A 576716-nucleotide genomic window follows, 5' to 3' on the forward strand; every position below is an offset into this window, starting at 1 on the left:
GGAGGCCAGGCACCGGAACACGAGCTCGCGCGAACTTGGGAGGCCTCCCTGCCCGCAGCTAGGGCCGCGAGCGCGCCCCCGACCGCCCCGCCGCGCGCACCGGCCCAGAGCACGCGCCAACCCCGGGAGCGCGCGCGCCGGCGCACCAACACCGGCAGCTCCAGCAGCTCCGCCACCGGTCTCCCGGGAAACACCAATCAGAGGCCCGCTTTCTGGAAAGGGCCGCGAGCAGGCGCAGCTGCAGGAGGACTCGGGCTATTGGCAGTCAGCGGGAGGTGTCGTGCTGCCTGGCGGCTGACGGGGCGCCTTCGCCAATGCCACTGCCCAGCCCAGCCGCTTCTGCAGCCAGTCACAGACTCGGCTGTCTCTGTGCACCGCCCACGTCAAGCACCTTGCACTGCGTCTGCTAAGCCTGGCTATTTTTAGATCTCAGGAATATGTTGTACCAGAGCTCAGCTAAAACCACCACAGTAATGTGTTTCTGTTTGAACAAATATGGCTCAGAACTCTATATATTCCCGAATAAAGTCGATTACCTTCACTTTTTGAAGTCCTACCCCCTGTGGTCTGACAGTTGGCTGCAAAGCGGAAAGCCACCAGCTCTCACCTCAAAAAGGTCATCACTTTTCTAAGAATTGCACTAACTCTGGAGGCCCTGATTAAAGGGCAGGAAAATATTCCTTAGCAGCAGTCATAACTATATACTTCTCATTTCCATTCACCATCTTTAGAATTAATTCCGCAATTAAGTCAAACAATTCCCAAAAAGGAATTAATATTTCTGCTGATTTCTGTGCTGAGTTAACTTGTGTTAAGCTACTAATGAACACAAAAACAGGATAACAAAGCCATCCATTAAAATTGGGAGACACTGTAGAAAACTACCTTACATACCCTATCTCTGTAGGACGTGTTTAACTGTTCGAAGTACTAGTATTAAAACAATTGGTCAGTATTATAGCTGTCTTTTTACCCAGTTACTTTTAAAAGACATCTTGTCTCATGTGGCACATCTCACCACCTCCCCCCAGCAGCCATCCAAATGCAACATATTATGGTGTGTTTTACTCATTCTGATTACCGCAAAGCTAAGTCATAGAAATACAGAATGGGAAAAGGGTATCAATACTCTTAAGCCACAATGGCATTTCTAGAGATTATAGACCCATAGAAAAAGAGTAGATAGATAGTTATTCTACCTATAACTCTTCCATATATTTTCTAGCCACATTGGAAAATAAAACTTTTGGCTTTACATCTCTATTTTTAAAAAGTCAAAATCTTAAAATGCTAAACTGGCTTGAACTGTTTATATGTGGTCAATGAATAGGAAGACCATCTGTGAACTTGAAACATACTCATCCTTATCTATTATTTATTATTTAAGTAGTTTCTTGATTTTTATTTTAAAAACTAACAATATCAAAATAGAATTTATTTTTCAGTGTAAAAAAAATTATTTTAATTTTAAAAATAAACAGAACACTCGTGGCAGAACTTCAGTGTTTAAGAAGACTTAAAGAAAAGTCACTTTGGAGGAAATAAGTCATTTTGAATGTAAATAGTTATCTCATTACTATGCACATTAATAGTAACTTCGCTAAAGGGGCTGATAGTGGTGAATATATCCACTTATATCATGCAAGGATATTGTAGTTTTCCTCTACATTTTTTTTACCTCTATTCAATTTTCATTTTTGTTGTTTTGGATTTTTTTTGTATGACTGTTTTGTTGTTGTTAGATCCTTTATAATTCTATTACTAAGTGACTTTTCATTGTTAATTTTCTGGTGTAAAGTAGGACAAGGAAAATAAGTTGGTTATATCTTTATATTTATTTTTACAGGTGTCATTTTATTGGTCTATTTCTAAGTATTTCATGAAAAGATTCTAGATGTCAAAACCTGCAGTTAACGTTCCTGTTTAGAAATACACAAAATAATACCTTTGACGTTGGCAACTCAGATGTATTATTCAGCAAAACAGCAATTACTCATTGTTTTGCATTTACATGTTAAGAACTATGCGACACTTGGTGACACAATAACAAAATTGCAAAGTCAATTATATTTAAAATAGACATCCTAATAAAACATACACAACCAACTCCTTTTCCTCTTTTTGAACTGTTTTGTTTTCTTTTCCTGACTGCTCAGAGTCAAACAGATTATGTGAATGTTAAACCAAAGCATAATAACTGATTCACACATATCATGAGAAAAGTTAGAAATTGAGAAGAGTGTGTAATACAAAAGAAAGTATAATCTTGAGGGCAGCAGAATCTACCTATCGAGGTGCCAGAACATTGTATATCTTTGGAAAAGTATATGTACAATGTTCTTTTGCAATGTCAATCATACTGGCAAACTTTGAAAGAGCAGTGTCTGCCAAAACATAAAACAAAATTTAAGCTAGATTTACATTAAACGTTCAACGCAGCACTAAAGCAATACAACCCAAGTAGAGCCTCTTTATATTTAAGAAAGGAGGATTTAAGGTGGGTCTACTTGTTTATTTTACTCTATTTAAATCACACAAGAAGCATTTTTGTAACTTGAACTTCCAAGTAATGAATTCCACTTCTCAAACCAGCCTGCAGCCTGAAATGAAGTTCCCATCAGAAAATTAAAATGTTTATCTGAATAAAATAACTTCTAAATGAATTCTCTATTTCTTTTTCCTTCTTTTCGTATTTTCTGAAATGTAGACCCTCGCAATGATATTAGTTCTAGTGTGGGAAAATATTATAATTGAGATCTGGTAAGTTATTTGCAGACTTCAAGTTTTTCTTTACACTGTGCTGACATTTAGTACAGCCCTGGTGAGGAAAACAATACTACCATTCATAGCTCTAGACGTAGATTTCAATCGACTTAAGCGGGCACAATGAAACTTGGTCATTCACTGGTTACCCATATTGTGTTCTCAAATTTTCTCTCAGCAAAAGTATAATGACTCAGTATTGTATGGTTGCATAGACAAGGGCTCTGAACAAGAGACACTAGTTTTGTCTGACGGTGTGAGAAAGTCGTGAAGGGATCTTTTCTTCCAGATGGTGTTAAATTCAGCTGCCTTTTTAACATTGGCCTTGCACAAGCAATCTGCTGCTCCCCTCTCACAAAGACTGCGCTTGGTTCCCACTAGTTAACATGCATACTCACGCAACCTGCAACTTCACTCCAACTGTTTTACAATGCAGTGGTATGCTAAAAAAACTTGATCCAGTTTCTGCCAATGTTAAAAACTAGCTTTCAAAGAACTACTTAACTGATATTTACACTTCTTTTAACTTAAATGTACATGCCTTTGGAATATTTCAGATTTAAAAGAAATATCACCTTATTATAAGGTCATTGTAGAGATTACTTCAGACACCCTTCAGACCCATGCTCAGGTATAGTAGTACCTCTCTTAAACACACACAAATAAAACAAAATGTCAAAAGTTTGATGTGTAATAGAAAAAAGAAAAATTGGGACATGTTGCAGCAAGAGCAGTGAAATAGCAAAAAAAAAATATGAAAATAATAACATTGAAATGCATTTTTATTGATTGATAAGTCATGTAACATTAGTATGATACAAAGCAAGTTTGATATGACAATGGCAAACACATAATTATAATATTGTTTATTTTACTTAGATGTTATATTTAAATATATTTACATAAAAGACCAAGATGTAAGCAAAAGCTTCAGTAATTTGACTCCATTGAATGCTTTCAGTAAACAATAGGTTTCCCCAGCAAACATCTTATTGCCTTAATTGAACCTCCTTGAGAAAGAAAGCCACACACTTTGTAATGTAAATGTTAATTGTAGTAGACAATGGGTCTAGGTAAATAGCACCCCTGGACATGAAGAAAATGAAAGGAATACAGGCACTTAACAATGAAAGGTTGTTTGCACAAACAGTGCTTCAAATGTAAATAAACAAGGGTCTTCTCAACAGTCACTACAATAGAAAAACTTTGGTATTTTGGCACGTGTTCAGCAGCCAAATTGAGAATTTACGTTAGTAAAGTCCCTCAGAGATTCTAACTGAAACTATCAGTAGTTTTATACAGGCTTTTCCAGTCTTAAATCTTAGAAGGAGTTGAAGCTACCAAGGAAAGTGAAATGCTTTTGAAGAAAAATTGCATAGTTGGAATTGTCAGTAATCTAGACCATGTAGAAGATAACAGGCCATGTTGAGCATTTTTTTTTATTGCAATGTTTATATATAATGTTTAAATGTCTATGCAAACGTTTGCTTGGTGACGTGGGGAAATGTGAGGACATTTAGGAAAAGATTACTATAGGGAGACCTTCAAAGAACCAAAGTTTCGGCTAAACATAGTCACTTTTAGATTAAATAAAAATGTTCAGAATGCATCAGGCTGAGATTACACCAAAACAACCTTTTATCATGTTGTCACTGTAATCAACTGTCTACAGGTTGATGGTTGTACAGTTTTACTTCCAATGTGTCTCCTAGCATACTTAAGTCAAGATTCTAGATATTTATGCAAGGGGTAAACAATCTGATAATGTCTTTTATAGAGAGATATGTATTTTTAAGCATAACTCACCCAAAACAAAAGCCAAAAGGTGGTCACAAGGCCAAAAGTATGGACTGAGAATTTGACATGGGGGGCAGGCAGCCATCAAGTTTTCTTGAAACTGCTTTCTACAAGCTTTATTTAAATACTGAAAATCTCAACCAAAGACAGGAGCCAAACTTAGTTATGGCCAGATTAAACAGCGGTTATAAAATTAACAGGCACAGAGAGTGTGCAGCAGCAACAGACCGGTGGATGCAGCCATTTGGGAGGCTGCAGATGGCTGTGGGTGGGAAATGCCTCTACTTTCTTAAACGATGGAGATGAGTATGGTGTGCACTTGATGTTTTTTTCATACCCCCACTTCCCCCCCAAACAGGGCTGTCTGTCATAGGCTGCCGGCCGGCCGCTGTACCACTTGCCCCCGAGCGTGGGAATTGGAGCGTCCCGCCGTTCACATCTCCTGCATTCCATTTAGCAGAATCAATTAGGCAAGACAGACCCTCAGATTCCCCACCCCCTTTCCATTTTTGTCAGGTCTATATACGTCCTAATTATTTCAGTTTGGGATGCCAGAGCTGTTTCCTGGATAGACCTGATCATCCTTAAACAAAAAGAGAGGAGGCGCACACGTGGGTTGTGGCGTAAATGTCACTTTCATTTCCAATGCTAGGCGCAGAGTAAGACAGAACATTTTTTTAACACTTTGACAAGAGGGGAGGCGATCTCGTCTCCATCATGTCTTTCTGCTTCAGTAGCTTCCTCAAGGAAACCCTCTTGGAACAGAGAAGCATCTGTCCTTGTATTTTGAATAGAAGAATAAAAATCAGCCTCTGCTTTTTTTTCTTTTTTGCATTTCCCCTACTAGCTCTATGTCTTCCATAGAAAAAATTATTAACCTTCCAGTATAAACTTTTCTGTAAGGCCAATTTCACATACTATGACATACACTCCCAAATACATGTAGTTTCCAAATGTAATCTTAATATTGTTTTCAAAGAAGGGGCCTCAGAAGAGAGCAGCCTGAGTGTGCATAATTTAAAATCATGTTTAAGCTAGGTACCAGTCGTCTGCCTCCACTGCAGCTTTCTAAGAAAGGGGGGACTCTCATATTTAATCTTTTGCCTTTAAGTAGGACAAACTTCACATGCCGCTTAACTCATTAGCACTATACAATTATCTCTTGTAGCAACCCCTCTCAAAGTACCTGGCATCTTTATATTTTGACATATGTATGTCACTTAGTTTCCTCTAATCCCACCTTTAATCATAAGGAAAACAAAAACGAAAATAAAGTTAGATTCAATAAGTATTCCTGACCTTTCTGGTTTTTACTGTCTCTTGGTTGTAGTCTTTCATTTTCAGACTGCTCCCGGCGATCTTGAAGGAGTTTTTACTTTCGGTTATCTAGCTTTATGAAGACCAATACACTCATACAGCTAGATAACCAAAGATAACAACTCGCTTCCCTCACGCGTCTGTCTTCCTCCGGCCGAATCCAGAGCCCGGTCTTCCGGCAGCACGAAGAGCAGTCCTCCGGCACACTGGCCGCGCTCACGGTTCCTCCTGGGGTGTAAACACCACCTGGTTTCTGTTTGTGTGTGCGGCTAAAACATCCAAACGAGATCTGTTGCTTTGAAAGTTTATTCCGAACTTTTTTCCCTTTCAGCAAGTAATCTCCGGCAGCGTTAGCCAATAATTGATCTAATAATATCAGAAAATAAAAGCAGCTATTAAGGTGCAGCAAGCGGTTACAAGTGAGCAGCAGCTTCCGTCCCTTCAGAGGCCTCTATTTGCATTGTAAATCGCTTCATTCTCACGCGCGACTCCTTAGCCTCCCTTGACTGAGACGTGTGAAGCCAACGGCAATTTCCAGTGCAGGTTAAGGAGGAAGGGGGTGGTGGGGCCATCCCATTCCATGAAGTGACAGCTGATTCAAGGATCTGCTCCTGATCCTTTTGGGTTAGGCACCGTGAGCTTTTACCAAGAGGTGGCAGCTTGATTGCAATATCTTGTATGTGTGTGTTTTAGGGGGAAGATCCTCGATTTCACAGAGCTTCTAGGCTGGGAAAGAGAAGATGCCGTCTTGCTGGCGTGCTGATACCCCCGGTCTGAAAGAAGGAGAAAAGGGCCATCATTGGAAGGGCTTTCACTGCCAAAATGTGGACCAGCCCGTCAAGGTCAAAGGTTCGAGACCGCGGGAGACCAAGGTAATGATGATGTCATGAGAAATCTCAAGTACATGGTTATTGATATGCATCAGTGATCAGCCAACTGCCCCAGGCCTGCTGCCCGAGCAGCGGCAGAGGCGGCGGCAGCGGCGGCAGCATTGCAGCAGACCTATTTTCTCAATCAACATCTCTTCCGCTATCACTACCGACTGCTCCTGGAAAAGCAACCCACGGCCTTTTACCTCCTCCGTGCTAGTGTAGATCGCTCTAATATCCAAAGACGGGACGAAATCTCTCTCTAAGGACAGATAAAAGCATTTCAGATCTGGGGAACGTCTTTGCCTGAATTTCTCTTCTGGTAGATTGCATGGGCAGACAGATGAAAGGCACTTTGCTATTGCTCAAAGCAGGGCCTTGCTTTCTGGGACTTGGAATCAGCTCTGTATTACGCAGTGAGTCGATGTGTGATTACATTGACAATTTGCTCTGGTGGTGTGTTTTTAATGGCTTCACAGCTCAGGCATATTTTATATCTATGTACCATGGCGATAGGATAGTGTATTTTGTTCTGTAAGTTCAAAATGAATGTTCTAAGCAAGCCGACTTCATCCCAGTTTTTTAAAAAATAACTCTCTCTATAAGGTGTGTGCCTTAGAATGAAGCACAAGTAAGCACTGTAGCAATAGTTTCTAATGTTGTACACAACTCTACTTTAATAAATGTAGAACCTTTGTCTACAGCTTCAAGCATCAGTTTCCATACAGAAGGTTAAAATGTACAAGGCTTCCTTATAAAACTATAAAACAAGTATTGTTACTTCATGAAAAAGACGTACAACACCTGGATGTTAAGAGCAGAACTCTGCTCCCACCTTCCCCTTCCCCACCCACACTCTTTTTCCATCTAGAGGAAAATGTTGTTTTATTAATTAGCCTCATTGCTTAGGACTTTTCAAAGTGTAACTATTGAGAGCTCTTCTCTCCATAATGAGTATCTATGTTTAATGCATCTATAATATATACATTTCTAATAGATGCCCTTCAATAGAACATCTAAGGTGCAACCCAAAGAAGGTGTATATTCAACATGGAAACTTTATGGACTGATTTCCAAAATTATGAGTTATGTTTGGTGGTATTGCTATTCTTAAAAATATATGCTATAAGCAAATATCATAAATCTTCATATTCATTTTACACATCACTAGTTTATCACAATACTCTCATTTTTATAGGTTAACTATTTTCCCCAATGACTCAAACACTTTCAGAATTAAATACACTCATTTATTGAATCAGTAATTTATTCACTTAAGACATCAATGAGAGCATGCTTACCAATTACATATAGAACACATACATGTAAATCCTATGGAGAAGACTGACAAGTAAAGAAAATTGAATTGCTAAGGAAAGCTCCCAATCAGGACTACAAACAATATTACACCCATTAAATATATGGTTTAGTAACACAGATGCCAACTTTTACCTAAATTTTGTATTAATTTACTTTTTGTTGAGCATTCTTGCCCCAATTATTGAAAAAAGACTACACTATGGAAATCACTCATCTATTTTTCTTATCAAATTTGGTCCCGGAAGTACAATCAGAAATATGATGTACATACAAACTACAAACTAATTCAGAAAAACACATTTCCGTAGTGTTACTGTTCCTTCTTGAACTAAGAGGTCACAACATGAACTCCTGGATAAGAATTGAACACATCACTGAGGCACATGCCACTTGGGACATTACATAAAGCCTTAATGAGCTTTGCTGCCTTGGAAGATTGAGATTATTTTGGCCTTGCTTTCCAAGACCTAGAAGCAGAATTATTAGTGAATTGGCATATACTACATAGAGCAGGCATATGATCAGATGAATGCAATTCCTTAAGTCAAAACCCCAGGGAATGCCAGATATTTTTAAAATATCTTTTTGCTCTAATATCTGTGGGTAGGGGTAGTGAAAATAAAAGAAATGTAATGGATGAATGCAAGTATGTCTGTGTGCATATCACCCTCATATTTGTGTAAATTTGTGAAATAACATTGCTATATTTCCAATTTAACAAATAAATGTATTTTTAGAACACAAGAAACTATCATGAAAGCCAAAACACTGAACATTTGAGATGTTTCTACAATTAGAAGCTACATAAGATACTGTCTTAAAATAGCATCTTCCAAGGGAATACCACATAGTCATATCAACTGACTCCAAGACAAGTCTCCATGCCTTTACAGGTACCATAGATTTATTATGAGAGCCCCCAAAAGTGAAAATAGCCAAAATAATGATTATGGGCAGTCTATTCATTAACCATACAGCCAATTAAATATACTGCTCACAAAAATTAGGGGATATTTCAAAATGAATATGAAGCAATAAAATATCCCCTAATTTTTGTGAGCAGTATATTTTACCTCTCCATTATCTTCCAAAGTATGGAGAAATAAAAGATACATAGCAAGATTTAACACTGAGCACCTTATTATTTTGAATATTGCTGTAGTTTATCATAGTTTATCATACATATTTCAAGGACAAGTTGAAACATATATGTGAGACAAGTTGAAACAATTGTGCTCTAAATATTCCTAGCAATGTCTGCCATACATTGTTAGGAGCAACTATTAACACCTGTATGTTCTTATTCCAGATACTTTTTTGCTTTTCAAAAAGCTATTTAGCTAAGCTACAAAATAATACCCTTTTTGAAATCTGCATATTGAAGAATATACTGAATTCAAATGGCTTGCCTGCTCATTCTCTAAATAAAGTCCCTTTAATGGCCAGTAGATCAGGACGTGATTGTCATGCCTGTTTTCTAATCTTTTTACAGGTCTCCAGATGGCTGAAACATGAATTGAAACATCTTGGTTTTCTTGGGATTAAACAATCTCAGCTTAAGTTAAAAGTGAAAAGTTATGATTTTCCACATATATGGATCAGAATTATGCTATCCCATAAATGCAAACACATCAGGTTTGCCACTAGTATTTAGAACACTTTCGTGAATCCTATTCAGACTACTGCAGAGTATATAAAGAACTGGCCTGTCACCAAAACCCTTATTAATATTGAGTTTTTATTATTCTCAAGCTTGTAAACCACAGTCCACTAATATAGTCAAGATTACCATTTTCTACATAAAAAACCATTTAATTTATAGTGGTTTGTATAGTTTAAGCAAGGTACTTGACTGGCTTGCTTTCTAATAAATGTGTCCTATTATTCCTTCTGTGTCCCAAATTTCTTTCTTTAAAGGCAGTTAAAGGTTATGTTTACATTATCTTTGATAAATAACATACAAAGGCTACCTATAAGAAAAGACTGCACATGTAGAAACTTAGATTTTTCTGGAATTGTATCTTTTGAATGAACTGGGAGATTTGCAATACACTGCAGGCCTGCCACTCAGTAAATAATATTCTATATCGATTTTGTACATCACTTTAATTTTGTCAAATGTAAATTTTTAAATTACCTTTGGGTGGTGGGATTGTCTATTCATTTTATGCTTCTTTGTAGAGTCATCTGAAAAACAGTCAAGAAAACAAATTATCATAGTTTTAATATGTATATAAGCATGTCTAAATTTGGCTTCATTTAAAGAATTGCAATTACAGTGATTCCTTAAATTGCCAAGAGATTCCAGAAAACCCCATTACAATACATCCTGGGCTTCAGTGCCTACAGAGTTAAATATGCTAATTTGCATTTAAATGGAGAAACACCCGATAATGGGAATGCAAAATATGCAGAATCTGGAGAGGTTTAGAAATTAATTTTTACTTTCTTTTATTTTTAGCTTGGAAGGTAAAGGGACTCTAAAACAATATTAGGGACTGAAACATTGTAACGTGCCTACAAAAGAGGAGGGAGAGTTCTTCCATGCAAGAATTTTAAGACTGGAACAAAGTCGTATTTTCTAAATGTTTAAGGGAGTGAATTTCCAGGCTTTTCAAACAATGGAAATCCCTGGATAAATATCTACTCCATTAGAAAGATGAAAATAGTTTACTGTAAGACCACAGCACGGTGAGATGTGCATTCATATCTATGGCTCCTGATTGGCTATTTCCTCCAGTAAATCAATGAATAATGTAAAACCTGATTGCTGTAAAGTGGTGGGTTTTTTGTATTACCTTCGCCCATCCCCCATGACTCAATATATTCAAGAAGTCTTACACTCCTGAAAATAGATTGTTTTTATTATATGATTTTAAAAAATGTTTATTGTTATTTTGGAGTGGCGGGGTGGGGCTATTGATTGGTTTTGCAAAATGAAAGTACTGCACTGGTTCAACTATCCTGCCTATGGGAGCTTCCTGAGACCGCGCCCTCGTTCCTGGTGCCAAGGTGAAGAGGGAGGCAGCAGAGGTACGTATCAGGAATGGGAGGAAACTAGCTGACCTACCGTTCTGGGCCCACCGCAGTCACTGCTCCAAAGAGCCCCCGGCCGTGGCCGTGACTTGACAGGGCCTCCGGTCTAACTTCTGATCAATTCCACCGCTGCCCTGACCCCTTAGACAGTCCTCCATTCAAGCACCGCAGAGACCTTTGCAAGAGAAAACGCGGCACACTGATGCAAATACAGTGCCTGGGATCCCACTGCCCTGGGTTCCCTGAGGCAATTCCAGGCCACAGAAGAAAAGTCTCGCCTCCCATTGCAGAGCAAACCTCAAAGACGGGGCTCTGCTCGGAAATCAGAAGCTCCAAGTCCCATTAACTAAACGCAGGGGTTGCATCTTGATGAATCTGAACTTGGGAACACCCTGTAAAGCGGCCTCTCGCCTCCCAGAATCCAAAAAGCAAAGAGAAAAAGGAAATGGAAACCCACCAGGTCTAGCTTGCTACTGTACATAACTTTCCTCAAAAATCCAATCAGACCATCTATTCATTGCCAGGTAATTGCAACTTGGGGGGGGGGGGAGGTTAAAAAGAATTATTCAAAATGTGAATTCTGAATCCAGTAATGCAAAATAGAATTATATTTGGCTCTAGGATTAAGAGGGAGAAGTCCCACCACCACCTACACAAAACTACATACAAAATTCCCTTTTCCAGCATGAAATTTTCCTGGTTTCTCTCTCTAGTCGGAGGTCAGGCCGCTGGATAATTAACAGCTTAGACAACTCATGAGATCAACAGGTTTAGTATTCAAGACACACCATCATCAGCTGAAGCAAGCCCGGGGCTGGCCCTCGGAGCGAACCGCAGCGGGGCTCGGCGGGCAGCGGCTCTCGGCGCGGTGAGAGCGCGGCTGCGGGGCTGCGGCCGGCAGTGCTGGCCCCGCGCCGCCCGCCCGCAGAGTTGCAGCCTGCGGGCCGCCACTTATACTCACTTGCTCTGCTCTCTGCGCTCGGCGGTGTTGCCCCAAAATCCATCTGGGCAGGAATCGAGAAGACAAGATCCAGTCACAGGGCGATCGCAGTACACAAACAGGCTCCTTTCGGCGTCTCAAAAAAAAAAGAAGAAGAAAAAAAATTTTTTTCAGATCATTCCTCGCCTTAGCACATTTAAAACTGCCGCCCAATTCCACACGGTGATTCTTGCTTGATTAGGTCTAAAATAGTTTAAACGGACCTTTCCTTCTGGGGAGAGAGAGAAGGGTGCAAAAGACGAAGGAAGAAAAAAAGCCAACTTTTCCCCCCATGCCAGGCACTTGCTCCCTGAGCCTCGGAGTGGAGAGTGAAGTGGTGTGTGCGAGGCTCGGCAAGTTTTTGGGGGGGCTGTCCAAGGTCTAGTCCAGCCCCCTCTGCCGAGGAGGACGTGCTCTGAAACTCAACCAATTTCCCCACTGCTTTTGTTACTGATGAACTGAAGCCCTATTGTTCATCCATTGCCACGGTCTTTTTCAGTCCCCACACTACGTTCTGCGTTGCCAGAGATAATGAATTTGCACCCAAACCTCTCATAGTTCCCTCCTGACAGACGGAACAAATTAGAAATGTCTCGTCTGAAGGAGGGCAATGGCTACATTTTCCTATTGTAGGATGCAAAGCACCCATTTCTTTGGAAACTTCTCTTGCCTTTCTACCTTTTCTTTTCTTCTCTGTTATTCTTTTTTTCTTCCAGTTTTTTCCTCTTGATTTCTTTAGACATACTCTCACTCTTATTTAAAGAATAGCCCTGTTTTGTTTCTCCAATGCACCATTTTATGTAACTTGTGGATCTTTTCTATTTTTCTTCCTTCTTTCCTCTTTCTTTCTTTTTAAAGGACTTCTTTTGCTATTTTATTTACAAACTTGGCGAATGACCTATTGACTTGCAGACTTTTTTTTTAAAAAAAAGAAAGGTCTTTTGGTTCAAGTCCTCCTTCCTCACTCCTCCCCTTCTTTTTGTTGTGGTTATTAAATGTGTTTGGCTAATGACAAGCAATACATCATAAGGATTTTTACTCTTTAAACTCCAGAGCTATTCAAAAGGTACTAGGGACGCACCATAGGGATTATCTATTTGAGGGGTAAGAAAAATCATGTGTGTGTGTGTGTGTGTGTGTGTGTGTGTGTGTGTGCGTGCGCGCGCGCGCGCGTTCCAGGGAAAGAAGCAGAGAAATGTGGGAGGGTGCGAGTGGGAGTGCGCAGTGAGAGAAGGGTAGGGGACTTGCGGGGAAGGTGGGCTTCCTGAAACACGATATGGAAGGCTGTCAGGGGTGTAGGCCCAAGAGGGAAGGTGAAAGAATCTGTCTCTCCGAGTGCGGCTTGCACCCCTAGGCCTGTTTGCGCGCCCCAGCCGGCTGCAGCCTGGGCACGGAGGTCTGCGCGCGCGGGTCCTCCTTCCGAGCCTGCGCGTGTGCTACCGGAGGAGGGGGGTGGCTGTAAAAATTCAGATGAGTAGCCCTTATGTAAATGATGCCGGGGGGCGGGGGGAGTAGGGAGGCAGTAATAAGAGCCTTGAGCTCATAGCCCCGCTGGCGGCCCCCAGCTTTCCCGCCAAGTGCAGCGGGAGGACAGACTGCCAGGCGTGTCCTTGGCAGGAGGGCCCCCGCCCGCCGCGCGCCCCCGCCCCCGGCGCACACGCACATACTCTCCTCCCAGGCGTGGGGCCTGGTGGCCACGAGCATGTCACGAAAACAAAGCTAGGGCTGAGTGGAACGAAGAAACGGCAGCCTTGGCGGGCAAGGGCAGGACTGAGAAGACAAGACCGCGACCTCCGGCGCCCCTTCCTTGCCAGCCCGTGGCTCTGCTCTCTACCCCCGGCTCCTCACCGCCACGGCTCAGAAGAAGCCGAGAACCATTTCTTAGCAGCCTAGGAGAGGGTGGTGAGCAGAGACGGAAGCAGATGTGCACAGGGAGTTGCCAGCAGCCCCCTGTCCAATGCGTGGACACACATACGCTGGAGCACGGGGTGGAAGGGGTGCAGGAGTCTGAAGGCCTCCCTGCTGTGTAACCGAGAGCTGCTACCTCCTCACCAAAGCTGCGGAGCTCCAAGTGAAAAGCACGCCAGGCTGAATACCGGCCGGCAGCGCCCCAGGCTGCAGCCACTGAATGGTTCGCGCCTCAAGACCCCTGCCCAGACAATGTAATCGGAATGGCCTGACTGTTCAGAGAGAGCCTCCTCTGACCACCACCCCTACCACCAGCAGAACCACCACCACCACCACTTTCAAATGGGTGAAACTCGAACTCCAGCCCAGGAGCTCGATCTGGCCTACACGTCCCCGCAATAAGTCCCAGAGGTAACCGTGGAGAGCCACAGATCTCTCTCTCCTGGCTCACAGCCCAAGCACCTTTCCCAGCACATACACACGCGCGCTCGCGCGCGCGCACGCGCACACGACACTCCCATCACAAAAAAAATAAAAAGTAAAAAAGCAAAACCAAAACAACGCACGCTAATGGCATGGTTGTTAATAAAGCCAGCACACATAGTGATTTGTACAGGTAAAAAGGTACCAAAACGAGAAGCCCTCCTCCCCCATTTGGCTAGGCGATTTACCTCTCCCTACTGGAAACATGTAGCTTATCATGTTTTAGGAGTGATTTGCTGTTGTCTGAGGCCTCCCCTCCTCTTCTTGTAGAGAGAAGAAAAAAAAAATCATGTTCCATTATCAGTCTTCTTTCTGATAAGCTACCCAAGCATTGGTCTAAACATTTGGGGATTTGATTTTGTATATCTGTTGTCTTTGGTTTGTTGTTTTGGGGTGTGTTGTTGTTCTGAGGGAAGGAAAAGAACGTGTATTTTGGTGGGGCTGGAAGTACAGGACAAGAGGCTGCCGTGAGGCCGGAAGGTTGGTGAGGCTGGAAGCCAGCAGTGGAGGAAGAAGGCAGCGGCTTGTCCTTCCCAAGGTTGGCACGGACCCTCTTGGCCCCCTCGGGCCTGGGCTGGGCGACCGCCGCTAACGCCGCCAGCACTAGCGGACTCCATCGGCCGCCGCTCCGTGTTTTCCCCCATCCCGGCTTCACGTTCAAGGTTTAGCGGCGAGGTCACGTCCATTGACGTCAGCTCCCCGTCTCCCTCTACGTCCGGCTACATTTACATACATCAAGGAAATTAGGGCATTAAAAAAATATGCAAATCCTGAGCGAAGAGGAGCCGGTGCATTCCTGGCGCGATCTCCTTTTATTGAAGCTTTTAATTAAAGGGGCCAGTTGGCGAGCCCATGAAACAACCTCCAAAACCCCCAAAAAGAAAAATAAACGCTGTAGCCTTCGGGAACGGTTGTTTCGGTTCCTGTTCTGTGGGCGGCTGAGGACCGCCGGCTGCCCGGCTCGGAGAAGAACAGGTTAGAGGAGGCAGCTCTAGCCCATGCATAATCAGGGCTCCGCGGCGCCTCCATTCTTTCCTCCTCCTCCTCCTCCTCCTCCTCCTCCTCCTCCTCCTCCTCCTCCTCCTCCTCCTCCTCCTCCTCCTCCTCCTCCTCCTCTCCTCCTCCACCTCTTCTCCTCCACCTCCTCCTCCTGCTCCCGCTCCTGTTGGTTCCAGCGTGTATTATTTTTAATACTGATGCATATGTAAAGTATATTTGCATTTTTTTTTTAATTCGCAAAAAGTTCAGATGGTATCGTTTTATTGATCCTACCCCCTCCGTTTTTGGTTTTGTTGTTGTTGTTGTTGTTGCTATTTTATTATGTCTGTTTCTCTTGTTCCTTTCTGTCTTTATTTTTTGGCGAGTGTCTGCTTCTGTTTCTTGCTAGATAAATGCACAGTTGTCTCCCTGCTTCTGTTTATTTAAGGCTCCAAATATACACATCTGTCATGTATGTAATGCCAGCTGTGTAACCTCCTGGTTTGGTCATAAAAGACATTTTTTTTTTCTTTCCTGACATATCCCCTTGATGGGCTGTAATGCCCATTGCTCAGTGCTCAAATTTTGTCTAATTAACTTCATATTAACAAAAACAGTTTAGGTCAGTGTATTTGAAATAATGTATGTATAAAAGGAAGTGGCTCCAAAGATTTTTGAGTAATTTTTGTGCTGATTAACTGGAAGGTGCAATATTCACTCCCCTATTGTTTTCTAGCATTTCTTATTGCAAAATAATAATAATAAATCTATTTTAAAATATGTAGACAGCAACTACAGCCTTCTGCAAGGAAGACATTTTCAACCATGTTGTATGTTGTACCTTATCTGCTGCATTCAAAATTTACTTTTTATTTTAGTATGGCTGGAAACAAAGCACATTACTTTGATTGAAAAGTGTCCTTAATTCCTGACTTTGAACTGAAAACTGGTAAAACATTGGCTATATTAAGCCAATTAATTGCCCTAAAAGATACAGGCCTTGAGTTAGAATTCAAGTAATGGTAATCTTGCTTATAGAGTAGGATTTTCTTCCTGGAAATATATCTATTCAGCACAATGGCTTTTGAAAAAAGATGTATAGGTATAAAGTTCACTTTAAAAATTTCCCCCAAGCCATTATTTTAAAAAGACAGACTCCATAATTGCATAGCCACAAAGAACAGCTAGTGTGCACACATGCAGCTTATTCAATTAATTAAGTCCAAGTACATGCACAAGTAATTAGTTTTCTTATGAATGACTTACCTGCATGGATACCCAGGACAAGACTCAGCCTCCCCAATGGCTTTCACGTATAAATATTTACATGTATTTCTCCCCATTTTAAATCTACAGCTGTATACCATCTTTTATGCTGGACTATCCAGCATCCATTTTTAGCACCCCTAATTCTTATGGTATTTGCAGCCTTACCTCTGGCTGTAGTTTTTCCAAGCCTATACACCAAAGTGCTTATATGATATGTTACCCAATAAAAAGTGGTCAGATGGCTGCACGTAAAACATTAAAAAACGGAAACACTCTCATGTTAGGTTTGCCCTTACCTTGCCATATATAGCAAGATGACCTGTTCTAGAGTACATTTTCAGCACATTTGATGAATAGTTTCAGGATTCCACAACTAGCTGCAGCATTGCCAGTTTTTGGGTGGCACCTGCCTGAGTGAAACAATTCGGCAGGTTAAATGTCTCTGAGTTTGGCTGCAATGCAACCGTGCGTGTCGGTTCGTTCCTGCCTGGATTCTGGCACATACCTGCCTGTCTTTATTCAGGCGTCAGGACAAACACAAGGGACACGTTGCAGGGCAAAAGTGGCGGTGCATCTATTTAGGTGGTAGTATTAAGGAAAGCGTGCATATGTCTGTGTATGCATGCGTATGCAGACGCGTGTGTGCATGTGTGTGTGCACGCTCACTGTGTGACAAGGGACACAGAGAGGTACACCTCATATCTGATCTTTCGGTAATCTCTTTTTCTGTTCCTAATCTCCCTGATTGGCGCATGGTAGTAACCTGAAGCGTCTGAACCATCGCCGTCGCTGCCGTGTGCGCGCGTGGCTTACCCCGGGGCCGCTGGGTCTGTGGCTCGCTGTTTCAGTGAGTGTGGTGCTGGAGGTGGGCGGGCGCCGCTACCGCCGCCGCCGCGGGTCCGGGTGCTCTGTCCCAGCCCGGCAGCCTCGCTCGCGGTGCCGGAGCCCCCTCCCACCCCGCCCTCACCCCCACAGCCTCTCCTCCCCGCCCCTCAGCACCTCCCCTCCCCCCTCCGCCCCGCATTACCACAGGGAGGCCGAGTCCTGCGAATCACAGCAGCAGCGGGCGGCATTTGAATAAGCCCCGCAAACCCTGTGCAGACCCCAACTGCTCCGCAGCGATGCGCTCCGCACCAAGGGCCATCACTTGGGCGGGTAACCTGGCAGGGCAGACGCCTCACCAAAGTGCCCCAGGCGCTCGGGAGAGAGGGTGCTGAGCCTTCCACTCGCCACTTTTATATTAACTTGACTGATAGGGTCAGACAATAAATGGGGGGGGGGGGCAGAGAGAGATACATACACGCATAGAGAGAGAGAGGGAAAGGAGAAGAAAGAGAGAAAGGGAGAGAAGAGGGGAAGAGGAGACGCGAGAGGAAATGGGAGAGGCCCTGGGGAGGAAGGGGAGGAAGACAGAGACTGAGGAAACAGAAGAAGAAAGTGGGAGAGAGGAGCCCAAAGGGTTGAGTAAAAGAGTAAAATGGGGAGAAAGTGGAAAAATGATGGGAGGGGGAAAAGATACCCAAATATATGAATTTGGACTTTCCAATCTAAAAATACTACCTCACTGAACTCCACAACCTCCAATTAGACACGTTTCTCCCCCCACCCACGTCACCAAATGATTAATTTGCCATCTCAATCAGAAATAATTACTTAGAATTGCATAGCAGATATGGGATTTAACGGAAAGGAGCCAAATTCATGAAACCTAGCAAAAGGCATGACATTTAGAGATGATGTCAGCCACCTCACGTTAGAAATCTGAGACTCGCCTTGAAGACCCTGTACTTCTCCAGCGAGATAGTGAAGGCCCACAGTCAGGAAGAAGTGTTCCCAAGTATTTTGGACTTTATGTAGGAATTTTTCTTTCTTTCTCTTTGATAATTGTTACATTTTTACATTTTTCTTTACAAATTGATTATGTTTATCAAAATACAGATAAAGTGTGGGTCTTTATATTTTACAGCAAAGTGCCCCCACATTTTAACTGCAGATAAGATTTTATACATTAGTTTAAATACATAGCAGTTGCATTTTGCATACCGCTTTTAATAACTCAAAGTTCTGAATTTAACGGTTTTAGTGAGGTCTCTTCTTCTTGTCTTCAAATTCCAGCAGCGAGTTCTTTATACAAAACAATCAAAATCATAATAAAATCTCCAGTCACTTATGGGATGTACCCATTGTAAATGTCCTTCTCGGTATTCATAAGCCAAACACCCTCCTTTGAGATACACACAAAAAGAACGCTTCTGATTAATAATCTCTTACGCGGCACCCTGAGGCCAAGGCAAGGGGCCCAGGACGCCAGAGCAGGGCGGAGAACTCTCAGTACCTAGACTTTCAATACAGAGTCCAAAGACGTGCTAACTGCTAGGTTTCAGAGGGGAGTAATACTCGGCAAGCAATGCTTTTGGGGAAGACAACCACATCCAAATACTGCCGCCTTCCTGGCTGGGGAAAGGGGGAGGGCGCTGTACTGGGCTTCTCTGCCTGTAGACGAGGGTACAAGATGGTAGGTAGCTCACGCTTGTGGCCAGGCCCAGATCTTTCTTTCTTTCTTTCTTTCTTTCTTTCTTTCTTTCTTTCTTTCTTTCTTTCTTTCTTTCTTTCTCTCTCTCTCTCTCTCTCTCTCTCTCTCTCTCTCTCTCTCTCTTTCTGTCGGCAAGAAATTGAAACCAATTCCCTTTTTCTCTTGCTAGCTCCCACGAAGCTGGGATTCAATCTCATATTTAAAGAGTGTGGAGTGCGGGTGAAGCCCAGGCTCCGGATTTTACTAGGATGTCCGGGTGCCGGATCGCTGACCACAGCACAGGAAGAGAAGAGAAGGCAGAGTCGCTGGCTTCGAGCTGCTTTCGTCCGGGCCCCATGTTTCTCCCCAACAGATTCCTCTCTTATTTCCCTCCCTGTGGGCGCTTCCCTGGTCCGGCCAGAGCTTCTGCAGTCCTGGCCAGGTAAGCAAGGGGACCGTCCTGGGAGGAGGACTGCGGCCCTCTCTCGGGAGCTCCGCTGGGTTTGGGAACCCACTGAGTGAGGAAGGCCGAGCGGCGCGGGGGGCCAGAGCGGGGCTTCTGCCTCCGGCCAGCAGGGGAACAGCGACACCTACTGGCCGTGCGGGCGCGTCGTCGGGGCCGTCGGGGCGGCCCTGGGCTGGGTGTGCCCGCTGCGTGCATTTGGAAGGCTGCAGGAATTCGCGTCCAAGGCTCGGCCCACCCCTCTAGATATCCCCTGCCCGGGGAAAAGGCAGAGCCTTTGCTTCTAGAGACCCCTAGGGGGGCTGCAGGATGGGACTGAACACTCCGTGCGCACACACCCTCCAGCTAAGGTTCTTTCTTCTGGGAAACCAGAGGGACCGGCAGGCGCAGTTGGCCGCCACTTCCTGGTTCAATAAGAAACCCAGGAGGAGGTTGGAGCTCTGACCTCTTCGGGTTCATGACCCAGGCCTCTTTTCCACTACCCCCATTTCAGTGCTGACTAAAGATGATATCTTTACAAATTAGGAACCGACAAGGGTTTATTATCCTCCCTTAAGTGGGGAAATGTGCGAGCCAAAGACGCAGACTCGCAGGCAGTGGCTGGCGCCAGGCACGCAGACCGGCGGAGCTCCCCGGCTCTTCACAGTCCTACACCTGGAGCGCCTTCGCCGAGGCGGGGAACTGAGATTTGGAGGCTTTTCTTTAAGAATTATGATCTTAATTACACCGGAAGCAGAAGCAAATTGGGGGGGAGGGGTGATATTTATGAGACCTAAGGGCGTGTGTGTGTATATATAGATAGATGGATAGATAGATAGATTATAGATATAGGTAATAGATATAGATATAGATATACATAATGTATCCCGCTAAATGTAATTGTAAATGCTTTGGTTGGGAAAGGTTGCAGAAGGTGCCAAGGGATGGCGAGGCCCAAGAGAAACCTAGCAAGGATGAGGATGGACAGAAACCAATTCGTGTATTGCAGATTTACTTTCTCTATCAATCTTTTCAGTTCAAGCAAACAACCATTTCATATGAAAAGGAGACGTAGGTGATCACAGCAGCGGGTAGAGGAAGGAGGGTCTCAGCTTCCCCTAGTCTCCCGATCTCTCCGTCTCCCGCGTTCGGTTCTGTGGCTCACCTGGGCCTAAGAAACCTGATTGTTATTCGGGTGTTAACTAGCTTGAATACCAAACTATATTTCTTTCCTAGAAATATCAGAATATTTGAACTAATTTAAATATTTGAGATCTTACCATTTGCATATTTAACACTGATTTTAGAATGAGTGGAAGGGAGAGAGGGATCTGGTTGTTGTTTCCGCTGTTCCTGCGTACGTACATTGGTTGATTCTTCTATGTGACCTGACAGGAGACTGAACCTGCAACTTGAGCATACAGGACAATGACGCTCTAACCAACTGAGCTAACCGGCCAGGGCCGGAGATTTTTTTCCATTTAAATTATTACTCATTAAAAATCCCAGAATTAAATACACACACACACACACACACACACACACACACACTTTTCATTGAAATCTCCAATTCATCTTGGAAATTATTATCCTTAGCTTTAGATACTGGTTGGAAAAGGGTCTAAAGTGTATTTAGGAAAAGAAGGGGGATCTGGTAAGGGCTAAATTTTTTCTGCATTCTCTACAATGGCTAATTTTGTTTTATTTAAATAAAATGGGAATCTCTTAGTGTTCCTAACGTCAAGAATCTTAGATCAACTTTCTCTCTCTTTTTAAAAATTAAACAAATCTCTAAAATACTCAATAAGCCTGTTTCTTGTCTCAGTTTTGCGAGTATTTTTTTCTGCTTGTGTATACAAACGTGCTCTGTTTGTATACATAAAGTATTCACATCCCAGAGCAAGCCCTTAGCAGTCTGTGTGATGTACAAGTAAACTTGTATTCCAAATAATGAATAAAATAGAACTATATCCTAATGGCATATTTCTCAAGGTATCCTACTGCATATCAAAGTCAACTTTCTCTTTGTAAAATGGAAATTTCACAGTGAAATAATTACAGAAAAAGTAAATTATACTGGGCACACAGCAAGCACCCATCAACCAAATCCAGTTCAGAGGTATTTTTGGGTATTGAAAACACCTTGAAAAATGCAGGGGTTGACAGTTTTTCCTTTCTTGGAAGTGTTGGGTTTCTAAAATGTAACTTTATTTTTAGACTGAAAACCTTATCTAGAATGGTTTCTCATTGTTCCTTGATACTCTGATTTTTATGGACTCTAAACTTATTGTTTTAACATGAAAGAAAATAGAAAAATAAAATGTAAGTGGCAAAATGATGAGATTTCTCTGTACTCCTAATCAAGCTCAAAGTGTAAGCATATTAAACTCTAGTTACAGAAATGTTTCCTGATTTAGAATAGAAAATTAGGCCAGTGAAATTGATTCTTACTCTACAATAAATATTCACGGTTGTTGTGATGAAGTGTTTGTGAAGTAAAGGTGGAGAAAAGCCTCTCATTCTATTCAGGCTTTCCTTAATATATTTCTTTCTTAATTCCTCCTGTTTAGCAAGAAAATTAAGGAATAAAGACAGGCTAAACTGTCATTAGAATGTCTGTGTTCCTTTGTCACACCTGCTTCCCTGTCGGCATGCCTCAGTGTGTGTGTGTGTGTGTGTGTGTGTGTGCGCGCGCGCGCGCACGCTTCCTTTCCTCTTGGATGAGGAGCTTGAAGGAAGGAAGGGTTGCAAGGATGGGATTATTGATCAGAAAGGCACATCATTGCATGTGAAAATGAGGGATACATTTGAAACCCCTCTAAATCTTACCCAGATGCTTATCTGGGCAGAGTGTACTTGTGTGTGATAGCAGGCAGGCTAATTGCACACCTCGCTTAGGAAGAGGGGAAGGCTCCTGCGTCTGTTGTGGCCTTCCTTTCAGCCGGAGTTGAGTCCGCAGGGGCTCAATGAGATTTGGCTCCAGGGAGTAGAACTCCAAGGACACCTGTGTGCATCTGGTTGGAGACAGGTGTGCGTGCACGCGCGCGCGCGTGTGTAAGTGCTTTATCAAAAATTTCTTTGAAAAAACAGTAGTCCTAAAATTCTGCTATGTCATCAATTTGGATCAGGCACCAAGGTCACTAACATGTTCCAGTTCACTCGGGGATCGCGGCAACGTTATTGTTTTTGATGGGAGGAATATGGCTTCTTTCGTGTCTGGCTCTTTATGGTACTTCGTAATAGTTGGGCGAGGCTCTAGCTTACCCCTCCTCCCTTCTAAATCCCCGCAAACAAAACCATTCTACCACTTGAGCCATCTGCCGCAGGTGTACTGGATGGCAGGGGGCCGACCTAACCACACTACAGTCTCTTCTAGGTCGTCACCGCTCTGCATCAAACAAATGAGTCCTGTTTCGCCACTAGGGTGCCGAGGTGGATGGTGGGTGCCGGCCCCCGCTTCTGGCAGCGTTCAGCGCTTAGAAACGTGAGCCAGCTGACAACACACGAAACACAAGCACAGAGAAAACGCGGAGCCCACTGCGCGCTCCCTCCGCTCCCTCCCTCTACTCTCTGTACACATGGACGACACATACAAAGCCTTTACACATTTCAAAGCCCTCGCGACTCTCTGAATCCTTAGTTACTTCTGACGGCCTTCCCCACTGCACATAGCCCCTGGTGTGTGTGTGTCCGCACGCGCGCGCGCGCCGAATGTGCGTGTGTGTTTAAAACGCTTATTGGTAGGCCATCAGCAGCTGATCAGATACAGTAATCCAATAATCTTTTTGAATACACACATTTTCGTTAAAGGTAAAATTTTAAAAACAGAAAAACTGTTAATTTCCAGCGCAAGTCTCACAGCCCCAGTTTCGGTTCCAGGGAACTACAGAGCTGCGCGGCCCGCCCCTTGCCAAACTTTTCCTTTCCAAGGACTGAGCGGGGCGCAAATTGTCACTTCACGATAGAGCAGGGGTTCTTTTGCACGCGTGTGTATGATAGATGGGAGCTATGGGAACGCACAGCAGAAGGAGAAGAGTCGGGGAGCCGGAAGCCCCCCGCAGTCGCTTGGAACCCTTGCAGGACGCGCATGGTGCCCCAAGGCAAGAGCACGGGGTCCAGCCTCCTAGTCGCAAGGCATCCTCTTGGTCCGGCTTTCTGTCTGGAGCCAGCCCGTCGCCCTCACCCCCATTTTCATCATCTTAATAGCTCCAGGTAACGGTGCTCATCTTTCAGGCCTGGGGTCTGGGCGGAGGCTGGATCCTGCCAGGAATCGAACTCCATTGTCCCCAGATTACTTACCTCGAGTGAGGCCCTGACAAACGGTGGCCCAGAAGCGTCAAGTTTTCTCCCCCAGCCGTTGTGTCAGATTTCCCTTCTGTCTGCCGCTCCTCTGGGTAGGCTTGCGCCTCTCTCTCTCTCTCTCTCTCTCTCTCTCTCTCTCTCTCTCTTTCTGTATGTGTGTGTCACACACGAGGATTACTTGTGACTTTTAGAGGCAAAAGCTTGCTTATTCAGAAGAGAGGGAGGGGAGAGGAAGGGGGAGAGGAGGCGGGAGGGAGGAGGGGAAGAAGTAGAGGGATGGAAGATGAGGAGGTGGAGAATCTGAGGTACAGAAGGCATAGGTAAAGGAGGAGGAAGAGGAGGAGAGTTTGGAGGGGTAGGGTGGAGTAATAGAAAATGGGCTGGGATGGGTTGACGAGGAATAAATTGCTCGCCACCCAGCTGCAGTGCGACGCCCCCTGCGTCCCGGGGGAGCCTGTGCGTCAGATCGCAGCGGGCCGAGGCGGGGCAGTACAAAAGCGCCACGGGACCCCTCTTCAGAGCTTCTACCCCAGCTCACCCAGAGCTCAAGGCCGCCCTACGCCGCGAACGCCTGGCCATCCTCGCCTGCGTCTCAGACACGAGCTGGAAGCCCGCACAGTCCCCGCGCGTCCTCACCCTGGCCTCTGGCATCCACCTTAGCCATAGCTCTTGTGCGGGTGCCGCTCATCCGGGCGCCTTCGCACTGCCAGCCTCAGCTTGCATCGTGCATCTCTGTTCACATTTGGGGCACCCCCTCAGCTTTTTGTTTGTTTGGGTCTTAATACAGAGGGGTGTGTGTGTGTGTGTGTGTGTGTGTGTGTGTGTGTGTGTACGGGTGTGCGCGCGCGCGCACGCGCGTTTGTAGCGCGCACGCTCTAGGCTAGAAAAGGGGTGAAATCCCAAAAAAGTAGCTTTTCCTGTAGCTCGGAGCCCACGACCAAGTCCGAACATATTCAATACTTGAGATACTGTTCCGTATCAGGGAGCAAGGTGGGAGCTCACCGGATCATTTCAACTGGGTTTCTATTAATATACAGCAAGAATTGTTCATTACTATTAAATATGAAAATAGGCTTTAAAAAAAGGAAGAGGGAAAAAAAAGAGTAGTTGCAGAGAAAGAAGGGGGTCATTGTAGCAATGGTCAGAAATCAAAAGTGGGTGAAATGGTTTTCTTGGACAAGAGCATCCACGATAGACTAAGGTGGAAGTCAGATTGGTGCAAAACCGATTCATTGCTGTGACGGGATATAAAAAATAGGAGTATGCTCTTCGACATAGAGGATCTGTTAGCTCTCTGTTAAATGTGTTAAACCAGCCCTGTAGAATGATTACGTGGCAGCTTTTAATGTACAAACATGGGAATACTGCTGAGGGTGCGCACTCGCATTTATAAAATTCTCTGTGCGCGCGCGCGCGCACACACACACACACACACACACACACACACACATTTATAAAGAGAAAAAAATTGAACAGCAGCACCCTAAACTCATAAATACGTAAGTTGTCTCAAGCAACTATCCCTTAAATATGTTGATTTTCCTCTGCATTTCCTTGCAGACCTGTAGATGCGACACTCTAGTTATACCATAGGCTAAAAGGACCAACATAATTCTACTTACATTTAAGTTGATGGCACGACATAAAACGCCAGAGGGGAGGGGAAAGCTTCAGAGGCGGGGAGAAGAAGGCTTTTATTAACAACTATATCTCCAGTAGCAGTTTGATTTAAATAATAGCGATGATGTCATGAAAACCATCTTCCTTCTCCCAGGCCAGTGAAACTACTAGAATAACTAGATGGTTAGGTGAAGAATTCATTTGTATAATTAGTTAAGAGATTACTATTGCTATAGAGTGTTAGACCTATTCTGTGGCAAATAAAAAGTCTCTGAACATTAAATTAGAATATTTGGTATGTTTTAGAATCTGACTACCTGCCAAATCTTGTTCTAGAATGAGAATAATAAAATATTGCTAGTTTGTACCCGCCCTAGTTTTGAAGAAAAGTGGAACAAAGTTGTTCTTTAAAAATTATGTTAGCTGTAGACAAATAAAAATATTTCCCTTCAGTAAAATGAGCCAGTAGGCAATCTATTAAATGAGGATATATCTTACTAATTTTTAGAGAAGTTTTAAAAATTCTTTGACAAAACGGTGAGAGGGAGGAAGTAGAAAGCACGAGGAACCTGGCCCAGCCTGCACTTCGGCCGTTGCCCCAGGAGCGCGCGCTCTGAGCACACAGTACCTGCACTTCGGCCGTTGCCCCAGGAGCGCGCGCTCTGAGCACACAGTACCTGCACTTCGGTCATGGCTCCAGGAGCGCGCGCTCTGAGCACACAGTACCTGCACTTCGGTCATGGCTCCAGGAGCGCGCGCTCTGAGCACACAGTACCTGCACTTCGGTCATGGCTCCAGGAGCGCGCGCTCTGAGCACACAGTACCTGCACTTCGGTCATGGCTCCAGGAGCGCGCGCTCTGAGCACACAGTACCTGCACTTCGGCCGTTGCTCCAGGAGCGCGCGCTCTGAGCACACTGTACCCTGTGCTCCAGCATCCATGTGGTTCGGGGCTGATTTCCACCGATGGGAGGCTCACCCACACGTTCTCCCGTGAGTCAGCCACACGTTTCGCAGTCAGAATTTGTATAAGGGCAACATGCAGGCTCCACTACAATGGCATGACGGAGATGGAACTTAAAGTTGTATTATTTAACAACTGCTTCATAATTCATTTCTTTGCTTATGAGTATTATTTTAGAGAATTTGCCTTTTTTTTTTTTTTAATTATTAGCCAGTGTTTGCTTCTAATGAGGCTCAGAATTAGGTTCTCGGAGGAAGGGGAGGTAGCTCAAGGTACAGCTTCGAGGCACAGAATAACTCATGTTAAAGAAAGGCAGAGGAGGAGGAAAGAAACTGGGATATATTTAAATAGGGCCTGGCAGTTTGCAGAACTTTTCTTCTTTATAGTTTTGGCAGTGAACTTTATAAATTAAATTTCTTTTTTTTCTTTTAAATCATCTAAAATCTCAGAGATATTATCTTCCTTACTAGAAAAATTCCCCCAAAGGCTTTCATTATGCACAAGTAGCCACTGATGTCCCACTGATGCATGACCTGCCCCATTCCCAGGTTTGGGACACTTTATTGGGACTTAAGAAAACTCCCCAAACCTAAACTGGTTTAGTGGCAATCACACTGAGGAGCTTTCTTTTAAGTTTATTAGTCTTTTAATCATCACATGATTAGACAGAACTGGTAACTTGAAAGCACAACTTGATTCTGGGCAAGATCATTTTGTCCTTTTGGCATAACACTGTCGTTGTATCTCCCAGTTCCACCCAAGAGCAGATGGCGGCATGTCAGGACTGGTACCTCTCCAGACCACTACAGGGTCTTCATGGCAGATGAGATCCAGCAAATGGGATTCATGAAGAAACTCATGGGGTAGGGGTACAGGTACTGCGTCCTGACTCTTTTTGTTGAGAGCTCCAGTGATAACAATTAGTAGCTTCTGCAGCACCAAGGAAAGCAATGATTCATTACTGAACAGTTTTGACCATGACATATTTAATGGAACAAATTTTGTTTTAAAAATTCCCCTGCAGCTATTACTCTTTCCCTGTTTACCATTTATAAGATTTTAAAATCTCATTTATAGGTAGCCAATACAAAGGTGTTACAATTAACACAGAATTATAGGAGCAGTGTGGGGGGGCATGTAATGATCAGAGTAAAGGGTCTTCAGTTTTACCTGGCAGCCTTACCTCTGTAAATGAGAGCTACTCCAGAAAAAGGTTCATGTTTGAATAGTTGCAACTTAAGTCTTTGTAAGTGTGAGTTTTTAAAATTTATTTATTTATCTATCTAGTTATTTATTTATTTTAATGAGGAGGGAGAGAGAGAGAAGGGGGAGGAGGAGCAGGAAGCATCAACTCTCATACGTGCCTTGACCAGGCAAGCCCAGAATCGAACTGGAGACCTCAGCATTCCAGGGCGACGCTTTATCCACTGCGCCACCACAGGTCAGGCCAGTGTGAGTTTTTAGTTGAATTCAGCAGTGTAAAATGAGTTGGGATACATGCCCAAGTCTCCTATGAATGACCACTTGAACACCCTGCCCCGCCATTCTCCTCAGTTCCTGTCAGTACTCTTCAAGACTCTGCTCTTAACCGTCCTATCAGTCAGACCCCTTTAAGAGGATAGACTAGTTCTTTTGGGACTAAACACAGAGACTCAGATTTACCTGCGTGTTGCTAACTGAACAGTATTCCTATTTCATCACTTAAAATTAAGCCCACTCCCCAAATTAAGCATTTTGCTGCTGAAGGCTCAAACTCCTCCTCTGATCTCTAAGGGTTCAAACCAGCCCTGTCCTTGCAGGATGGCTCGATTGGATGGAGCGTCGTCCCAAAACACAAAGGTTGCGAGGTCCGTTCCCGGTCAGGGCACGTACAGGAACATCTCTCTCTCTCTCTCTCTCTCTCTCTTCCTTTCTCTCCAAAAATAGTAATTTTTTTTCCCCCCAAAGGAAGCTCTGAACCAGCCCTTAGCGACGAATTCCATAAAGGTGCCCACAAGTGAACTGAAAGTTTGGAGAGGGAAATGTCACCATTACTTTTTTTCTTTATTTTTTTTAGTTTCTCCCTAATAAAATGGAGGCTGGTGGTATTTGTAATTCCCTTCTACAGCTTACCAAAATTGGTAAAATGGTTTTAATTCTAAATGAACAGGAGTCCCGTGGTTTCGCATCTTAGAAAGGGCCCTGGGCTGGCTATCTTCGGCTGATTTTTAGAGACCTGCGCTGCGGACGCGGTTCTCAGGTGCAGCTACAGAGATGGAGGCGGGGCTCCCTGTTGCCTATGAAGTTCTTTTACCTAGAATATGCTGATTTTGCGTCCTCACACTCAGCCACACTCGCAGGGAATCGGTAGGCTAATAAAAGGCAAATAGTCTTGGAGTGGAACCCCACAGTTCCAGCCAGAGGAACTTGGGTCAGAAAATGGAGGTGGGGGCCAACCCCTTACTCCCCTTGCGCCTGGACTTCAGGCCGAGGGCACTGCTGTTGGCGACCTCAGCTGAACACTCAGGGAGGGGACGCTGGGGCTAAGCCCAGCGCCCAGGCCTGCCTGTGCCCCTCTCTGGGACACTCTGACCTGGGCTGCCATTCCGCCTGGTCTTTTCCAGAAAAGAACCCCCCCCCCCCCCCCCCCCCCCCACACACCTGCTTCTGCGGATCAAGTACACCTGACACCAGATGTAATCAACAACAACAACAAAAAAAAAAACAAAAAAAAAAAAAAAAAAAGGAAAAGGAAAGAGAAAACTCACCTTTCTTAATTCCGTTTGGTAAGAGCCCAAGAGCCCGGGCTGCCAAGTCTGTTACGTAAGGTCAGCCCAGGCTGGCACCTGTGCGGCGCTGGCGCTGAAGCGCGTCCTGGCGGCGCTCGGGCCTGGAACGTGGGCTCGGCAGCCAGGGCCGCAGGGAGAGGAGCGAGTTCCGGGGCTGGGGGGCAGCGCCTCGATTTAGAGAGGTGGGGGTGGGTGGGGACGGAATCTTGAACTGGATGCTTTAGGGTGGCTTCCCAGTACCTTGGGGATGCAAAAACTCAAAGCCGCGGTTTCGAGGATCCAGAGTCCTCTCAAGAAACATCCTGACCCCCCTCACTTCTCCGGGCGGGTGGGCTCCTTGGGGCACACCCTCAGCTTTACTGCGGGCCGCCCAGCCACCTGCAGCAGGGCCTCCGGGCCTCGCTCTCGGCCAGCGCCCGCCAACTGGCTGCTATTGATGGTAACTTTGGAGGCACCACGACGGGGCCTGATAGGGCGCCCCTTTCCTGCAGGCGGACAGTGGCTTCGTCAACCCGCCATCATCAACCCAACAAGAGGAGCGCTGTCCCACAGTGAGGGGGCGTCAGATGCCTTTTGCCTTAATTGAGCAGTTTGAGCAAACGGTGGGTAACGCGCAGAATCCCGCTCTCCCAAAGACCCGAACGTGCAGGTCTTAGGAAACCGGCATCAACGACTTTGTGGAAAAGGTCGGTATACAAATTGTTAGGATGTTCACCCCTCCCGCAAACTCCTGCTCTCAGGATGAACCGAAAGGCCTCGGACCCTTGTAAACTCCTCTGACAGAACCTGTATTAATGTTTCCAATATTTTTCTCCAAACCAATTACGAGCCCCTCAGGTGACTGGTCCACCTACCAGGACACCATGTCAAAGGAACTTGTCATGACTGTTTGCAAATACCATGAATCTGGACAGTGCTATTGGAGTAAAACTGACTTCGCTTCCTGCAGTTCTCAGGGGTTTATTTAAGGCCCTGAGACAGGACTCCGTCAGTTTATTGTGGAAAATGGTTTTGAGTTTTTTTAAAGCTACATTTTACGTTCTGTGTGGATCTTTTAAAAACAAAACAAAAAGAAAATCACGCGCACTCGGCGAGAGGTAAGGACCTTCCCTTGACATTTGCAGATACACCCTTACTCGCGGGTCAAAATGACCAGGGTAGATTTCATGGCGTCCTTCTCAACCACCCCTCCCTTTCCCAGACCGCCTCAACAGTCAAGAGAAACGTCGTCGTTTCTCTTTCCTCTACCAGTTTCAAAGACATCTGGCTCTTTTTATTTTCTTTTTTCGTACTCCGTAGCCTAAATAAATATTCTTTTACTTTCGTGTGATCCTAGGACGGTGTGGACCTGAGGCGGTCTCCCGGTGGCTACCAAGTTGGTTGGAGAAATCTGCCCCAGGACCGGTTTGCTGGAGAGGCCAGAACGCGCGCAGCCCAGCCTGCAAACGCTGGCGCGGAGCCGGGCCCGCCGACCTGCACTCGCAGAATGTTATCTGCACAGCAACGTAGCAAGCCCCACAAACAGAAATTAAAGCGTCAAGCCACTATACCTTGCCCCAGGTTACTCAGGCGTCTCCCATTTTGGATATGCTGGAAGTGTTGGGTTTGGGGAGGTTTGCTTTGGCTGGGTTCGGGTTGCCTATATAAGCCCTGCTGGAGTACTGTACTGAGCAACGGGCTTTGATGGACTCGGTGTTAATTAACGCGCGGCTAATTTGAGCTCAAGGAGCGGGAAGCGGAATGTCGCGCCGCGAGCCGCGAGGGGCCAGTGACCTCTAGTGGACGCGAGGGGATATGCAGCTCGGGCTAGTTTGCACGCAGAGCTTCAGAGCCGAGAAAACAGCCCGCGCGGATGCCTGACGACTTGGAAGGTGCGAGTGTCCAATTTAAGAGGAAAAAAGCCCTCAGCAAGTGATGCAGAGCAAGGGCCCTAGCTCTTCTGATCTATCTGAAATCTAAACCCAAGGCGCTTACAAACACAAACACAAATAATTATTTACCGTTCTTTTGGACGAGTGAGAGAGAGCCCATGGAAAAGGTTAGAGAAGTAAGCTTAAGAAGTTTGTTTCAGCCCTGGTCGGCTAGCTCGGTTGGTTAGAGCTTCGAGCCGAAGCACAGAGTTGCCGGTTCGATCCCCAGTCAGGGCACATGCACGAACAGGTCAGTGTTCCTTCTCTCTCTCTCCTCTCCCTCTCTCCTCTCTCTTCGCTAAAATCAATAATAATAATAAAACAAAAGAATCCAAAAAACTTTGGGTTCTGAACCCAAAAGAAAGCAGGGCTTTCAAAGCTCCAGGGTCTTCAGCTAGTCAGGGAAAGGAGTTGGAATGTGCTTTTGTAAACAAAATTCATCAGTCCTCCTAAGACCTATTTTTGCTTTAAAGAATAGAAATAAAGAAAGAAGATACTTGGTTGGCTCAACCAGAGGAAAGAGAAGAAGTGTGTGGAATAGCCCAGATAACTCCAAGTCTACACCCCTGAGGCAAATAAGCAGGCAACACTACACAAATAACAATAACACCAAAGAGCCATTTCACATAATAAACATAAAGAAAAAGACCAGGGGGGTATAAAATAACCTGGTTTCCTTCACCCCTTCCAGTCATTTCAACAGTTAGCTAAACTTGTGTAGAGGTTGTTTGGGAAAAAGACCTTCCCCGCACAGCGGAGGTCAGAGGCAAAAACAAAAAGCAAAGCAAGGGTGATTCAGGCCGAATGCCCCTTTGTTGAATAAAGAGAATTCTGCATTTTATCATTTCCCTTTCCGCTCACAGAGGCAGAACGCAAAAGCTGGCGAGGCCTCACTAAATCCCACGACCCGCCGCCTGTGAGCTCAGGCTTCCGTCGTCTGGCAGTGGCTGAGCTATCTTCGCCGACCACCGTGCCAGGCTGGACACCTTCTCCCGGGTCCTGTCCTCAGGGCACTGGAGGGTTTCTTAGTCTCCTTTCCTCACACACACTCTTACACTGAGGGCCGAGGCCGCATTATTTGCGGCTCCCAGCGGAATGTGGAAGAGACCCCGTCCCCGGGGGCGGGTACGCCCAATCTGGGAGGCGGATATGGGAACCCTGAGGCATTCTCTCTCCGCAGCAGCGAGCACCTCCCACCCCGGGGTGCTTCCACACTTCCTGGGGCCGAGGGTCCGCGCCTAGGGCGCAGTAGTCAGATTGCATTGCCCTGTACCTCGGGAAGCGCGTCTGGGGCTCGGGGTCTGGGGACAGCAGCGTCGGGGAGCGACAGTGGAGTTGGGGCAGCCACCCTTGGCGGACAGAATCAAGTCTGTGTAGCGAGGGAGTAGCAGGAGCAGAACCGGGAACTGGGACGGGAAGCAAGGCAGTGTTATTTCTCCGAAATTTCCTCTCTCCTCTTCCCGCCTTCGGTGACGCCCTGGAAATAAATCGCAAAGCTGGGAGGCTTGCGGAAGCAGCAAGGCCTCGCCTGGCAGGGCTGTGGCTGGGTTTCCGAGTAGAGTCTGGGAGTGGGAGACTCCGAGTAGAGTCTGTCGAGAGAGGAGCTGTGATCCCCTCCCTTCCCGGCCAGAGACATTGAGGGCCCCTCAGGAGTTGGTCCTTGTGAGTGGGAACGTCGAGAGTCGAGAGTCGGAAGTCAGCCGTAGGACACAGCCGTGGCTGCCCAGAGCAAAGCTGTCAGGTTGCAGTGCGGCGCTGGGGGTGGGTGACTGTGCCCCAGCAGGGCCAGGAATGCGCCATGAAAATCAACCCACGGGAACCGAATATTTTAAAGAGCTGTATTTCTTTGCAGTTCGAAAGGGAAGGATTGAGAGCTGCTTAAGAAAAAAAGAGTATTTTAAGTCCCAAATATAAAATAAATGTTACATCAAAAATACAATAATAAAATAAAAATTTTAATAGAAAAACACGAATTGTAATAGTTCAAGGAACGATCTCTTCAGTAAACTGGAAACAAAACGATTTTTAACGTAAAACTCCCAGAACTTGGCCCGCACAGCAGCGTGTCTCGGGTGGTGGGTTTGTTTCCCTACCTCGCTGCGCCGCTGGAGACTCCTATAACCCCGGGGTAGAAAACCCATAAACTTCGGAATCAAATAAGGAAAAAACAAAAATCAAACAAAAAAAAACCCCCAAAAACTTGTAGCGCCAGGATCAACTCATGTTCCTGCAACCTTGCTTAACCTCCTTGCCCCCAAGAGGGGGCGAGAATTAATCCTGGCACCGCTTGGGGCGCACGGAGCGTCAGTGCTGTGTGTTGGCCAGGAGACCGCGCACTGGGGTCAGAGGTGGGGAGGTGTGTGTGCCCAGGAGACTGCACGCTGGGGTCAGAAGTGGGGAGGTGTGTGTGCCCAGGAGACTGCACGCTGGGGTCAGAGGTGGGGAGGTGTGTGTGCCCAGGAGACTGCACGCTGGGGTCAGAGGTGGGAGGTGTGCCCAGGAGACTGCACGCTGGGGTCAGAGGTGGGGAGGTGTGTGTGCCCAGGAGACTGCACGCTAGGGTCAGAGGTGGGGAGGTGTGCCCAGGAGACTGCACGCTGGGGTCAGAGGTGGGGAGGTGTGTGTGCCCAGGAGACTGCACGCTAGGGTCAGAGGTGGGAGGTGTGCCCAGGAGACTGCACGCTGGGGTCAGAGGTGGGGAGGTGTGTGTGCCCAGGAGACTGCACGCTGGGGTCAGAGGTGGGGAGGTGTGCCCAGGAGACTGCACGCTGGGGTCAGAGGTGGGGAGGTGTGTGTGCCCAGGAGACTGCACGCTGGGGTCAGAGGTGGGGAGGTGTGTGTGCCCAGGAGACTGCACGCTGGGGTCAGAGGTGGGGAGGTGTGGCCAGGAGACTGCACGCTGGGGTCAGAGGTGGGGAGGTGTGCCCAGGAGACTGCACGCTGGGGTCAGAGGTGGGGAGGTGTGCCCAGGAGACTGCACGCTGGGGTCAGAGGTGGGGAGGTGTGCCCAGGAGACTGCACGCTGGGGTCAGAGGTGGGAGGTGTGGCCAGAAGACTGCACGCTGGGGTCAGAGGTGGGGAGGTGTGGCCAGGAGACTGCACGCTGGGGTCAGAGGTGGGAGTTGTACCTAGTTCCGAGCAGTCTCCAGATCGGAGTCCTGCCAGGCTTGGGCTCTTGTAAACTTGGGGACTTACCTTTGGCTGGGTAGCAGCCCTTTTCGCCCTGCATCAGAAGCAAAGTGAGCACTCTCCTTCTTGAAAACTGGAATTGACCAAGAGCATACCTGAGCCCAACAGGCCGTCAGAGACCCCGTCTCAGGACCGAGCCTACAGTTTCATCTTTGTCAGTGGCGCTCACAGCAGCCTTCCCCAGTCAACCTCTCCGTGGGCGCGGGTGAGGAACAGTCCCCAGGTTATTCTGGAGAGTCAAAACAGCGACTTTCGGGCCCTCACTGAGGTCTGGCACCCCAGGCTACTAATGCAGGCCCTGAATGTCTCCACCAGGGAAGAGAAACCAGGGCTTCTTTTACGGTTTACAATACCCAGCAGTCCGGCGTTGCTGTTCAAGGGGCCCTTTCTCAAATGGTTCAGATTCGACATCTTTGCACAATGATTTAAAAAGAAGGGACTTCAATAGTTTGGCCCCTAGACTTTCTGAGAACTTGGCCAGCGAGCGGTCACCATGTCCCCACTCACCCCGCCCACCCCACTCCTGGCGGGAGTGGGGAGAATCAAAGGCAGGGCCACCGCTTCCTCCGCACCTCCCGGAGGTTCTCCTGCTGCCGCTGGGAACCGAACCACAACCTCCTGTCACCAAGTTTATTTGGGAAATTGCAAAAAAAAAAAAAAAAAAAAAATCTGGTCTCCGGAATAAGTGACGTGTGGCCCTGGAGACACAGTCAGAGGCTCAGAGTGCCCACGGGCTGGCGAGACCTCGGGACGAGGAACCGGGTGTGCAGAGGGGGCGCCCCCGGACCCCAGCCCGCAGGATCGCGGACGCTGTGGGCAGAGTGGGGCTCGGATACTCCCCCGGGTCCAGGCTGTTACATCCTTCTCAGTCTTACTCAGCTTCAGTTAGAGATTGTATGTGTAGAGTGATTTAGAAAATTAATTTGGACAATTTAATATAATATATATTATATATATTATATACATTATATATATTATATATATGAAAACCCCGAAGAGCTTTTTTCTCATCTTTTCTTCAAATGGCAAAATGTTATTGCCTGGGCGGCCGGAGGGAGGGCTGGTGGAGAGACTGAGGCGTGGTACCCGAGGGGTGAAAGGGAAGTTTTCACTGCCTCTTGTTCCCTCTCACAACGTCTCACATGACGACCAAGATGATGACCTGAGCGGATGGAAGTCTGTGCGCAGACCCTCGGTGCCGTTTGGGAAAATCTTGCGAGTCGAGCCGAAGGAACTGAGATTCCCGTTCTGAAACTTGTGGATGACGGAAGGATAAGTGCCTCACGCACACTTCGGGAACGCGCCTTCGGAACGCCGGGACCCGCCTCTGAAACTCGTTAAGGGCGTTCCATCGCATTCTGGCGTTGCCGCCCTCGCGGACCCTCCAGCGCTGCCCTCTTCCATTTGCTCTTCCCGCTTTTCTCAGCCCATCCCCGGAGTTGCTCCCGCCGAACCCCCGCAGAGGAACTTCCCCGTGCGGTCCGAAGACACTTTCTAGGACGCCCGCGGGACTCTGCGCTTCGGGCTGAGGCTTTGCAACTTGGGAGGGGCGCTGAGAACTCAGCCTTCTCCGGGACCGGGTATCTGGGTCGGGGGAAGGTGGGGAGGATCCCCTGCAAAGAGGCCCGTAAGAGCTGCCGTCGCTGTGAGCTGGGCGGAGGAAAATCTCCTGAACTCAGCTTCCCATCTGCTTTAGATGAACTTTAAAGAGCCTTATTCTTTTAGTATTGATTATTGATTCCCCCATCCCATATATCTCTTGTCTTCTCCGCCACACCACAACCCCCCCCCCCCCCGCCCAGGTTAATTTAAAAGAACCCTAAAATGATGTCGGAGACAGAATTTACCTGCCCATACATTGCTGGTAATGGGAAAATTATTTTCACCTAATTTTTATTTCTATTGATTAAAAAAATACCTGGGAAGTACTTGGCTCTCAGTGGGGTCAGCAGGTTTTTGCGGTCGGGCCACATTCCAGCACTCTCGGTACTCTCCGACCTTGACGCCCAGCTGCCCCTTTGGGGAACGCTGGAGTAGAAGCTGTGGGTAGCGAAGGCGGAATTGACTTCCACTACGGAAACGGGGTACAAGGTTTGCTCGCGTTCTCACCCATTCAATGCTCTTCCCAGGGAAAGCGTCAACTCCTGTGTGATGTTAATTCTGCCACCCTCCAGCTCTCCCTGGTCATCCCCTCAGACCGCTGCAACACACTCAGGCATTTTGCAACTCTCCTTGGTAGTTTATTTTCGAATTTTGAGTTTACAATTGTGGAAGATAAAATGATCTAAAAGAGAAATAAAATACCAGGAATAAAGATTATAAAAAAATGAGTCCCTCACAGGTTGTTGTAATAATGCCAATGCACAGGAAAAATTAAGTAATAATAAAATTTTATGCTTTAGAAATTAGTTTTAATTTTATTACTTCTTATATAAAAAATCTTTCTATTCAATAATTTTTTGTATTTAATGTATTTCATTCAAGACAAATGAGATAAAATTATAAGATTATAGATTCATCCTCTACATTATGATATATGATAATAAAGTACACTTAAATTTTTAAAAATAAATGTGTCAAAATATGCATGCACAATATTCATGTGGGGAGAGCATGTACTTATTAAATAAAGTCACTTTCTTTTTGGATTCTTTTTATTCTCCTCTTCTTTTTTCCCCCATCTCTACTTTTTTCTCATTCTTTTCTCTCTTTCTGCTATTTCTCCTCTTCCACCTTCCATGTTTTCTTGTTCTTGGAAACTCTTCCTAAGACACACAAGAAAATAAGCCTTAATAGTTTTTTTTCTTCAAGTGGTATTTTGAAAAAAATAACAAAAGAAATATCTTCTGATATGCCAATTTGAATGTCATTTCAGATTGTTGCAGATATTCAGGACAGTATGTGCAATCCCAAAAAAGGTCTTTTCTGGTAGCTGTTTTTTAAAATGTTTTTTATTGATTTTAGAGAGAAAAAAGAAGGGAGAAAGAGAGTGAGAGACATCAATTTGCTGTTCCACTTATTTATGCATTCATTAGTTGAGTCCTATATGTGCCCTGACCAGAGGCGGATTTAATTGCGGGACTCATGCCCTGGGCCTCGACTTGGGAAGGGCCCTGCAAAACCTCAGCTTTACACTTGTTTCTAATGACAAGGGGCCCAATATTTTCTTCTGCACCCAGGGCCTCAGCTGACCTTAATCCCCCTCTGGCCCTGAGCCAGGCTTGAACCCACAACCTTGGAATATTGGGATAATGTTCATACCAACTGAGTGACCCAGCCAGGGCTATGGTAGCTATTTTTTAAGATGTTGACTTTCAGTTACAACAGATTTATCATTGGGTTAAGATTAAATTAAAATAGATACCATAATATTAATAAATAATATATTAAAGCTGCTATTGTGATAGCCACTGCAACCATTTCAATTAAGGAAAGCACAAAGTGTTGTGAGACACAATCAGCAGTGGATGCAATCACAGCACACATTCGCACATGAGGAAAATGTAATTTATTGTAGCCTTAAGAAAAAAAAGTTCATTTGCTTTGAAGTGTCATGCATTCTATTGCAGCAAGAAAACATTTATATTTTCATGTAAAACTACTGTAGAACCAATATTTGGAATGCTGTTATTTTTTGCATAAAATAATTTTGTCCTTATGACTTGTCATTTGATGCTCCATTCCCACTTGGCTCCCTCATCCACTAAACTTAGCTCTCCTTCTTTCTAGTTTTCTTGCTCTCTGTCTTCTAAGGCAGTGATTATATCATGAGATAAAATGAAATCATGATAATGTATTAATTATTATAAATGTGTTAATGTTCAAACCCAAAGCCACAGTCTCTTCAAGCTTTCCAGTTCAGATATAGATTCTGATGAATGTGTTTTTAGGGACCACTCTTGCTTTTGTTGTCTAACTTCAAGTGCTGGACACATAGTTATACCACATAGGCTCACTTTTTTAAGGCTGGCCTGTCTTCATGCTTCAACTCATCAGTGCAATTGTGAAGAAAGCCCATTAGGGAAAGAACTGAAACATATATCTCAAGAACATAAGATTGCTGAATAAAAAAATGACAAAGACAGAATTAGTATCTAGACAGTTTGGAAACCCAGTTTCTAGCTCTTAGACATTAATTTAAACTATTTGGCTTGTTGTTAGAAACACTATTCTTCTCCTATGTTAAGTCCACATTCACTTTTCTGTATTCAGAACTTTCCTCAGAACTTTTACCATTGTTGTTCCTTATGATGGGAACACATCCTCAGAAATTAACATGACTGCATTCTTCCCACTGCATTTTCAGGAAGCGTTCTCAGGACAAACCTACTACATCAATCTTTTTCTGCCACATTCATATTTTTAAAATAACATCTATAACATTGGAAAGCACTTTGTTTCTATATTTATTTATACTCTTTTTGGTTTACACTTTTCTTGGGGAGGGGCGTCTACTTTACTAGAATATAAACTCCAAGAGGTCAGAGACTTGCCACGTGACAGGTACTGAATACATATTGAATAAATGATTAAATATGTTTGTCTGTAATGTGGATTATCTTTTGGAGACCTATCATTGGTCATCCTTCACTATAATATCCACAAAAAAAGTACTTGTTCTGGCTTGCTTTTCAAATAACACAATACAGTTCCTTACTAGAAACTGCACTGTGTGGGAGAAGGCAGACCTGGTTTAAGAATTAATGCAGAGGAGTAGCGAGTTGGAAAGAATACTTGTTATATACACCATGTCTCTAGAAGTCATTTCTAAGAGGTGAGTAATCATGTTTTGTATAGATTATACAAAAATATTAAGAACATATTAACCATTGAGTATTTGTATTCATTAATTCAGCAAACATCCATAGAATGGTTACTCTATGGTTGGCGCAGCGCCTACAAAGACAGTTGAGATGGTTCCTCCCATCACAGATTAGAGCAGCACAGTGATAGTTACCATCCTTTTAGGCAAAACTATAAAGTCAGGAATAACTCACTGCTGTGCATCTAGCCATTTTCCCATGTGCTTCCTCCTCTCCTACCCTCCTTCCTTTAGAGCACGTAATTGGCTTTTCGTGTTCTCTCTTTGTAGGAAAGTACCTGATAATGTTTTATACTAAAGTGTAAAAGATTTACACTGGCTATCTCCTAGAGATAGTTATACTGTCTTGAATTAGGAAGTAAAGGAAAACCTCTCTAGTTATGAAATTTCCAAACCAAAAAGGAGACAGTAGTTAAATAAAGCCAGTGTCACATTACCTGGGATACTGTTTAATTCATAAAACTTGAGAACTTATCAGTGAACAATAAAAGGTTTTTTTGTAGAGCTAACATGTAAAAAATTTCTAAAACCAAGTAGAAGTTTCCTCAATGATTTTAACATTTGGAAAGAGGTACTCCCTTCTTTTTCTTCCTTTTACTCTGCTTTCTTCCTTTCTCCATTTTCTCTTCTCTCTTCCCTTTCTTCTAACTATCCTTTTCCTGATCTTCTAATTCTTCCTCCTTCTCATTTATTCTTTCTCTCCTTCTTTCCTGGAAATGCAGAAGATACAGGAAATGTTGCAAAAAAGTTTATTCTACTAAAACAAACAACTTCCACTACAAAGCAGACAAATAAACTAAGGAAAATACCATCTAAGTACTTATATAGCTTACCTGTAGTAAAGACATATTGTGGAGCGTTAACAGCTGGTTTTTAATAACCCAACTTTGGTTAAAAATATCATATAGAACCTTCATTAAAAATATTTAGTTATGGAAACTTACCACTCAAAAATATTTAAAATCATAATTTTGAGCCTTATCTTATTCCTTTTGAGTTACTATAACAAGAATACCATAAACTGAGTGGCTTATAAACATCAGAGATTTATTTATCACAGTTCTGAATGCTGGGAAGTCCAAGATTAAAGCAAATTTAGTGTCTGGTGAGGACCCATTTCCTAGTTTATAGGTTGTGGTCTTTTTGCTATATCATCATAAGACAGAAGGGGTAAGGAATTTCTCTGAGTCTCATTTATAAAGGCAGTAATATCATTCATGCAAGTTCAACTCTCATGACCTAATCACCTCCTGAGGGCCCACCTCCGAATTCCATCACATTCAGGATTAGGTTTCAACATGAACTGTGGTTGTACACAAATATTCCACAGTCCATAGCAGGCCTATTCTCCTTTTCTTTAGATAGTAACCTTTTGACTTTGAAGGTGATGTCATGACACCTCTCATTTGCGAAGACTGCTAGTAGTAACTTTTCTATTCCATTAATGTCTGTTTTGGCCTTAAACTAGTATCTATAACACAACTCCTGATGCATTTTATTTGTTGGAATATGAGTTTGCAGAGAAATAGAATAAAACATCTTTCTGAGAATTGTGGTCAAAATTCAGACAGTTTTTCCCTATAATTTGCCAAGCAGATTATTTTTGTAAATTCTCTTTCAAAGTCTTCTGCATTTTGCAGATTAAGCTTTTTAAGGTTTTTGAAACTTGTAGGTTGTAAGCTATTTATTTTATTCAGATTTTAAAGGCAAGAATGATAAATAAATTACAGTGAGGGGTGGTTAGAGAGAGAGAAGAATAGCTAGAGAAGTTTGGATCTCAGCCAGAGTGACCAGACAGTCAGTAGCAGTGAGGAATTGCTTGTGAGGGAGAGATCATTCTGGGGTTCATTCAGTTTCAGCCCTCTCTGCTTGGCCTGGCTAGGAAACTAGTTAGTAACAGCAGCAGGCTCTGTCCTAAGCTTAGAGACTGAATTATTCATTAGTCTAACATAAATTACCATTTAGAGGCAGGTGACACACATGTTTTCTTGAACAATTATTATCACTATTCAAAATTTTCCACAGCAATTTGTGTGCTTTCATTATTAGTCCTTGATTTCTATGAAAATCCTTTTTATAAAACTGCCAGAAAATAAGAGTTTCTTATTGGCTTTCTTTACCTCTTGCTATGTTTCTTGGCACTTTTGCACTCCTCATCTGGCACTTGATGATTAGATTTTCAGATTAGGCTGACTGTTGACATACCCAAATATAGCATTCTTTCATTGAGCATATTGTATTTGTAGGGAGGCCACCTTCTTCCACCTTCTGCCATATTGTACCCATATTTTTTAGATCGATTGTCCAAACATTGACTTTCACATTTTCCCCTTTTGATTTTTATTATGCACCACATTTGACACTTTAGCTACTTTTCCTATTTGTCCAAGCCTTGTCACAAAGACTGGAACTGACAGAGGCTTTGCCTAAACAGTTCCTTGAATAAGTACATTTGCCAAACGGATTTCCGTTTCACATCCTGTAGAACATCTTATGTCTTTTCCTGTTTCTCTTTTATTATAGTTCTGTGGGTTCTGAGACTTAACTACTTGAAAAGAACTAACCTTCTTTGTAACACTTATTTTGTATCTTCTAGATTCAATATTTAAATTAACTTCAGAAAGAGTTCTTAAAACCAGCCAGTTCTTGTCAGCTTGAGTCCCTGTCAAGCTCATGAAGGAATGTTGGAGATTTGATTATAATTCTACTAGCTTGTAAACTCCACCCTATCAAGTATAACCTAAAATTCTTACCTTTACCATAAACCTCATTATACTGGTGAAGGAAGGGACATGTATCCTAGAAATGGTTAGCACATTAACTCTCAGCATTTGTGGGTTAAGGGTTATGGATGCAGGCCATCTCAAGTACCAACTAGGTAACTTTGTGACAAGTTACTTAACCGCTCTGTGCATCAATTTTTCTCACCTGTAAAAAAGGTTTAATGATTGTGCCTACCTCATAAGGTTGTTGTGAGGATTCAGTGAGTTAATACATGTAAACTACTTGATGTCTGGCATAGAGTAAGTTTGTGGAATGTATCAGCTGTTATTATTATTATAGTAATTATTATTATTAATGTGGCATAAATTTGTTTCTTGGAACAATAGAGGGTAATGATTTGGTGAAATGGACTCATATGTATACGTTTTCATCCCACAAGTCAGGTAAGAATGTCCTGAAGCACAGGCATGGCTTGTAGACAGCAGGCTTAGCTGGGAATCTCTAAGAGAAAGATCTGGATGGCTCCATCATCATGACATCATGGCTACCAAATGCTTTTAGACTGGCCCTTCACCAGTATTTAGGACAAGTGTTCTGACCAAACTTTCAATGCCTTAATTAGAGACTTGAAAAAGAGGGAGGTTTAGTGAAAGATTTAATTATTTTTCACCTAAAGATATATGAAGGCCTTAACAGAACTATGCTTTCTATTATTCCTTTCTGGACCTAATGCTTTGATTACACATTATATATGGACATCAATCACTAATTGGTTTCCTACATTAAAAAAATAATACTGTCTCAGTTTTGAGTTGTAGCCCAAAGCTGGTTACATGAGGCTCTTGCCCTCCACCTTTTTAATGTGTTAAGCTTGTATTCCAGCTCACTGTTGAGTCCTGTCATTTGGTCAGAAAATGTAACTACAGTGTTACTACATGGTCCTGAAGGTGTCTTTACATAAAATACAGTTTTCATAAACAAGGAAGAATAGCAGCTGCAAGATTAGTGACACATGCTTGCACACACACAGAGACTTCTGAAATACTGGTGGAGAAAAACACAGGTTAACATTCCACATTGTTAAGGAGCTTCCACAAACACAAAGCCTAGGGGACTCAATATTAGATCAACATAGAATAGTGTCACAATATCCAACCTGCCCCTCCTCCTTTTGATATTTCTGAAGAAGAAAAGGAAGGAGCTCCTGCTGTTCACCTGGGATCTGAATGAGAGGAAAGTACAGTAAGTTTGCCCAAAGGGATTTGCATTGTACACTGGGTTAAATAACTGTTCTGTCTCTACCTAAAAAATTAGTTTTCTAAGGAAAATAAACACAATGGAATACATGTCATTCCAGATATGCAGTGTTTAACAGACCCCTAAGTCATCATCACAACTTAAAATTCAATTATAGAATGCTGAATTGAAAAAAAAACACCCTGGAAATAACCAGTTAAAAGAGGAATATAAATACAAAATCTAAACATAAGAAACAATATAATCATTAATATACAGCACGTAATTTTTTCTTAATTAAATGCCTCTGTTTTTGGAAAAATGTTACTCATTTAATTGATGTAAAAGAGAATAACTTGTAGTATTTTGCACACAAAAAAGCCTTGAATTTATTTTCTTGTTTATCATATTTCTTTTCTTGTTTAAATTTGTAATATATATTGTATCTTTACCTGGACATCTGCTTTGATGATACTGCTTATGAAATAACCCATGTGATCTACTACTGTCACCATACCAACCAGTTGGTTCCATTGGCAGAGGATGGAAGTAAACCAACCAGGATGTTTGGATATATTCCAGTCCAGGAGGGACTGGTTGGCTTGGACCTTTGCCACAGCAACAGATTATATTTCTAATTCTTTATGACATCTTAGTTTCAAAATGCCTTGACAACGATCTCTATACTTTAGAAAAATTATTTATTATTTTCAAAGTACCTGAAATAGTGGTGTTCTGCAATCAACATTTAGTAACTCTTTGTTAATGAGGGGGACACCACAGGCATCACTGTCAGGTACTCTGGTCACAAATGACTGAAAAGGCCATCCTTTCTTGTTCAGTCATAATCTTCCTCATTAAAGAAAAAAAAAAAAAAACATGGTCAAAATCTGAATGAAGTTTTATACTCAGTTATTTGAGAACTTTGTAGAAGTTATGTCAAACTTTCCATGATTTGGTGTTATTTCCTGAATGTATAATGAAAGAATAAGAAATTTATCTGCCCACTATTAAAAAATCCTTAAAGTTCATCATTAGAGAATACTAACCTATAGGAAAAAATGCAAATAAATACATGACAATATGTAATTGCTTCTTTTTTCTTTTCTTATTTAACCTTTACATTTATACATAGTAATAATGTACAAAATTCTGTTATCTAGATAGTACCTGATCTTTTAATGTAAGATTCTTGAAAATTCAGACTTGCTTTGAATAAACTTTTTAAAGCCAACTTAAAGAACTCTGACTTTTTCCTGCTTATAGACATGAGTTCTTGTTGTATAGAAGAGTTACATGATTAAATTAGCTAGAATTCTCTCAGACTAGTTCCCCCAAGGGCCTGGGTGAAATAAGATGCAACATACTGGAGATTAGATCTGTAAGTAGAATACAAGCCCTGATATCTAAATGAAGTTTTATGTGAAATGTCGGTAGGGAGGAGCACATTCCTATGGAATTATCCATTTAATGAGTGGAGGGACTATACTTCACAAAACTGTGTAAACCTTAAATATCTGTGTGGAATTCATTTTATTTAGAAACTCTGCAAAAAATTAACTAGAAATAAGACATTATTAGCCTCTCAAATGATGAGTGTGAGGAATGATACTAACATGATATCTGAAAAATGGCAGGACTATAGATGAAATGGAAAAACGTGACAGTATTTCTCCTTGAACATTCAAGATAACTTTATTTTTTCCTATGCATATAAAATACTACAGTATGGTATTAGAGATCATTTATTTTGAGCATAAATGACAGCCACAATTTGTTTCCAGTTTGTTGCCTCAAAGAGGACTGACTGCCTTTACTCTGTCAGTCTATAGTCTTCTGAGTGCCGGACCAGATGTCTAGGGCATTGACCGCAGACCAGGAGTCAGTAAAAATACAACATGCCTGATCTTGAGTACTGTCTCAGGCCAGGATAATGGCTTTCAGCTCAGCTCATTGTACTTTTCCATGTTAAATAGCGAAAAAACACTTCCATGGCCAAAAGTTTTTCTGTAATACAGGGTATATTGGGCCATGGCCAACAAGAAGAAAAAAAAAAAAACCTGTCTTGGGGCATTAAGTCTAAACTACCAGCAGAATGGCTAGGTGGAAAGGCAACCTGTTGCCTCTTGGAATTGTGGAGCGTTTTTATACATCAAGTATCGTGGAGGAGAATCTAACTGTTCGGTAATAATTTTCATTAACTGCAGACAAAAGAGGTGGGAGAAGCTGAGGTGGGGTAGGCTGGGATAGGTGCGGAGTCAGCACGGAAGACATGTCTGTGCCCATGGATTGGCTGTGGGAGCAGATTGGACCGTTCACGTGTTAACAAGATTCAGAGGCACTGGGGTTCAGTGGCTAGTGCCTGGTTATCCTCTCCTTTGGATAATCATGGAAATAGCTACCCAGAAGTTAAGCTGAAGTTCAAACAGACACACAGGAGTTTGAGTGTCTTTTATCAGTGGGGCCACAGCTATGAAAAGGCTGATTTTTCTGTCTCTTTCACTCTCTGACTTCTGTAATTTAATTTAGAACATCTCAGAATTTTCTCCTTGTCACCTGTATATTCTTTAGCATCTGGGAAAGTCCTGCATCCAAGGGCTTCTTTCTTTCTGTTGCTGCGTGTGCTGCTGTATTTTGTCCTGCGATCTTTTAGCCGTTTAGCATTCGGTGCTTCAATTGCTGGCCAATCTGGCTGTGGCCGAGGCCAGACTCATCATCACGCAGGCTCTGCACAATCTGGCAAAGCTTTGTCTGCATTCCTTTCGCTTTTGAGAGACTGTCTGCTCACGGGTCAAACAAACAAACTTTTAATGTTTTTAGTTCACCCAAAGTTTTATATCTATTAGCAAAGTCCCCATTTTTTGACATCTTTATGGACTTGAGTACTTTAGGGACTCCTTGACTCAGTACCCACAATTCCATTGTTTTTCATCCGGAGTCATGCACCTTGCTCGAGCCCCATTGTCATGATAATATCTGTCCCTCTACCCACTTGGAGGAGGACACCAAGCAGTTCGTTGCAATCCTGCCTCTCCTGCAGAGCTTTATGAGCCTCACTAACAGGTACTACCATGGGGAACTGTTACCTCTTCACCAGCTACCACTTGGGAAGAACATTACCCACTGGGTTCCAGGGAGACTTTTCATATTGTTGAGGGAAAAATATTAGGGCCTCTCTTCTTTCTCTTTTAAAAAGTCATGTTGCTTGTCAAAATTTACAGACTAATAAGTTAGCTTCTTGCTGTTTCATGCATGCTGGAAGAAGACTTGAGACTCCTGGGTGAGGGACAAAGGACTCCGTTACTCATGGCACAGCAAACTGCACAAGCATTGACATTATTGCATTGGTTCCCTTTGTGCGCAGTCCTGTGAGAGGGGTGTGTGGGCGTGCTGGACCTGCATCGATGTTGGTGGGTTTGTGTTGTAGCTGAGGAACACTGAGCTGGGAGAGCCCACCCCTTCTGCAGCTAAGTAGCAAAGCAGCCCACTTTTTTGTCTGAAAGGACAATATCACCTCATCCTTCAGAGTTGTCTGCTGCAAGTGCACCCATGAGAAATTACTGGATAAAGAGTGGTCTGGTCTTACATTCCTGGCAATCCCAACAATATGTATTACTGTGAGAGATTCGTGGAGAACTCTTTCCTAACAATAATTCTTTGTAATAGTTTTATTTTCCAATATTTCTAAAAACAATCTAATTTTTTTTAAAAAAATGCATCATTCATTTGCATTTAGGAATGCTTTAATATTTAATTATCACTCCTAGTGGTTGGTTCCAGGTAAGGAAAGCATTCATTTACTATACCAAGTTACTTCCTGGAAACTTTCAGCTTATTGTTGGAGGTATATTTATTTTTCATGAAGATGGTATGGATATGTATGTTATATAGTGCACTAAACTAGTCAAGTAAATACTGATTGCCTGTTTGATATACACATATAAGTACACATACACAATATGTATGCACATATAACTATCTATATATATATGTAACATATATATATGCACAAATTTCCAAATCTTTAAAACATCTTTAAGTGTAGATATTGTTATTATTTTCATTTCCAGGTGAGGAAACCAACCCAGAGAAGTTAAACAATTTTCTGCACAGTTATACTTGACTAATGGATCAAACATGGATTTGTTTGCTTTAAAGTTTGTAATCTTTTGACCATATCACGCTGTCTAAAGCATGGCATATAAGACTATAAAGATTTAACACATTTTTTAACCATGATAAATTATACAATATGTTATGGACTTAAGACAGCGATTCTCTTTTTAAAAAAATTTATTTATTAATTTGAGAGAGAGAGAAAACATTGATCTGTTGTTCCACCTATTATGCATTCATTTGTTGATTCTTGTATGTGCCCTGACTGGGGATCAAACCCACAACCTAACACATTGGGACAATACTCGAACCACCTGAGCTACCTGGCTAATGCAGAATTTAAGACAATGATTTTCAACCTTTTTTACCTTATGGCACACATGAACAAATAACTAAAATTCTACAGCACACCAAAAAAATATGTTATTTTGCAGATCTGACAAAAAAAAATATAGGTATAATTTTGATTAACTTACAAAAATTTTGCTCCAATGTCACTTAAAAAAAATCAGGTGCCTATGCTTATATAAGGATTTCTGGTACCAGAAATTAACCAACCAGATGCAACTTTATTATTGTGACCCATATATTTATGGTTCACGACAAGGTATTCATGCTGGACAGCTGTTGTGTTGGCTATTATCATCTTTTTATTTAACAATCTAAGGGAAAAGAGTTCAGTGCCCTGACTAAACAGTCAGGTATTGCATGTTTTAAAAATCCTTGTGGCACACTGGTTGAAAATAGCTAACTTAAGATATTACTTAAAAATATATATATATTACTTATTGCATAATAAGAAAATACAGGACCAAGACTGCAGACTATTTTACTCCAAGAGTTTATAATAAAATGAGTATTGGTGGTTTGCATTTCTGTGGACCCTTGCTTGCTCACCTTTTTTGCACATATACACTCCTGCATCTTCTTCAGTATGAAAATCAGTCTTTGAAGTTATCCAGGAAAAATAGAGCAGAAGCCATGATCTTATAATTAATGTGGAAATGTTTTGCTCTCATAGAGCTTATATTCTGAGGCAGATTTCCATTTGGACAAAATCCAGACTTCTTTGACTTCTTTTCTGCTTTATTGCATTAATTTGATTCATGCTCATCACTCACACTCACACACACACACACACACGCGCGTGTATGATTATATGTGTATGGGTAGCGTGTGTGTATATGTGTGTTGTTTAAATGCTGAATGTTAATCAAAGTTATATAACATATTTTATTAAATGCATAAAAACAAATAGTACCTAATACTTCATGCAAAATATTTTGTTTTAATTTTTTTCAATAATTAAGAGAGGAGTGCAATGTTTCTTCACAGGTAGCTTCAGAGTATTAAGCAGATAGGCCTGGCACTTAGTTAATTTTCCTAAGTGCACCTCAAAATGCACTTGGGTTTTTATTTTTATTTGTGCTGTCCTTTATTTAACCCTCAAGGGGTGGACAGGTGGATGATCACATTTATAGAAAAGTGGTATAATTTTACTGGTTGCATATTATTACCACTTTAGGTTCATACATACTGTAGCTTCAGATAGTTTCTCTGGAGGGAAACATATTAAGTCTTGTTTAGGACAGTGCAGAAACTGAAAATCAACATTCTAACTTTTGTATTTTCTTTGCTTTTCTGGGGTTTAAGATTGGTAAGAATATGGTATAGCATCTTTTTTTTTTTTTTTTTTATAATTTGACCTCTGAATGGTCAACCATTCTTTTTTAAAAAAATTTTTTAAATTTTTATTTATTTATTTTTTACAGAGACAGAGAGTGAGTCAGAGAGAGGGATAAATAGGGACAGACAGGAACAGAGAGATGAGAAGCATCAATCATCAGTTTCTTGTTGCGCACTGCAACACCTTAGATGTTCATTGATTGCTTTCTCATATGTGCCTTGACCACGGGCCTTCAGCAGACCGAGTAACCCCTTGCTGGAGCCAGCGACCTTGGGTTCAAGCTGGTGGGCTTTTTCCTCAAACCAGATGAGCCCGCACTCAAGCGCTGGCGACCTCAGGGTCTCGAACCCGGGTCTTCTGCATCCCAGTCAGACGCTCTATCCACTGCGCCACCGCCTGGTCAGGCTGGTATAGCATCTTTGACAGCAAAACAGTCAAGTCATTTAATATTCTGGAATACATAATGCCTTCATCCTTGAAGTAGTCAATTTATTTGATGCACATTATTATATTATATCATCAGTCTCTCAATGTAATCATGTTAATTTACCTCTACCACTTTAGCATTTGTGATTATTTGGTCAAGATTGAACTGATATTTACTTCCCTTTATCTATGAATATTGTGAATATTTGTCAGCGAATATTGTAGGGAAATGTGTTCCAAGAATTAAAAAGAATGAATCATTTTTAGCCATTTATCTTGATTTGAATTGAGGCTCAGTGGAAGTATGAATATTATCTGCATTGAAGCAGGTCCCAGGACACCTCAGCAGGAAGGACCATGAAGTGATAGCTCCTACTACTCTTTCTTATATACTATTATTACATGGTATCTATTTATATCACATGTAAAATACTTATTAAATATTATATAATTTCCTATATAATATTCTGAGTTTAAGATTCTGCTCTCTTTTTTTAAAGACTTTATTGATTTTTAGAGAGAGGAGAGAGGGAGAGAGAAACGAGGAGATGGAGCAGGAAGCATGCCTCTCCTATGTGCCTCTATGGGCAAGCCCAGGGTTTCTAATGGGCGACCTCAGCGTTCCAGGCTGAGGCTTTATCCACTGCGCCACCATGGGTCAGACAATATTTCTCTTCACATAAGCATTTTTTAATTTGAGGTACATATGGCCCTGGCCGGTTGGCTCAGCGGTGGAGCGTCGGCCTGGAGTGCGGGGGACCCGGGTTCGATTCCTGGCCAGGGCTCAGGAGAAGTGCCCATTTGCTCCCCCCCCCCTTCCTCTCTGTCTCTCTCTTCCCCTCCCGCAGCCAAGGCTCCATTGGAGCAAAGATGGCCCGGGCGCTGGGGATGGCTCCTTGGCCTCTGCCCCAGGCGCTAGAGTGGCTCTGGTCTCGGCAGAGCGACGCCCCGGAGGGGCAGAGCATCGCCCCCTGGTGGGCAGAGCGTCGCCCCTGGTGGGCGTGCCGGGTGGATCTCGGTCAGGCGCATGCGGGAGTCTGTCTGACTGTCTCTCCCCGTTTCCAGCTTCAGAAAAATACAAAAAAAAAAAATTAAAAATTGAGGTACATTTTACACAGAGTGAGGTGCACAGATCCTAAATGTACAATCAGATGGATTTTGACGAAGTATCCCAAGTATCCCATTGAAGATAAAGCACTTTTGTCACCCACAGGAAGTCCCTCTGTGCTGCCTCCAGTCAACCCCCACTCCCACAGTCAACCATTGTTTTGATTGCTATTACCAAAGATGAGTTCTGTTCATTCTTGAGCAGTAGGACCAGTATGGAATTGTACAGCATGGAATTCTGTACTGTATAAATGGAGTTACACAGTATACTTGCATTTGTGCCCAGCTTCTTTCATTCTATGTAGTCCTTACATACATTTTAATGAGTGATGCTTCAATAATGATAACAATTAACACCAGCATTGGTTACATTTGGTTTCTATAACTACTAGTCATATAAAATTTTCTAAATGCAGAAGTTCAATGCATCTTGTCTCACATTTTTATTTATTTATTTTTATTTTAGAAAGAGAGACAAAAACATTGATCTGTTCCTGTATCCAGGGATAGAGCTGGCAACCTTTGCATATCAGGACCATGCTCTAACCAGCTGAGCTATCTGGCCAGGGCTTGTCTCACATTTCTTAATTCTACATTTCACAGTACTCCCTTTTTTATTTTCAAATTTTACAAATGATTTAAAAATTAAAAAAAGAAACTTTTCCTTTAGGAGAGAGAGAAAGAGAAGCATCAACTCGTTTCACTGAGTTGTTTCTTTTAGTTGTGTACTCATTGATTGCTTCTCGTATGTACCCTAACTGGGGGTTGAAACTGCAATCTGTGGTGAGCCAGGTCTATGTTTTATCTACTAAGCCACACAGGGCACAAAATGCATTGTTTAGGACAGAAAAAATAAAACCAAACTGAACTTCTCAAGGTGAGCTCTCAAAGGCTGTTGTATATATTCTAACATTGTCAGTATCTTTAAAAAGGATTCTGGAGAGAATAACCTATTTAGAAGAAGTAAACCATTTTTCTGCATTGTTTCTTAATTAAACTCAAAAGAAAATAAATACTATCACTAACTGAGAATTTAGGGGAGAGGTGGTGAAAAGTACTATCCTTTATCTCCAGTAGAACACTGAGGTAGAGAATATGTTTTTTGATTTGGCCAATACTTTGACAGGTTGTAATGGTAGAAATTTGTGCGTGCAAAGAACATAAACTAACATAGTAAGTGTGGAGAATAGTAAGGTGGAAAATTATTAAAATATTGTAGCCTTGCACATTTTACTTAGAAATTTAACTAATGAATAGAAACTACCAAAACATGATATACTGTCCATGCTATTTCAGTTGACTATTAAGGACACAGAAGCTGATAAGGATGACATGTTTTAATATTATAGTTGGTTGACCTTGGGTGATGGGCATGCAACGCAATCAACATTTCAAATGGTATAGAGATCTTCACCTGAAACCTATGTACTCTTATTAATCAATGTCGCCCCGTTATATCTAATTTTAAAAATAAAAAAATTAAAATTATAAAAAGAAAAAATTATAGTTGGATTTGTCACATGTGGGAACAGTTTATAATGACTATGAGCAAGGTAGCTGTAAGTTTAACAGAAATTCACCCAAGACCCTAGATTTTACTGTCTTAAAATTAGATGGCTCAATAATAACAAATAAATTCTTGATTATATAAAGTAAATTAAATGTTAAAAAATAAATTATAAATTCAGGTGAAAAAGTCAGAGGTAGGTAAGTGGCTGGGAAAATGGCAAGGAAAACCCAAATATTTTAGTCAAGAACATTTGTGATTGAACTGTGGGAAATGCTTGCGTCAGTCAGGTGTTTATTTTTGGCCAGCTAGTGGAATCAAGAGAGAAGCAAACCCCTAAGCTTAAGGTTTCATTCCTGTCATTTAGCTGAAGAAGACGACTGAAGGTGCTGCACCTGGAGAACCCTAAACGCACACCTACTGTCTCGAGGTTTGCTCCACACACTGCCATTTGCCAAAGGCTTCATCATTCTGAAAAGAACTATTAATCCACTGTGTGGTACTTACATTTGTTTGGAAGCCTCTTTTTTCTAAACTAAAATCTTTCAATTTTTGAATAAGTAGCACACTCATATAGTTAAAAAAAATCAGAAACAATATCAACAAGTAAATGCTGTCAAGTCTTGTCTCCATTTAGATTACCTCTTACCTCAAACCCCTCATCACTTTAGTGACTTTGTTGGTTTCTTTGCATAACCTTTCAGTATTTCTTTGTGTAAATATAAGGACATTTATTGTTTTTGCAGTCTGCCCTTTTACCTGAAAGATAGTATATTGTATATATACACTGTTGCATTGTTGCTTTTTTCTTTATTTTTTAATTGTTGTTTTTTTTTAATCTAACAATATACCCAGAAAAATTCCCATATTATATTTACATAGAGGGATTTTTGTTTTTTGTTCCTTAGACTGTTGTGTAGTATTCCATTGTGAAAGTGTACGTATTTATTTAAACATTCCTTTAGCAATGAGCACCTTCCCCATATTTTAATCATAAACACTATACATATAAACTTGCATACAAACAAGTTTGCATTTTGCTACAGGGCCCTTATTTGTAAAGAGATACAAGCATATCACATGGAATATTCATCAAATAAATGCTTTAAGGAAGTAATCTTCCTACAACTTCTGCTTCTTGAAAAGTGTGTATTGATAATATTTTCAGCACTGGTGGGAAGCTGTGGGCTGGTATGCAAGGCACTGCTTTCTCCATTAGTAGAGCATGTATGTGCTTGGGCATCAGCAAAGCAGGAGTATACCAAATTGTTCTTTGAGAAAGAATGTGGTCTTGTTAAGAAATAAAAAAACAAAAACAAAATGAAGCAAAAAACATTCTAGTTCTCGAAGGGAAAATCAGTACTTTTCTGATTTCATTACCATTGTTTTACAGAGTGGAGTCATGTTTATTTTGAGTAACTTGCAGTAGAGTAGGATTCTGATCTTAGTGATTAGCAACTATGAAGGCCTTAACTGGGCCTCAGAGGAATCTTGTGAATTAGTGCTAAGTGAGAAAAATCCATGCTTGGAATAAATAACTTGATAAATGCTACTAGCTTGTGAGAAGCAAAGCTGGTCTGTTTATCAACCAAGAGACTAGATGACCTCTGGAAAAACTTCATCCAGTGTTACTGAGCATTTAGTAAGATAATGGAGGTCAAGGCCATTGCAAAGAAGGTATTCACTATGTTAGCGTCTTACTGTTCTTCACAGCCCAGCTTCAGCTCTGGCTTTCCCAGAGGGGCACTGAAACCTTCCAGCCATCTGTGCTCTTTCTGGTGGCTGTGAGGAGGCGAAGGGACTTGTGTTGCTGGCATTTTTGGCACTGGAGTGTTTGGGTGAAGCGTTTTCTTAACTACTTTCTATTCAGTGTGGAATTGCCCCACAGGCAGTTCCTATTTCCTTTCTTTCAGCCTGGCTCTTGTACCAGTTACCAGATTCAAAGGCAACTATCACCTCCGTTTTGTCTCGAGTGGATTTTGGCTGCTAAGAATGGATACTTTAAGGCTGGAGGTTCTTCCCCAAGCCAGAGATGATCAAGACTAAGGGTAAACTGAAGTTAATGATCTGTCTGCAATGCTGCTGCTAAAACCAGAATCCACTTTAAGGAAAGAAACTATGGACATTTCCTTCCATGTTTTCCTAACTTTAACTCTCAGGCAGAAGTCTCCAGGAAAGATGCCATGTCTGAGAAAGGAGAGGTTAAAGGAATAGCCTCATATTTTGGCGATGGAGACATCTGCTCTCAGGAAACAAGGATAGTAGGAATTCAAGAGAGACAACAATAAAGTGAATTTAGCTTTCCTCTTTCATCACTGGATCTCACTTGGAAGTCTGTCTGTAGGACTAAGGATTAGAAAAGTTGCCATAGTAATATGCAAACAAAATGGAAAAAGGGTTTTCTCAGTTTACAAAATGAAAACTCACGCGCTCTGTTCTGGATAGTTTTTCCTTATCAAATTCAATACCTCTTTTAAATCCAGACTCCCAAACATCATTGAAATAAAAGAAACATGTCTAAATTGGGCCTAGGGGCACAAAGTGTAATTCTTTAGCCTGTAGATAGAAGGGTTCACATCTGCCTTCTGTCCTTGTAGATCTCTGCCTGCCCATAAGTATGCTTAGGTAACATCTGGTCTTTTCACAACCTTTCCAATCACCCTTGACCATGCTAACCTCTCATACTAGGTATCTCCTTTTAATCACAAACATCATAAAAGATTAGTTCATACTAAATGCCTGACCTTTCACATCTGTTGAACAATCTCTTGTCCACACCATTTTATTGAAATAACTCTCAGCTACTACCCAAGGCCAAAAAGCATTTGACATTTTTGATGCTTTCTCCCTTTGAAACCTCTTTTTGCCCTGACAGCTCTCTTTGGCCCTCTGTTGCTCCTTGATTTCTTCACAGGTCCCTTTTCCGCTATGTCCTCAACATCCCCTTCTAGACCTGTTTCTCAGCTCTCCCATCACCCTCCCCCGACAAGCTCATTCCCAGGCAAGGCTTTCCTGATTACCTCCCTGTGAGTAACATCCCAAACTCCATCCCTATGAGTAACATCCCAAACTCCATCCCTGTGAGTAACATCCCAAACTCTATCCGTTAGTAACATCCCAAACTCTATCCTTGTGAGTAACATCCCAAACACTATCCCTGTGAGTAACATCCCAAACTCTATCCCTGTGAGTAACATCCCAAACTTCATCCCTGTTAGTAACATCCCGAACTCTATTCGTTAGTAACATCCCAAACTCCATCCCTGTTAGTAACATCCCAAACTCTATCCATTAGTAACATCCCAAACTCTATCCCTGTTAGTAACATCCCGAACTCTATCCCTGTGAGTAACATCCCGAACTCTATCCGTTAGTAACATCCCGAATTCCATCCCTGTGAGTAACATCCCAAACTCTATCCCTGTTAGTAACATACCAAACTCCATCCCTATGAGTAACATCCCAAACTCCATCCCTGTTAGTAACATCCCAAACTCCATCCCTGTGAGTAACATCCCAAACTCCATCCCTGTGAGTAACATCCCAAACTCCAGCCCTGTTAGTAACATCCCAAACTCCGTCCCTGTGAGTAACATCCCAAACTCCATCCCTGTGAGTAACATCCCAAACTCCATCCGTTAGTAACATCCCAAACTCCATCCCTGTTAGTAACATACCAAACTCCATCCCTATGAGTAACATCCCAAACTCCATCCCTGTGAGTAACATCCCAAACTCCATCCGTTAGTAACATCCCAAACTCCATCCCTGTTAGTAACATCCCAAACTCCATCCCTGTGAGTAACATCCCAAACTCCAGCCCTGTTAGTAACATCCCAAACTCCAACCCTATGAGTAACATCCCAAACTCCATCCCTGTGAGTAACATCCCAAACTCCATCCCTGTGAGTAACATCCCAAACTCCATCCATTAGTAACATCCCAAACTCCATCCCTGTTAGTAACATCCCAAACTCCATCCCTGTGAGTAACATCCCAAACTCCATCCCTGTGAGTAACATCCCAAACTCCATCCCTGTGAGTAACATCCCAAACTCTATACCTGTGAGTAACATCCCAAACTCCATCCCTGTGAGTAACATCCCAAACTCTATACCTGTGAGTAACATCCCAAACTCCAGCCCTGTTAGTAACATCCCAAACTCCATCCCTGTTAGTAACATCCCGAACTCCATCCCTGTGAGTAACATCCCAAACTCCATCCCTGTTAGTAATATCCCGAACTCCATCCCTGTGAGTAACATCCCAAACTCCATCCCTGTTAGTAACATCCCAAACTCCATCCCTGTGAGTAACATCCCGAACTCCATCCCTGTGAGTAACATCCCAAACTCCATCCCTGTTAGTAACATCCCAAACTCCAGCCCTGTGAGTAACATCCAGAACTTCTCTTCAACATTAGTATCCGGTACCCTAAATTCAAGCCTATATTTACACCTCATATTCTACTTGGTTATGTCAAACTGAGCATGCTGAGAACTGAATTCACCTTTTGCACATAGCAGTGATTTCTTCTTTTCCAATTTAGACATTATTACGATCCTAATCATTTAAACTTAAAACTATAAACTTTAACAATTTCTTATTTATCATCACTCCTACTGTTCATGTAATCATTTGCTGAATTTGACAATTCCATCTCTTCTAAATCTTTTCTTGAATTGCTTAAACTTCTTAACCTGCAATTATATAATCAGACCCCAAACAACTCTTCTAGTCTTACAACTTTGTGTCTTGCTTTCTCATCTCTTAATAGTGCCTTTGTGCCTATTATTTCCTCTTTGTAGAACACCCTCTGGACTGAGTCATAATCTGTGGGGCTCAGTGTTAAAGGAAACTGTTCTTTTTCAAAAAGCAAGAAAAAGTTTAGAGGTACTAAAATGAAAGCTTTCCACCTTTTTCTGTGCATCTCCTCTGTTCACACACATGCTTTATTGTTCTATCCGACTTCACTTACAATACACAAGATCAAAGATAAAATTAACACCACCAAGACACTGACAGCAGAGTGTAAAACTAAGAGCTGGGCCATGTGTGACTGCAGCGGTCACCTGCCCACAAGTGCACCCGTCCTCATCCATCTGGGATTTCCTCTGTCCTGGCCACCCTCCAAAGACAAGTCAGGGCTGCCTCTGCTGGGTAGATGATGAAGTGTCCATGCTGGAGTCTCTGCCCTGCTCAGTTCCAAAGATGACAAAAGTGGTTTCCTACTAGCACTGGGCAGAAGTCTCTGAGAACATTTTTTATTTGCTATTAGTTTTTTAACTTCCTGTTTATAAGTTTCTTGAAAGCAAGTGCTATCTCTTCATCCTAGAATCAACCACATGACTACACATAATAATTTCTTAATATATGTTTGCTGAAAATGAATAAAGAAGACAAAAAAGAGAAAAATACTGCAATTTCAAAGCCACAAGCACGCTCCCCCAGCTGTAGGCCTTTCCTCAGCGGAGCAGGAACCAGCTCATGCCTAGTTCCGGTTCTCCAGCCGGCTGGCAGGGCCCGCTCGTTTTCCTTTCATTTCCTCAATTAGTCTTTACATTGATCTTCCTAAGGACATTCCAATGATAACTCAATTTTGGTAATAGATATATCTTAGTTTCTAAAAAGGTATGCATTTACTAATTTTCTCTAGTATTTAGATATAAGCCTATGTTTTCAACCTTTTTGGGGGGGGGTTAAAGAAATTATTTTGATGAAGAAAACCGAAATAAGTCTGGCAATGTTTTCTACACATTTTGATTTAAAAATAATTAACTTATTGAACGGTAGTGACTTTTTCAATCACTTCTGGAAAATCTTGTGTATTTAAACAAGCTATTAAAGACTTTCATTGAAATACTCTGATAAAGAAGTTGAACTCAGTAAGAACCTTGAACTTCCCACACTGACTAAATATATGTATTACCCTGGGAACTACGATCCAACCCATACCCATTCCCCAACCCCAACCCCAAATATCCATCTTTTTGAGTATTTTGAGTTGAAAACTGAGCTCACTTGCACTTGTGGGAGAGGCTACTTAAAAAAAACAACAACATGATAAAGCGGAATAAATTTAAACAGCAAAATATTATTTAAAATAATGCACCACAGACACTGCATCACTAAGAAAGCCAGTAACTTTACTGAATTGTCTGCAAAATACAAATTATACCTTATTTCCAGCAGGAGAAACTTTGGAAAATTCCCCACTTTTATTCACTACAGACAGCTGAATTAAGTCCCTTGAGATACAGAGATGTGGTTTAACTTAATTATAACATCTTGTCATCTAATGGCGACAAAGTCCAGCTTATGCCGCTGTGAGCCTCTATTTGAATATTTGTTGCAAATGCTTGTATGCCCTCATTTACAAGCTATTTTAATTACTTGTCATTTAATGGAAACAAGTCCCCCCCAAAAAAGGAAAATGATACAGCAAACCATCTGAAGCAATCCAAGTCCTATGCCTAACAGTGACCCAGGTCTACTTTGCTCGCAGAGAACACTGGTACTGCATTCAAACCACAACAGAATCCATCACTTAGCTGACCTCTCTGAACTAAACTGAGGTAAGAATCAATTTGAGGTATGAATAGGGAAGGCAAATGCAATACTTGATTATGAAAATAACCAAAATGGACTAATTTAATGTAGAAGATATGTGGCTTGGATTGCTCCACATCTTTGGTTAAAACATATTTAAGAAAAGCCTTTAATTACATCTGTAGTCTGAAGCATTCTAACAGACACCAGTATTCCATCAATCTTCAAAAGATCTGCAGTGGCAAGAAATGCACACCATGTAAGTGATGACGTCACAGCAGCTGGCACAGAGGGGAGCGGATGACGTGTGCCAAGCTTAAGCAACAGCCTTTATTGAGGGTTCAGGTGGCCGCTTCTTCTTTGAAAATTTTTTTATAAAGAAACAAATACAAGCATTACTCTCTGGAAAAACAAGCAAAAGAATAAAAGGAGCAAAAAAAAAAAAAGCTATTTTTAAGTTAAAAGACGGGTGTAAGCAAAACAAATACATAAAATTGTGAGAGGGCAGATACTCTTAAAAAGTGTGTTTGATTTTTTAAAAATTCTCACTTTAGTTCATCTTAAAGTGATCTGAGGATGATAGGCATTTTCATATTCATCATTACAAAATGCTAAATTCCACCTTTGGGAAAAAATAAGCCATTTTACTAAAAAACCCAATTTTAAAAAAGGTTGAAATGAACAGCCTTCCGCGCACCAATGTCTACAATATACAGGTTGTGCTGCTTGCATATACTGCATTAGTGTGTCAGTATTTAAGCTTAATATTACCAAAACGTCTTTTAAGATAGATTTAGGTATAACACTACTCATAACTGTGTGAAATGCCATAACCGTTCTTTGACTGCAATGATGAATGTTGCCTACAATGTTACTCTAGGATAGGTTATGTAAAATACTACTCCCTCAGGGCTTTGCCCTAAACTCCTGAATACAAAGGATTTACTGTGATAAAAACCCAAACCATACTAGCTTGGCAAATACAATAAATGGTACATTACAGATAAGGTATAAGGGTAAAGATAGACAGTGATTGTTTACAGAAAGTGACTCATCACAATCAAAATTGTGCTTCTTCTCATTAAATCATCTTTAAAAAAATTCTCAGATTATCCCTTCGCTATCTTGTCACCACTTTATATGAATTTAATAGTGGGAACAAGAGATGACTGGCATCCATTTTCAAGTGATTCTGTTCTTTTCATGTTCTTATAAAACTATAGTCAGATTGCTATAAATAGCCAAGGCTTCTGCTGGTACTTTAGCTTACTTTATATTCAGCGTTAGAAATTCACTTTTTCTCTGTTGCTGAGGCAAATTGCAGGTAAAAAATTAATATGGCTATTTTTTCATATTTTCACATAATGACCCTTTCCCACCCACAGATAAGTTTCTACTGCTATTGATAAAGTGTTTTAAAATGACAAAGAACATTTGTGATATGTTTGCATATTTTATACACATCAAGTTATAAGGATGTGTTGCAAGGATGCAATCAAATTGATGATGAGAAAAGTGATTTTCTTAGTTTTCTCCCTCCATGTGTGAATGTGTGTGCATGTATGTGTGCATATTTTCAGGGATGATATTTTCTTCTTTTGCATAAATGTTTTTTATTTCATGTTTCATGGATACCTTGAGTAGTGGGATATATGAAATGATTAATAGGGTTTTTTGTTGTTTTTAGTATATAAAACGTTAGTACAAGGCAGGTAGCATCCTATATGGATACCACCAAAGGTGCATTGTGGTCTAATTGTAGATTTCAGATTAAGTTAAGAAAAATATAGCCTTAGGTAGTAAGGCCTCTTGGCTTTTGCCACCCAGCGGCAGCCTTTTTTCAATGAGAAACACATGGCAATTGTGCAAGTAAAGGAAAAAATGGGTAAGAAATATTCTTTCTACACATGAGTTAGCAATGCCAATCTTACTGTCTGCGTTTTCTTTGCTGTGTATGTCAATGCATGTGATTGGAGATTAATCGACAGATCTTCACATTCCAAGAGAAGAAAAAGCATTCTTAGACTGAAATCTCTTTCAAACAATAGATATTAACTTTTTTTTATGGCACTCATTTTTTAAAGGGTCTGAAAATTAATCCTTTATAGACAAATATAAGACAAGAGTCCATCATTATTTCTTGAAAAATTAAAAAAAAGGGGACATAGAGAGGTTCTTTCATGGGGTTTCTTGAAATGACTATTAAATCTCTTTATTGAAGAAAAAAATAGATGACATACATGCTTTATGCAGAAGTGGCGTTTGGGGGCCCTGACACACTGGGATTGTTCAACAGTCCTGTGTTGCTGACAAAACTGCGGAGGGTCAGTCAAAATAAGCAAAAGAGGACGATGAAGCAACTATCCCTTTACCTGCTTCCTTCTTGTCTAGCACCCAATCTTTCACATTTTTCTTCTGTGGGAATTTAACTTATACACTGAGTAAACGTCATATCACCTGTTTCTAGGGCCATATTTGCAGGACATGTGCCCCATCACAGCTTCCCTGTTGGGTGTCTTTTTAAAAAACACATCAAATTCTGGGCTGAAAACCAACCAGATAATTTAGGATATGGGTAAGTTAAGGTATGCACTTACTGAATTCCAAGACGCATGGTGAAATGGCGAGATCAGAAAGGGGCCCTGCATTTGATAAAAATTCAAAACTAAGAAGCATAAAGTAAACTAATTAGTATATACAATGGAAGTCAGTTGACCCACTAGATTGTTAATGTATTAAAAACAATTTAGGGTGTTGCAGTGTGATATGTTTTAATCCCACAGGTTATCCTTTTGACAGCTGACCTTGAACTTATAAAATGTATGCAGAGTAAAAGAAAACAGAAAGAAAATAGTTACTCAAATGTGCAACTGCACAAATATACCCCCCTCCCACTATTAAGATAACAAAACTTCTGCTATTACCATAATATTATATATATTAGAAAGCTATACACAAGCATGTTAATTTCACAGATTTTTTAAAAGATTCTTAATATTTTATATAATTAGAAATACACATTTCAAAAACAAAACTTCTACAAAGAGAAAACAGTTATCTTGGTTAGCAAAGCATGGAGTTCATCATGGCTTAGGGTAGTGCTCTCTATACAAAAAGTCCTTTTTGGTTTTTTACAGGACTGTTTAAAATATTAGCGAAGCTATCAAGAGGGGAAAACACATTTTGGCTTAAGTAAACTACAAAAAGCCACAAATGCTTTGCAAACTCTGTCTTACCTTTTATATGAAAATAAGCAAAATGTAATGTACATATTTTTATACTTTTATTTAATAAGAGATGCAGACCCGGATTTCTTTATTTATTTAATTAAATACGTTAGCCCTCAAACTCCACATTTTTTTTTAAATAGGTATGGTCCTCTTTTAATGGTCATTGATTCTTTTCATTGAGTGCCATACGCCAATGATACGCCTGCACGTTTGTGAGCGTTCTTAGGATGTCAGGTGACCTGGCGTGTTCCTAACGTTTACCAATGGCCACCCTTTGCTGGGTCTGTCCAAAACATCTATACATTTTTCTATATGTCGCATAACAGCTGCTCTCTTTCAGTAAAGATCTGCCGCTTTTGGCAAATGTTTCCTTTTGTCTATTTACATGTAAATAACGTTGAACCTGCAACATGACACTATCTATTGTAACATACATTTTGCAAAGGAGCACAACAGTGAAAAGAAGTTAGCCTTAAAATCTATTTTGTACAAGTGTTCTGTTGTACAACGCAAGTGCTAAGCTTATCTCAGCATTTGTTTATCTTTATACTGTATCACTGAGGCAATTTAAAAGTACTTTTACAAAACAGAGTACCTGACTTTTTTTTTTTTCCACACACAGCACATATAATGCATATCGACCCCCCTTCCCCATTAAGGTATAGCACACACACACACTGCAAGAAAAAAAAAAACTATTAAGTAATAATCTGATCATGTTGCCCATCCTTCAGAGAGTCGCATGCGCTTGACGGAGGGACTTTCCCTTTCGTCCGGCGAAGGTCTGGTGAGTCCAATGGGGGAGTGGAATTCGTTCCGGTGATCCTCTCGGTCGCTCCCGTCATACGAACTGCTGCAGCTGCTCAAGCTGTCAACAGGAGATCTCCCCGCCTCGTGGCGCGTGTGTTGTGGGTATCTCGAAGGGGTGGTGGTACGGTCTCTAGGAGGAGAAACAGGTTCTGACTTGATGTTGAGGCTTTGAGTAGAAGGCAGGGAGAGATTTGAACTCTGAGATAAATGAGTGCTAGTGCAAGCTCTGTAGGAGGAAAGGAAACCCAGTTACAGATGGAGGAGGCCTGGAGCCCCCAGGAACTCACAATTACATAAAACATCACCCTAAAGACTGCACAGACACCAGAGCATGCCCAGAGGGAGGAGAGAGTGCTTAGAAGCACGAAGGGGCTCGTGGGCGTGGCCTGCGGAGAGCCGTTTGGGGTGCCTTTGTTGATTTCCCCGCAGTAATGACAGTATTTAACTGGTCCAGGCTCTGAATCACACCTCTTTTCTGACAGGCTCCCTAAACATATCGGTACCGGTTTAAAAAGGTTTAACTAGACACGCTGGAAAAAGCATTTTGTGTCTGTGGGATTCTTCCCTAGACCAGTTTCAAAACTGAATCTAAGATTTAAGATACAGTGTTCAGTTTCTGAATTAACTTCCTTGATTTACTAATGTCAGTGTTTCGAAAATTATTGTAAAAAGCTTATCAAGGATATAAATGTTTCCTTCCATTTATTAAGCACTTACACATTAAGTTGCACAGTCTTCAGAGAAAGTGAAAAGAGTTCAAATTTCAAGTGATTAGAATCCATACTAGGCTGCCTGTAACCATGTCTAGTGAAAAGCTTGGAGAGGGGAAGTGGGGGAGGGAGGAAGGAGGTTGAATATCAGCTGCAGAAATTTTAAGTATTGGCTGAAAAACACTTAGACTTCCTACCTTACTAAAACTAATATAATTTTATTTTCTTCATCCTTTCTTAGTTACATAAGATAAAAATGCTGTTTATTTTCCATAATTACCTCAACTTTCCTAATGCTAGTCTCATCCTCCCAGGATACTTAGGGGACCACTCCTCTTATTTATAATTTCATTCATTGTTGAATCTGCTTTTGCCTAAGAAAAGGCTGAAAAAAAAAAGATCTAGTGTAATTTTTTTGTGTTTCTAGCCCTTAGTCCTTATTTGTTTTAGGAGAGCATAATTTGCCCTATTCCAAAATGTGGGAGAATTTAGATACTTGAAATTCTGGCAAGAGAAGCATTAAACCCTAAGTGTAGATTAGCAATCACAATGACTTTCATCAGATTAAACCACAGTAACACTGCCGACATCAATTTTAAGAGGCTTGTGCTGTTCTTACATTCCGATTGCGCTGACATCCACCATTGGAGTCAGCATTTATTGCCCATATTGTCAAGAGAATACAGAAATCTCTTTTACTGAGGAAGAGTCACAGCAAAGAATAATCCATAGACACACCCTTTTCAAACAAAGGAAAGCAAGCCTGCCTACCCACGTAGGGTGAGTATGTTACTTTCCAATGGAGAGAACTGGATGGCAGTAAACACGTCATTACGAGCTGTGAGAAAACGTGAATCTATTTTAGAGGAAAAAGTGGAGTAGCTTGGGCCTGGCTTTTTGAAAGTTGTAATTCAGGCTCAAGCTGTATAGAGATATAAAATTAGTGAGGAATATTTAACTTTGAGTGATGTTTTATACAAAAGCACCACCTACTGGCAAAGAATCACTTTCCTTCTCTTATTAATAGACGAGCCAATGTCAAAAGTAACAAAGGAAAATTATTTGTTTCCCTAATAAGCCTTTTTTTCTCGGGATATTATGATATTATAGAATCAAAGCAGTTTTAGCATTTATAACAAGCTACTACAATGAGAGTATATAATTTTCAATCACTCGTTTATTTTAGTTTATATACTATTTTTCTAAGAGTTTTAATTAAGTAACATTTCAGTCAACAAGATATTAAAACAGGGGGTGCTGAATTTCAAAAGGACCCATGATAGTGGGCTATTTTATCTTGGTTCAATATTACTTAATGATTCATTTTGATGTCAGAAGAAATCACTTTTTGATTTCTGAAAGAAAGAATTTTCCTGGCTTTGAATAAGAAAATCCATTTCACTAAAGTTTAATAAAATGCCCGTTTAATAATGAAGGTCAATTAGTAATCTGAAATAAAATGGCATATCAATAAATACTTTTGTCTGCCCTTTGACATTTAGATTGTGTTTTCACAGACAGGGAACATGAAAAATGAGGGAAAAAAATTGGTGATTTGGACCAGTAAAATCAGTTAATCTGGATAAATGAAGCAAAAAGTAACATGATAAAATGTTGTTCCCTTAAGACAGCTTTTGGAAACTGTGTTATCTCCCACGTCAACTGGCTTGTGCAGGCTTTGCTGTATTTCTTCCCCACAAAAGACAAAACACTTACTATTTATTCTTTCTATAAGCAAATAGGCCAGTCCTTTATCTTTTGGTGGTATTTCAGTTTACACTGAAAGCATGCATGAAGCATTCTGAGTAGTTCTGGGGACACCAAGTGCACACTAAGGAAAGATAAGTGCTAGCGAACCTTCAGCGTCACTACCTGTGGGAGAAGATTCAAAACAGGAGGAAACTCAACTGACTAGCCTCTGTCACCAAGGGTGTATTATAAAGAAAAAGGAACATTACAAAGCACTTCGCTGTACATAGGCTTGGTTCAGCAATGAGAGTGTTGGTTTACATGTTCCCGAGAACAAACTTTTTATAGACACAGGTAATAGTGAATGAATCCACACTGGGGAGGGGTGATAAAGAGTGGGCTGGCAAAGGCCAAGGCCAGACATGCCAGTCGCCCCTGTGAAGCTCTGCTGCAAGTCTTCAGCTACGACCAACGCCTTCCAACTGAGAAGACACCTACACTGCCCTGCAAGTATTCAGAAATGAAACATGAATGGAGAGTTTTACTCAAGTTTCTTCCTGTGTCTGCTGGACTTTAGGCTCTCAGACTGCATTTAACCTAACCTTTTAAAAGTTGCCTTTCCTCCAGGTCACCTTCTTTCAGTATGTTCTGAACACTCACATCAACAAAGATGATGTATAGAAATGCTTCCAGAGAGCAGGATGCTGTTGTTTTAGGTGGCAGGAGAAAAACAGCTAATAATTTGAGTGCTTTTTTTCTGCTCAAATCTGAGTATTCACATGACTTTCGCTAAGTTGTGATGGCAAGTTCCTTCTGCCATTCGTCTCTGCTCCCCACCTCAAATCAGTTTATGCCACCTAATCTAACTTGCTTAGGTAAAATCAGGGACTGGATAGTGTTAAAAGTATAGCTTTAAAGAGTTAAAGATATTTCCATGAACAAAATACAGAGCGCTCTTTTGTACTTTTTAATTTTGAGAGAAAATTGTGGTGACCATTTTGGGCTCCTGGGAATATCTGCTTTGGTGAGGCTGAAATATATTTTACTCCGCTGTGAAAACTGTATTTACCCAAAAGAATGTCACTTCACTCTCAAGTGTATGAGACTACTTTAGCCAGGAAAAGAAATCAATTTTTAAAATCAATTTATACTATTAAGAAATTAAGGCAGTTCATATAATTAATTTTACATAAATATTAGAACTTGGGGTTTTAAAAAGCAGTTTAACACTTAATTGTGTGATCATGGGCTAGTTCATTTGAGGAAATCTCTTTTTGAAAAGGTACTGTATGTATGTGTGTGTGTGAGAGAGAGAGAGAGACAGACAGAGACAGAGAGGGGAAGAGGGCGAGGCCCAAGGGGATGGGGGAAGGAAGGAAGAGAAGGAAGAGGAAAAAGGGAGGTGATCCAAAATGAGAAGGACTGGAAGTAAGTGTATCTTAGCTGAGGAATAAGGGAAATGATTAAGTTCAAGAAAAACTTATTGACTAAATTCAGACTCATATTATGCACCATGAGAATTGGTACTGAAAGAAATCAGAACTAAACAAAATGTTTCATGATTGACTGCTATAATTCAGTTTCTCTCTAGCCCAGTCCTCCCCTTTCTCATTTACTGAAACTCCTATTAAGAGCATCAGAGAATTAGATTCTTCCCATGAAATAAAAGAGAATTTTTAAATTGTAGTTAAAATACATAAATGTGTGTTTTAGATGTAAAAATGCAAATTATCAGATGTTATTGAAAACAAAAACAAGCTATGTACAGAGAAAATAATATAGGTTTTGACATTAATATTGTCTAAGGAAATCTAGTCCTCCAATAAGTGAATTTTTGAAAAATGAGAAGTAAACAGTGACCTTTATTTTTGCCAAGAAAAAGGATTCACTCACAGCTGGGTAGTATGATGTACTCAGTGATAATTACCTGAAAAAGTTACTGCAAAAAATGTCTACTTAGATAGGTCACATTTCTGAGAAAATGTAAATGTTCTTATAAAAAACTCTGTTGCTGATCATTATTTAATGTATCTTTAAAGTTAATAATTTTTCAATAAAGCAGAGCAACACTCCCATGTGCATTTATTTTATTATTTACATGAAAACTTAGCTTTTCGACAATAGTGATTAGTGAGTAGGATGCACATAAACAAATGGTGAATGGGTGAAGACCCCATTATGAAAGCACTAATCTATCTGACATCAATTTCACTGTAAGCTGGCCGGGCAGGGGAGGGGTAAGAGAGATGAAGTTATAACATCAATCAGTGATTTTTATTCTATTCAGTGTCTTATGCTCATTATTTCCTTAGAAATAGAAATACAGTACTAATTAACTACTCTAACTAAATGGCTAGGCAGCAAAGTAAAAGATATATAGAATGTTCCCCAAATAGAAAAACTTTATAAATATAGCTTCTTAATATTTTCTTTTCAAGATTAATTGAAGTTTTAGAGTTATTAATTAAACTTAAAATGTCTTTGATTCATGTTTTAAACTTTAAAATAAAAACTGTTTTACAAGTAGTGTGAATATTTCCATAGTTTAATGATAGGAGTTATTTTTATGATAAAGACATATCTCAAAACTACCACAAGGGGGCAGAAATACACATCTTCTGACCAGAAAACAACAAAAATTATTTTTATACCCAAATTTAGATAATTAGCATATGTATGCACATAGACATATATATTTATACTAATAAAATATCAATACATATGCACTATACTCTGAGTACCTTGTAAAAACATCAAATCTGTATATTAATGGGATAGCTGATACTTGGAGTATTCCTGTAACATTAGCATGAACTATGTGGTTTATGCTCAGTGAGGATTCTCAAGCATTTAAAAAATTTTCAAGAACTTATAACTATAAATGTTGTTTATGTTCCACATGAACTATGTGAAAACTTAACTAAATAAAAATGTTATTGATAGAAGTAGAAATAAATGTAGTCTAAAACAGTAGGGAAATAAGTTATGTTACTATCACAGAGTTCTCCCTTCCCTCAAAGAATAAAGAAAGTAATATTTAAGCTACTTGAAAGGTATTGATCTGATAATTACTTTCAGATTTTGATAAAGTAGAATTTTACATCCTCTAATGGGACATTAGAGCACGTTATTTAGAGATTGCTATTTGTCATTTAAAAATGCACCTGAAAATGTGTTGTAGAAGAGATAATACTGCTTACCCCAGCTGACTGAGTGCGGATGGCGGCATGTTATGTAGGTGCTGCTGCTGCCAGCCAGTGACCGAGCCCAGGTGGAGGGCGCTGGCAGTGTTAAACCCAGACAGAGTTGACAGGTCTGCGCTACTCAGAGAGTACTCTAGATCAAAAACAAAACAATAAGAAAAAGTATTAAATCTGGAAATTGTCAGATGATGACTAGAATAAACATTTTCAATTTAAAAAATATTCCATTAGTATTATTTAAATATTGTTTATAATTTATTTATTTAGTTTTTTTACTTTTTGGGTAAGGGGAAGAGAAAAACATCAGGGTTGATTTTAATTTAAAAGAAATATACTATATAACAAAAAATAAGCATTCAATGATAGCTTCAAAGTACACAACCTACAATTCTAGTTTGTTAGAACTACAATGTGGTATTATAGTATATACATATTGGATGACCTAGAAACGTTCTTTAAACAATCTCAAATAAGTGAGTTATTACATCAAAGAAGTAACTGCATTTTTTCTTGAAATTGTTCTTCTATATTGAGGTCAGGTTGGGTTAGTAAAACTTTCGGTCACTTAAAAAATGTGAATATTCACTTTGTCTTAGTAATGAATAGGTCATGGTACAGTGCTCTGAACACCACAGGTATTAAATAAAATCTCCTAACAGACTAAAAAGTAATATCTTTCATCTTGCTTTTTAACAAAAGAAGTATTTAATGTACTATTTGAACGTGGCAAAACTACTCACCAGTACCATATGTTGTTGAAATGGCTGATGGATATCCTCCCATCCCTTGTCCTGGTAAAGTAGGAGTTGCTACGGAAACCACTGGAGTAGCCAATGACTGAGCAGACTGGGAGTTATTTATCCTTTGATTCTTTTAAAGTAAATAAAAAGACATTACTGGTGGAATTTTTTAAAAAAATTAAAAATATTAGATTTCAGAATTAGTTTTCTCTATAAAGATAAAACTTGGTTCAAATCTCATGAAATTAATCATTTAACATGTGTCTCTATGAATTCTACCAACCCTATCATTTATAAAGCTTCAAGGGACCAGTTGTTGCCATAGTAACCCATTACATCAGTATCTCCTAGGCAACTGAACTAGTAACAAGTACCATAGCTTTATTATGGGTAAAAACAGACTGTATTGAAAACTGATGAAATATGTATACTGTACTTCCATTGTTTCAGTTTTTATTCAAATGCAAATTTTTAAAAAATTAAAATCAACCATAGTGGTTTTACCCTCAGTTCTATACACAGCAGAGTCTCATGCTATATTCTGACCAGAAGGTGGTGCTCTGACCACTTTTTTTGTATTCTTCCAAACTTCCCTCAAACTAGATGGCAAACATGTATAGTTAACTCCTTACAGCAGAGATTAAAAAGAGTCACAAAAATGTAAAGATCATAAGACTTAAATTCTTAGAAAAAGAAATATCTTTGTGGTTTAAAGTAACTAAGAATTTGTGTGAGTGTGTGTGTGTGTGTGTGTTAGAATTTTGCCATACATTAAGTCCTAAGATTAACTGAAAACATGGCCTTCACTCGCAGAGGGTGAGACAGAAAAATAACCCGACACCATTTTCATCCGGGAGTGATACTTGAAATGAATGGTATTTAAATGTGATCAGTGTTGACACACTATGATAACTTCCGAAATTTTCCCCTTTCTCTAGCGCTGCCATTCCACCTAAAAGCCGCTTTGGACTCCTTGCCCGTGCCATTTAGGGAAAGCACTCTCACCACTTACCAAAAGCAGGTCGACATCCTCAGACTGAGAGCATGGGGAAGGAGTTTTATAAATTAGTGTCTGTAAATATTTATAATTGGGCAAAATCTTTTCAACACAAGGAAAAGCATCTTCTGATAGACACAACAGTTTAAACAGTTTTAAAATGCAGACTCTAAAGATAACTCCTTACAGAGACATTCTTTGTTTCCCTTAACGAGCTGTTTGTCTCAAACGTGAAGACAATCTATCCAGTTTTCAGCATAGGTCAGTGTCTTAACATTCATTATTTCACTCCCATTTTGGAAAAAAAAGGCAACAGGATTGCTCTTTGGAACCCCACTTGCTAGAGGAGGGTGAACTGCACCTGGCTGCCAGTGAGAGTCCCGACGGACCCCCCGTTCCCTGGGCCAGCGTCAGTTGTATGGGACTGGAGTAAATCTGCTGATGGACCAGCCTGCCATGTGTGGCCCGCACTGCTTGGCTATGGCCCTGGGGGAGGTTTTATTTATTAGACTCAGTCTTTTCCTAAGGGAGTGTTGTATATTATGTGATTTTTGGGGGGGTGATATTCAAAATCAGTCTGCATGGTGCCCTAATAAGCTAATCAGCCTGCAGGACTGTTTCACCCTGAAGCCTGTTTGCCACAGAGCACAGAAAGAAAAAAAATGTGTCTACAGAATTATCTAAATCTGTCTACTGAATTTCAAAGCTAATTTGGAGGACACTGATGTAAGTCTCTTTGTTGTTGAATTTAGTTTCACAATATTATCTTCATCTTAGCTCTGAAGACCCAGGAAAAAGAAAAAAGAGTCTGTGGATATTATTTATATTTCTGTTTCTCATTTACTTATTTATTCTTAAAAGTGCCACACATTTTTAAAAAAATTTTGTCAAATATAACCTTTGTTCTCAAAATGCCCAGAATTTCAAAACAATTTGCTTTTGAGAGGTGAGTATTTGTATAAAGCACATACATAGAGAGAGGAATTGAGGCAGTGGGCAGGCATGTGATCTATTGAACATTTTCACTGCAATATAGCTAAGAAAATAATTGCCAATTAACAAAGTTCATTTAGAAATTATAGAAACATTTTCCATTGTCAGCACCTTGAGGACATAAATAGTTCAAGATTAAAAAATATGTTATGCAATACCTCATTCTGTGAGACTGATTCTATATTGGTCGAATCGTATGTCCCATAAGCAGAATAATAGGTAATTATTTTTTTCTAATTATAAACTGGAGGCCTTAAAAGGAAGTGTTATCTTTGCCCTAGAACACCAGTCTTAAAGTAGAGTGCACTGGGATGTTGAGATGTTGGTTCTTTTTTATGTGGAAAAGGGAATGAGAACCCCTTAGCAGAAATAATAGCTAAATACAAAGAGGACTCCAGCAGTAACATTGATATGTTAATTTTATAGAAGCACTTAAGTTCATGAAGTCAGACAAATACAAAAAAAATAGCAAAACTTATATAAAACATTATCATCATTTATTTAAGAGGTAGTTTTTCATTACCACTGATGGCATCGTATTCTTGCTGCCTGGTGGAATAAGAACTCGGAGATCTGGTTTACGGTTATTCATCCCTAAATTCATGGGGGGAGGAGATTTTGCTTGCATACTCTTGTTCAAGTTACCAGGTGAGACCAGCAGACCTGGAGAGTTTCGGGGGTTGCCATACCCGTTCCCTGTTAACACAGAACAGCGAGAGCACTCAGGAAGACGTCTAGATTCAAGCACGTTTCTAGAGAATATACTACATGAGATCAAGAATAAAAGCATAACAGTTTAGGACACACAATAACATCCATTGAAAATCTACAGGATGAATGACTTAACTTCCATATGGAGAGTAACCCCGGTCAGTTACTTAATATTTCTCTAAAAGAAGATTAAAAACTTTTAATGAGAAGAGAGCAAATATATATCAGCTTGCTCAGAAATTAACATATACCTTTTTTTTCCTATTAAAAAAAGTTCTGGAAGAAAGTTAGAGTCATTCAAGGTCTAAGAAAAGCCCAAGATTGGTCCTGGACTTGAATCGACTAGCTCAGCGGAGCCCTGGCTGGTGTGACTCACACTTTCAGTTCAGTGGTTTGGGTTTTATTTTGCGTTTCTGTGTGTCCTTAAATGAAGAAAGGGCACACCAGCATGACCGTAATTTCTGGGACAGGCAGGAGCAGTCTCTCACATAGCCTGCTGTTCAGTTCCCTTTTTCATGAGTGATTTCTCCCTACTCCCTCCTCGCTGAGTTCGCACGACCCTGAAGGCTGGCTGTCCTGCTCACAGAGAACTTCAAAAACCAGGACTGCTTCTTGGGCGTTAAGATGAAGGGATGGTGCCTCCACTGAAATGCCTGCCAATTCACCATGGCACAGGAGTAGCCACCTAACATGAACACCGACAGGGTTTTCTTAGGTCTCTGATGGTTAGCCCTGTCTGAACAGATAATGGATATCTGAAAAACTTCATTTTTCACAATTCAAAATACGCTGCCCCATGATAGGAAGAGCTGCGGAGGTAGTCCGGGCAACCTGAGCAGAGGCAGGAAGTCATGTGCTGGCCTCCTCCATCACCTCCGCTCGGAGAATAAGAGGCTGCAACTACCTGATTCAACAGTCCTTTATGGAAACAAGACTTGTTTTCTATTGCTCTTTAAAGGAGACAGTCAAAGTTCGATTGTTACTTTACAATCATTATTGTAAAGCAGAAATATCTATTACCCCAGGATGAACAATAGCATGTGCTTCCCAGAGGGGATGCAAAGACCAGGCCCCTGTCCTCCAAGGCCCGGTGATTTCCATGTTAATCCAGTTCATACCCTTGTAAAATGTACAAACCCAGAAAAGGCAACCTGGGGTGAGATGTCTCCACAGAGTAGTCCAGACTAAATGTTACGGAGTTCACAGGAGGGAACAGATTAACCAGTAACGGTTCCCATAGGAGGCAGGAGTTCATGTGGGTCTTGAAAAAGGGAAGAGAGAGTACAATACGCGGGGCTTGAGACTGGGTGCTGGGAAAGGGCCCAGGTAGGAATTTCCAGAGCAGTCAGGGATACACCTGGTTCAAAGGAAACCCACTAAAAGAAAGGAATGTTGGGGGCTCTGGAAGGACATGAGGTGGGGCTGTGGAGACCTTGGATTCCAAGCTAACAGATCTTAGATTTAAATGGTGAAAATGAGGGTTGGAAAGCAGAGGAACACAGTCCTCTTAAGTGGAGAGAAAGATGTCCTGGCATAGGGATAGCCTGTAATTAGGAAGGCCTGGTGGTGGGGCCCAGTCTGGCCAGCACTCTGATGGTTGGAGCTAAAGGGGATGAAGAACTGGGAAGGCAAAGCACAGGTATATTTCAGGGGATATTTATGGGAACACCTTTTGAATTAGAATATATTTGAAGCACACGGCATAGAGCACAATTGTTCTTCATATCCATTCATTTACCTGTTTCATTTCATGCATGAATAAACAGTCTGAATATATAACAAATAACTACAAGATTAAATCTGTCAATTGGAGTATGCATAAAATCCTCACATTATTTTGGGAAAAAAAGACCCAAAATAAAACAAATGAAATAACCCCTAGACATGCCTTGAGTACACAGTGGTCATTTAAAAAAATGTTGGTTGAATATGAAAATAAATTACTCTCCTATAATAAACTTCAAGAAAATTAACTAAATTTTTAAAACGAGCTAACTACGTTGAAAGCCAAAATTTTCTTTTATAGTTAATTGGACAGTTTTCTGTGGCAAAAGTTATTCTATAAAACAAATACATTAACCTTTCATTACTAGAAGAAATAAAAAAGTATGTTCATAGAGAAATGCTTAATAACATGGAAAGCTCAGAGATATTGTATATTTAATGCATCTTCCTGAATTATTATTGGGACTATGTGAGGACTTTAGTTTTAATTACCAGATTGTATGGATAAAAAGGGAAGGAGAAAACCAAGAGAAAATTTGCCTTGTATTTAACTGTCAGCTGAAGTCCACACTGACACACTGAATACAGATGTCACTTATCTATTAAGTCTGTGTGAAATCTGGTTTAAATAAACAATCAAATGGAAAATTAGCTGGGTAATTTCAAAAGAAAGGGGGGGAAAAGTCAGTTAAGCAGTGCAATGAAGCTTGAATAGATCAGAAGAAACTAACCCCGCTTGGTAGATGCCGATGCTGGTTTGCATGGAGGAGTTATTTTGCTAAAAGGAAGTAAAACCACTTGGTGAAATGTGTTGTCCTGTGATACGACAAGCACTGAGCCAGTGTGCAAAAATGGAAATGCTTCACGGAGGCTGAGAAAGGTTGCTTTTCTTTTTTATTAAAAAACATTTTCTACAGTAAACTCTGAGAAATTCCAACAAAGCCTACATCTTTTTGCCTGCATTTTAAACAACAATTTGGGCAGCAGTAGGGAAAAAAATCCCACCTAAACATACATTTCAGTCTTTAATTCAATAAATGCCTCATAACTAAAAAAAAAAAAAAAAATTGATTTAAAAAGCATTATTTTTTCCTCTTGGAATATTTCCTATTATTTGGAAATTAAACTATTTTAGAAGATTACTCTTATTTTAAGGTGTTTACATATTGAATGTAAAATCTTTTGAAGCACGATGACACTGCTTAAATTCATATTTTTAGATCATAAAGTTATTTTTAAGAACAAATAAATTCTGCCTTTTACTGGCGAATTTCTGCTCTTTTTAGCATATTGTGCCAGCTAGCATTTTGGAGCCGTATAATAACCATTTCTGTTTCCAGCCACCAAGTTGTTATTCTTCTGGCATAATATAGATTCAGGAATGCAAGACTGAGGATCCTAAACCAGTGATATAGAAACCTATCATTTCAAAATCAATGATGAATACATGCGTGTGGTTTGCTGCTAAGAAGAGCCTGCATTTAAACCAGCTCGGAAACCACGGCCTCCTCCTCACTCAGAACGCTGTGGCCCGACTTGAGGCTGTTGTCCTCCCAGAAGATAAATTCACCAAAGAGAACGGGCTATTTCAAAGCCAGGGGTCAGGGAGGTGGGAAACACCACCTCTCAATAACCTTCTGATACACAGACTCATCCTTCCTTCACGCTATGTTTTAAAATGACCCTCTGCTTGAACAATGATCAATTTCAACGTGACTGTATGCAGATGTCACATTCCCTGAACCACTTAAAAGCATAAAAATTATAAAGCATGATTGAATGGATTTCCTGATTACAGATCACAAGAAAATGAAGAACAGACCAACTTTAGACTAACTTTCTTTTATAGTTCATTTGATTATAAAAATATTGTTTCACATAACATAAAACAATTTAAGCATTCACTATATAATTTGTATGAAAAATAAGAGAATCTACCTCAATTGGTTACTAGTTTCTAAACACTCATGTTAAAAGTAGTGTAAATACACAGAACTTGAAATGTGGTGTTAGAAGAAAAAGATTTTTTTTTCTTTCCGGTTAACTTGGAACCCCTTGCTGCCCCCCTTTCTGTGACTCCTATTGTAAGAAGTTGTAAATTCAAAGACCATATTCCTGGCTTAAGTTGTAATGAGGAGGACATTTTGCCTTGTCTCACAGCTGAATTGAGCGTGCAGCTCTCTTTGAGCCCAAAGTTCTGAAATTTTCTCTTATTTGGATATTTAAACATTTTGAGTCTTTTTCACTGTGTTTTTTTTTTTCTTTCCTTTTCTGGGTCTTTCAGTAACAAATGAAAGCATATAAAACTAATAAGCACAAAACAAAAACTAGTTCTTAGGAATCAAGGCTAGTTTTTTCATCAGCACAACCTTTTTTTCAGTTTCCAATATTGTTGATTTGACTATTCCCTCTCTCCCTCTTCCAACTCCAATCAGATACCAAATCTTGTTAATTTTTCTTAAAAATGTCTCTCTCCATCACCAGTGCCACCATCTGAGTTTAGGCTTTCATCCCCATTTACTTGGTCTTTCAATAACCTATGTGGGGGTCCCCGGTCTGTGCTTGAAGAGTCTTCACTGGGCCTCACGGTGGGCTTCGGGAAGGTGGTAAGCTCCGGACGCAGTATGCAAGCTTATGTGCACTTGTGTGATAACATTAAATCTAATGCAGAGTGCCGACCCACCCAGGGAAGTCTTCTTGTTAAAGCGCTGCTTCCATCATGTTCCTTGCTCAGATCAAACTTAATACTGTTGGGTCAGTGCCCTGTGTGGCTGTCAGGACTGTGCAGAGTTTGACCCACTCTAGTCATCTAACCTAATTTCCAATGGCCACTGTCAAATATGCAGCCCTCTGTAAACCTCTCAGTCTTTGTTTCAGCAATTTCACAACTTGTGTGTGCCCTCCTGTTTGAGGCAAATTCTTGTTTTTTAAGAATCAGCTAATGTCCCAACTCTTTCATGATGTCTTTCAGAGAATTTCTGTCTACCTTGCAGCTCACTCTCCTCTACAATCCTGCTGCAGAGGCAGTGATGTATGTATCATATTCGTTCTTTTAAGTGTTTTAAGTGCTCACAAAACAAGATATCCAAAATATAAAAAATGAAGAATTATTCAGAAATGACTAAAAAAAGTTAAGTTACTGAAGGAATGTCAGATGACAACTTAAAATGGAAAGTGTACTTGCTAATTTCAAATATTGCAGGACTCTCCTCTTTATGTCACTTGAGAACATTTTCTTCTTTAGATGATTACATACTGATAACCAAGCACATCAGTAACACAAAGTGCTTATCTACCATAAAATATAAAAGTCAGGCAAGTGCCCACCTTCTAAATTTGTTATAGAGAGTTCATTAGAGCTTCTTATTCACCTGTTAATCATTTCACAGCACATTACCTTAGCTAACTGAAAGTATTAGAACCACGTAAGTAGAAATTTTCTCTAATAAAAAAGAAAACTCTGAGACACTGGATCTTTTCTTCTGCAAGGACAAGTGTTTATTGCCATAGGTCGTTTCTATATCGAGAAGAACTTCAACGATAATTTACTCATATGATATTTTCTCCCAAAAGATTAGCTACATGGTTTAGGGGAAAAATGGTGAAAAAGTGGCAATTAAGAATGAATAGGATTTATTAGATGGTTCAGGGAAAGTCTTTCCAGAGGGACTGAATGATGACAAAGACCTCAGAGTCATGACTAAAATTCTAGAAGAACTGCATTTTTAAGAAGATAAAATATCCAGTGTTTTAGAGTATGCAGTTTTCAGAAGTTGGAAAAGTAGGCTTGGCTAGGATCAGCCTCTCAGATCATATTAACTTGTACTGTAGACTTTCTACATTTTATACTGTAGAAAATGAGCCAAAGTTAGTTTGTGAGTGGTTAAGTGATATTGTTAACTCTGACTGCGAGGAAAATACCAATACCCACAGTGGAAAGAATAGATGAAAGAGGGTAAGGTGCTAACAGGGAAGCTGGTTAGGACGCACCTGCCACAGAGCACATGAGGAATGAGGTCTGATCGAGGCGATGGGGACAGGGAGATGTACAAGGCAGAGGAGAGTTAAGAACAACAAAAACTAAAGTAGATAAATCCAAGTTCTAGTCATGAGATGGAACTCCTTCAATCATACTGAGCCTTAGTTTTGTCAATACTAAATAGTATTTTCAGTAGCTAGAGAGAAGCATTAAAGTAATCTGAATAAAAGACTCACACACTTGCCTGAGACAGCCATTCCCACATGACCGCACAATATTAATATGAACAGACACTTTATATACCGTATTTCCCTGTGTATATGACGCTACTATGTATAAGACACATCTTAATTTTGGGTCCCGGATTTTGAAAAAAAATGTATTACATAAAGTTACTGAACTCGTTTTATTCATCCTAAAATTCATACACTTCCTCATCACTGTCAAAACTCCCATTAGCTTGTCCTCATCTGTGTCTGATGATGAATCACTGTCTTCATATATTGCCTCGTCCTTAGTTCCATCTATGAGAAACACAAGTAAAAAAGCCCTACAACCACTGTATAAGATGTACTCAGTTTTTAGACCCCAAATTTTTTTGGAAAAGAGTGCGTCTTATACATGGGGAAATATGGTAAAGTGTCTGTTATTGCGCATGGATATAAAACACCTTTAAATCCTCACAACAACTGGATTACATAGTGAGAAAAATGAACAGAGAGGTCCAGTAAGTTTCCCAATGCCAAACCATTACCAACTGGTAGAGCCATGATTTGAACCCAGCAGTGAGTCCAGAGTCCATGCTCTGAAGTATAACACTGCCTCTCTTCTTGAGAACCAGTCATTTTGACAACCTTTTGTGTCAAATCTCATTCTGAAATGACAAGAATACTAACAAACAGAGGAAACAGATGAAGTGTGAGATCAGAAACATGAGACTCAGAGGTCCTTCTGAGGCAGAGGTGATATGGAGACTTGAGGAACACCGTACATGCTCAACTTACCATTATAAATAGCTGTTCTGGTTCAGGAGATGCTGAACTTGTACAGTGGTGGGCAAAATTAGGTACACAGTTGTTCATATGCAAAAAGACGTGTGTTATGATTATTACAATAGCTTTATTAACTCAAAGGAATGTCACAGTGCAACTGTAAACCTATTTTGCTCACCCCTATATAAAAACAAACAGAATGGTGACATTCTAAGCCATATTTCTGGCCTCCGTCTGGATAAATAAATATTTACAATAGAAAATATTGGGTTTAACTACACTAAATGCCAGAGCAGTTGTTTAACTTTGATGTGTTGCTCAAGTGGACAAATATGCTTTTAAGAGCAAACTTTATAATATTTTAGTCCATAATCTCTCCTGCAACACAGGGCAAAGATGTTTACCTACCTATTGTCAATTTAAGAGACCAGCTTCCAGAAGCACTTAACAAGATACTGAAATACCCAGTATTTTATAGTATCTGTCTACGGCCATACCACCCTGAACGCACCCGATCTCGTCTATTTTATAGTATCTGCTATTAGTTATCTGAAAAACAATTTATAATTATAATTATATATAAGTATATAAAATTTAATTTGTTTAGTAATTTTGGGAATTTGAAGCAAAGTGTCACAGAAAAACTGAACATATTAAGCTGAATGTATATACTTCTGCTTTTACTTCAGCAAAATGTTTTACCAATATATGTTTTCCCTTCACTAAAGCAATTTTGAAAACATTTACACAGTAAACTGTCTTGTTAAACTAGAGAAGCCACATACATAATAATGTTCATCACCACCAATTAATTTTACATTTCATTTTTTTTTAAGTTTTAAGTAAGTTAGTTTCAGGACACTTTTTGTTTTTCAAACATACCTATTTTCACAAAAAATTATTTTAAATTGTATATAGTAGATTTGTTCATACAACCCACTATTCTACTGGAAGCGACACACTTACAATAGTTTTAGTGGAAAAATATGATAAACTTCTAGACTTTAGTCCTACATGTACTTTGCCCTCAATGCCTGAAACTGTTAAAAGTGCTAGGAACTGTAAGTTATTCAGCTGTTGTGAATCACAGTTTATTTTTTGTTTTTTGGGTTTTTTATTTTGTTTTCTAGAGAAAAGATCTTTTTCATGGGATAGCTCTAAGGGAAAATGCAACCACAAAACATTTGGAGGACAGAAATCTGGAAATGATGAACGTTTCAATATGTCTACTGTGGAACAGGGCAAATCAGATTTCTGATTCTTTCTTTGGTAAAGACTGCTGATTACAGATTTTTGAACATAAAATTGCTCCACTCTATCTGGGGGTTTCATAGGGAAATATATATTATAATAATGCATAATGTTAGACTAAAAAGAAACTCCTGTGAAATCTCAGTGCCTTTGTGGTATATTCTTAGAAAAATACCCCAAGAATACACCTAAGCCAAGATTATTTTTGGCTGTACCAGTTAGAGGGCATCAGATATTCTAAAAAGAAACTTGTTTCTTCTGCTTGACCATGTCACCTTGATGCAGACTCAAACTTTCATGAATATCTATCTATCCCACTTGTCCTTGATGTGTTTTGCTTACTATCTTTTGTGAAATTAAGTCTGTCTGCCAACTAGATATTGAACTTTAAACATTCAACACATACAATAGGCTCTACGTTGTAAGGCAAAAGTAAAGAATTTTTATTTTTACTAAGTTGTTTTTCCAAAGATCAAGAGCCCATGTCATAAAGTGGATTTGTGTTGGCAAGCCACTCACTCATTTGTCCTAAGAGTCATGTGGGTCAGGCATGATCATTCTAACTTTTGACAGATGAGGAAACTGAGGTTCAGGAGCTTCTGTGACTTGTCAGTAAGTGAAAGAGCTTTGATTTGAATCCAAAACACAAAATACTTCCACTATGTTATTACAAAAGCCAGATGTTTTAGATTTAGCCCGCACCCTATATTTCTCCCTCTTTCTCTGAATAAAGGCTCATTTGCTAATAAGGAAGAAATTGACAATCTGATGATTCCAGTGTAAAAAGACACTCAAAATATCATTCTGCTTTGTGTACTGATTTACTGCGGGGATAGTTTTTAATTGCAACATAAAAATTATATTGAACCTTGCTATCTTCAAAAAATTTCACTTAACGATGTATGATAGATTGATGACTCACTTAATTGTTCACTTCTTGTGATTTTGGGGCTGTCTCTTTGCTAAAAATGAGGGGGTGTCTTCATTATTGACATAATCACTCATTCTTTCAGTTATTTTTATAAACAAAAATATTGAGACAGTATAAATTAGAGAGAACGTGACAGAAGAGAATGAATAATAACTTGTGGTTTTAACATGTACACTGCAGCAAACTCAGCAGAAGATCATAATGTTCAAAGTGAAATGTGCTGCACTGCACTGTGCCTCGGATCTATTAATACACCCTCTTTACTCCCAACCTGGAGGGTAAGGGCCGTGCAGATGTCTCTGTGATGACTACTTGTGCCCTGTACACTGAATAAATATCACTGGAATTGCATTAAATTAAGCTTTTTTCTTTCTGCTTAGGAAATATAAGGACAAATAATTACAATACTAACAATAGCTAACACTTATTAACAAGCATTTACTCTGGCGCAGAAACTGCGAGGTGTCTTACATGGGTTATCTCATTTAATTTTCACAACAATCCTGCAAAATGGGAATTCACAAATATTCCGAGGGCAATAATGTCATCCCTAAAATAACTTGTATATCATATGTTTTCCTTGGTAATTTTATTAGTCTGAATATCTGCTTCTGGAATATTTTCCCAAATTACTGCTTGAGCAAAAGTTTTACTCCTTGATTTTATAGTTTTCTTTGAATTGCTTAATATTACACAAAAAGTTCATTTTTTCTGATTGTTATGTAAACTAATGTTATATTTGAATATGTAAGTTGGCCATAGATTTGGATTTGCTATTATTACTGTAATAACCTATTTCCATACAGCAAGGCTCTCCATCCCCACCGACTGTAAATACAAACATAATCAGTTCTTTACTGTAACTGCAGGCTGTAAGTGGAGTCCAAGGTAATTGTGAAAGCAGAGCGGAGTGTTTAGTAAAACAGTATGTTAGGATTAAGTTCAGTTAAAACAATTGAAATGGAGCAATACCATATAAACACAATGACACATCTGTGGTTTAAATATTGAAATTGTCAAAGGTTTTGGTACAATAATTTTCTTTAGTTTAAAGTAAACTAAAAGAATATATTTGATTTAATCTTTCAAATATGAGATTATATCATGACCATAATACTTTGAATTGAAATTCAAATGAAACATACTATGTAAATCTAACTGCAAAATTTAAGTGACTGGCAAAGTTTTATTTAAAAACAGCAAATTAGAGTTTTGGCAGATAGCCCTGAAATCTGGAAAAGTCCCTGGTAGGTAAAAAACCGATTTGCAAAAGAGGGTTTTTTTAACCACATCTCTCCTTCAGCATCTGCTGTCTGTTGCTGCACATTTTCATGTCACTGATGATTTTGAAAAGAGCTTTCCTTTCCATACTATGTCCCAATAAAATCTCATGGTGATGTCAGAAACAATGGAAGAGAGAAACCAATAGTGCACAAAAAATAAAACTGCTAAGAGAAAAAGAAAATTTGAGTAAAACGAATAATTTAATAAAAAATATTATGTGCCTGAATTAATATTAAAAATGAACAAAATTTTGTTATCAGCCACATTCCCAGGTGAAATCAATGAGATATGAATGAAGAGACCAATGTTCACAGTGCCTTACTGAATGTAACAGAAGGATAGGAAATAAAAAAAGACATGTGAGGTCAGCAATCCTGCTCTACAAAGGGCTCTAAAATCTGTTAAAACACTCTTTATGGTTATAATTTGAAGTTTTGTTTTTTCCTCCAGAAATCAAACTCCTTAAGAATTAAGTCAAACTAAAGGGGTTAAAGAAGATCTTGGGACATCCTAACTCGGACGGTAACGCTGTTCACTTGTCCTCTCTTTAAGCAGCCTCTCTCACTGCAACATCGGCCCCTAGAGAACAGTGTCCAGGTGCTGCTCTCGGTGGCTCTCTCTGGGATTCCTCCACTCTTGTGTATAGAAAGTGGACACTGATTTTGTGGCAGTAGCTCCATATCAGATCATGCAACCGAAGAACCTGGTGTAATAAATCTAGATACCTTGATTTGGGTTAAAAAGATTGTTGTTACTTAATTTCATAGATACTGATAAAGCAATATTGTTGGATCTTTATTTGTGTTTTGGGTGAACTCCCAAGGTAAAACTGCAAACAAACTCAGAATTTTTACTGAGAACAAAGCAAACTAATGGAATATTTTCGAAATAAGAATCCATCTATTAACTTGGAATTTTTCACATGCTGCTTAGTAATATTTGAAAAAGTGATATAAAATTATATTTCTATAGTATAAAAGTAGTTTTCTTATTTGAGAGTAACTAAATGGCATCCCTCTCCCCTTCTGGAGCATTGTGTTTTGTAGGCAACAAAAATGCAAACTTGTTAAAGGAAATCTTTAGACTAAAATTTTAACCTCTTCGCTGACATTTTAAATCACTGAGTAAGAATTTCAGAGAAGTCTCTTTGGTTGATAAGAAGGTCAGCTGAGAAACTTTTGATAAGTATGCTCAAAAACAAAAACTTGCAAAACAATGGCACTGGTAAAGAATAATAAGCATTGAATGACCTTTTCCTCTCCTCACTTGCTTCTATTTTATATATGAAAAACATTCCTTTTTCCATGCTAAATGAATTTCAAAAGAAGTCATGCAAGTGAAGTTTTATGATTACATGATCATAACACATTGTACATAAATGGACACTATCGACATTTGTGCCTTAGCCCCAATGTGAGTATAAGTTCAAGGTTCTAAGGATAAGATCTTGCTAGATGGAATTTTTTTCAGTGTCTGGAAGCCAGGTCTCCTTATGTACTGCTCAGTGATTTATCTACAGCAGTACACTGCCACAAATCTCCATGTATTTAGCTGATATAAATTAAGCATTCTAGCAGTGACAATGCTTGACAACCAAACTCATAAGATAATAAACAATTGACAATCAACATAAGGAAACAGCTGTTAGTGTCTTTTTATATAAAATTATATCTAATTTACTATAAATGCCAACTAATATATTAACCAATATACATAAATCTCCTTTGCCTTATTGTCAAATAACTATGTAGACTGTAAAATTTTCTTAAATTTCAAAATGATTCCTAACAGTTCTCTCTCTTTCTCTCTCTCTTCTTCCTCTCTTTCTCCTTCTTTGCTTTTGGTCTTAACCACGAATCAGTAAATCCTTGAGCATACTGATAACTTCCTACTTAATAATAAGTAGGATCTCTGCATCCAGATGTTATCCAAGAGAAAACAAAGCGTACTCATAGGACATTGAATAATCCCAGCACAGGGCATCGCTGTGCTCATTGTTTGTTTTATTAAATCTGATGATTATAAAAACTCAACTGAATTTGACCTTACAATCATCAATAACCACTAAGATTAGCATGTTAAAGCTTCAATATGCAGAGATATGACAAAATGTAACTTTAAAAGCAATGACTTAATTTTGGTTGTTGCGTGGAAAGGATTAAGCAGTGGATGAATAACTGTCAACTGAAACTTAGAAATATCACTATTACTAATGTACTATAATGACTTCCTGTATATTTCTCTTATACAAGAGTACAACCCCATCCTGTTACATCTTTATTACCACTTGCCTTCATCTTTGAAATTATTTAAAGAGATAAGAGGTTTGTTGTTTTAATAGGTGATTTGTGATGGTTTGAGATACCAACTCACATTTCATTTTCTGCTATATATCAGCTTTTTGGGTTTTCCATTAAATATGTTTAAAAAGTTAGTAAAACTTTATTGGCCAACCATGCTCAGTCATTTAATCAAGTAATCATTCATTATTTATTCATTGTATACAGTATCTAAAGAATATATTACATTTTGAATTATAGATAAAGAGCATACCTTTTTATTTTAAATTTCATAACTTCATGGATATATTCTTTCCATTTTTTTACATCAAACTATTAAAAATTTATTTCTATAAAATCAACTTCTCCTTCATTTTGTTAACAAACATTTACTGACTTAATGATGTTAACAAACATTTACTGATGTGCTATCTTTTACGTTTCAAGCTGGGACTACAAACTGAATAAAATACAATTTGCCTCCAGAGGGGTGAGTGTCCAGAAGAAAGACATGTGCTCAGTTATTGCACCTGCAATGCAATGAGATAAGTAATGTAGGTACAGATGCCACAGGAGAAGAGAGGACAGGTGCATAATTCTTTCTGGAAGAGACAGGAGGGTTTCCTAAAGGGCTGAACTGAACTCTGACAGATGACAAGGAGTACTCAGTAGCATGAAGCAGGAGCGCTAAGAATGCATCCAGAAGGCAAGCAGTCCTGACTCTGTTTGGAAAGTGGAAGCACAATGCAGCTGCTAAGAGTCGGTACCCTGAAGACAGACTGCCTGGGTTCTACCGTGGCCAAGTACTTAACCTCTTTGTGCCTCAGTCCCACTATCTATAGATGGGCATAATATGAATATCTATTTTAAAGTACTCTTATGATAATAAATGAGTTACTTTTCATAAAGAACAATTTAAATGTATGCTGTTATTAGAGTTGGAGTACGGGGTTCTTGGTGACAGTGACCAAAAGCAAGAAGGTTTAAGACTGGAAAACAGGTTGGGCCAGAAATAAGAGGCTCGTGGTTAATTGTGAAAGAGCTGGGAAGCCATTGCTAGATTTTAGGCCTGTGAATGATGACCTGTAATTAACGTAAGGCTTTGAGAAAGACTAATCAGTGATGGGGAGAATGGAGTGAGACGCACTGTGAAACAGGGAGATGAATTAGGGGTATAAGGTGTTGGTATTAGCCTGACCCAGGGGAGTAGGGTAAGAATGGAATGAAAGGGGTGGATCTAGGAAGCACCTTGGTGGCAGAATTGGTAAGATTTGGTGACTTGCCAGGTGATAGCAGGAGGGAGAGGGGGTGGTTCAGGGACTAGATGGGAAAGATGCTTTATGTTCTGATACAGCTGAGCAGACAATGTTGATCGCTTTGGTCGTCACAGGCACACCACAAATGTCAAATTCACTTCCCTCACAAGACTATCCTTTTTACAAGTTGAGATGATTTGATTTGAAAAAGAAATGACAAAGACTTAAAATTATTTAACTTAATTGCAGAGTCTTGCCCATTGGCCTCAGAGTTTCTCACTTTATTAGAGGCCTTGTATTCCAAAGACAATAGTCAAAATTTGGAAGGTATCTTTTTGGCTATTTTGCTTCAGTTTTCTGTTCTGAAAATGTAGACATTCTGGCTGGCCTTGTTTCCCCCCGGTGTTATGTGATTCTCTGACATCAGCACAGATATATTCAGCTTGGACATACGATACTGTCTGGCACGGAAAGAGGGGAAGACAGTGGAGCATGTGAGCAGGACATGACAGCTAACCTCAAGGCTAATTGGCATCTGCAACAGGTGTTCTGTGGAACCAGAGTTAGAAAGGGGTTTTTCTTCTTTTTTTAAAAAGTGGGGAAGTAATTCTTTCACAGCTACACAGAAATTATGAATATTATATACTCATGACTACAAGAACAATCATCAAAATATAGTATTTATTAGCATGAGGGTGTAACAATTGTTTTCCTTTCTGTTTTCTTTGAAGATTTTTGAAGTAGAAGGTTCTCATGCCTCCTGAAGTAGGAGGATGAATTTGCTAAGCTTGTAAGATTTTTTCTTAGTTCAATGATGCTATAACCTATACATGGCTAACTTTTATGCTTTCAATATTATTTACTCTGTCCCTGGAGGGCTATTAAACTTAGCGGACTGTCAGGGAATTGACAATGACAGTATAACTGAACAACCAAGCACTTCTCATTTTCAATGTGGGATTCTAAAGCAATCTAGCTGTTAAGCAGTAATAAGAGGCCACTTTCATCAAAGCTAAGTAACTCACTACCTCCACTCCACACGTTTTTTACTACTTCTAATAACTTTCATATCCACTGTTGGCTGTTCCCATTAGAGCAAGCAAATGGGTGCAGACAAGTGCTGGATAAAATATCATAACATATAAACCATTTTTCTTATATTATCTTTTTTGTTTGTTTGTTTTTGTGACAACTCAGTTCTTAGGTCTGCACAGTTCTTTCTAACCACAGTGTTTACCAGAGACTTGAATCCCAGAAACACTGGGTCTGGCTTGGATCTGGTTCTGTAATGTGGAGGCAATAAGCCACAACGTATTTTTGAGAGGAAAAATGAACATTTCATTTCAATATCTAGAAAAATAGTATATTGAGTTTACTCATTCATTTGACTCTATTTTTAAAAAGACAGATAAAATAGGAAGCAGTGCCATTGATTCTATTTATTAATTCACTGTATACTTCTAATATTTTTCCTTCATTACTCACTGAATTAGGGAAGAGCCAATAATAGAAGTGAGATTACCCCCAAATGGATATATTCGTAAAAATGTTTGTTATATCAATTTTCTTTATCTTCTTTCTTATAATTAGCATGCTGCTATATTTGACCCTAGCAAAATATTTTAATTAGGCTGTCCATGGATATTTCAATAAACTTGATTTTTTTTGACATTTCAAACATAACCTTGTGTCATTCATGCCTGCCTCCTACTATTTTAACTATATCACATGTACCAGCTTGCAGGAATTACCATGGTTACTTGTTATGCCAATAGTGAACAGCAGTTAGTATTCAAAAGTATTGCATGCTGTTTTATCTCTACATTGAAAATGGCATCATTCTCATCTTCTTTAGCTATTAGAGAAATGCAAATCAAAACTGCAATGAGATACCACCTCACACCTGTTAGATTAGCTATTATTAACAAGACAGGTAATAGCAAATGTTGGAGAGGCTGTGGAGAAAAAGGAACCCTCATACACTGTTGGTGGGAATGTAAAGTAGGAGAACCATTATGGAAGAAAGTATGGTGGTTCCTCAAAAAACTGAAAATAGAACTACCTTATGACCCAGCAATCCCTCTACTGGGTATATACCCCAAAAACTCAGAAACATTGATACGTAAAGACACATGCAGCCCCATGTTCATTGCAGCATTGTTCACAGTGGCCAGGACATGGAAACAACCAAAAAGCCCATCAATAGATGACTAGATAAAGAAGATGTGGCACATATACACTATGGAATACTACTCAGCCATAAGAAATGATGACATCGGATCATTTACAGCAAAATGGTGGGATCTTGACAACATTATACGAAGTGAAATAAGTAAATCAGAAAAAACCAGGAACTGCATTATTCCATACGTAGTTGGGACATAAAAGTGAAACTAAGAGACATTGATAAGAGTGTGGTGGTTACAGGGGGAGGGGGGAAAGGGAGAGGGAAAGGGGGAGGGGGAGGGGCACAAAGAAAACTAGATAGAAGGTGACAGAGGACAATCTGACTTTGGGTGATGGGTATGCAACATAATTGAACGACAAGATAACCTGGACTTGTTATCTTTGAATATATGTATCCTGATTTATTGATGTCGCCCCATTAAAAAAATAAAATTATTAAAAAAAAAAAAAAAGAAAATGGCATCATTATCTCAACAATCACAGCAATATGAATTAATATAGAATTCTGAAGAAATGTGACTATGAGGCAATTGGCCAGAGTGGAAGACGCTCTTAAGAGCTGTGATATATTGAAGAGGCTTTTTTGGGTCAACACTCTATTTATAATTGTTTCTATAAGAGTTTATTTTAATGTTAAATATGGTTTTAGTTTATTGAATTATTGTTGAATGATTATAATCCAACCCCTCCTTTTTTCTTTGTATATATAGAGTTATATAGATATATAGGAGTTTGGTACTTCTTTGGGTAGGAAGTGAGTCACATTTCATGTGAAATGATTAACAAATACCTCAAATGGCAAGGCTGGCTAAATGCACTCATGTGGTTAGGGATGGTATATAGGATTAAATTGATTTGATTAGAACCCTCAATTCTCTATGTTGACTAGTTGAAGTTCTAGTAAGACAAGTTCTAATCAATAAATATTCTTCTTTTAAGGCAGTATACATGCCATTCCTATTCAGAAAAGTGCTTTACAAATCCTTGGGACCATTTTTCCATGCTTCTCACAGATATCTCAACTTTACTTGGTTCAAAAGACTTATTTGCTGCAAATCTCCAGTAAAGGAACTGTGCACAATGATACACAGAGCAGTACAGAAGTCTCCACTCACCTGCACTGGTGCCTGCACCGGATGTGAGGTCTCCACCCATCAGACCACCTACAAATTAAAAAGGAAAATTAAAAGGAGAAAGGCTAAATAAAGGTCTACAGAACAACACCCTTTACCCTTAGCAACCTCAGTATTTTGTCCTCTTTCAGAAGTCCTAAATTTGTAAAATACTACCTAAGTCGGTTGACATTTGTTTTATTGTGACATGCTATGCTTAACCATTAAAAATACATTCAATCACTGACATTTTGCAGAATCTTTTTCTAAGAAAAGTTGCATTTTAAAAATCCAGTCTATAATTGGTCTCTGAATTTTTTTTTTATCATTTCCAAGTCTAGTTTTTCCTAAGAGGATGTTCTATAGAAAGTTAAAAAAAAAAAAAAAAAAAAAAAAAGGAAAAAGAGTAAGGTTTACAATATATTCAAATAACCATACATTTGATATTTAAATCTATATAAATATGTTTTATACAATTAATTTTGTGCAGTGCTAATTGTCCAAGATTTTGGTGATTTCATGAATCTACCTATAGGGAATGACCTCATTTACTACCTGAATTTTACTTATTGACACAATAGGTTTTACTAGCCACAAATTTCACAACTTAAGCTTATGCATTGCTAACTTAGGAAAGTAAGTAGAAATTTGTCAAAATTTATATATGAAAGTTGGAGTGTTTCATTAAGATATTGTGTATAATAATTCCTGTTAGTTTTTAAGAAATAAGATTTAGCCAAAAAAAAAAAAAAAGACCAGAGTAAGAGCCGATTATTTTCTAATTGTTTCTAAGTGACACTTCATAATTATTAGTTAGTTCTGGTTTTGGAATTAGAAGAAAATGTTCATTACATTTTAATAAAATGTTTATTATTCCTAATTGAATAATATTTTGGAAATAGAGTATGAAATTTAAAAGATAAGTTAATCAAATAGGGAATTCAATTGCATTTAAGTATGTTCTGAAAAAAATACATATGACTACTGCAAATTCTCATGAACAATTTCAATCACATTTCTAAGTAGAGAGAATTATATAATAAAGTCTTGGTCCACATCTTTCAGACTCAAGACATCAAAATTTTTTATCTGGTTTATTTTGATTGTATTTTCTATATAAAGTTTCTGTACTAAATAGGAATATATAGTATATTTAGTTTTAATCATGGGCAGATATTTAAGTATAGTATTCTAAAAAAGTTGATTTTGTGCATGAATTGCTTTTAATACAGTTATATGTGCCTAAGAAACTAACATTTTCCTATAGAGCATTTTTAAAACACAAAGCATAAATATATAATGGTTTGCTGCACAAAATTTATAAATACAATTATTTATGTGGTGCTTCTTTTGAGAATAGAAAGAAATAGTTTAGTTTTATTCAATACACATTTGCTTAGTTTCTCCTGTGAGCTTGGCAATCAAGAGACTCTTCCCTTCGGTCCCTTTAAATACAATAGGAAAACAGACCCGTACTCAGTTGAGCACATGTGTTGTGTGTAATCTGAGAACTATGAATGATGTGCTCCTGAACACCTTTCTCCTCTATGGGACAGTGTAAACTGGACAACTGTAAGGATCTCCTAGAAGTTAGGGCAGAGTCATTGCAGGTGTGTATGTCTCTGTGATGGCTCTTCATTTCTGACTCAGTTTAGTTTTTATTTCATACGTTTTATAAATTATGCTATCCTATCATATTTCCTTTTTGCCTTAAATCCTTTGTGGTATGTTACTGTAAAAATAAATAAAAATTGACCGTGGGAAATGCTGTAAGAGAACACAGCAAGCTTTCACAGAAGTGATATCTGATGAGGAGGAAAAATGACATTTTAGGCAGAAGAGCAGAAAAAAAACATGGAGACAGGCTATCTGACGTTCTGTTTGAGAAAATATGTAGTTAAAATAAAGTCACATGAGGAGACTGCAAATTATAAAAGATTTTGAAAGATATGCTAATGGAGTTAGGCTTTCACATGTTGAAGACCTAGCAGTGAAGAAATAGAACAAATGGAAAACTGGAGAACTCAACATCTTGTAGATAAAATAACCCTTCTTTTGCCAAGTGCGGCTCCTTCCAATGATTTGTTCACATTGTGTTCTTAGGAGGCCGTACCTGTGTTACCTGCACTTGGAGGCCGATGTGTTACACCTGGAGACATGCTGTTCCTCTGCAGAGAAGGGTGGGCCAGTGGCAAAAGGTTGGGGTTTCCCAGTGAGCTGACAGGGTTGCTGTATACCAAACTGTTATGGCTAGATACCGGGATGGAGACTGGCATCTCAAAGTTGGGAGGTGGAACAGCCTATATGAGCAGAAAAAAAAGGTTTAAATAGAAACAGAAACTCTGAAGTACAGACACCATTTACTTTCCAAGAAAAATTTCAAACTCCAAACGGCTTGGTTTCTAGAAAACCATTAAGAAGAGCTCTCAAGATGTTCCAGTCATAAATAGATTTCTTTAATGTGCTCGGAACTCTTTTTCTGCAACTATTAGGAAACGTTTCTTTTGTTTAAAACAAAACCCCATTTCATTAGACTCCATTGTCTTTCAATTCTATTCTATTAGGTAATAATTGCTCATTTGTGATATCTGAATCTGGTGCAAGAAATGACTACAAAATCAAAGGTACATGATTGTGATGACTTCGCAAGGAAAAAGGAGGATTAAAATGTAAACCAGTGCCTTTAGTTTAATTGCTTATTGAAGCATATTTATGCAAAGGTTTAATGATATAAAATCATCTCCAGGCTTGTGAATAGTACATATACTTAAATTATTATTTTTAAAAAGTCTGTCTTTTGAAAGTAATTCTGAAGATAATAGATATTTTAAGATATTAGATTCAATAGAGCATAAATCATTCAATAATTCATACTTTAAAATGATAGTTCATAATATACATTGCACTTCCTATTTTTGATATACTAACACTGAGAAACGGCAAGACCTGCATCACAAAGGAGAGAGTTGGCAAATATTTAGTGAACTGAAGCTGTGTGGCTATCTAATTAGAATAATCAGGTTCCAATTGATTTTTTATATTATTTTGTCAATTTAAGCAAAGTCATGTTTATTTTCTGCCTGCACTAACTAAACTAGATAAGCATAGTTGCAATTCTCTCTTTTTTTCCCATTTTTTAACATTAAAACTGAAAATACTGTTTAAATACATTGCCAGTGGGCTCATGGTGTCAGGGCACACAGTACTCTGTAAAATGGATGTGTGTACGAATCTATTTAATCCGTATATTGAAGGCATGGTTGAAATAGAATGTTCCCTCAAGTGTTCTCAAGTAAGTCATTGGGAAAGTTTAAATGCATGTATGCATGTGGTTCAAAGCTTCTTCCTCTTTTACTTTTTAACTATTTTTTGTCTGGAATCCTAACATGAGGTTTCCTTTGCTGGCTGACTGGCGGGCATGTGACACACGCCATGCTCTGCAGTAGTTCTGTTTGCCCTATCCTCCTTTATTTCTTATCCGTTATTAGTCCTGTTTTTCTTTCCTTTCATGATTTGGACATATTGACACTGACAAAGGTAAATGTTTCATCACTTTTTTCTTTCGTCTTTGATTCTCCATTGTTTTAGAGAAAACTAAAAGTGTTCAAGTGCTATATTAACACAGTCATTCTTTCCCAGGCTTTCTCTGTTCTAAATGGGGTACAAAAATAAATTTAGATAGACCATAATAAAATGGAATAAATGTTTGAGAAGATATAACAGAATGAATATATCCCCAATTTTCCAGAGATTTTTTAAACAAAATATATGAGTATATACTTTAAAATAAATGTAAGTAAAATATTGTATTCCCTTTTTATAAGCCCAAATAAGAATTACTCTAGTGTACCTTAAAAACACAGTCAAGTAACTGTGATACAGCTTCCCTGTTTGCCCCATCCAGATTCACTGTCCACCCTCTTCACTGTCCTGGGCCCAGAGCTCATTCTCCAGATGGTGTCCAGGGGCTCACCTGGCCCTCTGGCTTCTGCTTGGCTAGTGGCAGTATCAGCAGAAACACCGAGAGTAGGAGGAGAGACGTCAGGGTGTTTTCTAATAGCAGGATCCTATAATAGTTTTCTTAAAGTAGATCCCTTTGCTATGCCACAGGCTGGCAGAGGTTGCCATCACCTGATCACTTTTCTTTGCTCTTGTTTCCCTTCTATTATAAAATCAATTATGATGTTGGCTAAATACTGTTTTGTTTTTATCAAGGTGCTAAAGCTCTTCTGCTCTAAGTAATGCAGAGCCTAGTCTACTTTTTACTATGTGAACTGAATAGTTCTCTTCAAAGGAGAATTTTTAGGAAGACACTATACTGATACAGACATATAAGCTTAAAATTTACTGTATGTTATTTAATTACTGAGCAGGCACTGTACTGTATACTGTACATACATAATAGGGTATGACCCTTTCAAAATTCTTTCATTGTAGATACTGTATAATTCTTCCCTTTTAAAATCAGTGAGATTAAGTAAGTGGCCCAATGTCATCTAACTAGTAGGTGACTGAACCTGTTGCTTTTGCTACTAAATCACTGTGCAATACAGTATAAGGTCTGGATAGAAAGAGAATGTTGCAAACAGAAATCACCTTTTGAAGTGAGTGAGAGCTGGATGTTAGTAGTTTATTTGTGAACCATAGAAATAATGCAATAAATGGATTCAATGGGATATAGGTGAGTATCCACGTTGAAATGCAATCTGCTCACTAACTGCTAGTCTGTGATGAAAGTCTTGGGAAAAAATAAACCTTCAGGACTCCTCTCTTTTATGTTTACTCAGATTTGATATTTTAAAGCTATCATGGAGTTACAGATTTCTAAATTTGTATTCACTATCACTACTTATAAATGTTTGACTATTACAGAATACCTAAAGATCAACTATAAAACTACTTCTCCCCTGAATATTCTGAAGAATGTTGATTGTATCTCAGTAGAAGGCAAAACCTATTTTTCTCCCCTTCCCCTGAGTGATTACATGCACATCCAATATAAAGAGGATTATTAATAATTATTTAGTAAATTCTGAACGACCCTAATAACCAATTCATTGAATGTTTTTCTCTACTCTTCCCGTCCTCAACCACCATCTCCAAGAATTATTCCATTTTTAACATTCTGGACCATAAACATTTTGTTAATGATTTTTATAAAAACTCTTTTGTGACTGACTAAATAGCAGCTAGGTATAATTCTGATATCAGAGTCTACTTCAAAAATTAACAAACTACAAAATATGCGAAAAGCCTTTGTATTTTTCCTATATTTTATTTTGTTTCCTTATCTGTATCAGGAAATGGCTAAATGATGTTGAAATCAAATTATAAGCTTAAAAATGACCACATTGAGATGATACCTCAGAGAATCAGAAAGAACATCACCTCAATATCAGAAATCTCAGTTGCAGTCCAGCTTGCGTAGCAACTGCCATTAACAGGCAAATCGTTTGCCTTCCCCAGGCCTGACCTGGGACAGGAAGTGGCTGCATCAGTAAGAGACTGACTGACCAGATCTAAACATTTTAGGGAAAGCAAAGGCCAAAATATTGTATAAATGCTTATAAGATACTAGTGTTATTTTTTTCCTTCTTGACTTTTCAAAATTAGAGAACTGAAAAGGATTTAAATTAAAATATATATTTTTTGCTTTGAAAAGTGAAAGCCAAAAAGTAGTTAAAGACTCCAAACTTGCAAAGATCTCAGGGCCAGACTCCCAATTTTAGAATACTCAAGACAGGAAGAAAGAGGAAATTTGGGGTGATTAAATAAAAGGCTGTAAGCAGAACTGGCTATATTTTGATAGTTTGCAGGCCCCGGGGCACATGAAAATGTGAGGACCCTTATCACAAAATTATTAAGAATTTCAAGATGCTTATGACCCAGCATTTACCCAAGTATGGTCCTATAGTAGCAGAGCCCTGTGTAATTGCACCGGTTATATGCCAATGACACTGGCCTTGGCTATAAGAGATACAGGTGTAACAGCTAAAAGGCTTTTAGTTTCTATCCCTGAACAAACTGATCATGTTTACTGAAGTGAGTCATTGTGGTCAGAAAGGTATCTGAACTCTTATCCAAAAGCCACTATTTTCCCAATCTTACCACAAGAAGTCCAATGAAAAATCAAATAAAATATTTTTAATGAAATATTTTGTTAATAAGCCCTCTTTCATTCAATGTGAATGAGAAACTGAATCCCTTTTGGGGGGCCATTAATGACATCCTTAACTTTTGATCAACCAATACCAGTCTGCTGAAAACTAGCAGAGAAAAAAAAAATCACACAACTAATTAGTGACTACCAACTACTGGTATTCAAATTTCCTCAAGGCTGCCTAACAACTCTAGCACATAATTGCTCATTCCCTCCCTGTCCCCAATTCCTCACAGTGTCTACACCTTCATACTCAGTCCTTTCTCAAGCACCTGCTCCCCTCCTGCCTCAGTCTCTATAGAAGCTACATTCAATATAAAAATACAGGCCATCAGGCGGTCACCCACCCAAGCTCACTCTCCCACCCAGCACCTCAGCTCCAGCGGGGCTACCCACAGCACTGTCCTGTTCCAACCCCATGCTCCTTCCCTTCCCTGAGCTTTGCCACTTCATCCCCATTGCGGCCCCCGTGCGCACTTTCCCTTCCTTCAAGCATTCTTCCTCTGCATATAAATAATCTCAAGTGCTTTCCTTTTAACCCTTTCTTTGATCCTAGTTACAGTACCATTTCTCTCTCTTCACAGTCCCTTATTTGAAAAAAATAGAAACCATTTCCCCTTCCTTCCCCTTCACCCTCAGCCAATCTTGCATCCACCCCTCCTGTTTTCAGCCCATTTCCTAATTCCTGGTTCCTCAAATGAAGTTCATTTTTCTTTCTTTTTCTTGCTATGAAGCCCAGTGTGAACCGTAGCAAACCCTGCAGGAAGAAATGCTGGTCAACAAGATTCCAACTCATCCATGAATCACTTCATGTCGTTGAGGAATATGGGCATAAATTACATCGTAACCAACAGGTGATTGCAATATTAAAGTTTCTATTTTAAAAGAGAAACTCTTCCAACTGGGTCTTTGAAATAGAAAAACAGTCCTGTAATGTTTTTAAAGAGGCGGAGACACTCTCGACACACAAAGGGCAGAGTGTCCTTGCCCTGCTGTAAATGTTTTAGCAGCTGTGGAAACTTTCAACAAAATTTACTTCCAGCAACTGAAAGCAATGTGCGAAACTGGGCTTTTCATCCTGGAGGCTGAAGCACTTACTAAAGAAATGAAGACTTGGAGGCAGAGCTAGGAGCTGTGTGGCTCCTTCTCACAGCCCTGCCTATAAACTCTAATGTGGTTTTTCATCCCCCACCACACACCACTGCACCTCTTAAGAAATCATGTATCCTGATTTTGAACTCATTACATGACAGGATGAAATACTGTGAGGGAATCTAGGTGTGCGTGGCACCTCTTTCCCCCTAAGCATGGGGAAAATGATCCCATTTGCAAATATGGGCATTCTCCCAGAACTCTTGCGGTTAAGGCTACACACACGTTTAGGATCACTGCCCTGGAGAGTGATCAGCAGTATTATATATATTGTCCTTTCCCTAACTGTGCAGGGAATTCCTCTTATCTGAGACATCGAACGTGCTTCATCTTAAATATCTTACATTCACAAACCTTTGTGCTCAAAACTAGCATTGTATAGCAAGAGAAACTCAGGCCATTAGAAATAAAAAACTGGCCCAAGGGAGCCATTTTTTCTTTCCTTTTTCTGGGCAGGATAAAATCCCAGTGGATATTTTATCATTTAAGAATTCTGGGTATAACAAGTATGCACTGCAGCATCTGATAGGGAATGCTTCACTTGATAAAGTGCCTGCTGTGATGTTCTGTCTGTAGCCCTCAGTTTATGAAAACTAAGAATGTACAGCACTTAGCTTTCCTTCATGATGCAGTGTTAATAATTCTGATTCAACAAAAGCTCCACTGCTGATACTACGTTACTTAACAAAAGAAGCAGACATACATTCATGAAGAATGAAAGTTTAAGTGACATACCTTTTATAAATAAGTTTTAAAGTGTTTAATTTCATTCAACACAGAATCATTGTGCACCTACTACGTAAAACATTCATTTATCATGTGAGGACAGTTGTGGAATTGGCCCAGAACTTCTGTCCCCAAGTGTGTGCACTTGTAATCACTGCAGTATCTTTTTATTAGGGTCTCTCTCAATGTTCCAGTTGAGAATATTTGGTTAAGTTATAGGAAATATACTTCTTCTGAGAAAGGACTTAATTACCTACTGAGGAGCTTGTATACAAGGACGGTTCAGACACTAACACTGGGTATTCAGAAGGCATGTGAACCTTGAGTTGCATCACCTTATGTCACATAATTTACATCATTTGATTGATGACAGAATATAATATAAGGTAGTAATTTCCCCTTCTTTATATGGGCAAACAAAATAATACATGCAGAGTTATTTCTCTCAAATATCTGGCAAGGCATATGACTGACTGTTAGAAATTTTTTGACTTGGTTAAGACAAAATATAGCCAATTGTTAAAGCATGGAAAATGTTGGTGTCGGCAAAGCGAGTATTTTGATGAAGCTTCCAAGTCACCCCAGCACACAAACACGTTGAAATCTTACCATTAGGTTTCATGCAGTCTGTTTCCCTGCAGCGAGCATTAGCTTTAACCCTTCAGTGCTGTTGCTGAATTCATGTTTGGGGAGAGGGGCTGGAGATTTATTCAGAAATAAGCTTTTATTTGGGTGATGATTGTCAGTTTTCGAGAGGACTACGGTTCCACTCATGTATCTGGTCTCAGTAAAAAAAAAAATTATATATATATATATATATACACGTATGGATTTGATAGTAAGGCCTTGAACTTGGTGACAGGAGGTTCCAGTGTTTTCCTAGTGCACTGTGATTTGGGTACACCATGTTTAAGAGATTGTGTCAAGTCAGGGCGTGTCACATAAACCTTTCTCTTCCTCCTATGAATCTTCTACCTCTGAGTGAACTTGATGGCAACTTTTTTTTTAGATTACATAATTTAAGCACCCCTTAGAGTTTGCTTTCTAAATGGACTGCTGTGGGATGAGATGGCTATTTTATCAGTTTGACTTTCCAGTGCTTTTTAGGCGAAGCCATCACTGAAAGGGTTAAGGTATGTTACTGCAGCAGTTATCAGCAGACCAGCCATCTACCTTTGGTACTTACAGGAATTTTATGACTCTTGATCATATTATCAAATTCTTCATTAATTTTTTTGTATTTTTCCTCAGTGCGTGGGGTGAGTGCGTAAGAGGAGTCGGGGTCGGGGCTTTCGCAGCCTTTGTTTTCCTTCTTGTTCAAGGCCTGCCAGGTTCAGAGAGATATCAAGAGTAAAAAAAATGAAGGGTGTTCTGAGTACTTACACACAATCTTTGCCTGCTGATCATTAGATCAATATCTTCGTTAATTTTCCTGTACTTGTCCTCAGACTCAGGGCTGTGACCTACTGAGTCGTCTGCATCGGGGTCTGGGCTGTCACAGCCATTAAGGCCCTTCTTTCTCAACGTCTGAAATACATAATTTGGAAAGTTCAATCCTAGACAGAGGCTGTAAGAGACATTCAGGGCTGTTACAGAAGTTCAAGCCATCCAGCACTTCAGGTTGTTATTACATACACTTTATTACACGAGGGGAAAGAAACCATAGAAAGAAACTGAGTCATTTCAATAACACAATCATGACTAGTTAAAAAAAATAAATGGGTAATTAAATTAGTCAGTAGACAAAGATAGTATGTAGGCTGAAGTTTCATGATATGAAATTCATTCACGCTCTAAATATCTAGTGAGAGACGATTACGAAGACTACAAGGAAGGTGGAAAACTACAACTCTATTTTCCCAGAGAAGAATTAGAGGTCAGGACATTACACAACGATTTCAGAATCTGTGATCGTGACAAAATCAGAAATGTTGGAATCGGATCCTTAGTTCAGCGCAATGTTGGCACGCAGGCTGTCTTGCCCTCCTCTGGAGCTGCACTTGGCATCAAGAGGCAGTCAGAGAGCCAAACTGGTATTCTCATGAAGCACCCAGTAAGAATGTTCAGACACAGGGACCACAGGGGAATCACCTTTGCTTAGTCTGGTTAGCATTCTATATATGTGAAAATCTGTATTAAAATTGATAATGCTGACAAGTTTTTTGCCTTAACACAGGCTGAAAGAAAAGTCAAAACAGCTGAGTTTAGGGCCTCATTGTCATGAGCAGAGTGAGGAAGCCAGAGAGCACTGAAAATAAGTAACCAAGTCAATAATAACTCCCAAACTAGCAAAAGTTCCTCCAGGTTCCTGCTGAGTGGGATCACCCTGAGCCTCTCCTGACACATGAAAGTGGAAAGGCAGTGACTTATCTTGAATCTCCTGTCTCCTGAATGCAGGTCTGGTCTACTCGCAGCTGTCACAAAAGGATAAATACTAATGTAACACTGTAGCAAAAAATATGAGTCAAGAGTCCCGAGATTTCTTTTCTTTTTTAAACTGATGGTGTCAAGTTAATTGTACATGATCTGATATAATGTTGTTTTTAGAGACCATAAAACGTGATTAATCACACAGCTTTCCATGTTGATTATTAATGGACAAGCAACATTTCTGATTTTTCCTAGTACAACCAAAATTGTTACAGAAAGCTATATACCTAAGTGTCGCTTATTAATGGAAAGTTCAGCAGAGCTCATCTTTATTAAAGACAAAATTCACATACAAATGAAGCAAAAGCTGCAACATCAAGCTAAGGAATTCAAAACCGAGATGATACTCCATCTTTAATTCACGCAATTGAGGAAAATAAATAAAACAACATGAGTTTAAAAGGAGTGTCAGTCTTAAAAAATTAAACTCCCTGGCTCTTATCAATGTGTAACAAACGTAACATTATTAAAAATTAGTTTCTGAGGCACTGAAAATTTTGATTTAAAGTTGGACTAAGAGAGCTACTACCATTTCTAATCTATGTGATACACTGTAGCTCTGTAAATATTTATTAACGTTATAGTACTATAACATAATAAATAAACATATGGTTACAGTTTATTATGTGGTAAAATGTTTGAATATTAAATGAATATTTTGACACAAGATAATAAAATATACATTTACAATCTTGGGGAATTTATAATTAGTGCAACCACCTGTCCCCCTATCATGGGTATATAGCCATTATTTTCACCTAGAATAAGTACACCTAGAGCCGTGATGGCAAACCTTTTTATAAAAACCGCCTACTTTTGCAGTGCTGGTCAACCTGGTCCCTCCTGCCCACTAGTGGGCATTCCAGCTTTCATGATGGGCAGTAGTGGAGCAACCAAACGGACTTAGGGGGTTCCACAATACACTAGAATAACTTTCTTTGCTAACTTAATTCCTTTCTTTTTAAACTCCTTTGCTAGCATTATCTCAACCACAAGAGCATTTTTCTGGGTAATAACTATTTGTTGTATTATTGTGTGTTTCTGCTTTGATCTCCAGATAACTTTAGCTTTTAACAATATTTCCTGAGGGTCTTGCATCCACAGTTTTTCATAAAAATTCACTTATGTAAAGACAAATATGTAAGATTAAGAAAATATTGGCTATTTTTCAAACATTAGTTATATTATTATGAGCCATGTTAAGAGTATTCATATATAAACCTTTCATTTATAGTTTTATCCAGACAGTAGATTTTGCAATTTGCACCCGAATCTTTTATCCAACAAATCTGATCATAAAAATTATTGTTGTTTTGATGTACAGATTTTCGACAGCAGAACGCAAGGGTTAGGAGAGGCCAATCAACTGTCATCACAATCCATCTGGCACATACATGTGTGCTAAATGTTCTTACAAAGCTTTTGGGGGTAGACACTGTGTTTGGCTTATAAAAATTCAAGCATTAATTACATGTTAATGAAAGATCTCCACAAATATTAACTCATTATCTCTCACTAGCCTTCCACCAGGATTTGAGGGAAGCCTTGTGCCACGTCTCACCCCGGCATGGCCACGTGTGAGGCCTGGCCTCGGCCCCCCCCCCCTCCAGGCCTTCCCACATTGTGATGTCAGGGATGCAGAACAGAGCTCCCCGTTCATCCGCAGCTACAGCAGGACACTGAACACTGAAATAAACTAGGCATAAATTTTTAAAAATTAGGCTGTGGAAAAATTTTAACTATGAAAATAAGGCTAAAATACTGATACTTCTTAGATGTCAAAATTTAGACAGAGAAGGAATGGTTATGGCTCAATAAAACATATCACCCTACAGATTTAAAAAGTAGTTTGATCAACAGCTCACGTGGCACCTGAAGAATTACGTCAACTATTAAGTAAACAAAACAGGTGGTTCAAAGTCACAAAGAAAAAGGGAGTGATAGGACGAGTGAGAACAGTGGCTCATTCTCCCCCAGTGAATTCTTCTTGTATTGGACCACACATTATCTATAATGAGGATCGTTAGTACTTAAGTAATAAAATATCTCTCCCATTTAAATTACATCCTTATTTCAAGGTAAATTGTTATTTTAAAAAGGAGCATTGTGAGATATACAAATGCAAACTCCAAAAGCAAATTAATATTGAGTTCCAAATTCCCATAATCACATAACCAGAACATTGAAAACCATGTTCAAAAATATTAGTCACCACTGAGAGCTTGAAGAACACATTTCTGCCAAGAACAAATGATTGTGGTGGAATTATAAAGCTCTGAAAATGGAAGTGATGGCACAAACTTGAATAACATAGTGTGAATGTGGAACACAAGAGCCATCTTATCTTTATTATATTAAAAATCTACAACTGTTTAATAATGGCGACGGAATTAATGTCAGATTCAGCCAAGTCTGTCTTTATCACAGTAATAAATAGTCGGTATAAACTAAAGGATTACTAAATGAATAAATGAGCATTATTCCTTCAGGCCTTTTTCTAGTAAAATCAGAATCTCTTCCACTGGTCTTTGAAAGCTTTGATCTTTTCCAACTGTTATTGGTCAGGTAATGCAGGCACTTAAATCATTATTCTTTTACAGGAGCTAGAAGTCCTGGATTTATATAAGTGTCTCTCAGCTGCCTATGTTTTGAAAAGATTTATTCTGTATGTCAAGATAAGGCAAGAGTCTCCCGAAACCACCAGCTTCTCTTGCTATGTATCTAAAGAAACTCTTTTCTCAGAGAACTCTGTAAATCCTGAGTGAGCCTGTACTCCGACCGAAGTCAGCCTTCCGTGTGAGACTGACACTTTTGGGGTAGAACAATTGACTGCACAGGCTTCTGGGATGTTTCACAAAGCATCAATTGTCATGCAGTGAGTTGAGAACAGCCGTTTCTTAGAGAAGGAATTAGACTGACAGAAGGTGACATACTCCAAACAATAAAAGGGAAAAGGATTCCAGGCAGGTAATCCAAAAACCACGTGTATTCTCTCCCCCAGACATGTGGGCATATGGACCCTGCATTATTACATTTGTTCATCGGGAAAACTTGAAATCCATATGAACTTATGATGATAGGTGACAGGTGCTTCACAAATTCTAATGAAATAGATTAGGGAACAGATTCTGTTTCATTACTGAAAGGAATATAAATGAAAAAGAATGCCACGTGGAAGGCTCATTTCTTGTCTTAGGTATTATGTTATCAACTAGAAAATGTCTTCTGTATACAATGATTTAAACTGGTTTTCCTTGTTGTTTCTTGTTAGTAAAAAAGATATAACTAGATTATTGGCTTTTTTTCAATCAAATGAAGCTATATATTTTACACTATTGCCAAAATTCAGATTCTTTCAGAGAGCTACCATCGGAATAAAAGCTTCTAACTGTTCAATTTCTTTCCATGTCTGCCATCTTAGTCTTCAAGAATGTATATTTTTATCACCTTTTTTCTGTACCTATTCACTGTACAGCAGAAATTTTAAATTCTTTTGTGAAAATGTCCCAAAAGACTCATTCACTTTACTTCCAATCCCCCAAATCACCCTTCCTTGCACAGTGAGCATTATCCTTACTTCAGAGGGTTGATATGTTAAGAACACATGCAGGAATTATTTCTATTAGTTCCATGAATTTCATGTTCACAAAAAAGCCAAGAAAAAAAGACATCAACTTAGAAAAGGTAATTGCATTTTCTCTTTATTAAAAAGTAGTAAATCCGCACAAGACTAAAAGATGCTGGTGAGACGGATACTGCCTATATATGAAGTTTCTGCGAGCAGATCACTAACATTGTCCCCAGTGGAGTGCTGGCACTCATGCCGCTGCTGCTTTTCGTCCCGTCAGTATCTGGGACATGGCTGCCTCAAGCACTGTGCCCACGGACTTATTTCATTTAAAATGTATTCCGCAAACAAATATCTAAAACCCACTATAGTCTGGATGTTGTTTTGTGCACTTGTTCTTTTAAAGAAGCAGGCAATACAAATTCAAACTAAAAATCTCTGAACTGACCTAGAATATTGCACGAATTTTGTGATTTCTAGCAACAGGTTACTTAGGCTGAGGGAAAGTCAGGCACCAAGAAATTTTCCCATAGGATTTAATAACCCAAACTGTTAGCACTGTCTGCACTTTCTCTCCTGTTTCATAGTTCTTCTTGGTTCTTAACATAGAGATGAAAAGAAAACTGCTAACTTAGTACAATTAATAAATAGACTTTAATTAGACAATCGAATCATATCTAGTACAGAGCATAAAAATAAATTTTACAAAAAATTATCCATTTGTGGTGAAAATTTCATTAAAAAATTGAAAACATAAACTGTAACATTGTATTGATTATTAATGTTCATTTAAACTATACGTATTAATTTCCACCAGGGAAAGGCTGGGAAGAGTCAGAAATTTTCATTGTTTTTGTTTTTATTCCTTTCCTTAAAAGATAATCTTAATATTGGACTTAACATTTTTTTTCACTGAGCAATTTTTCACCTTTAAATACTGGAAATAAAAGACACCAATTAAAGATTTAAAAACTTTTAATGTGTAAACAGAGAAACACCCACCTACTGCCTCCTAATAGCCACAAATCATTTCATATAAACATCAGTAGTAGACAGGTCTGAAAGTTGTTGGTATTTTAATTCTGGACCAGACCACCAAGGATCGTCTGGCCTGCCCATCCTCATGCCTTCCAGAAGGGGAGGAATAACGGTGCAGAAGCAACTGCCTCTCACACCGCCCATCCTGCTCAAACTGGCTTCTGGACTGAGCCCGGGGTCTAATCCCTGAGGCAGGCAGTCCTCCTCCCAGTCAGGCACCCCTCTCTGTGGACTCTCTAATCATCAGCACCGAGTGAACTTCTCCCTCATGAAAGCACGCATTCACTGAATACATTTTTCTCTTAGAGCCTTAACACATTATTATTTGTCCCCTCGGCTAGCTTGTGAGGTCACTAACAAAGCACCTTCCTTTATTCACTTTTGGAGTTTCGATATAGAGTGGAGTCTGACATACTGCAGGTGCTCAGTAAATGTTTGCTGAGTGAACAGAACACACATTCCCACTGCAACATTAATGTAAGCACTGGACCAAGGCTGTCTGACTGAAGGTGTAGACCGTACTGGGATCCAGACCTCTTGAGACACATTTACTAAGTGCTACTATGTCAGATGTTATCTATGGTCCTCTGGATGCAAAGATGCTTTTTCTGAGTATGTGATTAAGATAATTTGCTTCCATGCCCCACCTCCCATCATGAGTGAGCTCCCAGAGGTGAGGAACTGTTTACTAGTTATCTTGTATCCACCACAAGTTAGCACAAGTCTGGCATGTGGTAGACAAAACACCTGCAGCATCAATGACAGACTGGACTGATGGATGAACAGAACAGGAAAGAACGTTCTGATGATGCTAGCAGAAGAAAGAGTAGCCTCATTGTAGTACTTTTGCAACTGTAATTCCCTTTTTCCCCTTTTTATGTTACTATTTCACATTATGTCAAAACTCAGTTATTTTACTCTTGATATGTAACTGTTATAAACTGACTATTTTTTAAATGTACAGTTTTTAAGTTGGAATACAATGCAGGATAGGCATAATTTATATAATGCATGAAACTGATTACAACTCAGGATATTTATATCATTGAATACTTAAAAATTGGGGTATCAGTCTAAATATGGAGGGTCAGAAAAACTAAGCATTAAATCTTCAAGGAACAAAAGCTATAAGCATATAATCTCAGTGATTAAATGGATAGCAGGAGAGAAGACACAGAATTCAGAATGGAAGAAGAAAAATGAGGAGTAAAATATATAAGGAAAAACAGAAACCTCATAGGTAAGAACATGGAAAACTTTTGCGAATGTGAGTCAGATACTATAAATTTAAAATAAGCGTGTTTTAAAATTCTTGGCCTAGTTCATCTTTTCCCCCCCATCCTTGGACACTGATCTCTTGCTCTACTATTCTCCTGGGGTTTGACATTGGTCTTATTCTGGGCTATCCTTAGCATGGAGAATTCACGGAAAATCAGGGTGAATCTAGGGCCAACCAGGTGATTCATGCTTCCTCAGGATGGGTCAGTGGTTTGGTGTTTTTACTACGGATTTTTCCACCACACCTCTCTTGGAACCTGGAGAAGCCATGCATCATGAGGCTGGCCAGGGACAGAACTGAGATGAAGAAGTTCTGCACACTTAGCCAGGAAATGCTCCCTGACATTCTGAATCCACGAGACAGCTGAGGTAAAACACTAAAAAAGGAACATTTTAATGTCTATTGGTTCAAATGCATGCTGACTTAATGCAGTTAATCCTAATAATCTCTGTAAAGCAAGTACAAAAAATAAAGGCTTGTATGTAAAATAAAAAGCTGGAATGCAAAGAATTAAATTATAGGTGGGTGTGAAGAATGGACAATGTTAGTAATTTCTTAAATAAAGAAGGAAAAGACAAGATCAAACCCAAAATTAAAAAAGGTTGGGAAAGAGAAGAAAGGAGTATATTAACAAATATAAAGGAAGCAGGGAAGTATAAAATGTGAATGTAACTTCACTTATTAAACTTTTCAGACTATGGCACTTTACTTGCAAATAGGTTACGGGACAAAAGCAGAATCTTAGGGCACAAATTCTTTTAAAGTAACACATCAAAGTATCTTTTACAAACCATTAATGACTTATTTTAACAAAGGAAAATGTATATGTTATTTTGAATAATCAGAGTAAGGGAAAATCATTATTTCTGTTTCCATGTGGGCTTTTATCTGGTTGTAAATGCCTTTTAATTCAAGCTGGGTCAATGCATGATTAATCATTTGAAATGGAACTACCGTTCTGTCACCATGCTTGCTCATTTCTATAGGATTTCCATGATCTCTTCTACTACGTCATTTATTTTCCCATTTCTTCTGTTGGTTACGACCCAGTCCTTCATCCATTCCTTTCCTAGCAAACATCACAATCTAGCTGCTCAAGCTGGAAACTCAGAAACCACGCTAGACTTTATTATCTCTTGATTCAACTACCATTATCTTTTCTGTTTTGTCTCTCATTCTTAACCTCTTTGCCCTCTGAGTCTACTTTTTAGTCGTCCTTCTTACTTTGGGCAGTGTCTCATTAAAATGCAAGTCTAATGGTGTCACTGTTGTTTTATGGACCCGGGCACTCGCAGCAGCCACACCCACTGGTTTTCACAGCCCTCCACCTGTCTCTCCAGCTTACTGTCTCTCTTCTCTCCCAGTGCTCTGGGTTTTTCCAAAGGGAACTTCTCACCATTTCCTAAGTCAGGCTGGTCCTTTCATAACACTGTTTTGATCTGTGACATTTATTCCTGTCTGAAATATTCTAGTTTACTCCTCCTCTCTGTTACACAAACCTTAGTTATCTGAAGACATCTACCACCTAATACCATCACTTGCTCCGTGAAGCTTTTCTTGAACTCTCCCCAACACTTAGGAACTCCTTTATTTGTATACTTACAATCCTTGATTTTTGGTGACTTAAAAAATAATGTGTAGCATCTTGTATTGTAATTTATCTTTTAACATGCTTGGCTTTATTACTAGATAGTGAGTTCTAGGAGAGGTGGGCATCTCTGCTTCCTAACAGAGGGTCCAGTTAATATATATGGACTCAATATAAGTTCTGAGTAATTGTTCATTGGATTAATGAAAAAGCGAAAAACTTGATAGTCAACTTTCTAACAGTGACAGACTGAAATGAGTGGGTGGTCTCTGAAGGTGACAGTATTATTTATTTGTTTTAATAAGATTATTAAGTCAAAATGCAAGGAGCACTAGTTTTTGTAGGTTAAAGCAATTTCTATAATCACTTCATGACTGTGGCACAGGACTCCCTAAGGAAGCAGGGGGAACAGGGGAAGTGACACATTTGTAAGTGAGGTGCAAATTGTTGCTTCCTCTGTGTTTAGAACTGGTCAGAGTCCTGGGCATGATGGGCTCTTCCTTTCCAGCTCCTATTTGCAGCTACTGGTGCTTCATGTTACCCCCAGGAGGACATAAACATATTAAAAACTGAGAGAATTGTTAAGAGATGCTTTTGTGCATTCTACTCTCTCTTTCTAGGTTTCCACTCCAAAACAAAAGCATTACCTTTAATATAATTTGAAGAACCTCTGTTAATTGGGATGTGTACTTTATTACTAGCTTATCTGAAAAGCAGAGTGTGCACAGAACATTCAGTAAGGCAAGAGAAAACAAAGACTTCAGGGTGGCAACTGATTGACTCACGTCATAACAGTGTTGATCATACCTGAGAATGGTACCCAAATCCTCACTTCTAATATAGCCCAGGACTCCCAGATGAAGGCTACACTGCTTCCTTTCCAAACATCTCTCTCCCACCTTGGGTCTGAACCAGGCTGCAGAGAGTAAAGAGGTCTGGTAGGCTTGGCCCCAGCCCACTCTCTCCTAGGCTGGCTCCCGCTTGATGGGAAAACCTCTCTCTTTGCCATTCATTCTTGATGTTGTAGTTTCCAAGTCTTACATCACAAGACCAGCACACACCAGTAACAGATTTCAGTCTGGGGTGCCACCAAAAATACTTCACCAACTTCCTTTATATTCCTTCATTTAGGAATTGGAAGGAGAGAGATTTTCAAGGACCAATTATGGATTGTGAGCACAGATTTTATTTATAGTACCCTGAACATTGCCCCCATAACATCTGACATTCAAACCATTTTTCTAATAGATTATCTCTCTTCCCAATAAACCAGTCTGCTCTCCAAAGAGTGTCTCTAAGCCATTCTCTACTAAAACTATTCAATAGAAAAGTTTTGGTTTTGGTTATTCCATAGTGATTTGACAGGAATGATGGAAAAGGGCCTCTTATACTGCTCCTCTCCGCTTAGTATACACAGTGAGTATGCCCCTGAGGACTAGCCTAGATGCTACTTCTGGGGGTTTTGCCTGAGCCTGTAACATGCCGTCTGAGACACTGATAGTGACAACTACGTTAGCACAATCTGCTCAATAGCCACATTGCTCTGACAGGTTAAAATGAGGTATCAGACTGCAGAGCATTGCTGAGATTGTGTGAAAACAATATGTAAGTTATAGCCATTGTGGCTGCCAGGGGAAGTGAGAGTCTCAGTGCAGAACAAACCTCCACCAGAGTAGAAACTTGGTCTCTTCACCTCCGTAGCCACAGCAACTTGAACGTGCCAGCACATGGGTGACACTCAGTAAATAGTGTTGTTGTTAATACAATGATAATGGAATCCGCGGCAGGGACAGAGGTTCTTATTTAACACGGAATCACACTGGGAGCTGAATACGCACAGGGAGCAGCTGCTTGATTTGCACTCAGAGTTTATGCTGCTATTACCCCTACCAACCACTATCCCGAACCCCAGCACCTCCCATCCTCACACATTAATTTAAATTAGAAAAGGAAAGATTCACTTGGACTAAAGAGTTAATGGGATTAATGTGAGAGACAAAACTTTGTAATTAACATTTATTAATAATGTTGCTTTCTATATTAGTTTTTTAATCTCATTTCTAGATTAGGAGACCCCTATAGACAATAAATGTCGCCTGAGAGCGTTCTATCCTTGGCAACTAGTGCAGTATCTGACAGTAGAATGTTGCAACAATTGGTTCAGTCTTCCAGACAGATGTTCTGCAGAAGAATACTGCTAAGGGGAGCTCAATCACATATAATAAGGATGCTCGGAAAGATCAAGCAGAAGTTAATGGAGACCCAAGCTTCCTCTTTCCTTTCACGCTCTCTCCTTGCAGCATTAGCAATGTTTGCTAGGTTGTCAAAGGCTAGCAGCCTGGTGTCTAGCCTGACTCTGATTACTTGCCTCTTTTGATGTAAAATCCTCCTGGGACTCTGGTGGGAGAACAAATCTCTACCACACTCACATCAGGCATTAGGAAAGTCCCTTAATCCAAGTCTCTGAAATACACAGCAGCACACTCACAGAGCCTCTTCGTTCTTTTCTGCTAGCGACTTAACTTTATATTGTTTTATATCTCTAACCAGACCCACCATATTAAAAGCTACTTGTGGGAAAGAACAGTCTAATCTGTTTATCCCTACAGCTGTTATGTCATTATCACAAACCTAACATGTGGACTGGTAATAAGTGGTGGATTTCTCATTCAATGGCTTTGGGCAGGTGTCCAATGCAAGGAAGTCTGTTAGAATTATACTTAAAAATGAAGGAGCTGCCGGGAAATAAAGGGGGCTTAAAAATAAAAGTGCTTCAAAACCCTCAGGCAAGTAGCCCGATCTGAGCCCTCCACTCACAGCTTCTGCCATATTTACAAGGCACACTGACATTCTTCACTGTCTTTACTTAAACGACCTGCCCTGCAGTCCTGTGCGAACGGTCCAGTCTCCACACAGGACTGCACTGCTCGAGCACAGGGCCACGCCTTTCCGCAGGTAGCCCTAGCATCAAGAAGACCACCTGGCCATTAGAATTTCATAAATTAATGTGAATTCTGAGTTCATTAATCAAAGGCCTCTATTTGATTTCCTAACAATATAATTATTTCCAGCTGGTATCAGAAAAAGACCCAAACAGAGCATCTATAGGACAAACATTAAAAGTGCCGGTAGCATTTCAGATTAGGACCCTGTGCTTGACTTTCCACAGGGACATGCCCTCTAGTTTCCTGGCTCATTTGTTATGGGGGTTGCTGTCTCCTGGACTCACACAGTAGTTCCTGCTATTTTATAGTATTGAAATGACAGGTCCTTCCTCATTAGTGTAGGCAATTATAAATTGTGTAATGATTAGAAATAAATAGACCACAAGCCATCCATAAAACAGATTCTAAAAATAACCCAATATACATTCTTTTATGGCAAACTGGGATCTTTCCTTCTGGATTAAATATTTATGAATAAAATATACTTCATAAATGTTTTGGAAAGTCTAGTATTATTACTTTACATTGCTGATCAAGGCCTACATGGGCTGTCACATTATTTTATGTGCAAGCTGAAGTTTTTATAAATTTATTTTTCCAAATGAAGAGAATTAATGATTAAAATAAAACTCATTTCAATTTATTTTCTTTGTGCTATGGATGTCACCCATGTATAAATTTGTGGTCCCAGAATCTTGGGCCAACTCGTAGTACTGAAAATCCTATTTCTCATGATTGCATATATTATACGAACAAGTAACAGTCTCACATTTTGCATTCAGTCACTCTGGATTTCATAGAATACTAACATTAAGAAATGAAAAATGGACAAGTATGGAGAGTAAATGTTTAAGAAAAGAAATGACAAGAACAAGCGAAATGAGAGAGAAGATAAACAGGTGGTAAGTAGATAGGTGGCGGATAGCTGGGTATTGGGAGGGAGGCCAGTGGAGGGAGGGAGCGACAATGAAAGAAGTTGACAGAGTTAGGAAAGACAGCGGGGAAAGTAATGTGAGTAATCATGTGATCCCGTGGTATGGAAGCGGTTTCTCATCGTCTGCATTCAGTACTTTATGATCTAACGGGAAGTTTTATCACAGGCCATCAGCAATTTTGCTCATCTTGATACCCACCCCAGTAAGTGGCTCAGCACCTGCTGACTGAGGGAGGCCAAGAGGTGACTTCCAGCTCTATAGACTGTCTGTCCTCCAGCCTCAGACGGCTCTCTCTGGGGAGTTTCTGTGGCCTTGGGCTCTCAGCTGCGGTGGCATTAGCTGCCTGATTTTGTGGTCATGATGACTTTAATAATTTCTGGCATTATCACTGGAAATGTACTGCAACCTGCTTTTTAAATTTGGTATTTCAGTTCCCATAATTTATGAATTCTCAGTGATTATGCTAGTGCAGTGGCAAACTTAGATTTTTTCATTTGCACAATAATTTCTTCCATGTTATTCATTAGGTAATTATAAAAAAATTTCCTCTTCTGTGGCATGAAGAGGAAATTAAAATAGTCTCCCTGCATTATCAAAATATTAATTTTCCCCTTAACTGAATCTGCGCCTCAGCTATAACATCTACCATTTATTGAGCATTTATTATGTGCCAGGGACTGAGCCTTAGCTTTGCATATATATATATATATATATATATATATATATATATATATATATATATATATATATTTTCTTTTTCTTCTTTTCTAAGTGAGAAAAGGGGAAACATACTCCTGCCTGCACCCTGACCAGGATACACCCAGCAACCCTGTCTGGGGCTGATGCTCTGCCCATCTGGGACCATGCTCACAACCAAGCTATTGTTAGCACCTGAGGTGGAGGCTCCTGGAGCCATCCTCAGCACCAGGGGCTGCTGCTCTTAAACCAATTGAGTCATAGCTGTGGGGGAGAGAGAGAGAGAGAGAAAGAGAGAGAGAAGGGGAGGTGGAAGGGTGGAAAAGCAGACAGTCATCTGTCCTGCATGCCCTGACTGGGAATTGAACTGAGGGCGTCTACATGCTGGACTGATGTTGTACCACTGAGCAAACTGGCCAGAGATGATATATATATACATATATACATATATATATATATATATTTTTTTTTTTTTGTATTTTTCTGAAGTTGGAAATGGGGAGGCAGTCAGACAGACTCCCGCATGCGCCTGACTGGGATCCACCCGGCATGCCCACCAGGGGGCGATGCTCTGCCCATCTTGGGGCATTGCTCTGCCGTAATCAGAACCATTCTAGCGCCTGAGGCAGAGGCCACAGAGCCATCCTCAGCGCCCGGGCAAACTTTGCTCCAGTGGAGCCTTGGCTGCAGGAGGGGAAGAGAGAGACAGAGAGGAAGGAGAGGGGGAGGGGTGGAGAAGCAGATGGGCGCCTCTCCTGTGTGCCCTGACTGGGAATCGAACCCGGGACTCCTGCACGCCAGGCCGACACGCTACCACTGAGACAACTGGCCAAGGCTGAGATGATATATTTTTTAAGTTCTCTCTTCCAGTATGTAGAAGTCTTCCTCTATGACTGCCATTCTACAGATGAAGGAGAAGAGGTGCAGTGTGGTGCAGGCACTTGCTGAAGTCCACGGAGTTAGCCAGGGGTAAAACTAAATTAATGAACTCACACGTGAGCTTAGATTCTCCTGAGCTACCTCCCTATTCCACCTCTGCAAGTCTGTCCAATTATACCAATTGCCTAAATTATGCCTATGCTTTTTTGAACACCTAATCGCAGCTAAAATTGGTGAAATGTTTGAAAATCTTATTTTTTTCCACAAGGGGTATATTTGTAATAGAATTCCTTTGCTGGTGAACAATATTAACTACATTTTCCCTCTATTGTTTAATTGTAATATCTACTATATAGAAGGAAAAGTGCCTTCAACAATATTTAGATTGTGGCAATAACCTAAAACAATATTTACCTAGTTCAAATGAAGCATAGCTTGTTGAAAACCTAAGGCAAAGGAAGGTTGCTTCATTTTTTTTGACTCCTACTTATGTAAGACTAGGAAAGACGTTCTATAGAATAGCATTTAGGCTTTATCTATCTGGGTAAAATGAAGAGCAGGTTTGTTGTAATTATTAAAATAATATTAGCAAGAATAAGTCTTTGTTACTAAGAAAAAAGTTGGCTTTATATATTTCAGTGCTTATATTTTTTTAGATTCAGAAGCTAACTGCTCAGCTCTTCACTTCAAATGTCTTGAGTAGATAAGGGATGCCAAAGCTGGTAACTATGAGATGGTGCTTTTATTGGGGATGAAGGAGTAGGTTGGGGAACAGAGAAGAAATGCATGCTTCTGTGGAGAAACTTCTGTTTCTGGACAAACCTATGGGATCATGGAGAAATCCTGTCCACTCTTTAAAAATTCTTCTTTAAAGCAGGGGTACACAAGTTCTTCCCTTTTTTTTTGTTTTTAGAATAATATCTATAAAACCTTGTTACTTTATAGCCCAGATGAGAGGAAAAGTTAAAAAAAAAGACTGTAAAAGTTCCCATAGTTTTCCAACAGTTGCAAGGAAGATATATCAAAATGTGATCTTCCTAAGTGAAAATTTCCCAAACTCCCAGGGAAAAGGGGAAAACTGCAGGAGAGCTTCCAGAACCGCAGCCCATGGGGTTTTGTCTCAAAATCCGCACTGTTAATAAAAGCTTGGGAAGGCCTGGCACAGGCCTGACTCAGCAGAGAAATGCCACCCACAGTCACCGACTCAGCTTCTGCAGGGCTGAGCTGCCCGCCTTCTCTGAGGGCTTCCCAGCCAGGCCAGTATACCAGTCTCTCGGATGGCAAATGGGATTATTTAAAAATTCAATTTAAACAAAGCTGTATAACATTTAAGAGAAGTTAACACGATGACACTTGGCTTTTTACACAGGTTGAAAGTCAATTTTCTGTTGAATAAATAATATTAACCACATATTAACCATCTCATAGTTTCAAATGCCTCAAACAGCCATCAGCATCATTCTGAATAGAATCCCACTCTTTTTAAAGACCACAGTTAAAAGATGAGGGGAAACTGTACTATTAAAAGAGGAAGCAAAACATGAGTCAGTCTGTTTCCATGAGATAATGCACACTATGGACTAAAGTTCAGAGGAATGCAGTCTACAGGGAGATGAGGATGAAGTTGAAGGAGGTGGGCCGGAGAAGTCAGAGAGCCCCCCGCCCCACTCCATTACGTCACTTCACTGCGGAAGCCAAAGGGGCAGATAGAAAGTTTTTTTTAGTCTGACACAGAAACTTGTGCACAATGAGATGGAAGTTATATATATGAGTTCATCTGCTGGAAACTGTTAATATCACATAATAATATACATGCATGTGATATGATGTGTGTGTGTGTGTGCAAATGCAGGTACACACATAGGCTCAGCATGAAGTTTAGACTTTTGAAAGGATCTTCGTAATTGTTTCTGGATAGATGTATTTCTGCATAGATATTTTATTATTATTTCCTCCAAAAGGAAATATTTCAATTTCATAATTTAACCCCCCCCCAAAAAATTAGGTTGTTTTATTGTTATAGATCTGCAAACTTAATGATGGTTTCTAATGGAAAATAGATTTCTTCCCCTAATCATAATATGATAAAAACATGCTATCATAGAATTTACTACCTCTTTTTCTAATAAATAAAATCTCTTATTTTTGTAGAAACTCAATTGTTAAAAGCACTAAAGTGTTTATTTATACTAATGTTGGTCAGCAAAATGCTTTGATCTCTGTACCTAGATATCAGGTGCAGACTTCATAACTATAAATTTGTTGCACCTCCTTTCAGTGAAAGTAGGGCTCTTTTCTCACATCACAGTTCATCTTTGCTAAATTTTTATAGTGCAAAAGAGGTGTGGTGCAGCAGAGTGTCAAACTAACATCAGTGGCTCAGAACTGATATCCTCTCCCCAGCAGCAATATACATTGTGGGTATGTGACTGGAATATTCAAAACACCTGTTCACTTGGAACTAAGCCAAATGTGTAATACATAGTTAGAGTGTGCTAGAGTGTTCTTGGCTCATTTCCAAGAGCATGTATTGTTACTGCCATCAAAGTACAGAGGAAGCCAGGGCAAAGATGCACACTGGAAGCAATGGGAGATAGGTGTATTTTATTGTTAACAATATCACACTAAAAACTGTTGGCTGGCTAGTATTTTCATGAAATCTATTAATTATTATTATTATTATTATTATTATTTATTATCTGCGTTAGAAAAGAAACCAGCAGTGTAGAGACACTTAGTCTTAGGTTTGCTAATTACTTTCATTGCCATAAAATCTCACTCAGCCTCTTCCTCCTCCCGGCCTCTGCTCACTAACTCCCCTTTCACAATGTGTCTAACTGTGCTCTTCTCTGGATACACAATACTGCAAAGGGAACACTGGGAACAAATTAAACCCTAACTCTATGGACCCACGTTCCCTGTCAGAGCGTGGGCAAACCTGCCGGGGCACCACCTTTTCTTTTTCCAACTATGTTTGACTTCGCTTTAATTGAGTTACTATGTGATTTATTTCTCTAACTTTTCCTTGGTTTTAATACATGGTCAGTGAAGATCATACCTCTAAAAAATTTCATAACTTTATTACATAAGAAACAGTTATACACGTATTATATATAACAATTTACAAAACGTGACATCTTGTTTGAATGTAATCACAAAATATACTGAAGACTTGAATGTCTAAGGTATGTGTACCTGTGTACACAAAAGAGTAAAAAGTTAAACCATTTTGCCTAAATTTCCACATGCAAATAAGAGTAGCAGGAAAGAAATAACATGTTTATGAGCATCTGTGCTATTGTGTGTCAATATGTGCTAATGGCTATATGCATACATTATATGTCAATTCTTACAGAAAGATCCAAAATGAGATTTATAATCCTTATTTTACTGCTGAGAAAGCCAAAATTTGGTGGTTTAGAAACTTGCCAAAGGGCACAGAATTTAGGAAAGTGGTAGACACCAGGTTTGTCTAAAACTTATGAAACTCCTACATCCAAACTCAAAAATTCTTTAAAAAAATTTTTTTTGTGTGTGACAGGGACAGAGAGAGACAGAGAGAAAAAACAGATAGGGACAGATAGGGGAGAGAGATGAGAAGCATCAATTCTTCGTTGCAGCACCTTATTTGTTCATTGATTGCTTTCTCATATGTGCCTTGACCTGGGGGGGGGCTGCAGCAGAGCGAGTGATCCCTTGTTCAAGCCAGTGACCTTGGGCTCAAGCTGGTGGCCTTGGAGTTTCAAATATGGGTCCTCCATGTCCCAGTCCGACGCTCAGTCCACTGTGCCACCGCCTGGTCAGGCCAAACTCTAAAATTCTTACACGTCACATTGTCTTACAAGGACAAGACCAGGCTTTTAGATTATGGACTTGAAAGTATACAGGTAGAGCTTTTACATCCAGAATCCTGCTTGTGTAAGTGCACAGGCTTCGTTAGAAACTTCTAGATGTACAGATTTTGATTTCTTCTTCAATTTAATCTATATAAGCATATACAGGTTAAATATGCCTCCTGAGGTCTCTGTAATTTACTCCTTTAACACATTGCATTGGACGGATATTCCTCAGTCAGAGAAATGCAAGTGTCTATTAGCAATGCAAACTGAAATTATATGCATATTTCAAAAACAACTTGTTTTATATTATAATTATAAATGTTTATAGGATGACATAAATGGTTTAAAATACATAAGTATAATGAAAGGTTTCAGACTTTTTAAACTTATGCTCATACATATAATTTATAAAGATTAGAATCTTTTGGCACTTCCCCTTTTTACAAATGAACTGCATGTCAAACTTGACATGTTTGAGCCTAAAAGTGACCATCTATCATGGTTATCTTTCCTGACTTTTCCATATTCTGGTTCCTAGTGCCTATTACTTGATTATGTGTTATCATCATTGTTGACATCTTCACCACCATAAGCTTTACTATGTAACAGACTGTTTCAAGCATTTTACAAATGTTTAGTCTTTTAATTCTCATAATAACTATGTACTAAGTATAATTGTTAACTGCCATTTACAAACAAGGAAGACTCAGAGAACCTAAGTAGCTTGCCTGGGGACATGCAATTTATAAAGTAGTGGAGATGGGATAAGAATGCAGGCAGCACTGATGCTCCCAAACACTATTCTATGCCGTGTCCCTCAAATATCTGAGTGCCTGTTACACTGTTTTATTCAATTGATTCACTTACATATTTTCCACCTTACCTAGACTGTAAGTTTTGTGAGGTCACAGACCATATCTTCCAAACTGATATCTATCCTACATCCTGATGAAGTTCTGTACATCCTAGGAGTCTTCTAATTATTGGTTGAATAACAATATCTACAGATGAAAGTGGAAGTACATTTCTAAAATGTACATAGTGGAAGGCCACTTTTAGATTTGAAAGTATAAATGACATGAAAATCTAGCACGCTTCAATTAATTCACAAAATAAGTCTAATGTCTTTGGTTATCTCTAATGAAATGGCCATATTAACTTCTTTGCTATCATACATGGTGGGGCAAAAGTAGGTTCACATTTATGAATATGTAAAACACAGAGTTTATTCCTGTATTTTTATTTATTAATTAATGTATTATTTCCATGTGAACAACTGTAAACCTAACTGTGCCCAACCCTGTATTTCATACTTCTAAAGCAACATAAGTTTTTGATGCATAAAATAAACATACCTTCACTGGTTTAAGCCAATCTGCTTGTGTTATTTTGGCTTCAATTATACATAAATAATACTGTAGACATTTAAAATCCCCAATGATTAGGAGGTAGTCAAATCAATATTGTCTACATAATACATAAAGGATGGATGTAAATTTTATAACAAAGAAATTATTAATTTATATCTGTTTACTGTAACAAAAATTTATTGTCAGCTTTTTCTGAAGTTTAACAATGCTTGAGCCAAGATCGATAATTTATATATGACAACATCACTGTTTAAGGTAAAAGTACTACTAAAACAATTCTATTACTTAATGTTTATGAATGTTATACATCTGTTTATGTAGTAATTTTTGTACTATTCTTTTCTATGATAGCCTACCAGTTATTAAAACTTTCATATCATTCTATATCTAGCAACATGAAAATACTTTTAGCAATCAAAAATAGCAAATATTTTCCATATTACAAAAGTTTTGCTGAAGAGTCAGAAATAAATATATCAAAGGTAATTATTTTCCAGATTGAATTTATCCTGCTTAGCACAAGTAACTCAACAATGAAAATTCTGTTCAAAAAGTGTGCACATAAAAGGCTTTGTCTCTGGAATATTGCTCTAAGTGGCTCACAATCTAGGTTGAAAATGGCCATGCAGGGTTGTATGTCCTATTTTTCCATGCCTGCAGTAAAGATACAATATGGGAATTCAGCTTGGTAATTACTAATACACCACACAGGCACAATTACACCCTGTATGCTGCATGAAGGAATCACTTGTGGTCTGCATCCATTACAAAGAGCAGTAGGGGGCCACCATGCAAGACAGCAAAATGCTTTACAAGACAGAAGGAGACCAGAAGAGTTGATGTACACAGATACAAGGACTTTGATTCTTCTAGCAATGATTTAAGTCTCTTTCCATCCATTATCGTCCTTTGTCTCAAGAGTCTTATCACCAGCAGCATTACAGGAACTGAACATAACAATGCTCAAACCCATATAACCCCATGAACTGTGCTGACATTTCCACACCCTGTTGCTATGTTTGACCTGGTTATTCAGATTAGTTAAGCAAAACAAAATGGAAAAAAAAGTGTTACCATTGCAAAACTGGCCTATGTATTTTTTTTTTATGGCTTACTCATAATTCAGTTTCTTTAAACCGAAAGCTATCATACTCTCAAAATGTTATTTTGCAAAGTAGTTTTGACTCCATTAAACAATTAAAAATGAAAATCTGGTTGTGTGAAAATTATAATGATAAGAAAGAGACTAAACATTGTTATATCAAGGGAATATATACTTAACTAGAAAATTGTATACCTAAGGGAGCTAAATAAACTAAAGTAAGCCAGTTGCTTTCTCTAGCTGCAATGAGTCACAGGAATAATTTTCTTTCTGTGAAACACTTCAAAGTTTTGAGTTTAATTGCAAGCAGTAAGTAATTTTTATTATAACAGTTTCCTCTTAATTATTACACAATGCACATTATTTTACAAAACGTGCATTTAAGATGCTCTTTAAATATATATATGTATATATATATTATAATTATGCATTTTTAAGACCTTAGGGAAGTTAGTTAGTTATGGCAGTTTGTCAGCTTCTATGAAACAAAGCCTTGTCTTTCAGAAAATGTTTACAACCTATGAGGAAAAAAATGTATCCTGAGGCAAAAAATGTTTATTGGCACCTCGAAGTCTGAAGACAGAGTCAAGCCTGTGGTTTTCTGAGGGCACTTGATCATTGCCTGCATTCTCAAAGGTTTCTCTGAATGAATAGAACTGGATTACTCAGCCTTCTATTCCACGCCTATTCCTCTCCATTTTCCTTGGCACGACTGAGAGCTAGGCTATTTTTAGTTAGGCAGTTTTCTATTTTTAGACAACTACCAGTTAGAAGACATTTGTTAGGAAAAAATTTAAACACACACACACACACACACATACACACACACACACACACACACACGAAGGGAGGGGAGAAAGAAGCTTCCCTTCACATATTGTAAAGCAGCCTTCAACCTGTAACTCCAGGCATTTCAGCTGCTTTCAATCTTGAAAAAATAAAGAAAAATTCAGAGTTCAGGGTTTTAAAAATAAACCTACCCTCTGGCAAACAGACCAAAATGCAACAAGCTGTTACTATGTGAAACAGTGACTACAAAAACAAAGAACATTCTCCGATGTTTAAATTGCAAGAAAAGTTGTAGAACCATTAGGTTATAAGAATGTTACACAGGCATGTAACAATTTTCCAGCCTCTCAGCCAGATGTATCATATTTGAGAATTTAGAGGAAGGAGGGGACCTGGCTGTAAAGTTAAACCAAGGATATGGGATATAACTTTAAGATTCCCATTCTAAGCAAAAGACAACCTTTTATCAAACTTAAAGGCAATTACATTCACTGCATTTTTCTAAGTCATCTTCTATAAGTTTCTCTAAAAATTATAATCACGTTTACAAAAAACCATATATTAAAATATTCAATGCCAATGGAAAATCTAAAAGGCTGCATAAATCATATATATATCATATTTACATTTATGTGTATATATATATCATCTTTATTAGTCTCACTTTTACTTTAAATGGAACAAATGACTTGCAGATTGGCTTAATGTATCAACTTATTCTACTTATCATTCAAAGTTGTGCTTTCACCTATAATCCACCATGAGCTGTTTTCATGTGCTCACAGCAGTACTTTTTTTCACTTTATTTTTCCCACCGTCCTCTATGTCTTATTGTGGTTCAGACTATTGGGTTGGATAGTCACAGATGTATCACCAGTAAGCAGCACAATGTTTGGCACATGGTCTTCGTGTTCATCCATTTCTACTGAATGAAAGAACAAATCTTGTGCATGTTTTGTCCACACTGGACCATCAGCCCTGGAGGGCAGTGGCTGTGTCACAATCACTGTGACGTTTCCCATACACTCAGTTCAACAATGCCTTGCACACAGAGAACATTTCCATAGTGCTTATGAAAAAGAAAATCAATCCATTGACCTTTAGAGGTTCTTACTTTATATAAAAAAGAAGTTAGATCTTCTTAATTTATATGAAATGCAATATTTATATAAGAAGGCTATACTTATTTATTCAATAATATACTTATTAATAAAGAATGGTATATAATTATTCCCAAATTAGGAAATTGCTGCTCCTCTCTTTTATAGTTAAACACAGCTTTTATTGCCTGAACTTTCCCCTTCATACTGAAAGTAAAAGGACCTTACACAACTTCACAGTTTACGATGGGTTCTGATCTCTTTTATTGCCTGTAATCCTCACAACAGCCTGTGAGGAAGACAGGGTCAGGAGAGACGATGCTAACTCAGAGGAGAAACCTGAGCCCAAGAAGGTTAAATAACTTGCCCCAGGTTAGAGAACTAGCGTGTGATGCTACTATAAGTAGAAGTTAATTTATTTCCAGTTGTGTGGGGCTTTTAAGGTACTATTTCCTCAACATAAGATTCAAAAGGTGAACTCTCTTTAAATTTTTTTTATTGAATTGATTGGGGTAATACTGGTTAATAAAATTATACAGGTGTCAGGTACACAGTTCTATAGCATATCATCTGTATACAAGGTGAACTCTCATGACAATGCTTCAAAAAACATTCTTTCGGAAAATCATTCTGTGGTTTTCCTTTTCTCCACATGACATTCATTCAGAATCCCACACTTCAGGAGAACCCAGTCCTAAAGCCTAGATGAAGATAAAATTCCTCACATGTCTAGTTAGGATAAGCCACCAAAAACTGAATGCATGCTCTACCTTCCAGTTAGAAGCATTCAGAACTGACCCTGTTGTTTCTGCTTCTCTATGACTCTTCTTTCCTGTCCCTGCCTCCGTTTTCTCTTCTTCCTCAGGGTAATTCCACCTTCAGAGTTCTCTCCATCCTCTCATCTTGTTCCATAAAAGCACATTTACTTTAACCAATATTCTGTCCTTGGGAGTAAACACTGACCAAGTGACTCAGCATTCCCGACAGTTTCTCTGGCCCGACACAGACACCAACACAGTGGGCGTGCAACCCATGGCTGCTATAGAAATGAAAGCTGGCCTGGCTGTGTGCATCTTCTCCAGTTTCCCTGCCCTTTTCGGTTGTGTCCATCACCCATCACGTGGTTACCTCAGTGAACTAGAGCACCAGATTCACCACTTTCACCCCGAGGCAAACGCTTCCCAGGGGAAGGTTTCTGTACTCACACTTCTAGACCTGTCCTGACCAATCCAGCACTGGAAAAGTGGCCACTGAGACTAAGGAGTTAAACTTTTATTTAATTTCAATTAACTTAAATTTAAATGGCTCGTGCTTACCTTATTGATTAGTACTGATCTGTATCATTTCACCCAAAATTTGGTTATATTATCCAAACAGAATGCACAGGACAGAAAAGACTGGGCTTGTAATTTTCAGGCTTGGGTATTATATATTGTCACTTACTTACAATGTGCACGTTAACCTGGAAAGGAGTTTGGTTTCTGGAACTGAAAAGGAACACAGGTTGGAGCTGGCTCTAGATTACGAGCTCATTCTCAAGGTAACTCTGACCTTAGCTTTTCTCCCTGAAATGGTTTTCTCAAGGTCATAGTGAGGGCATTTGTTTATGACTATTATCTTTATGACTAAGGAGTAATTTACATACTATTTTGAAAACTAAAGTGTTTAATTCAGAAATTCTGGAATAAGATTACTATTATTAATTCATGTATCAGTTTTTTTGGTAATAATGTTTTCTTAGATGTCAGGAAAAAGCCCAAATACCCACTGTACAGTTTACTGTATACAGTGATTCTTATCCTAACATAGTAGCTCTAAATAGTCACTGAGTTTATTTACTAAAACATAAAGATAAGAGAGTTAATTGATATGAAGAGGCTTTAAGATTCTAATTAACCTCCAGGCTAGTCATTAACTCTATGACCTTTAGAAATAATTGACAGGGATTTCCTTTTTTGCCTTATTCAGAACTTCTATCCAGTGGCTAAATTTCAGGGTAACAAAGAAGACACTAAACACCATTCAAACGTGACTGGATAATATACAAATAGCTATCAGTAAAATGAGATATATTTCCAATAATATAATCTATCCATCCAATCTGTTGTATACATATTGCAGCATTTGCCTAATTACTGTACTTTGAACAATGGAGTCTGAAGTCTTTTCCCAGAATGTCTGATGAAATACTTTGACCATGGGGATAATGAGGAAAGTATACGAAACTCGGCACACTTGGCATACCCTCCCCCCCACCAACTATGTAACACTTGCCCTCAGAGTCTGGTCTCAGAATCTTCCTCAACAGGCACGCCATCAGCCACTACCAACTGACGGGCCTTCACAAGGGCAGGGACCAGGACATGCAGTGCTCATGACAAAGTGACTCACCTGGGGGAGTAATGACAGACTTTTTCTAGTGTACTTCCAAAAAACCTAACACTCTTCCTTTCAAGAATTAGTTTCATCAAATACCAGTTGTTGTTGTTTTTTTCGTCTAATTTATGGTATGATTCTAACCTTCAGTAAAGCAACAAAAAATTGTTGAAAAATGTACTTTCAAACTTCATGCTGGAGAAAACATGTTTGGAAAGGGAAGCCTAGATCCTTGCTACTCAAGTTTGGTTCACAGACTAGCAGCTTCAGCAGCATCTGGGAGCTTGTTGGAAATGCAGACTCTTGGGCTTGGCTCCGATCCACTGAATCAGAATCAGCTTGTCAGCCAGAGCCTCTGGGGATTCAGACAAGGACAAGGACAGAGGCATTTCATTTGAGACCTACTCACCACTCTTGTCAGATCCTGGCCAAAGGACCAACAAGTTGCTTCTCTCTTTTGCAGGAATCAATCAGTGCATGTTCAAAAGTCTTTTACTTTCCACCATCACTAAACACAATACTTCCATGTAGTCTCCTGTACCTATTTGTTCTTTTTCTTATACAGCAACAACCTTTATTCATCTCTGGTTCACTTGAAATAGTCTCACTTTCATTAATATTAAAACACATCTGACTTCAACAAAGAAAATCTGGTAAATTTTAATCATGATCATTAGTGAGATAGTTGTTAGATTAGATATATGTATGTATAAATATATATGCATGTGTAAGTACACATATACACCCATGTATATATGTATATGTGTGTGTTATATAAAATATTTATTGAAGATCTATAATGTTCCATACATTGAGCTAGCAGTTGTAATTAAAGAGATAAGTAAAACATCATCATGTCTTTCAGGGAAGATTTATAATAATGTTTTAAAAATACAGTGAGGTCATTAAAATAATAAACATCCTTCAATTAAAAGACTCATCATTTTTCATTCTGAGTCTAGGCAGAACTTTGGAATATTCCTAAAACTTCACTTTGTAATATTTCACATAGATTTATTCAGTAATTTGAGGAAGTAAGGATGTTCTAATCTTTGTTATCTTATTTGATGCCTTTTAAAGCCAAACAATATTACTTTTACTTGGGGCTGTCGATGGCTAGAATGCAACCTTTGGCTCATTCATGAAATCTGGAAATATTATTAAAAATTGCTGATTATAATCCAGGGTAAATAGTTTTCCCCTTTCACTTTCAGATATTCGAGGTTGGTGGGGAGTGAAACATAAGGACTTTGGTTTGGTCCAGTTAAGAAAGTTGGTGTAAAATAATAATGATAATGAAGTGGTGATGATTAATTATTATAAGGAAGTTACATTACTGACAAAAGGCTGTATTTTATAGCCTATTGTCTTTTCTGCTTCTACTATTATTAAATAATTTTCTGATGACACTGTGTTGATACTAATGCCTATAAGCCATTAGAGCTGTGTAATAATAGAGAGAAGAAAAAATTCGTTTTATCGCCTTGTGCATACAACTTAAGTAATCTAACATGCACTTTATTTGTTTAACAATGATTTTTTAAAATAAATGAGAAGTGAAGCAGCTTTCCTTGTTTACAAAATGTGCAAATTAAGCAAGAGCATTATTTTAAAAAAAAGAAATGGATCTTCAAATTTGATATATAAAAAAACCATTGTGGTAGTTATGAGAAATATAAGTGCATTTTTAGAGCAATTTCTTCTTTTAGCCTTATGGAAACAAATATAAACATGATTTATAGTTATTAGAAAAAGCCTTTTAAAGATATGCAAACAAAAATGAACATTATAATTTAGAAAAATATGCAAAACCTTTTTTTTAATAAAATCATTTTCCCTTGTTTTACTAGGAAGCCTCAATATTGAGGCTTTAAATCTTTATGGAATATACTAATTCTTTTTCCATTTTTCAATATTAGTGATTAAAAACAATTATATACTTTCTTTAACAGAGGACTAGGCAGAGTTACTGAACTACTCACAATAAGAACAATTTTAATTATAGTAAAGTAAGAAGGACTTCAAATGTTCCTCAATAATATTATTTTTCTAAGTTCCTTTATAAAGAAAAAACTGCTTTTTTGAAAAAAAATTTACTTACTAATTATAAAGTTAAGTTCCCATCAATGTCACTTCAAGTGACTTTAAAATAGTAACAAGACCTACCCTCTTTCCATTCCCAGGCCTCCCATTTAAGAGAAACCCAGCACACATTACTTAGCTTATGTGTTTAGCGCTCCCTGCCCGCCTGGAGAACTTGTAAGGGTTTTCTGACCAGGTAGTAAGTTCACTGATTGACTCTCTGGTTACTGCTTTAGGGGTAAAATGTGCTTCTAGTTTTACTGTGACTGTTTAGTTCCAAATTGGTGTCTCTCAAAGTGAACATGTATGCTCTGAATTCTACGCAGTTCTTCACTTCTGAAATGTACTCTTCAAATTTTAAGTTGAAGTATGAATCTTGGTGTTATTCTGAGAACACAATTCCTTGAAGTGCCTCCCTTTTCACATTTTCAATCTAGACCAGTGCTGTCCCATCCAACTTTCTGCGATAAGCAATGCATTCTACATCTTCCCTGTCCCACTCGGTAGTCACCGACCACACATGATTATTAAGCACGTAAAATGTGGCTGGTGCAACTGGGAAACTGAATTAGATCTTTTATGTAATCTTAATTCATTTAAATGTGAAGAGTCACATGTGGTTAGTGGCTACTATATTTGCTAGCACAGATCTAGATTATTTTAGTTTCTTGATAGTGCTTTAAGAAAACATCAAATTTTAATGAACTATTTCATTGGAACTATAAAACATTTTTCATACTTTAAATGAGTAACATTATGCTAGATCCTGTTATCTGTCTCCCCATTTATTTAGTCTCCAAATATATTCTGAGGACTTAACACTTTCTTATTTCTCTTTCCCTCCCTTCCTCCCTCCCTCCCTTCTTGCCTCCCTCCCTTCTTTTCTTCTCTCTCTCTCTCTCTCTTTCTTTTGTTTTTGTTTTTGGGAGAGGGATAGAGGGGGAGAGCTAATGAGAGAGAAAAGCATCAACTTTCTGCTCGACATTAGTTGCACACACACTGATTGCTTCTCATATGTGCCTGGACAGAGACTGAAATGGCGACCTCGGTCTGAGCCTGAGACTTGATGGCCTCACACTTTCCAGACCTTACATTGAGCACTGGAGACGGGATGGTAAATACAATATACATAGTTCCTGTCTTCAAGCAGTTTAAAGTCTAATGTAAAGCAGGCAATTGGACTAACAGCTTCCAATTGTGCTCTAACAGGGAAAGTAGAATAGATTACGGCTGTAGTACAGGAAAAGGATCTAACACAGGTCAGAGGGCAGTTCTAGGATGGCTATCTGGAAGTATAGATTGGGGACCTGAATTGGACAGAAAAGAGAGAAAAACCAAGAAAGGCCTAGTGAGGAATGTTAAAGAAAAAATAAGTGGGGTTTAGAGAAGCAGAGGGATATAAACATGTTTAGGTGGCTTAAGTATATGATGGGAGTTGTGGGAGGAGCTGACTGGAGAGAAACAGCCAAAGGTGAGCCTGGAGAGGGAGAGGAACCCAGGGGCCAGATCCTGCATGGCCTGGTGAGCAATCAGGACAGGCGTCCTTGAGGGGCTGTGTTTAGGTTTCTATCTAAGGCATTGCACGGCACACAGTGCGTGGTAAGAACGCAATCTTACTTCAGTGAACGAAAGCAGGAAAGAATGAAAAGTCCACAAACGATCAAACACATAAACAAACGTGCTTTTTCTTTAAGAAAAGTATCTGTGTGTAATACCTATCCATAAAGCATGCAGAAAAATAATTTTATTTATCTGTATTTTTATAAGTATAAAATTGAAACCTATTTGGATATAAAGAAAGCTCAAATTAAAGAGGTAAACTTTCACATTTTACATCCTATTCCCCAATTTTATAATAGAGTTTGTAAAGAAGTCCTATGCCACTATTTGCTGCATTTGCTTCTCAACAAAAATTGCACTAATCAATTTTCATCAAACTAGTAGTAAGTTTACTGACAGCCTCCAGTAGCACTGTGAAACAATAAAGTTTATAAGCTCTTTTAAGGCCTTTCCAGTCTCAATTTAGGCTTTAATTATTACGGTGTAAAATAACATCTTTCTGGAACAGCTGTTCTTAGGAGTCTTTAAATTAAAATAAGATTCAGGTGACAGAAGATAAAATTCCATATAAATATCATCTTTTAATCTCTCCTCCTCAACCCACACTCTTCTGGACTATTCTTAAATTTAAAACAAAACCAAACAAAAAATGCCAGTAATCCTCTACTGAGGCAGTTGTGAATCAAAGGTTTCTCCTACAAGAGTTCCATCTACCTTTTCTATTTTGGGGGGAGCAGCAGAGAACCTGTGACTTACTCCCCTTCTACACTTAAGTCCCTGGACTACGAGCCCAGCCTGGATGAGCAGCTCAGGAGAATTACTGAGTCACAGAGGGCTGAGAGAGTGCAGCCGACACTCCCACATGGTTCGGTGGTTAGAAAATATGTGCTGGATATAGAGGTAACCTGTCTGGGACTTCCGGGACTCCAAGGATCACCTGGAATGATCTGGTGATCACTGGCTTGTTTGAATAAAAGTTTTGGTAAATTGTTTAGCTTATGTCTTCCTTTCAGTAGCTGGTACTACATTAATGAAGTTACAGCTCATTTGCCTTCTACTTGTTCCTCAAGCTGATTTTTTAAAAATTAATTTTAATGGGGTAACATTAATGTATCAGGGTACATACGTTCAAAGAAAAGATCTCCAGGTGATTTTTATATATCTTTTACATCCTTAACAAGAATGCCTGTCTCTTGCTGGTGCTTGCTAACTCGCTGTGAGGGAATGCCCTGGAAGCATGTCCTGTGGGACCTGCATTTTTCAGGTCATCCTGAAGTGCTCAACACCACAGTCTTCCAGGAACAGAGCCCAACACCAACGGTGAGGGTGGGAAGGCAGGTGAGGGAACCAGGAGTGGAGCTAGATAGTTAAAAGACATGAAGGCGGCAGTTCTTTCATACTATCAAAATCCCTGCTGAATTTTAACAGCCTCATAAACTAGCACTTGGGGTAAATATCCAGTTTACTTCTCACGAAGTTAAATAAAATGGACGTTCTTCAAAGGAAATGCTTTTAATACAATAACTGTTTTTTTAAACCAACGGATTTAAAATTTTACACATTTACTAAATATGGCATATTTATATATTGTATTTAAACAGATATTCAAGCTGCATTATAATACAATAATAAAAAATACCTTTCTAGTCTAAGTATTTATAAGCCTTTGTGCCATAGGAATAGCAGTGCTAATTATCAAGCAAAGACATGATAATTATGCAGAGCTTTTCTGCTATAAGAGGGAGTCTTTTTCAACACCCACACACTGTACAATTTCCTATGACCCTGTAACACTACTCCGGTATGGCCCAGAAATTTATATTTCAGACTAAATGTCTAGAATCATATTATTTCTCTCTCCCCGCCAATTCTATTTTTTTTTTTTTTTTTTTGTGAGTAAACTTTTTAGAGGGGTAAGGGAGAGGGGTAATGATCCAAATGGGAAATATAAAACTAATGACCCTTCATGAAACATATTATGCTCCTCATTAAACTCACTCAGTTAAATGTATTCCATTAAATTAAAATAAATAGGATTTACAATTTTACCCAGGAGTAGTAAACTACCTTAACTTTCAACTCCATGTTAGCTTCATTCTAAAAACAGATTCCTCAGGCCCCTGATGTATCACAGGTCCTTTAGCCTCCTACACAATGTATGTCTTAGTGCTTCGGAGGGTTACAAATTTAGTGTATATAAGAATTATTTAAAAACTTGTCACAAATGCAGGTTCCCACTCAGATCCCCTCTTCTTCACCAAGAATTTCAAGCATACTGGTTTCAATGAGCTGCCCTTTGAAAAAGACCCTGCATGAAAATGGTGTACATTTTATCAAGCTTGGGACATCCCACCATACTTCTTTCTCCATCACCTCTGTTACTGGTACAGTGTAGACAAGGCAAGTAGGTGAAGAACATGTGATTCATGTATTTGAGCATGACAGACTCACACGTGTTAGATTTACTTGTTATTTTCATCCAAAGAATCAAGCCATAGAATCTTTAGATTTAGCCTAGGAATCCCTCATGTCTTTTTTCTTTTTTCTTTTTTTTAGATTTTACTTATTCATTTTAGAGAAAGGTAGGGGAGAGGGGAGCAGGAAGCATCAACTCCCATATGTGCCTTGACCAGGCAAGCCCAGGGTTTTGAACCAGTGACCTCAGCATTTCCAGGTCGACGCTTGATCCACTGCGCCACCACAGGTCAGGCACTCCCCTCATGTCTTCTTAGAGATTCAGAGCTTTAATATATTAACTGCAAGATAATAGAGCTGTTTCATTACTCTCTTTTTAAAAGTGTCGCTTTTTATGTTGTGAAGGACTTTCAAATTCAATGCCTTCACTTTTTAGATATGAAAACTTCAGCCAGAGAAGTAGCTAACTTGTCCAGAGTAAGGCTGTTCAAGACAAAGGTTCAAATGCAAGCTCTCTAACTTTCAAACCAGTGCTCCTCTCATGGCCTGTAAAGAAGTCTGGTTCAGATAACCATCTGTCCAAGGATATGAAAGTCTTTCAAGTTTGTGAAGTTTTAAGTTGCTTTTAAGTCACATAGGATATTGTTGAGTAAGCCCCTCAGCAGATGAATTTTGTAGATTTTAAACACCTTTAAGAAAGTACATTTAAAAAATCAACAAGTTTTTGACTAGTTTAATACGGCTCTACTGCATTTCACATCATGTTAAGGACTGGAACAGTTCAAGTCTAATATCAAATTCCAAATCAAATTCTTTGGTTATCATGAAATGTTTGTTGTAATGATTTTGGTAATGAGATGAAATTTTGAATATAGAGTTTTTTTTTGGGGGGGGGGGGACTTATGTTAAATGTGTATGAGCATGCATAGACAGAAAGCCAGACAGGCGTGTGCATGCACGCGCACACTCGCACACATATACCCAGGCACCTAACAACTGACTAGTACTATTCATACCATGCTTTTTATTATTTTTTCATATTTATATGAACACAGGAATAAAATACTATCAGAAAAACACAGTAGGTAAGTTTTATAAATGATCTTAAATTTCAAGGTTGAGGCAAGCACACAATTAAAATAATGAGTCAATAAAAATAATGATAATGCAAATCTGAAAGTATTTTAAACACATACCACATTAGGTCTAGTTATCATTCACTTTTGTTTCTCTGAAATTATCTGCTTGGTTTTATTAGGTAAATATTTTTAAAAACTGATTAGCACAGTAATTTTACAAAACTTCCTAGTAAAAGCAAAGAAATAACTAGTTTTAGACAATTATAACAAATAAAATGAAGATGAGAAGGTAAATGTGAGAGGCAGATTAATTTGATCAGAATTAGTACTGGATATTTTTCATAACATAGAACCAGTTTAAACAATGGCAAGAATTAAACTTACACTGGCAAATTGACTCTGATTATATTTTTGAAATATTTATTAATTTCCTCTTAATTCTCAGAAAGCACTTGCAATCTAGGAAGCCATGAGTAGAGAGGTGAGAAAAATAGATGAGGACAGTCCTCAGTATACCTGTTCCTCTTTGGTTTATTGCTTATTTCTTATGAAAGGTACTGTAAGGCAGTGACATTAAAATAGGGTACATACAAAAGCACTTATAAATTGTGTGGCAATGTTTACTTATGTTAAATATAAAACATTTTTGAATTTAAAAATGTCTTTTATATTTAACACAATAAATGTTTAAATCTGACTTTGATAAAACACTGAGCTATCATTTGGAAACTCATTTTAATTAAATTTTGGATTACATGAATATTAACAGCTTTCCTCACTATATTAAATTATATAATTTCAAGGAAAAATATTTCTAGTAGAAAATGATCTTTACTCCTTCAGCAAGAATGCATTAGGAAGAAGATATAGAAGAAAAAACTGAAGTGTAAAGTTGAGTAAACTCATTTAAAAATATTTTTTCATTGGAAACTAGTCTATACTTTAAAAAAAAATGGTGAGAAGTCATCCAAAATATGGGTGAGCCATCCCTTGGCCACAGCTCCCAGTCTGGTGTCCTGACATAATAGTGGACAAGGATGACTCATGGAAGATGAGGTCAATAATTTGATACTGGTGCCTGTTATCTAGCAAGGACCAGATCTATGTTGCCTCTATCCCCCTGTTCTTCTAACTTGAATTCTGAGGGGGAAAGAAAGGGTGGAGTATTAGTGGGGGTGATAACCCTGAGTATACCTGTGGGAATGCGAACATCTTTAGAAGAGGAAGATTGTACTTAAGCGCCTGCGTGGGGAAAGGGGCGGTCCCCACAACTCGTGGCTCTGCCCAAGTTTAGGGCTCACCAACTACGCATGCGCTCTCACCTCTACGATGTCTGAGTTTGTCCGGCTCTCGTGTGGCTCGTTATACTCCGTGTACTTGAGCAACACCTTGTCCATGTCGGTGCTGGCGTACTGGAACAGCTTGTTGGTGCTGTTGAAGATAATCAGAGCGATCTCACAGTCACACAGCACGCTCAGCTCATATGCCTTCTTCATCAACCCAAATTTCCTCTTCGTAAATGTCACCTGGAAAAAAGAAAGCAGGCAGGTTTTTTAAAGAAAAAAAAAAATCATGTTTTTTTTTTTTTTTTTTAAAACAGTAGTTATTTTTCTTTGTAAAACAAAGTGTGCCATTGTCAGAGCCCTTGGGCACTAACACATTTGGGAAGGAAGCAAATAAATCTAAAATTAATTTCTGTTCAGAATTTGAAAATGTGTGATTTCTAGCTTGTTGCTGAATGTGAAACTGGAAATGGCAGATTTAATGTAGGAAATTTAATGAAGGTGACCAGAGTGCTGTTCATGTTTCTTTGAACAATGTAACATTAAAAAAATAATAATTTTAGCATGGTTAACATCTTTCCCTTATAATTAGGTTTGGGACTTATTTTTTAACCACTGGAAAACTGGACATGATATTATGAACATAGCAATTTATATCTGTTTTTGAAAATTCTTAAACTTGTTTAGTTTCATGCCATTTAATTGAAAACACTTGAAGGGATATGGCTATGCTTTCACACAGTGTTGTTCTGTTTTCTAGAAATCCTGCAGGGAATTGGGAAGTACTGTAGCCATAATACCGTTAGGTTTTTGGTTTCATTCCTCTGTGTATCTTTCTTCTTCTCCTAGGCCAGAAACTGTACTGTTATCTTTGCCTTTTCCTCCTTTTAATCTATTACCATGTCCCAGAATTCCTTCCCTCAAAATGTTTCTCAGGTTCACACTTACTTGTCTATTTCCCAGGCCACTCTATCATTCATGTCCTTATCAGCTTCCTGTCCTAGATGATCTCCCTGTCTGGAATCATTCCGTCCTCAATTCATCCCAATCTTCAAAACCTCTTCACACTGCCTTCCTCCTAATGGGTCCTCTACAACAGCTCCCTTTCTCTGGCTTTGAGTATCTCCTACCTGCCACTGTGTTTCATGATTCCCAATTTCAGTCCTCTGCTGACTAAACTCCAGTCTGCCTATCAAACACCATGAACATTCTTAATTATAAGCCCTTACATTACCCAGTGTTTCCCAGCAGGTCTTCTGCAGAATATCATTTCTATAAAATACTCCTTAACAGAAAAGGTTCACTGGCCCAGTACATTTGGGAAATGAGGCACATTGGTCTATGAAAGGCCAAGAAACCTTTTAAACTTTGTTCAACCTGTTTCTCGAGTCTACAGCTGACAGAGGTTTGTTTCTTTGCTTATTGATTTATTTGAAGGAGCACTTACTACCATTCTTCACAACTAAGTTTTTGAAGCATAGACTCTGGGAAATGCTGAGTAACTTGATTTAGATATTATTTTCGAAGGGAACTAGTATTTACATGTTTGTCCTCACATTCATATTCAACCCATCTGGCAGAGGCCAGCTCAGTTTTATCTACTACCTGTTTGTGTGTAATTCCTATATCTAGATTCCTACTCCTTCTCTGTCTCTTTGTCTCCAGACACCCAATGGATGCCCTGCAGTCCTAAGTGTATCAGAACATCCTAAGAATCTCAAACTCCACAAAGCTCAACCTCATTATCTTCACCCTCGAATTTGCTTTCCCTTCTGGGTTCCCATCTCAACATACACTCAATCACCCAAACTAGAGTCCTTAGTGTGAACTCTGAATCTCCGCACCCCTTTCCCACACACCTAAAAAATGTGTTGATAGGAACTGTGGACTACCAGACAGAAAGCCTGCCTACTGGCCTCCTCATTCCCCTAGAGTTTTATTCATACTTACTGGTTTACCCATCACCTTTTATTTTTCCTAAATAGTAATTGTATTTTATGATTTATATACTTTTATGGGATCACTTGTTAATGTCTGTCTCTTCCACTATAGGGCATGGTCCACAAAGGCATGTACTATATTTGTTTTGCTCATTGCTGTACCCCCAGAACAGCTGAAATGAATGGACACACAGTGAAGATTTCTAATACAAAAATTATATAAGAAACACTATTAAGTATATATTTAGAAATATCAAATTGAAGTATGCTACATAAAATCATGTAATAACATTTCCTATGAATTTTTAAGCAATTAATAAGTAGAACTTTAAAAGTATAAATCTATACTTAATAATGATTATATTGTTCTATCATATTTATATTGAAGGCAGCATCATCAAAAGGAAAGAACATGGGACCCTGGATTTGAAGGCTGAACCTGCTATTTAATAGTCATAAGAAATTCACTTAACTTCCTTGAATTTGATTTTTCATCTGTAGAATGAAAAGAACACCTACTCTTAATGTTGCTGTGAGGATTATATAAAACAATATATTATAGTATCAAGCATTGTCCTTAAAGTGGAGGCTCAATCAATTTCAGTTCCCATTTCTTTCTGAGATGATTTACAGGAAAAGGAAAACTTACAAAATATATTTCTCTTGGTGGCTTGACACATCTACTGATTACGGCTATTTGAAAATCTCACTGTTCCTGCTAGAAAGATAAAGCTGAATCATGGAATCCCTACTGATCATTCTTTAGGAAACAGCATTTAGGAATTTACCCCCCCAAATAGCTAGTCAATATCTACTTACATATGTTATTTAGATTTCAACTTGGATAATTTTTTTTGTGTAATTGTCTATGTCACATCTTCTATTTCATGGTTTTTGATTATCTTACTAAAATGCTTCTAAAAATATAGCTATTATTATGTTTTCATATTTAATTATATTAGTTTAAAAAATATTTTACTTTGGTTCATTCGGATGAGTCATAATCACTACTAAAGATAAGCTAAATAAAGACTATTTTTTTGGAATGAATAAAGAAGCGTAATCATTAATCATATAGTTATACAAAATGTCTTTTAATATTCCTTTTAGATGCAATTTAGTTATGCAAATATACCTGCACATTGGTATTTTGTTTAGTGAAATAGGCTACAGAGTAGTTTTAATATGGAAGGCACTGACCCAAAATACTTTCATATATAAAACCACTTTTAATCAGACTTTCATGACCACAAACTGTAGGTGGAATGTCTCAATACAGTATGGTTTCTGTTGTACTAAAACCTCAGAATTTAGCACGTTACAGCACTCACCATCAAAGTACATTTCAGCACAGAAATATCATTAAGGCCACCATTTGTGTTTACTTTTAGGTACTCAACTTCTGTGTAACAAAATAGGTTTCTAGATAATGCACACTTATTTAGTAATACCTGTCAAAAAAGTCAGGGCGTGCAGCTGTTCATTAAAACTGCGAACTGAAATGACAATACTAAAGCATTTAAGAAAATATCTTCAAAATCTACTCTCTAATTGTCCTAAATTTAATTCTGTACTATGTTCATATTCTTTATAGCATACTCAAAATGTATTTTATAATGCTTTTTCTCATTGTTCATAGTTAGATTAAATTGTTTTTTAAGCATTAAGCTTTCTAAAGAGACCTGGAATGTTACTCTTCATTTAAAACATGCCATTCAATGACAGATTGCAATTCAAAGCTTTTATACTTAAATATGATAATGTATTGTAATCATTACATTTTTCATAATGTGACAATAGTTTGTAATGGGGATCAGTCCATTTCTATTTCAGTAACGTTTTTGAACCTTGGGTGAAATGGAAAACTGGCTATACAGTAGTTAGGTAAAGAGATGCTCTTTTCCGGTGTTGACGTCAATCACGGTGTACTGAGAGGAGACTAAAGTCATTATTTACGTTAGCACTAGAACTTGAGATTCAGTTTTCCGAATTAAAGACTTCATATGTAATACACGCACGGAAAGCAAAATGATTCCGTACAAACGCTGACCATTCTGTTTCTTCTTTATCACTTGAAACAGCCCCCAATGTAATGATGATGTTGTAGTAAGGTATTTTAGTATGAAGTTTTACAGTAAAACCTGTTTAAAAGGAATGTTGACAATTACTCTAGAACTTACTAAGTATGAATCAGGAATTGAAATTTAAATTTGAAACTGAGAAAAGGCACATCAATTAAATAAAACTTTGTATAATTGTCATAAAGAAATTAGGAAAATCTATTTACATAAAGAGTAAACAATTTCAGCAATTCTTTTATTTTTAATTTTTTTATTTTAAGTGAGAGGAGGGGAGATAGTGAGACAACCGCATGTGCCCCAACAGGGATCTACCATCACCCCTATGTGGAGCCAATGTTCAAATTAACTGAATTATTTTTAGCACCTGAGGCCGACACTCAAACCAACTGAGCCACGGCTGTGAGAAGGGAAGAAAGAAGAGAGGGGGGAGGCAGAGCGCGAGAGAAGCAGATGGTCACTTGTCCTGTGTACCCTGACCAAGAATTGAACCCAGTGTGTCCATAGCTGGTCCAACGCTCTATCCACTGAGCACAATGGCCAGGGCCAATTCCAACAATTCTTACTGATCAGTTTCCACAGGCCAAACCTTATGCTAAGCAATATTTACTGAACCCTCTCTCTACATCAGACATTTGTGCTATGTGCTGTGGGGCTTCTACTTTATATGTATCTCCCTATTCATGTCCTTTGTCAGGGCTGGAGAAAGAAATCATTTAATCCTTTAATGTTTAAAAGGAATTTTCTTTTTTTAAAACAAATTGCATTATTTGGCTAATCGTGTTATATTTTCAGTCACATGTAAATGATCAGAAATTGTATTTCTATCTAGAGTTCGGTAATTTCAGTTTGATTTCTGACCAACTTTTTCTTTAGACTGAGCAAGAAAAAGAACAGTCGATGTTAACCCAATCAAGATGAACATGACACGAAACCTATCGTACTGGTTATTTCTTATCTCTTAGTGAACACTGTGCTATTATGTCCCTCTCTCTTCCCAACTGGCCACTGACAGGCTCCCATCATGCTGCAGGGCTTAGTTTAAATGCCAGCTTCTTTTATATACTTTCATTGTCACATTAAGATAAAACTCATCCCTCCTCATTGTTATCCTAGATCTTTTACAAACCTTTATTATGAGACTTACTCCAAATATTACAGACTTGGTTCTTTATGAGTCTGTTTTCCGGCAAATTTTTGAGTTTCCCGAAGACCTCACCTCCAGCCTCACACAGACTCTAACCAGTGGACAATCAATGAACATGTGCTGAAGGTATGGATTATAGGATGGAAATATATTCTATTTTATAGTCTGAATAGCTCAATATAATTTTCTGTAAAAGTAGATTTTTAAACAATCTCTAAAAAATTAAAAGAGTTTGGATTAAAAGTTTAACAGATTAGAGACAAGAATTTTGAGAGAAAGGAATTAAAACACCTTGGAATCCGTAATAGAGAAAGCAAAGAATGTGTATATGGGTGTTCTAGATTTCAAGAAAGAAAAAGTATTTCAAAAAAATCAGAGAAAAGCCCTCATTCCTTGCCCATGATTCATCACTAAGGATTCAAAAGTGTAAAGATGAAATTTTAACTATTGTCACAGTATACAGAAATAAAAGGGGGAGCATCTAAGAGTTCAATGTCTGCATTTGTCAAGCAAAAATTTACTGAACTTTCTCATGAGTTCAGATTTTCAAAGTACATGTATTTGGTAAAGTATTTGATTAAATCCTCATCACAAATATTATAGATTTGAGACTGGCTGGTACTAATTTAGAGAATTTAAATATAAATTAACTAGTCAGTGTTAAGTTTAAGGGATTGTCTCTAGAACGAGGCAACATTTTTATCACTGGTTAAGATGAAGATGTACATGGAATGCTATCAGATCTGCACAGCACATAAATCTGGCATCTAACATAAATCGGCGAGCTTCTATCCATAGCTCCCTCTACAGCCTAAAAAGCTGGGTCAGGAACAAGATGAAAACAGAGATAACTTTAGTCTCCATTAGCATTAGAAAAAATTACAAAGGTTTAGGTTGAAGGAAAATTAACATGATAACTGCTTTTGGGAAAAGGGTCTAAAGTTATAGTGTTCCAATGAGGGAATTAATTATCCTAATTATTTTTTTTTGTTAATCAGCACTAACTAATCTTCGGTACTCTACTCAGTTCTGAGACTTACACTTTAAGAAAACACAAAATTAGAGAGGCTTTATGATGGCAAACAGGTTGATGTAGGATCTGAAAACAATTTTGCATGGGAAATCATTAAGGTTATCTAGAATGTTTAACCCAGAATATAGAGTTAAAAGTGAAATGCTAAACAATTTCCAAATCTGAAGACCTGTGGCTATGTGAAGGGGCAGATGGATTATTCTGTTTTGTTTTATGGAGCAGAATTAGAAAATATTATTGAAAATCATAAAGGGGTTCAAATAGGAGAAAACCTAGTGAACAGAACTGTGTATGGGTTCTGTTTACCTCATGGGACCAAGTCTCATGAGGTAAGAAGTAGTTCATTCTTGAACATGTTAAGTAAAGCTGAATATCAAGGAAGGTGTTCCTGAACTAAGCAGGAAACTGGACTAGATATCTTGAAAATACTTATTCCAGATTTCATATATTCAGAGTCTGTGCCTAAGTAGAATAGACTTGGGTCAAGCAGAAGATAAAAGTGATGGTAATATGGTTCAAAACAAGAACTCATTTCTGCACATTCACTCCATAAAATGTCTTGTTTTGGTTACTCAGCTTCATCAAAATATTATCATAATCATCTCCAATTTCCACATTCCAAGAAATAAACAGGGTCACTTTCTTTTTGTACTTAGAAGAGTTACAAAACACTGTAAAAAATTTGAGTAGACAATGTTAAGTTATGCAAATGTGCTGAAAATGCACAGAAAAACTGTCCAAACTGATAAAATAGGAAACTTAAAGAAGCAGTATTTATGTCATTATGGAGACAGTTGGGTATAGAAGCAAAAACATGAGAATTGGAAATCAAATCTGTGCTCTTGGGTATTAACTGATCTGAATTCCTTTTCTTCACCAGTAAATAGGAGGTAATAATAGGCATCTTATAGAGTTGTTATGAGACTTAAACTAAGGGACATAATATAAGTTTAAGTGACCTGTTGATAGTGAAACACTGTACAAGGTAGGTAGTATTCTCCGATTCGTCAGACTCAATCGCTTCTTGTTACATACTGTTCTCCTAGGACAGGGGTCCCCAAACTACGTGTGTGGCCCCCTGAGGCCATTTATCCGGCCCCCGCCACACTTCCGGAAGGGGCACCTCTTTCATTGGTGGTCAGTGAGAGGAGTATAGTTCCCATTGAAATATTGGTCAGTTTGTTGATTGAAATTTACTTGTTCTTTTATTTTAAATATTGTATTTGTTCCCGTTTTTTTACTTTAAAATAAGATATGTGCAGTGTGCATAGGGATTTGTTCATAGTTTTTTTTTTTTATAGTCCGGCCCTCCAACAGTCTGAGGGACAGTGAACTGGCCCCCTGTGTAAAAAGTTTGGGGACCCCTGTCCTAGGACCTGCCAATTTGTGTTACATTATGTCTAGATCAGAGTTCTCTCAAGTAGGTCTTGAGCTTTCTTTGAAAGCTCAGAACATCTCCTGTCTGATCTTGTAACCCGAAGTCACAGAACAATACTTGGCTAAATATTAGTTGAATGAATGAAGGCATGGATTGATGGATAGAAAATTATGCATTTTTTGCAATCCAAAATGAATGGCTAAAAATTTCTTTGCATGCTCAAACTATGTTAATAGTAAATTTGCCCCTGAGAGAAGCAAATTTCACATAGTTATTTTTCTTTTTCTTCTCCTCCTCCTCCTCCTTCTTTTTTTTTTTTTGTCTTACTAACATATAGTAAAAACGTACATCTGGTAAAACAGTATAGAAAAAAAACTAGACTGGGTCAAATTTTGTGTGAGTTTGCTGGTGAAATTGGGGCATATCATATTTCTTATAATTGTTTTTAGATAACAGTGTTGACAGCATTTGGTGAGTTTTTTCTAAGAAGTTCAAAGACTTTGTAATAACTTATCTCACTACATTCGACAGTGTCTCTTTGAAGTTATTTGGCATTGCTTATCATCCCCATTTCTCAGATGGTGCTGTAAACAAACATATGAATTGCTTTATTCAAGGTCATAAAACTAGTCACTGGATAAACTAGCAATAGAACCTTCTTCACACACAAAAAAGTCATCATTCTTTCCTTCCTTTAGATAACTGCATTTCAGCATAGCATGGACCTGGTCAACTATTCACTGCTCAGTGGATAGGTCCATTAAGAATTGCCAGCATTCTGCCTGACCAGGCAGTGGCGCAGTGTATAGAGCGTCAGACTGAGACCCTGAGGTCATCAGCTTGAGTGCGGGCTCATCTGGTTTGAGCAAGGCTCACAAGCTTGAGCCCAAGGTTGCTGGCTTGAGCAAGAAGTCACTCAGTTTGCTGTAGCCCCCCAGTCAAGGCACATAGGAGAAATCAATCAATGAACAACTAAGGAACCGCAATGAAGAGTTGATGTTTCTCATCTCTCTCCCTTCCTGTCTGTCTGTCTGTCCCTATCTGTCCCTCTCTCTGCCACAATAAATAAATAAATAAATAAATAAATAAATAAATAAATAAATAAATTGCCAGCATTCTGATGAGTACAAGAGTGTAATACATAACTTATTAATTAACATAAGGGTAGTTTTCCAGGTTAAAGTTAAAAAAAAAATACCAGTAATACTAAAATTGAGAAGTTGGTTTCTAAGTTCTGACAATAAACCAAAGCTCCTTTTGTATGGACCCTGCAGCCAACTCTTCGCTCAGACCTCTAGCCATTCCCACTAATGCCTATGAGAACCACATGCATGCACTAGTGGGCACACACTAGTCCTATATTTATGGACGTTTATTTAAATTTCACAAAATAAGAAACATTTTGGTTGGTAGCAGATACAGTTCTGTTTACAGCCGGAATGGAAAAGGTGTGCCTCTGATTTACACACAGGCAATGTAAATAAGAAGTTCTAAAAACAGAGGACGACTCCTGGATCCTTTTCTACCAGGTAAGGAAAGCAGTCTGACTATTGTGTAATGAAAGGACATTTCATACTGAGTCTCCACACTGCGCATGCCTCCTCTGTTCACCCTCCTCATCTCGGCCCCATTCATAAAGTCACCTCCGGAGAACTTTACTGCCATGTTGACTGGATATTTCTGCACCGTACAGGAAAGATTTCTCAATAAATGAAAGCAAAAAAGGCTTTTGGAAACATCAGCTACCCACATCAATGAGAAAAACTGAGTTCTAACTCGAAACAACTTCAGGCGTACTAATTCCTAAGGGAAGCAACGATGATTTTATCTATGGATTCCCAATATATCTCTCCACCAATCAGAATACTTTCAGCCTATTTTTAATTCAATGGCTCAATGAGTCTGCTCAGTGAGTAGAGAGCATTTTACCCATTTCTTTAACTCATAAAGTAATAGCAGTTTATTTGTTTTTGAATCTGTTTGGGACGAAGGTGGCACGAAACTTGCCTTTGGATGGTAAAAGCACAAGGCAGCATGCCGGGTGATGTATTATAGAGTTGAAACCTGCACGTTTTATTAACCACTGTCAGCCCAATAAATTCAATTGAAAATATTTGATTACCAGTTAATCTGCTGGCACAGAAGGCGGCTCCCTGTGGACAAGCTCAGGCATTGGGGGCCCAGAACAGCTGGGTACAGGGCGAAGAAATTATAGGACTGTCTTCAAACAATTATGTACCTTCATTTTTCCTTTTTATGTAGGAGCATGTTATGATAAAAATCTAAGTGTGGATAAATCTAAAGGAGTTTTGTCAAGTAAAAAAAAAACAAATTCGAAAGGATAAGAAAAAAAATTCTGTTTGACTATTAATATATTCAGCTAATTAAAATTTCAAAGTTTTGAGGTTTTAACTTTTTTTGGCTTAAATAGTTATGATTAATATAACCCTCATCCTATGAAAATATTTTAGATCTACTCCTCCTCACCCCCGGTCCTGATAACCTATTTCCTCCAAGATAATGAAACAGAGTGACTAATGAGTGACAAGATGGACAGTTCGTAGACACAGTGCACTCCCTAATCCAGAGCCACTAGGTCTTCCTATGTATTTAAAGGGTTAGGGATGGAGTCAAGAGTCTGCAAGCACATCTCTAATTGAAAAAAAGGGAAATGCCCTTTTATATGCTCTTTTTCTTCCTCTGGCTTGTTCCTGACAGTAAGTAATGGTACAACTGTTTCAAAGTATTCCTCTTCAATTTTATTTTGTTTAATTCAGTCTGTCATTAGAAAGGCTTGTGAGCTCTAGGCTTGATGATCACTCTCGGTGGGAGGAAGTAGTGCCACTGCAGACCTGTGTTCTAGACAAGCGCTCCTTTATACAATGATGCGGCCTGCCTTCGTAAATGAAAGGCTCTTTAAAGAGCAGTGAGGGACTCTTTTAAGCAGACTGCTACCATGTGCTTGTAACCCTCCAGCATAACTTGCGAGGATGAGACAGCAGTGTATTCGGGCTGCAAAGAAGACTATTGTCCTTGTCAGCCTCAAGCAAATTGAGCAGGGTTTTGCTGCAATGAACGGATTTCCAAAGGGGTTTTGGGGCAGTAGTTCTTGAAATTCTGAACAAGATAAAAGGATTAAAATAAGGGGCTTAGAGTATGGAATTCAAAACTCTACCAACCCCTCATCCTAGCTCAATATCCCAAACACCAAAATAAAACTGTAAATCTTAAGCACTGCATACTATTAAAAAAAAATAGGTTAGAGTACAATTAAGTAATTGAATGCATATTAATAAACTTGCGTGTTTATTAACAAACGCATAGTCTGGATTAAAAAATTTGTGATAGCTGATTTCTGATATATTTGTCTAGATGAGGCAAAGGAAGGAGAATAATCTACAATTATTAAACTTACCAGGATTTAAAAGATTTTATTGTGGTCCATTTTTAAGCCTAAGAATGCTTTGGATTTTAAAATGAGAAGACTACAGAGCATAATATATTTTTAAAAATTTTTATGGGCTGTTCAGTTCTGCTTGGTTTGACAAAGGGCTGATTTATATTCTAAAGCCAATCTTTAAATACAGTCATAAAATAAATATCTGTATTTCTCTATACTTCATATACATAAAATATATAATGAGTCTGAGAAGAATCAAATAAACTATTTTCATATTTGGGGGGCAAAAACATGTTTACTAGTTTAACAAAGCCAAAATGTACCTAAGGTAAAGGTCAAAGACTACTTCATTCCCTGCTGAGCAAATGCTCAGGAAGCACATTTGTCTACATTTCCTGTCATAACAGGAAGAGTGTAACTTCTTCCTTTCCACAATGGCTTCAGGTTTACCTCCTAACTCCAATATTTTCTCCCTCAGGGCCTTCCAAATCAATCCTTGCAAGACAGAAGGCAGGAGGTTGTCTCGGTTTTAGTTTTCAAACAGTTACATTTGTTGAAATATTATTTAAATGTTAGTGATTTCTTAAATTGTTCCAACTTAAAATTAAAAGTCAAATTTCCAAACATTTAGAGTGGTTCTCTTATTCTTATAAGTGGTCCAACATATTTCAAAGAAATGCAAATATATATCCATAATATGGAATTTCGTTTAGTTCAATTTAATTATGTGGTTGTTTTTTTTTTAAACCAGTCATTAATCTGGGGTGGGGGGTGCTCCCAATTGTTTTCAATAAGGGTATGTTGGGATGTAAATTTTAAAAATACTTTCACCATAATAAATTTTGAAAGAGCTCATTTTAAATGAATAAATTACAATGTTAAAATAAGTCTAGACTGCAAAGGACATGGCTTTTGAAACAATCAGCAACATGTTCTTTAATCTACAGTTTGGAAGAAACCTTTTGGTTTATGTGGTCTATTTATAATGTTAATATTTTTAGTGTTGGTTTCTCGGTAATACAATGTCACACAGAGTTTGTGCATTTGCAAAGCAAAAGGTGAACTGTAGCAAACAAGGTGTGTGCATGCATTTGCAGAAGTGGAAGGTCCCATTCAATATCAACTTTGTACACAAAATGATTAAGATACAATAAACCCAAACATCAGGACTTTTAAAAATTACAGTTCTAAATGGAAATTTATGATATTCACAAATTAGACTGAAACAGCAAAAAGTCTTGAAGCCCTCAAGTTTAAAGGGAGCTTATTTCTTAAATCCAGTGATAGCATTCTAGATGAACAGCTTCTTTTTCCTTGCAAACATTCTGGCCTCTCTTGGATTTTCTACAAAGTAAAGCTGAGTGAATTTCACCACTGTTGAGATAATACCTTTTCTGCAGTAAAGGAGTAGATCTAGCTGCATAAATATAAAACGTCCCACACCTATGGGATGCAAAAGTGTGTGGTATACTTCATTACGGTTCAACTGTACAGGAGGGAGACAGACCATTTGTGAACGGTTTTCAAATTGCTAAAATTACAATATAAATGAATAGCCTGAAAACATGGCTGTTCAACAGACATCTGAACACTCTGGCTACTGCTTTCTTGTGTATGAAAATTCTTGAAAGTATAGTTTAGCTTTTTTTTTTTCAGTATTTTCAATCACCAGTAATTTCAACAAAAACTTTCTTCTTAGTGATTTTAAGATTAATGAAAGAATGGTTTCACTTATAATGAATGGAGAATTTTTAAGAAGGCATCCACATGATACATCAATATACCCTATAATTCAATTCTGAGATGTATAACTATGTCCTAATATATTACTGTGATACATGCTAATTTCATTCAAATAAAATAAGTTTAATAAAATTTCAATACTATTTATAAATGATGCTGAGGGGAAAAAGACAAAATCTTCATTATGAGGTATTTGCAGGTTTATTTTGGATTAAGAGGTAGAAAAATCAACACTTTGGCAGTGACTGAACTTTCTAGTCACTTGATCTGAAATGAGGTTCCAGATATTCATAACCTAATACGAATAGCTTTACTATAGTATTTAAAGCATAATTTTCTTTCAATATACACTTGCTTGATATGAATACAAGCAACTGACAAGTCTGGAAGTTTTATCTGGGGAGATGACAAAAGAACACTGTGACTAGATTATTCTATTCCTTCAACTCATGGTTCACGATTCATCAGTTATTTTCTTGAAGCAATTTATTTGTATTTCTAAAATGTCCAGTTCCTCACATTTAAAGAGTGAATCTATATTAATTTCAACAAATGTTCTATTAGGTTAGTAGGTTGTAATAGATCTGTAATTAGCCCTTTTATATACTGCTATTATGGATTAGCACCATGAAGGAATAGAATGGTACGGTTAAAATTCCATTGAAATTTTAGCTAATATTCTAAGAAAAACCTAAACTAGTAGCAAACAGGAGGAAGGAGAAAACTTGTTCTTTTTGAAAGAGAGTCATTTGATAAAATCTCAATAGAAAAAGTAAAAAATTTTAACAGCTATGAACTCTGGATTCTTTTAAGTGATAAGGGGATCTGCTGTTCTATCAACAGGAGAATGTTGCTAATTGTCTTTAATTTGTGCTCCAGTTATTGCACTGATAACTACAATATATAAAATTTTGTTAGCTGGCAAAAACTATTAGTGTGTCAGATATGATGGAAAAGAACTTAAGACATTGGATTTTTTCCCTTAAAATTACTACAGTAGAATTTAACTGTGTTATTTGTTAAATATTTTCCCCCTTTAGTTATTTAAATGTCTTTTTATAAGATGTCACACAAATAAATTTGGGTTTACCTCTCCTATGCTTTCAAAATAGGAAAACTAAAAAGTTTAAATACAAATGTATAAGTAAACAGGTTTAAGTTAAGTATGTCTGATTTTTATGTCTTTCTTCCTGGTACAACAGATATCACAGGTTTCTAGGTATATTTTTCAAAACTCATTTAAAAATCTGGTTGTTTCAGAGAACAGTAAAAAACTGATACTGTGTGAAGGAAGAAAAGATGACTGCCTAATTGGTGAAGGTGCCTAATGTACAAAAACAGAAAGTGCAGATGGAGAGACTGAAACGGTCGGGTTAGAATAAGCTGGAAGTTGGAAGTGATAAAAACAGTGATCAGTAGTTCGAAATAATTTGGTTAGTAACATGCATTTGAAAATAAGGCCCACAGTGTAGAACTTAGGACACTGCTTCTCCCCATCCTTGTCACAAGCCTGGCTCTGCAAATGCTCTGCGATTCTCTTTCCATCCACCAGCCTCATCTTCCATCAGCCAGTTCTCTGAAATGATTCTCTCACCCCTTTAGCTTTCAAAGACTCCTCTGCACTCCTGCTCTACTCTGTTCCACTTTCCTTCCAGCTCCCTGATACTTTTACAGGATAAAAACCCTGGTGCAACGAAGGTTCAGGCACCATATTTTAGTGTACTATACAGAGCAGGAGTTGTCTTAATGTAAATCATATTAATTATAACATGGTTCAAAGAGCATGAGCCTTTTTTTTTTTTTAATTATTATTCAGTGAGAGGAGAGGAGGCAGAGACAGACTTGCGCATGCCCTGGACTGGGATCAACCTGGCAAGCCCACTAGGGGGCGTTGCTTTGCCCATCTGTGGTGTTGCTCTATTGCTCAGTAACTGAGCTCTTCTTAGCGCCTGAGGCAGAGGCCATGGAGCCATCCTCAGTGCCCGGGCCAACTCGCTCCAATTGAGCCTTGGCTGCGAGGAGAAGAGAGAGGGGGGAGGGGGAGAGGGAGAAAAGCGAGAGGTGGAGGGGTGAAGAAACAGATGAGTGCTTCTTTTATGCGCCCTGACCAGGAATTGAACCTGGAACATCCACACACCAGGCCAACGCTCTACTGCTGAGCCAACCAGCCAGAGCCAAGAGCATGAGTCTTAGTAGAAATAGCTTAATATGGAAATTTATTAAGCATTTATTAAATGTTAGGTGCTTTACTTTTATTCCTTATTTTAATTATCTCAATGACCTAACGGGGTAGGTACTTTTTATTTTTTTTAGCTTTTTAAAAATTTGTTTTAGATTTTATTTATTGATTTTTAGAGAGAGGAGAGAGAGAAAGAGAGAGAGAGAGAGAGAGAGAGAGAGAGTAAAGAAAGAAGAGAAGCAGGAAGCATCAACTCAATAATGGTTTCCTTTATGTGCCTTGACCAGGCAAGGCCAGGGTTTTTTTGTTTGTTTGTTTGTTTTTTGGGTTTTTTTTTGTATTTTTCTGAAGCTGGAAACGGGGAGAGACAGTCAGACTCCCGCATGTGCCCGACCGGGATCCACCTGGCACGCCCACCAAGGGGCAACGCTCTGCCCACCAGGGGGCAATGCTCTGCCCCTCCGGGGCGTCGCTCTGTTGCGACCAGAGCCACTCTAGCGCCTGGGGCAGAGGCCAAGGAGCCATCCCCAGCACTCGGGCCATTTTTGCTCCAATGGGGCCTCGAAGGCCAGGGTTTTGAACTGAGACCTCAGCATTCCAGGTGGATGTTTTATCCACTGTGCCACCACAGGTCTGGTGGTGCTATTTTTTAAATTTTCACTCTATTACTGATGAGGGAACTGATGAGACTCAAAGATGTTAAGTTACTTGCTAGAGGGCCATACAGCTAGGTAGGTGGCACAACTGGTACCAGAACTAGGTGTGTGTGTGTCTCTACAACTGTGCTCATTACCATTATACTAGACTGGGTGCAGTATGATGTACTTGGGAAAAGCTATGACCTAATACTATGCTCTTAGCCATTATACTATATAGGAGGGAGTAAGATTTAGTTGAGAAAATTATGTATTTTGTGTTTTAATCTGAAAGATTTGGGCTCAAACCTTGGCCACCTCTTAGTATTAACTGACTTCAAAGCTTTGCATGATTTGGGCTCTGACTAGAATTCAATTTTTTCACTTATCTCTCTAAAGTTATACACACGAGGGTCAAGTTCCACGAGGGTTTCTGAGAAAACTCTTTCTTTTTTCAAGAAGCTTTGCAAATCCTGTTCCCTCTGGAACGCTGTCACCTGCTGGGCTCTGACAGTCTTAACGCCCCCATCTTCAGAGGCATGTCTCTGACCCCATCTAAATAAAGCATCTCCTGCTATTCCTTCATAGCACTTTGATCATTTCATTCATAGCACATATGAACAAAAATTTTGTTCTATATTAATGTATTTCCTGGCTGATTAATCCCACTAGGTCAGAGATCCATAAACTATGACTGCAAATTACAGGCCAAACCGAGCCTGTCTCCTGCCCCACCTTCCTTTCGTCTGTCGAGTTTTACTAAACACAGGCTCATTTAGTCACCTGCACCTGTCCATGGCTGCTTTAAGCGCTGGGGTAGGGCTGAGCATGGGTCACCAAAAACATCTGCTATCTGGCCCTTTACAGAGAAAGTTGGCTGACTTTTGCAATAGTTGATAAGTGGGATGTGATTCTTCTTGTTTATCATTGAATACGTAATGTTAGGCACACTGCAATTGAATATTTGTAGATTTAATAAATAAATAATTATTCAGCTGTAAATGGGACTATAGTTCTTGGAACTTGTAGCTTCTTTTATTAAGTTATCTGAAAATTTCTGTAAAACAAATTGAGAATTCAAGATTTTATTTTCACATATTAGCTTAAGAAATCCATCTAGTTTTCTTAGAAACTCTGTAAAATTTAAAACTATGTTAATATTTTCCCACCCTTAAACTATATTACAAGTGTACAATTGGAGTTTCTGAATTTTAGCTGTTCCCTACTCCATTAGAGAAGATAAAATAAGGGCAAAATTCAATTTAAACTGTGAGCTGCTCTGTCTTACAACAGTTTCACTTCTAAATGATATACAACTTATCACATCAGTTCTGCAATATTTCATTTCACACTTTACACCTGTATTTCTTATTCTGTAAAAACACACCCTGTTCTCTGTATTGCCAAATAAACCCCTGTAATGGCAGAGCAGGCTTTTACTACTTTTCAGAAAAGGTGCCTGTGAACTATCGTGTGAGGCTCCATTAAGGAGTCTACAGTGGAGGAATCTTCAACAAGGGCCACGCAGTGACCTTTCTCTTTTCAACATGTGAACACACAGTTTAAAGGAAGTCCAGTGTGGGGTACCTCCGTACTTTGTGTGACACACTATTGCAGATTTGTGGGTATTGACTGTTAGAAGTGACCTACCTCTTATAACCTTTCTCCCCAATGGTTCTTATGACCGCTCTTGGAGTATGTGAGACGCATGCATGACAAACATTTATAAGTAAGATGGCTGTTGAAAATTGTCAATGGCATCTAAAATAACCACTGAAATTCATGTTAAAACATAGCAGTTTACAATGTTACTAATTCTATTTAATAAGACTGTTGAATTACAGAGCCTACTCCCTGTAATTCAGCTACTAAGACTTAAAAACAAAAAGAACTAAATAGATCCTAAATTTTGTAGAGTAAAATGAAGAGATTTGTCTTCAGGGTTAAGAAAAATTAAATAATTTTTAAATTAAATAATTTTTCTTCTCCTAAAGTAATTATGATTTTTAAAACGGGTGAGAGTCATAGCAATTGTAGACACAACTATATTTAAGTTAAGAAAAGATGTTCAATTATTAGCTCAAAAGTATGGTGTTAAAATTCCTATATCCCTGTATGAGTTTTATGTTTCTTTATAAAGTATAAAGAAAGCTCATGAATTCCACCTGCAAACTTTTCTTCTTTCTTTGCAAGCAAAAGGAAGATACAATGAGTTTTATGAACCTAAAAATTATTTGGTATTATTCATAAAGTATAGGTGCTAATTCATATACTTTTTGACTATACCCAAAATGAATTCTAGTACAAATAACTGGGTCTAAACCAGGGGTTGGGAACCTATGGCTCGCGAGCCTGATGTGGCTCTTTTGATGGCTGCATCTGGCTCACAGACAAATCTTTAATAAAAATAATAATAATGTTAAAATATAAAACATTCTCATGTATTACAATCCATTCATTTCCTACCACTCATGTTCATGGTTGCGGGTGGCTGGAGCCAATCACAGCTGTCCTCTGGGACAACACCAAATTTTTATTGGATAATGCCTAACGTATACGGGTTGTATGGCTCTCACGGAATTACATTTTAATATATGTGGCGTTCATGGCTCTCTCAGCCAAAAAGGTTCCCGACCCCTGTTCTAAACAGTCAAGTTACATAATGTTCAATATTTCAGTTTTAATTTTAATTTCAATCTATAAACAAATTTAAAAATACTGTGGTTTTATATTGAAAAAATACTGCTTTTTTGGCTTGACCCATATACCAATAAACAATATGTAAAAAAATACTGTGTAAATACAGTATAAATCTTAGCATTAGTCATCCTTTAACTCAATTTTCAGTCAAAAATAGTTTAAGTAGCCCTGGCCGGTTGGCTCAGTGGTAGAGCGTTGGCCTAGCGTGCGGAGGACCCGGGTTCTTTTCCCGGCCAGGGCACACTGGAGAAGCGCCCATTTACTTCTCCACCCCTCCGACGCGCTTTCCTCTCTGTCTCTCTCTTCCCCTCCCGCAGCCAAGGCTCCATTGGAGCAAAGATGGCCCGGGCACTGGGGATGGCTCTTTGGCCTCTGCCTCAGGCGCTAGAGTGGCTCTGGTCGCAATATGGCGACGCCCAGGATGGGCAGAGCATCGCCCCCTGGTGGGCAGAGCGTAGCCCCTGGTGGGCGTGCGGGTGGATCCCGGTCGGGCGCATGCGGGAGTCTGTCTGACTGTCTCTCCCCGTTTCCAGCTTCAGAAAAATGAAAAAAAAAAAAAAATAGTTTAAGTATTTGTATCTTGAATTATAAACATAAAAATCTAAAAAGTTTCTTTACCTCTTAATAGCATACTGGATTTGACAGCATAAATAACAATGTCTATTTATTATAATTTACACTTGTAACAATATAATATACTGCTCACAAAACTTAAGGGACATTTCATAGCTTTATATTCATTTTGAAATATCCCCTAATTTTTGTGAGCAGTATATTTTAAACCATGAATCAGTTCTAGTGTCATAAGTTCAAGAAAATAGAAAAGGACAATACAGAAGACAGACTGTCTTTATGTAAGGGAAATTACAGTCTTGTAGGGCATCTTCAAAGCTGTCCTCTTAGCTCTCCCGAGTTTAAACAGGGAACAGGCAAGCTTCTCTCTTCCCTGGTCAAAGCATGCCTGTCTTACAGGTTGTCCCTCCATCTGCAATGGCTGGGATCTGGCAGTACTGTCATTTCTCTCCCAGGAACTCTTATTTGATATTTAACATCAAAATACTTACAATCCACCCACCTCTCCTTACACTGTCTACCACTCTCCCCAAGTGTGAAGAAAAAGTACAGTAGTCAGATCACAGGTATTTGTCATAACGTGTCTTTGTTGAATAGAACTTTTGGATGTATAATGCCTTTAGAAGAGATTAGTTATATCATGCAGATATTATCACTGGAGTTATAGAAAAAATTTTAATATCATCTTCCTCTAAGTTTATAAAAATCAGGGTTTAAAGAAAGTAGTATGAATTAACTAATACTTCTTGTTTATATATTTTAAGTTACTAATATTTTATGTGGGTGCTTATTGCTGTTATCAGGACATATTAAATATTTTGCATATATTTCAAAGTCTGTGAATAGAATGAAAGCCATTTTTATTCAGGATATTTAGTCTATAATAAACCTTTTAAATGGATCATCACAAAACGCTTTGTGTCCATGAATATAAGAATATCTTTGTTTGATGATGCATATAATGTAGCAACACTATGATTATTAATTCTTAGTTATTAAGTTACTTATATTGCACAAGTACAGCTCTTACTTAGAATCAGGTTGAAGTAAAAAGTGAATAATCATAAGTGTATAAACTAAATTACTAAAAGATAAGGTGGTCTCTCCCCCCTTTATATATGAGACTATTAGTACTTAAACTAGGAACGTTTCATTCACTAACACTTTTCTCAATGGATGTTTATAAGTTCAGGACCCTTACCATATCTAGGGAAAATGTAATAAATAGTCCATATAAATAATGATACAAAAAGGTAACCCCACTCACCTGTCTGTTACGTTCATCCATAATCCTTGTAATCTGAATCTTTTTTCTCCCCATAGTCCCCGTTTTTCTTCTCTCTCTCGTCCCTGAAATTATGTATTTTTTCTTTCCTTTTCTCTCTCTTTCCTGCTTCCTCCAAACAAATCTCCTTCTTCAGCACTTGCACTGCTCAGTTCCCAGATTCCTGCATTTGTTCCTGCAAACAAAAAAGAAAAACACCCCTGTAACAACAGCAAGTCAGTTTCACAGAACATACTCTAATTAAAAAAAACAACTACATGGCAGTAAGCCAATCAAATGAATGAAATAAAGTGCTTCTAAAAAGTATATGTTATATCACATGCAGGAGCACATCAAGTAGGATCGGTTTGTTTTTATAATTAAAATAATTTCATAAGTAATTTAACAGGTCATTTAAATGACGAGAACTATGATTTAAAGCCCGACAGTTGAAACATATCTTTTACAAAGAGATTCTTAATGTTTTTTAATAAAATTAAGTGACTATTTTCACCCTTCTGTTGTGAAAAATTACCTAAATCAGAGAGTTAATGAACCTTTATGTACCTGGCTATGCTAAGTAGGGCAGCCTATTCATTTCTGAAGGGAAAACAATCTCATGTTTTGACAGCAGAGGTGATAACGTCCCTCGTTATGCAAATAGGATGGACTATTATGAAAGTGGTATTTGATCGATGTAAATGTCAAATAATTTAAATCTAAATCCTTTTAATCTTATTTTTAAAAAGTCACTGCTACGAAAACATAAAAAGAATATAGGATATTTAATCTTATGTAGCAAGCACTATAAGGAGATCTTTTCCTTTTGAAAGCACTTAAGTTATATCTTCAATACAAAAATCCAAAAAGAGTATCATTCATAGAAAAGAAAAAAAAGGTGCAAAAATTAGAATATTACTCCATTTATAACTACATTTTTTATAATAAGACATCAGTGCTCTCAATTTAAATGTTTTAAAAAACACCTGTGTCTCTTTAGGGGGCAATACACAAAGTTATTGAAGCTTGCTATTATACACTGAATTAATATTAAAGAAATGTTTAATATTAATATTGGTCATGAATTAATATTAAAGAAATGATCATCAATAATATATGATAAACCCAGAGAATCTAGTATTATTTAATTTAATATTTTAAGCCCAGTATTAAAGTATATACTTTGCTTTGTTTTAAAGTACATCTGAAAATATTTGATTAAAAGTGAATTGCCGTGAAATGTGGAAGTTAACAGAAAAGCTTCTTCATTTGCAGCGACGGCTTCAATTATTCTATACCGTCTCATGTCAAAGGGCGCAATTTCTCTGCACACCGCCCAGAATTTCCCTGTGTATTTTAGCTGGTGTCTGCCAACCAACCTGATAAATTCCCAGGTGTATTATGTAACGCTAAGCCAATAACCTGGCTATTTAATAGATTAGTTGGCTCCAATTCAAGATTATTGGAATAGGAAAGTGTTACATACTTGGTCTGATCATCAGCACTCTTTTGATTTAATTTAATTTTTAAATTCTTCATCACCTTGAGTAATTTTTTAAAATTTTTAAGTTTTCTGTGATTATCTCTTTGCAGAAGTTATTATGATAGAATTAGTTCTGGTGGATTAAGCGCTGCTTAAATACTAAAACCATCAATTCTCTTTTGGCCAATGCCTTTCTATTAAACTGCAGCTCACTTCTGCTTCTGAGAGTACATGTATGTATTGAGTAACATCATGACCACACAGTGGTCATCAAAAACTATTACTCCAGCGGTAATTTTAAATGTTAGAAGTAGCTCAAAAGTTTTAGAGAGTTATATAAATAACATACATTTGACAAATACACATGAAAAAATTAGCTATATTAAGATATATTAAATCACATTAAAACACAAAAATCCACAAAGCACAATTGCATCATATATTCACTGTTGCCACTGTCCATTTACCTATTTTTAGAAATGGTCTTAAATATCACTCAAGTGGGCAACTTCCCTCTGTTTTGTATAGTCTTACCTTGGAAGCAAGCAGCAAGTTAGAATGGTATTTCCCATCCATGTGCAAGACCCTAAAGAGACGCATAGGCTTCCGTTATCACAGAAACGCCAACCCATGAATCCACAGCAAATGCAAATAGGATGATTTCCTTTCTTTCATTTAGCTGAGGCCGAGGCACTATCGGCTTACAGGACTATGCCTGCCTAAGCGCTTATTCACTTTAAGGTGGAAGGTCAGGGTGAGCAGATTAGAGTGTGGTGACAAGGCTGGCAAGACTTCTACAGATCCTGCTTTCAAAATACAAATACCCAGACAGACGAGTGGAGATACACCCCTGGAGAAAAGCCTGCTCTGAGGGACGGAGAGAGCTCCTGCCGCACCAGACTCAGGAGAGTTCCTCCGTCCAACAGCCACCCTGTACTCACAGCTTTGACAGAGAGACGCTTCTTCAAAAGGGCAGAGCAAGGATTTTTTTTAATTCTTAAAACATGACAAAAAAGTATATTGCTAGAAGAAATTGATATGTATATGTCAAATATAAATATTCAATAGTTGATAAAAATGCCACTGAATGTAGTTTCCTTTATGAAATATGCAAGATAATGTATAGAGAAGCAAGTGTAAATTTCAATAAAATTAAAATATTCCTTTTTCTGTAAAAATGAGTATTTCTTCAAGTGTTGCCTTTTGAAGATTTCTACAATGCAAAATTTTATACCAGTAAGTATATATGTGCAGTAATATGTGGTGATGATGGGACTTTTCCTTAAGTAAAATGTGCTATGAAACATATGGCTTAGAACATTTGATTATGAATCACCAATTTCAAGGCTCTCAGTAAAAATTCAAAGAGAGGAAGGTCAACAACAGCTCAGTATTTGTTTTGTTAGCATAATTACTTCTCTAACCTGATTTTTATGCAAAAATTATATTGTAAGGTTGGTTCCAAGTATTAATTTGTAGGAAGCCCCAAGAAGCTGAGGAAGAGATTATATAACTGTAGTGATCTGTAACATTGTCTGCTATGCACATGAAGAAAGGAATAGAACAGCTAAACTGCAAGTAGTAGAATTTCAAGTTATGTTGAAAACTTTCAATGCATACAATCAACCCTAAGCTTAAAATAATTCCAGCAGGCTTGCCGCTACTTCAGGAAAGAAGTATTCTTGGAAAATGACAGAGTTCCAGAGAAACAATCAGTAATTTAAAAAAAGAAAAGAAAAGGAAAGAAAAAAGAAAAGCTCTACCATATTTACATTCTACAGAGTCCTAGTTTTCTGCATTGTTTTTCTGTTTGCCTACCTAAATATAAGGAAAATAAAATCAGGCTGCTTACTAAAAAGGGGAACTTCATTATGGCAGGCTTCTCTGTTCTCTTTGAGTTCAGCATAAGCAGACAGATGAAGGCAAAGTGCTGTGAGACCCCAGTACAGAAAAATTTCCCATGGACAGATGCTAAAGATCCTTCTCCCACTGGCTCTCATTTATAAACAAATTCCCTTGAGTGATAACACACCTCCCCCTCCTTTCTCCCTCCCTCACTCCCTCCCTTCCTCCCTCTTTCTTGCTCCCTTCCTCCCTCCCTCCTTCCAGCCTTCCTACAAATCCCTCCCAGTAACACAGAGTAGTCTTGACAGAATGGCAGGAAACACGCACAGACTGGTCAGGGAAGGATATGATGTCAGCAACCACGAACAATAAAAGGTGTAAAGGTGCTTCCTTCCCTAAACTGTCCCAGAAGTGTAAAATGGGAACCAAAACTCTTCACTTCCTTCTCTGAGCAGAACTGGCTGAGTGTACTGTGTTGCACACCCCACACAGCGAGGCCTTTGAGAGGTTCAGATAAGGGACAATGAGCAAAATCCAGACATGGGGGCAAAAATTGTAATTTCTATTTTTAAAACACCTAAGAAAAATCCATTTCAGCTCTAGGATTTTTGCCTGATTGCTTTAACAAATAAAAATTAGAAAACCAACAAGTTCACTCTGGTAAAGACGATATACTGCAATTACCATTTATCATGCCTCAGAAAAACTGTCACAGTTGATGTGGTCACATAATCTTAATTTACCCTTCGAGGCAAATCAAGAATTTTATACAATCAAAGAGCCAAAAGGATATATTATATTTTTGGTAAAAAATAAAATTGTCCAAAAATCAATGTTGGTAAAATAAAGTGATTACTCTTTGGTACCCATCTTTCAAAAAAAAAAAAAAAAAAAGAAAAGGAAAAGACATATACTGACTGGGTAGAATAGGTTCCGATGGTATTAAAGCCCTCAAAGTTCTTTCAGAAAATGCAGACTAAGAACAAAGTAGGTAACAAAAACTTTCAGTATAAAGAGAAACTATTATAATCACATCAGTATTAGGTTCTTTCTAAAATGAAAATGGCAGTCTCCCATAAGGTTTCTGTAGGAACAAAACCACATATCAAGTGGATCTGAGTCATCTTCAAATTTCAATCATCTTCCCACAACACTTTGATTTAGAAATTAAACATAACCTTCAGTTATGTGTTTTGATCTTAGAAACTGCCATGCCACATTAAAAGATGTGGGAAGAAATTAATTCTCTTCTGCTAAACTTATCTTTTCAAAGCACGTATTTTGCTATAATAAGCGCAATATAGTCACTCAAATAAAAACAGCCAATGAATAATGATAAAACATTAAAATATGGGATGTCAATTTGCAAAGAAAGAATTCTGGCATTCTTTTACTCACACCGGCAAATATCTTTTTCTTTGACTCACATCTCCCCTAACACTCGCATCTTCATATTATGTTTTGTAAAAACTCAAGGATGAAAACCAAACACACTATATCACAAAAGAAATTATATTGATAAATAAACACACAAGCTGGATACTTAATAAGGAACAAAAATGATCATAAGTCCAGTTGCTGCAAGATTGGTATTACTGATTCAAACAATTAAATGATTCATTATTACTTTAAGTGGAAAATGTTGCTCATTATGGTACATCTAGATACATTTAACTTTCTACTTTATGATATGTTGGAAAGACATGTGAGACATCTAATTATATTTTAGTTAAAGCGAACAAGTAAACTTTTACTTTTTTTCCCATAAGAGGTATTCTGAACTTCAAAGATATAATTATTATTACTCTTACTGTTACTTGACTATGTGATATCTTATGTGTTCAAGAATATTTCCTTGGTCCTAAAAGTCACTCCATATCTCTAAGCTTACTATGTATTGTACAGAGTGTTATCTTATCCTAGCTAAAAATGAAAGCTGAGTTCATGTTAAAGACACACAGCCAATCCTCATTTTCTTATGTGTAAAACAAGAACAGCCAATTCTTTCCCACTGGATAAATGTGATCATGCCAACAAGTTATTTCCTCTATCTATTCCAGTTTAGAGCCAGGATGATGAATTTTGAGTCATCTTCAAGTTTCAGTAACGTAATATCACACATATAAATAATAAATAATGTTAATGGTCTTTTCTGCCAAACTCCTTACTACAGGGCCTTTGCATCTGCAATTCCCTCTGCCTAGGATGCTCTTACTTCCAGTCTCTGTGCCTCCATAACTTCTTCCCTTCCTTCCTGTTTCACCCCCTCAGGAAGCATTCTGTGCTCTCCTGAGCACATCACATTCCCGAAAGTGGACTCCCCACACCCTGTCTTCCTTCGTAGCACTGTCACAACGGAAACTGCATGTCTGCTCAAGACCTGTGGGCCACGTATGTTTTGTCTCACTTTGGGTCCCCAGTTATCTTCTCCAGTGCCAGATACACAGTAGGATTAGACTATTCGTAGCATACAATTGATTGATTAATGAATAAATTTAAGATTTGTGTCTCTCAGGTCAGTATTTTCTACAGTTCCTATTTTTAATGACTACTACTAAGATTGCTTTCATATTTTTGTCTATACAGTGATAACTGGTAACCTGATACTTAATCCTCTGTCATATTTATATAGCATCTCATTTATGGAATAAGAAGAATTTATACTGAGAAGTAGAAGCTGAATGGATTTTGAAGTCAGGAAGCTCAGGGTTTGAACTCTTGCTCAATACTTAGAAGCTGAGTGACTACAGAGTGATGAGTGAACCCCCTGGAGTCCCTGTGTACTTGCCCTATGAAAGGTAGGAATGTACTTCTTCATTTGCAGGATAATTACAATCATTAAACCCGGTACTACAGGTGAAGTGCTGGGTACACAGTAGTACTGGGAAGCTAGCCTACAACTTGTAAAACCACTCAGTTTTGAAATATAAACTCAGCCCTATCCTACAGTAAGTCTATCAAGTGAATCACAGTACTTACACTACGAAGACCTCACTTTGCAGAATTAATGATGAAAAGCTTTTAACAGGTATTGTTTCATTTATTCCTTAACAATAATCATTATATGAAGAAAAAAATTACAGGGTTACAAAAATTAAGAAGTTTCTCTTAAGTATCAGTCATGGAAGAGCTTCAGGCTGCAAAAGTAGAAATAACTAGGGAAATATGTCAATTTTCCCAATGACCACGGCTGCTGAAAACTCTATATTAATGCTTCTAGTCCTACTTTAGTATCTTTCCCCAAGGACAAAAAGAGATGAAATGTATGTCAGAAATATAATAAGGCTAAAAAGAAACTCGTTTTAAAAAGCCCTGCAATTAACTTAATAAGTGGGCCTAACCTGCCATTAACATTGACATAAATCATTTTATTTACACAGTTCTAGAATTTAGGACACACATACCTTTAAGCAACTGTATTGTATTGTCAACAATACCTAAGAGGGAGGCAGAGCCTCCCTGTCATGGTTAACTGTGGTATATTTTGTCTTGGATGTTTCCTTCACACCGCTGCTTAAACAGCATTCTAGTTCCCCATGCCAAAATAAACGCCAAATGGTCTAAATATGTCAGAGCCTCATGCTATTCGCCTACACCACCATTGTTAGTCTTTCCACATCATATTAAGTAATTAATTCAGTGTTTTATCATGTCTTTGATTTCCTAATTTTTCATAACAGTACAGCCACCATGTTTTCTTTCAAAGGCCATTCAGTGACGTGGCAGGGCTTGCCACAAAGGGAAAGTCTACACTGTCCTCCTCGCAAAGCAAGAGCTGCTGGTTTAGCATCCCACAGTGTGTTCTGTTTCCCAGCTGTAGGCTTTCTCTAAGCACATGCAGCTGGATTTTTTGTAGCTGTTATTGAACAAAGCAAGTTAAGCACTGTACAATACCAGTACCAGGGCAACGGAACCGTCAGCCGTCGAAGCAAGCTAGGCTTCCAGGGGGCGATGTTGCTATTCTACACTTTCATCGTATTATAGCAAAAATCGGAATTTCCAGGCATCTCTTGATCTTGTCAGAAAAAAATTGTTATGTTCATTATCTTTTTTTACTATATCATATTTCACTATAAAATGGAAATACTAAACAATATTTTTCTCTCAAAAGTCTGTATGTATTGGATACCACTTGCAGCCTTACTGACACATTTGTCTGTGTATGTGTGCAGAAAGAATATTTTCCTGCAAAACTGCAGCAAATGGAAAAAATAACAACATTTTACTTTTTTCATAATGTGTAGATAAAACAAAAACAGTATATTGTAAGGCTTCTGAGTAGTCCTGAGTATTATCACTAACTAGTAAATAATCACATTACGCAGTTTATATTATGGTTAAAAGGACATTCTAAGTAAAGGCATTATTTTATTTTATACTCAGACATGATTGAAAATTATGTACTTGGAAATAATTTGCTTGTTATTTACCTTCCCAATTTTTCTAACACTTAAAGATGACCTTGAACTAAGAAGAAACACAACTGCCCTGCCAATATTTCTGTTACTCATTATATAGAATGTGCTTGACAAGTCATCTGCTATTTACAGTGAATGTCAGGTATTTTTGTCTCTAGATTTCAGCTAACTTTAGTGATATCCGAGAAGAGAGCGAGAGAGAAACAGGAACATTGATCTGTTCCTATCTGTTCCCTGACCGGGGATCGAACCAGCAACCCCTGTGCTTCGGGATTGTGCTCTAATCAGCTGAGCTATCCAGCCAGGGCTCAATTTTAGAAATTTTAAAAGTTTGCATAAGGCCCTGGCCAGTTTGCTCAGTGGTAGAGCACTGGCCCAGAGTGTGGATGTCCCGAGTTCGATTCCGAGGTCAGGGCACACAGAAGAAGTACCAATTTGTTTCTCCACCCCTCCTCTCACTTCTCTTTCTCTCTCTCTCTTCCCCTCCCCTCCTACAGCCATGGCTAGATAGGAGTGAGTAGTCCCCAGTTGCTGAGGATGGCTCCATGGCCTCTGCCTCAGGCACTAAGAAGAGCTGGGTTGCTGAACAAGGAAGCAATGCCCCAGATGGGCTGAGCACCGCTCCTTAGTGGGCTTGCCGGGTGGGTCCTGGTCAGGGCGCATGAGGGAGTCTGTCTAACAAGGGGAATCTGCCTCCCTTTGTCTCACTAAATTAAAAAAAAAGTTTACATAAAACCTCCCAAGCTAATATATATAATATTCAAAATGCCATACTATCTCTCAAAATACAAATACTTGATATTGCTATTATATGTGGCTCAACATGAAACCTAGTGATTCATCAATTTTTTTATTTCTCTTCATCTCTTTCATAGCATCCTAATCAACCTAATTAAGGCTTTGTTCATCTGAAAGCTCTGATGACAATTTGTTTAACTCTGTCCCACTGTGGTCTTCTTATAAGGAGAATTAAATCTAATCTCTGACAGCAATCATTAAATGATCCCAACTGGCCCCAATTAAGCCACATGGCTCATGGGCTTCCATATAGTCAAGTGCCAAGTTCTCTGTTTCATTTACACATCATTCTTTACCTTGGTTTATTTTCTTAAAGCCAATTAAGTATGTGTCTTATCAAGTAGAACTACATTTCCTTGAGTACACTAACTCAAGACACAGTGCAAAAAGTGCTTTGCAGTTACACTGAAGTATTATGCAGGACTGCTGAAGCCATTCTCTCTAGCTGTGTGCTATTAATGAATAAAAAACTTTCTATTTCCTCATGCTGAAATTGACCCATATGTTATCTTCTCAAAATAATGTACACGCTTACACACTTCTGGCTAACAGAAATCAGTAACTTTCACTATTTACCATGATCTTGTATGTAGTATCAACACTGAGTGAACCTTAATACTCTTTTTTTTTTTTTTTAACATCTGAAACGATCTCTTTATGACCCTTCAAAAGAGTGGCACCAAAGTAAGACTTCTGAAGTTAACCTTCTTTACCCTTAATTTCTGCTCTAATTTTTTCACATACGCTCAATTGTAAGCTCTGTAATGATGTTCCCAGGCCTTTCTCTTGAGCACAGGTAGCCTGAGGATTGAGAGCTCATTGATTGTGCGCCACTCCAGGGAGATGGCTGATTAAAATCAGCCTCACGAGGAGGAGTGGCTCCTATTCACATCCGGCTCTTTTTATTTTAAACTCTAATACCTGTATGGAAATTTGACCCCCCAGTGTTAGCACTGGAGAACCATGGTTTATAGCAGGAGTCGGAAACCTATGGCTCGTGAGCCAGATGTGGCTCTTTTGATGGCTGCATCTGGCTCGCAGACTAATCTTTAATTAAAAAAATAATAACGTTAAAAATATAAAACATTCTCATGTATTACAATCCATTCATTTCCTACCGCTCATGTTCATGGTTGCGGGTGGCTGGAGCCAATCACAGCTGTCCTCCGGGACAACACCAAATTTTTATTGGATAATGTGTAATGTACACGGGTTGTTGTATGGCTCTCATGGAATTGCATTTTAATATATGTGGCATTCATGGCTCTCTCAGCCAAAAAGGTTCCCGACCCCTGCTTTACAGAGTCCTTCATCTTTGACAGTTTCTTAGTCCATTACCTCGACTACTTTCCTATGAATTGAAATACATGCACTGTATTTTTTTTTTTGTATTTTTCTGAAGCTGGAAACGGGGAGAGACAGTCAGACAGACTCCCGCATGCGCCCGACCGGGATCCACCCGGCACGCCCACCAGGGGGCGACGCTCTGCCCACCAGGGGGCGATGCTCTGCCCCTCCGGGGCGTTGCTCTGCCGCGACCAGAGCCACTCTCGCGCCTGGGGCAGAGGACAAGGAGCCATCCCCAGCGCCTGGGCCATCTTTGCTCCAATGGAGCCTTGGCTGCGGGAGGGGAAGAGAGAGACAGAGAGGAAGGAGGGGGGGGTGGAGAAGCAAATGGGCGCTTCTCCTATGTGCCCTGGCCGGGAATTGAACCCGGGTCCCCCACACGCCAGGCCGATGCTCTACCGCTGAGCCAACCGGCCAGGGCTGTATTTTTTATATTTTGTCCAACTACAGCTATCACTGATCATCTGTTAGTATCTGATGCTGTTTATCTGTCACAGTTCTCAGAGCCGATGGATTAGAACATATCTGTTCACCCTAATCATTAAACCTGGACATCAGGATAGAGAACTCAAATAGACGCTATGCATCTTATAGGACATTAATCTTGATGAAACATGTAATTCTTATTACTTGACCATTAGATGTAACTGCAAAGAAAAAAAACACAATGAAATCTTTAACATGCTGATGTTTGGCAACACCTATAAAAAACGGTACAGGCATTTTCTTTATGAGAGATAAATATATGCTTGATCATCTCAATAAGTAACTGTTCTCAAAAGAGAAATATTCAAAATATTTATTCCAAAAGGCTGATGATTTAGAAAATAGTTACCAACCTCACATCTGACTGGCTTTCAAACAATGTATGATAAAAGTACTAAAATGTTAGTAAAGCAAAGCAGATGCTGGGGTGTCGCATTATGAAATATTTCTCACTGTATTATAGTAATCTCCAATAAGATTTGATGTTAATTTTAGAGCATGCTTCTGCTAAAAAGGGCAAACCCTGCAACAGATTTAGTACAAAGAAGCTGAAAATATCCTGTGGAAAAAAAAAATCTGTAGTGAAATCAGCCAGCCCAAATCCTGCCATTACTCAGCACTGCAGTGACGTGCGGATGTTTGTAGTGGTTTGAGGAACCAGCAGGGGTGGAAACTCCACATACTCGACTCCAACATGATTGCAATTGAACCTCATCAAAGTAAGAGCTCATAATTTGTCACAGAAAACAGCCAATTAACATATGTTAGAAAAAGGCTTCATAAAGATAATATATGATTAAAGACCCAGTGCAGCTGTTGGAAATCAAAACTATGCATTTAAAAAAGAAATCTCAGTCTCAGCTTCCGTATGGTTAAACTGATAATGGCTACTATGATTTTTTTTTTAAGTAGAAAAATATAATTACAGAGCTTCTCATAAGTTTGGGGTTATGGCAAAGGAGAACTGGGTACTGTGGCACTATTTACTATGCCTTACTTAGTTCTATAAATAGTCAAAGCCCTTGCCAGAACTCTGTAGTTACTTTGTTATAGTGCTATTTTAAAACACAGGCCTTCATTGTGAGCTAAATGGCCTTCAGGATGCACTTTGTAGTTATAGCATTCCTCTCAAAACTATATCCTCCCTTTATCTGTGCATAACTCCAGGACAAGAGGACTCTCCAGGACTGCCCCGGTCACTGTAAAACACGCTTGGGCTGTGTCACACATGGTTTTAATACTTCAGAACTTTTGTCAGGGTCGGTGGTCAGAAGGGTGAGAGTTAAATGTCAGACATGAGATTAAGATACATGAACACAGTGCAGATCCTCTGTCAGGACGCAATGCAGGCTACCTGCCACCTTCGGTACCGATGAATTACGTGTAACTATATATGTATTTGGTATATTTGTATCATAGATTTTAAACTTAACTTCAGCTTGGAACATGTAAGCAATCAAATCCTGGCTAAGCTGACTTCACTGAAGACCATGAGCCAAAATCATGATGCTTAATATTACAGCTAACAATGAAAAAGTTTGATCATTACTCACAGAGACATAAAAATGTCAAACATGATAGTAGGTGCCAGGGACACCACTGTGAACAAAACAAAGGTCCTGCTCTTCACAAAACATGTTTTAAAGAGGCAATAAACAAGCACACCAATATGATGACTTTAGAGAAGTGCTATAAAGCAAATACCACAGTGGAATAGGCTAGGGGGTAACTGAACAGAGAAGGGCAGAGGTGAATAGTACTGTCAGGGAAAGGTTAAGAAGGTAACATGTGAGGTGTGAACTAAACTGCAGATAGAATTAGGCAGTATTAGAAAAATAAATACTCCAGCACTTGGTCACTGGTAGTACAAACAGGGCTAATTCATAATTTCCTAAACCTCAGTTCCCTTATCTGTAGAATGGGAATAATTACACATTTATACTGTGATGAGGTTGTGAAGCTCAAATAAATTCAGAGCCACGTTCATTTGTAAAAATTCAGTTGGACACAATTCAATTTCATATATTTACCATGTAAACCTAGTTCTTTAATTCAATATTATATGATTTTATAAAAGTTATAAATCACTTAAAGCACTGGGGATATATGAGAATAATGTAAAAAATTTATAAATTAATTTTAATTGAATCCAAAAGTATGTCTTCTCTGGAAATGTGAATTATTTCATTAAAAGCAATGCCTACTAGTTGAAATAAGTTCATTTTGCAATGCTAAATATAGACAGCACCATAAATAATCTGACAAATACAATACACATTTTCTGCAAATGTAAAATATAGAATAATCTTTTTTAAATTGTATTTTTTATATCTTAGAAATAAAAAAAATTTACATTATTACTAATATAACTGAGTCATTGTGTTAGGTTGATTTATTTCCTTTCTCATAGGGCCCAACTCCCAAGCAATCAGCAGTTTTGATTAAGATCTCAGCAATATTTGAAAATCCCAGTGTCTCATTCTATGGGAAATATTCACATATCTTTGGACATACCCATCTAATGAGTAAGCTATATAGCCTCAAGTCAAACAGATTAATTTCCAACTTAGAATGAATAGACAAATGGAATCATCTAGTATTTTTTTTAATTACAGCCTTTTTAAGGAAAAAATGCAAAATTTAAGAAACATGAATATTTATGTAGAACATGATCACAGGACAATAGGTACTTTAATTTTAAAAGTTGCAAAATAGAAATGTCCAATGAAAAAACTACAGAATTTTAAGTAAGGAGAGAGGGTCAAAATTTCCTATGTAACATCACATTATGTAATTAATGGGTATACATTTCCAATTCTTCCTCCCCTGACACTTTTATGGAGGAGTGTTATAGATGTGATCCTTTATTTCATCATTTCATTTTATTTCCTATTTGGTGAACATAATTTGTCAATTTTAAAATAGAGCAAGCTGTGTAATTTGTTAAACCAAAATTAACACTAATCTACTTTTATTTGCTATTGATCAAATGTTCTGAAAAAAATCATAAATTAAAAAAGTTCATAAAATCAAAACTATCTTCTCTCCTTTCTGAAATCAATCATGGTACAGATGTACAGTCTAATAAACACCAACATAGCGTTTGGTTTTATTCTCAATGCTAACCATTTTTTCACATTGCGTCCTCACCTCCCTCCCTGCCTGCCTATCTTGTGAAAGGACCTTTAGAGGACACCTCCTTTTCCCTTCAAAACCCGGTCATAACTGCATACAAAGCAGGCATGAAAATACAAGTTTCTTCTATTTGTAGCATTCCCCACTCCATTTTTTCATTTCATCACCTTTCTTTATCTCTTTCTCCACATGTTTAGAACTGAGGGGATATGGAAAGTGAAACTGTCAGAGAGCTAGTTATAGACGTGTTTTCAGATGAACAGAACGTTTTCTCCATTCGACCGGCAGCGCAGGGCAAGTGTGCTGTTAGCTGAGTCCGCTCCTAGATCCCAGGCCTGGACGAAGGCTCCTTATCTCGGCATGTCTACACATTCTATCCCAGGCTATTTTCAAGGATAGCCCAAGTCATCGTTGGCAGATAATACTACATGGGAAGTATTACAGTACTTCCCTTGTGAAAAAGACCATGCTACTGCGGATCAGAAGTTACTAAAATGGAGTTGTTGTTTTTTTTAAACTCTGGTTCTCTAAAACCTAGGATCCAAAAGAAAGCACTCATTGGTGGAAGAAACCTCATGACTCTCTTGAGAAATAGCAAAGTGGGTTCCAAAGATCACTGGTTCCTAAGGATGCTAACAAGCTCTTCCTCAAAAATAAATAAATAAATAAATAAATAAATAAATAAATAAATAAATAGGCTGAAAATCAAAATAAAAATTAAGAAAATGAATTTCTTTGCTGTAGGACTTTTCATAATCTTCAATTTACTAGATGCCAGAATCTGGAGTATTTTCAAATTTATCTGGACTATCCTTTGGGAAATCCTAGCTTTAAAGAAAGGGACAAGTTTCTTCCCTCTGATGACTGAATATACTAGACTGCTAAAATGCCCGAAACCAACACTTAAGCTTAGTGCCTGGCTCAAGCAAAACAATGGTATTGTTAAATAATTGATCAAACAATGAAAAATTATTCTTTTAGCTTTACAAAGAAACACAAACATAGTATCAGGTGCAGAAAATTGCTGCTCTTTTGAAGTAAAAATATTAATAAAATATTTAGCATTTAGTACAATTTGTTTCCAAAGCCCAAGGCACCAAGGAGTGGTGCAGTGCAGTGGAAAGAAAGCTCGGATTGGAGTCCGGCTCTGGGTGGGTTCTGCCACACACCAGCTGCATGTGTTTGTGCCAGTCAGCTCCTTTGAGTTTCATTTTCCAGAGACACATAAAGGGTACTGGGTTCAATTTCTATAGGGCCCTTTCAGTTCCTAAATGGTATGAATTCAATCAAGGTGTAAGAGAAAATGAGGTCAGAATGTATCTCCAAAGGATATAGTCCTAGAAAAACAATAAGCTGACAGAGATGTGTAACAGCCTGGACAGATATAATTGGTTTTCCTTTTGTATTTTTTTTTGTATTGAAGAGTAGCTTCATTTCAGCTTCCAGCAGTTAAGCAGTTATAAAGACCAAGGTCATATTATCAACTTTGAACCACTAATCATATTTAGAACTTTAATAAATAATAGCTACAAATTATAAAACACTGCACTAAAAGCTTTACATATATTAACTCTAATCCTCATAACAGCCTATGAGGTAGACACTATTATCATTTCCATTTTACAGAGAAGAGAAACAGAGGCGAAGTTACCTACTTTCCCAGGGTCACACAGCTCTTGTTAGAGCTCTAGTTTGAATCCCTGTAAGTCTCGTCCTGGACTCATACTTGAACCATATATTTTGTTATTTCTCCATGATGCAAAGTAACATTCAAAAGAGGACTTTAGAGGTAAAACTGTATGCAGAAAACATGATGTTCACAGAGATTTAGTGGAATCTAAAAAGTATTTTTGAAGTCAGTGTTCTTTAATTCATCTAACATACTCTTATTCTTGATGGCAACAGGAGTTCACCTCACTGTACTAGTAGAAGAATGCAATGGAACTGCAATTAGAGGTTAGCCATTAGACTACCAGAATTTGCTGGCCAGTCAGAACCAGCAGTCTGCCCTCCAGATTTCCCCAGATGAACGTTGTTACTCATAAAGAAAACCAGGTGAATGTATATGAATCAGCATATATTTGTTTAGACTCTTGGGAAGAAAATCCCCACCAAAACAGGTGTCTTTCTGAAAATGGGTCAGTAGAGTCAACCTAATTTCTGAAGAAGATGAGAATTACATGGATAATTACAGCTATTTGGCTCCAGGTTTGACTGGCTCGCCTTCAAAGTACCTTGGGTGGGTTTCTAACCCTGACCTCATCAGCCCTGGTATTACCCTGGGAACGATCTCCCCCACCCCCTTTCTGTTCCTCCTCTTGTTCCATCTTCTCTTTATGCTTTTTCTTCCTTCTCCTTCATCTCCTTAAATTATGCTCTACTACAATATTCTTCTATATGTAGTGAAGTTTCCACTTTAGAATTTTATACATTTATCTACTTCTTTAAAATTCTTTTTGCTTCAGACCTCTGGGGATAACTGTGCAATTCAAGCTCTTTAAAGATATTATTTTAGAATCAATATTATGGCTATCAGCTTTATAAGACACACACCTAATAAAATATAATTAATTAAATAAAAACAGTTGACATAATTGGCTATATATTTATAATAGTTGAAGAAAAATCATATACTTCGGTGTATTACAGACGTTCACACCAGTTTTGTCACAATGTATGGTGTAGCCTCACTCTAGCAGAACCTACAGAGTGTGAGAAAGTAATAGTGTATATTTTAAACATATGTCAGACTTTCTTCCTACAGTTATAGGCAGAACACTGTGATATAGATATAGGTATGTATATGTATATACTCATTTAGGTATTTATATATGTTATTTGTACCAGTGGATGAGTACACAGTGGGTCAGAATCATTTAAAAATTTCATAATCAACAATGACACATTATATCCAAGCATGAATTCAATCTGAGATGCTGACCAGTTCACTGTGCAAAGTGAAAGCTCAAAATGGCTGTTTATATAGCCCATGACTTTAAGAGGGCTTTTGCAAACAGGAAATCTCTAAATTTCTAATTTAATAAGAAAAGACCTATTGGCAAATACTATCTTTCACAATGAAAAAATCTCTGGAATCATTTTTATATCAGTCTTACTCATGCTCGTCAGTGCATCCAGTAATTAATGTGTTCTGAGAAGTGTAGAGGGTGACATTACTTTTAGATGCTAGAAAAATGGACATTACCATCAACTAATACCTAGTTAATACAATTAGTCATTATTTAGTCACATTCCTGAGATTCTAAAATGCAAAATTATGTTAAAATATTCAACCTTTATATTTATGAACTGGAAAACAATGACTGTAGCACAATGACTATTATGATCTTTTGAAAAAAAAATGGTTCAGATGAATATTTAATAAATGTCTTCCTAAAATTATTATGGAGAATTTGGGGATGAGCTTAGACATTACTCTGGCCTTAAACTGGATCTTTAAAAGAGTCATTACAAATTTAATCTAAATTTTTCCATGTTAGAAAAGAGTGAAAATTTTTTTTTGAAATACGCATCTCTATTTCCATTTCGTCAAGGTAAGAGTAGAAATACTTGATATTAATACTGGCAGGGGCCACGAAAGGTCATATCATTTTTCCTTCCTTTAGATAATACCATATCCAAATTATTTCACAAAGATTCCACCTCCCTATTTTTAAAGCCTTCCGGAAAGGGAGCAACACAACCTTCCTCAGCAACCTATTTTGATATTTCATAACTCTCACTCTCAGGAAATTCTTACTTATAGCTAATCCCTCACAATACTTTATGTCCAGTCCTCTTGTTCTACCCTTTGTACACAGAACAACATTTTGTGATCATGGCCTCATTTCATACACTTGAAGATTGTGTACTGAATTATACCTATTTTTGGTATCTTCTCCTGGATTTACTTTCTATTTTTTCCCTCTCCTTGTGGCTCTTCAAGTCATCTCTGCTATTAGCTCTAGAGTCCCAAGATACACATAATGCTCAAAAAGGCTCCTTTGTCTACTCCTATCAAATATATACATTTTAATTATCCATGCATTGCACAAATTAAAAAAAATGTTTACCTTCTCATTTAGTTCAATTTTGCATTTTCCTCCTTGTTAGATTTGTTACCAGTCAACTCTTCCATATTTTGTATTTAAAACATTTGTTTCTCCTTGGCTTTATAATTCTTGACCACTTCTCCAGTTTACCAAGGTCACACTGAGTTCTGGTCCTGTCTTTTAAGGGCCAGACTTTGTCCACTCTCTTAACATGAGACTCGTTATTTTGAAATTTAATGAATAAATTCAGCTACCATTCAAATCTGTGTGATTTAGAGGCTATTTTCCCAGTTTATAGATCTCACAGGACAAAATCTGACGGTGCACAATGCAGTGTGCAGATGATATTTTACTGAGTTGCACACCTGAACTTGAACCCCAATGAATTTAATTAAAAAATATTTTTTTAAAAGGAAAGTTGAGATTAATCTTTCACACTCTACAGTAAAAGTTTAAGTATTTTCATAAAGCTAGTTTTTTAAGATGCTGTTTTGGTTCACACTCACACCTAGGGTGTTATAGGGTGTGTAAAAATTGTATAATATGTAGCAATCATTGTGATTTTTCTTTGTGTATATTTAAGACTGTACAAAAGAGAGTTACTAATCGTGATTCCCAGGATCATCTTCATTTTCCTCTAAAAATGTTATCACTGATAATCACCTCCTACTCTTTATTCAAAAATTCTAGTGATAGTGGTAACTTTAAATGAACATGTCCACTATTTCTCTTATTTCAATTGGATCTTATACATGGATATTTCTGTGCTTTCATGACCATACTTCCTATTATATTTCTGTTCAGAAAAATATAAAGATAGCAAACTACAGAACTTGCCAAACTTTACACTGCAAATAAGTAGCAGAACTAGGCTTTGGGATTAAGGAACTTTACTCCATATTTCAAATTCTTTTTCTTCTGCTATACTGTCCCATGTGTTAGGAGGCCTTACAAAATTCAAGGAAATATTTTTATCATCTAGTTTTTAAATTTATGTTAAAACCATAAATCAACTGGCAGTGATTAAATATATCAAATTCAATACATCCACAATCTGAGCTTTTATGTAAAAATATTTATAAAACTATAAGTTCGATTCTCGCTAGAAAAAGGTGTTTCATGTTGTTTGGCTTTTTCTCTTCATCTTTGAAAACTGGCTTAAAATACATTGTTATTCATAGCTTAAATATAATACACCAAAAATACTAAGTAACTTCTCTAATTTAAATTTTACCTCTTAATGTACTTCTGTGGGGCAGCTGTGTTAGGCTTGCTCCCAGGTGTACCAGCTGCAAGCACTTGGCTTGATTAGTGCATGAGCACGTGGCAGAAGCACATGTGCATAGACTATATAAGGCTGCGGGCACTGTCCCCGGGTGACGATTCTCCCAGATCCCTCTCCCATCACCATGAGGTGCGGTTTCCCCTGCTCCCTTGCCCTTATTGAGAATAGCAGGTTTTCCTTTGTTTATTAGCTCTTTCCCCTTTTGTTGTTTATCCGCTCGCCTGTCTTTGTGAGCCTCCCATAAACAGGTATGGCCGCCACTTTCCAGCTCCGCAGTTTCTCTACTGTCTGCCGGAATCCAGTGTGAGCCTGCCTGGCCTCGGCTATTGGCATTACAACTTCTATTTACAGTTACTTCAAGGACAACTCTTTTCCCCATGGTTAAGATTTTACATAGTGTTATGGGCTATATTAACAATTTACCTATAATTTATTGCTAGGGATAAGATAGTTCTAATTTTCCATTTGGTGTATACCTAGATAATGTAAACATAATGAGAAATCTTATATAGATCAGTATGAATTTTAAAAATATATGTTGCTAAAGGTTAAATTTACAGGTAAATTGATGAGAAATGCAATATGCTCTTAATTTACTGAATTTGCCTTACCTAATAAATTTCTATGTCCTTCTTATGAAATGATTCTTAAGGGTTCTATGTATGAAAATAATTCACTTGAGGCACTTCTAATGACCCATTAATTGGAAGCAGCTTTCTAATATTCTATATATACACACACACACATGTGATTCACAAAAATGTTAATGACCAGTGAACAGTGAATTTGCTTTAATTCCAGAAATTAGCTAACTTGGACTGCTTGAAAACTTTAAACTAGAAAGTACATTCCAAATAATGAACACTGAACTGAAATTGTTATATCCTCCAGTGTCAAGGGCTCCTCTAAACGCTGTTGTTAAAAGCTAGTTTAAATTGCAAAAGACCCCAGAAACATTCAGGAAAGTTTTAAAAAATGGATCTATATATTATGGAAAAATTCTCTTCCTTTATACTCATTGTTCATTTCCTGTATTGAAACATGATCTAAAAGCAACTCTTAAGAACTTATGACCTGCTTAGAGGCTTTTTACTAAGCACAACCTCCGTTATGTGAAGCACTTTTATTCTAGCTGTTTCAGTCCACAGGATTATTAAACAATAGCAGTAGAATGTTTTACAAGATTATGACTTTACTGTGTCATGATTTTTCTATTCATTTACCTGACTTTTCTATGAACTTCAGTTCCCTTCTTGTGAGACTAACTCAGCTGAAGTAGAAAATAAGCAATGATGCCCTTGAATGATTTCCTGCAAAATCTAAGAAACTGTGAAAAAATTCCATGTTTTATCTTCTATAACTCAAATAGGTCCTTAATGATAATAATATTTATGGAATTGAGAGTTTACAAAACATAATAATAATTTTCCTTCAACACTGAGTTTTTAACCTACGTTGTCTCTCTATATGCTTTCTGCTTTGTAGAACTTCCATCATGAGTGGTATGAAATTTGATCACAGATTTATGCCTACAATAAAAATAAAATCGACTTCAACACTTCATGAAAATGCTACCAAATATACAGCAGCCTCCCATAATGACAGAAAAATGACAGCAATAATGCGTTGGCGTGAACTGTCATTTGAGGAAGCAAAGGGAAAAAAAAATCATTAATAGATTTTTGTTAGGATAAAAAAAAAAGTGGTAAAGTTCCAAAGCGAACTCTTTATGCTTAACATGGTAGAAATATCATTCAAATAGTTTAGACCTGCAAGGAGATTACCTGTAATGCTGCCAAGGTCACTGCCAAGTTGTATTAATGGCCACGTTCAGTATATGTCAGTCACAGGAGTTAGAGCTGCCTTCTTCTTCCTTTTCTACTGCATAATGACCTACCTCTTAATGCACTCTGACAAACTGAGGTGAGTGAATATGTTTTTCCAAAATACAGACGGAAGAGTTCCATTCCACCACTCTTCTATTTTAATTGTAAGAAACATGTGGAATGTAAAGTCTGGCAGGAAAGAGTTTTAAATATTCTACTCTGAAAATTGAACCATTTTTAAAAATGGCACTTTGATTCTTAAAGGGAATTATTAGTAGCTGCATTGTGAATTTCCTTTCAAGTGCACATTTGCTTATGTTGCTGCAAAAGCACACAATATTTTTTAAATGCAAAATAACATTTTTTTAAAATCTAGAAATGTCATTGGAACACAGAGTTAGTAACAGAATGATTTAGTATTCAATAGTTAAGCTTTATTGCAGATTTGTAATTTCCACTTATCAATATTATACATCATTTACAGAAGGAATGTGAGAGCCTAAGCATATTGGCTTCCGAATTTATATCTACTGACTAGAATGTAACAGACATATTTATGTACTTAGAGTAAAAATAGATGAACACATCTTCTTTACAGGGCTTATATTTAAATAGAATGAATCACACCCTCAGAGAATAAATGATATTCTAGTATGTTATAGTAAGACTTGCTCATAGACATTTCACTACTAAAAATTTACCACTTTAGTCCTAGAATACCAGTTTAGTCCTGGTGTTGAGATTAACAATATATTAAAAATATGGGGGGAGTTAGCTATTTCTATTCTCAATTTGAAATTATAACTTGGCGTGCTAATTTCTTTGTTTCCCTTACATACATTGATTCATCAAAACATTATTGAAATGGCTGGAAAAGAAATAAGATATGAAGAAATACTGCACTACTTACATATCAGCTAACCCAAACAGTATTTTAAAACTATGTATAGAAAAAGATAAAAAGAGCTGTGTGCAGTGACAATTCTCCATGCCAACTTCCTCTATTACCACTTTCTTTTTTTTCATTTAGTAACTCATCCACAGAACAATAACATCAAAAAAAAAAAAAAAAAAAAAGAAGAAAAGAAAGAATAATTCCAGGACCTCTAGGTAGAATTTTAACAGGATGATTAGATGCATAATTAGGAGACTAGATCAAGACACCAATCTACAGCTTTCACATAAAACCACTATTTTTATTTTGTCTCATTCATAGCTACACGAGTTTTGGTAATGACTTGGATCACAAATGCATTACAAATGAGTTTCTCAAATTGGAAGTTGAAACAAGCAACTATTCCTAAATTACAAAAATCAGATTCAAATATATGCACTTATAAAGTCCATGAGTATAAACAGGCAATGCACAGGGTACAAATAAATTCCATTCTGCGAACATATTAATTATAACTAGTAATTGGTGAGGTAACTAAAATCAATATATAATATATTAGCTGAGATTTATAATCTTATTTCTAAAACTTTTTCATAGATGACATAGAATAATTTGCTATTTAAAAACACTTCCCCAAACGCAAGTAACAGAAAGCGGTGGTAGAGCGACTCTCTGTGATTTAAAAACCTAGTACCAACCCATGTTTGAAAGTCCAAAGCTATAAGTGGCTGAAGACAGCTTAAGAAAAATATAACAAACTTCCTTCCAAAATTGATTGAATGGGTGCAATTTTCTAGTTATGTCCTCCCTCTTATTTGGTAGAATACTGGGAAACATTATGTGCATGAAAAAGACTTTCTTAAGATAAAAATTCACATTTTCACTCCTTTACATCTTTTTACATAACAATAATAGGCAATATGCTAAGTGCTTTATATATATTATTTAATTATTGTTGTAATTATTTTAGTTATAATAAGGCAGACAAACTGAGATATATATATTTTGAAAACTTAAGCAGTGTAACATCCTACTCCATGCTGTTAACACTAGTGATTTGCAATTTCGGTAAGCACATAATAAAAAATGTCATGAATTCATCTCCATCTTCACTAATGGAGTGCACTGATGTGAAAAACAAAGTTCAGATTTTCGTCAATAATTGACATACTCCAGGATAAAAGTTCTATTTCCCAACGTCACTGTTCTTTGTCAAAGAGCTGGTTAAAAGATTTCTTATTTCAATGTGTTCTAGGTAGGTCATGGGGGATATGTTGTTTTCTCAGAACGATATAAAAATTCCTCATTGTTGTTGTAAAATATTTCTTTAAAAAATGTGGTAGTGCCAAGCACTTTAAAATACAGTGTACCCTTGAACAACCACTGCCCTCTCTGCACAATGAAAATGCACACAAAACTTCTGACTCCTCAAAAACTTACCTTCTAAAAGCCTACTGCTGACCAGAATTTTTACCAATAACATAAACAGTTGATTAATACATATTTGATGTTACATATAATATATATTGTATTCTTTCAAAAAAATAAGCTAGAGAAAGGAAAATATTATTAAGAAAATCATAGGGAAGAGAAAAATCTATAGTTATTTACCGAATAAAGCCTGTGTAAAGTGGACTTGTGCAGTTCAAACATGTATTGTTCAAGGGACAGCTATATTTCTAATTTACTTGTTTCTAAATCAGTAAATTTAAAAGAAGGTATTCATAATTAGACATGCTCCAACTATCTAAATCTTATTCACATATTTAAGGCCAGCTACACATGATTTTAGCTATTCTATTGAATTCTATGAGAAATCGCTCTTGTTTATTGTACAAAGATTGTGAAACCTGTTTGTTAAAAAGAAAAAAGGTCCTATAAACATGATAAAATACAAGTAAAATGGATGTGACATTTGGTTAGTGCAAAATGTTGTCTAAGTCTAAACTTAATTTAAAAGCTTGCGATAAAAGTTTGAGCAAATCTATCCATTGACTCTAAATGTTTTAACTTTATATTAATGGGATTAATGATTCACTTTTATTAAGGTTCAGTTTTTTCTGATGTTTCTGGAAGATGAATCTACAACTTCCTTTAGGATATTATTTATTGTTAATCAACATTTCAAAACTCAGAAACTTCCAGAAATTGTTAAATCTGGTATTACCTAGTTCTATTTTATTTTTGAATTTTTATAAGAATTTATTTGAACCAAAGTGACACTATATGCCAGGGAACTAGATTTCAAAAACTTCCTCCCTAGTTCTATTTTTAATTTAACAACATGAATTAAAACTAGTAAAATTCCACAACAAAATTTTTTCTTGAAAACTTACAAATATAAATTCACATAGTACAGTTGTTTTAAGTGACTAGTTTGTAGGATAATGTAGGTAATTATAAAATCTATTTCTATCCCACCAAAAAGCTGAAACCAAAAATGTTTCAAATCAAAATTTCTTGGTTGTAAAAGTTAAAAAAAAAAGATTACTAAACTTTGGTTTGTGCCATGCACTGTTCTCTTTACATATATTAACTCATTTAATCTTCACAGCAACCTTATTGTTGCATTATTATGTCCATTTTACATAAGAGGAAAATGAGACAAAGAGGACTTCCTTTCCCCTTCCCTGAGGTAAGTGGTGGTGGTTCAGGAACTGGAACCTACCCAGTCTGACTCCAGCCTCTGCCCTTTACATCCTGCTTAGAAGAATCCATCATTTTAATGAAAAATGATGGTTACTTTGATGGCTTTAAGAACATAAAGTATGAATAGTAACTACCAAAGTAGATGCGAGAATGGAGAAATTTAGAATTTTAGTAGACCGTGTCTTCGAGGCCAACATATGCCTAGACTGCCCTTCAATTTACCACAGGACAGCAAATAGCGCCTCCAGGCCTCATCACTCGCTTGGACTCTGCCGTCTCTTTGACACACAGACGAACATCAGTGTGTGTGTCTGCAGTGGTCGGCAAACTCGTCAGTCAGCAGAGCCGAACATCAACAGGTGTGTCTGCAGTGGGCGGCAAACTCATCAACAGCACAACGATCGAAATTTCTTTTGAGAGCCAAATTTTTGAAACTTAAACTGTATTATAGGTAGGTATATTGTTATTAACTTAATTAGGGTACTCCTAACCTGGCCTTTGCACCCAAATGTGGTATTTTGTGGAAGAGCCACACTTAAGGGGCCAAAGAGCCGCATGTGGCTCGTGAGCCGCGGTTTACCAACCAGGGGATAGGTATGTACATATATAAATAACTTATATATCATTAAAAACTTATAGTATATAATGACTTTTCAAATGAAGAACATAGTTTTTAATGAACTTGGCTTTGCTTAAACTTGTAGTCTATAATGAATTTTTTAAACAGAATAAATACATTTTAAATAAACTTGGTTTTGTTTCATTATTAGAATTATACCAAGTCTTTTAACTTCTACATGCTAACATTCTATAAGCCACCAATGTTAATAATTTCACTTTCTGGTTGACCATAAGCTAGCTACCTTATGGTGTATAAATTCAATATTTACTAATGTTTACCTCTCTACCTTATGTTTTTAAAATAAAATAATTTATGCATTTATAATCATATAAATAGACTATAATTTTTATCCTAGGTATTTGAAATTATAAAACCTTTTCATCATTTCAGAAAAAACTAAAGCACTTTAATTGTACTAAAATGTATGGAATAATTATTGCTTGAAGCTTTATAATGTAACCAATACAATCAGACTCAATCCATAACTGCTTTAGATATCTATATTATAGATGCTCCTCAACTTACCATGGAGGGGGGTATACCATCCTGATAAATCCATCATAAGTTGAAAATATCTTAAGTTGAAAATGCATTTAATATGTACTCAGAACCTAACTTACTATAAACATCATAGCTTAGCCTACCCTGAACATGCTTAGAAAGTTTACATTAGTCTACCATTGGGTAAAATCATCTAACACAATGAATATACGGTCAAGTATCTGTTGTTTACCTTCATGATCTCATGGCTGACTGGGAGCTGCAGTTTGCTACCCCTGCCCAGCATAACAAGAGAGTATCATCATACTACTTGTCACTAGCCTACGAAAAGATCTAAATTCCAAATTCTAAGTATAGTTACTACTTAATGTGTATTGCTTTCACAACAATGTAAAGTCAAAAAATCAAGTCGAAACATTAGTCAGGGTTCATCTGTTAAATAAACTATAAAACTGTATTTGTATTTTATTTCGCAACATTTCCATAAGGACAAATGAAAATTTAAATAATAGTGATTATATATGGAAGTAATTTATGCTCCCTTAGTACTATATGGCAAGCAAAAAGTAATTAGTATCTTCTTATGACAAGATTAAAACAATTTTAGAACAGCATACTAAAGTGTGTGTTCAATATTTACTAGCAACAGTCAAATTTATATTTAAAAATCATACCCGTTTACTATGCATTTTAAATCTCTTCTACATACTTTAAAAAGTTAGTTTTAAAGCTATTTCTACTAATGTAAGGAAAAACATATATTAAACATACCAGTGGTAGAGATGAAAGTTGAGATGAAGAAAATACATGTAACATAATGAAAGAAGGTAGTCAGATCATATTCTAAAGTCAATTCCTGTAAAAGAACATTCAAGGCAATGTTCAATTTATTTAAACACTGGTTTCTAGTTTTATTAACCATCATTTAAAATGAGTGTACTATATAACAGGCAAAATTTGTGAACAAGAATTTTTATTGTAAGTAGTGTAGTTTCCAAATGATAACTAAAATGGTATATATGTTGCTTTTAAGAATGTAATGTTAAAATGCAGCTATATCTGAAGTAGCTACCTAATGGATAATGAGGTCTTCTAGGTTGAACTTGTATACCCTTGACCAAGAGTCAATTATCAAACAGCTGTGTATACTTGGTAGCCAAATATATTCCATTAAAATGACTGAGAAGAAATGTTCCATTAGCTACATAATGCCTAGACATTCAATAAGTTGAAAACCATAAGTTACTACACTTAAATTGATACAGGTAATAAAAAATGGCCTGAATAAATAAAATCTATAATATTTAAATAATAAGATTATTATAAGAGACATATGAAAATGGCTAGTGAAGAGTAAAACTTATGATTTGACTATCATTTTGTTTTTCTTATTCCCACCATACACTAATGATAATCAAAAGTGGAATAGATAAAAAGTTTGAGTTAGCTTTTGTAAGATTTCTACATAATAGTTTTTAAAAGATATAAACCCTTTCCAAGATACCTGGTTCCTCATATATTTACAGGAATAAGAGATTAATCTAGTCAGATGCTTATCACAAAACAAAACAAAAATCCAACTTACATGAATCAATTGGATAAAACTTAAACTCCAACCAGGGCCAATAAGATACATTGTCTTTTCATGACTCATAAATGTCTCTTTTAACAGGTTTTATTAATTACAACAGTAATTAGTTTTAAGACTAAGCCTTTTCCACCCTTTTAATACTAAGATCTTTTCAAAACTACAGTTCAAAACTAAGCTTTTCCCCACACCCTTGACTGTTCCTTGATGTGGGGTGGTGCACTCTCATGAGGAATCCCATTATGCCTCAGATAAATGGCTTTGTATCAGAGACTTCCTTGTTTGTATATTGGAATAAAGGTTTTGATTTCTATACTATGAAATGAGGCAGAGGAGCCCATGCTGGAGGAGAGCTGAGAAAGGCCACGCGGAGGAGAGGAGAAGCAGCCAAGATGGTGGAGTGAAGGAGAAGCCAGTTTGTGCAGAGAGAAGGAGATGGGGAACAGAGGTGAATAAGGCTGGTGAGGTAGAAACCTTTGATTCTAGGAAACTCGGATAAGTCAGTGGCTTTGGGAGCCCTGAATGGAAAGGGAAGCCTTTTCCCACTGTGTGTATTTCTTGCCCGCCGGGTGCAAGCTATGATGGTGGCTGCGGCTACTGGCCTTACAGGTACTATAGCAGATCTACTTCAAAAGTAATTTGTCAATTGCGGCATTATAAATCCATCAGAGAATATATTCTGAATGCAAAGATGAATAAAATCTAATCGCTGCCATCCAAAAAACTTAATTTTTACCAAACTGAGAAAGACACTTTAAATATTAACTTTAGTCCAATATTGAAATTAATAAATATAAACTAGGTACACATAAAGTCTTCTAAAAGTCAGACATGGGAAAAGACAACTCCAAGGGGAAAGGGCCCATGGTGGAAGTACTTAAGTGCTTTTCCTAAGTCTCTTTCATTTGAATTAGGCCCAATTATTACCCTTGACTCACTTGCTTAAATTTAATTTAACAAATCTATGGAACATCTATTATGTATGAAACATTCATTTAAATGAGAAAACAAAGATACTCAATGTGGTAGAGTTTCCAAGCTCTAGGAGTTTACAATTTAAAGTGAGTTAAGAATAACTTACATTTGTACAGTATTTCCATTTTATAATGCTATTTATTATACATGTATCATTTCATTAAATCCTTGAGAACCATGATTGCTGAAGACACAAAAGTTAACATTCTTTCTATTGGGATAAGAAAAAAGGACTGCAGTGACTCATGATTGTCTTAACTAGAGTCTGTAGGGTTTTACTTTTACGTTTCTGAGAACACATTCTAATTTTAGTATGTATATGAGTATACCGACCCATTCTCGAACAGTTTATGTGTGTTACTCTCTGCAGGGGCACCATGCGCAGGACAGGAAATGAGCAAGTAGGGTCGAAAGCACCCTGCAAGGGTGTCAGCTCCAGTGCTCTTCCTACTGAGAACAGACACGACTTTATAAAAGGGCTTTGGGATTCTCTCTTAGGCTTTTATTTTTAATTGCCAATACAGTATTAAATTTTGGAATTTGAAAGAGTCTTGATAAATGCTAGTAGAATCCTTTGAGAATCTTTTTAAAAATATTGCATATTCAACTTTATTTTCTTAAATAATCTGAAAATATTTTTATCCCCCAAACAAGTTACTTCACTTTTCAGAAAAGCATTATCTGAGTTTTAAGGACGACATATAATAATAAGACAGATTTCTTTTTAAATTTTTTGGCATTTTTCTAACCATTTTTAGGTTCTATTTCTGATACAGGAGAATAAAAGAATTAGTTGAGTTGATAAGTATTTTAAAGGCAGTAAGTAAAATAATGCACTTCATGTTGCATGAATTTTCATTCTTTTCCTTCACATTTCTTGTCAAGTAGCTGAACATGTGCACCAATTATGGTCCAAGTCTGGACGGTACACAAAATATCTCAGAGGGTTTTAAAAACAACAAAGGGAAAGAAGCACCACCACCAACTCTTTAAGTTAAATACACGAAGTATTGTTTTTAGACTCATAAAACCATTCAAGAAAGTATTTTCTTCCTATTAACTCAATCTCAATATATTTAGGCATTTCCTGATAATGAAATCCATCTTGTGAATGTCTACTTCAAATAAACGCAATGTATATAGTTCTATTTCTGTACTTATGCAAATAACCTCATGTCCAGAGTTTAGAAGAGGTTCTAATTCAAGCCCTACCAAATTTTTTTTTCCTCAATTCAAGTCAATTCATGTGTATTATCCGTCTACAATATGTTCCAGGAACTTTCCCAGTCATATCAGGGAACCCTGCAATGAACAAGACTCGGCAGAGGTTATAATGCAGAAGGAAGGGAGTGGCAGAATTCATCTTCTCATTTATTTAACATATATCTATTAACTATGTACATAGCAGATTCTAGCTTTTGAACACACGGGCAACAAAACTCAAAGCTGGCCTGGGGCATTCTGAATGAGGGTAGTCCAGTAAGAGTTTCTCAGAGGCCATGGAAAGCAGCTAGCCAATACGGGTAAGCAGTCCAGACCTCAAAGGCCTAGTTCAGTCAGACCCTTCTCAGGCATTCTCATCATGCACATATCCTTCTTAAGCCCTCCTGCTCTCTTTTTTAGTTCTTATTCAGTCATTCTTTGGGGAATACGTTTTCTCCTATATTCCACATATTAGCTAATGATAACTAATAAATATTTAGAGTAATATTTATTATATATCTGATTAAGAAACAGAAAAAGGCTATTTTGAAAAGAAATGATAAACTAGGAATACTTGCAATCTTTAAGCAATAACCCTCAAACTCCAATATACATCCAAATATTATGTTGAAAGTACTCCCAGGAAAGTGGGAACACTCATGATTCTGAGGTCTGTACCCTATGGACTACATTTCAACACCTAGAAATTGTTTTCATTATTTTCACAAAAATTCCACCTGCCACGTCAAAGAATGCTTTGACTAAGCATTACTGGTTAAGGAAAATTTGAACAATATAAATTCACTTACTTGTGTTACAACACCCTATGGCTTCCTACTATTTAAAAAATTTTTACTGTAACTGTGCAATGATGGGTTGTTGTGGACACAATGTGAGAAGCTAATCATTTAAAAAATTGTTTCCATGTAAAGTAAATCCTGGGTTTTCTAATTTTAAAACAGATTTTCAGGACACAAATTATTTGTGTTGGGGATGTGACTGTGTTATTGCGTACACAGAGGTATGCTAGGGTCCACTCAAAAAAGCAGGACATGTAGCAACAAGGCATGGCACATTTAAGCTCTTCATTTAAGCGCCAGCTCAAGTGTTTTCTCCTCTGTATTTCCAGAACCTTCATGCAGTACCAATTAAGTCTTTTATTTCCTGTGTAATCAAAGAATGTAGAATCAGCATGCAAGAAAGATAAAAAAGAATGTCATTTAGCACATGAATGTTCCTATATTAAGTAACTAAAGTATGAAGTAGTCTATAATAGGAAAAAAGTGTTTATTTTTTCAAACTCCTATAGAATATTTCAGTTCAGTTCATAGCAGAGAGAATACTAAATATCTACTGTTACGGCATCCTAAGAGATGCCAATAAATTGGAAACTAGACGGTACAATTAACTGTATACATTAGAAAGCTGCTCTGGAAAAGAAAAACTTCTTTTTGCAGATATGACATAGATGTAACATTAATGGCTACAAAAAAGCCATCAGCTACCAACACACACACACACACACACACACACACACACAATCAGCTGCAAATATATGTGTTAATTTAGGAGCAAGTACAAAAATTTGAGATTTTTTTTTGTGGGACTAAAATCCATAGTGTTCAACAAAAGGTACACTTCAGTTTTTTTTTCTTTTAAACAGAATAAACACATGGGGTGCTATAATAATAGACATTAATACTCCATACACAACTTGATCAAGTCCTCTAGTGCATTCCACAATATAGTGTTTAAAACCTTACAGGCCTTATCATTTCATTAAATACTTCCTGCAAGTAGGGAAGAGTATCAATTTCCTTTATGTAATGGAAATAAGTTACATTTTTATGTTCAGTTCAACGTTCAAATAATGAATAAAAATACCATTGAAATACTACGTTCTGTACGGAGGAAGTAAGCAGCAATTTCTTTTAATTTTTTTTATTTATTCATTTTAGAGAGGAGAGGGAGAGACAGAGAGAGAGAGAGAGAGAGAGAGAGAGAAGAGAGGAGAGACAAAGAGAGTGAAAGGGGGGAGGAGTTGGAAGCATCAACTCCCATATGTGCCTTGACCAGGCAAGCCCAGGGTTTCGAACCGGCGACCTCAGCATTTCCAGGTAGACGCTTTATCCACTGCGCCAGCACAGGTCAGCAGTTTCTTTTATATAATGGAAATACATTGCATTTTACAGTAGATTAAACTTTCTGATACTGAAAGTGCCAATGAAATAAATGAAGTACCTTCTGATATTCTTCTATATATCCCAAGGATGGAAAAAGAACAACGCTGCCACTTCTAATGTGAACAGAAGAATAAATGAATGCAATTCTTTGTAGGTTTCTTTTTTCTTTAATGGCAAGATTAGTTCCTTGGTAACGCCCTCCTAATCACTAGGGCGGCATGCCTGCTGGCCAATCTTCTGGATTTGTCTATTCCGTTTCCCTTAACATCTTTCCCTTCTAGAATCATAAAACAAAATGAACTGTTTTGTTGGTTTCCTTTTTTTTTTTTAAGAAATTGTAATTTTTTTCATCTTAAAAAATGCTATATTCCGAAGCATACCTTTCAGACATAAGCTTACGTCATGTCAGTGTGCCAACTGCTGCCTCACTGGGCGACAGGACTCAGCAGAGTTGGCCTGCTCGGTAGAGCCCCACAGCCACGATCTGGAAGCTCAGCCCCACCACGTGCGTGGCATTCAGATGATCCACAGCAATCCTGCAAGACTACATTTTAAGTAGAGCTTCCAATTTGCTGTGGTTGGCATGACCTAATTTTGGCTCGAAAGGTACATTTTTTTCCCCTCTGGGTTTTACCGATTACACATTGGAGAAAAAAAAAAATCTTCGTAAAGGAATTCTTACCTTCCCTTTCTTAAGGAAATTTAGGGAATTTAACAACTGTTAGCCTCTGGCTAATACACAAACTAGTCTTTTTCCAACTTCGCCTACATCTTGACCCCTCATGCCAAATATTTTCAGGCAGTCTATTTATAAAGCTCATCACTTCCCCTGTTACTTCATCTTTAGAAATGCCAATAATTTAAAACTGGAATGATACAGCTGGTCTCATAAACCGGGAAAGGAAAGGTTCTATGGAAGAGATAATTTACCTGTTATAACTTAAGAATTCAACTTATTTCTTCTCAATTTTATAGTTAAAAGGGAAGTTATGCTATGTTCCTTATTTATCACCTTAGTGTTCAAAGATGATTCAAAGTTCTCAAGATTTTGAATGCTAATGGAAGTTCTTAGCCCTGACTGCACATGTGTATTACCTGAAATACTTTTAAAAAATAATGATATGTAAATCCATCCCAGACCAATGGAATCAGTATCATTGGAGCTGGGACTTCAGCATTCAGCATTGTTATTGTTTAAAAGCTCTCCAAGAATTTGAATGTGAAGCCAGATCTTGAAATCCACTGTGTTAAACTCTCTTAAAAATATAAAGGTATGTACCCTAATACTGGTATGTTGTAGCATTATCTTATTTAAATGTAGTATGTTCTTGAAATTCACTGGCATATTCATCTGAGAATTGACTGCCATGAAAGAGCTTCTCAGCTATTGCATATGTGAGAAAAAAACTTATCTGGATAACCTTGCTGATTCTCAATACATTTATAAGTTGCAATCATAAAAGCTCTGTCTTTCAGAGAAAAAAACGGTCCTAATAAATATGCCCCTTTCTTGCAAAACCAGCACTGGAGATTTCCAAGGGTTTGAAAATCATTCGTTTACTATTGAATGTTTAGAGCAGGGGTAGTCAACCTTTCTATACCTACCGACCACTTTTGTATCTCTGTTAGTAGTAAAATTTTCTAACTGCCCATCGGTTCCACAGTAATGGTGATTTATAAAGTAGGGAAGTAACTTTACTTTATAAAATTTATAAAGCAGAGTTACAGCAAGTTAAAGCATATAATAATAATTACTTACCAAGTACTTTATGTTGGATTTTCGCTAAGTTTGGCAGAATAAATCTTTATAAAACAACTTACTATAGTTAAATCTATCTTTTTATTTATACTTTCGTTGCTCTGCAACAGCCCACCATGAAAGCTGGAACACCCACTAGTGGGCAGTAGGGACCAGGTTGACTACCACTGGTTTAGAGGGTTTCCAGTTGCATTAAAAAATAAATCTCACCTTATGATATTTACTGACTTATAAATCTATAATAATAAGCTAATTGAATTCAATGCTGTATACTTAATTTACTCAAGGTGATAATTTTCTAAATGCATGTGTAATGTTAATATATTATCTATTTGAGATCAAATTCAGTACATTTTATGACTTCCAAAAGAAGCAATCCATTAGATTAAAGTTCTCAGTCTTACGTCTCTACTCCAATCACTGGGAAATAATATAATCAAGCCATCTAGCCCAGTCCCCCTTCCTCCTTGCCAACATGAAACTGGGCTTATTAATGAAGACTCTCCTTTGTGGAGGTAATGTGGTCTAATAAATGTAATTAAAAGTTGCTTTACAGAGTTGGAATTTTATTCCATCATGTAACTAAGATGACCATTATTCTAACCCTTCCCTGACTCCCTACACACACACACACACACACACACACACACACACACACACACACACACCAATGGATTGGCTCATTCTACAGTAAGGCTTCCTCTGAAATAATGGAATATTTTTCTCTGTAACTTGTGGAACTAGTATATTTGTCTAGTCACACACTGCCTTTTCCGTCTTCTGATACACATACAGAAGCCTGCGTGTGTGTGTGTATTGCATGTATGTTTGCAAACACAAAGGAACAAGTTCAGTATCTTGGATTCCATGTGTCTTGAGGCCATAGTTTGTTATATGTCTTATAGATTTATTGCCTTCTCTTAGCGTACCTTATTTTCCAAGTACACAAGATTTTACCTCAGGGTACGAATTCTCTAAGGTACATGTATTTATTTACTTTTGCTCTTATAGAACAAAAAATGGAGAAATACCACTTGAAGTTGCTTTTTAGTTACTTTTTCTAAGAGATAGGAGTTGAGCCTCCACTGTATAAAATATTCTTGTAGTGCTATTTCCCTGTTGGTGCTCTTCTCCCTCATTCGTAACTTGTTCCACATCCTTGTCAAAACAGTGAACTGCATGGGAGGGCCTGGATCAGGCCCTGCTTCCTTTCAGCTGTGTTTCGGAAATGGGCTGTGAGTGGGAGTGGGGGAGGAGCAAGTCCTCTAGGTTACCTCGAGATCCAGGGTAGTTTTCTGTAATACCAGAGAATGCAAAGAGGATTAACTAGACTTTTATTACTTTTGGTACCATCTCATAGCTTCATTCACTGCCCCCAATTTCAACAGAACCTAAAGTCCTGAACAAGGCCTGGGAAGCTTCTCCAAATGAGGAGGCTAGGTTGAGAACATGCAAGTTCATATAAAAAACTCATATAAGTCTGTTATGCTTTCAGAGGGAAAATGAATTTAAAAAATCCCTTTTCCAGAATACTGCCAGGATTTCACTCATCATTTAAGGCTCACCTTAGATGTCCCTTCTTTTACTAAACACTGACCTGACTAGTCATCTCCTGAAAAAATTGAACATTCCCTCAGTTAAGTATCCACATGACCTCTGACATACCTGCAGTATAGCTTTTATAACATTACATTCATAATTGCATCTGGCATGTTCATCAGCCTCATCGGACTGAATCCCTCAGGTGCAGACACTCCATCTTTCACTCTTGTATCCTGAAATCTAGCAAGTCACCTCCTATTAAATATTCAGTGAATGAACTGACTAATAAAATTGTAGTGGATGAACAAACGGGAAGTTTTGGGAAACAGGAGTAGATATTTCATGGGCAGAGCTCAAAATAGTTATCAGCTTATTTTTTTCCTTAACTTTCAGAATGCACGAAGTTGTATGATCAAAGTTACAGATTTATTTTTATCTTCTAAATAGTGGTTGTCACCCAGGCTTCACATTAAAATCATCAGGCATCTCTGAGAAACAGCAATGCCTGGATGACAGTCCAATTTAATTCAAATCTAGAGGTGGGACCTGGACATCAATATTTTTAAAAAGCTCCCCATATAGACAGGACTGAGAACCACTGCTTTAAACTAACTACAAGAAGGACATGCAATGTTTTATACCTGTGACCCTGTCACTTAACATATACCCAAGATCAGTTCCGTTCACAGTTTATGAATGGATTCTGTTTGTGAAAACTGTTAGTTGATTTTAGTCCTTAGATAATTAAAAATTTTAAAAGGCTTTTGAAATGCAATAGCAGCTACATCACAATCTTTTTCTGGAAGTACTACTTTATGTAACTTTATGTAATTATCTTTTATAGAATTAGCCAACAGCTATAACTTCCTCCTCAGTCTTTGGCTAATCCAGGCCTTTATAGTAAATATTTGTTTCCTGTATATTTAGAACTCAAATGGATACTAAATATAAATCTGGTGCTTACTGAGTCTTAAGAGTGTGCTTTACAGTTGGAAGGTTCCAAAGAGGGAATTCAAATAACTATAGTCAAAATCACATTAGGAAGTAGACATAACTAGCTTGAGTGGTTTGGTTAGAAAAAATGAAATGAACACTGAGCATTAGCAGTGTGGCGCTTACTGTTTCATAAAGCAAACAAAACACCCTCGCCAGTGGGCACTACAGAGTGACGTGGAGGTCACTTGTCACTGTAACCAATTAATTCCAAATTATGCATCTAATTCCCAAATCTCCAAGTCACATTTCTAATAAAAATAATTTTTAAATACAGAGAACACAGGTTATTTTGGTGTTTGCATGGTAATCCAAATAATCATTTACTTCTTTTTAACAGTAAAGTAAAGCGGAACCAAATGTAGTTACTAAAATTCACTTTGGAAATTTGGCAAGGAATCCATGACTTTAAAGACATGGTAGCTATTAATTTTGAAGTCCAAAGCATATACATTTTGTAATTCATAAATATCTAAGTCTTGTTTGATCTCTGACCCACCTCTCTGTTCTTACTTCTAGGCAAAGGTGTAGTAATAATCTTATAAAAAAACAAGAAAACTGTAATATGGATAAGAAAGTTCATATTATTTCTCATAGTAAAAATCCTAAAGGTGATTCTTCTCTGTTTTTAAGAAGTCTTTTTAATGAATGCAGAAATACTCAGTTAAAAACTAAAAGCCATGTACTTGATGAATAAATTTGATATAACACTTCTTAGTATTCAAATATAATGCAAGTTATTCTAGCTTGTCAGTATTTACTTCACATCTATTTCTGGTTTTAAGGTTTTATTGTTTCCTTTTTTAACTACAAAGAGAAAGTTAAATGGCATGCTTTTAAATGGCATGCTTGAATTGAAATTCTCCAGAATATCTAACTGCACTAATTAAATTAACTGATGAACTCCTAAAATCCACTTAATATCCATGAATATATTCTGACACACAGATCACATTCTTACACTAAAACTACATAAATTATTATGATTCCTACAAATAAAGGTTAAAAAATTAAAACAGCTCAAAAAGGGAGTAGCAAGCTCAAGGTTACTATTAGAAAGATGACATAAAACTAGATATTCACATTTTGATTAAAACTAGCATTGTAACTGGACAAATATATTTCACAAATAGTCATAAGACATTATTGTTTGTGAAAAGATCTATCAAAAGTTGATAAAAAAAAAAAAGCCTGACTGTGGTGGCTTAGTGGATAAATCATTGACCTGGAATGCTGAGGTCGTCGGGGGGTTGCCCAGTCAAGGCACATATGGGAAGCAATGACTATGAGCTGATGCTTCCTGCTCCTCTCTCTCTCTCTCTCTCCCCCCCTCTCCCCGCCTACCTAAAAATCAATAAATAAAATTTTTTAAAAAGTTGATAAAAAAAATAGGTGTTTCTTTCCAGATTAACAATATGGAGCTGTTACCATAGAGCAAGAATTAGATCACTTCTTCTTAAAAACCATTCAAACATATCACACAAAGAATAGTTTTAAATATGTCTTTTTGGAGTTACTGAACACTTTTCCCCAAGATGCTATGTGAAATTAGGTTTCTATAGTCATTTTCTTTTTCTTGTCTAACGCTGAGATAATGTATGTGAGATTTTGGCTTAGTGGGTAGAAGAGTGGACTCCGGAGGCCGACTGCACTTGAGGCTCTAGCATTAGCACAGTGGGTGACTTTAGGCAAGACGCTTAACACGTTTTTGGCTTAGTTCTTAATCTGTAAAATGGGGATAGTAACAGTGATTATTTCATTTGGTTTTGAAGAAGAAATGAGTTAGTGCATCTAAAGCCTCAAGCCATTAGAAGAGTGCCCAAATATACAGTAAGCTTTCAAAAAGTGTTAGCTGTGATTGTTATTATGTGTAAAAATAGCTGTAACCAATACTTTCAATATAATAATACAAGTTTTTACACATATCATAAAAGTTATTAGAATTATTAGAGGTATTGTAAGTAGTGACAAAGGATAAAATTAAAAGTGAAATTTGTAAGTCATAGTTGAAAATATCAAATACATTTATAGAAAACCAGTCTTATTTCCAACCACCAAACCAGCAAGAATCGAAAACGAACTGGTCAACATATGTTTATGCAGATGGAAAGAGGATACAACTGTCTAAATTCCCTACAGACAGCTCTCTGGTCACTGCAGTCCAACCTATCATTATCTGTGCAGGAAGACTCTTTGATGGGCTTTGTAGTCTATGAATAATACATATTTTGGGGGACAGCTTCATAAAAATAGTCTGTCTTTGCTTCAAAAAAACCTATGACTAAGCAAATACAAAGAAAGAACTGCTTCCCAACCTCAAAGGAAGGTATCCATGTTGGAAATTGAAGCAACTGGCAAAAAAAAAAAAAGTATTTTTGAGATAATACTTTTATCTCAGATAACTGACTCCATTGTTCATATCCTAGAGAACCAGGAAAAATATGAGTTTCAAAACTATTCTTCCCTTAATTTTTAAAAAGAAAATTGGGGAAAAAGTCTGATTATTTTATTATAAAGCATTATAAATAAAAAAGCCTACTTTTTTTTAAAAAGAAGATCTAGTATTTAAAAGTATTTCACAAGGTAAACCATATTTGCAAATGTTCTAAGTTCTATGAATCTCACTAAAAGGATAAAGCTTTTTTTTTGTTTTTTCCTAATGAAATTCAGGACTGTATTAACACTTTGAGTGATAGGGGATTTTAAGGATTAGTTATTCAGGTTAAGTACAATTAAGTTTGTCTGTGGAGTTTTGTCTCAAAATAGTATTGTGTATATTTATATTGTAGCAAAAGAAAACATTCTGGTTGTCCTACCATACCTGTGACTGCTCTCCTAACATGGCAGTAGTAAGTTAGCAAGGTTCAGTTTACTGTCTTATAATGTACAAGAGCAAATTCCCCCGCTCCACTGTGGATGGCTTTGAGGGGAAGAGTAGTAGGAAATTCTCATATCCCATGGGATTTGACCAAATATTTTTTTCAGTTCACTGCCTGTACTTCTTGGTGTAGAGTAGGCCTTTTTTATCCCAAGAGCAAATATTCAGGATTACCAAAAACGAAATAATTTCAAGTTCCTACAGACTACTTAAAAAGTAAAGTTATATGACACATCAAGTCATGATAAATTAAAGTATTGCCAGGAAAAAGTGAACTTTAGATATGTCCTTTATAACTCATTTTAAACATACATGCCCTGTTCACATCATCAAAAACATTACACAATCAACCTAGGCTAGACATACATTTCTATATTTAAACTATAATTTTAAAAAATCTTCTTTAGGGCCCTGGCCGGTTGGCTCAGCGGTAGAGCGTCGGCCTGGTGTGCGGGGGGACCCGGGTTCGATTCCCGGTCAGGGCACATAGGAGAGGCGCCCATTTGCTTCTCTACCCCCCCCCCCCTCCTTTCTCTCTGTCTCTCTCTTCCCCTCCCTCAGCCAAGGCTCCACTGGAGCAAAGATGGCCTGGACACTGGGGATGGCTCCTTGTCCTCTGCCCCAGGCGTTAGAGTGGCTCTGGTCGCGGCAGAGCGACGCCCCGGAGGGGCAGAGCATCGCCCCCTGGTGGGCATGCCAATTGGATCCCGGTCGGGCGCATGCGGGAGTCTGTCTGACTGTCTTTCCCAGTTTCCAGCTTCAGAAAAATACCAAAAAAAAAAAAAAAATCTTCTTTAAGAATTAAGAAAACTTATAACAATCATTTGATATAACTCTAGACAAGCTAATTTAGCAGTTAATCCATATGATATGACAACAGATCCAATAAAGTCCAAGCAAATTATTTTCTTACTAAAATACACAAAGTTGTTTCAAAAAGGGCTCGTACTGTACATTGTTTGAGTTGTCTATGTGACAATGTGTTGACAGAAATTATGCATTAAATTGTATTTCATAAATTTTCTTTATGAAGAAATATAACTAGCTATCCTATATAAATAGATAATTAATGCTTAATTTGTATGTGATTAATCATTAATACAGTTTCTATATCTTCATTTTAGCTCATGTGAATTATAACTTTGATAAAAACACTTAATTTTCCTGCACTTTGAGTTGCTCTTCATGTCAAAAATTATTTTAAAAATCTCAAATTAGCACTTATGTACATTTTAAATCTTCAATTTTAGGACCTATTTAACTACCATGATCTGTATACAAAATGTGTGTCCACTACCAATCTGCATGTGCAAATATATGCAGCATGCACTTAGTGCACATATCAAAAACTTCCAACTCTGCTAATTTATTAAGCTCAATGTTTCAGAAATAAATGCAGGTTTCCATTCCTCATTTTTTAAAAAAATAAAACTAGAGAAATTGTTTTCTATGAAGACAACAAAAAATTGAGTTTTATTTAGAATACATGATAGAAATATAGACACCTTAATAAATAAAAATCAAGTTCAGAAATGTTTACCTATTATGCTTTTATAATGTGAACATCTACAAAAAAAATTTACATTGTTTTCAGAGAGTACAGTCTATCAAGTGTCTCCATAGGATAAAATAGTTTAACTGCCTTCGGTTTAATTTAATGATGTCAAAGACTTAAGAAAACCCATATGATCAACGAAGTAAAAATACTGATATTTATGATTTGATTTTAAATAGTATATCACAATCTTTTAAAAGAAAGCTTTGATTTGAGAAGGGAAGTAGGTTTGCTTTTAGAAGACATGAATCTAATGATTATGAAGTAAATTTTGCAATTAGGATTACAAATATGACAAATTAATATTTGGTGGATTTAAAATAGTATAAAAACCTACTCTAAGATTTAAATACAATACATATTGTTCATCAGTAAAGATGTTTGTGAACTTTTAAAATTTAATTTTTAATGGAAAGTAAATATTTGGTCAAAACATGTTTGCAAAAAAGCTTTTGGTCTACCACTGTTATAAAAGTTTCTTAGAAATCTCTGAAAGGCTGAGTACAATGAAACTAGGGCAATGCATATATTCTCAGTTACTCTTTAAAAAAACCTGTAAAAGTGACGACAGTGGCATGTTCTGACACATTCTTTTCATAAACCAAACCCTGTCAGTGACAGCAGAACAGACTGTGTGCATCTGCTGGGACCGAGCCAGATGACAGTGGGAAACGCACATGGACACCTTGGCACAGCAAATAAAAAAAACGGGAAAAAAGACCTGGAAGAGAATGTGCTCAACTTTAATTGAATCATTCTTTCCAACATGATGAACTTCATCCAACCACCTCTTGTAGCCTGTCAATTTTAAATAGAAGAATGTGTTTTAAAAAGGTCCTTTGTAAATTAGAGCTGTTTTGTCCTCTTTTAGCACTAAATAGCGACTCAGGGTTTGAATTATTTCTTTAAATTATGGCAAATGTAATAAGCATTAAGGTTACTTAAAAAATAAAAAATAAATAAAGAAGAGGCCAAACCACTCTACCACAGTCTGGTACAAGAATGCTATACTTCTAAAAACCCCTTTCAAGTTCAAGTCCAATGTCAAATATCTGGGTTGTTTCAAATTATGTGGGTATTATACTGCCACACACGAGAGAGATGCCAAAATTCAAATATTCTGCAAATGTGACTATTGTAAATGCTACTTGGACTCAATAGTGCAACAAAATTTTATTTTATGCTGATCAACCACGGTATTGTTTAAACAGTCGGCTCAATAGCAGTAGAAAGGTCCATACATAAAAACAAATGTGCTTCTATAAATCATATCAGGAAGTTCTCTTGGATGCTCTGATTACAATGAAAATTTATTCCATACAGTATACAATGCAAATTTTAAACTGGAGACCAAGTTGTTTAATAGATTACCAGTCTGATGGAAGCAGCTGCAGTAAAAAAAAAAAAAAAAAAAAAAATCTGGTGATTAACAGCCATTTTCCAGTAATCATAACCCTGGAAAGGGCTACTAAGCAGGGGGAGGGAGTTGCAGATGGAATAATTCTCTAAGCCCATGTGCCTTAGAGGGCTCCATCATCTTCATGCAGACATTATTATTATTATTATTATTTTAAAATTAAAGCTTTTAGAGGCATCCCTGATTGCAGTGTTGGGAGCTGTCCATGCTGTTTTACCATGGGGAAGTCCACTCTGCTAGCATTCCTTGCGCTGAGCACTCTTTAGCCAGGCATTAAAACAAGGCTAGAAAAGAAAGCTGAATGCAAGGTGCACACTAGAGGGCCATTATTCAAGAGCTTGAGAATCATTTCAAGAAGTTGCAACTCCACAGGCTGTCTAAACTGGGCCGGCCTCATCAACATCACCTGTCATCCAAAATATAAATTTCTTTGAGAAACTGAGTTATGATAAATGCTGAACAAAAAAGGTGGTCAACAGACTCTGAGACCAGAAATAGTACCATTTTCATCCACATCTTATCAAAATTTGTTTATCTATGTTATCAAAAGGTGTAACCCTCAGGTAAAATTCTGCATTTTTTGAACTACATTATATTTCTTCTTACACAAAGGAACATACCCAAATTAAAGTAAGTTCACTTGCTCATCATTTCAAAGTTGATAAACTATAATTAAAATGAACAATCTCTGAAATCTGAAAAATAAAAAAATAATGATGGGTGTGCCATTTACTTATTTCTTTAAAGTATTCAAATAAAAAATACATTTTATCTTTACTAGTAAATAAAACTTATTAATTTATTCAACAAATATCTATAGAAAATCTACCATTTGCAAGCGTGATTATGAATAGAAAGATGAGTAATATGACACTCAGTCTTCATAAATTAATTCTATCAATCTTATTACAATCAAAATTACATAGAAAAATAAGAATTATTAATGTATCCTTCAAAAGTAGATAATACTAAGGTGACCAACTTTTTTACAATTAAAAGGACAAAAATAAATTTAAGAAGACAATATCATAAATAAAATAAACATTTTATTCCTTGCAATAATACACTATAATATGATAAATGCATAATAAAAACATTTGTAATATTTTATATTATAATTATGCTTACATGCCTATAAATTTTTAATAATAATTGCAAGAAAAAAGTACTCATTTAGATACAAATATGTCACATCACACGCAATGGATCGACTCTGCATCAATTGAATATGGAAATTTACAGATTAGCCTTCCAATTTAAAAATGGAGGACATGTAGGAGGACACTTTTCAAGGAAGGATGGAACTTACAAAAGAAGGGCAATCCTCCCTAAAAGAGGACGACTGGTCACCTTAATAATACTAATGCTAAAGAAAAAAAAACCCTTTAGAATTCTTGGTAAGCTTTTTCAATATTAAAACCACTTATTAATTCTATGTACATCAAATGCTTCCTCCAAACTGAACTTTTATTAAAACTAAGCAATAATCTACCTAAAATTCAGAAGTTTCAATAAATGACTTTTAAAACTTATAAATGCAATAATTTTGTTACTTTGGTTCCATTAATGGTTGTAAAAATAATATTTCTTTAATAATATCTGATTCTATGAAAGGATTTGATTATTTAAAATATTTTATTTATTAACTTTAATGAAAGGAGAGAGAAAGAGAGAGAGAAAAGGGAGCGGGAAGAATCGACTCGCTGTTGTGTTTCACTTGTGCCTTGACCAGGCAAGCCCAGGGTTTTGAACCAGCGACCTCAGCATTCCAGGTTGATGATCTATCCACACTGCACCACGACAGGTCAGGGGATTTTGATGTTCTTGAAGAAATATATTGTATTTAACAGTCATTAACACTGGCCCAATATAGCATCAGAATTATAATTTTAATCCAATTTTAACAGAATGATAGTATTATTGAAAAAAGTTTAAAGTAATTATCCTACCAAGAATTTTTAAGTTATCATCATTGGCAGAAAGATAAAATAATTTAAAAATAATGTAGTGCTATGATAATTTATTAATTACTGACCACTTACATTGTGCTTTTATATGTATCATCCTGTTTAATCCTTAAAGCTCTGAAGAGGTGGGTGGCAATATTATCCCCATTATACAGATGTTGAAACTGAGGCTTTCTGGTGGTTAAATAACCTGCCTATAGCTACTAATCAGTAAATGGGAGGCAATATTTTGAACCCAGTTTGGTCTTTGTTCTTAACCATTACCCTCTATCTATATTGTTTATGGATCACTTCATCTAATAGGACATATATGTATTTATTATACATGTATTAAGGAAATGATATTAAGTATAGCAATGAGGTCTTCAAACTCTTTACGCTTGCAAATCAAAAGAACTGATTTTCTCTTGCACTCATCTTCATCCTCTCATGCTTTTTCTCTCTCATTCTCTCTGCTCTCTCCCTATTCCTCCCTGCCCATACACTCCCCACCACACACACACACATGCACGTTGAATGTTTTCACAGAACATCATGAAAGCCATAACTTGGTTCAATTAATTCAATAACTGTAGTCCCTCTTAAAACTTCAGAATGCTGTGCATTTTTGCCGTAAATGTACCATCCACTGACTCTAAAGTTGTCAGTGGTTCCTTACAAAGAAACCATCCTATAGTCTGCTATTTCAAGATAGCGTCTAGAGCTCTTTCATGACATGGCATTGGGCTGTGAAGAACCACATCAATCTCTCAAGTGTAAAAAAATATGTCAACACCTGAAACAATTCTATGATCTCAATGTGTAGTCAAAACAAGTTAAAAGTGCACTTGCTTTCTCACAATATCAACAGTTATGAAGCAAGGAGGGAACTCAGGAGAGAATCCAAAAACAATAAAAATTGAGAAAAAAAAGGTGAGGTCAAGAATTCTTTGATTTTTGAAGTTATAAAATGGGAGGATGGAAAAAAAATCACGCAGTGTTCCTTCTAACTCACATCAAGGAAGATCAAACAGTCTTGGAAGGGACATTGCCCATTTATTTCGACCAAAAGGACACAGGGAAAGAAGCAATGGGTCTGAGTATTTTATCCAGCCTTTTGCAAAACTGTTCATGTTATCGTGGGAATTTCTTTTTTGGTTTTATGTAAGGGGTGAAAACTCAACTGTGAAGAAAAGAAAGATGCAGTCAAAATTATTTCCTTAACCTATAACCTATACAGAGTCTAAGTGGTCTTTGGATAAATACCAGAAATGAACAAAAGAATACACTTTTTTTTTTTTTTTTTAACAGCCAGGCTTGTTAGTCTTATTTTAGTTAAGAAAAAATTCCTGATGGAATTAGGTCTGGATTTATACCTTTTTAACATATTAACTGTTATAGAAGAAGAGTGAAAAGATCTACTTTCTGGACCACAATACCTTTCCTTAAAGACCACCCAACAACTTAACGAGACTCCTCAAACGTGAATGGAAATCAGGCACCTTAAAAAAGTCCAGTACTTGGTCATTTACTATTTCACAGTTAAAAATGTTTAAAATTCTTGCCCAGAGAATTACCTACTATGAGAACCTTCATGTTTTAATCAAATACAGTTTTATAATATTTAAATAGCAAGAAAATCCATTTCCTATTTAAAAATTTTTATCCAGTATACACTAAACACTTGGAATTTTGAAATGTGTCTAACAATATTTATTAAGTGGTAATGATTCAAATTATCCTACAGTTCGGGAGAATTCCAAGAAGATAAAAAAGTCTCACACCATATCCTAAATATAAGCAGTTTTAAAGGTTGAATCTGAATTTTAAATAGAATGCCTAATTTTGTAAAAATAAATGTCAAAAATTACTGACTCCTATTTATATTAATATATGCAAAAAACGTTTAACAATTTCTCTCCCTTCCTAATGAGCCCTGAGACTGTGCCAGGTATAGGACGTTGCTCATAACACCTATGGCAAAAACAGGCCCACATGATCATACTCTGGCGTACATTTACATTTCAAGGTCTATGTTGTATTAATTTCTTGACACTATCAGGAAACATTTGCCTCCACAGAAAAATAGTGGCTTCTTATTTAAACATAATTAAAATTATCTCCCTTATCTATTTTAAAGATAAAGTAAATTACATTTAAGTGATGGTCTGACTTGGTATATTTTATATTGGCAACTGACAATTAGTTCAGTGGCTTAATGACTAAACTAACATTTTAACACTATTTGTACACTGCTAAATTTGCTATGAAAGTAAAGGTGCAAAATATTCATTATATATTTTTACTTAAGGCTCCCACATAATACATTTTTATCAGAGAAGGCAGTTTTAGAAAGTTATGCTGGCAGTAATCTCACTACCCTGCACACAAATGAGAATTCTACTGTTGATTGAAAGGCGCCATGGCAGCTAGAAATTATTTTTTAATAGGATTTTTAAAAATCACATTGGTAATGACTGAAAGTGTAACTGGCAATTAAAGACTGGTTTTAAACAATTTTTTACTTTATTTTACAAGGAGATGTATGAGTTTTCAGACTATAGTTTTAAATGTAAAGAATTTTAATACAGATATTTGAGAGTTGATTTATTTTGCAGGGTAATAAGCACAATACTTACACTGTACCTTTCAAATGAAGAGCATAAACCAAATCTGAAAACTAAAGCCCATATCTTTTCTTTGTACTCTTATTTTGACCTAGCAATCATTAAAATTGTGTTTATCAATAAAAATTACTATAGTGCCACGTATTGGGGTGGAACACTGCAATTTCCAGAGATAAGTACAAAAATTACTTGATGTCAATTTGCATCGCACAATGACCTAACATACCTGGAATATAATGCACAAGCTTCATTGAAAAGGAACCATTATATTTTTCTCTGCAAACAAAAAATAAATATAGGCATCTGATTGGGTCTCCTTGTGGTGGGAGGAGGAGGGTGAGGAAGAGGTCTTGTTTCTATCTTGCACCTATTGTTTTATGCATTCTAAACTGATTTAGGGGAAGAAAAAAGAAGCATAGTAAATCCACTTTGCAGTTTACATCCTAGTGATTTAAGACACTTGATTTTAAAGTTAAAGAAATAAAACATTATGTTTTTCCTTTACCAAAGTGACTGCCCAGGAAGAAGGCCCTCTCCTCAGCCTATGCAAGGGGAGACAAGGACATGACTTGGGGCTGAAATCCCGCAGACAGAAGAGGGGAAGTTTATGATGTGGCACTGTGCATGGAACTGGTCTGCAGCCAGCAATTTTCATTCTGTAGTTCTGCGCCAGTACCTGCCCTGAATTTTCAGAAATAAAACCGCACCAGAGTTCTACCTTAGAAACTGGAAGTTTCATGGAATTAAAAGAATTTATTTTACTTTTTTTATCCTGGGTGTAATTACTGTTCTTAAAAAGAACTGAAACTATAGTAACTGGAGGTTTTTTTGTTTTTTTTTTTCCTTTTTTAGCTCCTCAAACTACCTTCCCACAAAGCCATTTAAGTTAAATGAGACATTTATAGACTCACCTACATGAAGGAAATAACTTAAAACATCTGCTTAGACACATACGTTCTGTTCAGATATAAAGAACATGGCAAAAAAGAACTGAAAAATATAGGGGCATTATATTCTTAAAATGTGTGTTTTTCTGTATGTGTGTGTGTATGTTCATTCATTAAAGAGATTTTTGACTGCAATTAGGTAGTCGGTCCTATAACGGCTTCCTTGTGTGACCATGATTTCTAAAAATAAAATGCTCGAGTGCATATTTCTGCTAAATAATCACATCTTCAAAATTACTTTAAAGAAATCCCAATTCCCTCATGTTACATTAAGCAATAATACCAGCTTTTCATAATAAGCCTTGGTTGTACACCTCATGCATGGTCAACAATTAATTGGGAGGTTAAAAAAAGTCATGTTTATTCTATTAAGTTGTAGACTAATTTCCTTGTCTCTTCTTCCTTATTTACATTAGTGAATCTATCTTTTAATTTTGCAAATACATAAGCATATCAAAGCTGCCTATCTTTGGGGTTCAGGAAAGACACAGTCTCTTCCGTATCATTCTAACTTGCTGAAACAATCATAGACACGTGGAAAAAAAACCAGAGAGAGTGAGCGAGAGAGGTAGTTGTTAGCTGTTAAAAAAAAAAAAAGAACTTTAAATTCTATCACAGGACCATATTCACCACTTTTTAAAACCAATATGCTAGAGGTCCATAGCATCTGAGAAAACTCATATAAACTCTTCATGTGCATCTTATCTACGACAACAATATACAAAAAGAAAATCAGACCACGCTCAGGATGCGATGTGGAAAAAGCAGGTTCTCACCAGGGATTGCTTCAGAGCTCAGTCTCTAAAAACAAGCTTAAGGTACTTTATTTAAATAATTACTAGAAGATTTGCATTGTCATCCTACATGAATAGCAACCTCTTGCAGGATGAACAACATTGCTCCATTCATTTCAAATTTACAGCATTAAGAATTAATAAAGTCTCCATAACGTCTGCATTATTAAAGAGTAATGATTCCTGCAGAAATCTGCCCGTAATAGGTTTGCTGTTTTTATTGCTTATAATATCACCAATTTCCTTTATAATGTTCTCAAAGATTCTTTTTATGTGTATTTTGAACTTTGTTTGCACTAGCCACTATATTTAAAAAATAATTACAGAAATTTAACTTGGGCAATACAATGACAATGTACAACAAATGCATTATAGTGATGACAAATGAATGCTATTCATATTATCAGTGAAACCAAAACATGCTTTTATATAATAGGCATCACTTAATATCCATATTTGATAGGAATATAGCTTTTCTTTCTGCAATTAATGTTAAAATTTGAGATATTATTATTTTGGATAATTCTTTTTATAATCTTATTCTTTACACTGGTACTTTATTTTCATAGAATTTTCTTCATTTGTACATGTAAAAACAACTAACAAAACAAAACACTGATAATATTTACTCATTCTTAAAAGAGAGAGATAGGGAATGGGTACCTCTATTTCATTTATCTCTTCATGCCTCAATACGTCTGTAAAATAGTTACTATTGAACTCTTGTTTTGAGCAAAATTAATTCTGGTGCACTTTATAAAAGTTAAATAATATTAAAATTACAAAACTTTCATAGACTTTTTTTAGCATTCTGTGTGAGAAGGGTTATCAATAACTTCTTTTAGAAAAATATGTGACAGTGTCCTTTGCTCACTAACTACAGCAGACCATTAGAAATGATTTTTTCTCATGCTGTTATTCACTTACATACTGCATATTTGCTTCAATTCTCCAAGGGAAGAAATGTGGCTCTTGTGGGAAAGGTCCACCCCTTTCTACATGTTTGCTTCCTTGAACGAAAGGAATACACCCCCTTACATTCTTTGAAATGTGTCCAGCATGCACAGAATTGTAATAGCACTGTATTAGTGACCAAACTAGAAAATCTTACACGAGAGTTAAATACTGTTAAAATGTTAAAATGTGGTGTGTTTTGGACCCAGAGGATAAATTATGCATATGTATGTAGGTAATAACAATGAACTACATTCATTCAGTCTAGTGTCTGAGTCTGGGCTCTCAGAGCACTTGTCATAATGGAAGAACTCTGTGAATGTTTTTGTGCACATGTGTGTTGTATGACAACCAGAAGAGGCCCATAAATGTTACAGGTTTTTGAATGCCTCCTTTGAATTGAAGGCCTATTAGGGGAATGATCCTCTCTTTCATAAATATTTTAAAGAAAAACATTGAAAAGTAAAGTACCCATCTTCACAAGTAGAATCGGAAAGCTGTTTGAATTCGCAGAAGTGCAAGACTATTGAAAATCTTTGCTCATCATCCTAATGGCAGAAAACTCGCACCAAAGTTGGTATCCACTCATTTCAACCTCATCAAGACAATCTGCTGGTCAGGAGAACTTATGTTCTAACAAGTCTTCCTTCAGTTATGTTGAATAACATACTCTAAAGGCAAGTATTATTTGGTTGTTATTTTCTATTAAAGTGGAAATCTGTACATTTATTTTTTTCTAAACCCTATTTTTCTTTACTGCACCGTTACAAAGAAATCTGCAAGTATCAAGACACAGAGTAGGCAAAATTTTATATCTCCTTAAAGATATTTTAGTGTTTAAATGCAATTTGTTCAGTAAGCATTTCCAAATTAACACAACTATATAATTTTCAGGCCTACAAAATGGAAGCTATGCTATTCCGCTTTGTTTTTCTGTTGGAATAAGAGTGAGGAGAAACAGTGAATATATTAACTGGAACTGAAGGTAAAAAACTTATTAAAACTTAGTAAGATATTGTTATGGTCAAAGAAAACCTGCAAGTCTGTGCCATAAATCCAGTCAGATAAAACATCCCATTCACTAGAATTTCTTATATTATTATAATGCACAGAAAATTAAACACATAAATATTAATTTTATGTATCACAGAAGATGTAGGCAATGAAAATGCAATGTTTACATTTATGGATGACTCATTAGTGTTTTATTGTGTGAAACACTAGGAGGCATCAGTTGGGTAAAAAAGGACTTCAATTTTTAAAGAAGCAAGAAATTACTGTAGAGTTAGAAGTGTAAGAAGTTGAGGTTTTCAAAATGTTATGTAAACCAAATTTTACTCTCTGAAATAAACTCTAAAAACACCATATTTTGTTATACACAATGATTTTTATATAACATTCATTAAATATGTATAATTTGACCAATACACACCTAATATGACATTTTTCAAACGTATGGATTCATAACTATGTAATTACACATTTTTATGAATACTTGGTAACAGAATAACATAATGGCTATTGACTACCATGCATTTTCTGCTCACTCAGTACCATGAGTGCATGTTGTATTTCTGGCAAATTCTGTTTTGTGCTCTCTACAATGGCTCTGAAAATGTCTACTGCAATTAAACCTTATAATAACTGCTTCCCATAAGCCGCTAGAACTTGATGTCTGTTTATAAGGAAATGAAGGAACTTAAAATTTAAGCAATGAAGACATATATAAAAAGGACATTTTCTCTTATTGCACTATTGAATGCCTGTCATTTGAAAAGCTGAGTTTTCCACTGTTTGAATGGCTCTTCATAATGATGAAGCAACAGGGTCGTGGTATATGCTTAGCTGGCAATCATTTGAAACTGGAGTGTCTTGCTACTTTTCAACTATCAGCTTTTATGTTTGACCTATGAAAATAACACGTGAACTGGGTAATCCGCCTTTTGTAAGGTGCACAGACCCTGTTGTCGCTCCTGGTTTTGTGAATCGCTTTTGTAATCTGGTTTGATTTCCTAAAGATGACAGATCTCGGTGAACAGTCAGGCTTTACTGAGTGCAAGGTAGTCCATGCGCCCCTGAGATTCATGTACAGTGCTGAGGACAGGGATCTTAACCACCAGTCCTTCAATATGCAGCACACGGACTGAATATCAGTGATGAAATATTGTCATTGTGTACAATATATTCATAAAATTAATATATGCACTTTATAAGCTTTAGCTATTAATCTGTGTGGTGTTTTCTCAGAGGATGTGCTTTTGAAAAATAAGTAGAACTTTATTAATAATCTCTTTTAAAGTCTACTCTATGACCCTTCATTGCATATAAAATTCTTCCATGCTGTTTTGAATCATGTCCTTGAAGCCAGGATTCTTTAATAACTTTTTTTTGTAGTTATGTAGCACAAGTGTTGCTGCACAGATATTTCCCCATTTTTTGTCACTTTCTGAGATTTCATAGACTCAAAATATACCCTACATAATGTTGGGAAATAAAACCACAAATTATACTACAATAAACAGAAGAAAGTTTTGAAATCCAATTTAACATATGCCAAGAAGTTATTTAACTTTTTTTTAATAAAAGAAATTTAAATACAAATCACGCACAGAAAGATATGGTTTTAATGTTATGCAACTTATTGATTTGGTAAAATGAGGGCTAAGAAGGAATTCATAAAAATCTGAAAAATATAAAACATGATGCTTTTTCAGGATTCGATTTTGAATCATTAGATAGCCCTTTTCCCTAATGGAATGAACCAGTTCCCTCAAATTTGGAAAATCGAATAGTCTGACAGAAGAGGCAAGATTCATTAAAGTTCTTGTAATTTAAATTTCATGTATTTAATGTTAATGTGTTTCTATTTTGAAAAGTTAATATAAGTGACTACATACTTTTAAAGTATGAACAGCTCAGGAATGGTGGAAAATTGACTTTTTATTATAAATTACTCATTTTTTATTTAACTGAAGAAACAAATTAGTATTTAATAAAAGTTACATCTTTATTATGGTCTTTCACTATATTCCACATATATACACAGCAATCAGAATAAAAATAGCAGAATTAATGAAGTAAAATATTGTCGTTAGTAAGAAGTCTGGAAAACATGCCACAGATATTATACTCCAAACTTGTGTGAATTATATTAATTAAAAAACCCAGATTTTTATAAAGTTTAGCAAAATATGAAGTAAAGATAACTGCCAACTATTGTGTCCTTAACTTGACCGTGGGACCATATTTTAAACAAACATTGAGTTTAAACTTTGTTTTGACAAAAACTTTTAGAATTGAGCTGGTAGCAGTCAAACGTAATTTCCTACAAATAGAAATATTTTAGAGAATTTTTTCCTCTTAAGATAGGATATTAGATATGTTCACTTCATTTTACCTGTCATGTTCTGAACTACTTGCTTTAGAACTACTTCTTTTAACTTAAATAAAATTTCAAGCGCACACTGGAAGATAGTAATATGGCTTATTAATTGTATTATATTTAACCGAAACTGATGGAGAAACAAAAATATTGCTTGTACCATACTGAACATTTTCAAAGACTAGCCAAAACTGACATTACTTTAAAAATTAAATAAGATGTTTTAGTTTCAAGTTGGAGATTGTATCTATTGAAAGCTAAAATTAGAATTCAATTCAGAGGTTAAACAGGTGGTCCCATTTCCATGTCTCACCAAGTCTCTAGGGATTGAAGTTATTATACTCTACAGAAACATCTTTACTCTGCAACCACAATTCCATTGCAAGGTGCCAGTGAAAAAGAGGCTGGTCACTCTTTTTGACTGGTATAATGAGGTGGCTGGAGTTCCCTTTATAGCACTTAGAAAATATATGCAGTCACTAGCCATTTCACAAGACTATTACTATTAGAGTTAGTTTCAGATTCACAATAGTAAGACCCACTTTGTGTCAAAGCAGTTCTCCACTGAGGATTGGTTAAAAGGTCTGGTTAAAGAACTGGCAGAGAGCCCAATTCTACTTATTATTCTGTCAGTATTTACATATAAAGGTATTGTATACAAAAGACACATTCTTAAATTGTGAAGAAAAAGAGCTTTTCCAAAAAATAAGTACTGGACCTAGAATAGTCAGAAATGTTTGAGATATAAAATTTTCTTTAAGAATTAATATCCATACTTGGAAAGAGATAACATTACTATTAAATTAAATACTTGCATAATATTTAGCAATATCATAAACAATGTGCCCTGTCTATGTATACCTCCTTTGTGCTAAACTTTATCACTGAGTTTGGTAACTTTCATCCAAAGTCCAAACAGAAGGCAATTTAAGTGACTTAACCTTGTTTGTTTTAAAATAGCTATGTATTTGACTTGACCTAAGCAGCAATGCATATACTGAAATCCCAACATGAATTGTGAAATGTATAGACTATCATAGCCAGGGTGTTACGTTTCATCCACACCAATTAAAAAGCCCTCTATCAAGCCAGCACTTTGGTAAGGGAAAGAGATGCACAAAGGTATACTCTGACAGACAGCCATGCTTTAGCTCAAACTAATCCTAAGAATTAGCAGCTCAGAAGCATAACCCAAAGCAAATCAGTCTTGGGAAGAATCAAAGGAGCATCTTTCCATAGTAATCTAAAGGCTAAATCATAAGGCATGTACTTCAAGGTCACAGAACATTCCTCGAAATATTAAAACCTACCAGGCTCGACACGCTCCACTATATGAAACATGCTAATGACGTGAACTAACTTCATGAAACTTTAAACACATAGACGTGACAAGAACAAGTCAGGAGTGATTTCAATAACTGATGGCAAACGGATGAGACTATCTAAAAAGTTACTTTTAGCAACAGACAAGAAAATCATGGAATCTAGCGAACATAATGCACAACCCTCAAGTTCAGCTTCCAAAAAGACACAGGGATAGACCCAGTACTGTATAATACACTGATGCAGATTTCAGAGACAATACCCAGGCTATTTCTAATTTCCTCGAGAAATGTCAGAGGTACTTACACGAAGGAAGACCAGATCAGATTAGTCCTTGGAATATTTTCCTTTCTTAAAAGAGAGAGAAAATAATAACAACAATCTTTACTTCGTCCAGCCTTGAAGTGCTTCTCCACCTGATTCAAACATGCAGCCACGGCGACCCACACAGAATCTTCAAAGTCAATCCAATAGCAGCCCGAAGATGTCTGGGTGTACGCGTGTGCTCAAGAGTCTGTGACTGTGAGCAGAGCAGAGAGCTGGAGACGTTGTGTGTGCGCGCGCGCGCGAAGGGAGCGCGCCCCTGGCGCGCGCGCGGGGACGCGCATCCGCGCTGGCCGAGGCCGCTCGGAGGAGGAGGAGGAGGAGGAGGAGGAGGAAGGAGGAGGAGAAGGAGGAGGAAAAGAAGGAGGAAGAAGAGGAGGGGAAAGTGGCTCTCAGCGGCCGGCGGATTAAAAGTAACCAGACTCGTCCAGAAAACTGCGTCCAGGAAGGAAGTGACAGAAGACGAATGGGAAAAGGAGAGCCGCTCACAGCCTTTGAAACATCGCGTAAAAAAGGCAGGGGTGGGGGGAGTGGTGGAAGGATATTGGGAGGGGAGGCGGGTGGCAGGGAAAACCGAGCACACCGGTTTGGGGTTCTAAGCAGCACGAACCATGGAGTGCTTTTTGCCTTTTTTTTCCCCTTTATTTAATTTTGTCCTTGCCTTTGCCTTGCACTGCTGTTCCTCTCCGTCTCTCTCTCACTCCCGCACAGTCCCAAACCGTTGACTCTCCTCGCGAGCTGGAGAAATCATCAGTTTCACTCTTGCAAAAGGGGGGCGGGACTAGACCTCGGAGCATTTTAATAAAACAAACATACAGCAGTTCGCTCCTCACCCCTCCAGTCTCAACTAGATTGATAAATTGCTCCACTACACTACTTTAATTATGTATATGGTATGCAGAATAAATCACTGAACATCAGTACCTCAATCAAGCACTTTTAAATGATAATTGCATCTTAGTGAATCAATCTTTCCATTCCTGACATTTTGCTAATTTTAGTTTTACGGTAGGGTAACTGCACATGCCATACGCAAACCTAATGACAATTCTTTATTGCACGAAATGAAGACAACACCGCAAACGGCGGCTTCCTGCTCTCTGCCGGCGCCGCCGCGGTGGATGCTCGGAGAACCGAGTCTCCGGCTGCCGCGCGCTCTCTCCCTGGGGACGCTGCGAGCAGCTAGCAGGAAAGTCCTTCTAAAGTCGGGATCTTTCCTCTGACCAATAGGAGCGCGACCCTAATAGTTGCTCTTGTGACTTTCCCTCGGTTTGGAGACGCGTTAACCACTTCGTGCTTCCACCGTCGGAGCGCTCCGCCGTTACGCGTGGAAGCCACCGTCCAGGATGTCTGCTGCCCTCGATTCCAGCGCGCTTTTCCTGCACGCCCAGAATACGCGGGTTTCGGCCCTGAGAGGTTGGAGGGCTGGAAAGTTAGCCTAACTGCTTCTCAAGTGTTAGTAATGTACAAAATAATTTTAAAAACTACTAGTATTTGAAATCTCGACCTCATCGCGGAGGCTATGAACATTCTAATGAGTTTGGAAATATTTACCAAGGCGGCGGCTTGCTCGGAGATTTCCCCCCTCCCTCCTACCACTCTCATTTCTACACCTTAAAGGATTTTATCCAGGGCATTCACTTGTAAACCAAACTAGTTTCCCAAATGCATTAAGCTTCCCTATCCGATAACTGACGACTTCACTTATCCTGAAGAGTTTCAGCTGCACAGGAAGCAAAAATAGAAACTGATAAGGAAGATCTTACTTACGTTGAAGTTTAAAAAATGAGTTAATATTATAAGATTTAGGAAAGGTTATTAGGGATTGGGCACCTCCCTTCCCTAACCAAATTATACCACGCCCAATAAAGCCAAAGATAATATACAACAACTAGTACACAAACCATGAAAAGACAAGATTGCATGCCAATAGAACGATAGGTTATACAAAATGATTCGATCAAATTAAAACATTTTGAAAGGTAGAAGGGAAAATAACTCGGAATGTTGAGTAGACAATAAGAGTATACTGAAATATCTAGCTTATTAAAGATATTTCCTCACTTAAAAAAATTCCTCTGAGCACTATATGTGTTATTCAATGATTATTTGCATTTCCTGTTAAGGTCTGCATTATACCTAGACTATTAATGTGGGAGGACAGTGTGATTGAAAAAGCCTCCTGCTTCATTGTTGAAGCTATAGTTTTTGATGTGAGTAGCTTTCCTCAGAAGAGTAGGCTCAACATTTAGGCGACTGCTCCAAGGCTTCACTTGAAAGAGGAAGTTTGATTTTACAAGCAAGTACAACTAGATCTGAACGGTGTTTAGGCTCATCATCATTGTGACTATTTAGCACAGCTATGATGAAAAGTGCTTTTATTAGAGGAAAGCATGGCAAACTGTTACAAAGCAAGAACCAGCTGAGACAGTATTATTTCTTAAAGATTGGTATCTTACCTTATATTTGTTTGCCTGTTTGTTTTTCAGCTAGTGAGTTTGCTACTACCATAAATTCATCTTAATAATTTGGCAGAGTTCATCTGTATTAGGTTTTCATTCAAAGTACAACTTCTAAAAAATCCAAAAATGTAAAAGTGCAAAGATATTTTGAATAATAAGATATGTCTATGCATGGTGGTAAAAATAAAATTTCATTTTTTTTCAGATTCACAAATGTCCTGACAAAGCAAACCATTTGCAGGAACATCTACATTTATTGCCATAATGCCTGATATTAATGTAATGAATCCTTGAGGGTCTATTTTACATGAACCAATAGATGTAGGCAATTCATGACTTTCAACCATACTATATATATTATGGATCATACAGAGTATTTACCACAGTATACTTATTTATATTATTTTCCTTCAAAAAGAAACTGTCTTACCTTTTAACAAGTGTAAAATCATTTTGTAATAAACATTTTAAGAAACCCATAAATATCAATAATAGTATAAGCATTCAAAAGTATATATAACCCTACATCATGGATAATTGGAAAATAATTTAGATCTGGAATATATTACAATTAGCCTTTTAAGATATAAGCTATTCCTTTCAGCAGATTTAGCTTCTTAATTATGTGTGACCCTAACTTAATATTAGCATTAGTTACTTTCCCATGAACTTTAATAGTTGAAAAGGAACAAAAGAGGTTGTACAGAAATATACAATAGAGTTACCTGGGATTTAAAATTATTCATTGATAATCTACAAAGTGGTTATTTCAAAATATGCTTTGTATTCTTTAAATACCTTAGGACTTTTTTCTTTTCTTTCTTTCTTTTTTCTTTTTTTTTTTTTTTTTTTTTTTACCGAAATAGTCTTTATCCTTGCCACCTAATACCTAATGATACTCAGCTCAAATCAGGGTGTCTCTGCTGTACAGAGGAGCTGGTCCGAGGTATTAGGAGGCCTGGAGTCTGGTTCAGGATTGGTGCCTAACTAATGAGTGTTTCTTTTCTTGGCTTCAGTTTGCTTATGTGTTAAATGAATTTTCCAATCTATTCCAGTTCTATGATTGCAAAGTAGAATATTCTTATACCCTGTAAAGCCAATTGGAGGCTTGTAGCCTGTCATGTTAAGTAAAGGGTGACACTTCTTTAAGAGATTGGTCTGGGATTGATGTACTATTTAAACCAGCTTTCCTTTTCCAATCACCAAATAGTTCCTTCATTAAATAATTATGTACTTTATTATACATGTAAATATGTATTAACTTGTTTTTCCTACAAAAGAATTATTTAGCAATATATTAAAGTGTCACAGAAGTTACAGAGCCCATGATCTTGAGGAATTTAATTCTAGGGAAAGCTAATTTCTAATTTCTATTCAGGGTTGCATACTATTTTTCCCCACCCTCCTCTTTTCACTACTTCCCTACATTAAATCAGCAGTCTACTAAAACCTTATACATTGGGTCTGCCTGCTTTTAAGGTTAGCCCATGCTGGGTGTAGCTCTGGAAGTGAGCTTAAAAATTATTTTAAAGTAAGCTGGGGTGGTTGCCACAGCAACTCACTCTAAGATGAAGAAAGGCTATAGATTACCCCTCAAAATTATTCACCTATATAATATACTGTTCAGTATACAACTATACAGAATATTTTCAACACAAACATGATAATTCAACATAAAAGTATAGAAAAATGTAAAAAATAGATAAAATTCCAATATCATTAAAACATGTTACTTTTTTATAGTTAAAGATGACATAAGTTTCCCTGAAGTGGATTAATTGTAAAAGAGGCTTGCAAAGATAGGCCCTAAAAGGGGATGTGAGCTTTGAGCAAAATGGTACAGCATTGCTTATAATATAGAGCACATAATGATTATATAAATCTATTACTTTTATGCATCTCTATGTTATAAATACCTAATGACAAAAGTTTGGCAGTTTTACCTCTATGAATTAACTTTGTGGTAGATGGTATTACAAATGTTAAGCACTTACCACATACACATACAGTCATTTGCCTTCCATTCTTTACTTCATCTCTTCATAGAAGTTACTTCACAGTTTGCAACTCTTCTTTGGCACCTTAAAATGTGTAAGTACAACAAGGTATATAGTTTTTAAAAATGTTTAAAGAATGTTGATATTAAAGTACATTTGAATAAATTTATTTCTAAAACTTCTAATCAAGTATTAAACCAAATGAATGTGTACTGAACATAAAATAATTAAAATTATCATTAATTGTGGTAATCCTTATAACCTTTAACATAAAAAGTGCCAAATATCTGAATTTCAAAACTTCTTTAGGTACAGCTTTATCACATGCACAGTAAATACCATATGGACTGCTTGTGTTTGAGAATCTGCAACATACAAAGGATTTGTTTTCTCAAGCCAAGATTTAATCATATCCTTTTTCTCATATTGAAAGATTCCACAGTTTTTTTTGTACCTTTAGTTTTATATATCTGATGAATAATACAAGGAAGACAGTCAAAACCATGATATTCCAAACTAACAAAATGTGTCCCATTGGGATACTGCAGTTGCAACTGAAGTTGCTGAAAAGGCTTGGTCTATATGTTGCTTAAAGGCCAATTTTAAATACTTTGATATTAATGTTGTAGATTTAGCATCGTTTATTAATTCTATCACTCATAATACCTTATCCTTCCAAGCACTGTTTAACTGCATGAGTACAAATGCTCCGGTGTCCTAATCTGGAATTGCCTGTCAATGACTTTGAGAACACAAATGAACTTTTTCTTTGGCTTCAGAATGCATCTAGTCCTCCCAACCTCGAGATATATCAGACCATGATGGTCAATATCCACCCTCTCCTTGGTATTAGCAAGAAGACTTCTCATAGTGAGGTCATCATGACTTTTGAAGTCTCTATATTTGGTCTGACATCCTTAAGATTTATTTTTATTTTTAAGTTGCTTCAGAGCCAAGGAGAAATGAATTTTGGCTACTTTTATTTCACGGGTGTTGGCTGAGTTTATTCTTTTAGACTCAGGCCCACAATGAGTTAGTCTCAACTTGGTGACTGGTAGTCAGTACCAAGTGACCTGGTGATTTCCCTTTTTCCCAGCTCTGCTTGATTTTACAGTCTATTAAGTGGGGATCATTATACACATCTCCCAGGGCCTCTCTTCACCTTACGGAACTGCAGTCTTCATGAAACAATATCTGAAAGATATGTTAAGGTTTTTAAAAATGCCACCACAAATTATGATATACTTCTTCCTTTTCCTGGATCAGTATTCCCAAATAAGGCTTGATTAGTAATTTGCTTGCGAATGTGCAGCTGATTTAAAAGTATCCATATGCACGGCTAAATCTAATGAACTTTACCTTTCCTTACCAAATTGTTAAGTGTTCATTGGAACATTGATTCCCATTTTTTGAAATATCACAGAAACCTTCAATTCATACAATGGGTTTTCACACTTCTTCTTTTAATTATTTCCTCTAGATAGCTTTTTACGTGTGTGCCCTTTAATTTGTAAAGCTCTTTACTCTGAATTGGGGTGGGAGAGTGGGGGATAAAAAACTCCTCTTGGGTTTTGGTGACCACTTCTTTGTCTGGAAAGCAGAGGGCTGGGATTCAGCACCAGCGGCCCTTTAAACACCTAGACGGGGTGACGTCTCTGGTTTCAGTAGCTCACTCCGCTAAGTATTGATTGCAGGCAGCAACAATCCCTCTGGATGGTTTGTGTGCAGAGTGAATCCATGCTGACTGAGCCTTCAGCTGGGGCGCAACAGCCACACGCCATCCAATTATTACTGGTCCTCCCCTCAACATTGCTCTCACCACCTATATACGGTAGTCCTTTTTCCGCCCGGATCCATTTCTTCTCCCCACTGTCCCCCTACTTTTCTCCTGCCGGACGGAGTGGAGGGGCCGGGGCTTCCTCCAGGGAGTGTTTATAGAGCTCGGAAGAAGCTAGTGGGGGGGGGGGGGGGTGAGTGCGCCACGTGCGTGCGCTAATGGCGAGGAGCAGGCGGTTTGGGGACCTTCTGGGGCCTGCTGGGCCTGGCGCGCAGAATCGGGTTGCTATCTTGTCCGCGGGTGTGCCAGGTTGTGTCTAGAGCGGGGATTTCACAGCTTGGTGAAAAGCGGCCAATGGTTTGATGAAGAGGCCGCGTGGTGCGTTCTGGGGAATGGAGGAGGGCGCAACGGGAGTGTCTGGGCTTTGGAAGCGGGCGGTGTCGGTGTCAGGGGAGTTACCCTGCTGATCCGATTCGGGGATCTTGGGGGTGTTTACCCTAGGTTGTCTATAAACGATTTCAAAGAGCTGGGGATGAGCTCTGAGCGACTCATATAGTGCTATCACCCACGCGCCGTGCACAAAGCGCTGGCACGCGGTCCGGGAACGGGGCGCAAGCTTGCCGGAGTGACCCTAACATTTTGCAAGCCTGGGACAGGGAGAGTGGCCCTGCAGGTCCGACTGCTTCCCTGTCCAGGACCAGCTAGCCTGATTTTTCACCTGACAGACCCAACAGGAAAGGGCGGGGTCCCGAGCTGGATTTTATAGCCCAAGTTCTCGGTGTATTCAGGATTGTTAAAAAATAAAAACGAACAGCCAACTGCTGACTCCAGTAGTTAAGCTGCCTCGGTGGATTTGTGCGCACTTTGGCTACAAGGCCACAAACGCAGTGAGAAATGGGATGCTAGGGAGAACCGCCCCCCACTCCAAATTTCTTGACCCTTCCATCTTTCTTCATTTTTAAGCACGCGAGAACAGCGCCAGGATTTTTTTGCAAAAATGCTATCACAGCAAGTGCTGTTCTTTGATCGGTATGTGGTGCTGTATGTGGTGGAACGATCAGTGCTCCAAAGGCATTTTAGAGTAGTCTGCTGAATATACCAAAGGTGTGAAATGTTTATAATTGTCCTGTTCTTAAAGTTATGAGCTACTACCTATTGTAGTTGGTAGCCACATGTATCTTTTTAAGTTAAAATTAATAAAAATTAAATAAAATTTAAAATTCAGATTCTTAGTACACTAGACACATTTCAAGTGCAGTAGCCAGAGGCAGCTAGTAACTACCTTATTTGACTGCAGTATTGACCATTTCTATCTTGGCGTAAAGTTCTATGTGCTGCTATAGAGTTTTAAATGAATAACCTGCTTTCTGATATCAGCCACATTTTAGGATATTTTCAGTATTTGCATTTCTTGGCCCTAGTGTGAAAAGTTTTAAAGTCAGAATATTAATATTTTCCTGCTGAAAGAGATTCTAGGGAACACAATACCAGCACCTAATTTTTTTACAGGGAAGGAAAGTGAAGCCCACAGAAGTTAAGAGAAGTGTCCCCAAATTGTGCCATAAATTGGGATATATGATAAGGGCACCTGACAGGGTCTAGGATACTTTGTGTTAGACCAGGGCACCTTGTCTGGGGTTGGCTAAGTGAGAAATGGCCTGACAGGAGATTTTGGACCCAATACCCATTTACAAGAGAAAATACTTCTTAGCATTCCTCTAGGAAAAAATTCTATTTGAAATCTCACTCTCTCAAGTAAAAATGTATTTTGTATGGTGACATAGATTTGCATGCCTTTTTAAGAAGACCAGCTGGGATAACATTGTGCTTATAAAATTTCTTATAAAAAACACATAAAATTCTGATGAAATGGAACTTTTTTAAAGTAAGTGCTAGAAAGCATTATTAAGGTCAGGGAGGAAAGGTGTTAGAAGGGTGATAATTGTTAGCAAAGCATAATCTTCAAATTCTATGAAGATATTATCAGTTACATTAATTATATCTTAAGACTGATATCACTAGGGTGAAATTTGACCAGAAATGTTAATAACATGAACAAGCTTAATTATAAATTACACTATTTGAGACATATAAGGCAACAGAATACATCGTAAAGATTTAGAGACAAAGAATTAACTTTCTAACTTCAATGTTTTGCTTGTTTGAGTGGTTAGTTTTTGTCATATTTATCCCTTATACTTCTTAATTGTTATTTTGGGGTGAAATTTTGGTATGAATTCTAGCCATTTATAGCAATTAGCTTTTAAGTTAACCCTTAGTGAAGGTCTTAAATGTTTGGATAGGAGAACTCATGATAATAAATAATTTTAAAATAATAACAATAAAATATTTTATAAAGCTTGCGTTCTCCCTAAGCTGAAGCATATTTGAATTATTGTGTTTATTCCTCTTGTTAACTTACCATATGATTTGGTAGAAAGGGTTCTTCTTTCTCTTTTTCCTGAAAGCTAATAAACTAATAGAAAATCTTTTCCTTCTTCAGGTGCTTGCAGACGTGCTAGCAGACCATAGTCTCTCCCTGGCTAGTCTGTCTAGGAAGAGGCTATGTGGCCCAAAACCAGTTGGCTCTATGGTGTGTTAACTGTATGATTATGCACAACTTACTGACCCTTCCTTTATCTCAGTTTCCTTATCTGTATAATGTGGAACATAAAGTACTACCTTTAAATCTTCTTTATGAGAATTAAACCAGTTACTCAATATAGGCTCAGGCCTGGGACAATGGTAAACTGCAGTAAAAGCCATTCTTATTCTCCTATAGAAAAGTTATATTTCTATATCATTAAGTCCCATATTCAGTCATACTGGAGTTGTCACAAGAGGAAAAGTTGGACAAGTGATTGTCAAAGGGTTAGGAATTGGTTTAAGATGAGAACTGTTCATAAGTTTTACCTATAAGAGGCAGAGGTCTCTTCAGTCCTAAAATTCCCTGATTTAATGGGTAGACGTTGCCTCATTTCTCTTTCATAGTACCTTCAGCATAATTTCAGGCTGCCTTAGTTTTTGTTTGTTTGTTTATGTATTTATTCATTCACTTTTTTTTTTCAGAGACAGAGAGAGAGTGAGAGGGACAGATAGGGACAGACAGGAATGAAGAGAGATGAAAAGCATCAATTATTAGTTTTTCGTTGCAACACCTTAGTTGTTCATTGACTGCTTTCTCATATGTGCCTTGACCATGGGCCTTCAGCAGACTGAGTAATCCCTTGCTTGAGCCAGCGACCTGGGGTCCAAGCTGGTGAGCTTTGCTCAAACCAGATGAGCCCGTGCTCAAGCTGGCGACCTCGGGGTCTCGAACCTGGATCCTCCGCATCCCAGTCCGACGCTCTATCCACAGCACCACCGCCTGGTCAGGCTCATTTATTCGTTTTTAAGTGATGCTTCCTCACACTTGTTAGCTCTGCTTGATTGATGAAAGGCACTGGAAACTTCAAGTCCATCCTCTTTTCACCCTGGTTGACCTTTGGAATGTTGTCATCCAAGAAGACATTGATATCTTAAGTCTCCTGCTAGCTTGAATTCTTTAGGGCAGAGCCTGCTCAGATTATCTCCTGATGTCATTCCAAATGTCTGATGGCCATCTATGGCAGCAGCGCTGGGCAGTGGCCTGCTGGGAAGGGAGAGCCCGTGGAATACCTAACAGAGCATTTTGTGCAAGAGGGATCTAGAAGTAGTTGTCTGTTGGACATATGATCAACATTACAGCTACATCTAGGGACTGTTTGCCACTTTTTAAAAACAGAAGGCATCGACAGTTTGCATTTTTGGTTTTAATAAAGTCCCATTTGGGATGTGTATAATCATTATATCTGGTATTCATGCTACTTCTCCTCAATAGGAATACCAAGTTAAGACAAAGGAGTCTAGAAAGGAGATTATAAAACTAGCATGCTGCAAAATATACCTTGTTTCTTCTATATCTCTAGGTTATTTTCCAAATGATGATATTTAACTTAATTGAGAACGTACAAAATTATTTTAAAGCATTTTATTTACAATCTAAAATTTTAAGCCAAGCAAAAGCATTTATATTTTAATTTTTCAAGAAAGCATACATAGATTTGTATGCTTCCAATACATACTAGATTTAAAAATGAGATACATAACTTTATCCATAGTGTAATTTACTAGGAATAGAGAGAATTAATTTTTATTATTTGGAATGAAGTCTCTAAGTTATTTTGGAATATAATAAGTATTAAAAGTAACATGTAATAAGACTCTTAAATTTAAGTCGATGATTAAAACTTTTTTTAACCAATGTATGCACCTCACTGAATCAAAAACCCAAAAACAAAGGGCCAAAGAGGTCTGATACCTTATAGATGGTTTTTTAAACTAAATTTATAGTTAAATATTTCTATATCAATATTTATATTTGTACTGCAATGATACTTGTAATATATGTGCAGAAGCAATACTATCACATTAGAATGTGTGTTGAGAGAAGTAAGTTCAAAATACCTACCATTTAATGGTTACTCACTATTTGTCAGTGTTGTATTAACTGCTTTATTTAATTTGATTGTATTGTATTACTTGCTTTATAACATTATTTTTTTTAATGCTGCATGCTTTTTTTTTTTTTTTTTACAGAGACAGAGCAAGAGTCAGAGAAAGGGATAGAAAGGGACAGACAGACAGGAACGCAGAGAGATGAGAAGCATCAATCATCAGTTTTTCATTGTGGCACTTAAGTTGTTCATTGATTGCTTTCTCATATGTGCCTTGACCTTGGGGCTACAGCAGACTGAGTAACCCCTTGCTCACAAGCCAGTGACCTTGGGTTCAAGCTGTCGAGCTTTGCTCAAACCAGATGATCCTGTGCTCAAGCTGGCGACTTCGGGGTCTCAAACCTGGGTCTACCGCATCCCAGTCCTACTCTCTATCGGATAGAGTCTATCCACTGCGCCACCGCCAGGTCAGGCTAACCTTATTATTGAAACAACAACCTTTCATGCAGTACTGCTATTCCCCCCATTTAACAGATTTTTTTTAAAACTAAAGTTTAGAGAGGTGATATTACCTGCCCTGGATCACACAGCTTGTAAGTGTGAGACAAAGGACATGATACTACGTTTGTTTTCCAATAGATGCCCTTAGCGACAACGCTATAGTGCTTCCTTGTAATCATAACCTTCGATCATTTAGAGATGATGAGAGCAGAACATGATATAATTGATATCTTTTTTCCCCATCAGAAAATATTTCAGAAATACTTGTCCAAACATGTGTTATCTTCTTCAAGGTAGACACTTTAAGAAGTTACTTGGTTATTTTAATGTTGTCTTTGCACAATTCAAAGTTCCTTGGAATTTGCCATGCATTCTTAACACCAATCTTATTGTCGGCAGATGTTGGTCATTAAGGGTGAATTTGTTGCTGAAACTAAATCCAAGTCAAATGTAGTGAATAAGGTGCTTGATAGCAATTATGATGTCATTACAAATCAGCAGATTACTTGATATCTGCTTTATAAATGACATTAATTACAGATACAAAAAGGGAATTTCAAGAGTATCCCTGATATGAATGTATAGCATTTAAGGAGACATCTTGGTAAGTAACACTCATAAAAGGTCTGATAATTTTTTTTTAAGTGAGAGAAGGAGAGATAGTGAGACAGACTTCTGCATATGCCCCGACCAAGAGCCAACCAGCAACCCCCCATCCACAGCTGATGCTCATATCAATCAAGCTATTTTTGGTATCTAAGGCTGACAGGGCTCAGACAAACCGAGCTATCTTCAGTATTGGGGCCTATGCTCAAACCAATCGAACCAGTCGAGCCACAGGCTGCAGGAGGGGGAGAGGGTGGGATGAGAAGCAGATGTTCACCTCCCTGTGTGCCCTGACTGGGAATGAAACTTGGCGTGTCCATATGCCAGGCCAGGCCAATGCTCTATCCACTGAGCAAACTGGCCAGGGCAAGTCAGATAATTTTTAAGAATATCAGTTTCACTAATGAAAAGTTATGCATCATGTATGAATATCATGGGACATACCTTTTCAAAGAACGTTCAACAGGCAGGGAAGGGTTACAGAGATCCTGGTTTAGGACACTTAATAATAATTTGACATTAATCTTCTAATGTCCTTATTGTAAAATGGGTTAACTGGCAGTCCCTATCCAGGATGATAATTTTACTGAGATGAGGACATAAAATTATACTTCTCTAGGCACTTAGTGCCTGACATGTAAAAAACACTCAATAACTATTAGCTATTATTGTACTATTTCACTTTCAAGGACTATCCCATATTTATGAAAAACATCTCAATGTCTCAGTTATCTAACAATATTTTAGAAGATATTTTCTATCAGCTTACATGCTTCAAAGTAACTTTTATTTCATAAAAGAGCATTTTATACTTGGAATAAATATAACACACACAGTATTTATGATAATATGTTGATTAAATCAATATATGTTATACCAAAAAGTCTTAGATTTTCGGATTGCCGATTTATATTACCCTTGTCAGTGTAATATCCTTGTCCCTATAATATTCTTTTCAGAGAAACCTTTTTTTTTGCATTCATATTTGATTCTATCAGACTTACAAAAATAATTATAGATCCATTTGTCCAGATTAAAACTAAAATATATTATTTTTTAGTTACATCAGACATCTTCTAAATTGCTTATTGATTAACTTTGGCATTAAGACATCTAATTAGTGGCTTCGTATTAAACTTGAGTTTTTAATTCCTTATAAATCAATATTATCTGTGTCATATAGGCAAAATTAAAAGATTGCTGAAGCTTGTCTTTTTTGTCACCAACTTCCCCATACTCACCATCAGCTTGTCCTTCTTTTCTCTGGCATGCTCCATTCACCCAGCAGCAATTTTTAAAATCAATAACAGTTCTTTATTGAATGCCTCTACCTCCTCACAGCCTTTCACTGATGGGACCTACAAGGTCCCTTCGTTCCTCAGCAGCCTCTATGTGTCAGAATTCTCCTGGACTATGTTCTGTCAGAGGGGCTGGTCATTCCAACAGATTATTTCGTAGCATACAGCAACACACTACTACTTTAAATAAACTTCTCAAAAGTTTTCTGAAAAGAGTTCATAATCCAAAGGAGTATCCATGACTACACAAATTCTACAAATTTTCTGCTGTGTTGGTCAGGAGACGCTTTTGGCAGGAGACTTTCAGCATGTCTCAGGTACTCCTGGCCCTCTCTCCCTTCCCTAAAGTCACTGCATTGGCCAACATACAGGTTAGCCCTGGGTCCAAGTCAATGGGAATTCTTACTCTTAATTGAAGAAAAAAAATTTACTGTTTTACAAAAGGTTGGAATTGGAAGATGAGCTATCAACAGAATGTCATGATGCTGCTTGAAAATTTGTGTACTTATTATTTTTAAAAAGTATTGTACACTTTAGTACCTGTTGTTCTAGCCTTTATTTGCTCTTTGCATGGGAGGCACACAGTTGCCACATGTCCCTTGGGCTGTCACTTGGTCTTACCCTGTGCACACTTTCTTCTGCCCCTGCCCCCAAAGCCACCAGAAGTATAAGTAGTGATTATTTCTCCAGAAACATCTTGAAGGGGGTGTAAAAACCCTGTGAAGACAATATGTGTTGCTTCCTGGATGAAGGGTAGAATTTGGAAGATTTGGCTAGAGGTTCAAGGTTGGAGGGCAAAATGCATTCTTCCTTTCATCTCCTCAGTGAAATCACTGATAAAGCATCTTCCTATGTGCAGAAATGGGGCACATAAATTAGACATTACCCAAGTCTGTACAGCATTAAACCTGTAAATGCTGAGTATCCATATCAAATGGGATGTACTTTATATTAAAAATCATCACTCTGAAGAGATTTAGAAATGATGAAATATGGTTCTAAGTAAAAGTTTTTGAATACTATTTAAAGAGGAGTGAGAAACATTCTACATTTTCTGGTTCCTTTTGATTCCTGTTAGTAATAACTAAATAACTAATTAATAGAATTTCTCCCCATTTTTTTCCATTTCCTTCTTCTTTCCTTTCTTCCCTCATCTTTTCTGCTCCATCTCTTTATCATCAGTTGTAATTTGTTAAATTTTCAGTTGTAGACTCAGTAAAGTTACACAGACATGACTGGTTATTAGCAATCATATTTTTTCACTGCTTTGTAAGTTTTATTTTCTGTTTCAGGTCATAGGACGTTATTAACAATATTTTTCTATTTATCTGAATCACTTCAAAATAAAATACTGCTAACAAAGGAGCTTATCTCTAAATAAGTGATATATGATATAGATAATATAGAAGAGTTTCTGTGATATTTCTTCTTAATCATAATTATTCTGATAACAATGATGATGAAGTCACAATAAATAAGACAAGTTCTGTGTTATTTATGTAATGTTTTTTAAGGATTTATGTTTATTCATCCACATATCTCATCTCAACCTTATATAGCTATAAGATTCTAGTTTGTGCAGTGTGTGGCCACACACTGACTCGCACACAGGAAAATAAAGCCTTTGGTTTCCTTTACATTATTGCTAGTCCAGAAACTCAAACTCTCCAGGCCAGTGATGATTGAGTATTCTAAAACTTAATGTGTATGCATGCCGACTTCTCATAGTACTGTCTATGCTGTTTCTTTTTTATGGCATTCTTGAAGAGTCAGTTCAAACCACTTTTCATATTTCAAACTGTATTATTTAGTGCCTGAAATTCAAGGAGAATTTGAGAATGATCTTTGGCTTATAACTAGTATTGGGGGAACTTTATTATTCACCAATCCACATAAAAATAATTTAAATAAATGAACTATGTAAGTGCTAGTTTTCTTGCTACTGTATGGGAGAACCAACCCTCTTAAAGAAAAGGCTCTTGTTGCTGGACTTGTGGTGACGCAGTGGATAAAGTGTCAAACTGGAATGCTGAGGTTGTCGGTTTGAAACCCAGGTATTTCCTAGTCAAGGCACATAAGAGGAACAACTACTACAATTTGATGCTTCCTGCTCCTCATCCCCCTCTCCTGCCACTTTTCTCTCTCCCTCTCTCTAAAATCAATAAATAAAATCTTTAAAGAAAAAGAAAAAAAAAGCTCTTGGGAGGACAGAACAATCTAGTAGAGAAGAGTTTATCAGAGTGCCTGAAATTCATCCAGATCTTGGCCCCACCTCAGGCCCACTGACCCACAGTCTCAGGAGTCTGCATTTTATCTAGCTCCTCAGGTGTTTCTTTATATACATTTTGCTGGCAAGCCACCGCCTTAGGGTAAGAGTAGCATAGACCTGCAAAGGCCTTCTAATTTAACAACTTTGACTTTTTCCTATTATTTGTTTCTGTTCTCTCAACTAATCTTAACAAGTTTTATGGAACTTTAAATTAGTAAACACCTTTCAAAATAGTAAGAGTGAGAGTTCAAAATAATATTACTATTTCCATTGCCTAAATTGCTTCATATTGTTAAAGAGCAAGTAGACATGCCATATATATATTGTCCACTGTAATTAGAAAACTGATTAACCAATATGAGGACCTAATTCTCCCAAATTTCTGAACTATCTTCATCTTTACTCATCAGAAAGGTAGCCCTTTCTTTGGATGGAGTATGTTCCTGTCTGAGAAGCCTGCCCAGTGGCTTCAGGTCCAGGTTCCTCTGCCATTAGTGCCTGACAGACCGCTCAGGCTTCAGGAACCCCCAGCTATTCGTGAGCCTAGATTCTTTGCAACCAGGACTAGCACTGTTCATGATCACTTGAGAAATGTGGCTTTTCACTAATCAATGCAACTGTTACTATGACCTCGGTAGTCACCCCTGCCTGCCGAGCAGTTATAAAGGGACTTCACAACAGGGCCGTCCCTGGCAACGCGGCCTTTTAACCTCTCTCCAGACTCAGCTGTTGCCATTAACCCCTCCTGGATCCAGATATTTTTAACATTTCAGATTAGGGGTTCTCTGATGCTACTGTTTCTTATTACAATGTTTTCTTTTTCTTACACAAACACGTTCTCATACTAGTTTACTTACAGCAGTGAGTGTGGTAGATATTATTTTTCATTGAAAATTTTTCTTCCATTTTATAAAAATAAAAACATTAATTGACCATTAAGTCCTTTGTGTCAACTGAGCCTTACAGAGCTATGTGTGGTAATATAATTTTGAGGGTGAGAGCTTTCATGTTTTGTTACCAGGGTACCCAACTGGGAAAAATATGGCCAGCTGGTTGGTAGTGTATTACAGAGTGATTTTGTTTTGCCCACTGGTTTCACAGGCTAAATACTGTTGTTAGTTTTAATTATTTGGAATGCAGACATGGTGGGCTACTTATAGCAATAGGGACAGGGCAAGGAATGCCACTGCAGATTGAAGCCACCAATATGCTCTAGGATTCTTCTGGGATTCACATGAAGTAGAGGAAACATCCTTTACTGGATAACTAAAACTTCCTTTCCTATGATTTACACATAGCCCAAACAGCCCAGCAGACTCGCATCAGTTCAGTAGCCTCACAGAGGTTACACGACTTGTTTCCAATCACAAAATCACTAAGCAGTGAAACAGAGACTATGACTCAGAACTGCCTACTTCTGCTCTGGTACTCTTTGGATAGCACTATTCAATTCTAAAGAGAAAATGTTGATGATCTTTAAAAAGCCAGTGAGAGACATCTTACTTTCACTAACACCCCTTTGAGATACAGGGAGATAACTGAATTTTTTGAAAGTTTTGTGATTTTGCATATTTTGTTATGACACCCATTTCTTAACAACTGTTAGAAATGGATATAATTTACTCATTATTGTACTTAAAATTGATTTGCATACTGTTATTGCATATTGTTAAGTGGTTTGCTAATTAATAAGTAATGTTGATTTGTACTAAATATAGTAGGATAAGCAAATACATTTGTAAATTTTGATATATAATTTAGTTGCTAAATTGTATTAGAGAGCTATTGGTGATTATTTTAGACCTATCTTGAAGAGAACCCTGTACACAATTTTCTTCCATATCTTCTATCAGCTTTTTAAACTGCCCCCTCTTATTTATTATTCGCATGTCTGGGTTTTAAAGCAAATGCTTCTGCAAACCCAAGGCTAAGATAAATTCTTTTAAATTAACAACAAGGTTGATATCTCCTAAATGGTTTCTTTTCTGAAGGGTCAGAAAACAATTATTTAGTTTGAATATATTTTCATGACCTTGTCTGAGTCAGTATGTTGTATAGCATATCATTATATTCTAGTATAACAATAACTATTTATTGATAAAATTTATTGATGTAATTAATAATTATTTGAGTTAACATAAGACACCTATATTAATATGGCATTATTGAGTCATAGGTTTTCTGAGCTGTTAGGAAACACTTGCTGAGGAGGCTTTTGGAGTCCAGAGAGGTTTGGCAGTTACAGACACACACACACACACACACACACACACACACACACACACACTAGTTAGTGTTGAGTCAGTTATATGAACTGTTTAATATATTCTGCACATGAGTATTATTTGAGTATTATACATATGTTTATGCTTTGATATATTTTGTATTTTTAATTATTCCTTAAGATTTCAAAAAACTTTGCAACCTCAACTTTTGATTTCTGCATCCATCTAAACATAGATATTGCCACTGATTTTTTTTTCTATTTTACATACAGCATCAATATATTCAGTTTGGAAATCAATTTAAATGGTAAAGAGAATTAAAAAATGTACCATAATTATTTTAATGTGTTTCTGCTCTTTTTAAAACTATATTTTAATATGCTCTGATAAAATTGTGCATTTGTCCAAGAATGTACTAAATTTGGTGACTAACTGTTCTGCAGGGAAATGTAATTCACTTTAATTCCATGTTCTCTTTTTCACATGTAGTTTGATAGCTCATCTAAGAAAAAAATCACTAGCTATGAAGTTGGCAGACACACCTCAGTCTGCATCTACATCCTCACGTTGGTGACTTTGGGTAAGTTTCATTTTTTTAACTTTTTCTTTTAGATTTTATTTATTGATTTTAAATAGAAGAGACAGAGAGAAAGGCAAGGGAGAAGGAGGCACCAACTCGCAGGTGTTTCTCAGATGTGCCTTGACCTGGAAAACCTGGGGTCTCAGACTGGCATCCTCAGCAGTCCTGGTTGATACTTTATCCGCTGCGCCACCACAGGTCAGGTGGTAAATTTCACTTTTGTGCTTCTGTTTTATTTTCTTTAAAATGAGAAGTGGAAAGCTTCAAGGACATTTTCCTGTATCTCAAAGATTTCATGAGCCCAAATGATTTGGTTGAAAGTAATATGTGGGCATCATTACTTGGCTGCCCAGTATTTTCATGGACATACACTTGTTAAAACATCTGAATGGCATGTAAGGAAATTAAGTCTTTGTAAGTGTGAAATGTGGACATCAGGAGAAGTGGGATAAATAAGAACAGGAAGGGGAAGTGACAAAGGAGGAACGGGAGTTGGTTGTAATGATTCCTCTTTTACTTCTTTATATCTGCAGTCTAGTTATTCCTATTTGAATACCTACTGGCACCAGGTATTATCAACAGGGATGAGTAATATGTAATTTTTATCTTTACTGGGTTACGTAAAGTAACCAGACAGTTGACAGCTGTCAGTCAGGTGTCTGGTCAATGAGGAGATACATATAAAGCTACCAAAATATTTTTGTTTCTTAAAATACTTACAAGTAAATCATTCTAGCTGGAAACTTTATTGTCCTGAAATTAAATAGGTTGATACTTGGATTGTAATTTATTGAAGTTAGTTGTTAGAGAATCAAGATTATCTTTATGAATATATAAGATAAAATGTTTTTCAAAAATAGGGAATAATTACTTTTTTCTAATTTAAATAAGCTAGCCTTAAAATCTGAAGATATATTGCAAATAATGCTTAAAATGCTGTTTTCAAATTAACCTTTTAGGGCACATATGACTGACTTATAGTGACTTTAGACCACAATTTCTGACTAGTACTTATTAAAGAAACCATTTCTATATATTGAAGGAGTTGGCATAGGTATTTTCATGCCATGAAAGTGGAGGAGCTGTCAGAAAAAGACAAACATGTAGCTGTGTGTCAAACTAGGGATTAAAGCTTCTCATAATTAAAAGAAAAAAACGTGGAATTTTAGATTGCGCCTACATTTCAGGATATGGTTAAAACCATAAATTTTAGTTATTTAGAAAATTTTAGACTAAACTTAACGTTGTTACTAACAGGTTCAGTCACACTTTAATAATTCTGAAGGGTCATGAAACTAGTTTGGAAGAAGTTTTTTTGAAATTATTGCTTATATTTGGTGTGAATTACAAATAGTATAATAATTATAGCCAATAGTAATACACATAAAGATGTAACAAATATAATTCTGAAGTTGACTTAAGAGTGTACATACAATTGTGTTGTATTTTGTTATCTATAAAAGCATGTCTCTGATTCCTTAGTAATATAGTACTTAACTGACCAGATAAAAAAAAACAATTCATCAAGTGCATGGAGTACATACTCATTTTTTAAAGGACTAGTGAAGTTATCTAAAAAATTTAGCAACCATGGTTACTCAGATGACAGAATCAAAATGAAAAAGAATAGCATGAAAATAGCTCTTTAAAAGCACAAAATATTCTTTTTTAAAAATAAAATATGCTTTAATTTTCTGAATAATATTCTACATATAATCATTTATAATGAAATTCAGATTTGGGTCTTAATTTTTGAAATATTGGTTCATTAAATGTAGATAAGATTATGTATTAAAATATTATATTTTTGTTAGGTGGGTCATTTCTGGTAATTTTTTAAACTACAAATATTTTATAATTTTAAGCAGCAACATTATTCTAAAAGAATAAATTATATAAATTTATGACATATCTGTATAATCATTAATTGAAAAATTGTTTTAAATATAGTAGTCATTTTTAAAAAGTCATATTTTGTTATTTTTCCAGTATATAACTATGTGTTACACATGTAGATTGAAAATTATTTATGGGGTCCTCATAATAAAACAATTGTCTCATCTTGTTAGTAATTTATATTTGTGGGCTTTTCTCTTCTTAAGCACCAATTCTACCCCCCACAGCCCCAAAAATTGATTTTATGCATAATAATTTATAGCATTCCTGATCAATGTATGCTGTATGTTTTTTACATTCATTAGTCCAAGTTGCTTGTGAATATGGAATTTGGTTTATTAAAATGGTTTCATATGTTTACTATGTATAGTCTCTAGCTTTGAGCTCCTTACTGGCTTAAATAAATGTTTTCAATTTGGTATAATACAACAATTTGTAGAGAAAGGCTTGAAGCAAAGTTAAAAGAATGAGTTCTCGAAATAAAATCACTTTTTAAAAATATGTCTTAACATGTGGTTTTGTTTTTCCATGTTTTGCATTAATTAAAATCCTATTTCGAACATAAAAATATTTTTGCCTAAACTTTAGAATTCACAAAATAAAAATACCAAACATATAAATGTACTACTTTTAGAAATCAATGATGTAAAAACATGCTTTAGAACTGTTTTGGTTGTTTATTTCAAGGAATTTTTTCTAAAGAACCTCTTTGTAAATTAATGAGAAAATGTTGCCACTTTTAATTATTAAATATTCTGTGCAATACATGTTTTTAAACAGTGTATTTAAAATAAATTAACTTAGTATTCTCCCTAATCATATTCCTGACACATAAACACACAAAAAATAGTAGTATATGAAATGTTTAAAAAGAGCATGCACCACTTGATTTATTGAAAAATAGCATTTTATTCATAATACATGATGATAGAATTAGAAAAAAAGATGAAATGATATTTGTGTTTACTTAAATAGTCTAATATTATATATAATTAATTCTTTACCTTTCAGGTACTGAAGATAGTAATGAAAGAGACCACTATTAAAAATATAAAGTATTAAAAAAAAATTTTTAACTAAAAAAATTGTCAAATGGTAACCGCCACTTTCTACACCAGGCAAACCCACTGTTGAGTTAATTGGCTCTGATTCCATTGGTCTCATCAATTTTCTGAATGTAGGTACCTCAGTAATGCTTCTTCTAGGATAATAAAAATCAACTTTTAGAGATTAAAAAATATATATTTTGGCAATTAAAACTCACCAGTGCCTTTCTGCTTCTCCAGGAAGTTGTACCCGTCAGCACCTGCTGAGGGCTTTGTTGTCCAAACTCTGACAGGTAAAAAAATTCCTGTAGAATAAAGCCAGACCAGCTGGCTTTGAAGAGAAACCCCCCAGTTTGGGCTGCGTTTGCCTCCTCTCCTTTTCTATGAAGACCCAGGCTTTCCCCCCTTGATCGTCAAGCCGTAAGATGCGTGATCCCAGTGCACAAGTGTCTGGCAAGCTGAGGTGCACCTGTTCCTGTCACTCTGGAGTAAATTTAGCTGTAAAGGTATCACTGACAACCAGACCTTTGTCAGTGCTGGCAAAAGAACACAGAACTGCTTCTCTCCCCTCCCCCTTCCAAGCCCTTAGGCTTCTCAGTTCAAATAGAAAATATCAAATCGGAAGTCTATCCAAAAATCATTCCTAAAAAAATGAGATTGCTTTTATATGGTAAGAAAGCAAGTATCCTTATTTCATACAGACTCCAAAATTACATTTCCACGAATAATCTTGGAACAAGACAAGTTTTTATTCAATTATTTGTGGCTGGAAACTTTTTAATGGAAACATATACTACACACTTCCTTCATTTCAGGTTATTAAATTGTGTTGAGCATTAAAGTTAGTTGCCATTTGTTCTTTTTGATCCAAAGAAATATTAGAAGGTTAAAACTTATCACATAGGAGGATTAATCATGCTACCAAAATAGAAGGCATGTAGTTCTGAGAGACTGAATGTCAAAATTGTATGCTCATAGCGCTTAAATTAATGGCAATCTAGGATCCTACTACAACATTTAAAATTGCAGCCTATGCTTGTGGGTGTTCAGGAGCTGACTAAAACTAGCGTTCTCTTACTCTTTGATGAAGGTAAGGACATTTATCATGTATGTGAATTTTTTAAAGATTAATTTCTTTCCTGAAAGCTTGAGAACAATTCCTTTTGAAGGAAAGTAGAGAGGAAGGCAGCGTTCATTGATACATCTGACATAAATATAGTTACTCAGGATATTTAAGCAGACCAAGAAGTAATGTGCTTAGACAAAGCACTCTGAGTTTCTCTTTAATAATAACAATTTCTTAAGTGGTGTTAAAAAGAGTTGTGCAAAGTACCTATTCTACTGTATTATTGCTGTTTATAAGGGTTGGGTGTGATGAGTAAAGGAAATCTAGGTCAAAATACAAAAATGCTTTGTAAAATAAACAAAGTTTCTATTTACTTACTATGTATAAACAGCCACTCACCAAACCTCATTTCTCCACAGGGCACCACTTTCAGATGAAAAATAGACCTGAATGGCATCATCCAGTATCCAAGGAAACCATGTAAGTACCTCTCTCACTGTGTACTTCTCTTACTCAGAGTTTAAAAGCTAGCTGAGTACTGAATAAGTGAATGTTTTTATTTAATAATTATACAGGAGGTACTTTTTAGGAGCCAGTGAAAAAGAAACAGGTTCTTGATTGCTACATGCATCATAACAAAACCCTTATGTTTTCATCATATTTCATAAAATTATGCATTTGCTCCCAATGTCTCCATCAATACTCATTCTTTGGTACAAAACAGCTACTCTAAGTCCTAATGAATTGAAAGTTTCAAACTTTTCCAAGACCCATTAGTGTTTGAGAAACAACATTTCAGAGGTCTTGTGCCAGAATTAAGTAGTTACCTAATTGTAATAAAACTCTACATTTTAAAAATTAAGAGAAAATTGTTTGGAGAATATTTTATTGGTAAACTGTTATAGTAATTTACTGGGTTTTAGACTTGCTTGGGGAGTGAACAAGTGAACTAAATAAGAGACAAGGTTATGAATTTAAACAATGCCAAGAACCTTGAAAGCAAGTGTAATTTTCAAGATAAAAAATCTGTTTGCAGAAAAGGTTGGGAAATTGGATATTCTTTTCTTTTTTTTCTTTTTTTTTTGTCTGCCCCTAACTAAGGTACATTATTGCAGCTAATTTCAAGGTTCTAATTCATTGTCAGAACTATGAAATCTGATGTCGACATTTAGTTTCCAGATAACAGGCTGTTCTGGAAAATGATCCATTTCTAAAATATTTGTAATATTTTAAAAATATTTCTTTACCTAGACTTTATTATTTTTTTACAGTTGTATTACCCACTTTTAAAATAAAAATTTTCAATACTAAATGATTATTCATTATTGTTTACTTTTTCATAAAAATACTTAAAATTCTCTCTATACTAGTGTAATTATTGATCTATTTTGTTAGCATCTAGATCAGGGGTAGTCAACCTTTTTATATCTACCGCACACTTTTGTATCTCTGTTAGTAAAATTTTCTAACTGCCCACCGGTTCCACAGTAATGGTGATTTATAAAGTAGGGAAGTAACTTTACTTTATAAAATTTATAAAGCAGAGTTACAGCAAGTTAAAGCACATAATAATAATTACTTACCAAGTACTTTATGTCAGATTTTCGCTAAGTTTGGTAGAATAAGTCTTTATAAAACAACTTACTATAGTTAAATCTATCTTTTTATTTATACTTTGGTTGCTCCGCTACTGCTTAGCATGAAAGCTGGAAACGCCCACTAGTGGGCGGTAGGGACCAGGTTGACTACCACTGATCTAGATGAACTATATGGTTTATTAAATCTAAATACAGATATTTTACTTTTCATCAAGGTTTTCAGGCATTGAATTTAAATGCAACTGAGTTAGCCCTGTATTTTGAGAGTTTTTCATATCATTTTCATTTACTTTTGTTACTCTTGTATTTGTCTTTCCTTGGCAACAAGGTAACTTGCTAAGCATAAATGGTAGAGAGGATGTCACTCGTAGCTTTTCCTTTTCCGCTGAATCAGACAGACCCTCATGTTCAATTTCTAACTGCAGGAGCATTCCACTTTCTCATATGAAGATGTCAAATTGCATTATTTATGTATTTCTATTTTTCTTTCATTTTATATATCTTATAGAATGCATATTTTGTTTCTTTTTTTTTTTGAATAATTTTATTTTTTAATGGGGCGACATCAATAAATCAGGATACATATATTCAAAGATAACAAGTCCAGGTTATCTTGTCGTTCAATTATGTTGCATACCCATCACCCAAAGTCAGATTGTCCTCTGTAACCTTCTATCTAGTTTTCTTTGTGCCCCTCCCCCTCCCACTTTCCCTCTTCCTTTCCTCCCTCCCCCCATAACCACCACACTCTTATCAATGTCTCTTAGTTTCACTTTTATGTCCCACCTACATATGGAATAATGCAGTTCCTGGTTTTTTCTGATTTACTTATTCACTTCGTATAATGTTATCAAGATCCCACCATTTTGCTGTAAATGATCCGATGTCATCATTTCTTATGGCTGAGTAGTATTCCATAGTGTATATGTGCCACATCTTCTTTATCCAGTCATCTATTGACGGGCTTTTTGGTTGTTTCCATGTCCTGGCCACTGTGAACAATGCTGCAATAAACATGGGGCTGCATGTGTCTTTACATATCAATGTTTCTGAGTTTTTGGGGTATATACCCAGTAGAGGGATTGCTGGGTCATAAGGTAGTTCTATTTTCAGTTTTGTGAGGAACCACCATACTTTCTTCCATAATGGTTCTCCTACTTTACATTCCCACCAACAGTGTATGAGGGTTCCTTTTTCTCCACAGCCTCTTCAACATTTGCTATTACCTGTCTTGTTAATAATAGCTAATCTAACAGGTGTGAGGTGGTATCTCATTGCAGTTTTGATGTGCATTTCTCTAATAACTAAAGAAGATGAGCATCTTTTCATATATCTGTTGACCATTTGTATTTCTTCCTGGGAGAAGTGTCTGTTCATGTCCTCTTCTCATTTTTTTTATTGGATTGTTTGTTTGTTTGTTGTTGAGTTTTATGAGTTCTTGGTATATTTTGGATATTAGGCCCTTATCTGAGCTGTTGTTTGAAAATATCATTTCCCATTTAGTTGGCTGTCTGTTTATTTTGTTATCAGTTTCTCTTGCTGAGCAAAAACTTCTTAGTCTGATGTAGTCCCATTCATTAATTTTTGCCTTCACTTCTCTTGCCTTTGGAGTCAAATTCATAAACTGCTCTTTAAAACCCAGGTCCATGATTTTAGTACCTATGTCTTCTTCTATGTACTTAATTGTTTCAGGTCTTATGTTTAGATCTTTGATCCATTTTGAGTTAATTTTAGTACAGGGGGACAAACTGTAGTCCAGTTTCATTCTTTTGCATGTGGCTTTCCAGTTTTCCCAGCACCATTTATTGAAGAGGCTTTCTTTTCTCCATTGTGTGTTGTTGGCCCCTTTGTCAAAAATTATTTGACTATATATATGTGGTTTTATTTCTGGACTTTCTATTCTGTTCCATTGGTCTGAGTGTCTATTTTTCTGCCAATACCATGCTGTTTTGATTGCCGTGGCCCTATAATATAGTTTGAAGTCAGGTATTGTAATGCCCCCAGCTTCATTCTTTTTCTTTAGGATTGCTTTGGCTATTTGGGGTTTTTTATAGTTCCATATAAATCTGATGATTTTTTGCTCTATTTCTTTAAAAAATGTCATTGGAATTTTGATGGGAATTGAATTAAATTTGTATATTGCTTTGGGTAGTATGGCCATCTTGATTATATTTATTCTTCCTAACCAAGAACAAGGTATATTCTTCCATCTCATTATATCTTTTTCGATTTCCCTTAACAATGGTTTATAGTTTTCATTGTATAAGTCCTTTACATTCTTTGGTATGTTTATTCCTAAGTATTTTATTTTTTTTGTTGAAATCGTGAAGGGGATTATTCTTTTGAGTTCGTTCTCAATTGTTTCATTGTTGGCATATAGAAAGGCTATTAACTTCTGTATGTTAATTTTGTATCCTGCAACCTTACTGTATTGGCTTATTGTTTCTAGTAGTCTTTTTGTGGATTCTTTGGGGTTTTCGATGTATATGATCATATCATCTGCAAAAAGTGATACCTTTACTTCTTCTTTTCCGATATGGATGCCTTTTATTTCTTTGTCTTGTCTGATTGCTCTGGCTAGAACCTCTAGTACCACATTAAATAAGAGTGGAGAGAGTGGACAACCCTGTCTTGTTCATGATTTAAGGGCGAAAGCCTTCAGTTTAGTGCCATTTAATATGATGTTAGCTGATGGTTTATCATATATGGCCTTTATCATGTTGAGATATTTTCCTTCTATACCCATTTTGTTGAGAGTCTTAGACATAAAATTGTGTTGTATTTTATCAAAAGCCTTTTCTACATCTATTGATAAGATCATGTGGTTTTTGTTCTTTGTTTTGTTGATATGGTGTATTACGTTAACGGTTTTACGTATGTTGAACCATCCTTGAGATTCTGGGATGAATCCCACTTGATCATGATGTATTTTTTTTTAATATGTTGTTGTATTCGATTTGCTAGTATTTTGTTTAGTATTTTAGCATCTGTATTCATTAGAGATATTGGTCTGAGTTTTCTTTTTTTGTGCCATCCTTGCCTGGTTTTGGTATGAGGGTTATGTTGACCTCATAAGATGTGTTTGGTAGTATTGCTTCTTCTTCAATTTTTTGGAAGACTTTCAGTAGAATAGGAACCAAGTCTTCTTTGAATGTTTGATAAAATTCGCTAGTATAGCCGTCAGGGCCTGGACTTTCATTTTTGGGGAGGTTTTTAATGGTTGTTTCTATTTCTTCTCTACTAATATGTCTGTTTAGGCTTTCTTCTTCTTCTTGACTCAGTCTAGGAAGGTTGTATTGTTCTAGGAATTTATCCATTTCTTCTAGGTTGTTGAATTTAGTGGCATAAAGCTTTTCATAGTATTCTACAATAATTCTTTGTATAGCTACGATGTCTGTGGTGATTTCTCCTCTTTCATTTTGGATTTTGTTTATATGAGTTCTTTCTCTTTTTTCCTTGGTAAGTCTTGCCAAGGGTTTGTCAATTTTGTTGATCTTTTCAAAGAACCAGCTCTTTGTTCTATTAATTTTTTCTATAGTTTTCTGTTCTCTATTTCATTTATTTCTGCTCTGATTTTTATTATCTCCTTTCTTCGGCTGGTTTTGGGTTGTCTTTGTTCTTGTTTTTCTAGTTCCTTAAGGTGTGAAGTTAAGTGGTTCACTTGGGCTCTCTCGTTTGTTCATATATGCCTGAAGTGATATGAACTTCCCTCTTATCACTGCTTTTGCTGCATCAAATAGATTCTGATATGTCATATTGTCATTTTCATTTGTCTATATATATCTTTTGATCTCTGCACTTATTTCTTCTTTGTCCCATTCATTTTTTAAAAGTATGTTGTTTAGTTTCCACATTTTTGTGGGATTTTTTCCCTCTTTTTTGCAGTTGAATTCTAGTTTCAAGGCTTTATGATCAGAAAATATGCTTGGTACAACTTCGATTTTTCTGAATTTGCTGATGTTGTTTTTGTGGCCCAACATATGGTCAATTCTTGAGAATGATCCATGTACACTGGAGAAAAATGTATACTCACTCACTTTGGGATGAAATGTCCTGTGGATGTCTATCATATCCAGGTGCTCTAGTGTTTTGTTTAAGGCCACTATATCTTTGTTGATTCTCTGTTTGGATGACCGATCTAGAGTCGTCAGCGGTGTATTGAGGTCTCCAAGTATGATTGTATTTTTGTCAGTTTTTGTTTTAAGGTCAATAAGTAGCTGTCTTATATATTTTGGTGCTCCTTGGTTCGGTGCATATATATTAAGAATTGTTATGTCTTCTTGCTTCAGTGTCCCCTTAGCCATTATGAAATGGCCATTTTTGTCTCTGAGTACTTTTGCTGTCTTGTAGTCAGCATTATCAGATATGAATATTGCTATGCCTGCTTTTTTTTGGATGTTATTTTCTTGTAATATTGTTTTCCAGCCTTTCACTTTGAATTTGTTTTTATCCTTGTTACTTAGATGAGTTTCCTGTAGGCAGCATACAGTTGGATTTTCTTTTTTAATCAATTCTGCTACTCTGTGCCTTTTTATTGGTGAATTTAATCCATTTACATTTAGTGTAATTATTGACACTTGTGAGTTCCCTATTGCCATTTTATATATTGCTTTCTGTTAGTTTTGTGTCTTGTTTGATCCTCTCTTTCGTTTTTCTATCTTTTGTTTTTATTTGGTTGTATTCCATACATCTTTCCTCTGTTGCTATCTTTTTTATCTCATGTGCTTCTGTGGTGGTTTTTTCAATGGTGGTTACCTTTAAGTAATGAAAAGGGTTCCTACCCTGTTCATTGTAGTGCACTATTTTGTGAGTACTTTTGCACTTCATCGTCCTTTGCTACTGTTAATCTCCATCCTCTCCCCCCCCCCCCTTTTTTTTTTTTTGTTGTCACAGTTTAAATTTGGTTTTATTGTGTTCTTCTTGGAGCTTTTACTTGTGGCTTTGTTTTTTTTTTTGTTCTTTGTATCTGATTGGAGAACCCCCTTTGGTAATTCCTGGAGTGGGGGTTTTCTGATGATAAATTCCCTCACTTTTTCTGTATCTGTGAATGTTTTTATTTCTCCTCATATTTGAAGGATAGCTTTGATGGGTATAGTATATGTGGCTGAAAGTTCCTCTCTTTCAGGACTTTAAATATTGGGGTCCACTCTCTTCTAGCTTGTAGAGTTTCTGCTGAGAAATCTGATGATAATCTAATGGACCTTCCTTTATATGTTGTATTCTTCTTTTCCCTGGCTGCCTTGAGAATTTTTTCTTTGCCTTTTGTTTGTGCCAATTTCATTACGATGTGCCTTGGAGTAGGTTTGTTGGGGTTAAGAAAACTCAGAGTTCTGTTTGCTTCTTGAATTTGAGGCTTTAGTTCTTTCCACAGGCTTGGGAAGTTCTCATCTATTATTTGTTTGAGTATGTTCTCCATTCCATTTTCTCTCTCTTCTCCCTCTGATATACCTATTATTCTTATGTTATTGTTTTTGATGGAGTCAGATAATTCTTGTAGGGCTATCTCATTTTTTTTAAATTTTTGAGTCTCTTTCTTCTTCTCTCTGTTGTGCCTGAAGTTGCTTATCTTCTATTTCACTAATCTTCTCTTCTATCTGGCCTGTTCTATTAAGCTAAGCTTGTTACCTCGTTTTTCAGCTTGTGAATTGAGTTTTTCATCTCTGATTTGTTTTTATAGTTTCAATTTCCTTGGAAATATATTCTTTGTGTTCATTGAGTTGTTTTCTGAGCTCCCTAAATTGCCTTTCTTTGTTTTCTTGTATATCTCAGAGGATTTTTAGGATTTCTATCTTGAATTCTCTGTCATTTAGCTCCAAGGTTTCCAATATATTAGATTTTTTCTCTATAGATTTTTCCTCATCTAGCTGTGTTACCTCTCTTTCTTTTGTATCCATGATATTCGATTTTCTCTTCCTTAATGGCATCTGAGGGTGGTTTTGTTGATAGTATTAATGAGATTTAATAAAGAATAAAAAGTTAAAAAAATAAAAAATCAAAAAAAGTTTTTTTTAAAAAATTAATAATGAAATAAAGAAAAATAAAATAAAATTAAAATTAAAAAAAAATGGAAATTATTCCCCCCTCCTTTTTTCCTCTCCTCTCTTCTCCCCTCTTTCTTGAGAAAATCTTGTGGTGAACTGTGAATTATATTGTATTAAATAGAACAAACAATGCCCGTAATGGAGGGCCTGAATTGGGGAAAAGTAATAAAGGCGGAAAAAAAAAAAAAAAAAAGAAAAAGAAAAAAAAGGGGGCTATAGACCCACAAAAAGCAAATAAGGAAAAAATTTGGGCCAAGAATACAATGATTTGCTTTTGGGTGTTGGTTGACTAAGAGTTATGATGAGAGGAATAAGAGGGAAACAGGAAAATGGGGGGACAAATTAAAAAATTACTATTGTATTTAGTGGAACAAGAACTAGATAAAATGGAGAGCCAGGGATGGGAACACCGCTAGTGAGTTAACAAGGTGAAGTAAAAACCCCCCAAAATGCCACAAACATAAGTTTGAGTCCCAGATAAGATAATTTGTTCGTTATTGAGGTTTGAATGAGAGGAGACATAAAGGAGAAAGGAAGAAACTAATATAGAGGGAGAAAAGAAAGAGAAAGAGAGAGAGAAAAAAGAGGGAACCACTAAAAGAAGAAAAAAGAAAAAAGAGGAGAGAGAGAGAGAGAGAGAGTTAAGGGTTTTGGAGTGCAACCCTCATAGAAAGAAAGGAAGAGGAAAGAAAAGATAATGAGAGATGTAACAGTTATGGGTAGTGTAGTTCAAGGAGAGGAGAGAGTAAGACCGGCAGAGAGTTAAACGACCAAATTGGAGGAGGAAAAAAATATATCAAGAATGAAGATAAGAGAAACAAACGAACAAATATAATAAAATGGGATAGGTTATAAAGTCTGCATATTATTCTTGATTTTGAGAGGTTATCTTCTTGCTTTTTCTTTTCTCTCCCTTTTCCTAGTCAGTGACTCTGTACCCCGGGTTCTGCCCCTTTGGCACACTCAGGTAGAGGTTTGCAATTGATAAGTCTCTATGGCGATGTCCTGTATTATGCTTTAGTCTCGTTGGCAGTCGAGGCTCATTAGCATTTATAGGCTCCGCCAGTGAGAGAGTCCGTGTTCCTGGAGCCTTTCTCCGAGTTTTTCCTTCCTCAATTAGTAGCCTGATAATCCAGCTATGGGGTTGCTGCTGCCTCTGCCTGGATAGTAAGAGGCTCAAAGAGCTGGCAACTCTCCACTCTATTTCCACTCAGCACAGGGCTCTGGGTAAGGCTCAGTCAGTCAGAGCTGCTAGCATAATCAGGCGGGGCTTCCACCCACTCAAAGACCTCTGGCTCTGCCACTCTGTCCGGTAACACAGGCGGGTGCCCACTCCCAGGGCGCTTGGAGGAAACTCTCGCTCACTATCTGTGCATGCAGACCAGGATATCAGGCCGACAGTCTCACACTCTGAATGAAACCCCCAGCCGCACGGAAAAGTTCCAGCGTTGGAATTGGCTCTCGCTCTGTCCCTGTACGCGGCTTTTTCAAGGCGCTGGGGCTGCCCGAGATTCCACTTTTGGCCCACACAAAGGCCCCTGACTCTGCCCCTTCACAGGATAACACGGGTGCACACTGCCGAGGCACTCAGAGGAATCTCTCGCTCACTATCTGCGCGCAGACCAGGATATCAGGCCGGCCGCCTCACCCTCTGAGTGAAACCCCCGCCCGCACGGAAAAGTTCCGGCGTTGGAATTAGTTCTCGCTCCCTCCCGTGCGTGGCTTTCCAGGGTGCTCGGGTGGTCCGGAGATTCCGCTTTTGGCCCACACAAAGGCCTCTGACTCTGCCTCTCTGTGGGATAACACGGGCGCCCACTCCTGGGGCTTTGGAAGGAATCTCTCCCCCCTATCTGGGCGCGCTGACCAGGAGATCAGAGAAAATGGCTGCCCCACTTGTCTTTCTTTGTCTGGGTTTGGCGCGAGTGTTAGTTTGTATTGCCCAGGTTGCCACAGGATCAGTTTTTCCTCGACTTGGATCTCCGTGCCACAGCCTGGTTCGGCCGTTTGTGCTGCGGCCTGGATCTGTTCACCGCCTTTGCCCGCCTTAGTTTCTATATTCTCAGTTCCCAGTGAAAGCCGCCCTGTTTAGGTTAGTGAGGAAGGCGGAGCATTTCTTACTCCCTATTTCCTTCGGGGTTTGGTTATATATTTAGCGAATTTTTCGCTCGACCATTCCTTCGGGTGTATTGCGAAACATCTGGAGGCTCCAAGGATAGGTTTTTCTGTTTCTGGTTGAAGATCTTGTTGAGTTTTGCGGGAGATTTATCGGTATCGCTTCCTACCCCGCCATTACTCTGACGTCCACAATGCATATTTTGAATTGAGAGATGAGAGGTTGTGTTAGGCTAAGGAATTTTCTGGAGCTTGGAAGGGCATAAAAGCCTGATCATCTGATTGGAGGACTTGACCAAGAAGTGAGTTTCTTTATGCTAGTTACACATTTCTTAAGTGAGTAGTCTGAGGCCTAAAGTACTGTCCTCTAAAATAGGAATTCTTTGCCACAAAATAAAGGTTGGGCCGTTGCTGGGTAAACTTGGAATGAATGCAAGTTAGAATAGGTCTTTATAAAGAAAGAAAATGCAAATTGAAGGGGAGGACTGGTTAATGTTATAATTCCCTATCTTGAGGAAATGTAATCTTTTGAAATTTTATTCTCTGTAGAAAGAGAAAAAAGAAAATCTACTCTGCAATGACTGGCATGTTTTTAACTGCTGTAGAGTATAGATGTTTTAGAAAAGTTACTTAAACTTGATATTATTAATTCAACTGCCTATATCAAAGGAAAAATGACTTGATAAGTTAATAACTTAATTAATATAGGCACATCCATTCATTAGTAGTGTTCTTTCTAACTAATATCGTTGTTATTTAATAGAACTTTCTGTAATGATGGACATGTTCTATATCTGCAGTGTCCAATATTGTAACCAGTAGCACTTGAAATGTGGGTAATGCAACAGAAACTAAATTTAGAATTTCATTGAAATTTAATTACTGTATTTTTTGCTCCATAAAACACCCTTATTTTCCCCCAAAAGTGGAGGGGAAAATGCCTGTGCTTCTGATGGAGCAAAAAATATGGTATTTTATTAAATATTTTAACACACCATTTGGCTCAGAATATTCTTTTTCTTATTTTTCTCCTTAAAACCCTAGGTGTGTCTTATGGTCAGGTGGGTCTTATGGAGCAAAAAATATGGTAATTGAAATTTATATAGGCCACATGTGAATAGTGTCTATTGTATAGTATTATGGTTTCATCAGAATTCAAAATAGTCTCTTGGGAAAAAATTCTAATTCATTTGTATTCTGTCATACAATATCATTTTTGTATTTACTTTAATATTTGAGCTATCATTGTAAATTTCTTTATAAAATTTTTCCAGATGAATTGTTTTTGACAATGTTGATGGGAAGACATTATAACAGTGTTTTGCAAGCCTGGGGCAGCAACTTTTCAATGTTTATTATAAATAAAACTGTATATAAAAGAAAAACACTTATGAAAGTTCTAACTATGGTGATAAACATTTTGAAAAGTTCAGTTACAGCTTCTGCAACACATCCTTGCAAATAATTCCCAAAATGTAACCAGTCTGCAAAAATGCTCACTAGCTTTGATACCCAAAGTTAATTCTGCTCTCATAATACATCAGGTTTAAAATCTGCTCCTGTGACCTTTTCAGACATTTAGTGAAAACAAACATTAGGGTGCATGATGATTATTTTAATAACATTACTAGTACATTAATATTATAGACAGAATAATTACCTAAAAATATCCTGAGAATTTAAAATTTACTTTGTAGTTTATTGGTTATTTGTAGGGTGCTGAACTACAGACAATGAGGGATTTAAAAAAATAGAAGATATAACATTCATCTTCTTAGAGACTCTATTTACTGGATTTGGACATGTCCCTCTGGAGGGGTTGGATTTATATAAGTTAAGAAGAAAGATGAGAGTTCTTTTGACAGAACCTTGGACAAGGTATTCAGATTGTACATCTCATTGCAAAACAACCAGATCCTAGATAAAACATGCTTTCCATTGAATTTTTTGACTTGGAAAAAAATCGGACACCTTCAAAGAGTCCTCTCCCCCACCTCAAAACCAAAAGATGAGAAAGTGTGAGTGGTGAGCGGAGTTGATAGCAACAGCAAACAGGAAATGTGGGAATGGTAGAACTGATTTGGATGAGTTGTATTGTGAGGGTGCTGTGGGAGGGAGAGCAGCTGTAAACTTTATTAAACTTTTCATAAACCTAGACTTATTAAAAATAAAAGAATAAAGTAACAACCACATTTATAGACCCAGTTTTTTGGTATCCTTTGATATCTTTTGGCATCTTCAATTAAGTAGTCAACCACTTGCATACTGCCAGATCTATTTTCAGAAAAAAATGTCTATCCTGAAAAGCCAGTGACTGATGTGAGGAAAACATGTCTCTTTAAGGGAATCCTATAAAATACAGTCTTCAATGTTCTTGTAAAATATCATCTCTGATATCTCTATTCCTGAAAAATTGTTTTTATTCAAATGCATGTGCTGTGACCTCTGAGTCCTTAACCACTGCTTCAATGGGTATCATCTCTGATATCTCTATTCCTGAAAAATTGTTTTTATTCAAATGCATGTGCTGTGACCTCTGAGTCCTTAAACACTGCTTCAATGGGTATTCCTTAACCCTAAGAAAGAAGTGGATGTACCCATTCTTGGGTAGTTTTCTCACTCATTTGCCCAGATAAGTACTTGCTAAAATCTGGAATGGGACTCTGCAGATCTCAGATCTCTCTGTGGGCAGCACCTCTCTGCCAGGTTCTCTGTCCTTTTATTGAAGCCACCTAATTCTTCCATATTTTCAGTTCTGTTTCCTCAACTCGGGCAGTTCGTCATCTGCCTTGTGAGTTTCTCTTCCTGGTCCATTGCTGAAAATCCCTCAAAATAGCAAGCAAGGCAAAGAATCACCTCCTTGGCCTTTCATCTCTCAGGGATTACAGCTCTTTGTTGCCTGATGTCCCATGTCTTATAAACTATTGTTTCATGTATTTTGTCAGAGTTTTGTTGTTATTATTGTTGTTTTATCAGTGAGGGTATATCTAGCCTCTCTTAGTGCATCTTGACTAGAATAAGAAGACTCCTCAATTTTATCTAAAAAAATAGTTCAGCTATAGTTTATTAATCAAAACAACATCTTAATCTGAAGCTCAATATGTAAAGCAAACTGACAAATGTTCTAGTTGAAATGTGTGTGTGTGTCCCTTTTGAATACTGCTATAGTCTTAAAACTGCCAATGCAACTTTCAGGACCTCTTGCTTGACATTTTCAGTTCCAGTTAATTGTGTTTTTCCCACAAGATGTGTCCTAGTTTATTTTCTGCAATTTAGAGGTAATTTCATGGTTCATTCATTCTTTCCTTCAAGAAATATGTTTGGGTACTTACTATGATCTGTACAAAGTGTTGGAGGTAGAGAAATGAGTAAGACACTATTATCCTTTTAAAAATCTTACAATTTATTTTCTCACTGAAACTTGGAGATGAATGTTCATAACATCTTTGTTAGTTATAACCTCAAACCAGAAGTACCCAAATGGGTGTCAATGAGTGAATAGTTAGACTGTGAAATATCCATAGTGTAGTATACTATTCAGCCATAAAGAGTAATGAACTAATAGCGTCGGTGTGTGGATGTCCTGGGTTCAATTCCCTGTCAGGGCACACAGGAGAAGCACCCATCTGCTTCTCCACCCCTCCCATAATCTCTTCTCTCTTCTCTCTCTCTTCTCCTCCCCTCCTGCAGCCATAGCTCCATGGCCTCCACCTCAGGCACTAAAAAAAAAAAAAATTGTTTAGGGTCCCAGATGGGCAGAGCATCGTCCCCTACTAGGTTTCTGGGTGGATCCTGGTCAGGGGGCATGCAGGCATCTGTCTCTGCCTCCCTTCCTCTCACTAAAAAAAAGTAATGAACTATTGATATAGGAAACAGCTTGAATGAACCTCAAGGAAACTATGCTGAATGAAAAAGTTTATCTTAAGAGGATATCTTATTGCTTATATCCATTTATACAACACTCATAAGATAACATAATTACAGACATATGGGACAAGTTAGTGGCTGCTGGAGTAAGAGGGGAAGGGAGAGAGTAGGTGCGGACATAAAAAAAGCACTAGCGAGTCCTGTGGTGATAGTATAGTTAAGTATCTTGATTGTGGCAGTAGTTGCATACAGCTATTCACACACAAGCATAAATAAGTACAGGTATAGCTGATGAAGTACGAATAAGCTCTATGGATTGTACCAGTGTCAATTTCCTGGTTTTGATGTTGTAGTTATGCAAGATGTCAACACTGGGGAAAGGGTACATAGTACAGTGCATTTCTTTGTACCTTTTTGTGAACTTCTACTTATTTCCAAATAAAATTTATTTTTTCTTAAAAAACTTGCAATTTCATGGAGCATACAAAGAACTATATAGCCAGTCACAATACACTGTTCTAATTACTCAGTTAAGGAGTACTGTAGAGTATATGTATGGAGGAATGCCTCATTCCATTCCCAAGTCCCGACTACTCCCTCGTCTTCTAAAACTCCCCAATCTGGTGCTGCTTCTGCTTGAGGAGCATGAATTCACAGTGGTGGACTTGCAGAATGCTGTGGCTGCCCTTCCACCACATGTAAAGATGTGCCCTACCTAGTAAGTCCTCAGCAAAATACCTTAACCATGTAGGACAAACATTTTATAAGAACCGACACCTATAGAATAAGAAGAGTCTCGTGCACTCAAAACATGTTCAAATGTAAGTTCAAAGCTTCATTCTAAATTTAAACATCAGGGAGTTTCGGTTTACATCCAGCTTTGGCTCTTCTCAAACCCTCTTCTACCATGAGGACCATCAGCCAAAGCTTTACTCTGACCTGTGTAGGAATAGTCTTTGAATGTGAAGACGAACACAGCGGCACTGGGTTTTGTACATATATTGTCACTTGTTACTGTAACTTATTTTAATTCAGTGACAGATTGTCACAGATTTTGAGTTTTCATAAGTTATAGAGTTCCCTCCCCCCGGGAATAAGTAGAAAATATATTTCTGATATGTTGGGGGACATATTTTGGTTTTGTTTGTATTTAGTAAGAAGCACTAGAAAAGACACTCAATATGAATTTATGGCCTTGTCACATTGTGACAACTCTGTTGTCTTTGAGTTTTTATTAGACTGTGTCTAAATTTTACAAACCCATTAATAGGTAGCCTTAGAACATATAAACTGGAAATATTTAGATGTTTTGTCTTGTTGCAGAAACTTACCCCTCTTCTCAGTGTGAGGAAAGCCTGCTGGAAGTGGCCATTGGAGTAAGGGCATGTCTGAGTCTGTACCTCTGTGTGGCAGTGGCACATTTACTGGGCAAAAATCATCCTTAGAGTTTTTAATCAGATGTAGGTCTCTCTCAAGGTGTGTGTTTGGCAGCTGTAGTTTGTATCATTTACCTTTATCATCACAGTAGCCGATTTGCAATTACTTATATTTGTACAATTCACACTTAATTTTCTTTTGAACTCATTCATTTTTTTTTTTTTTTATATATAATTTTATTTTTTTAATGGGGTGACATCAATAAATCAGGATACATATATTCAAAGATAACAAGTCCAGGTTATCTTGTCGTTCAATTATGTTGCATACCCACCACCCAAAGTCAGATTGTCCTCTGTCACCTTCTATCTTGTTTTCTTTGTGCCCCTCCCCACCCCCTATCCCTCTCCCATTCCCCCCTCCCCCCCGTAACCACCACACTCTTATAAATGTCTCTTAGTTTCACTATTATGTCCCACCTACGTATGGAATAATACAGTTCCTGTTTTTTTCTGATTTACTTATTTTGCTTCGTATCATGTTATCAAGATCCCACCATTTTGCTGTAAATGTTCCGATGTCATCATTTCTTATGGCTGAGTAGTATTCCATAGTGTATATGTGCCACATCTTCTTTATCCAGTCATCTATTGATGGGCTTTTTGGTTGTTTCCATGTCCTGGCCACTGTGAACAATGCTGCAATAAACATGGGGCTGCATGTGTCTTTACGTATCAATGTTTCTGAGTTTTTGGGATATATACCCAGTAGAGGGATTGCTGGGTCATAAGGTAGTTCTATTTTCAGTTTTTTGAGGAACCACCATACTTTCTTCCATAATGGTTGTACTACTTTACATTCCCACCAACAGTGTATGAGGGTTCCTTTTTCTCCACAGCCTCTCCAATATTTGCTGTTACCTGACTTGCTAATAACAGCTAATCGAACAGGTGTGAGGTGGTATCTCATTGCCGTTTTGATTTGCATTTCTCTAATAGCTAAAGAAGATGAGCATCTTTTCATATATCTGTTGGCCATTTGTATTTCTTCCTGGGAGAAGTGTCTATTCATATCCTCTTCCCATTTTTTTATTGGATTGTTTGTTTGTTTGTTGTTGAGTTTTATGAGTTCTTTGTATATTTTGGATATTAGGCCCTTATCTGAGCTGTCATTTGAAAAAATCATTTCCCATTTAGTTGGCTGTCTGTTTATTTTGTTATCAGTTTCTCTTGCTGAGCAAAAACTTCTTAGTCTGATGTAGTCCCATTCATTAATTTTTGCCTTCACTTCTCTTGCCATTGGAGTCAAATTCATAAAATGCTCTTTAAAACCCAGGTCCCTGAGTTGAGTACCTATGACATTCATTTTTTTAAAGTGATGAAATTGTAGTCTTGAACCTTTTTTCTCCAAATTTTGGTAGTATAAAAATAATATATTTTAGACTTAACAGGTTATGTATTATTGATCAAATCCTGAGATTTTTTTTCACTTTTTTTGTTGTGGCCAATTGTGTACTACTTTTTACTCTTAACATTTTATTAATTTTGATTTGCTGAAATTAAAACACTATTTGGGTGCTAAATCCTTTAAAATTATTTAAAGAATATATAACAGCATGTCAACAGCATAGCTAACTTGCAATATTTCTTTCTCATCTCTGGTAACTCGTGGTTACTGTGTGGTCCTGAATTTTATATGGCTATGATCTTTTCTGTATCTTATTCTATCTCTGCATGTCTGAGAAAATTATTACTTATATTCTTATTTATTTCTTTAAAATACAATGATAAGGATTGTTTAGGTTACATAAGATATTATTAAATTATCTCCAGATGTATCTTTTTATTTTGTACTGTGGATACTAGAAAATTACTGAACAGTACTAGTCTAAAGGCATTCTGAAGAATACATTTTGTTTTTGGTCACTCTTTTTTTTTTTTTTTTTGAAAGAGATAGAGAGAGAGGAAGGGAGAGAGATGAGAAGTATCAATTCATAGTTGGATTACTTTAGTTGTTCATTGATTGCTTCTCATACATGCCTTGACTGAGGGGCTCAAGCCGAGCCAGTGACTTCTTGCTCAAGAAGTGAGCTTGGGCTCAAGCCAGTGACCTTGGGCTTCAAACCAGCGACCTTGGGATTATGTTGATAATCCCCCACTAAAGTGGGTGAACTCGTGTGCAAGCCTGCAACCTCTGGGTTTTGAGCCTGGACTTCAGTGTCCCAAGTTGATGCTCTATCCACTGTGCCACCACTGGTCAGCTCGAAAAAGAATACTTTTTTGAAGTAGTTCATGATAGAAATGGAGGATGACATTCAACAATATACACTGGTATAATGATTGTTGTAAGTCCTAAGCATTATAATGAAATAATCTAGTTTTTGCATATTTGAACCATTTATTCTTTCATTCAGTGAACATCTACTGAACACCTATTATGATTACGACATTGTGATGGGCACAGGAGATAAAAAGCTTTAATTTTGACCCTCAAGTTGTTCACATTTTATTTGGATAGTCTGATTGCACCAAGGAGCTCTTTAAAATGTCAGAGGTCAGTTTAGAGATAGAAGCTAGCTACCAATGAGAAAAAGACCAGGGAAGTCTACTTTCACTCTGTTTTTCTTCCAGTGGTATTGGCTAGTAAGTAATTTTCAGTAAGTGATAAGTGGTCTTTTTTTTTTAAACAGTTACACTATTTGGTATTTATTACATTTTATTTATCTCCTTGATTGATTATTTGCAGTTAAATTACCTTAGCATGCTAGAACAGATTTTACAGATTTAAACATATGATTAAACAGCATAAAGTTTAACTAATGTGGTTTTAGTGGCATACTATATACTAAAGCATAAAATTTAAACACACACTTCATCAGGGATGTTTGCAGTTACAGTGAATTAGAAGGATTCAGATATTGGAACTTCCCCCACCCACCTTGTTAAGAAGGAGCAGGAATTTTATAATTAAGATTATTATAGATGTCCTGACATAACTGATTGACTTCAGTAATGTGCCTTTAAAGTTCAAATTCAAGGTGTGCACTTATTTCAGTCAGCTTATTCTGCATGTTTAAATAAGAAAAACTATTTCTGAGTATTCTGAATAACTTGTGCATTTATTCCTAATAGTGAGTATTTGGACTAATGATGGATTACTAATGAGCATGTAAATGTACCACCTGATTACATTAATATATCATCTTCCATGACGAGGTCTGAATGAACAGTTCTAATATGTATTTCTTTTCCCCAACGGCACTGTGGTGTATACTGAGCAGGACTTAGACAAGGTGTTTTCTTAAGAGCCCCTGATTTAGTCAATTATCAAGAATCACATTATAATAAGTGCTGTTCTAAGAATTTTGATTAACCTTTAAATAAATGTTACTTTGGGAAAAAAATTTGCCAAATGTGTTAATGATAAATTGTGTAGAGGTAGTAATTGCAAGTATGGATTTATAGGTAATATAGTTAATTGATACCACCCTCTAAAACATATACAATGCATCAGTTGTTATGAGGCTGGGTGATAGTAATGGTGTCCACTGTATTTCTGATGCATTGAGGAGGACATGAGTAAAATGGAAACTTACAATGCTCAGCAGGGTTACGCTCTCATGGACATCTGATGCCCATGGTCAGGTAAATATTTAATGACATATAGTCACTACCTACCTTTCAGCCTTCTAGAGAAGTAAGTATACATTGATCTGTCCTGATTAGCCTTGCAGAGTACTTCAGACATCCCTGCATCGTGAACACTATTATTTAATAAAACAGGAGATTTTTTTTTTTTACAAGCTCAGCACTTGTTCCTTGGATGGCTGTATTGGTTGTTTCTTTAAACTAAAGTCTCATAAGTCACATGTTTACTTCTGTCTTTGTCTGACAATGTAGTATTAATGCAACTGCATAAAAAAGTAAGCCAAATTAAGGAATGGCTCTGATTATGAAAGTTCATTGCTATTATAAGAAACCCCAAAAGTACACATCCATCCTTTCCCTAATGTATAGGGTGCTGACAGCATAAATTTCTTGGAAAGATATCAAGGATATACAGGCAATTGTGTTGAGGTGTGCAGTAATATGCTTTGACGTTTGTCAATAAAGGTGGCTCTGTAATATCTGATTCGCAAAACAAAAGGTAGCCAAAACAGTTTGTAATTGCTCTAGATTGGAACATTTATGTAGGGATATCTACTGTTTTTAAGAGTTTAGTTTTCATCTGAGTTTGGGTTCTATAACAAAGAATCTCGAGTTCACTCATCATTGGAGTGCGATAAAGCCAGCATTGTTTATAATTAGCTAATAGGATTTGAGAGTAGGAGAATTTCTAAAATAGATGCTCCGTATAATTGTGCAGTTATTAAGTTCCAAATGAGATACAGACTAGATGGTGTTAAGTCTCATCCTAGGGATAAAGTCTACAAATAGAACTTCTTAGAGGCACGGATGTTGTTTGGTGGACATGGTTCACTGGTTACTGGATTTACTTGCTCTTAAGAAAATGGAACAGGGGTGGGTTCCGGTTGAGCTATAGGGCTGGTCATTGATGACTACATCTGGAGTTGCCCTTGTGTGCAATGAAACAAGGCATCTCTTCCTGCTGTTCTAAGGCCGCAGATTTGTCTATCAGGCTCCACAAATGCCTTCTGTACCTGCTTCCTGATACCTGAAGTTGCACAGAAATGAAAATCTTTGTATTTTGTAAATATCCTTAGAAATAATAACATTATGTTTATATTAGATCCGTAAAATGAGTGTGAGTTTATAGCTCTTTCTGGAGAACAGGTTTTGAAAGTGAGGTGAGTAGAAGAAAACGAGGGCCCCGGGGAACTAGGGAATAAGAACTGCCTTGTGGGCGCGAAGGGGGAGGAGGGTGCGATGGCCGGCACTAGTGAGCAGGGGGCAGGATGACTTCTTTACAATGTAGGGAAACTTCTAAGAATGGCAGGCCTTCTAAATGTTGTTTTAAAACCTTTTAAAAATCCTAGTTGAAAACTGAATTTGTTTTCAATTTCATTTCAGTGTAAATGGAATAATTTTTTTGTTACAAGGTATTTTCTTTGAATTATTGAGCTTATTTATTGCAGAAGCATGAGTAAACAACTCCTATGGGCCAAATAGTGAGTTAGATGCTAAAAAACGCGTTCTTCATCCATAACGATCAGTCATGATACTTTTGGCTATCAGTAACATAAAACCTAAATGGCTTTAGTAATAAAATAATTTCTTGGCTCACACCAGTGAATGTCTAGGTAGTGTGGAATTCAGGGACATTTTAATCCAGTAGCTTTGTCTTCGTTTTCCTTCCATTTTTATCCCCTTTCTGTAGATCAGCTTCACTAGGGGCTAGTAGCAAGGTGACTATTGAGTAAAGGGCTATTTCAGTGACTTTCCAGAAGAGTTAGTAAAGCAGTCCCAGAAGCATCAAAGAAACCTCTTCTTAGATTTTATTAGGCTAAGAAACCAAGATTATGCAGGAATTATAGGACTAGTGGCTACATATATGTATGGGTTCAGGAAGAGGCTTGGGAGGGACATTCATTTACTCTAGACCAGTGGAGATGGGGGATTCAGAGAAGGCTACATTGAAGACATGCTGCCCAAATTAAATCCAAGAGGATGATAAGGAAAGGGGACATGAGAAGGGCATGTAGGAAATGAGGGAAGTGAGTGCACAGACACAGAAATGAGAGAGTCCCTTGCACCAAAACAGCAACCCTTCCTCATCCTTCCTCATCTTCCTAAGGAAGTTTAGCTGAGCCTTGTGTGGTTTTGCAGTTTCTTGTACTTAGCCAGTCATAACACTCACCAGACTTCATTGTTATTCATTCAACTGCTTGACCTTCTCTACTAGACTCTATAAGGGCAGGGTCCATGTCTATTTCCTTCCCTATTTCTGGTGCCTAGTGTTGTGTCCGGCACATGATACACAGTTAGTCAGTATTTATTTAATGTATGAATGAATGAATGACTTTTGTTAAATGACAGCATTTGGACCTATTCATTCCTACATTAGTAACTTCAGGGCCCTGAATAGATTCTTATAAACAATCATAAAGTGTAGGCAGTAAAGCTGAGTCTTGAGGACTCTGAGGAGTGTTTTGATTTCTCATGTGATTATTTTGAATTAAATTTTCTTGAGCATAGTTATGTGTTTTTATATATAATATAATCCAGAAGCAGGATGAGACTTTAATAGTCATCAAGACTCTTATTTGTTGGATGGATGAATCTTTTTTTTTTTGTTTTTTTTTCAGAGACAGAGAGAAAGTCAGAGAGAGGGATAGATAGGGACAGACAGACAGGAACGGAGAGAGATGAGAAGCATCAATCATTAGTTTTTCGTTGCAACACCGTAGTTGTTTACTGATTGCTTTCTTATATGTGCCTTGATCGTGGGTCTTCGCAGACCGAGTAACCCCTTGCTCGAGCCAGCGACCTTGGTGAGCTTTTGCACAAACCAGATGAGCCCGCACTCAAGCTGGCGATTTCGGGGTCTTGAACCTGGGTCCTCCACATTCCAGTCCAACGCTCTATCCACCCTGCCACCGCCTGGTCAGGCGAATGAATCTTTTACTGTATTGGAAGACAGAATCTTTGCTCACTACACTTCAGAAGATTAGTCCCGTACATATAAAGCTTCAGTTTAGGTGACTTTCTAATGTTTTTCTAGTTTTATGAGTTTTGAAATTTCTAATTAAATATATTATTTTATTGACATTAGTCAGAAATTACTCTTCTGTTTTGTGCAATGAGTTGAGAAAAGATTTTGCTCCATTCCACTACAGTGCATTTACACTTGAAGTTTTAAGCCTCATATATTGAAATGAGTTAATGAAAAGTTGATTTTGGATAGAGTTGCATATCGTACCTGCTGCTTCTTATCATCAGGATTGTAATTTGCAAATATAAAACAGCAAATATTGAAAGTCTGAAATGTTAAACTTGAAGAAAACGAATATAGAAATGGAAGAAAATATAATGATGTCTCATGATGAAATTAGTCCAAAATTCTATTTGTGATTTTGAGGACCTTTTGTGGGGCAGCACAGTCACCCAGTGAGCCTGTAAAGATCTTTAAGGAAAATCTGATATTTTCCCAGAGTATGTCACAACTCCGTTTTATATAATGATTGTAAACACTTAAAATTTTATTTACCCTAAAAAGTTTGAAATCTCTTAATTTAATGTATTCCTTATGATGTCATCTAGAGCAGTGGTCCCCAACCTTTTATGGGCCATGGACCGGTTTAATGTCAGAAAATATTTTCACGGACCGGCCTTTAGGGTGGGACGGATAAATGTATCACGTGACCGAGACAAGCATCAAGAGTGAGTCTTAGACGGATGTAACAGAGGGAATCTGGTCATATTTTTAAAAAATAAAACATCGTTCAGACTTAAATATAAATAAAACGGAAATAATGTAAGTTATTTATTCTTTCTCTGCGGACCGGTACCAAATGGCCCATGGACCGGTACCGGCCTGTGGCCTGGGGGTTGAGGACCACTGATCTAGAGAGAATGATTTTATTCATTAAGGCCTCATTTTAAAGTTTATTTAGATTTCTCCAAGTTACAAAAACTATTTTTTTTTTTGTATTTTTTCTGAAGTTGGAAACGGGGAGGCAGACAGACTCCCGCATGCGCCCGACCGGGATCCACCCGGCACGCCCACCAGGGGGCGATGCTCTGCCCATCTGGGCCGTAGTTCTGTTGCATCCAGAGCCATTCTAGCACCTGAGGCAGAGGCCAAGGAGCCATCTTCAGTGCCCGGGCCAACTTTGCTCCAATGGAGCCTCGTCTGCGGGAGGGGAAGAGAGAGACAGAGAGGAAGGAGAGGGGGAGGGGTGGAGAAGCAGATGGGGGCTTCTCCTGTGTGCCCTGGCCAGGAATCAAACCCGGGACACCTGCATGCCAGGCCGACGCTCTACCACTCAGCCAACTGTCCAGGGCCTACAAAAACTATTTTAAAAATGGAAATAATTTTCATTAATTATAAATAATTTTTGCACATTTTTTTTACCCTACCTATATTCAGGACACTTCCAATTGAAAGGTGTTTCAGAGCAGTTCATGGAGCATCACACAAATTATACTCTATGACTTGCACTTCCTGGAAGAGATTATGGGATTATATAGACATGAAAGTTATAAGAAGAACTGCAAAGAGACTATCACTTCATTTTAAGTTTAAAATTGAGTGTCATCATCAAAGACTGCACTTTCCTTTATATGAAGAAATGTTATTTTCCTTTAATATGTTATTTAAAGTAATTTCCTTTTTCTATAGTTTCATTTTCTGTGATTTTAATTGCCCATGTTCAATCATGGTGCAAAATTATTACATGGAAAATTCCAGAAAGAAACAATTCATAAGTTTTAAATTGCTCACCATTCTGAGCAGTGTGGTGCTCTCACCTGCTCCATCCCTCAGGGAACATGAGTCACCCCTTTGTCCAGCATCTGCACTCTGTACATGTTCCCCACCCGTCAGTCCAGTGGTTCTCAAACTTTTTGAAGTCAGGGTGCATTTAAAATCCTACAAATAATTGTAGGTGCACTATATACAAATTTCTGAGAAATATTTTAATAATTAAGTCAAATATTAAAAAAAAAAAAGTCCAAACATGCTTTTATGGTAACTAAACAAAATAAGTACGACAAAATTAAATTTATACTGACATTTAAAAACATTTTTATGTTACAGTTTTTGAGTTATGCTCTTTAGAATTAATAAAAAAGAGGGGTTAAAAATAAAAAAAAAAACAAAAAGTTATCTTTTTATATATATATAGATACTTTCTTAGTAAGATTTAGTAAATTTGGCAGGTCCCAGTGTGAATGTGTTAAGTTTTTTCATTCTTGTGTTTATGAGAATCATGAGCCTGATGTGTCCTAGCATTTTCTTCAATGTTTGAGCATATATTTAAAAGGCAAACTCTCATTTACTCATCAATACTTTGAAGAATTCCTCTCTTTTTACTCTTAATTGTGTTGAGTGCAGAAAACCCTCACCATATATATCATCTTAACTTCACACCAAACAAAGGATAGAAGAAACTTGCCTCCAGTCTTTCCGGGGAACATGGGGGGTAGTGTAAACAATCCAGCACCACAGTTTAACAGCCTTTTTCAACCTAATCAGGCAAGTGAGGTGGGGGGTTGGGCAGACTGTCAGTTTACACCAATTCTCCACAACTCTGTCCCCCAAAAATCTAAACTCCAAAAACCCTGTTGGTTTTTTGGTCCCAAACAGGCACATATTTCTCTGGAATACCATAGGGCGCACCAGTGTTCCCTGGCGCACACTTTGAGAACCACTGCGTAGTCACTCAGCAGTCACCTTGGTTATCAGACTAACAGTCCAGGGATGCAGTGCCTGTGTTCAAGCAACCTGGATAGTCACCTAATGCCACGTAACAATGCCTACAGTGTTCAGCCCACTACATCTCATTCCATAGGCACTGTACTGGCTCACATCATCAGAAAAATAAGGGTGAGTACAGTACAATAAGATATGTTGAGAGACAGGCCAAATTTACATAATTTTTCTTATGGTATTATATTTTTCTATAGTAAGTCTTCACAAAATAATATTGTTTTGTTCAAAGCCATTTTGTTATAATGTACACAAGGATGAAAATAAATAAATTCCTGGCCAGGGCCACTGTTTGTGTGGAATTTGTACTCCCCCAACCCATGTGTGTGTGTAGCTTTCTCCAGGGACTCTGCTCTCCTCCACACACAAAGACATGCACTTGAGGTGAGATGGTGTGTCTCACTTGTCCTGGTCTGAGTGACTGGGGGTGTGTGCGTGTCCCCAGCGATGGAGACTGGGGGTGTGTGCGTGTCCCCAGCGATGGTGACTGGGGGTGTGTGCGTGTCCCCAGCGATGGTGACTGGGGGTGTGTGCGTGTCCCCAGCGATGGAGACTGGGGGTGTGTGCGTGTCCCCAGCGATGGTGACTGGGGGTGTGTGCGTGTCCCCAGCGATGGTGACTGGGGGTGTGTGCGTGTCCCCAGCGATGGTGACTGGGGGGGTGTGCGTGTCCCCAGCGATGGTGACTGGGGGTGTGTGCGTGTCCCCAGCGATGGTGATTGGGGGTGTGTGTGCGTGTCCCCAGCGATGGTGACTGGGGGTGTGTGTGCGTGTCCCCAGCGATGGTGACTGGGGGTGTGTGCGTGTCCCCAGCGATGGTGACTGGGGGTGTGTGCGTGTCCCCAGCGGTGGAGACTGGGGTTGTGTGCGTGTCCCCAGCGGTGGAGACTGGGGTGTGTGCATGTCCCCAGCGATGGAGAGGGGCCTGCCCAGGACTGGGTCCTGCTTTGCTCCCTGGGCTGCCACACAGGCTCTCGTGACCTGTGACTCTCAGCTGGAGTAAGTGGGTTGGACAACCATCACCTTACTTGTTTTTATTCATCTTTCTTAAACAGATGGGTAGCTCATATTTATTTAAGTATTTAATATTAAAAGTGTTTGGATCTTTATTTAAACGTCTGGCGATATTTTAATAATCAGAGATGTGCTGTGGGACTTTAACTCTTGTTTATATCAATTAGCCTTTGATAAAATTGGTTTCATTAAAGGTTTTGCTTAAAGTTGCAGATTCTGCAATCCTATCAATATTAAGTGCAGACTTTTTGTATTTTATTATTATTGTTATTAATCTCTTAATGTGCATAATTTATAAAGTAAACTTTACTATAGGTATATACATATAGGAAAAAGCATAGTATATATAGGCGTTTCAGACATCCCTTGGGGGTCTTAGAGTATCCTCCTCAGGTAAGTCAGGTACTACTCTATTGTCATTATCAGTCAACTTATTTATTTATTTTTTTAGTGAGCTAGCAAGAGAGAGACTGACAGACAGGAACATACAGACAAGAGAGAGATGAGAAGCATCAATTCTTTGTTGTGGCACCTTAGTTGTTCATCGATTGCTTTCTCATATGTGCCTTGACCCAGGGAGGGCTCCGGCTGAGCGAGTGACCCCTTGCTCAAGCCAGTGACCTTGGATTCAAGCCAGAAACATTGGACTTCAAGTTAGCAACCTTTGGGCTTAAGCCAGTGACCATGGGGCCATGTCTGTGATCCGACACTCAAGCCACTGACCCTTCAGCCAAGCTGGTGAGCGTGTGCTCAAGCTGCATGAGCCCATACTCAGCCAGTGGCCTCAGGGTTTTGAACCTGAGTCCTCAGCATCCCAGGCTGATGCTCTATTCACTGTGCCACTGCCTGGTCAGGCTAGATCAACTTTTTAAAGATAAGTTGTGATTTATGCACTTATATATACGAAATAAAAAGATCTTGATATTTCATGAATACTGCAAATAATTTTATATTTCCCATGTAATTCTCTTACATGGTAGGTAGGAGGATTATTTCTCTATTTAAGGGAACAAAGAAGGTGAGTGACAGGAGCAATGATAAAGTATAGTTGATTGAGACAGCCTCTGTTTATGAGCCTGGGAAGAAGAAGGGAATAACCTTTATCGAGAAGTTTTCTGGAGGTTCTGCTGTTTGGGACTGGAAGCATGGGACTGGAAGAATTCTGTAGCAAGTATCTGGCTCAAGCTTCTCCTTCTACAGAAAAGGGGGCTTGGGCTTAGCGAGGTTAAGAGACTTCCCAGAGCTGTGCGTGAGTAACAAACCTGCGGAAGAGATGGGGCTGGTGCTCCTGTCTTCTGCTTCTCAGACTTATGGTTGTGCTTTGAACAATGTCATGCTGCTCTCTTGGATTCTTCGATGTTGAAGAAATTTAGCTAATATGAGAAGAAAAATCCTTTTGTGTGAATTCATTAAAAATATGTTATGCTGGTTTTGTAGTTCTACAGAATGGAGATTTATTGACTTTGGAAAGTTAAGGAGTTAAGCCTCCAAAATTCTAAATTAAACCTACTCATAATTTTGAAAAAGCAGAATGTATTTAGAAAACTTTTCATAAATTCAACAGAAGCCTAGGCTCTCTCAGAAAGAAAGCAGGTTGAGGCGGTTCAGTTAGGCTGTGCATTGTATTTTTCTTCTCTGAGAGCTTGGAGATTGTCATTACTCCACAGTAGTGTCACAGCCCGCAGTCATTTAATGCCTCTTCTTGTGAGGCCAGGATTCCACGCCCAAGTGCATTTAGTAGGTCAGTACAGTAATTTTAAATGTCTTTCTTTCAATCTTTTGCCATCTTCAATTATACCTTTCCACCCTGCTATTTGTGTAATTTTCTTCTGTCTGAAGTCTCTTTACTGTTGTTCTCTATTGCACAGCATGACAAATTACCCATCAAGCCATATCTTTTCAGCCCAGAAATGCGCAATAACACGGAGTCATGGCATTATCGCATGTTGTGCACTCTATTTCCTCACAGTTCATTCAAGTGTGTCACTTTACTTTCCTGGCTTCCTTTTGTCATCATGGAGATTAACCATTTTATCCTTCCTAAACTTTAGAAACAATTAGAATTTCATTATAGTGGAAGCTGAGAGTGAATGCTTGCTCAGTACTATGTGGAGTATACTTTTCATATTATTGGTGGCAAAATTAAAGCCATGAATCCCTAGTCCTCTATAAATGAGAGACTTTAGGGGCTTATTATATAGCTGAGTAACCCTGGCTCTGGACAAGAGAATGATTTGAGCCCATGGCCACCAAACACATTAACCATAAGAAACCATTTAGTATGATAATTGAGTACCTGATTCTTCTGTTCTCCTGGGAATTATGAAAGTCTTTGGGGCACATGTGCTCTGTACACAAAGTCTCCCCCCTCCTGTTAGCTTTGGCTAAATACCAATAGTGTACAGTTGTACAATGAGATACAATAGACATTGCAAGTGTGTGTTGGAAAATCAATTGGTATTGACGTTCTAATGAGCAGGGCTGCAGCTGGTATGTAGACACATCACTGGAAATGGTGATTAAGATCATAATCAAAAACATTTAAAAAAACCCACATTTAGATCACTATTCAGATAGATTGCTGTTTTATTGTGATTTGGGCAACCAGTGAGACTTTTAGATTCTGCCGGATTAATGTGTAAGATGTGTTATAACTTAATATTTATATGTTAAATTTATAATTTATTTTAAATAATACAGTTATAGGATAGTGTTTGTTGGTAAACAAATGAACAAAAAGTTCAGAGTTCTTTTTCCACAGCTAATTTACAGTTTGCCAGATTTTAGTACAATCTGCTCTAGGGAAAGGGTAGCGACAGGAAAGAGGTGTGGTTACAGTGCTGCTCTCGTATGAAAACACATGAAGTGAGGAGATGCAGAAGGCAGGGGAGGAGAGCGAGAGACAGAAAGAGGGGAGGCAGGGAGGGCAACAAGGAGGGGGAGGGAGAGGATGCAAATCAACGTGAAACGCTCCGGAGAACAGACAGGAAGAGTACGGTATGGCATGGGACTTCTTCAGAATTGAAAGAAATGGGCCAAGAGGAGTATGAAGCTGAGTTTCCTACCTAGCATTTCCTACCTGCGAGAAAGCAGTTAGCTAACAAAATTAGCTAAGGCATTCTTTTAGGAAAATTTAAGGATAAAAAGAGATTTAAACAAGAAAGGGTGGTTGCTTTCATAAAACTCTTCATATTCTAATCTAGAACTATGTTTTCCTGTGAACACTTTAGGTTACTCTAGAACTGTAGCTATTGAAAGTCCAATCATGCACATAACTTTCAATTTTAAGTATTTTTATAAATAGAGAATAAACTGGATATTTAAAGTAAATATAGGTACAGAGGTCCTGTCTTTTTATCTTTACAATGTCTTTTAAATTTTTTAAATTAAATTTATTGGGGTGAAATTGTTAATAAAATTATATCAGTTTCAAGTGCAGAATTCTACAGTACATCATCTGTATATGACATTGTGTGTTTATATTATCTTTGACACTAGCTAAGCTCTAGGTTAGAAGTATCAAAGCCCAACTAAAAGAAGGGTTCCAAAACTATTGAATGTGTATTTTCGAAATAGTGACTATCACAGAAAAGGCAAGCTATGGCTATTATCCTAAGCTCTGAATTTCATGAAAGAAAACTACTATTGAGAAGAGGGGGAAAAATTGGTACTTTAGCATTGGACAGTAGACTTTTAAGCGATAAAACACATTGAACTTTCGTATATATAATTTTAACTAGCAGCCAGTAACTTAAAAAAAAAAAAAAAAGGAAGGTGAAGAAATTTTGGGACATGATTGAAGAAATAGCAACACAAAGTTAAAACTGAGGAGCACCTCCTAGTTTTCAAACTACTTTTAAATGTATTTTCCATGTGTTAACACAACTACTTGCATATAAAACAGAACAGGAATTATTAAAACTCTTTTAGTAGTTGGATAAAATTAGATTTAACAGAAAATGGACTTACATGAAATTATGTAAGCAGATAGACAAAGAAGTACTAGAACTGAGATCTTGAGAATTCTGCGGTCCAGTATGGCAGCCGCTAGCCACATGGAGCTATTGAGCACAGGGGTCCTCAGGTTATAACACAGTTCCATTCCTACAACAGTGATGTGACTTAAATTTTGGTGTAAGTCAAAATACACCCTATCCCAAGTCACTTACCTATCTTAACACAGTTGTAAAATTATAATCTAGAACATAAAAACACAACTAAGCCACAGAAAAATGAAAAGGACATAAATATGCTATACTGTACATTGTACTATAGAAACAGAAAAAATAAGTGTAAAATAATCCTTTACCTTTATTCCTGTGGTTGCCTTGCACACTGGAAGAGGCATTGCAAGGTGGGAGAGAGTGACCTATTGGGAGGAGGAAGCTGGAGAGGCAGGAGAACCTGCAGAAGGAGCTGGGGATACTGGGTCAGGGGAATCAGGGTTGCCTAAGGAACACGCAGGAAACACTGGAGATGATTCTACTGGTATTACAGGTGTTTCAACTTGAGAATCCACTGATGTAGAGGGTACAGGATCTGTTGCAGATCTCTCTATCATCTTAAAGAATTGTTCCAGGCTAGTCTGTAAGTTCGACACTAATGGCGTAAGCCCAAACACTCACGTCTCAACTTTTTAAAATTTTTATGGTAATGAGCATTGTAAACTCAAAACATAACATGAGGATCCCCTATACTTGAAATGTGCCTAGTTCTATTTGAGATGTACTTTCTCAGTTCATTTATCACTTCAATTTGATTCAGTAAAGAAAAATAAGAACCTAATATTTATTGGGTGATTCCAGGCATTATATTCAGTATATTTTGAGGAGATGGGAAAAGGATCATAACAGAGGGAGAGAATATCTTTTCTGGAATTCTCTATCCAGATCTATATGAAAGGAAGCCTACAAAATATTCTTTTGTTAGATTTTTGTCAAATCTGTCCTAAAGAAACCATAACTAGTGTAGATATGAAAACCTGTGATTTTCTTGGCTGGGTGAGCACACTAGTCTAACACACCCAAAGGCATTTTGGCAGGTGCACAGTGTGACGATATGTGGTCTGTCATACATCGAGTCCAAGTGGACTCCACCCACGCAGAGGAGGACCTTGGTTTAGGACAAATGAGTGAAGCATATTAAGGAATAGCTTGTATGAAAAATGCAGCTCAGAGTAAGAATAAAGGAATTGTTGAAAAACTAATGAACCATACATAGCTTTAATCTTCTCTTAATAGGCACATTGTTGAATAACACTGGTTTGCTGCTAGGTTAGTTATAACTTGTTACATCGAATTTCATGAACTATGTGGCAATGAGCACTTAGTTCTTGGGGAAAGGACTGAACCTACTGTTGTCACTTAGAGCTTACCCTAGTAATTACAGCTACAGATTACAGTCTCAGAAAATATTAATACTTTTGCAGTAACAGTTTTAAAAATCTAGAATGCAACAAAGGGAAATCAAACAACTATCACAATTTTTCAAGGTTTGAGCGGAAGGGGGAAATATGCTTGTGTGATGTTTTAAATGAAATTCCACTTTAAAATTCTAGATCTATTTGCTACCTGCCATTTAAAAATTAATAACTGTTTTCCTTTAATCTAGAGTGTGCATAAAGAAAACCAGTGCACTTCTGAGCTGTTCTCCTGCCTTCCCAGATACATGGAAATTCATTACTATTGCTGACAAACAAAATGCCACAAGATTTGTCATACAAATCACATTATAAGAGGTTCCAAAAACTTGACAACGTTGACAGTTGTTTTCAGCAAATGGCTGCTTTCCTCTGTACTGTCAATGTTGATGTCCTCGTGCACATGTAAAAGAGCAATGTGATTAAGGCAAGCTTGTCCACGCTAGATCCCAGCCAAGTTTTCCGTCTCCGCGTGGCACTGAAAGATTGCTCAGCTGTTGCAGATAAGGCAGGAATAGCTAGCAGATTTCTGCCATTTAAAAAAAATTCTCTGGGCATGCATTTCTGTAGGAATGTACCAACATCTGCTGCTGACCTAAAGTTTTCTATAGAAGTGGCATATTTAATTTATATAAATAATTCAGAATGGTATTGGTCAAGCCTGATTTCCTTAGGAAATAATGAGTTGCTTTCACCAAGAAGAGATGAGTTGAAGTTTAATAACATGTATATCTACTAAATTGTCATTGGAGCTATAGGCCTCATACTTTTTTGGCCCATCTCACATTTATTTTCTGCATGTTATGTTTCAGCAGAGAAACTTTTTAGAAAGAAGAATAAAGAGCTAAGAGATTTTGGTGATTCCACAGAAGGCCTACTCTTCACACTTATCTTTTTTTTTATAGGATCTCTGAAAATGTTTGATTTTTGGAAGCTAATTTATTCTGGGAGAAATTTGTAGTTGAATTATAGTGTGATTTTAAATTGTCATATGTGCTATCTTCAAAAGAACATAGAGGCTTTAGGTATTTCCTGTTACCCACTCACTTTTGATAACTTTAACTCTTTTGCTTGTGGACATCATTTATTTAGCATTTTATTTACCACTGTTTATTTTTGAAATTTGTTCTCCATGTTTATATGATTTTAATTCAGTTTCTTTTATAATATGAGTACTCTTCAGGTAAAAATACAAAACTGAAGTTAGTCCTGGCAATTTAAACCTGTCTTATAATGCATTTGTTATTTGATTCATCTATTCTTATTCTTGGTCACCTTCTAGTACAGCTGCATGCTTTAACTGTCTGACTCGTCTTTGAAAATCTTAAGCCACATTCTTTGGAACAGTTGCTTCATGTTGGTTGAAATTCTCTGTGGCACTTTTTTCCATTCATAGGAGCCAGCAGCCACCATAGCAGACACATAGTTTCCAAGAATTTAGGCATGGTTCACAATTCCTGAATCTCAACAATTTCTTGTAGGAATTGCTATATCATGTACAAAGTCTGAAACCTCTGTGCTGTAAATTATAATAAAAGAGTATATATTTATACTTTCAAGGTAAAATAGCATACATTATTTTAAAATATTTTTATTCTTGTAGCTAGCAGAGGGATACAATTAGAATAGCAACTAATAAAATAAAATTAATTCAATGACCATGAGTAAGTAATTAGCTAAAGATATTAGTGAAAAAGATCCTTTTAGGACAACTTAAGAATGAAAATTTGAACTAGAAAGGGTAGTGGCTTTCATAAAACAAGTTGATATTTTCTAATCTAGATCCACATTTTCCTTTGAGCTTGTTTAGGTTGTACTAAAATTATGGCAAAGAAAAGTTTAAATTTTAGGCCTCAAGTTACTGTCTTTAGATCCATTAAGCATCTAAACAATATGAGTCAAGATAACAATGAATAATTTGAAGAGTTTAAAAAAAGTTGCTAATGGAAATAAAATGAAGATCAATATAATTGTGATGACCTTTAATGCTTGTCTTATTTTCATTGTCAAACATTTTAGGAAGCAAAAATTTTTGTAAAATATTTGTCACAGCTAGCCTCTTTATTTTCATGTAGCCAAGAAAGAAGAAAGGAGAAAATTCTGAGTGTTTAGATCCTCTGGTGAAGCAAGTGATTAAAAAAGCATGAGTGGTCTATAAAAGACTTGGAGTTCATACAAGAGAAGCAAAATGTGCATCAATAGAGAAGGGCATACAGTCACGAAAATATGGACTTGCTCTTTTTATTCCTGCTTTTTATTTTCACAAATTTTTATTTTGTAAACTTTTTCATTAGAATCATGTTGACAATGACTTTTTGCACTTGACTAACAGCTTATGAAATGGGCATAAGATAATGTCTCATTCATGAGATTTATGAAGTTCTGGCTTTAGCTTTTTCCTTAATTTTTATTTTGCTTTTGATTCCAGAAGTGCATAATGTATGTGGACCTCAGATGTTCTCACTACCAATATATTCCCAATTCATTTTTATCAATTCATGTATAGATACATCATTGACAGACAAAAGCAAAGAGTGTGAGGGAAATGAAATTATTATTTGTGTATACACAAATTTTAAAAGAAATTCTTTTCTCTAAATAAACACATAATCATATTCTTCAATACACATTTTGAGATCAGCTTTTGACACAATAGCTGTCAGGATAAAAGTGAGGATAAGTTGCTCTTGCCAGATGTGTGTGAGATATCAGAACTATATCATGTCAGCAGCTCAAACACTTGCACTTCCCTATCACTTCCAAAGCCACAGAACTCCAGTCTGCAAGGTGAGTGGACTTGACTGGTGGATGATGCAGGATGTGGTGTCTTCTCATTTGCTTTGAAATGTTCTCACGATACTGAGAATTTCATGAGACAAAAGTGATGTTATTAGTCATTCTAGAAATACGTTCACAAAAAAATTATTGTGATTTTCCTGGGCTGTGCAAGATGAAATCCCTTATACTGAATATTTCTAGTGTTGGGAAATATTTTACCAGGGGGGTGGACTCTAGGTCACTTGCGTATGCTGCAAAATATTAGCCAGGGTCTAGGAATGAAATGATATTTAAAATAAAAGGCCTACCGGGCACTGGAGAGTCTTTCTCTTTAAAGTTCAAATTCTCCATAAGAGGCCCAGGGCCACCCTGCTCTGGCTGTATTTCTGGGGTGCTGTAGGTAGTATTCAGAGACTGAGGGGGTGAGGAGAAAAGGTTACTAAGGACATAACTAAAATTTGAAGTTGTATGTTTTGCTCTTTTGACAAGCTTATTGAATATTATTAAGAAACTACAATGTCCTACTGTCAGCTCCAGGATAATGTTTAGGCTCCTCAGTGTGGCACGACAAGATTCTACACACTGTCTGCTTTACAGACTCTTCTACAGTACTTCTTCATAGCTATACTAAGCTGCTCATTACCAAGTATTAACCATGTTTTGACCATCACTGAAATGTCTTCTGCAGATTATCTGAATGTATATTCACTCTTTTGAGCTAGGGTTCAAATGACATCTCCTTGGTGAAACATCCGCTGACTATCCAAGGAAGTCAGTAGATCCTTCCACTTTTCCCCTATTCTTGACATTTATTCATACTGTATCACACTGTATAATATTTGAAGATATGTTTATCTTGCAAACTAGACTGTAAGCTTTTTGAGGCTAGGGATTATTTACATTCATTTTTTTTACTTTTGCATAGTACCTGGCCTCTGATAAGTACTGTACAGATATTTCTTGAAGGAGATGTAGCTTTGTACCACATCTGTGCCCTATCCTCTGATCCTTAGTGACAGTTCACCCGTCATAAGAATCTATCATACTAGACTTGTTGGGAAATCAATCTACAAACGGAACACTCCATGCATGTCATGAACATTCAAGAATTGACTTACAGCTTCTCTTACCTTAAATAATGCTTCAGTTTGTATACAGTTCCCATTGTTTTGAGCATCATACTTCATATATAGATGAACTAATTTGAATACATCGCAGCTCGTAAAGAAGTAGCAGAACCACCTGCCCACCACTTTGATTAAAAAGTATTCATTGCAGTTCAAAACAAAAGTTTCTAGGGAAAATTAACTATAAACTCTGAAATACTAATACCTCACATAACAACTGGTGAATATTTCAAACATTCAGACCATAGCTAAGAATTTAGAAAAAATCAAAAGGGCAGAGAAATGCAAAGGAAAAAGATCTATAATGTCAATATTAACAGAAGAACACTTTATTCTTCTACTCAGAGCCTACTGATTCTTATTTTACAGTTTTAACAAACTTTTGTGTGTTTCCATACTTTTAGGAGATTACAAAGGGCATATTGCTCCGATTTGGGATTATAAGATGTCCAGATTCAAGCAAATGGAAGAAACAATAGATGCCGCTGATACTTGGCTTCTGGACTGTCAGAGAAAGCAATATAAAAGAAGTGGAAACTAGAAAGACTCAATCTTGGGACACTTCAGTATCATTCTAGCTAATCAAGCCTCCCTTCTGAATTAAGGGCCAGTTTTGTTAGGTATTCCTTGCTTTCTTCTTTCACATACCTACCTGTTTCTCCCCTTCTCACACTTTTGCTCTGCCTTTGTTCTGTTAAACACACACCATCCATTTCTTAAGACCTTAATATGGTACTTTACAGGCCAGTACACGTGAAGATTCAAGCACAGGGTCAGTATATGAACTGAACTTCTGGTACTTCAATACTTGGATTCCCCGCTCCCAGCATATAAAACATCTGCTTCTGGATCCCTGTAGCTCCTACTAGTTTCCCATGAAGCTTCCAGATATGTCCAGTCTTAACCTGATTTCTCAGTGCACCTGCTACTCAGATGTCTCCAGAACCTGTCCTGCTAAACCAGTGGGTCTGCCTGATCTTCAGCACGGCCATTTCTACCTGCGACCTTTTGCTGCTAATTCTAGATAACCTGACTCTGGATATGTGAAATAATAACTTCAAGCACCTCTGTATTTTATATCTGACTCACTTGAAATACACAGTGACAGTGGCTTTAGAAGTCCAAAAGAGCCGTAAAGATTGTCACAGGAATTTAGGAATTTCCACAGATATGTTGTCCTTTAACCTGTGGATTACAATGGAGACAATCCCCCCTATCCAAAGAATGTCTCTCCTCTAAAAGGTACCATGATGCGAATTTCCTTGCTTGTCTCAGTGGCTGTCATAACCCTCCACAGACAGAGTGCTTCAGTGTGGAATGTGTGGTTCTGTCCCGCTATGCCACCCGTGGGAAGAGGATGCCTGGGGCTTTCATCTGTGTAGCGTGGCTTTGCTGACTATGAAGTTTGAACTACTAGTGTTACCACCCTCCACTTAGTGATAATTTACTATTCTGTTCCATGCTTGTGTTTTCAATCAAGTTCTTATGGTACAATTTAGGCGCTTTTATGTGCATTCCTGCTTGCTTAGATAAAATTACAACACATGGCTTAATTAGTAAGATGTGTATGTTCACAAAGGAAGACATACTTCCCACCGATTTTTTTTCTCCCATTCTCAGCAAATTGCATCATGAAAATGTTTTGGAGAAGTAATGGGTCCCTTCCTTGAGTGACATTTATTACTCTTTAATAGTCTATAAATTAATAATTGAGTAACTGATAAAACTGTACCATTTATCGTGGTTATAATTCAGCAACTTTAACCACTAAGCCTATCACAGATGTGTGACTTGATGTCTATCCCTAAGGACAAATTTGAAGCTCTTTGAGAACTAAATATTACTTTCATTATTTGTCTACTGTTTGAAATTCTTCTGTTCATTCCTTGGGGTCTTGAGAGCTTGTAGTCTTCAGTGGACATATTTATTGCAGGGGTAACATGCTAAACTGCTACAGTTAATACTTTAATTGGAATCATTAGCCAGTTTGTTGAAGATAGCTCTAAAGAAGTAGGATATAGAAGTGTCACTTGGAAAACACAATAAAATATGGAGAAAGAAATTCTGAATGTGAGAGCTGGAAGCTCTGAGTTTGTCTATTATTTATTTTATTAAAGTTATAAAAATTGCTAAGTGTTAAGTATCTAATTAATTTACTGAATCATGCTGGAGCTATCTCTAATTTTTCTCTAAAAGACCTATATTTTCAGGTTACTTGTTATGGTTTCTCCAACTCTTATTTTATTCCCTGAAATTAGGTGATTTTATTACCAATGACCTCTAAAATTCCTTTCAGCCTTCACTTCCTGTCACTCTTTCTTAGGCGTCCGTCCGGAGGTTTGGTTCCAGCGCTCTGGCTTAGTGATGCTGAGGCTGTGGGTGATCTCGCTGAAGCCATCAGTGTAAGCACAGTCTTGATGGAGAGAGCTGATCTCAACAAGATAACCATTCAATAACTTTGGGGGCATGAATTTAAGGTTTCTTAATTCTATTTGGCTCAGCATATGGCATAGTATATAGATATTCTTGCCTTTCCTTCTGTTGTATTTCTAAATATTTACAGATAATGGGAAGTACGGGTACCTTTCAGAGGCATTTATAATACACTTGCTAATGTTTCCTATTATATTTCTTAAAACCTATGTCAGAAAATATACTGCCTAAACTAGAATGTGGAGATTCTTAATTTTAATGAACCCTGTGGATATTGGTAGGTTTTTTTTTTCATGTTAGAGTAACTCAAAATTTTTCTAGTATCTGTGTGATGTCCAATAATTTACAATAGTGAAAATTCAATATTTAACACAAAGGATTTTTTTTAGAAAACAGTTTTAAAATTTTCTGGAAAAAAATGGGTTGACTTTATAAAACTTATTAATTTTATTGACATGAAGGAAAGTATGTCATGAATAGAAGGTATTTTGTTATGCTTTTTATTAATTTAAAAGAAACTATATAGTTTAAGAAATAAATCCACCAGATTTGAGGTTAGTAAATGAACATATTATGTATAAAGTTACTGGTAAAATGAGATACTAATCAATAATATCTGCATAGCGATTTGCCAACAAATAAACATTTACTAAATTAAAATTGGTATAGTCATCATGACTTCTTAAATATTAAAAGACAGCTGTCAAAGATATAAGAAATTGTGGATATTTTATTTTTTGTAATAGTGTAATTTGAGTAAGTGCACAGAATCAGCCTCGCTATTTTGCAGAATTATCAGGTATGTATGAAATTCCCATTGAGGCAAATGTTGCAACTCTTAACTAAAATTAAAAATGTTTTAATACAAACTCCTTTCTGTGGGTCTACTCTCTTAACTCTGTGATGAAAGTCAGTAAGAAAGTCTAATTTTCTATGAAAGCATTAACCTTAAACCAAACTTCTCCAAACTGTGTCCGCTGTGTAAGGGAAGGGAAGCTGCCTGTTTTGCAGGCATAGGCCAGTAGTGCCCTTTCCCTGGAAGGGAGCTTTTGCCTGCAGTAGCTTGGATGACTCACTTTGTCTCAGGGGATAATTTCACTGCGACCATTGAGATTTTTATTTTCATTCTGGGAGAAGGAATAGATGGGTTTATTTTAAGTACTGGGAAAAGGGATCGTTAGTGGGAGTTCTTCACAAAACTACCCAAGATGTGAACTGGGCAAGAGTCATTCATGTTCTTAAGAGCAGTTACTTCAAAATATGAGTATAATTACCCTTGAAATGTTACTTTTGAGTGTTTTTCTTATAACTCCCCATTTTTTTTAGAGGGTGAAGGAAACACAATAACAACTAGGGTTACTGGTATTTACAGTCCAGAATTGTCTGGCAATCCTTCTTTCATCTTCAGATAAACAGATGACCATATGTAAAATCACCATCATACACTATGAGTATTTTCGATCTGACTTTCATGTTTGGAGTGCTCCTGACATCACCTACAAGAATCAGTGCTGCTAGCTTCAAGTTTCTGCTGTGCTTAAATATCCTCAGAAGGCATAGAAAACTAAGCTTTGTCAGGAGCTCCTGCCTTCCCGTCAAGAAACTCACCTCAGGCTAATGAATGCAGAGAGACAGGTCTGTTCTGTGCCAAGGTTGTATGCAGACTGCTTGGGATCATTTGGGGCCCTCTGGCAGCTCTCAAAGCATTCCTGGGTTTACAGCCCCCAGAATATCTTGGACAGAACTTGTTTCCCTACCTCTGACCTGTTACTGAGAGTCAAACATCTATGTAAAAAGAGTACGTTTTCCCAGGAGCTGCTCTGCAGAGCCAGTGGCAAGTCCTCCCATGATTACAATGCTGCTCGGGTTTGTTTTCCAGAAAAATACATCCATACATTTGCAGCTGGTGGGGGGCACTGCTTTATTGTCCATTGTGGAATGCATACTAATGAAAACCACGAGGCTTTGTAACAGGCGATCTGATATAGCTTTACAAGTTATTCAGATATTCAAACCCACTTAACCAATCATCAGTGTAAGAAATTCTCTAAGCTGTTAGCATATTGTAGTCTGTGACTTTTTAACTCATGGAATGATACTCATTTCTCTATCTGTCCCATTCAGAACAACTTCTCCTTTACTGCATTTAGAACGCTGTAACTGAGAGGCAATAAGGAAAGGCAATATCATAGAGTGGTTCACATTACGCTGAATTTTATTGTAGTCTGACATTGTGAGTGAACCTTTGGAATCCTTGAAAGCAGCATAAAGGCAAAACCTGCCTCTAATGGACTGAAGAAAAATATTCTGACATCGTGATAAGTGGAGTGACTTCTAGAAATCATGACTTGAAAACATTTTCTGAACAAGTGCTATTTCTATTCTCCTATTTCACAGAATGATATTTAAACAGCTTGCCATTGGCTAGAAGTACTAATTATGGAATAGAATACTATTCCTTTCTCCTTCAATTATTCTCCCAAATGGTTATATATCAAAAAATTAGAATTTAGGTGCTATAAAAGTATTCACTTTAATCTGTTTATTTTCTAATTGGACACATCATTGGCGTTTATAATTATGAAGTTTATTTTTTCATAAAAAGCAACAAATAATTTTATCTCCATTACTCTTTACTCTAAAATATGTGGAGTTGTATGTTCTTTAGGTTTGAATTATTTTAGAAAACTAGCATAGGTATATTTTTATACTCCTATGGGAATATCAGTAAAAACAATAAAGGACCTATCAACATGGGCTCTTTCACCAGAATCCTGTAGTTCAAAATAGAAACGGACACTTAGTTAATATGACTGACAAGTTAGACACGGATTTTTACAGGATGTCAGGAAAAGAAGCTCTCCTTTTATTAATCCCAACCCAAAGTACTTTTTTTCTTTTTCCTCCCTCACTACTGCTGCCATGTCCCTGTTCTTCACATTTCCCCAATTAACCTTTTCTGCTGTTGTGCCTGGCACATAGTAGGTGCAGAGTAAATATTTGTGTGTGTGAATGAAGGATGTTCAGGCACAAGAGCTTCTTGGTTCACTTGGTTCACTCGTAGCAGTATTCGGTGTATAAACGGGATGTGTTGTTGACAACTCTCTTTGCTCTTTGTGTGCATAAGCTAAGAATAAACAGCACTGAAGGGAAGGGAGTGCTTCATTCATCACGGGATTACACCATCATAAACTCACCAAAGTGTACCACACAGAGCCAGTGATCACAGAAGGCAGGCAACCCAGGCCCCATCATTAAATATAGTAGCCTGTCTTCACTGTTTTTATCCAAACAGACACTCTGTATTTTGGAAATTTCCACCACTCTTCCTTTTGAGTTGCTTCTTTTCTCAAGATACCAAGACCGAAGCTTTATAAAAATAAACTTGGTCAGGGAAGCTGGTAAGAAACTATGGCTATACATTTGTACACTCCCACCCCAGCCCCACCCCACCAGGAGGCCATTGTGTTAATGCTTCTTGGCTGACTTTTAGGTTCCTGACAAATTTCCATACTCTGATTGAAAGACTAGCAACTCTGACATTACAAAAATTCAGGTTTAATAACTAAATGATTCCTTTTTCTCTAGACCAAATAAATGTGATAATATCTCAAGTTTATATCTTTAATTAAACACCAACCATATAAAGAAACTCAGGTAGAATTGGTAAAGCTATTTGTGGTTTACCAGAAATGTTTCACACCTAAAGGCTCAGTATTTTTTCTTTCACTAGTGAATCGTTTTGTACGTGTGTGTGTGAGTGTTAAGTACCTACTTGATTTTAGGTTATTTGAACTATGTAACATTTAATCCTTTATATAGCATTAAAATAATTTTTAGTATTTCTGTGGTTTTTAAATAATACAATATTTTTCATTAGATTAAAATATTTTTAAACACATATTTTAAAAATATTTTATTGTTTTCTAGTACTAAGAATTTACTAAAATAAGAAAGCAGGTGAGAATAATGGTGATGCCATAGCAAAGAGAGAAGTGTGCTTCTCTGCTGTAGTGACAACATGATAACCAGGCTGTGTGGACTCCCCAAGCTCTGACAGTATTCCTGTCCCTAAATTATATTCAGTGTCCATTTGACTTGTTATAAGGATGTTGTAATCCTTACTTTCCTTACTTTGTAATGGCTTACACAAACTTAAGATAGCTTGAATATATTTCTATTTCTTGTTTCCTGACAAAGCCAAACATACTCATGTTATGAAGATAAAATTGAATAGTACATTTCATAGAAGTTATTTGTAAACTCTAAGCTATTGTTCAAATATGAGGTGGGATTGGAGATGTTTAGAATATTAGAATATAAATTAATCTCAAAACTTTAATGCTTATTAAGGAAAAACTCATTTGGTGGCCAACTCACATTACAGCTGTGTCTGTATTCCTTTACTTTGTGAAGTAGTCTAGAGGTAGTCAGCACATATATATTACAATAACTCCTTGCCTACTTGACTACTGATCTTTTAAGCTTTTTGGCAGAAAAATGCAGTGGCAAAATTTCTAGGAAGTTTACATAAAAACTCTTTATCTAGAGTCATATTGATTATTATTTAGCATAAATTGTTAAAATATTTAGATCTTTTTTTCTATCTCGGCACAAATGAGAAAGAAGAGGTGAAATAAGATTAGCTAGGCACAGCAATGGAAAAGTCTTAACTGAGAACTTGGAACTGAAGAAGAAAGCAGTCAACATTAAGGGCAAACAGAACACACAGATACAGAATAAAATAGTGGAAATTCGCAATGATAATATAAGACAAAAAATTTTAAACTTGCATTCCAAAACTGTTTTTATGGAGATAAGGGCATTTAGAAAACATTTTACAAACTATTTAATAAAGTGACTAAAATTAAAGTGTTTAGTTTATATGTTCCAATATTTATTTGGAAAATGTATGTCTGGGGCCATCTATTTAATGTGATGGGTATTGTGTTGAGAATGAAGGCAGTCTCCATCCATCCTTTCAGAAGGTGATCTTTTCTGTTTCTCTTACAGCACAGCCCCTCCAGACTCAATTCTCAGAGGTTTTGACATAAATTAAGAGCATTCTTTGGCAGATCGTTACATCTTAAAACACCCATCAAAAGCACAAGAGTCAGTATCTGAGATATCTGGAAAAATGTACAAATAAAATGTACATTTTTCTGCTCTTCCTTTGATGCTGGTATAGTTGCTATTTTACTAATTATGTAAACTGTGCAGGTAAATCTATGCAGTTAAAATTCTACTAAAGCCAATGTCAATACAAAGAAATAATGGAACCTGAAATACGATCTTGGGGATCCTATGGATATTACCAAAATCCCCAGTTTTTTGATATTATATTTTAAAAATAATTTAATATGTAAGTATTATTTTATAGTAAATGCTTCATTTTATTTCTTCCATCAACAATGGCTCTGTGCAATGGAAGTACTTATTTGTTTAGTCCTTAAAGGTTGAGGAAAGAACCAGAGTTGGTCTAAGGAGACCCTCAGCTGCTCATCATGCTGTTGTCTGACCACAAAGGCATGCTTACACTCTGCTGTCCTCATTCTGACCCACCGTCATTTGCACTTGGGAGATCTACCTTCAACACCAAGTTACTACTGTAAAGAAAATAACACCATTAACATGCAGAGCCAGTAGACACCTGGAGGATAGGGAAGGAGTCTGGCCATGAATTGTCAGCTGCTAACTAGTTAGAAAGAGGCTTGATTTAAATCACTTTATTTGCTGTTCCTCATAAATTTGGGAATTTGTTTTCTATGAAGGTGGTTATTATTACAAAACTCAACTGTATTATAGCAAAAATTTGGCCAATCCATGAAGAATATTAGAAAGAGGATCTACCTATGATCCTGAAAAATACGAGATCATGGCATATTCAGTTCCACAACTTTGTAATCTCAGTATGTTGTTCAGAGTGTCAATCACCAACCCGACTGACTACGTGGAAGTTTGCCATCAGTCTGTCCATCTCCATCAACCTGGGGCTGTTACTGTGTGTTATCTGTTTGGGTTTAGAGGCTGAAGACTAAAAAGCATGTAAAATTTTTATGGTAAAAAAAGTGCATCAGGAGGGCAACTGCACACAGGTTACCCTCCCAGACTGACCCCTGTCCTTAGGTTTTTATTGCCTGAACTGGCACCAAAGGAACTCCTTGAAAATAACACATTCCTTGTCCATTCAGTGGTTAATGATGCTTAAAAAAAAATCACAGTTTGTGACTGTGACCTAAATTATGCCAGAAGCTGTAAAACCATGGTTTCTTTAAATTCAAATATGACCCACATGCTTTAAAACCACTACACTAATCCTATAGTACTGTTGCTGAGTGTGCGTGCCCTCACATAAGCATGAGTGTGTGTGTGTGTGTGCGCGCGCGCACACACACACACACACACACACATGGCTTAAATGACTTGATAAAAGAAATGCTATTTTTCAGACTTCTAGGTTAAAGAAAAGGCTCATGAAAGAGATGTAAGTGAGCTTTAAGCCAAACATTTGTTTGGCTTCGCTGCAGCAGGCTGCAGGAATGTAAACTTTTTTTTTTCAATGACTTCAGCTCCTAATTTGAAAGCTAGGATTTTTAGGAGTGAGCAAGAGACTATATTTGGCCAAAAAATTCTGCTGGCTTTACTTAGCCACTCTGCACATTCAAAACAATACTTCTTTATCAAAAAAACAATAGTCTGTTTTATTCACAGCACATGTAGAAGTTGGAACATCGACTAAATTCCACTTTCTTCTCTTGCAGTGTGTCTGCAACCAGCTAATGAGCTGCCACAGAGCCTGGCCTTCATTTTCAGCACATAAGTTCATCCCTCATAGGAACTGTGGTCTGGCTGTGGCACTGCCCCTAGGTATGGGTGGGATTTGTTTCTTCTACCAGTGGTAGGTTAGCCACACGGGTACGTGCTGTCCCACCACACAACAAAATTTTCTCTATAATAACCAGTCTAAGTAGCCTTTTACCCCACAAAAGTAGATCCCATTTAATTTACTTTGTGTTCATAGCACTCCCTCTGAAACCGCATCATTGGCACAGACTGATATTTATACAACTTTTTATTTTAAACTATTTATTTAGAGTTGAGACTTCAGTAGCACTTTCTGTCAAATTCATTGAGCAAGCTTTAATTCAGGATACTGAAGATGTAAATCGGGAAGAGTGATGTGTGTTCGTGGGATTTGTTTTTCCTGTGCATGGACACCCACACAACTCTTACTGAAGTTAAGGGAGGTTACACACATTCTGATAAAGTCTATGATACACATTTGTTGATAGGAAATTTTATGTTGATGGGAGATTAAAAATAATTGCTTTTGTTTATTGTGTCTCTATATATTTTTGATAATATAGTTGATCAAATCAGTTATGTAATGTGTATCTAAAAATTTCTAATTCAGAAGTAGCCATGGCCTCAGGAATCTCTTTTTGTATGCAATGCTATATTCTATTACTCAGTTATTTTAGTGAAAATGTCTGATCAACTAGGCACTTACCACAGAAAGGAAGGAAAACAAAGTTATTGATTTTTTATCTGAATTTTGTTTTGGGGCTTTACCCAAGTTATATTTTTCTTAAATAAAATTAAAAAAAAATTTTTTTAAACTTTTACAATGAGGGAGGGGATGTAAATTTCAAATTGACATTTAATTACATATAGTGTCATCTGGTCAATTTTTCTACTTAAAGTGGAAATTTTACACTGTTAATGATATTAAATTTCCTTTCCTATGAATTTCTGGATGTTGTTTTTAATCCTGTACTCTTTTGTGATCTAATAGTACAGGTGAAGTCTTGCTTGCCTCTTTGCTCCTCTTTTCCTTTCTTTTTTTGATGAACACCTATTCAGTTTTAAGTACTGGCTCATGTATTGTCTCTTCAGTAGAAAATGTCTCATTTTCTCAAAGAATATAGCTCTATCAGAGTAGGATGATCTTTGGAGGTATTAACCAATGTTTCTGTTTTCGGGGTATTCCCTGTAATCTTTACTCTTTCTCTTCATTCAGGAAACTAGGCTACTTCAGGGAAAGAACAAAAAATAAAACAAGTGACAATAAAGGACTTAACTTCTTTGTTTCTGTAACTCAAACTTAAGGTCTCAGTTTAGAAAATAGCTTTCTAGATTTGAAAGAGGGCCCAGTTTCTGTTGTGCTCCCACAGCTCAGGATAGGTAAAGATTTCATGGGTCAGCCTGACCAGGTGGTGGCGCAGTGGAAAGAGCGTTGGACTGGGACTTGGAGGACCCAGGTTCAAAACCCCAAGGTCTCAGGCTTGAGTGCAGGTTCATCTGGCTTGAGTGTGGCTTGAGCATGGGATCATAGACATGACCCTTTGGTCGCTGGCTTGAGCCCAAAGGTTGCTGGCATGAAGCCCAAGGTCATTGGCTTGAGCCCAAGGTCGCTGGCTTGGGCAAGGGGTCACTCTTTTTGCTGTACCCCCCTACCCAGGTCAAGGCACATATGAGAAAGCAGTTAATGAATAACTAAAAGGAACTGCAACGAAGAATTGATGCTTCTCATCTCTGTCCATTCTTGCCTGTCTTTCCCTATCTGTCCCTCTCTCTGACTCTGTATCTGTCTCTGACAAACACACACACACACACACACACACACACACACACACACACACAGATTTCATGGGTCCTGGGAAAGGAAGAGACTTGAGAAGGGACCAAGGGAGCTTAGCTGCCGGGAAGGGGATTGTCCCTGAGGAGAGGTGCAGACAGTGCCTGGAATGGCAAACAAGCAAAGAAGTGCTGGGGTCCCGAGGACGTGCCAGCGCCAGTACAGAGAGGCGAGGGCTTTCCCAGAGAGGGCAGTGAAGAGGGATTGATGCAGTGGGGATTGGCCTGACTGGCTCCAGACACCCTGGCACTTTTTCAGCCTTGGAAATGAGAGGCAACTCAGGAAAGAGGGGGCTCCAGAGATCTAACTTCTGCCACCGTGTGATTGGGGGAGGCTTCAAATGAAAAAACAAATTGTTATAGAAAAAAATGGAAAAGTTTTTGACTATCTAGTTTGGTGGCTTCAGACTTGTATGAATGGAAAGAACTGTGCACTCCTCATTGCCACAGTCCCATGTCAGGGAGAGTATGAAGTAGGGTAGGCATACGACATACAGTTGGTAACAGAATGGATCAAATTGTAGCGCCAAAGTTGTATGCCAATGGCTCCATATCTTTGATCTGGTTTCTCAGTTGGGTCAGAAAAAAAAATCCTGCCTTATTTTTGCTTGCTGCATGCCAGCTTGGCCTGTTTACTCCTGTGGTTTCCCAAATTCCAAAACAATGCGGTATTGCCTGAAATTACACTTTAGTGCTTTCTGGAGCACTTGTGCTGCCCACCCTACTTGCAGGGACTCCGCTTTAGTTTCTTGAATGCCAGCTGCTGCAATAGCTCACTGTCACTAAACTTCTACATGCATCTACCCCAGAGGAGTTAAGTGGGACCACATCAGTGCTGGGGAACTGGCTGTCTTCCAGAACGGCACTAGGGGGTCATTCTCTCTCATGCTTTGGTGAGGTCTATTTTCTTCATGGCCTTTCAGTGGGGAGAGGGGCCTGGGATAGGGCAGGGCCTGGAAAATAGAAACAGCATGCCCAACGTGGGTGGAAAATGTTCCTTTTCCCTCTTGAGCAGAGAAGATCCATTCAGAGGACGATCCACTTATACATTCCCTTCTCGTCTAATTTTTACTCAACTTCTTTTTTTCTGGCACCTGTAAACCAGATGGGTATCCACTGACATAATGAGCTGTGTAGGATGAGGGGGCTTTCTGTTTCCTTCTTCAGCTCTTGGAAAGGCATCTGCTGTTTCCTTCATGCACTGTTTAGACCTCAGCATCCACGTGTTCTAAATCACAGTTGTGTGATCCAAAATGTTCTCAAGCACTTTTAAACTTTAATACATTAAGTAGCAATGTCATTTTGATGCCTTTTATACGTAAGTCTGAAATATGTAAGAAAGTGTAAGCTGCAACCCCCTACTCCTACCTCTTTCCTGTATCAGTTCGTGTATTTTGGTTACAAGTAGCTAAACACCCAGTTCAAGCTGCCTTAACAGGAATGGAAGGTCCTCTGAACTGAAGGGGGATGTAGTGTAGGTGGCTCCATTTTGTCAAGAAAACTTGATTATTTCTGACTTCTCACTCTGCTTTTCTGAAGCTTCCTCACGGTCACGAGATGACAGTCAGAAGCTGACATCAGGGCCACCTGTTTTCCTATTCATGTCCTGCATAACCATGGAAGCCACTAAGGAACCTCCTTTCCCAGAAATCCTTGGCAAATATATCCTTAAATCGTTTCTGTACAGTTTTGAAACACACATCGTATGCATGCAATGTGTGACTTCCCTCCTCCTCCATTTATCACCTTTACCATTTATTTGGCTAAAGTAGATAAAAGGGAATAAGGACAATATAACATATCACAATGGGCGTGGATGAGATTGCAATAAAGAATATACTTTCAGTGTTACAAGCTCCAGCTGCTTGCAATTAATCACTCTCACTTAATTAATCAATCAATTGAGGCTGATTGGGGCTGTGAAAAGAGCTTAGTGAGGCTGTGTTCAAGCTCCAACATTGTTGTTTACTAACGAGATGGGTAGTCCCAGTCAATATGTCTCACCTCTCAGAATCCTAGTCCTCTTGTGAGACTCAGACAAGATGCTTGTAAAAGAATGTTGATAATGTCTATACTCCTCGAATGTCAAGTATTATTATTATTATTCCTGTTTTAAATAAAAGAGGGAAATGGGTCTTCACTGTGAGATATACATTGAAAGGTGTATCAGTCTTCATTTATTAAAAAATAAAGCATATGGATAGTTTGAATCAGGCAAGAGAGCATGCCAGATGTCAGGACTCTGCTATGTATATATAAATATGAATATTAATTATATCTATAAAGAAAATTAACAAAAGAGGTGAAACTGCATCTTTCAGAGCATGCCCAGAAAATCCACTTTTTATCCTTGATGACCACCTCATATTTGTTTGACTCCCTTTATTCTCTTTGACCTCATTTGAGTGAAGAAAATAAATTTGGTGAGCTAAGGATTTAAGTGAAGTAGATTTCAATTAACTGAGTTTCAGGTATATGTGTATTATGTTAAGAAACATGTACGCTCAGTATTTTTTGATTTATATGTAATATTGCAATATTACTACTAATTTATCAACTTTTAAAAAATTAGCATTTTTAGCACTTCTTTTAAACACTTCTTATTTAGTTAATTTCAAATTTTTGAAACATTATATATAAAGTTGTTTAAAAATTTGGAGTTTATGACCACCAAAAACAAACCTCCTTTCCACTTGAACTGGCATGAGGCTTGGAGTTAAATTTAGACCTTAGCTGAGAAAAGGTCTATTTCAGGTTCTTTGAATATTTATCTCTTTGATAATTTTGATTCATTTTTATCTAATTTTATTTTTCATTGATATATGTTATGTATTTCAATATTTTTATATTCTTTATGGAATTTACTAAAAAAAGATAAAGAGAGATATAGAGGAACAGAGAAAGGAAGGGAGAGAGAGAAATAGAGAGGGACATGGGGAAATGAATGACCAGCTGAGAGCTGAGCAGTAGTTAGGAAACGAGACGGAATATAATGGGTGCCCAGTAGTTGTTAGAAAGTACAAGTGTCAAAGAAGGAGACCCAGACAGAAGGTCACAGTAGTTAGAGAAGAGCTGAGAGGTAAACGTAAGAACTATTTTGGGTGGAGGACAGAGATGACTTGCCACCTCAGGTCTGATGGTTCTGAAATGATGGCGATGAAAAGAAGAGTGTCAGTGATGCTGAAAGTTTGAACCAGGCTGATCTCAGAAAAGTTAGGAACATGGAGTGAGGCAGGGATGGAGATAATGGTGCCAGACACTGTGCTGGCCAATTTATAGAAGGTCCTTAACTTCACATAAAGTATCTTGTTCAATTCCCCCAAATAACCATTCTAAGTATTAATATTCCATTTTTGCAAATGAGTAAACTAGAAAGAACAAGCTTTCTGTTTTGTTATTTTCTAAACTGGTAATTCTGACTAATCTATACACAGAAAAATCCAAAAAGAAATCCAGGTGGTTGTTTGGTCAGTTTGATTGACATAGTCATTCCCTGTGGACAATTCAGGTCAAGAAAGGTCTGCCCACTTTCCTTACCAAATACCATGTTGTGATCTGTCTGGATGTAAGAATGTGTTCGGAGGGAAATTGTTTTTACAACAGAAACTTCCTTCTTAGTGTTGGCTATATAATATTGACTTCACTCACACAGCAACTTGGATATGCCTGGAAAATATAGCTCCTTTATTTTGTCTATAACTACTCGGGTTTGCTTATAAATGTAAAGTCCTATATGGTTTAAAATTTGGTTCACTCCAATAATGGAAACCATCCCTTTAGGTAATGCTGCTCCTTTAGGAAAACATATTTGTCCCCCAGCCTTCTTCGCTTCTGTCTGCTCCTCAGTGGTCCCGCCAGTTGGTGTCTGGGTGTGCTATGGAGGGGTAAGCCTTTCACGGTCTGGGAATGGCAGGGAAGAGCTGGCATCTTAGGGTGTAGAGTTCTCCTGATCCTTTCATTTTCAGAGTGTGGCCTCTGGTCTGTTGTCTTGCTGGCACTCACAGTTAATGTAAGCAACTTTGATCTTGGCTTGGTTGACTTGCCCTCACCTTGGCGTTCTCTGCTTTATTCCCCAATGGCAGCACCTTGCCTGCTAGCTCTCAATTCACTTGTCAGTTCCCCACAGGACAGGGGTGCGGTACTGTGGGAATACCTGGATTCTATCCAGGCTACACTGAAATGAAGCGGAACCTAGAAAAACCATTCCTCATAGCTAATAGTTGAACTCTCAGGAGGTTGATACAGGCAACCATTGGGGTCTGGGGAGGTGGCATTTCAGTCAGAAATGGAGTTTGAGGTTGTTTCCCCCTTGGGCTTCTCATATCACACTACTCAAAGAATGAAAATGAGAAAGGGAAGCTGGGAGGGAGTCTCAGATTGCTTTCTACACTCTACCATCCTGAGTCCCCAGGAACAGAAGGCTGGGCTTTGTTCTCCTAAGTTCTACGAGAAAGCAGCCAACCACATGGCCTGGACAGTTCATAGCTGGAAGTATTCTCTCTTCAATCTGAGAATTCTACATTGAGTCCTCCAGGTTTAGTTCTTGCAATGTTAAGTAGAAACTAAAATAATATAGTAAATCCATTTACGCTTTCACAAAGCCTTGCTCTCAAGCTGAATTCTTATCATTTTCTGACCTAGGGCAATAAATTTTCTCATTTTGCCTTGAAGGTGGCAGAATGCAAAGAAATGTGATTTAGAGAATGTTGTGAAATATATTGGGTTAATATTTGCAAAATATCATTCATAGTACATCACATAGACACAGTCAGAAGTCCAGGAATCTGTGTAACTAAATGTTCAGTTTGTACTGGTTAGCATCTGGCAAAATTAACATCAGAATCACTTTCTAATCCATTCTGTCTAGCAATAAGAAAGATGGAGAGCTGATTTTATTGTGAGCTAAAACTGGATGGAAACTAGTAGTATATTTAGAGTACAGCTTATAAAAAAGAAATAATTATAGCTATCTTGACAACTAATGGGCAAATACTTCTTTTATCAATAAATAAAGATTAACAAAAAGGTGGCTTTTATAGCGTCAAGTTCCTGAGATGTTTCCAAACTGGCATTTTTGAAGACTGTTTTCTAGTGTTTTCTTGGGAATAAAAAGCCCTAGTAAATTTTATTTCATGAATGCTACAGTTTAGAGTTCTGTTTTATGTGATAGCAAAATAAACTCACTTTTTAAACACATTTCTCCCTGATAGATTTCACTATTTTAGCATGTTTTTTCAGAGGTGAAAATTAAATTATAGTAACATAAAAAATGTACCTAAAAAATCATGTGAATTCTTTAACAAAGGCTGTACATTTATTAAAAGGAATATTTCTTTTGTGGTATAAACTGTAATTAAAAGTATTGAATTAGTTATTTATAGAAGAATAGTGGGGATCACCCACTATTGCATGCATTCTATCTCTTAGTCTTAGTATTCTGTTCTAATTATGAGTTAACATTTTCCACAAATTCAAAATTCACCATAGAAAGAAATGTATAATGACCACATTTCCTAAAATAATCTTTGAAATTATGGACACATTTATTCGTGTTAATATGAGTTTGCATTTGAATTTCAATGATGGCGCTGTGGATTGCTTTTCTGAATAATTTCATTTAAGGACAGTTTGTAAGAACAGATAAAACTAAAGACAATTATAACATGAACTTTTCCTTCTGTATACACAGAACAGCATAAATCTAGAAACTTTTTCTTTATTGTAGTTGTCAAATCTGAATGTTTAAAATTTTTTTCATTTTAATATACATATAAAGATTATAAATAATGGGTGGAGGAATTATGGCAGAATTCTCTACTTTCTCCTCTTCACTAATTATATGTTCATCTGTCACTCATAGCAAAGTGTAGCTGTATAAGCATTTTAGTCTTATTTCTTGAGAGATGCTTATTTCTCTCTCTTATGAACTCAGACTTATATATGTAATGTAATGTTCTCACCCATGTAATATTATAAGCTTTTTTCTGTTGTTTTTGATGACTTAATCATAAAAATAAGAAAGATGATTTAAAATTATTTTCTTCCTTTGTATGTGGTAATTTAGAAAGTACCTCTGGAATGCAATTAGGCTTGAGGAATTCAATACACATTTTAATAGTGGGTAGAGGAAGAAGCATATTTACATATGATACTTATAATGACTTTAATTTCAAGACTGATTTGTCATAATATCTAAAAATTTTTAATTGATATTTTTTGGAAAAGGAGCTTGTTGACTGCACACTGTACTAATTACTGCTTTGCATGGAAGATGTGTCTTAAAGCAGGGTTTTCTAGCACCCATGCTTGGGCACCAATAACATTCTCACCTCTCCTGGCCTCCATGAGATAATTTCCAGTTTCGTATCTAAAACTACAGTTCTGTGTCATTGTAAAAAAACCATTTTTTTCTCAAATACATGAAAAATAATACTTTTCAAATAGTTACGCTTTCACTTCATGAAGTTTTACCTTAAAAACAATACTAAAATGAAAATGTAAAAATGAAACTCTCCTTTCCGGAAAATTTCTTATTCTTTTGGTGGCTTAAGAGGGAATTGGTTAACATGATTTTTAATTTGTCTCAAGGCCTGTGGAAAGAAACTGGCTTTCTAGAATGGTTGAGCATCGTACAGAAATAAATATCTCCCCCCTTGGAATTTAAGTTGTATCTAGTAGTACTATTTTTATACCTCTTACTAGGAAACAAAATACCTCTAAATTTAGTGCTTTGGAATTTTATTTCTACTAAAATTTCTTCAGATATGTGAGCACCATAGTAACAGCTTTGAGAGTGATTCTTCATTACAGTTCCCCGATAAGAGCTTCACTCAAGACAGTTCCTTTGGGATGACTGAGACTAAAAATCAATTCAAATAACAGAACAAATTTAAAGATGGAGAAAAAAAAAACGATCAGAGAACGTATGTATGCTGTGGATAAACAGCTTTCCTTATTTTTTTTTTTCACTCAAAAGCTATAATGCATTTTTTTCAACATTTTTTATTTCTTGTGTTATTGTATTTCTAAGTAGTCTTTTTTCCTCCTTTGGAAAAAATAACTTTTATCAGAGATATGAAAATATTAGCTGAATATTTATAGCAGAGGTAAAGGTCTTTTTCGTGCTTTACAACAACATTTTTATAAAAACCCACAGCTAAGTAATGTGGGATGTGAAAAGATGAATGCAATGAATCCACTTTTTTAAAAGTTAGTAATTAATTCACTATTTTTAAGAAAATCATTGCATTTTAAAAACTGTGTAGTACACTAGACTGAGCTCTGATCATCTTTGAAAGAAATCTGTCAAAATAAATCAGGTTGATAACTGATTAGCAGAACGTGTAGTCTGTCATTTTTAAATACGTGCCCACTTTCTTTCCATAAATCTTACCTTTAAAATCTTCAAGGGGAAAATTTATTTTGGGCACATTGGCCATGAATATCAGTTGACATTTATACAGTGAACAGAATTTATACTGTGGGTTAGGATGTCGGCCATAATTCTAGGCTGATAGTTTGTAAAGGGAAGATTCCATTTTGTACTGTTTATAAAATGTTACTCTGCAGTTCCATGCTCCAAGACTAACAAAGTCTATCCAAGTATAGTCAAGCGCGGCAGTTTAACTTATTACATTCATTAAACCGGGCTTAGATTGTCCTAATTATATGTTATCAACAATTAAGGAATGGATCACATGCCACAGACTGGCTAAAACATTCTGAATACTTGGCTGGATGCCAGTGGAGGTGCCAAGTTCCCTTCTACCTTGTCATCAGCTGCACCTCTGCATTCGCAGTTCAAGCAGCAGCTGTGCCGGGCAAAATAATCTACATTCTCACGTGTACCTTTGCTTTCGGAAACAGCTCATACTGAATTGCATTTCTGATGTGAATGGTGCTACACCTGAATGAGTTTGTGCTGAAAATGTGTTTTATGCAAGTATAATTTTTAACTGATATAATCTTTTGTGACTTTTGAATGCATTTGTCCTATCAAAATAATGGTCTTACTTTCCATCCTGAAATTATTACCAAATGGATTCTGTGGGCAGCGAAGTACTCTTTGCTTGTTCGGCAATGATTTTCATATACCTCAAATTACGTAATTTTATAGGTGCTCCATTTCAAAGGAAAACAATCTTTATTGATCCAGGCAGTCAGAATTAATCATGGATCTCCGATCTCAAAACTCCTAGCAAAATCCTTTTAGTCAGAACACCCGTGTGCCAGACGCTCAACACTTTACAAATATTTGTGGGATGATGGATTTTTTTCAAGTAGTCTGATTGTTCAATCAGTGTGGCTTCCGAAGTGGTGATTCAGCCAGGCTTTCCCCCAAGCAAAAGCTGGTCCCGCCAATTTTCTGAACAGCTAAATTTGACCCAGTTTTTGCATCAAATTGTCATCTTTGTTCTCGGTAATGTAAAAATGGATGTCAGAAGATGTTTGCCTTTCCATGTGTTTGGTAGAGAGACAATCCTGGAGTAATAGGTGTGTGTCACAACAGGGCAAAAGGTAATGATGCCAGGGTACCATGCTAGGTAAATAAATCCCAGTAGCCTAAGGTCCTTTGCTCCTTGAGTAGATCCTGTAATAGACTGTCATGGAAAGCTAGTCCACATAAGAAGAAATTACTTTAAAGGTTACCACAAAGCTTACATGTGGGTTGACATATATTTTCAGGTTACCAGTTTACTTGGTTATAAAAAGCTTTACTGCATCCTACATAAATCATGCTAAATCCTTAATCAGAGAAGTTATCAAAGTAAATTCGAAAGACCCAGGTAAGGTCTCTAATTTACATAGAGCTTGTTCTGTGCCACTTTGTAAGGCCACTGCTAAGGTCATTTCTTACTGGGAAATTTAACTTTTCAAATTTTATTTTGTACTAGAAAATTCTTTACAATTCACAGAAATATGCCAAGAATTTTTTTTTCCACAACCAACATCCTGGAATAATAGTTTTCTTTTATTTCATAAAAGATTATTATTATTTTTAGCAAGTGGTCCATCTAGAGATTGAGAGTAGTCCTCTGTGCAGAGAATCTATTCTGTTTGATCTTGATAATATACTGTGTGTATATCTTTCTCTTATCTCTTTGCTCTTGATTTAATACTCTGCACCATGCTATAATATCAGAAATGCAAGTTTAAATAATATTATTTTTTTCCCCTGGCCATTGGGAACAAATTCTTGGTGAGATAGCACATTGCTAACGGGCTAGCCTGTTATGGTTATCACGGTCTCCTGGCCCCCAGAGCAGTGTCTCTAGTAGGTTGGTTCTTAATGACCATTTACTGAGTGAGGCTTTGATTGGCTGGCCTTTTTTTTCACATATGGTAATTTTTTATCTGGTGTATCTGTCACTTTGTTTATGGTTTTTGACTTTTTAAGAGAGTTCCTCCAAAGATATTAAGCCTTTTAAAATTTTTTGATTTATTTATTGCTTTTAGGGAGAGGGGAAGGGAGCCAGAGAGAGAGAGAGAGCATTCATTGGTTGACTCTTGTATGTGCCCTGACAGGGGATCCAACCTACAACCTCGGTATATCAAGAAGATGCCCTAACCAACTGAGCTACTTGGTTAGGGCTGTTAGCAATTTTTTTGAATGGTTACAATTCATTTTCTTCTTCAGATTTTCTTTCTCTCTGGTCTTTTGTTAGACCCTCATGTACTTTATTTTTCCCTCATGTAATTCTTTATTATTTATTGCTTTTCTTACATCTTTTCTCTTTTAAAACAGAGTTTTGTTTTCCTTCGTCAATTATTTTTTCTCCCTTTGTTCTCTTTCATGTTGCCATTTAGGTTGAGGCTAAATTGCTGGGACAGCTGCTCTCTGTGACCTGCTCTAGACTTTGCTGACCACATCACCAACTGGCAGGGTGTGGTGCCTTAAGGTCTTCCAGGAGATTTGCTTCCAAATGGAAATAATGGAGTGATATTTTTGAGTTATAATTTATGTCTGACATGAGAGCATCTTAGCAATCTTAAGCATTTTAAAGTACATTCACTGTATTATGGAAGTGATTATCAAAATTCTGAATCTTAAATTCAATCTATCCCATATTGAAACTGCATGTGACTGTCTGATTTTGATAACAGTCATTGGTTTATAATAGCATCAGAAAGAAGCCCTGGGGAGTCATCTAGTATACTCTTCTAGGAAGCCATTCTTGTTAGGAAAATGTGATGTCTTTAACTACGCAAAAGAATTTTTTTTTTTTTTGTATTTTTCTGAAGTTGGAAACGGGGAGGCAGTCAGACAGACTCCTGCATGTGCCCGACCGGGATCCACCCAGCATGCCCACCATGGGGTGATGCTCTGCCCATCTGGGGCGTTGCTCTATTGCAACCAGGGCCATTCTAGCACCTGAGGCAGAGGCCATGGAGCCATCCTCAGCGCCTGGGCCAACTTTGCTCCAATGGAGCCTTGGCTGCGAGGGGAAGAGAGAGACAGAGAGGAAGGAGAGGGGGAGGGGTGGAGAAGCAGATGGGCTACTCTCCTGTGTGCCCTGACCGGGAATCAAACCCAGGACTCCTGCACACCAGGCCGATGCTCTACCACTGAGCCAACCAGCCAGGGCACTACTCAAAAGGATTTTTAAATTTTATTTCTGTCTATTGTCTTACAACTTGTATAGCTACTTAATTATTTGAGCTGAATCTTATTCTTTATAAACTTACTCCTTCTCAAACGCATATATATGTACACACAAATATATACACATGCTCACGATATAATAATATAGTGGGAGAAATAGGTTTATCAGTTTATTTGTTTCATTAGAAGGAAATCTATATTTTTTCTTATCAAAAGAATAAAGTTTAGGTTGGTTTTCCTTCAAAATGCTTAGGGCTAGAACCAGAATACACATGGGTAGTGCTGACAAACATTTTTTTTTTTAAATTCAGGAGCCCATGGGTGGTCATTTTGCTATTTGCATACTTCTCCTTTTTATTTTATTTTATTTTTTTCAGGAGGGGAAGAGAGAGACAGAGAGAAAGGAGAGGGGGGAGGGTGGAGAAGCAGATGGGCGCTTCTCCTGAGTGCCCTAGTTGGGAATCAAACCTGGGACTTCCACACGCCGGGCCAATGCTCTACCGCTGAGCCAACCGGCCAGGAATGCATGCTTCTCCTTTTTTTTTTTTTATCACAACCTTCTTTCCAGCTGCTGTGCAGTGAAAATGTGTATGAGGAGTACCTGGTCCTACTTCAGGGAAGCCCAACTGTTTAGGGGAATGGGTGGGACCAAGGGAGGTCCTTTATGCTCTGTAGCCAGGAGAACAAATCACTGCAATCCTCTTAGATTTTAGAGGGGAATATCCTGAGCTATTCTGAAATCTCAGAAGGACTAACAAAGTTCATTCCATTTGTCATTGAAATGTGACAGTGATATAGAACAAAACCTTTCCGCAGTGGGGGCTGGCTGCACCGAATTCCTTTTGTAACAAGGAAATTAGGTCAGAAGAAATTTAGGTCAACACCTTACAGAAATGCCCCCACGCCTGAAAGGAGGCAGGAGAACTTAAAATGATAGAAACAGAGAGGTTACTTTTTAAAAATATTTAATTTGAAAATGTACCTTCCAAAGCTTAGTGTGATATAAACTCAGTTATGATTCAGCAAAGAAAATCTCACCTTTTGCATCACTTGCCCTGCTCCTGATAAATCAAGGGGCAATTCCACAGCACTCCCAACCACACCCAGCCGACCCAGTTTGATCATGCAATTCAAGAAATATTTATCAGACCTTCATGATGTGCAGCAAACCTATTAGATAATTTAAAGGTTAGAAAGATTAGTAAGCAGCCTCCTCCCACCAGTTCCGTCTTCGCCATTATGGAAGCTTATAAGCTAAGGAGCAGGGGAAAGGTAGGGAGTAGATAAAAGTACAATACAATCTATAATTCTCTGAATCACTTAGCATACAGTAAATGAGCTTCTAATGTGTGCCAAAAACTATGAAAAGGATGTACAACAGTTAAAGCAATGTGATTTCTGGATGGAGAGGAGAAAGAGACGGGGTTAGCGTGGCGTGGGCAGGAAGTTATAATTTTTTGGAAGAAAGGCAGTCTCACTAAACTTTAAATGGGTATCATTTTAACAGATGGTGCTCTGTAAGCAGTGCCTGAGTGGAAGCATTGGGAATGTGTGTGGTAAGGTGGTGGGGATGGGGCTGCCTAGAGAAGAGGAATAGGGTAGAGGCAGTGGCTGAAAACTTTAGGAGGAGGGAAGAGTGTGTGCAAATACAAAGGGGTAGAAAAGAATGTGTTGTGTGTTGTATTTGGGGAACAACTATTGATCCATTTTTTTTTACTATATTGAGCACAGAAGTTGAAGTAGTTAGAAGAGGTGAATTGGAATCCTATTTGGACATAACTTGAATGCCAGACTGAGGAATGGCATGCCTACAGTGAATCCTACCCCTGGATTATGGTGATTTGGATGGCATTTCTGACCAATCAGATGGCGGAATAAAGTTTAGCAATGTAAATCCATAAATCTTGACCCATTGTTCTAGAATGTCTCTAGATATCCTTACTTGAACAACATCTATACTATAAATGTAGAATATGTATTTTCTCAAAGAAACAAGTGGGACTTTACTAAATTCACTTTTAAAAGGATCTTAACTGAAGTCTAATTTGGTGTTTGGCCAGTTTAAACAACAACAGAAAAATGAATGAGAAATATAAAAAATGAGTATGAGTTTTGTTTTTTTAAATTTTCATTGGTTATGTGACCAACCTTCTCACTACATATATCAGTTAGCAAAGTCTGCTTTCAGCAGTGGAAATTTCATTATCACTTCTAATTCTGGTTTGGTAGAACATTAAACTTTCAAACAGTTAATGACTCTGATTTTCTTTCTGTTCAGCTTTACCTTTCATAAAAGCACTGCCAAGAGGAAAGAAGTGACAGTAAGACTGAATTATGAACTTTAAAAAGTTGAGAACAAGCAACTACTTGTGCTATGAAAGCTGCTCTCTCTGCTCTTGATTAACTGTCTGCAATAGGTCAGTGGTGAGCACGGCGTGCCCCACGATGACTGCTGTAGCAGACAGGCAGTTGGGAGACGCATGGGGAGGAGCTTCTATTAGGTTTCTATTTGACACAGAGATTAGCTAAACTTGGCTTTACCAAAATGGCTTGTTTCCTAGTCTTGACGCCCAATATCCTCTTTAGATGAAAATTGTAACAAAAGCAAAACAAAACAAAAAAGCAACATTTGTAATGAAGGATAGATTAGTTTCTTAGTTGCTCATCTTGACAGTCTCTGGAAACTGGTGAATGGCACTATATGAATAAAGCGTTGATCCTAGAAATTAACTTTTGTGTGTGTGTCTGTGTGTGTGTGTGTGTGTGTGTTAGAGAGGTGTGCACATATGTACATGTAAATATATGTAAACATGTGTATATATATTTCTTTATATGTGAGGTGTATCTGTATGCAGTTTCATTTGTAATACACACACGCGCACACACATGATTTAGATGTTGATAGGTATATTGGGAAAGATGAAAGAAATTAACATTAATTGATCTCTTATTGTATTTTCTCTTTTGAGGTAGGTACTACTATTCCTCCATTTTACACGAACTTGAGACTCAGAGCAATTCAATAAATTACAAGTTACACAATATGCCTGAAAATGCTAGAAAATTGTGGGATTCCAGTCCGGGCCTGACAACTCCAAACCTCAGAAGACACTCCCAGTCTCTCTCTTTGTCCCCTAGCTCCATGCCTTCTACTCATTCGTGCTCTTCTTGTCTTTTATTGTAGTCAAAATGATTCAAAAAGGGCTTATAAAGTAAGTAAAAATGACTTAAATCTATTAAAAATAAGATTACATAACCAAAGTGAAGACCAAGATAATAAAGAAAATACAGTGAAACTAGACGTGAATTTAATGACAACAATGACCCTGAATTTCTTAGCAGTCAAGCTAAAGAAAGAAAAAGAAATAGTTATTTAACTCACAAAGCAGTTATTCAGAATGTCCAGACCATCAAATTCAGTTTTGTGCTGCTTGTTTGTTTTTAATGATGTCCTTTGATTATGGATTTAGTACAAGTCTCTGATGATTTGGCTTAATTTTTCACTTTATCATAATAATTTCATATATAGGTTTATTTTTGGCACCTACACAGACAAATTGGCACAAAGAAACAAAATATTGGAAAATGGAACCACCATTTAAACTAAGTGTTCACTCTTACAGAGAGATAAGCTGTCACCTCCCAGAGGTAACTGTAAAGTAATGGCCTGATCTAATAGACTGTGTTGACAATCCTTGTACTGACTGTAGTCATGCCATGAGCATGTGTGTGACTGTGCCTATGCATGTGCTTGTTTCACTACACACTGTTCTATATCTCTCTTTTGTTTTCTCTGCTATCAGTTTTTTATTATTATTTCACTGTTCATGAAAAAGCCTCTCTTGCTTGACCTGTGGTGGTGCAGTGGGATAAAGTGTCGACCTGGAACACTGAGGTTGCCGGTTCGAAACCTTGGGCTTGCCTGGTCAAGGCACATCTGGGAGTTGATGCTTCCTGCTCCTCCCCCTTCTCTCTCTTTCTCTCTCTCTGTCCTCTCTCTAAAAAATTCAATAAATAAAATAAAAAAATAGATTATTTCTAAAAAAAAAAAAAAAAGAAAAAGCCTCTCTCCAAACCTGCAGTTATCTTACAATTTTATACAGTTTTCATCTAGACTTTTACACATTCTAGGAATGAAGTGTATGCACTGGAAACATCTGTAATCACAAATGAATGCCATTTTGTCTCTTGGTTAGATGGGATAACTCATAGAGATGAGTGTTTTCAAGAAAAGCATGCAGATCAAAGACCTGCTATCAAGAGTAGAAAACAAAGGTACTAGTTTGCTAGCTCCATAAATTGTCAGGCTTGCTTTTAGTTTATAAAGAAAGAAGTGGACTTCACGTTTATTTTTCATGGGTGTTTGCAATAGTGTTCTAAGAGAGTATATAAGATTATTTTCTTTCTTGTCTGCTCTCTCTCTCTATATATATATATTTTTCTATCTATCTATCTGTCTATCTATCTATCATCTGTCATCTATCTATCTATCTATTGATCTATAGATCTCTAGTTAAGCTATCACCTCCAAAAAGTAACTGTTAAGTAAGATAGATAGATAGATAAATAGATATTGTAGATAGAGAAGAGAAACAGTGCATATATGTGCTCTACATGGAATAATAATTATAAAAAATTGCTGTTCCTTTTTATTAAGTCTAATTTAATAAAAATTTGCTATTTAGAAAAAATACTAAAAATGAGTTTTACTAACCTGATTAGTTTTTACAAAAATACTGGCAACCCAACAGATTGAAAGAGAGATAAAAATATTCTTATGTCCACTCTTAATCTAACATTCTTTAATAAATCACAGAAATCAGAGAATCAGGCTCCATAAAAACAACAGCAAACTAGGTCACAGATAACAAGGTAGTGGTTAAAATGACTATATCAATTATTTGGTTGTTATTTCCTAATATTTCACTCTGTAGGATATTTTATATAAGACTTTCATTTAATACTCTATTTTTAAAAAGAAAACTTTTTAATGTAAAAATATCTATTTATAGAATCATTTAAAATATAATGAATGGAAAAAAATTTATTAAAAAGGAGGTGGGGATAATTACCAGAGAACTCTCATATAAAAATCTCTTCAACTAAAATCAGCAAATTATAGTTGATGTTGTTAAAAACAAATTTGATGTTACCTAAAGAATATCATCTGGAATATTCTAGTTTCTCTTATCTCTATTCTAGGAAATGTACTTCCTCTAAGAGTTGATTTCCTGCTACATTTTGCATCAGTGGTTTTTCCATTGTTGTATCTTCCTTTCTTAAGCTTAGATTAACCTATTAATTTAAAAAGCCCTATCTTTCACAATGTACCAGGACACTGAGCCTGAGTAACCAGAGACTTGCAATGCAGCAAACAATTTTACTGAGTATGTTCTGTTCATTTAACTGCCTCTTTGTGCTCCTTATAGTATTCTTATGCCTCCACCCCCAAAAGAAAAAATTATGGGTTGTTCACAAATTTCCAGTACAAATTATTGATCGACTTACGACATATGCAACTTACAACCATTCGACTTTACGACCACAATCGCTAGCCACAACTGCTCCACATCTGGCAGTGCAAGCGTTGCCCATCTGGGCATATGACAGTGCGGACCAGCTTCCGGCAGCACTACCATCTCTGCGTGCACCATTTCAACTGTTATCCCAGTACAGCAATTTGTGTTTTATGTCTTGGATATTTTTCATCAAACCTCTCCCAAGATGTCTACCAAGAGGAAATTGTCTTTGCAAATATTAAACCAGTTGTACTGGTAATGCAGTTTTACTTAAACCTGACGAATGTAAAAATAAGAAACAGAATGGTGTAGAGATGATACAAATGGCATAAAATGAACAAAGAAAATTATGGTATATAACAATAGTGAAAGAAAATTATGATAAAATATGACTTAAAGATCTTTATAACATCATTTCTCAGTACTGTACATATAGCCTACTCAACTTACGACCAAATCGTGTTACAACCGGTTTGTCGGAACCAGTCGTGGTCGTAAGTCGAGCACTAGCTGTATTACCAAATCTTTTTTGTGCTCTTTTGGGGCCACTGCCCTTAAGCTTATAGACATCTGTTTGGCTATAAGATGGAAGGTCATAGGAGAAAGGATTCAAAATGCGTTAAAGAGCTTAGTAAGATTCCACTGATTCAGCACTTGTCTTCATTGCATTAGACTTCAGGGACATATATATTCTTCTTCTTCTTCTTCTTCTTCTTCTTTTTTTTTTTGTATTTTTCCGAAGTTAGAAGCAGGGAGGCAGTCAGACAGACTCCCGCATGCGCTGGACCGGGATCCACCTGGCATGCCCACCAGGGGGGTGATGCTCTGCCTGTCTGGGGCGTTGCTCCATTGCTCCGGAGCCATTCTAGCACCTGAGGCAGAGGCTATCCTCAGTGCCCAGGGCAACTTTGCTCCAATGGAGCCTTGGCTGCAGGAGGAGAAGAGAGAGACAGAGGGGAAGGAGAGGGGAGGGGTGGAGAAGCAGATGGGCACTTCTCCTGTGTGTCCTGACTGGGAATTGAATCTGGGACTTCCACATGCAAGACAATGCTCTACCACTGAGCCAACTGGCCAGTGTGCATATATATTCTAAAAAAGAAAAGATTAGAGAAAATATATTCTGCATACAGATTTATTTGGCCCTGGCCCATGGAGAGTGCACTTACTTTATTTATTTTTTTTTTAAAAAAACTGTTTTATTGATTGACTTTAGAGAGAGAAGAAAGAGAGAGGATGGAGGGAAAAACAAGAATCATCAACTCGCTTCTCATATGTGCCTTGACCAGGTAAGCCCAGGGTCTCAAACCAGCAACCTCAGCATTTCAGGTTGATGCTTTATCTACTGTGCTACCACAGATCGGGTAGGAGTGCACTTTGTTTTGGGAAAGAGAAAACATACCTAGAACACTATGATCTGAAGTAAACATGGTAATGATGGCATGCACAGTGTTCCTTTAGGAAAGAGGAGAAGCTCCTAGCTTGGCTAGGGGCTGGGCATGCTGAGCAAAGTCAGGGACAGCTTTCTGGATGAGACCATGCCTATTCTTAAAGGCTGAACTATAGTTAGTTTAAAGGAAGGAGGAGTTATAAGTGGGGGATGGAAGGGCATCCTTGTGGTGAGGGGGTGTGCAAGACAAAAAGCAAAGAAGGAATACTCTAAGCAAATAGAATTACTTTCTTCTTTGACTACTTAAAGTTTTTTTGTTGTTGTTTGAAAAAGAATTTAGTATGTAGTAAATAGTTAAGAAATATCACTAGCCCCCTTTTCCTTTTTTTTCATTGAAAAAAGAGAGCACAACAGCCTGACCAGGTGTTGGCGCAGTGGATAGAGTGTCGGACTGGGATGCAGAGGACCCAGGTTCGAGACCCTGAGGCCGCCAACTTGAGCGCGGGCTCATCTGGTTTGAGCAAAGCTCACCAGCCTGGACCCAAGGTCACTGGCTTGAGCAAGGGGTTACTCGGTCTGCTGAAGGCCCACGGTCAAGGCACATATGAGAAAGCAATCAATGACCAACTAAGGTGTTGCAACGAAAAACTAATGATTGATGCTTCTCATCTCTCTCTGTTCCTGTCTGTCTGTCCCTATCTATCCATCTCTCTGACTCTTTCTCTGTCTCTGTAAAAAAAAAAAAAAAAAGAAAAAGAAAAGAAAGGAAAATAAGAACATAACAAACACACCCCTCCCCCATACATACCAAATTTATAAAAGGAACAGACTTGTGGTTAAGGGGAGGTGGGGGAATTGGTGGAAGGTAGTCAGAAAGTATAAACTTCCAGCTATGAAATAAATAAGTACCAGGGATGTAATTTACAACATGATGAGTACAGGTAATTATGCTCTTTGATATATACGAAAATTGTTAAAAGGGTAGGTCCTAATAGTTCTCATCATAAGGAGAAAAAAAATTATTTTTATTGTATCTATGTGAGATTATGGATATTAACTAAACTTATTGTAGTAATCATTTTACAATATATGTAAATCAAACAAACCATCATGCTGTACAACTGAAACTTCTATAGTGATGAGTGTTAATTATTTCTCAATAAAACTGGAAAAAGTTTAACGTAAAAATAAATTTATTCAGGGCTCTGATATTATGTGATTTATGTATTTAATTAAGATAAGGGAACAAAACCCTCACAGTGTTTGCTATTAACAAATGGATGTCATCTTCAGGAAAACAATAAAGCTATGTTTCTTTTTAGACACAATTTATAAATCAGAATATTGGGCTAGTGCAATGGAGTCTGATTAAAATCAGTTTTACTTCATAGAGATGGTTTTCACAGAAATTTCCTAGGACAGCATTTTCCCACATATCAAGCAAAAGCTGTGTTCCACTGTTGCATTAGGAATTTGAGATATTTTTATAAATGCGACAAGGGTCAAACTATGTTACTACGAATGAGTGATAAATTTCTATCGAAAAATCTTTACACACCTTGGGGTGTTTTTTATTATGCTACTTATAAGCTGTGGGAAATATTAAAAAGAAAAAGAGTTTACCTTGAGTTTTTGTACAAAGGTGTAGGATTGTGATTAAAAGCCACCCACTGAGAAAGAAGCAGAGGGTCCAGGATCCTTTATCATTACCCATGCCTCAGGGTCCTTCCGGCTTTCTGCTGCACAGCTGGGGCAGAGGAAGTTCCATATGAAACATGAACATTTCAGGTGGAGAGAACAGGGAGGGGAAGAGGACAAATGCATGTACCAGCTGAATCAGCCACACCCAATAACTTCTGCTTGTATTTTATTGGCAGACTTAGTCATAGGGCCACCCACCTGCAAGGGAGGTTGGTAAATACAGTTTTTAGCTGATCAAATGAAACCCTCAACTAAATTGGGCACTATTAGTAAGGAACACAGAGTAATGAATATTGTTAGGTAACTAGTTATCTCAGCTATAAGTCTCAAAATTAAAAAAAAAGAAATAGAGCCTGACCAGTGGTAGTGCAGTGGATAGAGTGTCGGACTGGAACGCAGAGGACCCAGGTTTGAAACCCTAAAGTCGCCAACTTGAGCATAGGCTTATCTGGTTTGAGCAAGGCTCACCAGCTTGAACTCAAGGTCTCTGGCTTAAGCAAGGGGTTACTAGGTCTGCTGTAGCCCCCTGGTCAAGGTGCATATGAGAAAGTAATCAATGAACAACTAAGGTACCACAATGAAGAATTGATTCTTCTCATCTCTCTCCCTTCCTGTCTGTCTGTTTCTATCTGTCCCTCTCTCTGTCTCTCTCTATCTGTCACACACACACAAAAAATAAATAAAAGAAATAAATAAAAATCTGCCACAGAGTTGCAAAATAAAAAAAGAAGTCTAAGTGGAGTGTTGGGTAAATGAGTTAGTAAAATTTGTATTTTTTGAGTTTGCTCACTTTTATTGTTAGAAAATGGCACTGGGCAGCCATGTGAGTGCTTGCCCTTAGAGCAGGGCAGTTGATTGCAAATTTCAGATTTCATTCCTGCTTGGGAAGGGCTATTGTTTTGCTAATGTATGCTAGAGGAGAGACTTTCCAGCCAGAAAGTTTTGAAAAGGGAGAGAAGAAGGAGAAGAGGAAGAGAGAAGCTATGTTTGCAGAGTGAGAGCAGAGAGAATGCAGGGTGCTTAGAAAGAAGCCAGTTTGTGCAGACAGAGAGAAGGTGTGCAGATGGGGAACCAGAGCTGAGGGGCTTTGCGAGCTCTGCTAAGACTGGTGGGGCCTTTGATTCTAGGAGAATCCAGATATTCTCTTGGTTGTGGAACCAGAGAATGTATCAGTGGCTTTGGGAGCCCTGTGTGTTTGCTTATCTGCTGGTGCGAGACTTTAATAAAGGAATATGTAAGGCGAGTTGCCATCACAGCTGCCTGGCCCATGCAGGTTCACATTAGATTCGGACAGATGGTAATGAAACAATGGAGCCATGAAGGGCAAGGGATCAGGGAGACCCCTGCAATGGTGATAGCAGGAACCGAGAGAGCAAGCTCCAGGTCTGCCCCACTTTATAGTGTAGAAATCCAAACCTTTAAGCCAATCTACAAATAAGAAAGTCTCTGATACAAAGCCGCTTATCTGAGGCATAATGGGATTCCTCATGAGAGTGCACCACCCTACATGAAAAAGGGTGGGAAAGACTTAGTTCCAAAACCAAGTCCCAGGCTACAAGGATCCTGCCTGCCCACAGCCCGCCCCCAACACACATTAATATAATTACGCCCATCCCAAGTAAGAAGGGCAACCAATACCATCACCTGGGCGACAGGCTTCCACGAGGGCAGCGCCATGTTTAACAAAGTGAGCATAATATATTTTATCAGCCCAACAGAACCATTTTTTGGTTCCACTATTTCTTTACGATCTGCCTGAATTCAATGAAAACCTGAATCTGCATGGCCACGACGGCAGCAGCTATTGGCCATACAGTGGGGAAAAGAATAGAGAGTGTCTAAGAGGCAGGTTAGGCTTATTACTAAATTGTGTCACTCTGTGGCAAGCTCTTTCATATTTGTACACTGAATTAATTTGAGTTTCCATGAGGTAGATGAACAAAACCTGGCTGAACAGTTTGGAGAAAGGGCTTCTACTTTAAAGTCTCAGGAAATTAATCTTTCTGAGTTTTGGACTAAATTTGTGATTTTCCATTAAAATATTTTATTTATTGATTGATTTTAAAGAGAGAGGAAAGGAGAGGGAGAGACAGGAACATGACCTTTCCCTGTATGTGCTTATGACAGGGGATCGAATTGGCAACCTCTGTGCTTCAGGACAATGCTCCAACCAACGGAGCTGTTCAGCCGGGGCAGAACATATTGTTCTGGGTTTTTTTTTAAGGTCTTAGTTATTGATTTTAGAGAGAGGAGAAAGAGAGAGAGAGTAGGGGTGGGGCAAGCAGGAAGCACCACATCATAGCAGCTGCTTCCCATATGTGCCTTGACCAGATAAGCCTGGGGTTTCAAACCAGTGACCTCAGCATTTCAGGTCAACACTTTATCCACTGAACCACCACAGGTTTAATTTTCAAATATTTTTAAAGCAATTAATTCAAATGGATGATACCTGTAAATAGTTAAGAGCAGCACTTCTTGAATTGAAAGACGTGTGGTCAATCAGAAATCCCTCTTGGTTCTCCTTCCAACACGTCCATTGGAAGAGATAGCCTCTGAGTCTCTTTCTGGCTTTACCATTGAACGTGTCATTTGTAAGCAGGGACCAAACCCTAGTTGCCTTGGAAGCCATGTAGTCCTGCTGGAATACATACAGGCATTGATATAACTATACTGCTCACAAAAATTAGCGGATATTGCAAAATGAATATGAAGTTATAAAATATCCCTTAATTTTTGTGAAAAGAATATATATAAAATGTACTTTTCAAAGCATTATCATTTTTTGCTTACTTTCAACAAATAAATTATATTTCTCTGTTTTTCAACTATTTATTTACATTAGTCTCTGCTTTGCAAAATTTCTTATTACATTCTTTTCAAAATGTAGAAATAGTATGAAGCTCCTGGAAAATCCTCAGAAGTTTGCAGTTTATATTTTTGCCATTTTTCCTAATTTTTTTGGCCTCCTACATGGATTTTTACCTTTATTTTCTTTAACTTTTCTGTCTGATACTTAATTCACATTTACAACATCACACGTAACCATTGGGGGTTTGGGGGAGCAGTAATAATGTTTTTGATTTAAAGGTCACCATAACAGGAGGTCAGTGAAAAATCAAACTTTAAAACCATGAGAACAGAAAGATACCCACAAGAGTGAGCATGTGGACTTAATGCTAGATGGGTGGTCAATCCAACCCAGACAAGCCAGCAATAGTCCAACCACATAAAAGACCAGGGAACTCCAAAGTTGCTAACTAAGAAACCAGTTTTATGTTATTTAATTTTTTTTCAAGAATTCTATTTCTAGTCACTGCTATCAAGGGGTAAAAAATGTGCTGATTTCTTGTGTTACTTCTTATTACCCTTTTATATAAGGTGATTTTATGAAGATATAAAATGCATTTACATTTTGGGGTTTTATGAACGGAAAACAATACTTAACTAAGCATTTTCCTGGTATACCAATTGAAATCATAAATATTCCTTAATTTTAGTATAATACAGGTTTAGAAATGAAAATAAAACTTTTAATGAATAGTGGCTAATATAGTTTAGTTAGTTTAATTCTTAACAATCTGAGAAGAATCTTAGGCTATAAAATCTTGTTACTTTAAATTTGCCTGTTAAATCAAAGTTTAATGAAGTATTTCCTTTTGGCAGGGTGGGATGGGAAGAAGTCACCAGTCTTGGAGTTAATCATATTTAAAACATTTCTAAGTTTTCAAAATTAATTTGGAAATTAGAATTTATAAAGTGTCTGAACTGCTAATCTTTTTGCATCTATTCACATGAAAAATCTTACATAGTGATAGTTTGGTTTGGATTATTAAATAGAAACCTCGTTATGCTTATTTAGTTACTAGGGTCCATATTTAGAATATTGGGCACTTACATCCATCAACTGATTTTGGTCATTCATCTTTAAGATAGAGACAATGTGTCCTTCACACACAAAAATTTAGAGTATGTGATAACAAAACAATTACTTTGTTTTTTTAAAAGAAAACTATAATAGAATATACCTTAGATCTTTTTTTTCTTATTTTCAGATACAAATATAGTAACTCCTTGGCATATGTGGTAGAATTATTAGCAGTATGAGTAATCCAAGAATGCATTTATCAAGAATAATTTTCCTGTGAAATTATGGCAAAAGACTTTATGACATAATCTTAAAAGCTGTGTAGCTTCCTGTTGATTTTTCATCTTTCTTTTTTTTTTTTCTTTCTTTCTTTCTTTCTTTCTTTCTTTCTTTCTTTCTTTCTTTCTTTCTTTCTTTCTTTCTTTCTTTCTTTCTTTCTTTCTTTCTTTCTTTCTTTCTTTCTTTCTTTCTTTCTTTCTTTCTTGACAGAGAGAGAGTCAGAAAGAGGAACAGATAGGGACAGTCAGACAGGAAGGGAGGGAGATGAGAAGCGTCACTTCTTCGTTGCAGCTCCTTTTAGTTGTTCATTGACTGCTTTCTCATATGTGCCTTGACTGGGAGCTGTCTCTTGCTCAAGCCAGAGACCTTGGGCTCAAGCCAGCGACCTTGGGCTTCAAGCCAGTGACCTTTGCTCTCAAGCCAGAGACCATGGGGTCATGTCTATGATCCCACATTCAAGCCAGAGACCTCTCACTCAAGCTGGTGAACTCGTGCTCAAGTCGGATGATCCTTTGCTCAAGCTGGTGACCTTGGGGTTTTAAACCTGGATCCTCTGCATCCAAGTTCAATGCTCTATCCACTGCGCCACCACCTGGTCAGACTCCCTGTTGATTTTCTATATGTGGCTAGATGGAACCAAAACACCACGGACCACAGTCCCTCACCACAGGGTATTCACAGGAGAGATTAGCTCCCACCCTTTCCTGCCCTTACCTTGATGTGCTCTGTGGAGAGCTGGCCAATAAACACAAATAGCCCTAGGGAAAGATTTTCATGACTTTTTTTGTTGTTCTTCTACCAGAATTTCCAGGGTGCAAGACAACTAGGACACAGTTTATTTGCTGTGATTCAAGACTAAATCAAAAGTGATTGAGTCTGCCCAGGCGATGGCGCAGTGGATAGAGTGTCAAACTGGGATGCGGAGGACCCAGGTTCGAGACCCCGAGGTTGCCAGCTTGAGCGCAGGCTCATCTGGTTTGAGCAAAGTTCACTAGCTTGGACCCAGGGTCGCTGGCTTGAGCAAGGGTTACTCGGTCTGCTGAAGGCCCATGGTCAAGCCACATATGAGAAAGCAATCAATGAAGAACTAAGGTGTCACAACAAAAAACTGATGATTGATGCTTCTCATCTCTCTCCATTTCTGTCTGTCTGTCCCTATCTATCCCTCTCTCTGACTCTCTCTCTGTCTCTGTAAAAAAAAAAAGAAAAAGAAAAAGAAAAAAGTGATTGAAATTCTAAAAGCAAATTTTGTAGTGTGGACAATTCAAACATAGTTCAAACTCCATTAACCAGGCATATAAAAAACAGAAGTCTGGAGTTAGCCGCAGGCTTAACGGTGACAAACTAGTTTACTACTCACAGGGAGATCATGCAGTTTAGACTGAAACTAAGACTGGCTGGTTAGAAGGGTGAAACTATATAACTATAGTAATCAAAATCTATGCTCTACTTAGTTTTCTAGCAGCTATTTCAGCTCATTCCAAACTGACATTAACATCTTCCCTCTCAATCAGGCTCATTTCTCAGGATTCCTTGTCTCACCTGAATTACAATAATAATTGTCTAACTGTTCCTCTCTCTTTTTCACTTCAGCCAGAATGATTTTTCCAGTGACTTCTCAACACCTTCAGGGTAGAATCTAAACATGGCATGAAAGGCTGTTGGCTATCAGGGCCTGCCAACTAGTCCAGCTTCACCTCTGTCCATACCCTCATGCATACCTCTGGCTCCAGCTACATCTAAAACTTGTAATCTCTGAAAGCACCACGAGGCTCATGTCTTCATGCTCTAGCACCTGTGGTTCCTGATGCTTGGAATTCCCTTCTCTATTATTTGTCCTAACTCTTACTCATCCTTCAAAACTTACTTAAGCATGCCCTTTCTAGGATGCCTCCTGGAAGTCTTCTCTGGAGCCCTCTTGCTGTTCATCGAACATTTTTTTTTATAAATAAATTTTTATTAATTTTAATTGGGTGACATCAATAAATCAGGGTACATATATTCAAAGAAAATATGTCCAAGTTATCTTGTCATTCAATCATGTTGCATACCCATCACCCAAAGTCAGATTGTCCTCCGTCACCTTCTATCTAGTTTTCTTTGTGCCCCTCCCCCTCCACTTTCCCCCTCCCTCCTCCCCTCTCCCCTGTAACCACCACACTCTTGTCCATGTCTCTTAGTCTCATTTTTATGTCCCACCAATGTATGGAATCATGCAGTTTTTGTTTTTTTCTGATTTACTTATTTCACTCTGTATAATGTTATCAAGATCCCACCATTTTGTTGTAAATGATCTGATGTTATCATTTCTTGTGGCTGAGTAGTGTATATGTGCCACATCTTCTTTATCCAGTCTTCTATTTTTTTTTACAGTAATTAAAGCCTTTAAGCAAACTCTTGGCCAATACAGCAAGAATCCATAAAAGAGTAGTGTCTTTAACATGTTCACCAAGTCCAAGTTGGCACCAACACCATTCCAAGAACATCTTTTAACATAGCACCTACCTCAAGTATTTGTCCTTGTCTGTGAATTCATTGTAGTACTCTCTGAAGATAATGGCTGTTCTTTGTATATTAGTATTTATAATATATAGTTTAGTGCTGAGCCTCAGTAGTAGCTCAGTAGGTATTTGTTGAATGAGTGATTTCTTAGAAACTATACAATTAGACTTCAGTTTTTCAATTAGCTTGAAATAAGTTGTTCAGTAGTTTGTCTCTTGGGATATGTAGAGCCAAGACCACAACTTATATCTAGATGAACTAGATTTTTCATGTATGTTAGCTATTAAAACCAAGGCGAGTGTACATAGACCATCTTAAATTGATTTCTGAGATAAGCTGGTCTTAAGAATGTTCAACTACTAATGATAGTGGTAGATATGGGGAACCAGTCATCACAATAATGGATATTAAAAGTGAAAATAAGATCATGGTGCTGTAGGAAAATTAATTTAAATATTTCCCATTTAGTTATATTATATTTAAGAAAAATAAAAATTATGAAAAAGAGCTTTGTTCAAGTGAGAAAAGAAAGATACCAAGTGATTGGGGGTGGTGGGGGGCATTTGGTTAACAACTCTTCCTAACATTTATATATCTATAGAAATTGTGTGAATTTTCAATAAGTGAAAAGCAGTTATTTATCTGATATCTTTATTATTTTTAAACATCAGAATGCCTTTAGAGAAGGATAGAATATGGAAGCCATATGAAGAAAACAAGTAGAAGCTAAAGTATGAACAAAGTTAAGATTAACATCAAGCTAGGTTGCCAGAATTTGTTGTTTGATTTCTCAGTATTGTTAGCTACTTGTTTCTTTCCATTCCCAAGTCCATATAAGACTTAGATCCTTTGAACCTCTCAGCACTCCTCAGTTTCCATCCCATAAATCCTGAGCCTAATTCTCAGAGGTGAGCCAGCCAAATCTCCTCCAATCTGCCTCATCTGTATTTTCTTCAGAGCCAGTTTGAAGAACTTTTTAGTTATTTTCCACTTGAGTCCCCAGAAATGGCTTCTAGTCAGGGTCAATAAATACCATCATATAACTGACCCAAATTCAGCTTGGTTCAGTTATTTCATTTGTTGATTGACTACAATTTTCAGTCACCATACCTGGTGCTTAATAATCTAGAGGTAGACATATGTGACATTATAAAAGTGTGGCTAAAAAGTGGAATTGATATCAATGAGGATGTAATTAGTCCAGAAAAGAAGGGTGGGCATGAAAGACCTTAGAAGAAAGGTGAATATCTTATTAGGGTTTCAAAGAATAAACTGATGTTTGGCCACCAGATGAGATAGGGAAGGAATTCCAGAGAGAAAACTGCACAGAAGAAAGACTCAGAAGCATGAAACGATGTGGTCCAGTTTGAGGCCCTGGAGTATAAAGTTAACAAAAGGGAGAACAAAGAAGTAGTTAAGGGGCAGATTATAAAGACTATTTCAGGTGAAGGTTTTCTAACGTAATATTGAAGTTTACTAGAAGCTAGTAGAGTGTTCAGATCAAGTGTGTGACATGGTCAGATCAGATGAATTTTAGGTATCAATGTAGTAGGCACAAGAGACGTGAGTCTATGGGCAAGAAGCACAGCTGGGTGGCATTATAACATCTGAGGAGGACCTTACCTCGCCCAGGGGTTGGCATTGTTAGCTTATGTATTTGTCTTCCTTCTCAACTGTCAACTTCTAGTAACAAGAAGGTGGTTTTGTTCATCTCCATTTTGCAGTGTCTACTGGCGTACCTGGCACTCAGTAAATTAGTAGAGGAGAAATTTTTTTTTCTAAAAATCTAGTTAATGTCAAAGTGTTTCAGCTTCTTCCTGCCAATAATTGAAAGTTATAATTATTGTTTTGCTTTTTAAGTGTTTATTTAAAAGTATTGCCCACATTGTATATCAAAATATATAAAAGTGATCAGATACATAGTGTTTTTTCCTTTTTCTTTATAAAGTGGGTCCTTCTTTCCACTCTTCTCTCTCCTGTCCATCCTCTCCCCTTCCCTATCCACGTCTTCTCCTCCTCCATTCACATGAACACTAATTTTGTATTCTTTATTTGTTTTCTCCTTGGCTATGTAATCACATTCAAGTACAGTGTGTGAATATATATGCATATTCAATATCCATACACGCAGCTTTTTTGGCCATTGTTTGCTTTATAAAAAAATACTTTGTGTATTTTTCTGTATCTTGCTTTTTTTATTCAACTATTCTTAGAGGAAATGTCTCCAAGTCCATAGGGCTAGCTCACTGCAGGTTTTTAAATACAGACATGATTGGAATTTTATCAGAGATAAGATTTTGAGCTAAAAAGGAGGCAGAAGCTGGAGGTTGTGGGTAAATTGAGAGATTAGTCAGGTAACAAATGATGGGACAGAAACCAGTTTAGTCACAACTTGGCAAGGATAGATCTTTTGCACATACAAGCCTCAAATAAAATATTAATTATTATATAAGACATCTCAATAGAATGCCAATAGGCACCATTATCCGATTCTAAAATTTTGACATTAGATTCTCTGAGTGTGCTGCTTATAAAAGCACAGGTTCAAAATATTTACTACCATCCTTGCTAAAATTTTTAGAAAAGTCCATTATTCCTTCACACACATACATATTTCTCTACTTTCTTCTTTATTCTGCACATTTTGGGGCAAAATACTCCTGATCCCAAACTTACTGTGAAACTCAAATGGCTAAATTTGTGGTTTGGTTTAGAATTCCTGCACACATTGTCTTTGAATAAAAATATTTTCCACCTTCTGGTAGCACTGGAATCTTTGCTTAGGTTGCTCCGTATTGGATGTGTTCACACTATTTTTACCCACATTGCAATTAATGCAGTCATGTAACACATTACTAATGCAACTAGTGGACTTAGCATATTATAGCATAAATTTTCATAGTATAGTATAAAGTTTTCTTTAATTTGTACATGCATTGTCAACATCAAAACTAAGTAAATACTTCATTGACACATTCAATGTGTAATTACCAGTCCTGTTAAACAGTTCTGATTATTCTGCAAATATGAACCCCACTTATCAGAACCATGATAAAGATAATTTGATCTCTTCCAACTTTCTGAACTCCGTGAAGTTAGTATTTTATTAAGAATCATAAAGTACCTAGGATTATGACAATTTAATTATTTAAATGTTACTTGTAAAAATGTACATATTGAATATATCAGGAAAATATACATAATAACAGAACATCCATTTTCATGACTAAAATTGTTAAGATTTTGCCATGTATGTTTCCCATTAACCACCAATGTCAGCTTCATTCTACTCTTTTTGTCCACACAGGAAGTTTCTATTATGAATTTGTTGTGCACTTTTCTAATTCAGCAATACTGCAGGGACTATGTGTATCTCCATGCATGTATTTTCAGAAGTTGTTCTTCATTGGTGCTGTGGCCTCAATGTTTGTTTTACCCTCCTCATCCTCAAAAATCATACATCAAAGCCATAACCACAAATGTATTAGGTTATGTATTAGGATAGTATTAGGATAGTATTAGGAGATGGGGCCTTTGGAGGTTTACATTAAGTCATGATGGTGAATTCTTAATGTGATTCGTGCTGGAAGAGGAAGAGATGCAGGAGCTCTTGTTCGCTCCAGGAGAACAAAAAAGAGGTCGTGTAAGCACATGGCACAGTGGTGGTCGCTGGCTGTCTATAAGCCAGAACAGGGCTTCCCCAAGAACTGAGTAATGGTATCTCATTTTTTTTTCCAACTTTACTGAGATGTAATTGACATATAATATTATATAAGTTTAAGGTGTGTTACATGTTGATTTGATACTTATATATTGCAAAATGATTACCACAGTGGCATAAATATGGTATCTCATTTTTGTTTAAATTTGCATCTTTCTAATTTTTGATGAATATCTATAGTTATTTACATTTATGGATTTATATAAGGGTATCTCTCTATTACCATGTCTGAGTTGCTGTGCAGGGGCTGCTCCCCGAGTTTGAGTTGTTCTCAGCAGGGTCTGGTCCCTCCCAGACTCCCTCTTTGGGTATGCCGCTTGTGTGGCTACTGGGAGGGGCTCTGCTGTGGTCTGTAGCCCACCACTGGGTTGTTGATTCTGGGTCTACTTGGCTGTGGTTCAGGTCAATGTCAGATCTTGTGTGTAACCGGCCTTGGACTATCTCTGTGGATCTGCCAAGCTATTCACCGTCTGTGGCTGTGTCTACTGGGTCTGGGTGTGCATGGGAGGGGCCAGCCTGTGTTCAAGGGTCAACTTCCTCCAGCTTAGAGCAGGGGCAGATCCACAGAAGCCCTGAGGCTCCTGAAGTCTGCCCTCCTTAGTTTGTCTGATCTTCCTCTCAGGCCTTCTGAGGAAAGACAGTAGTGTGGGGGCCCAGGATGGCTGCCACCCACAGACCCTTCCTCGGCTTGTGAGCTCAGTATGACGAGGTAACTGAGGTTGGGAGGAAGGGACTGGTGGATCCCTACTTGGGGGCCACGTGGTCAGGCACTCAATGGGGGAACATGGCCCCTACTTCAGAGCTTTACCACTTAGTTTCTGCCAAAGTCTTCAACTCTAGCTGCCCCGTGGGGCAGGCTCTGCAGGTCCAGCTTGGGTGCAGCCACCTATCCTCTCTGCAGGAGCAAGCTCAGCAGGGTAGAGCCGCTGGGACTTGAGGTGGCCGGTCAGAAGACTCTACCATTTGGGATGCTGCTGGCTGAGCCTGCAGAAGGAGCCAAGCACTTTATCCTGTTCCAAGATGATAGCTTCCAAGGGAGACACACTATTAATGTCCGAACTCCTTGAAGCACTGAGCTCAGGAGGATGGGGTCACAGAGATTCGGGAGTGCAGAGTCAAACAGTCTTCTATTGCAGTTGGGGTTGGCAAGCCTGTGTGGGGGTACTTCTTTGCTCTCTCTGGGCAAAAGACTTCACTGCACTCTGCCGGTTCCAGCTCTGAGCAGCTCTCAGATTCTCCTTGTGGAACTGAGCCCAGCAGTGTGGGGCCCCAAACTTCTGGAAAGGCAAGGAAAATGAGTGTCTTTTTTGGGGAATAATGTGGGCTGAGCTCACAGGGGGGCATAGGAGTGCCCCACACCCCCACTTCTCCCACCCATCTGGTTTCCAGATAAAAGTGTCTCCAGGATACATGCTCCAAAAGTCCCAGCTTCCTGATACTCCTGGGGAACTACACTCAGCAGGGAGGGGCCACAGGAAATGGAGGGGCAGGGCAGTGATTGACGGCTGTTGGGGAGAACAATGGCTCTGTGCTCAAGATGGGTAAGAATGACCCCCTTTCCAAAGCTACACCGTTCAATCACTGTCTGAATCTCCACTGAGAGCTTCTCTAGAAAAAGTGCTCCCTAAAGTTCCCTGCTGAGTGCAGCCAGCAGTCTCCTCTGCAGGACCTGAACATGGCAGAGTAGTGTTGTCAAGAGTAGGAAAATTGGGCAATGCATTCCCCAGGCTGGTGCTGTAAAAATAGGTGTGCTCAACCCTAGGTAGGTGGCATCTGGGTCTCTAGCAGAAACTCTTCTCTCCCAGGCAGACTGAATCCCTACTGATTTTCACTACCCTATGCAATGTAGGCTCTCTTATTGCTCTGGGTTGGGGAATTCCTGCACATTATAAAGACCTCATGCTCAGGGGGTGGCAGGGTGGGGGCATCATAGCTGAGATATCCCTCTGGTTTTTCAGCTGATGCACGAAGGTGCAGGTACCAGCACTTTCCGCATCGCCATCCATCCTTCTTACCAGTCTTTATGTGGCTTCTTCTATAAATCTTTGGTTATAATATTTCATTTCAGCTAGCTTTCAGTTGGTTATTCAGGATGATTCTCTATGATTTAGCTGTAAATCTGGTTCAGATCGCTGGGAACCAGTGAGTGTAGCTTCTACTTACTTTTCTCTGCAGCCATCTTGGAATCCCTACATGTAGATTTAAAATCTTGATAGAAACCTTGAATTGAATTGATGCTGTAGCCCTGACAAGTTGGCTCAGTGGTAGAGCATCAGCCCAGCGTGAGGATGTCCTGGGTTCAATTCCCGGTCAGGGAACACAGGAGAAGTGCCCATCTGCTTCTCCCTCCCCTGCCACCCTCATTTCTCTCTCTCTTTTTCTCTCTCTCTCTTCCCCTCATGAAGCCATGGCTCAATTGGAGCGAGTTGGCCCTAGGTGCTGAGGATGGCTCCATGCCTTCGCCTCAGGCGCTAAGAAGAGCTCAGTTTTTGAACAATGGAGCAACACCCCAGTTGGGCAGAGTATTGCCCCCTAGTGGGCTTACTGGGTGGATCCCAGTCAGGGCACATGCGGGAGTCTGCCTCTACCTCTCCTCCTCTCAATGAACAAAATTTTTTAAAAAAGAATTGATGTTGTAAGTTTGCAATGCTATCAAATTGAAATTTCTAGAGAATGAATTCACAGTTAGTATAGCACATTTATCCTCTTCACATTGAAGATTCTCAATTTGCTATATAGTAGGTATGATTTAATCAAACTCTTACAGCCAGAATTTATTAAAGCAGTAATATTGTGAGCTCAACTTGGGGAAGAGAACCTGTATATAAGGCAGAAGACCATTTGGTTATGAAACAGCAAAATCAGAGTCAATTTTAAAAGCAATTGAGAGAAGGTAAAGGCTTAAGAAGAGATTAATTTTTTTCTTCTCTAGAGCAGTGTTTTTGAATTTATATAAATTCCTGATCAGCCACACTTTCCAAATTTGAATACTTCTATATAGTTTTAAAGGAGAATTAAAACAAGAATAAAAAATACTGGTCTCAAGTAGTAACCGAACACATCTTGAAGTCTTTCTTATATACCACATAACTGACTGAAACATGGACCGGAAAAAATTACCATTTAAAAAATAGTCTCCATTCTATGTTTAGTGCTTTGGATGTAAAGGAATTTGGTATGATTTGAAATGGCATGTAAGCTTCCATTTAAATAATAATAGAATTTTAAAATGAAGCTTTTGTTCTAAGAGAAGGAAAATTTTGCTCTCATGAAGTAAAGAGTCAGGGGAGAATAGAAAGTGCAGGATGTTCTATGTAAAAATACTAGATCATTATAACATGAAATAGGGAATGGAACTCATTTTTCATGGAACCTATACAATATTTGATGATTTTCTAAATAGAGCATTTCTCCCGTAACTCAATCCTGGTTGAGAGACTGGTGATATTTTTAATGATTTTGAATTTTAGAGAAACATCATGAGTGATAAAGAGACAGGAAGGGAGGGAGGGAAGAAGGAAAAGAAGGAGGGAGGGAAGAAGGAAAAAAGGAAGGAAGAAAGGAAGGAAGGAAGGAAGGGAGGGAGGGAGGGAAGGAAGGAGGGAGGGAGGAAGGAAGGAAGGAGGAAGGAAGGAGGGAGGGAGGAAGCAATCAAGGAAGGAATCCTGGGATTTTTGACACTAAAATGACCTCGGTTCAAACTTTGCTCCTACCAGAACTTTTTTAGTAAGTCACATAAACACTTCCAAGTTTTGTTTCCTTCATATAAAAATAGAGAAAACAATACACATCCTATAGAGTTCCTATGAAAACAAACTGAGGGACTTTATAAATTAAATAACTTGTCTGCCATACTTAGTAGCTCATTCCCTTCTAAATTTTTTATTTTTAGAAGTTTAAAAATATTTTTTTCACACCTATAGAGATAAAATGAAATATTTTTTATTAAATAAATTATTTTGTATGAATTTTGATGCTATCACTAATTTTTCAAAAATACTAGTGTTTAATCAAGTAATTAATAATATTTTCTGCAAAATCCAACCTATTCTGCACAGTTTAAACTTGGCAGCATTTCTCCAGTGTATTCCTCAGAATGTTTATCTTATGAAATCTTTCTTATAGTGCACATGACACATTCATGCAGTTGATCTGATTTGTTCCACTGTCTCTGTATACAAATATATAGGCATACTTCTTTCTATTTAAAAAAATATATTGTGAAGACATTACTTACCATTATCAGCAAGAACTCTCTTATGTTTGTTCAATATCTCCATCACTCCCACCCTATCTCTAGTCTCTTGAGTGGTCTAAGAACTCTGATATTATTCAGTCCAAAAGGAGGTTCTTCTGCAGAGAGTGAACTGTAAGTCTGATTTCCCTCTGCTGAAGGTTTGTGTTGCACAGTCCAACAGAAGCTGGTCCATATACCTCTTTTTGGTAGCCCTGGTGAAATGAGTTCTTTTAAGCCTATATTTTTACAAAAAGATCATAAATATTTTCATAATTTAGCTGATTAAATAGATATTTATCAAGTGTCACCCATGGACTAGGAACTGTACCAAGAAAGACTGGGGTACAGTAATACACAAACAAATAATGTTTCTGATTTCTTGGAGCTTATGTTCTAAACAAATAATATACACCAGTTAGTGGTAAATGCTATGAAGGAAGGATAAAGGGATATAGAGTGATGGAAGTAAGACATTGTTTTAAAGTCAATTACCAACTTCTCAGAGTCCCATAACTGAGCATAGGATTTGAAGTGATGAAGTAAACCAGGTAGACATTTTAAAGAAGACTTTTCTAGGCAGAGGACAATATCATTTCAATGAGGCAGAAGAGTGCTTGGAATATCTGGAGCATATCCAGCGTTCTAGTATTACTGGATCAAAATTAGTAGAAGAATAATAGAGGATGAAATCAGAGAATTTGTAGAGTGGGCCCAAGGAAATCATTTAGCTCTTGTATGTTTTGCTAAGACTTTGGGTCTCATTCTGAATGATAAGAGAAGCCAATAGGTGTCCTCAACAAATGACTTAAATTATGTTTAATAAATCTTATTGGATTCTATATGAAGAATAAGCTGTTATGAATGGCATGCACAGGAACATGAAAATTCATTTAGGAGTCCATTAAAGTAGTATAGGTGACAGAATGGTCTCAAGTAGGGTACTGGAAATATTAAGAAGCAATTCATTAGGAATGTATATTGAAGGTAGAGCTCATGGGATTTATGTTGGTGTGCAAGTCATAATAATGACTCCAAATTTTGTGGCATAAATAACTGAAATCATGGTGATGCCACATATTGAAATGAAGAAGATTGGAGAAAGTTGTAGGTTTTGAGTGTGGGTGAAGAGTCAAGAGTTTACATTTGGACACATTAAATTTGAGATGCTTCTTAGGCTTCCAAGTGAACATCTTAAATGGATATTGGATTATCACTGTGGAGTTCAGGAGAGAGATTAGTGATAGTGATTCAAATTTGAGTTATTGACCAGCACATAAGTGATATTTAAGCCAGTGTATTGGATGAGATTGCATGTTGAGTATCAATAGAGAATGGAAGCACAGAACCTTAAAGATAGCCCTAGGGGCTAGGATGTTCCAATGATTCAAGTTTTAAAAGTTTAGTAGATACCAGTGAGAAAGGATGAAAATGAAAGGTAAATGGTATCACAAGAGTCAAGTAAAGACAATGTTTCAAAACCATATTGACTATTGACTTTGACAACATGGAGATCATTGATGATATTAACAAAAAAAATCAGTTTTAGAGGTATATGTCAAGAATAATGTAAAGAGAGGAAGTAGATTTAGGAAGTAAAGACAACTTTTTCAAAAAGATTCATGTTAAGGGAGCAGACAAATGAGGATATAGTTGGAGGAAGCTATGAGGTCAAGATATTTTTTCCAAGTTGACAGATATTAATGCATAATTATATGTGGATGGGAAGGATTTAGTGAATATTGGAAATTGATGTGGGAGAAAGAAGGAATAATAGTACCATAAAAAGTTGAGAAACTCACCAAAATCCATGAGTAAAGGTGATACAATGAAAAAATAGTTGGGTTGGAATTAGATGGGGTTCATGCATTTATTTTTTTAAGTGAGAGAAGGGGCAATAGTGAGACAGATTTTTTCATGCACCCCAACCAGAATCCACCAGGCAACCCTGTCTGGGGCTGATACTTGAATCAATCTAGTTATCCTCAGTGCCTTAGGCTGACGCTTGAACCAATCAAGCCATCTTCAGCATTTGAGGCCAACACTTGAACCAATCTAGCCACTGGATGCAGGAGGGGAGAAAGGAGAGAAGGGAGAGAGGAAGAAGAAGAGAAGCAGATGATTGCTTCTCTTGTGTGCCCTGACCAAGAATCAAACCCAGGACGTCCATACACTGGACTGACGCTCTATCCATTGAGCCACAGGCCAGAGCCCATACATACATTTTGATTATGGATGGAAGTCATAGTGTGAATACAAAAAATTGAGGGGGGTGTATTTGATTGAGGGATGTATTCATTAACTCATTTATTCATTTATTAATCTATTAAGTATTTATTAAGTGCTCATGCCTTTGGCACTTTATTTAGGTAGTGGGGATATAATAGTGACCCTAATACTTACAAATTCCTGCATTTTATGTCTAGTGAGGGTGGAAAAAATAAAAGAAATAAATACTAAATTATATAGATGATATATTGTACAAATGACATGGATAAAATCTAACTTAAAAAATTATGATTGTGTAAATAAATTAATTTGTAGACATATGTTATGACTAATATGGTAATCTAATTTTTTGAGATGATCATGGTAGTTAAATAGAGAAAAACTTTATGTTAAGCATGTGACAACAAGAGCAGTGAGCAGTCAACACTCGGTCCAAGGATGATGCGTACGTACATGTGGCTTCCTGGGTCCTATATTGCCTAGTATCACAGGACACCGGTGGAATCTCAGAGAGGACCATATTCTTTTGAGTTCAGAAGTGAAATAAAGGAAGAATCTGTGTTAAGTAGGAACAGTTTAGGAGAACTGGGCATATACTTTCAAAAGAGATGTTTGATGTTGTGTTTTTTTCTTCGCTTTTTAATATGCCTGATTCAAATAAAGGTTTTTTGGGTAAAAAATAAAAATAACTCACTTGTACATTAATGATATCAGACTACCCAGCAAAAACTAGGCAACTAGAAAATTCTGCATATTGGAAAAGAGATATCTTTAGGTTAGGAGCAAAAGATCTTGGAATTTGTAACCTGCTCTGCTATTATCTATGTAAGCAACTTTGTACAAATTTCTTAAATTCATTGAGCCTTAATTTCTTATTTTACAGAAAATAAGAAAAAGTACCTGCCTTTTCTTGCTCAAAAGGCTGTTAACATCTTTTGGCCACAACGATCAGCATCTTATTCACATTTGAAAATATATGAGGAGCTCTGGCCGATTGACTCAGGGGTAGAACATCAGCCCATGTGTGGAAGTCCCAGGCTTGATTCCTAGTCAAGGCACACAGGAGAAGCGACCATCTTCTTCTCTACCTGCTCCTCCTCCTCTCTCTCCCACCTGCAGCCTTGGCTCAAATGGCTTTATCAAGTTTGCCCCGGTGCACTGAGGATGGCTCCATGGCCTTGTCTCAGGCGCTAAAATACCTGGGTTGCTGAGCAACGGAACAAGCCCCAGATGGGCAGAACATCACCCCATAAAGGGCTTGCCAGGTGGATTCTTGGTTGGGGCTCATGCAGAAGTCTGTTTTTCTGTCTCCCCGCCTCCCACATAATAAAGAAAAAAAAGAAAGAAAGAAAAAAGAAAATATATGTGGAAATTGAATCTTAGGTCAAGCAACTAAGATGTAATAGCACATACATTAGATAAATGTTAAACTCAGGCTTTTCTAATTCTAAAATCTAAGCTATTAATATGTTCTGTAGTATACAAAAAACAGGGACATTCAGCTAGATCAAGAGGACTTGAAAATGATTCATAAATAGCTTTCATTCTCATGTCTGCTTTAGCATTCACTGTTGGTTTTGGAAGAGGGGCCAAAAAAAAAAAAATCTCTTTAAACAATATAACCAGGCGTCCAATATTTCATTCTCTTCTGGAAACTGCCTTGCTTTGAATTGCTTTATTCACCAGCTTTGCAGTCCACATACAACAGGGGACTAACATCCAGTGCTTGATTACCAATTTCCCATAAGCTAAAAGGGAAAGCTGAGCAATAAGTATTTTTTCTCTTTTCTTATTATGCAAACATCTGTGAGTTATGCAGGGTATATGTTAGGACATAGCAGTGTTCTCGAAGTTTGCAGATATGCACTTACAAATTAGCTTGCTGCCAATGCTACTTGTGTTTGTAATACATCTAATGGTCTTCTGCTCAGCAGCAATGTTACAGAGGAACTTGAAAGACAGAAGTAGTATTTTAATGCTAATATGCCATAAAATGTCTTTGCTAAATAAGCAATTCCTTTGGTAGCAAGGTTTATTTGCAGTAATATAATTTAGAAGCATCCCCAGTGACAACCTTTTGAGCCCTATTAGTTAAATGATAGAACATCCACATTGTTAAATCTACAGCAATGTATTATAATGGGGGGGAAAAAAATGCCTGCGCAGCAGGGAGCCTTTAATACAGAACTGGATAGGCCACTTAAATAGTGTAATCTGACTTTCAAGTGGAGCATTCTAAAGAATCTCTATGAACCTTGCTTTGGGGTTTCAGAGAAGTGGAATGATATTGAGGACAAAGCTCTCTTCTGGATCTACCTGTCACTGAAACGCTCATGCTGCTTTTCTTACAAAGCCAGGTGGGATCACTTTTCTAGGAAACATCAATTACTTCTGCTTTTGCTCAGAAATGGCACAGTTATTTTTAGATATAGTTTCCACTGGTCTACAAAGTATTACAATTGCCATAACATATTGGGTAGTATCATAATGGTGTAAGAATTCCTATGCAAGTAGGATTATATATTTTATAACTCCCTGTATAACTAGCAAGGTGCTGATATGGAGGCAAATGAGTTAGAATTTTATAGATTTTTAAACATACGTAAATTCACAGATGTTTTTCCTCTGAGGGTCCTTTTATGAAATTGATGGTTTGAAATAAACTTATTGAATAAAATGAACCAGGTTCTTCTAGGGGATAATCAAATCCTGGATAGTAAATGAGCTACCTTTGGATGTTACATTAATGCAGCAGTAGCTTAATAAATTGTACTGTGCTGATTTGACTTCCCCTGGTACTTAATTCACAACTGGAGAAGATCCTGGTATATGGAGAATCTAGCTTATCATAAACTAGTTACTTGTTCTGATGTAGTGCATATCAGAACAGCTAAGACATTTAAAATATAGTTTTGTATAAATATGAACAAATAAAATCTTGGGAGTGTTAACTTCTTCACTGAAGAATTAATACTTAGAATCATTACATCTTTTCATTTTCTGGAATCTTTTTAATTTATTCTCTATGATAGTATCTATGATATATAGAAAATGAATTGTGTTATTTTAGTCTCTTTTTTAAAATAGATTTTTAGAGAGAAGACGAGAGAAAGAGAGAAAAACATTGATTTGTTGTTCCACTTATTTATGCATTCAATATTGGTTGATTTTTGTATGTTCCCTGATTGGGGATCAAACTCCCAACCTTGGTGTATTAAGATGATGCCATAACCAACAGAGCTACCTGGCCAGGGCCCATTATAGTCTCTTAAGAAAAAATTTCTCCAATTTCAGACTTCACTGTCTTTAACTGGGTACAATTTCAAACAAGATACCATAAAGACAAAGTAAAATACTTTGGTCTTTTATTTAAATAGAAATTATAGAGTGTTTGAAAGTTCATTTGTCCATTCATCTGTACATTCAGTCATCTACCAATCTATTAATCAGTTTATTGTTTTATTCATTCAATTAATAAAAACTCTCACTTTAATATGTTTGTAGAGTCTTAAATTTTGGAAAATTTAAGCCAAATGAGATATAGACCATAAAAGCTACTAAATTTCTTCTTTGGCAGAGGTATTGCTAATAACTTGCCTCAGTCAGCTAGACTTGGTCATTTTTCTCTGCTGTGTGTTTAGCCAAGGTGAGCATTGAATTACTGTCCTATTCTGCAGATTGTTGTTGGAAGCTCATATAGGTACTGTGCTCGCCAGTTGTATTGTGGCTGAGTGCACTATAAAGAACCTTTGGAGAAACAGAAGATTTTGGTTTCCAAGCCCGTCAGTGTTTTAGCTGCTAAGTACACACATATCTCTTTTGTATAACTGTAGAATTTATGTGCAGAATTCAACACCAACAAACAAGGATGAAGTTCTCATGTCAAACTGAAACGTATACATTTTGGCAGGGAGTTGGTGATATTTAAGTCACTTTTTATTAGTTTTTTTAGTAAGGCCTTCTAACCTCTATCCCTAATTCACTTTGATATCTCCATTTTTAATAGGAGAAGCCATTTATAATTGAAAAATTAATTCTAATTCTCCAAATTAAGTTTTGAAGTACATTAAATTAAGCATATGGATGTAATTTACTAAATCAATTTACTTATTTACTTCAGTTCACTGAGTGGGGGATTTTAAAGTCTTTTTGGTTTCATTTACATGCATCAGGACACATGAATCAAAGGTCTGAGTCCAAGATTCTAAAGATGGTGCCAGGAGAAAGCAAATGTTGATATCAATTGCGCTTTAATTTCAGGAGACAGTTTTCCTTTCAGTTGATGTGAGCAAGCTCATGTTCTCTAATGGGTCTGGCTTCGACCCTTTGAGAGATGTTTATTATTATTGTCTGAACTTAGGAAATTATTTGAGACATGATTTTAGAGTTCCATCAAGTAAGTTCTCAGCTGCAAAGGAACATTTGACCATTTGATGTGGTTATCTCAGGCAAAGAACAAATAAAGTAAAAAAAGATTTTATTGCACCTAATCATGTGATGTGTGAATATATTTTATTCTTCATGCCATTATACTGAATTGGGATCTTTCAGTAAAAATGAATTTTTACAAAAGCTTTTAAATTCAGGTGACCCAAATTGAAATGGGGACTATTCCTTAATTTACAAATTGGTCGAATAGAAACTGAACAAGAACCATGGACGTGTTTTGGATAGTTCATGTGTTTTAATTAAGGGGAATTATACGGAGATGTAGATGTTACAAGCCAGCTGGTGTAGTGTGGAATAGTGGCAATCTGTGTCCGGCATGGGGCTTCATGTGTCAGTTTGTGGCAAGACTCCAGGGTATCCACCAAAGATGTTTAAAAGCTCACTGCTTCTGGAATAATTTTCCAGAGGATTAATACCTCAAACATCTTAAATTGGTGACTTGGACTATTTAGAGATGAAGATCTTATTTCTTTTAGCTGTTGATTTTCAAAGGCATGTTCTTTCTGGCTCTGGATAATTCTTCAATAAAAAAGGAAGACTTACATGTATAGAAAGCTTATGGAAGACTTACATATAATCTTTAAAAAGTTGGGCCTTTAGAAACATGATCATTTGCATTTTTTTGAAAGCTTAACCCCTAAATTATTGTTTTTCAGAGAAAGGATTTATGATTTTTTCCCTTCGAAACTGAAACACACTCTTGTTTTTAGCATATAACATCTAAGGTAATGAAGAACACACAGTACTTTAAAGCCAATGTGTGTCAAATCCCCAGCAAAAACAGATGTCAGGCATGCAGTATTTCCTTCACACATCTGAAATCCAGCATCATTGTTCTTTCAGTCTGTTTTCTAAGCACATGAAACAATGGGGAGTAAACATAAATCCTTCTATATTAGAATTTAAGAAATATTTCAGCTGGAAAAGTTCAAAGTTTGCATTTGATAAATCAAGATATAAAAAGCTTAAAACTTGAAATCCCAGAGTTGGAAATGTGTATATTCCTACTGGTTATTTCAAAACTCTACATTTTCCCACTGATTTTAATAATCTGTAATGAAGTATAAGCCCCAAACTCTCTAAAAATAAAGTCCATTATTTTATGAATATTTTAAATAATATGTGCAAATGTTAAAGACCATGAAGTTAATGGGTTTCCCTAATCTTAAGTAAAATTTATTAGTTATCATAAACTAAGATTTGGTAGTCAGCAGTATATTTGGACCTTTGAAAACTGCAAATTTGAGAAAATCATTTATACTGCTTTACAAAAAGTGTGCCCATGTGTGCGTCAGCACTTCTGTGTTTGTGTAGAACTTAGCATTTGTTGGGTAGAAAAAAATATAAATGACAACATAAAGGTAGATTCGTATCTTCTCTAGTCTCATTTAACTTTAGATAGCCAAACCCTTCCTTTAATTTGTATAGCTGTTTCTGCCTGGTGTTAAGCTAGAGAAAACTAAGACTGAAAGAAAAATATGATCAACATCTCTGCCAACCGGAGGACTTGGCACTGGTTTTAGGCTCTGAGTCAGTCCCTGCTTGGACTGGTGTGGGCCTGAGTGATCCACGGCCTTTCATGCTGTAGCCACATCTCCTGATCTGGCTGCGCCCTTCCCATGACTGCTTGCTTTTCCGCTTGTCATCCAGTTCCGTTTGCTGGAAGAAAGTCTTGCCACAAACCCCAGGCCACGTGGCTGTACACGTACCTCTTAGATAGTTTTTGTTGTTCTATTTTCTACCAGTCCCTCCTACTAAGCACAAGCTATGGTATTGCTGCCCAGCTGTGTGGCCACCAGACAGGATTACACCTGAGATCGTGAGACTTCCTTAGGCATAACATTTTGCTTCTTTGAGGGCTGGCTCTATAGCTACATTAATTGTCTTAGGCTAGGCTCATCACAATTCCAGCCTACTACACTTTGTGTTACCCACCACTGGGATCTCACCTGCCTAGTGGCAAGGCTGCACAGCTTTGACAAAAGTCACATTAATTATGGAAACTAACAAACATTTTGCTTCAAGAACAAAATTACTAAGGTTAGTTAGACAATTATTCCTCTATCAAACCATTGTTCTGTGTGTAAAGTTTAGTTAAGACATACTGCTCAGAAAGCCATTTGACATTAAACGTTTGCCTTTCACTATTTGGGCACTGACAAGATCAGCTGATGGGTTAGGAGCAAGTGTGTTTTTCCAGCAGGATCGAAAAAAGAAAATAGTATTTTATGATACCACATCCCTAATTAAAACAGCAGAGATTTTAATAGGTGTTTGCTATTTTTCTCTCTCAAGGCAAGTCAGGTGTTATGTAATCTAAATATTAGACCTGTCTTCTACATGTCTCTTATCTGGCAACTATATCTCATTATTAACCTGCTTACATTACAGCAGAGTCACTTACATTTGAAGGTGCTAATAATGCCTAGTGTTTATAAATGACCCATTTTTGTTTTGGATATATATCAAAGAATATTATAAAATTACTTTTTTTTAATACAAGTCATTAGTAATCAGCATACTTATTTAAATGAAACACACATCCCTTTCACTGTAGACATTTATGTTATATTCCATATAAAAGTGAAAACCCAGCAAAAATAAAAAAGTGTATCCAATAATATTGAGTGAAAGAAACTGTTTAAAACCCATTTGATGGCCTTTACAAAAACAAACCAACAAAACCCAGAAAATACTAGTTTGAGGAATAATATCTTCATTTCAGTGTAACTGATCACTTCTTTTGGTGGAAATAAAAATATAAAATAGTCTTTTTAATTTAGGCTCATGTATTTGAACCCACTGAAGAAGTCTGTTAGATAGTGCTTCATTAACTTGAGTCCTCAAATATGCTATCCAGTAAGCATTGAAAATAAATAATATAACTTCTTTTTCCCTGCAGAAGTTTTAGAAATTGATTACGAATCTTGGAGAGTGGAAGTATATGCTATTTTAAAGTAATGTGCTCTTTTTAAATGTGGACAAAATTGGCTCAGGTAAAATAAGAGCCCAGAGGGCAAGCCCCTAGAATACAGACGTGACCTTCCCTGAAAAGTCCCAAGACTTATAAGTTTCATGTTTCTTTTTCATAAGAGTTCAACACTGATATTTTATTACAACCTTTTATATGTTCTCCCTATTACTGACTGATGTTAGAGATCTGACTTATTGTGGACAGATGCAATTTATGGGTTCTCTGGGTATTCTGATGGTTTTCAATTCTTATTGACCATTAATGGATTTCATCTTTCTTTAATTTATCTGTGAATCCTATTATTGTCTGTGTAATTATGTTGCCAATGCAGGGGAGAGAATGTAACATGGTAGTTGGCATTATGGTCCTCTTCACTGGCAGTGTGAGTAGATTTCATATCTAGGATAGATGCATGAGAAAATATGAATTTATTTGATAAAAGCAGATTTTCATTTTTCTAAGTTTCCACTTCCTCCTTTGTCCTCCTCCCCAGACACCAGAATTTGAATAGGCTTAAGAAAAATAGCCAGGAGGTGGGCAGAGTGCCCTTTCATTATACGTTATTTCTCTCTTTTGTGTGGCCTCAAGTTCTACTCAGTTTTCCATGTTCTTCATACAGAAGTGATATCCAAGTTTTATTTTATATTTACTGTTAACATTGCTTATCTTAATTGTTCCCTGAAGGACACCCTAGATATGCAGGACAATGGGGCCTCCTTTAATTATGTCCGAGGTTGCTATGTTTGTGCACAATGATGTTGGAGGATGGCCCACCTTGACTGAGGAAGACTTTCTAAGAGGCATTGGTGGAGAGAGGGGGGCTAGCATAAGAAGTGGGCAAGCTGCGCGTTGTCATTTGTCTCTGTTATTGCTCCACCTTGAGGGTCTTTCTTGCTTCAGCTTTATCTGCAGAACATCTGGACACCAACCCTGACGGATGTCTTTATTTGGGGCATTAGGTGTAGCGGAGGATGGGAGGATATAAAATGAGAGAAGTTGAGTGGAAGGAGGAATTATTTTATGTGTAGAGTATTAGATTGCTATTGTGCTAGTTTTCTTTACTTGGTCTTACTAAATTTTCCAATCAGCAAGTATATCAAGGAAAGTAGTTTAACAATTTAATCTGCAGAACTTTTTATTCATTACACTGGGGAACAGTTTTTTTTTTTTCTTCATTTTCTGTTGCATGAGGTTTTAGAATTGTTTCTATGTGTTTCTGCATCACTGATTCCAATCTGAAATCCGATTTTTGGTGCATGCTCTAGTTTTTATGCAATTTTAATTTCTTTTTGTTACAGTTAATGGCATACATTGGTTTTTAAATTGGAGTTAAAGGGCAACGAATCTTGGATTGAACATAACCACAAAGCAATTAATGTTTTACAAACATCACTTTTACATAACTGTAGTTGTTTTTAAATGTAAAAAAATATTATCTGATAAAAACACCCTCTTATTTTGTTTTAAGATTGAATCATGGCTTCTTTGAGTAGTCATAAATGTAAAAATAGTCCTGACACCTTCTGTTATATATGTGGCTTTTACATACTTCAATATCAAAAGTGCAATATTTCATCATTTGTGACACGTGCATATATTGCCTATTTTCAAGTTCCCCTTGGCGATCAAGACAAGAACTGGGCTCCTCATATTGTGTGTCATAATTGTGAGAAATGTTTTGTGACTGGACAAAATGAAAACGCAAAGAAATGCCTTTTGGTATTCCCATGGTTTGGCATGAACCCAAGGACCACAGCAATGACTGTTATTTCTGTCTGATCCATACAAAGGTCATATGATCGCATATCCTAATATTCCTTCAGCAATACGACCTATCCCACACTCTGAGACACTCCTGGTTCCAGTTTTCAATGGTTTTATTTCTTCTAAGAAAAAAGAAAGTGAACATGGTGATCAAGTGTATTTTGAAAAGATGCATGAGGAAATGGTTGTAGAATCTGAAGGGTCTTCTTCTGATGCCAAGCAGTCATTAACCTCTCAGCAGTTTAGCCAACTCAAATTGAATGACTTAGTAAGAATGACATAAAAATTGTCCTCGACTTTCTGAAGTATGAGGAGCATAACTGGACCATTTGTGTGGATCTTAAAATGGTAAATTTCCTGCTAGGACAACAGAGAGGTTTCACGAAGTATCCTTGCTTTCTGTGTTTGTGGGACAGCCAAGCTTGGGAGAAACACTGGAAACAGAAGGAGTGGCCAAAATGTGAAACTCTGGAAGTAGGGATACAAAATATTGTGAATGAACCTGTAGTTAATTGAGACAGGATCATTTTCCCCCCACTTCACATCAAACTTGGCTTAATGAAGCAGTTTGCTCAGGCTCTGAATAGAGAAAGTGAATGCTTTCAACATATTATTTCTGCTTTTCCTGCCTTGTCTTTCGAGAAAATAAAAGCAGGTGTATTCAATGGACCTCAAATTTGAACTCTCATATGTGACGAAGAATTTGCCAGGAAGATGAATAAGGAGGAGAAAGCAGCACGGCAACAAAAAAGCAGAAAACTATGAACTTCTGGTTCAAAGGATGTTGTTGGCTTTCCGCGACATTGGATGTAACATGACCGTTAAGATGCACTTCCTAGAGAAAATAGGATGGCAGCAGAGTAGGCAGACGCACAGACACCCAGCTCTCACCACCAAACTGGAATACAAATCAATTTAGGAAAAATCAGCATGAAAAACCAACTCTGGACTACAAGAACAGCTCTCAAAAACCAAGGAGCAAAGAAGAAGCCACAACAAACCTGGTAGGGAGTGCCTGAATCTCCCCTGCTTACAGGGACAAAGGGGGATGGTGGTGAGGCTGAGAGCCCAGAGGGGATCTCACCCCAGGGAAAAGAGCAGAAAATACTGCTCACAGCCACTTGCCTGGCAACCAGGAAGCAAGGTGTGTTGAAAATACCAGCTTATCTCCCAAGTGGAAAGGAAAGAGACAGGGATAGACTGTGAGGGGCTAAGGATTGCAGGAGACAATCTAAAAAAAGCTGACTCATCCATGCTGGAGGTGGCCATAGCTGGGGGAAGGACTGATCCTTCCCTACAAAACAGTGCTGAATTACTTCCAGATCACAGATCTCCAGACATCTCTCCAGCTCCAATCAGTGCAACAAGACACAGCTGAAAACAAGAAGTGGGGAGGAGGGGCAGTAACTCAGGTCTCCATGGAGATCTGAGATATACCTCCCCCTACTGAAGCTGAGAAAACACCCTGCCCCCAGAGAGATTAGTTGGTGGAAGAGGCCTTCAGAGTCTCAGGTTATACCCACCGCATTTCTGGATACAGTTTTAAGGAAGCCCCCTGCTGAGATCAGTAAACAAGACTATCACCTGTTAAGAAAACAAACAAATCAAGACTTCAAAGGTGCCCAAATCTGAAAGTGGATTACAAATAATAGCTGATACCAACCCAAGGAGACCTAGAAATAACACAACTGAAAACTGGAGGCAGACAACACCAAGCCTAGACTCAACCAACTCTACAAACAAAACACAGACAATGAGAAGACAAAAAAGTGCAATCCAAATGAACCCTTCAGGAGATGAACTGAGTGATATGGAAATAATCAAACTTCCAGATGCGGAGTTCAAAATAATGATTGTAAGGATGCTTAGGGAACTTAGAACAACAATGGATGGTCATTATAAACACCTAAATAAAGAAATAGCAAGTATCAGAAATAAAGACCACAATGGAAGGAATTAAAAACAGAATAGATAGAGCTGAGGATCGAATCAGCAAGTTGGAGGACAACTGGAATGAAGGCATGAAAGCAGAGAAGAAAAAAGAAAAGAAACTCAAAAAGTCTGAGGAAACTCTTAGAGAGCTCTGTGACAACATAAAGAGAAATAACATCCACATCATAGGGATTCTTGAAGAAGAAGAAAAAGAACAAGGGATAGAGACTTTGTTCAATCATATCATAGCTGGCCTGACCTGTGGTGGTGCAGTGGATAAAGCGTTGACCTGGAAATGCTGAGGTCGCCGGTTTGAAACCCTGGGCTTGCCTGGTCAAGGCACATATGGGAGTTGATGCTTCCAGCTCCTCTCCCACTTCTCTCTCTCTGTCTCTCCTCTCTGTCTCTCCCTCTCCTCTCTAAAATGAATAAATAAAAAAATTAAAAAAAAATCAAATCATAGCTGAAAACTTCCCTAAATTAATGCCGGAGAAACTCTCACAAGTTCAAGAAGCACAGAGGACTCCATTAAAGAGAACCCCAAAGAAATCTACACCAAGACACATCATAATTAAAATACCAAGCTAAGTGATAAAGAGAAAATATTAAAAGCTGCAAGAGAAAAAAAAGCTATAAACTACAAAGGAGCCCGTATAAGGATGACATCTGACTTCTAAACAGAAACACTTGAGGCCAGAAGGGAATGGCAAGAAATATTCAAAGTAATGCAGAACAAAAACCTACAACCAAGACTACTTTATCCAGCAAGGCTATTGTTTAAAATTGAAGGAGAAATAAATAGCTTCCCAGACAAAAAACAACTCAAGGAATTCATTACAACCAAACCAATGCTGCAGGAAATGTTAAGGGGCCTGTTGTAAACAGATCAAAGTGGGAAAAAATATAGCAAAAAAGAATAAAATGGCAATAAACAACTACATATCAATAATAACCTTAAATGTAAATGGATTAAATGACCCAACCAAAAGACATAGGGTAGCTGCGTGGATAAGAAAACAGGACCTGTACATATGCTGTCTACAAGAGACACACCTTAAATCAAAAGATACACATAGCTTGAAGGTAAAAGGATGGAAAAAAACATTTCATGCAAATGGAAATCAAAAAAAGCTGGGGTAGCAATACTTATATCAGACAAATTGGACTTTAAAACAAAGGATATATAGTAAGAGATAAAGAAGGCCACTACATAATGATAAAGAGAGTAATCCAACAGGAAGATATAACTATTATAAATATCTATGCATCTAATATAGGAGCACCTAAATATATAAAGCAGACTTTGATGGATTTAAAGGGCGAGATTCACAGCAATACTATAATAGTAGAGGATTTCAATACCCCACTAACATCACTAGATAGATTTTCAAGAAAGAAAATTAACAAAGAAACAGCAGACTTATTGGAAACACTAGATCAACTTGATTTAATAGATATCTTCAGAACCTTTCACCCTAAAGAAGTAGAATATATATTCTACTCAAGTGCTCATGGTATATTCTCTAGGATAGACCACATGTTAGGGCACAAAAGTGGTCTCAACAAATTTAAGAAGATTGAAATCATATCAAACACTTTCTCTGATCACAATGGCATGAAACTAGAAATCAACCACAACAGAAAAGCTCAAAAATTCCCAAACACATGGAAACTAAATAGCAGGTTGTTAAATAATGAATGGATTAAGAATGAGATCAAAGAAGAAATAAAAAAATTCCTAGAAACGAATGACAATGAGCATACAACTACTCAAAATTTATGGGACACAGCAAAAGCAGTACTGAGAGGGAAGTTCATAGCACTACAGGCACACTTTCAGAAGCTAGAAAAAGCTCAAATAAACAACCTAACCCTGCATCTAAAAGAACTAGAAAAAGAACAGCAAGTAAACCCCAAATGTAGTAGAAGGAAGGAAATAATAAATATCAGAGCAGAAATAAATGACATAAAGGCTAAAGAAACAATACAGAGGATCAATGAAACTAGGAGCTGGTTCTTTGAAAAGGTAAACAAGATTGATGAACCTTTAACTAGAATCACCAAGAAAAAGAGAGAGAGGACTCAAATAAATAAAATTAGAAATGAGAGTGGAGAAATAAAAACTGACACACAGAAATACAAAATATTGTAAGAAAATTCTATGAAGAACTGTATGCCAAAAAACTAGACAACCTAGATGAAATGGACAAATTCCTTGAAACATACAATCTTCCAAAAATCAATCTGGAAGAATCAGAAAACCTAAACAGACCAATTACACCAAGTGAGATCGAAACAGTTATCAAAAAACTCCCAACAAAGAAAAGTCTGGGGCCTGATGGCTTCACAACTAAATTCTACCAAATATTCAAAGAAGAAGTAACTCCTATCCTTCTCAAACTATTTCAAAAAATTTAAGAGGAAGGAAGACTTCCAAGCTTCTTTTATGAGGCAAGCATAATTCTGATTCCAAAACCAGGCAAAGACAACACAAAGAAAGAAAATTATAGGCCAATATCTCTGATGAATATAGATGCTAAAATCCTCAACAAAATATTAGCAAACCGGATCCAACAATATATGGAAAAAATCATACACCATGATTAAGTGGGATTTATTCTGGGAAGGCAAGGCTGGTACAATATTCGTAAATCAATCAATGTGATTCATCACATAAACAAAAAGATGGAGAAAAACCATATGATAATTTCAATAGATGCAGAAAAAGCATTTGATAAAACCTAGCACCCATTCATGATCAAAACTCTCAGCAAAGTGGGAATACAGGGAACATACCTCAACATGATAAAAGCCGTCTATGAGAAACCCATAGCCAACATCATATTCAATGGGCAAAAATTAAAAGCAATCCCCTTAAGATCAAGAACAAGGCAGGGGTGCCCCCTTTCACCACTCTTATTTAAAATGGTCCTGGAATTCCTAGCCACAGCAATCAGACAAGAAGAAGAAATAAAAGGCATTCAAGTTGGAAAAGAAGAAGTAAAACTATCATTATGTGCAGATGATATGATATTTTATATAGAAAACCCTAAAGTCTCAGTCAAATAACTACTGGACCTGATAAATGAATTCAGCAAAGTGGCAGGATATAAAATCAATACTCAGAAATCAGAGGCATTTTTATACGCCAACAATGAACAGTCAGAAAGAGAAATTAAGGAAACAATCCCCTTCACTATTACAACCAAAAAAATAAAGTACCTAGGAGTAAACTTAACCAAGGAGACTAAAGACTTGTATTTGGAAAATTACAAAATATTGACAAAAGAAATCAAGGAAGATACAAACAAGTGGAAGGATATATCGTGCTCATGGTTAGGAAGAATAAACATCATTAAAATGTCTATATTACCCAAAGAAATCTATAAATTCAACACATTACCAATTAAAATACCAATGACATACTTCAAAGATATAGATCACATATTACAAAAATTTATATGGAACCAAAAAAGAACACGAATAACCTCAGCAATCTTAAAAAAGAAGAATAAAGTGGGAGGTATCACACTTCCTGATATCAAGTTATACTACAAGGCCATTGTACTCAAAACAGCCTGGTACTGGCATAAGAACAGGCATATAGATCAATGGAACAGAACAGAGAACCCAGAAATAAACCCACAGCTCTATGGACAACTGATATTTGACAAAGGAGGTAAGGAAATACAATGGAGTAAAGACAAAAGACAGCCTCTTTAACAAATGGTGTTGGTAAAATTGGACAGCTACCTGCAAAAAAATGAAACTAGATCACCAGCTTACACCACTCACAAAAATAAACTCAAAATGGATAAAAGAGTTAAATGTAGGCCATGAAACCATAAGCATCTTAGAAGAAAACATAAGCAGTAAGCTCTCTGACATCTCTCGGAGCAATATATTTGCTGATTTATCTCCACGGAGAAGTGAAATAAAAGACAGGATAAACAAGTGGGACTATATCAAACTAAAAAGCTTTTGCACAGCTAAAGACAATAAGAACAGAATAAAATGTCAAACTACACAATGGGAGAACATATTTGACAATACGTCTGATAAAGGGTTAATAACCAAAATTTATAAAGAACTTGTAAATTTCAACACCAGGAAGACAAACAATCCAATCAAAAAATGGGAAAAGAAATGAATAGACACTTTGCCAAAGAGGACATACAGATAGATGGCCAATAGGCATATGAAAAAATGCTCACCATCACTAATCATTAGAGAAATGCAAATTAAAACCACAATGATATATCACCTCACACCAGCCAGAATGGCGCTCATTAACAAAACAACACAGAATAAATGCTGGCGAGGATGTGGAGAAAAGGGAACCCTCTTGCACTGCTGGTGGGAATGCAGACTGGTGCAACCACTGTGGAAAACAGTATGGAGATTCCTCAAAAAACTGAAAATCGAACTGCCTTTTGACCCAGCTATCCCACTTTTAGGAATATACCCCAAGAACACCATAGAACGGCTCCAAAAGGAGAAATGCACCCCATGTTTGTGGCAGCTTTGTTCACAATAGTGAAGATCTGGAAACAGCCCAAGTGTCTGTCAGAGGACGAGTGGATTAAAAAGCTTTGGTACATATATACTATGGAATACTACTCAGCCATAAGAAATAATGACATCGGATCATTTACAATAACATGGATGGACCTTGATAACATTATATGGAGTGAAATAAGTAAGTCAGAAAAAACTAAGAACTATATGAATCCATATATAGATGGGACATAAAAATGAGACTCAGAGACACGAACAAGAATGTGATGGCAATGGGGGTAGGGGGGTGGGGGTAGGGGGGATGGGGCGAGGAAGGAGAGAGGGGGTAGGGGAGGGGAGGGGCACAAGGAAAACCAGATAGAAGGTGACAGAAGACAATTTGACTTTGGGTGAGGGCTATACAGCACAATCAAATGTCAAAATAATCTGGAGATGTTTTATCTCAACATATGTACCCTGATTTATCAATGTCACTGCATTAAGTTTAATAATAATAATAATAATAATAATAAAATTCACTTCCTGAACAGTCACCTTGATACGTTTCCCAAAAATCTTGGAGCTGTTAGTGATGAGCAGACTACCACTGGAGCATCAAACGACATTGTCCTCAAGAAGTACACAAACACAAGAGCTACAAGCGCAAATTTTTGCCTGAATAGAACTTAAATAAGTTTTGCGCAAATTTTATGATTAAAATGTGTTTTAATATGTTTTATTTTGAAATTTTAGAGAAATTCTGATGCAGTCATATCTTTTAGTTTATTAGTGTATTTACTGCATTATATAAATTATTATATTTTCACAAAGATGATGCCCAAGAAGACATTCTACTTCATTATGTTAAACTAAATGTTGAAAATTTTACAATAAGATGAAAACCTAAAATCTTGAATTACAAAAGAACTGTAGCTTACAGAGAAAAACTAATGTCAGATTTGAGATCAGCACACTTGAATTAGGTAAGAATAAGTGTTTTTGTGAATGAAACAAAAATTTTGTTCCCCAGTGTTTTCATTGCCTCTAGATTGAGTAAACTACACTCTAGACAAAAACAAGAATATAAAAATACTTCTGTTGGGGACTGGAGATAACCTTCATGGCCTCTTACCTCTGCAGAACAACTAGTGAATTAGCTATAGAAGTTGTTTGCCTTTCTTCATCATAGTCCAAAAAGCATTCTGGGTAATTTTGGCTCTTAAATTTATATGTTTTAAATCCATGTTCTCATCCTCACAGTGTTACTGTCTTTTCAAATGATGCAATAATTTACCCAGTGACAAGTTGCAGAGCATATACTTTTCTCTTGCTTATTTGATTAGATTTTAGGTTGGAATTGTTTAAGGAACAGCAAAATTGGGCAGAAAAAAGAGGATTGTAGAGAGAACAAGTGTTTGGAATTTTATCGTGACTTCAAAAGTAAAACATCTTGGAAGTTTCATTTTTAATTTGTTGAACATATTATCACTTTGAATTAATGTGCCAGAGCTTTATGTACTTCAGCAGGATTTCATGGTATCATTTAGTAAGTATATTTATTACAAGTTCTCATCGCTAGTATAGAGTTAGGTCTGCCATTAGTGCTATTGTATACTTGTCAAGGGTCCCATGATTCATCTACTGTTTAGGTAAAGTTTTGTTTTCAGACCATTGGCTGCTTACCTAAGAACTATCCAGTTTTGTTGATATCTTAGCAAAACACACCCTGTTGGGTCTTATTGCTTAAATAGTCCTACTTCTAAAATTACCACTACACCACTGGGGGTGAATGAATACGTGATTATAATTTGAATTTGACAGTTTTAAAGGAAATAGCATAAGAATTTAATTAGACCTTCTCCATGTGCTTCATTGATTCTCAGATGGGTTTTCATCCTTGCATAAGCAAATGTGGATTTTAATGTAGAAGTTAGATTCCCTTGTACCTTGGTTGGGTTATTCAAACCAGTAAAAACAGCCAACAGTTAGTTATATGCGTATGCAAAATTCAAAAGCAAATGGTTTTGGAAATGTTGAGAAATAGTTTCATTCTTTACTTCCTTTTTAAAAGATGGAAGTCATCAAGAAAATAATAATTTTTATGGTTCTTGATCTTTATGCTGTATAATGAAGAGGGAAATTAAGCTAGTGAAATATTTTCATTTTAGGCAATAGCTGAAACTTCCTGACATTATTAGAAGAGAAATATTGTAGTTATTGCTTTTTTTTGAGCTAAACAAAATGCCCAACTGAGAAAGATATGAAAGCCATTGTTAAAATTAGTTACTGGAGATTTTAAGAGGGAAACTTATTATAACCCTTTGAAGATTTTCCTTGAAATATATTTTTTATTAAAATGAGGACAATATGCATTCTAATTTTAGAAATCTAGAAATCCCAATGTTTTCTTAATAAATATATTGTTAAATTTTTAAAAAATTGAGTTTGGCTGCAACTTAGCAGTAGCAGAAAAACTGATTGAAGTTGACCATAGCTATCTGAGATTGTATACCATCTCCAGTGGTCTTACTGTCTCCACAGTAGAGAGTGACATCATAGACTCCATAGAATATCATTTGAGAAATATAATTAATGGTCTCATTTCTTTAAGTCATCAGGCACTCCACACCAGGACCACATAAGGTATGACTCTTATTCCTTTGTGGGGTCTTGAGCCTGTTTTCATCAAGCCTTCTGGTCCTCATCTTTCCAACCTCTGACCTTTGATTTTGTCTTCCTCACATGGACCTCATTATTGTTTTTTCTGCCTTTTTAAACCTTTTTTTCTGCATCAGCTTTTCTTTTCCCTCTGGCCTCATTGTGTTGGGCAACTCTGAGTCCTGTTGAACTCCAAGCTATTGACAACTAGGCATAATTTCTCACCCATGGTGCCCCAGAGTTTTACTCCCTGAGGGGACTTTAGTGAGACAATGGTGTCATTTTTTTCTATTTTGTAGAAAGTATTGTAGTATTGTGCTGAGAGAGAAAAGACACAAAGATGAGAGAAAATTATAACCCAGAAATGGTAGATATCTATAAACAAATTATTTGTGTACATGCTACATTTAAATATTTACAACATTTGAATGCTTAGATTTCTTTTTCTCTTTTCAAACTCCACTAGCACACATAAAATAATTGAATTTTATAGAAAAAACTTAAAAATAATATTCTCATGGTGAGATCTCTAATTTAAAATTGTTTTTAATAATTTTAATCTACTAATTACAGCTATGGAGTGTTTTCTGAAATGTTAAAAGAACTTTCTTTCCTTTGTATTATCTTTATTATTATTTTTAAGTGAGATAAGGGGAGATAGTGAGACAGATTCTTGCATGCATGCCAATCAGGATCCACATGGCAACCCCTGTCTAGGGCTGAGGCTCAAATCAACCAAGCTATTTTTAGTGCCTGAAGTCCACACTCACACCAATGAGCCATCCTTAATGCCCAGGGCTGACACTTGAACCAATTGAGCTACTGGCTGTGGGAGGGGAAGAGGGTGTGAAGGGGGAAATGGAGAGGGAGAGAAGCAAATGTGCTTCTACTGTGTGTCCTGACCCAGGGTCAAATTTGAGACATCCATACACCAGCTGATGCTCTATCCACTTAGCAAATTGGCCAGGGCCTGTTTGTATTCTATTTTCTAAAAAGTTGGACAACAATTAAGAATTAAAAACAGACATCTTGCTTGTACCTTGTAATCTATCACATGTATTACCTTTAAATTAAACATGCATATATAAAGATGATATAAGTATACAGGTATATGTATGAAGCATATTCATTTGTTATGTAGATATCTTCTTTTTCTTAATCCTTGGCTTATCTTGTATATTGTATTGTCCTAAGGTAGGAAGTATTTTTTTTACAATAGATAATCTCTTATTTTAAACATTTTTTGAGAAAATTTTATTTTAAAAATGTGTTATATTCTACCCTGAGCTTTTGAAACCTAGAAGTCCATGTGTGGATATGTTCTATCATGTGTTTGGTGGCTTCCACTTGGGTAGGTATGATTCTATCTCTATAGCAATACCCTTTGTAACTAATGTTAAACATAAGAAAACATTTTGATATTTCATCATTATGATAAACCAGTCCTATAACTTGTGAGTTGTGGCCCCTGTCTATCACAATTTAGGGGAAAAGAAGGAAAGAAACATCTAAGGCCATACAGTGCACTGGAACATTTGTATTATGAATAAAACAATGATTTCAATCAGGGCTACAAAATATTTTGCACCATAAAAGGCTTTATTCGCCTTAACTTTTATTCAACGCATTGGGTTATAAAGCTATTAACTGTCATCAGTATAAGGGAGAAGTTGTGGTGCAAAGATAGTAATTTATCCAAGATCATTTGATCTGTAAGGTGAGTTATGCTGACCCTAGAATCTGGCTCTTCTAACTCCTAGACAATATACTACAAGTAATCCAAAAAGCAGACTTGAAAAATGACTTTAGCATGATCTGAAGATCTCTCAGAACTTGGAATCCTTGAGTTGCTTGCTTGAGTTGACTTAAAAGAATGTCCTAGTCCTCCTCCTTTGCCTTTTCTGTTAGCTTCTGCATCCTCCCCTCTCCTAGTCTAGAACCATGATCAAGAAGGAACTTTATGAAATCTCTAAGAACTTGGTCTTGATTCCATGCCTAGGTCTCCCTGGTAACCCTTCTCAGAACCTTAAAAGCCTTAACCAAACCTTGGGAATTAATCCAAAGATGTTGCTAAATGAGTTCTCTAAAATTTGCTTTCTGACTAGGTCTCTACTGGGCAACCATGGGCCAGGATATTTTGAGTCATCTTTTCTCACTATCCATCTCTGGCATTTGAGGCTTTCAGAGTGAACCATTCTGAGACTAAAGGAAGGAATGGCCTTTAGACTATGTGGAATATTCTGCCTGTGGTCTCTGGGCAGAAACAGAGTGGATAATTTTGCTGCATCATGAAAAGTCCTCTCTGTAATAATCATAGAATTGTTTTATCTTGAGTTTGTAACTGCTGAAATTATAGGGAAACTTTTCCTCCTGCCAAATTTTTCACCCTGCTTGAAGATGCCTGTAATTTTTTTAAATTTATTTATAAATTTTTATTAATTTTAATGGGGTGATATCAATAAATCAGGGTACATATGTTCAAAGAAAACATCTCCAGGTTATCTTGTCATTCAATTATGTTGCATACCCATCACCCAAAGTCAGATTGTCCTCCGTCACCTTCTATCTGATTTTCTTTGTGCCCCTCCTCCTCCCTCTTCCCTTCCTCCTCTCCCTCCCCTGCCCCTCTGTAACCACCACACTCTTGTCCATGTCTCTTAGTCTCATTTTTATGACCCACCTATGTATGGAATCATACAGTTCTTAGTTTTTTTCTGATTTACTTATTTCACTCCGTATAATGTTATCAAGATCTATCCATTTTGTTGTAAATGATCCGATGTCATCATTTCTTATGGCTGAATAGTATTCCATAGTGTATATGTACCACATCTTCTTTATCCAGTCATAAGATGCCTGTAATTTTAATTTATTTCTTCAGGTTACATTTATTTTCCTGTTATCATGCAAATGAAAAGATAACAAGTTAAAATGTTACTTATTACAACTTAATCTTATCAGTATTCTCCTTTCCTTCTTTCCTTCCTTCCTTCCTTCATCCCTCCCTCCCTCCCTCCCTCCCTCCCTCCCTCCCTCCCTCCCTCCCTCCCGTCTTTGCTCCCTCCCTTGCTCCCTACCCCCTCCATCCTTTCTAATTCCCTTTCTTTTCTTCGTCATTTTCATGCAGCTCACATTTATTGTACATGTTCTGTTTTCTAGACACAGTGCTGAATTAGCAATGTTTAAAGAAAGGTGCTGAAATCCTGATTGTTCTGAGTTTAAATTTGTGCTTTTCACTGACTGATAAACTGTATATTGGTGGAGAGTGACTCAGTCCTCAGGTACTCTTCACTTTCTCATCTTTAGCACTATTAATGCTAATGCCTATCAAATAGGGTTGGTATAAAGAATATATAAGATTGTTTATAAAACCATTCCTAAGAGCATATTTTGATAGAAAAATAGGGGAGAGCCCATAGGGGAGGACATTGACCACTGAGTGGGGCCAAGATAGAAAATTAACCAGGCATGTGGACAAGTATCACCCATATTATCATATATTGCTTGAGAAATCTCCTAAGAAAGCTGCCTTAGGTTATTTTACCTTTGCAAATTTCCATTTCCTGGACACAATTCATGATTAAGCTATGTGGTGTCAAGAAAAAGCAGTGGAGAAGGAGTTAGAAAATTTTATTCCAGTTCTGACCCTGCACTGACCAGCATGTGACAGGACATTTGACCTTCCCAGATACTGTCTACCTCCTCTACAGAGTGACAGAGTGAAGTGAACTTTATTGTACAAGACTCTTTCAATGTTCAAAATGACATACAATTCTAACTTATTAAGGACTTTTATGACTCTTAAAATGCCATACTTTAATGCCAGTACTGCTTGCCAGGTCTGCTACAAAAACAAAATATATTATGTATCTGTGCACAGTGGTCAGAGGAACACAAAGAACAATCTGAAATATTGTGGTTGAATTGAGTTCTGCCTTCTTAAAACTCCTCTGAGACAGGCTCAGTTTTCAGGTTCTGGCAAAACTGCATAGAACCACAGTTTTCTATCATGTTTAGAGAAGGAGGTATTTTCTTCTCCCCCAGTGAAAAAAAGGTATTTCGTTGAAAATAGAAGTACTGGTTTCTCCCCATGGTTCTGTCACTGATTAACTAGGTAAATGACTCTCTTCTTTAGACCTCATTTTTCTTGTCTGTAAAATGATCCAGATATTCTGGATAACCTTTGAGTCTCCTTCCATTGCCAAAACACTCAATTATAGCCCCATTTAGAATCATTTGATTGACTCATCAGTTAAGAAAAAGGTTTAGTTTGGAAGCTCCTTCTTAATGTGTCATAACAAGGCAAGTTACTACATTTCAATGAAAGAAATTTCTTTTGCTATCACCACTGTTAAACACATGTAATCATCTATTTTTTTATGAAAAAAATCCTCATATTTTAGATGTAGTCTTAAGGTCTATAATATGCTTTGAATTACGTGGAAACCACACACACACACACACACACACACACACACACACACACACGTGCACACACACAGAATCCTTATAAAAAACAAGTAAATTATCTCCCTCACAAGGATACTAAATTTAGTCTGGAGAAGCATTGCACAAGCTTTCTAACATAAGTTTAGTGTCTAATAGCTAAGATTGCTACCATGGTACAGAAGTTTTCCTTTTCTGTTTTTTTTCACTTGCTGAGGTTTTTCAATATTAGGGCAATTATCAGTCCCTGCACAAGTTTCACTCTTTTCATATTTAGCCCTGCATTTATTTGTTGCGATTTCTTATTTTGTTGAGTTGAAAGAACCACTGATCATTTAAGAATCACCACTAGTTAAATAATAAGTTTGCACTGGGATTAAAAGTTACTTCCTGAATTTGGAAACTACAATTGTAAAAAAATGTGTCTTGAATCTAAGAAGCATGATCAGTCACTCATGTAGGGAATAGGCATATTTGAAATATTATCCAGAGTCCCTGACTTCTCTGGGAAGCTCCTTCTCGTGGGTCTTCCCTTTGAATTCTGCATATTCTAGATACCAACAGGCAGCACTATATCATAAGCAGTGTCTTGGCATTCATATCCAGAGCTTCTGTGATACATTCCTCTGATTAAACACAGTTGTATAATCCTACTCTGTAAACACTGTTGGTGGAAATATTGAAACAATTGCTCAGTTTCCTGTGTTACAAGCCCCTAGTTCTTGTCTATTTGCAAAGAAGCCTTTACTCTCCCATAAGAAGTAAGAACAGAACTTTAAGAAACAATGCAGAGTTGAAAAATTATTGAGGAATACAATATAAATTAAGAAAAAAAATTATGATTTTGCCAATGCACTGGAAGAAACTTATCAATACACTATTGGGAAAAATGAAACAATAATTGTAACTATATATTAAACTTGAAATATACATAATCTTGAATAAAATGACAACAGAGCAATACTGAAGCTACAATAAGGACCTTATTGCTGATGTGAATTGAAACTCCAGCGAGTTTGGAAGTGATACTATAAATCTGAAAAATGCAAATTTAGCTTAATCTTATACTTGGTGGTGATTGTTCATATTGTAAACCAATGGATCAGTTTTCTATCATAGCCAAATTGTTCTGTGGATTCCAGATACAAACAGGGAAAGTTTTGTTAATCTTCTTTTACTAAAATGATACAAAAATTGCAGTTATAAACTACCTAGATATATGAAAAACTTCTGTAATTGTTTTTACCCAAATTACAGATGTCAATTTAAACTATATGGGTTTCTAAAATGAATTAATCAGCTAACAGGAAGAGATTAAATGCTATATTCTGGGAAGAGAGGCAAATCTCTGGGTAGTAGTTACACAATATCACCCCTACTTTGTTTTAAATATTTAGCTATGGATTTGAATACTCTCCTTGCCTCCTTTTGCAATTTCTGCTCTTTAACTATTCCTTTCCTCTCCCCTGGGCCTCAAACTTTCTCTTGAGATCCAGCTACAAAGCATTTCTCTCTGACAGGGTCCCAGCAGAAAAATCTGGTGTTCTCTTCAAGTTGATCTAACTCAGCAGATATTCACTAGATAATGATTGTGGCTAGGATGTTTTAGTGGTGACTTTTCTTCTCCCTATTCACTTCAAATACAACTTCTCTGACACTTCTTCTGTAAAGGCCTCATTAGAAGGCCACAATTTGTCTTTCACAACTAAGTTCATTTGATAACGACTTTATTCATTAACCCTAACAGATAACTACAGCCTTTAAATGGTGGTTGCCAATGCCTTTCAACTGAAGTGTTGAAGTCTTAGTTACCAGGATCAAGGCAAGGCCAGTTCAAGGTGCACAATGTTTCTCAAATTATACCATGTAGAATTTTCTCTACTCATTTAACAAGACTGAAGAGATAAATCGGGAGCTACATTTCTTTGCTCTTATCTTTTTTTTATTCTTCCATGTATCAATATTTATTTCGTTTTTTAAAAATTTTTATTAATTTTAACTTATTCCATTAACATGGATTCAAGTGTCCCACTCAATATAACTTTCTCACCTCCATCCCTTTATTCCCCATTACACCCTCTTACCCCCTTCCCCTAACTCCCTCCCCCCCTTCCCTCTGGGATTTGCTTTCCTGTTAACCTGTATCTCTGAGTTATGTATATATAATTTCACTAATCCTTTCACCTTCTCTGACCCCATCCCCTCATCCCCCTTCCCTCTGACAGCTGTCCCTCTGGTCCCTGTGACCTCGCCTCTGCCTCTATTCCATTCCTCAGTTCACTTTGTTCATTAGATTCCATATATAAGTGAGATCATATGATATTTGTCTTTCTCTGCCTGGCTTATTTCACTTAGCATAATATTCTCTAGGTCCATACATGCTGTCACAAAAAGTAAGATTTCCTTCTTTTTCATGGCCATGTAGTATTCCATTGTGTATATGTATCACAGCTTTTTAATCCCCTTGTCCACTGACGGACACATGGGCTGTTTCCAGATCTTGGTTATTGTAAACAATGCTGCAATAAACATGGGGGTGCATATCTTCTTTTGAATCAGTGATTTGGTATTCTTAGGATATATTACTAAAAGTGGGATGGCTGGGTCAAAAGTTGGTTCCATTTTTAATTTTTTGAGGACACTCCATACTGTTTTCCACATTGGCTGCAAAAGTCTGCATTCCCACCAACAATGCAGGAGGGTTCCCTTTTCTCCACACCCTTGCCAGCACTTATTCTGTGTTGCTTTGTTAATGAGTGCCATTCTGACAGGTATGAGGTGGTATCTCATTGTGGTTTTAATTTGTATTTCTCTTATGATTAATGATGTTGAACATCTTTTCAAATGCCTATTGGCCATCTTTACATCCTCTTTGGAGAAGTGCCTATTCAATTCTTTTCCCCATTTTTTAATTGGATTGTTTACCGTTTTGGTGTTCAGTTTAGAAATTTTGGTTACTAACACATATATATTCCCATTGTGTGGGTTGTCTTTTTATTTTGTTTATGGTGTCTTTTGCTGTGCAAAAAGCTTTTTAGTTTGATATAGTCCCATTTGTTTATTTTGTCCTTTATTTCACTTGCCTGTGGAAATAAATTGGCAAGAATATTGCAACAAGAGATATCAGAGAGTTCAATGCCTATGATTTCTTCCAAGATGTTTATGGTTTCATGACTTACATTTAAGTCTTTTATCTATTTTGAGTTTAGTTTTGTGAATGGTGTAAGTTGGTGGTCTAGTTTCATTTTTTTTCATGTACCTGTCTAATTTTCCCAACACCATTTATTAGAGAGACTGCCTTTACTTCACTGTATGCTCTGACATCCATTATCAAATATCAATTGACCATAAAGGCATGAGTTTATTTCTGGGTTCTCTGTTCTGTTCCGTTGATCTGTATGCTTGTTTTTACATCAGTACCAAGCTGTTCTGATTACTATGGCTTAATAGTATAACTTGGTATCAGGAAGTGTGATACCTCCCACTTTATTCTTCATTTTCAAGATTGCTGAGGCTATTCATGTTATTTTTGGATTTTGTATAAATTTTTGGAATATTTGTTCTATATCTTTGAAGTATGCCATTGTTGTTTTATTAGGAATTGCATTGAATTTATAGAGTGCTTTGGATATTATAGACATTTTAATGATGTTTATTCTTCCTATCCATGAACACAGTATATGCTTTCACTTGTTTGTATCTTCCGTGATTTCTTTTTTCAATGTCTTTTAATTTTCTGAGTAGAAGTCTTTTACCTCCTTGGTTAAATTTACTCCAAGGTACTAATTTTTTTTGTTGTTGTTGCAATAGTGAAGGGAATTGTGTCCTTAATTTCTCTTTCAGACAGTTTATTGTTGGTGTATAAAAATACTACTGATTTCTAAATATTAATTTATATATCCTGCCACCTTGCCAAATTCATTTATGAGGTCTAGTAGTTTTTTGACTGAGACTTTAGGGTTTTCTATGTACAGTATCATGTCATCAGCAAATAATGATAGTTTTACTTCTTCTTTTCCAATTTGAATGCCTTTATTTCTTCTTCTTGTCTGATTGCTGTGGCTAGGACTTCCAGGACTATGTTGAATAAGAATGGTGAAAGGTCTTTGCTCTTATCTTTAAATATAATAAAAATAAAATAAGAAAATGTTTTTAAAATGAATTATCATTATTATTTGCTATAACTGATTTCACCTTTTATTTAGTCAGTTAAAGTTATTGCTTTTATCAAATAACAAGAATAAACCTGTCACAAGTTTTGCAAGATTATCCTTGGCACAATCAAAAAGTGCCCAGAAATGATTACTTATCACATTAAACGTCCAAGTTAAGATTATATGTGTATAACTTCAAAAGTTCTCAAGCTGCAAATAATATATGTATATATGTATATATATATATGTCTTGCAGTTTATAAAGATATACACGTATATATCTGTAGGTATACAGATATATACATACACATTAACATTTTGTATAAGTATTTATTAACATGCTGTGTTGAAAATCAGAAAATCAGATGGGGTGAAATATTGACATTTGGTTGAATTGATCTAATCTTTGTACTATAAAAAGTATGTCAATCCACTTATCATCATTTAGTTGACACAACAAATTTCAAATTTGAGCCTGAGAGATTCATCAATAAGAACTGGTGAAGTATAAAATACTTCTCTTTTAAACTAAGTTGTAATTTATCCAATTAAAGATTTAAGATGAGTTTGGAGAATTTTCTTCCATGCATGAAGTGAGCCAATTGTTTATTTCAACTGCCACTCTTAAAGGAGAAGAGCTAGAAAGCTCAATGTCCTTTTCTGAATTATGAATGATTGTACATGATGTGTAGAGTCCAAAATAAATACAATTGCTCTTTAAAGTCCAATGCATTGCTCTTTAGTGTTTAAACAACAAATGAGACAGCCAGAACTGATTTGATTTTTTTTTTATTTTCAAAAGCACCTGAGGGAAATCATTGATTTTGTTTATAAGATTATTTACCTGTTTTTAAAATTAATCTGAATTCCTATAGATAGATTTCTTCTCCAAACATAAATATTTCTTATAGTTTATCCTTAAAATGATATAAAAGATTTTTATATGCAAGAAGCAAACAAACTAAAAAGATCTCCCAGAAAACTCCTCGAGACATTTTTCTTTCATTGTGAGATCTGAGTTTACCATACACTTTCCCTATGCTTAAAGATTTTCTTAAATCAACATGGTTATGACTTCTCTTTCTGAGAGTAATAGCACTTTATACAATTCTTATTTATTAACTCCTGTTACATTTTTTTAAAAATTTTAACTTCTTGGTGAAAGGTATTTTCACTGGAATAAAAATAAGACTTTCAGATGCCTGTCATTTCCTGAAATGCTTTGAAGTTTGAATTTTCTCTATGTATCAAGAGACTATGTCCCTTTGAATAGACTGTACTGATGATAAATTTAGGATTTCAAGAATCAACCTACATTGCAGTTACAAAAACTGTAACTGTTATTGACATCATAGTCAGCTTCTGTGCCAATTACACTGGTGACAACTATTTATTATACTTATCAAATGGCAGGAAAAAGGCTCCAACACTGAAGTTTCAAAAATCATGACAGGTACTCTTAGCATTATCTTATCCCATTATCTGATGGCATCAGACCAATCAGACATGTGATAAGATAATGCTAAAAGGCCAAAACAGTTGTAGAAAATGAAAGGACCATAGTATTTGTGGCTTTTCACAGCTCGGTTTTAAAAAAGAGTGCTCTACTTATATGGGATGCCTGAGAAAAAGTGCTGTAGCATCTAGAGTTCCAGAATAACCCCGATTCCCTCCCCCGGTGGAGAACCCTCTCTCTTGGATAAGAACAAGACTTGTAAATCTGATGCACTGTATGGCAGAAAGGATTTTACAGATGTCCTTTGGGTTTCTATGAATTTCTTTTTGATTTAATCAATATGGAGATGATCCTGGGTGAACTCTTTTAAAAGAGGTCAGAAATTCCCCCTGGCTAGCCTTGAAGAAATGAGCTTCTATGTAGTGAGAGGGCCTATGGAGAAGGATGCAGGTCAGTGGTGGGAGTCAAATAATTTAACAGCCGGTTTTCTGCCCTTAATGACTGTTTTAAGTACAAAAATACATAATATCCTGAAAGGTAGTTTATTATTTCATGAATTTAATACTTAAGAACAATAAAAGTGGTACACAAAAATAGATTATTATAAAAAAGTTTTAAAATATTAATAAAAAATATTGAATAATACCCGACAAAAACATAAAACTGTAAGTTATTTCCAATGACAGTTTGTCACCCCTGGTTGTTTGGTACTTTTTCTCTTCACGTTATATGTTTGTTTACCGAAGTAACAAATGCAAGGGAATTAAAATGTAGTGTTTCATCAAAGGTATAATGAGTTTTATGAAATGAATAAATAAATATTACAAACATAGTTTTGTCAAAGTTTTTACACCTATGGATAAAATGAACATTAGTATGGGCTCTTAAAATACGCTGTTGTGCAGATGAATGTTAAAAAAAAGTAAGGAATGTAAATTTGTGATTCCCACATTAGGCAGCTGCCCAGGGGCCCACCCTGGAGAGAACCCTGATTACAAGTGTCATTTTAACAACTGGTTTGCCGAACTCAACAAAAAATTGGGTATTGGTTCTTGCCGAACTGGTGCCAACCAGCTGAATCCCAGCACTGGTGCAGGCCAAGGGTGCCAGAGCAGCCTCCGGAAGCTAAGAGTAGTCCCCAGTGAACAGCTAGCAAGAAATGAAGATTTTTGGTCATACAGCTGTAAGGAAATGAATTCAACCATCAACCTGTGAATCTGAAAGTAGACCCTGCAGTTTCAGATGTGACTGTAGTACCTGCCAACACCTCAATTTTAGCATGGCAACATACTGAGCATGGGACCCAGTAACTTGTGTTCAAACTCCTGAGCAGGAAAACTGATTGGTAATACATTTATAATGGGTTAGGCTACTAAGTGTGTGATTATCTTTTACATCACAGTAGAAAATGGGTATAGAGGAGAATGAAGCTCTTAAGCGTCACTTAAATATTTAGAAGAGCTGTCAGCGTGGCCACCGTGGTCTAGAGTTGCGAATCTTTTCTGATGAGATGTGCGCCTTTCAGTTTGTCCCAGTGCTATCACTCCCGCTGGCCTGCCTGACGCTGTGATCCAGCATCAGTTGCAATTCATCTTTGCATTTGCTCTGTTATTACAGAATGTCACAAATGTTATCTTTAAACATTTTTCTGTACTCATTTCTCTATCAGAAGTGGAAAAGGAAAGACTGAACTCAGAGGGTTCCTTGTTCCTCACGCCCGATCTGCTTTCTTCATTTCTGATCATATTGGCAACGGCAATTGTGAACCCTGGAGATCAAAGAAATAATTGATTAGAAACTCCGAGTATAACCGGGATTAGACGTTTAGCAAATGTTTGTTTCCTTCCATCTAGCCTTTCTTGTAGTTGTTTTGAAACATTTGAGCCCAGAATAAAGTGATATAGCATTCCCAGTGACTGTAAATGCAGTAGCACAACAAAATGTTGAAATCAAGCAGGAAGGACTAAGATTCTATTTCTGGTAAAGCATAGAATATAAAGAGGAAAGACAGTATGATAACATGTAGGTGACCCCAATTTTCCCTTTCCATCTCTACTAAAATCAATGAAATTTCTCCGCAGAGCCAGGAAGGGGAGAAACCCATCCCTTGTTGCAGTGTTCAGTTTCAGTCGCCTCTATATCCCTGGCCTTTGGTGCGGTTAACTGTGCAAAGGAAAGCCACACTTTCAGAACAGTAAGATACTCATTCTCACTAAACCACACTGACAACACTACTTCCATTTCTCTCCTGGCTGTAGATAGGGGAATTAGTAAGAAATCACTCCGGCACTGTCTTCTAGTCTTCAAATGAAGCCTAACTAAGGAAATATACAGTTTTTATTGAGCTGCAAGAAAAAGGGACATGGGACACAATTAAGTTCTTATCAAGAATTAAAGTCATAAAATTATTAATGTAGCAAATATTACACATTAGTAAGAAATATATTTTGTCACCAGCCACTGTATAAAATCCCGTTTTTATAATCTCTAATCCAAAAGGAGAAATAGAGATGTGTTGGTCAAATAAGTTTGTAAATATGATGTATACATTTGCTCGCTTTGTGTGTGGGAGACAGGCTGTAAGCTGACATAGTCATTATAACCTAAGGCTTAGTTTTAAGGCAAAGCCTCTCCCTCCCTTCTAATACTAAGGTCTTCTCAAAACTAAGCTTTTGCCCACACCCTTGACTGTTGCAAGATAGGGGGGTAGGAGGTGGTGTATTCTCATGAGGAATCCCATTTATGCCTCAGATTAGTGGCTTTGTATCAGAGACTTTCTTATTTGTATATTTGCTTAAAGGCTTTAATTTTCTACACTATAAAATAAGTCAGACCAGGTGCTCTCACTCTTTCTTGGTTCCTGCTATCAGCATTGCAGAGGCCTCCCTGAGCCCTTGCCCTCTATGGGAAAAGCATTTTCCCTTGGCTTTTCTTGTGGCTTGCTTGTCTTGGTGAGACACCAATAAACAGAATGGCCCACCATCCTCCAACTCTGCCATTTCTTTACCTTCTGCCCGAATTCAATGAGAATCTGCATGTGAATGGCCATGATGGTGGCCCCTGGCCATACAAGATGAATTATACAAAAAGCATTATGTTCTAACCTTAAGTTTATTGCTGCTGGAACTAAGATGTTTGCCATATTTTAACCCCACTATTTCTGAGATGCAGTTGTCCTGAATTAGTAAAAATGAAAGTGAGAACCAAAAGATAGAATTGTAATAATTGCTTCTATGTAACATGAAATTTTACTAGGAAAATGAAAATATTTATCAACCTGCCCAATATAGTATTCTGATAGAGGATTACAAGTTCAATATGCAGAGGAGGGGGGGGGTGTCTCCATATATTTTCTTCTTATCTCTTCTCTGAATGAGCTTGAATCATTCTGCTCCTACCTTTTCTGGAGAAAACACTGATGTCAAAGTCCACTTTCTGATGCATGGATCACCAACTGAGAAAATTCTCGTCTTAGTCACTAAAAGCACTTTGGAGAGTGTTAAGGAATGAGTATTTATCCCCTCTCCTCTTACACACACTTTGTACTTATTTTATCAAAGCCCTGTCACCCGCTTTTGCAATCAGCTGTTTACTTGCATGTATCCCATAGGCTTACACAACATAAGCACTGACAAGTAAAGGAATAAATGAATGAGGTAGCATGAAAGTTGTTTTGTCCAAATCAAGGTTGTGATGATATATATAAGCATCTCATCCAGACTCTAATAGTAAATTCCATTTTTAAATTCAATACTTATCATGAGCAAGTTGTTAGGAGTGGTATAAGGTGAAGGAGGTTAAACTTTCTGTCTTATAATCCAAGAGGGATGAGACAATATGTTAATAGACTATATAAACTGCTACAAAGAGGCCCTAATAAAATGAAATAAGGGTTCAAAATTAGAAAATGGACAGTTATTATGAAAACATAGGGAAGCTTCATGGGAAAAGGAAGTTTAACATGTGTGGTAATAGATGGAAGGGATGTTTAGAAGAGGAAAAATTCTTGGTAGGTCAGTGGTTAGATGTGCAAAGAAGGAGCATGAGCAAACAGCAGATGGAAGTCAGCACATGTTTGGGGGTAACCTGCATTCCAAATCGGCTGAAACAACTCCCAAACAAGACCTGGGAAATTAGGCTTCCAGAAGAGAGTTAGAGCTCTGTTGAGGTGGCCATTGAGTGGTAACCTTAGGAAGTTGATAGTAATCAAGCTTTGTGTGTCATCACACAGTACATAGTGCTCCGTATTTTCAGAGTTGACACTATGTTAATTTAGTTTTATGTACCTTTTAAGTGAACTGCTGTCCAATTGGCAAGTAGCTTTCCTGGACTGGATTCTATAGTTCTTATTTTTTTTGTCCCTTTCATGGTTCTTTGCTTATAGTAAATAATAAGTACCAACTTAGTATCAACAGATATTTTTACTTGATGGCTGGATTGTTTGGCTGATTTCAACTCCAATGCATCTTATACATTCTCTTACTTTTCTCAAGAGCATTGTGCAGTAAGTATGCTCATTTTACAATTGACTGAACCAGAGTGCTGGAATAAGATATTTGCTCAGTTTCTTCCAGTGAGACTTACACATATATGTTGATTTCACATCTTGAGTTCTTTCTTTTGTATCACATTGTTATGGTTTCTAGAACACGAAAACTTTAACACTTTATAAGAGTAAACAAAAGAAGAGAAAAAAACACACACGATGTGTTTCTGGGATAAGAAGAGAAAAGCCAAAAGGAAGGCCTCTTTCTACACAAATTGAAATTTCACTTGGATCCAAATGTTCAGTATGATACATTTAATCTTTCTCATAGATTTTAATTTTGCCTACAATTTTTTATCTCTCATCTAATTCTGGATTTCCAGTCAAAAATATATTAAAGTTATTTTTTTCAAACTATATTGGGCCATCATAATAATAACTATCATTTCCTGAGCACCTAATGTGTACTATACAGCTGCTTTACATACATGGTATTTATTTCTGTTGCAATTCTGTGAGCCTATTTTACAGACGAGTGACTGAACTAACTTTCAAATCTAGTTCTGTCTTCAGATTCTGCGATCTTTTCTCCTGCCTCCAAAACTATTGGTTTCTAGCCAGGAACATGCTTACTGGGTCTAGTCTACTATTTGTTTCCGAATACGTGATACAAGTCAAGTTTTAATCCTATAGCCCTAGGCAAGAAAACTTCTCCAAAACCAATTCCATTTATTGCCCATCATCCCCATTGTAGGGGATTGCCCAAGTCCCCATTGTGTGCCTGATTCTAGTTTAATTAAAGAAGAGTTATTGAGGGACAGCAGTGTAGGATATGCTTTTAGTCTTCCAGGGACTTATACTTTAGTTAAATCAGACACAAGAATTATTAGTGGGAAGAAAATTAATGATATATATGCATTCTAGAGATTGGTAAAGGGAAAATGGTATGTGGATAGAGTTGAGCCTTGAAAATTAAGTAAAATTGGGGTGAACAGAAAGAAGAAATGGGTGTTTGTTAGGGGTGATAGAAAACACGACGAGAAAAGGTACTGGCTTATGAATATATTTATTTATTTTTATTATTATTTTTTATTGATTGATTTTTAGAGATAGAGGAAGGGTGGGAGACATAGACACACACACAGAAAAATATCCATTTGTTGCTTCATTCATTTATGCAGTCACTGGTTGATTCTTATATGTGCTCTAACCAGGGATCAAACCTGCAACCTTAGCATATGAGGATGATGCTCTAACCAAAAGAGCTACCCACCAGTGCCTAAATGTGTTTGTTTATTAAAATGCTTCTGACTCATCTTTGAATTCATTCTTGGTTATTTTTAATGATCTATCAAGTTTGAGCAAAAAAAGGATAAAATTAGACAAAAAAAGAGAGAGAGAAACACTCATGGACACGACAATAATGTAGTGACTGTGCGATGGGGGAGGTACAGGAAGGTATAAGGCAGGGGTCCCCAAACTATGGCCTGCAGGCCACATGTGGCCCCCTGAGGCCATTTATCCAGCCCCTGCCGCACTTCCAGAAGGGGCACCTCTTTCATTGGTGGTCAGTGAGAGGAGCATAGTTCCCATTGAAATACTGGTCAGTTTGTTGATTGAAATATATTGAATACTTGTTCTTTATTTTAAATATTATATTTGTTCCCGTTTTTTTTTTTTTACTTTAAAATAAGATATGTGCAGTGTGCATAGGGATTTGTTCATAGGTTTTTTTTATAGTCCGGCCCTCCAACAGTCTGAGGGACAGTGAACTGGCCCCCTGTGTAAAAAGTTTGGGGACCCCTGGTATAAGGGGTAATAATTGGTGATGGACAAAGACTTGACATGTGGGGGTGAACACACGATACGGTGTACAGAGATGTGTTGTAGAATAGGGCACCTGAAACCTGTGTAATTGTTAACCAGAGTCACTCCAATAAATTGTTAACCAGAGTCACTCCAATAAATTCAATTAAAAATCTGTTTTTGAGCCATTCTAGGTGGCTGTGGTATGAAAAATTATGTACCTCAAGAGAAAAAATTAGAACAGTTTAAATGCACTTTAAAGTTAGAAGTCAAGCAAAGCACTAATAGGCCTAAAGGCTAAAATAAGAGTTATGGGCAATAGGACCAAAGACTTTGCCAATCAACCATTCGAACTAAAACACTAATCTCCATCTGGTTTGGACTACTAATTTAATGTGTGGCTGGAGGTGTGAAATTTAAAATCTTTTGAAGAGAGTATGGTAGTACTTGACTTTAAGAGAAAGTGATTTTTTTTGCATAACTTGAAAAAATAACTAATGTGGTAACACCGCAAACATATATATCACCTCCAATCTGAATCATGCTTGATAATATTTTCACATTTTTTTCCCCTGCCCTAAGATAGGGATAAAAGTCTTAGAATAAATTTGCTTTGAAAATGTTAAATTACTCAAATTTTTATAATTTATATTAGGTGGTATTCAATAAGATAGTGGAACTTCCAGAGATGGAGTTAGCACTCGTGCAAGACTCCTACCCCAACCTCTTCTTAGCTGCCTTTGGATTACACTGCTAAAGCCTTCCCACTAGTTCATCCCACAGAATTTATTTCAGCATTTAAAGCAATGCCAGCAGGGTCAGGGTTATAAGTTACTATGCATCCAGGATTGAGAACCATTGATTTAGAGTCTTCACATTTAAAAAGAGGTGGTTTTCAGTCATAATATAAATATCATAATGGGAAGTTTATCAAGTTAAACCATGATTCACCTTTTTAGGAGGAATGAAAAATGTCCAATTGGGCTACCAACTGTATACTAAAATGTAGAAGTCTTTCAAGAACTTGCCTAAAGACATTTGAGAAATTAGAAACAGGAATCTTCTGTCTCCAAATCCTTTGTTTTATCTACCAGGTTGTTTGCTATCTGCAGTTATGACAGCTTTGGGAGAGGTTTTCTTTGTCCAATTCAAAAGAGTCTTTCTTTTGCAAATTGCTGTGTTTTATATTATTGTTTGATAATAATACACTATCTGAGATAATGGACAGTAGTTCCATAAGAGCAGAGACCTTTGCTATCTTGTTTACAGTGATATCCCCAGCATCTAGAGCAGTGATTTGTATACCAGTTGTTGAATGAATGAATGAATGAGAATTTTAAGTTCTTAAAAATATGTCAATTCCATCATGTGGCTTATGTCTCGATGTAGATGGAACAAGGAAACTTTTAATAGGATAGGAGGTTTCTCAGAGCAGCAGCTGCATTTGAGGCAGAAAATCAATTTCTACCCTGGATGACATTTTCAAAAGAAGTGTATCTAGTAGCATGGAATCTTCTATCCGACAAGACTTATGTCAAAATACTAAGATGTCTAGATGTGTGGCCCACATTCTGTAGAGAGGGTGTGCCATTCAGAGATGGCCTGAACTGTATGTGCAATTTGGTTCTTGTTCTGCCTTTCTGCCTGCACGAGTAAGAGTGACTATGGCTTTGTCAGTATACTTATGTTCAGCAGGAAAATTTGCCTGTGAATACATTTAGGCACAGACATTTTATAAGCTCGGTAGGGAAGAAATATGGGATGCAGATTCCCCAAGTTAGCTAGTATTTGTAATATTTTTAGTAATAGGGTAGAGGATGTCTGTTCGGTTTGTTTTCAAGTATTTGAAACACAGCCATTGTTGAAGACATAAAAGTCACAATAAGATAAAGACAATATCAGAAAAAATGTAGACTGTTAATCACAACTTATGCAAAATAAGTAAATGAACACAACCAGTTGTCATGTACACACCATTGTGCTAAGGAATGCCTTTTCTCATGGTATTCCTTACTAAGGTAAATCATTGCCAAAGCAGTTTATCTAATTCTTTCCCATGTTTGGAATGAGGCATTTTTTAACAGTTATCTACTTCCCATTGTCTGCCTGGGACAAGCCTTGTCTTGTCAGTAAAGTACTTAGCTCTGTGCTGCTGCCAGAACTGAGATAGGGTCATCAGAATCTTGTAAATGCAGGGAAGATAAAGACAGGGAAGCTGGTCCTTCCTAAGAGGCTGGGGAGGGGAAGAAGAAAGGGCAAATTTAGTTTTATGTGTAGGTAGTCTGGGGTAACTGCTTACTTTGTGCATCCTAGGAAGTATCTGTATTTCTTTCATTTCTCCCACCTTTCTCCTCATCCAAACACACACACACACACACACACACACACACACACACACACACACACCCCCTTTAACAGGGAGACAGAGACAAGGCTTTCATTTTATAACTAGTGAAGAGACAATACTGCAGGTAGAAGAAAATTATTAATGTTCTCATGAATTTGGAAACAACTGATAACAGATCCTTTTCTAAACTGGAAAAAGAAAGGAGCTAATAAATTTGGAACTTCTACTATATACCCAGTTTTGTCTTAGGACAATGAAATACATTTTGAAATTTTTATTTTTTTATAAAAATTAGAACAGAATTAATAGGAAGATATTCTCAGGCTCTTGAAATTAATTAGGCAATAAGAGACCCTCTTACGGGAGGCTAAGTTTTTTGCAGACAAAGTATGTTCAGGTCTCTTTTCTTGACTCCCAAGATATTGTACAGTTTGAAAACATTTAAGAAACTAAAACTAAAACTGTTAAAAATAAGTTAAAGCAATAAGAATGTGTCATCAATAAGTTAATGACTATTGCAATTATAAATTAATAGAGGTAGCTAGCTCCTTTTGACCTGTTCCAGATGTCATGCCAATTGATTAAATGTTCGGAGACAATGAAATGGAAAAAGACAACTTTATTATAATGCTTCAGGCAGGGAATATTTTTATTTTGCTATTAGGAGCACATCCACATGTCAATGACCAATTCCATTTGGAAAAAAGACATTTTTTTGGATATGTACAATTAGGAAAAATCTCCAAGGTGAATCTCAGGTCTGAACTAACCACCTCTGTTATTTTTAGTTGGCATTAGGAACTATGAAAGAGCATTTATCGGTTTTATTTTGACTTAGGGCAGAAGAGCTGTTGGTTCCATCTCTCATAGATGTCATGGATTGGCATACCCCTGCTGGCTGGTATCTTCAGTAGACATTGCTAGGGGCATGTTCTGCAGTGGTCTCTGCACTTCAGTGACAGGGGAGGAATTGGAAATGGTGTTAGGTAACTAGCAGACTTTCAGCTGTATTCTCTTGCTAGCCATTCTGAGTGTGCTGGGGTTGCTGTTTTCTCACGGGTGATTTGGCAGCCATGGACCTGCTTCCTGGGACAGCTGTTGAGCCTCAGCTTTTCTGTGGTGATGGGTGAATCAGAGAGGGAAAGATCATTTCCATTATTTTACTGGAAAAAATATCTTGCTATAAAAAAATGATAGATTTTACCTTCATAACCTCTAGATAGGAGATAAGAAACCCTGGATGAAAGTGAGGTCAGTTTCATATTTGGATGTAACTGATAATAAATTGAAATTGACCATAAGCTGTAATTTGATCAGTTATACCAAAACTGTTGTCTGGAAGGCAGAACTAAATCCCTAGTAACTTGAAAAATTGACTGTTGAATGGACCCACAGACGTATAGTCTTGTATCTCATAGCCTGTTAGGTCAGGAAGCTGTTACTTATGGGGCTTAAACAGTTTTACAATGGTTCATGGCTCTGTTCATTCAAGGAATAGGCAGCACTTTCTTTGTGTCCCCAGAGACTAGGATTAATGTAACCATTAGCACGTCTGTTTCAGGTCAATCATATTTCTCTGAACTTGTCTGTATTTCTATTCTAGTATTGCTTATTTTCTCTATTACTTTTATTTTTTTATTGAAACATGTTCCTTTAAAAATGTGGAAGATCTAAATAGAACATAATGTTTAAAAATATTATTTTCCTTCTTTTCCAAGTGAGAGGAGGGGAGATAAAGAGACAGACTCCTATATGAGTCCAGACCAGGATCCAGCTGCTGCAGGATCCAGCTGTCAACCCCTGCATGGGGTGGGTGCTCTGCCCATTTGGGGCCATGCTTTCAGCCGAGCAATTTTTTAGAGCCTAAGGTGGTGACTCCACAGAGCCATCCTCAAGTGTCCAGGGCCAATGTGCTCAAACTAATTGAGCCATGGTTGCAGGAGAGGAAGAGAGAGAGAGAGAGAGAGAGAGAGAGAGAGAGAGAGAGAGAAGGGGTAGGAGGGGAGAAGTAGATGGGTGCCCTGATTGGGAATCTAACCTGAGACATCCATATGCCAGGCTAATGCTCTACCACTGACCAACCGGCCAGGGCCTAAAGTTCTTTATAATTCTTGTCATAAGAAAGGAGTACAAAAAGTCATAACTTTTGAATATTCTACTTTTAAAAATACAGACTAATTCACTGTCTATTTCAGTGACCACTTATTGCTGGATTATACAACTAGGATGATTTGTGCTCACTTATAGTGACAGGCTTTAGAAACCAGGAACATGATTTGTTCACAAATATATTATGTCTCAGGCATGTGTTTGACTCTGGAGTCAGAATACAGTGGTACTCACTATCCTAGAGCTCACAGTCAATGAGGAATGTAAACGTTAATCAGCCAATTAAAACCCAATTATCTTTGTTTTTGTGGTAGAGGAAGATTAAGATGATAAGAAGGATCTAAAAGGGATATCAGTGGTCAGAGAAGCCTTAATGGAGGAAGTGCTATCTGATTTGAGGACTTCAAGAACCCCTCTAGAGATCAGTGGATCAATGAGATGTAGCTGGTCTGATCACAATATATATGTAGTCACCCAATTGTGCCCACACAATGTGTGCTATATTTTGTTATGAGTTTAAAACAGGAATAGCAGTAGGGCACCAAATAGTAAGCGATGATATGTTCTGAGTCTCACCTACTTTAAATTCTGCCCTTTAAAAATTATATTTGGATATTTGTTATTTTACCTTATTCATGATTTTAAAAAGTATAATATTTATCATTTGTGACTCATTACAACAGCTGTCTTGTCCTTTTAGAGATATATCAGTTTCTTTTCAACAAATATGTAGGTTAGCTAATAAACAGTTTGCTATTATTTTTATTATTACTATACTTGTGCTAGTATGAGGAATTCTAATGAGTTCTTTAAAAAATATTTTTATCTAGAGATAACAGTGTAGAAGAGTACGTTGTTTTTTAAAGAATATGAAACACATGCACAGAGACACGTATGTGTTGCACTTACAGGCTTCGTTATTTATTTATTTATTTATTTTTTACAGAGACAGAGAGAGGGATAGATAGGGACAGACAGACAGGAACGAAGAGATGAGAAGCATCAATCATTAGTTTTTCGTTGCGTGTTGCGACACCTTAGTTATTCATTGATTGCTTTCTTATATGTGCCTTGACTGCAGGCCTTCAGCAGACCAAGTAACCCCTTGCTTGAGCCAGCGACCCCTTGGATCCAAGCTGGTGAGCTTTGCTCAAACCAGATGAACCTGTGCTCAAGCTGGTGACCTCGGTGTCTCGAACCTGGGTCCTTGGCATCCCAGTCCGACACTCCGTCCACTGCGCCACCGCCTGGTCAGGCACAGGCTTCATTATTTATGACTCTATAAAATGCAACATCATTTGTCAGTAAACCAAAACTAATAAAAGTGGCGATTGTAAATGCAGTTGGTTGCAATAGTAAGAGAAGAGGAATTAAGATTGTAACTGAGATTCCTTTTATGATAAATTATTTAGCTCCTGGCTACGGTGTACGAGCTCTATTAACTGCCTATAAATTGTTCATCATAAAATCTAGTTCATTCTCGTTAATTAGGCCAAGGCTTTTATGAAGATTCTTTCTCTTTTTTCTGAAAGCCTAGGCTGACAGGAGAATAGCTACACCAGAATTCTGAGGAAGAAAGGAATTCTCTGTTAAGCATGATGTTATGTTCCTTAAAAACTAATAATTAAAAAAGAAATCCCTGAATTAAAATTACTTTGGCTTCTTAAGTGTGAGAATTGAATCTTCTGTAGTCACAGAAGAAGGTTAAACACAGCCAAAATAATTGCACCTTCTAACTTCAAATTCTCTCAATCAATAATGTGTAAGAAAGAAAGGGTGTATGTATAAGACGGACTACATACCCATTAGAAATGATTAATTCCAAGCAAGTTCCAGAAAGACAAATAGACATATCAAATTTTTTCTGGCACATCATTCCATGTCATTTATTATGCATTTTTCCCCATGAAATTGTATGCAAAATTATCTTTGAGGAAATCTTGTATTTGTTGCTGATCTGGTTTTTTTCTTTTTCTGTTGTATTTTGTTTTTTTTCCTGGCACTCACATAAGTGATCAACTGGTAGTGAATGTTATGTTTATATTATCTTATATTTTGCATTGCTAACTCACTCCCTTGATACCATTTAAGGTGCATCCCTAATCAGCTCTCACGTTTCACACTTCCCTTGCAATCTCTGAATTTCATGAAGAGTAGACACGCAGTGCCCCAGTTCTAGACGCCAAAGTGGTTGTGACTTCAGGAAGTCCCTATAGTCAGAGCCACAGGCTGAGTCAAGCCGTGTGATTGCTCCCCTGAGATGCAGTTAGCAAGCCTCTCTGACAGAGGCCAGAGGCAAGGAACAGTCAAAGACTAGAAAAGTAGAGTCTGTTTGCACATACTCCTGTGCTTCACACCCATTACAGTGCAATTAAGAATGGTCAGAAGCAGTATTAAATTTGGAAATGCCAAGTAACAGCACAGTTGGGGTAAAGCAGAAAAGCAGCTCAAACCAAGGAAAAGCAGTTCTTTTATATTTAAAATAATGGGATTTTTTTTTTGCTAAAACTACTTCTTGTTTTCCCTTGTAAATGATTCTATCAGCTAACAATAAAAGAAATTGTAAAATTAAGTAAGCTGTTGTCATTTCTAAGATCTATGAACACATTGGTTTTTTTTCAATCTTTTTCATTCACATGACCCTAACTTTATATTTTTCTCGGTCCAATTTCTGGGTAATGTGTGGCTCCACAAGATTGCAGTACAGATAAGAGCTCACTCCACACTAAGTAGTTAGGAAGGCACTGCAGTGCTTGGCACTGAGTAACGGTAAGGGCTCTGCAGGAGACCTCTTTGGGTGGACTGTGGTTGAAGCAGTCAGTTCAACACAAGGCTACCCTAATGCCCTGTAGGCTTTGCCAATGAATGCCTTGAGGGGAATAAATAGCAACAGGCTAAAACAGTCATCCCTTTCTTTTTTAAAAATTATTTTACTTTATTTTTTTATAATTTTAAAATTAAATTTATTGGGGTGACAGTCTTCCCTTTCTGATAAGGAGAATTCTTAAGCTGTCTAGTTCAGTTTTAACTGTGACAATAATTTTTTTCCCTTTTGAAAGACTAAAAAGGAAAGCCTTTCGAACTTGATATTTACTTTAATGAATTATTTTAAAGAATCTTTTTTCTAAAAACAACTATTCACTTTTTATTCTTGTCATCATCAATAGTCTTATTATAATCAAATGTTGAATTATGATGCATAGATGGTCTCAGTTTCCACTAGATAACTGGGCTTTTTCTAAGCCTCCGTTTAAGCTTTAAATAAGCAATTTAAAATTAATAAATATCAGGTTCTGTGAAAGAATCTTACTCTATGTACTAAATGTTTATGTCCTCTCAAATTTATATGTCAAAATTGCAAACTCTGATGTGATGGTATTAGGAAGTGGAGCCTTTGGGAAAATATAAAGTTCAGAGCAGTGGTAGTCAACCTGGTCCTTACCACCCACTAGTGGGCATTCCAGCTTTCATTGTGGGCGGTAGCAGAGCAACCAAAGTATAAATAAAAAGATAGATTTAACTATAGTAAGTTGTTTTATACAGTTTTATTCTGCCAAACAGCGAAAATCTGACATAAAGTACTTGGTAAGTAATTATTATTATATGCTTTAACTTGCTATAACTCTGCTTGATAAATTTTATAAAGTAAAGTTACTTCTCTACTTTATAAATCACCATTACTGTGGAACTGGTGGGCGGTTAGAAAATGTTACTACTAACAGAGATACAAAAGTGGGCGGTAGGTATAAAAAGGTTGACTGCCCCTGGTTCAGAGGATTCATGATGATGGCACCTGTGAATGGATTAGTGTGATTACATAAAGAAGAGGTACCAGAGCTTCCTCCCTTCTACCTTATGAAGATACAGCAAAATGATAGCCTCCTGCAAGCTAGAAAGGGGCCTGACAGAAAGCCAAATCTGTGCCAAACTTGATCTTGGTCTTCCCAATGTCCAGAACTGCGATAAATAAATGCCTGTTGTGTAAGCCACCCCGTCATGGTATTTTGTATAAGAGCCTGAGCTATCTAATACATTAGCTTATGAGAAAATATTTCCCAAGCACAAGAAACAGAATAGAGCAAAAGTGAAAGTGTGTAAAGGAGAAGAGCCTGGACAGATAGGGGAAGAGGACATGTGGAGAAGGAGCAAAGGCTTTTTAACCATCTCATTTCAGCCTCCAAATAGCTCTTAACCAGATAGGCTCTTTTTTTTTTTTTTTTTTGACAAGCACTAGTTACATGGCCTCAACTTAATGCAGGGTTGGAATCCCTTGCTGGGTCATTTTCCATCAACAACTCTGCACTCTGAAGGGAAACATACATCTCTGGTGGAGAGCTGGTAGTCTGTGACACATTTTGTACGTTACTTTGAGCTTAGGAAATGCTTTTATAATTATAAACTTTTCAAGTTCTAAGGCCACTCTAAGTTATGAACAACATTTTTTAATGCCTAAACATTCAGTTAGTTCAGTTGACCAGCAATGAAAGAGAAGTCAATCCACTTGGTTTTTTACTGAATTTACAATTGTTTGGCTAAATGGAATGGTTACTTTGGCATAAAAAGTTTGTGCAGGAGTTCTATCTAGACATAATCACATTGCAGCTGGTATAAAATTTGTCTTTGTCACTGCATTTATTTTTAGAGACATGATCAACTTCCCTAATTTACTGTTCCAACTTCCTTTTAGACTACTTCATTGTCCAGCATTCTTCAGAAGAGTGCTTCTTTTAGAGCGAAGCTGAGAGGATACAGGCCAGGTTTGTCGCAGCATCTTTTCAACACAATCTTTGCATGTTTTCTTTTTACTGTTAATATTAAATGGGATAATCCTACAGCTCTCCCTTTGTTTAAAATAATTTTATAAACTTACAGATCTTATTTTAAAAAATCTCTTGAGTAATACTCTGTTGATGTTCAAACTATTAGCTATATTGAAAAGTTGTTTCAAAACCCATAGCACATTACTACAGATTTTTAAAGGAATTTTAAAATTTTATCTCTATTTCTTAAACTTTCAGTTTGTTTTTATAACTTAGATTTTTAGGTAATATTAGGCTTAGATCAGGCTTATATTATTACCTGCCTAGTAGTATGCCTTTATAAAGCCAGCCTCCATTGGGCAAAAGTCTCTACAGTTAGAGAAATTTGGAGTTGAACACTTAACATCAATTATGCACTTATATTTAAAACATAGGAATTCAATAATATGTTCCATTGACAAATACAATGAGTGCCTTTTCTAAGCTCTATAACGGTTGCACATAGAAATGAGTGATTGCCTCCAAGGAACTTACACTCTGGGACTTAATCACAGCACCTGGCACAGTAGAATTTGGTATAGAGGATGGAATCTATGTAAAAAATGTTAACTAACAAACAAAGCCAGCCCACAATCAGAGCCTAAGGGGTGGTGTGGGAGATCAATTCTGCAAGTGATCAGAGGAAGAAGTCTTATTGTGGTTTGTAGCAGCTGAGGTGGAGACCTAGATGACATGAGTCTTTTTGATGGATCTAAAGGGAGGATGCTGCTTAGAAAAGTTGAGAGATAAGAAGGGGGTTGTCTCAAAAAGAGATACATATAAATGAAATGATAAAACTTGGATTCCACATAAAGTTTTTAAGTAAAAATGAATCAATTTTTCTAAAAAGAACTGATGGTTAATGAATAAAAATAGCAGTTTAAATCTGATAGCAGGTTGTTATCAGATTGTGGAGAGCTCTAAATGCCAATTTGATAAGTGTGGCCTTTATTTTATATTTACTGTGGAACCATTGTAGATTTTGAGATGATATATTTACTGATAACAACTTGGATCTTAAATTTTCACAAACTTCAGATGTATCTCCCAAGCCAAGATTTTGGAAGTTATTACAATTTAAAACACACTGATGTTGGTCCCTCCTTGAATTCTACCTTCATTTTTATCTGCCGGATACAGAATTGAAAAGAAATGAGCTTCCCCAGGGAGGTTGGTTTCTCCTAGTTTATCAAGACAGAGTGATATCCATTCACGTTTAATTTGGGAGCATGTGTTCTAAAGCAGAGTCCAGTTACAAAACTGAAACTGAGGGATGCAAGGGGTATACAGGTATCCCTCCTTTGAACTTTGAAGAAAATTATTTGCTACATAAAAATAAGACTCCTCACAAATCATTAGCTTTTAATAAAAATGAGCTAAACATTGTGAGATACTCTGCCTCTCAGACAAATACAGAAATAAAATTGTGGTATAGCTCTTTATGAAACAACATCAGTGAAGAACCAACTGTCAAGCTTGTTATACTTGAGTTGTGTGTATGCACACAACTGTGCACACACAATTGCAACTGTGTAGCAAATGCAATGGGATAACCATATTAATACTGAGTTTATCTCCACATTCTGTTGTCATATTGGCATCTATTTTCTTCAACCTAGCATTCTATTTTTCTTAAGTATGTTCAGTTATTTCTTCTTTTCCTTTTTTGTTTCAAGTTATCCCCACTGATTTCTTTACCATTTCATGATATTAAAAAAGGAGGCTTTCACCTTGGCTGGGTAGCTCAGCTGGTTAGAGCATCATCTCCATACATCAGGGTTGCATGTTTGACCCCCAGTCAGGGCACAGACAAAAATCAGTCAATGAATGCATGAATAGATGGAACAGCAGGTTGATGTTTCTCTTTCTCTCTCCCCCTCTCTCCCTTTCCCTCTCTCTAAAATTCAATCAATCAGTCATTTTTTTTTAAAGGAGGCTTTCAGTGAGGGAATGGTAGGTGGCAGAAAGAAATGGTCAGAGGACTCAGTCGAGAAAGGTCATAATTCATAGACCCTACAAGTTAAAAAGGTGAGATGTAAGGTAAGAAAGTATATGGAGGAAGTATGAAAGAGAAGTGAGGGTTTAATTTAAGTTAATAAAAAAATCAAAGGAACTGGTCAAGAGGAGAGGAGAAAGTGAGGACTACTCCTGTATAGGACAATGACAGAGCAGTTCACAGAGATAAAGATGGCATTAGACAGTTACTTCAAATTGTTGGCAATACATTTTAACAGCAATAACTTCAAGTACCCCCTGAAGTCAGAGTCTAACAGCTGAGGACTTCCTTTAACCTCGTTCTTGAATTGTAGTCAAGATTAGCTTGTATAAGTCCCATTTTTTTAGTTTGTTTCCAAAGTACTGTTTCAGTTCATTTTTTGACTTATTCCTACTTTTTTGGGTTTTTTTTTAGTTTGTTTCCAAAAACACTGTTCCAGTTCATTTTCTCACTTATCCTCACTTAAGCTGTGAGTTAGCTTCTCAGCATCATCAGGTAAGTCTCCTGGCCCCCAACTCTTAGCTAATTCCATTAGAAAGTACTGACTATAATTGTGTGTGAAAGGTGAAAAAAGTCTATTAAATAGTTACTAGATTTTTAGAACAGTAGCTAAATATCAGGATGGGCTTGGAGTTACAACAAATAGAAGAAATAGAAAAAAAGGAAAAGTATATATTCAGTCTAAAACAACAGAATAACCTGGGCATTATTTGAACTTTTGGCCCTTAAAGCTGTAAGCCCATGATATACAACAGACACAGGTCTCTGATGAAGAGGAAGCGTGGATACTGGTACAGGAAGACATGGTTCTTTTTCTTTCCATCCCAGATCAGATTTAAACCTGTGATTTGGAGCTTACTCATCAGAGGAGAAATATCATGAGCTATTTGCTCTCTGCTGTAACACAGCTCTGGCAAGCTTGGAAGTTATGTTGAGATCGTCAAATCTATAATCAAGGACCATCTTTGTGAATCATGAAACCATATGGCACTGGTTATCTGAATTGGGAAAAAAACAAAACAAAAACAAAAACAACAAACAAAAAAAAACCCTTACTTTTACAGCAGTGAAACCAGTGATGTGATTAGATAGTGCTAAGGATGCTTTGACCACCTTATAGCTCCTCAATCTATACATTTAAAAAACCTTTCCTACTGCCTGAACCATGCAAAATAGCAGAACTCCTGTAGTGCTAACAAGGAATAAAGATCTTGCACCAGATGGTGCCTCTTGTCTCCATCTATCTCTAGCCCAAACAATCTGCCAGAGTTTTGAAGAAAAATGCGATGTGATCGTGCTGCAAAGTATCTGAAGAAAAACAGTAAGAAAAGTAATGTAGCTCAAGCATGAGAACCCAGAAAGAAGGAGATTATTATGACTCTTCGAACCTTTGGGGGAGAGGGTACTGTTAGCCCTGCTACACCCTGCCCTGCTGGAAGGCGAGGAACTCCCTGAGATATCTATCTCTGTGTCTCTGCAGCATAGTGACATCAGTTGATATGGTCAAAAATTCAGAAATTTATCTAGATATTTTGTTTATATAACACAAAATTAACAGTTTGATGATTTTTAAAAATTTACTAGCTATAAGGAATACTGTACAAAACAATTTAATTATTTAAGTTTTTTCTTATTGCCTTTCTGTACTGAATTTGGCCATCTTAGTAATAAAAACTTCGATACAGTTTTTAGTTGCTTTTGCAGAATACTCTTAAAATGTTCTTTAATAAGCTTCAATGAATTTTTTCTGCTTCTCTGTCAGGCTTTTGTGGCCACAGGATTTGAAGTATCCTTTTGCCCTATCATATTTGGATCAAGGTCCTGGTACCTCTTTGCCATAAGATCTTTGACAACTTTATCTAACACAGGATTCTAAAGTGCTTTCTAATTAGAGTATATTTAATGGGAAAGAAAAAGCATTTCTAAGTTTTATCTAGACGCAACTTCTCTGAATAGACAATTTAGTTCTATGCTTCTGTTTGGTGCTTGGAAAGAGATCATGCAAATGGTGAGCTCACAAAATCATGGTGATTTGATAGGAGGTAGTTTGTTGGTGCTACTTAGAGTTGGTCTGCAGTCTGATTTAGACCAGCAAACTGATAAAGATCTACAACGAACATTTGCAGAGATTCAAAGCCAGCATTTAGAAGCTTCTATAGCAATTTGACATAGCTGCATGTGAGCATACAAGCATGTGGTCACTTTTCCAAAAGTTCATTTTACTTTACCAAAGTATCAGTCCACGATGTATGGGAGGGAATAAAAACCATGTGCATTAACTGTGTTCAAACAATTTAAGAAGCATCACTTGAGAGTCCATGATTTCATCACTTCATGTGAGATAGATTAAAATAGAGACAATGGATCCACCTACAAAAAGGAGGTCATGGCAATCTAGTTAAGTGTTAACCATGACTCTGGGGCTTTAAAGGTAGTTGTGAAAGGAAAGGAATCCATCACGGAAACATTACACGGGAGAAGGAATAAGATGTTATCTTGAGTTGAACAGGCTCTATGACAAGGAGACACAAGTAGCCCCAAGCCTGATACCAGCCTGGTTGGTGTTGCTATCAGTAGACAGGACAGCTTCATTGGATAGAGAGCTTTGAAACTGTTAATTTTTAGTTTTGACTTAGTGATGGCAAAACATCGATTTAGAAGTCTGTAGGGAGACGGGGAAGCATGTGGACCTCAACTGAAGAGTTCAGAATTAGAAATTTCAAACAGATGGGAAATTCTTCATGATTGTTTTACTGAGAAGGAGAAGTTCATCTCTTTACATTTTCTGATATTTGAGAAACCACTATTTGCAACTTTTCTACTTCTTTCTTACAAAGTAGATGCAGTACCTGGGGGTGGATGAAGGACTCATGCTCGGACCACACCTACCTTCGCAGGATGTGCTGGCACATTCCAAGCACTGAAAAATGCTATCTCTAGATTAGGCCATAAAAAATGAGAAATACTGATTACTGACTATGTGTCAAAATGACATGCCAAGTAAAAATTATTTTTCTCCAATTTGAATTTTATCAGAGAAATGATACTGAAAACGAGCAGTGATTAATTGTTTCCAGGTTATCTCCATAAACACGTTGCTTTTTTTTCTTCTTTAACCTCTTAAGAGAGTTGAAATAATGTGTTTATTGCTAAAAAAAACATCATTATGTTATCTGATTTCTTTTTTGTGTGTGTGATAGAGAGAGAGAGAGAGAGAGAGAGAGAGAGAGAGAGGCAGATAGGGACAGACAGGAAGCGAGAAAGATGATGAGAAGCATCAATTCTTTGTTGTGGCACCTTAGTTGTTCATTGATTGCTTTCTCATAAGTGCCTTGACCAGGGGCTACAGCATTCAGAGTGACTTCTTGCTTAAGCCAGCGACCTTAAGAGTTCAAGCTGGTGAGCTGTGTTCAAATCAGATGAGCCCGCGCTTAAGCCAGCGACCTGGGGTTTTGAACCTAAGTCCTCCGCATCCCAGTCCGACGCTCTCTCCACTGTGCCACCGCCTGGTCAGGCTATGTTATCTGATTTCTAATTGTACTATTATTAGTGATATCATTAAATTTATCTTAAACTTTATGTCAGTATATAGTGTTTTTATGGATTGTGACACTAATCCACATGGACAATCATTTATATTGCAGCTTCTACGGAAATCCTATCTCAGAGTTATGGAGAGAGGAAAAGATGGCACTTCATCTAATTCAGCACCTCTCACCACCATACACACTCGTACACACATAACTACGAGATGACACCTTGGTGCAAGGAGCGAAGGAAATGCTGAGACTCAGGTCAAGATTCGCCTCTCTAGGTGTAGGAGAGTCTGGAGTCACCCCAAATATAGTGTAGACTATTTGATTTTAAGGTATATATTATAAATATATTGGCTTTACAGTTTCAAAGAAATTTTTGTCATTTTATATTCTTTTATCAAATACCTACCCTGTTCCCATTTTAGCCCTGCTTGCCAAGGGAGAGGCCCGATTCTCCTGGCTGCTGGACTTGGAGGGGGACGGGAAGTAGAAGGACATCACTTTCTCAGCTCCAGGAAGTATGCTGCTTGCTGAGTGTGAACCTGACATTGAACAAGTGGCAGAGGCCAAGACAGTGTCTGCTAAATAATCACTTTTACCTCATTAATATGTACAAAATATATAGGCAGCGTTATGATTTCCATTTTATTTTTTTCCTTTCCTTTCTTGACCATCCTTCTAAAACTTCACACTGCCTTTCCTTTCCACGTCTTTGTGCTCTTCCCTCTGCAAGGGCGTGTTCAATGGACCGGAAGCGCTGGCTTACACATCGCACATCATCTGGGCTGTCTTCCAGTGTGCAGTGTATCTCAATGTGATTGTATCTCTATTCATCTACTGACAAAAGTGGCAACTTTGCAGACAGGGATATTTGTTATTGAAACAAACAAATCTTGTGGTGTTACAGATTTGTATGCAAAAACTTCACAACAAAAAGTAAGCAGCTATTTACTTTAAATATGCCAATTAACTGTTACTAATGTACAGTGCAATTCTAGGTTAAGGATGATTGATAGTAGCATGCAGTGAAATGTTCTTCAACTACAGTCAAGAAATGTAAATGTACAAAATGGAAAGAACCAGCAGCTGACAGCACTAGTTACATGTTTCAAAACAATACTTTCACATTGTTCCCTTATTGTTCTTTTATCCCTTCTCTATTGTGCACTTCTACAGCCTGGTAGCCAACAGCTCACTAAGAAAGTTTTGGAAAAGGGAAAACGTTTTTGTACGAAGTAAACATCATGGGCCTAATCTCATTTGTTTCACTCAGGCAGAACCCTTAGGAGCCACAGTGGGAGTTTTGCTTGACTGAAGAGAATAGTCTTGTCTCTTTTAAAAGTCTGACATCAAATCTGTCGCCATTACAAAACTAATTAAAAGGAGAGATACTTCCCCTTTACTTGTTATGTCCTGTCTCTGCAGACACTTCTTCATTTGCTCTAGACCAGCACCATCCAAAAGTAATACAAAGAAAGTCACAAATGCTAGGCATGTTATGTATTTATAAGTTTTCTAAGAGCCCAATTTAAAAAGTAAAAAGAAACAAGTGACTTTGATAACATTAAATTGAAACCAATATATGTAAGCTATTGTAATTTTAACATGTCACCTATATAAAAAACAAATAAGGTATTTTGCATTCTTTTCTTTATACTGTGTTTGAAATTTGGTATATATTTTATGCTTACTATTTATGCAAATTCAGAAGAGCCACATCTTAAGTTTTTGATGGTTTTCCATGGCCAATTTCTACTGTATGGGACAGCAAGTTTTATACATCAACATTTGGGGATGAGTCTTGTCTGTGATTATAATGTTTACTTTGGACAGTCAGAAAAAGTGGGATCTACACAATGATGCAATTACTCTTCAATTCTGTTAAAGCTTGTCATTTTGATGAGGGAAAGATTAGTTCAATTCATAAACTCAGCCAGCTGACTAATGATTTTACAAAGCTACCTTGCTGTTAAATGCTAAAATGTTTGTGCCAGAGATACTATATAAATATTATTTTAGTAAAATCTCAAAAGAAAAAAGGAATTATTTAAAAAATAAAAATCTATCAAAGACCTTTTGCTATGTATTAGTTAAATGTCAGTAGAACATTTTCACGATGCATTTCATGTTCCTCACATCAGTCAAATTGGATGTGTTTTGTTAAGAAAACAACCAGTTAAGTGCAGATATTGCTCAGTGAGCCCTCTAAGAAAGAAAATAGGACCTATTCAACTCCAGTTAATTTTTTATTAACACCAACTATAAATTAAAAAACATAATGCAAACACAATGAAACAAATAAACATCAAACAATGAGGAGATAATAAAAGAGGAGCTATTTTGGAGAATAAATTTTTCTCAAGTCAGATAATTTGTATTAATTTAATTAATGTTCTGTGTACAACACACAAAGTTAACGTTGTGAAGGTAAATGACAACAATAACTGTGAGGTCGGTTGGCAATGGGAAAGGTCACATGAGGAACCAGGCCTGGGGACTTTGGCTGGAACCGCCCACACCCATGTGAGCCAAAAGAAACTTCCCAGGAGCCCTTTGAAAAAGAATGTCCGCCAATGAAATTTTGCCACATCATATCAACCCGACCACCCTACCGACGCTATAAATTACTCCCAACCAGGGGAGGCGGTGTGACTTCTCTGGCCTGTTTTGTGGACTGGAGAACCTTGTCTGGGATGTACTCTACTAAATACAGGTAGTACTCGACTTACGACTACGATTGGTTCAGCCAGACTGGTCATAACACGATTTGGTCATAAGTTGAGTAGGCTATATGTACAGTACTATGAAATGATGTTATAAAAATCTTTAAGTCATATTTTATCATAATTTTCTTTCATTATTGTTATATCTCATAATTTTCTTTGTTCATTTTATGCCATTTGTATCATCTCTACACCATTTTGTTTCTTATTTTTACATTCGTCAGGTTTAAGTAAAACACTGCATTACCAGTACAACTGGTTTAATATTTGTAAAGACAATTTCCTCTTGGTAGACATCTTGGGAGCGGTTTGATAAAGAAATATTCAAGACACAAAACACAAATTGCTGTACCGAGTCTGGGATAACAGTTGAAATGGTGCACGTGGAGATGGTAGTGCTGCCGGAAGCTGGTCTGCACTGTTGTACTCACACCTGGCCAATGCTTGTGCTGCCAGAGGTGGAGCAGTCGTGGCTAGTGATTGTGGTCGTAAAGTCGAATGGTCATAAGTTGCATAGGTCAGAAGTCGATCAATATTTGAAAAACTTTTGCTGTTCCACACTTGGTGGCTATGTGTGCTCTTCTTTCTTCCTCAGCAGGGAAAATGCCTTACATTTGGTGCTGAAACCTGGAGGAGCTTGAAGCCTGCTGTGGCTGCTTCTCTCCCCTCCTCTTCCAAGGAAGAACCAGGACCTCCGACTTCACACCCACTTCAGCACATAGTGTGGTAAGTCCCCTGCCTCCAGTCTCCCCTCAGTTCTTTCTCTGCCGAGACTCCCTGTCCGTAATCGCAGCTGCATTAGGGACCTCTTATCTGTTCCGAGTACATGTGTGCCCGTGGAGATGTCCTGGGCACTCCCACTCTACCTAACCGTGTGGTGGCCAGAGCTTGAGTTGTGGGACGCCAATTCTTATCTCTGATCACCCCGAGGGCTGGGGGTGGCCATAGAGGCACAGGAATCTAAACCTGGCTCAAAAACACTCCTGTATTGCCTTATCCAGAATCTCTCCCTCCCTAAAGAAGAAGAAACTGTTCTTCTTCTCCACCGTGGCTGGGCCACAGAACCCACTGGATAACCAGACCAGGTGGCCTCCTGAAGGGACTTTTGATTTTAACACCCTTACCAATTTAACTATTGCCAAAGAACTGGGAAATGGTTGGAGATCCCTTACATTCAAGGCTTCTAGTATTTGCACTCCTGTCCTAATCTCTGCTGCCTGCTACATGGCACAGGCCCTTTTTGGCCAGAGAAACCTCAGCTAAACTCTCTGCTCCAGATCTTTCCTCCTTTGTTGACTCCCCAGAAGAACTCACTTCCCCTCCAGCACAACTCCCTCCATCCTATTGGGCTCCGCCCCTCCCTTCACCGGATCCTGTTTCTCATTCACCTGCAAATACCAGTCACTCTTTCTCCTCCCCAGTCAGCGCTCCCCCCAGATCCCGTTCAGAGCCATAAGAGGGAGACAACCTCCTATGCCCTCTTCGCCAGGTGGCCAGAACAGAAGGAGTTGTAAGATGGTTCATGTGCCTTTCTCCCTCTCTGATCTGTCTGCAATCGAAAAGCATTTGGGCTCCTACTCTTTTAATCCTACTGCCTATACCAAGGAATTCCAATATCTCACTCAGGCATATGACCTCACTTGGCATGATCTTTATATTATTATGTCTTCTACCCTTACCCCCGATGAACAGGACCAGATTCGGATGGTGGCACGGGCTCATGCAGATAAGGTCCACCTCTCAAACCCTCAGATGCCAACGGGCCCAGAGGCAGTCCCTGACATGGACCCCAACTGGGATTACTAGACGGGACAAACAGGTAGGAGACGACAAGACCAAATGATTGAATGTTTTATAGCTGGCATGCAGGATGCAGCACAAAAGGCAGTTAACTATGACAAATTAAGGGAAATTATTCAAGGACCTGAGGAAAAGCTGGCTCTCTTCTTAAATCGCCTCACTGACTCTATGGTCCTCCACACCGGGGCCACTTATTAGCTACTCACTTTACTTCCCAATCGGCCCCGGACATTCAAAGGAAACTTAAAAAGGCGGAAGAGGGCCCCCAAACCCCAATCCAAGACCTAATGAACGTGGCATTTAAGGTTTTTAACAGTCGGGAGGAAAAGGCCAAGGCTGAACGCCGGGCCCGCATGCAGCAGAAGGTAACACTCCAAACCCAGGCCCTTGTGGCAGCCCTGAGGTTGGCAGAGCAGCAGGGGCAGGGCATAGGAGGTGCCCGACCCAAGTCCAGGCCTCAAAGAGGAACCCCACCAGGAGCTTGCTTTAATGTGGCAAGGAGGGTCGTTGGTCCCGGCAGTGCCTCTGCCTGAGGCCGCCCACTGAGCCCTGTCCTGACTGCAAGCAGCCCGGTCACTGGCGGAGCAGTGGCCCCCTTTGGGCAACAGGCTTTTCCTCGGCACCTCTACATGGAGGACAACTCACCCAAATGGGAGGCCAAGCCAGCCAGGCGGGCCCACAGCTCAAACTCCTTGGCCTCATGGACTACTGACGCGGTCCGGACTTGAAGACCCCCATCACCCTCGTTGAGCCCAGGGTAATGCTATAGGAGCATGTAAGTCCATCTCATTTCTTGTGGACAAGGGGGCTACCTTCTCTGTTTTGCTATCACACTCTAGACCTCTAGTTCCCTCATGGGTCTCGGTTATGGGAGTGGATGGGACCCCTACTTCTCCTCTTCGCACGCCATCCCTGACATGCAGTTTAGAAGAAATCCCCTTTTCACACTCGTTCTTAGTCATGCCATCGTGCCCTGTGCCCCTTCTGGGTCAGGACATTCTACACAGTTTCAGAGCCACTATCCAGCTGACAGCATCTTCCCACCTACTTCTACCACTCCTGACTGAAGGCTCTCCCACTACCACAGATCACCCTAACCCGGTCACACCCCCTATTCCACCAGATATTGTCAACCCTCAGGTCTGGGACACTTCTACCCCTGTGGTAGCAACCCACCACCCACCTGTACACATCCACTTAAAGAATCCCTCCCAATTCCCATCTAGACCCCAATTCCCTATTTCAGCGAGTCACCGCCAGGCCCTTAAACCAATAATACCCGCCTCTTAAACCAAGGCTTACTCATCCCCATGGACTCTCCCTGCAGTACCCCCATCCTTCCTGTTCGAAAACCTTCAGAAGCTTATCGACTCGTACAAGACTTACGTCTAATTAACGAGGCAGTAGTTCCCCTCCATCCAGTAGTCCCTAATCTCTACAGGTTACTGTCACACATTCCTTCAGACACCACTCACTTCACGGTCCTAGATCTCAAGGATGCCTTCTTTACCATTCCTCTATACCCTGACTCTTACTTTCTGTTTGCCTTTACTTGGACTGACCCAGACACTAATGCAGCCCAGCAGCTTACGTGAACTGTCCTTCCCCTGGGATTTAGGGACAGCCCACACCTGTTTGGACAGGCGCTAGCTCGGGATCTAGCTGCATGCAATCTCGAAACTAGTACTCTCTTACAATATGTAGATGACCTACTCCTCTGCAGCCCTTCCCTGTCCACCTCAAGAAGACACACCGCCACCCTTCTTAACTTCCTCCCCGTGAAGGGGTATTGTGTCTCCTCTACTAAGGCTCAACTTCACTCTCAGTCCGTAGTCTGTCTGGGCCTCACCTTAACCCCCACCACCCGAGGTCTCACTCAAATGGAATTCAGACCCTCTGCAGTCTTGAGCCACCTACCACCTCGGATCAAATTCTTTCTTTCCTCGGTCTAATAGGCTTCTTTAGACACTGGATTTCCAATTTTTCTCCCTTAGCCAAACCCCTCTATGAGGCTGCAAAACAGACTCCCATGGGACCTCTCACATCCCCCAACACCGTCAAAAGGTCTTTCTCTACCCTTCGAGACACTCTCATCTCCTTTTCTCCTCTCACTTTACCTGACCCCAGATGCCCCTTCCATCTTTTCACTGATGAAAAGCAAGGTAATGCAATTGGAGTACTGACTCAACCTGTGGGACCTACATACCTTCCCATAGCATACTTCTCTAAACAATTGGACATCAACCTATGGGGCCTACATACCTTCTCATAGCATACCTCTCTAAACCTTGGTCAAAGGTTGGCAGCCCTGCCTCCGGGCACTGGGCACGGCAGCTGAACCCACCAAGGAGGCTACTAAACTCACCCTTTCCCAACCTATCACTGTCTTCCCACAGGCTCACTGACCTCCTTTCGCACAAATCTCTTTCTCTATTTAGAGTCCATTGGGTCCTTCCCGCCTACAAGAATTTCACCTCCTGTTCATTGAAAACCCCTCAGTCACTCTTTTGTCCTCTCCTCGACTCAACCCAGCCACTCTACTGCCAGCTCCAACGACACTTCTGGAACCCACCCACTCTTGTACGGAGCTAATAAATTTCCTCAACAGACCCCGAGATGGATTATCAGATTCTCCTTTAAAAGGTCCAGATCTAATACTCTTTGTAGATGGGAGCTCTGTACAGGGACCCAACAGACGACAGGCAGCCTACGTGGTGGTCACCACCTCCTCCACCCTAGAAGCCCAACAGCTGCCAGAGGGCACCACCTCCCAGAAAGCAGAGCTGATTGCCCTCACATGGGCACTCACTATGGCCCAGGGAAAATGTGTAACTATATATACTGACTCTAAATATGTTTTTCTTATCACCCACAGCCACTCTGCCCTCTAGAAGGAAAGGGGCTTCCTCACTACCAAGGGCTCCCCCATAACCAATCTACCCTCATTTCTAAACTTTTGCAGGCATTACAGCTTCCCGCTGAGGTGGCTGTGGTACATTGTAGGGGCCATCAAACCTCTCAGGACCTGGTAGCCTTGGGAAATGCTCGGGCTGACGCGGCAGTTCGAAACCTCACCTGGGAGCCTCCCCCTCTCCTCTCATGTTTCTCTCCACCTCCTTGAAACCTTCCTACACTCTTGAGAAAAAACAGACCCTCCTCAGAAAGGGTGGAGACGAATGCAACCAGGGATGGATATTTCTCGGAGATAGAATTGCCTAACCAAAGGGACAGGCTGAAACTCTCCTTTCTGATATCCACTGTTCCTTACACATAGGGCCAAAAGCTCTCTATTGGTTCTTGCAACCACTCTTTTTCTTCCCAGGCTTCCAGCAGACTATCGAAAAGGTACACGCAGCATGCACTATCTGTCCCAAAGCCTCTACACAAGGGGGACTCCGCCCCCGCTTCCCTACTCATCAACTGAGGGGCACGTGCCAGGCCAGGATTGGCAGATTGACTTCACTCACATGCCCCCTCACAAAAAACTCTGTTATCTCTTAACTTTTGTTGACACCTTTTCAGGGTGGATACAGCCTTTCCCACTTCTCCAGAGATGGCAGACACCATTGCCTCCATTCTCATTGAAAACATCATCCCACGCTTTGGACTGTCGACTACCATCCAATCAGACAATGGCCCGGCCTTCACTGCCCAAATAGTCCAGCAGGTTGCCACCTCTCTCAACATCACCTGGAAGCTCCACATACCCTATCACCCTCAATCGTCGGGTAAGGTGGAAAGGGCCTATGGCATCCTGAAGGGTCAGCTAACTAAACTTTCCATTGAGACCAGACTCTCCTGGCCAAACCTCCCCGCCCCGCGCACTCACAGAATCAGAGCAACCCCGCGAAACCCCACCGGACTCAGCCCCTTTGAGCTGGTTTACGGTAGACCATTCCTAATTAATCACAGCTTACCTGTCAACCCCCTCCTCTTACCACATACCTCCCCTTTCTGTCTTTACTCCGCCATCTTCTCAGGGAACATGCGGACTGAACCCTTCCTCCCATAGAGGGTCCAGATGAAGCACACCCAGCAGTCCCTTCCAGCCAGGAGACAGGGTTCTTCTGAGGGAGCTCCAGCCCAGCTCCCTACAGCCCAGTTGGACGGGACCCCATACAGTAATATTGACTACTCATATCGCAACCAAGCTCCCAGGGCAAACACCTTGGTACCATGTCTCTCGCCTCAAGCTTGCCCCCATGCAGGACTGCTGGCAGTCGGAAGCACTGGGCCCTCCTTGTCGAAAGCACTGGGCCCTCCTCATCTCTGGCTCACCAAGGTTGGGTCCTGCAGATCCTCCTGTTGCTCCTGTCCCTCCCACTGAGAACCTGCTGCCAGAGTGAGTTAATGCAGGGACCAATGCTGTTCCATGAGACTGGCCCAATGGAAGAAAACATCAATGTCCTCAACCGTCTACAAGAGAAACTGCACAAGAATCTCTCCTCCTACAACCTGCTTAACTCCTGGTGGCAGCCACCCATCCTCACCTGGGCTGCCCCTATCCTAGGTCTTCCTCTAATTATCAGCATATTACTTATATTTGCTCCTCTTTTTTAGATTCTTACAGGGATGCATCCATGAGGTTTCTTGAGTCATGATCAACCAGATGTTCCTAAACCCATATACACAACTCCCCTCAGAGCCACCACCTTCGGACCTCCCCTCCCCACAGCGCCCCTAACCAGCAGGAAGCAGCCAGATGAATAGCGGCACCCCTATCTAACATAAAAGGTCAGAGTGTGAGGTCAGTTGGCAAGGTAATGTTGGGGAAGGTCACATGGGGAACCAGGCCTGGGAACTTTGGCTGGAACCACCCACACCCATGCGCACCAAAAGAAACTTCCCAGGAGCCCTTTGAAAGAGAATGACTGTCTGTCAGCCAATGAAATTTCACCACATCATATCAACCCTACCCCCCCCAAACAGGGGAGGCAGTGCGACTTCTCTCGCCCGTTTTGCAGACCAGAGAACCTCATTCAGGATGTGCTCTACTAAATAAAGCTTTTGCTCTTCCACACTTGGTGGCTACGCACTTCTATCTTCCTTGGCGGGGAAAATACTTTACAAATAACAATGGCAACACAGTGGTGGTATCTTACTTGTTCAGATTTGGGGAAAAGATTTGTGTGAGGAGCAACCTCCAAAACAAAGCATAATAAAAACAGGTGCCATGATGAAGGTAGACAACGTAAGTACTGATGCATTCTTTAAGTGTGAATATTTGAAGAATCCTGTAGACTTGCGAAAAGGCCCTCGGTTCCATCCCTCCCCACTCTGCTCTAGCTCTCCTGCTGGCTACATTTCCCAGATTGCGTGCAGCTCTCTGCAGTGGCTTTAGTCAGTGGGAAACCCCAGTGGAGAATAGAGGGAAAAGCTGGAGGACAGGGAAAGCAGGTTCTTTTCCCTGTTTCTGTGTGACGCAGGTGATATCCCTGGAAATGCCTCAAGTAATGTCTTCACTGTAGGTGCAACTCCTGTTCCATATTCATGTCACAGTTCCGTCATCCTCTGGGTGACCCTGACTTCTGGCCCTGATATCACCAGATCCTCTTTTTTCTCTTCTGGCCTCAAAGTCCTAGTGACTTCCTGTTTCTAATCACTGAGTTGCCTCACAACTCTCTCCCTGTTCTGTAAGCTTTTCTGCTTCTGCGTAACCAATTCCCTGCATAAATTCACCCCCTGCCTTTATTTTAATTACTTAGAGCCCCCGTCCCCCAGTTGACTTGTGACTGATAACAGAATGAAATACAGATTATGAAAACAACAATGAGCTTTGGACAGTTGGCTTGGCGGTAGAGTGTCAGCCTGGTGTGTGGATATCCAGGTTTGATTCCCCATCAGGGCACACAGGAGAAGCAACAAGCTGCTTCTCCACCCCTCCTCCTCTGTCTTCTTTCTCCCTCTATCTCTTATTTTTCTTTCCCTCTTGCAGCCATGGCTTGATTGGTTCAAGTGCATCGGCTCCAGGCACTGAGAATAGCTCCGTGGAGCCTCCGCCTCAGGCACTAAAAATAGCTCAGTTGTGAGCATGGCCTCAGATGGGCAGAGCATCAGCCCCAGACAAGGTTTGTCGGGTGGATCCCTGTTAAGGTGCATGCGGAAGACTGTTTCTCTATCTCCCCTCCTCTCACTTGGAAAAGAAGAAAAAAATTTAAAAAAGAAAATATAAAAGAAAAGAAAACATAAAATAAAAAAGGAACAAAGTTCGAAGTAAATTATTAAGCAGATTACTTACTTTCACTTCAAAGTAGTCAGTGATCACTAACAGCCAACATGAATTTCTTGAGAGCAATTATGACCAATTCACTTTGCTTATTTAATTGGTGGTTGAAGAAATCCTGGCTTTAGTATATAAGGAAGGCCTTTGAAGTGATCTCTCATGATGCCTGTGTGGTTAACAGACACATATGTGCTGGATGATGCAGATTTAGTCAGGTTTACAGGCTGTACTGGAAAATACCTAGAGGGAAGCATGGCTGCCTTTCAATATTTGAAGAAGGCTTAGATTAAATCTTTGAAACACTAGAGGCAAGAGCCAGGATCAATTTTTGAAGTTCAGGGAATTTGATTTTGGCTCAGTAAATGAAAGTGCATTCTAAGAATTAGACTTCTTCAGAAATGGTATATATAGGCTGTCTGTGAGAAAGATGATTTCTGCCCCTGGTTGTTTCTAGACAGATTTTACCTGTGAGGAATGGGGGGAAAGGAATTCTTGCACTAAACTTGAAATAGATTATCCCTAAAGTCTCTTCCAACTCTGAAAGCTTAAAATCTCATAAGTACGATCATCCATGCTTTACACTAGCATGGCACCAAATATAATTCTGTTTTTTAATGAGACTTCAGAAGGGCTCCCAAAACATGCACTGATCCTTGGTCATTATATCCTTGTCTTGTTTTCACCAAGACAGTGATATAAATGATCACTATCTTGGTGAAAATTCATTTAATGGAATTTCCTGGTTTATAGAAGCACAAATATACTAGTTTTTAGTTCAAATAGAAAATATTCTTCTCTCATCCTGAAAAATAATCAGCATTCAAGGGAAGGGTTTTAAGCACAAACAAATGCCATATAAATATCATAATCAATGATATACATTTAAAATATAAGATATTTATATAAGAAATATAAAAGATTTTAGTGAAGAATGACATCAGTCTTGTGTGGGTTAGTTTTCAGGACAAAATTTGACTTTATAGAAAGTTTTTTGCAGAAGATGACATTTTTAAAAGATATTTTTGTCACCTGTGTTGAGAGAAAACAGTTGGATTTCAGCTATAATCAATCAATCATTCGACAAGTTTTCATCAAACACATGCTATCTGCTTAGCTTCAGAGATAGCCATAGGCAAAATTTTGAAGCAGGAGAAGTGGTTTTTTTGTCTTTTTTTCTTTATCCTTGTCCATTACATGATGCCATGTATTTGACAGATTTCCAGCAACCACCCTGTCTCTAACATGTACTTCTCAGGAATGGATCTGAGAAAATATTTTGCAACAAGATATAAAATATGCACTAAGTAACACTACTTGTTTCATAGAGGTGTGAATGAGTGCATGTATGAGTATACTTCTATAAAGATTTTATTCACTTGTTTCTGATGAGTACCTATTATAAACAAAGCAGTGAATGAATTGTGCTTTTTCCTTGCTTTCAAAAGTCTCCAGGATAGTGAAGATAGATCAAGGTCCACAGAGCTAATTATAATACATCATGATAAGTGTAGCACAGTGCTATGGTAACACAGAGGAGTGTGTGATTAATTTATCAATTCTTTTGTAGCAGGGTTAGGCAAAATTCTGATTGGGGGAAAAGCTTCCGAGAAGCAATGACATTTAAACTGAGAGTAAAAGAATAAAATACTCTCCTCACAGAAAGAAGTACAGGAAAGAATCCTGTAAGCAGCAGACAGAGTGTGTGTGGAAGCTCAAAGATGGTTGCATTTTAAAAGCTAAAGGTTTCCACTAGCATCAACCAGGGGTTAAAGTATCATTTATGGGAATTTAAGGAGATACTGTCTCTAATAGACTCTTCATGGAAAGTTGCTTATCTCCAGTGTACGGCCAGCCTGGTCCATTACTCTGCTGTATACTAATATATTAACAATGCCTAATAATTACTCTTCGTGGTCTGATGAATTCAATGAGTAATACACATTGAGTTTTTAGGTTTCAAACAAAATTATTCGATGTAAGTCTTATGTGTTAATTCTTCCTTTCCAAAGCAACCTCTGCTGGCTCATTTTTCAACAAGGTATTCACTTTGTGGAAGTAAATTCACCTATAGCATGACATACAATAATATTAATATGCTACTAACATGATTTTTTTCTCTAAAAACATGTATTTATAACTTCAGCTGTGGTCTGGTAGCACTCTGATCTTTTAACACCTGCCAACTTTTATGGCAGCTCACAAAGCAAGGGTGCCTCCCACAGCCTTAGACTTGCCTTTCCTCTCTAGAAGAACACATCTTAAAGATGCTTTCAAGACGATAGAACCAAGATCAAAATACTGAATACTCAAGCCCATGTGGATTTGCTACCCAAAATCTACTTGGAGGATCAAATTGCAGTTTCAATAGCTATACACTGAAGACTTTCTGAAATAAACTAGAAAAACATCATTAAAAACAAACACTTAAGAAAATATTAATTTCAGTGAGGAAGATGTTATAGTCAGAATTTTCCTGGGATTATAAAATATGCAAATAATTTACACTAACTTTTAATTTATCTTTCAACTTTACTGGTTCTACTTTGGAACTACTGATTTTTACATTCCAAAGTGAGGGACATTTTTAACGGGTGGTTTAAAACCAATAATTTAATCCACATTCTGCTAAAACATTTAGGGTAAGTGCTTTACTCAAATGTATTTTTTCTTGCTTGAAAAAATCTGATTTTAATTGCCAAATTCATTTTTAAAAATCAGCTCAATGGAAAAAATGCTATGTTTTTTATTGTTTTGTTTTTTTCCTCACTTCTTTTCTTCTTAACCCCCAGGGAAAACATGTATGAACAACAGTGAAGAACTCTGCGTAGAGTCTTCTTTAATGTCTCACTTTGGTGATGTATGAAATCAAAACCAAATTGTTTGAACCTGCTACAAGACTTAGTTTGAATTATATAGAGTGCTTGTGTTTTGCAGTAATTTCTTGTGATGATTTTATTTTGTTCCTCTGGTATGTACCATCATATTAACACATGCTAAGTAATACACATGCTTTGGTTGCTAAATTTGCCTCTACTACTGTCTGGATCAAAAATTATTCTACAGTTTCTACTAAGAATGGTTAAGACAAGATGAGTAGAAGGAGCAATTAAAGGGGTCTAAATGAAACAAACAGTTTAGTGGTTAAAGGTCATCTTTTGTGATTCTGCTCTTTAGGGGAGAATGTAATTTTTTTTTTATTGACAGAGATAGAGTCAGAGAGAGGGACAGATAGGGATAGACAGACAGGAAGGAAGAGAGATGAGAAGCATCAGTTCTTTGTTGTGGCACATTAGTTGTTCATTGATTGCTTTCTCTTATGTGCCTGGATGGGGGAGTGGCTACAGCACAGTGAGTGACTGCTTGCTCAAGCCAACAACCTTGGGCTCAAGCCAGCAACCTTAGACTTCAAACCAGAAACCATGGGGTCATTCATGTCTGTGATCCCACGCTTAAGCCAGCGACCTCGTGCTCAAGCAGAATGAGCTAGCACTCCAGCCGGGAACCTCAGGGTTTCAAACTTGGGTCCTCTGTGTTCCACTCTGACGATCTATCCACTGTGTACCATTGCCTGGCCAGGCTATTTAAATGAGTTTGTGATACAAAAATATTTGGACAATTTAATCAAACCCATCAAAGAACATGAGCCATTTATCTTTACATATTAAGTGTACATATTACAAAGTAGGCAAATGAACTGGCTTCTAAAACTAACTGACGTTATCTGTCATACTGTCACTACCAGGAAATAATCAGAAGAATCCAAATGGTTCAGGGCTATTCACTGGAAAGTGTTTTTCAGGAGAAATATTTTTCTAACATTGTAACTGTATTTCTAAACTGTTTTGGCTATAACAGAGACTAGCTTAATTAAACTGTAAGAATTTATCGCAATGATACTCCCAGAGCATAAGGGCAGGAGATACATAATTGGGGTTCATGAGCAGCTGTAACTAGGAATTCAGAATTGTAGTCATTCCCTCTCTCCCTCATTCTCTCTCACCTAGGGACCTGGTTCTCTGTTCTAGGTGCATTCCTGCTTTTAGTCTTCTCTTTCTGCTTCTCCACCCTATCACTTACTGTTCCATAACTCACAGCTTTATCTGTCCTCTGTTTAGCAAAGTAGTTCTCAATTCAGATTTCAATCAGGGTGACTTTGACTTAGGAAAAGTGTCAATCACTTGCTGGCCAGGATAACACGAACTCTCATGTATAAGTATATTATAGTTGCCAGATTTTCATTTCTATAGGGAGGAGAAGTGTTGGCTTCACAGAAAAGGCAATATAGTGACTTGGCAGACCTCTCAAAGGCCACTCAATTTAGACAATAAAATAAATTCACTTAAAGACAAACTCACATGGTAATAGCTTTTAGTTTTTCTATACCTACAATATCCTCCTGAAACCTTGTTATGTAAGACATTGTGAAATATTTTAGGTAATGTATTTTAGGAAGTTTTAAGTACAAGGAGGCAATGCATATTGGAAAAAGTACAAGCACTTTAGGGAATGACACATATGAGTTCCAGGTTTGGTTCCCACATTTAGAAAGTAAAGGGCTGTTAGGTATTATTGCATTTTTATGGTCTTAGTTTGCACACCTATAAATTGGGGATAATGATACATGCCCCACAGGAGTTCTGATAATTCACAATGTATAAGCTATCATTACTATATTTGTATTTAGTGTGATTTACACTTACATAGTCTGCAGTGTAATTTCAAATAATATACATACATGTTGTTGGCTCGAGAGGGGCTATTTTGAGGCAGCCCCCAAAGAACTGAAAAGCAGAAGCAGAGAAACAAATATTTTTCCTTAAAGTTAAACTAGAAGAACAACTTAGAATGAAACAGAGCAAGGGAAATCAATTTAAAGCAAGCTTTCACCAACTGCCCTTATTATTCATACTTACAGAGTGATACCTGCATACTACTGAAACTATGATTTCATGTTTTTCATTAAATTAACTTTATATCAACTCACCATTTTAAATTATTTAACATCATCTTTGTAATACTATTTTTGAAATTGGGATTTGATTTATGGGTTATATATTTTTCTAATAACCATGATCATAAATACATAACTGTTTATATAGAAAAGTACTCATCCTTTTACCAAATACAATGAACTTGGAGAAACACTGTCTACAAGATAAAAACACTCCAGGGCCCATAAAACAGAGCAGCGGTGAGTTTCCTTGGGAAGTCCCGCTGGCGCTCTTGGCCCCGCGGGGCCACAGCCACACGACTGGCCCGGTCAGGTGTCCCGCTAGCAGACGCACACAGATCCGACTATGGAGAACGCACTGAACTTCCCTTTGATTCAGTTTATTCATTAGTAAAATACAAATATCATATAGTACTCCAAGCATTAATATGAGAAAACATTAATGTTCTTAATAAAAGTTTGTTTGTTTTTATTATTATAAAACAGATCTCTTTACTCTTACTCTTATCCATGTTGGGTAATCAGGACGACTTATCAGACTACCGGAGTTCATTTTTTCCTGGAAAATTAAGTAACTTAGGAAGGAGACCTTTCATGTCCACCTTATAAATATTGTTAATAGCAAAAAACAGTTTCATTAGGTTTAATCAATTCTGATAGGTTATTAACTTTTAAGTCCTAGGGGAAAACCCTGGTTCATAGTAAATTCACACAAAGTAAATTCTACATTGATGTGGATTTCTGGTGGCTAATGGCTTTCTCTAAGTATGAGCACGCAAGTGCTTTCAAGTTTTCTGTTGTGCAGTACATTAAACAACTATTTATTGAAATCCAGCTATCAATATGATGTTATCAATAGGGAAAAACAAAAAGGACATCCCTGAATCTCAAAGACTTTATCATCTAACTGTGGAGTATTTCTGCATATATTTCTTCATAATAATACTATGTTACAGTTGAGAAATCTGAGTCATAGAGATGACATGACTGGCCAAAAGTCTACAACAAATGTTCAGTAGGAGAACTAAGATCAGAGTTCAGGTCTAGGGTTGTTTACACGGTGCACCCGAACCACAGGACTGTGTCTGACAATGCTGATACCCAGGCCTCTCTCATAAATATTCCACATTCAGCAGTTCCAGGCATGGGCTCAGGAGTTTGCCTTTGAAGAAAACCTCAGATGATTCTGACATAGATCATCTGCTTTAATAAGCATTGCAATAGATTATGCAGCATTCCCACTAAAGTAACAAAAGCAATTTCAAAACAACACACCAATATGTGTAAAATGCTAGAGTGTAGAGTTATGTTGAGATTTGGAAGATGAGGAGTGGGCTGGGAAAGGGATGAGATGTTTTGTGCAGGCTGGTGCTGGCGAGGTGCAGAGGGGATAGTTAGGTTGTCTGGTGTTCCTTCAATGACCTGGACAATGTCTGCTCATCACTACATTCAGCTCACACATGAAATCCCAGGAGCATTTGCCCTAGAATTCTTTTTATTCCTTTTATTTTTTAATTCAAATAAAAACTGGATTCAAAATGTCTTAAATTAGGAAAGAATTTAGCATCAAATGTTTCTTTTTGCCCTTATATGGATTTTTCTGAAAGCTCTGTCTAAAATACCATGTTCTTTCAATGTTGTATTCATTGTGAACATAGGCAATGGGATTTGGCCCTTGGATGGCTTTCAGGGAAAAAGAACAAAACAACAAAACACTGTATGTTTCTTTTCAACGGCACAGATTTTTATCATGTTAGGGTCAAGGTTGAGTTTAAAATGTTGCTCATTTGGGAGTGAAGAATTTCTGTTTCTCAGATGATATGAAAAATCACTGAGTCAACAAAGTATAGAAAAAAGAATTCACGGCTATTTTCAATGATTGTGAATTGAAAAACTGTGCATTATATTTGAGTGGACATTTAAGCATAAATACTTATCTTTACTTCTTCTCTAAAGTGGAGGTCTGTGACTCTGCAAGGCAGGCATTTGTTCAGAAACCTGGCTTTCAACATAGCCATCAATGTGTACTGGGAGTCAGTATGGGATTGCCCCTCAGGGATATGGAAAGTGGCAGGAAGTGACCTTTCAATCGGGCCATTGTCTAAGGAAATGTTCCAACCATCTTTCACTCAGCTAGTTGGTTTCACATAATCAACGCGTTTGTGCAGGAAGGAGGGAGCCCCAGTCAAGGCCAGTCCTTCGTCATATTGCTCCTCCTTATTTGCTATACTCTTTTGCCTAGCATTCATCTAACTTTGGGAAATCTCTGTGATTTAGCACTTACACGAATAAGTAATTCCTGTTTCTCAAATAATACGTTCTTTCACCCAACTCGCAGCATATCTAAGCCTATTTGTCAAGATACAGGCAGGGACATTTGCTATATATGATCTTTGCCATCTCTTACGTATGCCTTAATTTTAGTAAGTATCTTCTTTTTTTTCCCCCTCCTATGTAGAGTGTATGTTTCTGGGGGGTACATATTCTTATAATTTTGAAATGGTTTTTATATTTAGAGCTTCATAAATTGTAGTCTCTCGGTAAATTAACAAATAGATACATTTTACAGTATCAGTGATTATAATCAGTGCCTTCCCCTTTATGCTCTTCCCTGTTTTCCAGGAGGACTTTCGAGAGACTTGTCTTTGAAATGAAATCCGGCTTCAGCCCTGTGTCTTTATTTCTAGCATAACTGCCTCAATATACCTCATATACATAGTCACCTAATCACAAGATAGAGAGACAAAAGTGGGTAGCAGGGCCAGAGGTGCTGCCCAGAACTATAAAGAAGGCAAGATTTATGTTCATTGTCTTCCAGCATCTCCGCCCAAGGTCACTGAGTCACTCCTGACGGCCTGTGCTCTATGAGGCTAAGGCTTTTACCATGTTTACCAAATTACTCACTGATCTTAGGAATAGACATTATTCAAAATTTTCCTTATCTATGATTTTTCAGAACTTACCTACTTTGTATTTCAAATGCCTTCTTACCTTGCTGTCTGTTAGGTGTAATGCTTGGTAATGGATGCATGAAATAAACAAATCTTTGCTAATGTAAGATTAGCCAATATGGAACCCTTCTCAAGAATCAAAATACCTTAACTCTGCACCACATCATATGTCGTCAAGAAAACGCAAGTTAAAGCAATGTGATAATACTACATGCTTATTAAAAGGACCAAAATCTAGACACTGACAACACCAAATGCTGGCGAAGATGTGGAGCCACAGGAACTCTCATTCATTGCTGGTGGGAAGGCAACATGGTACAGCTACTTTGGAGAACAAGTTGTCAGTGTCTTACAAAACTAAACATACTATTTTTCTATAATTTAACAGTCATGCTCCTTGGTAATTTACCCCAAAGATGAAAAAACTTATGTCCACATGAAAACCTGCACATAGATGTTTATAGCAGTTTTATTCATAATTGTCAAAACTTGGAAGCAACCAAGGTGTCCTTCAGTAGGTGACTGGATAAATAAGTTGTAGTACATCCAGACAATGGAATATTATTCAGCTCTAAAAAAAATGAGCTACAAATCTATTCCAATGGAGGAAAATTAAATACATATTTCTAAGTGAAAAAAGCCAATCTGAAAAGCTACATACTATATGACTCAAACTATTTGACATTCTGAAAAAATAAAACTTTAGGGACAGTAAAAAGATCAATGGGTGCCTGAGGCTAGAGAGGAGGAAACAGGCAAAGCACAGATATTTTTAGGGCACTGAAACTACTCTATATGATACAGTAATGGTGAATCCATGTCATTATATATTTGTCCAAACTCATAGAATGTACAGCTCCAAAGATGAATCTTAATGTAAACTATGGACTTTGGGTGATTATTATGTGTCAATGTTGGTTCCTCAGTTGTAATAAATGCACCACTCTGGTGTGGGCTGTTGATAATGAAGGAGACATGTGTGGGGTAGGGGTATATGGGAATGTCTCTATCATCTCCTACACATTGCTGTGAACTTAAGACTGCTCTACAAAATAGTCTATTAAAAATATCTTAACTCAGTTTAAAGGCTCTTTAGAAGTCATGCTAAGTATATCGATTTGTTCTTACAACCTCTTAAATGTATTCCTTCTTTTATGTTTGCCTTGTTGCTGTCCTGGTTTCAGCAAAAGCCTCCAACATGGTTTTCTTGTCTCCTCTTTCAGCAGATCATCCTATGACTTGTTGCCAAATTAAACTTTTAAAACATCTCCTTTATCATTTCACTCTTTGGATAAAATTGCCCTCCTTGACCTTCACTGTTTACATTGCCTGGATGGCAGACATAAAGCATGTGAGCCACCTCTTTCTCCTTTCTCACGGCAGACATTAATACTCAATCATGCTCTGTTTCTCTGAGAGCTAGTGGCCTCAGCATCCTTGATAGATTCTAAAGAACTGCTGCCAGTTACTAGGAGGTAGTTTTCTAGATGAAACTTTTTTGTCATACCTGGTCACAATAAGAAATTTAAAGTGAAAGCCCACACTCAGTGAAGTCAGCATAAGCTGATCCCACTTTGTCTTCCACTAAATGTAGCTATAATATATTCCTGCTTTGCTTTAGCAGAGAACCTGTCTACTGAACACACGCTATTCAGTCCAGACTCTGGGACACTTTTTCTGAAATTTCCCTGCTGGTAATGTCTAGCCTACTTCTCTTATCTGGTCCAAATAGGCTCATGTTTCAAGGCCCTGTGTTAATTCCCTTTGCTCCATGAATTTTTTCTAGACCATGTCAGGTAATAGTTGTCTTAACTGTCAGTATCTGTGCCACTCATTTAATCAGTGACTAATATGACTAATAGAGGGGTGTGGATGAAATTTTCTTGTTGAATATATGTCTTCTCTTTCAGCTGGATATCAGTGGACAGGAACTAGGTTCCCACCTCTTCTATTAAATGTAGGTATGAAATATTCTTCTTTCTACCTTTCACAGTGCTGATTGACAGCATGTCACAAAATGTAGGCACTTACTGCTTGATTTCAGATATGGTGGCAGATCAGTAGAAGAGAAGTTAAAAAGAAAATATATACATATACATATACATCATATACATATACAGATACATATGCATCATATATATACACATCATATACAGATATATATGCATCATATACAGATATATCATATACATATACATCATATACATGTACATATACATCAGGTACATATACATCATATACATATACTTATACAGATACATCATATACATATACAGATACAGGTACATATACATCATATACATATACAGATACATATGCATCATATGCATATACATCATATACATATACAGATACATATACATCATATACATATACAGATACATATGCATCATATGCATATACATCATATACAGATACATATGCATCATATACATATACATCATATACATATACATCATACACATATACATATACAGATACATCATATACATATACAGATACATGCACATATACATCATATACATATACATATACAGATACATATGCATCATATACATGTACATATACATATGTGCATACCTTTTCATTTTTCTTGTACTATAAAATAAAATGTTCTTGAAAATGAAATGGTATAATAGAATAATATAATCGTCCCTCGCCATATCGCGGTTCACTTTTCACAGTCTCACTGTATTGAGGATTTTTAAATTGTATATATCTAATTTTTTATCGCAGATTTTTCACTATGTCATGGGATGTTGCAGTAAATAGGTATTTTTATATATTTATTATTTTAACTATTTTTGCAGTAAAATAAGCAGAATAAATGTGGGAAAGGTTTATAAGACTGTGGGAGGATTTATAAAGCCTTCAGATATATATAAATAATAAAATAAATATAAGGCTGCTACACGCAGATTTTCACCTATTGCGGGGGGCTCTGGAACCTAGCCCAGTGATAGACGAGGGACCCCTGTAATCCTCAAACTGCAATTGGAGCCTGAGGGTATAACCTTTAGTTAAATAATTTGTGTATGTTTTTTTAATTTGTAGCTAACATTTATTAAGCATCTATGCTTGTGCTGTATACACAGGATCACGTTAAATCTTCACAACAACTCTGTGGAGTAGAGACCATCATATCTTCAGTTTGCATATAGGAAGGAATGAGGCACAAAGAGCTTACATCACACGCCCAAGGGCACTCAATAGGAACACAGCAGAGCTGAGATTTCTCCCAGCTGTTTGCAGTCTGACCAAGAGGCCACTATTCTTCCACACCAGAAACCCAGCCTTGTGCCTGGAGAGCCTTTTTTTTTTTTTTCACAAGACTGATTTGATGACTGCTTTTAAAATTTCAGTGAGTAACATAAAATCTCTAAGGAAAGTGATAAATGTCAGGATGATTCAAAAGAAAAAATGTGATTGTTTGGTTTGTCATAAGTGAGCAGATAATGCTTAGAGATTGGATTGGTATTTTGTCAGCAGGAATATGAAGTACAGTGACACTTCGGTTTTTGTCGATAATCCATCCAAAAACAATTGGCAAAATCTGAAAATGACGAAAACGGAGGCAATTATTTTTATATGAATCAATGTAAATCAAGTTAATTCATTCTATACACTCCAAAATACATACCAAAAATACATTTTATAGAGAATAAATGTAGTGTTTAATACTAAAACAATATGAAATTAATATAAAATAAATATAAAAGACTAATGTAAAGAATAAATGAACATTTAACATGACATTTACCTTCATAAAGACTCTTCTTGGCGTATGGAAGATGGTGAGGAGGGGAGAGAGAGGTGCAGATATTATTGTTTGGAAGGGGAGTCTCCCTCTGTAAGGACCTTAGGTATCATCGCATTATCTGGGGTCACTTCCTTTCTTGGTCTTTTGGCACTAGGACCAGCTTCAGAGTCAGTGGACCCATGTCACACAAGAAAGCTGTCCAAAGAGGTCTGTTTCTGCCAACTCTTTAAGATTTGCCTAAATTGGGGCAAGACATTATCATTAAACAAGTTGCAGACATGGCCTGCAAGAGCTTTGTCTGGGTGATTTTTCTCCACAAACCCCTGTACCTTACTCCACATGGAGAAGATGTCCTTAATCTCTGAAGAAGGCACATTCTCCCCTGTCTCTTCCTCTTCATCTGCTGTCTGTTGCACTTCTGGGTGAAGTTCTTGCAGCTCTTCACTGTGGTCATCCACCAGCTCTTCCACATCCTCACCCCTCACCCCAGACCCATGGACTTCCCCAAGTCAACAATCGACTGCACCACATGTGTAGGGTCATCAAGGGAAGGCTCAAACCCTTCAACATCTCCCTCATGCACACATCCTGGCCATAATTTCTTCATCGTCCTGGATGTCACTCCCTGCCAAGCTTATCTATGAGCCTAATGCAATTGAGAATTCTGAAATGTTTTTTCCAGAACTCTCTTAAGGACAATTCTGTATCTGTTGTCACCTCAAAGCACCTTTGAAACATTGCTTTTGTGTACAGTTTCTTGACACTTGAAATGATATTCTAGTCCATTGGCTGGATGAATGATGTGGTATTAGGGGGCAAGAAATTCGGTGTGATAAAACTGAACACCTCTAACAATGTGTCTTCCAAACCTGGAGTATGTGCAGGAGCTTTGTCCATTACCAGGAGGCACTTAAGGGGCAACTGATTATCCTGGAGGTATTTTTTCACACTTGGGCCAAATACTTCATTCATCCACTCAGTGAAAATTGGCCTCGTGACCCATGCTTTCTTGTTTGCCCTCCACATCACACACAAATTACTTTCTTTTTTTTTTTTTTTTTTGTATTTTTCTGAAGCTTGGAAACGGGGAGGCAGTCAGACAGACTCCTGCATGAGCCTGACCGGGATCCACCCTGCATGCCCACCAGGGGGCGATGCTCTGCCCATCTTGAGGTGTCACTCTGCTGCAATCAGAGCCATTCTAGCACCTGAGGCAGAGGCCACAGAGCCATCCTCAGCGCCTGGGCAAACTTTGCTCCAGTGGAGCCTTGGCTGTGAGAGGGGAAGAGAGAGACAGAGAGGAAGGAGAGGGGGAGGGGTGGAGAAGCAGATGGGAGCTTCTCCTGTGTGCCCTGGCTGGGAATCGAACCCGGGATTCCGGCACGCCAGGCCGACGCTGTACCAACAAATTACTTTAATCACATTGTTTCTGCTAAACACTCTTGGAGTTTCTGAATGGTACACCAGTAAGGGCTTCCCTTTACAATCACCATGAGCATTACCACACAACAAAAGAGTTAGCCTATCTTTCATAAGCAGTGCCTTTTCTTCCTGTGTAATAAACATCCTCTTTGGCATTTTATTCCAAAAGAGGCCAGTTTCATCACAGTTGAAGACTTGTTGGGGGATGAATCCTTCAGCCTTTACATAATTTTTAAATTCGAACACAAATTTTTTGGCCCCAGTCTTGTTTGAACTTGCACCTTCTCTGTGCCTAGTAACACTGTGTATGCCAGTGCTCCTCTTGAATTTTTCAAACCAGCCTTTGCTGGCCTTAAAATCACTAAGTAAGTACACTAGCACTCATCCCAGGCATTTTCTTTTCTTTTCTTTTTTTTTTTTATTTTACAGAGACAGAGAGAGAGATAGACAGGGACAGGCAGACAGGAACGGAGAGATGAGAAGCATCAGTTATTAGTTTTTCGTTGCAACACCTTAGTTGTTCATTGATTGCTTTCTCATATGTGCCTTGACCGTGGGCCTTCAGCAGACCGAGTAACCCCTTGCTTGAGCCAGTGACCTTGGGCTCAAGCTGGTGAGCTTTTGCTCAAACCAGATGAGCCCGCACTCAAGCTGGTAACCTCGGGGTCTCGAACTTGGGTCTTCCTCCTCCCAGTCTGACGCTTTACCCACTGCGCCACCGTACCAGGTATTTTCTTAATGAGATCGGCATATAAGAGTCTGGCCTTCTCACATATGGTGGCCTCTGAAACAGAAACAGAATCATCATCTAACTGTTTCTGATTGATCCAAATTAATAATAAGTGTTTGACATCTTCAATTGTTTGAGATCTCTGTTTTGTTAGCACATTCACACCTTTCACTACATTAGCTCCTTTTATTGTTTCCTTTTTCGCCACAGTGGAACTTATTGTGGATGACGACTTCCCATACATGCGGCCAATATCAGCAATCTTGAAGCTACTCTTGTAATTTTCAATGATTTCTTTCTTCAACTTGATCATGTTCCTGGCCTTTCTTCTTTTAAGGACTGCTGGTTCTGGAAACTTACTTTGGTTCCATGATGGAGCTAAAAGGAAAGTGTTAACTTATTAGCAAGGGAAACACTTAACAGAGACAATGAGATTTGAGCACATGTGATTTTATCTTACGTGCGTTACATACATTTTAAAACTGAAAGATGCCAAATAAACACATTACACCAAATACTGTATATGCAGTATTTGTAAGTATATATTTACATGTAATTGTAGTATTAGCACTCACAATCAATAAAAAAAGCACAAAAATACTGGAAAGCAATGGAATCGTTTGACTAGATACGTGGGGTGATGCTCACACAACAAGAAACAACGCCACACTGACCAGGAGGATGCATGGGTCTTCCTTTGCTTTCGCAAAATTAGCAGCAAGGTAGCGTGGGCACGCTGATGATATCTGAGGCAACCAATGAAAACCAAGACAAATTTTTCACGGAAAGAACTGACCAAAACCAAAACCAATGATAACTAAAGTCAACGAAAATTGAAGTATTACTGTAGTGGCAATAGACTGAAAGGGCGGAGTAGAGAGAGGAAGAGAGGATCTTGGAGACTACTCATGGTGGTTTTGAAAAAATAAGGGGAAACAACACAAAGCCCTGTAGAACAGGCTGTCATAGAGAAAGAATAGGAAGAAGAAGAAAACAATCTGTTTTAATTGAGAACACGCTAAAGAGAGAGCATAATGTACAAATGGGCAACATGAAATGACTTTGTCAGGTAGCTTAAATAAAAAATGTATAGTTCATACCCTATGTTCTTTTACACGAATAAAACCACTCTTTCCTAAACTGTTTGCTAGATGGCAATGGTGAAGAAGCCAGAGGGTGTTGCAGAAGGATCAGAAGCCACGAGCACTCCCTTTGATGGGAGAGATCCTGTCAGTTTAAATTTTAGATATTTGCATTAATGAGAGAAAGTTGATGTGAACGAGCAGTTGTCAAATGAGTATTGGATTGAACCTCCCAGTTTAGTCTTATACCACAAGCCCTCAAATGTTCTCCTACACAGGATTGGTCCTGGAAACAGACATTACTGGGGAGGAAAGGTGAGGATGTGCCTCTGCTTCTCTGTGCCCTGTAGTTTTAATTGAGCCTCAAGTGAATTTCCTTGGAAGTCAATGGTGGCTCCATGTCCCAGAAGGAACAGGGGAACTGTGAGAAAAGATGAGAGGTGGGATCATTATTCCCAGAACTCTTCTGGCTTCTTTTTAAACCCTGGTCAAGGATAGAGCTGGTTTTTTTTGTGATAAAATATCCAGTAGCAAGAAGTTGAAATGGAGGTTACACTTAAAAAAACGAAAAATCCAACAAAACAAAATAAAAACCATGCCAATTTTAGCTCCATTCAAAATCCAGGGCTAAAAAAAAATCAATGTTTACAAAATTAAGATTAATGGACTGCCAAAATTCAACTCATTAATTAGCAACACTACAAGGTAGTGATGAAGTTTTTGCTGGTTGGACTTAAAGGGAATTAAAGTGTATAGTTGTGAATACTTGTCCCCTTGCATTTGGCTTAATAATTGTGGACTTTTTTACTTAAAAGTACTAGGAGCTAAGGAATGAATCTAAAAATGCCTACCTAAGAGTTTAGCCACTTCACTTAACATAAACAGCAGTCTTGTCAGAATTTATTGAGTGCTGAAGATTATGGTTCTTATAGCTTAAAAGCTTTAGCAGATATTGATTTAAACACTCTTGTGTAGAAAAATAATCCCTGAGACCTGAAGGAGGTGCACCAGGAAAAAACAAACACTGAGACTTCTTTTCTTTTTGACAAATATAGAGCTCTTTTTCTGTTATCAGGAAGTGATGCATTAAAATGAAGACTATGGAAGCCCTTAGGATGGATTTGGACTGGTTGGCTCTGTTTGTGCTTAAAGGTCTTGCCTTATCCAAAAATCTCTGTAAGGAGGTGGACATATGGCAAGCCGGCCTGAAGGGATAATTGGAGAACAGAATGAGAGGACAGAGTGTGTTTATAATGCTAAGCTAGGATAACACATGTAGAAATCCCAAGCTCCGTGTCTGGTGCAAAATAAGGACGAAAGTGTTCATTTGGTGTTTTTAATTGTTGTAGTTATATTTATTTACTTTAGTTCAACTTTTAGAGTTGTTTTATTACTTTGCGAAGGAATCTTTTTTTATGTGTGTGTATGTGTGTGACAGAGACAGAGAGAGGGACAGATAGGGACAGAGAGACAGAAATGGAGAGAGATGAGAAGCATCAATTCTTTGTTGCAGCACCTTAGTTGTTCATTGCTTTCTCATATGTGCTTTGACTGGGGGTGGGGGAACTACAGCAGACCAAGTGACCCCTTGCTCAAGTCAGTGACCTTGGGCTCAAGCCAGCGACCTTGGTCTTCAAGCCAGCAACCTTTGGGCTCAAGCCAGAGACCATGGGGACATGTCTATGATCCCACGCTCAAGCCAGCAACCCCACACTCATGCCAGTGAGCTTGCACTCAAGCCAGATGAGCCCGTGAGTGCTCAAGCTGTTGACCTCAGGATTTCGAACCTGGATCCTCCGCGTCCCAGTCTGACACTCTATTCGCTGCGCCACCGCCTAGTCAGGCAGGGATCTCAGTGTAACCTTTTGACTGGTGGTCAAGCTATCAGAAAAAATGGTATTTTGTTTCACATATGTCTCGCACTGACCTGCGAGAGCTCTCTTGATTTCAGAAGAAAAAGTGGTAAACATATATCTTTAAAAATTCCCTTCAAGTCATATGAAATGTAAATCTGGGCACCCTTGAGCCTGATTCTTCTACATTATATTTACACAGAAGTTAGCAGTTGGTTTTCAAAGAAGTAAATTGGAGAACACATCCCTCCTCCAAACCTTTATAGGTGGAAGGAGCCCTCAAGATCCTCTGACTTCATGTTCATAAAAAGAAACTTTTCTCCAAAGTCACTCAATTAGTTAATGGCAGAGAAGAGATTAGAGCTAAGCTCTTTTGGTTTCTGAGCCAGTATTCTCTTTCCTTAACATAAGATTGAAGATTTTTATTTCTTGTCTAAGTCCACTGAATATCCTTTTCAGAGCATGTACACTGAGAGCTGGATGCATAGGTCATCCTGAAAGGATGCCTGCCTTTACAGGCTTGTGGGAGAGAAGTCAGTAGGAATGAGTGTGCTTTATTACAACTTTCCAGGCCCACTCACTGACTGTCACAGGTTGGCCCAGAAGGATGAACAGCTGTGCACGATTAAGGCAGCTCTAGCTGGTCCCTCCTGGGGCTGTCATATAACCGCAGGTATGGTTATCTTTATACTGCAGATCAAATGGAAACAACATTCCCTTGAGGAGTTTGGAAAGGTGGGAGAAGACTGCTTAAGATTCTAGGGCACAAATGAACAACTAAGGAGCTGCAACAAAGAATTAATGCTTCTCATCTCTCTTCCTCTCTGTCCCTGTCTGTCCCTTTCTCTGTCTCTCTTGCAAAAGAAAAAAAAAAGATTCTGGGGCACAAAGTGAGAATTCTCAGAGACAGTGGAGTCACAGTGTTTTTTCCTTCTTTGCCCATAAGCAGCCTGACCCGGCTTCTGCGACTGCTAAATGTGGTGTGCGAAAGGAAGAGCATCCCCACACCCACACCTTCAGCGTCTCTTCTTTCCTGTCTGGGGAACAGGGAGGGAAGCTAGTATCATGAAATTCTTCTACTTAAGCAGAGGTTGAAGGGTTCAGCTGGGAGAAAGTGAAGAATACATAAATGGAGAGGGGGGAAAGAAGAAATAAGAACCAGAGCTAAAAATAACTTCAGGTTGCTAATTATTATAAAGCTGATTAATTTAAAAGAAGTTAAAAGAACAGATAAGATCACGAGTAGCTACATCATCACAGAATTTTGAGACCATAGTTTGCAGTCACCAGATGATATCAGAAGAGTTAATTAGCCCAAACTGTGGCTTCTAGTTGCTTTAGCTGTCTTCAATGTGAAGTTTTTTCTTTTCTTTTTTTCAACATGTAAGTTTTAAAGCTAATTAGGATACACCTGGGATTCATGACTAAAGCCAATAGTATCCTCCAGGGGGTTATATTTTTATATACCAAAATTTAGAAAAAGGAAAAATGTCAGAGGAAAACAATCTTTAGATTCAAGGGGGGAAAATGGCATGACCATTTCAACTCAGCAGACCACAGAGCCAAACAAGCTCTGGCTGGAATTGAATGCTGTGTGCTTCTGTTCAGAGAGGAGGATGCTGCCCAGATGTGTCTGGGGGACTACCTGCCTCACTCCTATTTATCATTGGCTCTAACGCAGGATGTGGTGTTGCTGGCTGGTAATCTGGAAATGGCCTGTTTATTTGTACAGATCTGTAGAAGAGATTCAATAGTTTTAAAGGATGGAAGGGTACAAAGCAGCTTGAAACTCAACAAAGGAAACCAGGAGGAAAAAAATTAGATAAAACACCTTGTGATCATGAGATCTGCTCCTTGTATCTGTTGAACCAGATGGATTTTCTAGTTTCAAAGAAAAGCCAGTTCTTCCTCCCAACCCAGCAGTCCACAGTGTTAAAACACCCACACATATATTTCTTTTCTTTTTTTTAATTGAAGGAACATTTATATTCTTTCAGATACTAGGACTGGTTCCTTTATGAGTTTCACAAAGAAGAGAACTTCCCTCGGAGGGAGTGATTCTCTGTTTCTACCTGTCCTTTCCAGATAACGAGGATCAAATGAAAGCTCCCTTATAGCTGGAGAAAGAGGATTCTCCAATGCATGATGAAAGTTGTATTACTGCTCAGTTACTGACTCTGCTGAAAAGTTAACCTGAGTGTAACTGTCTCCTCTCTCCTGAGAAGAGCTATGGCCAAGGGGGTCTAGGTTCTTTCTGGAACCTCCTGTCTTCCCTCTAGAAGATAGAAAGCTGATATCCAGTTGAATTCTTTTGAGGACTGAAACTTGCTTGTTACAAATTATTGTTTTCTAATAGAGTCAGGGGCTGCAGAAGTTTGGGAGAAATACTTAATATATTTTATATCTTCTGGAAACAAACAAACAAATGTAAACCCTCGTGCTTATTACCTAGAGAAATCTAAGGTAAAGGACATGAACGGGCAAAGAAAGCTGAAAATTTGGCTTGTGAATTACAGCTGGAATCAGAACTTGGGTTTCTCTGTTTCCAGTTTCATGACCTTCCCATCACCCGTAAGTGCCACGTGGTCTTCCGCGTTGCTCCACGGAAGTCAGGAAAGCAAACCCTGGGCGACGCAGGACAGAGCTGTACTGTTGAGAAGCTTTGCCTTGTGTAAGCACAGTCTGCTCGTATATAGTTGACTTTCCCCAAGAGCGGGTTGGGGGAAGCCAGGGTGTGTTTATCAGCTCTATCTTTTTCTCCCCTGCCTTTCCCACCCCCCAGAACGAGGGTTTGTGGTTGCTCCCTGGCTCAGGGAATGCTTGGGTATGGTGGACCACCCAGGCTGCGCGGCCTGTGACCACTGCCGAGCCACTAGCAGAAGCAGGGAGAGTGGGCTGGCTTTGAAGTTCAGGGATGGGAGGAGGAGGGCTATTTTGGGTTTGGCCTAAAGTAACTCACACTTTGGGTGATCCCTCCCCCAACATTTGCATATAGGGGACATCATACTATATTAACTACATTAAAGGAGAAATAAAAACCCCACAAATCACAAACTAATTTGCAGTCTATGTACAGCCGTCCTATTTTTTTCTTGCTGTTTGGGGAGGTGGTGGTGCAGAGGGTGAGAAGGGTTAGTAATCGTTCGCATGTTTGTGAACTTCAGATGTCTGTACTATCTGAAGGGGAACAATTTATTTCTCAGTTAGACCCTTTTAGGAAATGTTGGCTAGCCACATATTGCAGCAATGTGAAGCTTTCTAAATTTCCAAAGTGGCAATCCTAATATGTCAGGAAATTTGCCTTAAATTATAGGTCACTCAATGAACCTGCAGCAATTAAAATGTAGTTGTCTGAATCAAGGTCCCACTCTATGCTAACTCTGAGATCTTGCAAAAGTCCTAACCTCTCTGCCTCAATGCCCTTATCTGTAAAATGGAGGCTACTGCTAGCTACTAGCTCAATATGTTCTTATGAGGATTAAGTGACATACTGTGTGTAAATTCCTAAGCACAGTGACTGGCTCAGCAAACTAATTCAGAAATACTGAGTCTTATTATTTGCTAGGTAGATGGCTTTATTACATATTAAGCCTTTTGTGAGAGTGGCTCTTAATATGTGGAAGTCATTGAAAGTCCAGCCAAGCTTGAGACCAACTAAAGGGATATGGTTTGGCTCCATTATCTAAGCTCTGAGCCAAGCCATCAAAAAGGATTGAACACATATTAAGAGAAAAAATATATTAAATGATGAAGTGGGTGTGACTGAGACCATAAAGAATCAGTGCCACAATGTTATTATTGGTTTGGCTCCTCTTCATTTATAAACATTGAGCTTGGTTTGAGTGGTTCAATTTTAGCTCCATTGACAAGTTCTTTATTTTACTTTTTAAATCTTGGCATATTAAGTAAAATATTTTCACATTTTTTGTGCTCTATATTTGTCACTCTACATAGCTTATCAAACTCTATTTATCTTTGTCCTGTATTTTGTGAAGCATCAACAGGTTTTTGATTTGATAAACATTGTGTATTTTAAATCAAGTAGAGTTTGAGATTAAATTTAAAGGCAAATAGTGAAATGGTTGTATCACATTGCATTAGGAACTCAGAGAAGGGAAGCTTTGCCCCTTTTCTTATTTCTGTTTCCAGGACCTGAGCCATCTGAGGGTAGTGATGGCCATGAGCAAAGCTCTCCTCTCTGTTCATTTGGGTTCTTTGAGAAAGCACATCTTACTGAAAGAAATTCCTAAACATTCCTTAAGGAAGAAGCATTGTATTTATGTTAGAACTTGAACCTATTCTAGGGCTGTGCTTGTCTTTGGGTCAATAGGTCAGAAGCTAGGTAGGCAAAAGAAGCATAACAATGATCCTGACCTTGTAGAAAACTGAGGCAGTATCTGTGACCAATTAGGCAATCTAACAAGGTAGAGAGGGAAGAGAAAGACCCAGTATCACACCGAGAAGTTTGAAAAATAAAAAGATATTTGAATGGTTTTCCAGAAGACTTATTTTTCTAATATCTTTACTCAAATTTCTTTAGTTTTTACCACTATCTTTTGCTATCAGGAGAGTTCACACCTTCTATCTGTGAACTGATATTTGTAAGGGCAGGATCTATTTCTATTTGTGTCTGTTCAGAGTCTAAGTTCAGCTCGTATTTACTGAACTCCATAGTAATTACAAATAAATACTCTCAGAATTGTTGTGGGATTTGACCAGAGCCCTTGTCCTTGAATTCTTTTTTTTTTTTTTTTTAAGTGAGAGGAGGGGAGATAGAGAGACAGACTCCCGTATGCGCCGTGAGGGGCAACCTCCCTCTGGGACTGATGCTCAGACCAACTGAGCTATCCTTAGCTCCTGAGGCTGAAGCTCAACCAACCTCCATCTGGGACTGATGCTCAGACCAACTGAGCTATCCTTAGCTCCTGAGGCTGAAGCCCAACCAACTGAGCCACTGGTTGTGAGGGGAGAAGTGAGAAAGAAGGGGAAGAGGGAGGGGGAGAGAAGCCGATGGTCGCTTCTCACGTGTGCCTTGACCAGGAATCAAACCTGGGAAGTCTCCACGTTGGGCCAACTCTGTATCCATTGAACAAACTGGCCAGGGTCGGTCCTTGAATGCTAAATCAACTGAAACACCCTAGGTGTTTACAATTCTATATTCTTGTGTCCTCTGTTCATGTTCTTAGCATATTTTAAAATTATTGTTTATAAGCAAAACACTTATCTAATCATGCTTATTCTTTTGTAAGATTCATAACTTTCTTTAAATCTTTTGTTTTTATTTTTAGAGGTGATTTAACATATCAGATAACTTGTAAGTATCAGGCCAACTCATCCATCTTGCTTCAGTTTAGAAAAATTCTAGCACCAAGTCCTTGCTGCCAAAGCATAGATTTCATGCTGTTCCACAGTCATTCCTACCAGGGAAGAGAATGTGCACTCAATTGCCAACACTCTACTGGGACTCCTGACAAAGGAATTTTATTATGCCCACTTTCAGTTGGATGCAATGAAACTCTTGCCAAGAGCATGGCAGTGGCCACTGCTCATGCTCCAGAATTGCTGTGTGGTCAGGTCAGGGCTTTTTATCCTTAATACGCACTGGGTCAGACTTTCTTGTGGATTTGTGTGTGGGAGGCAAGGCAGACAGTGTGTGTCAAGGAGAGGCCCTCTGCCTCTTGTGTAGGATAATTACTGCCACATGAAGGTAGGGCAGGAAGCCAGAGGCTATCCCTTAGCCTTCCCCTTTGAATAATTTGCCCCTTTTCCTGTGTGCAAGAGCACTTGTGTTAGAGCTAGGGACTTGTGTTCACAGAATACAAGCTCCCGACTACTAACCACTCACAAGTTGAAAGTCAAGCATTTTTGCATGCTGCATTAAGTCATGTATTATAATGAGATTGCAGAAAGAATTTCAACTCTTCAAAACGCTGCCTAACTTAGTTGTATATTTAACATAAGCAATTGAAATTAAGAGCATATATTTCAAACAAATTTAGTAATCCCTTCTTTGCATATAGAATCATTTTAGTAAGAATTGTAGTTAATACTAGTAATTCAGTGTGAATGTATTTATCTTCTTGTTCATACTAAAAAGAACCCAGACACAGCTCTTAGTGTTCTTCAAGAGATGGTAAAAGTCCAAATCCATGTCATAAACACCCATACATGTGGTAAAGACTGACCAGATCAAAGATCTTTAATTTCAAAGGAACAGCCATGCTAAATTTAGGTGTAATACCTGAAAGTAGATTAAATATAGCTCTAACTATACATAATAAGTGTAGCTGAGGCTTACATTATACAGAATAACTAGTTAATAAACTCAGCAGTTTATTGGATCAAACTGACCAACTATTTATATGTGAAAATACTTACCCTCCTGGTTAAAAACTCACGATTTCATTTGGGGAATTTAAGAGTCATTTGCCAAGAGTGAAAAGTATGCATTTAGAAAAGAAATCAGGTAGTTTTCATTGTCCTTGTGACCATGCCTTCCAACCTTAGGCGATTTGATTTAAAAATGATAAAGGGGTGATAATAATCAGATAACTCTGCATTACTAGAAGAATCTTGAAATTAAGAGGGAGCTGTGTGGAGGATTTCTGCTGCTGTAGAGAATAATTTCCTCTGCTTTTGCATTATTCATTTCATGTAAATTTTGATAAAGTTCATCACTGTGATTATTATTTCATTTACCACATTTTATATGTTTATAGCACAGTTTCTATAGTAAGATCTTTTTCATTTTCCAGATAAACATAAATTGGTGTGTTCTTGACAGAAAAGGGAGCCTTTACAGAAGCAGGTAACTGATATTTCTCACCTAGTTCACTGCTTCAGAACTTAGAATATGATCATCCTCCCCCCGCATGTCTGGGAATGGGCTTTCTTGGCCATGATATCTACGTACCATTACTTACACACCTAGAACAGTAAATATATACTGCACACACCAGGAAATAAACAGATGGTTTTATATGCTCATAATTACCCTGAAAGATGGGTAGTTTTATGACTGAAATTCTTATCATCATTGACCCCCTCAGTTTACACAAGTAGTCAAATGGAAGAACCAGGATGTTAAACCAGAGTCTCTGATGGTAGAATCCATGCTTTTTTATGATCATATTTATCACAGGAAATTCGGACTCCTTGAAAGAAGTCCTGGGCTTAGAAAGGACCAAACTGAGGATATGCCTATTTGGCATGACTGCCTGAGAATGTCCTGAAACTGCTCAATGAGCACCATGGCACGCCCTTAGCTGGGTTGGTTTTATAGATTTGCACAACTTCAGCATTAGGGAGAGGCTTGCTGATCTTCTAGCCTAACCCCCAAGGGGCAACCTATGCCTGTATGCTGTCTAGGTTCTCTTGAAGCAGGTGGGCCATTCTTTTCTGGGACAACACAAGCTCATAGAAAGTTCTTTATATTCAGTCAGATACTTCATCCCATGATGCTGCCATACAAATTAACCCTTGTCCACCTTCTGCTTAACAGCCCTTAAGATATTTGAAAAGAATTCCAAATTTCCTCCCCCTCCATCTTTCTAAAGCAGTCCTAGTGCTTTCAACTGTGATTTCTGGGATATATTTGTATTTCCGTATGACCCCGTATTTCTTTTTCCTGAATGCTATGCAGTCTTGACAGCAGCAGGAAGACCTAAACACCGAACATTCAGGACTGACTTAACAATGAATATTAGAGTGGGACTGTCATCTGAGAATTTTAGACAATATACATCTAAAATTACATTCAGCAGCTACACAAGTATTCTGATTTCATTCTACCTTAACTCCCCTCCAACTATCCCCTCCCCTCAACAAATGCAAGACTCAGGCTCCAGCCAAACCCAAGCATTCTGAATCTTGTCATAGCTTCAGGAAAGAACCCTCAGGGAAGAGAGTCAAAGTGCACATGTTAATTTCTAGGCAAACAAGCAAGGAGTTAGAGGGGCAATTTTTAGCAAAGCGGGGTTTGTCACTTACTCTGGCACTCTGAACTTGTGCATGGTTTTGTGGGGATAAGGTGTGTAGTAACTGGTCTAAAGCAAATGAATAGTAATTGTATCTCCCCAAATGTCTGAGATATAGTGAGAAACAGAATGCAGTGCTTCTTCTAACAGACTTTGATTCCAACGCAAGGGTCAGCAATTTTGCTCATCTGTTTGTTCTTGCAGTACCCTGGGACATAATTCACCACGGCCAGGATGGATTTGCCATAGACAAGAGTGATCCTTCTAACCTGTCGTGTACATAGATGTGTGACAGTCTGTGATGGATCTGAAAGAATTATACCCTCTGGGTTCATAATAAGAAGGTGGGGGATATAGTATTTGTGTCTTTTGGAGCACATGATTGGGTATTATTGACATGATAAGAACTTTCTATTCATTTTGTGAAAATGCAAAATGGTATAGAATAATTTTCAAAAGTGTAAATTGAATGCACAAATAATGTATTATGCTTCATATCAATTAACAGAGTAGGTATAAAATTTGTATGGAAGTATAATCAGATATTTATTTGTTGTATTCATTTTATATACCCATGATAGTCAGCTGTAGGGTTTTCATTATTCTCTGGTTCAGATTTGAATTAGTGACCTAGTTGCAAACTCCCTGTTTTATGTTCATTAGACATATCATTGTATTTAAATTTCCAACATATTTAAAGTTACAACATCATATTTTCATTTTTAAATAATTGTTTTAATCTTTTAAAATAAGATGTTTTTTTCAACATTTTAAGAATAAATGTAAGAAAAATACTTAAAAGTAGTCTTTAAAATATCTGAACATGAGATGTAAACATTTTTATACACACATGCACACACACACATGCACACACAAAGAAATTTGATCTCTTCCAAGCTATATTTTAGAGGACATATAGAAAGACATACAAGCATCTCTTTTGCATTCACAAATTTCAACAGGCACTTTATGTGAGGGTAAATAATTGGACCCATTAAAAAGTTGATATGTTTCTATCCTGAAAAAAAAAATCCTACAATGTTTCCATCTCTGGACTGGCCAAAAATGTCCATACTTCCCACCTCCTTGATATAAACGAGACTTATGCACCCATGCACAGAAAGATTCAGAAAGAGAAAAAATTTTGAAAGACGTAGAACAAAGGAAGAGGAGACCTTTCACTGTAAAGCTGCAATTTATTGTCTTTAAAATTTATGTAACTGACCTCTCTGTTTTTGTTCTTCTGTAGGTCTCTAACTCTGTTGATGACAGAAAAAACTTCAGTGGTTCCAGAGATAAGGTGCTGGAAATCCTGCACATTTGTTTTCTAGGAGGAAATGGCCTGATTAGGGGAATGATCCCTTTAGAGAGATCTTCCCTTTAAAAAATTTTAAAGGGTTCCAAATTAAGCCATATCTATTTCTAGGACCCTAAAGTGGTTCACAAAAGCCAAGGGCCACATGTCTAATGTTAGGTGATTTCAAAAGTCTTCATAAAGGAAGGGCAAAGATGAGGACCAGGATGTGAAAAAATTATGAGAGCCTCCCAAATAATGGGATATCTCTTTAAGGTCAAACATTCTATTTCACTTTGTATCTTTCAATGAAAATAAATGTGTCTTTTTAAAAATTATACATATATTTTTCTCTATTAATAGTCAGTACTTAACTGGGAAAATGGCACTGGAGTTGGCAGATGTTACAACTCCCACCTCCCAGAACCAAAGTGGATTACAACTTAACTTAGAAACAGTCATCTTGAAAAACCAGCTTTGGACTAAACTAAGAGGAATCTATAACTAAGCATCACTGAAGAAGCCATACCGAGACTGGTAGGAAGGGCGGAGATGTGGAAAGCGCTGCCCTGCTCCCAGGCATGAGAGGTGGGTCGGAAAGTCTCACATGGCAGAGTAGGTTGCTCAGAGAGTTGTGGGTCCTCAGCCACAGGACCTGACCAGAACCCCAGCCTGAAGCCCCAGAGACTAGAGGAGCATATAGACAATATTTCGCTGAAAGAGGAGCTGAGTTACTGTTTGTAAGAGGGAGACAGAACCCAGGTTTAGACTTAAAGGGACCGAGCAGAAAACCTCGTTCACAGTCACTTACCTGGGGCTCCTGGAGCGGGGACTGGAGTTATGAGAGAAGAGTGTAGTCTCGGGGGCACAGGGAGAGACTGTGGGGGACACCCACCCTGAACCTTGTACTGGGTCACTCCCCAAACCTAAAGTGGCCATTTTTCCTGGGAGAACCAAGCCAGCAAAGGGAAGCAATTACCCCACCCACCGGATGCTCCAGTCAGTAAAAGGAGACCCTTAGAAGCAGGGGCACATCACGGACACAGGCTTTGAGTGCTGAGGACTGGCATACACTGCCCCCTCAGACTGCTGAGTACACTCCAAAGGGTGAGAGGGCCTGTGAGATGACAGGGGGCAGAGCCCAGAAGGGCAGCCTGTGCCACAGCAGCGGGGCCCAGAGCATGGCGGCCTGCATGCAGAGGCAAGGGGTGGATCCCAGAGAGGCCGCCCATGCACCCCCTGGAGAGGCCTCTCATGTGCCCCCACCTGTGGGGGGCAGAGTTCAGAGAGGAGTCTCATGTGGTCACCAGGGGTGGGGCCCAGTGGCCAGCGCATGGCAATGGCGAGGGGAGGAGTACACCATGCCCGTGGGGCAGCCCCGCCGAGAGGCCCGAGCTGCAGCCCATGAGCCAGTGAGCCCACAAGCTCACACACCAGGCAGTGCTGGTGCCCGAGTGCGTGAGGAGGTGGTGGCAGCAGGGGTCCAGTGGAAAGAACACACCACAGGAATAGAGAGGCCACACACACTGGCCAAGAGTAGATAAAAGTTAGCATAGGAGTGCAGCTAATATTTACAATGGCATCAGGGCCCAGCAGAGGCAGCCATAAATTCTGGATCACCTGTAGCTCCAAAAAGGTTGCTAAGGGCCAACAATAAGCACTGACCACCCACTAGTCTGTGCCAGGCTCTGGCCAGGAAGGTCCATACATCCAGTGACCAGATATGGAGAGCATCAGCTCAGGACCTAATAAACCTAGTTAAAGTGATATCTTAAGAAAAGGCTTCCCACAGCTGACCCAGTTAAGACATAGAAAATGCCATTCAATGAACACAAAGAATATATTACCAAGGAAATTGAAACTATAAAAACAAATCAAACAGAGATGGAAAACTCAATTCAAGAGCTGAAAAATGAGGTAACAAGCATAGCTAATAGAACAGGCCAGATAGAAGGTAGGATTAGTGAAATAGAAGACAAGCAACTTGAGGCACAACAGAGAGAAGAAGAAAGAGACTCAAAAATTAAAAAAAAAAAAAAAGAGAAAGCCCTACAGGAATTGTCTGACTCCATCAAAAAGAATAACATAAGAATAATAGGTATATCAGAGGTAGAAGAGAGAGAAAATGGAATGGAGAACATATTCAAACAAATAATAGACAAGAACTTCCCAAGCCTGTGGAAAGAACTAAAGCCTCAAATTCAAGAAGCAAACAGAACTCCAAGTTTTCTTAATCCCAACAAACCTACTCCAAGGCATATCATAATGAAATTGGCACAAACCAACAGCAAAGAAAAAATTCTCAAGGCAGTCAGGGAAAAGAAGAATACAACATATAAAGGAAGGCCTTTTAGATTATCATCAGATTTCTCAACAGAAACTCTATAAGCTAGAAGAGAGTGGACCCCAATATTTAAGTCCTGAAAAAGAGGAACTTTCAGCCACGAATACTATACCCACCAAAGCTATCCTTCAAATACAAAGGAGAAATAAAAACATTCAAAGATGCAGAAAAGATGAGGGAATTTATCATCAGAAAACCCCACTCCAGAAATTACTAAAGGGAGTTTTCCAACCAGGTACAAAGAACAAAACAAAACAAAACCACAAGTAAAAACTCCACCAAGAACACAATAAAACCAAATTTAAACTGTGACAACAACAACAAAAAAGGGGGGGAGAGGATGGAGATTAACAGTAGCAAAGAACGATGGAGTACAGAAGTACTCACAAGATAGTGCACTACAATGAACAGTGTAGGAACCCTTTTAATTACTTAATGGTAACCACCATTGAAAAAACCACTAGAGAAGCACATGATTTAAAAAACATAGCAACAGAGGAAAGATGTATGGAATACAACCAAACAAAAACAAAAGATAGAAAAACGAAAGAGAAGAATTAAACAAGACAAAACTAACAGAAAGCAATGTATACAATGGCAATAGGGAACTCACAAGTGTCAATAATTACACTAAATGTAAACAAATTAAACTCAATAAAAAGGCACAGAGTAGCAGAATGGATTAAAAAAGAAAATCCAACTGTGTGCTGCCTAAAAGAAACTCATCTAAGCACCAAGGATAAAAAAAAATTCAAAATAAAAGGCTGGAAAACAATACTCCAAGCAAATAACATAAAAAAAAGCAGGTGTAGCAATACTCATATCTGATAATGCTGACTACAAGATAGCAAAAGTACTCAGAGACAAAAATGGTCATTTCATAATTATTAAGGGGACGCTGAATCAAGAGACATAATATATATGCACCAAACCAAGGAGCACCAAAATATATAAGACAGCTACTTATTGACCTTAAAACAAAAACTGAGAAAAATATAATCATACTTGGAGACCTCAAAACACTGCTGATGGCTCTAGATCAGTCATCCAAACAGAGAATCAATAAAGATATATTGGCCTTAAACAAAACACTAGAGCACCTGGATATGATAGACATCTACAGGACATATCATCCCAAAGTGACAGAGTATACATTTTTCTCAAGTGTACATGGATCATTCTCAAGAATTGACCATATGTTGGGCCACAAAAACGACATCAGCTAATTCAGAAAAATCAAAGTTTTACCAAGCATATTTTTGGTCACAAAGCCTTGAAACTAAAATTCAACTGCAAAATAGAGGAAAAATCCCCAACGAAAATTTGGAAACTAAACAACAAAGTTTTAAAAAATGAATGGGTCAAAGAAGAAATAATCACAGAGATCAAAAGATATATACAGACAAATGAAAATGACAATACGACATTTCAGAATCTATGGGATGCAGCAAAAGCAGTGATAAGAGGGAAGTTCATATCACTTCAGGCCTATATGAACAAACAAGAGAGAGCCCAAGTGAACCATTTAACTTCACACCTTAAGGAGCTGGAAAAAGAAGAACAAAGACAACGCAAAACAAGCCGATGAAAGGAGATAATAAAAATCACAGAAGAAATAAATGAAATAGAGAACAGAAAAACTATAGAAAAACTTAATAGAACGAGAAGCTGGTTCTTTGAAAAGATCAACAAAATTGACAAACCCTTGACAAGACTTACTATGGAAAAAAGAGAAAGAACTCATATAAACAAAATCCAAAATGAAAGAGGAGAAATCACCATGGACATCATAGATATACAAAGAATTATTGTAGAATATTATGAAAAACTTTATGCCACTAAATTCAACAATCTAGAAGAAATGATAAATTGAACAATATAACCTTCCTAGACTGAGTCAAGAAGAAGCAGAAAGCCCAAACAGAGCAATTAGTAGGGAAGAATAGAAAAAAACTATTAAAAACTTCCCCATAAATAAAAGTCCAGGTCCAGATGGTTATACTAGCGAATAGTATCAAACATTCAAAGAAGACTTGGTTCCTATTCTACTGAAAGTCTTCCAAAAAATTGAAGAAGAAGCAATACTTCCAAACATATTTTATGAGGCCAACATAACCCTCATACTGAAACCGGGCAAGGACAGCACAAAAAAAGAAAACTACAGACCAATATCTCTAATGAATACAGATGCTAAAATACTAGCAAATCGAATACAACAACATATTAAAAAAATAATACATCACGAACAAGTGGGATTCATCCCAGAATCTCAAGGATGGTTCAACATATGTAAAACGGTTAACATAATACACCATATCAACAAAACAAAGAACAAAAACCACATGATCTTATCAGAAGATGTAGAAAAGGCATTCGATAAAATACAACACAATTTTATGTTTAAGACTTTCAACAAAATAGGTATAGAAGGAAAATATCTCAACATGATTAAGGCCATATATGATAAACCATCAGCTAACATCATATATATATATATATATAAAAATATATATATATTTGTGTGTGTGTGTTTTTCTGAAGCTGGAAACAGGGATAGACAGTCAGACAGACTCCCGCATGCGCCCGACTGGGATCCACCCGGCACGCCCACCAGGGGGCGACGCTCTGCCCACCAGGGGGTGATGCTCTGCCCCTCCGGGGCGTCGCTCTGTCGCAACCAGAGCCACTCCAGCGCCTGGGGCAGAGGCCAAGGAGCCATCCCCAGTGCCCGGGCCATCTTTGCTCCAATGGAGCCTTGCTAGGGGAGGGGAAGAGAGAGACAGAGAGGAAGGAGAGGGGGAGGGGTGGAGAAGCAGATGGGCGCTTCTCCTGTGTGCCCTGGCTGGGAATCGAACCCGGGACTTCTGCATGCCAGGCCGACTCTCTACCACTGAGCCAACCGGCCAGGGCCTAACATTATATTAAATGGCACAAAACTGAAGGCTTTCCCTCTTAAATCAGGAACAAGACCGGTTGTCCACTCTCTGCAATCTTATTTTATGTGGTGCTAGAGGTTCTAGCCAGAGCAATCAGACAAGACAAAGAAATAAAAGGCATCCATATCAGAAAATAAGAAGTAAAGGTATCACTTTTTGCAGATGATATGATCCTATACATCGAAAACCCGAAAGACTCCACAAAAAGATTACTAGAAACAATAAACCAATACAATAAGGTCACAGGATACAAAATTAACATACAAATGACCATAGCTTTTCTATATGTTAACAATGAAACATTTGAGAACGAACTAAAAAATTAATCCCCTTCACAATTGCAACAACAACAAAAAATACCTAGAAATAAACATAACAAAGAATGTAAAGGACTTATATAATGAAAACTACAAAGCATTGTTAAGGGAAATTGAAAAAGGTAAAATGAGATAGAAGAATATTCCTTGTTCTTGGATAGGAAGAATAAATATAATCAAGATGGCCATATTACCCAAAGCAATATACAAATTTAATGCAATTCCCATCAGAATTCCAACAAAATTTTTTAAAGAAATGGAACAAAAAATCATCAGATTTATATGGAACTATAAAAAACTCCGAATAGCCAAAGCAATCCTAAAGAAAAAGAATGAAGCTGGGGCATTACAATACCTGACTTCAAACTATATTATAGAGCCACGAGAATCAAAACAGCATGGTATTGGCAGAAAAATAGACACTTGACCAATGGAATAGAATTGAAAGTCCAGAAATAAAAACACATATATATGCCCTGGCCGGTTGGCTCAGCGGTAGAGCGTCGGCCTGGCATGCAGGAATCCCGGGTTTGATTCCCAGCCAGGGCACACAGGAGTAGCACCCATCTGCTTCTCCACCTCTCCCCCTCTCCTTCCTCTCTGTCTCTCTTTTCCCCTCCTGCAGCCGAGGCTCCATTGGAGCAAAGATGGCCCGGGCGCTGGGAAAGGCTCTGTGGCCTCTGCCTCAGGCACTAGAATGGCTCTAGATGCAACATAGTGATGCCCCAGAGGGGCAGAACATCACCCCCTGGTGGGCATGCTGGGTGGATCCCGGTCGGGCGCATGTGGGAGTCTGTCTGACTGCCTCCCCGTTTCCAGCTTCGGAAAAAATGAAACAAACAAACAATGAAACAAACAAAAACAAAAAACCCCCACAGATATATGATCAAATAATTTTTGATAAAGGGGCCAACAATACACAATGGAGAAAAGAAAGCCTGTTCAACAAATGGTGCTGGGAAAACTGGAAAGCCGCATGCAAAAGAATGAAACTCGACTATAGTTTGTCCCCTTGTATTAAAATTAATTCAAAATGGATCAAAGACCTAAATATAAGACCTGAATGAATAAAGTACATAGAAGAAGACATAGGTTCTAAACTCATGGACCTTGGTTTTAAAGAACATTTTATGAACTTGACTCCAAAGGCAAGAGAAGTGAAGGCAAAGATAAATGAATGGGACTACATCAGACTAAGAAGTTTTTGCTCAGCAAGAGAAACTGACAACAAAATAAACAGACAGACAACTAAATGGGAAATGATATTTTCAAACAACTGCTCAGATAAGGGCCTAATATCCAAAATATACAAAGAACTCATAAAACTCAACAACAAACAAACAAACAATCCAATAAAAAATGGGAAGAGGACATGAACAGAGACTTCTCTCAGGAAGAAATACAAATGGCCAACATATATCTGAAAATATGTTCATCTTCATTAGTTATTAGAGAAATGCAAATAAAACTGCAATGTGATACCATCACCTCACACCTGTTAGATTAGCTATTATTAACAAGACAGGTAATAGCAAATGTTGGAAAGGCTGTGGAGAAAAAGGAACCCTCATTCACTGTTGATGGGAATGTAAAGTAGTACAACCATTATGGAAGAAGGTATGGTGGTTCCTCAAAAAACTGAAAATAGAACTACATTATGACCCAGCCATCCCTCTACTGGGTATATACCCTCAAAACTCAGAAACATTGATACATAAAGACATATGCAGCCCCATGTTCATTGCAACATTGTTCACAGTGGCCAAGACATGGAAACAACCAAAAAGCCCTTCAATAGAAGACTGGATAAAGAAGATGTGGCACATATACACTATGGAATACTACTCAGCCATAAGAAATGATGACATAGGATCATTTACAACAAAATAGTGGAATCTTGATAACATTATACAAAGTGAAATAAGTAAATCAGAAAAAATCAAAATCTGTATTATTCCACACGTAGGAGGGATTTAAATACGAGACTAAGAGACATTGATAAGAGTGTGGTGGTTAAGAGGGGGGGGGAAGAGAGGAAAAAGGGGAGTGGGAGGGGCACAAAGAAAACTAGATAGAAGGTGACGGAGGACAGTCTGACTTTGGGTGATTTGTTTGCAACATAATTGATTGACAAGATAACCTGGGCATGTATCTTTGAACATATGTGCCCTGATTTATTGATGTCACCCTAGTACAATTAATAAAAAAATAAAATAAAGAAAAAAGAATGGTTACCGAAAGCTACCAGAAAAAAGCAGTCAATCACTTACAAATGAGCCCCCATATTGATGACATATTACTTTTCAACAGAAACACTTGAGACCAGAAGGGAATGGCAAGAAATATTTAAAGTAATGCAACACAAGAACCTACAACAAAGACTTCTTTATCCAGCAGGGTTATCATTTAAAATTGAAGGAGAAATAAAAAGCTTCAAAGACAAAAACAAAAAACAAAAACCTCAAGGAATTTATTACAACCAAATCAATGCTGCAAGAAATGTAAGGAGCCTACTATAAACAGAAAAGAAGGGGGGGGAATCTAGTAAAGGAGGAATGTAGATTTAAAGAATAAAATGGCAATAAACAACTACATATCAATAATAATTTTAAATGTAAATGGATTAAATGATCCAATCAAAAGACATAGGGTAGCTGTGTGGATAAGAAAACAGGACCCATACATATGCTGTCTACAAGATATACACGTCAAAACAAAAGATACACCCAGACTGAAAGTAAAGGGATGGAAAAAATGATTTCATGCAAATGAAAATAAAAAGAAAACTGGGGTTACAATACTTATATCTGACAAAATAGACTTTATTTTTTATTGTTTTATTTTTTAAAAAAAGATTTTATTTATTCATTTTAGAGAAAAGAGTCTGTGAGAGAGAAGGGAGGATGAACAGGAAGCATCAACTCCCATATGTGCCTAGACCAGGAAAGCCCAGGGTCTCGAACTGGCCACTTTGGCATTCCAGGTCCATGCTTTATCCACTGTGCCACACCAGGTCAGGCAGACAAAATAGACTTTAAACAAAGGCTATAGTAAGGGATAATGAAGGTCACTACATAATGATAAAGGGAACAATTCAACAGGAAGGTATATCCATCTTAAGTATCTATGCACCTAATATAGGAGTGCTAAAATATATGAAGTACATTTTGGTGGATATAAAGGGCAAGATCAACAGCAATACTATAATAGTAGGGGGTTTCAGTACTCCACTAACATCACTAGATAGATCCTCAAGAAAGAAAATTAACAAAGAAACAGCAGACTTAAAGGACACACTAGATCCACTGGATTTAATAGATATATTCAGAACCTTTTACCCTAAAGCAGCAAAATATACATTCTTTTCAAGTGCTCATGGAATATTCTCTAGTATAGACCCCATGTTAGGACACAAAATGAGTCTCAGTAAATTTAAGAATAGTGAAATCATATCAAGCATCTTCTCTGATCTCAGTAGCATGAAACTAGAAATCAATTTCAATAGAAAAACTGAAAAACACTCTAGCTCTTGGAAATTAAATAGCATGTTGTTAAATAATGAATGGGTCAAAAATGAGATGATCGAAGAAATAAAAATTTTCCTTGAAACAAAAAAAAACCCAAACATACAACACCTCAAAATTTATGGGACTCAGCAAAAGCAGTCCTGAGAGGGAAGTTCATAGCATTACAGGCATACCTTCGGACGCTAGAAAAAGCTCAAATAAACCATTTAACTCTGCATCTAAAAGAACTTGAAAAAGAACAGCAAGTAAAGCCCAGAGGAAGTAGAAGGAAGGAAATAATTAAGATCACAGCAGAAATAAATGACATAGAGGCTAAAAAAACAATACAGAGGATCAATGAAACCAAAGTTGGTTCTTTGAAAAGGTAAACAAGATTGATGAACCTTTAATCAGACTCACCAAGAAAAAAAAGAGAGAACTCAAATAAATAAAATTAGAAATGAGAATGGAGAAGTAACAACTGACATAGCAGAAATACAAAGGATTGTAAGAAGTGTATGCCAAAAAATGAGACAACCTAGGTGAAATGGACAAATTCCTTGAAACATATAATCTTTCAAAAATTAATCTGGAAGAAACAGAAAACCTAAACAGACCGATTATAGCAAATGAGATCGAAACAGTTATCAAAACACTCCTAACAAACAAAAATCCTGGGCCAGATGGCTTCACAAGTGAATTCTACCAAATATTCAAAGAAGAACTAACTCCTCAAGCTATTTCAAAAAATTCAAGGGGAGAGAAGACTTCCAAGCTCCTTTTATGAGGCAAGCATAATCCTTATTCCAAAACCAGGCAAAGACAATACAAAGAAAGAAAACTATAGGGCAATATTCCTGATGAATTTAGATGCTAAAATTCTCAACAAAATATTAGCAAACTGGATTTAGCAATACATGAAAAAAATCATACATCATGATCAAGTGTGATTTATTCTGGGGAGGCAAGGCTGGTACAATATTCACAAATCAATCAATGTGATTCATCACATAAACAAAAGGAAAGATAAAAATCACATGATAATATCAATAGATGCAGAAAAAGCATTTGATAAAATTCAGCACCCATTTATGATCAAACTCTCAGCAAAGTGGGAATACAAGGAATATACCTCAACATGATAAAGGCCATCTATGACAACCCCACAGCCAACATCATACTCAATGGGCAAAAATGGAAAGCAATCCTCTTAAGATCAGGAACAAGGCAGGGGTACCCCCTTTCACCACTCTTATTCAACATAGTTCTGGAAGTCCTAGCCACAGTAATCAGACAAGAAGAAGAAATATAAGGCATCCAAATTGGAAGAGAAGAAGTAAAACTATCATTATTTGCAGATGATATGATACTGTACATAGAAAACTCTAAAGTCTCAGTCAAAAAGCTACTGGACCTGATAAATGAATTCAGCAAGGTGGCAGGATATAAAATTAACATTCAGAAATCAAAGACATTTTTATACACCAACAATAAACTATCTGAAAGAGAAATTAAGAAAACAATCCTCTTCATTATTGTAACAACAACAAAAAAATAAAGTATTTAGGAGTAAATTTCACCATGGAGGTTAAAAACTTGTACTCAGAAAATTATAAAACATTGATAAAAGAAATCAAGGAAGATACAAACAAGTGGAAGCATATTCTGTGTTCATGGATAGGATAAACAAACATTAAAATGTCTTTATTACCCAAAGCAATTCATAAATTCATTCCAATTCCTATTAAAATACCAAGGTCATACATCAAAGATATAGAACAAATATTCCAAAAATTTATATAGAACCAAAAAAGGACATGAATAGCCTCAGCAATCTTGAAGAAGAAGAGTAAAGTTGATGGTATCACACTTTCTGATATCAAGTTATACTACAAGGCCATTGTACTCAAAACAGCCTGGTACTGGCATAAGAACAAGCATATAGATCAATGGAACAGAACAGAAAATCCAGAAACAAACCCACACCTTTACGGACAATTGATATTTGACAAAGGAGGTAAGAGCATACAATGGAGTAAAGACAGTCTCTTCAACAAATGGTGTTTGGAAAATTGGACAACTACCTGCAAATAAATGAAACTAGATCACTAACTTAAACCATTCACAAAAATAAACTCAAAATGGATAAAAGACTTAAATGTAAGTCATGAAACCATAAGCATCTTAGAAGAAAACATGGGCAGTAAGCTCTCTGACATCTCTTACAGCGATATACCAGTGTGTCTGTAAAGTCATGGTGCACTTTTGACTAGTCACAGGAAAGCAACAAAAGATGATAGAAATGTGAAATCTGCATCAAATAAAAGGAAAACCCTCCCCAGTTTCATACCTATTCAGTGCAGTTCGATGTGGGCTCGTGCATAGATTTTTTAGGGCTCCTTAGGTAGCTATCCTGTATAGCCTCTACAGACTCGTCACTGACTGATGACCTACCAGAAAGGGGTTTCTCCACCAAACTGCCAGTTTCCCTCAACTGCTTATCCCACCGAGTAATGTTATTCCTATGTGGTGGCGTTTTGTTATAAACGCGCCAATATTCATGTTGCTCTTTGGTCATGGATTCAAACTTAGCGAGCCACAGAACACACTGAACTTTCCTCTGTACCGTCCACATCTCGACTGGCACGGCCGTGGGCTGCTCTGCTGTTTACATGGTGTTCTGCCATCATCTGTGCATGCGCACATGCTGCCACACCATCCTACAGAAACTGGGAGGGTTTTCCTTTTATTTGGTGCAAATTTCACATTTCTCTTGTCTTTTGTTGCTTTCCTGGGACCGGTCAAAAGTGCACCATGACTTTACGGACACACTGTATTTGCTGATTTATCTCTACGGGCATGTGAAATAAAGGACAGGATGAACAAATGGGACTATATCAAACTAAAAAGCTTTTGCACAGCTAAAGACAAAATGAACAAAATAAAAAGACAAACCACACAATAGAACATATTTGACAATACATCTGATAAGGGGTTAGTAACCAAAATTTATAAAGAATTTATAAAACTCAACACCAGAAAGATAAACAATCCAATAAAAAAATGGACAGCAGAACTGAATAGACACTTCCCCAAAGAGGACATACAGATGGCCAATAGGCAGATGAAAAAATGTTCAACATCACTAATCATTAGAGAAATGCAAATTAAAACCACAATGAAATATCACCTCACACCAGTCAGAAATGCACTTATTAACAAAACAACACAGAATAAGTGCTGGTGAGGATGTGGAGAAAAGGGAACCCTCCTGCACTGCTGGTGGGAATGCAGACTGGTGCAGCCTCTGTGGAAAACAGTATGGAGATTTCTCAAAATATTAAAAATGGAACTGCCTTTTGATCCAGCTATCCCACTTTTAGGAATATATCCTAAGAATACAAAATCACTATTTCAAAAGAAGAAATGCACCCCCATGTTGATTGCAGCATTGTTTACAATAGCGAAGATTTGGAAACAACCCAAGTGTCTGTCAGTGGACAAGTGGATTAAAAAGCTGTAGTTTATATACACAATGTGGCTGTTTAAAAGAAGGAATTCTTACCTTTTGCAATGGCATGGATGGACTATTATGCTAAGCGAAATAAGCTAGCCAGAGAAAGAAAAATATTATATGACCTCATTCATTTGAGGAATTCAATGAAAAATGTGAACTGAGGAGCAAAATAGAGACAGAGGAGAGATCAAAGGGACCAGAGGGAAAGGGGACAGAGGGCAAAGGGATGATAGGATGGGATCAGAGAAGGGAAAGAGATTGGTGAAATTATATATATATAACACAACTTTATAGAGAGTAGGAAAGCAAATCTTGGAGGAAAGGGGGAGTCCATGGGGGGTAGGAGGGCAAGGGGGACGTTGAAAGGAATACGGGTGTGGGGGGATGTACTTGGTGGGCCACATGAATCTATGTAAACACAATAAATTAAAATAAACAAACAAACGAACAAATAAATAAGGAGCAACAATGCATGTGGACCCACGGAAATCACTAGTCTTACCAAGTACTCCATCATCCGAATGCAGGTGGCCCAACTAGAAAGTGGAAAGGCTTTTGGCAGACTCCGTTAAATGTTCCTTTAAGGGACTACATTCTGAGACTGAAATTCTGTCTTACAGGTTTTCGAGTATTCTTTCATTCAGAAATCAATACAAGCATGGTCCCTCTCATATCCACAATAACAGGGCCAGAAAACACAGAGTGGACGTGCCTTCTCTCACTGTACAGTTGATAACCACTTGCAGGAGTTTTGTACATTGTCTCCACAACTCTGAACTCTGCTATCTCAGAAATCTTTGTTTCCAAGGCAGAAACACGTCCACCATAAGACACAGCAATGGTCCCACTCAGCTGAGTTGATACATGTGGACACTCTGGGCTCCTCCTGTCATGGACTAACAGTTACAAGAGGTGGTTCTTTACTGTCTGGTGTGATTGATCTGGATTACCAAATTGGGCTGCTACTCTACAATAAATGTACCATGTCTAAAACTGGAAGACTTTCTGGGGCATGCCTTAACTTGTCCATGTCTAATAAGAAAAAAGTTAATGTAAACCTACACCAATCAAAAAAAGCTGGACCACTGAAAAACTCAACTCTTGAAGATTTGGGTCACCGCAACCCACTAAGTTTTAGCTGAAGAAAAAATGGAAGATGGTATGAATAGTAGAAAGAAATTGTAAAACTCAGCTATGGCCTGATGACTAAATAGAAAAGCAAGGAATGTTGCATATTAAAGAATTGTTGATGATGACAAAAAAAATAGCCAGTACTTATATCTGAATAGGGATTCATCATTCATTAGGTCTAGGGTAAATCACAAACTAATTTACCAATTCAAAAGTGTAAGTCACATCAACTCAGTTGCTCAAGGCCATGTATTTGTAAATTTGAGTATGCTCTGAAAATTTTCTGTTCTTGGATTGGTGTAGTGGACAATACTGCTTTTCTATATGAATTTGTTCATATCTTCTATTTAACATAATATTGCTTATCAATTGTTAATGTTTACCTTATATAGAATGAAGTGTTATAAACTATAAAATTAAATCAATGATCTAGAAAATTCAGGGTACAGTAGTTTAGATCATTTGGCTCTTCCTAGAGATTTTTTCTTTTTTTAACCTGGAAAAATAGGTAATTACTCGATAGCCTTTGCTCTAAAATATATCTGACAGGTTATTTTTACTTGTTTGGTTTTCAGAAATCATATCCATGTTTTCTACTCTCTGTAGTTTTTAGCAGAATGAATCAAAGCCACTCTGTACCCAAAGCTAACACCAGAGTTACTTTTTTTTTAAACATTGCAGGGCTTTACCTCAAGTGTTATGCAGTAAATTTAGAAGGAAAGAAAAATTTTATTAAATTATAACTGAGAGGAGCTGATTTATTTTTTTACATAGCAAACAAAAAATTCCTTTATGAAATGCTATAAAACCCATATTATTTACCAGAGAGACCTTTCCTGTCTCCCAGGTAAACACTTACAATGTGTAGACTTGTGTAAATACATATTTAGGAGTGGCTAAATATGGTGAGGTATTTTTAAAGGTGTATTTACAAAGCTGAATACATATATTGGCATTTCAGTGTGTGTAGGCTGTGTATGCTGTCTGCTCTCTATTCAGAATTCTCATAGAACTCGGGTAGATAACACCTTGGATACAGCAACTGAGTTTCAAAACATTCATCTTTAATCAAAATTACTATGGACAGGTCCTTAAATCTTTTCAAAAGGGCAACATTTTCAACTAATGGAGTTCAAGTTTTTCTTGCCAGTTTGACTTGAGAAAAATTTTTCTGAAATGCAGGCATCATTCACAGAAGTAAATCTCCTTTCTGAACATCTTTGGGCATAAAATAACCATCATTCCACATGCAGCTCAGGATATTATCAATGCCTCAAAGATACAGTCCATATGAGGAATGGATCAACAGAAAATTTTAATCAAGGGAAAAGATGCTACTATGATATATTTTAAAATACTTTAAAAACACATAAAAATGTAAGTGATAAAACCTGTTCATTGTTGATTTAATGGCAGGAAGCTTCCTGTAATAATGTGGTGGAACTGTGGAGGGATCATGATGTCTGTTTCTTCCTCCCATCTTGGGCAATGAATTCTCTCTGAGGATAGAATGCGATGGAAGAGAGAGGTTGTAGATAGAGGAAAGAGCATCACCACTGCTCCTGCTGTGTGCTGCACCTCAGAACGCATGAGGATCCCATTTGTTTAAGAACCCTTTTTAAAATGGAGAAGGTGAAAGTCTGAATAACTCTAGCTTGGGCTATCTCAGAAGTCTTCAGTTGAGGAGTCTAAACAATATTTTCTTTCATTTTTTAATGCAGTATGCAGCTATTTCTAAATGCTCTTAGTAACCTGCAAAGGATTAATTAAAAATCTTATTATGGTAAACCATATGTGGATAGAGAATGTTTATTTAGTAAAATGATTTCTCCAATCAAATTTGCACTGGGTTGAGTTTTTAAACTTGACAAAAATACATATCATATGTACATATTTTTTTAAGGTATAAACATCACAAATTTTGATCATTCTAGCTTCTAAAACTTGAAATATTATTTTATTGATAATTTAAAATCTTATGCCAACACTATAAGGCCTCTGGCATGTAGAAGCTTCTAGTACAAGTGCTGACACAATTTCAGCTTTAACTGTGAATGGATATATTCTATACATATTACTTGATCAGTATTTTAGACTTGGAAAACAAGCTTTCCCAGCAAAAGACAATCTTTGTTAAAAAAAACTTTAAGGCTATGAGCAGGCACAAACACCTTTGCATTGCAATTTTTATTAATTTTAGACCATCCTTAATTTCACTCTGTGACTAAGTATTTCATTTCCATGTAAACTTCCACTGGGAACACAAACTGCTGACAACACATCTACTGACAGAAATGCCACAACATAAATTACACCAAGAAAATGCTGCTTTGGGCGGGGGGCATGGCAAGAGGAACTAAGCTAGATAAAAAGCCACTGTGCCCAGCCTGCAAGCTGGTCCCTCTGACCACTGATAAAATTTATCACGGGGACACATATGGGAAGGCAGCTCAGAGAGCCGTCGTCTGTGGTAAAACGTGTAACAGCAGAACAGCTAATGGAGCATTATTACTTTATTGGAAAGCAGGATCTCTGGATGCTTCACTTTTCTGGTTTTAGCAAGTGTAGGAAATGTTCTTTCATATGCAGAAGGGCTGATAGAGAAAATGAAAAAGGTTGGTCAATTCTAAATGATGGCAATAGTCATCTCCAGGGCTCACCAGCTCAGGCTGGTAAATTCCTGCCTGATTATTGTTGCTACAATTTGGTTCTGCCATTAGTAAAAAGTAGAAATATCCAAATTCTATCACGAAAAGGACTCTCATTTCCAAGAAATACAAAAAAAAAAACAACCCGCACAACTTTGTCATTGGATGAGGTTTATTCTTTGGCATTGAAAAGAAAGAGGTTGGGTGCATGCACTGGGCCTTCACAAATGGATGGCTAGAATGGTTATAAATAAAAATGGTTAGGGCATGACGTCTTAAATATCAGTGAAGATACTCTTTCAAAGAAAGGAAGGAGACCAATTGTGTCAACATGTTGCTGAGAGAGCAAGAGACATATAGGTTGTTCTGAATTTGCTCCTCCTCACAAGCAGACACCACTAAGAGGACCATACAGGTGTCCCCAAACTATGGCCCTCGGGCCGCAATGCAGCCCCCTGAGGCCATTTATCCAGTCCCCACTGTACTTCTGGAAGGGGCACCTCTTTCATTGGTGGTCAGTGAGAGGACCACTGTATTTGGCAGCCCTCCAATGGTCTGAGGGACAGTGAACTGGTCCCCTGTGTAAAAAGTTTGGAGACCCCTGCATGGGATGAGGCTGAAGCCAACCTTCCCCACCTGCACCACAGAGAGCCAAGACAGGCTGTATTAGATGGGAAGAGGAGCAGCTGCACACTGACCACACAGCTCCCCAGGACAAAGAAGCCCCATGTGGCATGGTAGCCTCCGAGCCTCCATTTTTCTGGTGGAAAATGATTAACATGCCAGAGTATTTTTTGTCTTTGTTGTCTTTGCTGTCCATTAGCCAAGACTTAGAACATATATAATTAGACATGCCAAGTGCAGCTGTGTGCTGCTCCTTCTACACAACATGCTTCTCAGTCTCAGCTCTGTCTTTTACCACATGTTCATTGAAGAAATGAAGAACATAGGAGAGACTGCCTCCAGTCACAGAAGAGAAAGTGCATTGTTATTTAGTGGGTCACTTTATGCTAAATCTGATAACAGCTGCAAAGGACATAAGTAGGAGAGCAAGGTTTCCTTCTCTTACTGTCAACATCAGAAGTTGGGAACCTCACATTGACCTTCATTCCTTTTTGTCCAAGTCCATTGTTAATGCTGTTATAACCTCTTATGAAGCTGCTTGTGTTCCTTATGTTAACATTTCATGTTTACTATCTTAGTTTAAAACAGCACTTCATTTTTTTCCTACATACATTTCATTCAATCAGTAAAGGAAAATATTTGACTATCTAAATCACCAAGATTTGGTGAATCATACTAGGTACTATTTATTGAATGCCTAATATACTAGGCACTATTTAGAAGTTCTCTATATGTTAACTCATTTAGTCCTCTAAAAACTATGAAAAGTTATTATTATTAAGAACTATTATGACGATTAAACACATTCATGCAATTAGCCTCTTTGGCCTCAATTGCCTCCAATATAAATGTGAAAAATAATCTTTTAATGGTATAAAGACAGAGGAATGGATCAATTGGCCTCTATGGATTTCTTTTAGGTTTTAAGATGCTGTTGATAAAATGAAAAGAAGAAAAAAAATCCTATCTAAGTCCGGATGCAGAGCCAAACTACCAAAGATCTACCTGTCTCTGATACTGATCTTACTACTGTAGTCAACAATATGATGTTGTTGCTTGGAAGACAGTTGCTTTATATAAATTGAATAAGCAACCTAGAACAAAAAGGAAAATAGTAATGAACCTGCAAAGAATTCCCATTATGATGAAGTCAGCATCAGCTGACTCTGGAATCTTAGTCCATGTGCTCATCAAATATCTTTGAGAGCTTCCGTTTAGAAAATGGAAGAAAAAATTGATGATGAACCATTTAGCTTTTGTGAGTCAAAATGGATTATTAATGGTTTTTAATGAGTGATAATATAGACTTCAGGGTACCTAATGTCTAGTTTCATACATTATTTCTGGGAAAAAAGTCTTCATGACAACTTTTATTGCATAAACTAAAGCTAATTTAGGGTTCTGAAGAAAGATCCTGATAGATAAGATTGATAAGTATTACTGAGAAGGCCAAAAGGAGATTGTTCCACTAACATAAGATGATGCTGATGAGACTATGAAGTGAGAAAGCTAGAGAGCAAGGCTTCATTTATCCAGAACTAACATACACACTTGTTTCTCCTTTATTTTTCCCATTTCACTATTCATTGTGTTCTTTTGTAGTCCCCTGTAGCTTGGCCTGAGACCCAGGACTTCAGCCCTTTATCAGCCAGAAGAGAAAGAGAATGGGAATAGAGTGGAAAGATGTGTGTTCAGTGAGGATTCCTGGTTCTAGAATGAAAACAGTGTAAGAGGTCATTTTTATCTAGTCCTTGAAATAAAGCAAGGGCAGTACAAGTAGATGTGCCATGCGTTCTAGATGGTAAGAGTTCATATGTGGCAGATGTCCACTGGGTCACTATGCTTGAGTCTAATGGCAATTGTTAGAATCAAAAGATTTATGTACAGCTATCATTAAACCACATAACCGTAATCACAATTATGAGTATTTTACATTTAAAAGGAGACAGGTTAAGCCAAATAAGAAGGAGGGAAAAGATGGTTAAAAGCAATGACAACATTACTAAAAATAGTAGTAGAAAAATAAAAAGGAAGAAATCACAAAAGTTTCCCATTTGTTGTATTAGCACTTTTCTAATTCTTCATGGCTTCATGTCTTTCTTTAGAACAGAATTTTGTGAATATCCCAGTTACACCACATGCTGGAAATAGAAAGAAGGAAAGCCTCCTTCTCTCCCAACCTTCCTCCCACACTTTCAATGTTCTGTGAATCTGACCCATTTATCACCTGGAAGTATGGTTTCTTATTGAGAAACTTAAAGGATCTTATGTGAGCAAAGTGCAGTCAGCACAGTGAGCCCTCATGTCTCATTCTTCCTTTAATTTGGGAAAGGTGACCTTTGAAAATCAGATGTCCGATGCTAAAATAAGGTCTGCAGCCAAACAAAGGGCTACAAACCCTAATATGCCTCTTGTCATTGGAGAAGGGCACCATAATCTCTCTCTGAGGTGACACGATAAACTTCATGTTTAGTAGAACAGTGAGGTTTAGAGGCGTGCCCCTCAGGATCATCAGGGTTGTTCTAGAAGCAATGTAACCTTATTTTGGCATGACCAACGTAACATATCAGAATATGTAAAACAAGCTAATTTTCTTTCAAAATTTTGTCTCATCTGAGTATTATTATGCCTTTTATGGCTCAATTTCATGTTAGTTATGTTTAGCATCACTTATATTCTTAAATGAGGAGGAGGGGAGAGTAGAGTGTCTTTGGCTAGTCAACCTGACAATAAAGTATACGGGACTGTCATTGGGAAATTTACAGAAAATAGGCAATTGTGGCTAAAGAAAAATTTTGAGGCAACTGCAAACATCATTGATTTTCTTTTTTGGAAATGAAATTTTTCTTTAAATAACAAGACAGAAATCAGACCAGCAAATTTAAAATTGAAGTTAGAATTATAAGGATAATTGAATAGTGTCCTAAATAATTCCAAAAATTGCTGATTTTCTAATTTTAACAATTGTACCTAAGTATTTTATGCTTTTTTTCAAACTACAAAGGTCACTTTGTGTTTTTAATATGATTTAAAAAATATTTTCTAATTATAATTATGCTCTTAGACCATGTTAGAACGTATGTGTACTGGAGTAGTAAGTCCTGTAAATAGCAAATACTTTAATGTAGTTTCTCATCCAACAATGGTTTGTAAGAAGGCCTTAATAGATGATGTATGTGGCTACATGCTATTCCCAAAATATTTGAAAATGAAAAGAAAATTATAAGGGAATCAATTCTCTTCCATACAAGTCAGCGGTGTTTCAACCGTATAAAGAAAACTCAACTTGTTTGACTATTTATCATTTATCTCATTTCTCAGGATGGAGCAGAGTGACCAGATAGTTAGTCAGGCTTTGTAAAGATGTTTCTGGAGGGATAGTGCTCTAAACAGACAGTGCTTGTATATAACAGGTACTTCGTCAAGACATACTTATCAATTAAAACTCAGAGTTCAAGATTCTAGTTACTTTGGTAGATACATTGGAAAAATTTTGTTGGAATGATTCTTGTAGTAGCTCCAGGCAGGGTTACACTTGAATATTAGGGTTAAGGAGGAAAAATAATGTGTTGTTTTCAAAACTTAAGGAAATGGTACATTAGAAAAAATTTTTCTATGTTGTTACCACTATAACTTGAATACTGTTTTTTTCCCTTTTATTTATTTATTTATTTATTTATTATTATTAATTTTAATGGGGTGACATTGATAAATCAGGGTACATATGGAATCCTGGATTTTTAAAAGAATTTCTTCAAAAGCCATTTGTTACCCCTTGAATGTCAGTCTGCAATTTGAGTAGTATTTACCAGATAACTTGGACCTGATAAGCAGACAATCTTTCCACAGTGATATTGCTGGAAGAGGTACCTGCACTCCTAATCTTTACTGCATCACCTCCCACTCAATTCTTCAACCTACTTCAATTTCTAGTTCTGCCATTTACTAGCTGTGTGATGTTGGACAAATTGTCACTTTTTTATATCTCTATTTTCTCATTGAAAGTAGCATAAAATAGTACTTACCCTATAATTTTATGGTAATTGAATGAATATGTGTGTGTATGTGAAGATACACATACTTACATATATGTATTATTATACAGGTATTTACATATATGCTAATAGAGATAGTTTATCTTCTGTCACCAAATGGCCTGCATGAGGAGAATGGACACATCTTAGTCTGTGTGTTGTTTGACTTGACCATATTAGACACACTTTCTCTTTCTGAAACTCTTCCTTCTCTTCTTATTTTCATTAAGTTTTTTTCTGCCATCTCTCCCACAGCCCCTTTTTGAATGCTCTTTATCTCTCACTCCATAAGTTAGGCTTTATCAGAGCTCAGCCTTTGGTACTTTACTCTTCTCACTCTATCTATTCCCCTTAGCCAATCACATTTGATTTTTAGAATTTGAATTATTATAAAACCTATAAGATGATGACTTCCAAATTTCCATTTCTGATCAAGACCGCATTACTGAGTATCAACCCTCTATGTCCACCTGCTTTCTAGGCATCGCCATCTATGGCCCAAATGTACCTCACACTTATCATGTTCAAAATTGGACTTGTCAGCTTCCTTAGCCCATGTTCCTCACTCCTATTAAATGTTACCTCTACTTATCTAGTTTCTCATCAAACTCAGGGTTATATTTGTTTCCTCCATTTCTCCCCCTGCCTTACCCACATACAATAGATTCTTTATCTTACGTATTTCCTTTATTTTATCTGAACTGACCCTACCCTAATTTGTCTCTTGCCTGATCTACTACAACAACCTCATGGTTGTTTTTCCTAACTCCAGTTCTGTGTTCAATTCTCTCCATAGAAAATAAACAATGTTTCTACAAAACAAAGCTAATTATGTTCTTTCCTATCTTAAATATATTTAGTCTTTTTTTTTTTTTTGTATTTTTCTGAAGCTGGAAACGGGGAGAGACAGTCAGACGGACTCCCGCATGCGCCCCACCGGGATCCATCCGGCACGCCCACCAGGGGCAACGCTCTGCCCCTCCGGGGCGTCGCTCTGCCGCGACCAGAGCCACTCTAGCACCTGGGGCAGAGGCCAAGGAGCCATCCCCAGCGCCCGGGCCATCTTTGCTCCAATGGAGCCTTGGCTGCGGGAGGGGAAGAGAGAGTCAGAGAGGAAGGAGGGGGGGCATGGAGAAGCAAATGGGCGCTTCTCCTATGTGCCCTGGCCGGGAATCGAACCCAGGTCCCCCACATGCCAGGCCGACGCTCTACCACTGAGCCAACCGGCCAGGGCTATTTAGTCTTTTTGATGTGGTATATAATGCCCTGTGAATGGGCCTTGCTTCTTTCTCCGATTTCCCTGCCTTCATAGTATTTATGTTTTCCAACTCTGGCATTCTGCAGATGCTATTTCCTCTGCCTAAAACACTTTGCTATTTTCCCCACCTTTCTCTGACTTAGTTAATGATTATACTTTAGGTCTCAGCTTAAACTTTGCTTCCTCTGGGAAGCCTTCTTAAACATTGATTCCTTTAAGTCACTTATTTTGACATTTCTCATGATCTCTTTATTTTTCCATCATAATGTGTATTACATTGTTTTGCAGTTGTCCTTTATGTCTCTGACCTTATTAGACCTCAGTTCCAACAGGACAAGAATTATGTCTGTATTCTTAGGTTATATTGTAAGCATCCAGTTTAATGTTAGTTACTTAGAATGCATGGAATAAAAATATATGAATGCATGTATGTTAGGCTATGATTTTCAAGCAAAAAACCTAAAGAAATAAGACAAAAGCTCATAATTAGCTTTTTATTTTTTTAGAAAAGGAAAATATAGCATTTCATTAAAACATCAATACAGATAAATTGAGAAGAAGCTACCAGGAGTAAGAATTTAAGGCACTGAATTTTGTGACCTTGCGGTGTGTTGGGCGGATAAAATGTATTATGCTCACTTTGTTAAAGATGCCGTTGCCCAGGTGATATTAATGTGTGTTGAGAATCCTTGTAGCCTGGGGCTTGGTTTTGGGATTAAGCCTTTCCCACCCATTTTTGATGTGGGTTGGTACAATCCTGTCATGCCTCAGAGGGTGACTTTGTATTAGAGATTTCCCTATTTTGTATATTGGATTAAGGGTTTGGATTTCTACACTATAAAATGGGGACGGAGCGGGAGCTTGCGCTCTTGGTTCCTGAGGTTAGCATGAGAGAGCAGAGAGAGTAGAGCCAGCAGCGGAAGGAGGCCACGTGGAGGAGGCCAGGAAAAGCAGCCAAGATGGCGGAGTGCTGAGTGAGATGCCAGTTTGTGCAGAGTTTGTATTGGGATAGAGAAGGAGATGGGGAACTGAGGAGAATAAGGCTGGTGAGCTAGAAACCTTTGATTCTAGGAAACTCGGATAAGTCAGCGGCTTTGTGAGCACTGAATGTGAGTGGGTTTTGGAGCCCAGTGTGTGTTTTTACTTGCCCACCGGGTGCAAGCTAGGATTAAAGACTATGGCCCACCAGTTTGTGGCTCTGTTGTTTCTTTACCGACTGTCTGAATCCAATGCGAACTTGCATGGGCCGGGCTGCTGTGATAGTGGCCCTGGCAGTGGCTTCTGGCTTTACATTTGGCGTAGTCTGTGGCAGGATTCGATACAGATTGGCAAGGAGCCTTTGAGTGGTGGAGTAGAGGACTGGCTAGTGTTAGGGTTCCCCATGGCTGTCCTTTTGGGGACCGTAGGCTGGCTGACTTTTATAGCCATGCGTGAGGAAACTGAGAGCTCTGTGGAAGAGGCTGCCCGGGACCTGCCAACCGAGAAGTGGAAGGAGCTGGAGCAAACGTGGGAGAAACAGATGCTGACCCTGGAGCTGGAGGAAGCGCTGGAGGAGGAGGCCAACCAGGTTGGCGGGATTCGCCTGGAAATGGAGCAAATGCTGGAGGAGGATTCAGACGTTTGTGAGTTGCAGATTGCCCTGGATGTTACGGAGAGCCAGCAGCGGCAGGAGGCCGGGGCTGAGGCTGAGGCTGAAGCTGAAGCTGAGGCCAGGTCCGGAGCTGCAAGTTCTGCGGAGCAGAAGGCTGCGGCAGCCCGGGGCTCGAGACCAGCAGTGGGAGCTAGTGTTTTCAGTTCCTCTTTGGAGGATGAGGAGAATCGAACTGGAGTTGTGATCCGCAGTCTCCAGAAGGTGAGAGCCCAGAAGCAAGGAGTTCTTACTATGCTACTGGTGGGTCTGCGATTTTGGGGACATAGGATGAATGTTATCATGCTCTCCAGAGCCAAGATGGAAATGCTGAGTGCCATTGCCATGTGCTCCTCTTTGGGACAGTGTAAGACCTGCCAGGATGGCAGGAATGAGTGGGGTGGCTAACGCCCTATGTGTGTGGACTGATTTCCTGGACTACGACCGGAGTGGGCATTGGCTCCTTTGTTGGATGGACTTACGGATTATGGATTTTGGACAATGTGAAATACCCTGATGGGGGTGGGGGGTGGCTTTGCTGGAAGCACTCCCCTGCCCCGGGAAGCTTTTCCCATAGGCCGAGGACATTTTGCGCTTTGGGCAAAGTGCTCAGAGACTGGTGAAGTGTACCTTTGTGATTGTTGAAACTGTATGATTTGTGCTGTTGTAATTTGTGTAATGTTCTAATTTCCTTACACAGGGATGCCAGTGGTATAGATTGTGGGTAGTAAAGTGAGCATAGGGGTGGATTGTTGGGCGGATAAAATGTATTATGCTCACTTTGTTAAAGATGCCGTTGCCCAGGTGATATTAATGTGTGTTGAGAATCCTTGTAGCCTGGGGCTTGGTTTTGGGATTAAGCCTTTCCCACCCATTTTTGATGTGGGTTGGTACAATCCTGTCATGCCTCAGAGGGTGACTTTGTATTAGAGATTTCCCTATTTTGTATATTGGATTAAGGGTTTGGATTTCTACACTATAAAATGGGGACGGAGCGGGAGCTTGCGCTCTTGGTTCCTGAGGTTAGCATGAGAGAGCAGAGAGAGTAGAGCCAGCAGCGGAAGGAGGCCACATGGAGGAGGCCAGGAAAAGCAGCCAAGATGGCGGAGTGCTGAGTGAGATGCCAGTTTGTGCAGAGTTTGTATCTGGGATAGAGAAGGAGATGGGGAACTGAGGAGAATAAGGCTGGTGAGCTAGAAACCTTTGATTCTAGGAAACTCGGATAAGTCAGTGGCTTTGTGAGCACTGAATGTGAGTGGGTTTTGGAGCCCAGTGTGTGTTTTTACTTGCCCACCGGGTGCAAGCTAGGATTAAAGACTATGGCCCACCAGTTTGTGGCTCCGTTGTTTCTTTACCGACTGTCTGAATCCAATGCGAACCTGGTGCTGTGATGGTGGCCCTGGCCTCTGGCTTTACACGGTGTTACCCCATTTAATTATATCACAACACAACATAATTTAATCCTAGTGTCATTCTCGTCACAATATCTAGGCATTGGAAAACAAATCCAACCTTGTCTGACCACATGCATTTTATATTTTATTTAGTCAATTTATTTTAATAAATATAGGTATAAAAACTTCTATTATTATAGAGAATTTTTCTCAGTTCTCTGTGCCTTTTCCCATATTATTTTTGCACTGTACGGCCTAATTTTTTTTCAGCCTATGCTTTAAAATATTTGTCCATTCTTTTTCTACTGCTTAACAAGGTGAAACTCACTTATATGATACAGTTCCAATTCTGTAATCTTCTGTTTCCAATTAGAATAGGATTTCTCGGATGCAGACAGCTTTGAACAGTGGTACTATTCTTCTGTTCAGTTGGTTTACTATTTTAGTTCAGTACCCACATTTCTAACCACTAATGTAGAACAACATCTTTTCTCCAATATTTTGAAAGATATTTAGTTCAGAGATCGTCTATCTAGCTACTTGTTTTATCTCTCCTTTTAGCAAATTAAGTTATTAAAGGAGACTGACTATTGTTAACATGTTAAGTATTTTAAAAAGAACTACTTCAAGAGAACTATGAGGTAAGCCTTCCTCTCCCACTTATACAAATTGTTTCACCCTTAAATCTTTCCATTTACTCTTGAAAGTATTTCTTTTGGTTAAGTTTTTTGGTCCAAATTTTTTCATGGAAAATGAAGGATTTGGTCATTTATGCTGAACATATTCCATAACATAAAAATAAAATTTGTGGTTGTGAAAATAAAGAATATACATAAATACACAAACACAGAAATATACTCTATTGCTATTTTTTCTATACTATATTTAAGGTATATACATATGTATATATCATATAATGAATATTTGTACTGTATATATCATACAAACTATAAATACTATGTTTATATATACTTATGTCTAGTATAGTTTCAAATAATTTATAAATAGTTGTTGATAAATAAATATACTGAATTAACAGTATAGTTAGTTCCTTTAGGAAAATTGACAAAAATGGTGTCTGAAAAAGAATATTAACTATAATTTATGTTTAGATAAAACCAAGTTGCTGCGTTCAGTACAGTAAAGAATCCCAGAATTCTTAGTATAATATATGTTAAAATTTGCTCCAGTTAAGGAAAACCATGTACAATGAAAAGACATTGAATTGTAAGTCTCCCTCCATCCTTATCATCATTATGTTGCCCAAATATGCTTCTTAAGTCACACAATATTACTTGGTGATTCTTGAACATATCACACAATTTTTCAGCTCAATAACTTTGTAAATGAGACTTTTGTTACATGGTGAGATGCTATCGATAGCCCAAGACTTTCCTCAAATTTCCTTTGCTCCATGAAATGATACCCTTTGGCCCCATAAAGCTTTGAACTTATCTGTATTATTTAGTTACTACATTGTGTTACTTTCCTAGTTTACGTTTTTATCTTCCCCATTATGGCCAATGTATTATGCATTATAGGTAGAGGACCTGTGTAAAAATGTCTGAGAGTCTGGAAAATATGTATATCAACCACATCTTAATTAATCAATATTAAAATACTTACAGGCCCTGGCCGGTTGGCTCAGCGGTAGAGCGTCGGCCTGGCGTGCGAGGGACCCGGGTTCAATTCCCGGCCAGGGCACATAGGAGAAGCGCCCATTTGCTTCTCCACGCCCCCCTCCTTCCTCTCTGTCTCTCTCTTCCCCTCCCGCAGCGGAGGCTCCGTTGGAGCAAAGATGGCCCGGGCGCTGGGGATGGCTCCTTGGACTCTGCCCCAGGCGCTAGAGTGGCTCTGGTCACGGTAGAGTGACGCCCTGGAGGGGCAGAGCATCGCCCCCTGGTGGGCAGAGCGTCGTGCTGGGTGGATCCCGGTGGGGAGTATGCGGGAGTCTGTCTGACTATCTCTCCCCGTTTCCAGCTTCAGAAAAATACAAAAAAAAAAAGCTTACAAAAATAATCTCAAGAAATGTAATCCAATTCATATGTAGTTACATGAATTTTATTTAATGTGAGATGTGAGTGCATTTTAATATTTCATATGGTGTCAGATAGATTGAGAAAACTGAATGCCTAGAGCCCGAGTTGGGTATGTGGCCCTACTACATTTTAAGAGCAAGAATTGTTGTTTTACTCACTTTTTATTAATTTTTCAATTACAGTTCACATTCAGCATTATTTTGTATTAGTGCCAGATGTACAGTATGGTAGCTAGACAGCCACAGACTTTACAAAGTGGTTCCCCTGAAATTTCAGTTACCCACTTGGCACTTCACATTGTTATTATGATACTATTGACTACATTCCCTATGCTGTACCTTACATCCTTGTGTTTATTTTGTGACTACCAAATTACTTCTTAATCCCTTTATCTTTTTTCACTCAGCACCCCAACCTCTGCAATGAACATAAAGCATGTATTCTTTTGAATTAATGTTTTGGTATCTTTGGATACATTCCCAGAAATAGAATTGCTGGTTCATAAGGCAATTATTCCATTTTTAATTTTTTAAAGGAACTCCATATTGTTTTTCATAGTGGTTATACCAGTCTACATGGCCACCAACATTGCACAAGGGTTCCCTTTTCCACACTCTAGCTAACACTTGTTTATTGATTTATTAATGATAGCCATTCTGATAGGTATGAGATGATATCTAATTGTGGTTTTATTTTGCATTTCTCTGATGATTAGTGACATTGAGCACCTTTTTATATATTTATTGGCCATCTGTATATCCTTTTTGGAGAAGTGTTTATTCAGTTTTTCTGCCCATTTTTAAATTAGATTGTTTGTTTTTTATGCATTGAGTTGTATGAGTTCTTTATAAGTTTTGGATATTAACCCCTTATCAAATGTATCATTGGAAAATATGTTCTTCCATTTAGTAGGCTGTCTTTTTTTTCTGATGATTTTCTTTGCTGTACAAAACCTTTTTAGTTTAACGTAGTCTCATTTATCTATTTTTTCTTTTGTTTCCCTTGAGTGAAAACATATGTCAGAAAAGATATAGCTAAGAAGAGAAGTGCCAGAGATATTGCTGCCTATGTTGTTTTTTTTTCCAGAGACAGAGAGAGAGAGAGTCAGAGAGAGAGATAGATAGGGAAAGACAGACAGGAAAGGAGAGAGATGAGAAGCATCAATCATTGTTCTTCATTGATTGCTTTCTCATATGTGCCTTGACTGTGGGGCCACAGCAGACCGAGAAACCCCTTGTTCTAGCCAGAGACCTTGGGTCCAAGCTGGTGAGATTTGCTCAAACCAGATGGGCCCATGCTCAAGCTGGCAACCTTGGAGTCTTGAACCTGGGTCTTCTGCATTCAGTTTGATGCCCTATCCACTGCGTCACTGCCTGGATAGGCTGCCTATGTTTTCTTATAGAAATTTTTAGTTTCAAGTCTTACATTTAAGTCTTCAATCCATTTTGGGTTTATTCTTGTATATAAAAAAGGTGATTTAGTTTCTTTTTTTTTTTGTATGTATCTGTCAAATTTACTCAACATCATTTTTACACAGACTGTCCTTAGCACGTTGTGTGTTCTTGTCTCCTTTGTCATATGTTTTACTTATTTTTATAATTTCAAAGTCCAATGGCTGTGACTGACATATAGCACACATTTAAATATTGGTGATAAAATTCCTACAAGTTATAAAAAATCTTTAAGTATCACCTGTGTGAATAAAAGTCTATATTAAACTAATGTAGTTCAATAAGCAGTATATCATAATGGTTTAGAATATGGCATTGATGCCCCTCAAACCTGAATCTGAGATGTGGTTCATTCACCTATTAGAGGGGTGACTTAAGGTTAGTCACATATTTCTCTAAACAAAAATTATATTCTCCATTAAAAGGGAATAGTAGTAAATATCTCTTAAGATTTTTATAAGGATTAGTTAACGTGGTATATGAGTTATTGCTATTACTATAAACGAAGCAAAGTGAGCTTTACCATAAATGGGTACATTTGTAATATTTAAATCTTTAAAGAGCTTTATGTCTTGTTAGCCAATTTAAGGAGAGTAGACATACAAGAGGCAATTTTGTACAACTTTCTCTAAATTCTCAATTCTTACCAGCAACAGATTGTAAAAAAAATGCTAGAATAAGTCAAATTTTGAGGCTCTATGTAAATTTTAAATAAGTGACGGTGATAAAAGCTTTCTTATTCTCAAGATAACATGCATGAAAACAATTTGTGATTCAGGATAGCAATATGAGTATGTTTTTAAGCCAACTAACTTCTTTCTGACACATTGTCCTTGCTTTCTAAAGTAGGCCTCATCTCACTTTTAATGTGTGAAAGGAGAGATTATTCAACACAGTGGTAGACACATTTTTGTTCTCAAGAACACTGCAATATCATTAATCTTCTGGCATGCCTGCAAAGGCGGGTTATGTGAATGCTAGTCTTTTGCAAGGCTATAAATAAAGTTTAAAGAGAGAAAGAGACAGAAAGAAAAGATGTTTTTCCAAAGCATCTATTGCCACAGTAAGGACCACATTAACTGCGCAATAACTTACTGGTAATAACACTTTTAAAATCCTCTTTATGGGTTTTTAACATCTGTCTAGAAAAATCCAGCCTAAAAATAGAATCTGATCTTTAATATAGCTTTCTCAAATTGGGTTATCCTAAACACTCTCCTCATTGAAGAATAGTCACATGTGAATATTTTTGAGCCATATTTCAGGGTATAGCCATACTTTATCATGTATAGCACATACTTTTCTGTAAGATATTGCTATATATACATTCATGGATTAGAGTGTGTGTGTGTAAGAGAGAGAGAGAGAGAGAGAGAGAAGTGTTTTCTCATGGATAGAAAAACTGTAAAAATATTTTTTTGGCTTTTTTGAGTTTTGAAGTAGAAAGTAAAACAAAGACACAAAGTTTCTCTCATTTTTATGTTAGAAATTTTATTCAATTTGTGAGTCTAATAGACCCCAAATTTTTAATGATCCTTGTTAAAAAGCTGAGTCACATTTGTTTTTATTTGAAAATATTCTAAGGAATAATGCTTGCATGATAAATACTGTTAGAGCATGCTTTTGGATTTTTATTACACATAATATAAACTTAATTTTTCTACCAAATTAGAATAGCTAGTTGCATTTTTTGGTACTAACAAAGACCTTTTTCTGATAGTTCTTCAATCGGCAAAACTCCTGCTGACTTCATGAGAACATCAGGTACAAAGCAATTAACGTGCCACAGATTGCTGTTTAGAGCTGTTTTCATTCTGACTTAACAGAGTTAAAAAATTAAAAATTAATTAAAAAAACCCCAACTTGCTTATACTCTAATTATGTCTCGCCATATACCCCTGAAGATTTTTTTAATAATGTTTTGGAATTTGGGACTTCCAAACAATTTGTATGTGACAAACTAAAGACAATTATTGCAATTAGAACCTCTTTGCTATTCAGTTTTCAAGAGATATGTTTTGCTAACTAAGCACCAACATTTATGGCAGTTTTTCAAGTTGAGTAAAACTTTAGATTTAGGGCAGTCAGCTGATACCACACACTCATAACTGGACTTCTCTTGACTCTTTGCTGTGCCCCCTGAATATTAGAGGCCTCATCTGGGGGTTTATAATGAGAATCATTTCTCTATTGGTCTTTGCATGTGGCTTCACTTTCACACAGCTCACATCTGGGGAGCTCATTACATTCTGTAAATGACTAGTATGGGACAGTTTGAATTCCTTATCCAAGAAACATACAAGTGGAGTTTCCATGCCATTTGCTTCAAGTGTCAGAGAACAGACCCAGAGCTCCTCCCCAAGACAGACTAGAATCCTCAAAAGCCAGCCTGGCCTTTGGAAACCAAGTCCTGAACACCATGAAGGTGATGATATTAACTATAATTATATTTTTGAGCCATATTTCAGGGTATATAAGTAATAGGGTTTCAAAACTCATTGCAAACATGGATAGGGGATACACTGTATGCTGAAATTGTAGGAGAGAATAAACAGAATGGGAGGATAAAGGGGACAGTAATTAACATTTGTGAAGCTCTTATTATATATGCTTAAATACACAGTTACTTCGTTTATTACTTAAAACATTTGCATGGAGTACTTTTCTATTGGATAGTAAAGGAAGCACACTATTGAGACAGGTTAGATCATTTGTTTATGACTTCACAATTAATAAGAAGTAGATACGTGATTTGAGTTCATGTTGGTCAAACTCTCAAGTTCAGAGTCATTACTCAACCAGGATCAACAGGACTGACCAGAATCAAATGCTGAATGAAGTAAAATTTCATTTGATGGGTTCCTTTTTTCCCTTCTCATAAACTTCTCCTCTCTTCACCTCCCATAAACTTCTCCTCACTTCTGGTGATTCTGATTCCTATCCACTGCTCCGTTCTCACAGGTCTTATTTTGCTATATCCTTGCTTACTCCCAACATTTATGTTAACTGAAAGTGATTCTAGTTAATTATACTTATCTGACAGGTGTATATTGGTAAAAACAAAATGCACTAAACTGCCTTTAAAATAAAAAAGAATATTTAGGGCATCATGATGGCTGGAGAATGCGAGGAGGTGTATTTGGGCTAAAGAGACGTATCGTCTCAGAAAGAGGCTTGGGGCCTAGGGAAACTTTTAAAATATTTTTATACATATAAAATCAATCAAAATGAACACCAAAGCAGATTGGGTGGGTGGCAAAAAGTTTACAAACTATAGCTTAAGGGGAGGAATGTGGTCAAGGCAGGGCAGAATAACTCCTTTGCTTGGTGACATCAAGGTGTTGTTCTATGAGGTTCTGAATTGATTACATAAATCTTAGATTCTTTTCCTCCATTTCTACTTTATTCCATTCCACTGAAGGCTGTGTAGTAAGACAGGACTTCCGAACACTTACCCAGGATCACATTTCTTCTCACTACCCTTGAAGAGAGCTTTTTGCTGCTCAAGAGGCTAGCATCTGCTGCCCACAATAGAATAGTTCTAGCTTGGCTTGAGGTGGCATCTACCCTGCTAGTGATGATATAGAATTCTTTTTTTTTCTTTTTAAAGCTAATATTTGTTGACATGGTATGTTAGGGAATCTTAATTTAAACTTGATAAATTTACAAATGTGTAGAGAAAAAGTCAAGAAATAAAAATAATTTTTGAAAAAATTTACAAAACAGAGCAGAAAAAAATTGTTTCATAAACTCACTACTCTAATATACCAATTGATATATGTTATAAACTGTCAACCACTTTTATTCTGTGAATATTTATTATTAAAATTTTAGTCATAACTCATATTTTAAAATTTGCTTTATATTCTCTTAATGTTATGTCATTTTTCTATGCCACTAAGCATTCTTCATTAGTTGGGCTATTTTTTTTTTTTCAGGGAAAATGAGCTAGCTCTTTATTTTTTGAATGATAAAGCTAATGTTCTATTGTACATCTAAATGTATAACTTAACTTCTTATAGGCATTGTATAAATGCCAATATAGTCCAGCACAAATTTTAAATAGTACTAAGTAATATAGATGTTTTATTTTTGCTCTCAGAGAATTATTAACATATCTCAACTTTAAATGTATTACAATCCTACCATTGGTTATACCTAAAAATGGGTTTATCAACAATAGTGTTAGAAAGAAGTGAACAAACACAATTGATAAAAACCTCCAAGTAAATAAGCATTAAGTTTAGATACTTTTTTTGAAGGTTGTTTTAATTCCTGTTGTACAGATTTTCTGAGAATTTCTTTTACACCAGCAGTTCTCAACCTGTGGGTTGAGAAATACAAAATATGTATTTTCCGATGGATTTAGGTGACCCCTGTGTTTTGGTCGTTCGACCCCCACCGGGGTCGCGACCCACAGGTTGAGAACCGCTGTTTTACACCAAAGAATGTCTTGGGCTATTTGTAGCTGTTGTGGCCTGGCTTCGTAGCATTAGAGGCGATCAGTGGAAAAGAATGAGACAAATTGTGACACTGTCCCTTATCAAAGGACCACACAGTTGTTCACCACTTTGACTTCATGATGGATAGTTATCTTGAGGTTTTACGGATGTAAGGCCAAAAGTTTAGAGGGAAACAGTGCAGATACCCAGTAGCTTCTTGTTATTGACACATACTTGATAATGTGGGGCTAATCAATCTTATCTATTGTTTTTAGCTTCAGCTTTGTTTTCTGTCCAGGCTTCATTTTTTCCCACTTCGTCAGATTGACAGGCCAAAGAAAGATTTATCTGAGGGAAAAAAGACAAAAAAATAACTATTTTCTATATTATTAACCTTACTGAACAACTTCTGAGTGCTTATACCAGAGACAGAAAAACACATACCCCTTTTCTGTTCATAATGTGTATGCATGTGTTTTTAAAGTTTTTTTTATTGAATGGTTAGAGAAAAAAAAAACAGATTTTGTGGATCAAGCATTGACCAGCAATCTTTACCTTGGTGAAATACATTGTCCTCAAACTCTTTTGTTTGTTTTTTGAGAAGCAGCACATTATCATTTCACTTTCCATGTTTCCTCAATACATTGCCTTAGTTTAGTGATGAGTAACTATTAGATATTACAATGAAATATTTACTTGACCATCTAAATGAATTATACATATGGTGAATTGATATTTGGTTTCAAAAGGCTGATAAATTGTTTTAAGACCTGTTGATTCTGCCATGCCTGAATTCCTCAAGCAAAAAAGAATGGAGAAGAAAAGTCTTTCCATAAAATTTTGATTTTTTATTACCTTGATTAGTACATGGAATGGTAGAAAGAATAAGAATTCTTGCAGAGTTGTTTTTTTTTTAATATTTGAAAACTTTTTTGTTAGCTTTATTGAGGTATAACTTACAAAAATAAAATCCACCAATATTAAGTTTGCAATTTTATTAATTTTGATAAATATATTATTGTATTATCATTACTGCAATCATGATATAAAACATTTCTATTACCACTCAAAAATTCTATTGTGGCCCTTTATAGTTTCTACCTCTTCTCTCATCCTGTGGCCCCAGGTACTTGTGAAAAATACAAATCACTTCATAAATTTATACATCATCTGTGAGCAAAGGCCACACTAATCTCCCCAGTATTGTTTCTATCACAGTATGTGTACTGCCAAAATGAGCCCTTACAGAGTTTTTAGAAGAAAGCTATGATTATATTTACATTAGTTTGTTAACTTTTTACAGCATTCATTTATTAAATCTCCTAAGATATTTCCAACCGTGGATTAGAACTATATGCACCCCTTCGACAATAAAAGTCAGTAATTCCCTGTGTTTGTGCCAGGCCTAGCAAAGCATAGTATTTGAGATCCTGTCCTAGTCTTTTTATGTGTGTGACAGAGACAGAGAGAGAGAGACAGAGAGAAGGACAGAAGGGACAGACAGACAGGAAGGGAGAGAGATGAGAAGCATCAATTCTTCATTGCGGCACCTTAGTTGTTCATTGATTGCTTTCTCATATGTGCCTTGACCAAGGGGGCTACAGCAGACTGAGTAACCCCTTGCTCAAGCCAGCAACCTTAGGTTCAAGCTGGTGAGCTGTGCTCAAACCAGATGAGTTTACACTCAAGCTGGCAAATTTGGAGTCTCAAACCTGGGTCTTCTGCATCCCAGTCTGATGCTCTATCCACTGCGCCACTGCCTGGTGAGACCTGTCTTAGTCTTGTGTTCAACTCATACCTGTTTTGATGCTCTGAGGTGTTAATTGATAATTCACTTTTTTTAGTTGTGTTGTACTTTGCTAAGTTAAGAATACTTTTGTTGCTGAGCTTTTGAAACAAAACGTTGATTGAATCTGTTCCTCAGCTAACTACTTTGTTATGTTAAAACAATAAAGTTCTAAGTCTGAAAGAATTGTTGAAATACAGTTAAGTGTGGGAGAAAAAGGCAAGGCAATTGAATTTACTCTTCTGGTTTGTCAAATGATTACAAAGGAGGAAACTATAGTGCATGAAAATTGTTTTATATACCCATGGCTGACAATTTCATTCCATTATATGTGAACAGATACTAAGTATAAGAACATTGTTCATTGTGTATAAATACAAAGAATCTTATTGTTGGGCACTGTCAATACACAAACATGGTGTGTATGATTTTAGCCATAATGGATATAATATTTTAGTTATTAGATTGAGGTGTTTTTTTTTCCACTAAAAATGGGTGAACGTAAATGAAGCTAGAATACATGCATGTGCCCAAAAAGGTTAGAAATGATTGAGAATCTGCTATAAATATAGTGCTGTACTCATGTCTTAAAGTCTGATGATATCACTTGGTTATTCACATATAGATTTTTTTTAAATTTTTTTTTAAGTGAGAGGAGGGGAGATGGACAGACTCTCACATATGCCTTGACCAAGATCCACCCAGTAACCACCTGTCTGGGGATAATGCTCGAATCAACCGAGCTATTTTAGTACTTGAGACTGCTACTGGGACCAACCCAGCTATCCTCAGCTTCTAGGGTAGACACTTGAACCAATCAAGCCACTGGCTATGGGAGGGGAAAATAGAGAGAGGGGGATGAAGAAGGGGGAAGAATCAGATGGTTGCTTTTCTTGTGTGCCCTGACCGGAAATCAAACCCAGGATGTTCATGTGCTGAGCTGATGCTCTATCCACTGAGAAAACCAGCCAGGGCTGGATTTGTTTTTTGTTTTTGTTTTTCTTATTTTTGTGACAGAGACAGAGACACAGAGAAGGACAGATAGGGACAGGCAGACAGGAAGGGGGAAGAGATGAGAAGCATCAATTTTTTGTTGCAGCTCCTGAGTTTTTCATTGATTGCTTTCTCATATATGCCTTGATCGGGGGGCTACAGCAGACTGATTGACCCCTTGCTCAAGCCAGTGACTTTGGGATCAAGCTGGTGAGCCTTGCTCAAACCAGATGAGCCCATGCTCAAGCTGGCGACCTTGGGGTTTTGAACCTGGGTCCTCTGTATCCCAGTCCAATTCTCTGTGCTACTGTCTGGTCAGGCTGAATTTGGTTGTTTTAAAGAGGTTCTCTACTAACATAATATAAAAATATTAGTATATCTATAATGAAATATTAATAAAATATTTTATAGTATGGACTTCACAACAAATATAAGAATGCATCATTTGCAAGACCCAAGTTATTTAGTTAAAGATATGGAGAAGCTGTAGGGTGGAATAAATGCTTTTGGAAGAAAATATGTTTTTTTAGCTTTTTGCTTTTTATTTTTATTTTACCTCTATCTCTTTACTACTATTTTAAACTACATCTTCCAAAGAACTCTTATAAATCTATACTATATCCTTGGCAAGCACCAACAGAAGATGTTAGTTAAACAAGAGTGAAAACATTTATTACTTTTCCTGGAGTTATTAGAAAAAGGGGTGATTTGCATTACTGCTTGTTTATATATTGTAAAAAGCTTGCTCGATGAACCTCAGATCTTCACACTCAATATTTCTAATGATTTAAGACTAACAAGAAATTGAGAACCCTAGAGAAAGCCAACTCCAATTATTTTCCCATTAAAATGCAAGAACCCCAAGATGTATGGTTTTATGCAGATAAATGTTGGTAAATATCTGAAATTCTGGGCATATTTAAACCCACATATGAATCAGGCACAGTTCTGTCATCCATGTTTAGGAACCAAAGTGTTTAGCTTTTCCTCCATATGACTGTCTTTTCCAGAGTCTTTTTGTCTTTACTTTAAACACATCTTAGCTCAGTGGCACACAGTGTAATTAAGCTCAGTGCTATAAGGAGTGGAAAATATTGAAAGATGAACATAACTGCTAATATGTCATGCAGTACTTGCCCTTTGTCATAGTAGTCGGCCACACTGATCAGCAGGAGGGGTGTGAGCTACATCTGTTCTGTCTGTCAGCGTCTTTCCTAAACCGTGTGCTTGTGCTTTACTACTGCCACATGGCTGGCATTGTTATTTCATAGTCTACAGCCCTTTCTTATTTCCCTCTTTGCTCCTGAAGCCTTCACTCCTGTGTTTCCTTTCCTTTTACTCTGACTTTCTAACAGCTGAACTACATAAATGCCAAGTAGCGACATGAACTCCTTAACAGAAGCTGCCATAAAGCAGCACTGCTCCAACCAAGAAATGCAGGTGGAGAGGCTCATGACTGACAGGGCTCAAAAGGAGGTTTAGTACATGACAAGTGTGAAGTTTTCATTGTTGCTCGAGTCCATAGAGCTCATGTGTACACACAAAAAATTATTCACATTTCAGAAAAATTCAGTGTAACTGGCAGCTGGGAAAGAAAAGACTTAAAATCTCTTAAAGATGAAAAAGCCAGGAGGAGTCCTGAATCCCAAGCACCCCCTCACTTTGGAGTATGTTGACATCTTTTGTTTGGGTTTAAAACTAGAATTTTGGAGAAGCAGGAAAAGTTGAAATTATAAGTTATTTTTGTTAGGAATAAGGAAGAATAGAAAATGAAATGAAAGGGCTGTTCATCTTTTATTTAAGCATAATTCTACTCAGTGTTAATTAAATAAAAGTCCAAAGAAGCACATTGTCTTTTTGTATATTCTCAATGTCATTATTAAAGAAAGATCTATGGCTCCCTAGAAATACAGGAAGGAAATATCATGTGATGTCAATCCATTGTATATGATCCATATTATAATTGCTAATGAATACCATGAAAGATATAATTTGAACATTGCTTTTCATCAGTTAAAATAATCTTATGAAGTGTTGTCTTAAGAAAGGACGTGACAGCCTGACCTTTGGTGGCACAGTGCATAGAGTGTCAACCTGAAAAGCTGAGGTCGCTGTTTTGAAATCCTGGGCTTGTCGGATCAAGGCACATATGGGAGTTGATGCTACACCCCTTGTCTCTCTCTCTCTCTCCCCTCCTAAAATGAATAATAAATAAATAAATAAATAAATAAATTAATAAAAAGAAATGACATTATTCAATATATGTTTTGTAATAAATTCTGTCTTCTGTATTTTCTACTGTTATTGGTCAATAAACTGCTTAAATAACAAAAAACAGTAAAATAAAAAATATTTTAGAAATTACTAAATTTGAAACTTCATGTAATAGTTGAGAAAATTGGGTCAAGGAGAATAAATACATATTCCTTTTGGGTGATAATTTAGTCATCAAATTCTTTCTTCTTCCTCCCTTGCAGATGGTATGACCTTGTGTCTAAGTTCTACCTAATAAAACAGTGGCAGATGTGATGTGTTTTACTCCCAGACCAGGACCATCAGGATCTCCCTGCTTAAATGCCCAGGTGCTTTACCTACCTGCTGACCTAGAGTAACTGATGTAGCTTCAAGGGAAAATTGCCTAGATCTCGGATTTATTGTGGGCAAGGCATCTACCCTATGGTTATATAGCACTGTTGTATGAGTGAGCAATAAACTCATTTCTTAGGCCATTATGGTTTTGAAGTATATCTATTGTATTAATTAGTGTTACCCTCTCAAAAAATATGCATTTGGAAGAAAAAGCTTTTTTTTAGTGTTAAGGAAATGAAATCCGAGACTTATATGTAGCTGTTGAAGCTATAGCAGAAGGACTACTTCTGCGAACTGCCTAGTCATCCATCAACCTTGTCTGAAATGGCAACTTTCATTCTTTATTCTGGTCTGTCACCACCACATTGTCCAGTGTTCCTCTTTTTTCTAGTCTCATTCTTATATCACTATACTAGACTTTGATCATTTGAAATTCAATTATAGCAAAAGCCTCTTAACTGGTCTCTGAGTCCTTAGTATTCCTCTCTTTTAATTTTTATCATGTACCAGTATGAGAGGAATTATGCTCAAAAAATACTTTAATGACTCTTAATTGTCTAGTGTTGAAGTGAGGAATTAGAGGCTTTGGAATACATATGAGGTTTTGCTTGGCTGATATGATGTAGTTTCTTTAAAAAACAAAACAACAACAAAAAATTTGGTTGTCACTATTTAAAAATTGAGATAGTAAAAAACTGAGATTTTTGGCTTCTCTTGAAAAATAAATAGGGAGGATTGAATCCCTATTTTCACAAGGAAGTTATCAACAGGAGCAAGGTTAAGAGTTTGCCCTAATCCCCGCTTATATTAGGAGTCTCTAGAAAAACTGAAAGAATAGGATGTGTGTGTGTGTGTGTGTGTGTGTGTGTGTGTGTATGTGTGCGCGTGCGTGCATATCATGGTATATACATTATACACACACAGATTTATTAGAAAGAATTGACTTATGTGATTATGGAGGTTAACAAGTCCTGAGATCTGCATTTGGTGAACTGGAAAACCAAGAGACCAAATGGTGTGATTTCAGGCTGAAAACCAGAAGGGTCGAGACCGAAGAGACCTGATGTTTAGTTTGAATCTGAAGGCAGGAAAAAATACATGTCTGAGTTCTAAGGCAGTCAGGTAGCAGGAATTTCCTTTTAATCAGTCTTTTTGTCTATTCAAAACTTTATCTGATTTAATGAGTCCCACCCGCATTAAGAAGGATAGTGTACTTTACTCAGTTTACTGATTTAAAGATTAATTTCATCCCAAAACACCCTCAGAAAGACACCCAGAATAATGTACGGCCAAATAGCTGGCTACCCTATGGCACAGTCAAGTTGACATAAAATTAATCATCACACCATGCCATGGTCCCAGGTAACTTTCTTGCCTATTTTGCTTATTTCTGTTATCTTCTAGACTTCTATAAGTGTTGAGCTATGAGAATGGAATATAAATTTCATGAAGATGAATTTTTTGTTCACTGTTTTATTTCTAGCATTTAGGACAGCACATAATAAGCACTCAATATACAGTTATCAATTAAGTCAATAGATGAATGTGACAGCTGCTCTAGAATAATGATATTGTATTTCAAATAAACACCCTGATTTCTCCACCATGAGATGTCAACCTACTTTTCCAACTTGCTCTTCAAGTTGAGAAAGAATAAGCAAATCAGGTTATAGAATATTCTGGGAAAGGCCATAGTCTCATCTATCTGCCTTTGTCATTTGCTTCTGCTGCTTACCCTATCACGAAGGTTCTAGTTGTCCTGGCCACTATTTAATTCTTCTTGCCTCTGCTAAATTCAGCCATTTTTTTTCCCCTCTTCAATAAAACCTTCTTGACATGTAGACCAGAGTGCTCTCTTGTTTCTCAGAAATCTCATGATATCATCTTTCTGGATCACTCTTACTGCTTTTTAGTCATACACAGTTTTAGATTGATTTTTAACTTGCAAATGAGTATTCAAGTGTCATCTAGGAAGAGTGACAAGTATTTGTAATTCCTTGTAAAATGCAATTCTTGAATGAAAATGGAGGTATACTAATTAAGTCACAGCAATCAAGATAAGTGAATTTTGGAAGAATGTAATCTATTTACCACAATTTTATTGGACTAAAATTTGTTGCTCCTCTACTATACACCAGGAGTATGTTAAGAGCTTTGTGTACAAAGCATTCTTTGAAGAATTATATTGCCCTGGCTGGTTTGCTCAGTGGACAGAGCATCAGACAGGCATATGGACGTCCAGAGTTCGATTCCCAGTCAGGGCACACAGGTAGAAGGGTGAAGTGATCATCTGCTTCTCTCCACTGCCCTCTTCCTTCTCTTGCTCTTCCCCTCCTGCAGCCAGTACCTTGATTGATTCAAGCATAAGTCCTGGGAACTAAGGATAGCTCAGTTGATTCAAGCATCAGCCCTAGACAGGGTGGGTGGGGTTGCTGGGTGGTTTCTGGTTAAGGAGTATGCAGGAGTCTGTCTCACTATATCCCTTTCTTTCACTTAAAAAAAAAAAGAAGTTATATTATTAGCCCCATTTTGTACTTGGGAAAACAGAAGCATGAGAAAATGGGTGATTTGTTTAGGGTCCCAAAGCTAGATCTTGACTGAATTGGAATCCAAACTCAGGTGCTGTGATTTCAAAGTTCAAGATCTTACTTAAACATCATGATAAACTGCCCTTCCAAATTTATGTGTATTTTAGAAATATGGCAGAAGATAGGTAAGTAAAACTTTCAATAAACACAGCAAAGCAAGATAGGAGAAATTATTTGCAAAGTGATTCGTCAAGGTTGTTAAATGAGTGAAATTTAATAATCAGGAAATTATATAATACCATGTAACATACATTACAAGAGATATTGATAATATAGCACACAATTATCAGCATGGAAGTTGGAATAAAATAGAAAAACAATAGCTGAGAATAGGGGAAAACTCTTAATTACCGGGAATAAACTATTGCTACCTTAGATAATTATCTATTATAGGTACAATTTCTGTTGCATTGGTTTTAGTCTCTAATCACTTTTACAGATTAAAAAAGTCAAATATATTGAAGCATAATACCATGCTATGAGATACTACAATACTCAGTGTTTGGCACATTGTACGTACTAAAAAAATATTTGTGGAAGGAAGAAAGACAGAGACCTCACAGAAAATAAAGACAGTAATACTAGGATTTATTTTCAGATAAATTTGCTCAAATATAAATAGAAAGTATGAGATATCTGGGTTTAAATTTATAGAAGTCCTATTACTAACAATCTGAACATTAAAGAATCTAAATGTTGGCTGCTTGATATTTGATAATATCTGGCTAGCTGATGTGACTGATATTTTGCTCTTTCACAAATGTTTTATTTTATTCATCCAGCTCCAAAGTCGATATTTGACCTAATGTGGACATGTGTGGGATGGAATGTTATTATATTGCCTGGCAGATGAAAGCTAAAAAGTGCAGAGAGTTGTGGTAGATTTTAAAAGGGCACTTTTTTCTTTTCTATGCAGTATACCAAGAATGTTGTCTTTCTTTAGTCCTGGGAGAGAAGTGAAGTCTCTAGCTAATTACTGTGTTTTTAAAAGTCTTTCTAAGAAAATTTCTCTTCTTTTTCTCATCTGTCTCATAAATAATGCACTTAAGAGATCGAGGAGTTAAATATCATAGTCCCATCTTCCCTGGATAATATAGTATAGCATTATTAGATATGAAACCATGGGATTCAGTGATAAGGTCACAGAGCTTGAGGTTGGATGGAAATCTGGCCTCTAAGCAATAAGAAAAGAGGTCTTGACTGGTTTTAGTGATTAAAGCTGCATCTCTATCTCAGTAAATAGGTAGTAAAAATGAATAACATACTGAAGTTTAATACTATATTATGCTCTGTATCCCATAAAATTATGATGACAAAAGTTAAGTTCTTTGTTCTATATGTGAAATGCATAGAGAAATGCTAAGAACTCAATATTGAGATGCAGGCAGTATGATGCCTCTTTATAAAATTCAGAGCTAAGTGAAAGCAAACAAACAATCTGTTGTGCAGGTATGATAAAACAAATGGGTGAGAGGTGGCAAGATGGCGATGGAGTAGGTGGGCATTCCAACTCCCACCTCCTAGAACCAAAGTGGATTACAACTTTCCTGAAGGAAAGGGGGTAGTGCATTGGGACAGGGGACAAAAGGGGGTATCAAGTAGAACACGGGGGTTGGGCGGAGGGAGGCATATTTGGTGGGAGACTTGAATCTATGTAAGCACAATAAATTAAAATCAATTAAAAACAAAAACAAATAGATGAGTCAGACAATTTAGAATCAAGGTGATTTCTGAGGGAAGGATATATCAGGGTTGGTGAGGAAGTTGAACATCCCACTATATGTAAATATCTGCTAACATTTTATTTCTTGACTTGAAGAAAGAGTGTATAGGTTTTATTTACATAATAAATAAATATGCAATAAATAAAATTTAGAAGGGTTGTGCATAAACAATTAATGGTAGTGCATTATGAACAAATATTATGATTAATCTAGTTCTGCATACTTCTGTCCAAAAACAAATGTGCAAACAAACAAACAAAAAAAGGCATAATGTTTGGGGTAAGTTTACTGCTTTCTAAAATTGGCAGCTCTAAAGGGGAAACTCATTTTTACTTAAAAAAAAAAACCCACCCAGTTATACTCTGTTGTAATAACAAAGGTTAAATATTTTTAAGAGCAAAAGAAGAAAAATAAAATTACCTTTCTCCTCTAGCAACTCTTTAAAACATTTTTTAAAACACTGTTTCTGCAGATGATTGTGTACATGTACAAGTGTGTAAACACATATACGTGTACACAAACCATTTACTGTTTTTTTTCTCGCTTTCAAATAAAATATTGATGTAATATTGATAAAATGTGCATATGACACAAAGCTGAATATGGCAGCTCATAAGTTAGGTGACAAGCCGATAAGCCAAAGAATCTTGAACTTAGAGCTGAGAAGAGGCCAAGTGAATGAGATCAGGCACATAAAAGTTGAGAACTGTTGCTTCATGGCTATGGGGGACTCCCAAATTGAATTATAATTAAAAATTGAAATTAAGTATGTTGGTTTAATATGCTATCTAGTCTATCTCTTTTATTTTTTGAGCCTTAATTTTTAGTTCTACTGGTAACTGTTAAATAGTTAAAGCAATATTGTATTGCATTTTGTAGCTCTGGAGGTAGATTGGATTAAATAGGAATCTATCAAAAAACATTCATCTCCTTATCTTTAAAAAAAAAGTCATCGTATATGAATAACCACAGTAAACATCTAGTATTTTGGAACATATCTGTGTTTTCTGAACGAAATAAAGAACTTGTAAGAAAGGGAAAGGGAAAGGAAAGCTCTTTACTTTAAATGGCTAAAACATGGGGAAAAGGGAAATTGAGAAAAACTAGGGCACTGATAGAGATCATAGTACATATTTGCATTCCATGCAGTGATGGGGTAATCAATTTGCTAGAATAATAACCCAGGTGAAAAGAAGTCATGCTGTTTCCCAACAATTTTTTACAGGGTTTGAAATTATGTTGCAGATCATATAGTCTATGCCAGAATTGATATAACACTTTAAATTTCATTTACCTGAACTTTGATTCCACAGCACTGAAACCCTGGCATAGATAAAAATAATGTGGTTTCAAGTTCATCTTCATGTAGTATTAGCAGATATTAAAAGAAAGCATTAGAACCCAGTAATGCTTCTCTCCCCTGAATGATTTTGGATAGTCTCTTTGGAAATTGTGCAACTTAAATATCATATTGTATATAGAAACATCATCTAATTATATCCAATAACTTAATGGAGACCTATAAAATAATTCAATAGATCTCTTTTACTGGAAATTTTGATAGAATTTAACAACTAATCCCATTGAACATTTATTAATTAATTTTAAAGTATTATTCACCATATTAGTTGAGTCTCTTGGATCCCTAGTTCAGATTTTAAATTTTAAGCTTGTTGTTTCTCAGGAGGAAAGGATACAATCTAAATAAGCAAATTCATGTGTAATGGTGTGCCTACCCGAGTTCGGAGGGCAGTACTATACAGAAAGTACTATTTTCAGGCAGGGAGGCAGAGAGACAGACTCCTGCATGCACCTTACTGGAATCCATCCGGCAAGCCCACTAGAGGGCAATGCTCTGCACATCTGGGGTGTTGCTCCATTGCAATGGGAACCATTCTAGCTCCTGAGGCAGAAGCCACGGAGGCATACTCAGCACCCAGGACCAACTTTGCTTGAATGGACCCTTGGCTCTGGGAGGGGAATAGAGAGATAGAGAGAAAGCAGAGGCGGAAGGGTAGAGAAGCAAATGGGTGTTTCTCCTGTGTGCCCTGGTCAAGAATCAAACCTAGGACTTCCACACACCAGGGTGATGCTCTACCACTGAGCCAACCAGCCAAGGCCTCAGTTTATTTTTTAAGTATTTTTCTCTTATTCTATATGTGAATAAAATGGAGAAAATAGTATAAGTAAAATAGCACCAAGGAAATATATTTTTTCCAGAAACCTTGCATATCAAAACCAAAAAAATGTTCTTTCAGTAAAAAGAACATCAAATAACATGAGATGTGATATATATATTTTCCTGTTTCAAATGGTAGAATTTCCATTGATTCAAATTCTTATAGCACTATGAATTTGAGGTAGCAAAACATTTATGGTGGCATTTAAGATTCATATTAACAATATCTACAGAGATTTTTCTCCATATGCTTTATGCTCACTTTATATATCGCATGTCTAATTATACGGTGATTTGTAATAGTGTAATTTTTTAAAGTGATTTTTCATCCCTGTTTTCCAGCCAAGCTGGCCTCTAATTTGTACGGTCCCTCTCCTCCCTGAAACACCATTTCTCATGAAAAGTTCCCATTCCCTTTGGTAGTCAGGATAAAATCTCTAATCAAGCACAAGGGAAGAGCCAGAGCTCAGTTCAAAGATGTCATTGGGTCCCCTAGGTGGTCTTGTGTGGCTTTGCTAAAGGTTCTCAGGCTTAACATTTGGTCTGTGAAGAGAACTGTCAGAGTCAAAAAGCCTAATCAGCAGTCAAATAAAGCACATTACAGAGCAAAAAAAGGAGAGTGATAGGTTTATAAAAGAGAACATAACATTTCAGTTCCTGCTTCACAGTCTTATACTTGTAGCAACTGCTCCCTGGACTTTCATAAAGTACTTCAGGATCTACTAATCTTAGAATCCTATAGCTTTAGGAAGCATCCAGTCTTTACACCTAGTGACTTCTTTTCACAATACTTTATACTGCAGCATCTTTCTCTCTTCATCTTCTTCCTTCTGCTTTCTTTTCTGTAAGTAGTACAAAGTTTAGGCAACTTGTGTGGGGTCAAGTGATCTTAGTTTACCTACTTCTGCAGGATTAATGCTTTCAGAGACTATCTTTCTGAAACATCATTATCATTTTTGAGACTGTAAACAGTAAATTCTTTCCTGAGACCTCAGGTGGACAAATCAAATAGACTTCTATTTTGATTTGGGATGAAATCCAACAAAGATGTATTTGCAGATGTCAAATGCAATATTCTGCTCCTGATAAGTATGTAGGATTCCCAGGAGTCTGTTTTGTAGGAGGAAAGAATAACAGGCTTAAGTCCCATAATGCAAATGTGAGAAAAGAATTTTGCCCATAATTTTAGCTTAACATTTGAGGAAGGAAGTTTCAATTTAATCTTAGAAAGCGTATTCTGTCTGCTCTCTTTTCACAAAACAGCAGTACCATTATGAATTACATTTGACTTCATAATGTCCACCATGAAGTTTCTTGTTTTTGATTTGCCCAAGTAAAAACAACAACAGAAAAATACCTTGCATATTAGCACATTTGAATTTTACATTTCTGAATGATAGTTAATACCCTTTTACAGGTAAAGTGTGGCCATAATTCATAGTGTGTAATTCATCATAATGTTCACCCTCACCACATACTTTGTCAGTGGTCTTGACTGCATGAATTGGCCAGATTACAGGTATCTCAATAAATAAAATATTTGGGCTATCTTTGTCTCCATTATTTTATTTTATTTTTAAAGAATATCACTCTGTTTCAGGAAATGGCCCAGAATTACTCATTCCAGAATGGCACCAAGAGGCATTTAACCTTTGCTATCATGATTGTGCTGTCAGAATCTTCAATGAAAGTATCCCTTTGTAAGGCAGTATTCCATCTATTATTACCCATAGTATTTGAATAAGTCAAGTGGCTTGTTTACATGTTTAATGTTTTGTGAATCCTGCCTCCTGATTCACTTCAAGTACTTTGTAATTATATTCCTTGAAAACAGATGCTTTTAATATTTAGCTTGAGTGTTTTATAAGCTATACAGATATTTTGTTTGTGGTATTTTCTGGTGCTCACAGCCAAAATATGCTAGTCAACTTTTCAGATCATTTTATTATGCAGGAACCTGGGACAATTTAGGTTCTGAAGATTTCCCCCCAAAATGGGATCTGTCAACTTCATGGTATGTTTTAATGTAAACAACTAGGTCCCAGCATATTAATTCTTTGAATAAATCATGAAAATATTGTATTATATCCTGTCCAGCAATTTCATAAAGTGATAGTGTGGCTTTTGTTCCTGTGGCTCTTGTCGGTCCCCTGCCTTCTGTCATTGGGCTGAGGAGCTTTCCTAAAGTCTTCTAAAGAAGAAGCCCAATTAGCACCACTTATTCCTGTGCCACTAAAACCCCACACAATTATTTGAAAAAAATACCCCTAATTTGAAGGTGTTAATACCACTGTAATTTTATTTCTTGAACATTGCCTATTGTAAGGTATTACCAATCTATGAAAACAAACCAGTAATAGCACCATTTGAGAACCACCCAGGGTCCATTGTCCTCTTTTCTTTTTCAAAATAACCTACTAACAGACCCCTAGAAGCTGTAACAATAACTAAAAATTTAGTGGTGCCAATTATGCCTGGCTTGTAGTAGTGGTAGCACAGCACCAGTCTCAGAAGTACTCTAAACCAATAGTCTAGCAATTTTCCATGCCCAGGGTACTGGATCCAAGAAAAAGGTTGGTTGTTTTGTTGAGGAAGAAGTGTAAGGTTTTTATAGCTACGATTTTTCAGGATATGAAACTTTAAAGACCATTTCTATCTAATACCATGAGCCTTAGAGTTTTGCACTGAAATTGAACTAAGAGTGAGTTGTGCAAAATTTCGAAACATATTGGCATGACGTGCACACAAGTAGATATTTGTGAATTACCATAATTTATACGTGTTGTTTATTTGAAAGCTGCTACTTTTGAAATAATGAAACAACTATTTACTCTTCCTCCTTGATCAATGCCTCTATCTGCTGATCTCTTGTTGTTTATACTGCTGAGTTGTTGTGTTATATTCTCTCAGCGTATATTCTATTGTGTGCTTTTCTCCAGTCCTGCAGGTGAAAATTTCATCTGTGTTATAAATTTCTTGAGAAAAGAAACAATGAATATTATGTGTTGCTTGGATACCCTTTAATATTTGATATAAGGCACACAGTCGATACTAAATAAATAAGCTTAATAATTCCATATTTCTAAGATTTTGCATATTAATGGTTGTGCATGTAACTTTATAATATATCTATTTTTGATTCACACTCTAATATTACCATCTATCTTTTTAGTGCATCATTATAGAAAAATGTAATGTCTGGAATGCTTGCACTATGCATTTTGCTGTTTAATCAAGTATTCTGACTAATAAATATTTATTCTGAATATTTTTAATAGATTAATAATTTTCAAGAAATTTTCCTGCTATGACTTGTATTTTAATGCCAAACAAATTAAACAAAGTTAAACTTTATGGTTGAAGATATAGCTCTTGAGCCTAGGTCTGACTTACTAGTAAAAGCAAGAAGTATCTGTTGATAAAGACTTCTGGTTTGTAGAATGGTGGATAAGTAAGCTTCTAATTATGAGAATTGATTTAAAATGCTAGTAAGTGATATAAGAGAGAAAATATTCAAATATGTGGTCATATTTGTATTTGAAAAATGTAAGAATATCAAACTTATAGTCATCTTTAATATTGTTCTAGAGTAAACAAGTAGCCTAATTTTGGAATTTCCTCATCCCACTGTAGGCAATAAATCTTCATATATATAATTTTTAGTTTCACTTCATATCTCCTCTATTTTGCATACTACATCATTCATTTATACTCTGCTTCATTTTTGAGAAAAGAAGGCAAGGAGTGGGAAAATGTTATCTAATAACTTAGTCTCTAAGGCAGAAAGTAGTCCAGAAAGATCCTCTGTGAAATGGAGATATTCCCACTGAGCCTGACTACCCTGTGAAATAGTTCACCCCCTGGGAAGATAGGTGACTGGAACTGATATTCTCCAAAAATTCTACAAATTGTCTCCCAGTCCACATTCAAACTGTACTGAGTATCCTGGTGACAGAGAGACTCAAACTTAACTCAAGCAGTTGTCCAACAAGGCTGCACATTATCTTCACTATCTTTTCTTGGCCATCCGCTTTACTCATATGCAAACCCTTTATAAATGAAATTATCCCAGGAATTACTGTCTCTGAAAATGGAAATAACAGAAGGGTATTGCAATGCAGACACATGCAGGTATTATCTATAACACCAGTGGCTTAAGTCAAGGTGTTTTTTTTTTTTTTCTTTAAAGTATAGTGTGAGATGGATGGGTAATCTCATTCTGTCAAAAATGTTGAAGATTTTCATACATCACTGTGTTTCAAAATAAATTACATGCATAGTAGAGTTACAATAAACCAACATTCAGCACTGAAATGTTTCTTCACCAGGTTGTGATGCTTTTTTATCTCTTGAAATAAGAAACACATTTAACTTGGTTTCTATGATTGTCCTGAAAATAATGCTCTCTTGTTTTGGTATAAAGTAGAAACATACATTTTTAATCAGGAAGTATGCTTTCCATTGAGAGGAAGGGGGCAGCTGGCCCCTCATGCTGACTAGAGAGCGGTCTGGCAGAGCTGTGAGGGAGGGCGTGGCCCCTTCACCCACACTCAGAGTCCTCACTGCTGATGTCAGGGCTGGCTTCGGACGAATGCTACAGAGTCACACCTTTGTGAAGCCTCCTCTCTTACCTCAGGATGAAAAAGAGGAATGACATTTCTTTTAAGCATGGTGCCATGTTCAGACTTATCCCACAGGCTTTATTTTTTACTTTTACCTCCTGCACTGCTAATGGGAAATTGCCAAAAGTGTTGACTTTCTCTCACCCTCATCAAAATTTCTTTTTTAGCTAAATATATACAAAAAGTTTTGTTGAAATGTGCCAAGTCCCAGCTTGGTATTCTCTGATACTATACAGAGTGAGTTGCAATAAATATAGCACTGAAGTTCTGAAATTAATGAATGCGCCCATTTCTGTGGTTAAATACCATGAAAGACATAAGGGAATTTACAGTATGCTTCAAAGAAGGGAAAAATACCTCCTACCAGTCTAATAAAATTTGGTAGCTCAGGGTCACTTCCTAATAGGTGCTACTTCCTCTATTTTAATAAAGGTATTTTAACACCTGAATTCTATGCCAGATACCATTGTCATTTTTTCCACTGACTGGCTCAACTAACTGCTGGTGGGGGCCAGACACTCTTCAAACACGGCTGCTGAATGCCAAACATAACTAACATGCATATGGAAGAAGCCAGGGAAAGCAGCACCCCCCTAATTATAGCCAAAGGCTCACAGTCCAGAGAGCTCACAGGAACTGCTGGGTGGATGGGGGTCAGGAAGCTCCTCAACCGCGGACCCCTGAATTGGCAGTTATCCGTTCCCACCCCATCAACACACAGTCATTTTTTGCTTGCCAAATCCTTGTTCAACCCCAATTCAAATCTATTTATACTCGCCTTTCCTATTTCTGGGCTCAGATGTTAGCTCATAGGGTGTGTTGACCGGCACTGACTGTCACTGTGAGAGACCAGCGTTTGCCAGCTTCCTTGGTTGCTGACAGCAGGGACACAAGAGTTCTGAGTATCGGGGGAGACCTTACTTAATCTTCCTAGCCTAATCCCAGCCTCAGAGTGATGGCAGTGATGTTCAATTTAAAAGCTCTCAGTCTTCAGAAATTGAAAATTTAACAGGTGAACAGTGTGTGTGAGCTGTACGTCTTTGGCAACAATGCTGGACCCACAGGGGTTCTCACACTGTGGAGTGTGCAAGAATCCCCTGGGAAAGGTGTCTGGGGAACAGGTGGGGGGCACGGTTCTGACTCAGGTGGAGCGGGACGAGCCCAGTAATCTGTGTGCAGTGAGCTCTGCAGTAGATTGAGATGCAAGTATTCTGAGGCCCCAATTTAAGAAGCAATCTCAGGTCTACAATGTTCTCCCCACCCCCCAAACACTAAGCCAATTTTCAATAGTAAGGGAATTAGCAACATGATTTAAACACTTCAGTGTAAGGGAGCTTCTTTAATTCAGATTTATTTAAAGCTTTGGAACACTGAACTTTGTTGCAGAAGCTTTATTTAAAATTCTGAGTTAGAATAACCTTCTTTTCTGAGTTCAGTTTTAACAAGAAATGTTATTTGAAGACTGTGGTCCTTGGTTTGTGAGGTCTGAGCATAAAAAGAAAATAAAACCCTACAAGTTGGACCTTTCTATGTAAAACTAGACCTCATTCTTTTTAAGAGATGTGACCTCGGATCATTAAAATTTTTCTGAAAAGAAGAAATCTGGAATAGATAGCTTTCCTGATAAAATGTGCAGTAGAAATTGTAAGCAGCTTATACAGTGCTCTATTCTTTATGCTATATTAAAGAAGTACTTAAATGAAAAGGCATGTTTTAAAGTTATCTCAGCTGAACTCTGTGTGGAACAGAGTAAGCACTCCTCAGGGTGCATCATTTTTGATATGTTCTCTTGCTTCACTATTTATGGATAATTTAAGAAAGCATTGCCACCTTCCCTTTTGGGGGAGATTGGGGTAGGTGGATGATTATGTACTGTGCTACCACAGACAAAAGAGATAGTATCTTGAAATAAAAATAAAACTAGAGAGTTTTATTTATACAACAGTGCCAGGGAAAGTGAGTTCTTTGTTTTAGTTGTCAGTTTGTGGGTTTGTATATTCAGAATAGAAGAGCACAAAAGTAAACACTAAGATTAAGGGAGGCAGACACTGATCAGAGTGAGGGAAGATATGTGAGGGTGTGACAGGAAATACGTAAAGAGAGTTTATGTTAATACTCAAACTGAATGGTTGCTTTAGGAAATTTTTTTTTATTATAAAAGGCTGTGTAAAATTAAGTAAAATTATTTTTTCCAGAGAAAATTAGTATTTATGTTAGTGAAGATACTAACTCACATCATGTGAATTTTCTTTTTTGGATATAGGCAAAATGTTAGATAGCCCTTAACCAATAAGACATACTGCAGGTAAAAACTTTGAGAGTCAACTATACTCAAGTGTTTATACCAATCCATAGCTCCTTGTGAAGCACAATTCTCTTACCTTATTCTTCACATACTCATTGAATTTAAAAAACAATGCAATCTATCAATTCATGTATTACATTGTATGATGTAATTTGGTCAGAGATGCATCTATGTAAAGAAAGCTATTAGATGAAATGATAAGCATATAAACTAGCAATAAAAAGTCTTCACTTACAATATTACCACAACTAGATTCATAAAAGTAAGACATAAATATTTTTATTAATGGAAACACCACCCACTCCCACCTCAAAGTGTGGAAAGACATGACAGTAAATAACTTCTAGACTTCTTAATAATTTTCAAGAAATATTTTGGAGGATACAGTGCCATGTGTAATAAAAACTTCTTATACTTGATTATAATCCAAAATTAAACACATTTTCTTCATGCAATGTTAGTTATACCAAAGGCAATATACATATAACTATTAACAAGGGCTGTCTACCAATTAATTTACAGGTATCAATAACTTTCATTTCCAAAGGAGTTTATAAAATCAGCAGTTCCTGGTCATTGCTGTGATGTTGCATATAGTACCTGGTATGCAGTTTGCTCACAGTAATGGTCCCATTCTGCAACTTATTCTAATAGAATTTTACTATAGGCTATCACAAATATATCAAATATTTAAAGACACTCATTTTCCCTTCCATTTAGTGCATATTATAAGATAGTTGGATACTCTACTAAAAGCATATCTCTCTGCCTTCATAAAGAGTTCTGGAAAGAAAGCAAAAGACATTTAAAGCATCAAAGAGGCTGATGAATAGGGATGCCAGGATATTCAAATACATTTAGAGACAGTATTGTCAAGCTTGTTTTCTGAGCCATGATACTAAAGATAGTAGGAGCCAGCAAAGAAAAGAACTCTGTAGAAATGCAAATCTTCTCAGTGTTGAATGTATTAATCCATGGCACACTTTCTTCTGAATCATACTTACTCAGATGTACAGGCAACAAAAAGTATTTAGAATATTTGCATAATTTCAAACACCCAGTTCATAAATTATTTATTGGTTGTGGTCAAATGAATGTTAGCTATTTCATAATTATCTTTTGTGTAAAAGGTTGCATGGTTTACAAAAAAATATTTCAATGGCAATTGAATATCTGTAGCTTGCTTAAACAGTGCAAAAAAAAATGATAATTATGTAGTACTGTACATTTTTCTCCTGTTCAAAAATTCTAAGAAAAATTAGACTTAATTTGTAGGTTTATTTTAAATGAACTTCAGATATTCACAGTAAAAAAATAAAATCATGGATACACTATAAGATTAAGCCAAAGCCTTAAGAAATAACCTGATAGTGTATGATGTAAATCAAATAGTCAATTATGTGTCTGAGGACTTAGAGTTACAAAGTCATATAAACCTTAGAAAAAGAAGAGTCTTTAGAAATCATTAGCTCAACATTTAATTTTAACAGTTGAGAAAGTTATGGCACAAAGAATTTGACTGTCTTACTAGAGATTAGCTGGGATGCTAACCATGGTAGCCGAGTTCCTCACTTGAGCCATTTTGTCCTCCACCACATCATCACAATATTTTGAACAATTTTATTCTTTTTCACAATCATGAACACAAATCTTAGGAAATCCATGAAGCTTAAAGATCTACATTTGAGTTTGTTAGACCAATAACAAAGACCAATATGCTGGAGTAAATAGTAGGTGGTACAGTTTACAAAGAGATAATGCAAATACAGGTGTATCCCTGGAAGTTTGGTTCAGAGAAAGACAAAAATCCAAAATACAAATATAAATGAGTCTATAAAAGAATATACTTTTCACTATATGACTAGTGGACAGGAATAAGGGATTTTGGAGCCTTATAAAGATAAGATATACTTATGCTAAGAGGAGAGATAGCAATTTTTACTAAGACATCAAACTTTAAAGGTGTTAAACACCATGCCCCAACCAGGATCCACCCAAGCAAGACCTGTACCCAGGCAATGCTCTGCCCATCTGGGGTTGCTGCTCCATTGCTCGGCAACAGAGCTAATTTATCACCTGAGGCAAGGCCATGGAATCATCCTCAGCACCTGGGGCCAACTTGCTTAAACCACTTGAGCTATGGCTGTGGGAAAGGAAGAGAAAGAGAAAGAGAAAGAGAAAGAGAGAGAGAAGAGAGAAAAGCAGATGGTTGCTTCTCCTGTGTGCCCTGATGGGGAATTAAACCTGGGACTTATACATGCCTGGCTGATGCTCTACCACTGAGCCAACTAGAAAGGGCTCAGAGTTGATATTTTAGGTTGAATTTTAAAAACAATTTCATGCTTAATTCTGTCGCTATTTATTTTTATCATCACAACCATCATCTCTACCACAAATAGTAAGGTAAATAAAATATGCAAACTCATTTCAAGGTCATATGTGAAGAGTTTAATAAAAGTTCATAAATTTAAGATAGATTTACCAAAATAACCTTTTATTTGGGGGAAATCAAAGATAAAGAAATAGCATTGGGACATGATATTGAAGCTGTGTCTGATTTTGCCTTGGAGAGATGAAAAAAAAGGAAAAAATTATGAAGCAACCATTTGCTCAGTTGATTACTCTATATTTTGATTATGTATATTCCCCTACTATTTTAGGAAAAATAAGGCAATTCTAAAAAAACTTGTAGTCAGTATTTAAAGCTCATTAATCAAATATACTCATTTAGAAATTGAACTCCTTCTAGGAGTGTAAGGTAAAATGTAAGTTGTGGAACTTTCTCCCTTTGTTGCTAAATTTTTTCACCTAATTCTCACCCAGATAAATTCTCAGATGTGTTTTATGATTGGGCCCCTTTATAATCTTTGCTTCTTTTGATGTGATATTAAGGCAAAAATAGTTTAAATTGAAATTTTTCTATAGTCACTTATTATTAGTCTAAGAAATATATAAAAAATGAATAAAATATTATAGACAACAGAGATTCATTGTGATCTACCTTTGGTGTCATCACAGTTTCAGAAGCTGTGAATGAAAAGTATTGTAGTATAAATTGTTAATTGCAACTGACATGCTTCAAAATCAATCTTTGTTTTATAATGGAAGAACGTATGAGGTCTCAAGCATATTTTGTTAACAGATTTAATACTGCATTTCTTTTGAACACCTCAAGTGCCTTCTCATGATAAATAGCTACTTGAAAGAAAGATACAGTTTCTATCCCCTTAAAGTATGAGTCATATTAAAATTTAATCAAGTAAGTGAAGGTAAAAATGTCATCATACTTCCAAAATTTGCTGTCAATATTTCATACCTGTATAGAAAGCAGCAGCTTGATAACATTCCAAACTGCACCCCCCAATTAATTCACCTTTGAAATATTAGCTAGGCTCCAATGTGACCGACCCCTGCAGCCTATTGGCAGGGAGCCTGACAACAAAAAGCATGTTTAAAATACCAAATGGGGGGCGGAATGCTATACTATTTGGGACAAATACTATCACCCACTTGTGCAGAGAAAATATGCTTTTCCATTTTGTTTCTTATAGATGATTTATTAGTTATATGCACTTGACTTAATCCCAATAAATTATACAGTAGTCTCTTAGCCCAAGGAATAATAATAAGATATACTTCAGTGGACTCAATAATAGTAAGTTAATTAAATGAAATTTTAAAATCAACAATATTTAAATGCTCTTAAAAGAGTCTGAAATTTGTATAGAAAAGTCTACAGATCATATATTTTGTATCATGAGGTAAAAATCAATCTGAATACGTTTGAGACTTGGAATAGAGAAAACCCATGCCATATAAGAACTGAATCATGCAAGTATTTGAAAATTTAGCCTGTTTCTATAAATGAATGAGGAGGCTTCACTATAAATACAGAGTGAGAAAGTGGTGGTCATTAAAGTTTTATGAAGCTGATTATTTTAAACAACTTGAAATGATAAAAATCACTCACTTGAGGCTGTGAACAGCATGTAAGTCTCTTAGTAGTAGTTTTTCCATCAAAAATGACTAGTATTTTTGTTTTACCACTAGTTAGTTACTCTTATAGTAATCACCCCATTCAAGGAAATCTAAGAGCATCTGCTGTACTGAGTAAATGTTTATTATGACTATTGGAGATTCAGTCATCATATACCACGTACTCTAGTAACAAAACATTGTACTAGTGTAAATGAACATGGTCAGACTGACAATACTAGATTAGACTAGTAAGCTGTTATTTTAATAAGTTTCTCTGAGAGAAGGTAACTTGATACATTTTACAAGAATTGACACAAACTAAAACTATATTTTTCTTCCATTCTCGATCCCCCTTTCATTTTCTTATTTTCATAGCAATAACAGTAACTATTACCATTATTATTTCTGTGTCCTGGCTTCAGGAAAAAAAGGGAAAAATTCCTTTTTGGTTAGACGCTCAAAGACAAAAATTATGGAATTTAGTGGAGGGTAGGGCAGGAAGATTGTCAGAAAACATGATCTTGTGATCCTTTGAGGTCTGAGTTAGAAATATCCCTAATAAGAGATGTGTGGGTATGTTTTCCTTAACTCAATTATAAACTCATATAGATTCTTCTGGCCTCTATTATATGACTTACTCTTAAGAGGACTATGTCTCTGATCAATCAAATCTACAGATATGTAGTTCAAATTTAAGGCTTTGGGCAGTGGTTGCCTGGATTGCCTCCTGAATCTCTGTTTTTTCCCAGCTGTTTTATCATGTACTCTCCATGGGCCCAACAGATTTCATGTAGCTTGTATTTCACTATTTCTTTCTCCAGAGGATTAACAGATAACTACCATTTCACATTGAAAATACTGTCACAAAACAAAAATGTCTGTATGAACATGCTCAATTGAAGAACATAATTTATTTAATGATGTTTAAGAACATAGCATCCATTTTAATGGACAACATATATTTTACTGCTATTAGGTCTATATATGAATCTGGAATTTGAAAGTATTAGACTTCATTGACTTTTACTCTTTTTTAAAAGAGGATTGATGGACTTTTTCCAAAAAGCTACATTGAGTTCTAAATCTTGGGCCTTTAAATGGCATTATATCCATGTTATGGTTTCTGAACCAAAGAATTTCTTTTTTCTGTTAACCTCTTGAGGTCACAGTGGTGGTTTGAAGTCTAAGCAACAATTCTGTTCAAAGAATTACTCACAGCAGGGCATATGCAGTAAGGGTATTTGTGATTCCAGTCTTCATATATATTTCACTTTACTTTTTAGAAAATTCAGTTCTGAGGCTACTACAAAGGCAACACTCTTAAAACACGTCATTTTCTATCTCTTCCTGTACCAAAAGCCTTATATAATGACATTGGAGATGTATTACTAGACTTTTCAATGCAAAAATGCCATTTAAAAAAATACCCAGTGGAGATCTTGATCTCTCATTTGTTCTTGGCTCTAGAGTACTTTTTACACATCCTTAAGAAAGGGTTCAAGGGTCATCCTCCAAAATGAGCTGGAACATGATGTTCCCTTCAAACCAGGGATCATCCCTTCCACTTGGGCCTTCTTCTGAGTGGTGGGGAGAATATGAATAGAGTTGAATTTTGCTGAGTGGCATGAAGGGCATGGACTCAGGGTCCTGACAGCTTATAGTTATATCCTGGCTCGGCCGCTTATTAGCTGTGTGAGTTAGGACCAATTCCTTAAGCTCTCACAAAGAGTATAACTTCAGTTTTTGTTTTTGTTTTTGTAATGACATCATATGTGTATTGAGAAAATTAAATAAGTTAATTTATATAAAGATTATTGTCTATATATGTGTAACTATAATTATGATCATCCAAATATGCATCTATCTTTTGTAGGATCTCCCAGATATTGGATGTCATGTTTGTTGCCATATCTGATTGGTTTCTTGGAAAGCTATGATGGCAATATATACTTTTGGGAAAAAAATTATTTTGTTTGTTAAAATTTTATTTAGTGGGCCTGACCAGGCAGTGGTGCAGTGGATAGAGCACCAGAGAGAGATGTGGAGGACCCAGGTTCGAGACCCTGAGGTTGCCAGATTGAGCGCAGGCTCATCTGGTTTGAGCAAAAGCTCGCCAGTACCCAAGGTCACTGGCTTGAGCAAGGGTTTACTCAGTCTGCTGAAGGCCCACAGTCAAGGCACATATGAGAAAGCAATCAATGAACAACTAAGGTGTCGCAACAAAAAACTAATGATTGATGCTTCTCATCTCTCTCCATTCCTGTCTGTGTGTCACTATCTATCCCTCTCTCTGACTCTCTCTCTGTTTCTGGAAAAAAAAAAAAAGACAGAGAAAATAAAAATGCATGTTAGGCATATTTAAAAATTTTTTTTTTTCATTTAGTGATGATGTACCAGATCATCAAAAATATTTTTATAAACCATGGGTTTAAAAAACTTAAAACTTCCAGTTTAACTGAAATTTATTATTTTAACACATATATATTGCATTCACTGTGTACAAGACAACTGCTGTTGTGGAGGCATATCAAGATGACTTAGATAAAAATTGTTGTCAAGTAACTTACAGAAGCATTGGAGAGCATGATGTCTAAAAGCAAACATATAAGAGAAGAATTATAAATGTTTCAGGCCCTGGCCAATTGGCTCAGTGGTAGAGCGTCAGCCTGGTCTGCAGGGGTCCCAGGTTCGATTTCCGGCCAGGGCACACAGGAGAAGCGCCCATCTGCTTCTCAACCTCTCCCCCTCTCTTTCCTCTCTGTCTCTCTCTTCCCCTCCCACAGCCAAGGCTCCATTGGAGCAAAGTTGGCCCGGACACTGGGGATGGCTCTATGGCCTCTGCCTCAGGCGCTAGAATGGCTCTGATTGCAACAGAGCAATGCCCCAGATGGGCAGAGCATTGCTCCCTGGTGGGCATGCCGAGTGGATCCCGGTCGGGTGCATGCTCTGTCTGACTGCCTCCCCATTTCCAACTTCAGAAAATTACAAAAAAGGAAAAGAAAATAAATGTTTCTACTCTGGATTTGCAAGAGAAAGAGAGAAAGAGAGAGAGGAGAGAATACTTCTGATTTAGGTATGGGATTTCTTGGAGGAAATGGCATTTAAGTTAATCCATGAAGGTTGAATATGACAGACATATAGAGAAGTGAGAAAAAGAAAAGAATTTTGGTCACTGTGAAGAGTATTTATATAGTGGTTGGAAATCTAAACTTTGTACTTGAAACATCAGTTAAATTGTGCTGGAGCCATGAGTCTGTGATGAGAAATAAGTTTGAAGCAGCAAGCTGGAATTAGATCATGGAAAGCCTGAATGTTAGGCTAAATGATTTTTGTTTTGTTTTGTCACTAACATAAACATATTATTCTTTTTAAACAATCAAGAGCTGTGTAAGCTATTGGTGTGAAAATGATCATGTTTGCTTCCAAGAATCCTTTGATTGAGAGTTATATCAAAGATAAACATCAAACCATTCACAGGACACTTCCCCTCCCAGTATCAGAGAGGATTGTCCCAGGAAAATGTCAGATGATGAGGAAGAAAGTTAGTTGCAATAGCCCTCTTCCTCACATTGCTTGTCCATCACTGCTTTCCAGTTGGCTATATCCTTTGAAGCCTCTCTGATTTCCCATCTCACTCTTTCAAAGAATTGAACCCTTGGCATTACCCTACATATGGTATGTTTCTGGTCAGCCTTGTACTTTTAAAGTTATACCTTGACCTGCATCCTTAATGTGTGGCATACTGCTCTTGGACTGCATTGATAACAAGTACTTCTGTCTCACAATCTGGATTGACTTCATGGTGGTTGGCCCCTTCAAATAGCGACTGCAATTGGGTTTATTGATTACAGTAGAAACTGTTTTCCATAAGCTCTTGGCCTCTCACTTTTTTTCTCTTAATATTTTTATAAGGATTTTTTTAGGGAAATAATTCTAGAGTCATAAGGATAAAAGGATGGAGGGGAAGAACATAGAATAACATAAGCCTATTAGAAGGTTCTTGAAGAAATCCAGCGAGGGGAGTTTACCAGGGGTTTAAACTAAGGGGTGAATGGCAGGGAAAAAAAGATGACAGAGGGTGGAGAACAGATGCTGCAAAGAAAAATGTACCAGGATTCACCAACTAGTTGTACAAAAAGAGAGAGAAACCAAAGAGTGAATGTGATTTTGTCCTGGGGTAACTAAGGCGGAAGGTTGTGCTATTAACAGATTAAAGAAAATAGGACATGGTGTAGTTTTTAGAAGAAGAAAGAATTCAGTTTTGATCATACTGAAGTATTTGATGAATATTAGGTAGAAATCACTATTAAACATTTGGAAATGAGGATCTGTAACTTTAGAGGGAAGTCAGGCTGGAAGTATATATTTGACAAAGAAGACAGTTTGCTAGGAAAAAGTTCTTTGGTAAATACCATTCATTTAGATAATGAGACACACACACACACACACAGAGAGAGAGAGAGAGAGAGAGAGAGAGATTAAATAACAAAAGAGTTAGGAGGAAGACTTAGAAAGACATATTCAACTTGGTCATGACAAAAAGTTAATTTACCCATTATATCAGTAGGAATTCTTCAGAAAAGTAAAACTAATAAGATATGCATTTGTCTATACAAAGAGATTTATTATGAGAAACTAGTTCATATAATTATGTAGTCTGGCTAGTCCAAAATCTACAGAGTAGGCCATCCAGCTGGAGACTCAAGAGAACCAGTGTTTTAGTTTTAGTCTGAAGGTTGTCTGCTGTGGAGTCAGGAAGAGTGGATATTGCAGATGATGCCTGAGGCAGTCCAGAGAATTCTCTATTGTTTGAGGGAGTCTGGTCTTTCTTTGTTCTATTAAGTCTTTCAACTGAATAGATGAGATCCTTCCACATTATAGAAGACAATTTATTTTACTCAAAGTCAACCAGTTTATATGTTAATCTCATCCAAAATACCCTCACAGAAACATCCAGAATAATGTTTGACTAAATGCCAGGGTGTGTTATGGACTTACCAAATTAACACATAAAATTATCAATCACAAGCAAATCCCTTGTCAACTTAACACCCATATACATCTTTTTATTTATTTTATTTTTTTGTATTTTTTTCTGAAGCTGGAAACGGGGAGAGATAGTCAGACAGACTCCCTCATGCGCCTGACCGGGATCCACCCGGCACGCCCACCAGGGGGCGACGCTCTGCCCACCAGGGGGCGATGCTCTGTTGCGACCAGAGCCACTCTAGCGCCTGGGGCAGAGGCCAAGGAGCCATCCCCAGTGCCCAGGCCATCTTTGCTCCAATGGAGCCTCGCTATGGGAGGGGAAGAGAGAGACAGAGAGGAAGGAGAGGGGGAGGGGTGGAGAAGCAGATGGGCGCTTCTCCTGTGTGTCCTGGCCGGGAATCGAACCCATGACTTCTGCATGCCAGGCCGATGCTCTACCACCAAGCCAACCGGCCAGGGCCCATATACATCTTTTTAAACTATCCTTAATCTCTAAATAAATACAATAACCAAGTTGTATTTATGTCTAACATAACACAACTATCTTGCATACAAACTACAACACACTAACCCTTCCATCAGACGAGGATGCAAAATCTTTGAGTGATGTTTACTCTTCTTCTTGATAACCTGTAACTTAAATAAGGTCATGTAAAGTAAATACATCTTATGTTTTATGCACACACACACACACAACATAAAATAAGGAGGAAATACTCATGACAATTACAGTTCTCATTTCTGTAACTGGTCATGTGATCATAGCTATTATTCATACTACCTTCTTTCATTACTTATTATGTATTCTCTTTGCCCTTTGCCTTCAGCCAGTGGCTCAGTGGTCATACTACATACCTGATAAGGTGACTCAAACTCTTATTCCTGAAAGGTCTGATCCATTAGTAGTCTTGCTTGGATGGTGTTATAATTTTCCAGTGACATTAATTACTGGGCATAATAATAGTAAGAGGAACCTAAAGGAGCTCATGTATTCCAAATATACTCTTCCTTATCTCCATTCTGGAGTAGCAGTTCAATTTCTCTATGGTAATTAGTTTCAAGCACCTCAGCCAGCACAGTAATGCCCTTTTTGACCTATGATTCAGTTACAAGGATTGACCACAAAGTGGCCAAGTGACACTCTTAACTTAAGGTGGAATTATTGTTGTGTCTTTTGGTGGGAAGATTCCTCCTTTTAGAAATAAAAACTAGTCCAGCAGAGCATAAGATTGTGGGGACAAGAACACAGAATTTTTCTAATGAGTCACTGGTTATGATAGAGAATGACGTCACTTCCATTTTTACCCCTCGATTCCTGGATCTGTGAATCCTGCTATGGGAGAAATAGTAACATATATCGGATTATGATTCAGAACATATATAGCCTCCTGGAGAACCTTGCCCCAGATTTGTAAGGTAGTGACACAAACCTGGTGATGTAACTGAGTTTTCAGAGGGTCATTCCACCATTTGATCAAGCCAGCTGTTTTAAGATGGTGGGGAACATGATAAATCCAGTCAATTCCATGAGCATGGGAACATTGCCACAGTACATTTGCTATGAAGTGAGTTTCTTCAACAGAAGCAGTGCTGTGTATAATACCATCACTGTAAATCAGGTGTTTCATAAGGCCATAAATGGCAATTTTGGCAGAAGCATTGCATGTAGGGAAGGCAAATTTGCATACAAAGTTAGTGTTCATTCAATAAGAACAAAACACTACCTTTTCCATGTAGAAGCATCCCAATATATTCAACCTGCCACCAGGTAGCTGACTAATCCCTGGGGATGGTACATTATTAAAACCTCAGTGTTGCTTTCTGCTACTCCTATGATGTACATTTTTAAACACACCCTTAAATTTCATCTTGAAAACAAAATCTCCAAATCCAGATGGTTCTTAGAATAACTATCCACTCTCTAATTTTGAGGAAGTCACTGAGGGAAGGTTATTATTTCTTTCAGACCATTAGATTGCTTTGTGCCCTTCATCAGTAATTAGTTGGATACCCTCTAAACAAGTTCTGTGTGATTTCAGTGAAAAAGATAATATTCTAGCTAAAAGAGTAGTAGTTTTAAAAGCTTATTTTATTAATAAGTGAATAATTAATAAATGAAACTACTCAACACTCTATGACAGGAAAAAATTCAGATATTTCTCATAAATTGAAATTCCATTGAGGGAATTTTGAACACTGGTCATATAGGACTTGTATTTTCAGATTTATGATAAATGTTCATATACCATGTAAACTAGGATGGAGTAGCCTTTGGCAGTAATAATTTAATCTTGCCAGTGCTCTGGCCAGATGACTTTTCATATGTAGTTTTAAAGAACTACAGTATGTTCATAGAAGGGTTTGTTTAAGCAATATTAATGGGTTTCTATGAGATATGCAACACTGGTAACATTGTACATATAAATTTTGAAAAGATTTGGTGATATTTTTTTTATCACTGGTAGTATTTAACTAAATGGTATGAATGTAAGGGAGAAAAATAAAAATAATATGTAATTTTAAAGCACCACTTAAGATATTTTTAAAAAATTTAGAATAAAAAGTGCCAACTCTTTCTCTATTCTTTCAGATAGCAATAAAATTCTAAATCAAGTAGACCATAGCAGAAGTTAGATAAAATTTTTGTTTTATTTTGTTTTTAGTTGTAGAAAAAAGGAGAAAAAAAAAGGAAGGGACATGAGAATTCATCAAAAGACATACATGTATACTGCATACTGCCTGTCAGTACCATCATTTCCCTTCTGAAGTTGAACAATCTGGAAAATGTTTTCAAGCAAAGAATTATTTTCACTAGTCCCTTTCCCAAACCATGTTCTGTTTCAATTTTGAAACTCATTTGAGTCAGAGCTGGAAATGACTGTAATTAATTTGCATATCTTATAAAAGAGAACATAAAAAAATTAAAAAGGACCGTACATGAAGGAATATTTAAATCATCTCTTTCTGGAGACTTTTAGTAAATTTTGGAGTACAATTGGTGACCATTCTTACACAATATCAGTTACAAGGTTGTGTATGATCCCCCAGCTGATTTTCATTATATAGTTTAGTGTCTTCCTAGAGTGGCATATTTAAGCAAACTCCCAACGGCTACTAAAGTAATGACAATTTCAACAAATGTCAAAGCTGGATTTTAAGAATTCTTTACTCTCTTTGTCCTAAAGCAAGTTGTATTTACCAACACTTGTGTTCACATCAAGAAAAATTAGGTATTTCTGTAAAGTATACTTGTTTATTTAAATTATCTTTAATGACAAAAAGAAACTATTTTTTTCTTATTCCTAATCTTTCTTACTTTGAAAGCTAATGAAACTCCATTCATAGAGTTGATTACTAGATGAAAATAGTCCACAAAATAAGTAAAATAACCATTTCATCTATGATTCAAAGCTTTAGAAAGGTATTTAATGTTGTATAATACACTGTTTAAGGTATTATCACTGCTTTCTTTTATATATTTGTTCATCACTGGATGCACAAAATTATTTGAAATTGAAAAAATTACATAAAATAAGGTAATTTTGAAAATGTTGTGTTGCTTTGGAACCACTAGATTATGTAATAATCTGTTAGATACTCATGAATATTATTCTATTTAGCTTCTGAGAAAATGATTTGATGATGGTGAGGATGATGATGATTATAACTATTTATATAGTTACTACTATATGCCTGTTTCTAATGAGAATGTACTGACCCATTTAATCACTCTAAAACCTGTATAATGCCCAATTTATAGATAAAGAAACTGAAGATTACATAACTTTTCCAGGACTACTGGTGGAACTGAGATTTAAAGGGTTAGGTTTTCTGAAACACTTTGTGCTTTTGTCTGCATTTTGCTACCAGACTTTATAGAAATGAACCTTACATGCTATCTTTTACCTTGATAACTACGGTCTACTTATACAGATTTTTAAGAGTAAAAAAAGAAGAAATCCGACCAACACAAAAAATTGGTCAAAACATATAGGTGCTCTGCCGTGTAAAGAAAATGTTGAAAAGTTTTATACAAAGGTTGCATTTGTCCTCTTAATGTAGGTATATTTTAGTGAATCACTCAAGCCACAAATATCCAGCCCTGAAACAGATGTAACACCTCCATTGAGTCAAGATGTTGCTAAGAATATCAAGCAAACCAGTTGTTACTATCTACCCAACTAAATGCTGTTCAAAGCTCTGCTTTCTGATTTCTCCTACTAAAAAGGGACACAAAAAGAAACTGGAAGGAGCTGCTGACAAGCTTTCTATCTGTCATTGCTGGATAGGCAACTTTAACTTATTTTTTTCTGCACCATGTACAAATCTTAAGTCACTGTCATGTCTTTTTAAAATTTTCAGCACATTGTTTTTCTGACCAAATCCATATCTCTGAGCAGTACAACTAGTCATACAGTCATAGACATTGAAAGTTGGCCCAGGAGCTATAAGTAGTAACTAAATTTTAATGTGTTAGAAGAGTTATAGCAATAAGTAAATGAAAACATTTCGACTATTCTATATCATAACTCTTACTTTCTTCTGAAGGTAGACTTTGTATTCTGCCTTGAATACCTAGCTAAAAAGTACCCTTAATTTTGAGAAAATTTGAGAATCCATACCTACTAGAAAATTCTCTGATTGAGAACCTTAATCAGAGTTAGGATTTAAACACACACGGTGGAACCGTTGTAGATCTGAATCAGATTCAGATACATAGTTTTTAGAGAAATGGGTTTTTGACTCAAGGATCAAATTTCCCTTGGCCATTTATCTCAAAGTTCTAGGAAATCAAAAGTTCAAGTTCAATTCAAATTTAAACTATTTACATATTAAGTAATTAAGTATGTAGCCTAAATGCGAAATAGAAAGGTAGTTCATTCACACTGCTTTTAAAAATAAAATTCTGTTTGTAAACAGAAATATACTTTCTTTTCCTATGCTCCTGAAGAAGCATCACAAGAAAACGATATGATGAATCACAAGTCTCTTAAAAGGGTTTGTTTTGCTGCCATTATTTTACATTTTGATACAAATTTACTTATTCTGATCTATAAAATTTGAAAGTATTGTCTTACTGGATTCTTAATTCTTTATTTCTAAGTACTCAATGTCTTGCTATGTTCTTTCCACATTACCACAAACACCTTGTTTAAAAAAATATGTCAACTATCAACAGATAGACTGTTCTGGAACAATTTCATATCACACTAAATTTCAAACAAATGAGGCCTTGTACCAAGATAATTTCTGGATGTGAATGACATTAAAAAGCAAGTATTTATTGAAAAGGCAGACCCATTGAATTCTCAAGGCTGGGTATACAGCTTGCTTCAGTGTTAATGGCACTTGTGTGTTTACAGTGTTGGAGAAACAGACTTCTGTTCATTTGTTGCTTTCAGTGTGGAATACCTTATACCAATAAATTTTTAAATGTTTTTTATTATGCTTACTTTGACATAATTTTTAAATGAATACTTTATAATCTAAAGCATGGATTTATTGTCTGACAAAAGTGAACACAATTTACATGTAAAAACTTTATGCTGATAAATTTAACACTAAAACAAGAACCACGAAAACAGAGCAGATTTTGCTTTTCAACTGCAGCGATTTTGTGTTTGCCTTCCAAAAAGGAAAGCAACAAGGACAAACAGTAATGTTTAATTTTGTAGACTGCCAAAGCATTCATATATTTCATTGTTTATAGTATAGAAAATGCTTGTGCACAGAAAGTGACTGTGTTATTCAATGATGTTTTTGCCCCTATCTTTACTTAGATTTTGTAACATATACTTGGATAGCTTTAGTCCTTACTAATGTTCAAAAGAAAAAAGTGCTTAATAAATATATATGTAGCACATAAGCCCATATGGTAGCTCAGAATAGTCATGTGATATCATATTTCTTGGAAATGAAGTAGATGAAATGAGCGGTACTATAGCCTTCTCTATGGGAACAACTTTGCTAGTTTATTACTGTCTTGAACTTACATTTGTAAGATTTTGACTTTATTCATACATATTGTCCTATTCCAAAAATGTTAAACTTTTTTTTATCAGCTTTTGTATTATCAGTATTTTCCCAATAAAATATTGGATTTCTATGAAAGGAAAAGCAAGACCTAATATAATATTATGAAACAATATTTTGAAAGCAATTAATTCTTGAATATCATAAAATATATATACTAGTGTCACCACTGTGACAGGAGCTTTATTTCTTTTCTTATACCATATATTTTAAATATAATTTTTGAAATAATATTTAGATGTTATATAATAGATATATCTAAATTTCATTTTTAAAAATGTCAAAGTATTTAGAAAACCCATCAATACTAATACAACACAGTAAATGTCAGAATTATAAATGTTTCTTATTTCTATCATGATGTTTCTAATCCAGCAATATTTAAATTTCTTTGTCTTATGATAGTCATTGTTATTTTTCTACAATTGCACAGCATTTACATTTAAAAAATTTTATTTAAAAAATTACATTTAAAGGGATGACATTGATCAACAAAAGTACCTAGGTTTCAGGTACATTTCCATAGCATTTGAACTGCAATGATGTCATGTCCTCATCACCTAAAATCAAATCATTTTCTGTTACCATGTATTCGACCTTCTTTACTCCCTTCCCCTCACCTCTCCCCCTCATTCCCTTCCCCCTGGTAACTACTTCACTTTTATCCATGTCCATAAGTCTTAGTTTTATATCCCACCTATGTGTGAAATCATTTAGTTCTTAGCTTTTTCTGATTTACTTATTTCACTCAGTATAATGTTCTCAAGGTCTTTCCGTGTTTTTGTAAATGGAACTATGTCATCAATTCTTAGGTTTTAATTCAACCTAGAAGGTGGATGGTATGCGTACTTTTAGAGTTTACAAGGAGTTTAAATTGGTTCTTCCTGCAAACAAATGTTAACAGACACTGTTAGGGATAGTTATTTTGTTATTAAAATATCTTTAATATTAACTATACAAAATATATAACATTGAGCATGAGAAAAAAATTAATTTTTAGAAATTTTTTTTACTAAGGATTGATCAAGTAGAAGGTATGCTAATAAATTTTACTTAAATAGTGATCCTTGAGCACTGTTTCTTGGTAATTTGGGACTAAATCTTCATTGACAGAGATAAGATTTGATAAATAGGTAGGTTCATTTTCTATTCAAAATCAATGTTTGATGGAATAGCCATGAAAAAATTACTTATCGTATGTCCCATAAAATTCAGCCTTAGGTGAAGCCACGTTTTTAAAAAAATACTTTTAATCTTTCTGAACACATAACCTAAGAATGTATATTATGGCATAATAAATTTTAGGTAAATATGTTCATCAATAATTTTGGTAAAAAATTACAAATCTTTTAGCTTGATATAACAATTATTGATAAGTCTTATAAAATAATTATTATTAAAGAGTTAGAGTGACCTTGGAGACATTAGCAAGTGATTTTTGTCTATAATACCAGATATTCAACTTGATTTTTATCTTTTCCAAGTTCTTATAACCAATTTATAGAAATATATTAAAAGATTTGCAATATAATGCAATGTATATAATTTATGAAATGTTTAACCACTACCTTCATGGCTATCATGTAACATTTTACCATCTATATCACCAAAGGTCAAGAAAAGAGAGCATATGCAAACTGCTTAGCTTTGTTGATATTCCATGCTTTTAAGAAAATATTTTATTTGGAAAGATGGAAATTGATATTTGGGGATTATCTTTGGGTTTTAGTGTTTGAGACTTTTGTTGATATTATGCAGATAATCTAACAAAATATTTGTAGGTTTTTTTATGTGTGGGTTTGAATGTGGAACCCAAACCACTGTCATGCAAATAAAGTTGAAGTAGGAAAAATTATAAATCAGGTAAATACTATTCTAAAATTAATTCATTGAATCAGATCTGCAGCTGTATTAATAGAAAGAGTCAGTCACTCTTCTCAATGATTAGTAGTAAGGAAAGGAGTCCAAGGGATGGGGTATATTGTCAGATTTAAAACATGTTTTAAGACAGCAAGGTCTTTTGAGTTTGGTTACTTATCAGGTTAGCTTTGAGTAACAGTTTAGTTTAACTGTGACAGAAGCATCTTTATTTTTTTTAAAATTAATAGATTAATTTTTAATCTTCTTTAAAGAGAGAGAGATAGAGGAGAGAAAAACACAATTTGTTGTTCCACTTATGTATGCATTCATTGGTTAATTCTTGTATGTGACTGACTGGGGATTGAATCGACAACCTTGGTGTATCAGAAGTGTGCTCTGATGAACTGAGCTACCCAGCCAGGGCCAACAGTCCCCATCTTTGAGTTGTAATTGTTTGGGAGAATATCTGAGAATCTTAGGAGCGTGGTTCTGCAAAGTCACTTGTGCTCTACAATGAATCATTAAGGTTAGACCATTTTAATTTTTTGTTGCAACTTTTTTGACTTGATTATTTACCATAATTAATTCTCCCACATAGATTATTCAAGTTTATTTCAGAAAATCTCTATATTCACTCTTTATATAGATTCTCCAAAGAGAGCTCTAAAGAAGAATTACAAAATGCTTTAATTTTCTTGAATTGTTTTCACCTGAGTTATGTGACTTAGTCACACAAGAATATCTGTTAGGTTCAGAAGGGTTCTTAGCTCGCTTTTTTCACCTTCTTAAAACATTCAGCGTGATATCTGTCTCTGGAGCGACTTTGTACTAATAATTCTAAATTGATCTGTACATACATAACTACCTCTATTTTATTTTGGGCAAAATGAAAGAGTAAAGTCCTTTGCTTTAAAATCAGGGCATGTGAAATGTTTAGACTTGTTATAAAGGAAGTGTTTTTAAACTAAAACTTTTTAAAAACTGGTTAGACCAAAATATATTGTTCTTTTTTTTATTGATTATCTATAGTGTTAGGGTAAATAATAAGGCATTGTAGATAATAATTCATTAACTCTATTTTTCTCTCTTAGACAATTATCTTATGTATGACAGGAACTATTAAAAAACAAAATTTCAGGTAAAATGAAAGAGGGAAAGATCTAAAAGTCTCATCTGGGCACAGCTGTTATTACTGTTGTAGGGACAAAGCTCCTATAAAATACAGTCATTGTAGCCAGTTACTTAATATTTTAATATTTTTATTGCTATTCACATTTACATAAAATCATTCTGTCTCCTAAAACACTGTTTTTCATAGCAAAATATTATAATACTATTATCCAACCTTTGTAATGCAGAATTTTGCTATATAACTGTTTGTTTCAGTTACTTGTCCACTTTATAAATTTCTTTGAATATTTGTGTTGCTTAATGAATAGATAAAAGAAAGATTTTTAAAACATCTTTCATTGATTTTTTGACAAGTTATTTCATATTTTATTTGGATTATCTCCAATTATAAGTTTATTTATAAGTTTTGTTTTATAAAACAGTTTGATCATGGCATTGAACTTAAATCAGAGTCAACCAAGCTCTTTTGATAATATGTGAAGAAAAAAAACATATGGACAAAACAATTACAATTTTTGCAAAAAAAATTTAGGATCTCTGCTAGGAAGAAATATTAAATCTTTACAGGTGTATGAAAAAAGAGTCAGTAAGAAATGCCCTTAAATCTTGAAAATAAAAAAAAACACCTCATGACTGTTGTGTAGAATTTTAATAATTCAGTGCAGCATTTAAAAGTGAGGTGGCATATCAGCAAATTAATGTCATTTTTAATTTCATCGTAGTAAAAAAAGGTAGAATTATAAACATATGTAGCTATACAATGAACAGGAAATAAAGTATATATATGCATCAATAGATCTTTCTCTTGTATGCATTCACAGATCTAGCTAGTTTTAAATGATTCAAAAGAAAAAGAAATGCCTCATGGTAATTTTAGTTTGCTGATCATAGTTTTAACTGCAGAGTGGTGGAAGGATGGGAGGCCTGGGGGTGGATAACATCTTGTGGTTGCCAGTCAGCTTGGGGGACAGGAATGGGGGAAGGAAGGGTGGTGCACAGACTCTGGAAGCTGGCCATTAATTAACTTGAATGACTATGTTTCAGAATTTGTGAGGTACAAAGTACTTCAAGCTTCTAAGAAGATGAAGACTTCAAGCTAAAATCTTCTGTAGTTTTTCAATCAGCTCTTCAAGTATTCACATTTATAAGCATTTCAACACTATCTGTTGAAAGGAGGGCATTTCCTAAAAATTGAAGGTGGCTTGGTGTTACTGTAACTACAGTGCATAGTAAAGACCACAAAACGCACAGTTTAAAATGACTGAAGAGAGAAATGAAAAATTCAACCTCTGACCCTAACCAGATTGAGTGCATATTATTTTATAAGAAAGGCAATAAAATTGCAGATGACTTTGAAACATACTGGATTATTAGAGTATCTGACAGAGCTATCACATAGGTAAATGAGGTAAAGCAAGTGATTTTGGTGACTGATACTCTTGTTCATCATTGAAAGGTCTCCCTGATTTGAAAACAAAATGATGTGACAGCAAAAGGTGATGGTCATGCTTTCAGGCAACAGAATTCAAAGTGGTACTGGTGTTAAAAATGTAGAATGAGCTTACCACCTCAAATGGAATGAATTGCAATAGTGTTAATTCTCTTTGAATGCATTAGAGTCTATGAGTGCAAATGGTCTTTAAAGACAGGTTGATTGGAATATAAAAGAACAATTTAAGAAGTTTAAAACTGTTAGGCTATCGATTGAGTGATTGATATGACACATAAAATTTAAAATAAGTTAAACTGTCAAAGTCAAAGCAACTTGGGCTGCTTCTCCAACTGTAAAAGTCATCAAAATATAATCATTTCAAGACCTGATTACTATATGGGTTTATCTAATGGTTATTATTTAATTGTTTAATTGACTTGTTATAATAAAAATCTTCTCAAATAGCTCTTTTTGAGTGTCTTAACTTTTTTTTTACACTTGCATAACTCTATAATAGAGGCTCTTTGTAAATAGTTACCTGTCTACAAATGACTATTCTTTAGCATACAAGTCAATACTAATGGGGAGAAAAAGCTTGTATTTCTTCTTTGTTTAGATGAAAAATTTAAATACCAATGTGAGATGACAAAATGCTTGATTAATGTGCCAATAGTATCTTTATAGAGAAATGAATATCCAGGCAAAATAAGGAAAGCAAAAGGAATATTTTCAAGGTCTTGAGTGTAATATTCAGCTAACAATGGTGGGAATTAAAGCTTGGTGGTGGTGGAACATACTTCCAGGGACCATGTTCTAGGAAAGGTGGAGAGACAGTTATGGTGCAAGAGAAAAAGAGGATAAGAATTTCAAAGGTCAGTTTTCTTACATACAACAGCAATATAATTTTTAAACATGGATTTGATTTTCAATTTGTCCTTTAAATTTTTATTGAAGATTTACTAAGTACCAAGTGATTCATATGCAATACAGTCCAAAAATGATTAAGGCAGATCTTGTGACTTTGAAGAACTTTTCTTCTTGAAGGGGAATAAACAATTATATGCAAATTCAATGAAAATAATAGTATGTGTGTGAACAAAGTAACAGTTGATCAAATGAAGCAGTTGCAGGGAGGGATACTTCAGACCATTGATAAAGTAGAAGCATGCCTCTCTAGATGTGGAAGGGGAAGTGTAAGGAAAGAGGTAATGGGAGAAGAGTTTGTCTCGATGTGAGTCAGTCTGAAAAGGTATATAAAGACCAGATTGCTAAGGGTAACATTCTTTATTTGTGAGGAAATTAAACGAACCCTGCAGGCATTTGGAAATCATTGAAAAATTTTACTTTGAGTGATGTCAAAATTTTGTTTCAGTGTGGATGATGAGTGGAGGCAGGTAATAGGGCATTCTGTTAAGAAGTAATGAAAGATAATGAGGGTTTGTACCTGGCCAGATGAAGAGGAGTTGGAAAAAAATGAAAAGTTAAGAGTGAAATAATGGCAATAGATACAGAAATTTAACTATTGATTATAGGATAGGATTGTGATTAGATATGAAAGGAAGTCCCATAGTTTTAAGCAAGGAACTTGGGTAGGGAATAGAGACTAACTTCTTGTGTGTATTAAAAGCAAACTCTCTTCAAATATGTATGCCTCTCTGTTTTCCCCAGTCAGGATTATCTCTCAAAGATATTCTGGGGCAGTATGTATTCATGAAAAAATTTAGTCTGATATATGTTTGGAAGATAGTTTTCAAAATAAAAGATATACATATAGGCAAGAATACTGCATCTACACTGTAGTTCAACTTTTTCCAATTTAGAAATCAGCTCTCTCTCTTGCTCTCACATTTTTGTATTTTCTCTCACTTTGTGGGAAACATAATAACCAATACATAATGGCACAATGCCTTTTGGGCCAGGGGAAAATACATTTTGCTTATGAAGGGTTTTAGATGTCTTATGCATCCTTAAGATGCTTTTGGGAGAACAGAGCTGTGTAAACCTTATATTATTCTATTACAAATTATGAGTCAACAGAGCAAAATGTATTCTACAATTAATGACTTCCTGTGAACATTAGAACAAATCTCCCAGGTCAGGTCTTGGTCGTGGAGTGTGGAAATTTTCCGTGCCTCTTAGCATTAAAGTCATTGACTTTTAGTTCAAGTTATCTGTTCAAAATGAATGGGGACTATTTGCATTTACAGTAGTTTGATAAATGAACTAGGCTTTGAATAATTTGAGCAAAACTCTTTTCTAGGTAACACCTTGTATACTATAGAGACTAAAGAGAATGGCATTTTAGATAAAGGAAGATAAGCATGTGAAGCTTATTGATGGAAAATTCAGATATTTTCTGGATCTAAATTTCTAATTATGATTTGGTTTAAGGAGGGGGAAGGAGTCTGTATATCATGTAGGTTTAGAAAAGGGGAAAGAAAATGAAAGAAACAAAAAGCCAGGACAGATTCTATAGGCAGCATAGCAATTAGTTTACTGATCATAGATTTTTATACAAAAGCAAAATGTTTCCACCAACAATGAAAATATAACATCAACTTATGGAAAATATTTAGAAAGAACACACACACTCACATGCCTTAAATCTCTAAATATTAAACACTTATAGAATAAATGTATTTAGAGATCTTTATTGCAGTTTAATTTGTTTAGATGTCTTGGGGAACTCTAGACTATAAGTGTGTCTCTCAGATTCTATGTGCAGAAATGAAGTGAAATATGAATAAACTTTTATCAAGTCTCTTAAAATTTGAATTTCAGGTTATATCTAGAAGCACAATAGGCTTCACTCAGACACACTCCGGAAGAATATCAACGTGGAGTGTAAGATTTTACCCATAGTCAAGGGAAAGACAATATTTGAACACTAACTATGACAATTGGTTCCCCAATGTGGCAATAAAGAATTTGGCCAAATTCAGCTTGTTGGAAGAACTGTATTTCCCTGTAAAGGATTAGGTGGACCTGATGGAGCTGTGACACTGAGCAACCTATTAGGGTAGAATATCCCAAATTTACTTGTCTGTTGAGACATGTTTAAGTTATAACGTATGAATAGAATAGTAACAGAAAGTCGTCAGATACATTGTATACCTTGATCAAAGAAGACTTCAAACATGCTCTCGTATATGATTTAAAAGCTGTAAAAATCACCAAAATTTATTAATGTATATGCTTGCTTTAATTTTGTAATATCCCAAAACAAATTGGAAACCTTATTTCATTAATAATAAAAAATAATAATTTTAAGGTTAAGTTAAATACAAAAGCATCTTTATTATATGCGGTTTAAGTGTCTGTTTGTCGCCGATAGCTTATTGGTTGCTTGTGTAACTGTACTAGCCAATGGGGTGAAGTTGCCACAGCTGAACGCAAATTGAGTGGGTCAGGGGGAAGGTGAACATTTGTTTGCATTGGCAATCATCTGCTTTTGAAACAATTTAAGGCTGAACGCAAATTGAGCGTGTCAGGGGGAAGGTGAACATTTGTTTGCATTGGCAATCATCTGTTTTACATAAAAACTACGTCTTAACGTAATTTCTTTTAAGAATGCCTCTTAGAAAATACAGCACTGAAGAGAAGAGAAAAGGAGCTAAAGCTGCACAAAAAGAAACCACTGAGCAGAGAAAGAAAAGGCTTGCTTCAGTCGCAGAGCAAATGCGTCTTTCTCGGCAAAATGAGACTGATGAGCATAGAGAAACAAGGCTTGCCTCAGATGCAAGACAAAAAAGCCTGTCTCAACGAAATGAGTCCCTTGAACAAAGGCAGGAGAGAAATGCAAAAAAATGAAAGAGTAATGCTGACCGAAATGCAAAAAGGATTAAAACAGTTTCAAACGGAGAAACTTTAATTTTTGAGCATTCCTCTGGTGACATGAATATTAGACTCTTAAGAAATGTACCGCCAGTGGTTTCTTTCATTGCACTCTACTTTAAGGAATTAAACAAGTAGAAGGGGGAAACCCCGTGGGGCAATAAGCAAAGGGGCGTCCTCGCCGCCTGCCCTGGGTAATTCAGTTTGAATTAGCAGACACCTTTGCACAAATCATTTTAATTACAATTTATAATATCTAGAACAGCGGTCATTTCGTATGACCACCAGGCTTTCTAGTATTTTATATATCACTACATTAAAAAAAAATCTTTGTAGCATATTCACTTAATATTGCTATATAATGAGAATCATTTTATATAAATACTATATTGCAAAAGAAAAAGAATTGGCATTTCATATTTTAAAATATATATTTGGGTAATTTTAGATGAACAGTGTCAATAATCGCTAATTATTTGTGTATCCAAAAAAATTGAGATTCATCATTTTCCTTTTGAAATACTCTGATCTTTTACTTGCTTACTAGTTTTATTTAGACATGATTTGAAAACATCAGGACTCATTTAAAAAATCATCACCCGTTCAATTATTGCTCATGGCAGATGGGACCATGAAGCATAAAATTTTAATATATGACAAATATTTAATAACATTATACAGTAATTTTTCACTTGTATGATGTAGAGACCCTGAAGAGGAACATGGAGCAGGGACAGAGTTCAGTGCCCTGAAGCAAAGGCCACAGTGCCTTTACTGACAAAAGTACTAAACACAATACTGTGCTGAATATAGCACAATAGGGATAGAATTAGCAATTTTGATTAATCAATAGGTGGGACATTTGAGCTACTTTGCTTGTCCTTCAATTTGCTCTAAAGAAGTTCCCCTTCCTAAACTTCCTCATTCTCTTCCCCTCATTTTCTTCTCTGCTTCCTGACTTCCTCATTCTTGTCCCTGCTTCTATTGATATTTTATGTGTATCAGTAAATACCCATAAGGACTGGGGGTCAGGGCTGTCTCATGAAACCTGTATAGGGGATTGTGAGGCTGTCTCCCCAGGTCTCTCAGTGCACACCATATGGTCTCGGAGAGGTAACTGTCTTCCCCACAGTGGGATGCTAATGTAGATCAATGATATTCAAATTGATAATACATATCAACGTGAGGGCTAAGTGGTAAATACTGCATTGATGTGTAGGTTAAAAGTCATAAGGTGATCCTTCTTGTAACTTCTGGGTGTCCTGGTATGCATTTCTTAAAAGTAAAGAACTGCATGACAATTATAGTTTTTACACATATATTCAATATTTCCATATATTAAAGTTATATATAAAATTAAATGCAGAGGTAGTAATACTGTTATTAGTGTATGTGTGTGTATGTGCTTATATGCATTACTGTGTGTGTCTGTGTTTGTAAACCCAGAAAAACACAGTTTGGGAATCATTGCCTGTAGTGGTTGTAGAAAGTAATTTAAAACTGTCTATTATCCAGTCAATTAAGGAAGGATTTAAGGGTGCTATAGAATAAGAGTCAGATGCAGCCTTTGGGAGCAAACACTGGAAGTTGTTACTGTTTACTGAAGGCCAACCTATTGGTGTACCCTTCGTCAGGTGTTGTAAAGTATTGTACTTTAATCCGTGGGTTACATAGAGACACCAAGGCAGGATACAGAAGAAATTTTGAGCAGTTTATTAATTATCCGGCTAGCTACATGGGGCATAATCCCAAACCATGTAGAAAGTTCCTACAATTCTGTGGCTGATTTTATAGATCAAATCACATACCAGTTGGGGTGGGTAAGGAGGGGCTCGTGATCTCTTTGTCTAGAGCAGTGGTAGTCAACCTGGTCCCTACCACCCACTAGTGCAGGGGTCCCCAAACTTTTTACACAGGGGGCCAGTTCACTGTCCCTCAGACCGTTGGAGGGCCAGACTATAAAAAAAACTATGAACAAATCCCTATGCACACTGCACATATCTTATTTTAAAGTAAAAAACCAAAACAGTAACAAATCCAATATTTAAAATAAAGAACAATTAAATTTAAATCAACAAACTGACCAGTATTTCAATGAGAACTATGCTCCTCTCACTGACCACCAATGAAAGAGGTGCCCCTTCCGGAGGTGCGGCGGGGGCCGGATAAAAGGCCTCAGGGAGCCTCATGCGGCCCGCGGGCCATAGTTTGGGGACCCCTGCACTAGTGGGTGTTCCAGCTTTCATGATAGGCAGTAGCAAAGCAACCAAAGTATAAATAAAAAGATAGATTTAACTATAGTAAATTGTTTTATAAAGATTTATTCTGCCAAACTTAGCAAAAATCTGACATAAAATACTTGGTAAGTGTTGGGCAGATAAAATATATTATGCTCACTTTTTTAAAGATGATGCTGCCCACGTGGAAGCCTGTTGCCCAGGTGATATTAGTGTGTGTTGGGGGCGGGCTGTGGGCAGGCAGGATCCTTGTAGCCTGGGGTTTGGTTTTAAGACTAAGCCTTTCCCACCCTTTTTGTTGTGGGGTGGTGCAATCCCATCATGCCCCAGATAAGTGACTTTCTATTAGAGTCTTCGCTATTTTGTATATTGGATTAAAAGTTTTGATTTTTGCACTATAAAGTGGGGCAGACCAGGAGCTTGCTCTCTCAGTTCCTGAGATTAGCATTAGAGGAGAGAGCAGAGAGGAGAGAGCAGAGAAAGGCCACATGGAGGAGGACAGGAGAAGCAGCCAAGATGGCGGAGTGTTGAGTGAGAAGCCAGTTTGTGCAGAGTTTGTGCAGGGAGAAGGAAGGAGATGGGGAACAGAGGTGAATAAGTCTGGTGAGCTAGAAACCTTTGATTCTAGGAAACTCGGATAAGTCAGTAGCTTTGTGAGCACTTAATGAGTAGGTTTTGGAGTGCAGTGTGTGTTTTTACTTGCTTGCCAGGTGCAAGCTAGGATTAAAGATGATGGTTCACCAATTCTTGGCTCTGTTGTTTCTTTACCAACTGTCCGAATCCAATGCAAACCTGTGTGGGCTGGGCGGCTGTGATGGTGGCCGTGGCAACTAGCTTTACAGTAAGTAATTATTATTATATGCTTTAACTTGTTGTAACTCTGCTTTATAAATTTTATAAAGTAAAGTTACTTCCCTACTTTATAAATTACCATTACTGTGGAACCAGTGGGCAGTTAGAAAATTTTACTACTAACAGAGATACAAAAGTGGGCAGTAGGTATAAAAAGGATGACTACCCCTGGTCTAAACAATATATGTGATCAATCTGAAAATCTGAGAGATTACCATAGAAAGTCTGCTCATTGTGTCATATAATTGTTGTATACTGTAATAAGCTATATGTAGTGTTTAATTGTTGACCAATAAATAGTATTGCACCATAGGGTTTTAACCTTAGGAGCCTGATATGTCTTTTAAGTGTTTTGTTTAAGAACAAATACTAGAAGGGAATGAAATTAATAGCTTCATCTAAATGGTTTAGGTAGACAATTTCCTCTGGTATGGAGGAGAAAGGCTACTTATCATGGCTGTTTAAACTCAAAGGTTAGATGACTGATAATGGCATTGTGTGGAGACTTTTGCAGTTCAGGTTCATGTTATCAAACTTTACATTACACCAATGTATAGCTGATAAGGAACCTTAATGGACCTTTCATATCTGTATGGTAACTAAGACATACACCATGTATGGTTATGAGATTGTTACCTATAAGTCTTTGTTTTGATAACTTAACTTTCTGTCAAGTGATGTATTGCAGAAACTCCTTCCAGCTTCTCATCTCCTTCCTTACAAGATTTTCCATGCAAAATGTCATATTTAAAAAATTCACAATTATAAAACCTTCTGGGTTATTTTAATGGAAGTTATATTTCACTATACTAATTACTTTTATAGATTTATATATATACACATTTAGATTTTATACCTATATATGTATGCATATATTCCCCTTCCCTAAATATTACGAAGTAAATATACAAATAGAGGGGAAATTGCAATTAAAATTTCAGCCTCTATTGAGTTACTTTAGAAATAAATGTTGGCTAAGAAATTGGTGCATTATAAGAAGTTGCTGGTCTGTACATCCAAAGCAAAAATTATTATATTAAAAATTATAGATTATATTAAAAATCATTTGTTTCTAATCTGGCAATAACTACATTTTTATTTCAAGTTGTTTTATGTTATTTTCTCTCATGAATATCTTTTCAAAAAGATATACAGGAGGCTCATATGAACGCACATCTCCTTATGTCTCAGTAAAATTCTTGTTTGTGCACCTACTTGGGATTGGAAGTGCATGCTCTATTGTCTCTGATTTACTTGTACTGGACTTTTATAACCATCTAATTCTTACTTTGCTACATGATTATTTAGATGGTTTCAAAATGAGATTCCAAATTGCCAAAAATACAAACCACCCAACCAAAAATGCTTAATGACTCTCAACAGTTTCTTTGACATATTGAAGCAAAATATTCTGTTCCTTTCAACAAAAAGGTACTAAAATTTGGGTTTGAGTTCAAATTACATTTGGCCAGCAGCTGTTTATAAAATTGAGCAGCAAAAAGTGCAATAAAAGCAGATTATATGTGGATTCTATTTTTTTCTTGGACAGCCTGTCTTGTAAATATTTGTTTTTACCATCAACATAAGAGAGGAGAGAAGAAAAGACTAGCCTCTCTCTACAATTTAGAAATGACTTAAGAGAAATTGTAAAATAATCATGCAACAACCTCCCCTTCCCCAAATAACACTTTTGGTCTCTTTGGTTATTGTCATGCAAAAATATTGAAAAATTTAATATATTTGGCATTGAAAAGAATCTTGTTTAGACCTTTTTCTAATGTACTGAGCAGAAGGTGAAATGATCTCTGTCTCAGGCCCACAAGGTTGAATTTTTTTTTTAATTGAGATATTAACTTGACTAAGAGCAGAGAAGATCTGAAAATATGTATACTGTCATGATTCCTGAAAGAAAATTGGGGGCTTTTGAATTGTAGACAAGGGCAGCCACACTGAATCATATTTCCTGTTATTTGCTGATTACAGATTAATCATATCAGTGGCTTCCTGTTGCTCTTGGGGTTTTGTCCTTAGAGCTTACAAGGCTGGAAGAATCTGGTCCTTTCTCAGCTCTTCTCACTCATCTCCTGGATACCCTGCCTGCTCTTTACTGTTTGTTCTCCTATGCGGGCTTCCTTCTAGTTCCTCTCCTGCTAAAGCTGCCTCCCAATGTAAGACTAGTGCACAGGTGTGTCCTCCACTGGAAAGACCTCCTGTGCCTCCTCTTTGTCTCTCAGATTCTTCCTTCCTGTCTGAGATCTTTTCCCCTCTTCTTGTTTTAGTCACCCCATCACATTCTCCTCTAATCACCCCGTGGCTCTTTTGTGGCACTTACCACAGTTGTAATACTTGGTTACTGTAGGTATTTTCCAGTTACTATAGTACATGAGGCTAGGATCTCTGTGTTCACCATGGTAATACATGAACAGCATGCCTGGTGCATAATAGTCACCCAAATATTTGTTGAATGACTAAAAGAAGGACTCCTACTTTATTACTTTCTATTCCAGAGTTCAGTAAATTTATCAAAACAAACTTTACTTTTGGGTCAACATTCCTCTTCTTTGTAACATAGACTACATCAAGTTATTGCAGTTATTGCTGGATGTGTACTAGCCATTGTGTTTGTCAACCCAGGACATACAAGAACAATCTATTACTGATTTATAATGTCCTATGAGGTGCGTTGTCTAAGAAAGGTTGTATACAAAAACTAATTTTTTTTCTATTCTACTTTAGCATTCCATTTTGTATAAAATAATCATAAACCACTCCCTTCTGAAGGCCACTTTCTTTCAAGGTAATTTGGTAAACAATGGTTCTTTAGCAACATAAAAGTACTACATTGTTTTACGAACCTTGCCTTCATTTCTCCAGGCACCAATATTGCTCTAAATTCTCAGTGTCTTAAGTGGCTCTCTGCCAGCCAACAACCAGTGATTATAACCTGTAGCCGTACAAATGCTATCAGAAAACTCCTGTCAATCCACTTCTCTTAAGTACTTACCTTGGTTGGTTAGCAAAGGCCATCTATTTAAAATAAATAAATAAATAAAGTGAAATGAAACACTAATGCAATGATCTAATCTAGTGAAAAGAGATTACTTAAGTAATTATTGTTTAGAAAAGGGCTCTTTCTGTTCTGGCTTAGAATCGACTTGCACTTCCACATGTCACTCTGTCAGCCTTCCTTATTATTGTCACTGCAGTTATCAACATGGTTCACGCATTTCTATCTTATCTCTTACCTCCCTCTCCTGGTACTTATCCATTTGGAACCACTACCTAGGAGCTCTGGCCTGAGAGGGGACTGAGAGGAGCTTTTCTGAAACCAGCTGGATACAATCAAGAGGACAGAACAGGAGCCCTTTGCCTTTCTCACTTTGGAGAAGGCTCTTGGAAACTTCTCATTCCTGGTTACCGTAAATTCCTTGTGTTGTCAAAGGGGCAAATGACAGACACAGAGACAAAATTCTCTGTCTAAATATTTTTAGAAACAAACATGGGCTAATAAGTTAAGTAAACTTTAACATCTTTATTTTCATATTCTATATATTAAGACCTTCCCACTTAATAGGTGTAAGTGAAGTAAAATGTACTATCAGTAAATCACATTGAACCTTAAAGATTCTTTTATTATCAGATTTAGTTTTCACATTTTGTTGCTTTTGTACTTGCAGAAAATGAAAACAAAGATGTTTGTATGTTTAGAAATTTTCAAGATGGCCACTGTCATCTCAATGAAAATTCTGGCTTGTTTCCAGCTTGCATAGAGCCCTGGCCCTTTCTTTAATAACAATAATAACAAATGCAAACCTAAAACAGTTTTGGTCTTGAGTTTGCATTCCATCCATCTTCTTTGAAATGTTAAACATCTGGTTTTAAGGAAAAAAAATCAGCTTCAACATGTTTGGAGAGAAAAAGGCAGCCCACAAAATAAATCAGGGTTAAGTGTTGTTATTTCATGGGTAATTATAAACCAGTCCAATTTATTAGTAAATCTTGCATCATGCTTACTTATAGCCACAATCCTTGCAATTGTTCTTACACTCTCATTGGAAAGTGGTTAAATTATAGGGGTTAGGAAAATATGGGGTCAGCTATCATGGCAAAAATGCCACATGGTCTTGTTATACCTTGCTTCCCTAAATTTTACATCTTGCAAGTGAAATTGTGTCTTTGTTTAGTTCATTTTTCCAATTAATTTATGGATTTTTACCAACAGTTACTTGGGAACAAAAAGACGCCCACAATAAATTATTGAAAGAAAAATGCTTGCTTGTTTAATTGAAGAGCAGATGGTTGGCTTAAAGGGTCTTCTTACTGTGTTTCAGTAAGAAAAAGGGGGACACACTGCAGTGGCCCTGTTGAGCTAACACAAACAACTTCAGGAGGGTGAGGCTCAGTATTTGAGAAAGTCAACTACTTTGAGACTTTAATTACAAGTCAGAAAGACTCTTCAGTCTCTCTTTTTAAGCAAAAGGGTTGACAAGGGATCTTTAAACAAGTCTTTAAGAGGACATAGACCCTGACTGAAGACACGGAGTCCAAAGTTTTCAAACCAGGCAATACCAAGACTTAAAGTCAGCCTTATTTTTATCTAATATTATTAAAAAATTATAGCAGTTTTATACCTTCAGGAAATGCTTACTTATTGTTTGTCTGCTTCCCAGAGAACCTGAAATCTCAGACTGAACAGCGATGAAACAGAGCCATCTCCTAGTGCTCTGTGCTACTTTTCTTCCCCTGTGTTTGCCAGATCACCCAGATCAAAGGGTATCTAAATTGAAGACTGAAATTCAAATAGGACAGAATTGGCTTAATTGTGAAATTCAGCAATGAAATTAGGAAACTATATTTAATAGTTTTCTCTTTGGGAAGTTTGCATTATATAAATAAATAAATAAATAAATAGATAGATAGTTTATCCTTTTCTCTCTCTGTCAAATACATTATGTCTGTCATCAAATACAATTTATTCCTGCTCCAATTTTCTAAAAAATGGAATTAAAAAAAATCTGGGTGAGAATTAAAATATTTCATTAGACACTAAAACCAAACCTGTGTGACTATCTAACTCTAAATTCCTGCTTATATTTTAAAACACATTAGCTGACAATTTCTGGACAATTGCCAAAAAAAATCTACAAGTAAATAAAATCTGGGTATATAATACAAAATCTTTAAATTAAAAACGCTTATAGTTTTACTCATGAGTCTAATCATTAATCATCCACCAGAGCCTACAAATTGTTATTTCACTTAGAATTCTAGCAGACCTGCCTTTCTTGCTTCTTACATTGCAGTAATTTATGCGTTGTGATTAGATGAGAAAAACTTGAACAGGAACATCAGTAGCAGAATAAAACTGATAGCTGGCAACAAGGAAAATGGTGGAAAAGTTCTTAAAAAGCTAGAATACATTATAACTAGGATCTGTTTAATGTGAAATCAAAGGCAACATATCCAAAGGCTATTCACTGTTTCTCAAACATTCCTGGTAATAAGAATCCCTGGCTTCACCTGTAGTGGCACAGTGGATAAGGCATTGACCTGGAATGCTGAGGTTGCTGGTTCAAACCCTTCACTGCCCAGTCAAGACACATAGGAGAAGCAACTATGAGTTGATGCTTTCTTCTCTTCCTCCTCGTCTTTCCCAATCCCCTTTCTCTTTCTCTCCTCTCTCTAAAATCAATAAATAAAATCCTTAAAAATATACTCTTAAAAAATGAATCACTCAGCATCTCTATTCTTCTGTTGGAGACTCTGATTCAGTGTTTCTGGGATAAGATCTTGGAATTTGTACTTGAATAATTTCAGCAATGTTTGGGAAACCTGCCCTCAAGACTGTAAGAGTTTACAGAAGTGATAGCCCTAAGGCATTAAAAAAGGTTTTATCGTGTGCTCCATTTTCTCTTCATAAAGATTAATTTAACCATATTATTTAATATTTCTATTAATAATGGGGTGCTTCAAGGGGTATTTGTAGGTGCCAGATTCATTTCTCTGCTACTGGTCATTCCCTGACAAATTGCTTATTGAGACAAAGTAGTATGTAGGGTACCATCCTCAATGAAGACAGCTGGTAGGGATCTGAGTGATGTGATTTGGATTAAGCTTGAATTCCTTATAGGTAGCATTCTTTATCATTATCATTATTGAGTAGAGAGCAAATACCTGTAAAGAACATATTATCTTATTATTTTATTTTGATTGTACTACTAGATTTCCAAAGGTATTTAGTAGTTAGATATGACTCATGGATTCATTAACTAGAGCAGCGGTTCTCAACCTGTGGGTCGCGACCCAGGCGGGGGTCAAACGACCAAAACACAAGGGTTGCCTAAAGCCATAGGAAAATACATATTTTAATACATATTTATGTATTTTCCAATGGCTTTAGGCGACCCCTGTGTTTTGGTCATTCAACCCTCACCGGGTCGCGACCCACAGGTTGAGAACCACTGAACTAGAGGGTTTAAAATTGCATTTTAATTCAGAGTAAAAAGTAGCTAATAATATCAATACATGTATAAAATAGAAATGTTAGTGAATTAAAGTATTGTCTCAGAGTAATAGAGCAATTTCTATTATAGCATGCTGAAGGAGGTAGAATTTTGGTTGAAATCATCTTTATTTGTATGACTATGGAATTATTAAAAACATCTTTCAGTATTTTTCTCCCTTTTTCAATGAAGATTTTAGTACTGGCTTCTCTCTTTCTCTAATTCTGCCATCCTCCTAGGGGGCTTCCATATCTACTTGGATGACCAGCCTGTTCAATAATCTTGGCTTTTAATTCCTTGTCTCCAATGTCAAGGTGACCTTTATCTATAAGCCACTTCAGCTATTCTATTTCATTGCTGCATATCAGATCGTGTTATAGCCCCAAACTTCCAAGGTATCAAATTCAACCATCCCACTTCATAATGTTTGGGTTTTATGCCTCCTGTTCGTCCATTTATTATTTTTTTTCAACCACACAGTTTCTGGAAAATGTGGGAACTTCTGATGCTTTATCTTTCCCATTTGTCCCTCTGAACAAGTCTGCTTTTACTTTTACATTTTTCCCAACCCAACTTAGATGTGCTGTCAATATCTTTGACTGTGAGTCCTCTTGTCCTTCTACCATAAGTTTTATGAAAAGTCTCAATGTTAGATAACTCTAACTGGACAAATCCATGATCAATGCAGTTCTACAGATTGTGAAAATTAAATTAATTTTAATATACATGTCTCAATTTTCGTGATCTCCAAAATCAACGTCCCTCAACAGGGTCTGGCAACACTTCTAAATAGCATTAGTAGGCTCCCTCTATTGTTTTCAACAATGGTATTTTTAACACTACTTTATGTTCCTTAAATCTCTGTTCTTCCCTTCTCCTCCCTCTCTCTAAGCAGATAATATTGTCCCTAACTTCAAAGAGAAAATGTTAGCCATTATATAGAAACACTGTCAACTATGTGTAGCATCTTTCAACTGTGACAATACTTCCTTCTATGATTTTGTTGTTACTCAAGGTCTGGAGCATTCTTATCTTCTTCTTAGCTATCCCATTTCTCTTTTTACTTCAGTCTCTCCTTATGATCACTTTTTACAGTCCAAATGTCTCTTGATATTTAAAAGAAGAAAAAACCTGTATACAAACCTTTCCTTTCCCTCAGAACTCCTCTACCTTGACATATGTCTCTTCTCTGGTTGGTGGCTAAAGTTATTTAATGAATTGTACACTCAACTGCCTTTATAACTCACCTTTACTTATCCCATATTTCACCATGTATAAAATGCACCATTTTCCAAAAAAATTGGGGTGTAAACACTGGGTGTGTCTTATACAGTGGTTGTGGCATTTCAAATGCCATAGATGGAACTAAGGACTAGGTAACATATGAAGACAGTGATTCATCATCAGACACACATGAGGACAAGCTAATGGATAGGAGTTTTGATAGTAATGAAGAGTTGTGTGAATTTTATGATGAATAAAACTTGAGTTCAATAACTTTAATATATTTTCTTTTCAAATTTTGGGCCACAAAATTAAGGCGAGTCTTATTCATGGGAGCAACTTATACATGGGGAAATACAATACACTTGAACAAAAGTAACTTAGCTTTTCTTTCTAGAACTCTGCTGAAATTGTTCTTGCCAGGTTTATAGTTCTATGTCTTTGTTATTAAATCCAAAGAACAGTTCTTAACTTATTTTTTTTTAATGTTTATTTTATTGATTTTAGAGAGAGGAAGGGAAAGACAGACAAGAGCATCGATCTTTTCCTATATGTATCCTGACCGGCGATTGAATCACAACATTTACATTTCAGGACGACACTCGAACCAACTGAACTACCTGGCCAGAGCCAGTTCTTAATTTATACCTGACTTGATTTTGAGGCATTACTGACACTATAATTCATAGACACCTTTGAAACATTTTATTTTCTTGGCTTTTGAAACCTTATATTCTATTAGTTTATCTCTTTTGCAGGATCTTTTAACTACCAGTTTAATTTGGGTTACCTCTGGTCTCAATTATTGGTTCTTTACTTTTCTCAATTGATATGCTCATTTATGTTGTAATTTTGTAGCATCTTTGTTTTAATAACTCTCAACTCACATCTTCAATCCCAATCCCTCCGTTATGTCCTTCTATATACTGGCTTTATCCACTGCTACAGTGCTCATCCAAGCCACAATCATGTCTCACTTGAACTAGTGTCCCAAGGGCTTCTCAACCTCCCTCATGGCTCAGCTACTCTTTATCTACACTGCAGCCAAGATCCTGTTTTAAATGCAAAGCTGATTCCCAACTCCTGTGGGAAAATTTCCAGAGGCTTTCATTGCACCTAAGGTAATAGGCTATGGTTTACAAGGTTACTCCATGATCTCAACCAATCCAGACTAATTACTCAGAAGTTTTTCCATGAGTTCCATGGTTTAGCTGTATTAAAACAGACTTAGTTTTATTGATTGAATTAGGCTGTATATCACTGCTAAACCATTTATACTGTATTTTCTTGGCTTAAGAAATTTTGTAGCCCCTCCCCCACTTGTACACTTACGCTCTTTAGGTCTCAGCTATCTCTTTCTCAAGGAAATCTTCTTGATCATTCAAATTGAGCTAGACTATTATGTTATGTGGTCTTGTAACAGCTTTTAATGTTCTTCTTTTAGTATTTATCACCTTAATTTGTATTTTTCATCAAACCAAAGGCTCCTTGAGAAGAGGGATTATGTTTTGGCTACCACTGTATATGGGATAAAATATGTGCTCAATTAAGAAAAGATTAGTAAATGAGTATATATATCCAGATGTAGGAATCTTTTTAGAAGACTGGAGTAAAGACGCGAGAAGTGAAGCTGTTTAAGATGAGATAATGATAAGTACAGTCCTTGCAAAAGGAAAAGTATTGCTTCCTTCCTGGGCTTTTTCCCTTGAGAGATTTTTTTCAAGGTTTTTCCACTGGAATGAAGGAACCACAATAATACTTTAACGCAATTTGATAGTAATACTCAGAATCCAGGATACTGCTGAATGTCATTCCCTTTTTATTGTATACCCACCCATACCCCCAGAGCACTAGACTACTAGCTCAAATATTATTTTTTGTAGAAAGTGTAAGCAAATGAAGTAAATCTGCTAAAATACCATAGAAACCCATTTTAAACTCATTTAAATTATTTTTTGTAATATTTTCTGTTTTCATAATTTTTTGATAACAAAATATGTGAGTATAACTGCCTTTTATTAATATCAATGGTAAAATAGTACCATAAGATTCAAGTAAGTTAAGCAGATATTTTTATTGGTCTCTGATGACACTTTTGTCTAGTTTCTTTTTCTATAGCAACACTAAATTACAATATTTCTCCAGCTAAAAACACCTTGATCATACCTCTCTCCATACCTTCAATTTCTTCCTCCCAAAGGGGAGAGTGAACATGTGTTTGAAAGTTTTATCCCTAACACAATCCATGTGACCTCCATGTCTTCTAAAATGATTTCTGGTGGGAATGCTAGTGATTTCGAGGATCACATGTAATTTCCTGCTGAGCTGTTTAGCATGTGCAAATTACCATTTGACCTCCATAGTGACATATTTGTCATAGCAATTTTCACTTCCAGTGAAACAAGTTAAATTGCCTCTGTAAAAGTGATTTTAAGCAGTAATTCTTCATACAAACCTTTCACATGGATCTGCCACTATGTGTTTTACAGATTGATACCTGGGCTTGAGATAGTTCTTTTCATGTTGTTTTTAACAAGAAGCACAATATTTCCATAACTCATATTTGGAATGGTTCCTGGTTTTGGAAGCTGATTATTAAAACTGAGCATATGGAGGTCTTAAAGTAGAACCTTATGGGGGAAAAACAGTTGATCAAGTCTACTTTGCAGCACTGAAAAATTGGATACTTGCAAAATCTTGGTAAAGCAAGGTTTATTTTTTGTAACTTTTAAAAATCCTAAATTAGTGAACTATCTCTGTTGGGTGAATTAATAACCACATTGCAAATTCTTTTGTTATGATTAGTTTTAAAGAATCAAATTATTCCTTTGCTCACATTTTCTCCCTTTATGACTATATTGCTTAGAAGCAGTCAATAGTTTTCTAAAAGAAAATTTTAAAAAGGAAGATGCATTTCCAGTGATTGACTTTGCAGATGAAATATTACAGAATAAGGGAGGTTAATTCTAAATAGAGTAATATAATGATAATCTGATTGAAAGAGCTTGTTTTTGCATACCAAAATTTAGTACATCCAATGTTTGTGCTTGATTCAAATTTAGTAACACTCATGCATTCACCTCTCTCTTCCATGGATTTGTTATTTTCTCAAAAGAATATAATAAAAAAATATGCTATTCAAATGTACACAGTGACTGCTTTAATTTCTTTACCAAAAATTTTTGAGTACAAATGTCCACACTCTACTATGCATTTAATATTCAAATTTAAATAAGATGCTATGCCTTAAATAACTTTAGCAGAAGAAAAAGAAAACATTAACAACAAAAAAAAAGATGGTAGTAGTGTATGAGACATGTACTCCTGAAATTATATTTAGAGTTCAATGGAAATACTGAACTAATTAGGCATTCATTAGATACAAGCAGGAAAAAATAAGGATGTCCGCAAAAATAGGGAGCCATTAAGACTATTCGTTAAAAGAATTGTGCTTAGTTTGGTATGGTTAGATTTCAGGATACATGTGAGAGAGTGGTAATAATGACTCTGAAAAACAGAATATATTCTTATAGCCCTTAGGAAATGGTTCAGAGTTTTAAGCAGAAATTTGCTCTTGGAAATATGCCTCTTGCATGGAATAGGATTAAAGGATAGTCAAATTATAACAAACAACAACAACAACTAAAAAAACCAAGGAGCTTATTACACCCAAAGAACATGAGGGCTTTGAACTCTAGTCATGCACCAAAGACAGAAAGAAGGGCAATATTCGACAGATATTTGAGAAAAGCATAAATGACTAAAATTAATAAGCTATTGAATATAGAAAAAGAAAACAAAATAAAACTAGGGATGGGTCTTGGGCTTCTGATTGGAATGGTTGAGCTTAACTTGGTGTGTTAATCAAGAGAGGTTTATAAGTGGGACTACCAGCTTGGGAAGGGAAGAAAATAAATTCAGTTTTGGATTTATTGATTTTAAGGAAGCAGTAGGTTATCTATGCAGATATGTCCAGGAAATCATTCAAAATATAAGCCTTAAGGTAAAATAAAGTCTGGAAAATAAATTATAAATCATAATCATATCGAGAGGACATTTTAGTAGCATTAGGTACCAGGGTAGGAAGAAAACATCCTGACTTGATGAATTTGATGTTTTCATGTTCATTCATCATATTCTTGAATGAAATAATTAATTCTGTTGTGTCCATTTGGCATGCAGGGAGATAAAAATTGTTATTTTTTTCAAAACCTAACATTTACTAATATTTTTTAGGGATTATTATTCATGACATCAAAATCACAGAGTTGAAGTAGCTGCTTCAAAGGACTTCTCTAAAACATCTGTGTCAGATTATCTTTCTCCTGCATAGAGTGAGAAGGAGACGACATTCTGATGAATTCCAGCACTTTGGGGGCATTTAAAGGAGGAGCAGCAAAAACAGAAAGAAGGGAAATAGAGTCAGAGAAAGAAGAGTCAGGAGAAAGTGGTCTAATGAAAGATAAGGGAGAGAGAATTTGTGAGGAAGTGAGTTTATGAGAATTCAGCAGTTAAGAAGTGTTGCTAATCTTTGCAGTATCAGGAAATGTTAAACTGTGGGGCAACAGTCAAAGGATATTGGATTGAGAGAATAGAGGCAGGAAAGATGTTCAAAAATCTGTTGCAGAAATTTTGTCTCGAAAATGTATTGAAGTTGTAACTTGAAAATGCTTTAGGATCAAGATAAAGGTCTTTTGTTTTGTTTTTGCATGGGGGTAGGAAGAAAGGATGGGTTGTCTGAGATATTTGAAGTGAGAGAAAAGGAGGGAGTAAAGAGGAAGTGTTTGAACATACAAGAAAAAGATAATGATTCTTTATAAGACAAGAGGAAATATGATTACTATTCTAGGTGAGTGGAAGAAATCACATCTTTCCCTCTGAGAGCAGAGAATGTTTAATAAAATATAAATATCAAAATAGAGAAGTTTATGTGTATATATATAAGTATGGAGGAATATGTTGAGAAAACTGAACTTTATTTCATATGGCTGTCATTTCCTCACTGAAGTCTGAGTTATTGAAATTCTTGATTGAGGTGATGGAGGTAATGGTAAGTAGAGGGTAAATGGTAGGGGTACATGTTTCTAAGAACTGTTTTGAGGAGTGTAAGATGATTAGGAGAATGTAAAAATATAGGGAGCAATGTAGAGGAACAGAGCAATATTTTAATTTATAAGGTGTGAACCTGAGATCTGAGAGAAGGAAGGAAGGAAGGAAGGAAGGAAGGAAGGAAGGAAGGAAGGAAGGAAGGAAGGAAGGAAGGAAGGAAGGAAGGAAGGATACATGGTGTTGATTCTAGTTAGTGCCTTGAAGCTACTTAGATTTTTTTGGACTGTCTAGAGCCTTCTCTCCGCTAACTTGATTTAAGTCAGCACAAAGGTGCAGGATTAACTTTGCTAAAATGCTGGACAAGGTAAGAGACTTGGCAGTGACAAACCAAACAATGCCCTAACTTTAATTAAGGCTGCTTTTAAACTTGTGCTACAAAAGAAAAGACATATGGTAGGTTTTAAAATATTATGTCTCTAATTTAAGGGTAAGCTTTTTGAAAATATTTAAACAAAAGTAGAATTTTATGTGCAGGATTTGTCATCATTAAGTTTTGTACCTATAACCATGCTCTTTCTGTAATAGAATCTTTGTGGTATGTTTTGGAATTACATGGTCAATTAAGCACTTAATTATCTAAAGCTTGGTCAAATTTTCATTGTAAATTTATAACTCAGAAAATTAACCAGATGTATATATATTATTTTCTCTTTGTTAGACTCTGAAATTTAAACAATGATGTTGAATGTTTTCAGTATTAATCAATAACATAGTAATCACAGACACTGTATTTCAAGCATTATAATTGTGTTTTGATTTTAAAAATAAGTCACTTCAATTTAATGAGTGAGAAGAATAAATGAGAGCAGATTTTTGTATAAATATAACTTTCTCAATTGAACTTCAGAATTAGCATTTGAAAATGTTTTGAGGGTAGTTAATTGGTTTTGTTTAATAGTTTTATAACTCAGGGTAGTGCAACTATCATTCTACAAATTGATGGTGAGGGTATATCATCAAGATTCACCTTTTTTTCAGTCATTCAAGAGTTTCATTCAATACATGTGTATTGAACAACTACTATGTGCTATGCTTTGGCATGTAAGATTCAGATTCATTGTTAAGAAATTATACATCAAGAAAAATTTTGGGAAGCTTTGAGAATAGGACCTTTTGGTTGGAAAGAGAAAGAAGAAAAGCAAGACCAATAGTAGCAAAGAGGAGACTTCTACTATATGGCAAAATAAGACCAGAAACAAAAAATTTGGCTACAGCAAAGAATACAGAACAGATTTTCACATATCTAGGCCCTTAATATGTATGTATTAAATTTGGAGTGAATTAATAAATGTTTTCTTTCAATTTGGTTGTCCTAAAGATATACCATTTTAACTTGATATACAAAAATTCTCTGCCTCTTTAATTGACTTACTAGAGAAACATTTAAAAGGATAGGATAGGAAAGAGGAGGGTTATAATGGGAAAATCACATCACATAAACAAGACATCCTCCTTTCAGAAGAAAGAAAAAGTGAAAAAATTACTCTGATACTTTTCAGATATTTTCCTCAAGCCAATTTATTATTTCTGCTTATTATAATGCTTTATTTTGAACACATATCACAACAAAAGTAAAATATTTGACAGAGTGCACTTTTACTTAAAGTATACTTTATTATTATCTTCATCTTTTTGTCATTTTGACTAATATCAGTAAAATAGTGTGTGATATCCTATTGTTTAAAAACATACTTAATGATGTGTTAGTCATTACTAATTCCTAAAGATATCTTCTACATTTAATAACCTAACAAGATTTAAAAATGTCTATTGCTAACTCTCTTGCACATTTAAATGATTTATCTTTATACTTAGTTTGGGCACTTAACTTTTTAATCAATCAAAACTTTCAAATCAATCAAAATAACTGGTTAAAAATCCAGTTTTTAGTCTGATGTAGTCCCATTCATTAATTTTTGCCTTCACTTCTCTTGCCTGTGGAGTCAAATTCATAAAATGCTCTTTAAAACCCAGGTCCATGAGTTGAGTACCTATGTCTTCTTCTATGTACTTAATTGTTTCAGGTCTTATGTTTAGATCTTTGATCCATTTTGAGTTAATTTTTGTACAGGGGGAGAGACTATAGTCCAGTTTCATTCCTTTGCATGTGGCTTTCCAGTTTTCCCAGCACCATTTATTGAAGAGGCTTTCTTTTCTCCATTGTGTGTTTTTGGCCCCTTTATCAAAAATTATTTGACTATATATATGTGGTTTTATTTCTGGACTTTCTATTCAGTTCCATTGGTCTGATTGTCTATTTTTCTGCCAATACCATGCTGTTTTGATTGTCGTGGCCCTATAATATAGTTTGAAGTCAGGTATTGTAATGCCCCCAGCTTCATTCTTTTTCTTTAGGATTGCTTTGGCTATTCGGTTTTTTTTTTTATAGTTTTTGCTCAGCAAGAGAAACTGATAACAAAATAAACAGAAAGCCAACTAAATGGGAAATGATATTTTCAAACAACTGCTCAGATAAGGGCCTAATATCCAAAATATACAAAGAACTCATAAAACTCAACAACAAACAAACAAACAATCCAATAAAAAAATGGGAAGAGGATATGAATAGACACTTCTCCCAGGAAGAAATACAAATGGCCAACAGATATATGAAAAGATGCTCATCTTCTTTAGCTATTAGAGAAATGCAAATCAAAATGGCAATGAGATACCACCTCACACCTGTTCGATTAGCTGTTATTAGCAAGACAGGTAATAGCAAATGTTGGAGAGGCTGTGGAGAAAAAGGAACCCTCATCCACTGTTGGTGGGAATGTAAAGTAGTACAACCATTATGGAAGAAAGTATGGTGGTTCCTCAAAAAACTGAAAATAGAACTACCTTATGACCCAGCAATCCCTCTACTGGGTATATATCCCAAAAACTCAGAAACATTGGATATAAAGACACATGCAGCCCCATGTTTATTGCAGCATTGTTCACAGTGGCCAGGAGATGGAAACAACCAAAAAGCCCATCAATAGATGACTGGATAAAGAAGATGTGGCACATATACACTATGGAATACTACTCAGCCATAAGAAATGATGACATCGGAACATTTACAGCAAAATGGTGGGATCTTGATAACATGATACGAAGCGAAATAAGTAAATCAGAAAAAACCAGGAACTGTATTACTGTATTATTCCATACTTAGGTGGGACATAATAGTGAAACTAAGAGACATTGATAAGAGTGTGGTGGTTACGGGGGGGAGGGGGGAATGGGAGAGGGAAAGGGGGTGGGGAGGGGCACAAAGAAAACAAGATAGAAGGTGACAGAGGACAATCTGACTTTGGGTGGTGGGTATGCAAAATAATTGAATGACAAGATAACCTGGACTTGTTATCTTTGAATATATGTATCCTGATTTATTGATGTCACCTCATTAAAAAAATAAAATTATTAAAAAAAAAAATCCAGTTTTTACTCTTCACTTGCTATGTTTAGCAACCTGATTCTTGTCTTTGGGAACTTTCACAATGTGTGTACATCAAACCACTAAAATATTTAAAGAGAAACTGGATATATTATTATGACAATTATATTTAATAATTTTGTAGTAAAATATACATAACAAAATTTACCACCATTTTAGCCATTTTATATTCACATTGTTGTGCAATCATCATCATCATCCATCTCCAAAATTTCTTCATCTCCATTGAAACTCTCTACCTACTAAATAGTAATTCCCTATTTCTTTCTTTCCCTGACCCTGAGCAACCGTCATTTGACTTTCTGTCTTTATGTACATGACTGCTCCAGGTACCACATATAAGTGGAATTATATAGTATTGGTCTTATTGTGACTGGCTCATTTAACTTAACATAATGTTTTCCAAGATCATCCATTTTGTTCCACGTGTCAGAACTGCCTTCTTATTTAAGGCTGCATATGTTTTGTTTATATACATCCTCACCAATACGTGTTATTTTTTGTGATTTTTTATGTTTGCTTGTTTTTGGTAATTGTCATCTTAATGGGTGTGTAGGGGTATCTCATTGCAGTTTTAATTGACATTTCTTTAATAATTATTGCTATTAAGCATCTTTTCTTGTGCTTATTAGTATTTGTATAATTTCTTTGGAGAAATATCTAGTCATGTCCTTATTCATTTTTAAATTGGGTTATTTGTTTTTTTGTTGAGTTGTAGGAATTCTTCATACATTCTGGATATCAATTTCTTATCAGACAGGTGATTCATAAATATTTTCTTTCATTCTGTGGATAGTGTCTTTTAATGCAAAGAAAGTTTAATGGAGTCCAACTTATCTTATCGTTATTGTTGTTGCCTGTGCTTTTGGTGTTATATCCAAGAAATCATTGGCAAATCCAATTTATGAATCTTTTCTCCTATGTCTTTATCTAAGAGGTTTATAGTTTTCACTCTTATGTTTATTTATTTTTTCAATTTTGAATTAATTCTTGTATAAAATGTAAGGTCAGTGCTCAGCTTCATTGTTTTGCATGTATATATCCGATTCTCTCAACATCATTTGTTGAAATGATGTCTTCTTCCCATTGAATAGTCTTGGTACCCTTTTTGAAAATCATTGACTATATATGAAAGGATTTATTTCTGGGCTATTTATGACAATTACATTTTTTTCTGCAAGTAACTTTACATTTTAAATTAACTTTATTTTTTTCACAAAAAAATTGAAGAGAAGATACAGAGATTTTTCCATATATCCTCTATTCCCACTCAGACAATTATTTTCTAATGAAATTTTTATTTTGGGAGTAATTTTAGATTTACAAAACATTTGGAAAGATAGTACAGGGAGTTCCTGTATATTCCTCAGCTAGTTTTTCCTATTAACATCTACCATAATATAGTCTCAAAATAAACACACACATTCTATTAGCTAAACTCCATACCATTCATATTTCACCAGTTTTTCCATTAATAATCAGAATCCAATGCAGAATAACACACTGTATCTAGTTACCTTGTTTCCTCAGTCTTCTTTAATTTATCATAGTTCCTCATTCTTTCCTTGCTTTTCATGACCTTGAGAATCTCCAGGTGTATTCTATTGAATGTCTCCCAATCTAAGATTGTCTGATGTTTTTATCACTATATCAAAAGACACATTATACCCACATGACATCACTGATGATGCTAATCTTCACTGTATTAAAGTAGTTTTTGCTAGATTTCTCCACAGTAAAGTTACTGTTTTTCCTAGTTCATACTCTGTTCATTAGAAGTTAATACTAATTTTAGTCCCTTCTCAATAGAAGGGGAATTAAGCTTTACCTTTTGGAGAAGACAATCAACATATATTATTTTAAATTATTCTTTAAACTTTTTGTCTTATTTACATTGAATAACTTTATTCGGTCATTTATTTAAATATTTTTTTACATTTTAAGCTATAATCTAATTATTGTTCAAATTATTCTAGCTTTTTCTTTTGGGGGCTCTTTCAGGTTGGCTTTTATGTTCTTTGGGTACACCATACAATCCTTTGTTTTTTGTTCTAGTACTATAAGATGATCCTGACCTATTTTATGTTTTCATTACTTCAATTCTACAATCAGAAATTTCTCCAAAAACACAGGGTTCTTTTCTTTTCTTTTTTTTTTTTTTTTTTTTTTTGTATTTTTCTGAAGTGAGAAGCAGGGAGGCAGAGAAATAGACTCCCGCATGCCCCCGACCAGGATACACCAGGCAAGCCCACTAGGCGGCAATGCTCTTCCTGTCTGGGGTGTTGCTCCATTGCAACTGGAGCCATTCTAGTGCCTAAGGCAGAGGTAATGGAGCCATCCTCTGTGCCTGGCCCAAAGTTGCTCCAATGGAGCCTTTGCTGCAGGTGGGAAAGAGAGAGATAGAAAGAAAGGAGAGGGGAAAGGGTAAAAAGTAGATGGTGCTTCTCCTGTGTGCCCTGGCCAGGAATTGAACCTGAGATATCCATATGAGGGGTCGATGCCCTACCACTGAGCCAACCGGCCATGGCCCACAGGGTTTCTTTCTTCAAATCTCCCTCCATCTCTCCCTCCTTCCCTCCTTCCTTCCTTCCTTCCTTCCCTCCCTCCCTCCCTCCCTCCCTCCCTCCCTCCTTCCTTCCTTCCTTCCTTCCTTCCTTCCTTCCTTCCTTCCTTCCTTCCTTCCTTCCTTCCTTCCTTCCTTCCTTCTTTCCTTCTTTCCTTCTTTCCTTCCTTCCTTCTTTTCTTTTTGGAGTATGGTAATTAAAACCAAAATCTGACACAAATGAATTTTTCAATGCTATATATTGCTCTCTATTTCAATAATTTGTGTTGGTTTTCTATTGTGGTATGGTTGATGTTTGAATTAAAATTTAAAAATGTATTTGATATAAAGGGAATTATTTACATAATTTTTCATACTAAAGGTTGATACTGCCAAGTGGAATTAATATGGAATATACTTTGTATTATGTTTCCAGTATTAGTAATGATATATTAGTGATTTATCCATATTTTTTAGTTGGAGAAATAGAAGTTGAAACCTTGAATTCATCAGGCCAGCTTTTTCTCAACAAAACCAAAACCATTCAGTGTGCAAAACATACATGTCCAGTGACTTTGTTTAAAAAAATTTTCTTTTATGATTTATCCACATTGTAGAAACTATATTCAAGTTATGTATAATTCTTGGGAAATTTATCACCAAGGGAATTTCAATTTTCTAGAAAAATTGTCATGAGGACAGATCCATAGAAAATAAGTATTCATTAGAGAATTTTAGTAATTTTGGTTAGAATACACTGAATAAAGTGTTCTTTACTTTGTGTAATATGGAAACTTAAGGGTAATTAAATTTTTCCAATGGTATTTTAAAAATATTTTTGAAATATTGAAAGCAGTGTTTGTTCATATCCTTAAGTTTTAGGAAATTTTATCAATGCTTCTCATCTAATTTTAATTCTATGTCTTCAAAAGAAATACAATAATTTTTCTTTTTCAAAAAGAGTGTTAATGATGTACTATTTAGCAGAATTAGCAGTTTTTATTAAAAAAATAGAAAGAAAAAATTTTATAATTCATGTGAATCTTTCCATCTGAAATATAGTACTCATGGCTGTTAATATATATGATTCCTTCTGTGCACCTGTAAAATTCAGCTGTTGATGACTTTTAGATTTTAAAAAGAAACAAAAATAAACTATTTACTTTTGGAATCACTGAAAATAATACTTGTTGAGAAATTGTGCTTCTAACTGGATTCTATGCAAGGTTTAAATTTCCTACTTTCTCCATTTGAAGAATGAGTGAAGAATTATACTTTATTTTTTCCTAATTTTCAGTGATTTAGGTATATTATATTACATATTTTTATAACCCTGAAACAGTGAATAAAATTTTTATGATGGGATTATTTAATCTAAAAACAAGTTAGCTAAATGATTTTGATTGAGACTGTCTAAAAATAAAAATCTGCCATAGTTGCCATGGGTTTATCATTCCTCCTATGGACCACATTCAGCTCTCCTTTTGTGCACAGAATTCTCTTGTTTCTCTGTCTACACTGCTTTTGCTTTGGGATTTTAATTATACACAGTTGCTTTCAACTGAGAAATTAAAAGGATATACAGTAGAGTTGATTACACAACTTGTATATATCATATATCATTGTGATTGCTATAAGTTTATTAGAATCTTTGTAACACAAATGTGGCCTTTAGAATTGGATGTTATGTGTGCCAAAACTAAACTAATAAGTCTTCATATACACCTTATGTGCTAAGAATTCATTACATAAATAAGTTTCCTACCCTACAGGTACTTAAAATTTGCATTAAGGATATCTTATGAATATTCTCTATTACTCAATTCTAAACTCTTAAAATAAAATAAAACTCTACCTTTACTTTAGGCAGTGATTAACATGGGTATGGCTTATATAACCAGGCTAGTCCTTGTTTTTCTAGATGCTTTTTGGTATCAGAATGAAGAGACAACCTCATTGACTTTGTTATGAATTTATGTTAGTAGAAACAAATATATTTATAAACAAAATTGTATTCCGAGCCTGGTTTCATATCCTATAAGATTACTATCTGAAATACCTCATATGATGCACAAAGGTAACTTGAAAAAATGAACTGAGGTTATATTTGTTAAACTCCTCTGAGAATTGTTCATTTTATTACTGTATGTAGTTGTCAGTTATAATGTTCTGAACTGTAGTTGTGGTCAAAAGGATCAGCCAACAAAGCTATGAAAAACTTGAACAATATACTCAGGTAATTTTTCAATTAGGAAGGACTTGCTCCCTAAATCCTATTTTAATTGAGAAACTTCCAGGGTAACTAAAATCTTCCTTTTTGTCCAATCAAAAACCCAAGACAAATGGGAAAATATTAATGAGGTGTTAGCAAGTAGAATGGTGGTGTAAAAAAACCAAAACTGGGTGAAACAGGTAAATATAGAAATGCATCATCAGTATTATGTGGTATGTATTCTAAACCAGTAATGCAATGACTCAATAGTAATACTAAGACAACTATCTCCACAAAGTGGGTGATTCATAATGGTCACTTTGACAGATAAGGCAGGTGTCTTAATTTTGGTTCTACTCATCACTATAGTCTAGATTACTATGAAATGAAAAATTTTCTATTGTATTTGTAGTAACAAGTAACAACAACAGTTTTAGTGCTAGTCTTAACATGATTGTATTATAATCAGCAGGGTTTTAAAAACTGTTTCAGAAGTTAATCTTGGTGATCATCACATTATACTCACTCTTATTCTCATTGGTTATATTTAGTAGCAGATTGCAAGCTTTCTTTATTATCTTGTTAAATCAAGAGGTGAAAGCCTTTTAAGGCTTCTCTTTTTAAATATCTTTTATTAATGCTAATATGCCAGATGGGAGAAATTAAAGTGGTTCTGTTCTTCATGTTGCTGCTACCCACAATTTTACCACATCATTTGCTGGTTAAGGAAGCATATGAAAATGATAGGTAGAGCACACAGTTGTAAAAGTTCAGAAATGATGGAATTCCTTATTTAAGATAAACCTTTCTTTATTTGACTACAAAATAATGCCATCACTCTCTGAACATACCTAAGGAACACTTACAAAGATGGAATTAATAGAACTTGGAACTCAAAAATAGTGTGATATTTTCCAGTTACTTATATTTAATTTACTCTTAAATTCCAGCCAATATCTGGCAAGATGATTATACAAGACTAATCCCTCTTGGTATATTGGGTTAATTGTCCAGAGCAACTCAGTTCATTAAATGTTGCTTCTTTTCCATTTTCTCATCCTTTGGGAAATCAGTGGCTCTAGTGAATGCTTACCTATTCGTTTTACAGGTTTTGGGAAATATGTACACAATGTTTCAGCAGGTTAGAGCCATCTGTGTAGGAAAGTATTTTCAAGCCTTCAACCTTCCCATAGACACATTCAGATAAACTTTTGATTCTAAGCAATTCAGAGTCTCAGTGGTTATTCCAGTCATACTTTAAGTCTTAAAAAGCAATTTTGAGATGAGCAAGAAGGATGGTTTCATTGTAGGGATAGGCTTGAATTGACTTTAACTTTTGCTAAAATGAAATTATTTGAAAACTTAAGTTTATAGTATTTAATAATAATGAATGTAAATTGAAATGTTACTTTCTATGCCCCCCAATCCACAACTAAATGGTGCTTTCTGATTGAGAACTCTGGGTCCAGAACAGGTCCAAAGATTTTATTTAAGGGGAAAAAACAGAATTGCTAATGATATCATTGGTTATTATTGGAATCTCCAGTATCAACTGAAAGTAAATATAGTTTTTTTCTTTGATTCTGCTCTTAAATCAGAAATTACTTCCTATTTTCTTCTCTCTTGACTCTGATGTGTCTACACAACTTTCTATGCATTTCTTCCTTAATAGGTTTCCCATGGTCCAGATTTGTCCAGAGATCAAAGAGCAAATGCTATGAATATATATAGTTAATAAACTTGAAAATGGCATTGGATTTTACAAGTCCAGAAGCTTAGTTCCATAGCAGAAAATAAGATTAGATGAAAGCCAATGTCATTTATTGGAAAAAAAATAATAGGGAATTCAAAAGTGCAATGAAATTAGAGTCAAAATACCTGTGTTCAAGACCAGGATCTTAACATGTATTAGTGTGCAGTCTCTGACAAATCAACTTTTCTGAGCTTCTGCTTTACTAGGAGTCACTAAGTTATCTAGCCTTGCATCCAGTCATTAAAACAGAAAATTTTAGGGCAAATAATAAGGTCTGAAACTTTATTATTTGTAGAGTAACTGATGTTGATGTGAGAACCATGTAAAATATTGTGTCAGATAAATGATATTCACATTTGTGATTCTGCCAAGAATCAAAAAGACTTTTAACATCTCTTGTGAGTACAGTTTGCTTTTTGTATGGACTATATTTAATTTAAATTCCAGATTTTTTAAAGTATCGATGGTATATTTACTTAAGTAAAAATCTAGACATAAGCAAGACATTATTAATCAGAGAGTATGTTTGGAATTCATTTACACCTAATTCTGTTGCTCATTTACATCTCATGAAAAGGATAAAAAAAAACAGAAACAAAAATTACCTCACTATCACCACCAACATGGACAACAACAACACCAGAACAAAACACTGTCTATTTCTTGCCAGCAGCTAACCATTTTTCCATATGTACAGGTCTTTAAAACTACATATGGAATCTAATGAATATTAAAATCACTTACCATTAATATAATGGAATGTTAAAGTAATAATGAACCATGCATAACTGCCTAATTTTAATATTACAATGTTAGAACTTCTCTGTTTAAGATATATCTGCATTTTACAAATTGTTCTCAGCAATTTGTATTTTCATAAAAACAACATACAGTGTTGTTCAACTTCTGCCCCTATAATTTTTAGGCTCTCTTCCCATTGCCACAGTCTGCTAGACCTCTGTTCCTTTTTAACAATCTGAGTAAGAAATACACACGACTGCTAGAACCATAAAAGCACAGAGCTATGTAAGGCAGTGACTAATGGTGGGACAGGCACTATGAAAGCAGAGTAGCTGCTTAACTTTTAAGTAAAAAAAAGATCTCTCAGCCACCAGACCAAATAAGAAGCACATGGTCATAAGGACAGAGCAGCAGGCTCTGGAACTGAGAATAAGGTGGGGAAGTCCTAGATGTCAGAAAGCTTTATCTTCTGGTTGTCTTGTCTTTCTAAATCCATTAGAGTTAAAAAAATTGCCTAAAAAGGAATTATATTTTAGTTTCTGCAATTCATTTTCAAAAACAGCAAAAGAATATATTTGCTCCATAAAAATTATATTAGTTGGCATTCACTAGTGCCAACTCTGGTCTGCTAGCTATCTCAACCATCTTCCATGGTTCTTCATGTTATTATTTTAGGAGAATTTCAAAATCTGCTCCAAGAAAATATGCTCAGTAATTTCTCTCACAAACACATTTTTTTTCCACATTGCTATAAAGATACATAAAAGACAATTATGTTTGAACTGATAGTAAAGTTACTAAACAAATATTTAGTAGTAACAATAGATATATAGACAAGTTGACTTTTAAGAGAAAAATTTAGCCCCTAATAGCTGATTGTGTTGCAAAATTTGACTTGGTATGAGGCTCCAGAGATATTAATACAAAACTATTCTTTTTTATTAGAATATAGTTGGGGAAATTGGATTAAAAATTAAGTTGGGGGAAATTGACTGATAGATTGTCTTCCCACAAAAGCTTTGACCAAAAAAACCTTCATCTTAACCATAGAGAAGTTTCACTCAACCATCGTATTGAAAGCCTGAAAGGCACCATCGAAAATGAGGTGCTTCTATTATGTTCTTATTTTGCCCATGTGCATTAATCTTCTGTACACTTTGGCAACCAGAGATTTGTCAGTGTCAAGGAAAATACATAGTATGAGGAGTCTGTGCAATACGACTTTATTTAGCTCCGGGAATATTCAAATTTGTGCTGGTACTCTTCTCCCTGATCAGAAAGCTTCTTAAAAATACATACTTGGTTTGAGTCTGAAAAGATTTAAAACACTTGCTGTAATAAAGAATAAATTTAAAATATGAAAATGTAATAATGAACACTTATATAGCACTCTATACATTGCTCCTTACATTATATTTTCACTAGAATCAGTTAGGTATAGTAGTTTGTACATTCTTATTCCTATGTGCTGACAGAAACTGAGAGGTTCAAGCCCCTCAAAGAGAGGAAATGAGTCTCCCAAGAGTTCACAGGTGCTAAAGGGTTGGACCCAGAATGCAAAGCTGGGAACTGTGATTCAAAATTCTACGTCCTTATTTCCCAGACTGCTGCCTTTCCTCTCCTATGCAGTAAGTCAGAGAAACTGAGCGGGTAAACAACTATTCTCGAGGTTAATTTAATTTATTTTATTAAGAAGCAGAAAATATAGTGTAGGTCTCAAAAGACTGGCTATATATTTGTAAATATAAATTGATTCTAAATATTCATTAGATCTAAAAACTGAATGGCCTAAACGCACTTTACTATATCTAGATATATATACACTGAGACTCCTTTGGAAATGATGTGAGGACAGTTAATTACCTTACTTTTGTTTTAAAAATCCTCATGTGACTTGTGATAAATTTTGTATCACAACTATCAATTTGACAATGTGGTTATTACTCCAAATTAAAAGTATCATTTAAAAGTATATATGTTAATAAAAAATAGATAGTTTTTATATATTTATATCAATTATTCATTGATTATTTTCATTTAAAAGGTTCACTTTATAACAGAAGAAACTGATATTAATGAAGTTACAGATTTGTTGAATAGGAAGCCTTTTGTAGATCTGGTTTTAAAACTGCAGTGCCCATTCTTTCTTGTTTAAGGAGCCATTTTCACTGTGCAGTACGGTTCTTCCAAAATACTTGGGGAAACTGAAGATCAGGATAATCTTGTTAAAGAAGGACAGACAGGCTGTTTCATGTTTAGACTCAAATTAGTTTTTCTGAGTGACTTCTTCCCAGTGAAAACTAGTAGACTTAAGTACACACAAGATAGAATTAAAAGTTCTTATATCATTTCCTGCTTATGTTTCAAGCATTATGGATGGATAATTTCAAATAAGGTACCATATACGTTTATATTTTCAAATGCCCTCACTACAGAACAATTTTTATGATAAAGACCCACCCAGTCAAACAAATTTAGTTTAAAGAGTTTGGGGGTCTGACTATGAATGACAATACGTATGATTTAGCTTGTTGCAAGTTAAAAAAGACAAGCCTTAATTAAGATAAAAATAGAAAATTGCCTAAGTATTGAACACATGTATGAGAATATGTTACATCAATGACTATTACATGATTTTGATATCTGAATAAAAGTTTAAAATATTTCTTCAATTACAACCTGCAATAGATATAACCTATAAATACAACTGTTGGAACTGGCTTTATTTTTTGTTAGTATGAATAAGATGCATTTGATATGCTAATAGTTTATTTTGCTAACTATATTCACTTGATGAACCATATCCAGGTTTCTAAATGGTGGGCAGCAGAGAAGATGCCGCTCACCTCATTGCTGGGTGGGGAGGGGTGACAGAGTAAAAGGAGACTGGCTTGCACCCCTCCTCCCTTCCTTTCTCCTACCTCCCTTCTGCCTTCTCTTCCTTTCTTTCTGAAACCATTTATTGAGCCTTTTTCAAGATTTAAGTACTTTGGAGAAGCTGGGGATAAAGAGGTAAGATATCCATAGGACTGCCTTTGTGGAGTTTAGAGACAGTGAAGAACTGGTAAACTGGTAATTACAAATAAAAAAAATAGATTCCTTAATTGGTAAGGAAGCAGTTCTATCGGGTACTCCAACCAATTCTTTTAGAGAAGGAAAAAACTTCTTGGAGGAAGTTACATATAAACCTAGGGCAAATTCATAATTTATTCTTCTTTCTAAACAGCTTTATTTCTACTAAATAAAGATATCATTTAAATCTTCCCCATTTTCAATTTGTTGTTGTTGTATCCCTATGCATGTCTTGGACTCTAGCCATCTTCTCAATCAGTCTCCTTCTCTGATCTTAATTCCCATCATCTAGATATATTTATTTCATTCTATTTTGTATTATAGTTTATTGCTTTCATGTGTTTCTGCAGGTATAATACAAGGATTGATTTTTTTTTAATTGTGACAGAGCCAGAGAGAGACAAAGAAAGGAACAGATAGGGACAGACAGACCGGAAGAGAGAGAGATGAGAAACATCAATTCTTTGTTGGTTCACCTTAGTTGTTCATTGATTGCTTTCTCATATGTGCCTTGACCGGAAGCTACAGCAAAGTGAGTGACCCCTTGCTAAAGCCAGTGACCTTGGGCTCAAGCTGGTGAGCTGTGCTCAAACCAGATGAGCTCGCGCTTAAGCTGGCGACCTCGGGGTTTTGAACTGGGTCTTCCACATCCCAGTCTTATGCTCTATCTACTACACCACCACCTGGTCAGGCCAAGGATTGACTATCAATTTCTTTCTTAGTTTTCCACTTATAAACTTTGCTATCCATAATTATCCAGAGTATCATTCTATCTTAACTCAGAAATCTCTGATGGAACTAAAATGAGTTATAGATTTTTTCCATTCATTCACTCAAAGTATTGATTAGTTATCTATTATGTGCAAGAAAAAGAGAACAAAGGTGAACATCCATAGTGAGTATGAATAACACATTTAATAGAGGAGATCAGACATATTCCTAAATAGGTGCAATTAAAAATTTAGTTTATAATATTCATTTTTCTGTTCAAAAGCTATTTATTGAATGCCTACTACATGCTAGTCCTCATTGTTAAAGAGTTTACAATCTGTTTGGTTGATATTTATAAGTATACAGATTAATAAATATGATGAATTCAGATAATAATAAAAGTATTAATAAAAATAAAATAATATAATGTGTTAAATGTGTGACAGATTGAGGCATTATGGAAGACCTCTATGAATAAGTCCCATCTGAAGTAAGATCTGAATGCTGAGGAGTATCTAGCCATGGGAAGATCAAAGAGAGGAGAATTTCAGGTAGAGGTGACACAGTTGAAGAAAGTATAGAAAAGTATAAGGAGGCTGATGACTAGTGTCTAGAAAAGGATTAGTTTTAAAGTAAATTGGAGAAGGAATAAGTCAGATCATTATAACATCTTGTAGGTCATGAAAGAGTCTGTGTTTTATTTTAAATGCAATGAGAAGTCATTGACTAACTTTAAAGGGGTGAGCAATATGATCTGATTAACACATTAAAAAAATGCCCTCCAAATTCTTTGTAAAGAATGTATTTTAGGGAGAGAAAGATGAAGTCAGGAAACCTTGGTTGGTGCCTGTTATGGTGGGACATAAAAAGAAGGTGAAGTTGCCTTGAACATGAAAGGTGGGAGAGGAAACAGAGGAATTAGAAAAATTCGAGACAGTCTATGAAAGTTGAATCATCAGGATTTCCTGATAGTTGCGTGCCAATAAATATAATAGATAAATTCATTATGACTCTTCACATCATAAGTATTCAAAGTAGGAGGGAGTTATAGACATTAGAGTGTGGAGGAAAAACTATTCCTTAATGTAATGGTTTACAATATTAATCCTTAGATATCTTCAGGTGACCCTTTTTACTACTTCAATACACCTAAGATGAAGTGTATATTTACCCTTGATAAGACTGTGGAGGATAATTAGGGTCTTTGTTTTTGGCTGAAATTACATCAAGTCAGTACATAATAAAAGTTAACTCTCCTTTATAAAAACTTAATAACTATAATATGTGCTATAAAGTAGATCTTTCAAAAATAGGTTCCCTGTCAGGGAACACTTAAAAGAAGAAATCTTTGGTGGCAAAAGTTTAGAGTACTCCTACTTAGATTTTGAATGCTTTTGTGAGTTTGCTGAAGTACCTCTTTTCTTTCCTACTCACCTGATTTGCTTATTAGTTCATTAGTTCTTTTTTTCACTCTTGAACTTTGTCTAAAGTAGCAAAGAGTTCCAGTGACTATAAATTAATTCTATTTGAGTTTTGGGAAATTCAAAACAAATAGTTTCTAGAAAATATTATTTTATCATCTACATTTGAATTTCCCATATTTTCAACATCAAATCTGAACATTTTTTGTACAAATTTAACCTTTTAATGGACGCAAATATGATTCCATGGAGTATAACTGAAAAGTTTTCTTTTCTTAAAATGAGTGTACCAGGTTTAAAGTTCTCTCTCTCTCTTTTTCTCTCTTCTCTCTCTCTCTCTCTCTTTCTCTATCTCTTTAAATAGAACAAAATAGTGGTCTGAGATGGTAATAAAAATTTGGAAACTAGGATTCTAGTGCATTGATAGCTCTGTCAAGAATTTATTATTTGATATCTCAACATGATAAAGACCATATATGATAAACCATCAGCCAACATCATATTAAATGGCACAAAACTGAAGGCTTTCCCCCTTAAATCAGGAACAAGACAGGGTTGTCCACTCTCTCCACTCTTATTTAATGTGGTACTAGAGGTTCTAGCCAGAGCAATCAGACAAGACAAAGAAATAAAAGACATCCGTATCGGAAAAGAAGAAGTAAAGGTATCACTTTTTGCAGATGATATGATCCTATACATCGAAAACCCTAAAGAATCCACAAAAAGACTACTAGAAACAATAAGCCAATACAGTAAGGTCGCAGGATACAAAATTAACTTACAGAAGTCAATAGCCTTTCTATATGCCAACAATGAAACATTTGAGAACGAACTCAAAAGAATAATCCCATTCATGATTGCAACAAAAAAAAATAAAATACCTAGGAATAAACATAACAAAGAATGTAAAGGACTTATACAATGAAAACTATAAACCATTGTTAAGGGAAATCAAAAAAGATATGAGATAGAAGAATATTTCTTGTTCTTGGTTAGGAAGAATAAATATAATCAAGATGGTCATATTACCCAAAGCAATATACAAATTTAATGCAATTCCCATCAAAATTCCAATGACATTTTTAAAAGAAATAGAGCAAAAAATCATCAGATTTATATGGAGCTATAAAAAGCCCCGAATAGCCAAAGCAATCCTAAAGAAAAAGAATGAAGCTGGGGGCATTACAATACCTGACTTCAAACTATATTATAGGGTCACGACAATCAAAACAGCATGGTATTGGCAGAAAAATAGACACTCAGACCAATGGAAAAGAATAGAAAGCCCAGAAATAAAACCACATATATATGGTCAAATAATTTTTGATAAAGGGGCCAAGAGCACACAATGGAGAAAAGAAAGCCTCTTCAACAAATGGTGCTGGGAAAACTGGAAAGCCACATGCAAAAGAATGAAACCGGACTACAGTTTGTCCCCCTGTACTAAAATTAACTCAAAATAGATCAAAGATCTAAACATAAGACATGAAACAATAAAGTACATAGAAGAAGACATAGGTACTAAACTGATGGACATGGGCTTTAAAGAGTATTTTATGAATTTGACTCCAAAGGCAAGAGAAGTGAAGGCAAAAATTAATGAATGGGACTACATCAGACTAAGAAGTTTTTGCTCAGCAAGAGAAACTGATAACAAAATAAACAGACAGCCAACTAAATGGAAAATGATATTTTCAAACAACTGCTCAGATAAGGGCCTAATATCCAAAATATACAAAGAACTCATAAAACTCAACAACAAACAAACAAACAATCCAATAAAAAAATGGGAAGAGGATATGAACAGACACTTCTCCCAGGAAGAAATACAAATGGCCCACAGATATATGAAAAGGTGCTCATCTTCTTTAGTTATTAGAGAAATGCAAATCAAAACTGCAATGAGATACCACCTCACACCTGTTCGATTAGCTATTATTAACAAGACAGGTAATAGCAAATGTTGGAGAGGCTGTGGAGAAAAAGGAACCCTCATCCACTGTTGGTGGGAATGTAAAGTAGTACAACCATTATGGAAGAAAGTATGGTGGTTCCTCAAAAAACTGAAAATAGAACTACCTTATGACCCAGCAATCCCTCTACTGGGTATATACCCCCAAGACTCAGGAACATTGATACGTAAAGACACATGCAGCCCCATGTTCATTGCAGCATTGTTCACAGTGGCCAGGACATGGAAACAACCAAAAAGCCCGTCAATAGATGACTGGATAAAGAAGATGTGGCACATATACACTATGAAATACTACTCAGCCATAAGAAATGATGACATCAGATCATTTACAACAAAATGGTGGGATCTTGATAACATTATACGGAGTGAAATAAGTAAATCAGAAAAAACCAGGAACTGCATTATTCCATACATAGATGGGACATAAAAGTGAGACCAAGAGACATTGAAAAGAGTGTGGTGGTTACGAGGGGAGGGAGGAGAGGGAGAGGGAAGGGGGGAGGGGGAGGGGCACAAAGAGAACTAGATAGAAGGTGACAGAGGACAATTGACTTTGGGTGATGGGTATGCAACATAATTGAATGACAAGATAAACTGGACATGTGATCTTTGAATATATGTATCCTGATTACTGATGTCACCCCATTAAAAATTAATAAATAAAATTTAATTAAAAAAATTTATTATTTGATATTTTTCAAGTCACTTGAATTCTCTTCCTTCAAGTCTGTACTTGCAAAATAGTGTAGCAAAGAAGTCCTGATGAAATATGACAAATATTAGATCACACAAAAACTATAAAAAAGGTAAATGAGTAACTTGAAATGCTAAATTAGGACTCTATATTACAGATTAAGAAGTGGAATGGGGACAAAGACTTGTGTTTTTTTAAACATATTTCTCAATCATTAAATTGATTTTTTTAAAAGATTTCAGTTGTATTTTTTTTTATTTTTTTTTAAACAGAGAGATGAGAAGCATCAATCATTTGTTTTTCTTTGCACGTTGCAACATCTTAATTGTTCATTGATTGCTTTCTCATACGTGCCTTAACCGCAGGCCTTCAGCAGACTGAGTAACCCCTTGCTAGAGCCAGAGACTTTGGGCTCAAGCTTTTTTTGCTCAAACCAGATGAACCCGTGCTCAAGCCGGCGACCTCGGGGCCTCGAACCTGAGTCTTTCGCATCCCAGTCCAATGCTCTATCCACTGCGCAACACCCAGTCAGGCTCATTAAATTGATTTTTGAATTATTTGTTTTCATTTGTTGGACAGGCACTGATGATATGAAAATTATTATTTTACTAAATTTTCTTTTTTATTTAAATAATGCTCAGTTTTGCAGAAGGAATTTTTAAAAATTACTGAACTAGAATAATTTTATCCATATTCATTGACTTTTAATTTGATATTTCTGATCTTCTGTTACTGTGATTTTCCCTTATATACTATTTGAGTGATTCTAGAAATTCATAAGTCCTAGCCAATAGCTTTTGAAATTTTTACCCAGTTGAAAAAGATAATTTTATCAGCATAAAAAAAGAAGCAGAGAAATCATTATTCATGTTTATGTAATGCTAGTATACAGGCACCCATGGTATCTTTGAAGTAGATTTCTTTCTGTATTTGACAGAAAAAAGCAAGTATTTTTCTAATGTTTATCACAGTTCTTACTGGAAATGTGGTTTTTTTTGTTGTTTGAGAATAAAGTTCATGTTTGTGCAAACTGTCCTTAAAATGAGGAGAGCTCGGCCCTGGCCGGTTGGCTCAGTGGTAGAGCATCGGCCTGGCCTGCAGAAGTCCCTGGTCTTCCCCTCCCGCAGCCGAGGCTCCATTGGAGCAAAAGATGGCCCGGGCGCTGGGGATGGCTCCTTGGCCTCTGCCCCAGGCTCTAGAGTGGCTCTGGTCATGACAGAGCGACGTCCCGGATGGGCAGAGCATCGCCCCCTGGTGGGCATGCCGGGTGGATCCCGGTCATGCACATGTGGGAGTCTGTCTGACTGTCTCCCAGTTTCCAGCTTCAGAAAAATAAAAAAATAAAATAAAAAAAAAATGAGGAGAGCTCGTAAATGTATTTGGGGATCTTATTTTAAAAGTCTAGAGTTTAATAATAATTTTTAATTGGTTTATTTGTGTTAATTTTAATATACACCTTCACCATGGAATGTACTTCATTGAATGTAAGATAAAAACTAAAAACTAAAAGGACTAGTTGTTTTATCAGGAACTTGTTCATGAGGAAGCCAGGGCTTAGTAGATGATGGCCTTGGTTATAGCACTAATTCAGAGAAATGTGAATCCCATCAGTTCCAAAAACAATGCCCTTCAGAGTAAAATGACTAACTCATTGAAGGACTTTCAGTTTTAGACTGACTTCAGTTGTCAATACCCATGCAAAATCATACTCAACACCTTACATATATGTAGTACTTTAGTCTTTACACAATTAAGTAATTGTTCAATATTTCACTTCACAAACATGTATTACAATCCTCCAGTAATTAAGCTATTAAGTAAAGAAAGCTCAATGCTTGCATCAGAAGAATATATAATGTAATGGAGAAGATAATCATGTGAGTAGGATAATAACAATAATACATTATAATTTTTTTTTCTTGCAAAAGAGGGACAGACATGGACGGACAGACAGGAAGGGAAAGGGATGATAAGCAACAACTCATTGTTGTAGTAACTTAGTTGTTCCTTGATTGCTTTTTCATATGTGCCTTGATGAGGGAGAGGGCTGCTGCAACTGAGCCAGTGACCCCTTGCTCAAACCAGAAACCTTGGGTTTCAAGACAGTGACCTTTGGGCTCAAGCCATGACTATAGAGTCACATCTATGATCCCATGCTCAAAGCAGCAACCTAAGGGTTTTGATCCTGGGTCCCCAGTATCCCAAGCCAATACTCCATCCACTGCGCCACTGCTGGTCAAGCCACATTATAAATAATAGTAAATAATTTTCAAGAGAAAAGATATGGATGCTAATTTTACCTCATTTGAGATGTACTGTAATTCCTTGAGATAAGAAAAGCATTGCTGTTTACATCTGATCTAAAAAGAAAGAACCCTCTCTCTTGGGTGAAGGGCTTTGCCTGAGGTCACACAGCTGCTTGTCATAGCTGAGACCCTCTGATTCCTCTACTGTGCTCCTTGCACTTTGCAACAGGGACCCAAATTATAGCCTAGTATTCTGGCATAGAATTGCTCTGCTTCCTTAACTGATACAAAGTAAGTGAAAAGAAGATGTTAGTGGCCTGACCAGGCAGTGGCGCAGTGGATGGAGTATCGGACTGGGACCTGGAGAACCCAAGTTCAAAACCTCGAGGTTGCCAGCTTGAGTATGAGCTCATCTGGTTTGAGCAAGGCTCACCAGGTTGAGCCCAACGTTACTGGCTTGAGCAAGGGGCCATTCATTCTGCTGTAGCCCCTCTGTCAAGGCACATATGAGAAAGCAATCAATGAACAACTAAGGGGCCATCTCTCTCCCTTCCTGTCTGCCTGTCCCTATCTGTCCCTCTCTCTGTCTTTCTGTCTCTGTCACAAAAAGAAAAAAAAATGTTAGTTGACAAACGTTGACCTTATGTAAACTTGAATCAGCATTTTAGAGGCTATACTTCAGGTGGTCTTTAAATAAGAAATTCCTGGGTTTTATATTTTCATGAGACTCTGGTTCTTTGTACAGAAGTTTAATGAGGCTTTATTTATGTTTAAATATTTGAATGATTATATTTGCTTTTATGGTAAAAACAGATTTGAAGCATGTAAGATTTTGGCCAAAAACAGAACAGTAAAAAATTCTGGCTCAATCAAACCATAGTTGAACTGAGTAAAAAAAATAAAGTAACTCACAAGTCTAGTTTTTGTTTTTCTAGAAAGATAGAGCAGAAGATATTTTTATCATTGTCTAATGTTTGTAATAGTTATTATCTTCTAAAAAATTGAAAATGTATTTTCTCATTTAGTATTTTTAAAAGAGCAGTTTGGATTAGGTTTCTACCCCCTGAAACACCAAAATGAGTATGAATGAACATAAATTATACAATGATAACTATTGTATGAACCATGTTGGAAACCTCCTGGAAAATAGCAACCCATAGAATCCAAATTGTAGAGAATAAAGATTTATTTCTAAACTATTCTCTGACTAACTTTGAGAGGGTGGAAAGGAAGCTAATTGTTTAATCTTTTTCTGTATAGATTATATTGGAGGTCTAATTGAATCAAATAGACATAATATATCTATATAAGGTGTGAACCACTGGGATAATGCAGTTGGACTGGTTGCAAACACTAATATAATTGAGGATTTGTTAACACTTTTATAATAAACCTCTATTACCAAGGATTTTTAACTAAATATTAAAAATTCATTCTCAGTTGCAACTTGTTATTCATGGTCTCAGCTAGACAGCAATTTACTTTTTATAAATTTTCTTAAAAAAAAAAAGAGTCTTCCTCTGTAAATATTTGTAAATGATTTTCCTTTAAGAAAAATTTCAGGCATTGGTCTTCCTTCCGAATGGAGAATTCCTGATAAATGAAAAGTAAAAGAGAAAACAGTTCGTTTCTACATCTAAAATCAAATGACCTTTCTCATCTGGTTGGAGACTCTTTTTAAAAATTACATTTTTTTATTTTTCTAATTAAAAGAAGAGTTTATGCTTGTTTTATAAAAGCTTAAATAATAAAAATGTGTAAAGAATATATTAAAGCTTACCCCTTTATTTCTTTTTTTTATTAATTTTACTAGGGTGACATCAATAAATCAGGGTACATATGTTCAAAGAAAACATGTCCAGGTTATCTTGTCAATCAATTATGTTGCTTATCCATCACCCAAAGACAGATTGTCCTCTGTCACATTCTATCTAGTTTTCTTTGTGCCTCTCCCCCTCCCCCTTTCCTTCTCCCTCTCCCCCCACCACCTGTAACCACCACACTCTTATCAATGCCTCTTAGTCTCGCTTATATATCCCACCTACGTATGGAATAATGCAGTTCCTGATTTTTTCCGATTTACTTATTTCACTTCGTATAATGTTATCAAGATCCCACCATTTTGTTGTAAATGATCTGATGTCATCATTTCTTATGGCTGAGTAGTATTTCATAGTGTATATGTGCCACATCTTCTTTATCCAGTCTTCTATTGAAGGGCTTTTTGGTTGTTTCCATATCCTGGCCACTGTGAACAATGCTGCAATGAATATGGGGCTGCATGTATCTTTACATATCAATGTTTCTGAGTTTTGGGGGTATATATCCAGTAGAGGGATTCCTGGGTCATAAGGTTGTTCTATTTTCAGTTTTTTGAGGAACCACCATAATTTCATCCATAATGGTAGTACTACTTTACATTCCCACCAACAGTGAATGAGGGTTCCTTTTTCTCCACAGCCTCTCCAACATTTGCTATTACCTGTCTTGTTAATAATAGCTAATCTAACAGGTGTGAGGTGGTATCTCATTGCAGTTTTGATTTGCATTTCTCTAATAACTAAAGAAGATGAGCAACTTTTCATATATCTGTTCTTCCTGGGAGAAGTGTGTGTTCATGTCCTCTTCCCATTTTTTTTTTGGATTCTTTGTTTGTTTGTTGTTGAGTTTTATGAGTTCTTTGTATATTTTGGATATTAGGCCCTTATCTGAGCAGTTGTTTGAAAATATCATTTTCCATTTAGTTGGCTGTCTGTTTATTTTGTTATCAGTTTCTCTTGCTGAGCAAAAACTTCTTAGTCTGATGTAGTCCCATTCATTAATTTTTGCCTTCACTTCTCTTGCCTTTGGAGTCAAATTCATAAAATGCTCTTTAAAACCAAGGTCCATGAGTTTAGAACCTATGTCTTCTTCTATGTACTCTATTGTTTCAGGTCTTATATTTAGATCTTTGATCCATTTTTAATTAATTTTAGTACAAGGGGACAAGCTGTAGTCGAGTTTCATTCTTTTGCATGTGGCTTTCCAGTTTTCCCAGCACCATTTGTTGAAGAGGCTTTCTTTTCTCCATTGTGTGCTCTTGGCCCCTTTATCAAAAATTATTTGACCATATATATGTGGTTTTATTCCTGGGTTTTCTATTCTTTTCCATTGGTCTGAGTGTCTATTTTTCTGCCAATACCATGCTGTTCTGATTGTCATGAATGACCCTATAATATAGTTTGAAGTCAGGTATTGTAATGCCCCCAGCTTCATTCTTTTTCTTTAGGATTGCTTTGGCTATTCGGGATTTGTTATAGTTCCATATAAATATGATGATTTTTTTTTCCATTTCTTTAAAAAATGTCATTGGAATTTTGATGGGAATTGCATTAAATTTGTATATTGCTTTGGGTAATATGGCCATCTTGATTATATTTATTCTTCCTAACCAAGAACAAGGAATATTCTTCCATCTCATTATATCTTTTTCGATTTCCCTTCACAATAGTTTGTAGTTTTCATTATATAAGTCCTTTACATTCTTTGTTATGTTTATTCCTAGGTATTATATATATATATTTTGCAATCGTAAAGGGGATTATTTTTTTAGTTCATTCTCAAATGTTTCATTGTTGGCATATAGAAAGGCTATGGACTTTTGTATGTTAATTTTGTATCCTGTGACCTTACTGTATTGGCTTATTGTTTCTAGTAGTCTTTTTGTGGATTCTTTGGGGTTTTCGATGTATAGGATCATATCATCTGCAAAAAGTGATACCTTTACTTCTTTTTTTCCGATACAGATGCCTTTTATTTCTTTGTCTTGTCTGATTGCTCTGGCTAGAACTTCTAGTACCACATTAAATAAGAGTGGAGAGAGTGGACAACCCTGTCTTGTTCCTGATGTAAGGGGGAAAGCCTTCAGTTTAGTGCCATTTAATATGATGTTAGCTGATGGTTTATCATATATGGCCTTTATCATGTTTAGATATTTTTCTTCTATACCCATTTTGTTGAAAGTCTTAAACATAAAATTGTGTTGTATTTTATCGAATTCCTTTTCTGCATCTATTGATAAAATCATGTGGTTTTTGTTCTTTGTTTTGTTGATATAGTGTGTTACATTAACCGTTTTACGTATGTTGAACCATCCTTGAGATTCTGGGATGAATCCCACTTGATCATGATGTATTATTTTTTTTAATATGTTGTTGTATTCGATTTGCTAGTATTTTAGCATCTGTATTCATTAGAGATATTGGTCTGTAGTTTTCTTTTTTTGTGCCGTCCTTTCCAGGTTTTGGTAGGAGGGTTATGTTGGCCTCATAAAATGTGTTTGGAAGTATTGCTTCTTCTTCAATTTTTTGGAAGACTTTCAGTAGAATAGGAACCAAGTCTTCTTTGAATGTTTGATAGAATTCGCTAGTATAGCCGTCTGGCCTTGGACTTTTATTTTTGGGGAGATTTTTAATGGTTTTTTTCTATTTCTTCTCTACTAATAGGTCTGTTTAGGCTTTCTGATTCTTCTTGACTCAGTCTAGGAAGGTTGTATTGTTCTAGGAATTTATCCATTTCTTCTAGATTGTTGAATTTAGTGGCATAAAGTTTTTCATAGTATTCTACAATAATTCTTTGTATATCTACGGTGTCCGTGGTGATTTCTCCTCTTTCATTTTGGATTTTGTTTATATGAGTTCTTTCTCTTTTTTCGTTGGTAAGTCGTGCCAGGGGTTTGTCAATTTTGTTGATCTTTTCAAAGAACCAGCTCCTTGTTCTATTAAACCCCTTTATTTCTTAATCTCGCTTACCTGATATCTACTTTTGTTATTCATGTGCTTACATATTTCTGTGTATTTATACAAAAAAAATACATCTTTTGTTCATCGTATTTTCAAGAGTCAAATTTGTACTTATTTCTTTTAAGTCCCATCCCAGTAGTGGAGCCGGATTTTTTTCTTGCCAAGACTAATAGATGGGCCAAGAAGTGTTCATTCTTTTAACCTTTCCTTTAAGAAATTACTTACATATGCACCATAAATTTAGAGTTGTTGAACAATAAAATAATGACCTGCTATTTTGAATTATTTACCCTCAAATAATTTCCATCAAATATATTCACACTTACACTAGCTTCTTTATGTTGTGGTGGAAAGATCGTGAGGGGCCTGTTATAGATGCATAGTGACCCCACTAACAACAAACTGTTTCTGAATGCTCTATTCTCCTGTACAGAAAGACAGCTGAGACTCACAATGCTCTCCATTCTAACTTCAAAGGTTTCTACTGAACTCTAAGTTTCAAAAGTAAGAATCATTGAGTGTTTTCCTCACAAGAGGGAAATCTTTTCTGGATTCTTCTCTTGACTCTGTAGGAAGAGGAGCTATCACAGCATCCATTTGAGAAAAGTCATGTTAGAGCACACACATATTTAATAAGCACATCTTTGCAAAGTATTCGGTATGATTTTAGTGATTCTGGAATAAATAGCAAAAGAAATCATAGCACTGACCTCAACAAATAAATAGCAACTGCTTTGATGATCTTGATGATTATTTCTTTGTTGGTTAATTGATTATATTAGTTGTTTTTTGCTGCATGACATATACTCTCTCCTCATTCTTCCACATGAACACTGAAAGGCATGAAAATAGTTTCACATATTCATAATCCTCACAATGAATGTGTGGCTGAAACAGCCACTTGATGATCATCAGGTTTTATTGATATAGTTTACTTAGCTAGGGGAATCCAGCTATCATTCTCACCACTTTTGATCCTCATTTATCTTTCCCTGACATTCAATATTTATTTAGTAGGTGAAAATCTCTATTTTCACTCTTTTGGATCATCTCAGAAATTTTTATCTATACTAATGACTTGAGGCAGGCTTTAGGACCTAAACAGTTTGGCTGCACTTAGTTGTATTTGGTGTAAGCACTAATAATTTACATCAGTAGATGACAAGGAAATATCTGTTTCTGTGACCTACGTAGAACTTGAATAGTCTGAAAGAGTAAAAGCTTTTCCTAACATACTCAATGTGCAACTGGGATAAATACTAAACAGAGCCTTTTCAAGATGTATTGGTTTTGAAAAGTGCCTAGGATGTGTCCTTTATCCTCACAGTGTTGATGAACATGGATTTTCCAGAAGTGTCTTACCCATGTGCTACATATCAACTGAAACCTCTGCAGTCTTTCATTAGACACCCTACCAAAGACTTAATTTAAATAATCTGAATATTTATAATATTGGTGTTTGAGCTATAGAAACTTAAGAGCCTAAGAAGTTTATCAGTTTAAATAATACATCCTTGTGGTCAGATGTTAATTGAATGTAGACACAAATGATAAAATGGCATGTTAATGGGCCTTTTGTAAGAAAGAACGCTACCTGGGATCACCACAGTCTCATCTTTGAGAGCTACGTCGTTCTATGGAGACCCGTCTTAAGTACTTCAACATGTTCAAATGTCAATATGTATTAATATTATATTGACAAGATTTAACAATAAATTAAAAGTGATCAAATGATATACATCTTGCCTTTTCTTACTTTCAGATGAGGCCCACTGAAAGAGTGTTATCAAGACATCGCTTTCCACATACATTTCATTAGTAATTCAAAGATTTAGTAGCTTATGGTGATGTTAGTGTAATTAGCATGGAAAAAATGGAAGAAATGCATGTTGCTATAGCAATATGTTCATCATGAATGATCTACAGCATAAACACCCAGATTAATTTACAAGATGCCAGGTAGAAGTCTGCATGGCTGACTAGGCTACTCTCAGATGCCACAGTATTTGTTTTTATTAAGTATAAACATTACAGTGAAGCTTTCAAGGTATGTGTGCTTGTCACTGTCAATCACACAGGGGTTACATTCCAAAAGAGTTTTCAATTCACTTTAAATTTTCAACAGACAAAGAGAAACATTTTTTTCAGAGAATAAAAAAGAAGAAAGAAAAAAAAAACCAGTTACCAGCATTGACGACATTTTGACACTGAAACAAAGCTCAGCAATCTCCTTGTTCATTGGCAGAGTGTGTTTCTGTTTTATCAGCACACTTGCTTTTTAATAGCAGAAGTATGAGGTTCTTAATGTGCAAGTGAATTTAAAAATACCCAAATTGGAAGCCATAGTGTCAGGAAACCTCTTAAGAAAGCACTTGTGGATATGATCATAAGCTGTATGACATTTTAGCCCACCATAGCTTAGGTTATTACTAGAAACTCAAGGCAAAAAAAGCACCCTTACCTCACTGGGCAGGGAAATGTGATATGTGGGTATATATAGGTGTGTGTTTATGAGCAAGTCTGAAAGATATGGTTGCCAACTGGGTGCTTGTTGCTGATGGTATTTTGGGGTCTGGAGCCAGACACATGGGATGATACTAGGAATTCACATTCCTCAGCATGGCCAGTGGCATGGTTCCACAGCCTTGGCACAAACATATTAATCATTTTCTTATTCTCTAATTGCCTGAATAAACCAATCTCAGAATTGGGTAAAATTTAGAAAAGGGTAAAATGATGTGGATAGATTAAGATAAAGTCTCAGGAGTTTTAAATATAGTGAAGCTTTGATGAGCTCGTCTGTATTCCCTTACCATTGACACTTATGGACCACTGGGAAATTTAGAGGCTATATATGACCTGAGTATGTTGTGTATAATTGAATTTTACCCATTTATTTAGCATGTAAAAATAGCAGAAAAAGGTGTGATATTGTCGGCCATTATATTTTACTTGAAATACATGAGAAGGCTCAAAAAGTAGAAATAGCATGTTCCAGTGGGACACAGATTGTTTTGTATCCACTTGGGATAAAAGTCAAGTCACCATATGTTTCTAGAACACTTCATTTAAGTAAGACAAGGTCATTGCCCTTGAGAAGCGTACAACTTATAGGGACCCCCAATACAGAATTTTTGATACAGTGCCAACATTTAGAGGGCAGGACATCAGGAAGGACATCAGGAAGAGCAGGTGATTTGTGGTTGTGTTTTTCCTCTGATCTAGAAAAGGATTAGATCTCAGGACTAACTCCCAACATCTGGTTAAACCATGTATGCTATGTTATTTGGCCAAGGGAATTCTTAAATGTTAAGCCAGGCCTGGCATTCACCAGTCCTATCCTAATGGAATTGAGTTTGTAGGGAGGGTAGAGATTGCCAAACCCAACTTTGGACACTGCGTTACTTAGACTACATAGACAGACACTGTGTAGAGGAAATGAACAATAAACATTGTGTCCTTTGGGGTTTCACAAAGGAAAGCAATAAACTTGCATCAATCGTGGTTCCAATAAAGGATGGGTTGCCTCAGGCTACTGCCCAAATAAAGACTGTTGTAGGCAGGGAGCCCCTGAAGAGAAGGAACTTTCTTTTCTTGCCACACCCTGTTAGGGAGGCAATTGCTGGCCACCAGTGAAGTTGGTGCTAATCTAATCAGGATGTTTTGCTTTAACTTCTGGTGTGGCTTTTTGTCTGGATTGAGGAAGAAGAAAGGACTTTTTAAAATACTACATTTCCAAGTTGTTTGTATGGTTTTTAGTGTCTCATTTTTTCCCCCTGTAAAGCCAGTATCCACGGCCACTATCACAGCCGCCTGGCCCATGCAAGTTCGCGTTGGATTCGGATAAACGGTAAAGAAACAACGGAGCCAAAAACTGGTAGGCTATCATCTTTAATCCTAGCTTGCACCCGGCGGGCAAGTAAAAAACACACACTGGGCTCCAAAACCCACTCACATTCAGTGCTCACAAAGCTACTGACTTACCCAAGTTTCCTAGAATCAAAGGCTTCTAGCTCACCAGACTTATTCACCTCTGTTCCCCATCTCCTTCCTTCTCCCTGCACAAACTCTGCGCAAATTGGCTTCTCACTCAACACTCCACCATCTTGGCTGCTTCTCCTGGCCTCCAACACGTGGCCTCTCTCTGCTCTCTAATGCTAATCTCAGGAACTAAGAGCGCAAGCTCCCGTTCTGCCCCATTTTATAGTGTAGAAATCAAAACCTTTAATCCAATATACAAAATAGGGAAGTCTAATACAAAGTCACTTATCTGGGGCATGATGGGATTGCACCACCCCATATCAAAAAGGGTAGGAAAGGCTTAGTCCTAAAACAAAGCCCCAGGCTACAAGCATCTTGCCTGCCCACAGCCCGCGCCCAGCACACATTAATATCACCTGGGCGACGGGCTTCCATGTGGGCAGCACCATCTTTAACAAAGTGAGCATAATATATTTTATCTGCCCAACACCTCCTAATACAAATTTTGTCTCAGTACAACTGTTTTAAGTACTTAGACATTTTACAATATTACTTAAGGGATAGAGTACACTGTTTCTCAAACTAAGGTGATTTTGTCCCAGAAGACATTTGACAATGCCTGGAGATTTTTTTTTTTTTTTTTAGAGTTTGGGCTAGGTGGGATATTGTGCTCTGATGGAGACACAATAACACTGAGCCTGGAAAACCCATTTATTTTATATCCTTTTTTTTCTTTTTAATCTTTTTTTAAAAATTAATTTTAATGGGGTGACATTGATAAATCAGGGCACATATGTTTAGAGAAAACATCTTTAGGTTATTTTGACATTTGATTATACTGCATTCCCATCACCCAAAGTCCAGTTGTCTTCCGTCACCTTCTAACTGGTTTTCTTTGTGCCCCCTAGAGATATTTTTAATTGACATCAGAGGGTGGGATGGTGTGTATGCTACTGAAATATATTGGGAATGGCCAGGTATGCTGCTAAATATCAAATAATACACAGGACATACCCCCAGAACAAAATTTTATATGGTCAAAGTGTCATTAGTACCAAGTTTGAGAAACCGTAGTCTACTATAATTATATTATAGAATCTTGATATCGATCCTGTGTTTAGTAAAACACTTCAAAGGTGCATCTAATACCATAAATTATGATTTCATTGTTATCAAATGGTATACACGTATTGCTCGCAAAGTATGTCATATCAAATGTAACAACAAAGGCAACCTGCAATATAATAATAAGTTAGATTCTCTTTTCAAATCTAGAATGGATAGATAAAAAATATACTGAAAATATGATATTTTCACATTTAATTTATGACCTAAAATAATCATCCTAAAAATTGATAATGTTCTGAATGCTTATTTGTCTGTATGTTATTTGGAAACAGAAATAAAGTTTTATAAAATCTAGTTGGGTACAATACCATTTTTAATTTATTAAATATTTATGTTGTAATTGTGTGTTGTACATGTGTACACATGTTTTATATGTGTGTGTATGTGTGCTTGTGTGCCTCTTATTTTACTCAAAAATTGAGACCAAAATAGAGTATGTTAATCACCTAGCCTTATTTTGTGTTTGAAATTGTTATAAATTATAATATTCAGAGGCTTTCTGGTTTCTTTTTAGTATATGATAATATAGCTGTAAAAATCCTTAGATATTGATGAGAATACCTTTCCTCAGATGTTATCAACTAAAAATAATTATTTAACAGCTACCCATGGTTTGTTTTTGTTTAAGAATTATAATATAAAAATGTTACTAAAGAAAAATAACATCTAAGTTTAAGCCATAAGCTAATTCATAATTAGAAGCCACAGGTTTTTTTTTTTTAATTTAAAGTCCTTAAATAATTTGTTTTATTTGGTATACAAAGATATGAGTTCTACATAAACAGAATTATAAAATTATCAATTCAAGCACAAATATTTATGTTTTAATTAAAAACAATCATATAATTTTAGAACTTTATGATCAGTGTGCATCTATGACTAAAATTGTTTGTGCCATACAATATCCTTATCATATATATAAGCACTATAAATCCTCAGTGAAGATATAACAAAAAAACCCCACAACTCTTTTTTGGATATCAAAATTGGCAACTTACCTATTATTTTTCAAGGTTGTAAAAAAAAGTAGTTAAACTCACTCACTTGTTTGGAAAAATAATGGGATCTGCACTGAGGTGGATATGACGACAGGCACACCGGGCACGCACCCTGGCCCCGGCTTCCTAAGGGCCCCACAATACCCCAACTTTACACTTTTTTCTAAAGACACCAAGTTTGGTGTCACATATGCAATTTTAACATTAATAGTTCATAATGTTTTTTATTTATGTAAAATATGATTAATGTATATTTTTATTTTCCCTATCTCTCTTTTTTAAGGGGCCCAATATTTTCTTCTGCATCTCAACTGACCTTAATCTGCCTCTGGAGATGTATAAAGTCAAAATGTGTCTACATCCAAAATACTAAGCTTTTTGTCCTAAAATGTTGCTTTTAGTTTACCTGAGGGGTTTTATGATGGAGTAAAAAATGCTCTAGATATTGTATTGAGGGCTGATTATCCCTCAGTACATTTATTAAACACTGATAACACTTTTGGTAACTTTTATAATCAATACACATTCAATATAGCACAATACACACTATAAGGCAAAATAGTCTTTTCATTTTTGTAGTTATATTCAGCTAACCTCATAGATGTTCAGCTCCCTTTAAGCAAATGTAATGCTTTCTTGAGAAGGTGCTTGAAAAGATCCCAATGAAAATAAAGCAGGTGCTGTTAAATTCCATAGTAAAATAAATCACATTTTAAAACTACATTCCATCCTTTACACAATCCAAAATGTGTAGTCTCCCTCAGATAGCAAAGGAAATATTAAAATTTACTTAAGCAAGACTTTTACTACTTCCTTTGGTTGAAAACTTTTAATATTCTGGAAAGTTTACATGTGTTTCCAATTTCCAAGGCAATGTATTTAATTTCAAACCAATTCGTATCTTTATAATAAGCAACAGGAAGATGAACCTGATCCTGAAAATCAAGCACAAATCTTAAGACTTTACTCATAAGAATAGTGGAGAAGGAAGGATAGCTGTTATATTTTTATTAGATGAGAAAAAGAGAGAGAATCTGAGCTATAATACTATGGTTGACATTAATATAGAGTCATTCAAGGAGCTTTGGTTATTGGCTCATCTAAACTCTGCTTATGAATTTCACTCCTCACTCCCCATATCTTCTTACTCTTCATTATACTTAACACTTTCTGAAAACACATAATTTTTTTTTAATTTTATTTTATTTATTCATTTTTAGAGAGGAGAGAGAGAGGGAGAGAGAGGAGAGAGAGACAGAGAGAGAAGGGGGAGGAGCTGGAAGCATCAACTCCCATATGTGCCTTGACCAGGCAAGCCCAGGGTTTCGAACCGGCGACCTCAGCATTTCCAGGTCGACGCTTTATCCACTGCGTCACCACAGGTCAGGCCAGAAAACACATAATTTTTTATTTGATTAGTTGTTCATTAGTTATACCAGGATTAGATGCTCCAGGAAGGCAGGGAATTTGTCTTGTTCATTGCTGTGTTTCAGGACCTACTTCAGTACCAAAGACATATTAGGTGATCAGTAAATATTTCTGAATAATATTCTAAGTAAATGAATGTGTTCTTTCCCCACAATAAGACATCTTAAATAAAGTAATAATTTACTTATTTTTAAAACATTTCCGGTTCCTTTAATAAGGCATAAAAATGATTTCAGAAACCTTACTATTATTATGTTATACAACATATAAAGGTATTTACTAAACTATTACTTTGTATACTATGCTTCAAGTATACTTGTGTTTGTTGTATAGTTGTCAACAAGTAAATGAAGATCTCAAACCTCTAAAAGCCAAGCCCATTATGTTTATTATAATATCTAATATTTATTCTTATTAGCTGCATATTACTAACTCCATTTTATAAATGATGACATTGATATCCAAAGATATAAGTAATATACTTGTTATACTTAAGGTCTTAGAGCTAGTAAATGACATAACTGGGATTTGACCCAACTGGCTGACCCTGTATATTGAATCCTCTAAACACTAGTTCACAAAGTACCAATTGAATGAATAGATTTGAGTCTCATTTATGAATAAATTTTATTTAATAATAGCTTATTGATAATTTGTCATGGAATCATCTTTAAAAATTAACATAGTAGCTAATATCTGTATTTTTTCTTGTACTAAATAATAGCAGATCCACAGATATTATCTTTTTGTTTTTTAGATTGAGGCATAACATATAACAGGTTAGTTCTGATGCACAACATAATAAGTCAACACTTGTATACATTGTGAAATGATCACCATAACAAGTTTAGTCAACATCCATCCCCCTACAGATTTACAGAATATTTTTCTCTTGTGATCAGTTTTAAGTAAGAATTTTCAACATATTATGTGTTTTTGTAATAGAAATTTCTTAATATATACCTTGGATGTGTATAATTTCAATAGAAATGTGAAAGGTAGTGATAACTCTATAAAAATATAAATGTAATGCAGTAGAAAACTTATCTTCTTAGAGCACTCTTAAAAATTGAAATTGTCAATTGATTCCTAAATAGAAATAGAAGGAAATACAGACACTATCCAAATTACAGAATTCTAGATAATAGTTTAAGATATCACATTTTAAAGAAAGGTTTTATAAATCTAACCACCCATCTAACCATTCCTCCTATCTCATGTAGGAGCCTGCCAGTTACTGAATCGTATTATTCTGCAGGAACAGGGAGGAAACAGAGCAGTTGGTTCCTTAGCCTAGATTGCTAATCAGTCTCGTCCACTTGCTTACATAGTAATACACCTAAAGAATGATTTTGTTCAGTATGTTAGTACATTGCAATGTCTCCCCCATATATATTCTACCCTTTATTCAATTGTGTAACAGATATGTATTTTTTAATGGAATTAATGTGATTCTAAACCCAATAGGTGGGGCCAGATAAATGTAAATGATGGTAATTCTGTTTTCCTTGACATTGCGATTTTTTCCAGAAAACTTGGCCCAAACCAATAGCAGATGACCTTCTCACTACTACCAATATTGAGTCAGGGTGGCAAAAGACCTAAACTAGTCCAATGATAAGAAAGCTCAGTTTATAGGAGAAGCTATCTCTCTCTTCTGTATGCTAGCCAGATGGCATGTGGCCCAGGCAGACTTGGCAGCCATCTCCTTGTCAACAGGAGGGCCAATTTAGTAAAATGTCCAACAGGTGGAAGTGAGTAGTTCAAGGAAGTTGCAAAGAAGCAGTTCTGCCTTGATAAATCTATCTCTGTGGCTCTTCCAACCTCTGCACACTTAACTTGTATGAGACACATTAATTTCACTATTCTGAGCTGGGTATTCCATCACCCAGCTAAAAGCTTCCTATGAAGTTACTGCAAAGAACTCTGAATCCATTTTCTCCCTCTGCCTCCTAGAGTGAAAGGCTTCTGATTCTTTCTCTCAGGTATTCCTGTTTTGGTCCCTTTCTCTTCATGGTATGGGCTTAATTTGGGTCCTTCAGTTTTCCGTCCACACTGCTGCACAAGCTTGCTGATATAGGTCTCTTTCATTCTAATGTACACAATAACAAAGGTTTTCAAAAGCTCCATACTGCTTCTGAGATAATGCTTCAGAAGTCATCAGGAAAATCTGGCCCTTTCTTACTTTTAAAATCCATCCTGAAAGTTAGCAAAAATTGCTCTGGTTGTCTGAATGTAATATATGTTTTCATCTCTTTGGTCCTTGGCCTGTTTATCTTCTTGAATATTCTGATCCATTTTTGACCAAACAATTCAGTTAGCATACCACCTCTTTTGTAAAGAGTTTTTTCTTTTTTTTTTACTTCCTGTATGGCTAGTTGGTCATTCTACAGTGTTCTCATCCCACTTTGTGCATGCACTTGTCAACACTTTCCACATTGTGTTGTAATGATTTGTTTATAGTTGATCTCCCTTCTAGACTGTGACTCATTGAGGTCCAGGTCTGGATGAAGAAGACATTGTTTTCCTCCTGACTCAGCCTAAGGCTCTACACATAGTGCACATTTAATAAATGTTTGCTGATTGCATGAATAAAGGACCAAATTAGTCTCCATGGTTATTATTTCAAAACATGCAGTCAGAATACCCACCCACATGTGCTGTCCTAAAATTGAAAGCAATTCAAAAGGACATGGTACCTAATGTCCTATATTTTTCAGGTAGTTCTTCCTGGACTTTAAAGCAACTGTATGCTGGATGATTGCTTGTTAGGTCTCCTAAATTTAGTCTCATTTAAGAATTATAATTTTCCGTGTTTTTTTTTTCCTCAGAAAGACTTCTCTTAGTTCAAACTGAAGCAGAGCCAAAAGACAAGAGGAGGTATAAGGTCTACTTGTCTATATTTACTTGGTCTAAAATAACGCTGGACTTTTGTTATATGAGGTTTTTATATGATTTGAGAAAAAATTGTTTAACCTGCTGCTTTGTTTGAACAGTGATGGCAAAAACTAAAAATAACACAAGATTCCAAATGTGTGTATGGAAATTAAGACACAATTTTGGGCAATTGCTGTAAAAACTTCTACTCTCTTTATACACCTTTAGACATAGCTGGAGCCAGATCTGCCCACAAAGGAGACGTTTAACTGATAGGTCCTCTTTATGAAAGACCTTTTCCAGGGGCCACATCTTGGGGGGTTTGGGGAAGGGAAGTATGTGGTTCTGTCTAAATTTCATCCAGGACTTCTCTCCCCATCTGACCCTGGAAATTGCTGCAATTTTAGCTTCCTGTGGTAGGCAGTAAAAAAACTAAATCAAAAAATGGTAGAAATACACTTAACCAAGTAAATGGAGTTTCTTAAGCTTCTTATGCTAGAACCAACTATATATTCATAAACAACACATCATAATTCTAATGCTCATACTAGGCATCAACCATAGTAACTCAAACTTCTGTCTGGATGAGACTTTCAAGTAGCTTATGATCAAGAGTTATTGGTGAGATAAATTTTTATAGTTTATTTTAAAAGTACAAGATGAACTTCATTTATATGTAGGACACTATTCAAAAAGCTTCTCTCCTAAGGAGGCATGTGAAATAGGGGTTGTGGAACAATGGTGTGAGTGGGAGGTATGGGTCAGGAGAAGCCACTTGAATAGATTGCCATAAAAAGAAAGGTCACAGTGATTCAGCCACCTAAGTAGGCCCGAACTAAGAATACCCGTCGGACCAAGATGGCTTTGATAGAAAATGGCAAATGAGATTGACAGGGGCATCTGAACCCTCACAGCTGTTTCATTTCAGGCATTCTTCTCCACGATGGCTACTGATGAATTTAAGAAGCTGCAGACAGCAGTCATTTAAGGAAATGGACACCATGGTGAAATCATCTTAGAATGCAATGTATCAGCTTAGGCCTGTCCTCTCCACTGGTTCTCCTTAACACCCTTTATTGCTTCCGTTCACCTGTTACCTGTATCTAAAGGTAGTGGCCCAAATCCACTTTGTTTAAATGACTTAGCTGCTAAAAATTTTGCATGGATTTAAAGCAGTATATATGATATAAAAATCATAGGTGTTGGAGTCAAAATGTTTTCAATCATGAGCCTGTCTTTTTCTGGCTCAATGGCTGTGGGTAAGTTCTGTGAGGCTCACATTTCTCACCTGTAAAAAAGTAATTTACAGGATTACTATAAGCCATATTAGGTGATATATGTAAATGGATAGACACACTTTGAATTCTATTTTTTAAAATTCTTAATTATGTAAAATGATATTATGCTGGTTTTCAAACTTTATTTAATGCCTAGAGCTTTTTATTCAAATTCAGTCTTATATTACAACATCTATCTATCTATCTTTCTATCGTCTATCTTTCTATCATCTATCTATCATCTATCTATCTATCTATCTATTTATCATCTATCTATCAAATATTCATCTATACACATATGCATACACACAAAAGTGCATAACATATATACACACACATATGTACCAGTTAAAAGCAGTATATTATTATAACTATAAATATAACTTCAAATTAAATTATGTTAAAAGCAAACAATGATAAAAGTAAGGTTGTTATGACAAAAATAAAAATTGGATGGAAAAACAATCATAACAATGGTAATTGGGGGTGTGCTATACACCATAGGGTGAATTATCCCATTAGATCTCCACATCAGCTTAGAAAGTTACTGTTACCATCATCATTTCCATTTTATAGAAAGGGCAGTGGGCCTAGCTAAGCTAATTTATGTCTCTACATCACATAGTGAAGTGGGGAGTCAGCCTTCCAACCCAGGCAGTGTGCCACTAAAACCTATGTCTTCAAGATCTCATCACCTCTGCAGCCAAATTGTTTTATATATTACTTTGTATTGATATTATTAATAATCTTGACACAGAGATAACTAATAGAAATTATCAAAAAATTTAAATAGTTGCACTGAAATCTCTAATGACAATTTAACTATATTAATGCATACAATTTAAAAGAGAATATTAAGGCATTCCTTTTCAAACTTAAAGTTAATTTCTAATGACTTTTTATCTCTCTTACATGGCAAATGTTAAATTTGCATGAATTGGTGAGGTTTTCCTAGACATTAGCTCATTAGTTCATCCAAACATGATATTTGAATACAAGTTAGATGGCAAGTTAATTTAAATCTCTACTTCTTAATGAAAAAATATTTTCAAATATAGTGAAATATAGTATTTTGAATTAAATTATTTAATTATTATATATGTCTACAGGTAAAGCTGTAATTTTATTACTAATGTTCTATATGAATCTTAAGCATAGTCATATGGTAATTCTTCATGACTTCAGCTCATTATAAACTCATTTGAAAGATGTGTAATTATTGGGTCTTTAGGTCAGGAAAATTTGGGGTATGATTTTTTACTTCATGTAGTATTTTAAATCTTATCATAAACCTTAGGGCACTTAGTATTAAAACCTAGAGTTTAGAATTCAGTGCCCAAATCAGTAACACAAAGAAGTTTGTCTTAATAATACTAACAGCTTTTATGACAAGATCCACAATATCTTCAGAATACCAGAGATTGTATAATACAAATAAATACAATAAGATTATTTTATAAGCAAGTCATTGGAAGAGGGAATATATCCTAGTTTATAAGAATTATTTTTCCCTTAAAGATCTACTGGCTTTGGTGTGTCAGGAATATCTATCTATCATCTATCTATCTATCTATCTATCTATCTATCTATCTATCTATCTATCATCTATCTATCTATCATCATCTATCATGTTCTTTCTCTAATCTGAACTCAGACCTGGCTGGGTATCTCGATTGTTTAGTTAGAGCATTGTCCTGAAGCACAAAGATTTCTGGTTCTATCCTTGGTTAGGACACTTACAGATATAGTTTGATATTCCTCTCTCTTTCTCTCTCCATTTCCCTCTAAAATTAATAAAACAAACGTTAAAAAAGAACACTTTAATCTGAAATCAACTACTACATCTGTTAGCCCTTACTTTTGCTTTCTCTACTACTTTGAATAACTTTTATGTACTCTTTTTCTTGTTTTGTCATAAATATCTATAAAATTAGCTTTTGTTTCCCTTTATTTCCTATTCTCAGTGATTCTTAAATGACTGTTAGAAGGGATTCTCAACATGGAATACCAGAAAGAATCAGGTGGGGTACTTGTATAACAAGGAGATTTCCAGATCCCATTTGCTGAGGCTCTGTCTCTGCAGTGTTGGGTTGGAGCCCCAGAATCTGTGTTTTCAAAATGTACTTCATTGATTCTAATGCAGATTGTCTTTCTGAGCACACATTTGGGAAATTCCTGCTGGAGTGAAAGTCAAAATATCAGGAAAAGGTAGGGTGACATATTGCGGACATAAATAAGCTGAATTTCCAACACTAGAAAATATGGAAACATTTATGACTTCAAACGTTTAAAAAAATAAAGCAGAATGGTTTTAATATGGGGACAAATTGCTTCTAATTTATACATCTTGTTAAATGGAGGAGAGAGGCAAAAAAAAAAAGCTGAATATGCTTGTTCAGGATAGTTGCTATAAATTAGTTATAAATGTAAATGTTGTACTTGTTTATCCAAAATAACGTAAAATTATTGAATGGTGGCCTAGTTTTGTTTCCGTGTGTGGGTGTTGTTTCTCTCCTGTTTATCCTTGTTATTCTTCCCCTTTCCCCCCAGAATATCATAAACAGTGAATAGAGGGCTATGACCTCATAAAGGAAATATTATATGTAGATGAAGAACACCTAGTTAGAATTCAATAAAGATGTTTCTACATTGTATAAAGTATTGATTCTATTAGGATGTCAAAATTGGTATAAATTTAGGAATAAAATTTTCTTGGGATCAGTTAAATTTTATTTTTCTAGGATTTAAAGTTCCCTCTTGTTTCTACAGACTTTTCTTTGTGGTTTTAAACATCTCCAATTCGATATATACACACATATATATGTGTATACATACCCATAAAACAGAATGCTCAGGTCAGGTCAAACTAAGATCACTGGAAAAAATTCTCAAATATATATTTATCCAAGGACCATTGGCATAAAAATTCATTTAGAATTAAAATACAACCAGTCTCTATACATGTAAAGACCAAAATACATTTTCTAAATATTAAAATATAATATATTATACTTATTTCTTAGGCAATTTTATTATAGATTGCTTGGATATAAGTCAGTGAAGTTATGAGGAAAATTTCAGAATTTATGAATTAGCTAATAATACACATCTAAAACAAACTCTTTTCTAATGGCTTTAAAATTAAACTGTGCATCCTGCTCTCTAAAATGACAGAGAAAATGTTTAATTGTATTAAAAATCATACTCATTAGCTTGAGTTCATCTGCTCAACAAGGAATTTCTTTTGCCATAATTTAGTTTAAATTATTTTTATAGAGCTGGGATTTTCTTCACAACCACAATGCTATTTTTGTTATTGCCTTTTGGTTTTTGTTCTGAGGCAGGCCCTTTTTAATTTAAACATGATCTGTTGTATTTACTTTGAATGCCAATATATTGTGTATTACCTACCAAGTAACTCTTTCTTTCTGCTATTCAGAATGAAATAAACCAAGACGTAAGACATGTCTTCAAACCACAATAGTTTATTTATAAGAAGAAAGACAGCCCATCAAACTTTCCACAGGAATTTAAAAAATCCACTGGGGACTCAAAGCCTTTACTTTCTTTCCATTCATATAATTTTGGTTTTGGCTTAACACTTAGCACAATATTGACTTCAAAAGAATATCCCTTGCATTTAAAGTAAACAATCATTGTTCTACACAGACTTTTAATTTTTCCCCTTCAACCCTTTGCTACTTTTTTCCTCTCATTCCAGGTCCTTGCTAGCATTACATCCAGAGCAGGCCAGATAGAAAATCCCTGTTTAGTTTATATTTCGATATAAATACTAATTCATGAAAGATCATATTGTTACATTTTGTATCATTTCCAATTACTCTTGACATCTATAGTTTCTTAGCATTTTAAAATGATACTTTGATTATAGGGGATGAGATAGGACAAAATAACTGCAATTAGAATGAAACAGACTCTGGCTTTAGAAAAGAAAAATTCAGTTTGAACACGATGCTAGGCAACGAGGTTTCATTTTGGGTTCAAATTCTTTGGATCTGAGTAAGCCGGCTGAACCATATTATCTAGGTTGGTCTTGGTCTTATCCAAAGTAGATCTCAAAAAAATAACTTCAAATTTCACTTCAAGAGACATGGTTACTAATGACCAAGTGAGGGCCAGTAGCAAATATTAATGAATTGCAAGGTTCTATTTCTTGTTCTGCTGTCTCTGGAAAATGTTTCCAAAGCAAACAGCCCATGTTTTCATCGCTAAGGCTATCTGGAATACATAAAATTTATCTCCTTTATCAGCCTAGTGGAGTCATAAACAGTTGAAAATTTACTTCAATTTCACATACTGGAAATCCCAAAATTTTGCATTTCATATAGAGAAGTCATACACACCCCAACACAGATATCCATAGATCATCTTTTACCAAAACCCAGGACTTGTCAAATAAACACAAAGTTTGCTTTTATAATAAATGTATAAAAGTTATGAATTTTCTTTAAAACAAACAAACAATCAAACAAACAAACAACACCCTTACTGACTGTTGTGGAAAGTACCACACTAAGTGCTAGACAACACACAGTCTTGACCCTTGGGAAGTTCCCCGCTTTGCAGCTTCTATTCTTTCCTGCAAGTACTAACCTGTCATTGGGACATATACAGGTACTCACTATCTTACTTAACATTCTATTTCCGAAATCCTTCTGCAAGCAGAATCTTTCCTGCATTAAAATATGGAGTTATAATTCTATACTTTCTTTAATACAAATATGTAAATATATACCTTGACACTTAAAATATTATAAATTTTAATGTCACATATATCCATGTAGGCTTTTGCCATGTGAAAATCCTTTATATATATGGTACTTACTAATATTTTCCCAATGTGTTCTAAATTAACACGTATTTATGGACTAGTCTTGCCCTCTTGCTCTCATCTGATCTCAATCAAGTCATGATTATAATGCAATAAAAGAGAGGTATGAATAACCCAAATACCATTGAAATAACAGGGACTTGTACAGAAAGAATTCATAGGGCACAGGAAGAAAAGACTTCTTTGTAGCAGCTACTATATTTCCTGTGACTTTGCTTCCTGCTATTTGCGCCTGCAGCCAACACCTTTATGTTTCTTGAGAAATCCATTATGTTACATCCAGTTTTAGATCATATGCAGTGGAGCTTAATGTTTAAGGTCATGGACTCAATACTCAGACTGTTTTGCCACTTTCTAGCTTGGTGACCTTAGGCAAGAAAATTTACCTATTTGTGCTCTGGTTTTCTTACCTGAAAAATAGGGTTAATACCATAATTAACTGAGTCTAAGCAGTATACATTTTTACAATTAACTTTTCTGAAATCAGGTTGATCTTGCAATAGATGGAATGTCATGATTTAATTGGCAAAATTTTTTCCCCTTTGGCAGTGTATAACATGATGGCATGTCTAACAACCAGTGTTGTGATAAAGTACAGTAATCATAACACCTTTACAGAACTTTACCAAAGATTAAATGAGTTAATGCAAAATAAAATACTAGCATAGTGCTTGGAAATAACTGTCAATTATTATAGAATGATTGATGGAAATGTTACTTAAGGTTGAGTTTGGTGAGAGGAGAATACTGTGTGTGTCCTTAGGAGAAACAGATAGATTTTTATCTCTGTTATTATAAAACTCAGTTGGGAATAGGGAGGGGGCAGTTATTTGCTTTAATTTCTGTAGATTCTAAGCTTCCTTAAAATAGGAATTGAGTTTTTTATTTTTAAAAACAATTAGACACTCATGAATGTAGTTTATTTTCAGTTGATGTTTGTGAAGCATGTACCCCCTTTCTTGTTTATTTAATCTTTTTTATATTGACAAAAAAAGTATTAAAGAATCTTATAATTAGTAGTTAAAAAGAATTACCTGCTTAAACGAGTGGCCCTCTATAAATATTATTTCTACTTAGTTATGTTTTCTTAATACTCATAAATATTCTCCCTTTAAGAGAAACATTTAGGCCTTGGCCCACGGCTCAATGGATAGAGTGTTGGCCTGGGGTATGGACATCCTGGGTTTGATTCCTGGCCAGAGCATTCTGGAGAAGCTACCATCGGCTTATCTTTCCTCCCTCTCCCCCTTCTCTCCCTCTTCTCCTCTGACAGCCAGTGCTTTGATTGGTTCAAGAATGACCCTAGGTGCTGAGGATAGCTCAGTTGGTCTGAAAGTGTCAGCTTTAGGAGCTAAAAATAGTTCTGTCAATTGGAGCATTGGCCCCAGATGGGACTGCTGGCTGGATCCCGGAGGGGCTCATGCAGGAGTCTGTCTCACTATCTTCCTCTTATCTAAAAAAGAAAAGAAAAGAAACATGTAAAACTTGTTTCCCTTAGTTTGATATCGGTGAGACTATGACCTATAGGGAGAATTGAATATCAAGTAGATTTACTTATAAATTTACTGAAGCTTTTCATTACATCTCAAACACAGAGTCAGATCCATCATAATGATTTGTAGGTGTCTCACATTTGTTATAAATTTTCAGTTTATATGTATACTCATATTCCTTCTCTTTCTCTCTTAGTTTTATCAAAGCCTTGGGGATTCTGGGTAATCTCACCTTCCTTATTTTATGTGCATGTGGTACACCATTGAATCTATTGATTCCACAAAATTCTTCTAAGAAGTTGCTCCAGTACAAACTTTTCCTTCAGGAGATAGTAGCAATTTAACAACTTCTTCCAAGAAAGCATAATAAATGGGCTTTTCCCATTCTCTCTACTGTGTCCAATATAGGAGAAATTTCAGCTAGCCAGGGCCTATAAGAAGAAAGCAGAGGGTACTCAAAGGTAATTCCAAACTTGGAATAATAAAGAAAAAATAGAGTAAAGTGGGAGAGAACACTGGTGGGTTTGGCAATGAGAATCCGAGAGTTTCTAATTCTGTATCGGGGCTAACTGATTTTTGCAATAAAAAAGTCATGTACTAACTAGTTTAGATTTTGTAGGTTGTTTTCTTTCTGTAGAAACAACTTAATTGTACCACTTTAGCTCAAAGGCAGCCATAAAGTATAGTATGTAAACAAATGAATGTGACTATGCTCCAATAAAACTTTATTTTATAAAACTTCTTTGAGACAGAGTGCCAGACTAGACTTTTGGGTAATAGTTTGTTGAGTCCTGTTATACAGGAAGACATTGTTTCCATGTTTTCAAGTATTGATTATAATATGATTACCTATTATTTGTTTGGTCCTAAAATTTTTAAAGAAAATCCCAGACTACATTTTTCCTAACTTTTGTTTATCTTTCCACTTGGACCAAAGTTATATGCCTTGTTTTATTCCTATGATTATCTATTTTCCTCATGACAAACATTTTCTGACAAGAGCTTCTCCATATTATCTTAGTATGAATTTGAACCTTAGGTAGGTCTTGAGAGAGTAATCTTCATATCTGATGTGCTTTTTTGGAAAAGTTGAAGAGAGAGAAACAAGTGGTACCCCTGGGATAAAACATGCATTTTCATACATGAGTTAGATTTTCTTCCTCTTCATCTGCACAATTCTGCCAGAAGACCAAGGGGTTGTGTCCTGTAAGATATTTGGAAGTTAAACATAGGCTTTACACTGGGATACTTGGGACTCTGTATTACTCATTATTATTATTATCATTTTCTTGTTTGGCAGGGATCCTACCTATCCATAGTAAAATAAGGTTTGAGTTTCCAATTTTTTCTGATATCATTTAATTTGCCATGGGATCCATAGTGTCTGTCCTACACTGGTGGTCAAAAAATGTTTATTGAAATAAACACAGTTGTATAATGCAAGACTTTTGAGGTTTGCTCTTGCCTTATACATGTAACTAACAAAACATCAAGACATTAGATATGAGTTTCATTTATTTTAAAATCTTAAACATATTTACTGCACTGTTTTGTCCTTCTAACCAGAAAGAAAGGCAAATTGAGTGAGGCATGTTTTATTACATCCCTAGAGAATGTATAATACTTGTGACATTAATTTTTCCACAGAATTATAAATCACTATTTCCTTTTTTGAACCAGCTATGGGCACTCCTGCATCTTCTTAGATAATGCAAAATTTCTTTAAAAGTAAAAACTATTTTATTCATGTAATACACAGTTAAGCATTATGTATATTTTTGTTCTTTTTCTGACTACTACTGTTTATGCATTAGATAGTAGTATTGTTTCTATGATTAGATGCTTCTCAAGCATTTGTCTTAAATTAAATTTCCATATGTTTAAGGCAGTGACTTACTAATGCGGAATTTTGGCATTGGCTTGTATTTTATTTCATTGCAAAGTTCTATAGCATCTGTAATTATTTAATGATCAAAACAGTTACTTGATCTTGTCAATATTGTTATTTCTAACAAACATATGAAAATAGAGATGTCCTTTTTTTCTCTTTTACATATTAATTATCACAGTAATTAAAAAACAGAATAAAAAATTTTTCATTCTTAAATAATTATTGCTTGTCATTCCAATCTGAGAAGCATTGAGCTAAGTGCAGAAGTGTTACTTTTCTAAAGATAAAAGATCAATTTACAGTTAGCATTTGGAGCTTTTATAATAAGAAACTTACCTAGAAGTTAATAATAGTTATAATTTCTGTGTCTCTAGTAAAGAGAGACGAATGAACAGACACAAAAGCTCTGGATCTACCTAGCCAGGTAACCACTGAACTTTGGTTGAAACAATCTATAAAGTGCCTCTTAAGGGCCCTTGAACACCTTCCAGAAGCTCAATAATAACAGTAACACCAAAGGCTAGTTTTACCACTTTGCAGAAACTTGCCCTTTATCTACTTCTAACCTATTTAAAATAGCTTAGCATCCAATAGCTAGAGAAAAGGAGAATGGAGTCACCCTGCACTAAAGTGAGAGTTGGGGAACACTACTGTCAACTGAAAAGGTTTCCGGAAAAAGAGGAACTGTTAGATCATGAAATGGGCAGATACTTCAAAAGTAGTGGAATCACATATTCAGTGTAGTGTGGACTTTCATAAAATGCACAGAAATGTGTACAGTTGGCTCTTACTTTGGAAGAAACCAGTCTTCCTTTTGGGTGCTATAAAATGTGCAAATACCTGTTGGTCCAGGTAATCCTGCAGTTCACATCATAAACTTGGCATACATACATGGTCTTGTCACCATGTCTCCTAATATTTGGAGAAGCATCTGCCAATAAATAATAAAATAGTTTTATCTATTTTGAGGAGGCAGAGTTCACTAAGAAGTTAGGGAAGCCTTATAGATCATGTGAAACTGAAACTTAACTCTAAATGGTATAAAGAATTTAGAGATGCAGAGAAGGGGAAACCAATTAAAGTGAAGGGCAGCCTTATTTACTGACAAGCAGTATAAAAGGCAGAACATTGCCAGGAAAAAATGAATCCATAAGATCGGCTGTATTTTATGGAGACTTGAACATTGTTGGAAGTAAGTTTGTAACAGATGGTGTAGAATTATGACAATGACTGCATAGCTATTCAATAAATCCATTTTGTGTTGTTCTTGGGCATGTTTTCCAAACTCCTTTGCAGCTATTTTGGCCATATGACTGATTCTGGCCAATAGAATGTGGATGGGAGGCCCGACTCATAAAAACCTATTGTGTAATCCTGTATTTTTTTTCTTTTCCATTTGCTGATTTGACTTTGTGCCCAAGTAAAAAATCACAGTACCTCTTTTTGTCTGTGTTCTTTAGAAACTACATGAGCAAAGCCTTCCCCACTTTCAGCTAAAATTTACATAAATGAAAAATAAATTTATATTGGGATAAGCCACTAAAAGGATTGTTAAAGGAGCTCACTAATACAGGAACCTGACAGTGCAGCCTAAGGTGTTTACCTTTATCACATAAAAGTAACATGGTTTTTGAGTAAAAAGCCATCAGGATAAGCTAAATGTTTTAATAAGATTAATATGATGGAAGGAACAGGACAGCTAGAAACAGAAAGAGACTGTATGTAGCCTCAGTTACTAGAGAGAAGGTAATTATTTTGAAGCAAGGGGATTAAGTGACAGAAGAATAAAGAGAGTTTTAAGTAGTGGATTTCAAAGTTACCAAAAAATTCAGCAATGCCAAAGGCCAAATCTTAAGGAAAGACCAATGAGTTTGATGGTGTAATGACTGGAGGTAGTCTATGAAATGAAAGAAGGAAGAAAATAGATTGCAGTGAATTAGGGAGGCAATGTATAATATCTGTCAGAAAAAATTAAGTTTCCACTTTTAAAATAAACTGTTAATTTTGAAATAAAAACTCTGTTTTGCAAAATCTCAGATTGATTAATATTCATACATACTCTATGTGACTTTAGCAAGTTTCCATCTATAACAACATTAGACACTATAATTCATTCTCCTTTAGTCCCATTCTGCCTTAGTCCATGCTAACACGAGTGCATCACGGTCCTCCTATTCTCACTGAGATGACGTTGGCCTTCTTCTCAACAATGTGCTTTGAGCAGCAATTCTCAAATCATTAAAGTTGACAATTGAACTAATACATTTTTTTTTCCTTTTTTGCTATCTGAGTTTTACATAAGTGTTTTTACACTATGGACTAGTGTTAGTCAGCCAGAAATTTCATGCAGTCCACAAAAGAGTTAACCATCATGATGTTGTATGAAGATTACAGACTCAATGATTACAGACTGTATAATCTTCATACATCAGGGTGGTTAACTCTTTGGCAGACTGGCAGAAAATTTCTGATGGATCAGTACTTGAAAAACACTGTTTTACACAATCTTAAATATTTTTCCTTTTTGAGAGTTTTAAAGATTGAGGAGAAGTAATACAGATACTACTTAGCTGTACATGACCAAGTTGACCGGGTTGTGTTACAAGTTTCTCAGACCTACAGAATGAAAATTTATTATAATTCTGCACTCATTTCTTATCTATCTGATCACTTCTTATATCAGCTTTCTCAACTGGTATCAATATTATTCTGTTGTCTATCACTATTTACAATATTATGCTTTAGGGTCATTCAGTTCTTTATGATTGTCATTACTTTATTATTTTATTTATTTGTATTTTTCCAAAGTGAGAAGCTGGGAGGGCGGTACAGACAGACAGATCCTGCATGCACCCAACAGGGATCCACCTGGCATGTTCACCAGGGAGCGTGCTTGGCCCCTCTGGGCCATTGTTCCACTGCAATTGGAGCCATTCTAGTGCCGGAAGAGGTCATGGGGCCATCCTCAGTGCCCGAGCCAACTTTGCTCCAATGGAGCCTTGGCTGTGGGAAGGGAAGAGAGAGATAGAGAGAAAGGAGAGGGGGAGGGGTGGAGAAGCAGATGGGTGCTTCTCCTGTGTCCCTTGGCCGGGAATTGAACCCTGGACTTCCACACCCCAGACCTATGCTTTACCATTAAGACAACTGGCTAGGGCATCATAACTTTATTTAATAATAACCTTTACATGGAATATTTTCTTCAAAGACTCCTTAAGCATACTTCATGTTGCTCAGTAGATGAAAGAAAAACTATTTGAATGCTTCTGTTATACTTTTTGCCTTTCAGGGGTATTTCTTTCTCTGGGACGTAGTTGAGCTGTGGGCTCTGTGCCTGCTGGAAGCTGGGCTGGTTTCTGTGAGTGTAGCCACAGCCCCTATAAGTTAGTGTAGCATTACAGAGGTTTTCTGTTTTCCATTAAACATTTAAGAAGAAGCACTCAAATGTGATCTGCGTTTTGTAACTTAAGTTCTGTATAACATGGATAGTCCCAGCAACAATTGTAGCAATATTGGAAGTACAATTAAATGGTATATTTTCAGAGGCACAGGTCTGTATGATATTTTAACAAGGTGGCTACCTTGTTTATTTAAAAGCATATATACCATAAAAGGACAATAGGCTGCAATTACTTTCCTCTATTAAAATTGTAGTTAACAATTATTTTTCACAACTTAAAAATTGGTCACTTATAGCTTGACCAGGTGGTGGTGCAGTGGATAGAGTGTTGGACTGGGATGCGGAGGACCCAGGTTCGAGATCCTGAGGTCATTAACTTGAGCACAGGCTCATCTGGTTTGAGCAAAACTAACCAGCTTAGACCCAAAGTCACTGGCTCAAGCAAGGGGTTACTCAGTCTGCTGAAGGCCCATGGTCAAGGCACATATAAGAGAGCAATCAATGAACAACTAAGGTGTCGCAACAAAAAACTGATGATTGATGCTTCTCAACTCTCTCCATTCCTGTCTGTCTGTCCCTATCTATCCCTCTCTCTGACTCTCTCTCTCTGTCTCTGTTAAAAAAAAATTGATCACTTATTGCCTGAATTTTGATTGGGCTGAGGAATCAGAAAATTCTTGAATAGGGTGAAATGACATGTAGATATTTAAAGACTGAATAGGAGGCAGAACTTAACATCTATTTTGTTGATGATTGGTCATTTATATTGACAGAGTGAGATAATAATACTGCTAATAAAAGTGACATCAGAGAAATGGCGCCGTGAGGAGTGTGACCGACAAATCTCCCCAAAATTTCAACAAGTTCATCAACCAGAGACAGAAAAATCTATATTTGGAATGTTTGGGAGTCCTACATACTGAAAACAAAGGCAGAGGCAGTGGCATCCTCATAGCTGGATCATCAGGCTGCTAATTCAGGAAGGAGAGACTAGGAGAGAGGCTCCGGGAAAACGGGCTCTCTCATTGTCAGAGCCTGCATACACTAACAAGCCTTGACTACCAACGAGAATGAAGCCTAATATATGACATCACCATAGAGTCTCATCAACTGCAAATCTCTACCTAAGCGTGCCACAGGGGTAGAGCCTGGGGTACAGAGTCACCGACCAGGAAGAAGAAGAAGAAAGAAAAAGGAAGAAGAAGTTAACCTCTCAAAATCAAGAAAAATCAACAGACTTTATAACTTGTTCCACTATTTTCTTTTTGTTTCTTTTATCTTCTTGCCTTTATTATTATTATTTCTTTTTCCTCCAACTTGGTCCTTTTATTCTCTACCCATCTTATTCTTTGTTCTTAAACTGTACTACCCATAAGTGATACATCTCCCATTTTATTTCTTTTCTACGTCCTTACTCTCCATGAAGGTTAAACTCCAAAACCCTTAACTCTTTCTCTCTCTCTCTTTTGTTTTTTTCTTTTTTCTTCTTTTCCTTTTCCCTTTTTCTTTTTTCTCCCTCTCTATTAGTTTCTTCTTTTCTCCTTTTACTTTTCCTCTCATTCAATCCTCAATCATGAACAAATTTTCTTATTTGGGACTCAAGTTTTTTTTTGTGGCATTTTGGGTGCTTTTTATTTCACTTTTTAACTCATTAGCATTCCTCTCAACCCAGGCTCTCCATTCTATTTAGTTTTTGTTCCACTTAATACAATAGTAATTTTTTTTTCTTTTTTCCTGTTTCCCTCTTATCCCTCTCATTATATCTCTTAGTCGACCATCACTTACAAGCAAATCATTTTATACTTGACCCAAATTTTTTCCTTTTTTGCATTTTGTGGGTCCCTACATCCTTTTTTGCCCCTTGAACACTTCCCCCCAACTCAGGCCCTCCGTTATATGCAGTTTTTGTTCAATTTAGCATAACATAATTCACAGTTCATCATAATATTATCCTAAGGAGGAGGGGAGAGGTGGGGAAGAGAAGGGGGAAAAAAGGGGGAAATAATAAATTTTTATTTTTATTTTTTATTATTATTTTTTTCCAAAAATTTTTAAAATTTTTTATTCTTTATTAATTCTCATTAGTACTATCAACAAGACAACCCTCAGGTGCCATTAAGAAAAAGGAAATCAAACATCATGGATACAAAAGATAGAGTAGTAGCACAGATAGATGTGGAAAAATCTGTGGAGAAAAAATTTAATATATTGGAAACCTTGGAGTTAAATGACAGAGAATTTAAAATAGAAATCCTAAAAATACTCAGAGATATACAAGAAAACACAGAAAGGCAATGTAGGGAGCTCAGAAAACAACTAAACGAACACAAAAAATATATTACCAAGGAAATTGAAACTATAAAAACAAATCAAACAGAGATGAAAACTCAATTCACGAGCTGAAAAACAAGGTAACAAGCTTAGCTAATAGAACAGGCCAGATAGAAGGTAGGATTAGTGACATAGAAGATAAGCAATTTCAGGCACAATAGAGAAGAGAAGAGAGAGACTCAAAAATTTTAAAAAATGAGAAAGCCCTACAGGAATTGTCTGACTCCATCAAAAAAACCCAAAACATAATAATAGGTATATCAGAGGGAGAAGAGAGAGGAAATGGAATGGAGAATATATTCAAACAAATAATAGATGAGGACTTCCCAAGCTTGTGGAAAGAATTAAAGCCTCAAAGTCAAGAAGCAAACAAAACACCAAGGTTTCTTAACCCTAACGAATGTACTCCAAGGCACATCATAATGAAATTGGCATAAACCAATGACAAAGAAAAAATTCTCAAGGTAGCCAGGGAAAAGAAGAATACAACATATAAAGGAAGGCCTATTAGATTATTCTCAGATTTCTCAGCAGAAACTCTACAAGCTAGAACAGAGTGGACGCCAATATTTAAAGCCCTGAAAGAGAGGAACTTTCAACCAAGAATACTATACCCATCAAAGCTATCCTTCAAGTATGAAGGAGAAATGAAAACATTCACAAATACAGAAAAAATGAGGAAATTTATCATCAGAAAACACCCACTCCAGGAAATACTAAAGGGGTTTTTCCAACCAGATATAAGAACAAAACAAAACAAAACTATAAGTAAAAGCTCCACCAAGAAAACAATAAAACCAAATTTAAACTGTGACAACAAAAACAAAAAAAAGGGGAGAGGACAGAGATTAACAGTAGCAAAGGATGATGGAGTGCAGGAACACTCATAAGATAGTGTACTACAATGAATATGGTAGGTACCTTTCTCATTACTTAATGGTAACCACCCTTGAAAAAATCACCACAGAAGCACATGACTTTAAAAAGGTAGCAACAGAGGAAAGAAGTATGGAATACAAACAAACAAAAACAAATGATAGAAAAACAAAAGAGAAGAATCAAACAAGATACAACACTAATAGAAAGCAATTTATAAAATGGCAATAGGAAACCCACAAGTGTCAATAATTACACTAAATATAAATGGATTAAACTCACTAATAAAAAGACACAGAGTAGCAGAATGGATTAAAAAAGAAAATTCGACTGGATGCTGCCTACAAGAAACACATGTAAGTAACAAGGATAAAAACAAATTCAAAGGGAAAGGCTGGAAAACAATACTCCAAGCAAATAACATCCAAAAAAAAACCCAAAAAAAAACCAGGTGTAGCAATACTTATATCTAATAATGCTGAGTACAAGACAGCAAAAGTACTCAGAGACAAAAATGGTCATTTCATAATGATTAAGGGGACACTGAATCAAGAAGACATAACAATCCTTAATATATATGCACCAAACCACGGAGCAACAAAATATATAAGACAGCTACTTATTGACCTAAAAACAAAAACTGAAAAAAATACTATAATACTTGGAGACCTCAATACACCGCTGATGGCTCTAGATAGTTCATCCAAACAGAAAATCAACAAAGATATATTGGTCTTAAATGAAACACTAGAGCATCTGGGTATGATAGACATCTACAGGACACTTCATCCCAAAGCAACTGAGTATACATTTTTCCCTAGTGCACATGGGATTCTCAAGAATTGATCATATGTTGGGCCACAAAAATAACATCAGCAAATTCAGAGAAATCGACATTGTACCAAGCATATTTTCTGATTATAAAGCCTTGAAACTAGAATTCAACTGCAAAAAAGAGAGAAAAAAAACCCATAAAAATGTGGAAACTAAACAACATACTTTTAAAAAATGAATGGGTCAAAGAAGAAATAAGAGCAGAGATCAAAAATTACATACAGACAAATGAAAATGTCAATACTACATATCAGAATCTCTGGGATGCAGCAAAAACAGTAATAAGAGGGAAGTTCATATCACTTCAGGCCTATATAAACAAACAAGAGAGAGCTCAAGTAAACCACTTAACTTCACACCTTAAGGAAATAGAAAAAGAAGAACAAAGACAACCCAAAACCAGCCAAAGAAAGAGAATAATAAAAATCAGAACAGAAATAAGTGAAATAGAGAACAGAAAAAAATTAATAAAAGAAGGAGCTGGTTCTTTGAAAAGATCAACAAAATTGACAAACGCTTAGCAGACTCACCAAGGAAAAAAGAGAAAAGACTCATATAAACAAAATCCAAAATGAAAGAGGAGAAATCACCACAGACATCATAGATATACAAAGAATTTTTGTAGAATACTAAGATCAACTATATGCCACCAAATTCAACAATCTAGAAGAAATGGATAAATTCCTAGAACAATACAACCTTCCTAGACTGAGTCATGAAGAAGCAGAAAGCCTAAACAGACCAATCAGCAGGGAGGAAATAGAAAAAACTATTAAAAACCTCCCTAAAAATAAAAGTCTAGGCCCAGACTGTTATACTAGTGAATTCTATCAAACATTCAAAGAAGACTTGGTTCCTATTCTACTGAAAGTCTTCCAAAAAATTGAGAAAGAAGCAATACTTCCAAACACATTTTATAAGGCCAACATAACCCTTATACCAAAACCTGGCAAGGATGGCCCCAAAAAGAAAACTACAGACCAATATCTCTAATGAATACAGATGCTAGAATACTAAATAAAATACTAGCAAATCGAATACAAAAACATATTAAAAGAATAATACATCATGATCAAGTGGGATTCATCCCAGAATCTCAAGGATGGTTCAACATATGTAAAACGATTAACATAATACACCATAGCAACAAAACAAAGAATAAAAACCACATGATCTTATCAATAGATGCAGAAAAGGTATTCGATAAAATACAACACAACTTTATGTTTAAGACACTCAACAAAATGGATATAGAAGGAAAATATCTCAACAAGATAAAGGCCATATGTGATAAACCATCAGCCAACATCATATTAAATGGCATAAAACTGAGAGGACTTTCTCCCTTAAATCAGGAACAAGACAGGGTTGTCTACTCTCTCCACTCTTATTTAACGTGGTGCTAGAAGTTCTGGCCAGAGTAATCAGAGAAGAGAAAGAAATAAAAGGCATCCAGATCGAAAAAGAAGAAATAAAGGTATCACTTTTTGCTGATGATATGATCCTATACATCGAAAACCCCAAAGACTCCACAAAAAGATTACTAGAAACAATAAACCAATACAGTAAGGTCACAGGATACAAAATTAATATACAAAAGTCCATAGCCTTTCTATATGCCAACAATAAAATATTAAAAAATGAAATAAAAAAATAATCCCCTTTTCAATTGCCAGAAAAAAAAAATACCTAGGAATAAACATAACAAAGAATGTAAAGGGCCTATACAACGAAAACTACAAAGCACTATTAAGGAAAATCGAAAAAGATACAATGAGATGGAAAAATATTCCTTGTTCTTGGATGGGAAGAATAAATATAATCAAACTGGCCATATTACCCAAAACAATTCATAAATTTGATGGGAATTGCAAATTGCAATGACATTTTTTAAAGAAATGGAACAATAAATCATCAGATTCATATGGAACTATAAAAAAACCCAAATAGCCCAAGCAATCTTAAGAAAAAAGAATGAAGCTGGGGGCATTACAATACCTGACTTCAAACTATATTATAGGGCCATGATAATCAAAACAATATGGTATTGGCAGAAAAATAAGACACTCAGACCAATGGAACAGAATAGAAAGCCCAGAAATAAACCCACATATATATGGTCAAATAATTTTCGATAAAGGGACCAACAACATACAATGGAGAAAAGAAAGCCTCTTCAACAAATGGTGCTGGGAAAACTGGATAGCCACATACAAAAGAATGAATCTTGACTACAGCTTGTCCCCCTGTACTAAAATTAATTCAAAATGGATCAAAGACCTAAATATAAGACCTGAAACAATAAAGTACATAGAAGAAGATATAGGTACTAAACTCATGGACCTGGGTTTTGAAGAGCATTTTATGAATTTGACTCCAAAGGCAAGAGAAGAGAAGGCAAAGATAAATGAATGGGACTACATCAGACTAAAAAGTTTTTGCTCAGCAAGAGAAACTGACAACAAAATAAACAGACTGCCAACTAAATTTGAAATGATATTTTCAAAGAACAGCTCAGATAAGGGCCTAATATCCAAAATTTACAAAGAACTCATAAAACTCAACAACAAACAAACAAACAATCCAATAAAAAAATGGGAAGAGGACATGAACAGACACTTCTCCCAGGAAGAGATACAAATGGCCAACAGATATATGAAAAGATGCTCAGCTTCATTAGTTATTAGAGAAATGCAAATCAAAACCACAATAAGATACCACCTCACACCTGTTAGATTAGCTATTATCAACAAGACAGGTAATAGCAAATGTTGGAGAGGCTGTGGAGAAAAAGGAACCCTCATTCACTGTTGGTGGGAATGTAAAGTAGTAGTACCATTATGGAAAAAAGTATGGTGGTTCCTCAAAAAACTGAAAATAGAACTACCTTATGACCCAGCAATCCCTCTACTGGGTATATACCCCCAAAACTCAGAAACATTGATACGTAAAGACACATGTAGCCCCATTTCATTGCAGCATTGTTCACAGTGGCCAAGACATGGAAACAACCGAAAAGCCCTTCAATAGAAGACTGGATAAAGAAGATGTGGCACATATACACTATGGAATACTACTCAGCCTTAAAAAATGATGACATTTGATCATTTACAACAAAATGTTGGGATCTTGATAACATCATACAGAGTGAAATAAGTAAATCAGGAAAAACCAAGAACTACATGATTCTATACATTGGTGGGACATAAAAACAAGACTAAGAGACATGGACAAGAATGTCGTGGTTATGGGGGTGAGGGGGGAGGGAAGAAAGAGAGGGGAAGGGGGAGGGGAGGGGCACAAAGAGAACTAGATAGAAGGTGACAGAGGATAATCTAACTTTGGGTGATGGGTATGCAACATAATTGAATGACAAGATAACCTGAACATGTTTTCTTTGAATATATGTACCCTGATTTATTGATGTCACATTAACATTAATAAAAATTTATTTATAAAAAAATAATAATACTGCTAATATTTATTGAGTGTTTATTACATCAAGTACTGTATGTTGTAATTGTATTTTATGTATAATTTCAGAGTTTTTCAAGCAAGAGTCAATTTATCTTAAAAAAATTATTAAATTAAAAAATTTTTTTTAAATAACATGAATGCTAATTCATATGCATGGAAATGTAAGACTATTGGCTCTCATTTAAACATAACCCTAACCCTAAATTAGCCTAAATCCCTGTTCTAGTTAATTGAAATCACTGGGCTCTTACGAGTCTTCACACTGTCATTACTTTCTGCCAACTGTGATCATTTTCTCTTTGTGTTTGTGTGTGTATATGTATGTGTTTTACACACTAAATGTGGGAGTTAAAGTAACACAGTTGTCTAAAGAAAAAAATTTCTTAAATAAGTTATGAATTTTATCATCAAGAGAAATCTTACATGAGTTTTAGAGATATTTTCTGATTTCTAATTTATGTATTTTTTATTGTTTAAAAAATAACCTTAAAAAAACATTGATTTTGCTTCTTAGATGGCTTCATAAAAAGAATAGGTATACAGGTTTTATTAAAATATGTTTTGGAGCTGGATTTTTGTTTTATATGAATAAAACCAAAAAGTCTGAATGTTTAATATAACATCTATTGGTTGTCTTTTTTTTTTTTTTTTTTGGTATTTTTCTGAAGCTGGAAACGGGGATAGACAGTCAGACAGACTCCCGCATGCGCCCGACCGGGATCCACCTGGCACGCCCACCAGGGGCGATGCTCTGCCCACCAGGGGGTGATGCTCTGCCCCTCCGGGGCGTCGCTCTGCCGCGACCAGAGCCACTCTAGCGCCTGGGGCAGAGGCCAAGGAGCCATCCCCAGCGCCCGGGCCATCTTTACTCCAATGGAGCCTTGGCTGCGGGAGGGGAAGAGAGAGACAGAAAAGAAGAAGGGGGGGTGGAGAAGCAAATGGGCCCTTCTCCTATGTTCCCTGGCCGGGAATCGAACCCGGGTCCCCCGCACGCCAGGCCAACGCTCTACCGCTGAGCCAACCGGCCGGGGCCTATTGGTTGTCTTTTAAAATATTTTTTATTTTTAAGAATTTCAAATTCTTTTATTTTCTGGTGCTGCATTTCATGTGGATTTTCTCCTGGAATTAGTAGAAAATATGCTTTTGTGGCATTTTTATGCACAGATACCTTTTTTCTGTTTTATAAAAATACAGCTATATAAATTTACTTAGTTAACTAAGACATTTAAAGAAAAGATATTGGTTCCTGGAGTATTTGCCCTTTAAAAAATGTTGAAATGACATATTAACGTTAAGAAAGTAATACCTTGTTTTAAATACATGCATAGTTCTGAATGGGAGGTGCACATGAATACAGAGCTGAATTTCAAGCTTCTTGGTCGAGAGGACAGGAAGATCGGTTTCCATCCTACCACCACTACCCCAGCCCAAGCTGAGGAAGAGCGTTGTTTTCTTGGAAACTGTAATCTTTTATTCTAACCTGGTCTATGTAAGTGTGGATTCCTATATTGCCCCAGAGGGAGTCAGATCTTCCAAACAGATTTCACGTTACCTTAAAACTATGGTGGACTTCCTCTGTGTAGGATTCAAGTGTAGCAAAGATGATTTGGGTACTAATTATGTTGCAGTGCCTTAGGGAGTTGGAGAGAATAGACCAGTTTTTTTTTTCAAATTTTATTATCTATATTGATCACTGAGGGACCTTGTTAAGTGAAAATTCTGATTCAATAAGTCTAAGATGGGATCTGAGATTCTGCACTTCTAGCAAGCTTCCAGAAGATGCTAATGCCACTGCACCATTTTTCACACTTTGAGTATGAGTAGCAAAGCCATAGAAAATTATAAATGAGCACGAAGAATTGCTTTAATTCACTCTTGCTCAATAATGGTCATCTTACCTGAATCTACTGTTTTCAATGATTCTGAATTTTCAGTTGCTAGTGAACATCCTAGTACCCTTATTCAGGGTCCTTACACATGCTCTCTGGAAAAAAATTATGGTTGATCACTTACCTAATGCCCACAATTGCAACTCATTTAAGCATATTTTCCTCAGAGAAAATGTTTATTTCCTTTAAGCTTGTGCTAGGCATCCTTAGAACATATCAACATCATTTTTAATAATAACTGTTTCACTTATATAGATTTGGGCAATGTCTGTCTTTGCCATTAGATGGTAAGGTCCATGATGTGATTAGGCCCTTGACCCCAGAGTTTGTATCCATCCTCAGAACTTCATAACTTCTTTTAGGCTCTGGAAAGCAAGGCCCTGGCCTAGCTGAGCCCTCAGAGTACTCTGCCTTGGAAGTGCCTTCTTGGGTAATTACTAAGTCCCCCTTTGCGATCTGGCACCTGCCCAGCCTGAAATGGCATATGATGGACTCTGTCCCTGTTTCACCTCTTTGGGAACTCTACAAACCTATCCAGCCCCTCCATGCTGGAATAGTTCTGGAACTTACATATTGGAGGCTATCCTGAGGCCCCCGGCCAAGCTGGTTTTGCCAAGAAGGCCTGGCAAATGGATCACTCCCATTGACCAGATTAGAATTTCTTTCTCAGGATCTGGTGATTAGGGGTTGCCAGAATAGTGCTGACACATCAGATTTGGCGTGATTCAGATTGTCTACATAGACAGGGGAGGGGCCTGCAAATATTTTAGTGGGATCCTGAACACCTTAAAAGTGGTTCTGTCCATAATGATCACTAATATAAATAGTACCTCAAAGGAAGTGAATAATCTATAAATTGGATAATTAAGTGGACTTTAAATGCTACAGAAATGGAGTGGGGACAAGAAGTTACTCTCATCTTGGCAGTTTTGAACATGATCTTTGACTCTCAGGTCCTCTCGACCACCAGGTGAAAAAGCAAAGTCATGATACAAACCACAGATGCAGCAGTCTTTCAGATGGTTTTTTCAGGTGGCACTTTCAGTTTTGACCACAAAAGAACCCAGCCTCTTATTTCTCTGGAGGTTTCATCATACTCTTCACTGTTTTCTGTTGCACTGCTACCACAATGTGTATTCCATATGTGAAACGAAAGTTAAATCAAAAGCTGCCTTTTCCTTCCAGAAGTCTGCATTTACTATATTGAACTATATAACTGTGATATCAGAAGGTAAAACTTACATGAGTAATACAGTCTTACATGCTGAATCATAATTGGGTGCAAAACAAATATATTGCTCTTGAAAATGACATCTAAAAACATCATTCTTAACTACTAAGTTATGCCACTAATATTTTTTTGGAAATTCTTTCACTGTTAATTTAACTTTAAACTATGTGCCTTTCTTTCCTCTTCTAGTGTAGCAGGATTCAAGACCAGAAGAACACTGTCTTGGTTGGGATCACCTTTATAGCAAAGAGGTTATTGAAAGAGAAAGCATTTTAGTGGAAGCCTCACAGAATGTATGACTGAAAGCACTTCAGCCTAGCAACAGGCCCAACTGAATTCTAGGGCCAGCTGTGCCATCTGCTCTCGGAACGGGCAAAGCAAGCCAGTTCCCTGGGTCTCAGTTTCCTCATTTAAAATGAAGACTAGACTGAGTTATTGGAGAGCTCTGTTCCAAAATCCATGAGAAAAAGTCCTTTAGATAAACCACTTTGCTCTTCTTAGCCAGTTTATATTCAGCCTCAAGACTGTATACCAGTAAAAATGAAACCAGTTTTGGGTGGCCAATTAATATAGCAGTTCTCTAGAGCCTCATTTTCCCATGAGGTATTTTTACATTGGAGACTTCAAATGAATTGGTTGGACTTAGATTCTGGTCTAAACATTGGAAAATTAAGTCATTTGACATTTCTGGTCTGTGATTTACAACTCGTGTTTTAAAAATCAGGAAGACATCCAAGGTTTCTTTCTATCTTTCACCTTCATTCCTGCCATTGGAGTTCAGGTCACCATTATCATCACCCTGGAGTTCTGGTAGAACTCCCAATGGTTCTTGCTGTGCTACTCCTGCTCCCCTCACCCCTAGCATTCATTCTTTCTACAGTAATTAGAAGAATTCTACTATACTGTCTCTTAGTCCTCTCTGGGTGCAATCAGTACCCTTTTCCCTCCAGCTCTGAGCCCCATGGCACCAATTTCTACTGACTGTATTAGATGGGCTTTCCTGCCTTCTGGCTTCTGTTGAGATCGGTCAACTGTGAGACACTAGTAGATATGTGGTGGAAGGAGAGGAGAAAGTGGTTGGGTACTTATTGCCCAGGCTCAGTCCTTTCCTGGGCACCGTGTGGCAGGGTCAGAGACCTTCTACTAAAGGCCCAGCTCCCTATTGTGTGGGCCTCTCATACAGCTATTTCCAAATCCTGGAAATCCCTCCTTTTCCTTGTTCCTTCAGTCTCAGGGATGATAATGCTTCCCTTCTGTTGCTAACTTGAAAACACTTCAATGCCCCCTCCTTCTTTTCTTCCCTACAATCCTGTTGTTATATTTACAAATAGTCCCTTTATTAAATTCTATTTAATTAAACCATCTGAATGTATCTTCTACTTTCTGCCCATGTCTTTGACTAGTGTAGGAGAGAGATAATTCACATACCATAAATTCACCATTTTAAAGTGTAAAAGTTAGTGGATTTTAGTATATTCACAGAACTGTGCATCCAACACACTATCTAATTTTAGAACATTCTCATGAGCCTAAAAGAAAAACCTGTATCCATTAACAGGCACTCTATATTCCTTTTCACCCCCACTTCTTGGCAATCACTAATCTCTTTTTTATCTCTATTTTAAACAGTTTGTATACAAATGGAACCATACAATATATCTGTTTTGTGTCTGACTTTTTTTTTTTTTTGTATTTTTCCAAAGTTAGAAGTAGGGAGGCAGTTAGACTCCCGCATGTGCCTGACCGAGATCCACCCAGCATGCCGACCAGGGAGCGATGCTCTGCTCACCTGGGGTGTTGCTCTGCTGCAATAGGAGCCATTCTAGCACCTGAGGTGGAGGCCATGGAGCTATCCTCAGCACCTGGGCCAACTTTGCTCCAACGGTGCCTTGGCTGCAGGAGGGGAAGAGAGAGATAGAGAGAAAGGAGAAGAGGAAGGGTAGAGAAACAGATGGGTGCTTCTCCTGTGTACCCTGGCCGGGAATCAAACCTGGGACTTCCACATGCTAGGCTGATGCTCTACCGCTGAGCCAACTGGCCAGGGCTGTGTCTGGCTTTTTTCATTAAGGTTCACTTGTGTTGTAGCACGTATTAGTATTTTATTTCTTTTTATGGCCTAATGATATTCCATTGTATGGATATAGCACATGTTGTTTATTCATTGGTTGGTGGTTATTCAGATTGTTTCTACTTTTTATCTATTATGTATAATGCTGCTATGAACATTCATGTACAAGTTTTAGTATGAAGTGTGCTTTCAATTATCTTGAGTATATACCTAAGAGTAAAATTGCTATGTCAAAGCATAAGCTTATGTTTAACATTCTGAGAAACTGCCTAATTACTATCTGTAGTGGTGGAACTATTTTACGTTCTGCCAGCAATGTGTGGGGATTATCATTTCTCTCCATCCTTGCCACCACTTGTTCTTTTTTAAAAAATTCAAATCCCTTTAAACATTTTTAAATTGGGTTGTTTGGTTTTTATTGTTTAACTGTAAGAATTTTCTTTTATTGTTAAATTGTAAATATATATTCTCTTTATATTTTTTGTTCTTCCTTAGTAGTGTCCTTTGACACAAAAGTTTTCAATTTTTATGAAGTCTCATTTATTTATTTATTTTGTTTATACTTTTGTTATCATATTTAAAAAATCCTAGCCTAATGCAAGGTCATGAAGATTTACAACTAGATTTTTCTCTAAGAGTTTACTAGTTTACAGTCTTATATTTAGGTCTTTGATCTCTTTCAAGCTAAATTTTGCATGTGGTGATGTGAAATAACGGTGAGAATTCATTATTTTACATCAAGCTATCCCATTTCTTAGCAGAATTTGTTGTTCTTCCCCTGATTGGTTGGTCTTCAGAAACTTTACTAAAAATCAATTCACCAAAGATGTATGGGTTTAATTTCAGGCTCTCAATTCTCTACTACTAACCTATAGGTCTATCCTTTTGTCAGTACCACATTATCTGGATTATTGCAGCTGTATAATATGTTTTAAAATAAAAAATAATGAACCCACAAACTTTGTTTTTTAAAAGATTGTTCTGGCTATTCTGGGTTTCTTGCAATTCTATATAAATTATAGAGTCAACTTGTCCATTTCTGCAAAAAAAAAAAAAAAAGAGGAGAGTTTCAAAAAGAATTGTGTTGAATCTATAGATTGATTTAGTTAACATTATCCTCAGTATTTGACAATATTAGGTCTTCTAATTTGTAAATACAGAATGTCTTAATTTCATAAAACAATACTAAGTAGTTCTCAGTGTATAAATCTTTCACTTTTCTGATTAAATTTATTCATAAGTATTTTATCTTTTTATAATAATACAAATGGAATTATTTTCTTAAGTTCATTTTCACATTCTTTATTGTCATTGTATGAAAATGCAATTGATTTAATATTAATCTTTTATTCTATTACTTCATTGACCACATGTATGTTCAATGCTATTTTGAATGCAAATATACAGAAATTTTAATGTCAAATATGGAATTATTCAGAGTAATTGGCCACAATTAAATGCTTTTTCCCAGAGACTACAAACTTAATATTTCCAATATATCAGACTAGGAAAAAGGTTAAAACAATAAAGCCATTTATTCTCAACTTTGATAAATGAAGCATTTGCTGAGCAATAGTCTACGCACTTCATGTACAGGGTGAGGCAAAAGTAGGGTTACAGTTTTGAGTACATGACACAGAGTTCATTCTTGTGTTAATATTTGTTATTGTTATTAATTTAATTTAATTTTATTTTATTCTTAAGTGATAAGCAGGGAGAAAGAGAGACAGACTCCTGCATGAGTTTCAACCGGGATCCACCCAGCAAACCCCGTATGGGGCAATACTCTGCCCTTCTGGGCCGCTGCTCTGTTTCTTACAGCAGAGCTATTTTAGCACCTGAGGGAAAGCCATGGAGCCATCCTCAGCTCACGGAGCCAACTTGCTCCAACTGAGCAATAGTTGCGGAAGGGGAAGAGAGAAATGAGAGAGAGAGAGAGAGGGGTGGAGAAGCAGATGGTTGCTTCTCTTATTTGCTCTGACCAGCAGTCAAACCCAGGACATTCACACACCAGGCCAATTCTTTACCACTGAACAAACTGGCCAGGACAATAATGTTTGTTAATTATTTTCCATATGAACGACTGTAAGCCTACTTTTGCCCCATCTTGTATATAAAGATTTTATTTTTATTCCAACTCTATAAAGTAAATATCATAATTAATTTTCCTATCTAATGCTGAAGTATGTTAAAATTCCCCTCCTGAAGCAAGCCTTTTTGTCTGAATCTTTTAGGTAGAAAAGGGGGAGAGTCAAAAGTCCTTTCTGAGTCTTTAATTTTTTAATAGCCTAATATTGACATCTCAAAAAGCACAATTTTGGGATGACAAAATTTTTGTCTCCTTCACCTATTGAAAGCATTCTATGTTTTTGATCCTTTTTGAAAAATTTCTAGTATTTATTATTTATTTCTTTTCTTAGAATTTCCCTCTTTCTCAATATTACCCTTCTGTTCTTGTATGTTTTCTACTTTTACCATTAAAGCATTAAATATGAACCATAGTTATTTTAAAATCTTTGTTTAATAGTTATAACATGTCTGTATCCCACCCGAGCCTGGCACTGATGCTTGCTTTGTCTCTTCAGACTGTGCACTGCCTTGTCTTTTAGCATGGCTTGTTATTTTCTGTTGAAAACCAAACGATATATTGGGGAGTGGAAACTGAAGCAAATAGACCTGTAAGTGAAGACTTCTCTTAATCTGGGGAAGCCTGGGTCTGCGTTTATGTGTACTGTAGCTTAGGTGCCAGCACTTCACATCCCTCCAGTGATCTTGTTTTATTTCCCCTTAGCCATTGGGCTTCTCTATCTCTTCAAAGAGTCAGCATCTTACAGTTCTTTTAGCTGTCATACCCTGGAGCCCCACTGATGAAAAAAGTATGGAAGGAGGGAAGACTTCAGCAATCTTATAATTAAATCTGAGTTCTTAGGCAGCCTGTATTTGAAGTTGTGACCTTTACAAGTGTTTCTCTAGGTAGGGCTTTGTTCCCCTGCCTTTTATCCCTGATGTCTGGTTTTAGCAATTTTTTAAAGTTTATTTTATTTTATTTTTCTTCTTTATTTTTTAAATTTAATTTATTATGTTTACATAGATTCTAGGGTTACCTCGAATGCATCCCCCTCCCCCTATTCCCCTCAACATCTCCCTTGCCTTCTTCCCTACAGCTCCCTCCCCCCTTCCCTTCAGGTTTATCCCATCCTATCATCCCCTTTCCCTCTGTCCTCTTTTCCTCTGGTCCCTTTGATCCCTCTTCTGTCTCAGTTCCGTTCCTCAGTTCTCATTATTCCTCTGATTCCTCAATTGAGTGAGGTCATATGATATTTTTCTTTCTCTGCCTGGCTTATTTCACTCAACATGATAGTTTCCAGTTCCCTCCATATTGTTGCAAAAGGTAATATTTCCTTCTTTTTCATAGCCCCATAGTATTCTATTGTATATATGTACCAGCGCTTTTTAATCCACTCGTCCACTGATGGACACTTTGGCTGTTTCCAGATCTTCGCTATTGTGAACAATGCTTCCATAAACATGGGGGTGCATTTCTTTTTTTCAGTCGGTGATATGGTGTCCTTGGGATATATTCTTATAAGTGGGATGGCTGGGTCAAGGGGAAGTTCTATTTCTAATTTCTTGAGGAATCACCATACTGTTTTCCACAGTGGCTGCACCAGTCTGCATTCCCACCAGCAGTGCAGGAGGGTTCCCCTTTCTCCACATCCTTGCCAGCACCTATTGTGTGTTGTTTTGTTAATGAGCGTCATTCTGATTGATGTGAGGTGGTATCTCATTGTGGTTTTAATTTGCATTTCTCTAATGATTAGTGACGTTGAACATTTTTTCATATGTGTATTGGCCATCTGTATGTCCTCTTTGGATAAGTGTCTATTTATTTCTTGTGCCCATTTTTTTTATTGTATTGTTTGTCTTCCTGGTGTTGAGTTTTATCAGAGGCATTTTTATACATGAACAATGAACTGTCAGAAAGAGAAATTAAGGAAACAATCCCCTTCACTATTGCAACCAAAAAAAATAACATACCTAGGAGTAAATTTAACCAAGGAGGTTAAAGACTTGTACTCAGAAAATTATAAAACATTGATAAAAGAATCAAGGAAGATACAAACAAGTGGAAGCATATACTGTGTTCATGGTTAGAAAGAATAAACATCATTAAAATGTCTATATTACCCAAAGCAATTTATAAATTCAATGCAATACCAATTAAAATACCAATGACATACTTCAAAGATATAGAACACATATTCCAAAAATTTATATGGAACCAAAAAAGAACACAATTAGCCTCAGCAATCTTGAAAAAGAAGAATAAAGTATGAGGTATCACACTTCCTGATGTCAAGTTATACTACAAAGCCATTGTACTCAAAACAGCTTGGTACTGGCATAAGAACAGGCATATAGATCAATGGAACAGAACAGAGAACCCAGAAATAAACTCACATCTTTATGGACAATTAATATTTCACAAAGGAGGTAAGAGCATACAGTGGCATTAAGACCGTCTCTTTAACAAATGATGTTGGGAAAACTGGACAGCTACCTGCAAAAAAATAAAACTAGACCACCAACTTACACCATGCACAAAAATAAACTCAAAATAGATGAAGGACTTAAATGTAAATTGTGAAACCATAGGTATCCTAGAAGAAAACTTAGGCAGTAAGCTCACCGACATCTATCACAGCAATATCTTTGCTGAATTATTTCCACAGGCAAATGAAATAAAAGACAGGATAAACAAATGGAACTGTATCAAACTAAAAAGGTTTTGCACAGCTAAAGACAATAAGAACAGAATAAAAAGACAAACTACACAATGGGAGAACATATTCGACAATACATCTGATAAGGGATTAATAAACAAAATTTATAAAGAACTGGTTTTAGCATTCTTAATCTGTTTCCCTAACTCTCTGAATCTTGTTTCCTGCTTTTCATTTTTGTTTTTTGTTTTTATTTTCTGAGGTAGAACTAGAGGACTGGAGAGTGTTGAAGTTAAAGAAATTCCCTTTCCTCATCTAGGATGAGCTGCAGGAGACTTTCCTTTCCCCAGATTGTGGAACTTGGTTTTGCAGAGAGCCCTGAATGTGTTTCACAGTGGTTCTTCCTCCATTCTTGCCAGAGCCATGAGGAATCTTTCTTGGATCCTCACAGTGAGAATTTGGTGGGGTTCCTGGAGGTAAAACCACAAAGGAGTAGGGCACCCTAAAGACTGTGTCTCTTTAGAGTTTCTCATTTTCACACTAGTCCACTTGGCCTCGGGCAATTTGTCAAAATTACTATGTATTTAAGTGTTTCTACTAGTTTATGGCTCCCGTGGCTTCTGTTCCAGGCAGACAGATTTTGGCTCTGACTTTGGATTTGACTGCCTTTCTGGCAACCTTCTGTGATACAAGAATCCATTATTTTTCAGTTTATTCAGCTTTTTATTGCTGTCAGGACATGAGTAATAACTTCTGTGGGCAATCAATGGATTTCTCTATTTCCCTTACCATTCATGTAAGATATTACTTTTATATCAATTTAACAAAAGAAAGAGATCTTTTCACAGGAAGTAGCTAAAATTCAGTGATTCATTTTTGTCATTAGATTTGTTTTTGTATAGATATTATTATTTTGTATGTAAAACAGTTTTCAAGAGACCACAGTGATCCCAGAGTCACTGAAAAGTCACATGTTGATATAAACCTTATGTTCTCACAGAGGCTGCCTTTTTGTACATTAAACCCTGGTGAACATCCTTAGATCAAATGACTGGAAGAAGTCTTCAGTGGAACGATTCTGATCTGCTCACACATTTCCCACTGGATTGTTGGCCACGTTACATAATAACTGTACATTCATTTCACACAATATGTTGCCTTTGAAAGACCTTCAGGATTAAGGAAGCATGAAGACAGAATTGGCCATAAAATCAGAAAGGAGGACTAGAAGTACATATGCTGCAAAAGCTAAAACCTGCCTTCCTCTTTCAATGTAAACTAGAAGTTCATGCTGAATTAAGCTTTATGATTAAGGACTCAACTTAGATAACCATGAAAGACTATTTCACATTATTTGTCTTCTATTTGGGTGGGCAAGCAGTAGTATTTAAAAAATGTATTTAGTAAAACAATGTAAATTAAATGATCCTATTTACTCTAAGGTGGTCAAAAGGCATGACTATGAAAAATCACCTGTTCCAACATGCACATAACATATCAAGAGAAGTGCATTCTGTTTTAAGGGAACATACCAGTGAAGATAGACACCATAGATGTGGATAGTCTTAAAGGGGATATTGATAACTGAACAAATATTAAATGTATTTCTCCAAATTGAGAAAGTGACTGGCACATAGCTTCTAACACACAGCCTCCCTCTTTTCTATTTCTTATCCACTTCTCCGGGGTAGATAGATTAAATAAAGGAAAAGTGACATCAATGCAAAAAGTTTGGAATGTGCTCAGAGTCATTTCTGGAATCACCACAAACTTCTGCCTTCAGTTTTATTCTTTTACAATTAAATGGACTTCAAGTTTAACTGTTTTGGTTACTAAAATTGCATCACGTTCTTTTCCTGTTATTATTCTTTGTATTATTGCAAATACATAGTTTTATTTAGGACCTGTTTTCACATAGCTATGCTCAATAATATTACTTTTATAGGTAAAAATGATTAAGAATAAAAATATTGGAAAATTAAACTTTGTTGAAATAGACAATAGTAATATTCAAAGATGTTCAAGACCAGCTTTTGTCAGTCTGTGAGAGCCAAATGTTTAATTTTTATGGACTTTACAAGTTGGTGTTAAACAGACCATTATTATAAATTAAAATCTTCAAGTTTAAAATTAAATTATATTAAAATAAATATAATAAATACAAACCTAATTTCCTAGTTATTTTACTGCATTGTACTATATTATCTATAATCTTGAGATTATTTATATCTACTGTTTTATCTAGTGGAAATATTATACAATGATGTGTTACTGGGCCTTTCTTTCCAACTTCCTGTTCATTGATGTCACATTGATAGCTTAAAATTGGACATGGTGAGAGTGTTTATACTGTGAAAATCACAAAATGCTAATAATTGAGAATTAAATTATTTTGTTGAATGTACAAAGCTTAAAAACTGATGGAATAAATGTTGACAATGCAGATTAAATTTAAGTGCTTTGAATGTCTTTATTACAGTACGAGTAGCACAAAAATTAAAGAACTATTCTATTTTTTTTATAAATTTTTATTAATTTTAATGGGGTGACATCAATAAATCAGGGTAAATATGTTAAAAAAAATCTCCAGGTTATCTTGTCATTCAATTATGTTGCACACCCATCACCCAAAGTCAGATTGGCCTCTGTCACCTTCTATCTAGTTTTCTTTGTGCCCTTCCTGTTTCCCCTCTCCCTCCCTTTCCTCCTCCCCTGTAACCACCACACTCTTGTCTATGTCTCTTAGTCTCATTTTTATGTTCCACCTATGTATGAAATCATACAGTTCTTGGTTTTTTCTGATTTACTTATTTCACTTTGTATAATGTTATCAAGATCCCACCATTTTGCTGTAAATGATCCAATGTCATCATTTCTTATGGCTGAGTAGTATACCATAGTGTATATGTGCCACATCTTCTTTATCCAGTCTTCTGTTGAAGGGCTTTTTGGTTGTTTTCATGTCTTGGCCACTGTGAACAATGCTGTAATGAAATGGGGCTACATGTCTTTATGTATCAATGTCTCTGAGTTTTGGGGGTATATACCCAGTAGAGGGATTGCTGGGTCATAAGGTAGTTCTATTTTCTTCGATAATGGTTGTACTATTTTACATTCCCACCAAAGGTGAATGAAGGTTCCTTTTTCTCCACAGCCTCTCCAACATTTGCTATTACTTGCTTGTTGATAATAACTAATCTAACAGGTGTGAGGTGGTATTTTATTGTGGTTTTGATTTGCATTTCTCTAATAACTAATGAAGATGAGCATCTTTTCATATATCTGTTGGCCATTTGTATTTCTTCCTGGGAGAAGTGTGTGTTCATGTCCTCTGCCCATTTTTTTTATTGGATTGTTTGTTGTTGAGTTTTATGAGTTCTTTGTAAATTTTGGATATTAGGCCCTTATCTGAGCTGTTGTTTGAAAATATCATTTCCCATTTAGTTGGCTGTTTATGTTGTTATCAGTTTCTCTTGCTGAGCAAAAACTTCTTAGTCTGATGTTGTCTCATTCATTTATCTTTGCCTTCACTTCTCTTGCCTTTGCAGTCAAGTTCATAAAATGCTCTTTAAAACCAAAGTCCATGAGTTTAGTAACTATGCTTTCTTCTATGTACTTTGTTGTTTCAGGTCCTATACAGTGTGTCTGTAAAGTTATGGTGCACTTTTGACCGGTCACAGGAAAGCAACAAAAGATGATAGAAATGTGAAATCTGCACCAAATAAAAGGAAAACTCTCCCAGTTTCTGTAGGATGATGTGGCAGCATGTGCGCATGTGGAGATGATGGTGTAATACTGTGTATACAGCGGGGCAACCCACAGCCATGCCAGTCGAGATGTGGACAGTACAGAGGAAAGTTCAGTGTGTTCTGTGGCTCGCTAAATTCGAATCTGTGACAAAAGTGCAACATGAATATTGGCATGTTTATAATGAAGCGCCACCACATAGGAATAACATTACTCAATGGGATAAGCAGTTGAAGGAAACCGGCAGTTTGTTGGAGAAACCCCGTTCTGGTAGGTCATCAGTCAGTGATGAGTCTGTAGAGGCTATACGGCAGTGTTTCTCAACCTTTTTTGTGCCATGCCCCACCTTAACCTTTTTAAAATTTTTATGTCCCCCTCCTATGTAACATACATAATTTTTAACATTAAAAAATTGATTTGTTCACTTAATAAACATAAATGATAGGTTCTAGGAAGAAATCACTATGAAATTGTTAACAAAACACAGTAAGTAAAATTTCAAAACATATAATGAAAAACAGAAATTTAAATTCCAAATAATTTTAATACAGGTTTTTCTATATTAATTTATTATTTTAATTTAGTGTGATCCTTGTGCTTGATGCTTGCTGCACAGAGATTTTATATTAGGTTCCAATTTGGTTAGCTTTAGTCTCAAGTCTCCACGTTGTGTTATATCCAGCCGATTTATTTTTTTTACCAGTAAATCATTTACAGCACTAAATCCACATTCAGCTAAAAATGAAGATGGAAACGGTAGCAATAGTTTTCTTGCACGTTTGGTTGAATTTGGGTATTTGATTTCTGTTTCCTCACAAAGCCATGCCGTCGCTCCTTTGATATTAAATAAAGCTTTAACTGACTCATCATTTTGCAATTCTGCGAGTTCTTCTTGATACTGCATATTTGATATATCAGACAAATCCACTAACATTGGCTGCATCATCCATGTTGGGAAATCAATTTGTTTTAAATCAGAAAATCTTTCTTTTAAATCAGCCGATAGAATATTCAAATGATTGACAATAACAAGTAAAGCGGTATCAGTTACTTCACATTTTTGGAGCCAATGAAACTGTTTAAAGTTTTTGTTGTTAATATGTTTCTGACATAACTCAATATTGGTAATGAAACCAAATATCTTTGCTTTTGCATCGACAAGAGTTTTATTTGTTCCTTGAAGTTGCTTATTTCATATATTTAGTTTTTCTAAGATATCGGCTAAATAACTCACAAATGCTTTACCATCTATTGTTAACAGATACTTCATTTCAGGTTTGTCGTTTAAAAAATCACTAAGAGTATCAAACAGTTCCATAAATCTTTTCAAACAGTTTCCTTTAGATAGCCATCTTACTTCAGTATGAAGTAAAAGTCTCACCTGGTCTTCATTTTGTTGTTCACAAAATAGCTTGAAAAGACGCTCACATTTGGCACTAGCTTTAATAGCATTAACACACTTTATTACTGTATGTAATACTTCATTCAGAACAGGCGAGATGTTTTTAGCTACCAAGTTTTCCCTATGAATAACATAATGCACAAGAATCATTTCTGGATTCACATCTTTCATCAATTTTAAGCAGCCATTTTTCTTGCCCATCATATTGGGAGCACCATCTGCAGCACAAGATGTTGTATTTTTCATTGGTATATCATTGACATCTAAGTAGTTTTTTAGTTTATTATATATATCTTTGGAGGTAGTGGTGCTTTCTAATCTTTTACAGAACAACATTTCTTCAGCAAAATGTCCTTTATCAATATATCTTATGTAAGTTATCAATACTGCCTCACTGTCTCTCAAAGTTGATTCATCCATTTGCAAGGAGAATTTTCTTGTTTTCAGCTTTTCAATAAGTTGTTTTTCAATATCCTCACTCATTTCGTCTATTCTTCTTTGTGCTAACAGTATTGTCACTGAGTGGCATAGCTTTTACATCTTTGTCATCTTTTTCAAGAACCGTTTTAAGAAATGCTGATATTGACGGTTTTATTAAATTCTCTCCTATTGTTCTTTTTTCAAAATTTTTCTTTAAAGTTTTAAAGTAACTCAAATCTGAATTAATATGAGCACTATGTTTCGCCTTCAAATGTGCCTCAAGACGACCTCGTTGGTCAAGCATTGCTGGCATAAAAGACAAAAAGGAATCCGCTCATCGTGAACAGCGGGTATGAACCCAAATTTTAAATATTCCTCCGAATATTGACGAGTTTTTTCCTTGCTTGCACCACTCATTTTACTATGGGCTATAAGAAATAAAAATAAGATCAGTTAAAAACTAATATTAAAATATTTGTTAAAATATATTCAGTGTGACATAGAGTAAACGTATACTAAAAATTCATATTTATTTAAATGTATATAACACATTTACTACACTACCACCACAAATCAAAAGGTATCTATATTTTTTCCACTTGACAAAATTTTCTGGAAAGTTATGCTTCTAAAATTAAAATTGTCATGCATGCACTATTATAGCCCCAATAATATTTATAAAATATTAGTGCTTTCTAGCCCCGATGCAAGAAGTACTTAATAAAGAGTTTAATATTGATAAAAATAAAATCAAATACTTACCAATTATATCTATACAATATATATATGTATATTTATTAAATCAACGAGCTTTTAGAACAGTTTTGACTGACACTTATTTCAAATTAACACCAACTGAATGATGTGAAACACTACAGAAGTTGCGATGGGCCAATTAGGTGAGAATAACTGCGTTCTTTAGCGAGTTTTTAAAACGTCCGGGGTTCCCCCCGGCTGACAGCACACTCCGCGGTGAACCCAGGACAAAGTTTACTTGAGGACGCCAATCACCCAGTTGATATTTTGGTCTCGTCAAACGAAATTATACTTAATAATTATTTACCGCAATTATTTAAGAATTGCATTTTTTATTAAATTTGGCACCGATATCTAGTATTGCATTTAAATGGCCCGGGGCGAAAGAGTTAAAGTCGTGTTGAGTCCATTTTCAAACTGCCCCCCTTAACTATCTAATTGCTCTCCTGTGGGGTGTGAGCCCCATGTTGGGAAACACCGCTATATGGGATAGCTACCTAAGGAGCCCTAAAAAAAATCTGTGTGTGAGCCCACGTCTAACTGCACTGAATAGGTATGAAACTGGGAGGGTTTTCCTTTTTTTGGTGAAGATTTTACATTTTTATCATCTTATGTTGCTTTCCTGTGCCCTGTCAAAAGTGCACCATGACTTTACGAACACACTATATTTAGATCTTTGATCCATTTTGAATTAATTTTTGCACAAGGGGACAAGCTGTAGTCAAGTTTCAAGCTTTTGCATGTGGCTTTCCAGTTTTCCCAACACCATTTGCTGAAGAGGCTTTCTTTTCTCCAATGAGTATTTTTGGCACCTTTATCAAAAATTATTTGACCATATAAATGTGGTTTATTTCTGGACTTTCTATTCTGTTCCATTGGTCTGAGTGTCTATTTTTCTGCCAATACCATGCTGTTTTATTGTCGTGGCTCTTTAATATAGTTTGAAGTCAGTATTGTAATGTCCCCAGCGTCATTCTTTTCCCTTAGGATTGCTTTGACTATTTGGGGTTTTTTTATAGTTCCATATAATTCTGATAATTTTTTGTTTCATTTCTTTAAAAAATGTCATTGGAATTTTTATGGGAATTGCATTAAATTTGTACATTGCTTTGGGCAATATGGCCAATTTTATTTTATTTTTTCTTCCTATCCAAGAACAAGGAATATTTTTCCATCTCATTGTATCTTTTTCGATTTCCCTTAACAATACTTTGTAGTTTTTATTATATAGGTCCTTTACATTCTTTGTTGTTTTTATTTCTAGGTATTTTATTTTTTTGTTGTTGCAATCGTAAAGGGGATTATTTTTTTGAGTTCTTTTTTAATATTTCATTGTTGGCATATAGAAAGGCTATGGACTTTTGTATGTTAATTTTGTATCCTGCGACCTTACTGTATTGGTTTATTGTTTCTAGTAGTCTTTTTGTGGAGTCTTTGGGGTTTTTGATGTATAGGATCATATCATCTGCAAAAAGTGATACCTTTACTTCTTCTTTTCCGATATGGATGCTTTTTATTTCTTTCTCTTGTCTGATTACTCTGGCTAGAACTTCTAGCACCACCTTAAATAAGAGTGGACAACCCTGTCTTGTTCCTGATTTAAAGGGGGAAAGTCCTTAGTTTTATGCCATTTAATATGATGCTAGAGGATGGTTTATCATATATGGCCTTTATCATGTTGGGATATTTTTCTTCTATACCCATTTTGTAGAATTTCTTAAACATAAAGTTGTGTTGTATTTTATCGAATGCCTTTTCTGCATCTATTGATAAGATCATGTGGTTTTTGTTCTTTGTTTTGTTGCTATGGTGTATTATGTTAACCGTTTTACATATGTTGAACCATTTTTGAGATTCTGGGATGAATTCCATTTGATCATGATGTATTATTTTTTTAATATGTTCTTGTATTCGATTTGCTAGTATTTTATTTAGTATTTTAGCATCTGTATTCATTAGAGATATTGGTCTGTAGTTTTCATTTTTTGTGCCGTCCTTGCCAGGTTTTAGTATGAGGGTTATGTTGGCCTCATAAAATGTTTTTGGAAGTATTGCTTCTTCTTCAATGTTTTGGAAGACTTTGAGTAGAATAGAAACCAAGTCTTCTTTGAATATTTGATAGAATTCACTAGTATAACTGTCTGGGCCTGGACTTTTATGTTTGGGGAGGTATTTAATAGTTTTTTCTATTTCCTCCCTGCTAATTGGTCTGTTTTGGCTTTCTGCTTCTTCATGACTCAGTCTAGGAAGGTTGTATTGTTCTAGGAATTTATCCATTTCTTCTAGATTGTTGAATTTGGTGACATATAGTTTTTCGTAGTATTCTACAATAATACTTTGTATATAATGATGTCTGTGGTGATTTCTCCTCTTTCATTTTGGATTTTGTTTATATGAGTCCTTTCTCTTTTTTCCGTGGTGAGTCATGCCAAGGGTTTGTCAATTTTGTTGATCTTTTCAAAGAACCAGCTCCTTCATTTATTAATTTTTTCTATAGTTTTTCTGTTCTCTATTTCACTTATTTCTGCTCTGATTTTTATTATTTCCTTTCTTCGTCTGGTTTTGGGTTGTCTTTGTTCTTCTTTTTCTAGTTCCTTAAGGTGTGAAGTTAAGTGGTTTACTTGGGCTCTCTCTTGTTTATTCATATAGGCCTGAAGTGATATGAACTTCCCTCTTATTACTACTTTTGCTGCATCCCAGAGATTCTGATATGTAGTTTTGTCATTTTCATTTGTCTTTACATGTCTTTTGATCTCTGCACTTATATCTTCTTTGTCTCATTCATGTTTTAAAAGTGTATTGTTTAGTTATCACATTTTTGTGGGTTTTTTTTCTCTTTTTTGCAGTTGAATTCTAGTTTTAAGGCTTTATGATCAGAAAATATGCTTGGTACAATTTCAATTTTTTTGAATTTGCTGATGTTATTTTTGTGGCCCAACATATGGTCAATTCTTGAGAATGTTCCATGTACACTAGAGAAAAATGTATACTCTATCACTTTTTGATGAAATGTCCTGTAAATGTCTATCCAATTGCTCTAGTGCTTCATTTAAGGCTAATATATATTTGTATTGATTTTCTGTTTGGATAAACCATCTAGAGCCATAAGCATTGTACTGAGGTCTCCAAGCATGATTGTATTTTTGTCAGTTTTTGTTTTTACATCAATAAGTAGCTGTCTTATATATTTTGGTGCTCCTTGGTTTGGTGCATATATATTAAGAATTGTTATGTCTTCTTGATTCTGTGTCCCCTTAATCATTATGTATGACCATTTTTGTCTTTGAGTACTTTTGCTGTCTTGTAGTCAGCATTATTAGATATGAGAATTGCTACACCTGCTTTTTTTTTTGGATGTTATTTGCTTGGAGTATTGTTTTCCTGCCTTTCACTTAGAATTCGTTTTTATCCTTGTTGCTTAGATGTGTTTCTTGTAGACAGCATCCAGTTGGATTTTCTTTTTTAATCCATTCTGCTACACTCTGAGTTTAATTCTTTTACATTAAGTGTAATTATTGACACTTGTGGGTTTCCTATTGCCATTTTATAAATTGCTTTCTGTTAGTTTTGTATCTTGTTTGATTCGTCTCTTTTGTTTTTCTATCATTTGTTTTTGTTTGGTTGTATTCCATACTTCTTTCCTCTGTTGTTACCATTTTAAATCATGTACTTCTGTGGTGGTTTTTTTCAGGGGTGGTTACCATTAAGTAATGAAAAGGTACCTAACATGTTCATTGTAGTACACTATCTTATGAGTGCTTCTGCACTCCATCATCCTTTGCTACTGTTAACCTCCGTCCTCTACCCCCCCCTTTTTTGTTTTTGTTGTCACAGTTTAAATTTAGTTTAATTGTGTTCTTGGTGGAGCTTTTACTTGTGATTTTGTTTTGTTTTTTTGTATCTGGTTGGAAAGTCCCTTTCAGTATTTCCTGGAGTGGGTGTTTTCTGATGATAAATTTCCTCATCTTTTTTGTATTTGTGAATGTTTTTATTTCTACTTCATATTTGAAGGATAGCTCGGATGGGTATAGTTTTCTTGGCTGCAAGTTCCTCTCTCTCAGAACTTTAAATATTGGGGTCCACTCTCTTTTAGCTTGCAAAATTTCTGCTGAGAAATCTGATGATAATCTAATAGGCCTTCCTTTATATGTTGTAGTCTTCTTTTCCCTGGCTGCCTTGAGAATTTTTTCTTTGTCGTTGGTTTGTACCAATTTTATTATGATGTGCCTTGAAGTAGGTTTGTTGGGGTTAAGAAAACTTGGTGTTTTGTTTGGTTCTTGAATTTGAGGCTTTAATTCTTTCCACAGGCTTGTGAAGTTCTCATCTATTATTTGTTTGAATATGTTCTCCATTTCATTTTCTCTCTCTTCTCCTTCTGATATGCCTATTATTCTTATGTTAGTCTTTTTGATGGAGTCATACAATTCTTGTAGGGCTTTCTCATTTTTTTAAATTTTTGAGTCTCTCTCTTCTTCTCTCTGTTGTGCCCGAAGTTGCTTATCATCTATGTCACTAATCCTACCTTCTATCTGGTGCATTCTATTAGCTAAGCTTGTTACCTTGTTTTTCAGTTAATGAATTGAGTTTTTCATCTCTGTTTGATTTGTTTTTATAGTCTCAATTTCCTTGCTAAAATATCCTTTGTGTTTGTTGTGCTGTTTTTTTAGCTCCCTAAATTGCCTTTCTGTATTTTCTTGTATATCTCTGAGTATTTTTTCTACATCTCCAGCAATAACAATTCAGCATTAAAATCTCAGAAAACAAGAAATAGTTTAATGAAGAAAACAAAATCACCCATAATTTCATTTCCAAGGATGATTGCTGTTAGCTTTTTTATTGTATTTTTGCTACCCTTTAATAAATGTATTATCATACTAAAATTCATTAGATAATGCTTGGCCTACTTCTTTTCCTTTGCATGAATTATATATTTTAGAAAACATTTTCCAATGCTGTAAATCTCACCTTAATGAATTATATTGCATTATGTAGACATACCATAATTTATTTACCAGTTTTCTAGTTTTGTTCCCAATTTTCAATTCCAATAGCAATTCTTGTGTACATTTTATATTAGCAAAAAAAAAAAGAGTATTTTTTCTTGGTACTTTTCTTAAATCAATTTGCAGCTTTCTTCCACTCCTCCTGGATCAAATATGTACCCACATTGCTCCAAACAAAAGGAAAAAGGAAAGAAAAAGAAGCAGATTCAGAAGTCATTAGGTTGTGATACTGCACAAGTAACTGATGGGTTTCTCATGTGTTTCCTCTAATGTCTGAGTTGGGCAAAGAGAGTTAGAGAGAGAAGCTTAATACCATGGCAACAAAATCATCTACCAATCTTGTTTATTTAATTTTGCATCCTTCCCCTCCAATTTGTTATCAATTCAGAGAGATCACTGTGTGGAGGGCATTCTTCCTAGAGAGATCAATGTTTTCACTGTGAGAAATATTTGATGCTCTGCATAGAGTGTCCTAGACTATAAAATAAAGAGATATTTAAAATGACTATATCCCATACTTGGGGGGCTAGGAAGAAGTTCTCACAGTATATTGTTGAATAGTCTCACAGGGATAGGTACCACTGGAAAAAATGTTCTCAGTGGTGATTTCTTTTTAGAACAATGTTGTTACAACTGTGGGCTGTGTTTGTGGGATAAGCATTAGAATTGGTGTTCTAGACCCTTTAGTCCAGTCTAGCTATTTCTATATCCTTTCAGAATTGTTAATGCCTTTTTTCATATCTAAATGTCACAAACTCTGAGTCAGAGCACAGGAATTGCAAATTTACCTAGATGGGTTCTGTAACAGTCTTTAAATATCTATACTGCTAGAATAAAGAGTTAGGGCTATTGGATGATATTGACAGGTGGGAGTTTAAAATTTGCTTCTGAAAAGCTGACACTCAAGGTTCATTGTAAAAATACAAGTTATAAAAATGTAAAATATGTAAAATTTTAATTCCATGCTATTTCCCAACCACTGAGCCTAGGTACTCTCTCTAGTTCAGTGAATCGCTTGCTCAGTGGTTTTTGTGTATTTTCTCAGGTGTGTGTGTGTGTGTTTTAATACAAATTCAAGGTGTGAATATATGTCACAAAAGTAATTATACCTTTACTGAACAACCACATTTCTAGAAATCAGTTTTACAGACACATTTGTGTACATTAGCATGAAGGTTTACAAGGCTATTTATTGTGGCATTGATTGCTGCAGCAAAGATCAGCACAAAACAGTTTCCATCAATAAGACACAGGATAAATACACTATGGTACATTCATGCAATGCAATTACATGCATTTGTGAAAATAAAGGAAGGAAATCCATTCTATATACTGAAATGTTGAAATGGAAATATTCTAACAGGTATATATTGTTTAAAAAACATTGTAAAGACAGTGTATCCAGATGATAACTTCTCTGTTTAAAGGAAGAGCAAAATAGAAGACTCTTGAAATGAATATCAACTTTTAAAAATACTGCAGATTGTTTAAACGTAAAACTCTAGGCATAAACAACTCTGTCATTTAATTTATCTTCAAGGGAAGTTGAAAAGAAAACACAAATTCATAAATTTATGAATCCCAAGTGTCTAATTTTACTGAATTCTTGTTTCAGATAATGAAAAATTGGAAACAAAACTAGAAAACTGGTAAATAAATTATGGTATGTCTACATAATGCAATATAATTCATTAAACTGAGATTTACAGCATTGGAAATGTTTTCTAAAATATATAATTCATGCAAAGGAAAAGAAGTAGTCCAAGCATTATCTAATGAATTTTAGTATGATTAATACATTTATTAAAGGGTAGCAAAAATACAATAAAAAAGCTAACAGCAATCATCCTTGGAAATGAAATTATGGGTAATTTTGTTTTCTTCATTAAACTATTTCTTGTTTTCTGAGATTTCAATGCTGAATTTTTATTGCTGGAGATATAGAAAAAATAAATTTTATTTTAAAACAAGGTGATTGAAATCTTTCTGGGAGATGGTTATTGAAAAAAGTAACTCAAACTTGGTGTCTTTGTTGAGGAAGAGGAATATAATTCACTCTTGGCATAAAAAGTTACTCTTTCCCTCCTTTTCTTCTTTTTCTTTCTGAGGTCAAACAATTTGAGTCTAAACAGGTAGCTCGGTAGCTCACTAGACAAGTAGTGGGCTTGTCAGTAGTGTGGTAAATAAATATATTTCTAGCTATTATGTAAAAAATGTTGTTTTAGTAATATTTTATAATGTACTTTATGAAATATAATAAAGCATTTGTTTTGGTTCTATTAATATTTATTATTCAAGGATGTGTTCAGTCTTCCATGGTATATAACTTTGCGCCTTCCTGTAAGACTGAAATTGGTAGATTTAAGCAAAAGTAGTATAGATTGGAAGATCAGTTGTCCAAAATTAAAAAGTAATTTATACTTTTTATACAGTATAAATTACTGTTATAAAGTAAGGTATTTTAGTGGTAGAAGAAGAAATGGCTGTTTAACTCTATTATTAACCTTTATTTAATTATTGTTTAATTGTCCATTTTTATTTATCTGAATAGATTGCTTTCAAGTAATTTTTGCACCTCAGTAGCTACCTCTTTCTCAGTATTTGTATAATTTATGCCTGAAAGGCTATGCTTACTCTTCACTTTCTCATCTTGAAGTTTTCTTTGATTCTTCATTCTTCTTCACTCCACACAACTAACAATAACTGAATATAGAAGTCTTTTAATGTTTGTCTTTCCTGTTAGACTGCAAGCTTGGTGAGGATAGAAACACTATCCATTCAGAGATGTACCCTTGGTGCCTGATTCAGATGTATCCTTTTCCCTAGTCACTCATTTGAGGTTTGTTAAGCTTCCTAAGTCAGTCTTCAGTCAATACTGGAAAATTTCTGGACAATTTCTCTTCAAATATTTCTTGTGCTCCATATTGAATTATCTTCTTACTCTTGTGACTCCAATTACATGTTAGTGTATTTGTTTACGTCCCAGTTTTCTGTCACTTTTGTTCTTTTTTTCTCTCTGTATGTTTCAGTTTGGATTTTCTATTGACCTCTGAGTCCTCATTTTCTGTCTTCTGCTATGTACAACCTACAATTGTATCCATTAAATGAGTTAATAATTACAGAAAATAACTTTTTTTCATTTTTTGAAAGTTTATCAGATTTTTTTCAACAGATTTCAACTCTCTATTGAAATTCCCCATATATTGTTCCACTGTAGCCATTTTCCCTATATTTTCTTTCACAAATTTAAGATAGGTATATTAATTTTGTTTTTACTGATTTAAGTTTGTGAGCCATCTGTAAGTATATTTTTGCATCTGTTGTTTCAATGATTTCCAGTCAGTTAATCATACTTTTTATGTTGCATACATTTTTACTGGATATTAGGCATTGTGAATGACAAATTCTAGTAGCTCTAGAAGCTATTTTCCTACAAAATAAATGTGATTTTGTGGTGGGTAGGAGAGGCAGATAGAGTAACAGTGGATTTCTAATCTCTCTACAGAGAGGGTTGATTTTAGACCTTGCAAGGCTGAATCTAATTATGTGTGGTCTCTAGTTTTAAACAGTGGCTCTTTTGGCATTTTAATGAAAATCCAAGTTGTATTCCAAGTCCCTCTAATTTGATGAGACTTGAATTCCAATTCTTTTCTTCTCAGCATTAAACAGCTGTTTAAAATCTTGCAGCTCTGCCCTGCAGCTTTCTAGCTGTCACCTCAGATGTGTGTGTGTGCCATTTTGGAATCAGCTAATGTTTGATGGGTATCTGTGCATATGTTTTGAAGCTCCCTTCTATACAATTCCCACTTCTCTGAATTTTACCTCTATTTTTAGTTATTCTTTCAGTCTGATATTCCAGCTCTTAGGGTCACATCAGTTTACTAGAATCCTGTTTTGTGCTTGAGTTCTAGTACCTGCACTGTGTTGTCAAATTGAAAAGTGCTTCCAGGAGAAGAGCCAGATAAATGTGCAAAATACCAGATAAGCCTCTCTTCTTTGAAGGATAGGGATCCTAAATTTTTGCCTGCTTTGGATGCTTTCCAATACCTTCAATACAATCATTGCCATTGATTGTATTAGTTTTCTAAGCCTGCCATAACAAAGTACCAAGCACTGGGTAGTGTAAAATCACAGAAATTTTTTATCTAATATTTTTGGAGGTTAGGAGGTGTCTAGGCTATGCTCTCTATGTTGCTGATAAAGGAGAGTCTTACTAGGCTATATCTAGCTTCTGAAATTTGCCAGAAATCCTTAGATTTCTTTGATTTGATGATGTATTACTCCAATAACACTTGGAAACAAAATTTTTGTTGTATCGACAAAAACACTTGGTCTTACATAATTCAAGCATGCTGATCTCAAATCTGACATTAGTTTTTCTCTGTAAGTTACAGGGTTTTTTTTGCATTCAAGATTTTAGGTTTTCATCTTATAAAATTTTCAACATTTAGTTTAACATGATGAAGTAGAATGTCTTCTTGGGCATCATCTTTGTGAAAATATAATAATTTATATAATGCAATAAATATACTAATACACTAAAAGATATGATTACATCAGAATTTGTCTACAATTTCAAAATATAACATATTAAAACACATTTTAATCATAAAATTTGCGCAAAATTTATTTAAATTCTATTCAGGCAAAAATTTGCGTTTCTATCTCTTGCATTTGTGTACTTGTTGAGGACAATCTCGTTTGATGCTTCAGCTCTAGTCTGCTCATCACTAATAGCTCCAAGATTTTTGGAAACTTATCAAGGTGATTGTTCAGGAAGTGAATCTTAACACTCGTGTTACATCCAATGTCGCAGAAAGCCAACAGCATCCTTTGAACCAGAAGTTCATAGTTTTCTGCTTTTTTTCTTGCCAAGGAAGTTCTTTGTAACTGCCACAAAAGACTGCCTTGCAGCTTTCTCCTCCTTATTCATCTTCCTGGCAAATTCTTTGTCACATCTGAGGGTTCAAATTTGAAGTCCATCTTCAAGTTTTATCTTCTTGAAAGATAAGGCAGGAAAAGCAGAAATAATATGTTGAAAGCATTCACTTTCTCTATTCAAAGTCTGAATAAATTGCTTCATTAAGCCAAGTTTGATGTGAAGTGGGGGAAAAATGCCACATATAAAAATGATCCTGTCTTGATTAACTACAAGTTCATTCACAATATTTTGCATCCCTACTTCCAGAGCTTCACGTTTCAGCCACTCCTTCTGTGTCCAGTGTTTCTCCCGAGCTTGGCTGTCCCACAAACACAGAAAGCAAGGATACCTTGTGAAACTTCTCTGTTGTCCTAGCAGGAAATTTACCATTTTAAGATCCAAACAAATGATCCAGTTATGCTCCTCATACTTTAAAAAGTTGAGGACAATTTTTATGTCATTATAATCTTCTCGCAGATGAGTTGAATAACCAATTGGAACCACTGCATAACATTACCTCTGTGTAGGAAAATGCATTTCAGACTCCATTTAGAGCTGTCAAGAAATAGCCGCCATTCTGTTGTACTGTAAGTGGTAACACCTAGCTGGCTGAGAAGACCACTGATATCATGACAGTAAACAAAGTGTTTGTCTTTGGAAAAAAAGTCCACAAAAATTTGTTCATGCTTTCTGAAATGGCATACTTTAGCTGACTGGTGAAGTACATTCTTTTCTTGAAGGCTGGAGGCTAATAATTCAGCTGCTTTCTTTGATAGGCCCAAATCTCTTACTAAGCCATTTAATTCAGGTTAGCTAAACTGCTGAGGGGTTAATGACTGCTTGGCATCAGAAGACCCTTCAGATTCTACAACCATTTCCTCATGCATCTTATCACTTTCTTCACCCTTAGAAGAAATAAAACCATTGAAAACTGGAACCGGGAGTGTCTCAGAGTGTGGGATAGGTTGTATTGCTGAAGGAATATTAGGATATGTGATCATATGCCTTTTTTTTTGTCTTGCAGATGCCCTTTGTATGATTCAGACAGAAATAACAGTCACTGCTGTGGTCCTTAGGTTCACGCCAAACCATGGGAATATCAAAAGGCATTTTTTTTGCATTTTCCTTTTGTCCAGTCACAAAGCATTTCCTCACAATTATGACATACAATATGAAGAGCCCAACTCTTGTCTTGATCACCAAGGGGAACTTGAAAATAGGCAATATATTCATGTGTCACAGATGATGTAATATTGCGCTTTTGACGTTGAAGTGTGTAACAGCCACATATATAACAGAAGGTGTCAGGACTATTCTTACATTTATGCCTACTCAAAGAAGACATGATTCAATCTTAAAACAAAATGAGAGGGTGTTTTTGTCAGATAATAATTTTTTACATTTACAAACAACTATGATTATGTAAAAGTGATGTTTGTAAAACATTAATTGCCTTGTGGTTATGTTCAATCCAAGAGTCATTGCCCTTTAATTCCAATTTATTTATAAAAACCAATGCATGCCATTAACTGTAACAAAAAGAAATTAAAATTGCATAAAAACTAGAGCATTCACCAAGAAAAGGATTTCATATTTGGAATCAGTGATGCAGAAATATATAGAAACAGTTCTAAAACCTCATGCAACAGAAAATGAAAAAAAATTTTCCCAGTGTAATATGATCATCTTGTTCCTGTGTCTTCATATCACTTTCTCCTTGTGTGTGTCCATCTCTCTGTCCAAAATTTCCTCTTTTTGTGAGCAGACTTCTTATATTAGATTAGAGGCCACCCTAATGACCTCATTATAATTTGATTACTTCTGGAATGATTCCAAATGAAGTAAAACTAATTGATTTTGATAGAAGATGATATCAGAAAGGTATGAGAGACAACTCATATGATGAGGAAATATTGTGACTTAATTAGAGTGGTGGCTAAATAGGCATACATAAAATTAAAATCATTGAGTCAGGATTATTGCATTTATTCATCTCAGAGTATATGAAGAAATAAAAGTATAACTCTCTCTCAGTGGCTCTCTCAGGAAGAACAGCTATCTTTAGGGGTAACTCAACCCTGAATGCTGGGCTCATCTCTAGACCTCTGTCCTCTCTGGGATCATGGCCTTGAAGTTTTCCACAACTAGGTTAGATTTTGAGGCTTTCAAGCATATTTTTCTTTTCAAATTAAAAAAAATAATAATTTTGTCCAGATTTTCTAGTTGCCATCAATGGAATAGTCAGAATTATTTAGTTTGTCATTATGAGAACTAGACCTCTACCCACTGGGAATCCTTGTAAACAGAGAGAGTCCCCTTAGATATTCTAATCTTTTTTCTATTCCTGACTTTGGAATCTTCTTGCTGATTTTGAAAATTGAGTGAAAATTGGCTTAAATCTGAACACTTTTTCCTGTATCAAGGCCTTGCCAAGGTTCTTATTTGTCATCTAACCAGCACACGTTTTGAGTTTTCCTTAAGTTAGATGATCTGATTATTTGTATTCACATTACTTTATCATTCTCTTTTATGGAAAAAATCACACCTATCTCAGCTGCTCCTACCCACTTTACTGCTGTGTTCATTTGACAACTAAAAAAATAAAGAAATTCATTTCCTTGATCAAATTGGACCCTCTTTTAAAATAATTTGTTGGTTTTATTCCTCCCTTCCCCTAATATACTTCACTAGTTCTTCATAAATGTGTTCTCATTTGTACGTGGTTTGGACATGTTTCTAAGGATTGTTCATATGCATGTGTTTTATAGTAGCAACTAAACTATACATTCTCATTATAAGGAACTTAATTTTATCTCTTTTATATTCCACATATGACACAGAATGCCCAGTACAAGTTCTTAGTATACAATAGGTATTCTTGAAAGTCAGTTGGTTGTGTGGCATTAGACTATTCAAATTTCTCTTCCACTGAATTCAGTGAAATTCTATTTAACCCTTAGCAGCAATTCTAAATAGTATTCTGTAAGATTGCATAGCTGGACTAATTTTGTGCTTCACAAGGACTGTGTTAAAGTGAAACCATGTACAAAGATGCTTCAATTTATGTACAAACTACCTTTAATCTTCAGTGTTTATTTATGAACTTTAAGTTTCTAAAGAAAAAATCATTGAAGTTATATATAAAATACTTTTAAATAATGTCCACATATGCCATACAAAATGAACATATTGAGATAAAATTTAACTCCAAAGCGGGAATAAAATCTTGAAGTTGAAATGTCTAGATAAAATAGCATTTTTTATAATTGAATCATTCATTTACTCACCAATTTAGCGAAGTTTTGAATGTAATTTCTAGTAGTTATAAATTAAGAAAAGTAGATTTGTATAATGAAATTACAAATGAAAGGGAAGATATCAATGGCATGTTGGTCAGGGAAAGCCTTTTCTGAGTTCATAATCTTTGAACACAGACATGAATAAAATGAAGAAGCAAGTTATTGGATGATCAAGGATTTGTTCTACACAAAGAGACCTGCTCGCATTAAGGTACTGAGGTAAGTATAAGACTTGATGTATGCAAAGAAATGTAAGAAGAATACTGGAAGATTATAGAGTGTGAGAAGGAAGAACATAATAGAAAATGAGACTGTAAAAAAGAGAACAGTTGGATGATGAAGGCAAGGATTAGGAATTTTATTTTAATTCTGAGTACACTGGAAGACCATAGGAAGGGTTTAGCTATGATAACAATAAAATGTGATAAGATTGAGATTTTAAAATCCCCTCAGCTATTGTGTGGGGGAGAGTGGAAGCTATGAGGTAAGTTTTGAGTCCATTGTAGTTTAGAAGGGAGATAAAAGTGACTTAGAACAGAGTAGTACCAGCAGAGGTGGTAAGATGAGATTAAGTTCAGGTTATATTTTGAAGGGAGAATGGGATAAGGAAAATCAGAAAAGTAAATTTTCATGAGTGATATCTAGGCTTTTGTTTTATGCAACTGTGCAAATCATGATGCCATTTACAGAGCTGAGAAACAATGGTAAGAACAAATTGAGGAGATGGAATAAGAGTTCTTCTGCTTTAGTAATACTACATTTAAGAATCTAAGACATATCCAAGGAGAATATTGAATAAGCAGTTGATGAAAAATGTGAATTTCAGGAAAGAGGTTAAGATTAAAGATACAAATTTGAAAGTCACATTGGTTAAGATAAACTCACAAATGACTGTAAATAGAGAGAAGGCATGGATTGAAGCCTTGAGTTATGCCAGCATTTAGAGACTGAGTACAAGTCAGAAGAGGTCATTGCTGTATCCCAAAGACCTTGAACAATGTCTAACACATATGGTAAGTACTTAATAGTTTATCTTATTTTCAATGCATGAGAGAATATAAATATTCTTTGAGTTTTGTTCATTGTGCTAATGTAGAAAGACTTAGGACTAATTCCTTATCTAAGCAATTATAATTTGAACTATTGCATGATCACAGGCAGTCAAGTATCAAATAAATCTTTGGCTCGTCATTAGAAGAACTAAGCACACCAAGAGGGGGAAAAGCACCTAAATTATACAACTAAAAAACCCCACAACTGATACCATTGATGATAGCTAACATACTTATCCAGTTTAAAAAAAAACATATGAATTCCTTAATATGTACCAATAAAAGTAGTTTAAGTTTATTAACTAAAATTTTACAACCATCCTGAAGGAGATCCTGTTATCAAAATCATATGTACCATCATCACCATTGTCATTGTAATTATCACCATCAGTTTTATCATTTTTATTTTATAGATCAATAAATGGAGTTATGACAAGGTGTATTAAGTTGCCCAAGATCACTCAGCTAATTTGTTGATATGTGTCATAGCTATGATTTGAATCTAGGAAGTCTGGCTTCCTCTTCCTTGCATTCAACCACGATATCACACTTCTTTTTTTTCTTTTTAATTTTTATTAAATTTATTGGGGTGACATTGGTTAATAAAATTTTATGGGTATCAGATGTACAAATTTTATGATACATCATCTGTATACGTGTTCACTACCCAAAGTCAAGTCTAATTCTGTTACCATTTATTTCTTCTTTGCCTTCTTCTACCTCTTCCCACCCTTCTTTCCAGCTGGTAATGCACTTCCTCTCAGGTACATGGTCAAGCATAAGGAAGGAGAGTATCATTATATTTTTGTTCTTCATCCTTAATGGGGTAAATAAAGTAAAGCTGCTATTTAATTGAGCATTTTCTATGTAGCAAAAACCATATTAAATGAATAACTTACGTTATTTCTGGTCTTTATATAAACTCTTGGAAATGGAAATTATTATAATTCCTTCCACAGGTAAGAAACTAAAGCTAAGGCGGTCATAATATTCTTAAGGTCACAGAATAAATTTATATAGCTCCAAATCAGAAATCTATCTGTGGTGCCATATAATACAATGTTTATTAGTAATTTTTTTCTTTAAAATTTGATATAAATTAAATATATACCTACTTTATTAGTTATTTTATCTGCTGTAAATTTATATCAAACACAGTATGTTAGGAAATCTACCCCACTCTCCCCCAAAAAGAACAATGTAGTTTGGGAATTAAGTGATAATGTTTATATTTCTTGCTGCCTGTATTCTCTGAACATTCCTTTTATTTAAGGAAAGTTCTCACTATGTGAATCCTGGCATAGATTTCTGTTTTACTTGTGATACCAGAGCTGAAGAAATCCTTAGGCTGTTGGAGCTCAAGGGTGTGGTCAAGGCTCTGGTCCCAAGAACTAGGATATTAACAAAGTGATGTAAAAATAAAGAAATTGTTGAGACATTACCATAGAGTGGTTGATAAAGTCTCCACCTCAAGGTAGAGAGTCCAGAGGCAGTGGTACTACAGGTGGACTCATATTCATATTGCTGCCATCTCTTAGACTTGGCCATGATTGCAGTTGGCCACCTTTCCTAGGTCTTTGGCCCTTTTTTGAAATGGGTTCTCATACTTTCTGTCAACCTTGTGAGCCATCTGATAACCTTCAATAAATTCATTTTCCATTCAACTTAGGTGAAGTGCTTTTTGAAGCCTGTATGTAAGACAAATTTAAACTAGTGAGTCATGTACAAAGAGTTAGAAAAAAATAAACAATAATAACCAATTATGATAAAAGCCAGAAAAAAATCTAAGGTGTTATAAAAGTGCAGAATATGACAAGATAATTAGGATTAATGGCATAGCTGATCTAGTTAAACTTAAGCTAAGGAGATGAGAAAAGTAGGCTTACAGGAGCAGTTAGAAGCCCATACACCTGGAGCATAAATATATAGTGGAAAATAAAGTCTAATGAGGCTAGAGTGAAAAGCCTTGCCCAACCTTTACACATATGATCTTTCTTTCTTTCTCTCTATTTTCTTGTTTCTCTTTCTTTCTTTCCCTTTCCTTCCTTCCTTCCTTCCTTCCTTCCTTCCTTCCTTCCTTCCTTCCTTCCTTCCTTCCTTCCTTCCTCCCTCCCTCCCTCCCTCTCTCCCTCCCTCCTTCCCTCCTTCCTTCCTTCCTTCCTTCTTTCTTCCTTCCTTCCTTCCTTCCTTTCTTTCTTTCTTTCTTTCTTTCTTTCTTTCTTTCTTTCTTTCTTTCTTTCTTTCTTTTTTCTTTTTTCTTTCTTCTTTCTTTCCTTCTTCCCTTTTTTATTAAGTGAGAGGTGGGGAGGCAGAGACACAGACTCTCACTTGTGCCCTGACCCGGATTCACTTGGCAAGTCCCCTACCCCGGCAATGTTCTGCGGGTCTGAGTCACTGTTCCATTGCTAGGCAACTGAGTTATTTTACTGCCTGACGCAAGGCCATGGAGCCACCCTCAGTGCCCAGGTCCAACTTTGCTCAAACCATTTGAACCATGAGTGTGGGAGGAGTGGAGAGAAAGGGAGAGAAGAGGAACGGGTGGAGAAGCAGATGGTCACTTCTGTGTGCCCTGACCTAAAATTGAACATGGACCTTCCACACACTGGGCCAAAGCTCTACTACTGAGCCAACCAGCCAGGGCCACACACATATGATCTTTTATTCCCTTTCTGGATCCTGATATCTTGTTTTTATATTCATATATTCAATGTCATCTTTACTGAGAGATGCATTTTGCTGTCTTGGGAAGACAAATGTATACAGGCACATTATATATAGTTTTTTTTCTTTTCTCTCAAGTTACTACCTAGTTCTTTTTTTTCCCCACTATTTTACATTTTTAAAAATAAGTCTACATTTGTTTTATCTTTTTGAAATTTTGCTTCTGTTATTATTTTTTTAATATTATACTGCTAAGTCAATCCCATCCTTTCTTACACTTTCCCCTGATGTAAGCACTATCTTTAATGTGTTTATCTTTGTTTGCTACATACACATATCTATTTACTTATTTTATTTTATTTTTTATTTTTTTGTATTTTTCTGAAATGAGAAGTGGGGAGGCAGAGACAGACTCCCGCATGCACCAGACTGGGATTCACCTGGTATGCCCAGTAGAAGGTAATGTTTTGCCCATCTGGGGCTTTGTGCTGTTGCAACCGGAGCCATTTTAGCCCCTGAGGTGAGGCCATGGTGCCATACTCAGTGCCCAGCCAACTTGCTCCAGTGGAGCCTTGGCTTGGGGGAGGAGAAGAGAGAGACAGAGAGAAGGTAGAGGGGGAGGGGTGGAGAAGCAGATGGGCACTTCTCCTGTGTGCCCTGACCAAGAATCAAACCTGGGACATCCACATGCCAGGCCGATGCTCTACCACTGAATCAACGGGCCAGGGCCCACATACATGTTTATAAATACTATATAACTTTATTATTTGTATGTTTAATAGGTGTAATACAATAATTTTTC

The 576716-nt window shown here is 36.9% G+C and overlaps 3 protein-coding genes and 1 long non-coding RNA gene across 21 annotated transcripts; 2 read left to right on the forward strand and 2 right to left on the reverse strand.

Annotated features, from left to right (window-relative positions):
• Positions 1-3527: 3527 nt before the first annotated feature.
• LOC136403221 (uncharacterized) lies at positions 3528-24340 on the reverse strand. Of its 2 annotated transcripts, none has more exons than XR_010751126.1 (4): positions 23973-24340; positions 12064-12178; positions 10204-10253; positions 3528-6650 (listed from the first exon to the last, which is right to left on the reverse strand). It is a non-coding gene; the product is annotated as an uncharacterized lncRNA (long non-coding RNA). The 2 variants fall into 2 exon arrangements; XR_010751127.1 differs by lacking the exon at positions 23973-24340 and adding an exon at positions 12306-12388.
• On the forward strand, positions 15185-31544 carry LOC136403220 (uncharacterized). 4 transcript variants are annotated; one of them, XR_010751124.1, is made up of 4 exons: positions 15185-15447; positions 19422-19673; positions 29818-30423; positions 30663-31544. XR_010751124.1 is itself a non-coding variant. In XM_066381806.1 (3 exons), exons 1-3 carry the CDS (start codon positions 15234-15236, stop codon positions 30833-30835), a joined length of 639 nt encoding a protein of 212 aa, XP_066237903.1. In that variant the 5' UTR covers positions 15185-15233; the 3' UTR covers positions 30836-31544. The 4 variants fall into 4 exon arrangements, 2 of the variants coding, with proteins under 2 accessions (XP_066237903.1, XP_066237904.1); XR_010751125.1 differs by having other exon boundaries at positions 29818-30012; XM_066381806.1 differs by lacking the exon at positions 29818-30423.
• A 26631-nt stretch (positions 31545-58175) lies between these two features.
• Positions 58176-226408, reverse strand: MEF2C (myocyte enhancer factor 2C). Of its 14 annotated transcripts, none has more exons than XM_066381816.1 (14): positions 226222-226408; positions 209328-209414; positions 177253-177337; positions 153157-153208; positions 151143-151335; positions 131109-131312; positions 97903-98040; positions 90792-90978; positions 88682-88729; positions 71495-71667; positions 69994-70017; positions 68982-69111; positions 68239-68374; positions 58176-62865 (listed from the first exon to the last, which is right to left on the reverse strand). In XM_066381816.1, exons 5-14 carry the CDS (start codon positions 151194-151196, stop codon positions 62544-62546), a joined length of 1416 nt encoding a protein of 471 aa, XP_066237913.1. In that variant the 5' UTR covers positions 151197-151335; positions 153157-153208; positions 177253-177337; positions 209328-209414; positions 226222-226408; the 3' UTR covers positions 58176-62543. The 14 variants fall into 14 exon arrangements, with proteins under 14 accessions (XP_066237913.1, XP_066237916.1, XP_066237905.1 ...); XM_066381819.1 differs by lacking the exon at positions 97903-98040 and adding an exon at positions 98100-98243 and having other exon boundaries at positions 58176-62769; positions 226222-226407; XM_066381808.1 differs by lacking the exon at positions 97903-98040 and adding an exon at positions 98100-98243 and having other exon boundaries at positions 226222-226407.
• Positions 204837-361742, forward strand: LOC136404256 (uncharacterized). Its single transcript, XM_066383636.1, has 7 exons — positions 204837-204845; positions 204907-205386; positions 222971-223061; positions 227489-227549; positions 352667-352736; positions 358419-358568; positions 361629-361742. The coding sequence occupies exons 1-5, from the start codon at positions 204837-204839 to the stop codon at positions 352719-352721; spliced, it is 696 nt and encodes a 231-aa protein (XP_066239733.1). The 3' UTR covers positions 352722-352736; positions 358419-358568; positions 361629-361742.
• Positions 361743-576716: the final 214974 nt, after the last annotated feature.

This window comes from Saccopteryx leptura, chromosome 4, assembly GCF_036850995.1.
Source record: "Saccopteryx leptura isolate mSacLep1 chromosome 4, mSacLep1_pri_phased_curated, whole genome shotgun sequence".
Taxonomy (NCBI): domain Eukaryota; kingdom Metazoa; phylum Chordata; class Mammalia; order Chiroptera; family Emballonuridae; genus Saccopteryx; species Saccopteryx leptura.

What these genes read in the sequence shown, in the direction of transcription:
- LOC136403220 (XM_066381806.1), top strand. Translation starts at nt 15,234, where the DNA reads ATGCAAATCCTGAGCGAAGAGGAGCCGGTGCATTCCTGGCGCGATCTC. An exon ending in CCCGGCTCGGAGAAGAACAG is followed by an intron (nt 15,448 to 19,421) that starts GTTAGAGGAGGC and finishes TTCTCTTGCTAG; the next exon opens with CTCCCACGAAGCTGGGATTC. An exon ending in GCTTCTGCAGTCCTGGCCAG is followed by an intron (nt 19,674 to 30,662) that starts GTAAGCAAGGGG and finishes GTGTGATCCTAG; the next exon opens with GACGGTGTGGACCTGAGGCG.
- MEF2C (XM_066381822.1), bottom strand. Translation starts at nt 151,196, where the DNA reads ATGGGGAGAAAAAAGATTCAGATTACAAGGATTATGGATGAACGTAAC. An exon ending in CAAACTCAGACATCGTAGAG is followed by an intron (nt 98,244 to 131,108) that starts GTGAGAGCGCAT and finishes TATGTATTTCAG; the next exon opens with ACGTTGAGAAAGAAGGGCCT. An exon ending in TCAGCAGGCAAAGATTGTGT is followed by an intron (nt 98,041 to 98,099) that starts GTAAGTACTCAG and finishes TGAACCTGGCAG; the next exon opens with GCCTTGAACAAGAAGGAAAA.
- LOC136404256 (XM_066383636.1), top strand. An exon ending in CCTCACGTTGGTGACTTTGG is followed by an intron (nt 223,062 to 227,488) that starts GTAAGTTTCATT and finishes ATTTCTCCACAG; the next exon opens with GGCACCACTTTCAGATGAAA. An exon ending in CCAGTATCCAAGGAAACCAT is followed by an intron (nt 227,550 to 352,666) that starts GTAAGTACCTCT and finishes ACTTCCTTTTAG; the next exon opens with ACTACTTCATTGTCCAGCAT.